The sequence below is a fragment of the Typopeltis vanoorti genome, chromosome 4 (genome assembly GCF_054136105.1).
Source record: "Typopeltis vanoorti isolate ZY-2024b chromosome 4, IOZ_Tvanoo_1.0, whole genome shotgun sequence".
Lineage (NCBI taxonomy): Eukaryota > Metazoa > Arthropoda > Arachnida > Uropygi > Thelyphonidae > Typopeltis > Typopeltis vanoorti.
In genome coordinates, this window is record NC_143552.1 from 166,710,246 (window position 1) to 167,211,008 (window position 500,763).

A 500,763-nucleotide genomic window follows, 5' to 3' on the forward strand; every position below is an offset into this window, starting at 1 on the left:
ACGAACTAGGTCAAACATAATAATTTAGCAGTGATAGAAGTGTTGCAAATGTAAAATACATTAAAATCAGCATTAACGCATTAAATGACAGGCAACACAATTTGATGAAAGAGACATCTGAACTCCGTCAAGATGTTCATTCTCTTAAACTACAATACGAACATTTAAATCAGCAACAACATAAAGAAGATCTTGTCACAAACGGTCTTCCTGAAACTGCACCTACAGAAAACCTCAGAGACGTAGTTATAAAATTAGGCAATGTAACTGATATCCCCCTACCGCTTAAGGACATTCAGACCATAAATCGGATTCCTAGGAAGAGCAAAAAACAAGGCTTGCCATGAGTTGCACCAGTCATAGTTCCAAGCAAGTCCACAAAAGACAATCTCATAAAAGCCAGCAGACAGAAAAAAACCAGTTGCCAAGGGCTTGAACGAATTGTAAGACAACATGCAAATCTTCCTATTCGAATATTTAACACCATTCAAACAGAATCTGTTGTACCAAGCAAGAAAAGCAAAAACAGAAAAAAATTACCAATTTTTGTGGATCAGAGATGCCAAGATATTCTTGAGGAAGTCACAAAATTGAATGTGAATCATCAAGCTAGATATAATAACAGCAGATCGGCAATTTCACTTTAATCGGACATTGCCTCCGTAGCGCAATTGGAAGAATGACGGTACATTGCGCCCTTCGATTGGAACAGGCCTAAGTTCGATTCTCGTCGCGACGGGAGGAATCTTTATCTGGTCGATTTCAATCGAAGGTGAGTTAGCCGATCTCATACCGAGGTAGCAGGATTTTTTCTCCCGGAAACTCCGGTTTTTCATCCCTCATACAGACAAATCGGCCCTTCAGAATACACGCAATTTACAGACAAAACATACTAGTTGTGGTAGTGGTGGAGGTGGGCGGTAGATGGCGTTGATGGAGATGATTCGTAGTAGTGGTTCGGTGTAGTGGTTGAGACAGTTATAGGTGTCCTCCCGCGATGAGTCTTGGGACTCCTTGGAGGTGTCAGGAATAATAATAATAATAATAATAATAATAATTTAAGATCATTCATTTGACCTCCCAAAGATCAGCCTACTTCCAACACAGCAATGAAATCAATTAAAAAAAAACAATAATATATATATATATATAACTGGTGTCATCCTCAGATAAGCTTCTTAAAAAGCTTCCAGGATGCAAGCAGAAACATTACATCTCAACCGAGATCAACAGAGAAAAAAAATTATTTATTACATTGAAGTGCTGTAGTTACAGAGTTTAAATACATTAAAAGCAAAAATATAAAATAAAACTTATTGTTATCTCATAAATGCTATTTAAAAAAAAATATTATTTAATTAATTAATCCTTTGATGTAAAGGTTTCGTAGAATAATAATATAATAATAAAATATATAGGAATTAGAGTAAAAAATAAAATTAAAAAATTATTATAAAAATATATTAAAATCAACAAATTGTAAAATATAACATATTGTTATACTATAAATGCTGTTAGAAATGTAACCTCATTCAATTGTAAGCTATAATGACCATCTATTGTAACTATTATTAACACATTATATATAAAAAGAGTGTTTATATATATAAGAGTGTTTCATAGATTGATTACAAGGATATGGGAGACAGGATCATGGCCTAGAGACTGGAAGAAGTCAGTTTTCATACCACTACACAAGAAAGGTGATATGAAGGCATGCAAGAATTATAAAACTATTAGTTTGATATCTCATGCAAGCAAAATTTTATTAACGATCATGGTAATAGATTGAGGCCAAAGTTGTGGCAGAGATGCCCGAGGAACAAGCAGGTTTTAGGAAAGGTAGGGGTACCAGAGATCAGATCCTTTGCCTTAGACAGATCATAGAAAAATATAAAGAATTCAGACTCCTTCTGGTAATGTGTTTCTTAGACTAGACTCTCATCTTTTGACTCTCAACACAGTCAAAAGGTTTAGACTGTGTTGAGCATGTGAAACTGTGGGAAGTAATGAAAAGAATGGGTTTTCCTCAACACACTATCAGGTTGATAGCCAACTTGTATAAGGAGCAAGAAGCTACAGTAAGAACAGGTGTTGGATTGACTGACTGGCTTCAAGTTGGAAAAGGAGTTAGACAAGGATGTTTACTTTCTCCTCACTTGTTTAGTATATATGCAGAGGACATCATGCGTGAAGCATTGGATGAGCTCAGGACAAGAATTACGATAGGAGGTAGATTGATCAGTAATCTGAGGTACGCTGATGATACAGTACTCCTTTGTAATGACATGGAAGAACTAGGACTAATTCTTGACAAAGTTAACAAGATCAGTAATAACAGAGGACTTCAACTCAATTCTAGCAAGACAAAGATCATGGGTCTCAAAGGAAAAACAAACAGAGAAGCTCTTGAGAAACAAGTGTATCTTAATGGAGAAAGAATTGAGGAAGTCAGCAAGTTTGAGTACCTGGGATCCATTATTAATGTGAAGAATTGCTGTTCAGAAGATGTCAGAAAAAGGTTAGGAATGGCTAAAACAACAGTCAGAGACCTGTCTAAAATCTGGAAGGATGGATCTATCTCCATGGGAACAAAGTTGAGGATTTTAGATGCAGTTGTTTTTCCAACAGCGACTTATGGATGCGAGACTTGGAACCTAAAGAAGTCAGATAAGAAATGGATATCTGCTTTTGAGATGTGGTGTTACAGAAGGCTGGTGAGGATATCATATACTGAAAGGCGTACAAATGAATGGGTGTTAGAAAAGATTAGTAGAACTTTAAGGCTCCTTAAGGATATTGACAGAAGAAAGTTAAAATATTTTGGACACATCGAAAGGATGTAAGGAGGACTTCTCAGAACAGTAATAGAAGGTAAAGTTCCTGGAAAAAGAGGCAGGGGTAGACGATCAATGAAATGGATGGATGGCGTGTGTGGAGTGACATCTTCAGAGAGTTGAGGCTGCCAGAAAAGCAAACAACAGGACTACATGACGAAGCCTGGTGTGGAACATCATCGAGCATCGGAGTGACCATACGGCATCTGTAGATGCCCAGTGAACAATAGATAGATATATAAAAAACGAAAATTGGTATGAAATTCATTGTTAAAAAAACAAACTAGCACAACACGTTTTGTAAATATGTATGTAATTATTAGAATTTTTAAATTTTGTAATTTCTATAATTTTATAATGTAATTATAATATGTATGCAAAACACAATAAAGTGTTTAAAAATATTATGTAACACCTCCAGGGTGTCCAACAACTCATTAAGGGAGAGCGCCTACCCTACAACTCTCCACCACTACCATTCCACCAATCACAACTACATTCATCTACACAAGTGATGTTCGACCTTTTGTACTACGCGAGCTACTTTTCTATAAAAAGTTATTCGGCGATCTACTCTCTTATATAGATCACGTTCCCCCAACCTGATATCTGATTACGCACAAATAAACAACTTAAAATAAACAACTAAAAAAAATACACAACTAAAAACTTTATTTGTGAATTTAAAAATTTATTTATCACTTTTAATTATTTTAATACAATAAATATTTTAATACAACAAAAAATATATATATTGGAATAAAATATTTATTTCTCTATTTCGGAAAACCAAAGTTAGAAAAAATAACAGATTGATTACAAACTCACAAGTTACAGGAAATGCTGGTTGATTAAAAAAAAAAAAAAAAGAGTTAATGTGAAATTTGGTATTGTTTGGAACTCGCAATATTTTCATAGTCAAGTTGATATGAAGAAGTGGCCAATCGCAGACAATCATCCAAATGATCATTTGTAATTTGGTTTCTTAATTGATTTTTTATGACGGTCATATTTGAAAAAGTGGATTCTGACAAGTATGTCGATCCGAAACGACAGAATTTTTCGCCCAATATCAGTTAATATTGGGAATTTTCCATGTGCATACTTCCACATGCTACTTCATTGTTTATTGATTTTAAATGTAAACTATTCCGAATGTTTATTATCTCAAGTTCTACTTCAGCTTGGTTTATATCAAACAGCCCACTAATTTTATTTGAAATTTCTGTGATGTTCAAGTTTTCTTGAAATGGATTATTGATAAAAGATACAATCATTTCGGTTTTATTAAAATCTTTAAATATTGAATTTATTTCTTCCTCAACTAATTCTATTTCACGAATAAATTCTTTTAAATCATAGCGAAGCATTTCTTGATTTTGTTCAAAAAATTTTAATAAATATGGGGGATGTCTAAATTCGCGGTCATTTATATTTTTCTTTAATAAAAGTAAGTATTGTTGGAAAGTTTTTATTGAACTTAACATGTCAATTAAATTTTTATCTCTACCTTGTAACTCCAAATTTAAATTGCTTAATTTCGTACAGAAATCTACTAAAAATGATGTGTAACAATCATCTTTTATCACTCAATTGTGGATAAATATCTCCTTTTTCATCAAGAAAAAATTTTATATCGTTAATTAATACAAGAAATCTTTCTAAGAATTGACTTCTACTTAGCCAGCGAACATTATTGTACAACAGAAGTTCCCTATCATCATCTGCCTGTCATTTAAATAACCGCCGTTGCAGGGCTTTTTCTCGAACACAATTTACAATTTTAAATGTAATATTCAAAACGTCTTTTGTGTTTAATCTTTTACTACACAGTACTTGTTGGTGAATAATGCAATGGTACGTTAAAAAATCTGGATATTTGTCATAGTTTTTACATAATGAAATGAAGCTTGATTTGTTACCTATCATTGCAGGAGCACCATCAGTAGTAATAGACACAAGTTTAAAAAGCGGAAGTTTGTGTTGTTTCACAAATTCATCAAATGCCGAAAAAATGTCTTCTCCCCTAGTCCTTACCAATAATGGTATAATTTTCAAAAGTTCTTCTTTACTTGAATAATCTTGAAATACCATGCGAATAAATACCATTAACTGAGCAATATCAGTGAAGTCGTTTGATTCATCAAATTGTAATGAAAACGCAACACACTGGTGAATGTCTGACATTAACCTGACCTGGAAACTTTTCTCCAGCAATTGGAACTCTTCCTTTCGGCAATTTGAAACCTTGTCTGCGGCCTAGAAGTAGTCTCTTTCTAGCAACGACTAGGACCGAAAAGCTCCTTTCTGAAAGCGGGAAACTCCTCTCTCAAGCAACGTGGATCCGGGCAGTCTCTCTGACGGTGACTCTGGTCCGGGCGGCCTCCTCTCTGACAGCAATTCTGGAACTGGGACCCCCTTCTGCTTGCTTCAGTCCCTTTTTATTAGGCCTCCTCTGAGACTTCGCATGAAGTTTGGCAACCCCAAAAAGAATCGGTATGATTCTTTCATCTTAAGTTTCAAGTTCGGCACGCATTTTGTTCTCCTCTACTTTCTTTTGATTGTAAGTTGCCGGCAATCGGAAAGTTGTTTGAACTCTTTCTGACTGACTTCGCCGATGTTTACACTTAGAGCCTGCAAGCCTTTCTCATACATACAAGTTTCAATAACAATCTTTCTAATGCTGCCATGTACAGCTTCGGCGACAAAAACATTGCCTTTGTTTTTAACACTCTAACATGTTCTTCTTAAAGCAGTATATACAGTTAGCTTCAAAAGAGTTATTTACAAAAACATCTAATACAAACTATACCGAGACAAACAAAGTTTATTTTTTTACAATATTCACATGGGACTTAACCTAAGTAAAAAACCGATGTAATGTGCTTTGGAATATTTAATATTTAAGCTACAATCGAGTTTTTACACTTTGCTTATAATCGTATTCACTCGGCTCGCTGTTTGACTTCAACTGATCCAAATTAATTCATTTACCCGGACTTATAAGAAAATTACTGATTTGGCAATTATAATTCTACAATTATAATTATATTATTTTTAATTCGCTTTAAGTGTATTGCTATTGTTTTAAATAAACAATAGCAATACACTTAAAGCGAATTAAAAATAATACAAAATAATGAAAAATAAAATATTATGTTTCAGTTTTAATTAAATTTGTAAGTTAGGAGGAATACACAAGAGATCGACCAAATATCGCTCCGTGATCGACGGGTTCAACACCCCTGAATCTACACCAATGCCATCTACCACTGATCATCACCACTAGTATTTTCACAGACAATCAAAAACATGCATGTCCATGGTGGGATTCGAACCCGCAGTCTTTTGATGGATATGCTAACGACTTAGCAACCGGGCCAGTTGCTGAGTCGTTAGCATATGAGGCGGCCACCCATGAAGACACCGGCATTGTTTGCCGGTGTCTTCATCAGTTGCCGCCTATAATTAGTGATAGTCATGGTCCAGCTATCTCTGATTGGCTACCGGTGGAGATTAAACTGTCCAATCAGTCACCAAAAGTTATATAGGGGGTTTAAAAGGTCTTGCCTACTCGCTATAAGGGAAAAAAAGTCGTTAGCTTATGATTTTTTTTATGTGACCCTTACCACAAATGGATTTACCTATATTACATATTTACCATGGGTAAATATGTAATATAGAATTTTATTATAATAAAATTATATAATTATAATAAAGACCATCATTCTTCAGCCGACGCGCTGAATGTGGAGTTCCAGGCATCGACTGGAACACGAATCTGCACATAAAAAAAATTCAGAACTGAAGCTCACAACATGGGTTTCCTTGGTAGGATCGCGATATGCAAGTCCCACATTACCCGAACCAACAGGCAGCATCGTCTTCACTGGTGCAAAGAGCATGTACAGTAGGACGTGGAAAACTATGTTAAGGAGAGCGGAATTACGCTGCTCCCTCTACCGAGCATATGGACGAGTGTATGTGTGGCAGATATCCAACGAATTTCTCCTACCAGAGTGCATGGTGCGATTTATGAAATTCTGAGATGGCGATGTGATGGTATGGTCCTGTTTTTCCTGGTTTGACTTCGGACCTCTGTTTGTGGTGCCACAAACATTAAACTCCAAGAGGTATCTGATTGTTCTGGATAATGCATTCACGTCATATTTTGTGGTACTTATATGGAACTAAATACTGTCTCTTTCAATAAGGCAATGCAACATGTCATAAGGCTGCTGCTAAAACTGCCTGGTTTGTGGAAGTGAACATCACCAAACTTAACTCCTCCACAGAGCCTTGGTTCAATTCTATTGAACATTTGCGGGACCCAATGAAGGGTGGGGTCGAGGTAGGTCCGCTTCACAAAGCACAAGACATCATTATATGCCTACAGCAGGAATGGTCTAAAATTCCCATTGACCGCTATTGCACACTTCTGGTAAGTATGTCCTATAGGATTGCTGCATTAATTTCAGCTAAAGTAGCTGTTACATCTTTTTAAGGTGGGTGGTGTCATGGCTATTGGATCCGTTGATATCCGTTATATGTTGTATGCGTTAAAGATACCAAGGAATTATATATTTGTTTTAATCCTTTACTCAAGGGGGGAAGAATGTTTTACATGTGAAATATATTCACGTCTGAGCTACTTGAATATAAAGGCAAGTGACGTGAGGAAACTTTATCTGGTCTCTTTCGACTAAAGGTGAATTAGCCGGTCTCACAAGAAGATAAGGAGTTTTTGCATTCAGAAATTCGGGTTTTTCGTTCCCCAGAAAAGGCAGAGCAGCCCGTGAAGACAGGCATCTACAGACATAGGATACACCGGGAGGCATAAGGCTAACCATGTTATCCTCGATACAGTAGCGGTTAAATGTAAAAAATCCTCGACACTGCAAGATAAAAGAGGAGGGAAGGAATAATAATAATAATAATAATAATAATAATAATAATAATAATAATAATATATATATATATATATATATATATATAAGGAAAAGGGATCTTATCCCATCATATCATTCTACTTCTCAAAAAAATTATATTTTTTGCCTCCCTCCCAAAGAATTCTTTACCAACACATAAAAAAAAAAAAAAAAAAAAAACAGGGTTTTTAAAAGTTCGCATACCTCTTGCCTCACCAAAATTCTTCCACATCTCTCTATCTCCACACTTCCAACCTTCCTTTCATTTATACCTCAACAGCAGATGAATTTTTTTATCGCCATATGCCAGATTCCTCTGAATAAGAAGACAACCAGTTACACTCTATAAAAGGTATATCCGAATTATCCTTCCTATATATTCTTCATATATCTGTCTACTGAACATCAGTAATACCCTAAATATTGAGTAAAAAGCCAATGACATTATAAAAGGAGTACTCCTAAACAAAAATAGGCTAAATAGCCATAAATAGAATATTTACTTAGAGGAGTAACATGGGAATATTCTCAGAAATAATGCCTATAAGGAAAGGAGATTTATATCTCCTTTCCTTACGCTGGTCAGCGTATCTGCTCTCCATGCTGCGGGTTGGAATCCTGCCATCGGCATGGATGTTTGTGATTCTCTGTGAAAATAATTGTGCTGATGATGGGTAGTAGATGGTCAGTGGCACACTCAGGATTTAATCTTGGACGGGGGCCGAGCACTCAGGATTTAATCTTGGGGGGGGGGAGTTGAGTAGACAATTTGAGAATACACACTACGCATTGCATACATGCTATGACTGAGCATCTGCAGTGATCGCCAATACATGATACCCGTGATCTCCTTTGGCTCGGCTCGGGCAAACGAAGTAGCACCCGAGCACTACTTCATCAACCTTGTGGTCACAGCGGCCAGGATTCCAGAACGCTATAGGGTATTCCCACCTTATGTGACTATTAATTCATAAGTAGCATAGAAATAGAAGGCATGACACAACATAAATAAAAAAAAATGAATTTTAATTAGGAAAAGATTTTTGAAAATTTTTCTGGTGTTTTTTCCTTTTTCTTTTTTTTTGGGGGGGGGGAAGGGCCCTTGTCCCCCTCCCTGGCTCGTCAATGTATATGACGGTAGTTGCGGTTCATTGCAGTTGGTGGATTGACTGCGGAAGACAGAGAATTGTAGAGTAGGTGCCCTCCCTCGATGAGTCCTTGACCACCTGGAGGTGTTACGCAATAATAATAATATGTAGAAGCTACACATATACATGTTGAAACTTTTTTACCTTGGTTCTATCATGCCTTAAAGATACCAATAAATTATGTACTTGTTTTAATCCTTTACCCAAGGGGGGAAAAGAATGTTTTGCACGTGAAGTATATTCACATCTGAGCTGCTTGAATATAGAGGCTAATTACTTCACATCACTAGCCTTAGTATGTGTACCATGATGCAAAGCACACATCCTTTTGTACTTGTAAAATTCTATGCATAATGAGCGAAATTGGCGAAACCACTACCCAGAGTGGTTTCGCCCATTGTGATCTCATCAGAGGAAGCAAGTAGGGATACCATGGTTGAAGTAATGCAGAAGAAATTGAAATAATTTCAGAATATCAGGCTTGATCTACAACAAAGAAAACGTTATGGAGAATATACAAGGAGAAAGGTCAGTACAAAGCTCAGGCTAGAAAGGTTACCTGCATAGTAAGAAAAGGAAAATCCGATTATGAGAATATTTTAGCTAAGGAGATCAGGGGTAATTCCAAAGAGTTCTTTCACTATGTGGCAAGTAAAAGGAAGAATGTTTAGAAGGATAACCTTAATGGATGCCGATGTTATCGAGGTGACCAAATGAGATGTAATAGTAGAGTTACTGAGTGATCACTTTTCAAATGTCTATCCCCAAAGTGAGGATATCTCTGTACCTGTAGCAATAACCGATGTGAGAATTCAAGCTAATGAAACAGAGGTATCTAGAATATTGCATAATTTAAATGGAAACACTGCTCTTGGCTTAGATGGAATATCAGCTCGGTTTTACATTAATGTGCAAGGGAATTGTCAACTCCTCTTACTTGGTTATTTAACATGAGTTTGAACTCTGGCATGGTCCCTAGGGAGTCGAAGGAAGGCAAAATAGCTCCTTTGCATAAAGGAGGCTCCAATACTGCGGTTGTAAATTACAGAGCAATTTCATCTTGGGAGTGGCGGTAAAAGTACTGGAAAAATTGGTTAAGGTAAGAATTCAGGATTGGGTGGATCAGAATATGATACTCTATAAGGGCCATCATTGGTCTGTTAAAAGTCGGTCCTGCCTTAGCAATTTAATAACTTTTTATAATAGAGTGACATCTGAGTTGGACAAGGGAAAAGGCTACACAGTGATACTTCTGGATTTTGCAAAGGCTTTTGACAGGATACTCCATAGAATACTGTTGCACACGTTAGATAAGAGAATGGCTTATGAAGAGATACCAGAAAGTAGTGTTTGGAGGAGCAGAGTCCATGATGAAGCAGGTGACCAGTGGCGTGCCTCAGGGCTCTGTGCTTGGGCCGTTATTGTTTAATTTGTACATAAATGATATAGGAAATGACTTGAAGGGAGATGTTCAGTTGTTTGCTGACAATGCAAAGTTGAAAGCACAATAAGAAATCAAGCCGATGTTAAGATTTTGCAGGATGATTTAAATAAGCTGGCAAAATGGTAATATATGTCAGTTCAATGTGGAAAAGTGTAAAGGAATGCATTTTGGGGTTAATAGATTACTAGCTGTGTTCCAGATTGATGGAACGGTACTCCAGAGATTAATGAGGCTAGGGACTTGGGGGTATTAGTGGATAGGGAGTTGAAGTTCAGGGGACACATTGCTAAGGTGCCCAAGAGAGCACATAGGATTACTTAGTTATTGAAGAACACACTAACATCCAGAGATAAAGAGGTTACTGTTCCTCTTTATATGGCGTTGATACTTCCACATTTGGATTCCTGTGCCCAAGTCTGGTCGCCTGGATTCCTTGCAGATGAGGAATTGATGGAGAGGGCTCAGAGGAGAGTGACTAAGTTGGTGAGTGGTGTAAAAAAAAGGTCTCTCCGAATTGATAGATTGAGAGCTTGTGGATTACAGAGCTTGGTTGATAGGCGGAGAAGAGGATATATGATAGAAACATTTAAATTATTTAAAGGTTTTCATAAGATTGATGCAAGAGAAATATTTCAGCTGTGTGATAGTGATGGAAGAGCAAGAGGACATCCCTGGAAATTAAGGAAAAGTGCGGTTAACAAGGGTATGAAAACTAGATTTTTTGCTTGGAGTGTGGTGATTGAATGATATGCATTACCTGACTCAGTTGTGAGTGCTTCGTCTGTAAATGAGTTCAAGAAGAGGTATGATAGATATTGTTTTGATAGTTTGGTTCTCCCGCGATGAGTCTTCTGACTCTGTGGAGATACCAATATAATAATAATAATAATAATAATAATATGAAAGGCGGATTGGAGGTGAAGAAGACAGGTTCAGAGCTTTAGTTAAGAGATAATAAAATTCGTTCCATGCTTTTTGCCTCTAGGTGGCGGTAATGCGTAATTTAATTTATAATGTAGCGCGAAAGGAATTCTGATAACATGTGTTGTTTTTATATATTTGTATAATTTTATATTGTTTTTTATATTAATTTTATGAATATATATATATATATATATATATACACACACACATCAGTCAGTTTGTGTAAGTGTTGTTATAGTGCTTAACGGAGTAGTGTTGAGTATATTGATATATTAATTTTAAGTATATCGTTAGTGGACAGCTTTTCTAACCAAGTATTATCTATATTATAGTGCGCTTAGTTATTTTAAGCCTGGTAGCGTGTTGCATTCACTAGATGATAACCTATCCATGATATTAATTTAAAGAAAATATTATAAATTTAAAAGTGATTTTTGAGTAAACTTATTTGGTTGTTTTGGTATCACCTATATTTAAACCAGGGTCATGACTGCTTGTTTGTTATTGCTGCTATTATCCCCAGGTTAGGAGTGAGTATAGATTGATTTTTATGAAGGTCCACCTTAGTTATGGTGATCGTAACATGTGACTTCCATTTTATATTTCGACTAAAGCAGATGGCATCAATAACTATGGCTAGCAACCTGCTTGTATGATGTGAAAAAAAAAATACTAAAAGAAAGACAAAAAAAAAAAAAAAAAGAAAGCAACACTCACAAAGAATACATTTTGGATTGTTTCTCTACAAATATTATTCAGACTGCTTGTACAGGTTTGCCCTGGTAGGGAACAGTGGAAAGGGATTTGAAATAGAACATAGTTATTATATAGGTATCTCCATGGAGTTGGAAGACTCATCATGGGAGACTCATATTAAACTTTATACATACAACTGTTATGTGTACTCGCAACTAATTCTGGCAATCCATTCCACTCATTCACCACTCTGCAAGCAAAAAATCTAGTCTGCGCATCCTTACTAACCACACTCTTACACAACTTCCACGGATCACCTCCTAGCCCTCTTCATTTGTCAGGTATTGATGTCACCGAATCATACCCTTATACTAACTTCCCTGTCTTTACTTGTTAGTGTTTTTCAACATTCAAGTAATCCTTTTAGCTGTTTTACCAACTTTTTTGCAATATGCTCTCCAAACCTTAACTCTCTGTTCACCATTATCCTCAATTGCCTGGCCTCATCAATTTCCTACAATCCCTTACTATCAGTGTGATACAAATTATGTAGTCAGACTGAAATGCATAATTTACATTTTACAATGTTAAATTGACAATTATTATTGTTTGCCCACAGTGTCCTCAGATTCCTGACATATACTGTCAGATATTATGATGTACAGGATATTATGATAGCACTATATGAAAAAGTTACCTCATTACTAACTTCTTGTTGACAATTTTCCACCAAATTAGTCTGTTTTTTGTCAAGATTCCATATTGTCAGATCTTATATTTCTGTCTTTTAAGAAGCTTTTTACTGTATCAATCCATCTACATATTGGTCTTCCTCTGGTTTTTTTTTTTTTTTTTTGCCATCCTGGCAAGAACACTTGATTTTTTAATCGTTCCTTTTCTATTATGTTCAAGTGGCCATACTACCCGAGATTAACTCTGCTGTCATATTCCTGAATGCTAAGTATATCAAGTTATTTTCTAATATCCTCATTTTTTAATATGTTACTGCCATTAATACTATTTGTTGAGTTTTCTGATCTTTCTGAGAACTTCAACTTATTTCTAACCCAGCTCTCAAATCCATAAATTAAAATTGCATTCAACATTGTCTTGTATGTGGCTAATTTAGTCTTTTGACAGTTTCTCCTTTATTCCGTATACATTTATTCAGTTGACTTCCTATCATACCAGCTTTGCTATTTCTACTTACTGTATTTCCAAATTCTTTTATTGCTGATTTTCATATCAAGATTATTATAGCTGTTATTCAGTTTAGTTGGGGAATCCTGCAGACTTGCTTACAGTGTCAGTTTATTTAAATAGTCTTGCAGGATACCACGTATTCACCTTTATCAGTTATTGCTCTTGACAGTTTGCATCATCAACAAACATCTGAATATCTCCATCCCTCTTAAATATTTCCCTATGTCATTAATATATAATTTAAAGAAAAGAAGTCCTGGTACAGAACCCTGAGACTATCCACTAGTCACCCTCATTCCCCCCCCCCCCACACACACACTCCACTATACTATAGATACCAGAGAGTATCTGTCTGTGTGTCAGCCCCAACCCATCTGTGCTGCCAAGGAAGACATACCTTTTACAATGTCTTGCTGCCCACCATAGTGTATTGTATTCCCCATCCACCCACTTCTGCATTTTTTCTTTAACCAACTTTTCCAATACTTTAACCACCACTCGCAAGATATTAATTGGTCTGTAATCTTTTTTGGAGCTACCTTTATGGAACTATCTTACCTTCTTTCCACTCTCTTGGAACCTTGCCACAGCTGACACTTAGATTGAAAAACTTTCTCAGAGTAACCTGCCATTTCTCCTACACATTCATGGAGAAGATGGGCCAATGTGCCATCCAATTCCACTGTGGTATTCATGTTGATATATTTCAATATGTGGATCACACGTTCTGCTCATCTATCACAATTCCAGCATCAGTCTGTCACATCAGTAACTGCAAAATCTCCATCTGAATGGTACACCTTTGCAAAGTGATCATCACTCAGCAAGTCAGCTATTTCTTTTCTTCTGTTACCTTTTTTGCAATAAGCGTCATCTTTTCATAGTTATTCATCCTTTTACTTGTTACATAATGAAAAAACTATTAGATTTACTTTGGCTGCTAGCTTAATTTTTTTCAATCTGATTTTCCCTTTCTTACCATATTAGTCGCTCTTCTTTCCTGCACTTTGTATTGCTCATGAGTATGGTGATCACCTTTTCTTCTATTCTCTCTACAGTGTTTTTTTTTTCCAGCTTGCTCTTGTTTTATAGTTCTATTCATTCACTTAACCCCTACTTTGTTTATCCTTGAGCATGGGTATGCACTCTGATCAAACAATCCTTGACCATGGGTATGCACTCTGATCAAACAATCCTTGACCACTTCCATGCACTACTGACATTATTTCCTGGTAGCTTCTCAAGCTATGGCACTGCTCCAAGAAGCCTCTTAAATCTGTCATAATTACCATCTTTATAGTTCTACATAAACTCTTACTTGATGGAGAACTTCACATTTAGCAACCTACCAGAACAAGACTGCAGTCCATCTCCCCAAATGGATACATTCTACATTGTTATTATATAATCTTTGATAAATATTTATCCTTTATTTCTCTTTATTGCTTCTTAGCATTAAAGAAAGTATGGTTTATTCTAAATTCACTATGTACAAAATTCAAGCAATCTTATTCCATTTGAGTTTTAGACTGCTTACCTGGTAATATGCTGTTTTCAATCCTTGCATTTAAGTCTCCTGCAAGTATTATTAATTCAGCTGATGTTTTTTTTTAAATTTCTGGTACAGAAATTTAAAAATTTCTGTACCAGAAATTTTTCTACCTGAAAAATCATTTCATAAAATTCTTAAATTTTAGTTATGGACAAGCTAAGGTTCTTATGGCCCTAAACTGTAACTTTTAAGAGGCCCATCTCTGCCCCTTAGCTGTGGCTTGTGTGTACGTCTGGCTCTGGAACATGCTCAAGGTAACTGAAAAGAATTTTATCATTATGCTGCAAGGAAAAGAAAGAAAGAATGAATGTGAAAGAGTAACATTCAAGAAGAATAACACCCAATTTATAGATAGTTATGTCTGTAAATTGCATGTGTTCTTCAGGCTAGTTTGCTTGTTTTGCAGGATGAAAAACCTGAGTTTCTGGGTGGGAAAACCCTGCCACCTCCATATGAGACTGGCCATTTTTGTTCAGAAGCAGATGTGATTGTTTAGATAATTTCTGCTCACTTTCCTATGATCTATGAACCTGGTGTACTATCGTCACTACATTAATTTAAAAGATAATTTCATCCCCATTATGAACAGTGATACTGCTACAGCAATGGTGAGATGTGGTACTTCTATAGACGGTTCAGCAGATATTACATAATTTGCAATCACAAGTCTGTATCTCATATTTTAGCCACCACAGATCAGTTGTATCTCATATTCCTGAAATTGAAAGCTAATAATGTATATAAAAATAAAGTAAATAAAATGAAAAGGAGACCCAATTCTCTTAGGGGAGAAAGACAAGCTCGGTGAACATCTATTCACAATAAAATTATCATCAATCTTCATGCTCACTTTCTGACACTGAACTCAACATTCTGTCATGAGATTTTAATTTTTCATTATCACTGAGCGAGATCCCCAAGATTGATATCATTGACTATGAAAACTGCAAATTCATGAGGAAGGATTATCATAAGTGATATATTTTTTTGCTTGGCAAGCAGGTAAACTTCTACTTATCAAAGTTAATGTTGAATATGAAGCTAGCTGGAAGTACTGTTATCAAAACCAATGTGTAAACTCTTGGTGTAATATTTGATTCAATACTAGTGTATTTCTTTTTTCTTTAAGCAGTACAGCTATAATTTATATTTTAATAATTTCTTTACTACAGAGATGAGAAGAAGGTTTTTAAGAGCTGTTTTTGGATATATATATATGTCGGCAATAGTGATAGATAGGATATCAGCATTTATGATAAAGGCATGTTTAGCAGAGCTAGTGAGGCCCTTGACTTCTTTGTATAATTTGTCACAGCTCAGAAAAGATCCCACAGGAGTGGAAAGAATGTATGATTGTCCCACTGTATAAGGGTGGTGCAAAAATTGATGTCTAATTACTGACCCATCAATATTTCTGTATGGTGGTGGTGAAGATTTTATGTGGTACTTCTATAGACGGTTCAGCAGATATTACATAATTTGCAATCACAAGTCTGTATCTCATATTTTAGCCACCACAGATCAGTTGTATCTCATATTCCTGAAATTGAAAGCTAATAATGTATATAAAAATAAAGTAAATAAAATGAAAAGGAGACCCAATTCTCTTAGGGGAGAAAGACAAGCTCGGTGAACATCTATTCACAATAAAATTATCATCAATCTTCATGCTCACTTTCTGACACTGAACTCAACATTCTGTCATGAGATTTTAATTTTTCATTATCACTGAGCGAGATCCCCAAGATTGATATCATTGACTATGAAAACTGCAAATTCATGAGGAAGGATTATCATAAGTGATATATTTTTTTGCTTGGCAAGCAGGTAAACTTCTACTTATCAAAGTTAATGTTGAATATGAAGCTAGCTGGAAGTACTGTTATCAAAACCAATGTGTAAACTCTTGGTGTAATATTTGATTCAATACTAGTGTATTTCTTTTTTCTTTAAGCAGTACAGCTATAATTTATATTTTAATAATTTCTTTACTACAGAGATGAGAAGAAGGTTTTTAAGAGCTGTTTTTGGATATATATATATGTCGGCAATAGTGATAGATAGGATATCAGCATTTATGATAAAGGCATGTTTAGCAGAGCTAGTGAGGCCCTTGACTTCTTTGTATAATTTGTCACAGCTCAGAAAAGATCCCACAGGAGTGGAAAGAATGTATGATTGTCCCACTGTATAAGGGTGGTGCAAAAATTGATGTTTAATTACTGACCCATCAATATTTCTGTATGGTGGTGGTGAAGATTTTATGTGGTACTTCTATAGACGGTTCAGCAGATATTACATAATTTGCAATCACAAGTCTGTATCTCATATTTTAGCCACCACAGATCAGTTGTATCTCATATTCCTGAAATTGAAAGCTAATAATGTATATAAAAATAAAGTAAATAAAATGAAAAGGAGACCCAATTCTCTTAGGGGAGAAAGACAAGCTCGGTGAACATCTATTCACAATAAAATTATCATCAATCTTCATGCTCACTTTCTGACACTGAACTCAACATTCTGTCATGAGATTTTAATTTTTCATTATCACTGAGCGAGATCCCCAAGATTGATATCATTGACTATGAAAACTGCAAATTCATGAGGAAGGATTATCATAAGTGATATATTTTTTTGCTTGGCAAGCAGGTAAACTTCTGCTTATCAAAGTTAATGTTGAATATGAAGCTAGCTGGAAGTACTGTTATCAAAACCAATGTGTAAACTCTTGGTGTAATATTTGATTCAATACTAGTGTATTTCTTTTTTCTTTAAGCAGTACAGCTATAATTTATATTTTAATAATTTCTTTACTACAGAGATGAGAAGAAGGTTTTTAAGAGCTGTTTTTGGATATATATATATGTCGGCAATAGTGATAGATAGGATATCAGCATTTATGATAAAGGCATGTTTAGCAGAGCTAGTGAGGCCCTTGACTTCTTTGTATAATTTGTCACAGCTCAGAAAAGATCCCACAGGAGTGGAAAGAATGTATGATTGTCCCACTGTATAAGGGTGGTGCAAAAATTGATGTCTAATTACTGACCCATCAATATTTCTGTATGGTGGTGGTGAAGATTTTACACAAGTCGGTAAGAGCTTGTGTATGGAAATATAATTTTCAAATAATGGCTTCACACATATAAGAGAAAAATAAATATAATTTGTTATTCCTATATATTTGATAGAATACAGCATGGAAGACTGGTGCATAAATTGGAGAATATGGGTTTGGATTATAAAATATTAGTGTGGATAAGAAAGTGGCTGACTGACAGATATTAAAAAGTTGTATATGGGAGATGTGAGTCTGCAAGATTTAAGGTAACTAGTGGCATACCACAAAGATCAGTCCTTGGTCCATTGTTATTCAATCTGTACATTAACGATATTGGGAAGGATTTGACAGCTAACATACAACTATTGGCTGATGACATAAAGATAGATAGGGTAATCAGGAATGCTGCTGATATGCAGTACTTGCAGAGTGATTTGAATAGGCTGGAATTGTGGGTATGGGAAAATGGATGTTAGTTCAATGTCAGTAAATGCAAAGTCATGCATTTTGATAATTAGATATCTAATGTCATATTGGTAGGATTATGCTAGAAGAAACTGATGAGGCTAGGGATCTTGAAGTGTTAGTAGTTCTGGGGCCATGTAGCAATGATTGCAAATACAACTCGAAAGATAATGTTAATGCTGAAATGAACTTTCACAAGTAAAGATAAGAATGTCATTTTGTCTCTTTTACAAGGCCTTAATAAGACCTCACTTGGACTTATTATGCACAGGTCTGGTTTCTGCTATGATTCTGATACAGCAGAGAGAATGTTAAAATGATATCAGAATTGTGGAATACTGATTATGAAGACAGCTTGAGAATTTGTAGACTGCAGACACTAGCAAACAGAAGAAGTAGGAGCGATATTATGGATGTTCAAGCAGTGCGAATGAATTCAAGAATAAGTATGATAGATGGTGCGTGTTGTATGTGGCCTCCCTCGATGAGTCCCCGGCTCTGTGGAGGTCTCTCTTAATAATAATTGCAATAATATTATGTACAGTATGTCATGAGCTTCTTCCAGGGAGAAGGCAGAATAATTAGTAATAACATTTAAATTCTGAATACGGTGTGTGCAATATTACATGTCTTGGTTGCAGCTGTACAGTAAGAGGAAAGGTGGGAATAGATGTATAATTAATTTAAGAAAAGTAAAAAAAAAATTATAAACAGTTAACAGCAATCACTTCCTAAATCTTAGAGATAAGCATGCAGTCTGTCCAATTAAGACTAGGACAGTGGTGTAGGGCATCACATGATTCAAAAAATAGACGATGAAATTTGAATCTACTCAAGTTTGGCATCTTGGTACGGTTCCAGTGAACTCTATCTAGTGTTGATAGTTCCAAGACCTTCAGATCTGAAGGTCTTGGAATCTGAATTTGGAATCTGAAGGTTCCAAAAATCTTATATCATCTTGATGTTCTTAGATTCTAATAGTAGCAGAACGGCCAGTCTGCCCATAGTAGTAGTAAACATGACAAGAACAGTGTATTTGATAAACACCAGATAGAGGTGATAATGTATTTTTGATTGGTGGTAAGAAAGATGACAACTTGCAGGCTGGTTTGAAGGCTGTATACAAATTATTTTTCAAAGGGTCCTTGTTATTTGTTCAGAAGTTCCTTTAAGGTACAGATCTTAGATTGCAATCTAGAAGAGAGATGATAATTATCAAAGTTTCACTGTATCCATTAAGTAATATAATATTTTATTTAATTCTTCTAGGAGAAGAGAATCAGATTGGACCAGTGTTTATTCTATATTAATGATATTGGACAGGAGATGTTCATTTGTTTGCTGATGAGAAGATAGGCAGGGGAATCATATAAAAATTATAAAAAGATAATTGTAAGTGATGTATATCCCTAGTTATTCAATGATTTGAATAGGTTATTCAAATCATTGAATAGGCTAGAAAAGATAGTCTTCCTGTCTGTCCATAACAGGCTAAATCACAGTCATAGGGAACTTAACCACCTTACCGGCCATTATGGATCAAATATACGCATCCTCATATACTGAGTATCCATCATATATTTCAATGTAATGTCAATGGTACTACAATTTTAATATGCACTTCGCATCCATGGTAACCTGGACGTATATATACGTCCTGACTGGTAGCATGGTTAATACACTCCAGGATATGCTCAAAGATAGGAATTTGTCTTTAGGAGAGAAGATCAGAGTTAATAATTTGACATACAGTTTGAATTATGATGCAAAGGTTATATTTTATTAGTTCTTTGGCTATCTTTTTAGATGCATCTGATATATGGGATCTCTAAGTGACAATTCTGCTTACTAAATAGATTAAGATCCCTCCCTATATCTCAAGAGAAAAAAGTTCATAAATTATTGAAAAAAGTCACTTCTTGGCTCAAATAAATCAACCAAATGAAACCTGTTAGTGTTAAACCAGTGTTTATTTATGGGATACCTAAAATCCACAAATCTAATATTCTCTTACAACCTATAGTTGATAGCAAGACAGATATATATATAAATTCTGTCCATTTCAAATCACATTCTTAAAATATCTTTGAATTATTCAAATTTACTATTTATGCAGGTTACTTCACCTGGCAAGGAAACATTTACAAACGGATTAATGGTACTGCAATGATTCCCCATCCCCTATCCTCCCATTTAGTTCACTTTTACATGACTCACTCCAAGAACAAAATACTTACCACAGCTATATACAAACCTATGTAGTTACACTTTGTTGATGTGTTTGCCATTTGGTCCTATGGGCAAGATGGTTTGGATTCTTTTTTTGTAACTTACATAAACAGCCAACACCCCAGAATTCACTTCACAGTAGAAAAATAATCTAATAACTGTTTGTCTTTTCTTGACATGTTAGTCACACCTTTCAGATGGTTCACTATCTTTTTACATTTATAGAAAGCTACACAGGAAGAAACTTGTTTAAACAACCACATCATCAAGCCCAACAGTATGGTATTCTAAAAACACGCACAGCTAGGGCTATTTGTTTTAATGATACAGCTCTCACCACCAGAACTTAACTATCTTTGCCATACTTTTCTGACCAATGGCTATGGTTCCTACAAAATAGATAAAATACTACATGGCCTTTCTAATGCAAAGCTAACTCAGTGCATAGTACTTTACAACATGTCACCACTGTAAAGGTATGCTAAGGGTTGAATGCTTTGATAAGAACCTCTAATAAGCATCATCCACTCCTTTAGGACAAGTTACAAATGAAATAGAGTAAAATTGTTCCACTTCATGAAGGGAATGATGACTGAAGCTACAAATCATAAGCCAGTCTGTGCCTGGAGTTGTAGCTAAAGTGTTAGGATTCAGCATTGGGTTGATAACAGTATTCTGTGATGGTCAGATGAGTTTGAAAGACTTGTTTTAGCACTGTTCTTATGTGCAGCAAAAGGTGACAAATTCGTTGGATAAAGGAGATGCATATACTACATTGGAATATTTGGATTTTTCAAAGCTCATTGATAGATTGCCATGTGATAAGTTGGACTAAATTAGATTGGATGGGGTTAGGTACCAGATTAGAGTTATGTAGGTGATTGACTGTCAGACAGGTATCAGTGAGTTGTGTATGGGGAAGTGATATTCCAAAAGAGGAAGTTCATTAGTGGTATGCTGTAGAGGTTTGTTTTAGGATTGCTAGTGGTTAACATTATATGTTAATGATATGGGGACAAGCTTAAGTGCAGATAATCAGGTTTTTGCAGATGATGCAAGGTTTGAAGAAATTGTGGAGTAGAGCAGATGTTGTGACCTTATAGGAGGATCTGAAATCAACTTCATCCCATCCTTGCCTCCCAAATTTCAACAGCTTACACTTTGTGTAAAGTGTTGAAATTTGCTAGGCAAGGATGGGATACATAGTATACAGTTAATGGTAAAATTTAAATTCCTTTTATAAATTATATTATTATTATTATTATACGACACCTCCAGGGAGTCCTAAGACTCATCGAGGGAGGGCACCTACTCTACATCTCTCCATCATCATCTACACCAGTGCCATCTGCTGCCTGCCACCACCACTAGTATTTTCACAGACAATCAAAAACATCCATGCCCATGGTGGGATTTGAACCCACAGCCTTTTGGCTGGAGAGCGGATATGCTAACACCACTCGGCCAACCAGGCGGGCAATTTTGAAGATGATGTAGGAGATGAGAGATCTTGGTGTGGGGAGTGGACAGCAAGTTGAAGTTTAGTGACCACATTCCTAAAATTAAGTCAATGTTGGGTTTCTAGAATGTGGGATATGAAGATAGAGGGAATTCAATTTGCAGAGTTTATACTTCCATCCTTGGAAGTATAAGATGGGTGTGAGCAAGGGAGAGAGAAGTAGATTTGTTGCATGTAGATAAAAATATAATAAAAATGTATTGAAATGCATTTTTATCTTATTTTTGCAAGACTGCCATATTTCATGAGTCCACTAGCAGGCTCTGATTTTTATTTATTATTATTGCAGACAAAGATTTTGTTGCATGCTTTCCTATCTTAACAGCTAGGAAAGCATGCAACTTAGTTTTTTTCCACTGAGTTTCCAAGGATTGGTTCTTGTTTTCAAAACATTTTAATCTGACTCTCACCCAATAAAGTTGTGATCATATAGTGCATTGAATAAATTTAATGTTAATAAGGCAGTGGGACTTGATTATATATCATCAAGGTGAATGTTCTAGGGAGATACCAACTGCCTTGATGTATTTGTCTCATCTGAGCCTTATAGTGGACCAAATTCCAAAGGACTAGAAAGAGGACAAAATTGTTCTTTAGTTAGCCACGTCTTATTGATTAGACATAGAATTCATTGGAACAAAACTAAAGTTCTTCGTCAAAGTTATTTTCTTCTTGAATATAAAGAAAGTTATAAAGCTCACATTCACAGTCTAAACTTCAACAAAAATTATTGCTTTAAACTTTCCCAATTTTTGGAAGTCAACCTAAGTAACACCTCATGTCTGTGTTTCTTCATTGTGATTATTTCAATTTATCTAAATTTTAATTGTTTGTAGATGGAGTTATCCTCCTGCAGTTGATGGCATATATTGTCAAAAGCTTATAATTTTAAGTGTTGTTCTTATTGTGTTTATCTCTTTTCAACTGTATTGGCACTGGTTAGGAAACTTAGCCAAAAATTTTACAAATCATAAATATTTTCCTAATGCAGGTGTTAATCCTGTACTTTATAATAATTTTATCATTATATAGACTACTTAAGTTTTGATATTTAGATCCAGTGTCTTTTTGTTTTGATATACAGTACTGGGTAAGTGTGTAATTTTTTACACATTTACCAAACAAGGAGTACTGGCACCTGTTGTTTTACAAAACAAATACTGTTTAGATCTGTTGTTGTTCTTTATAAGAGAGGTGATAAGACTAAAGTTTGTGGTTAAAGTGTTGAAGTTTGCGAGGGCCGAGATCCAGAATTAGTTTGATATTCTGGATTTTGATATTTTGGCAATCTGCTTATGTATTACAATAAGGTGACAAATTTCTTTGACAATTTGTGTGTATGTGGGGGGGGGAGTCATTAGTGGTGTGTCCTGAGGGTCTATTTTGGAGCTGTTGCTGTTTAACTTGCATGTGAATGATGTTGGAAATGGTTTGAATGGGAATGTGTGGTTGTTTACAGATGATGCAAAGTTAGAAAGAACTATGGAATAGAGCAGTTGTGTCTTACAAGAAGGCTTGAATAAGTTAGGTGAGTGGGTGAGTGGCTGCAGTTTCAGTGCTGCAAAATCTAAGATTTTAAAATCCAGGAAGCAAATAAGAGATATGGAATATATGCAGTGGTGCACTCAGGATTTAATGTTGGAGGGGGGGGGTTGCACTATGCATCATATACAACCTATGACTGAGCATCTGCAATGATCACCAATACATGATACCAGTGATCTTCTCGGGCCTGGCTCAGGCAAACGAAGTAGAGCTTGGTCTGCTTGAGCACTACTTCGTTCACCTTGATGTTCACAGCGGCCGTGATTCCCAAGAACTATAGGGTATTCCCACCTTATATGACAATTAATTCATAAGTAGTATAGAAATAGAAGACACGACACAGCATAAATTTAAAAAAAAAAAAGAATTTTAATTAGGAAACGATTTTAGGAAAATTTTCTAGTGTTTTTTTTTTTTCCTTGTCCTCCCTCAGGGTGCACCACTGAATATATGGTTGGTAAGAATATCTTTGAGGAGTGAAGAGATAATGGAATCTGGGCTAATGGTGGATAAGGACCTAAAATTTGAAAAACACATTGGTAAAATTGCAGGGACATCAATGGACACTGACATGTGGAAGGAGGTTATAATTCCATTGTATAAGCCTTCAGCAAACTACGCATGGTATTGGATAATTAGTTTTCAAAAGGATGAAGATATATTAGAAAGGATCCAGAGATGATTGGCTAAAGTGGTTTCTCCTCTGAAATGTTTGGTATGAAAAAAAAAAGAGGAAATGCTGTTTGCATAGTCAGTGGATATATTAGAGGAGGAGGATAGGAGATATGGAAGTTTTTCATAGAATAGGAGGTGAATCTTTATACAGCTTCCAGAGTGTAGGTGGTGGGGAGTAGGCTTTTTGCAATGGAGAGAGATGGGTGGGCATTGCCTGAGAATGTAGTGGGTGATACAGTTGTATTGCCTAAGAGTGGTGAATGCAGAAATAATGAATGATTATAAGGCATGCTTTGATAAGTTGTGTAATTATCATTTAATATATGAATTGAATAGTAGCAGCAAAACCCTGTGGCATGCTGCTAAACATATGCCTTCTCCTGGATTCTACTCCTCCATGTATTATATATTACTGCCCATTCTGAATTCTGCCTTTAACTTCTCTAATATCTTACCATCACCACTCTTCAGATGTTGATTTGTCTGTAATTTGTTGCAACTGTTTTGTATGCACAGGCTGATAACTCACCTAATCCCATGGTGTTATTAACATCGGGTCTCTTTGGAGTCAAAAGACTCGTAAATAGTACACAGTGATACACAAACCCATCAAACCATGCTCTAAAATCATGCAATGTATTTGCATTCATTACATTGTTAGGCAATGCATTTCACACACCAACTATACTATGCAAAGAATCTGCTCCTTATTCGACCCCTTCTCCCTCCCATTTGGTGAAAAAAATTTCTTCAACATTGAGCAATAACAACTCCTTCCTAACTTAAACATCCAGTCGCATCCCTCCCCTTCTCCTTTTCATGCTTCGAAAATTGCATTCCCTCAATCTGTGTTATATCCCAAAGATCAATTACCACCTTAGCCAGGTGTTGAAAATTTTTCCTGCTTGGTTATATTATAAATTAAAGTTGCCAAGAAATTATATTCTTGGTTTAATCCTTTATTGAATTGTAAGCAAACAAAGTTTGTACATGAAGTAACTTAACAACTGGGCAATTCGTGTATAGAGGCTAATGATGTCACATCACTTTCCTTCCAATAATGCAAAGCACATATCCTTACGGACATGTATCATGGGAAGGATCACTACCCAGACTAGATTTGACCTTTATTGAGGCCTTATCAACAGGAGCCAGACCCAGAAGTAATACCAAAGTTAAAGTAATGCAGAAGTCATATTTCCATAAACAAGTAGCCAAGAGGTGTCACACCTTATTATTCAAATACTCTGGATTAGAGAACGATGCTGAAAGTTTTTCTACTTGGTTATAGTATAAATTAAAGATGCCAGGAATTTACAATATTTTTCCATGTATAAGATACCCCCTTGTATAAGACGAACCCTACTGTTTTTGAACCCAAAATTAAGAAATCAATATTTTAAACATAAAACAGAAGACATTTGATATTTTTTTAAATATTCAAAGTATATTTAATAATTAGGTAATATTTTTAAGATACATACTAAGAAATTATGCATCATTCTCATTTCCAGACATATAATTTTCTTCATCGTTTTTTATTTTCGGACATTTTTATGGGCTAGTGCTCAAAACATTGTTAATGCATTAACTTATCCCGCCAATGAGTTGCAGATGTATAAATGCTTTCAGAGTTCTGGTTGGTTTATTCAGAATCAGCCGTTAGTGACGTCAATCAACAGAGTTAAAGGCTAGTGATTTGTGGAAGCCTGTTTGCAGAGATAAGTTACTGGCAGTTTCACTATGGCAATAGGTCTCTCAACTGGTTACCCCTCATGTACAACCCTCAATTTTTGGTTTAAAAATTTTAGAAAAAAAGTATCGTCTTATATACAGCAAAATATGCATATTCTTGGTTTAATCCTTTATCCAAGCATAAACAAGCAAAGATTGTGCATGAAGTAACTTCACTTATATAATGAAACCGGTCTGGGTAAAAACAATTCCCATAATGCATAGCTTTGTACATGTCTGTAAGGATGTGCTTTGCATTATTAAGGCAAGTGATGTGGAGTCATTAGCCTCTATATATGAGTTGCCCAGTCGTGAAGTTACTTCATCTGCAAAATTTATTTGCTTACACTTGGATAAAGGATTAACCACCTTACCGACATTATGGATCAAATACGCATCCTCATACGCTTCGTATCCATCATATATTTCAATGTAATATCAATGGTATTACAATTTTAATATGCACTTCGCATCCATGATAACCTGGACGTATATATACATCTTGGCCGGTAGCGTGGTTAAACCAGGAACATAATTTCTTGTCATCTTAATTTATAATACAGGATTGGGTTGGTGAACATAAGATTCTCTATGATGGTCAGTAAGGGTTTGTGAAAGGCAGGTCTTGTTTTAGCAATCTGCTTATGTTTCATAAGGTGATGAATGTGTCGGATAAAGAAGAATCATATACATTGATAGTCTTAGATTTTGCAAAAGCATTCGATAGATAACCACATAAGTTGGTCTATAAGCTGCAGAGGATAAGAATAGATAGCATATTGGTTAGATGGATTGGAGATTGGCTCTCTGAACAGTGCAGCAAGTTGTGTATGATGGCACTGTGTCTCAGTAAAGGAAGGTGATCAGTGGCATGCTTCAGGGTTCTGTTGTTTGGGCCCCTACTGTTTGACTTGTTTGTTAATGATATTTCATGTGAATTGACTGGGGGATCTTCAAATGTTTGCCAAAGTTAGGTAGAATTATCAGGTATATTGCTGACGTTAATTCTCTATAGGAAGATTTGAATAGACTTTTAGCTTGGACAGATGAGTGGGGTTGTAAGTTAGTAAATGCAACATTACACTTTTGGATACAGAGATGTAAGGCTACATACTGTGTTGGTAGAGCTGTATTTCAGGAAGTGGATGGGATTTGGGTTCAGGATTTGGAGTGATGGTGGACAGTAGACTGAAATTCTTAGGGCACATTACACATGTTGCATAGATTGCACATCATATTGCTGCCATGATAAAAAGTATACTGCTCAAAACAATTAGGGAATATTTTGGTTTTCTTGTAAATTATAAAGTTACAAAAATATTTTACAAATGTAACACATTTATTTTAAAATATTCTTAATATACAACAGTGTAGAACACGCAACTGTGTACAAAATCATGTTAAGACTTGTCGAAACATGTCTTAGCTGTATTAGCATATGGGGGGGTGTATAAAAGCATGGCTTGTTGCACTCACTTTCACAATGCATAATTATCACTTCAATTGTAAACTTGTGTCACCTACCACCCATTATTTTGTTAAAAATGGCAGAGCAACATGATATCCCAGAATCCATGGCTTGGAGAACCATTGGTTGATTAGAAGCTGGACAAATGCAGCAAGTTGTCGCTCAACCTTGTCATGTATCTCAAAGCGTAATTTTGCGACTTTGGAATCGCTTTCTGGAGACGGGAAATATTTGCTGAAGACAAGGTCAAGGTCATCCATTATCAACAATTCCAACAGACAATCAGTATTTGTCATTACTTGCCAGAAGAAATCAAACATTTAACACAACACAACTTTGAAGCAAACTTGCCAGCATCAACAGGGAGGCTGGTATATGCTCGAAGACCAATGGTTTGCATTCCACTTACTATAAATCACAAAAGAGCCAAAGAATTTGGGCACAGGAACACCGCAGTTGGACAAATGAGGATTGGGCTCATGTACTTTTTAGTGACAAGTTTAGGCTCAGTCTGCAACCAGATAACTGACGTATCTTGGTATGCCGTGAAAGTGGAACAAAAAATAATCCACTGTTTGTTCGTGAAAGATCCCAACATCAAGTTGGGAGTTTGATGGTATAGGCTGGAATAAGCATAGGTGGCCATACTGATCTCTATTTTATCAGAAGCGGTTCCTTAACAGCCCAAAGCTATCATGATGAGATTTTAGAACCTATAGTTCGTCTATATATTGCTGCAATTGGCCAAGAATTAATTTTATGGATGACAATGCTCATTCACACCATGCAAATTTGGTACATGAGTGCTTTGAGGAAGAAGGTATTGAACGAATGGACTGGCATGCCTATTCACCGGATTGTAATCCAATCAAACATGCCTGGGATGTTTTAGGTAAGCGCGTTTCTGCTTGACTGGTGTCACCATGATTGCTTCAAGAGCTCGAAATTGCTCTCACAGAAGAGTGGGGAAATATCCCACAAGAAGTGTTTGATCATCTTATTTGGTCCATGCAATCAAGATGTACCACTGTTATTGGAGACCATTCGCCCTATTAAAAATTAACAAAAGTGTTTTTGGCTATTCTTGTTGTTATTGTTGTTAAAAATTATTTCGTGCTAAAATGTATAATTTATTAAATTTGTAATAAATATTGATTATTTAATATCTCATCAATTACACCTTATCCATAAGTAAGAAATATTTATTCATGATAAAGTACCCAATAGTTATAATTATTTGCAGAAATTTATAATTATCTTACAGAAACTAAAATATCTCCTGATTGTTTTGAGCAGTGTACATTGGAATGTGGGGATAAGGAGGTGGTGCATCGATGTATTGGTCAGACATGTGAACATGTGCTCAGATTTGGTCACCTAGTTCTTATAGTGATGTGGAAACATTAGAGAAAGTACAACGATGAATAACCAAAGTAATATCAGGACTCTGGAGTGTTGGTTATGAAGAGCTTTTGAGTGAATGTGGATTACAGAGGTTTGTGGATAGGAGGAAAAGAGGAGATATGATAGAGACCTTCAAGTCAGTTAAGGGATTCTATCTGATTAATGCAGTAGAAATTATAAAAAGAACAGATGTTAAGATGGGAAGAATAAGAGGCCATCCCTGAAAGTTATTATTTCGTGACACCTCCAAGAAGTCCAAAGACTCGTTGAGGGAGAGCACCTATTCTACAACTTTCCATCTCCATCATCTACACCAACACCATCTATTGTTCACCACCACCACTAATATTTTTTGTCTATAAATTGTATGTCTTAAAGGCCTTAAAGGCCGATTTGTCTATATGTGTGTTGAAAAACCTGAGTTTCTAGGAGAAATAACCCTGCTGCTTCCGTATGAGATCGGCTAACTCACCTTCAGTTGGGGAAAAAAAAAAAAAAAAAAAAAAAAAAAAACCTTATAAAGATTCCTCCATCATGATGGGGATCGAACTTGGCCTTTTCCATTCAAAGGGCACAACTTACCACCATTGTTCTTTAAGCTTGTTATGATAGATTTGTTGCTAGTTGAAGTGGAACAGTTTTACCTTCCTTCTACTCCTTTGGTATTTGTTCTGTTTCAAGACTTATTAAACAAGTAAGCCAAGTCTGATGCTAACTCCTTGACACATATAGTAATATATCATGAAGTCCTATTGACATCAAGTAATTAAAAGTCCATCAAAAAAAATGTACATACACTTCAGCAAAAGAAAAACCTGTATAAAAGTTGTAATACTAAATTTATACAGACATCAAAGGATGAATACAAGTTACCTATGACTTCTACAATTACATGAGGAGCTCAATGTAGTTACCATTAGTGTCCAGACACTTATTATTAAACACAATTATGCCAATTCACTGTTCCATTAAGCTTAAATTGTACTTCATCAGACTAAACCATCTTCCTCACAAACTCCTCATCCACCATGTGTTGAAACCACTCGCAGTACTGCATTCTTCAATCAGGATCGTCTTCATTCATTGCATGTAATAATCTTGGGATATAAACTTTCCATTTAGCTGCTTTAAGAATGCACTGTATGCTTGCACTGCTAACTCCTGTCTCACTTGCACATTGTGTGGTAGACTTCTGTGGCGAGCATGTAAACTGTTTCAACACCATAGCTGAGGAAGCAGGACGTTGCTGTGCGATGCTTTGATCTTTCCTTGTGCACATCACACATGGTACCATGGGTTCAAACTTATCACAAATATGTGCAGTTGTCAGGTGTGTTGGAGGTTGTGTTGCAAACTCACGCCTCCATTGTCATTGAACTTCAACTTCTTATGGTGCTATCTTCTATTGAAGATCAGCGACCATCTTGGCAAACAAATTGCATTAAAACTTGCATTAATCTGAGCAGTTATACGTTGCTCTTTCCTGTCCACATCTTGATGTTGTCAAACCAAGACATTCTTTTTCTTCCTCTAGCTGAACTTCAACAACATTCTCAAATTTGAAATACCACATTAAAATGGTCTTGCATTCCTCACCAACAACAATCATGCCTTAGGCATTTTGTTTGACTGTCCTGCTGGTCACGTATTGATGCTAGTATTCATGTGAGTAATGGCCTCTTTTGAGAGAACATTACACTACACATCGCTACTGTAATTCGATCCATCTTCGAAAAAAGTCCATAGATGACATCTGTTGAAGTGTGTATAAATTTTTTTGATGGACTTTGAACATCTGATTCACCCACTGGTAAGTCCCATTTCCTTTACGCTTGCGCTTCCTTTGATTTCACACTGAGGTTGAAATATCCTAATGATTGCTCACTGAATATCTAGACTCCTCTCCAGCAGTTACTATTCGACTACTTTCACCCATTATCATCTTGTTATAGTCTTTCATCTTTCTACTTGCTGTGTACTGAAAAAACTTCCTAGGATTTTTCTTGGCCTGATTTGTCAATTTCAGCTTGTAGTGCACTTTTTTGTACTTACCAATTAAGTTACTTTTCTGGCCTGCACTTCATACAAATTATTGTTACCATTGTTTATCTTGTGCTGCCTCCAAAGTGCCACCGTTTTTCAGATTTCTTGTTTAATTCCTTCATTCATCCATGCGATGCCTTCCTTATTCAGCCTTTTGACCTTTGTAATACATTCTCTTTGTCAGTTCCCAAGCAGCATTTAATTCCTTCCAGCTGACCTCTGCTATGCTACAGCTGCAAGCTTTCTTCTAAACTGAGAAGTTTAGGAGACAGTAATTCCACATATCCTTTCTTAACAGAAGTCTTCATATAGCTAGCCACAACTTGGTGATCATTTCATGATCACTTCCCAGACTGGGGGGAGGTGAGACACCCCACTCACAATCACATCCTTTCATGAAATTATTAGTTATAAAGCTCTTGATCCTCACTTGCCCTCCTTTACATACTGCTTAAGGTAGTTGTCTTTTAAGAATTAAAGAAATTCATTTCTTCATTCCGTTCTGTTATCATAATGATCACCCTTCCTTGTTCACTAACCTATGTTGCTTATACCTTTCTTTATCATTCATATTCAATTTTTTTAATCTTTTAAGAAATTTCAGTTCATCTATCTGTTCTCACTTCAGTTCTTGTCACATCTGTTACTGTAATGTCTGCCCTTGGATGGTGTACCATTACAAATATCTGTCTGTCTGTCTGTCTGAACTGTCATCTAATTTTATATTCCAAAATGTGTTCAAATGCAGTTTTTCAAAGAAAGCCAGGGTGTCAGAGAAACCAATCCAAGTATTACATCCCACGACTAATTCTTTGTGTTTGTATCCACGTGTGTGTGTGTGTGAGGGTGGGGGCGGAGAAGAGTGAGGTATACCTTTAACAGTATGTGACATGAGTTATTTAGTAGCAAGATCTCTCCCTATTTTCATGTATAGTTCGGATGTGCCTTTTATTTTTATTTATATTTTTTTTTGCATATTTACACTCAGTAGCTTAACTTGTTCCTTTCTTTCCTCATCATCACTTTGTTTATTGCAATATGAGGGTAGTCTGAAAAGTTCTCGGCCTCGACCATAGATGTCAACACTATCAGCATGATTTTTTTTCTAGGTTGGTACATCTGTCATAAGCATCCATGTGAAATTGCAAGACATTTTATCAAGTAGTTTGTTTTATATAGCTGTCTGAAGCAAAAGTGTTGTCTGTTTCCTTTGAAATAGATAAAATTAAGTGTTTTGCGGTTATAAAATTCTTTGTAAAAGAAGGTTTAACGCTAAAAGAAATTCATTCAAAGTTCATAAAAGTTTATGGGCACTCTTCTCCTTCGTTTTTGACATTTAAGAAATGGGCTGCCGAGTTTAAAGTTGGCCACACCAGCCTTGAAGATGATCCACATGAAGGACGTCCAAAAAAGTGTATCAGAAATCATTGATCTAGTGCACGATATGGTATAGGATGGCTGACGAGTCAAAGTGCATGAAATTGCTGATACTATAGGCATTTCAAAAGAATGTGTAGGATATATTTTGCATGAAGAATTGCAAATGGAAAAGCTTTGTGCAAGATGGGTGCCACACTTGCTCACAGCAGATCAAAACCACACTGGCATGAAAATCTCTGAACAGTGCTTGGAGTATTTTAATAAGAATAAAACTGATTTTGTGCATCGATTTATTATTATAGATGCGACTTGGATTCACTATTACACACAGAAGCCAACAGTAGCGAAAACAGTGGACAGAAGCTGAACTGGTTATTCAGTACCAAAAAAGACAAAGTCTGTTCCATCATCAGGAAACGTCATGGCATCGAGTGTTTTGGGATGCTTAAGGCATTTTGTTTATTAATTATCTCGAAAAGGGTAAAACAATAACTGGGGAATATTATTCCAATCTCTTAACCAGACTAGATGAAAAAATTCGTGAGAAAAGACCCGGTTTGCAGAAGAAAAAAATCATCTTTCATCAGGACAATACACCTGCTCATAAAGGTGTTTTGGCAATGGGAAAATTAAGGGATCTGCACTGTGAATTGTTGGAACATTCACCCTATTTCCCTGATTTGGCTCCCTCTGCCCTCTATCTCTTCCCAAAACTAAAACTCTTCCTCGCTGGTCAACATTTTTCTTTGAATCAAGAGGTGATTTCAGCTGTAGAGAGGTATTTTGCAGATCTCACCGAGAATGACTACAGGGACAGGATAATGGTGCTGGAGCATCGCTGGAATAAATGTATTAGTCTTAAGGGAGATTATGTTGAAAAATAAAAGTAATTTTGAAATTATAAATTTGTTTTTTCATTGTTAGGCCAAGAACTTTTCAGACCATCCTCATAAATACTAAATGCATCAAATTCAATATAAAAAAAATTGTCCTTATTGTATGTTTCAAACTTAATTTATAATATTAATTTGACATTAAAAATATATCATTTGCTTTAATATTGTTGCAAAGTGAGCAGTTTGCATCCAGTATGTGTTAATTCTTAAAGTTAATAAATCTAGTGATAAAAATTTTGCAATGAACAACTTTTTCAGCTTTTTTAACTCTTCCTATAGAAATGCCTATTAGATGATATTCTGATTGTAACAGTCAGCATTTTTAACATTACATTTTGTGTGTAAGGCACACAGCTCAGTTATTAAATAAGAAGCAGGTTGAATTAGCATTCCCACCATTGGCAACTTCAAAATTCCCAGAAGAGAAGTGCATTCTATTGGGCAGCTCTGTTGATTGTCCTCTTGATAGCTGTCACAGGCAATATAATCAGATAGGATGGGATTTGTAGGCAGTTATGGAAGTGTTGCTATAGCATTGTTTGCTGTGAATAGCTAGTTATTGTGCTGCATTCTGAACTCATTTTTCTCTTTGTATTGTTCATTCAATGGAAATTTGTGAAGTTGGTAAGTTGAGAATAATAATTAACAAATAGAAATATGAAAAGGGACATTTTTATAGTTGATATTTTCCACATAAAATATTGACAGTTTTTATATCATGTGTTCCGCATGTCAGTAAATACATTTAATTTTTTATTTATATTATATTATTTTTTTTAATGGTTGCACCCAGTGGTGAGCTATGGAAATTTTAACAAAGGGCTTGCATCATTGAGCAAAAAAAAGCCGTATTTCACAGAAAAACTTTATTAATATAGCTTGTGTACAAATGCCAATCAAAACGTATGAGGGGACAATCAACCTGTAAGGGCTATCATTTTTAAACAAATATTTCATGATCTAGACATGAAATATTTGCACACAATCATCTGCGTTAATTTATGTTACATAAGAAAAACGTTTTTAACTATCAAAATATAATAAGAATAAAATCTTTTATAATCGTACATATGAAATAGTCCGCATTTTTTATAAACAAAATAAATTTATTTTGTTTGCGACAGAAGTTTTCATGACAAACAATCTATAAAAAATAAATAAATATTATCTAAACACAATAATATTGAAATATGCTATATTTCTCTTTTGTGTTTTTATATTTCAAATGATAATCAACTGTACCAATCAAGGGGCATTATTTTATAGTCCTATTTAATTATATGCGATTACCAAAAGTGAATTCTTATTTGTAAAATGGTAGTAACAGTAACTATAATATTTTATTTAATAAAATCAGTTTGTTAGGTTACTGTATGAGTTTGTCACTTAATATATTTCAACTTTTTTTTTTTTTTTTTTTGAAAAAATAAAAAAGTAAACAAGAAGAACAAGGGGCTCACAAATTTGAGAAAAAATTAACAAAGGGCTTGCACGAGCCCATTATAGCTCATCACTGGTTGCACCTCTATATAGAGCTTGTCTCTGATTCTTGATCTCCTTTTGTTGTTTTATTTTGATGCATTTTACAAAATGTGTGAACATATATTAGATTTATTTTGTCAACCATTCACATACAGTTTATTCCTGTACAGATGTTATTTTTAGATATTTAGAATACATGTTGTATTTTGAATATATGTGCATTGGAAAATTTTGTCTGTTTTTGTTGGACCATTTGGAAGGGTGCAAAGTGACAAAAGATGCTGAAATTTATACACTCATGAGCCCAAAACATTATGACCACCCAATTTGTTTCTGGCCAACGAAGTTCATGGTTGCCAGAAAGCAGGCCTCTGGTGGCAATATCATGGTATGGGGGATTGTTCTCATGGACATCATTGGGCCCTCTCATCCCCAGTGGAATGCACCATGACAAAATTATTATATGGGAATTGTTTCAGGCCAGGTATTGATCTACATGATGGCCCAATTGGTCTGGATTCTTCCAGCAAGTCAGTGCCCCATGTCACAATCTGTACATTGTGCAGATATGGTTTGAAGAGCATATCGAAGCATTCTGTATGCTTCTGTTCTTTGGATGCCTAATTCTCCTGATTTTAATCCTATTGAACATTTGTGGGATCATGTGGAATGCAGCATTTGCTGGTCGACACCAATGCCTTGATTGGTTACTGACCTTTGTAATATTATTTGTCTATTCAGTCCAGACTATCTTGAGACACCATCCATGGACTACTAGAATCAGTGCCAAATGGGTGCAAGCAGTTGTCTTCTTCAAAGGAGGCACAGGATGCTACTAGGTAGGTAGATAGGTGGTCAAAATGTTTTGTCTCATGAGAGTATTTATTGAAATAATTCTCCATTCTAGCTTTAAATGATTTAAGTGGATTTAAATAAAATAGTCAATTTAGGATGTATATGCTAGAATAAGTCCATATAGTTTAGTTTTGGTTTTATTCTGATCATTTTTATTAGAAAAATTATTTGAATTGTTTAGTAATAATTTTTTACTGGCTGAATGAAATTTAATAAAATCTGTATTTTGGATATCTTTTAAAATTCAAGTCATTTTGAAATAATAATAATACCAGATTTATTTCCATTATTTTATTTGAAAGTAGAACATTATATGCTTTGTTGCATATTTTCTGACTGCATCAAGGTGAATATGTACAATAACTGGATTTCACACTAAAAACATTTGTTTTTTTTAAACATGCAACACTTCAGAGCTGAGAGCAACTTGTATATGCTGTCCAAAAGCTGGGAGATCAGCTGATTGACAATTCTTTTTCACAGACATCCTACAGTTATCTAATAGGTTGCCATTTTCTATAGATACTTCGATACTTCCATGGGTGTTGTTTAGCAGAATTGGTATCTGTAATTCTTATCATTTCTGCTTAATATGTGGACTAGCTTCATTTGCAGTTTGACTAACCCACCTAACTGAATCATTCATTCCATGTGTGTGTGTTCTCTAGAACAGCCTTTAACAATAAACCCTTAGAAAGAGTAAATGACTTTCAACCTTGGATTGTATATCAGCAATACAGAAAATGATATCAGAAAACGTAAACAACTGGCTCTAGTCTTCCATAACAAACTCCGTTAATGATACTAATGATGATTTCCCATCTGGAAATCATCATTAGTATCATTAAAGAGAAAATTAAGACTATACCATGCAACCAGTAGATCCATGTTGTATGGTTCTCAAACCTGGATAATAAGCACCAGAAAAACTACAGATCCAATTAATTCCTTTGGAACTACATGTCTCAGACTGGATCCTTGGATACTCCTGGATGGACCGCATCACTAACTCTGCTGTGCTAAATCTGGCTAAGCAAGAACCACTTATCAGTATAGTAAAAAAACTACAACTCAGATGGCTTGGGCATCAACTCGGACATCCTGAAGTCTCGCCCTTTTTGGAATCCCCCATCCTGTACAAACCAGAAATTGGCAAACTCAGTAGAGGAAGACCATGCAAACAATTTTGGCAGTACATATGTGAAACCATCAATAGGCTGAACTGCAAAACTCCATCTGACATCTACCAGTTAGCTCAAGATAGAGAGACTTGGAAGACCATAATTTACAATATCTAATTTTTAATATAAATCTCTTTTCCCTTTTCACATTGTATCATATTGTGAATAAACTATGTATGTATGTATGAAGTATTCCACAAAGGCTACAACCTCCAATGCTTTTAAAAGAACATCAACAGCAGCTCTCTCTCTCTCTTCAGTGTTTCTCATATATGGTTAGTTTGCTGTACATTTTGCAACCTCTTGTGTATGGGAGTGACATATAATAAGAATAAAAATAAACGTGTGCTGCATCTGACACATAACTATTTCATATAGTTTGTAGGTAGTTGGTGTAGTACTCCATCAGCAGTCTTGTAATACTGCAAGACTGAATGAGTGATTTCCAAATGTCACAGTTGTTTCTTTATGCAGATTCCAGTATTAGGAATAAACTGAATGAATTGGTGGCATCCATAGTCCCAGTATATCCAGAGATTACTGGAATCAGTGAAATGTAATTGAAAGGTGATGTCCTGACAAGAATTGAAGTAGACAGGTGTATCATAATTTTGGCATGATAAGAAAAGTTAATGGGGGTGGCAGAGTATTACTTATGATATGTGATGAAGGTTTTTTTTTTTGAGTAGAGAATTTGTCAGGAAATAGTGCTAAAGGTTTGTTTAATGAGCTCTTGTTGTAGGTCCAGGGGCACAAATGTTAGGATATTTAGTAGGGTGTTGCTACAAACCAAGGAGAACAGAGGGTGGGGAACAGGAGATGTTTAGGCAGTTGAGCTTGGCAAGAGCAAGAAGAATGATTGTTATGGGAGATTTTAACCACAGCAGCATAAGCTGGGAAGAGGAAAATGCATGTACTAATAAGGGAATGGAATTTCTAGAATTCTTGAGGGACAAATGTCTTAAGATATTTGTCCCTCAAGAATTTTGACATCCCTCAAGGGGGATGTCATCTCAGTTATCAGAAGGGCTGATAACTGAGATGACCCCCCCCACACACACACAGTTGAAGAGAGTGACCATGTGGTTTTGATTTGGAAGATGAATAGACATGCAGGGTATCAAAGAAAAGGGAACATATGTGGAATTTTAAGGTGGGTGATTATAATCGCCCTTTGATTTTTTTTTTTTTTTTTTTTTTTTTTTCCAAGCACATCCTGTCGACTGCTGCGGCATTGTTATATCGTCTTCTTGGTCTCGTAAGTTTATATTCTATGGTTACTATTATTTATCACTTTAGGATATCAGCTATTCCGTTGCTGACAAATTTATAATTGTTTAAAACGACTGCACCAGCCAGCAATTGAATTCTGATACACAATTAGACAACTCTAAAATAACAAAGGGATCACATGATTTGCAGTCGTGGCACCCCTCTTTCTTTCTTATGAAAATGGATTCCTCTTTACTTATACAAGTTCGAAGGTTTAATAAGTGCTAATTCAAATCTCAGAAAACAACTCGTGAACTTTGGATTAAAGAAATACATTTATTTTAAACACTTGCATATATACACTTTAAGTAATGACTTCAACACTAAAGAGTCTGAACTCCCTCCCTTTAGGCTAAGATATCCAAAATTTCTACCCCTAATGTTTATCTAACAATCCCACATCCTTTTTGTATTATTATATTCAGACTCGATCATTCCACACAGAGTTACTTGGTGCTCACACATAAAAAAAACCACGTGCACATAGTTATATACAATCCTTGTGTAGAGCATATCAGATGCAATCCATCTTGTATTTTAACATGGGGTAATATTCTTATTTGTGCTCAAGCTTTATCCTCCCCAACTTAGTTAATATTCAAGCTAATATTTAACATAATATAAAGTTTCTTCCAAATAAACAGTTCGAAGGTTTGGTTCCTTCCTCAACATAAGCTTAGAGTGGCACCAGCTTATTTGACATAGACAGACTAGTCCAAAATCAGTCCTTTAGGCATCATATGAAAGCTAAATGTGTGTAGCTCCTAAATTCCTTGGTTCCTATTCCTCTCTTGGTTATTATTCTAAAATAAGTATGAAAACTTGTACATCACCATCCTTGTCTTTTCACGGAGTTGCTGGGGCTTCCTTGTGATTACACTTCCGTGTTTTCTCATAGCATCAGCGACTTGCTTCTATTATTTTCGCAAGGTTGCCCTCTCGCTGACTACACGTTGGCATAACTAACCAATGGCTCTTTACTGGAATTCCGACCTCATTCCTTTGGTGACTATACTCGACACGGCACAACAGCAACTGGGAGATTGTTGCTGGGCACCGGCGGCAAGCTTCCACAGCTATCCAGGACTTGGATGGGAACGCAGGAACAGAAAACAAGAGAGCGATTTGAATCTCGTGCCGGACCTTATATTGCAAAATGCGAGCGGTCTCTCTCGATGACTACGTCATGCTCATAGCTGCGGCCAATTGGTCACCGCAACTCCGAACTGTTTGGACATGGTTCTAATACATAGATCATTTTATATACATCTAATAACAACATTTCAGTACTGAGACATAATTTTCCCTTGCTAATTTCACACAGACATTATCAACTTTAAATATAGATTTCCCAAAGTTACTTAATATCTACAACCTCAGTTGGTCAGACATACCTCTGAGTGAATATATGTGCACTATTCTTTTAGCTCTTCCTCTGGAGGCATAAGTATGTCCTTATCCTTAGATCTAATCGTTACCGTGTGTTGGGTCGAAAACAGGATGACTCACCAATAGTGAATTAGCACATTTTCCAACACAATAGTTGTGTATGGTGGGGCCAATATCAAGGAGGCAGAAGGTTACAAGTGGGGTTCCACAGGGCTCAGTACTGGGACCTGTATTTATCCTTTATATGAATGACATTGTCAATGGATTGTAGGAGGATATTCAGTTCTTTGCAGATGATGTGAAGCTGGGGAGGGTTATTAGTAACAGTGCAGATATGGCAGCCCTGCAGGATTTGAATAACCTAGACAGATGGGCAAATGAATGGGGTGTTGGTTTAATGCAGCAAAATGTCAAGTCTTTAAGTTTGGGATATATCGATGGTAGGCTGGATACGCGATTGGATGAAGTAGGGGAGACAAGAGATTTAGAGATGATTTGGTCCCCAGGATTTGAAGGGGATAAATTAACTGTGGAAAGGGTTAGTTATGAGGATCGACTGAGGAGAATGTGGACTGCAGAGTTTGGTAGATAGAAGAGAGGTGATATGATCGAGATTTTTAAACTGTTGAGAGGTAGTTACAGGGGTGACACTGGGGAGTTCTTTCACTTGGTGGGAAGGAGCGATGACAAAGGGCCATCCCTGGAAATTACAAAAGGAAGCTGTGAGCAAGAGGGGTGAGAAGTGGTTTCATTGCATAGAAGGTGGTTTAACTGTGGAATGCATTGCCTGATAGAGTGGTGAGAGCAAGAATGGTTCAAGATTGGTTCAATGATTCAAGGAGTGGTATGATAGACTTTGTGTTTCCTAGGAAGGATCCCCATGATGAGTCATTTGACTTCACTCAGACCTGAATAATAATAATAATAATATGTAGTGAGTGTCCACATAATGCGATATTGTTTATTGTGATATCCAAATTACTGAGATTTTTCTTTTGAAGAGTATTAAAAAAAGGGGTTAAATCCCTTTGACCTCAATTTTTTAAGGCACATGATTCCCTATCCCCATCCTTTCTAGTTCAACTGAGTGAAATTTGATAATGCCTCTTAGTGATAAGTATATACTTAGTAGAGTAAAGCATTGAACCCATACGATGTCACTCCATAAATATTAAACAGGAGCATATGCTCAATGTATTTTGTTTTTATTCTAACTAAATTTCTAACAAACAAACTGTTTGCAAAGGAGAGTGTTAAAATGATACCAGATTGTAGAATACTGATTAAAGCCAGATTAAGAGTTTGTAGACTGCAGATTCTAGAAACAGAAGAAAGAGGGGTGATATGATTGCGACTTACAAACTTCTGAAAAGATCATACAGGATTTCAGTTGATGGAATTTTTCACTTTATGGAAGGCAGGGAAAGGACAAGAGTTGTCGCCGGGACTTTACGACTTACATAAACAGTTACACCACCATTTAAATTTAAATTTATAACCATTTTAATTTTTAAAATTTTAAAAATATAACAAGTTTAGAAAATATAAGTTCAATCGCATTTTATTCATACTTTAAGAAAATTATTTAAATACATAATTTTGACTTACAAAAAGAAAGATTTTTATCTTTCTTATCTTAGTTAAGTATAATTTTAAGTGAAAATTGGAATATTGGTTTAAATTTTAATGTAGTATTGTTTATTTTTGGCAGCTTGTTGTGTCTGTGTGATTTTGGTGTGAATTACGCTTTATTTAAACTTAGTATTTTAACGATACGTTTCATAGAATAGCACATGGCGCCAATGCGACATAAGATAATGGCATCCAAAAGTACGACGCCTTTGTTCAAAAAATGTAATGTGAGAGAGTTTGTCCAGTGTGATGTGTGTGGGATGTATGCATTCCCGAAGGAGGCTGGAGTTTGCATGGAAAGTGATGGTGGTGGGAGAATGTGCAGAATGTGTAAGCAAAGTGAGGAATTGAAGTATGTGTCAGGTCATGAGATAGTTATGGTTGAAGAAAGCCAGAATGTGAGTGAAAATAGTGGCTTGATAGGGAATTGCGATGCGATGTTGTACAAGATGGCAATGAGAGCGGTGATCAAAGAGAGAGTGAAAGCAACTATACAGAGAGAGAAAATAGTTTAAATGATGAAAAAAATGAGGAATTATTTGTAGGGAGTAAGATCGCTAGGTTGTGCAGTGATACACAATGCGCAGCGAGAGTTAGAGCACCTGCAAAGCTCTTTCCAGAGTGCCTCGGCTGACGGAATTAAACAAATGTTTGAATGGAAAAATAAGCATAAGAGAGTTTCTGAAATGAAGGAAAGAGTGTTGTATGGTGACTCGTTATTAAGAGGAGTGATAGATGGGAGTTTAACTAAATCGTACTTACCGAGTGCGAAATTTAAGGATGTAAGTGAGAGTATTAGACTGCAAAAACAGAGGGTGAAAGAATTGATAGTTGTGGTGGGTACGAATGAATTGAAAGGAGATAAATTTTTTATGAGAGAGGACTTTAAAGTATTGTTAAAGGTAACGAAAGAAAAGAGTGACAGAGTTAGGATGGTAAGTCTGTTGCCGCGATATGACAGAGAGGAGTTTAGGAGGAGGGCCATAATCGCAAATGACTTTATGCGCAGGTTATGCTGACGGTGTAGTGTGGAATTCTTGGACATGTGGAATGAGTTTGATGGGCGAAAGGATTTATACAAGATGGATGGCCTGCATTTGAATGGATTTGGTGTGCGGAGACTTGAAAAAGTGTTGTTGAAAGTATTGCTGAAAGTATTTGGTAGTGAAAATGGATGTGCAGAACCAGGGAAACTAGCACTACCAAGGGGGGGGGGGGAGGCGGAGTGGATATGCGGACATCAGTGAGACAGTTGAGTGTAAGAATGTATATAATGTACCCGAGCCAGTACTAAGGACAAGAAATCGGAATGGGATACTTAGAATAACGCATCAAAATAGGGGTGGGACAAAGGGACCACTGCATTTCATATACTAATGCTAGAAGTATTAGGAACAAGAAGGAAGAATTTTTGGCCTTGATTGGCTCTTCCTGGCCACAGGTTATTGGCATTAGTGAAACATGGCTGACGGAAGAAGATATAGTTAGTGGGATAGAATGTGTAGGTTATAGTGTGTTTAGGAGGGACAGAGAGAATAAAATGGGGGGAGGGGTATTATTGATGATAGCTGATGAACTGCAGCCAAGGAGAATTGAAGTTGTATCGCAGGATAGTGAAAGGAGCTCATTTGAGGCTATTTGGTGTGAGATTGAGACTGGCAGAATAAAATATACAGTTGGGTGCTGCTATAGACCAGGTGATGGAATAGATGGTGGAGATAGTATGCATAGGGAAATTGATGAAATGAGTGGAAGGAGGGTAATTATTATGGGTGGATTTCAACTATAGTAACATTGATTGGAAGGAGGAGAGGACACATGTGAGGAAGGAAATGGATTTTATTTAATTATTAAGGGATAACTATCTGAGACAGCATGTAAGTGAAAATACTAGAGGTTGGAGAGTGCTTGATCTGGTAATAGCATCTGAGAATTTGACTGTAATGAATATGACCATGTTGCCACCTATTGGTGAGAGTGATCATAAGGTCTTGACCTGGGAGGTGGCTAAAGCGTGTAATTTTCGATTAAGACAGGGTATAGGTGGAATTATCGTGCTGCAAGTATGACAAGCTTAGGAGATTGCTTGGGATCAGTGCCATGGCATGTAAAACTGTAAGGGCTGGATGTCGATAAAGCATGGGAAGTGGTCGAGGAGAATTTACAGGAGGTTATGGCTGATTGAATACCTAGGGTCCGAATAGTAAAACAAGTAGGGGGTTATATGGATGAATAACACCATTAAGCTTGAGCTGCAAAAAAAGAAACAACTCTGGAGGGAATTTAAAGAGAAATGTGACCTGCAGGCACATGAATGGTATAAAGTGCAGGCCAGAAGGGTAACGAGTGTGGTAAAAAAAAAAGCAAAAGCGGATTATGAAAGGAAACTAGCTATGCAAGCTAAAGAAAATCCCAAACAGTACTTTCAATATGCTGCAAGCAAAAAAAAAAAACTGTAAATGGCAGAATGATTTTAAGGAATGACGATGGTAAGGAAGTCACTGAATCAGTCGATATAGTGGAATTACTGAGCGAGCACATTGCAAGAGTATATCATCTAGGTGGTGACATTGAAAAAATGAAGGAACTATTAGTTTATACAGGAATTGTGATGAATGAAGTGGAGGTGAATAGTCTATTACAGAACCTTAATGTGAATACATCTGTGGGATTGGATGGTATACCGGCACGGGTCTTACGTGAAGCGGCTAAAGAAATATCAGTGCCCTTGACCATGTTGTTTTATCTGAATCTTGGGTCTGGTTTTAGTCCTGAAGGTGTGGAAAGAGGGGAAAATAGTTTCACTGCATAAAGGAGGATCCAAGACTGCTGTTCGTGTGTAGAGGCTTAAGTGTTGTGAGGACATCATGTTAGAGGCTTAATGGATTTTTTACAACACTCAAAAAGAATTAAAATAGAATTTAATACTTCCTATATTTCGTCCTAGTCACTAGGACATCTACGGGGATTACAAAAACAATTAATGTAACATGCACACACAAATCTTACCACAAACTTGCTATCCTTATCCGTTCTACGAAAGATCAACTCCCTCCTCTCTTGCTGCCTGGAGTTTACAAAGTACCCTGTTCCTGTAAGCTGGCATTCTTTGGACAGATAGGCAGATCAGCATCCATCTGCCTGGAGGAACACAAGTCTTACATATGTAAACATAACTATGGCCATTCAGGCTTGGCTGACCATGTTTTGGACACCACCCACAGAGTATCATGGATGAAAACCACCATGCTCCACCACAGCAAATTCAAGAAAGAGAGACTTTTCTTAGAAGCAGCAGCAGCTCTCAGAAACCAACCAAATCTTAATAAATATGGTTGCATTAAGCTTCCGAAGATTTGGGAAACACTCATCACCAGAGGTCCCACCTTACATTCCAGGCCATCTACTACCGCCCTTAGAGGGCGCTCCACCTAGATAGGACTTTAGTGTCACTCACGTAGTTGGGCTTAGTATTGTGAGATTTGTGTGTGCATGTTACATTAATTGTTTTTGTAATCCCCATAGATGTCCTAGTGACTAGGACGAAATATAGGAAGTATTAAATTCTATTTTAATTCATTTTGAGTGTTGTAAAAAATCCATTAAGCCTCCAACATCAAGACTACTGTTGCAAATTACCGACCGATCAGCATATCAGGAGTCTTTGTCAAGGTCTTGGAGAAAGTAGTCAAGGGAAAAATACAGGAATGGATTGATGAAAATGAGATACTGTATGGGGGACAGCATGGTTTTATGAAGGGTAGATCATGCCTCAGTAACTTGCTCAAGTTTTATAACACAGTGACAGCTGAACTGGATAAGGGTAATGGGTTTACAGTGATAATGCTGGACCTGGCTAAGGCATTTGACAGGATACCACATGGAATTCTAATCCGTAAACTACAACATATGGGAATGGATATAGGGTTGGTGAGATGGATAGGTGGGTGGTTGATGGAGAGATATCAGAGAGTAGTTTATTCAGGAGTAGAATCCAAAAGACAGCCTGTGACTAGTGGTGTGCTGCAGGGTTCTGTTCTGCTGTTTAATTTGTTCATTAACGACATAGGGAAGGATCTAAGAGGAACAGTTCATTTGTTCGCTGATGATGCAAAGTTAGGTAGGGCAATAGTGAATGCAGAAGATGTCAAAATCTTGCAGGAAGACATAGATTGGAGTTCTGGGCTAAGGAGAATGGATGTCAATTTAATGTGACAAAATGTAAGGTTATGCATTTTGGGATGAAGAATTTGAATTTGAGATGAAGTTTAGGGGGCACATTGCAAAAGTGGTTAAATCTGCTCATCAACTCACTTGGTTGTTGAAAAATACTTTGATGAGCAGAGACAGCAGAGGTACAAGTTATTGTACCTCTTTACCGAGCCTTGATAAGACTTCATCTTGACTACTGTGCCCAGATTTGGTCACCGAGTGTTCTTCTTGATGGGGAGGGGAGAGGATCCAGAGGCGAGTGACTAAGATGATAGCAGGGCTATGGAATGAACCTTATGAGAACAGGTTGAAGATTTGTGGGTTGCAGAAATTAGTTGATAGGCAGAAAAGGGGAGATATGATTGAGACATTCAAATTACTAAAGGGTTTCTATAGGATTAATTCAGAGGATATTTTTGAGATCAGGACTGGTGGTAGGAGAACTATGGGACATCTATGGAAGCTGGGCAAGAGTGTGGTTAGCAAGGGTGTTAGAGCTGGGGTCTTTACGTTTAGAGTGGTCAATGAGAGGAATAAGCTGCCAGAGTCTGGTGTGGGTTCTATGACAGTGAATGAGCTCAAATCAAGGTATGATAGATACTGTGAGAATGTCGAATAGTTGTGTGGACATGGTGTTTAGGGCCTCCCTCGATGAGTCTAAGGACTCCCTGGAGTTGCCTGTAATAATCATCTAATAATCATTTAACTTTATTTAACTGTATTTTCTGATAGGCTTATACTTTGAGATGCTTGCTTTTTTCTGGACATGTGATTTCCACTGCACTTAAAATACAATTTTTAATAAATTCTCCATGAGTAAAAGGTTTCGACGCCCAAGCAATTTTTTCACTTATGATGTAACTACATTTAACAGCAACATCACTTGTGATAACATTCGAACATATCCTGTGTTGAAACTTCAATTCATTTTTTAAATCTTTAAGTTTGTCATCACACATCTTTTCTGTATATTTATTACAGTTCTTATGGTTTGTTTCATAATGACATTTTAGGTTATATTCTTTCACCACAGTGACACTTTGTCTACATATCAAGTGTTATGTTATTACCTCTTTATTTTTCCTTCTTACTTTCTCTTATATTATTTACTTTGTGTCCATATCGTTAATAATTCTTTAATTCAACACTTTCTGTTAGAATCTTAATTATCTTTCATTAACTCTTTAATGAATGCAGTCTTAACATTTACTTTGGGCCGTTAACAACTATAAGGATATTGCACGTGGGTAAAAGACACTAAGTTTAGAAGGTTGTGATTTTATGCAAGGACTTTAGATATATAGTTTAAGAGACATGAAGGAAGAAATTAGGGTTAAATTAATGTCGATGAATGAATAACCTTTAGTATTGTGGAGTTTTAGCTTATGATTTACCTTTGAAAGAATGTTTTAATTGTACTGATAATTATACATGCCAAGAGATTCCCAATAGACAATGGCAATTCCTTTGTTTCAGTGCTGCTGCTGGTTCTCTCTTCGGATTCAGGGAAAATTTATATTATACTGTGCCACCCTGAATCCTAGATTTTTGAACAATGAAAAATCAAAGAACCAGAACTTAGCATAGCATACTATCCCTAATTTCTTAAACTATATAAGTAGTTCAAACCTTATCTATCTCTAACTTAGTTTGCAGTCATAGCCTCCCTTATAAATTACCTCCCGCCGTTGTTCGATTATTTATGAGTGGTACAATAGAAAATGAAATCAGGCAAGTCAACTATTGAATCTAAAGAAAACATTTAATTACACTCTAGACAGATTACATATCATGAATAAACATTGCTACATGCTAGCTTCAATATCAATCTCAATGAAAAACATAATTATCTAACCCTTCTTACTCTATCTTGGCATGTATAATTATCAGTACAATTAAAACATTCTTTCAAAGGTAAATCATAAGCTAAAACTCCACAATACTAAAGGTTATTCATTCATCGACATTAATTTAACCCTAATTTCTTCATTCATGTCTCTTAAACTATGTATCTAAAGTCCTTGCATAAAATCACAACCTTCTAAACTTAGTGTCCAACTAAAAATTACAGTCTTTCTTCCTTTATACATTTGCTAAACAGGTTAAAGTTTCTACTTTACCAATTGCTGGGGAACCATTAGAACATCATACATATCACGATATAACTTCACCTCCAGGTCCACCTTCTGTTCTGTTTGGTCTGCATTACCCTCTGAATGGTCCGGACTGGATATATCTCCTGCAACAAAGACACATGCTTGCTGTTCACTGGTCATCAGGCTCAGCAAGGCTTAGCTGTTTCTGTGGCAATCAGGAACTCAGCTCTGCTGGGCAGATCCTTAACTGGTGGATCTCCCAAGGATTCCTCGGCATTCTCCCACGATCTCTGCTACGACGATCCCTCCAAGTAAAGGGGACAAACATCGACAAGCGAAGAGGACTAAAAAAAAAAGCAAGCCAAAAAAAAAGAGCCATGAGCTGCCACTGCTTCGCCTTTTTAAATTCTGTGCCCAACATTTCCTTACTACGTCATTAAATTTCTCCCTCTTTGCTCACGTCACCTTACATCTCCCAGCACCTAGTGCCACAATCTCTCCTAGCATGCTCTTCAGTGGAGGTGTGTTTGTGTATGTGTGTGTGGGGGGATCGCATGCTCTCCTTCCACAGTTCATGTGTACTTGGCGTACATGTTTTGCTCCTGGCTATCGGTACTTAATCCGATTAGCCTTCTCTCAGTAACATACAAGTATTTATACAAATTTAGCAAAGTTTAAACAATGGACTATTCACAGTAAATACATTACAACACTATGGACAAATAAAAGGATTCTTAAATTATTAACGTTTCTGGTAATTTACAAACAATTTTATCTGCCTGATATATCAGTATATGCAAAATGTAAGATGCATGTTAAGTTCTGATGAAGATATAAATTAATACGTTTCAGTTTCATTCAGAACTTAAAGGCTCACCCTCTTAACAAAAAAAAATTTTGTTAAAGAAAATTTTTTTTCCATTGGTCCTTACCGTTTATTCCCTGGAGTTCTCCTTTTTTTATCTCTGCTAACTCCAGTGTCTGCAAGTTTCTGACTCCTATTCTTGAATACTGCATCTTTTGTTGATGTCTCCTTTGAATGTGTGTGAAATGCCAGTCGCGATTGTGATAAGTCCGATGTGGTGGGCTTGTGTTCCACTTATTATCATCACCTAACCTTTCCTTTTCATTAATCATTTTAGCACAATTCACCCCCGTAACCTTTGACATATACCATTCTTACTCTTGCTCGTGATTTTATCATCGATGGGTGCTTTAACCACTGTATTGCTGACAGCACCTGAGTGACCCTTCTCTCTCGATGAGGACACCTCATCAGATCTCAATTGGCTGATTATAACATTGTTCCTTCTCTTTTCAGCTCAAGCTGATTCATTCTTACAAGAGGACTTGATGTTGAACAAGTCTTTTCCTTCAATCAAGCAAAGTAATTCCTGATCCCTCCTGGCTGTTTTCTTCTTTCCAAGAAGACTTACCTCCTTCCTTGCATAATCACATGAGAACTGGTATTTATTCAGGAAATCATCTCTAAGTATTATCTCCATGTATTGGGAGAGAGGTCCTGGGCAGGACTAAGAACTCATGTCAAACACGTTGTGTTCTGGTAATTTTACCTTAAAGCTTACTAACTTGGATGCGTGAATTAAGGTGGGGGATATTCCTGACAGTTTAACAGGTCTCTTAAAATACGTGACCTCACATAGGGTTCTAATTTCCTTGATATCGTCGACCTTTTCTCTGGGTTCGATTTGTACACACACGAAATCTTGATTCTTCTTGATAATTCCTATTGGAGTGCCCTTTATTGATGTAAAAATTGTGGGCTAGGTGCCCAATTCTATTGCAATTGAAACATATGGGAGGTTCCCTCCTCCTATCAATTCTCTCAGTGCCTCCTTCCGGGGTCAAGGGTGATTTTGTAATGTCCGAGTAGACATTCTTGCCAGCTTCTGCATCACAGTATCTAATTTATCGAGTAAAGGTTGTTGCATCCTTTCAGTTTCTTTACGAATTAATTCAGTGTTTTTTACACATGGAAGACTTGAAGGCTCCTGGTTTCTTATAGAGGTTGTTGTCAGTTTGCTAAGCACCTCATCGAGGCATTCCATAACCGGTTGTTGTAATCGCTCGACTTCTTGTTTGATTATGGATTGAACCTCACTCTGACTAGGAAAGCTTGCTGATAGTTGGCTGATAGATTGAACTTTGTCTCCCTCACTTCCTTTTAGGTTTTTGTGTTTCTCCTTCCTGTCCTGACCTTCACTCTCAATATTGAGGAGATTACTGGTTTCTTTCTCCTCCTTAATAAGGTTAACAAATTCGGTGGCAGTTGCAGGACGAATGTCTCCTAGCATTTGCTTTCTTTCCTTAACTGCATTGTAACATTCTTTTAAGTTGGTTATATTTCTTCTGAAAGCTGTTTCTCTCAGTTCTAGCCTCACCCCTTGCCTAAAACGTTGGAAGACAGCCCAATCTAAGTGGGACTGGTCTTCACTCGAGACGTTCAGAATGTTTGCAAGCATTGGCAATCTATTGTAGAATTCTGATGTGCTTTCTTTATCCTTCTGTATTATCCCCTGGAGTTTCCACAGGTTAGGTCCTACACTCCTTATCCTTGAGAAGTGGGAGACTATTACCTCCTTACATTTGGAATAATCCAGGGTTCCTTTCAGGATTGGGGATGAGTAGAGAAAGCCCTTTGCCTTTCCTACCAGCTTACTGTGTAGCAGTATAAGGAGCTGAAAGTCTGTCCATCTTCCAATTTTTCTTAGTTCTTCAACATAGCAAAATAATGCATGAACGTTATCTGTCTCCTTATCAGAGAATTGCGGAAACACCTGTTGTGGATTTATGGGTCTAAATAATTCATTATCGTCCATGCCTGTACTCGATGATAGTGCCATAGTGATATATCAGTTACAATTTTCACAATATTTAAGTATAAAAGTTCTTAATATTTAGCTTGCCTGATCTTTTTCTATAACCTGCTCACTTTGATTTCTTTAATTTAGTCTATAAATCAAATCCTGTCGACTGCTCCATTGTTACGTCGTTACCTCTTTATATTTCCTTCTTACTTTCTCTTATATTATTTACTTTGTGTCCATATCGTTAATAATTCTTTAATTCAACACTTTCTGTTAGAACCTTAATTATCTTTCATCAACTCTTTAATGTATGCAGTCTTAACATTTACTTTGGGCCATTAACAACTATAAGGATATTGCGCGTGGGTTTTTCATCCCGCATACAGACAAATCGGCCCTTCAGAACACATGCAATTTACAGACATAGAATGCCAGTTGTGGTAGTGGTGGAAATGGGTGGTAGATGGCATTGATGGAGACGATTCATAGTAGAGGTTTGGTGTAGTGGTTGAGACAGTTCTAGGTGTCCTCCTGCGATGAGTCTTTGGACTCCTTGGAGGTGTCAGGAATAATGATAATAATAATTTAACCCTAATTTCTTCATTCATGTCTCAGAGTTACAATGCCCTCTTAAACTATACCTCTGAAGTCCTTGCATAAAATCACAACCTTCTAAATTTAGTGTCCAACTAAAAATTACAGTCTTTCTTTCTTTATACATTCACTAAACAGGTTAAAGTTTCTACTTACCAATTGCTGGGGAACCATTAGAACATCATACATATCACGATATGACTTCACCTCCAGGTCCACTTTCTGTTCTGCTTAGTCTGCATTACCCCTCTGAATGGTCCGGACTGGATATATCTCCTGCGACGAAGACACGTGCTTGTCGTTCACTGGTCATCAGGCTTGGCAAGGCTTAGCTGTCTCTGCATAGTCAGGAACTCAGCTCTGCTTGGCAAATCCTTAACTGGCATTCTCCCATGATCCCTGCTACGATGATCCCTCCAAGGAATGGGGACGAACGTTGACAAGCGAAGAGGAAGACTAAAGAAAAAGCAAGCCAAAAAAAGAGCCCTGAGCTGGCGCTGCATTGCCTTTTTAAATTCCGTGCCCAACACTTCCTTACTACGTCGTTAAATTTCTCCCTCTTTGCTCACATCACCTTACATCTCTGCACCACAATCTTCCCTAGCATGCTCTTCGGTGGAGGTGCGGAGGGGGATCGCGTGCTCTCCTTCCACAGTGCACGTGTACTTGTCGTACATGTTTTGCTCCTGGCTATCGGTACTTAATCCAATTAGCCTTCTCTCAATAACTTACAAGTATTTATAGAAATTTAGCAAAGTTTAAACAATGGACTATTCACAGTAAATACATTACAACACTATGGACAAATAAAAGGATTCTTAAATTATTAACGTTTCTGGTAATTTACAAACAATTTTATCCGCCTGATATATCAGTATATGCAAAATGTAAGATGCATGTTAAATTCTGATGAAGGTATAAATTAATACAGTTTCGGTTTCATTCAGAACTTAACACAGGCATGTTGGAATATTTTTTACTTCCACAAAGAAATATGCCTTCTCCCATTTTTCTTGAAAAGTTCTGCCTTCTTGATCTATTTTTGTTTTTTTTTAACTTTAAATTGAGACATTGTTACGGGCAAAAAAAATATAAGATATTGAGGTAACTTTTTATTAACACACTATCATATTACAGTGGTAACCTATAACTTATTGACATTCTATCACGTGGCTTAAAATGGCTGCATGACAAGTAACTTCCATTCAGTGTTACCATCATTTGATGACAGAAACATGGTACAAAGAATTGTAGTAATAAGTTTTACGTTTGTTTAAAGCTATCATAAAACATTTAGAAGTTTGAATTTTTCCTGTTTTAATCCCTGCAGGATGTTAGAAACGTTGATTTTTAGAAAAGAAATAATTAAAGTCGTGGGCCGGATACGAAGCCCACTAGGGCAGTATCCGGCCTGTGGGCTAACAGTTTGCACACAGGCATGTGTGCAAACTGGTAGCCCACACTGGTAGGCTTTAATATGGATTACTCTAACACACATGTGTTAGAGTAATCCATATTAAAGCCTTATAAAGAGGAGGAGAAAGAAATTATATTTTCCTTGTCTTTTTTTCATATTTAATAAGTATTGAATCAAGTTAATGCTATGAGCGACTTTGGATGTTTTTGCAACATGAACTTTGAACTTCATCTCTTTATCTACATTGGAGTTTCTGTACCTCAGTTTCAATGATACCTTTTGACTGGAAACACCTGGGTTTGAATCCCATCTATGATAGAAGAATCTTTTATAAAGACTTCATAACTTTTATTTCATATCCAGACTCAAGTGGTACAAACAACAAATTAGGATACATTACCAATGAAAACAGTTTAAATTTAATAGGTAAATTATATAGGAAATAATAAGTAAAATATGAAGGAAAAAGAAACTATACAAAAGTTGTATACAATAAATATGGTCAGATGTTCCTCCAGTATCTTGTGCAGTCAACTGCTCTGTCTGTGCAGGATATAAGGTACTCTTTTCTACAAGGCGATTGAAGAAGGGGGCAAGAAAGAAGGTATTCCATGGACTGAGTTGCCCCACACTCACAATTATCTGATTCAGAAAGGTAACTCCATTTGATGAGGCTTTGTTTGTAGCATCCTATTGTTCGTAGGAAAATATGAAGGGAAAAAAAGCTATACAAAAGTTATGTACAATAAATATGGTCAGATGTTCCTCCAGTATCTTGTGCAATCAACTGCTCTGTCTGTGTAGGATATAAGGATTTTCCAAGGATATAAGGCTTTTCCAAGTATTTTCCACGTGGTGCCCACTTGGACACCATGTGGAAGATGTTCGGCTGTTGGAAAACCAGTATTATTCTCAGGGTATAGTGAAAACCATTGTTGATGTCTTGTCTCTGAAGGGCACTGTAGTCTGGCCAGATAGTGGGTGGTGCTCATCATTCATTTGTTTACTTCTTTCATCAACTGAGAATGCAAATCTTCAAATTGAAGGGGATGCAATACTATCCAAAGTATACAGGTCTCTTAAAGGTGTTGGTTTCCATCCTATAATTAAGCAACAGCTTTATTTCATATGTTTTATAATTAAAAGTGAGTTAGTAGGTCTCATACAGAGGTGGCAGGGTTTTTTCTTTCCAGAAACTAAGGTTTTTTCATTTTGCATTAAACCTGTGATTAACAGACATAATACACTAGCTTTATAGCCTGAGCTGCTTTGGCCTTAAATCCAAAACATTGAACCAATCTTTATCCATCAACATCCCCACCCAAATCTCTAGCTCACTTTTATCACTTTCCTCGTCATCATTTTCATTAGGTCCATTTCCAACAATGTAGCATAAAACTTGTTTTCAATCGAAATTGATAACTTTACATTTTTTGCATATTAAACTGGTATCCATTATTCCTGCCTATACTGTCAGTCTGTTTAAATTGTTATTCTTCTCAATTTTTGCATTATCAGCAAACAGCTGCATATTTCCCTTTAGAATATTTTCTCTATTCATTAATGTTCAAATTAAATAGCAGTTGACTAAGTACAGAGCCTTGCAGCCTGCTGCTAGTCATTTTCTCATTGATTCTATCTCCTTATATACTACAATTTGGCATTTGTTAATCAGCCACCCTCATATCCATTCCATTTGAATATAGCAGTATCATTCCTTTAACTGATATCATTGTTATAAAAAAAAAAGTAAATTACTAAGACATGATTTGAACTTCAGAAAGTGACACTATCACCATAGAGTATTATATTTTTTTATCTATCATGAATTTTGCCTTTGACCAACTTTTCGAATACCTTGACCACTACACACAAAATGCTGGGTCTATAATTTAATGCTTCTATTTTGACTTCTCCTTTAGGAGAAGCCAAGACAGAAGCATATGTTAACACGTTTACTGCCAACTTACGAGTATACTCGTAGTTGGTATATGAGCCTCACAAGCCAACTATGAATATACTCGTATGTCGATTACAAACAGCTACGAGATTACTCTACTGACCTTGAAGAAGTGAAAGTGCTTGGTGTGCAGTAACAAACTGTGCCCTAGGAGCATGGCAGCAAACATGTTAACCTTTATATATTTGCAAATATAATAAAGATGTTAACCAATATGTTAGCTTAAATTGAAACTCGCAACTGGGATGGGATTGAAATACAGGCCTTTCCATTTAAATTTTATGTTGAAACCACATGCATTTGAGTATTGTTGCACAGTATCTCCATAAATCCCAGTGATAAAACACCTTGAATCTCGTCCTGTTAGGTTTTGAAACCAAAATTTCTGATAACATTGGCAAGGAATAGTGTAAACCTATGTATTTTGTAAATTTTATAATTTACTATAGTTTACAAATACATATATTTGTAAACCTACCATACATATTTTAGTATGGTAGATGAGCTAAAGGTCAATAATCCAGGAGCTGATGTAGAGACCAAACATGATACTTTTTCAAGTTACTTAACCCCTTAACATTCAAAGTCGTCTGTGATACGTCTTTTGTTTATTGCACCAAAATTGATTTTGAATTTTGGTTTCACATATAAATACAACCAAATATAAATGCTAGACAATCTTGTGCCTATTTCCTTTCAGCCGAGAAAAGTTGCCAACACGTGTATCGGCTATTTCGTTTGCGTTTGCACAAATTCATCATTATTTGAAAAATAATGATGAATTTGATCCAGCAAATCGCCCTCACCCAAAAAATTGGCAGAAAAACTACCGCTTTCTGATTTTTAATTGGTATGTTGAGGGTTAAAGTGTGGGGAAAAAAAAAAACAGGATAGTGATTTCACATGCATGACAAAAAAGAAAAGTAAAGATCTCACAAACATCCATGCTACAGTGGGATTTGAACTTGAACTTGCAATCACCTGTTGGTGATTGCAGAAACAATATCCACTTATCCAACCAGCTGTCATATACAGCATAATACTAGTATTTTTTGCAGGAGGTGGGAGGAATGAGGATTGCTATATGCTGATATTATTAAAAAATAAGTTTTTCTGCATAATTATTACTTTAGTTAGCAAATGTGACTTTCTGTTTTCCTTGACTGTGAGATGATTAAATCAAAATATTTTGTTCTTTGTATAGATAATCATGAATTCTCAGGATACTATCCAAGGAATAGAAAATGAACAAAAGATTTATTTAATTAGTGGCATCAAGATCATGTTTCCTTGTAAAAGCTATCCATCACAGTTGGCAATGATGGATAAGGCAAGTAGTGAACATGTTTGAAGTTGCTTTTTTGTTTTAATCTCTTAGCACTATTATAATCATGTTGGAGGCTTAATAGATTGTATACAGCACTCAGAAAGGATTAAAACAGAATTTAATTCTTCCTATATTTTGTCAGTCAATGAAATATTTTCAGGGATTACAAAAAAAAACTAATGTAAACATATATACAAATCACAAACAATACTAAGTCCAACCACGTGGGTGACACTAAAGTCCTAACTAGATGGAGCGCCCTCTAAGGGCGGTTGTAGGTGGCTTGGAATGTAAAGTGGAACCTCTGGTGATAAGCGTTTCCCAAATCTTAGGAAGCTTAATGCAACCGTATTTGTTAAGATTTGGTTGATTCCTGAGAGCTGCTGCTGATTCTAAGAATAGTCTCTTTTTTAAATTTGCTGTGGTGGAGCATGGTAGCTTTTTTCCCATGAGATCCTGTGGGTTGTATCCAAGACATGGTCAGCCAGGCCTGACTGACCATAGTCGTGGTTGCAGATGTATGACTTATGTTCCTCCAGACAGATAGTAACTGATCTGCCTGTCTGTCCAAAGTACGCCTGTTTACAGGAACTGGCGTACTTTGGACAGGGTACTTTATAGACTCCAGGCACTGAGAGAGGAGGGAGCTGATCTTTTGTAGAGCAGATAAGGGTAGCAAGTTTGCAGTGGGGCTTAAATGTTATGTGTAGGTTGTACTTTTATAAAATTTTGGCCATTTTTTGGGATGTGCCACAGATGTAGGGTATGGTGACAGCATTTCTAAACTCTTTCTGAAGAGAAGACCAGGAAATGGGGAGGACCTGATTATTTTTTATTAATACTGTGATCGCTGTAGCTATTGGAGAGGAAAGGGTTGTTTATGTGGTCAAGCTCAGTTGTAAGGGCGGTTCCACTGGAACAAGAATTGTGAGCTCTCTTGGTAAGAGTTTTAATAATGCCATATTGTTGAGTGGTGTGGTGGTGGGAGAGTTTGTGAATGTATCATTAGACATTTGTTTCATTAGAAGCCGAGTTATAGCGCCAAGAGTGACAGTGTGTTTTGACGAACAGTCGGAAAATAAGTTTCAAACAGAGAGCTGCAATTGACTTTTGTGTTAAACTTAGTAAAAGTTTTACGGAAATGCATCAGATGCTTCAAAAAGCATACGGGGATGAATGCTTATCCCGTACTCAAGTTTACGAGTGGTTTAAGCGATTTCGAAGTGGTTGTGAGACACTTGAGGACAACAAAAAGCCAGGCCGTCCAAAACCTGGACTGAGCGAAGTTAACATCCAAAAAGTGCATGATTTCATCAAAGAAAACCCGAAATCACCTGTGAGATTGATTGAAAATGAATTGGGGATTCCAAAATCAACTGTGCACAACATGTTGACCAAGAGTTTGGGCCTTCGTAAATTGAATTTGCGATTTGTTCCCCTAAGTTGACCGACGACCAAAAAATGTATCGAATTGAACACTGCAAGGACCTCATTAAAACTGCTTGTAAGGACTGAAACTTCCTTGAAACAATCGTTACTGGTGATGAAACGTGGTGTTTTGAGTACGAGTCTGAAACAAAGCTCCAGAGTGCTGAGTGGAGACCACCAGAAGAGGGGCATCCAAAAGAAAGTTGCTTTGAGGAGTTAAAAGTAAAGACAATGCTGATTTGTTTCTACGATTCCAAGGACATTATCCACAAAGAATTCGTTCTACCTGGCCCAACGGTCAATGGCGAGTTTTATCTTGAGTTTTGAAGCGATTGTTAGGGAGAATTCGTTGCATAAGGCATGAATATCGTGATGCAGGCAGCTGGTCACTTTTGCATGATAATGCACCATCTCATCGTTCGAACATTGTGAGACAGTTTTTGAGCAGAAACCCAAGTTTGTGTGTTGGATCACTCACCCGTATTCACCTGATTCAGCATCCTGTGACTTCTTTTTCTTCCCCCGACTTCATTTGCCGATGAAAGGAAAGCGATACGACACCATTGAAAATGTTCTGGCGGCAGTAACCATGACCCTCAACAGTATCCCAAAAACCGATATAAAAAGCACGTTTAATGAATTAATTGACCGTGCCAAATGCTGTATCGAAGCTGAGGGAGAGTATATTGATTCAAATAAATTATTTGAATAATTATAATTGGCCTGTGTTTTATTTTCTATCAAAAGTTCGGTTTCTTTTTGGACAGAGGGTGTATAATTATCATCATCATCAAATTTCTGACATGTATCCTCAAGGGGTGTACAGGATATGATAGCACAGTCATACGTTATCTATGTTTAAAAAAAAAAAACAGAGGACAAGTCTACTGAACACTGCAATTAAAAGAAAGTGATATGGCTACTTTTTCAAAAAAAAAATTTTTTTTGTTTTCAGTGTTATTCAGATAATTATTTATTAATTGACTTCTTTTGTTGAAAGGTTATGAACTCCATTTAGAAATGTTCACCAGTAAGATAGCTTCTTAGCAAAGAATTTTTGCAAAGAAGCCAAACCATAATTGGCTGTAAATCTGTACATTTTCTAGCATGATTTGCCACATGGATAGCACACTTGCCCTCCAACCAACACATTGCCTTTAATGTGCATCACATCTACCACTTATGATTATTTGTGCCTATCCTTAAGTGGATAAATAGATGCATTTGTGATGCACATTAAAGATTTATAGTTTCTTTCTTCAACAAATATAAATCATGTACTAACTATGATCTATGAAAACTAGTTTTCTAACATATGATTGCTATGGTATTCAGAAAAAGATTTTCTGCCTGGTCTCTGATAGAACCATACAGGACCAGCAAAATCTTAATCAGATGCACTGATAAAAGGAGAATGTATATCTTGTAGTACCTCATTTACAAGGAAACTGATGGTGAATGTTGTATTCTCGTAGCTGTGCAGTCCATTTTCAAAATTTAGGTTTCAACTGTTGTGGAAGAATAATGGATTTTTAAAATCCTTTCACTTTGCTGCCTTAGTTGTCCACGTGGCTAACATATCTAGTCTCCATCCAGGCTGCAGGTCTGAATCTCATCATGGAAATGGATGTTTATGATTGTCTTTAGGTGGGAGATAAATCTCATCACCTGGTGTGAGAAATTCATCTCCCACCAGTGCTTATATTGCTTCTGCCCACAAAAGATTATTTGCAAACTTGTCTCACATTTGTACCATGGCTAAGGATATATTTTTTTTTTGTTATCAATTTTTTATTTATATATTTTTTTTTGTATTTGTAATTTATTTTTTGCATAGTCTGGAGACCCTGCTCTAGAGAGAGACAAACATGGAACTTTTTCAAGCCATTTCGAGGCCTCCAATAAGTGGGGAGGTGTCTCACACTGGGCAATAAAATTCATCTCCCACCTAAAAGTAATCACAAGCATCCATGGCCACAGTGGGATTTGAATCTGCAGCCTGTTGGTTGGAGAGCAGGTATGCTAATCACTCGGCCAACTAGGCCGGCCACAGAACTGCACTTATTATTTGTGAAGTAATAACTTTATGGTTTATTTATATAATAATTCATATAATAAACCTTATGGTTTATTCACAATACAGAAATAAAAAAATCGAAATTTTAATCCAGTATTTCACTTAACAGTATTTATTTTCAAGGATAATAAAGAAAATAATTTGAAGAAGCACATAACATATCAAACTATGCCATCTCTGGGCACATTTGAGTGGCTGTTTTTTTTTTTTTTTCTTCATTCAAACTCATGATTACAGTTTCTCAGATATAAGTTTTTTTCATCATACTTGTTTATGTTAGGAGCGTTGTATAAAGGATAGGCAGATTCCCAGAATTATCTGTCATCTTTCGCCTTTCTGTTTTATTGCAACTCTACTCCATCTAACTGCGTGTTATTATTTAATCCATTTTGTCCATATTAGTTTATAACTTTGGTGTTCTTTCCATTTGGCTGTCCATAATTATTATGGGAGTTTATGTGGGCATTGTGTTCTCTTTTTTTAAGCCAGAGATCATGATAGAATTAGTGATTGTTCAAATTAGTAATACTTTTAATATACATGAGTAAATTGTAATGTAGCTTGTGTCCATTAGCTTGTGAAAATATCCATTCACCAATCCACAGTGGGCCAGTATGATGAATTATGGCGTAATCTTCCAAGATGAATCAAGCAGGAATAAAATGGTCATTTCCTGGAGGCCAGATTGTAACTACCTATGGCAGCAGGCAGTTAAACATGAAGTCAGAGGATGCTAAGAATCCCTAGGTAACCAGATCTAGCTGCCTTTGGAAACTAGACCTCATCATCATCAAATTCCTGATATATATATATACACACACACACACACACACACACACACACACACACACACACACCCTCAGGGGGGTGTACAGGATCTTATGGTAGTATTACATGAAAAGATACATCATTACTAACTTCTGTCAACAATTTTCCTCTGGTTTAGTCTGCTATCCGTCAACATTCCAATATTATGATATCTTATATTTTTGTCTTCTAAGGCACTTTTTACTGTATCAATCCACCTACATTTCAGTTTCCTTTCATCCTGGAAAAGAACACTTGTTTAGCTAATCTTTTCTCTCCCATTCTGTTTAAATGGGCACAATCTGAGATTAGCTCTGCTGAAACATTTCTGAATGCTAACAATGCCGTGTTCTTTCCTAATAGCCTCGTTTTCAATATGATACTGTGATTGAAACCATCTGCTTACTCCTGTGGTCTCCAGTCTTTGATCAAGAGTTTTATTTCTAGCTCAGCTCTCAGATCCTTAAGTTAAAATTGGTTTGGACGCTGTCTTGTATGCAGCTAAGTGTTTTCACTAATCTCTCTCATATTCCATATAAATTTATTCAGTTGACTTCCTATCATACCAGCTTGACTAATTCTGCTATTTTCATATTTAATTTCCATCTTCACTAAACATTGTGCTTAAATAGCTGTAATATTTTATTTATTCTATAGATTCACTACTCAGGATACAGTTGATGTTTTCAATGTTTCTATCTATTTCATTGTCTTTGTCTTTTTGATGTTGATTTTCCTATTAAATTTATTACAGAAATTATTCAGTTTGGTCAGGGAATCTTACAGATTTGTACTAAATTTATTTAGCAGTATAACATCATCTGCATAAAGTCAAGAGCTGAGACCAACATCTCCAAACTTGATATCAGGTTTAATACCACTTTCCTTCATAATGTTATCTATATAGATGATGAATAACAGTGGAGATAATATGCAACCTTGTTGCACACCTAACTTAACATGTAACCATTTGCTAATGATATCAGATGACTTGAATCAAGTTAAAGTCGAGAGCTCTTACTGCCATCTAGTGTGAGATGGAGTCTAACAATATTAAATACATTGTGGGGTGTTGTTACAGACTGGTGGATCAGTACTATTGACGAAGAAATGCATCACCAAATAAATAAGATGGGTGCGAAAAGAACAATGGGGAACTTTAATTATCCGTACATTGATTGGGTAGCTAAAATTGCATGAGATGAATGAAACTGAATTTATTGAGCTCTTGTGAGACAACTTCCTCAAGCAGTATGTGAGAGAAGGAACTCTTTATCAAAGAGTGTTAGATCTGATTTATAGTGTCAGTGGAGATTTCAGTTAAAGGTGTAACTATTCTCCCTCTGGTTGGTGACAGTGTACATGCAGTACTCACTTGAGAAGTGGTGCGATGCTGAACTACAAAGCCGGAAATTATGACCACCTGATGGATATTCTGGGTTCTTGTACCATGGTATCAGTTATTGGATGGGAAGGATATTGACAGTGGAAAGTGTTTAAAAATTACTTAAATGATACAACATCAGAATGTGTCCTAGAGTTTGAAGAATAAATAGATAGGAGTAAAGCTAAAATGGATGTGTAATCTAATTAAGCATGAGATTCATAAGAAAAAGATGATGTGGAAAGAATATCATGTGCATAAGGATGATGTCAGTTATGATAATTATAAGTAGCAGGCCAGAAGAGCCACAACTGTTGTATGGAAGGCCAAATCCAAGTATGCAAAAAAATGGCTCTGCAAGTTAAAGACAACCCCAAAGAATTCTATTGTTATGTGGCAAGTAAAAGAAAGAATGAATTTGAAAGAATAATTATACTGAATGCAGATGGTATGTGGGTGACTGATGCAGAAGTCATTGTTTGACTAATGAGCAACCATTTTGCTAAAAGCTATTAATCTGGTATATGCAACATTTAACTCACCAATACCTCTGCACCATATGAGAAAATTCATGTAGGTGAGGAGAAAGTAGTGAAACTGTTGTGCAAACTGAAGAAGAAGAATTCAATCAGCACAGGCACTAAAATTGTGTTCATCTGAACTGACTATTCCTTTGACCAGGCTATGTATTTTGAGTCTCAGAACAGGGAAGATTCTGCAAAAATGAAAAGAATGTATGGTAATCTATTGCACAAGGGTGGTGTGAAGACTGACATATCCAACTATCGACCAATCAGTATCTCAGGAATGGTGTTGAAGATTTTGGAAAAGTTTATTAGGGCTTGCATTCCGAAATATGTTGACAGAGAATCTCTACTTTGCAATGAACAGCATGGGTTTACTAAGAGAAGGTCATGTTTTAACAACTTGCTCACATTCTTTAATGATGTTGCCAATGAACTAGACAAAGAGAATGGATACACCATGATACTTTTGGATTTTGTTAAGCCTTTGATAGAATACAGCATGGAAGATTTTTGCATAATTGGAGAATATGGGTTTGTATCATAAAATATTAGTGTGGCTGTGATGAGATATCCACCATCATATTATATTAATAGATGTGATTATACTATAAGAAACTGATCATGCTAGGCATTTTTAGAGTTTTAGTAGATAGGAAGTTGAAGGGCCACATAGCAAAGATGGCAAATACAATTCAGAGAATAATGGGAATAGTGAAATGAATCTTGCCATGTAAAGATAAGAAAGTGATTTTGCCTCATTAGAAGGCCTCGATAAGACTTCACTTGGACTTGTGTGCATATCTGGTTTCCTCATTTCTGTGGTGATTTTAATAGAGTGGAGAGAGTGTTAAAAAGATATCAGGATTGTTGAATACTGATTTTGAAGTCAGATTGAGAATTTGTAGACTGCTGACACTAGCAAACAGGAGAGGGGTGGGGATATGATTGAGATTTACAAACTTCTGAAAGGGTCCCACAGGATTTCAGTTGATGGAATTTTTCATTTTATAGAGGGTGTGGAAAGGATGAGAGCATCCTCAGAAGCTGAGAATGAATTTCGCTAAGAAGGGGATGAGACTAGATTTTTCTCTCATAGGGAGGTTCATGATTGGAATGGATTGCCATTGAATGTGACATGTGAAACACTGTGAATGAATTCTAGAATAAGTATGATAGCTGGTTAGTATGTTGCCTTCCTCGATGAGTCTCTGACTCCCTGTAGGTCTCTCACTTAATAATAATATATACAAGGAATGGTCTTTAAAGTTCTGATAAACACCCAAATGGAATATATATATATATATATATATATATTGGAGTTCATTATTTCAACCTTGGCACATCGAGCCAGATCTTTATTAACAGATGAAACAGAGATTAAAAATATTACTAAAAAAGACCTTTCTCAACAATGGCTTCACTCTTAAGAACATTGAAAAATTTATCTCTCTAACTTGGCTATTCCTGAGGAAGATCCTCAAGTTCCTCACGTCTTCGATGGGAATCAAACTTGGGACACTCCTTCCCCAGGCATATGGTTGCAAATCCACTAGGCTAACCGTGTGGACATATATATATATATATATACATATATATATATATATATATATATGTTAAAGATACCAAGCTATTTTAAACCTGGTTTTACTCCATTTCCCAAGTAAGCAAGCAGACAAACAAGTCAAGTTTGCTCTAGTCTAGCTGACCTTCAAGACCAAGGCAACTCATGGCAAAAGTAGAATAAGCTCTGATCACTAATCTTGATATTTACCCTTAATGCAAAGCACATCTCCTGGAGGAGATGTATGATACTTTGTATTAAAGGCAAGGGGCCACTACCCAGACCGGTTTCGACCTTTATTGAGGTCTCATCAGTGGGAGCCAGGCTAGAAATGCCAAGATTTTAGTAATACAGAGCTTATAAGTATTTTACCAGAACAAGTTACCATAAGGTGTTTTAACCTTATTAAATAAAAATCTCAGGAGGAGATATAAATGTAGAAAGTATTTTACCTTGGGTATAATAAATGTTAAAGATGCCAAGCTATTTTAAACCTGGTTTTACTCCATTTCCCAAGTAAGCAAACAGACAAACAAGTCAAGTTTGCGTCTGCAAGTGTTGCAAGTTTAGCTGACCCTGCACATAGTGCAAGACCAACGCAACTCAAGGTAAAAGTAGAATAAGCTCTGATCACTAATCTTGATATTTACCCTTAATGCAAAGCACATCTCCTGGAGGAGATGTATGTATCTTTAACATTTATTATACCCAAGGTAAAATACTTTCTACATATATATATATATATATATATATATATATATATATATATATATATATGACTACTAATATTAACTCGGAGTTGGGATATGTTCATTTTTTATATAAACTGACTAAAAATCCGAGATTTATTGGATACGCAACATTTTTCGTCGGGATCGACTTCATCAGGCGTTAAGAACATAGAAAGCTATTATAAGACACTGAAAAAAAAAAACATTGAGACACTCTAAAGCTATAAAATTATAAAGCTATAAATTTGACTGTAAATTACAGTTATTATGAACTTGAGCTATAGTCCGTGTTAAAGATCTATTGTTGTACACCTGTGCGTATGTGGATCCACGAGATCACCAGTATCTGATAGTAGATCTGAAAGAGCCAGGCAAATTGTAGCTGAGATTATTGTTCATATGAAGATGGTCCAAGGTAATTTCTTTTGACTCGACCATGCACATTCTACCTCATGTGGCAAATGTGCAGGTTTGAAGTTGTTGTCCAATTTACTTCATGTTGGCGGCTTTTGATATTTGTGTTTATTGAAAACAGGACATGGCCTGATAGGGCAGTAGCCCTGGTTCTCTTGTAAGCAATGTCTCTCTGGTGTTCCTCGAGACATAGGAGGATAAATTTCTCCATTTGGCTATAGTAAGGTTTTCTGCACTCACATGTGATTTTGTATACACCTGGGAATTGTAGAAGGTTGTGAGACTGTTTGTAATTGCTGAAACTTGATCTTATTTTTGGAAGAGTCGAGAAGCACGTTTGTATGTTAAACTTCTTTAAGATTCTACTCAGTTTTTTGGATAGTGTGCTGTATATGGCAAGGAGATATAACCTTTGGAGTCGTCCTGTGTCTCTACATTGCTACGTTGATGGAATAATTTTTGTTAATACTTTTTAAAGAATAGCTCTTAGTTCTTCATCTGACAGTACAGATCTTGCACGATTCGCTAGAGTTGATATAATACCCAACTTTTGCGCTGGATGGTGATGTGAGGATGCATGCAGATATCTGTCCGTGTATGTCGGCTTTCTAAATATAGAGACTTTTATGGACTCAGGCTTTTTGGTGAGTTTAATGTCTAGGAAACAGAGGGAACTATTTTCTTCAATCTCCATGGTCAATTTTATATCTTGATGGAGGTTGTTTAAGTGGTTTTATATATATATATATATAGGAAGATTGATTTACTCAGTTGATATACAATTTTTTACAAAATTGAATGACTAGAAACCGAGAAAAGTAAAAACAGTTTAATAGCACAACTAGTTTCAGCTTGTATCAGCCTTCTTCAGGTGCACATTAAGAAAGAAATAACTAGGAAAACATAGAGGAAATAACTATAAACACTATGAAAAGTTAGTGTATATATTTCAACATTGAAGCATTGAAGTCTGCACATTCAAAACTGTTCTCTCGTTGGCTTCATTGTTGGGCTTATGTATTGCGTACAGCATCTCGAGAACGCCAGTACTGGATCGTATCACAATGACAGTCTGGAAGGTTGTAACTCAGGTTATTGTTGAGATGTAGGGGGTTGAGAATGATTTTTTCATTTCTATTATTTTGCTTTCTAATTCATCGTAATAACGGAAAATGTTATTAGACTTGTCCCATAGAACTGTATGGCTAAGGTCATCTTCATTAGAATTGGCTGAGAACAGAACATGACTAGACAGAGCACTGGCTTGCATTCTCCCATAACTGATGTCTCTTATGTTCTTCAATGCGTAACTCGATCAATTTCTCTGTTTGGCCAAAGTATAGTATATTACAGTTGCCCCAAATCCGGTAAACACCAGGATATTTAAGGTTGTGATGTCTAGGTTTCGGATGGCTCAGTAAGGAGCGGATTTTTGGAAGGGGTATAAATAAAGTTCTTAATGTTGTATTTCCTAAGAACCTTGGCCAGTTTGGATGAGACAGAGCTTATGTATGGTATAGAAATGTTACCTTTCACACAATTGGTCTCTTCATTATGGCAAGCAGGTGGATTTAATAGGAATTTGTCAATTGTTTTTTGTGAATAACTATTCAGTTGAAAAGTAGTCCTGAGAAAATTGAATTTTTTATTAAGTTCTATCTCATCATCAAGAAGAGAGTGAGCATGGTGTCCTAGTCTAGAGATGATTCCAAACTTTTGAGGAGGATAATGATGGGATTGACCTTGGAAATAACTATTGGTGTGGGTAGGTTTTCTGTAAATCGAGATTTTTAATTTCTCTGAGAATTGGACAGTTTAATGTCCAAGTAAGGAAGAGAACCATTAGCTTCAAACTAAACTCAGCCATAAATTTTATGTTCGGATGTTGATTATTTAGATGTTCTAGGAAGTTCAGAAGAGATTCACAGCCATGTCTCCAAATCAGGAAAATGTCATTAATATATCTTGTCCAAATTCTTGGTTTTAAAGGATAAGAGGAGATGACTTTAACTTCTAAATCTTCTAAATAGATGTTTGCAAGTACAGGTGACAATGGATTACCCATTACAAGACCATAATTTTGTTTATAGATGATACCTTAAACTTGAAGTATCCTGAGTGGATGCAATGAGTAAGTAAGGCCATGACCTTTTTTAGGTAATTTATCTTTGAGTAGTAAAAGAACTTCATCTCTAGGAAAATTGGTAAATAAGGAGACTATGTCAAAACTTGCCATGATTTCATCTTCCTTAATAATAATATCTTTTATACGTGATACAAAATCTGTGGAGTTTTTAATAAAAGACAATGACTTACTGGAAAAACATTCGAATATTTGAGAGATTTAGCCAGATATTTGGAAAGGTTATATGTTGGAGAGTCGATTCCTTCTACAATATGTGAGGTATTTTCCTTATGACTTTTAGGTAGTCCATATAATCGTGGAATTAGTGGATGGGGAGAACGAAGAGAAAGGCAGATGTTTCTAGGTAGTTCAGAGGTTGTTCTCAGTAGATTGTTGGTCCGGTTTTGGAGTTCATGGATGGAATCTCTCTCGAGGATCGAGTAAGTGTCACTCCGTAACAATTCCATCATCTTGTTGTGATACTCATCAATGTTAAGAACAACTGTGGCATTGCCTTTATCCACAGGAAGAATAATTATATTTTTGTTATTTTGTAACTTCTTAATAGCCTGTCGTTCCGATGAAGAGATGTTGTCTGTAGGGGGTTTGGCGTTATTGAGATGAAAATGGATTCGGTGCAGAGTAGGTTTGCCTCTTGAGTAGGAAGAAAGGAGGTAGCTTTTTGATCTTTATAAGTAATAATTCTTTTGGAATAGATCTAGGAGATACAACAAAATTTAGGCCTTTACTGAGGACACTTTTCTCTGCTTTGGAAGGTTTAAAACTTGATTTGTTAATAACAACTTTGTCTGGTTGGAGGTGTGGTTTCAAAGAAGTTAAATTACCTTGAATTTGTTTAAGGGCTTTGAATTTTCTAATAAGTTTCAGTTTATTGCCATTTTGAATTCTGCAGCTTGAGATTCACTGGTCACTTTAAGAAGATTCAAACTGTCACTATCTAGAGATTGTTCAATTTTTTGAGATAATGTAATCTTTTTACTAAATAAAAAAGCTAGAGTGTATTTAGTATCAAATATTCTCTCAGCGAGAAGATCCAACTTTGCTCTATGGTAAATCCTTTTAGCCCCTTTCCGTTTTAATGTTTTCTTTAAAGGAAATAAACTTAGGGAAGACGGCATGGAATTTACAGCGCTTGAGAAACAATAACCTGTTGATGTTCAGGCCTATCCTCTTCAAGGTTTTCTGGAAATCCCTGATATTATGGGTTGCCTCATCATAAGGACTAGAGATACTTGGTTGATATACATTTTTTAAAAAAATTGAATGACTAGAAGCCGAGAAAAGTGAAAACAAAGTTTAATAGCACAACTAGTTTCAGCTTGTATCCACCTTCTTCAGATGCACATTGAAAATGAAATAACCAGTAAAACATAGAGGAAATAATTATAAACACCACGAAAAGTTAGTGTATATATTTCAACGTTGAAGTCTGCACATTCAAAACTGTGTGTGTGTGTGTGTGTGTGTGTGTGTGTGTGTGTGTGTGTGTGTGTGTGTGTGTGTGTGTGTAGTTTTGAATAAAAAAAAAAATATCAAACATATTAAAAAAATAAATAAATAAAAAAAAATAACGGAATATATATATATTCCGTTAGTGTTAAGTGCTTGGATGATATACCCTTGCAAAGTGGTCACTCAGTAACTCAACTATTTTATCTGCTTCTGTCACCTTGTGACCATCATCACTCATTATGGTTAATCTTCCATGGTCATTCTTCCTCTTACTTACCATGTGACAAAAGAACTCTTTGGGATTTTCTTTGGCTTCTGCGACTAGATTCTTCTGTAAAGTCTCTTGCGATAAATTAATTAATTTTTTGAGTTAGATTTTACAGAGGTTTCCAAACATATATAAAATATAATTTATGTTGTAATAAAATGAATGTTATAATTTTACTGTAAAAATGCATAATTTAATGCCCATTGAGTTATATATAAGACAGAAAAAGAGGAGATTAACCCAGATTAGAACGATGACTAGGCAAAAATAAACGTTCACAAAGTCTTGCAAACATAAAAATATGCGTCCGTGAATGGAGGGAGCCAAAGCGATGTCATCATGCTTGTGGGTAATCCTGAAAACTATAGTGTAGTAACTAAGGATTAGAGAATATATAAAAGAGGACTGAGACAGACCAGCAAGGTTCTCGATTTTCAGGCGCTAAGTTTTTTCCTTCCCAGAGGATGGAGTTCTAAGTGTGTGTGGAGGCAAGGCCGTTTTCGATGGAACTCCTGTTTGGATGCATGGACGTGCTAGGAAAGTGTAGTTACCCACAGACATTGCGGCGACTTCAGCAGTTCCCAACAGGGAATTGCTGAAGTTTCCAGGAAAGTCAACCTAACTTTCCTGGGTACTTCTATAACGAGAACTGCCACATCGTCCAAGCAACAGTCGTTACTCAGGATGAAGATGCAAGGTCAAGCTAACCTTGATGAAGTTTTGTTCAGTTGATTTAGTCTGTAAATTACTTACTGTAACTTTACAGACTGTGTATGTAAAGTTACAGTAAGTAAGCACAATTTTGTTAATGTTTTAGAAGCTTACAATTGAAATTTGTGTGTGTAATGAAGATGCTTACAGGAAATTGTTAATAATTAGTTGATTAATAAGTTATGGTCATGAAAGGGAAAATGAATGTTAACTTGTATATGTAATGAATGGAATTTAGCTAAGTTGTGATATAGGGAATAACTACATGTCTAATTTAGATAAGTTAGCATTGTTATAGGGTTAAATAAGTGGTATGTGCAAAAATGCTTAATTGTATGTTATACCTAATGTGTATATGAAAAGCTGAGAGAGATAATTTCTCCCATTTTCTTTGTGCATTGTAGTTTCATTCTGTAAGAATAAAATGTTTTGTTTGTTTAACTAGCTTGCCTGATCTATTGCCAATGCACTATCTCTAAATAAAAATTAGCGAACCTGTGTGCACATTAGATTGAGAATTGCCATGACTAGCTATAGAAATTTATGTAATTTAATTATGCTCTTGCCTGTGTTCCATGCCTTAATTCTCAGACTTCAAATAGCAATTAGAATGGTGCAGTCGTTAATAAAATAAATTTTTCTGATTGTCTAGTATGAGAATTGGTAACCTGTATATTGTGGATAGGCTAATAACCTAATAGAGAGATCTACTTTAGGCAAATTATAGTTTTATTAAAGTTGATAGAGGTTAAGTGAGGTACAAGGTGCTGGGATTGCAGCTCGTGTAAGGATAACAAAGGCGTGGTTGAATTTAAGATACACGAAAATAAGAAAGAAAAATTTTACAATGGTGCAGATGACTACCATAAAAATTTAACACTTCTTTTAGTCTGATTTTGCCTACCCTGCCATGCTTGTTACATTTCTTGCCAGAGCCTTGTGCCATTCATGAATCTGCTGGTCACCTTTCACCTTATATATCCTACACAGCATTTTCTTCTTCTGTATCTCACACTTAATGATATTACTCATTCATCTGACTCCTACCTGATTAATCCTCCTTATGTAAGTTATACAATTTAATATTGCTTCCTCAAATGACCCTTAACTATCTCCCATGCACTACTAACATCCTTACCTTGTAGAATTTATGCTGTGGCACAGATTTAAGCTTTCTCCTAAGTTTGTCATAATCACCTGCCTTGTAGTTCCACATGTACCCCTTCTGGACATTTCATCCTGAAATTGAAGTAGTTTGTTTCATAGTGAGACCTGATTGCAAAGATATCATCTATAGAACGTATCCAAATATGAGGTGAGAAGAAATAGTGTTAGAAATCTGATCCTCTAAATGCTTCATAAAGTAATTGGCTAAAAGCAGGTGATGTAAGACTACCTATTACAATACCCTTGATTTGTTGACACAATTTATTACGCCAAGTAAAATAACCAGCATTGATAGTAAACTTAAATAATTTTACAAGTCATCAGGGGGAAATCTACTTGTAAAAGTTGTAGAGGTTCTTGAAGTGGTATATTTGTAAACAGTGAAACTTATCAAAAGAAACCATCATTTCAGACTCTCGAAGATGAAGATCTTTAATTTTTTCTTTGAAGTCAAAGCTAGTGATAAAAGAGATGATTTTTCCATTAAAATTTCAGATGTTTAAAGATATTTTGCCACATAAGTAAGAGATCCTACGAAATCAACTGTTACTTGTAATGGATAACCAGATTTGTGCACTTTTGGAAGGCCATAAATATGTGAGGGATGAGCATGATGAATCTATAACGTTTCATTAGTATTATCATCTAAGGAATATGTTTGATCTATTTATTTGTTTAATCTGTTTAGCTGGCTTATAATCAATTACAATTATAATTAATGGTGCTTATCAGAACCATTGCATTTAATTTGTCAGACTTTGTTTTATCATTGTTATTATTTTGATGTAAAGATTATAGAGCTTGTAATTCAGGAAAAGAAATATTCAATGGAGGAAATTTAGTTTTATACAAAATCTGTGCAATTTAAACCTGTAGCTTGTTAGTATCAATTGTTAGTATGTTACACAGCATTTTCTTCTTCTGTATCTCACTTAATGATATTACTCATCCATCTGACTCCTACCTGATTAATCCTCCTTATGTAAGTTATACAATTTAATATTGCTTAACAGTATAAAATTCTTTAATTCAGTTTTCTACACCTACCATAAAGTCTGAGGCAATCAACTAGGTGTTACTGCAAAATCTGCACCTTTTGGCAATATACACTTAATTCATCACTAGGAAAAGGTCAATAAAAATGAAAGATCTTCAAGAGTTCTGAAATTATGGTTTCAAAAGCCTTGTGCACCTAAGCACACATGGTTTTCTTCAGATCCCTTAAATTAGAAAAATTAAATAAAACGTACTCTATCACTTAATGGATATAGCAAAACCTCAATACGGAAAACAATTGATAATTATTATCCCTCTCCCAGATTGCCACCTGATGTTGAAAGGATCCACTTATCTTACCAACACATCAATATTGAATTCATTTAGTTTTTTTCTAGTTATCTGTGTGTAATGTACAGGTTCTTGGTAGTATCAATGTGTAATGTACAGGTTCTTGGTAGTATCAGTGTGTAATGTACAGATCTACTTCTTTTCCTGTCTAGTTAGACAAGAATCATTATCTGTTCAGACATCTTATTCTTTTTCTAAAAAAAAAAAAAAAAAAAAAGGGTAAGATGTATGAACTTTTGCCGATATTCCTTTTTAGTTAGTTATTTTCAATGTTCATGTTTCACTTCCATTTGCTAAAACATGAAATATTCTTAACCTTGTATTTTATTTATTAATTTAATTTTTATATTCAGTTAGGCTTTAAAAATATTGTTAACCATTTGACTAATTTTTATATATTTATTAATTTCTGTTTTGAATCTCTCCATTGTAACTTATATTACAACCAAGAAATTAAAGTTATGAATGTTTTATCATCATCAAATTCCTGACATTTACCTCAAGTGGTGTACGGAATATGATAGTACTACATGAAAAATTTGCAAATTACTAACTTCCTAGCTACAATTTTTCTCCAAATCAGTCTGTTACCTTTAAGACTCCAATATTATCAGATCTTATACTTCTGTTTTCTAAAGCACTTTTTACTGTATCAATTCACTTATATCTTTATCTTGCTCTGGGTCTTTTTCCAGCCAACCTGGCAAAGAGCACTTGTTTTGTTAATCTTTCCTCTCCAATTCTGTTTAAGTGACCATACCACCTGAGATTAGCTCTGCTAACACATTCCTGGATGCTAACCAGGACCAACTTTTCCTTTTTCATTGTGTCATTTGAAAGCCTCAAAAAATTCCTCCACTTCTACTTTAGTAGAATCCTCTGTGAGACCATAGGACCAAATAAGTCTCATCGTCCAGTACCCCATTCTGATATTTGCCCACATCACTCTATTTGAAATTGCCTGCCATTCAAGAAGATTAGCCTCATATTTAATGTTGAATACTATGGCTACTCCTTCTTTTCCTTGATTGTCATTGCCTGAATATAATATTTTGTATTTATTGCTCAGAAAGATTTCACCATTTTTTTTTTTTTTTTTGTTTTGTTTTGGTCACCCCTAATTATGTCAATCTGGTACTTATCCAATTCCTCAGCTAGCTCCATTTCTTTGCCATTGAGGGTTATGTTGATAGTACCGATCTTCAACTCTTGTGATATTGAGTTGGCGTGTATTTTATGATTTGTTCCAGTAGCTGACTTTTCGCTGTTTGCCCTGGTTCCCCTGGCGAAAACAACTGGGGGCTCTTGTTTAACTGACACCCCAGCCAGCATGAAATTCTGTCATGCTGTATACCATCATTTAATATTGTGGTTTAAGCCAATAAGAATACAATTTGGTCACCTAAATCCCTGCCAGTGTCCATCCTCATTCGTTCAGTATCCAAGTAGATACCAAACAGGGTGCACCACAAGAAGGTGAGGATTGGACATTAAGTCAGAAGCCCTGGTTGGTTCTCCACATTCCTTTAAAAGCTATGTGGAGGTCTCCTATCAGTTATACAGCTTTGACCCTTAAGCACCCCTGAATGTTTTATTAGTTTATTTAAACTTATTTTGCTTTTTATTGGCTGACTTCCTTTGAATGTGATTTTTTTGTTTTATGAGACAATATTTCCATACCTATTTTGTAATCATGTCATGGTTGTAAAGTAATAAACATAATTTTTCTTTGTTAGCAGTTATTGTTATTAATTTGGCATTATTTTGTCTATTTAAACAGGTTGTGAGAGGCCTTTCAAGAAAGCAGAATTGTTTAATTGAATCACCTACAGGTAGTGGCAAAAGCCTTGCCTTACTTTGTTCTTCTTTGGCATGGCAGAAAGAAGAAAAATGTAATGTCCATTTCTGACTTATCTATTTAAATCTATTTTTTATTCTCCCTCATTATATCATACTGACTTTTGAATTACTTGTATTGTAGGAGATTTAAAAAAAAATGAATACATAGGATAATGCAAGTAGGAAAGTGAAGTATCATAATTTGTAGGAGTTCATATGCATTTAAAATAACAGAATAAATAATAAAGAATAATAATAATACTTACAATTACTCTTCCAGAGCTTTGCTTAATTATTTAATTAAATTAATTGTTTAATTAATTACTGTCACTCTCATAACATGAGGGTAAATTGAGGTTTCCAATAGAAAAAGGTACTTGTGTAGACTTCTCTCGAAAATGCACTCTTCACCCTGAATTAAGAATGGGACAAATGGTTATTCCAGTAGAAGAGTCTTTGTTGAAAAGAGTGTCTACTTTATGAGTCTTCCCATGAAGTTGGGACTGGTGTTATATATATATATATATATATATATATATATATATATATATTTCCAAGTGTACTCTAGTTGAGACATCAGTATTGATGAAGAGGAACCAGAAGCTAATGACTTAAATACTGATTTCTTCAATATCCTCAAATCGGATGAAGACAACTTATTAAATTTCAGTGCAAAAAAAAAAATAAATAAATAAAATAAAATAAATAATCTTCAAGCTGCCTTATTACTCACAAGAAGATCTCCTACCTCACCCCCTCTTACATTTTGATGATGATCCTTTTTATTTTCAAGATCAGCTTTCTCTTCTTGAGTTGACTATCACATCCACTTTATTCTGGCACAAACATATTACATACATAGCCACCTCAGCCTCTAAATAGATTTGTGTTCTTTTCTGTTCTAAACACTACTTCTCCTCCTCAACTCCTAACATTTCACAAGTCTCAGATCTGACCAACCTTGGAGTATTGTTCCCACATTTGGGGTGGAGCACCCAAGACCACCTTGAGAATTCTCGATATTCAGAAGAGGGCAGTCTGCTTAATAGATTACCCTTCTTTTGATTCTAATTTATTAAAAATACAGTTCTTCTTTAATAAACTACTTAAATCAATCAAGCTTTCTTTCTTAACAAATTGTATAGCATTATCCAAAATCAATTGAAGGTTGATCTCAATTATAATTTTCAATGGTATTTTGTCATTTTCAGCATATAATACAAATTTGAGGGGTTGCTAATAACTTTCAATTGAATATATTAATATTAACATATTGACTTCTTAAAATTGTTGGAAAGTCCTAGGTTTATTTCTGAAGTGGTATGAAAAGAATATTTTTAAGGCTTTCCAGCTAAAAGTGAGTTAGCCAGTCTCACCTAGAGGTAGTAGAGATTTTTATTTTCTATGGAACGTACAAATTTGCAGACATACCTTCTTCCCCAAATAGCCTCATTGATGTAAAAGATCAAAGCGATAACAGTTCATAATGTTCAGCTGATATAGTAAATTGTGAGCAAATGTGTGTGAGCTGTGGTCTGTTTGGCTGAATGAATAGGACACTTACTCTCCATCTAGTAGACTAAGGTTTGAATTTTATGTGCATGGATGTTTGTGATGGTCTTTAGGTGGTAGATGAATGGCATTGCCTGATGTGTGACCATTACTCCAATTAATGGAGGCCTGAAGTTGCTTGGAAAAATTTCATGTTTGGTCCTTAGAGCATTTTTTTTTTAATCTTTATTATCATTATTATTTTAACCCTTAGTGAGATACTTTAACAAAACTAAAATTGATGTAAATTATTTCTTTCAAAAAAAAAAAAAAAAAAATTAATGTAATGTAGGTTTGTAACCATTAGTGGGTTGGATTCACATTAAAAAAAAATTTAAAAGGAACTAGTAATCGTCACATTAATGCAACTTTTTACCAGTACCCTAGTATCTAGATGGTATTTCTTATATGATGGTAGCTATAGCTGCTTTTTTGGGGGGGGTTTAATATGACTGTCTGCTGTTAGATTTAGAACAATCTGATATGTAGTACATTCAGATAACAATTGTAGCATGTCTAGAATTTACACTTGTCAGTGCTTCATTTACTCCTTACATCTGAACCTCTGTTTTTGGCTACATGACTTACATGTTGACTTGATTTTTTCCTCCTTTATCAGGTGTTTTTGGTTCACTAGAGACATTGCCGATGGTTATAGCAGGACAGCAGTTTCCACAATACTCTTACTGGCTCATTAAATTTGTGTGTGTGTGTGTGTGTGTGTGTGTGTTTGTACATAATAATGACCTTTGCTCATTATTATGTACACACATACACATGCTGATAACATTTTATAGAGGCAATCTATTATTATCTGTTTATAGACAACACCTGCCATGTGTTGGCTATATCATTAGTTACATGTTATTGGTAGATTATAATAATGTGACTCCAATGATGGAGATGATGTAATGTTAGAGCCAGTATATCTGTGTGTGCACATGCACAAGTTCTGGCTTTCTTGCTCTATAGGAACATGAAGGGATAAAATTTTTCATAGAAGAAGATAAAAAAATAAATAAAAATTATATATATATATATATATATATATATATATATATACTGTGTGTGTGTGTGTGTGTGTATATATATATATATTAATATTTTTTTTCTTATTAAAATTCATTTCTTGAGGTCTTGGTAAAAGTTGTTGCTAATTTAGTCTAAATGTGTATTTCAGTGAAGTTACAAGAAATGGCAAATAAACTGCAGGAACTAAAGTGGGAAAAATTAGGAGGTAGTTCTCAAGGTAAGTCTTTGCTGACTTAATCTGTATTGTCATATTTCGTATGGTGGTTGATCAACAAATATGGTTTAAAGGCTTATACGGTTGACCGTGGGTTAGTGGTGGCAACTCCACACGCAGTTGAAAATCTGATATGTAGTATTTGCAGAATGATTTGAATAGGCTGGAACTACGAGCATGGGAAAATGGATGTCAGTTCAACGTCAGTAAATGTAAAGTCATTCACTTCGGTGTGATTAGATATCCAGTGTAGTATTATATTGGTGGGATTACACTGTAAGAAACAGATGAGGCTAAGGATCTTGGAGTGTTAGTAGATTCAGTTCAGGGGCCAGGTGGCAAAGATTGCCAATACAACTCAAAAGATAATTGCAATGCTGAAACGAACGTTCACATGTGAAGATAAGGATGTCAATTTGCCTCTTTATAAGGCCTTGATTTCTCACTTGGACTATTGTGCACAGATCTGGTCTCCTGGTTTCTGTTGTGATTCTGATATCTGGATAGCGTTCAAAATGATATCAGGATTGTAGAATACTGATTATGAAGACAGATTGAGAATTCGTAGACTGCTTCACCTAGCAAACAGGAGAAAGAGGGTTGATATGATTGAGACTTACTTCTGAAAGGGGTCATACAGGAATTCAATTGGTGGAATTTTTCAACTTATTGTGCGTGGGGAAAGGACAAGAGGGCATCCTTGGAAGCTAAGAATGAATGCCGCTAAGAAGGGGGTAAGGGCTAGATTTTTCTCTCATAGGGTGGATTGAATGCATGTTGTGAGTGCAAGCAATGTGAATGAATTCAAGAATAAGTATGATAGCTGTTGTGTGTAGCATGTGGCCTCATTCATTGAGTCCCTGATTCACTGAAGGTCTCTCTTAATAATGAGAATAATAATAATCCTTTCAGACTTTCATGATGTTCTCTTCCATAGAGTTGACAATCCTTTCCATAGAGTATTGTGTTGTAGTGAGCCTTCAAGGTTCTTTTGATCCCTTGGTCCAGAGGATGAATTAGAGATGTTGTGTTTGGGGTAAGTAGACCACTTCGAAGCCTTCGGTGAACTCATGGGGTTCTACGTGGCCAGGGTATTGTCCAATATCGAAAGAACTTTAAAATGCAGTTCTTTACTGGCACAGTAGTGCCTTTTAGAGACTAAGTATCAATGGAATCCAGAAAATGGGTTTTCATTGTCCAGGCTTTCTTGTTGTATGATCAAAGATCCTGTTACTTGCTTCTCTTCTTTACTAATAAATGTTCTTTCTGGCATTTTTTTTCTAGAAATAGAGCACTTTCGTCTGCATTAAAAACCTGCTCAGGCAGATATCCTTTCTCTTTAGTGATTTTCTTGATCATGTCTGGGAACTTGTCTGCTGCCTTTTGGTTGGCAGAAGCTGTTATCTTGACATTTTTTAAAGCCAAACCTCTTTCTAAAATTATCAAACCACCCTTTGCTGGCATTAAATTCTCCAGTTTTAGATCCTTCATATTCCTTTTGCTCTAAGTTGTCATATAATGACTTCACCTATTAGAGTTTAGGTATAGACTTATAGCAATCCTTCACCTACATAAAAGCTGCATTTTCTATATGAGATTAAAAAAAAAAAAAGCTATTTCACAAAAAAGTGCAAGGTTTTCATGCTGGCATAGCTGCAGCAATGTATGCACGAATTTCCTTTTCTTTTTTTTTTTCTTTTTTTTTTTTTTTGCAGTGGTCCTTACACTGGATTCATTTACCTTGAAATGGCTGACCTCAATCTATCTCAGTCAAACAATTCAACTTTTTCTTGTAATGCCATGACTTTTCTCTGCTTCTTGGGAGCACTTCCTGCATCACTAATGGCACTCAGTATGGGTTCCCATGTTGTTATTCAAGGTTTACAGTATTGCACTAAACATGATGAAAAATACATGAGATGAGAACTGTGAGAGATCACGACGAGAGGATTAGCATCAAACAGCGTTTTAAGCAGATGTATGCTTTTTTTAAGCAGTATGTGCTGCAGTTAATTTTATGCAGTTATGATTTAATTCTGTATGTTTACACTTGTTTGCATTTCTCGCGATTGTTAATGGCTGCCAGTACGATCTGTAAGTGTTTTTGTGTAAATGTTTTATAATTTTGATAAATTTTTACGTTTTATAATAGATTTTTGTATATTTTATGGTAAATGTAAATGATAAAATAGCCTAGTATCTACATATACCCTCAAAACTCATACAAGCAATCTCAGTGCCTTATAATGATTACAATGCTACAGTAATCTTTAAAAACAGAAACATCTGAATCATTTCCAGTAACAACAGGAGTCCTGCAAGGTGATGTACTAGCACCTCATTTGTTTTTAATATGCTTGTACTACATCTTCCAGACCATTAATTTTGATAAATTTTTACTTTTTATAATAGATTTATGTATATTTTATGGTAAATGTAAATGATAAAATAGCCTAGTATCTACATATACCCTCAAAACTCATACAAGCAATCTCAGTGCCTTATAATGATTACAATACTACAGTAATCTTTAAAACAGAAACATCTGAATCATTTCCAGTGACAACAGGAGTCCTGCAAGGTGATGTACTAGCACCTTATTTGTTTTTAATGCGCTTGTACTACATCTTCCGGACCATCAACACAGAAGATCTTGGTTCTAACATTAAAACATCCTCCCACACCATACAAATAACTGATCTTAGCTTTGCTTACGATGTTGTACTTATTGATACAGAACCAACAAATGCACAAAAACATCTCAGTCTACTAGAGGCACAGGCTAAACTTATTGGTCTGCAGATCAACATCCAAAAGTATTCTCAATAGGTTGTGAAAACTTTATACTTCATATTAACAATAAACCCTTAGAAAGAGTAAAGGACTTTCAATACCTTGGATCGTACATCAGCAATACAGAAAATGTAAACAGCTTTCTCTAGTCTTCCATAACAAACTCTGCCCCATCTGGAAATCATCATTAGTATCATTAAAGAGAAAATTAAGACTATACCATGCAACCAGTGGATTCATCTTGTATGGTTCTCAAACCTGGACAATAAGCCAAAAAAACTATAGATCTAATTAACTTTTTTGGAACTACATGTCTCAGACTGATCCTTGGATACACCTGGATGGACTGCATCACTAACTCTGCTGTGCTAAATCTGGCTAAGCAAGAACCACTTGTCAGTATAGTCAAAAAACTACAACTCAGGTGGCTTGGGTTATCAACTCAGGCATCCTGAAGTCTCACCCTTTTTGGAATCCCTCATCCTGTACAAACCAGAAGATGGCAAACTCAGTAGAGGAAGACCATGCAAACAATTTTGACAGTACATATGTGAAACCATCAGTAGGCTGAACTGCAAAACTCCATCTGACATCTACCAGTTAGCTCAAGATAGAGAGACTTAGAAGACCATAATTTTTAATATGAAAATTATGGTCTATTTATATTTTTCTTTATATTTATATTTTTAATATAAATCTCTTTTCCCTTTTCACATTGTATTATATTGTGAATAAACTATGTATGTATCTACATATATTTTATGCATTCATGGCATATCTAACTCTTTCTTAATTTTTTCGATATTTCTAGGCTACACAGTTCGTCTACAAGTTTTTTTAAATTGTTGCAAATCTCCAAAAATTTTCCAATATACAGCTGATCCTTGAACAATGCTGGGGTTAGAGGTGCTGGCTCCCTGTATTGTTCTACAATCCGCATATAACTGTTGACTCCTCAAAAACTTCATTATTAATAGCCTACTGTTGACAAGAAGCCTTACTAATAACATAAACTATATTCTTACAATAAAGTAAGCTAGAGAAAAGAAAATGTTATTAAAGAAAATCATAAGGAAGTAAAAATACATTTACAAAAATGTAGTGTATTTATTGATGCTGAAAGTTTACGTTGTCTGTTTACAAAATGAATTGTATGTCTGTCAGTACCTACATCAATATTGTCTTATATGATACAAAATTATTATTACTATTATTACGGGCAACTCCAGGGAGTCATTGGACTCATCGAGGGAGGCCCCAAATCATATTCATCACAACTATTTGACATTCATACAGTATCTATCATACCTCGCCTTAAACTCATTCACTGTCACAGCATCCACCACAGACTCAGGGAGCGCATTCCACTCATTCACTACTCTAAAAGTAAAGAACCCAGCTCTAACACCTTTACTAACCACACTTTTGCCCAGTTTCCATGGATGTCCCCTAGTCCTCCCACAACCAGCCCTGTTCTCAAAAATATCTTCTGAATTAATTTTATAGAAACCCTTCAGTAATTTGAATGTCTCAATCATATCTCACCTCCTCCGCCTATCAACCAATTTTTGCAACCCACAAATCCTGAACCTGTTCTCATACGGTTCATTCCACAGACTTGCTATCATCTTGGTCACTCGCCTCTGGATCCTCTCCACCTCCTCATTTATTTACAGGTATAACGAATATGATTGCTTATGGTAGCCTAGTGCAATCGATACAATTTCTTCGTGGTAGCCTAGCCTATTCACAAATGAATGAATCGTTATAATTTTATTTTATGCTAATTATTTAATTAATAACAGTTAATTTTATGTAGTTATGATTTAATACTGTATCTTTACATTTGTTTACATTTCTCTCCACTGCAAATGGCTATGTATGGTCTGTAAGTGTTTGTGTGTAAGTTTTGAAAAATTTTAACTTTTTATAATAGATTTGTTTATACTTTATGTTAGTAGATGATAAAAAGACTAGTATCGACATGTATTTTATGCATTCATGACATTACTAACTTTTCTTTCATTTTTTTTCAATATTTCTAGGCTATGCAGTCCATCTGTGAGTTTTTTAAATTGTTGCAAATCTCCAAAAAAATTTCCAATATATTTATTAAAAAAACTGCATATAATCATACTGTGATCATGCTGTTCTTTCTTGGGAAGTATCTACTTGTATTGAAGCTCCGATTAAATCAGGCTAGATTCTGCTATTCTTATATCCAACTTGAAAATCTAATCCACATCTTTTCAGCTGATGAGACAATGTCTTGAAATGAGCTGCAAAGATTACTCTATACAAAGGAATGCTATGTTAGTAATGACTTGTCTGTGTTCTGAGCAGAAATCTAACAGATACTTTATCACCTTTTTCCTTCAAATTTTTCATTTGGGTACCTTACTGTTTAGCTCTCATGCATGAAACACTTGTTAACTTCCTTTTCTTGATAACCTGGATTTCTCTGTTTCCTATAATCATAAAAGAAAAAGATAAATTTTCAGTATGAATGTGTGATCTCTTTATTATTAAATGAAAGCAGTTTTTGATATTAACATCAAATTTTGCACACACGTTTTATGATAAATGTTCCATGTATATTGTACATGCTGAAATACAAAGCTGGAAATTATGATCAACTTAGAAGAATACTATTTTTGGTCCCATGGTATCAGTTACTGAATGGAAAAAATGTCAGCAATGCATGGGAATCTTTGAAAAAGTGCTTGAATGAGGCGGTATCCGAATGTATCCTTACTGTTCGAAGAATAAATAGGTTGGGAATGAAATGGATGTGCAGCCTTATTAAGCTAGAGATCCACAAGAAGAAGTTGATGTGGAAAGAATATCGTGAGAATAAGAGTGAGAGGAGTTATGAAAAATATATAAAGCTCAGGCCAGAAAAGTAATGAGTATTGTGAGAAAAGCTAAAATGGAGTATGAAAAGAAATTGGCCATGCAAGCTAAAGGCAATCCAAAAGAATTTTATCGTTATGTCGCAAGCAAAAGAAAGAATGAATGTGGAAGAATAACTTTATTGAATGCAGATGGTACACGAGTGTCAGAAGCTAAGGAGATTGTTCAGTTAATGAGTGCTCACTTTGCTAAGATGTAGCATGGTGCTACTGCTACATTGGATGAAGAGTTACAGGTTCATGAAAATGAGGTTGACGAGCTCTTGCATAACCTGGATAAGAATTTGTCAATAGGGACAGATGGAATATCTGCCTGTTTGTTAAAGAAATGTTCAACTGAATTGGCTAGGCCTTTCACACATTTCTATAACTTGAGTCTCAGCTCAGGAATGATACTACAGGAATGGAAGGAATGTATGATAGTTCCATTGCACAATGGTGTTGCAAAAACTGATGTGTCTAACTACCGACCTATTAGTATCTCTGGTGTGGTAGTGAAGATTTTAGAGATGTTGGTAAGAACTTGCATACAGAAATGGGTAGACAAGCATTCTATACTATGCAGGGAACAGCATGGGTTTACTAAAGGAAGATCATGTTTTAGCAATTTGCTCATATTTTATAACAATGTTACAGCCGAGTTGAATAAAGGGAATGGATACACTATGATAATGTTGGATTTTTCTAAGACATTTGATAAGATACCACACGATAGGCTGTTGTGTAAACTGGAGAATATGGTACTGGAGTATAATCTATTGACTTGGATCAGGGGATGGTTGACAGACAGATATCAAAAAGTGGTATACAGTGGATGTGAATCTGCTAGATTTAAGGTAACCAGTGGTGTACCTCAGGGTTCGGTCCTTGGGCCATTATTGTTCAATTTATACATTAATGACATCAAGCAGGGTCTATCATCAGATTTTCAATTGTTTGCTGATGATGTGAAGATATAGGCAGGGCAATCAGGGATGCTACTGATATTTAGAAATTACAAAATGATTTGAATAGACTGGAAATCTGGGCTAACAAAAATGGCTATCAGTTTAATGTTAGTAAGTGTGTAAAGTTATGTACTTTGGCATGATTAGAGTTCCAGCGGCATATTATATTAGCTGGGTTATGCTACAAGAAACTGAAGAGGCAAGGGATCTTGGTGTATTGATGGATAAGAATTTAAAGTTCAAAGGTCATATAGCAAAAGCAAATACAACTCAGAGGATAATTGGTATGTTGAAGCGAACCTTGACATGTAAGGATAAGGAAGTAATTTTGCCTCTTTATAAGACTTTCATAAGACCACACTTGGATTACTGTGCATAGACTTGATATTTATTTTCTATGTTTTCACTAAAGTCTTCCCATGACTTGTTTTTCTGGTTTTACAGTATTTAGCTTTCTTTCATTTGTCTCTGTATTCTCTATGAGCACAAGGTGACTTATTTGCCAGGTACTTTTGATATGCTTTCTTCTTTTCCTTCACTGCCTCTTTAACTTCCTGTGTCCACCATGGTGTTCTGATTTTCTGTTCTTGCAGACAACCTCACCACTTGCCTCTCTGGCTGAATCAATCAGTGTTTTCTTCAGGGCTTACCAATGAATCTCCAAGGTTTGGTTCCTGTTCTCAAACTCTCATTTTTTCTTGAATGATATTTGTGTATTTTAGTCTACAGTTCACATCTAAAGCTGCTCAACTTTTATTCGCTTTAAAACTTTCTTAAATATTGTTCTTTTCAATAAGAAATTCAATTTTATCCTGCTAGACTAATTGGTGATCACTTCCAATTTCAAATCCTCTGTCCACTCTGGTGTTCTGCACCAGGGAGAAAATATCACAAGCAACAATAACATAGTCAATGAGACTTTTCTTATTCCTTGCCTCTTCTCTCCATGTGAATTTGTGCACATTTTTATGTTGGAACATGGTGTTAGTAATAACCAGTCCATGTCCTGAGCAGAAATCCAACAGGTATTTGCCATTATTATCAGCTTTGATCTTTTCTCCAAATTTTCCTAAAATATTCTTTTCCAAAACGTATGTCTGAGAATCATTTCCTACTCTGTTATTTAGATCCCCAACAAGGACCACTTTTCCTTTTTCATTGTGTCAGTTGCTTTCTCTAAAGTGTCAAAAAATTCCTCCACTTCTGCCTTAGTAGGTCCTTCTGATGGTCCATAGGCACAAAGAAGTCTCATTGTCTAGTTCCCCATTCTCATATTTGCCCACATCACTCTACTTGGGACTGCCTGCCATTCAAGAAGATTGGCCTCATATTTAGTGTTGGATGCTATGGCTACTCCTTCTTTTCCTTGATTGTCATTACCTGAATATAACATTTTTTATTTATTGCTCAGAAAGATCTTACCAGTTTTTGTCTTTTTTCTTTCAGTAACCCCTATTATGCCAATCTGGTACTTATGCAGTTCCTCAGCTCACTCCATTTCTCTGTCATTCAGGCTTTTTATGTTGATAGTACCGATCTTGAACTCTGGTGATGTTGAATTGGGGTAAGTTTTAGGTTTTGTTCCACTTTTTGCTGTTTGTCCTGGTTCCCTGGTCACTACTTTTGAAGTTCTGTCATGTTGTACAATCATTTGATATTTTGGTGTAAGCTAATAAGAATACAATTTTGTCTACTAAATCCCAAATCGCCAGCCCATCCTTGTTCATTCAGTATCTGGGTAGATACCTAACAAGGTGCACCACAAGAAGGTGAGGATCGGACATTAGGTCAGAAGTTCTGGTCGGTTCTCTGCATTCCTTTAAATGCTATGTGGAGGTCTCCTTTTAGTTATATAGCTTTGACCCTTAAGCACCCCAGGCCTTTTACATGATTGTATAATTTGAGTCTTAGCTCAGGAAAGCTCCCATAGGGATAGAAAGAAAGAATGTATGATAATCCTATTGCAATAGGGTGGTTCAAAAACTGATGTGCCTAACCACTGATTTATTAGTATATCTAGAGTAATTGTAAAGATTTTTGCAAAGTTGGTAAGAACTCTCATACAGAAATGGGTGGACAAACAATAAATTTTGTGAGAAACAGCATGGGTTTACTAAAGGGAGATCATATCTGAGCAATTTGCTTATATTTTATAATAATGTTATAGCTGAGTTGGATCGCAGCCGCCACACACCGCTAGAGGACTACACGGTGTGTAATGTTTGCAGAGAGCTCTCGAAAAGATAAGTATTATTTTGAGTAAAAATTGGCAATATTGATTTAATCTTAACGTGGTATTGTTTGTTTTTGGTAGCTTGGTGTGTCTGTGTGATTTTTGGTGTGATTTCTGCTTTATTTAAACTAGAATTTTAAAGATATGATTGATAATATAGCACATGGTGCCAATGCAACAAAAAACAATGGCACCCAAAACTTCCGTCCTTGTTTAAAAACTTTAATGTAAGGGAGTTTGTTCAGTGTAACATGTGCGGGATGTATGCTTTCCCAAAAGAGGCTGGAGTTTGGATAGATAATGATAGTGGTGGAAGACTGTGCTGAAAGTGTACGGAAAGTGAGGAATTAAAGTGTGTGTGTCAGGTCGGGAGATTGTTGTGTTGTAGAAGGAAGCCGGAATGTGAGAGAAAATAGTGGTTTGATAGGAAATTGTAATGTTGTACAAGATAGCAATGAGAGCGGTGATGAAATAAAGAGTGAAAGTGATTATACAGAGAGAGAGAGAAAAAGGTTTGAATGATGAAAAAAATGAGGAATTAGTCATACTGAGTGAGATCGCACTGTTACACGGAGTAATACATAGGATGAATCGGCAGTTGGAGTGACAGCAAAACTCCCGAGCGCCTTGGCTAACAGAAATAAGCAAGTGTGTGAAAGGAAAAATAACCGTATGATTGGGAGTGTTTCAGAAATGAAGGAAAGAGTATTGTATGGTGACTCATTAGTAAGAGGTGTGATAGATGAGAGTTTGACTAAATTGAACTTACTGGGTGCGAAAATTAAGGATGAAAGTGAGAGTATTAGAGCCCAAAAGCAGAGGGTGAAAGAAATGATAGTCGTGGTGGGAATGAATGATTTGAAAGGAGATAAATTTGATATGAGAGAGGACTTGAAGGAATTATTAGAGGTAGCGAAAGAAAAGAGTGGCAGAGTTAGGGTAGTGAGTCTGTTGCCTCGGTATGACAGAGAAGAGTTTAGAAGGAGGGCCATAATTGCAAATGACTTTATGCGCAAGTTTTGCAGAAGGAGGGTAATTATTATGGGAGATTTCAACTATGGTAACATTCATTGGAAGGAGAATAGGACACATGTGAGGAAGGAACTGGATTTTATACAGTTATTAAGGGATAACTATCTGAGACAGCATGTAATGGAAAATACTTGGGGGGGTTCGAGAGTGCTTGACCTAGTAATAGCATCTGAGAATTTGACTGTAATGAATATGACCATGTTGCCACCTATTGGTGAGAGTGATCATAAGGTCTTGACCTGGGAGGTGGCTAATTGTGTGAAATTTTCGATTAAGACAGGGTACATGTGGAATTACCATGCTGGCAAGAACCAAGCAATCTCCTAAGCTGACAAGCTTTGGAGATTGCTTAGTTCAGTGCCATGGCATGTAAAGCTGCAAGGGCTGGATGTTGATAGTGCATGGGAAGTGGTCAAGGAGCATTTGCAGGACGTTATGTCTGACTGTATACCTAGAATCCGAATAGTAAAATCAAGTAGGGGTTAAATGGATGAATGAGTTGCAAAAAAAGAAACAACTGTGGAAGGAATTTAAGGAGAAAGGTGAACTGCAGGCACACGAACGGTATTAAGCACAGGCCAGAAGGGTAACGAGTATGATAAGAAAAGCAAAAGCGGATTATGAAAGGAAATTAGCCATGCAAGTTAAAGAGAATCCCAAACAGTTCTTTTGATATACTGCAAGTAAAAGAAAAACTGTACAAGGCAGAATGATTTTAAGGCATGCCGATGGTAGGGAGGTCACTGAATCAGTCGATATAGTGGAATTACTCAGTGAGCACTTTGCAAGAGTATATCATCCAGGTGGTGACATTGAAGGAATGAAGGGACCATTAGTTTATTTGGGAATTGTGGTGAATGAAGTGAATAGTCTATTACAGAACATTAATGTGAATACATCTGTGGAATTGGATGGTATACCAGCTCCTGTCTTATGTGAAGCAGCTAAAGAATTGTCAATGCCCTTGACCATATTGTTTTATCTGAGTCTCGGGTCTGGTTTAGTCCTGAAGGGGTGGAAAGAGGGGAAAATAGTTCCACTGCATAAAAGAGGATCGAAGACTACTGTTGCAAATTACCAACTGATCAGCATATCAGAAGTTGTTGTCAAGTTCTTGGAGAAAGTAGTCAAGGGAAAAATACAGGAATGGATTGATGAAAATTAGATACTGTATGGGGGACAGCATGGTTTTGTGAAGAGTAGATCATGCCTCAGTAACTTGCTCAGGTTTTATAATATAGTAACGGCTGAACTGGATAAGGGTAATGGGTTTACAGTGATACTGCTGGACCTGGATAAGGCATTTGACAGGATAGCACATGGAATTCTAATCCGTAAACATATGAGAATGGATATAGGGTTGGTGAGATGGAGAGATATCAAAAAGTAGTTTACTCAGGAGTAGTGGCCAAAAGATGGCCTATGACTAGGGGTCTGCTGCAGGGTTCTGTTCTTGGACCACTAGGGAAGGATCTGAGTGGAACGGTTCATTTGTTCGCTGATGATGCAGAGTTGGGTAGGGCAATAGTGAATGCAGAAGATGTCAAAATTTTGCAGGATGATTTGGATAGATTGGAGATCTGAGCTAAGGAGAATGGATGTCAATTTAATGTGGCAAAATGTAAGGTTATGCATTTTAGGGTGAAAAGATTAGCAGCAGTATATCACGTTGGTGGAACTGTACTCCAGGAGATTGATGAGGCCAGGGACTTGGGAGTGTTGGTGGATAGGGAGTTGAAGTTTAGGGTCACATTGCAAAAGTGGCTAAATCAGCTCATCAACTCACTTGGATGCTGAAGAATACTTTGACGAGCAGAGACAAGCAAGTTATTGTTCCTCTGTATCGAGCCTTGATAAGACCCCATCTCGACTACTGTGCCCAAATTTGGTCACCTAGGTTTCTTCTTGATGGGGAGGAGGTTGAGAGGATCCAGAGGCGAGTGACCAAGATGATAGCAGGTCTATGGAATGAACCTTATGAGAGCAGGTTGAAGGTTTGCGGGTTGCAAAAATTGGTCGATAGGCAGAAAAGGGAAGATATGATTGAGACATTCAAATTGCTGGAGGGTTTCTATAGGATTAATTCAGATGATATTTTTGAGAACAGGACTGGTGGTGGGAGTACTAGGGTACATCCATGGAAGCTGGGCAAGGGTGTGGTTAGTATTAGTATTAGATCTAGGTTTTTTACTTTTAGAGTAGTGAATGAGTGGAATAAGCTGCCAGAGTCTGTTGTGGGTGCTATGACAGTGAATGAGTTGAAGACAAAGTATGATAGATACTGTGTGAATGTCGAATAGCTGTGACGGACATGATGTTTAGGGCCTCCCTCGATGAGTCTAAGGACTCCTTGGAGTCGCCCATAATAATAATAAAGGGAATGGATACACTACATATTGTTGGACTTTGTTAAAATATTTGAGAGGTTCCAAATGAAAGGCTGTTGCATGAACTAGAGAATATGGGATTGGAATATAAACTATTGGCTTGGATAAATGGGTGGCTGACAGACAGATATCAGAAAGTGGCATTTGGAGAATGAGAATCTGCCAGATTTAAGGTAACTAGTGGTGTTCTGCACAGATTAGTCCTTGGACCATTGTTGTTTAATGATAAGGAGAATGACCTGACAGGAGATCTTTTGGTTGTTTCCTGATGATGCAAAGATAAGTAGGGCAATCAGAGATGCTACTGATATACAGCATTTGCAGGTGATTTGATTAGGCTGGAAATGTGGGCAAACGATAATCACTGTAAATTCAATGTAAGTGTAAAATTATGCACTTTGGTGTGATGCAATATTCAACAGCATATTATATTTGTGGGATTATGCATGGATTTGATGAGGCTAGAGATTTTGGAGTTATGGTGGGAAAAATGTTCAAAGGTCCATCACAAAAATTGCAAAACTCGAGAGTGGCAGAGGATAATTACAGTGTTGAAATGAACATTGACATGTAATGATGTGAAAGTCATTTTGTCCCTCTACAAGGCTCTGACGTCACTCCACCTGGACTACTGTTCTCTGACTTGTTCTCCTTTATTTATACCTGCTTCCAAAGGGATAAATAAGCTGTGGAAAGGCTGCAAAGAAGTTTCAAAGATGATATCCAGATAATGGAATGTAGATTATGAGGATAGATAAAAGTATGTGAACTGTAGACTGGTTAGAGCCTTGAGAGAGTAAAACAGTGTGCCTGTTTTAGTGGTGAGTACATCTAGTGTTAACGAATCGAAGAAAAGGTATAACAGCTGGTGTTTGGGTGATGTATGGTCTCCTTGACTCCCTGAAGATGTAATAATAATTTCAGATATATAGAAATGTTTGCTTAAAAAGAGCAAAGCTAATAATAATAATAATGATATGTATGCACTGAATTTGTGTTCAGGATTGGTGATTACTAATACTATGTTCCTGCATAATGATGTGCATATCCCATAACACATTTAATAAATTTTTTATTTCTGTGTTATTGTTAATAGAGGGACATTACAATAAGGTGGTACATCTCCATTTAGCTTCTCCTTATTGTGCTTGAAGGGCTTTCATGCATAGATGCATGAAATGATGACAAGGTCATCTAAATGCATAGATGACCTTGCAGCAGCTAATAGCTGCCTCCTCCCATTTCAGAGTGATGAACCAAAGAAAGAAATCATCATACCTACAGTACGCTTTTTTGACCTGAGCAATGACCACTGAGGCAAAAAAGGGGGTCGTAGGGTTGAGCTTCCTTTGCTTTGGACATTCAGGGGAATGAGGAACTGTAACACTTAAACAATCAAAATGAAAACAAAAAAGTGGACTTTGTCTGAAAACAAGATGAGTATACATGTTATTAATTGAATTTAGCATCAAGAGGAGGATACTGCAAACAGATGTATGAAATTTAGAAACAGAAGTTCTCTGATACTGTGACTGAACAATGACAGTGATTAATGATGATTATTAGTCACTCTGCCACTTTTGAAACATAAGTAGCAGAATGACTAATAATATGCGGCAGAGTAAATATACATGAACATATGAATGTGAATACATTCCTATGTATTTACCTTAAGTCCTTCTTAAGAATACCTTACTCCTCATCCAAGCCATATTTCCTTCCAATATCTCAGATCTAATTCAATTCATCATGAATTCAGACTATTTTGTTTAGCAAGGAAAATTCTACAAATGGATAGGGACAGCTATGGGTTCTCCACTCTCTCCACCTCTGGCCAACTTCTTTATGGACACCTTTGAAGAAAAAGTCTTAAACTCTGCCCCACATAAACCTACTTCTGGCTATGCTACATGGATTATGTGTTTTCCATTTGGCTGAATAGCCTGGACACACTCCACAGGATCCAGTTTACCTTGGGAAAGGAAAACAGCAGTCTTCCATTCCTAGATACTTCTAGATTCATAGGCATATCTAGGATTTCTAGATTGCAGGCCAGCCAGATGGATCCCTGGCATTCTCAGTTTACAGAAAACCTACACATACAGTTAGATGCATTCACCAGCCTTTACCCCCACACCCCTCATTATTCATTCTGAAATATATATTAGATAAATATATCTAATATAAATAAATATTAATATTTATATATATTAGATATATTTATTTATTTAATAAACGAATATAAATAAATATTAATAAATATCTATTAAATATTTATATACATCAGTAATAAACCTGCTTTTGTCTACATGTTTCATATGTTAATTAATCAAATAGATGAAGATTATACTCCAAGTATAGTATATAATTACCTATGTGTATAATGTCAGCACGGTTAGCCTAGTGGTAATGCGCTTCACAACTGTATACATGGAGAAGGAGTGTCCGAGGTTCGATTCTCGTCGGTGACGTGAGGAGCTTAAGGATCTTCCTCAGCCATAGCCAAGTTAGCCGGTCTTGGGCATGGATAGCAGGGTTTTTTCCCCAGTTTATCTTGGGTTTTTTTCCCTCCCACAAACCGGTCCCCTGAACACATGCTTTGACAGACATAGGATACTACTGGGAATAAGCAACAACCAATCTATTCCACAGGATTATTGGTTATGGAAGCTTACGCAGTAAAATGTGTGTAGGCCTGCACAAAAGCATAACATACGATGATGATTTGTATAATATAATCAGTGACACATGGCTGACAGAAATATGATATAGTTAGTGGGATAGAATGTGAAGGATATAGTGTGTTTAGGGAGGATAGAGAAAAGAATGGGAGGAGAAGTTTTATTGATGCTAGCCAATGAATTTCAACCAAAGAGAGTAGAAGTTCAACTGCAGGCCAGTGAAAATAGCACATTTTAAGCCATTTGGTGTGAGATAATGGCCAGCAGAACAAAATATACAGTGGGATGCTTTTATAGACCAGGGGATGTAAAGGCTGATGGGGATAGTGTGCATCAGCAAATAAGCTCAGTGAGTGGAAGGCAGATAATTAATATTGGGTGACTCCAACTATGGAAACATAGATTGGAAGGAGGAGAGGACACATGGAAAGAAGAAAATGAAATTTATACAATTATTAAGGAATAATTACCTGAAAGGGAGCATGTGATGAAATGTATTAGGGATTTGAGAATGCTAGATCTAGTAATTGCATTCAAGAATTTGTCTATAACCAATATGACCATGTTGCCATCAGTTGTTGAGAGTGATCACATGGTCTTGACCTGGGAGGTGGCTAATGATCATGGAATTTTCAATTAATAGGTTAAGAAGGGGTATATGTGGAATTACAAGGCTGGTAAGTATGGCAAGCTTAGAAGATTGCATGGATCAGTGCCATGACATGTGAAACTAAGGGCTGAGTGTTGATAGTGCATGGGAAGTAGTAAAAGAATGCTTGAGGGAAGTAATAGCAGACTGCATACCAATAATCAAGAGTATAAATTAAGTGGCAGTTAAATGGATGAATATCATCATTAAACTGGAGCTACAAAAAAAAAAAAGAAAAAAAGAAAAATAGAAACATTTGTGGAGGGAATTCAAGGACAAAGGTTGACTGGCAGATACATGAGCAGTATGAAGCACAGGCCAGAACAGTAACCAGTATGGTAATAAAGGCTAAGGCAGAGTATGAAAGGAAATTAGCCAAAGACAACCCCAAAGAGGTTTCTTTGGTATGTTGCAAATAAAAGGAAGAATGTTTATGGCCGAATGATTTTAATGAATGCCCGATGGTAAGGAGGTAACTGAATCAGACAAAAAATAGTAGAATTACGTGAACGTTTTGCAAGAGTATATCATCCAGGTGGAGACACTACATTAACAAGAGAGGTGAAAGCTTATATGGAAACTGAGGTAAATGAAGTGCAAATCATATTACAGAACCTTGATTTGAATGAAGCTATGGAATTAGATGGTATCCCAGTTCGAGTTTTATGAGAAGGTGCTAGGAAATTGGCAGTGCCTTTGACCACATTATTTAATCTAAGCCTCATCAGTTGGGTTAGTTTCAAGGGAATAGAAAGAGGGGGAAAATAGTTCCATTGCATAAAGGGATCCAAGACTGATATAGCAAATTACTGACAATCATTATATCACAAGTCATAGTCAAGGTACTGGAGAAATTGGTCAAGAACAAAATACAGGCATGGGTAGACAGAAATGGAATACTATATGGGGGAGGGGGGTCAACATGGATTTGTGAATAGTAGGCTGTGCCTTAATAACTTGCTCACCGTTTTATAATACAGTGACAGCTGAATTGGATAAAGGTAATGGGCAGTGATACTGCTGGATTTTGTCAAAGCTTTTGACAGGATATCACATGGAATTCAAATCAATAAATTGCTGCACATGGGGATGGATATAAAGTTGGTAAAGTGAATAAGAGGGTGGTTGATGGAGAGATATCAGAGAGTAGTTTATTTAGGAGTAGAGTCCAGTAGAAGGCCTGTTACTAGTGGTGTGCCACAGGACTCTGTTCTGGGAACATAGAACCTGCATATCCTGAAGATAGAATAGCCACAACTGACTGATTTTAAGTTTAAAGCGTTGCTTGAATTAGAATTAAATTCAAGCCGGGCTGGTTGGTCGAGTAGTTAGCATATCCGCTCTTCAGCCAAAAGGCTGTAGATTCGAATCCTGCTGTGGGCATGGATGTTTGTGATTGTCTGTGAAAATAATAGTGGTAATGGTGGACAGTAGATGGCGTTGGTGTGGATGAGGTTGAGTGGTGGAGACGGAGAGATGTAGAGTAGGTGTCTTCCCTCGATGAGTCTTAGGACTTTCTGGAGGTGTCAAATAATAATAATAATAATAATAATAAATTTTAGAGATATTTCCGTATTAAGCTGGATGCTTTTCTTGCGCGCATGGGAAAGACATACAATTCATTTACGCGATCTTTAATGGCGCCGTCGAAAAAACAACATTTTTAAAGATCAGTGCAAGAGAAAGTCGGTAGGATATGCAAGGGAATTGATTCCAGCCCAAAGCACTTCCAAAGTCTAGACTATGTAGAGACCAAGCAATGACTACAAACTCATGACTGTTAAGGAAAAGAATGTAAAGGCGCAGTTTGAAAGTTTTAATAATAAGTGACTAAATTGAATAATAATATAGAACATAACAAATAATAAAATAAAGAGAACATATTATTACAGAACATTTGTGTTACTAATCTTTCCCATTCTGTTTAAGTGACCATACTTGAGATTAGCTCTGCTAACACATTCCTGGATGCTAACAATGTTAAGTTCTTTCCCCATATCCTCGTTTTTAATATGATTTTGCCATTGATGCCATCTATTCACTCTTCTAATCTTTCTCAGGACTCTGTGGCAAAGTGTAACGTTATACATTTTGGGGTGAAATACCAGCTGTATGCCACATTGATGGAACTGTAGTCCAGGAAATTGATGAAGCCAGGGATTTAGGTGTGTTAGTGGACAAGGAGCTAAAGTTTAGGGAGCATGTTGCAAAAGTGGCTAAAGCAGCTCATCGGATTACTTGGTTACTGAAGAAATACCCTGACGAGCAGAGACAATCATGTTATAAATCTTTATAGAACCTTGGTAAGACTTCATCTTGACTACTGCACACAGATCTGGTCACCTGGGTGTTTTTGGGAGATGAGGAGGATGTTTAGGATCCAAAGGCGAGTGACCAAGATGGTATCAGGTCTATGGAATGAACCTTATGAGGACAGATTGAAGATCTGTGGTTGACAGAAAAATCATATGCAGAAAAGGGGTGATATGATTAAAACATACAAATTACTGAACGATTTTTACAAATTAATTATTGAAGAAATTGTTCCAAACAGATCTGGTTGCAAGATAACTAGGGGCCATCCTTGGAAACTGAGCAAGAGTGTAGTTAGCAGGGGTGTCAGACTAGATTTTTTGCATGGAGAGTGGTGACTGAGTGGAATAGGTTGCCAGGCTTTGTGTGGATACTGTGACTGAATGAGTTCAAAGCAAAGTGTGATAGTACTGCATGAATGTTGGATAATGCTTGGCATAATGTTTAGGGCCTCTCTCAGTGAGTCGAGGACTCAATGGAGTAGCCCATAATGATGATGATAATAATTCATGCTACTTAGATCATTTTGATATCTCATCTGTTCAATATATATTTTATCTAACATGATGCATCACTCCATAGAGTTAATTGTATTGCCATATTCCAGAACATCTGTCATTATTTTTTTTTTTTTAATAAAAACTCAGATGTAAATGAAGGAATTTTGCTTTTCAGAGGATTTCTATTTCTTTGTTTCTTTTGTTTAGTATTGAAGAGTTTATTACAAAGAAAGTTCAATTTTATTTTGTTTAAAAACTGAAGAAACGTTCTGATTTTCTACATAACTGTGCTTATCACTTTATATATCCTTATATCTTTTATAGTCACTATCCTTACTCTCCTGTATTGTTTCTATAGTCAGTACTTCTCACATGTGCTACATTTCTTTCATCTGTTTTACTCCCTTTTGAATACATCATGGATAGAAAATTCTATCTTTGAAGTATTGCATCAAATCATTTATCTTTCAGCTGTAGATGTCTTTTCAGATATACCCCGTATATAAAGAAAGGAATAATTTTGCCTTCGTCTTGTATGTCTGGAAGGAGAGGGACATACAGTATTTCATCTATGAGTGGCTTAGTTTTCTGTGACAAGAAAGTGACTATTTCATTCATAAAGTACTGCATTTAAAATTTTTCACATTTACTTATCACTACTTCACAAATGAACTTTTCAAATCACTACCATGTATTTCACTGCTTTATCATTTAATTCCTTTTGTTTTCTTTTCTCATTTAGTTATTCCTATCACAGATTCTCCAAAAGCAGAATTTGGCTTACCACAGACAGAAAAACCATATGCTGGGGCTGTTTTCACAAGAGATCCTGTTTCTGTCCCAAGTATGTAATCTTTCTTTAAAATATTAATGAGCAGCATCTGTCTACTTACTATATAAATGTTAAATATTTATATAGTATTTATATTTATAAATTTATATAATTTATATATTGAAACATAAAATTTTACATTTTATCTTTTAATATATTTCATTATGTATACTGCTTGGAAAGAAGTTAACGGACACTATAATGTGAGGAACAAATGCCTAACTTAATAAGATGTAGGGCTTCCTTTTGCTGCAATGATTACAGCAATCCCATCGGACACACTTTCCACAAGTGCATGATAGCAATCGGTGGGAATTTTGGACCATTCTTCTTGTAGATGAAGTCCTGGACTGCTGCAAGGCAGACATCTCTTTACCCCACGCGATGTTCCAGTCCATCCCACAGATGTTCAATAGAGTTGAGATCAGAGTTCTGTGAAGGCCAGTCAAGTGTGGTGATGTCATGTCCACAAATTATGTAATTGCAGCAGCCTTATGGCACAGGACATTCTCTTGTTGAAAGAGACAATGGTCGATTCTGTAGAAACTCCACAAAGCAGGAAGCATTGCATTGTCCAGAATATTCAGATACCTCCTGGAGTTTCAGTGTTCGTGACACCACAAACAGAGATACAGGACCAAAAAAAAACAGGAAAAATAGGACCATACTATCACTTGCTATCTCCAAATTTCATAGTTGGGGTTATGCTTTCTGATAAGAGACATTCCCCAGGCATCCACCACATTTACATTTGGTGGGTGTGGATGGTGTCACTGATTGTTGACCTGGGATGGCCCAAATTTCAACAATTTGCCAAACAGATAGGCCTGAATATGGCATCCTATCATAATGCCTCTTTTGAACTCTATTTCCTTCTTGAAGCCTTTTCACCTGGACACAGTTGCACTGACTTGGGAGCATCACATTTCTCCAATTTATATCGCTACAAACACTTAACTTGTTACATGGCATGATGCACCTTGCTCATGGGTCTGTTGACTTCTTTCCAAGTAGTGGAAAGTTTCAGTAATCAATAGGACTGATTATAGACCTAAAAGTGAACTGCTGTGTTTATTTACAAATACCAGATGTATCAGAAATAAGGGAGATAAAGTGGTTTCACTGATTGAGTTTATTTGCCCAAAATTGTTAGAATAAGTGAAATGTGGTTGAATGAAGATATCCTAACAGGAATAGAAATGGAAGGATACAGTATATTTTGTGAAGGTAGAAAGGACAAAAAGGGAGGAGGGATGCTGCTGATAGCATGGGAATTATGTCCACATAAGGTATACATGAAAGAGGGAAATAGTAGCAATGGTTATGAGGCAGTGTGGTGTGAAGTGGAGGTTGACAGGAAGACATATTTAGTTGAATGTTGCTATAAGCCAGGGAATGTGGAGGGTGGTGATAAAGAAATGTATGAGCAACTTGGGTTAGTGAACAAAGGAAGGGTAATTATAAACGATTTTAATTATGACTGTATAGATTGGAATGAGGAGATACCATTTGGAATAAGGAAAACGAATTTCTTGAATTCTTGAGAGACAACTCTCTCAGGTAGCATGTAATGGAAGGCATTTAATCATAATTTAATCACAGGATATGTAATTGTGAGTGAGATGTTGCACTTTCCTCCAGTTGGCAAGAATGATAATGAAGTGATCATGTAGTTGTGGCTAAATCACTTCATTATCACTCTCGCCAATTGGAGGAAAGTGCAAAACCTCATGCCGACTTCTGTGAGGAAAGTATATGTGTCCTTTCCTCACATGAAGTACAAAGGAGACAGCTTGGAGCCATAGCCTGAAGGAAATTAAATGATGCTTGGGAACTGAAAAAGAAATACATAACATCATCGATATGTGAATCTATTCCAAAGGTCAAAAGGCTGAATAACGTAGGTGTAAAATGGATGAATGAGGGGCTTTAGCAGAAAATCTGAAAAAAGGCACTTTGGAGGCAGTACAAGATGAATAACAATGATAATCAGATACATGAAAAGTATCAACAACAAGCCATGAGAATGACTCAGTACAGTAAGGACAACAAAAGTGCAGTATGAGCAGAAATGGCAAATCAGGCAAAGAAAAACCCTAGTTTTTTAGATATGTGGCAAGTAGAAGAAGGAATGATTATGGTAAGATGATGTTAATGGATGAAAAATGATAGAATGGTAACTGCTGCAGAAGAGGTTGTTGAGGTATTCAGTAATCAATTTATAAAGGGGTTTCATCCTCATCAGGGTGGAATCATGAGAAACTTAAGTGTCAAGGACATAGGAGAGGATGGTTTAATTGTTAGTGAGCAGGAGGTATTTGAGGAAATAACTTTGATGTCAATAAGGTGATAGGATTTGATTACATATCACCACGCATCCTAAGGGAATGTTCCAGGGAATTGGCAGTAGCATTGCATGCTGTTGTGTCGCTTTCTTCCTTATCACAACTATTTTAACCTTTTATGCTATATCTCCGTAATACACTCTATCGGGTAGCACATGGTACCTCTGAGGGACAATGGAATTTCCTCGAGAATGAGGCAGTACCAGAGTATCAGTGCCTGAGATTTACCTCTTGTAAAACGCCAAGAAATTTATTTGTTTCGCTGCGCCACTTAGCACTATTAGATTATTAATGTTAACAACCAAGAGGTAATCTCAGGACAGTACTTAACGATACCTATCAACTCTGCAGATGTGGCCAAAATATACCCTTTTCTAATATCCCGCATAGGTTCGTGTTAATATTTTATAAGCGGTGCATCGGATTCCAGAAATCACAGAAAGTCTTTGTTAGAATCAAAAGCAAGGTTTATTATACTCAAAAGTATAATAAACCTTGATACACATAATAACATAAATTAAAATCCCATCGGGAGTTCCAGACAAGGTATATAATATTCATCATCATCATCATCATCAAATTCCTGCCATGTACCCTCAAGGGGTGTACAGGATATGACAGTACTACATGAAAAAATTACATCATTACTAACTTCCTATCTACAATTTTCCTCCAAATCAGTCTGTTACTTGTCAAGACTCCAACATTATCAGATCTTATATTTCTATCGTCTAAGGCACTTTGTACCGTATCAATCCACCTATATCTTGGTCTTCCTCTGGGTCGTTTTCCTGCCAACCTGGCAGAGAACACTTGTTTTGCTAATCTTTCCTCTCCCATTCTATTTAAGTGACCATACCATCTGAGATTAGCTCTGCTAACGCATTCCTGGATGCTGACAATGTCAAGTTCTTTCCTAATATCCTCATTTTTAATATGATATTGCCATTGATGCCATCTGTTCACGCCTCTAATCTTTCTCAGGACTCTCATATCTGCGGTCTCTAGTCTTTGGTCAAGTGTTTTACTTCTGACCCAGCTCTCAGATCCATAAGTTAAAATTGGTTTGAACACAGTCTTGTATACAGCTAATTTAGTGTTCCGACTAATTTCTTTCTTATTCCATATGAATTTATTCAATTGACTTCCCACGATACCAGCTTTGCTGATTCTGTTGTCTATTTCTATATTTAGTTTACCATCTTCAGTAAAAATTGTGCCTAAGTAGCTGAAATGTTTTACTTGTTCCACAGGCTCTCCATTCACAACACAGTTGACATTTTCAATGATTCTGCCTATTTTCATTGTCTTTGTCTTTTTATTGCTGACCTTCATACCATATCTATTACAACAGCTATTCAATTTCGTCAGAGAATCTTGCAGACTTGTAGCGGATTTATTTAGAAGTATAACATCATCCGCATAAAGCAAAGAGCTGACATTAACATCTCCAATTTTGATATCAGGTTTAATACCACATTCCTTCATAATGTGATCCATATAGATAATGAATAACACAGGGGATAATGTACATCCTTGTCTCACACCAGATTTAACATTAAACCATCTTCCTGTACTTCCTTCAATTCTAACTGCTGACTCACAACTCAAATAAAGACTAAGTATTGCTTGATATAATGCCCCATTGACACCATATAACTGCAGCGTATTGAATAGCTTCTCTCTTGGCACCTTGTCATATGCCTTTTCCAAATCGACAAAACTTAAATACAGATCTTTGTTATATTCCCATGCTTTCTCGACTATTTGTCGTAAAGTGAAGATCTGATCCTGACAGCCTCTATTTGGCCTGAATCCAGCTTGTTCTTCACCAAGCTTTTCTTCCACAATTCTTCTCAACCGTTTCTCAAGTATACTTGCATAGATCTTGCCAGGAACACTCAGTAGGGAAATACCTCTGTAATTCTCACATTCAGTTTTATTTCCCTTTTTATATATGGGTACTATGAGAGCTCTACTCCAATCATCGGGAATTCGTCCCTCTGTCCAGGCTTTCTGAACTATGCAGTGCAGCCACTGTAAGACTCTTATACCACCATACTTCAGCATTTCTGGTCGAATATCATCTACTCCTGCTGCCTTTCCACATTTCAAGCCTTTGATGGCTTTTTCTACTTCAAGTATGGATATGTATTCCTGACTGCATGCCTGGTCAGTGTTTTTTATCACCGTGCTGTCATCACTGCTTGTTTCATTTAGCAGTTTTTCAAAGTAATTACTCCATACTTCAAGGATATCTTTTTCTCCTGTTTTCATTTCACCTTTATCATCTCTAATTCCTTTTACAGCACTCTTTCCTCCATTCCTAAGCTTCTTCAACAACCTCCAGAATATTTTGCCACCTTCTTGATATTTATTTTCTATATTCTTGCCAAAGTCCTCCCATGACTTTTGTTTAGCTAGTTTTACACACTGTTTAGCTTTCTTACATTTGTCTCTGTATTCTGTAAGAGTAAAAGCTGACTTATTTGCCAGGAACTTTTGATATGCTTTCTTCTTTTCCTTCACTGCCTCTTTAACTTCCTGTGTCCACCAGGGAGTTCTGATTTTTTTATCTTTGCACACAACCTCACCACATGCCTCTCTGGCAGAATCAATCAATGTTTCCTTCAGAGTTTGCCACTGAATCTCCAAAGTTTGATTCCTGTTCTCAAACTCTTTCATTTTCTTTTCAATAATATTTCTGTATTTTAGTCTACAGTTTACATCTGAGAGCTGCTCAACTTTTATTCCCTTTAAAACTTTCTTACATGTTATTCTTTTCAATATGAAATTCAATTTTATCCTGCTCAAGACTAAATAGTGATCACTTCCAATTTCAAATCCTCTGTACACTCTGGTGTCCTGCACCAGGGAGAAAACATCACTATCAACAATAACATAGTCAATGAGACTTTTCTTATTCCTAGCCTCTTCTCTCCATGTGAATTTGTGCACATTTTTATGTTGGAACATGGTGTTAGTAATAACCAGTCCATGTCCTGAGCAGAAATCCAACAGATATTTGCCATTATTATTAGCTTTGCTCTTTTCTCCAAATTTTCCCAAAATATTTTTGTATGTCTCACAATCATTTCCTACTCTACTATTTAGATCCCCAACAAGGACCAACTTTTCCTTTTTCATTGTGTCAGTTGCTTTTTCTAAAGCCTCAAAAAATTCCTCCACTTCTATCTTAGTAGAACCTTCTGTGGGACCATAGGCACAAATAAGTCTCATTGTCCAGTTCCCCATTCTCATATTTGCCCACATTACTCTACTTGAGACTGACTGCCATTCAAGAAGATTAGCCTCGTATTTTGTGTTGAATACTATGGCTACTCCTTCTTTTCCTTGATTGTTATTGCCTGAATATAACATTTTGTATTTATTGCTCAGAAAGATCTCACCAGTTTTGGTCTTTTTTGTTTCAGTCACCCCTATTATGTCGATCTGGTACTTATCTAATTCCTCAGCTAGCTCCATTTCTTTGCCATTCAGGCTTCTTACGTTGATAGTACCGATCTTTAACTCTGGTGATGTTGAGTTGGGGTTTGTTTTCAGATTTGTTCCAGTAGCTGACTTTTCGCTGTTCGCCCTGGTTCCCTGGCGAAAACAACGGGGGCCTTGTTTAACCGGGCGACGCCCGAGCCGGCATGAAATTTTGTCATGTTGTACCATCATTTTTTATTTTGGATTAACCAATAAGAATACAATTTGGTCGGCTAAATCCCAAATTGCCAGCCCATCCTCGTTCGTTCAGTATCAAAGTAGATACCCAACAGGGTGCACCACGAGAAGGTGAGGATTGGACATTAGGTCAGAAGCCCTGGTCGGTTCTCCGCATTCCTTTAAAGGCTATGTGGAGGTCTCCTCTCAGTTATGCAGCTTTGACCCTTAAGCACCCCTATATATAATATATAATATTCAAACACTACTATTACACTTATAGAATATTATACAGTAGCTCCCTAAGGTAAGAATTATATTAACCTTCGCTAATGCATTAGTCATGTACTGTTATCACAATTAATCTAAAACTCCGTAGCTCTGTCAGACTAAACAAGATAACATTCATATCTTTCACAATATCTTGATACTTTTGCCAATTCTTTACTCTAACATATCCTTAACTTCATTCAATATACAGGCGAACTTTAACACAACGACAGATATTAAGGTTAAAATCAATATTCTTCTAAAGTGATGACAATACAATCCTATCCTATATCATTAATGTTCTTCCTCTATAACATATTAACGTGACACAAATCTTTCACTCATAATCAGTATAACACAAACAAAGTTTACTTATCTTCCCTTTTCGGTTCTTTAGTGCTTCATAGGTTCACAGGAAACTGGCCTTCTATGGACAGCCGAACTTGCTTTTTTCGCGGAGATACTGCCGCTGAGACCTGTGACTGCCTTAATCGGAATCCCTCCGGCACGGGGCACTGGCACCCTACGCCACCATGAGAGACGAACACCCAGGAGATCCAGGAACAAAAAGCCTTGTTTCAGGGTCGCATGACCCTTATATTTCCCTCTTTTCTTCTCGGCGATTCTCGCCCTTTTCGATGTCCAGCCAACTCACACGTGCTACTTCGTCATGGCGTCCATATCTCTCCCTCGCTATCGCACGTATTCTGACGTCATGTTGTTTGCTTGGGGCGAGCCGCTTCCTCGCGTACGGATCCGTGACCTTTGGACTTCACTCCCCCCCCCCCAACTGTTGATTTTATGCTTACATTCTATAATTCTTTTATACATGAACTTTTATAATGCTCTGTTACTGTTTTATACCTTCAATATTAATTTAATCACATTCGTGAATGGCACAAAATACATACTTATTTACCCTTTTATAGCAGAACATGCTTGATACATATATACATATTATGCATTTTATATTTAGAGGCAATTTACTGTATTTATCTCATTCTTTTGTTTGGAAAAGCATGTTAGACTGTGATAAGATAGGAGTTCATAAATTTCCACTCTATCACAATCTAACAATACCTGTTTCATAAGAGGCTTGCAACAGCACAGGTTCCAAGGGAGTGGTGGAAAGAAGGTAAAATTGTTCCACTCACTGCATAAATTTGGTGATCTGTATATCTGGAGTTGTGGGGAAGGTACTAGAGATATTGGTGAGAGGTCATCATCAAATTCCTGGTATATATCCTCAAGGGGGTGTACAGGATATGATAGTACTGTGAAAAATTTACATCATTACTAACTTCCTATCTACAATTTTCCTTCAAATCAGATCTTATATTTTTGTCTTCTAAGGCACTTTTTACTGTATCAATCCACCTATATGTTGGTCTTCATCTGGGTCTTTTTTTCCTGCCAACCTGCCAATGAACACTTGTTTTGCTAATCTTTCCTCTCCCATTCTGCTTAAGTGATCATTCCACCTGAGATTAGCTCTGCTAACACATTCCTGGATGCTGACAAAGTCAAGTTCTTTCCTAATATCATCGTTTTTAATATGATATTGCCATTGATGTCATCTGTTCATGCCCCTAATCTTTCTTTGCACTCTCATATCTGCTGTCTCTAGTCTTTGGTCAAGTGTTTTCTTTCTGACTCAGCTCTCAGATCCATTAGTTAAAATTGGTTTGAACACTGTCTTGTATACAGCTAATTTAGTGATCCAGCTAATTTCTCTCTTATTCCATATAAATTTATTCAGTCGACTTCATACTATACCAGCTTTGTTGATTCTGTTGTGTATTTCCATATTTAATTCACCATCTTCACTAAAAATCATGCCTAAGTAGCTGAAATGTTTTACTTGTTCTATAGGTTCTCCATTCACAATGCAGTTGATATTTTCAATATTTTTGCCTATTTTCATTGTCTTCGTCTTTTTAATGCTCACCTTCATACCATATCTATTACAACAGTTATTCAATTTAGTTAGGAAATCTTGCAGACTCGTAGTGGATTTATTTAGAAGTATAACATCATCTGCAATATAGCAAAGAGCTGAGATTAATATCTCCAATTTTGATATCAGGTTTAATACCACTTTCCTTCATAATGTGATCCATATAGATAATGAATAACAGAGGAGATAATGTACATCCTTGTCTGACACCAGATTTAACATTAAATCTCCTTCCTGTACTTCCATCAATTCTAACTGCTGACATACAACTCAAATACAGACTAGGTATTGCTTGATATAATGCCCCATTGACACCATATAACTGTAGAGTTTTGAATAGCTTCTCTCTTAGCACCTTGTCATATGCCTTTTCTAGATCTACAAAACTCATGTATAGATTTTTATTATACATGAGTTTTGTAGATTTCCCATAACTTCTCACTTATCTGTCTTAAAGTGAAAATCTGATCCCGACAACCTCTATTTGGCCTGAATCCAGCTTGTTCTTCACCAGCAGTTTCTCAAGTATACTTGCATTTGTCTTACCAGGAACACTCAGTAATGAAATATCTTCGTAATTCTCACATTCAGTTTTATTTCCCTTTTTATATATGGGTGATGTAAAAATAATCATAATTTAAAATTCTGAATATTTTTACAAATTGTTTGTTAGAATGTTTATTAGTTTTGTTTCATAACATGCATTGTCAGCACTTGTGATGTGCCCATTATTGATGTTATTTTGTCAAAGTGATATGTAAAGCATTTAAAAAATTTATGTACTTACCGGATTTGAATAGTTGCATTACTTTAAAAAATTTTATAGTAGTTTAAAATATTTAGTGTTTGTGTTTTATGAAGATATCCTCATTACGCTAATGTAATCTACATGCCAGCCATTATACCTAACTTCTTACTTGCCAGTTACATGCAGTATGCATGCTCGTCGAGAAGTTTGATGTGTGATTGACAGCTGACAAGGAGAGCGTTTGGTATCGAAGTAACGGGAGTAAACAAGAGAGCGTTTGGGAAAAAATAAGAACACAGACCGGCAGATATTTAGTTTCGGAGGAAATTAAGTTTTTTTCAGTGACAATCGGAGGAAACTTAATAGTATATTCCACAAAAGGAATCGTGGAACTATGAAGTTTTAAAGTGGAATAAGTATTGGTAAATAAAAGAAAATATTGCTATAGACGTTTTAAAAGGAATGTTCGAGGAAACGCTAATTAGAAGATTAACAGTAGATTCTGAAAAGGGAATTATAGAACTGTTAGTAAATAAAAGAAGAAATTGCTATTTACGTTCTAAAGGAATGTTCGAGGAAACGCTGATTGGGATGTTTCATCTGTCTTAAGTCGCCGGATCTAACTATTATTTCTACTGAAAAGAAGACAGAATTGAGTCAGGAAGAATTAATGTGTGTGTTACATGAGTGATGAGAAAGGATCCTACGAAAATGAAGAATAAAGTCATATATCTTTGGAAAAGGGCCTTGACAGAAAGAGAAACTGGCTACAAACATTTTGTCATTGTGTGAACAAAGTGTTTAGTCTAGTCTTAAGTGTAAGTTTATTTTTTAAAGGCCTTGGATCCAATTTAATTCTGTAGTTAGTTATAGTTAAGTAAATTTATTTGAATTCTATATATATTGTTTTTGTTTTATTAAATGTGTTTATTTAGTCTTGAGTCAGTGATTTTTTTTAATTCTGAAAGAAAAGTAAAAAAGAGGTCATTGCACCAATCGGAGTGAACCCTTGTGCAATAAATAAAAGCACACGGAAATATAAAATAAAGAGATTAAATCAATAAAATCTCATCTATTAACAGGTACTACGATAGTTCTACTCCAATCATTTGGAATTCGTCCCTCTGTCCAAACCTTGTGAACAATGCAGTGCAGCCACTGTAAGACTTTTATACCTCCATACTTGAGCATTTCTGGTCGAATATCATCTACTTCTGCTGCCTTTTCACATTTCAGGCTTCTGATGGCTTTTTTCTACTTCAAGTATATGGATATGTATTCCTGAGTGGATGCCTGGTCAGTGTTTTTTTTACCACTGTGCTGTCGTCACTGCTTGTTTCATTTAGCAATTTTTTGAAGTAATTATTTCATAGTTCAAGGATATCTTTTTTTCCTGTTTTCATGTCACCTTTATCATTTCTAATTCCTTTTACAGCATTCTTTCCTCTATTTCTGATCTTGTTCAACAACCACCAGAATATCTTGCCACCTTCTATGCCAAGGTCCTATCTTGATTTTTGTTTAGCTAGTTTTACACAATGTTTAGCTTTCTAACATTTGTCTCTGTATTCTCCATGAGCACAACTGACTTATATGCCAGGTACTTTTGATATGCTTTCTTCTTTTCCTTCACTGCCTCTTTAACTTCCTGTGTCCACCATGGAGTTCTGATTTTTCTATTCTTGCACACAACCTCACCACATGCCTCTCTGGCTGAATCAGTCAGTGTTTTCTTCAGGACTTGCTACTGAATCTCTAAGGTTTGGTTTCTGTTTTCAAACTTTCATTTTTTCTTGAATAATGTTTGTGTCTTTTAGTCTACAGTTCACTTCTGAGGGCTGCTGAACTTTTATTTGTTTTAAAACTTTCCTACATGTTCTTCTTTTCAATATGAAATTCAATTTTATCTTGCTCAAAACTAAATGGTGATCACTTCCAATTTCAAATACTCTGTACACTCTGATGTCCTGCACCAGCGAGAAAACATCACTATCAACAATAACATAGTCAATGAGACTTTTCTTATTCCTTGCCTCTTCTCTCCATGTGAATTTGTGCACATTTTTATGTTGGAACATTGTGGTAGTAATAACCAGTCTATGTCCTCAGCAGAAATCCAACAGGTATTTGCCATTATTATTAGCTTTGCTCGTTTCTCGAAATTTTCCCAAAATATTTTTATATATCAAACAATCATTTCGGGGTGCTTAAGGGTTAAAGCTGTATAACTGAGAGGAGACCTCCACATAGCCTTTAAAAGAATGCGGAGAACTGACCAATAATTCTGACCTAATGTCCAGTCCTCACCTTCTCGTGGTACACCCTGATGGTTATCTACCTGGATACTGAATGAACAAGGATAGCCTTGCAATTTGGGATTTAGCCGAACAAATTGTATTCTTATTGGCTTAAACCAATATGCAAAATGATAGTACAACATGAGAAAATTTCATGCCAGCTGGAGCATCGCCCAGTTAAACAAGGCCCCCATTGTTTTTGCCAGGGAACCAGGGCGAACAGCGAAAAGTCAGCTACTGGAACAAATCTAAAAGCACACCCCCAACTCAACATCACCAGAGTTAAAGATCAGTACTATCAACATAAGAAGCCTGAATGGCAAAGAATTGGAGCTAGCTGAGGAATTAAATTAGTACCAGATCGACGTAATAGGGGTGACTGAAACCAAAAAGATAAAAACTGGTGAGATCTTTCTGAGCAATAAATGCAAAATGTTATATTCAGGCAGTGACAATCAAGGAAAAGAAGGGGTGGCCATAGTATTCAACACTAAATACGAGGCTACCTCGAAAAATTGCTAAATGAAACAAGCAGTGATATCACAGTGGTAAAAAACACTCAACAGGCATACAGTCAGGAATACATATCCATACTTGAAGTAGAAAAAGCCATCAAAGGCTTGAAATGTGGAAAGGCGGCAGCAGCAGTAGATGATATTCGACCAGAAATGCTGAAGTATGGTGGTATAAAAGTCTTGCAGTGACTGCACTGCATAATTCAGAAGGCCTGGACAGAAGGGACGAATTCTTGATGATTGGAGTAGAGCTCTAATAGTACCCATATAATAGTGAATGTGAGAATTACAGAGGTATTTCCCTACTGAGTGTTCCGGGCAAGATTTATGTCAGTATACTTGAGAAACGGTTGAGAAGAATTGGGGAAGAAAAGCTTGGTGAAGAACAAGCTAGATTCAAGCCAAATAGAGTCTGTCACAATCAGATCTTCATTTTACAACAATTAGTTGAGAAAGCATAGGAATATAACAAAGATCTGTATTTAAGTTTTGTCAATCTGGAAAAGGCATATGACAAGGTGCCAAGAGAGAAGCTATTCAATAAACTACAGTTATATGGTGTCAATAGGGCATTATATCAAGCAATACTTAGTCTTTATTTGAGTTGCAAGTCAGCAGTTAGAATTGAAGGAAGTACAGGAAGATGGTTTAATGTTAAATCTGGTGTGAGACAGGGATGTACATTATGCCCTGTGTTATTCATTATCTATATCAGGGGGTGCTTAAGGGTCAAAGCTGTATAACTGAGAGGAGACCTCAACACAGCCTTTAAAGGAATACGGAGAACCGACCAGGGCTTCTGACCTAATGTCCAATCCTCACCTTCTCGTGGTGCATCCTGTTGGGTATCTACTTTGATACTGAACAAACGAGGATGGGCTGGCAATTTGGGATTTAGCCGACCAAATTGTATTCTTATTGGTTAAACTAAAATAAAAAATGATGGTACAACATGACAGAATTTCATGCAAGCTGGGGCGTTGCCTGGTTAAACAAGGCCCCCGTTGTTTTCGCCAGGGAACCAGGGCAAACAGCGAAAAGTCAGCTACTGGAACAAATCTAAAAACAAACCCCAACTCAACATCACCAGAGTTAAAGATCGGTACTATCAACGTAAGAAGCCTGAATGGCAAAGAAATGGAGCTAGCTGAGGAATTAGATAAGTACCAGATCGACATAATAGGGGTGACTGAAACAAAAAAGACCAAAACTGGTGAGATCTTTCTGAGCAATAAATACAAAATGTTATATTCAGGCAATGACAATCAAGGAAAAGAAGGAGTAGCCATAGTATTCAACACAAAATACGAGGCTAATCTTCTTGAATGGCAGTCAGTCTCAAGTAGAGTAATGTGGGCAAATATGAGAATGGGGAACTGGACAATGAGACTTATTTGTGCCTATGGTCCCACAGAAGGTTCTACTAAGGTAGAAGTGGAGGAATTTTTTGAGGCTTTAGAAAAAGCAACTGACACAATGAAAAAGGAAAAGTTGGTCCTTGTTGGGGATCTAAATAGCAGAGTAGGAAATGATTGTGAGACATACAAAAATGTTTTGTGAAAATTTGGAGAAAAGTGCAAAGCTAATAATAATGGCAAATATATGTTGGATTTCTGCTCAGGACATGGACTGGTTATTACTAACACCATGTTCCAACATAAAAATGTGCACAAATTCACATGGAGAGAAGAGGCTAGGAATAAGAAAAGTCTCATTGACTATGTTATTGTTGATAGCGATATTTTCTCCCTGGTGCAGGACACCAGAGTGTACAGAGGATTTGAAATTGGAAGTGATCACTATTTAGTCTTGAGCAGGATAAAATTGAATTTCATATTGAAAAGAATAACATGTAAGAAAATTTTAAAGCGAATAAAAGTTGAGCAGCTCTCAGATGTGAACTGTAGACTAAAATACAGAAAGATTATTGAAAAGAAAATGAAAGAGTTTGAGAACAGAAATCAAACCTTGGAGATTCAGTGACAAATCCTGAAGAAAACATTGATTGATTCTGCCAGAGAGGCATGTGGTGAGGTTGTGTGCAAGGATAAAAAAATCAGAACTCCCTGGTGGACACAGGAAGTTAAAGAAGCAGTGAAGAAAAAGAAGAAAGCATATCAAAAGTTCCTGGCAAATAAGTCAGCTTTTACTCATACAGAATACAGAGACAAATGTATGAAAGCTAAACACTGTGTAAAACTAGCTAAACAAAAATCGTGGGAGGACTTTGGCAAGAATATAGAAAATAAATATCAAGAAGGTGGCAAAATATTCTGGAGGTTGTTGAAGAAGCTTAGGAATGGAGAAAAGAGTGCCGTAAAAGGAGTTAGAGATGATAAAGGTGACATGAAAACAGGAGAAAAAGATATCCTTGAAGTATGGAGTGATTACTTTGAAAAACTGCTAAATGAAACTAGTAGTGATGACAGCACAGTGATAAAAAACACTGACCAGGCATGCAGTCAGGAATACATATCCATACTTGAAGTAGAAAAAGCCATCAAAGGTTCGAAATGTGGAAAGGCAGCAGGAATAGATGATATTCGACCAGAAATGCTGAAGTATGGTGGTATATAAGTCTTACAGTGGCTGCACTGCATAGTTCAGAAAGCCTGGACAGGGGGACGAATTCCCGATGATTGGAGTAGAGCTCTCATAGTACCCATATATAAAAAGGGAAATAAAACTGAATGTGAGAATTACAGAGGTATTTCCCTACTAAGTGTTCCTGGCAAGATCTATGCAAGTATACTTCAGAAACGGTTGAGAAGAATTGTGGAAGAAAAGCTTGGTGAAGAACAAGCTGGATTCAGGCCAAATAGAGTCTGTCAGGATCAGATCTTCACTTTACGACAAATAGTCGAGAAAGCATGGGAATATAACAAAGATCTGTATTTAAGTTTTGTCGATTTGGAAAAGGCATATGACAAGGTGCCAAGAGAGAAGCTATTCAATGCGCTGCAGTTATATGGTGTCAATGGGGCATTATATCAAGCAATACTTAGTCTTTATTTGAGTTGTAAGTCAGCAGTTAGAATTGAAGGAAGTACAGGAAGGTTGGTTTAATGTTAAATCTGGTGTGAGACAAGGATGTACATTACCCCCTCTGTTATTCATTATCTATATGGATCACATTATGAAGAAAAGTGGTATTAAACCTGATATCCAAATTGGATATGTTAATGTCAGCTCTTTGCTTTGTGCGGATGATGTTATACTTCTAAATAAATCCGCTACAAGTCTGCAAGATTCTCTGACTAAATTGAATAGCTGTTGTAATAGATATGGTATGAAAGTAAGCAATATAAAGACAAAGACAATGAAAATAGGCAGAATCATTGAAAATGTCAACTGTGTTGTGAATGGAGAACCTGTGGAACAAGTAAAACATTTCAGCTACTTAGGCACGATTTTTACTGAAGATGGTGAATTAAATATAGAAATTGACAACAGAATCAGCAAAGCTGGTATGGTGGAAAGTCAATTGAATAAATTCATATGGAATAAGAGAGAAATTAGTCGGAACTCTAAATTAGCTGTATACAAGACAGGTTCAAACCAGTTTTAACTTATGGATCTGAGAGCTGGGTGAGAAGTAAAACACTTGACCAAAGACTAGAGACCGCAGATATGAGAGTCCTGAGAAAGATTAGAGGCGTGAACAGATGGCATCAATGGCAATATCATATGAAAAATGAGGATATTAGGAAAGAACTTGACATTGTCAGCATCCAGGAATGCGTTAGCAGAGCTAATCTCAGGTGGTATGGTCACTTAAATAGAATGGGAGAGGAAAGATTAGCAAAACAAGTGTTCTCTGCCAGGTTGGCAGGAAAACGACCCAGAGAAAGACCAAGATATAGGTGGATTGATATGGTACAAAGTGCCTTAGACGATAGAAATATATGATCTGATAATGTTGGAGTGTTGACAAGTAACAGACTGATTTGGAGGAAAATTGTAGATAGGAAGTTAGTAATGATGTAATTTTTTTCATGTAGTACTGTCATATCCTGTACACCCCTTGAGGGTACCTGGCAGGAATTTGATGATGATGATATATCAGGCATGGGCAGCCTTTCCTGGTTTGGGGACCAAATTATCATTCTGTCTCCGAGTCAAGGGCCGGACCAAATTATTAAATAAAATAAATTAATATGAAATGAATTAAAATAAGTTTCTACATCATATTTCATTTATTTATAATATAATGCTTTGGTATAAAGCTCTACATAAATTTTATGATATAATGAACAACATAACAATTTAATGTGAAGATTGGCCTTGTACTTCAACTAGGAGACTATCGATATTGACGTTAATATTACTTAAGGATAACCGCATAGAATTTTCGAGGTTTTCGTCCGTTATTCTTGTCCGAATTTTTGATTTTTTGTATTTCATCCTCGAAGAAAACTGTTCACACATATGTGGTGCCGAAAAAGACAAATGATTTTTCTTGAAAAGGTGCGTAAATTTGTATATTTTTCTTCCACCAAATAAAATTTATAAAAATCCATCAAAGCATTGTTGTTAAATTGTGATTTTAACACTAAATCCACCTGAAGCTCAATACGTCCACCTGTAAGTTTTCTGGGACATTATTTACATCAGCATCCAGCAGACGAGCAAATATAGCGAATGTGGGGTCTTTGACGAGCAAATATAGCGAATATGCAAACCTTGTATCAAATTGCCCTATTAATGCATTCAGTTCATCTCCATAACAATTATAATGGATATTTTTATGAGTTGCTAGAATAGGAAAATGATAACAATTTTTAGCTTTTATCTGACTTTCCAACAATCTTATTTTATTACAAAAAGCTTTGATATGTCCATGCAGTTCATGAACCAATTGTCCTTGTTTTTGCAATTTAAGATTCAGTTCATTTTGGTATCCAGTGACATCTACAAGGAATGCTAAATCACACACACCCACTCATCTTTTACTTGGTTAATTGTGTTTCCTTTTATGTCCATAAAATCTGCAATGTCTTGTCTCAGATCATAAAATTGTTTTAACATTTTACCTTTACTCAACCACCTCACTTCACAATAATAAGACACATCTTCATAATCCGAAAATAGATCTGCCAAATATCACACAACAATGTGTGATAATAACTTGATTCAGTTAATCCAAATGTTATATGAGTACGTCTAGGGAGTTAAAAGAATCATTGCTCTCAGCTTGCATGCCACTGATCATGTTTCTCCTTTTATTCAGTCACAAATTATGCATCCCACCACTTCAAAGAGAAAACTATGCCTTACACTCTTACTGACCACAGTGCTTTTTAATAGTTAGATATGTTTAGTCATCGTTTTTGCTCCCATACACCATATACTGAAAGGTATCACCTCTCTTCTCAGGTGGATTAAATCTCTCCATTTCTTTCTTCCCAAATTCTTCCTTCACGAACACTATCCATTTCAGATTTCTTTCTTTCTAGATCTTCTCTTATCTGGTCTTTCCACCTTTTCTGTGGTCATCCTGTTGGCCTTTTCCCATTCTCATTATATGGCCAAACCACTTCAAGCGAGAATTCACAAGCATTTCTTCAACAGTTTCTAGTCCCAAACCATTCCAATATCATCCACCTCTGTCTCACAAAATCTCTTTGCAAAGTTTGTTTCTGTCATATCACTCTGTCATAAACTCTGGCTCTTGTCTCTTCATTCTCTCTGGTGTTTGCTACTCTTTGAAATCTTGTTTTAAGTAATTTGAATTTTAATGGAACTTGTGGCATGATAGCATTTATTCACATGTATTCACAAGAATATAGTAATTTTATTTCTGCAAATATTTTGACCAGAACCTCATTATCAGTGCAACAGCATAATCACAAACACAGAGCTGAGTCATGTGCTAGATACCATCTATTGGGTGGTTAGAATAAAAATAAGATTACAATCAATGCCGAAATTTAAAATTAAGTGATTTGAAATAAACTGAAATTTAATTAGATAATGTAATGACACAGCATTAAATTAAATTAAAAAATTAAAATTGGGAGAACAGTATTGCTTGACAATTATCAGGATGAAACTCTCCCAAATCTTGGCAATAGAGAGACAGTTATTGTGATTTAAATTTGGGCAGTGCAGAAGTGCTTTGGCACTCTTTAAATAACCACTCAAACCTAAACCTGCACTGATGTAAAAGGCAAGTATTGGACCATAGGATATCATGGTCCGTGTTCACTCCATGCCTGAGCAAAGCCAGATTTTTCAAGTTTATTGTTAATATAAGATTGGTGTCCTTGTAGTCATTTTTCAACAGAAGTAACATTTCAAGTAATTTTTCCTTCAGAATCGATTTAAAAAAGGAAGATTCATCTGATGAAACATGAAACTTTCTGAAAAATTATACTTGCGTGCTAAAACAAAGCATTATTATATTTTATTTCTTCCTGTTTATCTTTACTCATATAACAATCTTACTCTCATCATGCTAGGTTCAATGGCTTGTCATAGCTCATTCCAAAATATATCTAAGGCACAGGCTTACAAAATGCAGTAAATTGATATTTTTTTGAAACTTTCTGTTTTTGCATACTATAACAGAAGAATGTAATGGGAAGTCATAAACAGTATTACAGTGGATAGAAGTATCAACTATAAGAAGCATTTGTAGAGTGCCTTCCCTCGAAGAGTCCTTGGAGGTGTCAGATTATAATATGTTTGCATTTTGGTTACAAACCAATATTGGAATAAAATTCCTTGAAAGTGATGAGCATTCATGAATTCCAGAAATTCTGACTGAATATACAGCATTTTGGTGGCACTTCATTTAAGTCAATGTAGTGGTGGTGGTTGGGGGGGAGGGGGCTATTTTCTGAAAGAGAAAAAGAGAATGAACTTTTCGATGATATTGACCATACTAGCCATTTCTTTAAAAAATGGTAGAGTATTGGATGTTAAAAAAAAACATCAAAAAGGAAGAAATTATAAATCACAAAATCATAGATTTACAGAACCTTGACACTGCTTAAAGTTGATTTGCAGTATAATAGTTTGTGCATTAGTAAATTCAGATTTTGATTTTTGCACCTAAAGTAAGCTATCCAACAACATCTGATTTAGACATTGATACTCAACAATCAAATAATGTTTGTGTGATCTTAATTGCACCTATAAAAGGATATTGTAAGTAGGATTTATATTTTCAGATTTTTGCAGACAAAAACAAAACAGAGGAGTAAGTTTCTTTGATGATGATGATTTTCAACCACCTAAAAGATTTAAAAATCCATTACCTTCAAAAACAGTAAGTAGTATTCATCTATATAATAAAGATGCATTTAATTGTCTATATGCATTTATTTCAGATTTTAATAAACTGAATACATAATTTATAAAAGATGGAAAATATTTACTTTAAATATCATAATCGGGGTGCTTAAAGGTGAAAGCTGTATAACTGAGAGGAGACCTCCACATTGCCTTTAAAGGAATGCAGAGAGCCAACCAGGGCTTCCAACCTAATGTCCAATCCTCACCTTCTCATGGTGCACCCTGTTAGGTATCTACCTGGTTATTGAATAAACGAGATGGGCTGGCAATTTGCGATTTATCCAACCAAATTGTATTCTTATTGGCTTAAACCAAAATATAAAAATGATGGTAAAACATGACAGAATTTCATGCCGGCTGGGGCGTCGCCCAGTTAAACAAGGCCCCCCGTTGTTTTCACCTGCGAACTAGGGTAAACAGCGAAAAGTCAGTTACTGGAATAAATCCTAAAAGACATCCGAACTTGTCAACAGAGTTCAAGATCAGTACTATCAACATGTTAAGAAGCCTAAATGGCAAAGAAATGGAGCTAGCTGAGGAATTGGATAAGCACCAGATCAACATCATAGGGGTGAGTGAAATAAAAAAGGCAAAATCTGGTAAGATTTTTCTGAGCAATAAATACAAAATGTTATATTCAGGCAATACGAGGCTAATCTTCTTGAATGGCAAGCAATATCAAGTGGAGTGATGTGGGCAAATATCAGAATGGGAAATTGGAAAATGAGACTTATTTATTTATTCTTTTGTCAAAAGGAATACAGAACAGCTGTGGTCATTGTCCAGCATGGAAAGCCAATCCAAGGCCTCATCTGTCACCTTGTGGATGTTCTGTAGGCCAACACCGTGAAATTGACACCTTGGGCAGTCGTTGACAATATCAATCGTCTGAGCCACGGGAGAACAATCACATTAAGGGTGGTCTAGCAGCCTCCATTTATGTAGTAGGCAGCTACATTAGTCCTGGTTAGTTCTGATTCTGTTGATTGATTACCAGATCTTCCTAGTAAGAGCAAACCAGGCTACAGAGCACACAGGGATCTTCTACCAGGAAGCCATTTATTAGAAGATTGTTGGACCAGTATTCTGTCCAAATGTCAGGTATTGATGGCAGGATAGCTGAAGAGAGTTCGTCCATAAACCTGAAAGGCTTTCTAGATTTTAGGTAAAGACTAGGTGGAGATTTAGACAATGAGACTTATTTGTGCCTATATTCCCAAGAAGGTTCTACTAAGGTAAAAGTGGGGGGATTTTTTGAGGCTTTAGAGAAAGCAACTGACACAATCAAAAAGGAAAAGGTGGTTGTTGGGGATCAAAATAGCAGAGTAGGAAATGATTGTCAAACATACAAAAATATTTTGGGAAAATTTGGAGAAAAGAGCGAAGCTAATAATAATGGCAAATACCTGTTGGATTTCTGCTCAGGACATGGACTGGTTATTACTAACACCATGTTCCAACATAAAGATGTGCACAAATTCACATGGAGAGAAGAGACAAGGAATAAGAAAAGTCTCATTGACTATGTTATTGTTGATAGTGATGTTTTCCCACTGGTTCAGGACACTAGAGTGTACAGAGTATTTGAAATTGGAAGTGATCACCATTTAGTTTTGAACAGGATAAAATTGAATTTCATACTGAAAACAAGAACATGTAAGAAAGTTTTAAAGCAAATAAAAGTTGAGCAGCTCTTAGATGTAAACTGTATACTAAAATACACAAACATTATTCAAGAAAAATTGAAAGAGTTTGAGAACAGAAACCAAACCTTGGAGATTCAGTGACAAATTCAGAAGAAAACATTGATTGATTCAGCCAGAGAGGCATGTGGTGAAGTTGTCTGCAAGGTTAAAAAAAATCAGAACCACATGCTGGACACAGGAAGTTAAAGAGGCAGTGAAGGAAAAGAAGAAAGCATATCAAAAGTTCCTGGCAAATAAGTCAGCTTGTGCTCTTAGAGAATACAGAGACAAATGAAAGAAATCTAAACGCTATGTAAAACTAGCTAAACAAAAGTCATGGGAAGACTTTGGTGAAAACATAGAAAATAAATATCAAGAAGATGGCAAAATATTCTGAAGGTTGTTGAAAAAGCTCAGAAATGGAGGAAAGAGTTCTGTAAAAGGAATTAGAGATGATAAAGATTAATTGAGAACTGGTGAAAAAGATATCCTTGATGTATGGAGTAATTACTTCTAAAAATTGCTAAATGAAACAAGCACTGACACCACAATGATAAAAAAAAAATCGCTGAACAGGTATGCAATCAGGAATACATATCCATACTTGAAGTAGAAAAAAGCCATCAAAAGCTTGAAAAGTGAAAAGGCAGCAGAAGTAGATGATATTCGACCAGAAATGCTGAAGTATGGAGGTATAAAAGTCTCACAGTGGCTGCAATGCATAGTTCAGAAGGCCCTGGACAGAGGAACGAATTCCAGATGATTGGAGTAGAGCTCTCATAGTACACATATATAGAAAGAGAAATAAAACTGAATGTGAGAATTACAGAGGTATTTCTCTACTGAGTGTTCCTGGTAAGATTTATTCAAGTATACTTGAGAAACAGTTGAGAAGGATTGTGGAAGGGAAGCTTGGTGAAGAACAAGCTGGATTCAGGCCAAATAGAATCTGTCGGGATGAAATTTTCATGTTACGACAAATAGTTGAGAAATCGTGGGAATATAACAAAGATCTGTATTTAAGTTTTGTAGATCTGGAAAAGGTGTATGACAAGGTGCAAAGAAAGAAGCTGTTCAACTTGCTACAGTTGTATGGTGTCAGTAGTGCATTATATCAAGCAACACTTAGTCTTTATTTGAGTTGTAAGTCAGCAGCTAGAATTGAAGGAAGAAAGGAAGATTGTTTTTTGTTAAATCTGTTGTCAGACAAGAATGTACATTATCCCCTCTCTTATTTAAATTCTATATGGATCACATTATGAAGGAAAGTGGTATTAAACCTGATATCAGAATTGGAGATGGTACTCTTAGCTTAAATCTTTATCTAAGTGTAAACAATCTTACACTTGGATAAAGAATTAAACTAAATTTATTATAGTCTAACCAAGTGCAAAATAAACTTCCAACATCTTTCTCTAAATCCAGAGTTATTTAATAATAAGGTTGTACACCTTGGCAACTGTTATAGGTAAATATGACCTCTCCTATTGCTTCTGCCTTAGTATCACTTCTGGGTCTGCCTGCCACTGACGAGACCTCAATAAAGGTCGAAACCGATCTGGGTAGTGATCCTTACCTTAATGCATAGCATTATATATGTCCGCAAGGAGATGTGCTTTGCATTATGCAGTGCTCTAACCAGAAATTTTTACCATCCGGGTGGAATGAAGCATTAGCTGGCATATAAAAATTTTGAACGAGTTAAGAAAGACCCTTTTTCATAACAAATTAAAATAGTAATTTTATTAGAAATTACTTCAAACAAGGATAATATTTTATATAGTAATTATAACAAACAAGACTAGGATTTTTCTTATTTTCTCATAAAGTAATGAGAAACTTTGTAATGCTCACAGCTTAAAATTCTATACATTAATTCTTCTCTTCTTTTTAGAAGCCCAGTTGTCAGCAGCTTTTTCGTAATTAAAATCTGTTGGATCTGGTCCCTCTAGTGAAATCAGCATCAGATTATTTAGAATGTCCTGACTGATGCGATTCCTCATACAGGTTTTTATTCTTTTTAATCCAGAGAAACCCCTTTCATATTCAGCTGTGTTCACAGGTAGGGCCAGTCCAACAGCAGCTAGTTTTGATAAATTTGGAAAAGACTCTTTGAGCTGATTGTTGTTGTTGCTAATTTCAGCAATATTTGTCTTGGATTTTTGTATGACTATCCATTAATCATTTTTGATGCAACTGCCCATTCTAGTTTTGTACTTTCATAGTTTAAAACTGCAGAACTTTCATTTCTAGAATAATAATCAAAAAGAATCTCGGAAGCCTCACGTTGATCATGACTTCCTGCATTGAAAATTCGTGAAAAGCAGGAAATGATTGGCATATCTGGAAATCTTGCTTCTAGGTGTTTAATAACTGTGCTTATGTATTTATCATATATTGTAGGCTTAAATGTAATAACATTAGAATCTGAATAATCACTGTGAAGGTCTGACCATTCACCTGAAAGATGCCGATGAAGATTTTGAAAATGACTGCCAGGAGTGTCTTTCAATTCCATGATGGATAGGTTTCTGGCTTCTAAGACTGGCTCTATTTCAGTTAAGTCAACATCTTGTCTTTGCCATGATCTAGACAGTTAGATAAATGTGGTAACACATCTGAAAGCATCATTAGTGAAGCTACGAAATTGTATGTTCTGATATATTTACTTAAACCTTCAGCTGTGATATCATTTCGTTTGGTGGTCTTTCTTTCCAGTGCAGCTATAACTCACCATGCATTCTCTTAGAGACTGTATTGCAGAATCATGAGACAGTCATCTAGTGTCACTAGCCATTTTACGTGTAATTTGAGGACTGTTCAGTATATTTTGGATTTGGGTTAAACCAGCCATCCTGACTGAGGAATTTTGGAAGAAGAAAAACAATTTCCTTAAGATATCATTAAACATGACTAAATAAGGCACTTCAGCAGCTGCTTGGGCACTAGCCAGAGCCACTTGGTGGTTTATACAATGACAGTTGACCATGAGCATCTGTTTTATCTTTCAGCAGTTTTGCAACTCCCTTTTGCTCTCCAATCATGACAGCTGCTCCATCAGATCCTCAAGTTTTTAAGCCTAGACTGTCAAGGGTTTCAATTACTTTGTTAGTTATAGTCTCAGCTTTGCCATCAATGATATTGCAAGTTGATACAAAACTACCCTGACCTCTTTTCTAAATTGACAAACATATTTAATGTGCCCAATCAGCTGTTTTAAAACTGAGATATCTGTAGTTTCATCACATAAAACACTGAAATAATCCACAGAATGTATATTTGAAATCTAATTTCTGATGCTAAAATATCAATCAACTCTTGCATTATTCTTTCTGAGGTATAATGTGCATTTTTACCAACGTTAAGATGTTCTAAGTAGGAACAGCTCATAGCCTTGCAATGCTCAAACAATTTTTCAAATAATGTAGTATGTGGTAACTCATTTTTCACTAACCAATACATAGATCTTAAAGTTCCCAGAAAAGTATCTCTCTGCAAGTAATTCAAAATTGAAATTGATTTATGAATTTGCCCTATTCCAGTTTCTTCTAGTATACATTTTCAATTATATCTGAACAAGAATCAGTATGTAACTTGCTTTGTTCATAGTCAACCAAGCTTTCTTTTCGAAGTCTTGTGCATGGCATAGTTACCCAAGTCACTTCCTTGTTTGTGGGTTGTCTCTTTCTGTATTTCATACATGTGGAACACATCATTCCATTATCTTTCACCACTAACCAATGGAATTTTTTCAACCACTCACTGTTAATCGATAAGCAGTGTTTAGATTCACGTTTTACATTTGAAAGAGACTCTGCAGAAATCGACGATTCTGTTGTTGGTTTGGTGTCTTCGCTACTATGCTTATCAATTTCATCTTTCTTAAAATAACTTAAGATTGTGGTTTTCTGACTTGACTTTTTACTCATTATGGGGTATTTAATAAATACAAAATATCATTGATGTTAAATTAATCAGAACAGATCACTGAATTATGCACTGACAGTAATACCCGAGACACATAACGCGAGTTATGTCGCAATTTTACTATTTATAAGTATTAATTACTAGGGATGGGAATTGGTATCACTTGAGACTGACGTCATAGTCCTCAGGAGTTTCGAGAATTCCCCACAATCACAACTATTTTGATGCGCAGGCCTATTTTCTTTTACAAAATAAAATATTAAATACTTGACTCATGATCTACGGACAAAAACCATTATTAAGAAAAATAAATGTAGATTTAAGTTAAGGGATATTACATCCCATATTGTTTCTTAGCCGAATAAGAAACTCGAAGAGTTTCATGCCAGATATAGAAACTATATGAAGTTCGGCGATCCCAAGTGTAATAAGTTCATGTCGCCGAATTGAAGCCTTTTTGGCTCTTCATATAATTAATAAATGTAGATTTTTAACATCGATTTTTGCCTTCGATTTGAATTTGCTCAATTTTCACAATGTCTTTCTTTCAAAATTATGTCTCTCACTAAAAGATCTTCTTTGCAACAGATACTGTTGTATTTGAGATCCTGATTTTTGTCTTCTTCCGCTTACAGATTGCTGTGCATCAAAGTGAATATCCGAAGCTCTCAAGACCGGCTTGCAATGCAAGAAATTGAGCTGGTCTCACAAGACTTTCCAGTTCGATTTCTCATCGCTGTTAATTAAAAAATGTCTTAAATTATTTTTCTATTCTTGCTCATTATTTAGCCATGTCAATTCACAACATTAATTAGCCGGGTGGTTTGCCCATTCAAAAGGTCCTGGGGAGAACATAGATTATGGGAGATACTGAGACAAGGAGTGATGAGAACTTGGTCCACCTTTGCTGTAAGTTGCTAACGGGTGTACCACCTTACCTCAGTCCTGAAGATATTTTCAGGCGCAAACTTTGTTTCCTTGCACTTGGATGAAGAATTAAACTAAATTTATTATAAACTTGACCAAAGACTAGAGACCACAGATATGAGGGTTCTAAGAAAGATTAGATAGGTTAATATTGTTAGCATCCAAGAATGTGTTAACAGAGCTAATCTCAGGTGGTATCGTCACTTGAACAGAATGGGAAAGAAAAGATTAGCAAAACAAGTGTTGTTTGCCAGATTGGTAAGAAAAAGACCCAGAGGAAGACCAAGGTATAGGTGGATTGATACAGTAAAAAGTGCCTTAGAAGATATAAATATAAGATATGATAATGTTGAAGTTTTGACAGTTAACAGATTGATTTGGAGACAATTGTAGATAGGAAGTTAGTAACGATGCAAGTTTTTCATGTAGTACTATCATATCCTGTACACTCCTAGAGGGTACATGTCAGGAATTTGATGATAATGATGAATAACATAATCTATTTTTTTCCATCTATCAAACAGAAGAATGGTAATGTTCAGTGTTCCAGTAATACAACTTAAATCCACTACCCACAAAAAAATTCCAAGATGCTTGCTATGAATGGGTCTTGCCATACAGCTTCAGAGTTTTTGGGGATAGGCTTGTGTCCAGGATGTATTTAAACTTCCTTGAGGTGAAATAATTTTGTAGTATTATATATTGGATGGTGCTCAGTTCTTGTTGGAGAGCTTGGGAATTGGAATAGATAATGTGCTCTGTTGAGCAAAGATTTGAAGATGCCTATTTTTTTTAGATGGATAACGGACTGAATCTTGTATGTAGTGTGTTGCTAAGTTTATTGTGAACAGATGTAATGTTCCAGAATGGGTATAGGAAAGGAGAAGACATCCAGGAAGGCTAATTTTCTTCTTTTTCCATGTCGAAGTTGATGCATGAATGTAGGTCATCATCATGCGTATCAAGGATTTAGGCCTAGCATGGCCTATTCTGGCCATAGAAGTCATCGTTTAAGAGGACGTCCTGGTTTTCTTTTTCCTAATGGCTTGTACTTTAAGGCTTGTTTTGGTAATCTTTCTGTTTTCATTCTTTGAACGTGTTCCATCCATTTATGTTTATATTTTTTAATTTTTTCTATTACTGGTTCTTGGTTTAATTCTTTCATAATTTCTTCGTTTCTTTTGTGATCAAATAGGGTATAGGTATACTTTGCAGTTTTTCTCATAAACTTCATTTCTGCTGTTATTAATCTTTGTTTGTCTTTTTATTGTCCAGATTTCACTTCCATACATTAAGACTGGTAGGGCTAATGTATTGTATACTTTTAGTCTGGTTTGTGTTAAATATAGAGTTAATTACACCTGTTATTTTTAAATATTTTGCAATTTTAAAGTTTATATCTTTATTCATTTTCATATGTGATGATATACATCCTAGGTGTTAAATGAATTCACCTGTTCTAAGATCTAGTTATCTATTACTATTTTAGTTCTTGCTGGATCTTGTCCTTTAAAGGCCATGGTTTTTGATTTTTCTGTTGATATTATCATACCATAATCTTTGGCTATCTCATTTAGATCTGAAATAGCTTTCTGTAAGTTATCTTCAGAATTTGTAATTATTATTATTTGGTCATCGGCAAAGAGGAGAGTGTTTAAGTTTACTGTAGGAGAAAGTTTAATTCCTTGATGTAAATTTTTATTCCATTTTATTATTATTTCATTTAAGTAGAAATATCAGAATTTAATTTCATTAAATTCTGACATCCTTGTCGGACCCCTTGGTTTATCTCTCTCATATATGATAGCTCGTGATTTAATCTTATTTGTATTTGATTATTTTCATATAACTTGTGATAGCTTTTAGGATATTATTTGGTATTCGTCTTTCTTTTAATATGTTAAATAATATGTTTCTTTTAACCTTGTCAAATGCTTTTTCAAAGTCAATAAATGCAATATGTGTTTCTAAATTGTATTCTCTTCTTTTCTCTATTATTAATTTTAGGCAGAAGGCCAGGTCTATACATGATCGTCCTTTTCTAAATCCATTCTGTACTTCTAAAATATAGTTTTCGGAATATTTCGTTAGTTTGCTATTTAAGATTCTGCTATATATTTTGTAACAGGAATTTACTATACTGATACCTCTATAGTTTTTAGGGTCATCTCTATTACCTTTTTTAAAGATAGGAATCACAATTGCTTTTTTCCATTCTATGTGATTTTCCGTTTCTTGTTTCTTTCGGGCTGATTTCTAATTGTTCTTTAGTTATTTCCTTTTCATTTTCGTTAATTTTTTAAAATATTTATCTGTTCACAATTCTGTGTAGTAATTTAGAAATTTTCTTCTAATTTCAGTTTGGTATTTAATTTTATGTTTTCTTTGGTATCTGCATTTAACTGTTTCAAAATCTTATATGCATTAGGTCTTATTTTATATAAATCATGTTCTAAATTGGAAACAAATTTGTTCCATGCTTCTCTGTCTTTTTCTGACTTCTCTTTTAGCTATGGCTTTTATTCTTTTATATTCTATTTCATCTTCTAATCTTTTACTGCATAATCATTTGTGATAGGCTTCTTTTTTCTTTTTGATTACAGTAAAACCCCGAAGTTACGCGGTAGGTGGGACAAACAAAAAGCGCTTAAGTCGAATTCGCATAACTCGGGGTATAATTTTGCATGTAATAATTTATATATACAAACATACAATTGGGACCAAAGGTTTACAAAAACACCTATATTTTTTAAGAAATATAATCATAATTGTAGTTTTTCGTACATAAAAAAAAGAAAGTTATTTCGATGTCGATGGTTTCATAAAATCTAATAGATTCGTCTGACGGCATGATGTCACGCAAAATTTCTTCATAGCAAGCTAATGATTTTTTTATTCCTTGCCTTGTGGCTACAATTTGTTCCTCGTTAGAATCTGTATCCTCCAAAATCTATAAACCTTTCTTTTATGATTGTTCTTACTATGGATTCCTGTAGATTGAACTTCTTTGCTAGCTCACAAATTTTCATTCCGCCTTCAAAATCCTTAATAATGTTGAGTTTTGTTTCCAAAGTCGATGTTTTTCTTTTCTTGCTAGCTGTAGAAGAATCAGACTTGCTTCTTTTGGATGACATTATTATTTTTTATGTGATAAAATTTTTATCAACAACATAACATTAAACATTCGCAGGTTTGTAGACTATAAAAATCGTGTATGAATGGAGACCGTGCGAAACATGTCAGTGCTTGTTCACAGCATGTGCGACACTGGCGAATGTGGCTGGCACCTAAAAGATATGACTAGTGGTTAGGCGTGAAGCAGGACAGGAATACGTACATATAAGAAACTGTGCAACTCCGGATTCGCGTAAGTCAGGGTATGACTGTATTTCTTTGATTGCATCATCCCAGATCTTCAGTTTTTTCCTTTTATTGAATTTTTTGGTCTTTCCTAAGCTTTCATTTGCTGCTGCATTTAGTATCGTTTTTATATTAGGCCATTCTATTTCTTCATTTTGTTTTATTTTATCTAGATATTGGTTAATTCTTTGTTCATATAGCCATTGTACATTTGTGCCATTCAATAGTAGTCTAGTTTTATAAACAAATGTTTCAATTTTTCTTTCTGTTCTTGTTACTTGTAGCCATTTAGGTGGTAATCTTAATTTTATGTTAACAAGGAAGTGGTCACTGCTTATTTCATATCCTCTGTGAACTCTAACTTCTAGTGAAAATTTTGATCTCTTTTCATTTACTATAAAGTAATCTAATATTGATTTTGATCCTCTTGCTGCCCAAGTATATTTATGTATGTCTTTATGTTTATAGAAGGAATTCATTATTTTTAGGTTATTATAAACTACAAAGTCGATCAATTTTCTTGTTTTCAATTCTTGCATTTAAGTCTCCTGCTAAAATTACGTAATCATTTTTATTTATTTTATATATATGTTTTGTAGCTGATTATAAAAATCAGTATTATCCTGTTCTCTTCCTTCTTCTGGGGCATATAAAACAATTATTGTTAAATAGCCTCTATCTATTTTTATTCTAGCTTTTATTATTCTTTCATTCCATAATTTATAATGTTTTAACTGTTTTGAAAGGGAGTTATGAATCCAAATCATGACTCCTGCTTGTGCTCTTTGGTCTCTGTCGACTCCACTGTATATCACATTAAAATTTTCAGTTCTCATAGTTCCTTTTAATTTCTTTTTTGTTTCAGTGATTACTGCTATTTTAAAATTTCTTTCATTTAATAGTTGGTCTAATTCTATTTCTTTATATGCTATTCCTCTTACATTCCAGTTTGCTATGTGTATTATATTTTGTCGTTTCCATTTTTGTTTTACCTTTTCCATTCCAGGATCTTTTCCCATAGATTCAATTAATTATCTATATATAATAATCCGATATCTATATATAATAATCCGATTATCTTTTTCTGTCAGCTTACAAGTAGAATTATGTTCTCCATGTCAGGGGACTAGCCCGATGGAATAGTTCAGTGGTAGGGTTGCTACCTTAAGGCTTCTGAACCAGCCTTCTTCTGAATTTAAACCCATAGGAGGAATAGGGTATATTGAAGGGGGGAAAGAGTAGATTATAGAATTATAGTAAGGTTTATAGAGAGGGCATGGTTGTAAGGCCAGAAATGGAAAGACCCCATGGCCCTCGAGTACTCTAATAGCATAAGGGTCATAAAATAAGAAGAGTTGGCTGATAAGGCCTTAAAGGAAAGATTAAAGTAAGTGAATCTTCCTCAAAGTAGAAGAGGAGGATAGATCCAGCTCGGGGTCTATGGGAGTGCCGCTTTCCTTACAATCAAGATGATTGCCCCTTATGGTCCTGTTGGTCCACGAGTCCTTATTCGGTATATTCGGACCACCCCACCACACACACACACACACACACACACACACAAATGGTGGGCTCCCCTATCTGCCACCCAGGGGACACGCTCTCTAGGGGTTACAGGGTCCCCACGAGAGATGGATATAGGTGATTTTGGAAATTCACCAATGAGTCTCGGCAAAAAATTCATTAGAATTTTTCACTGAGGTTTGCATGTGACCTGTACAGGAGCTTAAAAGATGAACTAGGAATTTGGTAGGCAATAGGTAGGAGCATCTGTGCACTCAACTATGAATCTGAGTAGTGCTTTTTCCTTATGGTTTCCTGGTAGGCTATAGAAATGGGTCTTCAATTTTTTGATCTTCATCCTAACTGATCACTTTGAGTAAGGAATTAAGTTCGTCAACATATTTGGACATTCCAGCAGAAACTTGCCAAAGGCATATTGGAGGCCTGAAGTGGCCTTGAAAAAGCCATTGTAGTCCTCCAGCAAGACAAGTGATCAACATTATTGATGATTACTGACCAGCAGCATTCTTTAATGGTTACATGTGTGGTGATGCACTTGACCAAGTATTTTGCATATATATAGTGTAAGCGATGTTTACGTATATCTGCATAAAGGTTTCTAAATTCAGTGGCTGGTATGTGTAGTAATATGCATGTATTTAAAAACTAAAATCCTATCCATATGATGTAAATGTGTAAACATTTTCCCATATTAAATTTTCTTTCATTTCTAACATTCTGATTTTTCTATTTGAGGTATTTATGTCTGGTACTACTCCATCAGAAATAGATAGTTTTACTTCCCCGTGCTGTGACCATTCACTTGATGATAAAACATTAAATTCTCCTGTATTTCCTGAAGATATGAAGTATAACCAGCCAATTATTTCTGATAAATGCTGTTCAGAAGACCCTGATTGTAGAATAAAAAAGTAAGTAATTTTGGTTTTCTCATTTGCTTTATAATTGATGGATCTATTATTTATATAAATACTAACTGAAAGCGTATTTTGAGTATTCATCATAAATTGTGTATGTACCATATTATGTACCATAGTACATAATACAACTATGTATTACCATACATAATTCATCATTATCAGGAAAATAGTACAAAAATTAATACAAGGGCACTAAAGGAAATTATATTCCAAATATGGTATATATAGTTGTATTCCTATCCATGGTGGGATTAGCACTAACATCCTCAGTTTTGCCCGACTTCTTTTTTTCTTTTTATGAGCATATCACTGCATTTACCCTGCTAATTCATCCAGTTTGACTAATGCCACTGGAAGGTTTCCACAGCAAAGAATAGATTTTGTAGACACATGGGTATTTTTGAATTGAATTGTTTGTTAACCAACAGATGGGACTATAATAAATTTAGTTTAATCCTTTATCCAAGTGAAAGCAAACAAAGTTTGCGCCTGAAAATATCTTCAGGACTGAGGTAAGGTGGTACAACCGTTGACAACTTGCAGCAAAGGTGGACCAAGCTCTCATCACTCCTTGTCTCAGTATCTCCCATAATGCAAAGCACATTTCCTTGCAGACATGTATAATGCTATGCATTAAGGGAAGGGCCACTACCCAGACATGGTAGTGGCCCGTCTGGGTCTGTCTCCCACTGACGAGACCGCAATAAAGGTCGAAACCAGTCTGGGTAGTGGCCCTTCCCTTAATGCATAGCATTATACATGACCACAAGTAGATGTTGCATTACAGGAGATACTGAGACAAGGAGTGATGAGAGCTTGGTCAACCTTTGCTGCGAGTTGCCAATGGTTGTTACCACCTTACCTCAGTCCTGAAGATATTTTCAGGCACAAACTTTGTTTGCTTACACTTGGATAAAGGATTAAACTAAATTTATTATAGTCTAACAAAGTGCAAAATAAACTTCCAATGACGGGAGGCCTTGAGAATTGCATATTTATTGGACTAGGTTGTAACCAATCTTTTACTGAAATATGATGTAGGATTCTAAAATATCCTTCAGAAAATTTATGAACAAGTTATTAGCAAAGCTTATTTAATTGAAATTTCTATTGAAATAGAGTTGAAAATTATTTAATTGAAATAGAGTTGATCTTATATATTAGAATGTTAAGCTACATATTAACACGTTAATAATTATAAATTAATAAGGTGATCATGAAATTATATTTTATGTTATTATTTGAAGTTACTAACATACCTGGATTTAAAAAAAAATTTTTTTTTTTTTTTTTTTTTGGAAAGGATGAAGACAGTAATGTTATGTTTGTTACTGAATTTAATAATGGTTCTGAAAATCAGTATTACATTTGAAATAACATAAAAATATAGAACCAATGAATATAGGATAAATTGGCAAGATTTTTATTATGTCGTATATCTTCATACTACTACTAAATATATGAAATATAATTTCATCACTCGATTTTGGTAATTTCAATTTGTTGATACGTGCATGTAGGTTACATATTTTGATATGTAAGAGCAACTCCATTTCAGTTAAATAAGATTTGTTATATATATATAGCAATTTGTAATATTAACTCAGTACTGGGATGTGTTCATATTTATATATACTCACTATAACCGAGACTAGAATAACAATTAAATTTATTCAAAATGCAATATATTTCATCTGATTGTCCGACTTCTTCAGTTTACTTGCTTTCTATGTTCCCACACCTGAAGAAGGCGGACAATCCGATGAAACATGTTATGTTTTGAATAAATTTAATTGTTATTCTAGTCTTGGTTATAGTCAGTATATATGAATATATATATATATATATATATATATATATATTTAATATCTTTTAGTAAAGGTTTAAATACTAGAAAATCGAGAAAAGTATGACAGTTTTAACTGAATCACTTAAAAATGAAACTGGTTCATCAAAGATCCCATAATTCTCAGTAAGGAATAATCCTTCAAGAATACAAGGTAATAGTAGTTATTCTTTCAGAACAACAGAAGTAGAGTTTAGTAAATTGGCTGTGTGCTGCCTGAAAATTCCCTCAGAAAGGATCATCTGTAAATTATAATTTACAGACTTTAGGAATGAACTTTATTCAGTGTTACATAGCAACATTTACCAGATCACATATTTGTGTATCCTTTTTACTTTGCTGGTCGGATAGATCTATAGAGAGAGAGTATAAGATCAAAGCACATGATCTCTATTTCCTCCAACTTTAGATGTCTATCTTTATGCACATGCACTTTCCACCAGCCACAGAATATAGAACAAAACTCAAGTCCCCAATAAAAGCTCTTTCAGAAGGAGTCTTTAAATTAATTTGTGAAGCATTAAAAAAAAAAAAAAGCACCTGTATCTTAACCTTATTTGGAATAATGCTCTGAACTGTTTATGCTTTGAGAAGTCATCTTAAACTGCTATAATTTTTTATTAACTATTCTTTTGGGACGTCATCCAGTCTGGAGTGCCTTTTCATTCTTCGTTGATTTTATTACCATTATAATTTCTTCTTCTAGAATTTTTGGTTTGGCTTTTGATACCGTCAAGAAGAGAGCAGTTTGTCTAATTAATAGTCCTTACAACCATTATAAACTCACTCCAACTGCTTGCTGTCTTATAGGTATTCTGTTTCTGCTTATATCTTTTCTATAAATTCTTCCATAGGTTATTTCTACTAAAGTGGCATCATTTTCTTTCTGTTAGCACTTTCTGTTAAGCTTATAATAACAAAAACAGCAGCTGTTCATTTCATTTATAATCTAACTGAATTTATTTCATTTTTTCCTCTTTCGTTCACCTTTTCCTGTTATCTTAACTCTCCAACCGGCCAGGATGTGTGTGTGTGTATATATATATATATATATATATATATATATATACATACACGTCCAGCTAAATCTAGATACGATTCAATATACCTGTTGAAAGAACATGGATAAGAAGTGCAATTTGGCTGTTCTGTCCTTTAGAAGGTGCGATAATCCTTCACACTGTAGAGAACACTTAAACAGATTATTTTGCGAAGCTGAGTCCGAGTTCTCTATAACAAGGAATGCATTTCCTTGTTTTATGCTGGGCAACTGGACTCTTAGTTATATTAGAGAGACTAAAAATATGGAAATTATTTTTATTTTCTCTTTTTATTGTACAGTTTATAATTCCAGGACAAAATATAAATCCTTACATACTTTCTTCACTTAACTATTGCATTACCTTGCAGAATCAATATTTAATGTTTTTGTGCTAATTTTATCTAATAGAAAGAACAAAGAAAATGTTCTGTCAAGAACATTTTCTTTGTTTTTGAAAAAATAAATTCACGATAATTATTTGAAATATTATTTAAAAAAAAAAAACTAGCTGCCAATGTTCTTGATTATGTTATCTTTGTTCAAAATCATATTTCGAAGAGTAATTCACAGATTTCAAATATGCCTATTATAAGATTTTTTTTTGTAAATAAGAATACAGTTTGCTGAAACTTTGTCTATTAAATTTTCATAGCAGTGTGTGCCACAGATTAGAATTTCAAAGTAGCACGAATATTTTTTTTATTACAAAACAGCAAAGTTTGATAATAAATATTTGTGCTACAATAAAGTTCGACAGATTGAACAATATTATTACATTATTCTTTTCTCCTGTGGGAGAAAAACTGTAAATTGTCACTCGTATAATTATAGCAGATTTGCTATTGGCAAAAATGGTAAGAAAATAATCATTTGCACTCTCATTTCAAAACACAAAGAAAGAACATTGTAATTTCATCCACTGAAAAAGAAAATACTACATATTTTTCTTCTGTTATTATCTGGTTTTTTCTTGTAGTAGAAAGAAGAAATTACTGCACATATTTCTTTTCAATACAAGAGTGCAAAATCTGCGAATTGATTACATTATAGCTGATAGAGAATTCATGCCAGAAAAAATATTTATGTAAGAGTTCTAACATCAGCAGATATAATGACATTTTCTTCTAGTTTAGACACCTGACATTATTGAAATAGTTAAACTTTTGCTACTATTTTACACTAAACTGCACGAGCATGCTCCTAAAGTGATTTACGTTTGTAACAATTGCTTGCCTGCAGATTGAATAGGTCTAACCTTCCCCCTCCCCAACCCAAAAATTAAATGATTATGTTACAGATATACACCTTTTCTCTTAAAAATTTAAATCCTTTTTTTCAAAATAATTGTATCAAAGAAATTTCAGTTTTTCTAAGTTAGGATGTCTGAACAACTGAAAACGAAACAAGACATTCTTGCTTGAGGTAATTTAGTGTGACTTCTGGGAAATTTCCTCTCTTATGTTCAGCTAAGAGGATTATTGTCCAGCATTTTTAAGACGTATTTCAGAAATAGCAACCAGCAGCAGTAGAAGTAATATTTTGAATTTTTTTAAAAAAACAAAAATAACACAACTGAACTTTCTTTTGTGTGGTATGCATAAACAGTTTTACATATTGAAAATATAGCATAGTATTTCTAAATACTATGCTATAATTTCAGCAGACTGCTGAATGCTGATTTCAGATGAAAAGAAATAGAAGCTTCGAATATACAACAATATTATTGCTTTATTTCTTTTGTCAAAATGGTAAACTGAAATAAAAGATTTTGAATACTGTCTGAAAGCTTTCAAACCAGTAGAAATAAACTTAAAGTAATTATCTAACAGAGTTCCAGGAGAGGAGGGGGGGGTTGCAGTAAAAAACTCTTAAAAATGAGCATAAATTTTGAATCACTCCATACAGGATATCCTTCCTGTTATATTTTCAACATATCTATAGTGGTTAAGCACCGAATATTATAGTAATGTGCATCCTACAAAAAAAAAAATCTGTTGCAATTTTAAGCAAAAGAACAAGGCGAAGAGCCTCTGCTAAAATACCATTGGATGTTGTTCATAAAAAAAAAAAAAAAAAAATCGTTCCTAAAATTGAAATGTGAAATGAAACTTTCTTGTGAAACTTTCTTACATGTCATTCTTTTCAATATGAAATTCCATTTTATCCTGCTCAAGACTAAATAGTGATCACTTCCAATTTCAGATCCTATGTACACTCTGGTGTCCTGCACCAGGGAGAAAACATCACTATCAACAATAACATAGTCAATGAGACTTTTCTTATTCCTAGCCTCTTCTCTCCATGTGAATTTGTGCACATTTTTATGTTGGAACATGGTGTTAGTAATAACCAGTCCATGTCCTGAGCAGAAATCCAACAGGTATTTGCCATTATTATTAGCTTTGCTCTTTTCTCCAAATTTTCCCAAAACATTTTTGTATGTCTGACAATCACTTCCTACTCTGCTATTTAGATACCCAACAAGGACCAACTTTTCCTTTTTCATTGTGTCAGTAGCTTTCTCTAGAGCCTCAAAAAATTCCTCCACTTCTACCTTAGTAGAACCTTCTGTTGGACCATAGACACAAATAAGTCTCATTGTCCAGTTCCCCATTCTGATATTTGCCCAACTCACTCTACTTGACACTGCCTGCCATTCAAGACGATTAGCCTCATATTTTGTGTTGAATACTATTGCTGCTCCTTCTTTTCCTTGATTGTCATTGCTTGAATATAACATTTTGTATTTATTGCTCAGAAAGATCTCGCCAGTTTTTGTCTTATTTGTTTCAGTCACCCTATTATGTCGATCTGGTACTTATCTAATTCCTCTGCTAACTCCATTTCTTTGCCATTCAGGCTTCTTATGTTAATAGTACTGATCTTTAACTCTGATGTTGAGTTGGGGTGTGTTTTCAGATTTGTTCCAGTAGCTGGCTTTTCGCTGTTCACCCTGGTTCCCTGGCGAAAACAACGGGGGTCTTGTTTAACCGGGCGATGCCCCAGCCGGTATGAAACCATGAGATATAGTGTGTATATGTATGTTCATGTGTGCATATATTGATTACCTGTGTGTGACTATACATAAAACATACATTACAATTAGTATGACAAGCTTGGAATTACAAATTATTCTTTGGACACTGAAAACTTTGATGGAAGAGAGCTGTTCTCCTTCCATCAGAGCTGTGCTCAGATAAAAATCTGAGAGACTGTTCTTTGAGTCAGCATCAGCTTTCCTAACTTCAAGAAATATGACTGTCAAGTTACCTACAATTTGGGAACCACTAAGTAGATAGCATCTCTGTTCTTCACTCAAGCTGTGAGTTTGAGTCCCACTAGCATGTAGGTATAGGGATGTTTTTAGGTAGTCAGTGATATTTATTGCTTGGTGTGTGTGTGTGTGTGTGTGTGAGAGAGAGAAAAAGGTGTTTAAGGAAGGGAGTGCTTAAGGGTCAAAGATGTGTAACTGGGAGGAGACCTCCATGTAGCCTTCTAAAGAATGCGGAGAACCAACTGGGCTTATGACCTAATGCCCAATCCTCACCTCATGGTGCACCTAGTAGATATCTGTTAGGTATCTACCTGGATACTGAATGAATGAGGATGGGCTAGCAATTTGGGATTTAGCCAACCAAATTGTATTCTTATTGGCTTAAACCACAATATTAAATGATGGTACAACATGACAGAATTTCATGCTGGTTGGGGCATTGGCCGGTTAAACAAGGTCCCCGTTGTTTTCACCAGAGAACCAGGGCAAACAGCGAAACGTCAGCTACTGAAACATATCCTAAAACACACCCTAACTCAATATCACCAGAGTTGAAGATTGGTACTATTAACATAAGAAGCATGAATGGCAAAGAAATGGAGCTAGCTGAGGAATTGGATAAGTACCAGATTGATATAATAGGCATGACTGAAACAAAGAAGATAAACAGGTGAGATCTTTCTAAGCAACAGATAAAAAATGTTATATTCAGGCATTAACAATCAGGGAAATAGGGAGTAGCCATAGTATTCAAAACTAAATATGAGGCTAATCTTCTTGAATGGCAGTCAATATCAAGTAGAGTGATGTGGCTAATATCAGAATGGGAACTAGACAATGAGACTTACTTGCATACTTATTTCCACAGAAGATTCTACCAAGGAAGAAATGGAAAAAATTTTGAGGCATTAGAGAAGGCAGCTGATGCAATGAAAAAGAAAAGTTGGTCCTTGTGGAGATCTAAACAGCAGAGTAGGAAATGACTACCAGATATATAGAAATGTTTTGGAAAATTTGAAGAAAAATGCAAAGCTAATAATACTGGTAAATGTCTGCTGGATTTCTCTTCAAGACATGGATTAGTAACTTAATGTTCCAACATAAAAATGTGTACTAATTCACTTGGAGAGAAGATGCAAAAAATACGAAAAGTATCATTAAATATGTTATAGTTGAATGCAATGTTTTCCCACTGGTTCAGGACACAAGAGTATACAGAGTATTTGAAATAGGAAGTGATCACTGTTTAGTTTTGAGCAGGATAAAATTGAATTTCATTTTGAAAAAGAACAGTGTATAAGAAAGTTTTACAATGAATCAAGGTTGAGCCGCTTTCAGAGGTGAACTGTAGACCCAAAACACAAACATAGTTGAAGAAAAAACGAAAGCGTTTGAAAACAAGAACAAAACCTTGGAGTTTCAGTGGTTGACTGATTGTGCCAAAAAGGTATGTGGTGAGATTGTGTATGTAAGGATAGAAAAGTCAGAACTCTATGGTGAACTCAAGAAGTTAGAGGAAGTTAAGGAAAAGAAGAAGGATATGGAAAGTTACTTGCAAGTGAATCATCTTGTGCTCTTAGAAAAATGAGGAAAATGTCAGAAAGCAAAGCACTGTGTTCCTGTGTAAAACTAGCTAAACAAAAAAATCATGGAAAGACTTTAGTGTGAACTTAGAAAATAAATATCTGGAAGGTTGCAAAATATTCTGGAGGCTATTGAAAACGCTTAGAAATGGAGGTAAAAGTACAGTAAAAGGAATCAGAAATGATAAAGGTGACATGAAAAGTGAAGATACAGATATTCTAGATATCTGGAGTAATTACTTCGAAAGACTGCGAAATGAAATAAGCAGTGGCAGCATGATGGTAGAAAATTCCTAATAGTAATGCAGTCAGGAATACATATCCATACTTGAAGTAGAAAAAGTCATCAAAAACCATGAAATGTGGAAAGATAGATGGAATTTGGCCAGAAATGTTTAAATATGGAGGTATAAAAGTTTTACAGTGACTGCATTTCATAATTCAGAAGGCCAGGTCAGAGAGGATCTTATTCCAGATGATTTGAGCAGAGCTCTCATAGTACCCGTACCCATCTATAAAAAAGGGAAATAAAATTGAATCCAAGAATTACAGAGGCATTTCTCTGCTGAGTGTTCTTGGTAAGATTTATGCAAGTATACTTGAGAAACAGCTAAGAAAAACTGTATATGGAAAGCTTGGTAAAGAACAAGCTGGATTTACACCAAATAGAGATTGTTAGCATCAGATTTTCCCTTTAAGACAAATAGTTAAGAAGTCTTGGGAAAATAACAAGGACAATATATAGTCTTTATTTACACCCTAAGTCAGCAGTTGGACTTGAAGAAGGTACAAGATGTTTTGAGGTAAAATCAGGTATGTGGCAAGGCTGCACATTATCTCCATTGTTATTCATTATCTGTATGGATCACGTTTTGAAAGAAAGTGATACTAAATCTGATATCAAAATTCTCAATTTGAATATTAACTATTTACTTTATGCACATGATGTTATACTTCTGAATAAATCCAGTACAAGTCTGCAAGATTTCCTGACTAAATTGAATAACTGTCGTAGTGATTTTGGTATGAAAACCAGCAATAAAAAGACAGACAATGAAAATAGGCAGAAACATTGAAAACATGAAATGTATCCTGATTGGTGAACCTTTAGAACAAGTAAAACATTTGACCTGTTTAGGCACAATTTTTTAGTGAAGATGGTAAATTAAATATGGAAATAGACAACAGAATTAGTAAAGTTGGTATGGTAGGAAGTCTGCTGAAGAAATTTAGATGGAATAAGAAAGAAATTAGTCAAAATTAGCTATATACAAGACAATGTTCAAACTAACTTTAACTTATTTATCTGAGAGCTCGGTTAGAAATAAAACACTTGATCACTGGAGACCTCTGACATGAGAGTTATGAGAAAGATTAGTGGTGTGAACTGGTGGCATCAATGGCAGTATCACATTGAAAATAAGGATATTAGGAAAGAATTTGCCATTGTTAGCATTCAGGAATGTGTTAGTAAAGCTAATCTCAGGTAGTATGGTCACTTAAAAAAGAATGGGAGAGAGAAGATTAGCAAAACAAGTGTTCTCTGCCAGGTTGGCAGGAAAAAAAAAAAAAACCAGAGGAAGACCAAAATGTAGATGGCTTGATACAGTAAAAATTGCCTTAAAAGAATGAAATCTAAGATCTGATAATATTGGAATCTTGACAGAAAACAGATTACTTTGGAGAAAAATTTTTGATCTGAAGTTAGTAATGGTGTAAATTTTTCATGTGGTACTATCATAATTATTCTGTACACCTCCTGAAGGTATATATCAGGAATTCGATGATGATGATGAGAGAGACCACACCATCCTGCTTATTATTACACGTGGCTTGAAATGTTTCACGTGTGGTCTCTAGAATAGTAGACAACCAGATTATAAACCTTGGTCCACTGTATTAAATGTAATGTATTTAAATATTCTAAATGTGCAAGTTTTTCTGTGAGATTAACATAAAAAAAAAGAAATTCTTAGTGGGTAGTTGCTAGGACTTTAAGTACAGTATCTTTTTCAGTTATACTTAGGAATATCTACTGCAGTTTTATTTTTATTTAATGTCTGATGGTGTTGATTCAGTATGAAGCAAAATAACAGCAACTCTAATAATATCAAATAAAATATCAGCAAGTCCAATAATTATCTTCACTTTCCTTGTCTACATATAATGTTGTATTTAATATACCACAGTTAGAATAATGTGCTCATGTATTTAAAAAATGAATTTTATGTTGACATCTTACCATTTTTGCTCATTATGTTTTGTTTTGTACCATCTGATGATTGGATGTTGGAAGGTTTTTTCCACTTGGTTACACTATAATAAATTTAGTTTAATCTTTTATCCAAGTGTAAGCAAAGAAAGTTTGCACCTGAAGTATCTTCAGGACTGAGGCGACTCGTTGTAAAGGACCAAGCTCTCATCACTCCTTGTCTTAGTATCTCCCATAATGCAAAGCACATCTCTTTGCAGACATGTATAATGTTATGCATTAACCTTCCTACCGGCTGAGGTGGATGAAATATCCAGCCCACCATAGCATTCTGCATGAATCAAAATTTCATCGGCATGCCATTACCTCCCTCTGCTGTTAATCCCTTTACGGCTATTTAAAGCCATTCGTGGATTAACTGTTAGTGCCTGACTAACAGTTTGTGTTACCTGTCTTTACGCACACTGTTTTACTTGGAATTTTCTTTACTGTCCTAAAATATTTGACTTTTTTGCCTCTAAAATGATTTATTGTGTTTCTTCCCAAAAATTGAAACGAATTTCACATGTGCGAGAATAATCAATCTTGAAATGACCATCGATCAGCATTTGCAATGAATCTATTTAGTAGTAGCAGATTTTCTGTATTATAAATTTATTCTTCAAATCACTGCAATGGAACAGTTGCATTGGTTGTGCAACTGTTCCATTGCAGTGATTTGAAGAATAAATTTATAGTCTAACCAATATAGAAACAACTTTTTTTGCGAATTTTCAGATGTTTGCATTGAACATATTATGTCACATATTTATATTTTTAAATAATATTTATTGAAATAAATATGACCTTTTGCTTTCTTTCCTAGCAAAATACCATTATATGGATTATCACATTTCAGTTCTAGAAACGAATTTTGTTTTATTTTGTTTTATGAACAACAAATGAAGTTGTATTGCATAACTCGGTTTCCGATTGTGAATCTTTTTAGTATTGAAAAGTTATATCCAATGATGTTTTAGCAATTCTTCACCTTTTTTTTTTTTTTTGTAGGATGCACATTTCTATAATAAATATGTTGAAAATATAATATGAAGGCTATCATATACAGAATAATTCAAAATTCATGCTCATTTTGAAGATTTACTAATGCTTACCCCATCCCCCCATCCTTATCCTCTCCTGGAATTCAATTACATTACCACTCTAAATTTCTACAGGTTCGAAAATGTTTCCAGACAGTATTCAAAATTTATTACTTCATTTTACCATTTTGACAAAAGAAATAAGACAATAATATTGTTGTACCCTGAAGCCTCTAATTCTGTACTATTTCTTTGCAATCTAAAACCAGCTGTTCTACTGTCTGCTGAAATGATTTGAAATTTTAGAAATATTATGCTATATTTTCACCACATAAAATTGTTTATATGCATACCACACACAAAAAAAAGTTTTCAGTAGTATTATTTTAGTTTCTTTTTCTTAAAATAATCTAAATATTTTTACTTCTACTTATGTTTCTGGTTGCTATTTCTGAAGTAATCTACGTCTTAGAAATACTTGTAGTAATCCTCTTAGCTGGAGGGAAAGGTAAAGGCTTAGATTACTCTCAGTGCTATTGAAGAAGAAAATTGAGAATGCTTAGCTAGAAGGGACACTAAAGTGCCTCAAGCTATAGTGCGAGATACATCAAGAATGTCGTGTTTCATTTTCAATTGTTGATTAGTAGACATCCTAACATAGAAAAAAATACAGACATTTCTTTTACAGGCTGATACAGTATTTATGCTGAAATAAGTTCTTAATTTATAATGATCAGTTTCATTTTTATTATCGAAAAAATATAAACTATTTCATATAATTATCTTGAAAAAGAGGACTTGAATTATTTTTAAAGAAAAGGAGCATATACTTCACATAATCTTATTTTTTGGGGGAGAGAAGGAAGGTTATATTGAAGACTTATTCAATTTGCAGATATTTCAGAGAATTTATTTTATAAATCGTTCGCAAGACAACTTGGGGAACATGCCCATTCATTTTAGTGTAAATAGTAGCAAAGGTTTAGCTACTTCAATAATGCCACGTATCTAAACTAGAAGAAAATGTCGTTATATCTGCTGATGTTAGAATTCTTACATAAATAATTTTTCTGGCATGAATTCTCCATCAGCTATAATGTAATCAATCTACAGATTTTTGCCATCTTGTATTCTACCATCTTATGTGCAGTGATTTCTTCTTTGTACTACAAGAAAAAAATCAGATAACACAAGAAAAATATGGAGTATTTTCTTTTTCATTGGGTGAATTTACAATGTTCTCTCTTTGTGTTTTGAAAAAGTACAAATGATTTTTTTTTCTTACTATTTTTGCCATTATAACATCTGATACAATTACAAGAGTGGCATTTTACCGTTTTCCTGCCACACGAGAAAAAGAAATATGACAATAATATTGTTGATTCTGTCGAACTTTTGTAGTGGAAATTTTTAATACAAAACTTTATAATTTATATATATATATATATATATATATATATATAAGCAAAAGTATTGCTTATTATAAAATTGGAGCATAATATCTGAACTAGCAGAAAATATATACATATCAATTTAAATCGTAACCGTTAATTTTATTTTGTAATGACCAATTATACAGGGAAACCAAGAAGGTGAAAGTGCAAAGAACAGTAGATTACAATATAAAGAGCAAAATTTAGTGATATGTTTAAAGAATTTCATTATTCTCTATAAAGCAAAGTCGCTCAAGCAGGTCCTTCAGGAAATCTGCGAAGTATTCTTCGAATCATGATTTTGAACAAAAATATAACATAATCTCGAACGTCGGCAGCCGGTTTTTTTAAATAATATTTCAAATAATTATCATGAATTAATTTCTTCGAGAACAAAGAAAATGTTTTGTGGAGTAAGCGATTAGGAAAAATTAGCAAAAAAATTAAAATTAAATTGGTTCTGGAAGGTAACGCAATATTTAAGTGAAGAAATTAGGCAAGGATCTTTATTTTGTCCAGGCATTAAAATTGTATTGTACAATAAAAAGAGAAAATAAAAATAATTTCTATATTTTTAGTTTATCCAATATAACTAAAATTCAGTTACCCAGCATAGATCAAGGAACTGCATTTCTTGTTATGGGTAACTGAGTCATAGCTATGAGCCTGAGATAATCTGATTAAGTGCTCTCTTCAGCATGAGGGATTATCACACCTTCTAATGGACATGCTGGCTGAATTGCACTTCTTATCCATATTCTTTCAACAGATAGCATGCATCGTATCCAGATTTTGCTGATGTCTATAGACGTCCTAGCCGGTTGGAAGGTTAAGGGAAGGGCCACTTCCCAGTCTGGTTTCGACATTTATTGAGGTCTCGTCAGTGGGAGCCAGACACAGAGGTGGTGATACTAAGGTGGAAGTAATGGAGAAGTCATATTTACCTATACGAGTTGCCAAAAGGTATCTCACCTTATTATTAAATAACTCTGGATTAGAAAAAGATGTTGGAAGTTTTTTCCCACTTGGTTAGACTATAATAAATTTAGTTTAATCCTTTATCCAAGGGTAAGCAAACAAAGTTTGCACCTGAAATATCTTCAGAACTGAGGCAACTCATGGTAAAGGTGGACTAAGCTCTCATCACTTGTCTTAGTATCTCCCATAATGCAAAACACATCTCCTTGCAGAGATGTATAATGCTATGCATTAAGGGAAGGGGACTCTACTCAGACTGGTTTCAACCTTTATTGAGGTCTCGCCAGACCCACAGGTGGTGATACTAAGGTGGAAGTAATGGTGGAAGATACCACGAGTTGCCTCAGTCCTGAAGATACTTCAGGCGCAAACTTTGCTTGCTTACACTTGGATAAAGGATTAAACTAAATTTATTACCATCTGATGAATAGGCTATCCGGAGTCTAGGTTGCATTAATCATACAACCCATGATTTTATACCTTCGTTTCACATGACTTTTTTATTTAAATCCTATCCACAAAAAGTCACAAACTTGTAGTACATTGGTATTAGTGGTGTGGGTGGACTTAAGGCTAGATAATTAAAAATTCTGCTCTGGAGACCAAACATGGAACATTTTCAGGCTTAAAATAAACAGGATAGTAGTCTCACATCAGATAATGAATTCATGTACCCTCTGAAAACATTTCCAAACATCCTTGCCCGAAGTGGGACTCAAAATCGGTCTCTTAGTGGAGGAGTGCATATTTTAATTATTTAGCCAATGCAGTCTCCATGATGTTATGCTAATAATCTTCCATTGCATATAGCATAATTTCTATTAATTTGTATCATGCTTATTTTTTTTTTATTTGCTCTAATTCTATAATACACCAAAAAAATTTGGAAGTAAGAGAGGTTTCCTGATTATAGTTGTGAGTGCAAACCAAATCTTTCCTTCACTTGGAGAGATCTGGTTTGAATCTCATTTAGGGATGCTTTTTTTTTTTTTTTTCCCCTGATTTTCTCCTACCAGTCTCATGCAGAAGTTCCATTTCAAACAAATTTTTAGGTATTCTATGACTGGATTCCTTGGTATGATCCTAACTTGTCATACTCTTCATACCTAATGTTATCTCGATGCTGTTTATTTATTGAGGGACTTAATACTAGCTTTATAACCAGTGATGGTTTGCTATAATCCCCACAAACCAACCTAAATAAGACAAGTAACTTAATATCATAATGAGATACATAAAGCAGTCTTCAGTACTGAAAGAAGTCTTGCAAAGTTTCAAGCTTATGTTGCTTTTTTTAGGATATGAGATGATAATCAATATATGGTTATTTAAAAACACATCAAATTATTTGTCACTTTGCTACATTTGTTGGATATTCATTATAGTTTATTGATTTTAAGTTTATTTTTTTTATTTATTTTTTTTTTAAGGCCACCAAAGATTTTCTATGGAACTCGCACCCACAAACAGGTTGCCCAAATTATTCGAGAATTAAAAAAAACTGCTTATAAACACACCAAGTAAGGAGTAGTTTGAATCAGTAACATGTATAATACATTACTTGCTTTTAACCACATTTTCTGCTTTGATGATATTAGTTAATAATGTAATATAGTATTAGAGATTATCAGTTTTTTTTAATTAAGGTATTATAAAACTGTACTTATTTATTTATAAGGATGCTATCTCCATTTTCTGTCTTTTTTGCTCATATTTAACATACATCACTTAGATAAACTTCATTTCTTGCAGAATTTATAGCCAGTTCTCATAGCCTTCATAAAAATGATTAGGTAACAGAGACAATGGGCAGAACATTGTTAGCATCCCATCCAGGAACGTGTTAGCAGAGCTAATCTCAGGTGGTATGGTCACATAAACAGAATGGGAGAGGAAAGATTAGAAACACAAGTGTTCTCTACCAGGTTGGCAGGAAAAAGACACAGAGGAAGACCAAAGTATAGGTGGATTGATGCAGTAAAAAGTACCTCAGAAGAGAGAAATATAAGATCTGATAATGTTGGAGTCTTGACAGGTAATAGATTGATTTGGAGGAAAATTGTAGGTAGAAGTTAGTAATGATGTAAGTTTTTCATGTAGTGCTACTATCATATCCTGTACACTCCTAGAGGGTACATGTCAGAAATTTGAGAATGATGATGAGCAGAATAAAGAATGCTTCATGTTAAATTTAACAGACAGTTTTTACTAAATGCTGTCAACCTGGTATATGCAACATTGAGTTTGCTGCTATGAAGAGACCACTGTATGAAGAAACTCGTGTATGAGGAGGAGGAAGTACTAAAACTGTTGCACAAACTGAATAAGAATCCTGCAATAGGAACTGATAGGATATCAGCACATATGGTAAAAGTGTGTTCAGCTGAACTGGCTATTCCTTTCACCAGGCTATATAATTTGAGTCTCAGAGCAGGAAAGATTCCACAGGGATAGAAATAATGTATGATAATCCCATTGCAAAAGGATGGTGCAAAGACCAATGTATCCATCTATCAAATAATTAGTATCTCAGGAACAGTGATGAAGATTTCAGAAAATTAAGGGCTTGCATTCAGAAATGGGTTGAATCTCTACTTTGCTATGAACATGGGTTTACTAAAATAAGGTCTTATTTTAGCAACTTGCTCACATTCTATGATAATGTTATTACCGAGTTAGACAAGGGGAATGGATACAGCATGATACTTTTGGATTTTGCTAAGACTTTTGACAGAGTATGGCATGGAAGACTGTTGCATTAATTGGAGAATATGGGATTATAAATATTGTCATGGATAAGAGAATGGCTGACTGACAGATATCAAAAAGTTGTATATAGGGGGTGTGAATCTTCAGGATTCAAGGTAAATGTGGTGTATCTCAAGGATCAATCCTTGGTCCATTGTTATTCAATGTCTACATTATTGGCATTGGGAATGGATTTGACATGCATGATAGGTAGGGTAATCAGGAGTGCTGCCAATACAGTATTTGTAGAATGATTTGAATAGACTGGAATTGTAGGCATGTGAAAATGGTTGTCATTTCAATGTTAATCATAAATGTAAGGTCATCCCCTTTTATGTGATTTAATATCCTGTGTCATATTATATTGATAGAATTTTGCTTGCAGAAATTGATGAATCTAGGGATCTTGGAGTTTTAGTTGACAGTTCAAGTTGGAGTTCAAGGGTCATATATATAGCAAAAGTTGTAAATATAACTCAGAGAATAATGACAATGCTAAAACAAACTTTGATATGTAAAGATAAGAAAATCATTTTGCCTCTTTACAAGGCCTTGATAAGACCTAACTTGGACTATTGTGTGCAGGTCTGGTTTCTCTGGTGATGCATTGGAGAGAGAGTACAAAGGAGAGTGTCAAAAATGATATCAGGGTTGTGCAATACTGATTATGAAGATAGATTGAGAATTTGAGCTGCTTAAAACAAATTTTTTAGTGAAGTGAAAGTGTCACACTTGTTAATACTAGTTTTATATAAACATGACAATCTGTTTGTGGAAATTACAAAACGTTTAATGGTTTAGATTGTAAATTCTAAATACACTGGTTGGCATGTTTCCAGTGTATTTAGAATAATTTTTTCGTTAGTGTATCTGATGTAAATATTAATGCTTTGTTTACATCATTTCTGCATATATATATGACTGCTTAAAAATGTTATTAAATTATTACATGCATCAACAAGTGAAAAAAAAAATAGTGATTCACTATATGATGGTGGTCTGGCACCTAACATGCCATATGACTGGGGTATACCTGTATATCTGACCCATACATGAAAGGTTACAAGACCTATAGCTTATCAGTACTGTGTGTGGACAAGAGGATAAGAACAAAGAAAGGAGGAATCTGTTTACATATTTGGGAACAACTGAAGGTTGTATTCTTTGGGGAAGGCAAGAGTGCTGCAAACTATTCCAAAGAACAGGAGTAAATGGGATGAAATAGAACGAAAAGAAGTTGATTCAGCGAGTTTCAAGCTAGACTGTAAAAGGATATTGGTTATTATATTTGCTATTATTCTTCCACTTTCTGCCAAAATTATAATGAGCTACAGCAGCAGCTCTTGTTATGATTTGGAGGAAAGTTGAGGAATTATAGTGGCTAATTCAGCAGAGCACCATCCATGAAAGTATCTGTAAACTAGGCATAAGACAGAAACTGAATGTCTATGGGAGAGGGATTGAAGCAAATCTGGAGAGAGGGATTATTAATTAACCAGATTGTCTTCTTCGGATAGAAATGAGCAATCTTAGACACATTGTGTTGAAGATTGCTCAGTTGTGTCTAAAATGTGTGTAAATGAAGTAAATAAAGCATAACAAAATCTCTCCTCATTACCATCCACGAAAGATAACAGCCCCTCTCCTTTATGTGTGTGTGTCATTCAATCATTTTATCTAAATTTTGTTGATTTTTATATTTCAGATAATTTTAATTTTAGCTTGAACTGTAATCTTACTTTATTTTGTAACCACCAGTATTGTGTCATTCTAGCTATGGCCCAACTCTGTAAATAAGACTAACATTCTTTGTTGTAGCTTCACCTTGCTATTATGCTGATATTTGCTATAATTTGCCATAATAAAAATTATCAGTCTTTATTCTTTTGAATATGTGTGTATAATAATCTTTACTATGCCACAGGTGCCATTAAAACTCAACATAGGTTGTCTACTAATTAGGACACATTCTGTCTTTTAATATAATGATGTCGGCTTTCACTACAGCTCAAATCACTAGAGATCAAAGGAATGGTTTGATATGTTGAATTTCTTTTGAGGGCACTGATACTGGGTGCTCTGGCTAGGACTCACCATTAGTTTCTTATAGTGTTTATAATGTATGTGTTTGCATAATACAGTTCACTTTACTATACTATAGCAAATGCCATTATGACAAATTTCTTTACTGTAACAAAGTACAGAGTCCCAACAGAAGTCTCCTGGGAATGGAATATTCACAATAGCAAACTGTCCCTATATTTCAGGTGCAAACTTTGTTTGCTTACACTTGGATAAAGGATTAAACCAAGTATATAATTTCTTGGCATCTTTAATTTATAGTATAACCAAGTGGAAAACTTCCAACATCTATCTCTAATCCAGAGTATTTTAATAATAAGGTGTGACACCTTTTGGCTACTTGTATATGAAAAATATGACTTCAGCATTAGTATCACCTCTGTGTCTGGCTCCAACTGATGAGACCTTAATAAAGGTCAAAACTGGTCTGGGTAGTGACCCTTCCCATAATGCATAGCATTATATATACCTGTATGGATATGTGCTTTGCTTTATGAGATACTAAGGCAAATGATGTGAAGTCATTAGCCTCTGTATGCGAGTTGCCCTAGTCCTGATTATATTTCAGGTGCAAACTTTGCTTACTCTTAGATAAAAGATTAAACCAAGTATATAATTTCTTGGCATCTTTAATATTATTCTTGTCATCAGGGTTAGGTTTGCTATAGCAGCAAAGATTTTGGCAATAAGACAAATATATTGCTTAGATATGTTTGTCATATTGCAATCAATAAGTGATTTCTTATCGCATATCATATGTCAAGGTGATTCAAAGATTGACATATCCAACTATTGACCTGTCAATATCATCTGCAGTGGGGGTGAAGATTTTAGAAAAGTTTGTTAGGGTTCACATACAGAAATGGATTGACAGAGAATCTATATATACTATGCAATGAACAGCATGAGTTTATTAAGGGAAAATCATTATGATGGAATGTGAGAAAGTTGCTCAAACATGATCTTCTCTTAGTAAACCCATGCTGTTCATTGCATAGTGTGTGTATATATATATATATATATATATATATATATATATAATATTCATCAAAACTTGATTTGCTTCCTCAGTCTTAAGAAAAGGCTGGTTATATTCCACTAATTCGAGCCCTACCCAAGGGCCTATGAGTTGTGGAAATACATTCTGAAAATGAAAGCTGTGCTGAACAAAGCGGCCTTTTGCAGCTGCCCAATTTTTAATGCATCTAACTCGAGTGCTTCTAGATGTTTTTTCAATGTTTTAGGGATGGCGCCTAAAGCACCTATTATTATGGGAACAACTTTCGTTTTCTTTTGCCAGATTCGTTCAATTTCGATTTGCAAATCGCGATATTTTGTAATTTTTAAATTTTTTTTGTTGTCAATCCGACTATCTTCTGGTACTGATATTTCGATAAACGTAACACCCTTGTTTTCACTTTTTTCAACTACTGTAATATCGGGTGTATTACATTCCAAGCTTTTGTCAGTCTGGATTTTGATATCCAGAGTATTTTAGCTTTTTCATTCTCAACCACTTTCTGGTGAACTTTATGCTTCCAATAGTCTTTCGATACTTCAAACCCATACTTTTTACATAAATGCCAGTGGATTATCTTAGCTACGTTATCATGCCTTTTACGGTACTCAATTTGTGTGATTTTGCTGCATCCACTTATAATGTGGTCTACCGTTTCTTCCTTTTCTTTGCACAATCAACGTTTACTGTCTGCTTGAATTTTTTGTATTTTTGCCTTCATAACATTGGTTTTAATGGCCTGTTCTTGTGCTGCAAAAATTACGGATTCTGTTTCGTTCTTTAGTGCTCCATTTCTCAACCATTACCAGGTCAAGTTGCTGTCAGCGCTGTCCTCTATGCTGTGAAGGTATTTTCCATGCAATGCCTTATTTTTCCATCTTTCGGTTCTCACTTTTACTTGGTTGGTTTTGTATTCCAATTTTGTCTCCATGGGTTTAAATAAAACCTCTTTCCTTACCTCAATTAGAAATTTTTCTGTTGTTTGCTGCAGATAATCATTTAAATTTCGTTTTTCTTCTTCAATAACTTGCTTCACTTGTAATAATCCTCTACCTCCTTTTTTGCATGATAGATATAGCCTATCAATGTCACTGCGAGGATAGAGGGCATGGTGCATTGTCATTAATTTTCGAGTTTTTCGATCTAAATCTTCCATCTCTAGCTGGGTCCATTCAACAATGCCTGCTGAATATCTCAGACCAGGTATGGCCCAGGTATTAATTGCTTTTATCAAATTTCCAGCATTAAGCATTGACTTCAGGAGTTTTCTTAATCGTCTTATGTATTCTGCTCCAGTTCTTTCTTTGATCTTATTGTGCAGAATTTGTGATGCTTCTAAAATTCCCAAATATTTGTAGCTGTCTTCGAATTTTATTGCTTTGATTATTTCACCATTGAGCAGCTCGATTTCGTTCATATCTTCAAACTTTCCTCTTGTTATTCCAGCAATTTCACATTTGTCTAAGCCAAAATCCATTGATATATCTTGACTGAATATGTGCACAGTGTTTAGCAATGATCCGAGTTCATTCTCTGATTTTACATACAACTTCAGATCGTTCATGTATAAAAGGCGAGATATCTTTGCACTCTTTTGTGCAGTTTGATAACCATGAGCAGTTTTATTTAAAATTCTAGTTAAGGGGATCAATGACAATATAAACAATAGAGGAGATAATGAGTCTCCTTGAAATATGCCCCTTTTTATGTTTACCTCTCCAATTTCTTCTCTATTTATAACCAACGTTTTTCATGCTGGATCAAAAATTTTTGCACGTTTTCGCTAATACCAAATAGTTCTGTGCATTTTAAAATCCAACTATGAGGCACCGAATCAAACGCTTCTTTATAATCTATCCAAGCCATATGAAGGTTGGTTTTTCTACGTTTGCAATTTTTAAGAATCATTTTATCAATCAGCAATTGGTCTTTTGTGCCTCTTGAATTTTTGCTGTTACCTTTTTGTTCAATTGGGAGAAGAGAATTTGCTTTAAGATAGCTGTATATTTTATCAGCTAGTATGCCTGTGAGTAGCTTAAAAGTTGTTGGCAGGCAGGCTATTGGTCGGAAGTTTTCTGGGTTTGGACCTTTTTCTTTATCCTTTATGATCAAAAACGTTTTCCTTGCTGTGAGCCATTTTCTTCGCATTTTCCTTCTAAAACATCATAAAATTGGTTAGCAAGTCTTTCATGTAAGCCTGTTAGATATTTCAACCAGTAGCCATGTAATTCATCCTTCCTGGGTGTTGACCAATTTTTTATTTTTTTTAGCTTGCTTTTGAACCATTTCAGTTGTTATTTTCAGTTGGTCCATTTTTCGTTCTTGAGATTTGTTCGTAATTTGTTCAGTCCATTTTGCCTTGTTATTGTGTCTCTTAGGGTTGTCCCATAGGTTTTTCCAAAACTTTAGTGTATTTTCTTTGTCTCTGGTATTTATATTTATATTTTCTTTAAGGTTATCATTCCTGCAGCTATCAATTTTCTTGTAAAACTGGTGCTGATTTGTGCGAAACATTGAATTTTGCTTGTACTGTTCAATGTGTGCACTGTATCTTCTTATTTTAGCTGCAACTGCAACTATTTTTTGCTTCACTTCCTCTAATACTTCATCAATAGGTCGTGTTCCAGTATTATATCTCTTTATGAGATTATTTCGGATTTTTGTGTAGAAAGTATTTTACCTTGGGTATAGTAAATGTTAAAACTACCAAGCAATTTTAAACCTGGTTTTACTCCATTTCCCAAGTAAGCAAACAGAAGTTTGCGCCTGCAAATGATGCAAGACTAGCTGATCCTACATGTAGTGCAAGACCAAGGCAACTCGTGGTAAAGGTGGCATAAGCTCTGATCACTAATCTTAATATTTACCCTTAATGCCAAAACACATCTCCAAGAAGGGGATGCATGATGTTTTGTATTAAAGGCAAGGGGCCACTACCCAGACCGGTTTCGACCTTTATTGAGGTCTTGTCAGTGGGAGCTAGGCTAGAAATATCATATCAAGATTTAGTAATACAGAGCTTATAAGTATTTTACCAGAACAAGTTGCCATAAGGTGTTTTAACCTTATTAAATAAAAATCTCTGGAGGATATATAAATGTAGAAATGTCTTGCACTACATGTAGGATCAGCTAGTCTTGCATCGGATTTTTGTGTTTTTCAGCTTCTTTTCCTTAAGGTTTTTCAAATTGCTCACGTCTGCTCTGAGTTTAAGAATTTTATTCTCCAGTCGATGCTTCCATTTTTGTTCCTGAGCCTTGCTGCTTTTGGGTTCACTAATCTTATATCCTAATTCAGATGTTACGACTTAGGCTATTGAGTACATAAGTTGATTCGTTTGCCCAATAGTTTCAGTAGGAATATCCCTTGCAGCTTTATTGGCCTCTTGTAGGAGTTCCTTCAGTTTTTGTTGAGGTACTTGTCTCAATACCGGAAGCCTAACTCGTTCCTGGCTGCTGTTCATTTGTTCGATAATTTTTTGTGTGAGTTCCCTTTCCTTATCTGATAGCGTCCTTTCAACTATTTGTATATTTTCAACATTTTCAGCACTCTGCACATTGGAATCTGGTTCTGCTTCATTCATATTCTTGGTCACTTCAGGGTCAGTATGGTCTCCTTTTACAGCTTGAGATTTCAGTGCTTCCAGCTCTTCTTCTTCTTCTTCTCTTCCGTCTAAGATGGGTTGAGTCTTCTCTTGAGCAGGATCTTCCAGTCTTCTCTTTTCCTTGCTGTTCGAAAAAGTTCCTTATATGTTCTGCATCCCGAGATGTTCTTTATTAATTTCAGCCAGGTAATTCTTGGTCTTCCAGGTCTTCTTTTTTCAGTTGGAAAAGTATTGATTAGGACGTTAGGAAGTCTGTCTGCATCCATGCGTACAGTGTGTCCAAACCATCTGAGTTGTTGTTTTCTAATTTTTTCTATTATTGTCTTTTTATACAATAGTTCTTGTCTGACTGTGATGTTTGTTTTCTTTTCTATCCAACTTGTTCTATTTATTTTTCTTAAGCATTTCATTTCAAATGCCAGCAGTTTTTTCTCCTCTCTTTTTTTAACTGTCCATGCTTCTGCTCCATAGATGACTGTTGGTATAATTATTGCTTCATATAATTTGATTTTGGCTTGTTTAGATATCTTGTTTGTTTTCCAGATTTTCTGTAATTTTCCCATGGTGGTCCATCCTATCGCTATTCTGTGTTTGATTGTTTTGAGTTCATCTATTGTTTCTGTTAGTTTTGATCCAAGGTATATGAAGTTGTCTACTTGTTCTAATTGTTCTCCGTTTAGGGTGGCTGAGATGGTAGTTCTGTTCCTCCCTATTTTCATCACTTTTGTCTTTTGTATATTTATTGTCATGTCATATGTTTTACAGGTTTCATTTAGCTTGTTGATCAACTTTTGTAGTTCATTTGGGGTTCTTGCAAGAAGGACGAGATCATCTGCATATTTGATATTATTTATGTTTAAACCATTGACATTGATTCCAGGCTCATTGTCTATTGCTTTCTTTACAACTTCTTCTAGATATATGTTGAATAGGCATGGGGATAATGGGCATCCTTGCATTACTCCTTTTTGGATCTCTATGGGTTCTGTTGTGTGTCCTTTTTAATTATTGCATTTGTCTTAGAGTAATATTTTATCAGAAACTGTATTATATATTTGTCTATTGCTTTTTCTAGTAGAATTTTGAGAAGGATTTCTCTGTTGATGTTATCGAAAGCTTGTTTAAAGTCCACAAAACAACAATATAGTTCTTTATGGTCTTCCCAGCTGAGTTCTTCTAGTTGGTGCAATGTGAAAATTTGGTCTATTGTTGAATAATTTCCTTGGAAACCAGCTTGTTCTATGCCTATCATTTTTTCTTAGGTGTTTTTTAATCTATTTTGTATAATTCTTATGAATATTTTATAGGTGTGAGGGAGTAAATTGATTGGTCTGTAATTTCTGCAGTCTCTTTTGTCTCCTTTCTTGTATATTGGGATGATCTTTCCAGTTCTCCAGTCATCTGGGATCTCTCCTGTTTGTAGTATTTTATTGAATAGGGTTGTTAAATATTCTATTGATATGCTGCCTCCATATGACCACAGTTCAGTAGGGATAGTATCAATGCCTGGTGCTTTATTGTTTTTCATCTGTTTTATTGTGTATCTAACTTCTTCTTGTAAAATTTTTGGGTGATCATTATTTTCTTCTATTGTTGGCATTGTAGTTTTGTTTCCTTGGTGGAAGATAGTCTTAAAATGGTTTGACCAGATTTTTCTTATATATTCAATATTCCCGGTTTTAGTCATCTTGTTGTTCATCATTGTTACTGCTTTTGCTGAGAATTCCTTTGTAATTTCTCTTACAGTATCATGGAAGACTTTTAGGTTGTTTTGTTGGTATGCTTCTTGGCATTTCTTAGCTTTTTCTTCTAACCATTTTTCTTTGGCTTTTTTGCATAGGTTATCAACTTTATTTTTTAGTGCTCTGTATTTTTCTCTATTCTCTTCATTGTTTTGTTGGTTTACAAGTATCTTGGCCTCTCTTTTCTCTTCTATGGTAGCTATGATTTCTTGGGTTATCCACTGTTTGTTTATTTTGGGTTTGGAACCTAGAGTGTCTTTTGCAATTGATAACACTATTTCTTTTCCTTCTTCCCAGAATTTTCCGCTGTTCTGTAAGATGGAGGGTTTTAATTTCAAGCACATCTGTTCTAAAAATTGACTTCTGCTTGAGCTATATTTTAGTTTTGATAAGTTGATGTTTTCTTCTTTTCTGATATTATTTTTCCTGTTGAATTTTATCTTCACTTTGGCAGTTAATATTTCGTGGTCAGTGTCAAAATCAAAACTTCTTAATGTTCGTACTGATCTTTTTTTTTTTTTTTACTGATTTACTGATCTTTTCCATTGTTTGTTTATGATGATATAGTCTATGCAGTTCTTTATATTACCATCTGGGGATGTCCATGTATATTTATTATTAGGGCATTGATAGAACAATGTGTTTGTAATCATTAGATCGTTTGCTTTACAGAAGTGGAGTAATTGTTCTCCTCTGTCGTTAAGCTCTCCGTATCCAAATTTCCCCATCACATCTTTTTTGTCTGCTGTGAACTGTCCTATTTTAGCATTAAAATCTCCCATCAATATCATGAGTTCTCTATTTTTGGGATTATCTATTTCCTGTTGTAGTTCTTCATAGAAATTTTCTATTTCTTCCTCCGAATGGTTACTGTTTGGTGCATATATTTGGATTATTTTAATTGTTTGACATTTTTCTTTTGCTTGAAGTTTGGCTGTTATTATTCTAGGAGACACTGGGTTTATTTCAATTACTGAGTGTGTAAGTTTCTTTTCAATTAGTAATGCAACTCCTTCTCTGTGTATGTTATCTTTTCTTCCTGAGAAGTACAGTCTTCCTTCTGGTAAATCCACGAATCCATCTCCGCACCAATGTGTCTCTGATAAACCTAAAATACTCCATTTCAGTCTTTTTAAATTTTCCTGGACTAATTGTAATTTTCCAGGTCGGTATAGTGATCTTATGTTGAGGGTAGCTACATGTTTCACATCCTTGGCTGACCACATTGCTGATTTCTCACCTACTCTATGTGGTCTTTGAGTAGGTGCGTCGGTTGTCCCGTACGCAGTAGCACTATCTCGGTTTGTAGACTTTCTCCTGCTCATGAAAGTTACTGGCATAATAATGTAGCCAGCTTGCCATGCCTCTGCTACATCCTTTGGTCCACGGCTCTTTATTCTTTAATCAGAGCAATCCATTCGGGTTTCCCCCATCCGCCACTCGGGGGACGCGCCTGGTAGGAGTGTGGTCTCCCCCAAATACCTTGCGTTTGATAATGAAGCTGCGTTGCTGCATCAGCTTTTCGAATGAAATTTCAGAATTTGGGTGTCATTCAAGCCAAAGTTGGAACATTCGTTTCTGAAATCCCCTAACTGATGGGTTTGAACTGTAGAAGCACTGCATGACTTGTCTATTTTCAGCCATGCTCCACTTTTTCCTAGTAAATACTTTTGAGGTCTGTGGATCTTGCTCCTGTAGTCCATTTGTCATTGGCTGTCCAGGAAGCCTAACATCCAGTGCAGTCCTTGGTAACCCGTGCGACGACCGATGCGGTATAGACTTCTGATTTGTCTTCACCATTTTTAACTGGGGGTGGGCAGGTGCATGAGATAAAAAAAAAAAATAGTTAAATAGGACAGAATCACCCCTAGCCCTTGAATACTCTAATAGCATTGGGGGGGGAAGGAGCAAGGTGAAAAGAAATACAGAGAGAAAGAAGAGTAGGGACCAGTCTACAGATAACACACACACACACACACACACACACACACACACACACACACACACACACACACACAGTGGTGCCTTGGTTAACGACGAGTGACTTAAGAAAAAATCTCTTAGTTAACGACTCTTGATTATGTGAACCTCTATCTGATCTAAAAAACCGGAATTTTTCGATTGCACTCAGCCACGTATGGTATGTTATGGTAAGTGCTGTATCTAATATCATTACAAGCAAAATGCACTAAGTCAAAAATTGCAGGTTTTGAATTTAACTGTTAACTTTTATTTCAAAAATTTTTTTTCGAACTTTTACTTTTATTTTCAGGTGACGATATGTTCTTTGTTATACAATTTGTAATAATACCGTATTTTGCTATCTTTTTTTTTTATAGAGTGAATTTTTTTTGCTGTGTGGCAAAATGGGTCCCAAAAAGAAAGCTAGTGAGGGAAAAAAAAACATGGATCAGCTGATAATTGCAAATTTTAAAAAACTACACAAAGGCACTTTTTACCAGGTGCTTTGAAATGTGCGAGTGTTGGATCCTACCTTCTACTCCGATGTATATTTTAGTTGTTGACTGACTCTTCATTCAGACACAGAGAATATTTATTTTTAACTGCGCCACTCTATATTCAGATTTGCACGAGCAACGTTGAAGAATCAACCATCAACCAATCTATATTTTTACTAACTTAATTTTAGGCCAAGGTTATCTTTATTATATAAGGTTCCTGCTAAGATTCGAATTATTTTAATGAGCGGTGCAATGGAAGAAATCAGGCAAACACAAGATTCAATTCAAATAAAAATTATTTAATGCAGTGTCACATAAATTTACATCAAAGCAAAGATTTCTAGTTGGGAAAATACAGTTAAACAATAATTAAGTTTTCATTGAGATACTAGCAAACCACTCAGCTGAGTATAATAATTATGATTAGAACTTATGCTTACAGATTCTATTCTTCTTATTATCAAGGATTCCTATCACAACTTCACTCTGATCCAAGTTATTATTCAATATAGTTTAAATATCAACTCAGTTTAACTATTCAGAACAGTTATAAAATATAAACCATTGGACATTTATTTGAAGATTTCAAAGTTCTATCAACCTAGTAAAATAGCTCGCAGAAATTTCAGTTTCCGATATTACATTAAGTTTTCTTACAACGGGCTTCTCTATATCACACTTTCAGTCTTAAACCATTAATCCAAATGGTACAATATTTTGCACGTCAAGAAGGAAATGTCTCACTACATCACATGTTCGATCTTGAACAGTTAAATACAGCAATAAGGATTAAATTATGTTCGCCGGAAATAAGTTCGCTACTTCACGCTAGGCATAGAAAAGATAATCTTTTCTATGCCTAGAAAAGCCGGCATAAGCAGTATAGCTTTTTCACATCGAGAATCCTACGAACACACTTATTCTTATTATTCCTTGTCCTGCATTATTCCACTGCAAGGCGATAGGAAATTATAATAGAATTAGAACTCTGAAAAAGGTAAGTCAAAGTGCCAAGCAATTCCCAGTCCTTCCTATTCCGTTCCCGCCATGTCAATCGGCGACCTTCCTTACCTCTTTCCTCCTGTGTCTGTTTCTTTTTCATGTCTTGCTTATCAAATCCTACTCTCCTTTCCGCCAAAATCTGGTTCTAACTGGTTTAGTTCATATCAAACTCCCTTTTTGCGTCCTGTACAGTAACATGTGCTAGCTAAAAATAACATAATTTCTCATAGCAGCCAATCAAGTGTTATCTTAAGGAATTTCCTGGATACATTAAAAATGCACATATTACAGTTTTTAACATTATGTTAAAGGAATTAAATTCACAAAATAAATGCTATTTTAATACACAGCTTTTCATAGCTGTAATTTATTCCCAAAAATATATAAATAAATAAATAATGATTAACGTAACTTGAAAGAAATTACATAAATAGCATATTATGAGCATGAGACTATTAGTTTAAAAAAAAAAACAAATTTTGCTCAAGGAATAGTAGATTATGTTGGACTCTGAATTGAAGTATTAATAATTTCCATTTCTCTTCATTCAGAATCCAACATGAAGCTATCAACATAAGAAAATTTTGGAAGGAAGAATTCAACATTGTCATAGTAATTAGGCTAATTGTAAAGACTTGGCAAGAAGTAACAATGAAATGTCTCAAAGCAGCATGGAGGAAACTGTGTCCTTCCTTTGGTATTAAAGAAACTTCAGATGAAGGACACAAATTGGTAAAGGATATTTTGGCAACTGCTCATGATCTTAACTTGGAGAGGAAGAAGATGTCGAAGAATTATTGGAGATGCATGACCAAGAACTGACTACTGACGAGGTAAAAGAACTTTTCAAGCAGCAATGTGAAGAAAAGGAAATGGAAATTTCATCTGAAGATGAGGATGGAGAGAAAGAACAATTTACGACTGCTGAAATCAAAAATATTTTGGTAAAGTGGGAGGAGGTTCAAAATGTTGCTATGAAATGGAATCCAAACAAATCTGAGGTTATCAGAACAGCAGATCCATTTAATGAAAAGTCTCTGTGCAGTTTTTCAGAAACATTTTAAAAAAGTGGCAGAAGCAAACAACCCTGGACATGTTTTTTACGGTTTCATTTGTCAGAAAACTCCGAAGTGAGCCCAATTGTCCTTCTGGTGAAGATTGATAATTAAAAACTGTTTTCATGAACAATTCATTTTATTAATGTTAGTTTTTTTGTAGCAAATACATATACTGTATAATAAATAAATGATATTTACCATATTTTATGACATTTTAAATGAGTTGTATCTGCATTTTTAATATGTACTATGGTTGTGGGGAGGAGCTGGAACAAATTAATCGATTTTCAATTAAATCTTATGGGGAATGAATCGCGCCTTGGATAACGATGGTAATCCATTCCAGGAACCAAGGCACCACTGTATATATACACTGTTGAGTTAGATAAGGGGGAAAGAATACACCATGCTTTTAGAATTTAAAGCTTTTGGCAGAACGCAGCATGGAAGAATGTTGCATAATTAGAGAAATGGATTGGATTATGATATTAGTGTGATTAAGAAGATGACTGACTGAATATGATACACTTTGAATTTGCAAGATTCGGAGTGACCAGTGGTGTACCCCTGAAATCAGTTCTTGGTCATGGTTATTCAGTCTTTATATTAATGACATTAGGAAGGATTTGACAGAAGATATTGCACTGCTTGCAGGTGGTGATTCAAAGATAGGCAGGATAATCAAGAATATAGATGATATGCAGTACTTGAAGAATGATTTCAATAGGCTGCAATGTAAAGCCATGCACTTTGGAGTAGTGAGATATTCACCATTATATTATATTAGTGGAATTATATTAGAAGAAACTGGTCAGGCTAGGGATCTTTAGAGTTTTAGCAGATAGCAGGTTGAAGTTAAAGAGCCATATAGCAAAGTTGCAAATGCAATTCAGAGAATAATTGCAATGATAAAATGAACCTTGACATGTAAAGATAAGGAAGTAATTTTGCCTCTTTGCAAGACCTTGATAAGACTTGACTTGGACTATTGTGCACAGCTCTGGTCTCCTGGTTTCTATGGTGATTCTGATACAGTGGAGAGAGTACAAAGAAGAGTGCTGAAATGATATCAGGATTGTGGATAGAAGTTATGAAGATAGATTGAGAATTTGTGGTTTGCACACACTAGCAAACAGGAGAAAGAAGGGTGATATGATTGAGACTTACGAACTTCTGAAAGGACCATACAAGATATCATTAGATGGAATTTTTCATCTTATGGAGAGTGGGATAAAGAGAGGACATCCCTGGAAGTTGAGAATGATTGTCACCAAGAAGGGGGTTGAGAGCTAGATTTTTCACTTAGAGAGTGGTGCGTGATTGGAACAGTTGCCACAGGAGGCATGCGTGTGGGTACAGCAAATGAATTCAATCATAGGTATGACAGCTGGTCTTTGCAATGTGTGGCCTCCCTCGATGAGTCATTCATTCCCTGAAGGTCTCTGTTCATAATATTATTATTTAAGTAATAATAGTGGTTTTTTCATGAGTCATTCATTCCCTGAAGGTCTCTGTTCATAATATTATTATTGCTATTTAAGTAATAATAGCGATTTTTTCATTAAAATTTTTTTTATTTATTGAATTGCATTAACCTTTACTAATATTGACTTGTGTGTCATGAGTATTTATCACATTATGTTTCTTTTCAGAATGACTGTTTTATCGAGTAGAGAACGGACTTGTATCCATCCAGTAGTATCTGGAGTATCTAATAAAACTGAAGCTTGTAATGAACTCTTGGAAGACTCAAATGTAGGATTTCATTTCTTTCTTATTAACATCAATTCCCACTCACATACTTTTAGGGAATGGTTGGTTTTAACAGACAGTTTGCTGTATGGAATTTTCTTTAGAATAGTATTTGTTTATGGAGCTTTGGTTGAAATTTTTTGGTAGTTTATCATATTGCATTTGCTACAATGGTATTTGCTATAAGATCAATTTATTGTGCAAGTCTGCATTCAATTTATTAATTTTGTACTTAAAGTGATTAAACCACTTCTTTAGTTTTCCACACATACACGAATAAAAAGACTTTTGGATAAGATGTTAGTTTACCACCTTAAAATATTTTACTTCCTTGGTGATGATACTCTTTTTATGTACCTGGTGGTGGGAACTGGTATGTAGATACTGACTTGTAATAAATTTTTTTCTATATACTTCAAAGGTAAGGTTACTATGATCTTCAGCTGAGATGAGAATCCAAGAAGGAAATGGATCTCTGAGCTTGGCCAAATGATGAAAACTTTGTCCATCTATCTCACCCATAATATTGGTTTGATTATGAACAGTTTGGAAAGAAGTCAACAGACACCATAGTGTGAGGAACAATGGTGCGTACCTTAAGATATATGACCTCCTTTTGCTGTGATAACTGCAGCAATCCTATAGATTGCTGTAGTCATCGCAGTGATTGCTATATCCTCTACAGAGCAAATATTTGCTCTGTAGAAGGTGTAGCTTGATTCGTCTCTCCATATTTGTCACTTTCCAAGCTTCTACGTTCCACTGTACATGCTCCTCACACCACTGAAGATAACTCTACATTTTGATTCAGGTAATGTGGGGCTTCCATATTGTGGTCCTGCCATGGAAACCCATGTTTAGAGCCTTGGTTCTGAATGTTTTAATGTAGATTTGTGTTCCAGTCGTGGTGCTTAAGGGCCAAAGCTATATAACTGAGAGAAGAACTAATAGCCGAGAATGAACAGCAGTTAAAAGAATTAAGACAGAGTTTCTATGGGATTTATTGATTATGAATTAAAGATCCAGCATTCACAAATAAAAAACAATGTACTCAGGCAGGGGAGCTTAAGGATCAAAGGAATATAACAGAGAGGAGACCTCCACATAGCTTTTAAAGGAATGCGGAGAACCGACTAGAGCTTTTGACCTAATGTCCAATTCTCACCTTCTTGTGGTGCACCCTGTTTGGTATCTACCTGGGTACTGAACGAATGAGGATGGGCTGGCAATTTGGAATTTAGCCGACCAAATTGTATTTTTATTGGCCTTAAACCAAAATTTCAAATGATGGTACAACATGACAGAATTTTATGCCGGCTGGGACTTGCCCGGTTAAACTAGGCCCCCATTGTTTTTGCCAGGGAACCACAGCAAACAGCAAAAACTCAGATACTGGAACAAATCCTGAAACTTACTCCAACTCAACATCACCAGAGTTCAAGATCGGTACTATCAACATAAGAAGCTTGAATGGCAAAGAAATAGAGCTAGCCGAAGAATTGGATAAGTACCAGATCGACATAATAGGGGTGACTGAAACAAAAAAGACAAAAACTGGTGAGATCTTTCTGAGCAATAAATACAAAATGTTATATTCAGGCAATGACAATCAAGGAAAAGAAAGAGTAGCTGTAGCTTCAACACTAAATATGAGGCTAATCTTTTGAATGGCAGTCAGTCTCAAGTAGAGCCATCATCATCATCATCAAATTCTGCCATGTACCCTCAAGGGGTGTACAGGATATGATAGTACTACATGAAAAAAAAAAAAATTACATCATTATTAATTTCCTATCTACAATTTTCCTCCAAATCAGCCTGTTACTTGTCAACACTCCAACATTATCAGATCTTATATTTCTATCGTCTAAAGCACTTTGTACCGTATCGATCCACCTATATCTTGGTCTTCCTCTGGGTCGTTTTGCTGCCAACCTGGCAGAGAACACTTGTTTTGCTAATCTTTCCTCGCCCATTCTGTTTAAGTGACCATACCACCTGAGATTAGCTCTGCTAACGTATTCCTGGATGCTGACAATGCCAAGTTCTTTCCTAATATCCTCGTTTTTAATATGATACTGCCATTGATGCCATCTGTTCATGCCTATAATCTTTCTCAGGACTCTCATATCTGTGGTCTCTAGTCTTTGGTCAAGTGTTTTACTTCTGACCCAGCTCTCAGATCCATAAGTTAAAACTGGTTTGAACACTGTCTTGTATACAGCTAATTTAGTGTTCCGACTAATTTCTCTCTTATTCCATATGAATTTAAAACTTATTCAATTGACTCAAGTAGAGTGATATTTGCAAATATGAGAATGGGGAATTGGACAATGAGACTTATTTGTGTATATGGTCCCACAGAAGGCTGTACTAAGGTAGAAGTGGAGGAATTTTTTAAGGCTTTAGAGAAAGCATCTGACACAATGAAAAAGGAAAAGTTGGTCCTTGTTGGAGATCTAAATAGCAGAGTAGGAAATGATTGTCAGACAAACAAAAATATTTTGGGAAAATATTTGTTGAAGAAGCTCAGAAATGGAGGAAAGAGTACTATAAAAGGAATTAGAGTTGATAAAGGTGACATGAAAACAGGAGAAAAAAATATCCTTGAAGTATGGAGTAATTACTTCGAAAAATTGCTAAATGAAACCAGCAGTGATGATAGCACAGTAGTAAAAAACACAGACCAGGCATCCACTCAGGAATAGACATCCATATTTGAAGTAGAAAAAGCCATCAAAAGCTTGAAATGTGGAAAGGCAGCAGGTGTAGATGATATTCGACCAGTAATGCTCAAGTATGGAGATATAAAAGTCTTACAGTGGCTGCACTGCATAGTTCAGAAGGCTTGCACAGAGGGACGAATTCCAGATGATTGGAGTAGAGCTCTCATAGTACCCATATATGAAAAGGGAAATAAAACTGAATGTGAGAATTACAGAGGCATATCATTACTGAGTGTTTGTGGTAAGATACATGCAAGTATACTTGAGAAACTGTTGAGAAGGATTGTGGAAGAGAATCTTGGTGAAGAACAAGCTGGATTCAGGCCAAATACAGGCTGTCAGGATCAGATTTTCAATTGATGATATATAGTTGAGAAATATAAGAAATATCTGTGTTTAAGTTTTGTTGATCTGGAAAAGGCATATGACAGGATGCCAAGTGAGAAGCTATTCAATATGCTAAAGTTATATGGTGTCAATGGGGCATTATATCAAGTAATGCTTAGTCTTTATTTGAGTTGTAAGTAAGCAATTGGAATTGAAGGAAATACAGGATGGTTTGTTGTTAAATCTGGCTTCAGACAAGGGTGTACATTATCCCCTCTGTTATTCATTATCTATATGGATCACATTATGAAGGGAAAGTGGTATTAAACCTGATATCAAAATTGGTGATGCTAAAGTTCTTTGCTTTATATGGATGATGTTATACTTCTAAATCAATCTGCAAGTCTGCAAGATTCCCTGACTAAATTGAATAGCTGTTGTAATAGATATGGTATGAAGGTAAGCAATAAAAGGACAAAGACAATGAAAATAGGCAGAATCATTGAAAATGTCAACTGTGTTGTGAATGGAGAACTTATAAAATAAGTAAAACATTTCAGCTACTTAGGCATGATTTTTAGTGAAGATGGTAAATTAAATTTGGAAATAACAGAATCAACAAAGCTGGTATGGTAGGAAGTCAACTGAATAAATTTATATGGAATAAGAGAGAAATTAGTCGGAACACTAAATTAGCTGTATAGAAGACAGTGTTCAAAGCAATTTTAACTTCTGGATCTGAGAGCTGGGTTAGAAGTAAAATACTTGACCAAGGACTAGAGACCACAGATATGAGAGTCCTGAGAAAGATTAGCTACATGAAGAGATGGCATCAATGGCAATATCATATTAAAAACGAGGATATTAGGAAATAACTTGATATTGTCAGCATCCAGGAATGCATTCGCAGAACTAATCTCATGTAATATGGTCACTTAAGCAGAATGGAAAAGAAAAGATTAGCAAAACAAGTGTTCTCTGCGAGGTTTGGCAAGAAAACGACCCAGAGGAAAACCAAGATATAGGTGGATTGATGCAGTAAAAAGTGCCTTAAAAGACAGAAATATAAGATAAGGTATATATATATCAGGAATTTGATGATGATGATGACAAATTGTGTCAGTATTTGTAAATGGAGAGGAAACAGGAGAATTCCCAGTGGAGAGAGGAGTTAGACAGGAGTTAGATTAATGATTAATTATTAATCATTAATCATTAATAATTTAAGATATGCGGATGATGTAGTGGTTATGGCAGAAATTGAAAATGGATTACAACAAATTGTTCAAAGAATTGAAAACTCCTGTAAAGGGTACAGACTAAGGATTAACACAAAGAAAACCAAGATAATGATAATGGGCAGAAAAAATAGGAGATAATGTAAAGATAATATGTGGAGGAAAGATTTTAGAAGTGGAAAGATTTCAATATTTAGGTAGCTGGATCTCTGAAAAAGAAACTTCAGAGTTGGACATTAGAAATAGAATAGCAAAGCTAAATTGGCATTTATGGAAATGAAGATAAACAAGAATATGAAAATAGATGTTAGAGTTGGAATAGTTAAAGCAACAGTTTGGAGTATTGCAAGTTATGGAAGTGAGTCATGGAACTCAGAAAGAGAGATATGGAAAGAATTAATGCATTGGAAATGTGGTGTTATAGAAAGATGGAAAAGATTCTATACAGAATGAATATTAAATCAAGAAGTTTTAAGAAGAGTTGGGATGAAAAGAACACTGCTCAAGAATATTATGCAAAGAAAGACCAGATTTGCAGGACATCTTATGAGAGGTTCTTTGGGACACTTGACAAGAACTATATTACAAGGGAAAGTTGAGGGGAAGAGAAGATGTGGAAGACCAACTAGAGAGTGGTTCAATGACATTGTGGAATGGACTGGTTTAAGAATGACAGAGGCAACAGACTGAGAGAAATGGAGAAGAGCTGCTCATCTGCTGCAACCTTCTTACTAGAGGATGCTACCAGACAGACGACGACGACTACATATTAGGAAATTATAAATCTGAACAAACAGTTGAAAGTAAGAATCCTCAAGACAATGATCTGAAACATGGAGACATATGGATGTCAGTCCTGGACAATCAATAAGGAGATGAATGACCGACTGAAAATGCATTTGAAATGTGATGCTTGAGAAAAATGGATCTTATCAGTTGGACTGAAAGAGTGAGCAATGCAGAGGTTCTCAAAAGATTCAAAATGAAAAGAGACTATATGGCTAGTGTTGGATTGTACTTCCTTGTTTTTGATCCGCCATCTTGTTTTAACTCTGTTCTTAAACAATTAATAAGTTGCTGGTTGATTACTAATTTAAATATAGAGAAATTTATATTTTTAGACTGCGCCACTCTATATCTAGATTAGTCTAATGAAATGTAGTGAAACCAACTATCAACTAATTTTATAGCAATATTACTTCTTACGTAGACCGAGTTTATCTCTTATGTTTGAAGCTCCTGCTAGGTCCGATAATTTCATGAACGGTGCAGTAAAAGAGATTCAGGCAAACACAATTTTAAAATCATCAAAACTAAACATTTAATTCTGGGTTATATATTATACATATAAACTCAATTCTGAGAACAAGATAATATAAATGTCTTAGCTTAACTGGTCACAACATCTTACAGATTCAGTCTATGGGCATTCTGCTATCAGATTTATAGCTTTCACAATATTAAAATAAATTTTAATAGAGTTCAATATCACAAAATCTCTTAGTAACAAACTTTACTATTATCATACATTCAGTAAAGTCTCAATACATTAATGGTGACAACAACTGCTTTGTGAGTATACACTTTCATACTTCATACTCCGGCTGATTTCAGCAAAAAACGTTATAGTTAATGTGGGGAAAAAGAGGAGGAATTACACATATATCTCTGCACTGAAGTAATATAAAATTGGACAGTTCTTACCGGATAATTCCTTTGCTCATGGTATTCACTGAGGCACACTTAAAACTTTAGTTAACTATCACACTGGAGCTACACATTTCAAAAGTAATCTTCTTTAAAATAACTTAATCATTAATCTCTGCGCATCACAAATGTAGACACACTTTCACCAGAAAATTCATCTTTGCAATAAAATCAGCTTTTCACTAATCTTCCTTAAAAGCTCTGGAATTCGTCATAACTTTAGAATTCCTTATCAATATTCTGAGTTGCCAATTTACATCCCGATCCTTCGTAATCTAATTACAGCACTTAATTCCTATTACTGCAGCCTCTTACTTTACTCCGTGCTGCTAAATAGCTATCTCCTCATCTCTTCTTAATCTAATTACAACACTTAATTCCCATTACTACAACCTCTTACTTTACTCAGTGTTGCTAATAAGCTATCTCCTCATCTCTTCTTAATCTAATTACAGCACCTAATTCCTATTAGGTGCTGTAATTAGATTAAGTTACTACAACCTCTTACTTTACTCCGTGCTGCCATGAGTGCTTCCTGCCTCTTCGCACTGTTGTGAGTGCTTCCCCCCCCCTTTCTTCACTGCACTATCACTATCATGAATGCTTCTGGTCTGCTGATCCCCCGTATACTCTCGCTTTTCACTTATATACCTTCACTTTCTTTCCCGCCAAAACTTGTTCTCACAGTCTAGCTCATATCAATTCCATCTCCCTTTGAATACCATAGCTCACGCGATCCATGCACGTGCTAGCTATTTCTAGCCCATCTCCATAGTAACAAACAAAATAAAATAAAAACAGAAATATTGCATAACATTATACCTTTTACATACTGGTAGTGATAAATAAAAATTCAAAATATTATAATTCACATAAGACATATTAAACTTATACAATTCCTCATAATATTAAATTAGGAATAATCATAATAAAAGAATAATATTTCAATACAAGGTTCTATCATTGCTAACACATATTTTAGATTAATTAATAAAATTTAATAAATAAACTCAAGGCAATTACATGAATAATAATTTACAATCATGGGATTAATATCAAATAGTTTTTACAAGTATAGCCTTTGGTATGGTGGATTAAGTTGGATTCTGTAAGGAATATTAATAACTTAAATTTCTCCTTATTCAGAATCCAAGGAAGAAAAATAGTGTTTGCAGGACATTTGATGAGGGGGGGGGGTTCCTCTGGAGAGCTTTCCAGAATAGTATTGCATGGGATGGTGGCAGGAAGGAGAGGAAGACCCCAACCGCAATGGAAAGACAATATCAAAGATTGGACTGGCAAGAGTCTTACAGAAGCAGGAGATAGAGAGGCATGGAGGTGGACTGTTGATCAGCTGCAACAACCCTCTTAAAGAGGAGGCCACAGGATTAGATTAGATTAGATTAGATTAGTTATACTTCTAAATAAATCCACTACAAGTATGCAAGATTCCTTGACTAAATTGAATAACTGTAGTTATAGATATGGTATGAAGGTCAGCAATGACCAGACAAAGACAATGGAAATAGGCAGAAGCATTGTCAGGATGATATACTGCATTGTGAATGGAGAATGAACAAATGAAATATTTCAGCTACTTAGGCACAATTTTTAGTGAAGATGGTAAATTAAATATGGAAATAGACAATAGATTCAACAAAGCTGGTATGGTAGGAAGTCAACTGAATAAATTTATATAGAATAAGAGAGAAATTAGTCAAAACACTAAATTAGCTGTATATGACAGTGTTCAAACCAATTTTAACGTATGGATATGAGAGTTGGGTCAGAAGTAAAACACTTGACCAAAGACCACAGATGTGAGAGTCCTGAGAAAGATTAGGGGCATGAACCAGATGGCATCAATGGCAGTATATATTAAAAATGAGGATATTAAAAAAGAACTGGGCATTGTCAGCATCCAGGAATGCATTAGCAGAGCTAATCTCAATTTTTACAACCATACCAGATGTTATGGTATGGTCAAACAGAATGTGCAAGGAAAGATTTGCAAAACAAGTGTTCTCTGCCAGGTTGGCAGGAAAAAGATCCAGAGGAACACCAAGATATAAGTGGATTGATATGGTAAAAAAGTCCCTTAGAAGATAGAAATATAAGATCTGATAATGTTGGAGTCTTGACAGGTAACATACTTATTTGGAGGAAAATTGTAGATAAGAAGTTAGTAATGATTTAAATTTTTCATGTAGTGAAGTACTATCATATCCTGTACACTCCTTGGTAGTACATGGAAGGAATTTGATGATGTGATGAAGAACAGTGAAGATAGTGGTACCCCTGATGTCACCTGATTTTTATATCAAGCTATCTTCACATACTCTCTTCCATTCTAACTACTGACGTACAACTCAATAATGACAAATGGCATCTGACATATTGTAAAATTCGATGTAGCTTAAAAATACCAAAGCTCTCTTTACATAGATTTTTACAGAGGTCAAGTCTCATGAGAACTGTAATAAAAATAACCTTGTTTGTCTCTATGTATTTTATTAATGTAAATAACCCTATGGAAATTGATTGTATTTACCATTTTAACTAAAGTTTCTAGAATGTCAAAAACAAAGGCAATGCTTTGCCATTTGAACTTTGTATAATGTATAATAGCTATATATAAGAGCACCAGAAAGTTGTTTACGATTAAGTGTGTGAGAAAGTTGTTTGTAAGCTCTGTGCATGAACACCTTCAAAGCTAGTATCAAAGAGGTCTGCTAGTTTTAGAGAAGTTTCCACTGCCCAACAAGACAAGGAAAAAAGAGCGCACGGAGGAGAAGAAAGAACGGGCCAGCCTTAACAAAAGAATCAAGGAGAACTGCCGATTTCTTCGGGGTTTACAACCCTTGGTGCAGAGTGCCAAGAAGGCGAAAATAAAAGACGACTGAACTGAACATCAAGAAGCAGTTTCCAGCAGAGAATTAGGGGCAGTTTTTGGCAGAGAACTAGAAGCAGTCAAGAAGAGACGAGGTCTAGTTGCTGACAGAGGGGGAGGCGAAGAGCTGTTACCGAAGAGAGGCAGTTGGCGCAGAACCAGAAGCAGACTGACCCAGAGGAATACAGTGAACTCAAGCCAAAAAAAAAAAATTGGGAGAACAGCAGATGCCAAGTGCCAGTTGGATGTCCTATTTATTGCGGGAAGTCAACCGAAGCCAAAAGCTGCAGAACAGTATTCAAGCCTGTATGCTGAAACTTCTTGGCTGAGCTTTTGAATATCGCGAAAATTGCAGTTCAAGAACCGCTAATACTCAGACGAAACACCCCCTGAAGCAAGGCCTGATATGAACGAAAATTCATAAAGACTTTGATGCAGGACTTGTGGACGGTGTCATGACAAAGAGCCTCCGTAAGTGTGTCCAACCTTTAATGTACATTCTTTTTGTAATCTAGAAGATACGTCAGATGGACTGATAAGAAATAGTGATAAGAAATATCTATAAGAGAGTTCTCTGATTTGTTGCTAACTGGAATATTAATTGTAGGATGACTTGCCATAGCTAGTTAATCTCTTTATGAGTAAATTAGTCTCGGCAATTTGGTTTTCTTAAGCAGAGAAGTAACAGAGTAATTATATCATATAGTCATTTAATATTGAAAAGGGAAAGTTTGTTTCTTTATACCAAAAGCATAAAGGATAGGTAGAGAAGAGTAACCTCCCTATTGCTTATTTAATGTACTTTATATTTAATGTAAATATATGTGTTTTAATTATATGTCAATGTAGTGCTGATTGTTTATTTTACAATGCACTGTTCCTAAAAAAATATCGCACTTATGAGCAGGAAACCAAGTGAGATAGCCGAAGCGTATAGTTAAGTGCAAATAAACCACGACTGTTTATGTAAAATTTTACTGAAGGAATTTGTATTAGAGAAAGAGAGAGAGAAAATCAACCGGCCGTATTACTGAGTTTTATGCCAAAAAAAGATATTAGTGGCGCGGTCTCAGTAAAATAAATTTTCTAGTATCCATAGGCATAAGGCTCGTAGTGCAAAAGGTAGATAAACACAGTATGTAAGCAAGAAAGGTTATGAGAGAGAAAGTGCGCACTACTAATTAGGATAACAGTATTTCAAAGGCACAGTAACCAAGCAGGTTTATAAATAGCAAGTAATAGCATCAAAGATTACAATATTACTATGTTACAGTGGTATTTCCAAATTTAACTGTCAACCTGAATGCAGTATTAGTTATATTGGCTCCACTATTCATTTCCTTGAAACATCATATGATTGAACATCACTGATTTGCAATATTACTTCAAACCAAAAATGCAAACAAAAGAAAACCACTAACACATTAAGTGGAATCCTGCTACTTAAATGTTGTTACATGCTATACAATAACTGAAATCAATGTGGTCAGTTATTGATTTTCATGAAGATAAATTCACATCACTCAGATTCCTCTGCCATAAGAACTGGTCAATATGTGATATGCATGTGTGTGTGTGTCTGTGTGCATGCATGTGCACACACACACATGCATGTACTTGGTTTCATCTAAGCACCTGCAAAATAAGCAGTTAAGCTTATTTGGTAGGTGGACAAGTAAGGTGTTGAAAGTTTTTTCAACACCTTACCAAGTTTTTTCATTTGATTATACTATAAGATGCCAAGAAATGATCTCTAATTCAGAGTATTTTAATAAAGTGCGACACCTTTTAACTACTTGTATATGGAAATATGACTTCTGCATTACTTCAACATTGGCATCACTTCTGGGTCTGGCTCCCACTAATGACACCTCAGTAAAGGTCGAAACTGGTCTGGTGATGCTTCCCATAATGCATAGCACAATATATTGCTGTTAATGATATGTGTTTTTCATTATGAGAAGCGTCACTACCTAGACCAGTTTCAACCTTTACTGATGTCTCATTTACTGATGTCTCCAGACCCAGAAGTGATGCCAAGGTTGAAGTAATGCAGAAGTCAAATTTCCATATATTGTTCACCATCATAGTACCCACAACAGACTCTGGCAGCTTATTCCACTCATTTACCATTCTAAAAGTAAAGAACCCAGCTCTAACACCCCTGCTAACCACACTCTTGCCCAGCTTCCATAGGTGTCCCCTAGTTCTCCCACCACCAGTCCTGATCTCAAAAATATCCTCTGAATTAATCCTATAGAATCCCTTTAGCAATTTGAATGTCTCAATCATATCTCCCCTCCTCCGCCTATCAACTAGTTTCTGCAACCCACAAATCTTCAACCTGTTCTCATATGGTTCATTCCATAGACCTGTTATCATCTTAGTCACTCGCCTCTGGATCCTCTCCACCTCCTCCCCATCAAGAAGAAACCGAGGTGACCAAATCTGGGCACAGTAGTCGAGATGAGGTCTTATCAAGGCTTGGTACAGAGGTACAATAACTTGCTTGTCTCTGCTCGTCAAGGTATTTTTCAACAACCAAGTGAGTTGATGAGCTGATTTAGCTACTTTTGCAGTGTGCCCTCTAAACTTCATCTCCCTATCCACCAACACTCCCAAGTCCCTGGCCTCATCAATCTCTTGGAGTACAGTTCCACCAATGTGGTATACCGCTGCTAATCTTTTCACCCCAAAATGCATAACCTTACATTTTGTCACATTAAATTGACATCCATTCTCCTTAGCCCAGAACTCCAATCTATCTAAGTCATCCTGCAAGACTTTGACATCTTTTGCATTCACTATTGCCCTACCCAACTTTGCATCGTCAGCGAACAAATGAATTGTTCCACTTAGATCCTTCCCTATATCGTTAATGAACAGATTAAACAGCAGTGGTCCAAGAACAGAACCCTGCGGCACACCACTAGTCACAGGCCGTCTTTTGGACTCTACTCCTGAATAAACTACTCTTTGATATCTCTCCATCAACCAACCACCTATCCACCTCACCAACCCTATATCCATTCCCATATGTTGTAGTTTACGGATTAGTATTCCATGTGGTATCCTGTCAAACGCCTTTGCCAGGTCCAGCAGTATCACTGTAAACCCATTTCCCTTATCCAGTTCAGCTGTCACCTTGTTATAAAACTTGAGCAAGTTACTGAAGCATGATCTACCCTTCACAAAGCCATGCTGTCCCCTGTACAGTATCTCGTTTTCATCAATCCATTCCTGTATTTTTCCCTTGACTACTTTCTCTAAGACCTTGACAACGACTCCTGATATGCTGATCGGTCGGTAATTTGCAACCGTAGTCTTGGATCCTCCTTTATGCAGTGAAACTATTTTCCCCTCTTTCCACACCTTCGGGACTAAGCCAGACCTGAGACTCAGATTAAACATGGTCAAGGGCACTGATAATTCTTTAGCCGCTTCACTCAAGACCCGTGCCGGTATACCATCCAATCCCACAGATGTGTTCACATTAAGGTTCTGTAATAGACTAGTCACCTCCACTTCATTCATCACTATTCCCGTATAAACTAATGGTTCCTTCATTTTTTCAATGTCACCACCTGGATGATATGCTTTTGCAAAGTGCGCGCTCAGTAACTCCACTATATCGACTGATTCAGTGACCTCCTTACCATCGTCATTCTTTAAAATCAATTTGCCGTGTACAGTTTTTTTCTTGCTTGCAGCATATTGAAAGAACTATTTTGGATTCTCTTTTGCTTGCAAAGCTAGTTTCCGTTCATAATCCGCTTTTGCTTTTTTTACCACACTCGTTACCTTTCTGGCCTGCACTTTATACCGTTCGTGTGCCTGCAGGTCACCCCTTTCTTTAAATTCCCTCCACAGTTGTTTCTTTTTTTTGCAGCTCAAGCTTAATGGTGTTATTCATCCATTTAACCCCTACTTGTTTTACTATTCGGACCCTAGGTATACAATCAGCCATTACCTCCTGTAAATGCTCCTTGACCACTTCCCATGCTCTATCGACGTCCAGCCCTTGCAGTTGTACATGCCATGGCACTGATCCAAGCAATCTCCTAAGCTTGTCATACTTGCCAGCACGGTAATTCCACATATACCCTGTCTTAATCACAAATTCCACACCTTTAGCCACCTCCCAGGTCAAGACCTTATGATCACTCTCACCAATAGGTGGCAACATGGTCATATTCATTACAGTCAAATTCTCAGATGCTATTACCAGGTCAAGCACTCTCACACCCCTAGTATTTTCAGTTACATGCTGTCTCAGATAAGGTGTCACACTTTATTACTAAAAATACTCTGGATTAGAGATATATAATTTCTTGGCATCTTTAATTTATAGTATAATCAAGTGAAAAAACTTGGTGGACAAGTAAGGTATTGAAAAAACTTTCAACACCTTACTTGTCCACCTGCAAAATAAACTTAACTGCTCTCCTTTACTCTAAAACCAGTCAAATTTCACTTAATATCTAAGTTATCTCATAACTTCATGGAAACCTCGTAACTAGTTTTGTCTTCCATAATCTGATGATGAATTTCTTGAAATGGTCAGTACTAACGCAGCCAGTAGACCATCATTAATACTATTACTTTTCATGTGTATTATGTGTCTTTATTATTACTGTATTATTACTTTTCATGTGTCTTGTAATAAATTTTTATATTCACATTTATTTCAAAATGTAATGGTTTATTGCATTTCGTGTTTATATATATGCATATATTTTGGTTCTTTTTTGCATTTTTCCCACCTATTTTTGGTGTCATAAGCTCAGTGCTAAATAAGTGATAAGAATTTAAAAAAATTCTTGAAATAATTAAATTTGAAATTCTATAAAATAAGGTAATCATATTTTCTGTGATAAGTTTTCAGTATTGAGACCATATTATAATATAAATAAGAAGTTTAATACAAAAAAAAAAAAAAGAAGAAGCAATTAAAACCCAACAAGTTTCGTACAGCGTAAGACTTGCATCATCAGGGATAGTGATACATTAGTTTTACACAACAAAAGCCTATTAACAAGTTATTACACACATTAGATGTTTTTAATACTTCACAATTATTAAATTATCAATCATATTAACAGTTGTGAAGTTATCAAAAACATCTATATAATTAATGACTAAACAAATACACGTAATAACCACAGTAATAAGTTTTAATAAGTAAATATTTCATCCTAAGTATCTTAGGACATCGTCAATACAGTTAATTCAAACAGTGGCATCACTGTTTAAATCTGGTTTTAATCCGAGACTTACATCATCAGGAATAACATACAGTTAGGGAGCATGATTACAATAGAATCCCAATATAATAATATAATTGTATAATAAAACCTATATAATTAATTGTTATATAGCTTTTGGTGTGTAAAGCATATGTACCACTATCCCTGATGATGTAAGCCTTACGACAAACAGAACTTGTCTGGTTTTAATTGCTTATTTTTATTTAGCTCCTTGTTTATATTATAATGTTGTCTCAATACTGAAAGTTTCCCATAGAAACTTACATATAAATCATTTTCTTTCAAGATTTTTTTTTCTTTTTGTTTTTAATATCAGTATTCTTTTAAAAATATTAATTTTGTAGTTTCATTTGACCTGAGATTTTGGGATAAGTTGTTAAACTTAAGTAGGTCTGTTTCCAGTAAACTTGTGCATTCATAATTGTATTGTATAGTGGCATCATTCCTTATTCAGTACAGTTGCACCTGTTGTACTTTTTTGGGGGGCGGGAGAATATCTGAAATTGATTTTATTTTATGTGCATATTTATAAAATATAATATTGCTTCAAATAATTTCTAGTAAAAATGGAGTAATGGGAGGGAAAGAAACTGATACTAAATATTTTTTTTTCTTTAGTCTTGAATGATGAACTAGCTGATCAAAAAGTACTTCCTTCATTTTATCCACTCTTCCACATAAATGATAAGGTTAATATTATAATTGTTTATAAACAGTATAGTATTACATTTATGAGAATGGATTTCAATTTGATGTTTCCATTGTTTTTATGAGAACTGTCATGGCTAAAATTACATTATCCAAAGAACTCTGTAAGGCAGATACTTGAGTAAAACATGAATATGCTAAATATTTATGACCTGGGCTCAAAAAATTATGTAAAGTCCTATTTGCCACACAAAAATCTTTCCCAAGACTCCATTCCTCCCCTCATTTTTTTAATGATAATAAATGAATAGGAGTTCCATAAAGTGAATAGTGAGTCTTTATCATTGTTTGGAGAACATTTCCTTTGTGTGAGAACCATTCTAAGAAAGGGAATAGGAAGAATATTAAAAACAAATCAACATAATACTATGTTGAAATCAGATCAATCAGATTCCTCAACATTGAATTTTTGGGAAATATGTTTATTACATTAATTTTTGTTATTAAAATGGCTGTTTATATTTACATGTTCTTCCATGTTTTCTTAAAGGCAAAAAAAAAAAAAGATTTTGTTTAGAAAGTTATATTTTATTAAATAAAAAATATTCTTTTGTTCAGTCTCCAGCTGCTCGCCAGCTGGCAAAATCAACTTGGAATGGATAAGTGAGTGGGAGAATTGTCATAAATCTTCAGTTTAATTTTGACTTATATACTCTAGATATTTTTTTCTTTTGTAAACTTTTGCCGCAAAAAAAATTGTCTGATTTTTTTTTTTTTTTTTTTTTTTTAAAGATTTCATTAGATCAGAGTTCTGTTAACCATGATCTTCCTCAATATCATGGTTAAAAGTGCTATTCTTATATTATAACCCATGCTTTAATTATATCAGTGCAAAATTAACAATCACTTTGCCAATAAAAATACCAGTTAAGAGTAAAAAATGAATCATATGAACATACTCCTGTGTGTGCACCCTAAATCCAGAATCTGTCCAGACAGAGAGGAATTATTCAAGTTTAGATGTTTTACCCCTTTGCACCTTCTCTTGCAGTGATCTCATTAAAATAAAATTTGATTGGTGTGATGAATGTTTGTAAGGATAGAACATCAAATTATACTATAATCTGTTTAGTCAGAGGACCTGAATAATTTGCTTTCCTGTTTGGGTAATGTTTTTCTCTCGCCATTAGGGTTGTGCCTGCTGGTTTTATCAGAATGCACATCATGCAAATGCAAATCGGTCAGTATTAGAAAATCGTGGGCTCTGCAATGGATGGGACCTGGAAGATTTAGTTCACTTATGTAAAAAGATGTCGGTAGGATGTATTTTACTCTTCTTATAAAATTTACAATTTGGATTTTTATCGAGAAATATAGTCGACTTTCACAATAGCAAACACCATTAATATAAATTCTTTCCCCATAACAATCTATCAAATTCCTGGCCAAAATCTAGTGTCTCCAATATTTCTTTAAAAGAAAATTTGCTGTAGGAAAATTTTCCAGTATAATGAGTTTGCTGTAGTGGAAATTGATTGCAACAGTTTTAATTTATGTGTAGCTATTTTCTCATTGACTTATATAATTTGACTTATTCATATATAAGTCTTAAATATAGTAGAACTGTATTTTCAAACTAGCTTGAGCAGTCTGGATTTCCTAAATCAGAATTCATGAGATTTCCGGGAAGAGATTAGAATTTTATTTTTAGGTTAAATATATTTTTCATCTAGTTTAGTGAACAATTACAAAATGCGGCGGTTGTAGGTCCACTGTTTATGGGTCGTTTAAGTATCAAGCAGATAACTGGGAAGGTTTTCATTCCAGATATATATAATGCATTAATTGTCACTAAATATGATACATATACTCTGTCTCTTTACTACATTTAGTGATACCATAAAACTGTGCTTTACCTCAAGATTAAGGACAATCCGAGAAGTTTTCCTGACCAACATGAACTTAATGTATTGTGCAAAGATTTAAACTCATGTTAAATAAATTATGGTATCAGTTTATTAATGCTGGCCTGGTTGGCCGAGTAGTTAGCATATCCGCTCTCCAGCCAAAAGACTGCGGGTTCGAATCCTGCCATGGACATGGATGTTTGTCTGTGAAAATACTAGTGGTGGTTGATGGTAGATGGGGCTAGTGTAGATGATGAAGGTAGTTGCGGTTGGTGGAGACTGAAAGTTGTAGAGTAGGTACCCTCCCTTGAGGAGTCTTTGGACTCCCTAGAGGTGTTATGTAATAATAATAATGTTAATTAAAATACCACGTAAACCATGTAAAGTGATGGATTCCTGTACTTCTTTTTCTCAATATGTAATTGCTGTGGCCTATGCTTTCGAGTCTTATTGAGCATGATACTACACTGAACTGTAGATGTTGATGCAGAAAGTTGGGAAGGAACTACTATTAAGGTAAATGACAAATTTTAACAAGAAATCATAGCAAGAAAACAAAGAAAAAATTATATTTATTCAAACATGCAAATTCAATTATTCTTGCAGAAACATTGATATCAGTAAACAAAGCATTTCGTGTAAAATGCTTTAGTAAAAAGTAAGATAATTTTTAAAGTTAAATATGCAGTAATTACCTTTAGATAACTGAAGTAAGGAACTTTGAAAATATTGCTGTACAGAGTCCTAATTGATGTTTGACTCTTAAGTTCTTTACATATGAATTTTTTTTATTCATTTGTTAATCAAGAGATTAAAAAAAAAAAAAGTTCACAAACTTGTTTCACCAGTAGGCAAGCTAAAGAAACCAGTGGTAAAATTAAGTCTTGATTGCTCTGCTGAGTGAATACCATTTGTGCTCCACAACCAACGGGTTGTGGTTTTGAATATCACTTCGGTTTGGATATTTGTGCGAAAGCCTTTGAGTGGAAGATAATTTTGATAATTAAGTTGAGACCAGCTTACCAGCTTCCTGCCTATTGGAGTCTTAAAATGGCTTGTGTAAACGCCATGTTTTATTCTTAAAATTAGGGAAATAGATTATCTAACCATTTGATTACCCCATAGTTAGACATGATATATGAAAGTTTACAGAAAGAAAAGGGTTGTCATTTCATTAGGAAAATTTTTGTTTTAGACGAAAAACTTAATTCTTTAAAAAAAAATGAGTGTTTTTATCTTGGGAATAATGTATATTAGGGTTACCAAGTAATTTTATAAACTTGGTTATTTTACTCCTAATCCCAATTTACAATGTGTTGCACCACCTTTAGACTTAAACTATGTTTCAGGTGCAAACTTAACTGTTTGCTTACTTGGGATTAGGAGTAAAATAACCAAGTTTATAAAATTACTTGGTACCCCTAATATATATATATATTCCTGAGCTTCTACTCAGTTGTAATGGTACATTTTAAAGAATAAATATTTAATGACTTTAAACCGAGATAAAATATTAAGTTTTAATGAGAATGATACAACTAGTTTCAGCCTTTTACAGCCTTCTTTAGGTATCCAGTAAATGTAGAACATAATAATAAAAATTGAAGTTACAAAAAACTGAGAATTACAGGCAAAAAATGTAACACATAATTGACACAAAAACGTATTTTTCAAGTTGTTCTATCTAACATGCTATTGTTCGTTGCATGCATGCTTGCAAGTTCTCGTGAACGCCAGTATTGAACAACTGCAGCATGGCTATCAGGGATGTTGTAACTCAAATTGCTGTTCAGATGTTCAGAGTTTGAGAGGAAAATCGTGGAATCCAGGGAAATCCTCCTTAATCCTGAACATTAGAACAGCAATTTGAGTTACAACATCCCTGATAGCCATGCTGCAGTTGTTCAGTACTGGCGTTCACGAGAACTCGCAAGCACACATGTGACGAACAATAGCGCGTTAGATAGAACAACTTGAAAAATACAACATTTTTGTGTCAATTATGTGTTGCATTTTTTGCCTGTAATTCTCAGTTTTTTGTAACTTCAATTTTTATTATTATGTTCTACATTTAGTGGATACCTGAAGAAGGCTGTAAAAAGCTGAAACTAGTTGTATCATTCTCATTAAAACTTAATATTTTATCTCGGTTTAAAGTCATTAAATATTTATTCTTTAAAATATATATATATATATTATAATTCATTTTACTCGGTGGGAAATATTATTAAAAAGTTTTAATCACTGATACTGAGAGATAAAGAGATGACATGGTATATTTGAAAAGATACTACTAGTTTACTAGTTTTGTTGAATTGATCAACATCTTCAGGTATCAAAGAAATATATATAAAATTACAGAGACTTAAAATTGCATTAACAAAACAAGTACAAAAGACAGTAGTGTGTTTGAAAACAAAATGCAAGCTTGAGTTCCAAATAAACGTAGACTATGCGCTGTCACGAGTGCGCCAATACTGAACAGAGACAACGTGTGTGTCAGAGAGATTGAAACTTAGGCTGTTGTTGATATGTTAAGAATCTAGAGAAATTTCTCTAGATTCGACAATCTTTCTCTGGAGCTCATCATAGCACACATGGATGTTAGAAGTTTGAGTCCAGTTCACAATGTGTTGGCAGCCTTCGTCTGAGTTAACTGAAAAGAGAACGTGGCTAGAGAGAGCACTGGCTCTAGTCCTGTGGTAGGAGATATCTCTATGGTGTTCTTCCAAATGTAGAAGGATTGATTTAGCAGTCTGGCCATAGTATGGCTTTTCACAATCACATAAAATCTTGTACACTCCTGGAAACTGAGTTGGAAGATGTTTCTCTTTAGGTTTACTAAGTATTGAACGGAGTTTTGGGAGCATAGTAAAGCAAGGTCTGAAGTTAAACTTCTTGAGAATTTTTGCCAGTTTTGGTGAAAGAGAACTGCTGTAAGGAAAAGAGATGAAGGCTCTGGGGGAAGAGGGATCTTCAGAACTAGTTGAGTGACTGGGGGAAAGAAATTTGTCAATTTTATTAGGAGAGAAACCATTATTAATGAAAGTTTTTTTAAGAAAAAGGAGTTCATTTTCAATTTCTGCTTCTTCTTTAAGTAAAGACTTGGCTCAGTGAGCTAAGGTGGAAATAATACCAAATTTTTGTGGGGGGTAGTGATGGGAGGAAGCATGAAAATATCTGTCAGTATGAGTAGGTTTTCTAAAAATTGAGATTTTAATACTCTCAACACAAGTTTCAGGTCTAGAAAGGGGAGGCAGTCATCGGATTCCAGTTCAAAGGTAAAAGAGATTTTTTTCATGACACTTGTTTAGGTGGTCTAAAAATAAATTGAGGTTGTTGACACCATCTTTCCAGATGAGGAAAATATCATCAATATAATGATACTAAAATTTTGGTTTAAGGGTGAAGGAGTTAATAGCTTTTTCTTCAAAATCGTTGAGAAATATATCTGTGAGAATCGGAGAGAGTGGGCTGCCCATGGCCAGACCTGAGTTTTGTAAGTAGATCTTATTGTCATATTTGATGTATCCTGACTTTATGCAATGGGAGAATAAAGTAAAGAGTTTTTTGGATAATTTGTTCTTGAGAAGATCAAGGACTTCTTGAGCAGGCACATTTGTAAAGAGAGAAACAATGTTGAAACTGGCCATTAAATCTGTTTTTTTAAGTTTGATGTCCTTGATTTTTGAAACAAAATCTGCAGAGTTTTTAATACGAGAAGAGGAAATTCCAGAAAGATTTCTTAAAAAACTCGCGAGATATTTGGAAAGGTTGTAGGTAGGAGAGTGTATGCCCTCAACTATTGGTCTGAGTGGGCAGTTTGTTTTGTGTATCTTTGAGACCATACAGTCGAGGGATGAAGTGACCTAAGAGAAAGACGAATGTTTCTTTGTAACTCCAAGGTGGTTTTTACTAAGTTATTAGTTCTATTGTGTAATTCAATCGTAGGGTCACTATTAATCTCTGAGTAAGTATCACTGTTTAAAAGTTCCAAAATTTTATTATGGTAATCAGACTTGTCTAAGATGACAGTCGCATTCCCTTTGTCAGCCGGTAGAATAACAATGTTATTATTATTTTTTAAGGACAGAAATGTTGTCTGGTGGAGGTCTAGCTTTATTTATGGTGAAAATGGCTTCCATACAGAGGAGGTTGGCTTCTTTGTTTGGTAATAAAGGTGCTGCCTTTTCTATCTTTGTTAAGAGATGTTCTTTAGGAATGGAGGTAGGAGCAGTGACAAAGTTGAGACCTTTAGCAAGTATGCTTTCTTCTGCCAAAGATGGTTGATGGGAAGATTTATTGATAACAACTTTTTTTAATTAGGTAGAGTCAAAATGAAAAGTTTTGCTCTCCTGTATATATTTAAGAGAATCAAATTTTCTAATCAGGCTGATTTTATTTAAATTCTGGATTTTAGAAGCTTTAAGAGTGCTAATTTCTTTTAAATAGTTCCATGATGCACTGTCTAGAGAAAGAGATAAACGAGTTTCATGATAGGTCTTCTTAGAGAAATAAGCGGAAAGACAACGTTTGGTATCACAAATACATTCCGATAAAAGATCCAGTCAAAGGCTGCCAACACATTGTGAACTGGACTCAAACTTCTAACATCCATGTGTGCTATGATGAGCTCCAGAGAAAGATTGTCGAATCTAGAGAAATTGCTCTAGATTCTTCACATATCAACAACAGCCTAAGTTTCAATCTCTCTGATGCACACGTTGCCTCTGTTCAGTATTGGCGCACTTGTGACCGCATAGTTTACGTTTATTTGGAACTCAAGCTCGCATTTTTTTTCAAACACACTACTGTTTTTTGTGCTTGTTCTGTTAATGCAATTTTAAGTCTCTGTAATTTTTTATATATTTCTTTGATTGTGATACCTGAAGATGTTGATCAATTCAATGAAACTAGTAAACTAGTAGTATCTTTTCAAATATACCATGTCATCTCTTTATATCTCGGTATCAGTCATTAAAACTTTTTAATATATATATGTAATATATATTCTTTTTTTTTTTTTTTAATACTGACTGAAATCCGAGAATTAGACAAACGATTAATTTATTTAACACACAACATGGTTTGTCGGAAAGCCGACTTCTTCAGGCATGAGAACATTGAAAGCAAAATAAAAAAACACTACAAAGAAACATTGTACCACTACAAAATCGACTGTGAACTTCAGTTAAGTTTGAACTGTAGCTACAGTCTTGACTAAAGTTCTATTGTTAGGCATCTGCGAGTGTGTGACCTCACGAGCGCACCAGTATCTGATAGCAGAGCTAATTGAGTCCGGTAAATTGTAATTAAGGTTACTGTTTATGTGATGAGAGTCCAGGACAATTTCCTTAGACTAAAAGGAAATTTTAACTTTAGTTTAAAATTAAAATCCCATCACACACACGTGTGTGTGTGATGGGATTTTAATATCCTCATTATCTATAACTGCTATTTTTGGGGAGTGGTAGTTGACTATAATTTGGATATTAGAAGCAACACTGCACAGAAAATAAAGAAATAAAATAAAAATAATAACAATAATAAACTTTTCCTGAAATGAACCATGATTTTTGTCTTCTTTAGATATGTCCATATTTTACATCTAGGCACCTTTTGGAAGATGCAGACATTGTGTTTTGTCCTTACAATTATCTAATCGATCCTCTAGTGCGACAGTGTGTAAGTAATATTTCTATTTTAAAATTATGAATTAATCAAAGTTTTTATCAAGATAAGGATTTGCATTAATGGCCTCCTCCTCTTCCCCATCCACCCAAATCAGATTGAGGCTATCATGAACAGTAGCTTTCTGGACCAATTTTTTTGCAGACAAATTATTTATATTTCTGTTGGAGTTCAGACTGCTTATGTTTTCTGTCCATTTTCTTCTAGTACATGTCCTTCAATACTTTGCTTTTAAAGAATTTCAGGAAACCTTTTAGTGGGCATTCTGTACACATGTCCATACCACTGTAACTGTTTTTCTTTGATTCTTGTTATTATTAAAATATGATGGTATAATTCTTTGCTGATCTCCTATAATGAAATTGTTTATTATAAAAAAAAAAATCTACAGTTTGTGAACTTCTTAACCATGGCTTAATTTTTATTGATAGTATCATGTTAATGGATTTAATATACTAGATGTTCCACTTTTATATTAAAGATCTGAGAGCAGTTCATAAATATGATAAAAATGTGATATGCAGATATTTTGCTCGTATATAGCGTTTTACTCTTATATACTTGTATTGCCCTCAGGTGGCATGTAATGGTAGGACTGTTTGGAGAGCTACGAAAGCCAAGTTGTTTTCAATTTAAAAAATAGCATTATCAGTTAAAAAATTGTGTTAGAATTAGACTATATTGTGGAGTTAATTAGTTTAGGTTAAAAATTTTGTTTTAAATATTGTTAATTGAGTCTTTTGCATGATAAGATATGTAGCACATGGCACCAATGTGAGGCAGAACGATGGCGTCCATCGTTCTGCCTCGTCATCGTTTAGTGAATTTAATTAAAGGGACTTCATGCAGTGCAATATCTGTGAATTGTATGCATTACCGAAGGTAGCTGGAATTTGGTTTGAAAGCGATAGTGGTGGGAAAGTGTGCTGAAAATGCTATGAAAGGGAGGATCAAAAGTGTGTCTCAGGTTGTGAGATTGAAGTAGTGGATGGAACTCAGAATACGATTAAAAATTGTGATGTCACTCCAGATAGCATTTAGAGTGAGACTAAATGTGACATGATTGAAAGTGAGGGTAAAAATATTGAACGAAAGAATAGTTTGACTGATGTAAAGAATGAAGAATTGGTTGCAATGAGGGCTATAACTTGGTTGCATGGAGTGATACATAGGGCGCGCAATTGCAAAAATATCTAAGGAGTAGATCAGCTGATAACAAAGAAAAAAAAATGCAAGATAAGAAAAATGAGGGCTTGACCGAGAGAAAGAAAAATGAAAGAACAAGTGTTATATGGGAATTCCATCGTAAAAGGTGTGTTGATGAGAGTTTGACAAAATCATGCTTTCCTAATGAGAAAATTAATGATGTCAGTGAGGTTATTAGAGTACAAAAGGGTAGGGTGAAAGAAATGATCATAGCAGCTGGAACAAATTTCTTTAAAAGGAGAAAAGTATGGCATGAGAGAAAAAATGAAAAAAATACTGGAAGTAGTAAAAGAAAAGAGTGAGAGAGTTAAGATAGTGAGTTTGTTGCCATGGTATGACAGAGTAGAGCTGAGAAGTAGGGCCATAATAGCGAATGATTTGATGTGTTGGTTATGCAGGAGGAGAGGTGTGGAGTTTGTAGAGTGAGTTCGATGGGCAAAAGGACTTATACAAGGATAGTTTGCATCTGAATGAATTGGGTGTTCTGAGACTGGAAAAAGTGTTGAATGAAGTGAAAGTGTGCAGAATCAGGGAAACTAGAGCTTTTTTTGGGGTGGGGGGATTAAGCTGTTGAGTGGATATGCAGACATCAGTGAGACAGTTGAGTATAAGAATGTGTATAATATGCCTAAGTTAGTACCCCTGGTACTAACTTGGTACATAGGTCAGAAGGGTATCTAGTGTCGTAAAAAAGGCAAAAGCAGATTATGAAAGGAAGTTAGCAGTGAAGACTAAAGGGGGTGCTTAAGGGTCAAAGCCGTATAACTGAGAGGAGACCTCCACATAGCCTTTAAAGGAATGTGGAGAACTGACCAGGGCTTCTGACCTAACGTCCAATCCTCACCTTCTCATGGTGCACCCTGTTGGGTATCTACCTGGATACTGAACTAATGAGGATGGTCTGGCAATTTGGTATTTAGCCAACCAAATTGTATTCTTATTGGTTAAACCAAAATAAAAAATGATGGTACAACATGACAAAATTTCATTCCGGCTGGGGCGTTGCCCGGTTAAACAAGGCACCCGTTGTTTTCGCCAGGGAACCAGAGCAAACAGTGAAAAGTCAGCTACTGGAACAAATCTGAAAACAAACCCCAACTAAACATCACCAGAGTTAAAGATCGGTACTATTAACGTAAGAAGCCTGAATGGTAAAGAAATGGAGCTAGCTGAGGAATTAGATAAGTACTAGATCGACATAATAGGGATGACTGAAACAAAAGAGACCAAAACTGGTGAGATCTTTCTGAGCAATAAAGACAAAATGTTATATTCAGACAATGACAATCAAGGAAAAGAAGGAGTAGCCATTGTATTCAACACTAAATACGAGGCTAATCTTCTTGAATGGCAGGCAGTCTCGAGTACAGTGATGTGGGCAAATATCACAATGAGGAACTGGACAATGAGACTTATTTGTGCCTATGGTCCCACAGAAGGTTCTACTAAAGTAGAAGTGGGGTAATTTTTTGAGGATTTAGAGAAAGCATCTGACACAATGAAAAAGGAAAAGTTGGTCCTTGTTGGGGATTTAAATAGCACAGTAGGAAATGACTGTCAGACACACAAAAATATTTTCAAAAAATTTGGAGAAAAGAGCAAAGCTAATAATAATGGCAAATACCTGTTGGATTTCTGCTCAGGACATGGACTGGTTATTATTAACACCATGTTCCAACATAAAAATGTGCACAAATTCACATGGAGAGTGGAGGCAAGGAATAAGGAAAGTCATTGACTATGTTATTGTTGATAGTGATGTTTTCTCCCTTGTGCAGGACACCAGAGTGTTGTACAGAGGATTTGAAATTGGAAGTGATCACTATATAGTCTTGAGCAGGATAAAATTGAATTTCATATTGAAAAGAATTACATGTAAGAAAGTTTTAAAGCGAATAAAAGTTGAACAGCTCTCTGATGTGAACTGTAGAGTAAAATACACAAAGATTATTGAAGAAAAAAATGAAAGAGTTTGAGAACAGGAACCAAACTTTAGAGATTCAGTGGCAAGCCTTGAAGAAAACATTGATTCAGCCAGAGAGGCATGTGGTGAAGTTGTCTGCAAGGTTAAAAAAAATCAGAACCACATGCTGGACACAGGAAGTTAAAGAGGCAGTGAAGGAAAAGAAGAAAGCATATCAAAAGTTCCTTGCAAATAAGTCCTTTGTTGAACTCTGAATGATCTTGTGACTTCGTTTGAAGAGATCATACAGATTTCAACAAGTACACCTTTACATATTAAATTGTTCTCAGTAGAAAATACTTGCATTTTGGTAAAAATACAGATGATATTGTGGTTAAAGTGTAAAATTTTAAAGTATATAAAATATGACATGTAGAAAGAATCAGTTTAGAAAATTATAAAGATGTATAACAGTATTGGAAGTATATTGTATTATTTAAGAAGTTTTTTTATTAAATTATAAATCGGATTTCAGTATTGCCAAGTGTAACAAAAAAATTAACTTAAATTTCTACTGAGCTAAATGTGAGAGTGGGTCCAAAGGTTTGGAACGGTCAGTGTAAGCGCCTGAGGCTGTGTGATACTGGAACAGGTGCATATAACAACAGTCACATGATTTCCTGCTGCAGAAAAAAAGTGCCGACATCATTCAGAGTACGAGACTAATATAGCGCTGCACAAGGTGTTTCAGGAAAGGATAGGGGGCGTTATGTGTAATGGAATATAAGGAATTGCAGTGGTGGAAGATGGCTTTATTTCTGGGATCTCATGGTCGAGAGGAGAAAGTCTAGGTAGCTGGTTCCAGGCTGAACGGCAGGCGACAGTGCGTGGCAGCGGGAAGTTTGAATCGGGCAGGAACTGCCCAATTCGAACTTCCCGCTGCCAGATTTGAACTTACGGACAGAGTTTCCAGCGCGACACAGCCACCGCTTTCATTGTAAGCGATCGCTGAGTTGTCGATGTTCTCGTGAAGTCCTCTGATAGCGAAGATAGCCAAAGTGCATATCGAGGACAGCCACATTGCAGATACATAACGCCGCATGTTGTCCAGAACAAAGATGCACGCCTCAGGTGTTCTTTCACGATAGTACCAGAGCCAGCAGACCCATTCAAAGCCCCATGTGATGGTAATGTAAATTATTCATGTTCTGAATGAATAACTGTGAGCTAATGAAGAGATTGTAATACAAGAGACTTGATAAGGCAAAGCCATATAGACTGGTGACATTTAAGGAAGTGTTCTGTTAGGCGTAAGCCTGAATTCATGGTTGTTAAGAGGAGTCTCACAAAGTGCAGAGACAGGAAGTGTTATGTGTGTAATGTGTTAGATGACATAAGTATAGGCAGTTTGCCAAAAATGAGATCTTATATGTTCTGGGATAACCCTGAATGAAACTAGCTTCTTTATTTAATTAATGTAAGATTGCAATCTTTAGTAGTGTGAATTTTTGTAATTAATTAATATGTATTCATGTTGTAGAATAAACATGTATTCTTTTTCTAAACTAAATCTTGCCTGATTAAGAGTGTCAACTCACCATTCTAAAATACGTACTTGTCGCGGGAGGGTAGAGTTAAAGTAAGATATTATGGCCAGGACTGACCAGGAGAGTTAGCGTGTAGTTACCTGTCTGGATTATTGGAAATATCTCCCTGAGTAGTATAATTTATTATTATAGGGCATAAGCTGGCACAGTCATTAAATAAATAAATGTGTTTATGTTTGAAAAGGAGATAGAGCCAAAATCCAGGGTTGTGCTTAGAGTAAATTGGTTTGTGAAGTTGAAAGGTGCTTCATTAAGATAATTTACATAAATAACGACGCAACACCAGTTGTGCTCTTAGAGAATACAGAGAGAAATATAAGAAAGCTAAACACTGTGTAAAACTAGCTAAACAAAAGTCATGGGCGGACTTTGGCAAGAACATAGAAAATAAATATCAAGAAGGTGGCAAAATATTTTGGAGGTTGTTGAAGAAGCTTAGAAATAGAGGAAAGAGTAATGTAAAAGGAGTCAGAAATGATAAAGGTGACATGAAAATGGGAGAAAAAGATATCCTTGAAGTATGGAGTAATTACTTTGAGAAATTGCTAAATGAAACAAGCAGTGATAGCACAGTGATAAAAAAACACTCAACAGGCATACAGTCAGGAATACATATCCATACTTGAAGTAGAAAAAACCATCAAAGGCTTAAAATGTGGAAAGGCATCAGGATTATAATTTATTCAACCAGAAATGCTGAAGTATGATGGTATAAAAGTCTTGCAGTGGCTGTACTGCATAGTTCAGAAGTCCTGGACAGAGGGACGAATTCCAGATAATTGGAGTAGAGCTCTCATAGTACCCATATATAAAAAGGGAAATAAAACTGAATGTGAGAATTACAGAGGTGTTTCTCTACTGAGTGTCCCTGGTAAGATATATGCAAGTATACTTGAGAAACGGTTGAGAAGAATTGTAGAAGAAAAGCTTGGTGAAGAACAAGCTGAATTCAGGCCAAATAGAGGCTGTCAGGATCAGATCTTCACTTTACGACAAATAGTGGAGAAATCATGGGAATATAACAAAGATCTTTATTTGAGTTTTGTAAATCTGGAAAAGGCATATGATGAGGTGCCAAGAGAGAAGCTATTCAATACGCTACAGGTATATGGTGTCAATGGGGCATTATATCAAGCAATATTTAGTCTTTATTTGAGTCGCAAGTCAGCAGTTAGAATTGAAGGAAGTACAGGGAGATGGTTTAATGTATAATCTGGTGTGAGACAAGGATGTACATTATCCCCTCTGTTATTCATTATCTATATGGATCACATTATGAAGAAAAGTGGTATTAAACATGATATCAAAATTGGAGATGTTAATGTCAGCTCTTTGCTTTATGCAGACGATGTTATACTTGATTATTATATAATGAATCGTTGAAAATGTCAACTGTGTTGTGAATGGAGAACCTGTGGAACAAGTAAAACATTTCAGCTACATAGGCATGATTTTTAGTGAAGATGGTAAATTCAATATGGAAATAGACAACAGAATCAACAAAGCTGGTATTAACTACGTCATTATATTATAAACCTCATTAACTATGTCATTGTTGATATTACTATCAACAATGACGTAGTTAATGAGGCTTTTCTTATATCTTCATATGAACTCCATGGTTTGGTAGTATTACAATTTGCTGTGTATTTTTCAGTTCTCTTGAGAATGGCAAAGAGATCAGTGTTTAAGAAAATATCAAAGCTTGAGTCACTTGCATTCTACAAGGTTTTGTAAATGAAGAAGAGGAATAGAATGTATGATAATCAGCAAGGTCATGAATAGGATTGGAAGTTAGTGATAGAAGGTCATTGAGAGTGTAGGTGACAGCAGAGAACTTTGGAGTATTCCACTATTGATAGAAAATCAGATGAGAAAGAAACCATGCAACATGATATGTATTGACCAATCGCAGAGAAAGTTGTCAGTCTGCTCAAAATGGGTATTAGGGATATCCTGTAAGTGCCTTGGAAGAATGACGGTATGTTGCACCCTTCAGTTTGAAAAGGGCTGAGTTTGATTCTTGTGACAAGAGGAATTTATATGGGATTTTTCATTTCGTAGTGAGTTAGCCAATCTCATAGAGAGAGGTAGTAGAGGAATAGCTATGATATGAAGCAGCAGATCTGTATTATGTAAGAAATGTAGACAGGAAGTTGTTCCTGTTAGGCTCTGCAAAGGTCATTTGTCTTATTCCTCTTTCATATTATGTGTCGATGTCTATCTTTGTTCAAACACTGTAACACTTGTTCAACCATATGTCATGTTCTGGTGGAGTATCACCACTATATTCAAGACTGGAATTTATCAGTTATGAGTTTTACGAGTCTGGCAGAAGCATAACACTCGGCCAAATTATCCATAGAACACATGACATATTCAACTCTTTGCAAAGAATTAATTTGTATAATTACATCCCCATCCCATTTTGTTTTAAACTCCCTGTCATGGGCAAGTAACTTAGCTTAGAACATCGACTGTTTATGATAGAGCAGTTAATCTTATCTTTATTGTCTGCTATGTTTGTAAATTGTATGTGTTCTTCTGCTGGTTTGCCTATTTTGCAGAATCAAAAACCTGAGTTTTCAGAAAAAAAGAAAAACCTTCCACCTCTGTATAAAACCAACTAATTTGGCTTCAAATGATATTCGACCCTGATAAAGGTTCTTTGCATCCTAGACAGGATTTAAACCCTCTTTCATAATCAAAGAGCTTCATCTAGACTCACTGAACTACAGAGGCTCTTGTGAATAATTACATTTAATCATAAATTCATGTCTGACTTTACATTTTTCAGGAAATGACAATGTATACTAAAATATTACTTAAAAAACTTTAATCAATACCTTCCTATATTTCGGCAATGTTACATTGCCATCTTCTGGGAACACAAAACTATGATATGTGCACGCAGCGCTAACAGCAAGCAAATGAGGCTGAAAAAGGCAACTGAAGTTGGTCCTAGAGTCCTAAAGGTGTCCCCTAGCAGGCTAAATTGGGTTGTCTTGGTTGTTGGGCTGATGGTCTTAGGATGCAAGCTTCCCAAATTTGGGGGAGTCTCATACACCCAAATTTGTTGAGGTTTGGGAAGGTTTTTAGAGCTGAGACTGATTCCAGGAATAATCTGTCATATTTATATTTGCTGCAGTAAAGTGGCTTTCTTCCAGCGTATTTTGTGGTGGGTATCTAGTGCATGATCAGCAAGTCCTGAGTGGCTGTATTGGTGAAACCAAATGTAGTCTTTGTGTTCGGATATCCTGATATTAGCTGTCCTGCCTGTTTGGCCGTAGTAGGACAGTTTACAACTGCAAAGGACCTGGTATACTCCAGGTAGGTCTAGGGTAAGTGGCTGGTCTTTGGTGGAGCAGATAAAGGGATGCCAATTTCTTATATGGTTTGTAGCAGGTAGTCGGGTGATATTTTTTTTTTGTATTTTTGTTAGATTTTCAGAAGTGCCCTGGATATAAGGAATGGTGATAGATTTAGTGTAATCTCTGTTATGAAGTTGGGAGGAGGAGGGGGGAAGATGTGGTTAACTGGTTTTAATATTTTCTGGATTTTTTTGGGGTTGTAGCCATTGACTAAGAAGGTGTTAAGGATATGGTTAAGTTCAGTAGTTAGTACATTGTTATCTGAACAGATTAATTTTGCCCTGTTATATAGGGTTTTTATAATCCCATATTGTTGTGTGGGGGTGATTGCTGGTGAATGTCCACCAAAGACCAGCCACTTACCCTAGACCTACCTGGAGTATACCAGGTCCTTTGCAGTTGTAAACTGTCCTACTACGGCCAAACAGGCAGGACAGCTAATATCCAGATATCTGAACAGAAAGACTACATCTGGTTTCACCAATACAGCCACTTAGGACTTGCTGATCATGCACTAGATACCCACCACAGAATATGCTGGAAGAAAGCCACTTTACTACACTGCAGCAAATATAAATATGAAAGATTGTTCCTGGAATCAGCCTCTGCTCTTAAAAACTTCCCAAACCTCAACAAATTTGGGTGCATGAGACTGTCCCAGCACTAACATGGAATTCTTCTTTTCCATCATTGATAGCCCTTTTTTTCAAGGTTGCAAAAAGACTTAATGTTTTTGATTTAATAAGGTCAGTGTTTAGCGGGATCTGTTTTTGGTTACAATCTTCGATTCATATAGAAAGAAGTCTCTCTAATTCAGTCATTATAATACTTTGATTTCGAGTGGTCTGCATGTATGATGAACTTGAAGCAGCTTTGCTTAAAATTGCTCTTATAGTTGATTCACCCATTTTGTGTTCTTGTCCTATCTTTGCTCTGGACTTGTCTTGTTCATTTTTGTTTATTATTTCAATTTTTTTTCCAATGAGATTACTTTTCGAATCTTTTTCACACTTCCACTTTTTTTCCTCACTAATTCTTTTACTCATGATTACAAGTTGTGGGAAAATACTTTAAAATAAAAAAAAAAATAAGGAAAACAATTCATTGCAAAGGAGGCATGAGATATGAGCTGCAAAATGATATGTAATTAGTAGAGGACATAAATTTTGGCAGGAAATTTGGAACTTAGTGTACATGGAAATAGTGTAGTACTGTATGCCATTAAAAAATAACTATGTAAACTGTTTTAAGTTGGTAACTACATTATTTCATCCTGGTGAGTGATTTTTGAAAATAGTCATAAAAATGTATAGATAGAAAATTTTTAAAAAAATCTGTAACATTTATTTTTAATATGTATATAGGTGCACTAATCAAATTTAGAGGCACACTAATCACATTTAGGTATAGAAAAAATGATGCACTAATTGAAAATGCATGAATCGAGCGATTCCTGTATTTGCGTAGTACAATATGGTTTCAGTTATCCATACTTTACCAAGACGCAAACCAACTAACCAAACAAAATTAATAGCACATGCGCTTATGCTTTGCATATGCTTTACTTTTGCATTGTTCATCTTTATTCGTCCTGCTAGCTGAAGGGGATCAAATAAACAAACTGCTTTACCATTTTTTAAGGATGGAAAATAAGCAGCTTTTTGTCTTTATCATGTAATTGCCATCAAATTCCTAATCCAATACAGCCACAGGACTTGCTGACTATGCACTAGATACCCACCACAGAATACTGGAAGAAAGCCACTTTACTACACTATCTATCTCAATGGCTTTAACAGGCCTTTAAGGCCCACACCCCTCCAAGCATGCTTGGATTTTGTAACCAAAATACGAGAATAGAATGGTCACCCCTATGCCCCGAAGTCTTCCTGGCTGCATTCCTGTGCGTTCATGGGACTGGTTTGCGGGATGAAAAACCCCAGGTAAACTGGCAGAAAAACCCTGCTGTCCATGCCCAAGACCAGCTAACTTGGCTACGGCTGAGGAAGATCCTTCAGCTCCTCACGTCGTCGACGGGAATTGAACCTAGGACAATCCTTCCCAGTCATATGGTTGCGAAGTGCAAAGCCACTAGGCTAACCCTGCATACTTACTACACTGTAGCAAATATAAATATGAAAGATTATGTATACCCTCAGGGGTATACAGGATAATTATAATAGTACTGCATGAAAAAAGTTACACCATTACTAACTTCTGATCAACGATTTTCCTCCAACATTATCAGATCTCCATCTATGTCTCATATTTCCTGTGGGTCTTTTCCCTGCCAACCTGGCAAGGCACACTTGTTTTATAATCTTTCTTCTCTCATTCTATTTAAGTGACCATACCACCTGAAATTAGCTCTCTTAACACATTCCTGAATGCTAACAATGGCAAGGTCTATAAATTAAAGATGCCAAGAAACTATATTCTTTGTGTAATCCTTTATCCAATTGTAAGCAAATGAACTCTGCACGTGAAGTAACTTCACGACTGGGCAGCTTGTATGTAGAGGCTGATGATTTCACATACTTGTCTTAGTATCCTACAATGCAAAGCACATATTCTTACAGACATATATAATACAATGCATTATGGTAAGTGTCACTAACCAGGCTGATTCCAATGTTTATTGAGGTGAGAAGCAGACCCAGAAGTGATACCAAGGTTGAAGTAATGCAGAAGTCATATTTCCATATACAAGTAGTCAAAAGGTGTCAAACCTTATTACTAAAATACTCTGAATTAGAGATATATGTTGAAATTTCCCCCACTTAGTTATACTATAAATTAAAGATACCAAGAAATTATATTCTTGATTTAATCCTTTGTCCAAGTGTAAGCAAACAAATTTTGCATGTGAATATGACTTTTTCATTACTTAAACCTTGGTATCACTTCTGGGTCTTGCTCCCATTGATGAAACCGCCATAAAGATGAAAACCAGTCTGGATAGTGACCATTCCCATAATGCATAGAATTCAGTGGCGTCACGTGCTCATTTCGTTGGGTATGGGTTATGCAACCCGCGCTACATATTTCACATCAATTTGACTGTATGCATGGACGTGCATCTGCAGAAAATTTTCGGGGGGGGGGGGGGAGCTTGGAGACAAATAATTACATCAAAAAATTTTATAATTATTGATTTAATTAAATAATTACATCAATAAATGTCTTTTAGCCTTTTTTTATGTAATCATTTGCCGGTGTAAACTATAAATACATTATTTTCATTTTGCATTGATTTTAATGATCTTTAATTCTTGGAAAAAAAAAAAGTGTTCAAAATTAATAGTTTCTAGCACAATTTCATATATAAAAAAAATTGACTGCCATATTTTATTAAAAATCAACTAATTAATTAACCCTAAATTAAATTATTTCAGTTTAAAAGCAAAAAAAATTATAAAACTAACAAGTAAAATAATATTAAATTACATACACTTACCTTTTAAAAATGTATTTTTCTGTTTAAATTTGTTCCATTATAAATTTACAATTCGTACTTCACTCAGTGATTCACTAGACACAGAGGACAAACTAACCAGCCACTGTTCACAAATCAGAAAAAGATGAACCAAAAACAGGAACATGTGTTTTATTGCTGCAATAAAACACATGTTCTATGGCTACCTTGCCATGGGCCAAAACAAGCCAACCATAATAAAATTTTAAGAAAACAAAGTGTTCCCAAGGTGCAAGATTACATATCTCAAAATCAATTTTATGATTATAATTTGTGCAATTTTTTAATCCAACAGGGGGAGTGCACCCCCCAACCCCCGATGGAGGACCATCACCATGCGATTGCATTTTATCGATGTATGAAAGCTTTGAGAGGGCATACCACATCAACGCTCATCTTAATTGGTCCAATGCAATTAATTGCAGGATAACTTTGAATACTTCTGCGTAGAGTGGGGGAACAATCTGTTTCAGGATTTATTAGTAAACAACATTGAAGGAGAATGCTATATTTGGTTGAAATATATTTGAAAGATGAAAATATGTGAACCATCATTTATAAGACTTGTGAGAGTAGGAAAGAATAAGTGTGAGTAGAAATACCTTTCATTAATGGTAAATGAATAATTAATAATTATCATTTGTGATATGGGTGTCCTATAAGTTGCTGGATAGAGCGAATAGTACGATCCTATAAATTCTAAACATGAATAAGTGAATTTATGATGGCCTAATTTAATTTAAAAAAAAAAAATTTATGGAGAGAGAGTATTGCAGGAATAAATATGGTTTGATGGAACAGCAAATCATCTCATAAAATTTGTTGCACATGTTGTGTATTTCTCTGGTTTGTGTATATTTCACTCCATTTTCCAAGAATTTTATTTTCTTTACTGAGACTCAGTATACATAACATCCGATTATTATCGGAATTATCCACACTTTCAGGAATTCTAAATTCATTAGTTTTTTTTTTTTTTTTAGTATCAGAGGTTTTTCTGTCTTATCAATCTCACATATGCTGGTATTTTGTTGTAGATCAACAACGTCTTTAATACACAGAATATTCATTTTTATTGAGGAATAGATATTTTTTACTGTCTGTTGTTTCTGAAGACTAGAATAAAAATATCTCTATATACTGTTAAAAAACTTTGCAACCTCAACAGATGCTATACTGCACAAGCAAAAGAAAAAACAATTATTATTTTTCTCCTAACATCCACTTTCAAATTTTTAGTTCCAGAAAACATGCGTAACAACTGTTTGTAATATACATCGGATACGAAAAGTGCTCAACTCATGATAAGTGACAACGTTCAATTGGATTGGTTGACACAATAACCATCACGGATGCTAGGTGCTGAGTGAGCTCAAAATTTTAGCTTACCTAGCCATGCCTTCTCAGCGAATTTTTAAATGCAACTTAAAAATATTACAACGCTAAGAATTTGACCCTCTGTGCCCTCTTTACGTATTTTCAAAGGGTGCAAAGGTGTATGCATTTTGAAAGTGCACCCGGGCTATTAACGCGAATGTGATGCAATATTTACGCTGCGAAAAGTGCCCTCTTCATGAAGCACTAATGCTTTATTACCCTCCTGAAGAGGACAATGGAGCATTAGTATGTTGTGTTCACTTTTAATTGGCAAACAATTGGAGGAGTTTTTAACGAGAATAAATGCAAAAATATAATATGGGTGATACTGATATTTCGTGGATGAGCCGTGCACACCTAACACACCCAGAATATTCGCCCCTGATTATCAAGAAGGTGGCAAAATATTCTGGAGGTTGTTGAAGAAGCTTAGGAATGGAGGAAAGAGTGCTGTAAAAGGAGTTAGAGATGATCTGTAAGGATATATGCTTTGCATTATGGGATACTAAGGCAAGTGATGTGAAGTCATTAGTGTTTATATACGAGCTGCTCAATTGCAAGTTACTTCATGTTCAAACTTTGTTTGCTTACACTTGAATAAATGATTAAACCAAGAAAATAATTTCTCGGCATCTTTAATTTATAGTATAATCAAGTGGAAAATCCTTCAACAATGGCATGTTCTTTTCTAATATCCTCATTTTTAAAGAGATACTGCCATTGATGCCATCTGTTCACTCCACTAATCTTTCTCATTGTCCAGTTCCCTGTTCTGATATTTGTCCACATCACTCTACCTCCCATTCAAGAAGATTATCCTCATGTTTAATCATTTTGAATACTATTGCTACTCCCTCTTTTTCCTGTTTATTTTTATTGCCTGAAAATAACATTTTGTATTTATTGCTTAGAAAAGTCTTCCCTGTTTTTGTTTTCTTTGTTTCATTCATGCCTATTATTTCAATCTGTACTTATCCAATTCCTCTGCTAGTTCCTTTTTGATTGATATTTTTTAACTTGAAAGCACCAATTTTGAGCTCTGCTAATGTTGAGTTGGGATGTATTCAGAGATTTGTTCGAGTAGCTGACTTTTCATTGTTTGCTCTGGTTTCCATGAAAGCAATGGGGGCCATGTTTAACCTGACGACTTCTTGGCATGACATATTGTCATGTTGTTCCATCATTTTACGTTCTTTTTTAAGCCAATAAGAATACAGTTTGTTCGGCTAAATCCCGAATTGCCAGTCCATCCTTGTTTGTTCATTACTCAACAAGGTGTGCCACAAGAAAGTGAGGATTGGACATTAGGTGAGGAGTCTTGGTTGGTTGGTTCTCTATAATAATAAGCTAATGCCTTTTTATTCCTGTATAGGGAGTAGGCAAGGCCTTTAAACCCTATCTAGCTTTGGAGACTGAGTGGGCAGTTTAGTCTCCACTGGTAGCCTATCAGAGATAGCTGGCCCATGTTTATCACTAATTATATGCAGCCACTGATGAAGAGACCGGCAAACAAGTGCCGCCATCTCTTGTTACCTAACCCGAACAGGATATGTTACTGTCTGAAATGATATGGGTTCTATGGTTGATTTTCTTGAGTTTATGGGATGAAAAAAACCAGAGTTTCCTTGAGAAGAGGTCAACTAACTTGGGAATCGGTCGAAGAAAGGCTTAGAAAAAGTTCCTCCATTCGGCGACTAGACTTGAACTCTAACTTCATGCAGCCAAATGCATAGGCTGTAATCTCCACTTTCACTGAGCTACACAGGTCTGGTTGGGTCTCTGCATTCCTTAAAAGTAATTGCCATACCCTGCTGTTAATTTTTATTGGCAACTATAGAGTAATATGTAGAAATTATATACTTGTTCAGACAACACATAAAACATCAGTTAATCTTCCTAAGACTAGACCTTTTCCAGGAACTGATATTGGCAGTGACCACAACATGGTCAATACTACTTCGAATCTAAAATTAAAACAAATAAAAGGTAACCAGGAACATAGAAAAAATATAGTGTTGAGAAGTTGGAATCACCTTATATAAGAGTACAATATAAATCCCACATTGCTAATTCCTGGAATTCCTTCCTAGAAGAATTCTGAAGTACTGAAAATGAATATAAACTATTTTCCAAAGCATTTGTTGAAGCAGCTGACAGCATAATAGGAAAACCTCACAGGGTAATAAACCCTGCATTACAAAAGATATTTTACAACTGTGATCAAAAGAGAATCTTAAACTCCAGTATAAATTTACAATTAAACATACAATTAAACTTAAACCAACTGGATTCTGAATGAATGGCAAAAGATTGAAGAGGAACTATAAAGAAACAACCTGAAAAGTGCTTTCCAAATGATAAGCATGTTAAACCTTTCACTAACTAATTGGTCAATGGAGGATGAAAATGGCACGATTTTGACTGGAAAAGAGGAAATCTTACAGTTTGAAGTGATTACACACCTAATCTTTTTTCAAATGATAGTAGCCATAATAATCAAACCTTGAATCCATTATACAAATGACATTGGACGAAGCAGACTTCACCATTTTAAGAGAAGTAGAAGCAGCAATGAACTCTTTGAAGATGGGAAAGTTGACAAGTATAGTAGAATAATTTCAGAACTACTGAAAGCAGGTGTGTGTGTGTGTGTCGGTGGAATCTGCCAGCCCATCCTCAAATGTATGGGATGCCAATTTGCGATTTAGCCGACCAAATTGTATTCCTATTGGCTTAAACCAATATACAAAATGATGGTACAACATGACAGAATTTCAGTCTGGCTGGGGGGTCGCCCAGTTAAACAAGGCCCGTTGTTTTTGCCAGGGAACCAGTACAAACAGAATAAAGTCGGGTACTGGTACAAATCTTAAAACACACCTCAACTCAACATCACCAGAGTTCAAAATCGGCACTATCAACATAAGAAGCTGAATATCAAAGAAATGGAGCTAGCTGAGGAATTAGATAATTACCAGATCGACAAAATAGGGGTCACTGAAACAAAAAAGACAAAACTGGTGAGATCTTTCTGAGCTATAAATATAAAATGTTATATTCAGGCAATGACAAACAGGGAAAAGGAGGAGTAACCATAGTATTCAACACTAAATATGAGGCTAATCTTCTTGAATGGCAGGCAGTCTAATAGAGTGATGTGGGCAAATATCAGAATGGGGTCAGAAAGATCAGAATCCTTGCCAAAAAGACTGTGACATCACCTACACAGGCTCTACCATTAGGTCTTTATGGACTATACTACAAGAACACTTCTGTGACTGTAACAACCCTATTCCGGAACATTTAAACACAAAAAAACAATGCAACATCAAAAAGAAAAATAGAATTAGAGTACAGGGAAGACAGAAATAGCAGCTCATGCCGTTGAACTGAAACATATCCTGCAAATCGACAAGGCCATAATAATAGACAAAACAATGCTTAGAATATCCGAAACAATAGCCATAAATGTGAAGAAAACTCGATCAATATCCACCGACACTACCTAATTTCCGAATGTTGAAAACTCCACAACTTACAAATCAGGTCACGTCTCCAACCAATAAGTGACAACAAATGCCCTTTTTTGGCAGATACAACATGTGGTCGAGACATAGCCCAACACTCATCCTGAAAATGTTTCGATGGTGGTCATACCACCGAAATGGCTTGCATCCGGTTAACGCTCTCCACGCTTTAGTTTTCCCATAAAAATCTTCCATGTCCCAAAGAAGCGCCGTTAAGTATAATAATATATATATATATGTATGTATGTACGTACGTACGTATATTATTTTAGAAAAACGCGGGTTTTTAAAATTATTCTTCCCACCTCGAGTCAAACACTACCCCAAAATTCCTTCTCCCCCCCCCCCTTTCTAACAGCCTAACAGCAGAAATATGGAGAATGAAGTCATCCTAGCATCTAAACAACATATGTACAAAATTTTCTTCCTCAATTATTCTGCTCCTTTAAAATACACTTATAATGCCCTAAAAATTTCTTGAGTAAAAAAGCCAATGTATTTAAAATAAGGGACACTCCTAAACAGGCTAATAATACCCATAAAAATAATAATCAGAATGGGGAACTGGACAATGAGACTTATTTGTGTCTATGGTCCCACAGAAGGATCTACTAAGGTAGAAGTGGAGGAATTTGTTGAAGATTTAGAGAAAGCAACTGACACCATGAAAAAGGAAATGTTGGTCCTTGTTGGGGATCTAAATAGCAGAGTAGGAAATGATTGTCAGACATTCAAAAATATTTTAGGAAAATTTTGAGAAAAGAGCAAAGCTAATAATAATGGCAAATACCTGTTGGATTTCTGTCCAGGACATGGACTGGTTATTACTAACACAACGTTTAACATAAAAATGTGCACAAATTCGCATGGGCAGAAGAGGCAGGGAATAAGAAAAGTTTCAATGACTGTGCTATTGTTGATAGTGATGTTTTCTCAGTGGTGCAGGACACCAGGGTGTACGGAGGATTTGAAATTGGAAGTGATCACTATTTAGTCTTGAGCAGGATAAAATTGAAATTAATAATGAAAAGAAGAACATAAGAAAGTTTTAAAGTGAATAAAAGTAGAGCAACTCTCTGATATGAACTGTAGACTAAAATGCACAAACATCATTCAAGAAACAATGAAAGAGTTTGAGAATAGAAACCAAACCTTGGAGATTTAGTGACATGCCCTGAAGAAAACACTGATTGATTCAGCCAGAGAGGCATGTGGTGAGGTCTGCAAGAATAGAAAATTCAGAACTGCATGGTGGACACAGGAAGTTAAAGAAGAAAGCATATCAAAAGTTCCTGGCTAATATGTCAGCTTGAGCACTTAGAAAATACAGAGACAAATGTAAGAAAGCTAAAATCTGTGTAAAACTAGCTAAACAAAAGTCATGGGAGGACTTTGGCAAGAACATAGAAAATAAATATCAAGAAGGTTGCAAGATATTTTGGAGGTTGTTGAAGAAGCTAAGAAATGGAGGAAAGAGTGCTGTAAAAGGAATTAGAGATGATGAAGGTGACATGAAAACTGGAGAAAAAGACATCCTTGAAGTATGGAGTAATTACTTCGAAAATTGCTAAATGAAACAACAAATGTAGCAGTGGAAAAAAAAGACTCAACAGGCATGCAGTCAGGAAAATATATCCATACTTGAAGTAGAGAAAGCCATCAAAGGCCTGAAATGTGGAAACGCAGCAGGAGTGGATGATATTTGACCAGAAGTGCTCAAGTATGGGGATATAAAAGTCTTACAGTGGCTGCACTGCATAGTTCAGAAGGCCTGGACAGAGGGACAAATTCTGGATGATTTGAGTAGAGCTCTAATAGTACCCATATTTAAAAAGGGAAACAAAAGCGAATGTGAGAATTACAGAGGTATTTCTCTACTGAGTGTTCCTGGTAAGATTTACACAAGTATACTTGAGAAATGGTCGAGAAGGATTCCTGAAGAACAAGCTGGATTCAGGCCAAATAGAGGCTGTCAGGATCAGATTTTCAATTACGACAAATAATGGATAAATCAAGGGAATATAATAAAGATCTGTATTTTAAGTGTTGTAGATCTGGAAAAGACATATGACAAGATGCCAAGAAAAAAGTTATTCAAAAATGCTGTAGTTGCATGGTGTAAATGGAGCATTATATCAAGCGATACTTAGTTTTTATTTGAGTTGTAAGTCAGCAATTAGAATTGAAGGAAATACAGGAAGATGGTTTAATATTAAATCTGGTGTGAGACAAGGATGTACATTATCCCCTCTGTTATTCATTATCTATATGGATCACATTATGAAGGAAAGTGGTATTAAACATGATATCAGAATTCGAGATATTAATGTCAGCTGTTTGCTTTATGCGGACGATGTTATACTTCTAAATAAATCTGCTACAAATCTACAAGATTCACTGACTAAATTGAATAACTGTTTTAATAGATATGGTATGAAGGTCAGCAATAGCATGACAAAGACAATGAAAATAGGCAGAATCATTGAAAATATCAACTGCATTGTGAATGGAGAACCTATGGAACAAGTGAAACATTTCAGCTACTTAGGCACAATTTTTGGTGAAGATGGTAATTTAAATATGGAAATAGACAACATAATCAACAAAGCTGGTATGGTAGGAAGTCAACTGAATAAATGTATATGGAATAAGAGAGAAATTAATCAAAACACTAAATTAGTCGTGTACAAGACAGTGTTCACCCTGGTGCACGTGGTGCACCCTGGATAACGCTTAATGAACTAGAGCGACCTTGGCAGCCAGTCTATCCATGGATCTCCTTGCTACTAACTAAATGCAGCAATCAGAAGTGAATGGTTTGAAGAACCAACTGACTAGAAATCTCGGACCCCAAGTCTGAATCTGTCATTTTAACATCTGAAGGAATTAGCAAATCAAAATGTGAATACCTTTTAAAATTCCTTCTTGACCAAAATATAAACATTGTACTCCTCCAGGAAACACATGCTGCTACTGAAGAAGACCTGTACAGAAGAGGAAGAATGTACGGCTACCAGCTTGTAGGAGTAACTTACCATCATGCATATGGCATAGCGACATATATTCCTGCGACAACATTGAGCAGATCGAACTTGTTACTGCATTAAGTGATGATGATGTCAGCTTGATTGTGACAAAGTTGAGCGAACTGATACTTGCTAATGTCTACAAGCCACCAAACGTCCAGTGGCCTCAACAAGTCCTCCCTCTAGGACTGTTACACTTTTTTTATAATCTTTGTCAAGTAGCTTTATTTTATCCTCCTACATATTTCGCCAATCTTTTTCTATTGGCATCCTCAGGGAATACAAACTAGTAAGCTAAAATGAAGGTTACAGACTAGATAACCTAGTCTGTAACCTTCATTTACCATAGTAACCGCCATAGTAATAGTAGCGAATGTATCTCTCATGTTCTTCCAGGCAGATGTTCACTGATCTTCCTGTTTGCCCATAATAGGCCAAGTCACAGTCACACAGAACTTCATATGCTCCTGGGTGTGCTAAAGGGTCAACACCTAAGCTTATCTGTTACAACTACAATAAACTGCTAAAGGGTTGTCTTCTTGTAGTGGGATTTTTCTATGGCTAGTTTAGGTTGTTATACAGGTTGTAGATGGGTCCTCCACATTCTTGGAATGGTCAGGCCATCATTTTTGTTGAGATTTGGATTGTGTTTGATCATTTCACATGACTCTTTAAATTTTCTCTCAAACCAGGTTTTGGTGTGGTGTAGGGACTTGGTATTTTTCCAATCAATTCTGTGGTATGTTTGGAGTGCATAATCAGAAAGGTCGGTTTTTCCAAAATGGAGGTATTTAATGTGGTGTTTGTCTTGTCTGATTGGGATAGTTTGCCCTGTTTCCCCTATGTATGGTATGTTATATGTGCATTGTATTTTGTATACACCTGGGTGGGCTAGGTGTGGAAGAGGATCTTTAGAAGAACTGAGTAGGTGTCTTAACTTATTTGGGGGTTTAAAGGTGGTTTTAATGTTGTATTTGTGTAGTGTTCTGTCTATTTTTTCAGAAATGCCTGTAACATAAGGAATGGCAATAGCATTTCTGAAATCTTTTATTTCTTACTGGTATCTTTGTGGAGGATCTTGTGAATAGTTTTTTTACTGCATCCATTTTTTTATAAATGTTTGGTTGATGATCTTGTATTCCTGATTTAGAGCTTTTTCATTAGAACAAATAATTAGAGCTCTGTGTTTAAGGGTGCTTATGACACCTAGTTTTTGTGTTGGGTGGCGGTAAGAATTTTTGTGTATGTAGGTTTGCGGTAAACTGAGAAGGAGAGACAGCCAGAGGGAAGACGTGTGACAAGTGTGTCTAGGAATGGAAGAGTTTTTTTTTTCCATTTCAATGGTGAATTGGATACGTTTGTGTTGTTTGTTTAGGTGGCTAAGGAATGTATTTAGAGCTTTGCGGCTGTGCGGCCAAATGGCGAAAATATCGTCAACGTATCTGAGCCAAATTTTGGGCTTTGGACATGCTGTCTCTATGCTTTGAGCACGTTGCTCAAAGTCTTCCATATAAAAGTTAGCTCTTGGGGGGGAAGTGGTGAGCCCATGGCTGTACCTTCTTTTTGAAGGTAAAAATTGATTTGCCACACGAAATATCCGGAGCAGAGTACGTGGGCAAAGAGGGCCATGATGTCGTGTGGAAATATGTTCTATAGGAGCAAAATAGTGTCATTGATTGGGACATTGGTGAGAAAGGAAGTTATGTCAAAGCTGACTAATAAATCTTGGTTGTCGAGTGTAATGTTTTTAATTTTATTAATGAAATGTTGTGGATTTTTTATGTAGGAAGGGGACTGACCTACCAATTCCTTGAGTGTGGCCTCTAATTTTTTGGCTAAGTGATAATTTGGGCTGTTGATTCCTTCAACAATCGGATGTAGTGGTGTGTCTGGTTTGTGTATTTTTGGCAGGCCATAAATTCTGGGCGCACGGGCATAATGAGGTATTAATTTTTTTGTTGTTTCTTCGGGCCATGTGTGGACGGATTTGATTAATTCAGTTGTTTTCTTTTTGTTACGTTTTGTGGGGTTGTAGAGTACCATTTGGTAGGTGTTGTGGTTTGATATCAAATGGTTAATTTTTTCAGTGTATGTTGTACAGTCTAAAAGGACAGTGGCATTGCCTTTATCTGTTTTTGTGATTATAATGTCTTGGTTATTTTTTAAGGATTTAAGAGCTAGATTTTCGGTTTTGTTTAAGTTGGTGCTTAGTTTTTTGTTTGAATTTAGTATACATGATGTTTCCATTTGTATTTTATCAGCCAAATTGGTGAGGAGGGATCCTAAAACCTCTCTCGATATGATAAACGATATCAAATTTGTTCACTGACCTCGGAGCAATGGCATAGTTCAAACCTTTCTTTAGCAGTGAGAGTTCACCTTGGGTGAGATTGTGGTTTGATTGGTTGATAACCAAGCTGTGGTCTGATGGTGGTTGGTTGCTCCTAACTTTGTTTGTGGGCGATTGGCTGCTCCTTATGATGTCGGTTTGTGATTGACTGTTCCTTTCGTTATGGCGTCCTGTTTTCGAACAGATTATTTTATTAATAATTAGTAAAATAATCTGTTCAACATGTGTGTTTTTGTGTCCCTAAATTTATAAATATGAGTGGAGCATAAATACCAATGCTCAACTCCAAACTTGGTTTGATAGGCATCGTCTCAACATCCCGGGTATGGAACTGAGCCAAAAGACTTGGACAATGCTGAATAGGATTCACACCAGACATGGAAGATGCGCAAGCTCTTTCCAGAAGTGGGGAAAAATTCCCTCACCAGAATGTGACTGCAGGCATCCTAATCAATCAGTCCGCCACATCTCTACTGAGTGCAGTCTTCGTGCATACACAGGCCAAAGAAATTACTTCCTGGAGGCGACACCGCCTGTCATAGACTGGATCAGACAACTCGATATTAACCTATAAGTGTTTTGTTTGTTGAAAGTATAAGTGTCTTTGTTTTATTCTAATTGTTTGTCACTTTCTATATATTTATTTTGACTTATGTACCTTTATAACTTCATGTAGATTGCTATATGCTAAATAAATAAATAAGCTCCATCAATCCACATTGATCTTGAGTTTTCTTCTGGATCTTTTTTCCTGCCATCTTGGCTTCAAATACCTGTTTTGATAACCTCTCCTCTTATTCTGGTGAAGTGACCATATCACCTGCAATTAGCTCTGCTCACACATTCCTGATTGCTAATTATGTCAAGTTCTTTCCTTCCTGGTATCTTCATCTTCATTTTTAATATGATTCTGCCACTGTTACCATCTGTTCACTCCACATATTTTTCTGAGACCTCTCTTACCTGTCATCTCAAGTTTGTGATCAACTGTTTTATTTCAAAATCATTTTTTATATTCATAAATTAAAACTTGTTTGAACACTTGCTATGATACAGCTAGTTTAGTGTTTTATATAAATTCTTTCTTATTCCAGTATATGTTTATTCATTTGGCTCTCCACCATACCAGCTTTGCATATTCTGTTTATTTTCATATTTAATTTGCTATCTTCACTAAGAATTTTGTCCAAATACTTGAAATGTTTTACTTGTTCTATTGGTTCTCAATTCAAGATACAGCTGATGTTTTCATAGTTTGTCTTTTTTATTACTGATTTTCATGCCAAATTTATTATAGGATTTACTCATTTGAGGTATTGAATCCTGTAACTTGTACTGGACTTATTTAGGAGTATCACATCATATACATAAAGTGAAAGGATGACATTGACATATCCAATTTTATTATTAGATTTAATATCATTTTCTTTTATAATGTTATACATGATGAATAAAAATGGAAATAGTATACATCCATATCTTACACCTAATATGACATCAAACCATCTTACCGTATGTCTTTCAGTTTCTAACTGCTTACTTACATTTTAATTTTAAAATGTGAACAATATAGATTATATTGTTTTTGTCTTAGCACCTTTTCGTGTGCTTTTTCTAGATCTACAAAACTTAAAATATTTGTTATATCTCATGATTTCTTAGTTATTTGGCTTAAAGCAAAAATATTATCCTGGGGTCCCTTTTCTCTTCCATTTTCTTCACCTCTTCTTAAATATGCTTGCCTTGCATAATTCTTTCTTGGAACATTCAGTAGGGAAATTCCTGAATAATTTTCACATTTGATTTTATATTCCTTTTTATAGATGAGTACTATGAGAGCTCTGTTCCAGTCAGAACAGCGCTTCCCAAACTGTGGGCCGCGGCCCCTTTGAGGGCTGCATGTTTTGTTGATTGGGGCTGTGAAATAATGAAAACAAATGTAAAATGTTTTAAGACTAAGTAGATTTTTTTTTAATCTTAAAAGAAACATATTTAATTATTATTATTTTTTTGTTGTTCTTTTTTATATTTTAATGGAAAAAATCACACATTGGTGTTGGTTCACAAATTTTGCTTCTTGTGTATTTTGGCGATTAATGAATATTAGTAAATGTATGCTTATTCATATAAGTTTCATTTCAAAGGTATTGATAAGAAGCACAAAAAAAGTTACAAACGCAAAATCTTGACTATAAATTATTGAATATAAATACAATAAATGTTATAATATATGTCTATATTACGAATTTTTTTCAATGGGAGTCGTGAAATATTTAAATTTTTTGGCATCCATAAGTTTGGGAAGCACTGATCTAGAATTTAACTCTCTGGCTGGATCTTTTGAATTGTACAGTGTAGGCACTATAAAACTTTTGTATCCCCTTTTGTATATATATGAGTATTTCTGGTTGAATATCACCTACTTCAACTTCCTTTCTGCATATCATTGTGAATCCCTTCCTATTATGATCATGTACTCCTGACCACATTCTTCTTGAATATTTTCAACCATTATTCTGTCGTTTCTTGTTTGATTTATTAATCTTTCAAAGTAATAACTTCAGACATAGAATATCTTATTTTCAGCATTCATATCACCTTTAGCCTTTTTAATTTCTTATAACACTATTTTTTGCTAATTATAATGAAGAGCCAAAGACTTCAATTCGGCGACATGAACATATTTAAGTTAAGGGATATTATCCCATATTGTTTCTTAGCCAAATAAGAAACTCAGAGTTTCATGCCAAATATAGAAACTATATAAAGTTCGGCGATTCCAAGCGTAAGCAAATACCTGGATAGTGCAACAAATGACCCTTGAAGGTAGTGCAAGCTGAGGTAACTCATAGAAAGGGTGAAGCAAGCTCTGATCACTATTCTTGATATTTACCCATAATGTGCAACTTAACTCCTAGGAGCTGTATTATTGTTCAACATTATGAGAGAAGGTCACTACCCAGACCGGTTTCGACCTTTTTTGAGGTCTCATCAGTGAGTAGGTAGACCTAGTTAATACCAAGTTTGTAGTGAACAGAATTTACATCCCTTCTATGAGAATTGCCAAGAGGTGTCCTATTAAATTACTAATTATAGTGAAGAGCCAAAGGCTTCAATTCGGCAACATGAACATATTTAAGTTAAGGGATATTATCCCATATTGTTTCTTAGCCGATTAAGAAACTCATAGAGTTTCATGCTGAATATAGAAACTATATAAAGTTCGGCAATTCCAAGCGTAAGCAAATACCTGGATAGTGCAGCAACTGACCCTTGAAGGTAAATATCAAGAATAGTGATCGGAGCTTGCTCCACCCTTTCTATGAGTTGCCTCAGCTTGCACTACCTTCAAGGGTCAGTTGCTGCTCTATCCAGCTATTTGCTTATGCTTGGAATTGCCAAACTTTATATAGTTTCTATATTCGGCATGAAACTCTTTAAGTTTTTTATTTGGCTAAGAAACAATATGGGATAATATCCCTTAACTTAAAAACTATTTTTTTGCTTCATTTCAAAGCTGTACAAGAGCCTCCAGAATATTGTGGCACCTTCATGATATATTTCTTCCACATCATAGCCAAAGTCTTTCTGTGACTTGTTTTGTTACTTTTATATATACACATGGCTTATCTCTCTTACATTTCTCTCTTTCTCTGTCAGTCAGTCCATATGCTGATTTACTTTCTAGAAACTTTTGATATACTTTTTTATTTTCCATAAATTGCCACTTGGCCACAAAAAGGCCAAGTGTTAGGTACGTAAATCTTACATTCAGTACCATGAACCACAACAGTATCGCCTAGTTATATTTATTTATTTTTTTGAATAATCAGGAATTTTACTGAGTCTGTTAATGGTGTAGTAGTGTTTTTTGAAAATGATTCTTTTATTATAATTTTATATTGTGTACCAGTACTAATGTACATAGGCAAAAATTTACAACTAATAAATATCTTTTGCTTAAGTTTAATTTTCCATCTTTAATTTTTGTAGATATAAAACTCAAGTTAATCCAGTTAAGTGTTCTCCAGTGTAGAGGAATTGTTACACCTCTAAATGGGATAATTGATGGCGCTTGTACTTATTATTCAATTCATTCAACTCTTGCATTTATACGCTTTACATCCATATTTTTGTGGATCTAAAAAGATATTGTTGGCAGGTGGTGAAGTTAAGTCTCGTAGTCATTTTCTCTTTGCTGATGACTGAGACCAAATAGTCAAATTGTGTATTAAAAAGAATTTTATGCAATGAATTCATTATTGCTTGATTATCTACCTTTCATGACATGAACTTAATGGTGGGAAGTGGCAAAGGGAACTCATCCACAAACTATAAATTATAGTTTCTGCATGTTTCAAAAGTTAGTTTATGATAAATTATTATTAGGGTAGACTTTAAAGTGAATAAAAGTCAAGCATCTCTCAGATGTGAACTGTAGACTAAAATACACAATCATTATTCAAGAAAAAGTGAGAGTTTGAGAACAGGAACCAAACCTTGGAGATTCAATGGCAAGCCCCCAAAGAAAACATTGACTGATTCAGCCAGAGAGGCATGTGGTGAGGTTGTCTGCAAGAATAGAAAAATGAGAACTTCATGGGACACAGGAAGTTAAAGAGGCAGTGAAAGAAAAGAAGAAAGCATATCGAAAGTTCTTGGCAAATAAATCAGCTTGTGCTCTTAGAGAATACAGAGACAAATGTAAGCAAGCTAAACACGTTGTAAAACTAGCTAAACAAAAGTCATGGGAAGACTTCAGTAGGAACATAGAAAATAAATATCAGGAAGGTGGCAAAATATTCTAGAGACTGTTAAAAAAGTTCAGAAATGGAGGAAAAAGTGCTGTCAATGGAATGAGAGATGATAAAGGTGACATGAAAACTGGAGAAAAATCCTTGATATATGGAGTAATTACTTCTAAAAATTGCTGAATGAAACGAGCACTGACAGCACAATGATAAAAAAAAAAAAAAAAAAATCACCGAACAGGTATGCAATCAGGAATACATATCCATACTTGAAGTAGAAAAAAGCCATCAAAAGCCTGAAATGTGGAAAGGCAGCAGGAGTAGATGATATTCTACTAGAAATGCTCAGGCATGGAGGTATAAAAGTGTTGCAGTGGCTGCAGTGCATAGTTCAGAAGGCCTGGACAGAGGAACAAATTCCAGATGATTGGAGCAGATCTCTCATAGTATCCATCTTTAGAAAGGGAAATAAAATTGATTGTAAGAATTACACTCCCTACTGAGTGTTCCTGGTAAGATTTATACAAGTATACTTGAGAAATGGTTGAGAAAGATTGTCTAAGAGATGCTTGGTGAAAAAAAAAGCTGCATTCTGGCTAAATAGAGTCTGTCGAGATCAGATTTTAACTTTATGACAAATAGTTGAGAAAACTTGGGAATCTATTATTATTATTATTCGTGACACCCCCAAGGAGTCCGAAGACTCATCACGGGAGGTCTCCATCACTACACTGAACCTCTACTACCTCTCTACATCACTACACATACAACTGTCTCCATCACTACACTGAACCTCTACTACCAATCATCTCCATCAACCCCATCTACTGCCCACCACCACAACTAGTATTTTTTTGTCTGTAAATTGCGTGTGTTGTGAAGGGCCGATTTGTCTGTATTATGCGGGATGAAAAACCAGAGTTTCTGGGAGAAAAAACCCTGCTAAAATTTGGGGAATATATCAAAGAGCTGTTCAAAATGCTCTAGTTATATAGTGTAAGTGGGAGAGTCTGTATTTAAGCAGTGAGTCATTAGTTAGAAATGAAGTTGGTATATGATGATGGTTTGATATTAAATCGGGTATGTGACAAGGGTGTACATTATCTCCACTGTTACTCATTATGTATATAAACTGATATGAAAGAATTTTGATAACTTCCTATCAAAATTGTTGATAGGAAGTTAGTAATGATGTAAGTTTTTCATGTAGTACTATCATCCTGTATACACTCCTTGAGGGTACATGTCAAGAATTTGATGATGACGATGACATTTATTTTAGCACATTAGTTTTCCGATAATAATATACCAGTAACGTAATTGTACTTGTATTAATTAATGTACCATCATATTTTGTTTTATATTATTGTTTTGCTGATATTTATATTAAATACTTTTATAATATTTAAGATACACAATGTTATTCTTCTATTATTTAGTTGGATATCAGAATTAAAAACAACATCTTTATCTTTGATGAAGCTCATAATATTGAAGATGCTGCTCGAGATGCAGCCAGTATTACTGTTAAGCAGGTGGAACTTCTAGAAGCTACTCATGATCTAGAGAGAATGGGTATATATAAAATATTTGACTTTTGTGTTATTTACTGTACTCGAAAATGATTCTGTATGTTCAGATCAAAAAATTTAACCCTCCCCCCTTCTATATTCATTGTGTTTTCTTCATCTGAACATTCTGTGAAATTATTTGGTTTCATAATATGAAATTCTGTCATGTTATTTTAAAATTTCAGGAGTATGATAATTACTGTTGCTAATTTGTCATCCTATTTACAGAATATAAATTTTAAATTAAAAATAGTGATCTGTTTTGTGGTTTAGTAAAGAAAAAAAATCATATAAAGAATTTCATATCAGTTTTTGTGATTTGTTTTATTAAAAATGCTGAATTTTTGTTTTATTTTATTTATTTCACTAAATGTTAAAGGTGAGAATTATTTTGTGTTAGGAAGGTATTCTTGAGTCTCCATAGCTTGGTCGGCAAGCTCTTTGGTCATTTGGAGAAAAACAATAATAAATAAATAAATAAATAACAACTTAGACGAGCAGTGTTAAGGAGGACAATTTCCACAAAGAGCACAATGATTACCTATCATATCTGTTGAGATTAATATGATATAGCAAGGTTTCACAGCTCTTTACATACTGTATGTGTCCTCATGGTACATGGCTACTTTCGTTCAGGAATAGTCTCAAAAGCCAATAACAATCTGGACTTAAAGATTGTTATTGGCTTTTGGTATTTAATGCAATTTTTATGTTTTTTATGATAAACAGCAACATATTTACTATATCTGCTGATTTGGATAAAGTACGATAAACTTAACAGATACAAGGGATTGAATAAAGAGCCTATTGGCCAATGGGGAGAAGTCTCTCCTCCACAGAGCCTAGAACAGAAGCAGTAATGTGGATAGGGTGGAAGGCCACTTGAATACTAACAGACTTGAGTATTTTTGAGGTGCATTAATATATACCTTTTAACATATCGGGTGGCAATAGTTGAGTCTCCTGAGAGACTGGAGAGGAAAAAAATCCTGTAGTTGTTTATGCCTTTGTTAATGAAAGACAGAAATCTTTAAACAAGAAAGTGGAATTGACATATGTGATTTGATATGCACGTCATGCTTCCTTGGCTGAATTAATGTTTTTTAGAGTCCCTACTAAATCTCCAAGATTTGGTTCTTGTTTTCAGACTCTTTCATATTCCCTCACCCCCTTTGATTATCATTTGTATATATGAGTCCACAGTTGCCCTTTAATTCTTTTAAAAACTCTCTTGCATATTTTTCTTTTCACTATGATATTCACTGCTCAAAACTAAATGGTGTCCATTTCAAATCACCTGTATACTCTTCTATCCTGAACCAGCATGTGTATTTTTGTGAGATATCAATAACAATAGTAACACAACCAATAAGATTTTTCTTATGCAACATCTGTTATGAATTATTGTCAAAGAATGGGCAAAGTGCCAGCCTGGCTGGCCAAGTGATTAGCCTACCAGCTCTCTAACCATCAGGCTGTGTTTGAATTCCACTGCATGCATGGATGTTTACAATTGTTTTGTAGGTGGGGAGATGAATTTTATTGCCTGGTGTGAGACTATAGCTCTGCTTATTGTAGGTCTGAAATTCCATTTTTGGTCTATAGACAGGATTTCTGAATTATGTAGAAAAATAAACAATACAGAAAAAATAAAATAAAGAATTAAAAACACTTTCACCACCCATTATACCTTTTAATGGGTGGGAATTACAAAAAAAAAAAAAAAAAAAAAATCAGATTTCTCAATTATTGCATAGCAGCCCAAGTAATTTGTATCTGCTGTACAGATTATAGTTTATAGAGATGGTTATTATCGCTAAAATTAAAGAGACTCCTTCCTCTGTACTACAGTTCTGCAAAGTGTAGTCGGTGTTGGTCCTTGGAAAGAAAAATTATTGGTCTTGGATAATATTCAAATATTGCATGTGGTCAACAGGGGGGGAAATCAAGCTGTACAGTAAAAATAATAAGAAATTAAAACACACACACACAAAAAACAACAACTACATGCTTAGTCTAGCACATTGCCTAATAAGTATTAGATACAGAAAAGAGATATTTTTACTGGTGTAACAAATCTGCTTATTTCATTTAGCAAACTACACACAGTGCATGTGTATCCCATTATGGATACACATGCATCCATAATGGGCTGCAGATAATTTTACTGGGACAAAAAGGTTCCTAGTTATGTAAAGTTTGGGAAACATTCTCTGTACCAACTTAATAATGCCAAAACATTTTAGTCTTTTTAAATAGATATTATTAAGAGGGACCTCCAGAGAATCAGGGGACTCATCGAGGAAGGCCATATACTACATGCATCAGCTGTCATACTTGTTTCTGAATTCATTCACACTGCTTGCACACACAATATCCAATGGCAATCTATACCAATCATGCACCATTGTATGAGAGAAAAATCTAGCTCTCACCCCCCCTCCCTTCTTAGCAGCATTCATTCTCGGCTTCCAAGGATGCCTTCTTGTCCTTTCCCCATAAAATAAAAAAATTCTATCAACTGAAATCCTGTATGACCCTTTTATAAGTTTGAAAGGGTCATACAAGGTAATATCTAGTCAACTCATGGTGAACATGTCATGACTTTATCAGTTGGATTGGTTACATTAGGCAGTACATCTCTATAGAATTTTTAACACCGTTTGTTGATTCCAAGTGAAAACATATGATCTACTGGTCAATTGTTTTTCCCTTATCTTATTTATATAAAAATCCTGATTTCATCATTACTTCTAAAACTAAACGCATCCTTTCATTTCATATACTTTCATTTCATTCCATTAATGTATGTAGGTTTACATAATATTCCTTCAAACACAGCTAATAGACTTTGATTTAAAACCACACAAATCCTTTAGAGATCTATACCTTCATATCCTAATGTATCTTTCTCTAGAAAAAGAATAATTTCATCAATACAAAAAGCTGACAAGGGGTGCTTAAGGGTCAAAGCTGTATAACTGAGAGGAGACCTCCACATAGCCTTTAAAGGAATGCGGAGAACCGACCAGGGCTTCTGACCTAATGTCCAATCCTCACCTTCTCGTGGTGCACCCTGTTGGGTATCTACTTGGATACTGAATGGACGAGGATGGGCTGGTAATTTGGGATTTAGCCGACCAAATTGTATTCTTATTGGTTAAACCAAAATATAGAATGATGGTACAACATGACAAAATTTCATGCCGGCTGGGGCGTCGCCCGGTTAAACAAGGCTCCCGTTGTTTTCGCCAGGGAACCAGGGTGAACAGCGAAAAGTCAGCTACTGGAACAAATCTGAAAATAAACCCCAACTCAACATCACCAGAGTTAAAGATCGGTACTATCAACGTAAGAAGCCTGAATGGCAAAGAAATGGAGCTAGCTGAGGAATTAGATAAGTACCAGATCGACATAATAGGGGTGACTGAAACAAAAAAGACCAAAACTGGTGAGATCTTTCTGAGCAATAAATACAAAATGTTATATTCAGGCAATGACAATCAAGGAAAAGAAGGAGTAGCCATAGTATTCAACACAAAATACGAGGCTAATCTTCTTGAATGGCAGTCAGTCTCAAGTAGAGTAATGTGGGCAAATATGAGAATGGAGAACTGGACAATGAGACTTATTTGTGCCTATGGTCCCACAGAAGATTCTACTAAGGTAGAAGTGGAGGAATTTTTTGATGCTTTAGAAAAAGCAACTGACACAATGAAAAATGAAAAGTTGGTCCTTGTTGGGGATTTAAATAGCAGAGTAGGAAATGATTGTGAGACATACAAAAATATTTTGGGAAAATTTGGAGAAAAGAGCAAAGCTAATAATAATGGCAAATATCTGTTGGATTTTTGCTCAGGACATGGACTGGTTATTACTAACACCATGTTCCAACATAAAAATGTGCACAAATTCACATGGAGAGAAGAGGATAGGAATAAGAAAAGTCTCATTGACTATGTTATTGTTGATAGTGATGTTTTCTCCCTGGTGCAGGACACCAGAGTGTACAGAGGATTTGAAATTGGAAGTGATCACTATTTAGTCTTGAGCAGGATAAAATTGAATTTCATATTGGAAAGAAGAACATGTAAGAAAGTTTTAAAGCGAATAAAAGTTGAGCAGCTCTCAGATATGAACTGTAGGCTAAAATACACAAAGATTATTGAAGAAAAAATGAAAGAGTTTGAGAACAGGAATCAAACCTTGGAGATTCAGTGGCAAACTCTGAAGAAAACATTGATTGATTCTGCCAGAGAGGCATGTGGTGAGGTTATCTGTAAGGATAAAAAAATCAGAACTCCATGGTGGACACAGGAAGTTAAAGAGGCAGTGAAGGAAAAGAAGAAAGCATACCAAAAGTTCCTGTCAAATAAGTCAGCTTGTGCTCTTAGAGAATATAGAGACAAATGCAAGAATGCTAAACACTGTGTAAAACTAGCTAAACAAAAGTCATGGGAGGACTTTGGCAAGAATATAGAAAATAAATATCAAGAAGGTGGCAAAATATTCTAGAAGTTGTTGAAGAAGCTTAAGAATGGAGGAAAGAGTGCTGTAAAAGGAATTAGAGATGATAAAGGTGACATGAAAACGGGAGAAAAAGATATCCTTGAAGTATGGAGTAATTACTTTGAAAAACTGCTAAATAAAACAAGCAGTGATGACAGCCCAGTGGTAAAAAACACTGACCAGGCATGCAGTCAGAAATACATATCCATACTAGAAGTAGAAAAAGCCATCAAAGGCTTGAAATGTGGAAAGGCAGCAGGAGTAGATGATATTCGACCAGAAATGCTGAAGTATGGTGGTATAAGAGTCTTACAGTGGCTGCACTGCATAGTTCAGAAAGCCTGGACAGAGGGACGAATTCCCGATGACTGGAGTAGAGCCCTCATAGTACCCATATATAAAAAGGGAAATAAAACTGCATGTGAGAATTACAGAGGTATTTCCCTACTGAGTGTTCCTGGCAAGATCTATGCAAGTATACTTGAGAAACGGTTGAGAAGAATTGTGGAAGAAAAGCTTGGTGAAGAACAAGCTGGATTCAGGCCAAATAGAGAGTGTCAGGATCAGATCTTCACTTTACGACAAATAGTCGAGAAAGCATGGGAATATAACAAAGATCTGTATTTAAGTTTTGTCGATCTGGAAAAGGCATATGACAAGGTGCCAAGAGAGAAGCTATTCAATACGCTGCAGTTATATGTTGTCAATGGGGCATTATATCAAGCAATACTTAGTCTTTATTTGAGTTGTAAGTCAGAAGTTAGAATTGAAGGAAGTACAGGAAGATGGTTTAATGTTAAATCTGGTGTGAGACAAGGATGTACATTATCCCCTCTGTTATTCATTATCTATATGGATAACATTATGAAGGAAAGTGGTATTAAACATGATATCAAAATTGGAGATGTTAATGTCAGCTCTTTGCTTTATGCAGATGATGTTATACTTCTAAATAAATCTGCTACAAGTCTGCAAGATTCTCTGACTAAATTGAATAGCTGTTGTAATAGATATGGCATGAAGGTCAGCAATAAAAAGACAAAGACAATGAAAATAGGCAGAATCATTGAAAATTTCAACTGTGTTGTGAATGGAGAACCTGTGGAACAAGTAAAACATTTCAGCTATTTAGGCACGATTTTTACTGAAGATTTTAAATTAAATATAGAAATAGACAACAGAATAAGCAAAGCTGGTATGGTGGGAAGTCAATTGAATAAATTTATATGGAATAAGAGAGAAATTAGTCGGAACACTAAATTAGCTGTGTACAAGACAGTGTTCAAACCAGTTTTAACTTATGGATCTGAGAGCTGGGTCAGGAGTAAAACACTTGACCAAAGACTAGAGACCACAGATATGAGAGTCCTGAGAAAGATTAGAGGCATGAACAGATGGCATCAATGGCAATATCATATTAAAAACGAGGATATTAGGAAAGAACTTGACATTGTCAGCATCCAGGAATGTGTTAGCAGAGCTAATCTCAGGTGGTATGGTCACTTAAACAGAATGGGCGAGGAAAGATTAGCAAAACAAGTGTTCTCTGCCAGGTTGGCAGCAAAACGACCTAGAGGAAGACCAAGATATAGGTGGATTGATACTGTACAAAGTGCTTTAGACGATAGAAATATAAGATCTGATAATGTTGGAGTCTTGACAAGTAACAGACTGATTTGGAGGAAAATTGTAGATAGGAAATTAATAATGATGTAATTTTTTCATGTAGTACTATCATATCCTGTACACCCCTTGAGGGTACATGGCAGGAATTTGATGATGATGACAAATTGAATACTGCAAGAAATTTATATTTTATTGCTCCGTGACTACTATACATACCATTCCCTTTTTGATGATCCATTCTTTACTCAATTATTCAGACTTAATTCATAGATGATATTTCTTGTTGGAATAATGAAATTAAAAAAGAAGCTAAATTTAACAATGTCACCCTCATTGTATGGTTGTTCTGCAATCTGTGATAGATGCATTTGGTTCTCCCTGCCACAAAATTGCCTAGCATCTTTTTAGCTTGTTATTATCATCTTTCATCAGCAAATCTCCATGTATGAAATATACTTTAAAATTTAAAATAAGATCTTGGAGATTCATCTCACCTGTCTGCAGTTATTATTCGTCTTGATATAGTTTCTCTTTTCAGTAACATTTCTTTAGATGAAACTTTGGAAATACGTTAGCAAAAGCAGAACTATATTTCAGTTTTGTGTAATCCATTTAGCTGCTTCACTTGTCAGCACAAATTTAATTTTATCAACAAATAGAGGATATGGGAATTCCCTGGCTAATAATTTTTCTTTTTCTTTCATGTGAGTCCTGTCCATGGGAGGTTGTATGTGAATATGTAGGATGACTACTGTAGAAAGGCTAATGATTTTAATTTTATTATTAAACTTTTTTTTGTATTTTTATTTATTTTTACACTGTATGGAAACCTTGCCCTAGGGACCAAATGTGGAACTTTTTCAAGTCACTTTAATCCTCCAATAAATGGGAGGGCAGTCTCACATGAAACAATGAATTTAATTGCACAGTCAAGAAGTTCCACAAACATCCATGCCCATCAGAAGTGCCACAAACATCCATCACTCAGTTAACCAAACAACCAACTGTTTCATGGAACATTTCAAAGCATTTCTACTTCAAAATACCTATTATCATCAACAAGATGGAAGACTTAAGTGAAACCTATGTTGGATGATACATTCATGCTCAGTCTCATCACTATCTTTGCCAAATTTCTGGCACCATTAGAACTCTTATCCATAGAGTTCATTCCCTTTTGCTTCATTGAGGCTTTGTTGATGCAAGAAATACAGTATATCAAATGCACTTTCCTATAGTCGTATAATCCCTATTGTCACTTATGGCTTTGTTAATGAAAGACTGGTTTCAACAAGTCTTTTGTTAATGCCATGAACAACTATAGGGTTTCTCTTTCAGTCTGTGAGGAGGAGGAGGAAGTCAATAATGTTCCTTTCCCACATGTTAAATGCTATATCATTTAGTTTCTCAAAAATAATTAGGTGCATTAATTCCTCTAACCTTCCACTCTGTTCACAAGCCTGCTTCTATGCTGCAAAGGACAGACTTTGGCTAAATCAGTAGATCTGAGTTATTCATGATGAGGAACATTAAAACAACATTAAATGTCAGGAGTCAAAGCATTCCACATATACTGGCTGCTGAATTTGAAGCATTTATGTAGATATTTGTAAACGTCACTTATGCAGCATATATGCAAAATACTTGGTCACTTGCATCACTGCATGTTTAGTCAACTATTTAAATGCTGCTGTCAGTAATCATCAATAGTGTTGATCACAATGAGAAAAACAAAGGACCTTTCAGAGTTCGATAAAGGGCTTCTTGTAAGTGCCTATCTAGCTGTATCCATGATTTTGAAAATAGCAGAGCTGACAGGTTTCTGAAAAGGAGAGATATCCAAGGTGTTTAATCAGCGGAAAAATAACCCACACGTCTTGTTTAAGAGGTGTAGCTGTGGTCCTAAGACAGTCTGTCAGCAACAGAATAGTTTGAGAAGACTTGTTTGGACAAACAGAACTTCCTGTGTGCAGCAATTGACCAAAGCAGTTAATGAAGGCTGTTCCCATATCTTACTGATCTACGTCCAGGGAATTTAAGAGAATCAGTATTGGCAGTTGCATGCTTATTCTGTAACCAGTGATTTTTGCAAAGAACAAGAAAGTCATGGTACACCTTGTTTTGTACTGACAGTAGACAGAGAGTTTGGTAGGAGCCCCATGAAGCATTAAACCCAATCTGCCTTGTAAACATAACTAAAGGTTCTGGAGGTGATGTCAGATGTGGGGCATGTTCTGTTGATATGAAATGGGTAACCTGATTTTGCGAGATCTGGTGTCTTCTAAGGAATATCTGAATGTTGTTGCTGATCAAGTCCATCCTGCAATGCTAACTTCTTATCCAGCAGGTAATGGTTGCTTCATGGATGACAATGCTACTGTCCCTCACGCAAGAATTGTTCTGCAGTGGTTCAGCAAGCATGATGAGCTTTTCACATCTTGTGAAAGTGATCTGTGACACACCAGCAAGCACATCCAAATTAAAAACAGTGATTATTAACAAATTCAAGGACACTTGCCCCCAATTTCACACACATGCTCGACCTGACTTAACATTTATCTAGAGAGAACAAGGACGTCATCTTCAAAGACAACTTGAAGAAAAATGCTAAAATGGGAACAACAGTTGGATCATTGACTACAAACAATTAAATTAGTGCAAAAATCAAGTGACACCACTTGTAGGTCACCATGGAGCTCATAGAAAATGTGCAAGACCCTTGCAGTCAAATATATGCCCTTCAGAATTGTACATCCACTTCACTAATATCCGTGGCCTCAACTTCAGCCTTAAAAGTGTCCACTGCCATCTTCAGCCTGTCAAACTCCTCCACCTACTCTTTTTTTTGACAGAAATTCAATTCCTGATGGCATTCCTCCAATTGTCCTCAAGGTTTGTTCACCAGAACTGACTCTTATCTTATGCTGCCTGTATATACTCTCGTACTCCACTAATATCTATCCCACAAGCTGGAAATTGGCCTATATTCAACCCATTCCAAAGAAGGGCAACAAGTCACTGCAATCTAACTACCACCCTATCTCACTCACCTCAATCCTATCTAAGTTAATGGAGAAACCATCAATTCCCAACACCTACACTACCTTGAAGGCACCCAGCTAATAAACGACCCCCTCAGTATGAATTCCATTGCTGTTCAGTTAACAGGAGATCTACTCATACATCACCCATCCATGAACAAATGCCATGGAGAAGTTTGGTGAATCTCAAGTGGTTGCACATGATATCTCCAAAGATTTTGACCAGGTCTGGCATAAAGGCTTACTAAGCAAACTCCCATTTAGACTGTCTCAAGACTTCTCCACTTGGAATGTTAGCTTTCTGTCTGGATGCATACTATGTGTGATGGTAGACTGTTCCTTATCCTCTCACCCTCCTATTAATGCCTTGGTACCACAAGGTTCTATTCTCTCACAACCCTCTTTCTTCTGTATATCAATGACCTACTTCATTTGACCTCCAATCCAATACATAGTTTTGCAGATGACAGCACATTGCATTCCTCTCTTTCATTTGATAAACCTTACTCTACACAGCTCGCTTCAATCTACAGAACACCAGCCACCACTGCCCTCAATTCTAACATCCAAGCCAGCCTCCAATGGGATTCTGATAACCTCGCCAATTTCATTGCTAGTAAAACCCAGTTCTGTCTTATTTCTCACAAAAAAGAACTGTTTTCTCCCGGTATTATTTTTAATAATACTGGGAGAAAATTTTCAGACAGGATGAGATTTCTCTTCTTGGAATTACCCTTACATCAAGCCTCTCCTGGCGTAAACACATCACAACCATTGCATCCTCAGCTTCCATAAAAACTAAGATTTCTCTTTCATTCAAGATGTTACTTCACCTCTGAACAGCTGTTAATCTTATACAAATTTGCCCAGCTATTGAATACTGCTCTCACATTTGTAGTGAGACTCCTAAGTTGGTAAGGCTCCCTCTTACCAACTCACTTCTTCCACTTTCGCACAGATGTTTGGTTTCTGCAACATGTGTATTCTATAAATATTTCCATGGCAAATGTTCATCTGAATTAGCATCAATAATTCAGATGAATATTTGCCTAGTACTCACTCAGTACTAAGCTCATTGGAACATGTCCAGCTCCTGGCCAGCATCCCTTCACAGTATACCTTGAAACCAACAGAACAAGTTTCTTCTCCTCCTCCTTCACCCCTACTACAGGCTTTTAAATCAAATGTAAACAAGTTTCTCCTTTCTCAAACCCACTACCCATATACAGTACTAATGTACTATAGGTTGATCAACTAACCTCTTGTGTATGACCCCAACATAAAAAAAACAAAAAACAAAAAAAAAACAACCTTCAGTATCTTCCTTGGCTAACACAAAGCACGGACTGTACCTCATCGAGAATGTAGGGATATGTTAGAAAAACAGATCTGGGAGGACTGTTTGGTGAGCACCTGGTATGTTGTAAATGTAGATGCAATCCACCAAGTTGTGGAATCTATGCCAAAACTGTATATGGGCTGTAATTTTTGTTAAAGGCGCAGTCAAACACGATCATAAATTATTATTATAATTACGGCTATTTTGCCTGCTTTAGTTTAGGAGTGCCCCTTTTTAAATGTCATTGGCTATTTACTCACGGATTCTTAGGGCATTGTAGATGTAAATTTACCAAAAAGTATATGTGTAGCATAAGGAAGAGAAATTTACACCTACCTTTTTCTGGGTGTTGCGGCTTTTCTTCTTTCTGTGATGTCCGAAAACTACTGAGTGTGTTGAGGGGGGGGGGGGTAGGCAATTTGGGAGAATTAAATTAGAAAAACCTGGGTTTTTTTCAGTAATATATATATATAAACATATATTATTATGTTATATAGGGTGGGGAAAGGTGAAAGGGTTGATTTTTTTATATAGGGAGGGGGAAGGGGGAAAGGGGGTTGATAGGGTGCGGTCCGTTTCGACTATTTTTGGTCGTCATCTGAACACATTGGAAAAGTGGATGCTATGTCAGGTCGGGTAGGTGCTTCTGTTTTTGAAGTGTTTGTGTTATTGCCTATTGGTCGGTGTTGTGACCTCAATTTTATGTTGTGAAGCTTCCAAACCTCGGAGATTATGTAGGGCCTGTGTACGTTGATAGAGTTCGCGTCACATTTTATGGCTATTGTTTCCGATATTCTAAGCATTGTTTCATTGTCTTGTCTGTCTACTATGATGGCCTTGTCGATCCGGGATATGTTTTTGTTCAAGGGTGTGAACAGCTATTTCCGTTTTTCCTGTGCTTTGTATTCGATTTTTCTTTTTGATGTTACATTTTTTAGTGTTTAAATGTTCAGGAATAGGGATGTTACAATCACGGAAGTGTTCTTGTAGTCTTGCCCATAAAGACCTGATGGTGGAACCTGTGTAGGTGATATCACAGTCTTTTTAGCAGGGATTATAGACTACATTGTGATGTTCAAATATTTCTTTTTGTGTGTGAGGTTTGGTGGGTTTTAGGAGATTTGCCAGTTTTTGGTTTGTGGTGAATACCAGTTTGTAGTCAGTATGTTTGAAGATGTATTTATAGGCTTTGTATGTGTTTTGGGTGTATGGTAGTTTGATAATTTTTTGTGTTGGGAAGTTCGTTTTGGTACTTGGGTTGTTTTGGCAGTTTTTTGCCGTCCTGTTTGTGTAGTTAATCAGTTGTGTAGGATAGTTGCGATTTATGAAGATCTGTGTTAGTTTTTTTATTTCTGCGTTTAGACTATTCTGATTGGTTGAAAATTTGTAAGCATTTATGAATTGTGATAAGATGACAGATTTTTTAACAGAATATGGATGGTATGAGTGAAAATGGAGGTAGTTTCCGATATGCGAGGGTTTGTGGTATACTTTCATGGCTATTTTGTTGTGTGTTCTGGTTAATGTCAAGTTTAAGAAATTGATGGATTTGTTCTGTTCGGTTTCTGTGGTGAATTTTATTATATTATTTATTATTTTATTATATTATTATTATATGTTATATGTACACGATCATAAATGTTTATAATTCAGTGACCAGTATGTGAGAGAAACATGTAAACACAGAGTTCTTTGGAAAATGACTAAAGTTCTAAAGTGGAAATTCTTTCCCTTAACACTGCTAATTTAAGCTAGTGTATATAATTAAGCCAAAAAAAAAAAAAACCAGAAAGAATAGTTATTAGCAGGGCTGCAAAAATAAAAAATAAATCTTCATTCCACAAATTTTATTTCCCAAAGTATTAAAATATACACCACAACGTAGTCATCATCATCAAATTCCTGACATATATCCTCAAGGGGTATATAGGATATGATAGTACTACATGAAAAACTTACATCATTACTAACTTCCTATTTACAATTTTCCTCCAAATCAATCTGTTACCTGTCAAGACTTCGACATTATCAGATCTTATATTTTTGTCTTCTAAGGCACTTTTTACTGTATCAATCCACCTACATCTCAGTCTTCCTGTGGGTCTTTTTCCTTTCATCCTGACAAAAAACACTTGTTTAGCTAATCTTTACTCTTCCATTCTGTTTAAATGACCATACCATCTGAGATTAGCTCTGCTAACACATGCTTGGGTGCTAACAATATTAAGATCTTTACTAATATCCTCATTTTTAATATGATATTTGCCATTGATGCCATCTGTTCGCACTCCTAATCTTTCTCATGACTCTCATATCTATGGTCTTTAGTCTTTGGGCAAGTGTTTTATTTCTAACCCAGCTCTCAGATCCATAAGTTAAAATTGGTTTTGAATACTGTCTTGTATGCGGTTAATTTAGTGTTTTGACTGATTTCTCTCTCATTCCATATAAATTTATTCAGTTCACTTCCTACCATACCAGCTTTGTTGATTCCGTTGTCTATTTCCATATTTAATTTATCATCTTCACTAAAAATTATGTTAAGTAGCTGAATTGTTTTGCTTGTTCTATTTTTGTTTTGTTCTATTTAGGTTCTCTATTTACACTGCAATTGATATTTTCAGTGTTTCTGCCTATTTTCATTTGTATTTGTCTTGTTATTACTCATTTTCATACCAAGTTTATTACAACAGTTATTCAATTTAGTCAGGGAATCTTGCAGACTTGTACTGGATTTATTTAAAAGTACAACGTCATCTGCATAAAGTAAAGAGCTGAGATTAACATCTCCAATTTTGATATCAGGTTTAATACCAGTTTCCTTCATTATATGATCCACATAGATAATGAATAACAGAGGGAATAATTTACATCCTTGTCTGACACCAGATTTAATATTAAACCGTATTCCTGTACTTCGTTCAATTCTAACTGCTGACTTACAACTCAAATAAAGAGAAGTGTTACTTGATATAATGCTCCATTGACACAATACAACTGTACTGTTTTGAATAGCTTTTCTCATAAATAATAAAGGAAGCTAGAATAAAAATAGATAGAGGCTATTTAACAATAATTGGTTTATATGCCCCAGAAGAAGGAAGAGAACAGGATAATATTGATTTTTATAATCAGCTACAAAACATGTATAATAAAATAAATAATAATGATTACATAATTTTAGCAGGAGACTTAAATGCAAGAATTGGAAACACAAAAATTAATAATAATATAGGAATACATGGAGAACACACTCTAAACAGAAATGGTAAAAAATTGATTGACTTTGTAGTTTATAATAACCTAAAAATAATGAATTCCTTCTATAAACATAAAGACATACATAAATATACTTGGGCAGCAAGAGGATGGAAATCAATATTAGATTACTTCATATTAAATGAAAAGACAGGAAAATTTTCACTAGATGTTAGAGTTCACAGAGGATATGAAATAAGCAGTGACCACTTCCTTGTTAACATAAAATTAAGATTACCACCTAAATGGCTACAAGTAACAAGAACAGAAAGAAAAATTGAAACATTTGTTTATAAAACTAGACTATTGAATGACACAAATGTACAATGGCTATATGAACAAAGAATTAACCAGTATCTAGATAAAATAAAACAAAATGAAGAAATAGAAATAGAATGGCTTAATATAAAAACGATACTAAATGCAGCAGCAAATGAAAGCTTAGGAAAGACCAAAAAATTCAATAAAAGAAAAAAACTGAAGATCTGGGATGATACAATCAAAAAAGAATCAAAATGAAAAAAAGAAGCCTATCACAAATGGTTAAGCAGTAAAAGATTAGAAGATGAAATAGAATATAAAAGAATAAGAGCCATAGCTAAAAGAGAAGTCAGAAAAATACTATAGAGAATCATGGAATAAATTTGTTTCTAATTTAGAACATGATTTATATAAAATAAGACCCAATGTATATAAGATTTTGAAACACCTAAATGCAGATACCAAAGAAAACATAAAATTAAACACTGAATTGAAATTAGAAGAATTTCTAAATTACTACACAGAACTGTGGACAGACAAATATTTTAAAAAAGACAACTGGCAAACAATTAACGAAAATGAAAAGGAAATAACTGAAGAAGAATTAAAAATCAGCCTGAAAGAAACAAGAAATGGAAAATCACCTGGAGAAGATAAGCTAGGTTCAGAACTATATAAATATGCAGGAACAAGATTCAAAGGAAGACTCTTATTATTTTTAAATAAAATTTACTCAACTGGTATCCACCCAATAGAATGGAAAAAAACAATTGTGATTCCTATCTTTAAGAAAGGTAATAGAGATGACCCTAAAAACTATAGAGGTATCAGTTATACTAAATTCATGTTACAAAATATATAGCAGAATCTTAAATAACAAACTAATGAAATATTCCGAAAACTTTATTCTAGAGGTACAAAATGGATTTAGAAAAGGACGATCATGTATAGACCCAGCCTTCTGCCTAAAATTAATAATAGAGAAAAGAAGAGAATATAATTTAGAAACACATATTGCATTTATTGACTTTGAAAAAACATTTGACAAAGTTAAAAGAAACATATTATTTAACATATTAAAAGAAAGACAAATACCAAATAATATCCTAAAAGCTGTCACAAGTATATATGAAAATAATCAAATACAAATAAGATTAAATCACGAGCTATCATATACAAGAGAGATAAACCAAGGGGTCCGACAGGGATATCCCCTCTCAGCAACTCTTTTTAATATCTACTTAAATGAAATAATAATAAAATGGAGTAAAAACTTACATCAAGGAATTAAACTTTCACCTACAGTTAACTTAAACACTCTCCTCTTTGCAGACGACCAAATAATAATTACAAATTCTGAAGATAACTTACAGAAAGCTATTTTAAATCTAAATGAGATATCCAAAGATTATGGTATGATAATATCAACGGAAAAATCAAAAACTATGGCCTTTAAAGGACAAGATCCAGCAAGAACTAAAATAGTATTAGATAACAAGATCTTAGAACAGGTGAATTCATTTAACTACCTAGGATGTATGATCACTTATGAAAATGAAAAAGATATAAACATAAAAATTGCAAAATATTTAAAAATAACAGGTGTAATTAACTCTATATTTCAACCAAACCTAGTTCAAAAACAAACCAGGCTAAAAGTATACAATACATTAGCCCTACCGGTCTTAATGTATGGAAGCGAAATCTGGACAATAAAACAAAAAGACAAACAAAGATTAACAACAGCAGAAATGAAGTTTATGAGAAAAACTGCAAAGTATACCATATTTGATCACAAAAGAAACGAAGATATTATGAAAGAATTAAACCAAGAACCAGTAATTGAAAAAATTAAAAAATATAAACATAAATGGATGGAACACGTTCAAAGAATGAAAACAGAAAGATTACCACAACAAGCCTTAAAGTACAAGCCATTAGGAAAAAGAAAACCAGGACGTCCTCTTAAACGATTCAACGATGACTTTTAAGGCCGGAACAGGCCATACTAGGCCTAAATCCTTGATACGTATGATGATGATGATAAATAATAAAGCTTCTCTCAGCATCTTGTCATACCTTTTCCAGATCTACAAAACTTAAATACAGATGTTTGTTTTCTCACGATTTCTCGTGGGAAAACAAACTATTTTTCATAAAGTGAAAAGCAATTTTTTTAAGTAATTATTCCATACATCAAGGATATCTTTTTGTCCAGTTTTCATATCACCTTTATCATCTCTAATTCATTTTATTCCTTCTTTTCTGAGCTTCAACAATCTCCAGAATATCTTGACACCTTCTTGATATTTATTTTCTGTATTCTTACTGAAGTCTTCCCATTAGCTAGTTTTACACAGTGTATAGTTTTCTTCTTTTCATTCACTTCCTCATTAACTTCCTGTGTCCACCATGAAGTTCTGAGTTTTCTCTCCTTGCAGACAACCTCACCACATGCCTCTCTGGCTGAATCAATCATTGTTTTCTTCAGAGCTTGCCACTAAATCTCCAATGTTTGGTTCCTGTTCACAAACTCTTTCATTTTTTTACTAGAATAATGTTTGTGTATTTTATTCTACAGTTCACATCTGAGAGCTAAGAGTAAGTGTTGCTTGATATAATACTCCATTGACACCATACAACTGTAATGTTTTGAATAGCTTTTCTCTTGGCAACTTGTCATATGCCTTATCGAGATCTACAAATCTTTGCTTCTCAACTTTTATTCGCTTTAAAACTTTGTTACATTTTCTTCTCAATATGAAATTCAATTTTATCCTGGTCAAGACTAAATAGTGATCGCTTCCAATTTCAAATCCTCTGTACACTCTAGTGTTCTGCACCAGGGAGAACACATCATTATCAACAATAACAGTGAATGAGACTTCTCTTATTCCTTGCATCTTCTATCCATGTGCACATTTTTTGCACACAACACACAAAACTTGTGCACATTTTAATGTTGGAACATTGTGTTAATAAAAACCAGTCCATATCCTGAGTAGAAATCCAACAAGTATTTGCTATTATTATTATTATTAGCTTTGTTCTTTTCTCCAAATTTTCCCAAAATAATTCTGCATGTCTGACAATCATTTCCCACTCTGCTATTTAGATTCCCAACAACGACCAGCTTTTCATTTTTCATTGTGTTAGTTTGCTTTCTCCAAAGCCTGTAAATATTCCTTCACTTCTACCTTAGTAGAACCTTCTTTGGGACTGTAGGCATAAATAAGTCCCATTCTGATATTTGTCCACATCGTTCTACTTGATATTGACTGCCATTCAAGAAGATTAGCTTTGTATTTAGTGTCAAATACTATGGCTATTCCTTCTTTTCCTTGATTGTCATTGCCTGTATATAACATTTTGTATTTATTGCTCAGAAAGATTTCACCAGTTTTGATCTTTTTTGTTTCAGTCAACTCTATTGTGTTAATATGGTTCTTATCTAATTCCTCAGCTAGCTCAATTTTTTTTCCATTCAGGCTTATTATGTTGATAGAACTCTTTTAATGTTGATTTTGAGTGTTTTAGGATATGTTCCAGTAGCTGACTTTTTGCTGTTTGCCCTGGTTCCTTGGCAAAAATAGCAGAGGCCTTGTATAACTGGGCGATGCCCCAGCTGGGGCATTGCCCAGTTAAGCAAGGTAGTGTGCACAAGGCAGTGTCCACAACATAGTGTGCAGAATAAACAGGTCTTGTGCCCATCCTAATAAGATGTAGTACTGCCTTTCACTGTGATGATTTACAGCAATCCTATGGGGAAAATTTTCCACAACTGTACAATAATGATCAGCTGGAGTTTTAGACCCCTCTTTCTATAGGCTAGTAAGGAGGTCCTGGGCTGTTGTAGAGCAGATGTCCCTTGACTTAACCATGTTCATCCCACAGATTAACATGGTTGATCTGTGTGATGAACTGTTGAATTCAGTGATTTGTGGTGTTGAATTCAGGGCTTTGTGGAGGCCAGGGAAGATGGTGGAAGTCATTGTCATGCTTGCTGAACCACTATAGAACAATTTTTGTATGAAGGACAGTAGCATTTTCATCCATGAAACAACTTTCACCTGCTCGATAAGAAGTCATCATTGCAGGATGGACTTGATAGGCAATAAAATTTAGATATTCCTTGGAGGACCCTGGCTTTCCAGCAATATCAGGCTACTCATTTCATACCAACAGAACATGCCTCAAATTTGACACCACCTCCAGAAACTTTAGTTGTGTTCACAAGACAGAGTAGGTTCATTACTTCATGGGACTCTTGCCAAACTCCCTGCTTATTATTGGTAGAGAACAAGATTGACTCGACAGATACATCACCTTCTGGTTCTTCACAGAAATCACTGGTTTCTGTGAAGAATAGTCATGCGATTGCCAATACTGATCCTCTTAAATTCCCTGCATATATTCAGCAAGATATTTACTGACATACTCAGGATGTCAGTGAAGCTTTAGGACTGGATGGTATTTCACCACGAGTTTTGAGAGAATGTGCTAAAGACCTGACAGCTTCTTTGACCTGGATTTTCAATGAAAGTCTAGCTACTAGGTGCCCAGGGATTGGAAGGAAGGTAAGATAATGCTATTGCCTAAGGTCAGAAGCAGACTGGAAGTGTCTACTTATAGGCCAGTTTGTGTGTCGTCGGTAGTTAAGATCTTGGAGAAATTAGTTAGGGACCGTATACAACATTAGTCAGATGAGGGTAATGTTATCTGTGAGAGTTAATATGGATTTGTGAAAGGCTTGCTCGTTTTAGTAATATGCTAGCCTTTTATAATAAAGTTACAAGAGCAGTAGATGAGGGAAAGGTATATACTGCCATTTTCTTGGATTTAGCGAAGGCATTTGACAGGATGCTACATGATTAGCTGATATTTAAGTTGCAACACATGGGTTTGGATGTCAGGTTGGTCAACTGGATTCAGGATTGACTGTCCGATAGGTATCAGAGAGTTGTGTATTGTGGGGCAGTTTCAAGGAGGCAGAGGGTTACAAGAGGGGTCCCACAAGGCTCAGTACTGGAACTTATATTGTTTAACCTTTATATCAATGAAATTGTCAGTGGATTGTAGGGGATATTCAGTTGTTTGTGGATGATGTGAAGCTGGGAATGGCTATTAGTAATAGTGCAGATGTGGTAGCCCTGCAAGAGGATCTGAATAAGCTAGACAGATGGGCAAATGAATGGGGGTATCATTTTAATGCCGCAAAATGTAAGGTCTTGAGGTTTGGGACACATTGATGGGATGCTGAATACTCTATTGGAGGAGCTATACTGAAGGAAGTAGGGGAAGAGGTCTGGGGTTGATGATTGATAGAAACCTGAAATTTAGGGGGACATATTGCAAAGGTGGTGAAGGTGACACAGAGGATCGCTACAATAATGAGAAGGTTGCTGACCTGCAGAGATAAAAGAGTTATCATTCCATTGTATAAGACCCTGATCAGACCACACTTAGACTATTGTTTTCAGATTTGGTCCCCAGGATTTGATGAGGATCAATTAACTGTGGAAAGGATACAAATGCTAATAACAAAGATAGTTTCAGGACTGTACAATGTTAGTTATGAGGATCAGCTGAGGAAATGTGGACTGCAGAGTTTGTTGGATAGAAGAAGGAGAGGTGTATGATTGAGACTTTTGAACTGTTGAGACGTGGTTATAGGGTTGACACTGGGGAGTTCTTTTGCTTGGTTGAACAGCGGGAAGGAGTGATGACAAGGGGCCATCCCTGGAAGTTACGAAAGGAAACTGTGAGCAAGAGGGTGAGGAGTGGTTTCTCTGCATGGAGGGTGGTTGAACCATTGAATGCATTGCCTGATAGTGTTGAGAGTGAGAATGGTCAATGAGTTTTATGAATGGTTTGATAGACTTTGTGTTTCCTAAGAGAGACCTCCCATGACAAGTCTTGATAGACTTTGTGCTTCCTAGGAAACACAAAGTCTATCAAGAGTGTGTTTCCTAGACTTTGTGTTTCTTAGGAAACACAGGACATCCTGTGATGAGTCTTTTGACTTTATGGAGGCCTGAATAATAATAGTAATAATAATTCATGTCCAGAAACTATGCAGTTACATCAGCAGCTTTATGACACAGTGCATTGTCTTTGCTGAAAGAGACAATAGTTCCATAGAAATGTCACAAAGCAGGATGCATTTCATTGTCAGGGTTTGTGGTGCCACAAAGAGGTTTAAGGCCTAACCATGAAAATCAGGTCCATTCCATGACACCACCTCCTCGAAATTTCATAGTTGGGGTTATGCACTTTTTTAGGAGACATTGGCTGTGTAACTGCCATACCCACATCTATCCATCTTCTCAGTTGATGGTGTAGTGTGATTCGTCGCTCCATAACACAGCTTTCCTGGCTTCTGCATCTCATTGTCCAACATCTTCTTTACACCACTGAAGGTGATACTGCATGTTGGTTTGGGTAATATGGGGTTTCATATTGCAGTTCTACCACAGAATTCCATTTTATGAGTCTCGGTTCTGAATGTTTTTGTGCAGATTCATGTTCCAGTCGATGCCTGTAACTACACATTCAGTATGTAGTTACAGGCATGAATGAATGGCTGATGAATGGCTGTTTTTACATATTATTCTTTGTAGAACTGTATGGTCATGTTTGGTGAATGTGGTGTGTCATCCACTTTAGGTAGCACTAAGAGTTTACTGATTCCCTGCACTTCCATCTCAATATGGTATCACTGATTGTTGACCTAGTTTGGTTCATTTTGTCAACAATTTGCCATACAGATATTACTGCCACATGGAATTCTATCACAAGGGCTCTTGCAGTTTCTTCAGTTCCTTCGCAGCCATTTCAGTTGGCCACAGTTGCACTGACTTAAGAACATTATAACTGGTAATTAGTTTACGGAATTAACAATGCATATAAAGTATATTAATTAAAGGTTTTCACCAGTACAGCCGCTCTGGGCTGACAGACCATGCCTTAGATACTCACCATAGAATTCGTTGGAAGAAAACAAAAATAATACACCGCAGCAAGTTTAAATATGAGAGATTATTCAAGGAATCTTCAGCAGCTCTAAAAACGTTCCTAACCTCAACAAATTTGGGTGCATGAAACTTCCCCAAATTTGGGAGACTTACATTTTGAGAACTTCAGCCCAACTGCCAAGTCAACCAAATTAGCCCACCAGAGGGCACCATTAGGACTTTAGGAACAATATTAGTTTCTTGCTTTCTTCCTCATTTGCTTTTGTTAGTGCCTGCGTGCACATACCATATCTTTATGTTCCTGAAGATGGCAACGTGACGTTGCCGAAATATAGAAGTTATTTATTAAAGTTACCTTTAATTAATGTACTTTATGTGCGTTGTTAATTCCGTAAACTAATTACGTTATGTATGACCAACGTACAAGCCTTGCTACTAGAATTAAGAACATTATATTCCTCCAATTTATACTGGCATACTGACTACAAATATGTGACTTGTTACATGGTAATATACACTTTGCCCATAGAGGTTTGTGTTGACTTTTTTCCAAGCAATGTATAGTGTCCGTACCTTTTCAAGAAACATGTCAACAGATGATTTTTTTTTCATCCTTAATTACTCCCCCCCTCCCCCCATACAGAACTCTTGTGTTATAGGTTGTGTGGAGTTTATATCAAAAATAAATATTTCAGTAAGCCAGTGCATATGTAGTGCTTTTGAAAATGGCATTTGCTTTCATGATGCCAAGCTGCTCACAATATGTTTAATTTTAATTGCCAACCAAAGGGAAAATTTTTTGAGACCTTTCTTCAGCTGGTCCTAATTTAGTTGTCCTTTTGCATGGACAATTTTTTTTTCCTCCTGGAAACTTAGGTTTTTAACTTGCATCTCAAAAATTGATTACTGTAGAAATCACAACATTGAGCACATCAGTCTCGGCTGTGATTATAAGGTTGAGTTCTGGATGCCAGGGCATCTAGGGGGGGGGGATCTCACAAACATAAAACTGGCTTCTAACACATTTCACAGCAAATTGTTGTACATCTAAGTATAGTTTTGAATTTGAATACTTTGTGGAATTTATGCCATTGTCACTAGCACAGCTTAGTTTCCTGCTAATGATAACATTGTATTATGTATTAGGAATCTATAAGTTAAGTAAGTTTAACAGACTTAAGTTTTCTGAACTTTTTAAGCACATATTTTATAATGAATATTTTTTAAAAAAATCTTACTCTCTTTGCTTGCAGCTTCTGCAGGAGTATTGCCTGAAGCTCATACTGTCTTTGCCAGATTGGTAGGTGTGTGTGGTTTTTATATGGTATTTTGATTGATTACTGAATGGCATTGGTATTTTGATAAGCTGTTCTGGTAGTTAACTTTGTTTCTTTCAGCTTTCAGGACTTAGTATTTGGCTATCAAAACATGGTTCCAATTTACCTGACTATAATGAATTTAATCAAGCAAGCAAAGTCTGGAGTGGAGAAGAGCTTGTTGCGGTTTTAACAGACATGCAAGCAGGACCTGATAATTTTCAATATCTCAAGGTATTTTTTACAATAAATGCTTCAACAGTCAAGAACCAGTATCTCTAATCATTCCATTTTAATTTTGCATAAGATTGAACTTTTTTGTTAGTAATAAAAGTAGTTGTTGTTCATAGATAAAGTAATCTGTAGGAATAGAGTAAAGTTGTCCCCTTGGAAACTGCAGAGACACTAAATTTAACCTCCAATCTTTTTTAATTATGCTAAGAAAGATTGGAGTATGCCTTCTTTCCTAGTGTAAGAAAGAAGATTTGAGGTTATATCAAGTGCAATCCCGTTCTGTCTAAAGATTTGGATGTTACTGAAACTAAGAAAGGGAAAGTGTTTTTTTTTTTACATTATAAGAGAAGATTGAGTTTTGTTAGCATTGAGCTTATCAGATTTCTAAGGTAATACACCTTCCTTTATCCGTTAGGCTCACTGGCCTGTCTCAACATTATAACTTGCCTTTCTAGTTATTGATGTGATAAAATGGTTAGCTACATAATCTGCTGTGTCTTTTTGCTACATGTATTCTCTGGCTGCCTTGTCTGTCTTGTGGAATGAAATACCAGAGTTTCCAGGACTAAAACTCTTGCCACTTCCATATGAGATCATTAATTCAGTTTCAGTGAAAAAGTCCAGATCTAGCTGTGGCATGTTGGGCTGTTGAAAGACTCTGCCTTAAAACTAAGGCATAATGCATGCATTAGTTACAACACATAATTTTTTTACATTAATTTAATAAGTACATCTTTAGAGTAATACAAAGTGGTTACATTTAAGTTAGGCCAAATGAGACCTAGGATCAGTTTTAAAATTGGTAAACCATGAGTTAGGCATACTATTAATAGGAAATGATGGAAAATTGCACATACAAACTTGATCTTTAATTATAAAATGTTCACCCATGTTTCACGTGCTTCTTCAGTACAGAAATGGAAAAGCAAATTATACAAATAATAGAGATTCTAAAAAAGTGTCACTACTAGCCATAGTAAGCTAACAAAATGGTCAACACTTTTCTAATTATATAAAGTATACAATTAATTGAGAAAATTAGGAAAAGTACTAACTGCTATAAAGGAGATAAATGTAGTGTATTCAGATCTACTTAAGTTTGAGGGACAATGAAGGAATGTTTCATAAAAGTTTCCTGACAGAAACATTCCACAAGAAATTTGCTCTTATGTAGGAGTTTAGTCTTATTCCCAAGGACACTGTGTTCAGCAAGCCCATCGTTGTTCTTGATGTAAGACTTATGTTCTTCAGAATAGATAAAATGCAGGTCATCCTGATTGGCCATAATAAGACAAGTCACAAGAGGTAGAAATCTGTTGAAAAATTGGAAAACCTGGTGAAGGAAGCTCATCCTTTGGAGGCAAGAGAAAATTGGAGATTTTAATCATCATCATAATCAAATTCCTGACATGTACCCTCAAGGGGTGTACAGGATATGATAGCACTACCTGAAAAATTTACATCTTTACTAACTTCCTATCTACAATTTTCCTCCAAATCAGTCTATTACTTGTCAAGACTCCAATATTATCATTATCAGATCTAATATTTCTGTTGTCTAAGGCACATTGTACCGGATCAATCCACATATATCTTGGTCTTCCTCTGGGTCGTTTTCCTGCCAACCCGGCAAAGAACACTTGTTTTGCTAATCTTTCCTTGCCCATTCTGTTTAAGTGACCATACCACCTGAGATTAGCTCTGCTAATGCATTAATGGATGCCGACAATGCCAAGTTCTTTCCTAATATCCTCGTTTTTAATATGATATTGCCATTGATGCCATCTGTTCACGCCTCTAATCTTTCTCAGGACTCTCATATCTGCGTTCTCTAGTCTTTGGTCAAGTGTTTTACTTCTGACCCAGCTCTCAGATCCATAAGTTAAATCTGGTTTGAACACTGTCCTGTATACAGCTAATTTAGTGTACCGACTAATTTCTCTCTGGGTGCTTAAGGTTCAAAGCTGTATAACTGAGAGGAGACCTTTACATAGCTTTTAAAGGAATGCGGAGAACCGACCAGGGTTTCTAACCTAATGTCCAATCCTCACCTTCTCGTGGTGCACCTTATTGGGTATCTACTTGGATACTGAACGAACGAGGATGGGCTGGCGATTTGGGATTTAGCCGACCAAATTGTATTCTTATTGGTTAAACCAAAATAAAAAATGATGGTACAACATGACAAAATTTCATTCCGGCTGGGGCGTTGCCCGGTTAAACAAGGCACCCGTTGTTTTCGCCAGGGAACCAGAGCAAACAGTGAAAAGTCAGCTACTGGAACAAATCTGAAAACAAACCCCAACTAAACATCACCAGAGTTAAAGATCGGTACTATTAACGTAAGAAGCCTGAATGGTAAAGAAATGGAGCTAGCTGAGGAATTAGATAAGTACTAGATCGACATAATAGGGATGACTGAAACAAAAGAGACCAAAACTGGTGAGATCTTTCTGAGCAATAAAGACAAAATGTTATATTCAGACAATGACAATCAAGGAAAAGAAGGAGTAGCCATAATATTCAACACAAAATACGAAGCTAATCTTTTTGAATGGCAGTCAGTCTCAAGTAGAGTAATGTGGGCAAATATGAGAATGGGGAACTGAACAATGAGACTTATTTGTGCCTATGATCCCACAGAAGGTTCTACTAAGGTAGAAGTGGAGGAATTTTTTGATGCTTTAGAAAAAGCAACTGACACAATGAAAAATGAAAAGTTGGTCCTTGTTGGGGATCTAAATAGCAGAGTAGAAAATGATTGTGAGACATACAAAAATATTTTGGGAAAATTTGGAGAAAAGAGCAAAGCTAATAATAATGGCAAATATCTGTTGGATTTCTCCTCAAGACATGGAATGGTTATTACTAACACCATGTTCCAACATAAAAATGTGCACAAATTCACATGGAGAGAAGAGGCTAGGAATTAGAAAAGTCTTATTGACTATGTTATTGTTGATAGTGATGTTTTCTCCCTGGTGCAGGACACCAGAGTGTACAGAGGATTTGAAATTGGAAGTGATCACTATTTAGTCTTGAGCAGGATAAAATTGAATTTCATATTGAAAAGAATAATATGTAAGAAAGTTTTACAGCAAATAAAAGTTGAGCAGCTCTCAGATGTGAACTGTAGACTAAAATACACAAAGATTATTGAAGAAAAAATGAAAGAGTTTGAGAACAGGAATCAAACCTTGGAGATTCATTGGCAAACTCTGAAGGAAACATTGATTGATTCTGCCAGAGAGGCATGTGGTGAGGTTGTGTGCAAAGATAAAAAAATCAGAACTCTCTGGTGGGCACAGGAAGTTAGAGAGGCAGTGAAGGAAAAGAAGAAAGCATATCAAAAGTTCCTGTAAAATAAGTCAGCTTGTGCTTTTAGAGAATATAGAGACAAATGCAAGAATGCTAAACACTGTGTAAAACTAGCTAAGCAAAAGTCATATAAAGCAAGAATATAGAAAAGAAATATCAAGAAGGAAATATTCTGGAGGTTGTTGAAGAAGCTTAGGAATGGAGGAAAGTGTGCTGTAAAAGGAGTTAGAGATGATAAAGGTGACATGAAAACTGGAGAAAAAGATATCCTTGAAGTATGGAGTAATTACTTTGAAAAACTGCTAAATGAAACGAGCGGTGATGACAGAACAGTGGTAAAAAACACTGACCAGGCATACAGGCAGGAATACATATACATACTTGAATTAGAAAAAGCCATCAAAGGTTTGAAATGTGGAAAGGCAGCAGGAATAGATGATATTCGACCAGAAATGCTGAAGTATGGTGGTATAAGAGTCTTACAGTGGCTGCACTGCATAGTTCAGAAAGCCTGGACAGAGGGACGAATTCCCGATGATTGGAGTAGAGCTCTCATAGTACCCATATATAAAAAGGGAAATAAAACTGAATGTGAGAATTACAGAGGTATTTCCCTACTAAGTGTTCCTGGGAAGATCTATGCAAGTATACTCGAGAGACGGTTGAGAAGAATTGTGGAAGAAAAGCTTGGTGAAGAACAAGCTGGATTCAGGCCAAACAGAGGCTCTCAGGATCAGATCTTCACTTTACGACAAATAGTCGAGAAAGCATGGGAATATAACAAAGATCTGTATTTAAGTTTTGTCGATTTGGAGAAACTCTTCAATACGCTGCAGTTATATGGTGTTAATGGGGCATTATATCAAGCAATACTTAGTCTTTATTTGAGTTGCAAGTCAGCAGTTAGAATTGAAGGAAGTACAGGAAGATGGTTTAATGTTAAATCTGGTGTGAGACAAGGATGTACATTATCCCCTCTGTTATTCATTATCTATATGGATCACATTATGAAGGAAAGTGGTATTAAACATGATATCAAAATTGGAGATGTTAATGTCAGCTCTTTGCTTTATGCGGATGATGTTATACTTCTAAATAAATCCGCTACAAGTCTGTAAGATTCTCTGACTAAATTGAATAGCTGTTGCAATAGATATGGTATGAAGGTCAGCAATAAAAAGACAAAGACAATGAAAATAGGCAGAATCATTGAAAATATCAACTGTATTGTGAATGGAGAACCTGTGGAACAAGTAAAACATTTCAGCTACTTAGGCACGATTTTTACTGAAGATGGTAAATTAAATATAGAAATAGACAACAGAATCAGCAAAGCTGGTATGGTGGGAAGTCAATTGAATAAATTCATATGGAATAAGAGAGAAATTAGTCAGAACACTAAATTAGCTGTATACAAGACAGCGTTCAAACCAGTTTTAACTTATGGATCTGAGAGCCGGGTCAGAAGTAAAACACTTGACCAAAGACTAGAGACCGCAGATATGAAAGTCCTGAGAAAGATTATAGGCATAAACAGATGGCATCAATGGCAGTATCATTTTAAAAATGAGGATATTAGAAAAGAACTTGACATTGTCAGCATCCAGGAATGCGTTAGCAGAGCTAATCTCAGGTGGTATGGTCACTTAAATAGAATGGGAGAGGAAAGATTAGCAAAACAAGTGTTCTCTGCCAGGTTGGCAGGAAAACGACCCAGAGGAAGACCAAGATATAGGTGGATTGATACGGTACAAAGTGCCTTAGACGATAGAAATATAAGATCTGATAATGTTGGAGTCTTGACAAGTAACAGACTGATTTGGAGGAAAATTGTAGATAGGAAGTTAGTAATGATGTAATTTTTTCATGTAGTACTGTCATATCCTGTACACCCCTTGAGGGTACATGGCAGGAATTTGATGATGATGACTTCCTACCATACCAGTTTTGTTGATTCTGTTGTCTATTTCAAATTTAATTTACCATCTTCAGTAAAAATCGTGCCTAAGTAGCTGAAATGTTTTACTTCTTGCACAGATTCCCTGTTCACAACACAGTTGACATTTTCAACAATTCTACCTATATTCATTGTCTTTGTCTTTTTATTGCTGACCTTCATACCATATCTATTACAACAATTATTCAATTTAGTCAGGGACTCTTGCAAACTTGTAGTGGATTTATTTAGAAGTATAGCATCGTTCCCATAAAGCAAAGGGCTGATATTAACATCTCCAATTCTGATATCATGTTCAATACCACTCTCCTTCATAATGTGATCCATATAGATAATGAATAACAGAGGGGATAATGTACATCCTTTTCTCACACCAGATTTAACATTAAACCATCTTCCTGTACTTCCTTCAATTCTAACTGCCGACTTACTACTCAAATAAAGACTAAGTATTGCTTGATATAATTTTCCATTGACACCATATAACTGTAGCGTATTGAATAGCTTTACTCTTGGCACCTTGTCATATGCCTTTTCCAGATCGACAAAACTTAAATACAGATCTTTGTTATATTCCCATGCTTTCTCAACTATTTGTCGTAAAGTGAAGATCTCATCCTGACAGACTCTATTTGGCCTGAATCCAGCTTGTTCTTCACCAAGCTTTTCTTCCACAATTCTTCTCAACCGTTTCTCAGGTATGCTTGCATATATCTTGCCAGTGACACCACTCAGTAGGGAAATACCTCTGTATTTCTCACATTCAGTTTTATTTCCCTTTTTATATATGGGTACTATTAGAGCTCTACTCCAATCATCGGGAATTCGTCCCTCTGTCCAGGCTTTCTGAACTATGGTGCAGCTACTGTAAGACTTTTATACCACCATATTTCAGCATTTCTGGTCGAATATCATCTACTGCTGCTGCCTTTCCACATTTCAAGCCTTTTTCTACTTCAAGTATGGATATGTATTTCTGACTGTATGCCTGTTGAGTGTTTTTTACCACTGTACTATCACTGCTTGTTTCATTTAGCAATTTTTCGAAGTAATTACTCTGTGCTTCAAGGATATCTTTTTCTTCTGTTTTCATGTAACCTTTATCATTTCATGTAACTTTTTCCTCCATTTCTAAGCTTCTTCAACAACCTCTAGAATATCTTACCACCTTCTTGATATTTATTTTCTATGTTTTTGCCAAAGTCCTCTCACGACGTTTGTTTAGCTAGTTTTACACAGTGTGTATCTTTCTTACATTTGTCTCTGTATTCTCTAAGAGCACAAGCTGACTTATTTACCAGGAACTTTTGATATGGTTTCTTCTTTTCCTTCACTGCCTCTTTAACTCCCTATGTCCACCATGGAGTTCTAATTTTTCTATCCTTGCACATAACCTCACCACATGCCTCTTTGGTTGAATCAATCAATGTTTCCTTCAGAGTTTGCCACTGAATCTCCAAGGTTTGATTCCTGTTCTCAAACTCTTTCATTTTCTTTTCAATAATATTTCTGTATTTTAGTCTACAGTTTACATCTGAGAGCTGCTCAACTTTTATTCACTTTAAAACTTTCTTACATGTTATTCTTTTCAATACGAAATTGAATTTTATCTTACTCAAGACTAAATAGTGATCACTTCCAATTTCAAATCCTCTGTACACTCTGGTGTCCTGCTCCAGAAAGAAAACATCACTATCAACAATAACACAGTCAATGAGACTTTTCTTATTCCTTGCCCCTTTTCTCCATGTGAATTTGTGCACATTTTTATCATGGAACATGGTGTTAGTAATGTCCTGAGCAGAAATCCAACAGGTATTTGCCATTATTATTGGCTTTGCTCTTTTCTCCAAATTTTTTGAAAATATTTTTGTATGTTTGACAATCATTTCCTACTCTGCTATTTAGATCCCCAACAAGGACCAACTTTTCCTTTTTCATTGTGTCAGTTGCTTTTTCTAAAGCATCAAAAAATTCCTCCACTTCTACCTTAGTAGACCCTTCTGTGGGACCATAGGCACAAATAAGTCTCATTGTCCAATTCCCATTCTGATATTTGCCCACATCACTCTACTTGAGACTGCCTGCCATTCAAGAAGATTAGCCTCGTATTTTGTGTTGAATACTATGGCTACTCTTTCTTTTCCTGAGTATAACATTTTGTATTTATTGTTCAGAAAGATCTTACCAGTTTTTGTCTTTTTTGTTTCAGTCACCCCTATTATGTCGATCTGTTACAATTCCTCATCTAGCTCCATTTCTTTGCCATTCAGGCTTCTTATGTTGATAGTACCGATATTGAAAGTGATGTTGAGTTGGGGTGTGGTTTCAGATTTGTTCCAGTAGCTGACTTTTCGCTGTTCGCCCTGGTTCCCTGGCAAAAGCAACGGGGACCTTATTTAACTGAGCAACGTCCCAGGCAGCATGAAATTTTGACATGTTGTACCATCATTTTCTATATTGGTTTAAGCCAATAAGAATACAGTTTGGTTGGCTAAATCCCAAATTTAATGACAGGACAAAATGATACGAAAATGTTGAGAAGCTTTGAAATTTTTGCAATATGCTCAGATATTCCTTTCACATAAGGCAGTGGAATATGAGTGATTTCATCTGAGGCAAGAATTTCATAGCTGCTGAATGCTTTGATCATGAAGACTTCCAAGAAACAATTTGACAAGAAAACTGATATACTGTGATGCAATTCTTTCTGTAGAAGCTCCTTTGTTGGGCATAAATAAGGAATACAATGTATTAAGGTCTTAATAGACCCAATATTTTTACTAGGATGATGTGGTTCTGCATGAATTGTGAGTGGTATTGTGAGTCTTTATGCAAATATTGAGAATTATGCACTGCCATCAGGTTAACAAACAAATCAGAAAAGGCTAATTAGTTGTTTTCTTCCTTTTTTCTAAAGTATAGAATTCTGGGATAAACTGTATATGATTAGGATACAAAATGTAAATCAGAAGAAGAACCATTCCAAACTGAAAACACTTCAACTCCGCAGTTTGTCTGGGAAGGTATTTTACCTTACGAAATAAACTATATGAACAGACTGACTGGACAGTAATGCAGAGTTCTTTCCCTCTCTCATATGCTCATTATTTTATGCTGTCTTCTGGACAATATTTCTCCAAGAGCTATGCTCTGGTACAGATTCCTTTTTTGCAGTTTGTAATCGATTCATTAATTTATGTTTCATGCCTGCCTTTTCATATTTCTGCACATGCTTATTGGTTCCTCTATTTTCCACATCCCCCCCTCCCCTTTTTCATACTGTTTTTGGTTCAGTTTGAAACTCAGTACTATACATTGAAATCATTCTTACTTTCAAAATATCCAGTTTTGTTCAATTTTGTATTTTTTTAGCCAATAAAACATTAATACGTTGCCTACTGTTGGTAGCTTCTTTAAAAGCTTGGCTAGTATTTCTCTGCAACTTTAGGAACTGCATGAAATGTTTCAGAGATTTTTATATATTGGTCATTATTTTCAAATTGAAATATCCAATGTATTTTGATATTTATTGTCATTAAACTATTTTTGTATTTGCATGTATTAATTATTAATCTATGTCACGAGTTTCAATAAAAAGAAGATAGTGAATCTATTGCCAAGATGTAATAGGCGTTAACTGGGAAAGTGAGCTGTGATTGGGAATGATTTAATTTTATTTTTGATTATTATTGATTTTATTTTGTAAGAGAAATAGTAGTGCGCAATATCTTTGTGTGATGATCAAGTTTGTACTTGTGGGATGGATTGCATTTGATTGGATTTGCTGTCAAGACAAATCTGGCAGCATAGTGTCTATCTTGATTATGGATACATATTCTGATGCTAACACTCATCCAACAGTGATTTGGCACTAAAGCTGATCCAACTCTTGCCAACCCCATTTTCCCTCTATGACCTGTTGTTTCATGTAATTATTCCTTAGCAACTGTATAAATCCCTTTCATCTTGCCATGCTCCTTTCCTCCTTCCAGTTGATGTCCCCCAAGTCTCCCATAATAACTGTTTGGCTTACATTCTTTGTGCTAATCTGGTGATACATGGCATCAACATCTTCCTATGGACCCCTAATCTATAGCAGTACCCAACAATATATTTTATCTTATTTGCCTCTATCTCACACTAGACAGCCTCAAATGAACCATCTCCTTCAGACCGAAAATCCTCTTTAACTGGTAATTTTGTTGGTTGTAATTCTGCATCTATCATCAGCAATACCCCACCTCCTGTCCTGTTCCTTCTATCCTCCTTGAAAATACAATCTCCTTTACATTCCATTCCTGTAATTATATCATTTTCAGTCAATAAGGTCTCACAGATGCCTATAATTTTTGGGCAAGGCAAGCTTTCCAATGCCAAAAACTCCTCACTCTTATTCCTGATACTTCTTGAATATGTGTACATACATTTCAACATCCCTTTGTAACCATAGTTACCCTTGTGTAATGTCATTACCAACCCACTCAAATTTGGAGACATGTGAAATCCCATTTGCCATTGCATAATCATTACTGTACACATGCTCATTTATCACAGGAATGGCCAGACACATGATTGATTTCATCCTCCTTAATATCTCTAGTTTCTCTGCTTTTGCACTACCACACTCACTAAACAACACTTTCTCCATATGTATAACTTCAGAGTCATTTAAATGTAGTCCGTCAGGCATATATACCTGTTGCCCATCAAATTCATTCTGTACATCAATAAAGGGAAAACCATTCCTCCTGCACAATTTCTCATTGGCAAGCATGGCACTTCTCAGTTCTGCCTATCATACTGAGGCAGCAGACTCTCACAATCTTTACTTTCTTACTCCTCATTTTTGCTTCTACTAACAACTCTTTCATATCTTCTCTCATTGCATATTTCTCACCTTTCAAATCATTTATTCCAGCCAAAACAATTAACGTTTGCTTCATTCTTCTGCATACTTACAAAGTTACTAACAACCTTTTTCTTTGCACCTGGAATGCATCCCTTCGTTACTTTCTCATTAAGCATACTTCTTATTACCAAATCCCCATACAATACTATCTCTTTTTTCATTTTCTCTGGAATGGCATGTGATTCAAGTATCTAGAAAAGACAGGCTGTTTTAATATGTCTATATAATGAACTGGATAATGGGGTGTTGAAATGTAAGAGAAAGGAGTCTGTGTCAGAGCCATGTGGCCAAATAGAGAATACATCAATGTTTCTTATCCATATAAAAGGACCGAATTGCAGTATCAAGAGCATTTTTTGATATGCTCCATATGGAAATCTTTGACCTTTGAGTTCTCAATAAACTGGTCAACAACTTCTTCTGCAGCTTATCCCACTTAAGTAGGGTCGCTGTTTCTAATGAGTTCCATCCTCCACTAGCTCCCCCCCCCCCCCCCCCAATATCTTCTTTGGCCTCCCCTGATTCCTCCTCCCATGCACATATCCATCTGCATGACCTTTCTTCCCACAAACTCAGCCTCCCTCCTCGTCACATGACCAAACCATCTCAACCTTGCCTCCTGTATCTTTGCTCCTAAGTTCATGACTATCATAGTCATGAACATAGTCATATGATCCTTTCTGGTTGCACCACACATCCACCTAACCATTCTCATCTCTGCTACCTCCATCCTGCTGATGTTATTTTTCCTCAGGGCCACAGTTTCCATAGCGTACATCATAGCTGGTCTCACCAATGTCCTGTAGATTTTTCCATTTAGATTAACCAGCACTCTCTTATATAGCACTCCAGCCATCTCTTTCCAGTTCCTCCATTCAGCTTGTATCCTGTATCCCACTTCCTTTTCAGCCTCTCCATCCTCTTTCATTGTTGAATTTAAGTACCTAAAGTCACTAACTTTCTTTATGGCATTTCCTTCCAGCTCCAGATCTGTCTCTTGGCTGCCATCCACTTCACAACACATGTACTCTGTCTTACTTCTGCTCAGCCTCAAATCTCTCTCTCTTCCAGTACTCTCCTCCATCTTTCTAGTTTACCTGCCACTTCTTCTGTTTATTCTACAACAGAATCAAGAGAAACTGGTCAACAACAACAAAATAAAGTCTTAATAAAAACTTCCACTAGCTCTAATTCAGAGTATTTTAGTAATATGAGGTTTCAACTTTTCACTACTAGAAATATTGGTAACCACTAGTCATATAGCAAATATATGACTTCTGCATTACTTCAACTTTGGTATATCTTCTGGGTCTGGCTCCACTGATGAGAACTCAGAAAAGGTCTAAAATGGTCCGGATAATGACCGATGATGCTTAATTCACTCTAAAGGATGTGTGCTTTGTATTATGGGATGCTAAGGCAATTAATGTGAAGCTGTTAGCTTCTATATATACAATTCATATTTGTAAATTTAGGATCACAAAAACACACGTGTTGAACTGATTATTTTATTAATTACTAATAAAATAAAACTTGACATTTCGACCCCTGTATCGAGGTCATCATCGGAAGAATACAAGTGTATAAGGAACCAAGCTACATACTCTAGCCCTGTGTACTGGTAAACTAAATCTACATAGTTAATTAATCCTTTTCTCTAGCCTGACCTCTAGTGATAAAAAAAAATATATATATATAAATAAATAAATAAAAAATTAAAAAAAAAATTCAACTACAATAAACTGCTAAAGTCCTCATGTATTAATATTCTTCTGGATTTGTACAGCTCTGATTGTTATAATATGATTTCCTTCAGTTGCTGTTGAATGTTACAAACACTTCACCAGGTTGTCTTCTTGTAGTGGGATTTTTCTATGGCTAGTTTAGGTTGTTATACAGGTTGTAGATGGGTCCTCCACATTCTTGGAATGGTCAGGCCATCATTTTTGTTGAGATTTGGGTTGTGTTTGAGCATTTCACAAGACTGTTTAAATTTTCTCTCAAACCATGTTTTGGTGTGGTGTAGGGACTTGGTATTTTTCCAATCAATTCTGTGGTATGTTTGGAGTGTGTGGTCAGAAAGGCCAGTTTTTCCAAAATGGAGGTATTTAATGTGTTGTTTGTGTTTGTCTTGTCTGATTGGAATAGTTCGCCCTGTTTCCCCTATGTATAGTATGTTACATGTGCATTGTATTTTGTATACCCCTGGGTGGGCTAGGTGTGGAAGTGGATCTTTAGAAGAACTCAGTAGGTGTCTTAACTTATTTGGGGGTTTAAAGGTGGTTTTAATGTTGTATTTGCGTAGTATTCTGTCTATTTTTTCAGAAATGCCTGTAACATAAGGAATGGCAATAGCATTCCTGAAATCTTTTTTTCTTACTGGTATCTTTGTGGAGGATCTTGTGAATAGTTTTTTTACTGTATCCATTTTTTATAAATGTTTGGTTGATGATCTTGTATTCCTGGTTTAGAGCTTGTTCATTAGGACAAATAGTTAGAGCTCTTGTGTTTAAGGGTGCTTATGACACCTAGTTTTTGTGTTGGGTGGTGATAAGAATTTTTGTGTATGTATTGGCCTGTGTGTGTGTAGGTTTGCGGTAAACTGAGAAGGAGAGACAGCCAGAGGGAACACATGTGACAAGTTTGTCTAGGAACGGAAGAGAGTTGTTTTTTTTCCTTTTCAATAGTGAATTGGATACGTTTGTTGTTTGTGTATTTAGAGCTTCGCGACCGTGGGGCCAAATGGCAAAAATATCGTCGACGTATTTGAGCCAAATTTTGAGCTTTAGACATGCTGTCTGTAGAGCATGTTGCTTAAAGTCTTCCATATAAAAGTTAGCTATTGGAGGGAGAAAGCGGTGAGACCATGGCTGTACCTTCTTTTTAAAGGTAAAATTTGTTTTGCCACACGAAATATCCTAGTTTTTGTGTTGGGTGGTGATAAGAATTTTTGTGTATGTATTGGCCTGTGTGTGTAGGTTTGCGGTAAACTGAGAAGGACAGCCAGCCAGAGGGAAGACGTGTGACAAGTGTGTCTAGGAACGGAAGAGAGTTGTTTTTTCCATTTCAATGGTGAATTGATACGTTTGTGTTGTGTGTTTAGGTGGCTAAGGTGGCTTAGAGCTTCGCGACAGGAATATAAGGTCATCAACCAAACATTTATAAAAAATGGATACAGTAAAAAAACTATTCACAAGATCCTCCACAAAGATACCAGTAAGAACAAAAAAGATTTCAGGAATGCTATTGCTATTCCTTATGTTAGAGGCATTTCTAAAAAAATAGACAGAACACTACGCAAATACAACATTAAATACCTCCATTTTGGAAAAACCGGCCTTTCTGACCACGCACTCCAAACATACCACAGAATTGATTGGAAAAATACCAAGTCCCTGCACCACACCAGAACATGATTTGAGAGAAAATTTAAACAGTCTTGTGAAATGCTCAAACACAACCCAAATCTCAACAAAAATGATGGCCTGACCATTCCAAGAATGTGTAGGACCCATCTACAACCTGTATAACAATTTTAAAGGTAAATAAATGCAGATTAATAGAGGAAGAAATTTTGCACATACCTTGTTTGGATGTTAGGATGTCTTCGTTCTCCATACTTCTGTTGTTGGCTGTTAAAAAGAGGGGGGGATTCGGAAACATGGAAGGGTGTTTGAGACAAGGTGGGAAGATAAATTAGAAAACCTGGGTTTTTTAAAATAATATATATACATATACATATATATATATATATATATAATATAATATAATATAATATATATATATTATATTTAAGGGCGCTTCTTGGGGAAGGGTTATATGGGCAGGGGAGAGCGTAAACTGGGTGAGAGCTGTTGAGATTCTGGAGTAAAAAGCCAATGTATTTAACCCTTTCTGCCTGAATGATTTCAATTGGAATCACTAACTTTCTTGGCTTTCATAGCCCATATTACTTGGCAATTGATTCCACTTGGTATCGTACGTCATAGTTACATTTTTGCCGACAGATTGCAACTGTGTGAAAAATACTTGATATTCTTGCTTTTTTAGACCTAAAGACAAAATAAATAGAAAATTTTTTTTCACTTGGAAAAAAAAAATTCCTGTCAGAAAGAGTTAAAATAAGGGACACTCCTAAATGAAAACAGGCGAAGATAGCAGTAAAAATAATATTTTTTTAAGAGCAGTAACATGGGAATTTCCAAGTAATAATACCTAAAAGAAAAAATATTTATCATCAATTCTATATACTATGGATGTAGGTGAAGGAATTTAAAATAAAAAGAAGGAAAAAAAACCAAAATAATGCATTTATCATACTGTCCTTGAATAGCGTACATTAAATAAGATCACACTGATATTTAGACATTGTGCCTCCTGTGGTAAAACACAGAATTGGGTGGCTCTGAAAATTTTAATTGGTTATTGATGTACTTGGCTAATTGAGGTTCAGATAATAGAGTTCACTATATTATTATATGAATCAGAGAAATGAGCATAAACATTACATAGTTTTCAAAGAAACTGTTTTCATAAAATATTAAAAATATATTGGCCAAAATGTATAAAAGATAATGATTTTTATAAACAGACAGAATTAAAAAAAAAGTGAAATCAAAAGATTGAGATGAAAATGGATTGGGCATATATTAAGAAATATAGAAGAAATTCCAAGGGTAGTTATGACATGGATCCCAGATAGGAAAAAAGGAGGCCTAAACTAACATCAGAAGAAAAAGAAAGAAAGATGGCTGGTTGGCAGAGGCAGAGAGAAGAATTATTGCTTAAATTGGAGCAACTGGAGATGGTGTGACTATCACAAGCGATTACCAATATTTCCCTTTTCTATAGAAAGAAATATTGGTAACCCTTATTCAAGCATAAACAAAGCTGTATATGTTATTTTATGCCATGTTCCACCCATGAAAGGCTTCCATGGCTGTACATTAATAACATGAGTAGGCTAACATATAATCTGAAGATGGTATCTATAGTGACCAAACATAGTTTTTTTTCCCACAAATCTTCAGGCCTCCAATAAACGAGTTGGTGTCTTGTACTAGGTAAGCAAACACATCTTCCATCCTAAGACAATTGCAAGCATCCATGTCTGCTGTTGGATTTGAACTAAGTACAGTATTTGTTATTGAAGAATTTTTCATTGAAATTCTCACATATAACTTTAATTTATTCCTGTTAAGGTAACTTTCATCCCTTTTTATGGAGAATAGGTAAAATAACTGCATACTTGACTAAGTTTTTGCAGTCTTTTCAATGCATCTATAAAATTGTTGGATTAAGCTGTATGATGCATTTATAGAATTGTTTAAATTGTTATGTAATCTAATATCCAGATTATGTACTCATGTTGTTAATGTACAATAACCACACAATAATTTTTAAAAGAGGTATACCGTGAGTAGACATATCGATACAAAATAAATAACGGAAAAAACTCACGTAGAAAGATTATTTAATAGTATAATTTTCGCCTGTGTGTCACAGGCATCTTCAGTACATTAAGCTCAAAATTAAGCACTAACTGACAATTCCAAAAAGTGCCACCTAAGCTTTTTGGAATTTTATTTTGATTTTATCTATGGGTTCTTAATCTATTTAAACTGTACTCGGTAATTCGAATTCAATGTTTTATGTTTAAAATTTTATTTTGAACTTTATGGCATTATGAATACACCAGCTACTTAGGTGGCGCTTTTTGGAATTGTCAGTTAGTGTTTAATTTTGAGCTTAATGTATTGAAGATGCCTGTGACACAGGCAAAAATTATACTATTAAATAATCTTTCTACGTGAGTTTTTTTCCGTTATTTATTTTGTATCAATAACCACACAAGCCTTGCATGGGTGGAAGCATTCACATGGCATAAAATATACCACCTTGTTAATGCTTGAATATTATCTCCCCCCCCCCCCCTTTTTTTTTTTTTTTTTTTTTTTTTTTTTTTGTCTGAAATTAGTTTAGGCCTTCTCCTATTCCTGCCTGGGATCCATACTACAACTACCTTTGGAATTTCTCCTCTGTCTATTCTCATTATATGCTCAATCCATTTCATTTTTATTCCACTTTTTATTTATTTATTTATTTTAGTTATCTATTACTGAAACTAAAACTGATCCTTCTTTCTTTTAATTATAGACACAATTTTCTGCTATAATGGATATAAACAAAGATCCTGAAGATTCTGTAGAAGTGAAACTTCATTCTTCAACATCTATGCTGTTGAAGAACTTGTTTCTAATTCTGCGGTACCTGTATTGGGAAAACTTAATCTTCATGTCAGATTATCGGTATGTACATGTAATTTATTCTTTTTAACTGCCATCTTGTTTATTATTTTGATATCTATGGGTTCTTAATCTATTTAAACTGTACTCTGGTAATTCGAATTCAATGTTTTATCTTTAATTTTATTTTGAACTTTATGGCATTATGAATAGGTGTCGGATCATTATAATCTGCAGTAACTAACATCTCAAATATTTAAATGTTATTTTATTTATTTTAAAATCCATTATTCTTTTATGTAAAAGACTAAGATAACACATTTATTGAGCCACCTGGAGAGAACCACTAAATGTCAGCCCTGATCATATGTAACACTTTGCATGTAATACCTACGTGTAGTGTAGGTGTTATATGTAAGCAAATGGTTTTTTTCCATTTCATGTTGTCTCTGTAGTATGAATACAATCTAGATTTTGTACATTATACATCCTGTTTGTTTGTGAAACTATGCAAATGCTTTGTCTCAATTTTCAATTAGGTAACTATTGTCAGTCTGGATGGTACCAGAACCCTGGTTATTTTAGATGCAGTATGTCCACTAGCCAAAGGTGAAAAAGTAGTAAGAATTTTTTGTTTGGCATCAAGTTTGCACAAACTTCTTGTTCATCCATTAGAGAAGCATAAGCATTATTTAAAAAAAAAAAAAAAAAAAGTTGATGTCACAAGATTGGGGTATCAGTATAACATAGTTAATGTTTTATCCAGTTTCCTGCAATAGCTTGACAGTTCTTACATCCACAAACACGATTATGGTCAATCTGCCTTGCAGACTATGTTTTGGATACATCCCACAGGATCTCCTGGAAAAAAAAACTACCATGCTCCACCATAGTAAATTCAAAAAAGAAAGACTATTCTTTGAATCTGCATCTGCACTCAAGAATCAACCTAATTTAAACATATATGGTTGCATTAAACTTCCCAAAATTTGGGAAACTTTAATTATCAGAGATCAATCTTTACATCCCAGGCCACCTGCAAATGCCCATAGAGGACGTACCACCTAGATAGGACTTTATTTTCACTTTGTATTGTATTTGTGTGTGTGTTGTTACAAAAAGTTTTTGCAATCCCCGAAGATGTCTCTGTGACGGAGATGAAATATTGGAAGCATTAAAATTAGTTTTAATCCTTTCTCAGTGCTGTTAATATTCCATTTAACCTCTAACATGAATTATTCTTAAGATTGTTTGGAACTGGACACTGAGCTATGAACATATGGTTTTCCCCTGTGCCCTCCCTCCATTTTGTTTTGTTTTGTGCCATTAAGCTGGTAATGATAGGCATCATTGAGCCATTCATAATTACTATCATTTACTAACAATAGTATAGATTCCTAACTGTAGTAATTGGCTGGCCTGTATGTTTGATATTTTTGGCTGTGATTATTTTCCATATAATCATATTCCTATTGTGCACTCACAAGGAGTGTATATGATAACTTATCATTATCTGTTGCTCCATATTGACAATTTGGAGAACTAACCTACTCCAATTATTGAATTTATTAAGACACTCCAAAGACTTGTTCCAGACTTATATAAGAATAAAATATCATCTGTGTAAATTAAAAAGTTGAGATTAACATCTCCAATTTTAGTATCAAGTTTAATGCCATTTTTCTTCATAATGTGATTTATAAAGAAGATCAGTTGATAGTGAATATAGTATGTATGCTTATCTTACACTTGACTTTTCATAAACCATCTTCCTTTACTGTCAGTTCTTTAATTGCTGACATAGATCTTTAAATATAGACTAAGTATTGCTCTGTATGGTGTTCTACTAATATACCATATAATTGTAGTAGTTTGAAGAGTTTTTTTTTTCTGACACCTTGCATATTCTTGATTTACACAACTTAAATACGGATCTTTGTTATGTTTCCACGATTTCTGAACTATCTGTCTTAAAATGAAAATTTGATCCTGACAACTCTTGTTTGACCTAAATCCAGCTTATTTCACACCAAGTCTCTGCAGTTTTTCTTAGCCTCTTTTCAAGTATGCTTGCATAAATCTTATGTGGAATGTTCAGTGAAATTCATCTATTATTTATTTTTGCATTCAGTTTTTATTATTGTATATATATAATAATAAGTATGGGATGTTATATTCAGGAAATAATGAACAAGGAAAGGAAAGAGTAGTGATAGCATTCAACACTCAACATAAAGATAAACTTCTTGATTGGAAGGCATTTCAAGTAAAGTGATGTGGTCGATCTCGCAATGAGGAAATGGACAATGAAACTTATTTCCTATTAAACCTATGTTATAAGCCTATTTCTTTTCAGGAAGAAGTGGAAGGATTTTTTTTTGACATTAGAACAGACAACTGACAAAGAGAAAATGGAAAAAGTGGTCCTTGTTGGGCATCGAAACAGCAGAGTAGGAAATGAATCCCACCAGGCATATAGAAACGTTTTGGGAAAATTTGGAAAAAACTCAAAGGTAATGATAACAGTGTTTCCTAGATTTCTGCTCAGGATATGGAGTAGTTATTATTAATCAAATTCCAATATAATAATATGCATAAGTTCACATTCAGAGAAAAAGCAAGAAATAAGAAAAGCCTTATTGAGGAAGCCATTGTTGATAGGGATATCTTCATGCTGGTTTAGAATAGAAAAATGTACACAGGATGTGAAATTGGAAGTGACCATCTCTTAGTTCTAAGTAGGATAAAAATAAATATCACATTGAAAATAATAGCATATAAGAAAGTTTTAAAAAGAATTAAAGTTCATCAGCATTTACAGGTAAACTGTAGCCTCAAGTATATAAACATTATTGAAGAAAAAAATGAAACATTTTGAAAACAAGAACTAAACCTTAGAGTCTCAGTTGCAAACTCTGAAGAGAATATTGATTCAGCTAAGGAGGTATGTTGTAAAGTTGTTGGCAAGGATAAAAAAATAAGTACACTATGGTGGACACAAGAAGCAGTCCTGGGAAAGAAGAAAGCATACCAAAAGTGTCTAGCAAATAAGTCAGCAGATGACTTAAAAGAAATGCAGAGAAAAATGTAGGAGAGCTAACCTATGTGTAAGAGTAGCTGAACAAAAGTCATGGGAAGACGTTAGTAAGAGTATGGAAAATAAATATCAGGACGGTAGCAAAATGTTCTGGAGGCTAGTGAAAAAGCTTAAAAATGGAGGAAAGAGTACTGTAAAATGAATCAAAGATGATAAAAGTGACATGAAAACTGAGGATAAAAGATATCGTAGGTCTCTGGAGTAATTACTTAGAAATACTGTTAAACAAACTAAACAGTGACAGAACCATACTAGTAAACTTTAATGAGTCGTGCAAAAGAGTAGTACATGTTAATATTTGAGGTAGAAAAAGCAGTAAAAAAACTTGAAATGTGGATAGCAGCTAGAGCAGATGATATTCAACCAGAAAGGCTTATGTATGGAGGTAAAGTTTTGCAGAGAGCCTGTTTAGAAGGTTGAATTCAAGATGATTGGAGTATAGCTCTAATACTTCCATTATATCTATCAGATAGATTTATCAGATACACAAAGTATATATTTTCACTGAAAAAAATGCAAAATGAATTCACTATTTCTACTATAACAAGGGATAATAGAAGCATCATTGAAGAACATGATGAAATCCTCTTATATACCTTGCAGTATTACAAAAACCTATACCAAGCAAATCCTACATCCATGGATGCCAGCCACTGATACAGTTCTTTCTGATGTGAAAAGACTCTCACCATAAGTACATGATTTGACAACTACCTGCACCTCTTTACCAAAAGATAAATCTCCTGGCATAGATGTGCTCACCATTTGAATATTACCAGTCCTTCTGGGAACAGCTTGGACCTGTCCTCTACAGAATGTATGTCGAAGCCAATACCCATGGCTTACCACCCAATATGACAACATCTGTTATTAAGCTTGTTGTAATAGATTTAATGGTATTGATATGAACACAGATGGATAAGAAAATAACTATTTATTAACTTAAAAGCTAGTATTTTGCTGGTATTATATCCAGCATCTTCAGAGCACATGACACAAAGTTTGTTACAAATGCAAGATAACCACAATCCGGTGTAACAGTGGGGCTAGTATAAGTAATTGAACGTGCAACACAAGACTAAAGTCCTAATAGGGTGCCATCTAGGTTAAAAATAATAATAAATAATCAAATAAAAAAATAGTTCAAAGTTTTGAAATAGTAGTCCAAATAATAGTCTTAAGAAGTTTGAAAAAAATAAAATAAAATAAAAGCAATAAATATTAATTTGGTCTTAGGATGACTGTCTCCCAAATCTTTGGTAGATTTATACAGCCATACTTGTTAAGGTTTGGAGTATGTTTTAAGGTGTTGATTCCTGGAACAACCTCTCTGACTTGTAGAAGCTTCTGTGCATTATGTTATTAAGCTTATTCCAAAGAAAGGAGATGTTACAAAATTAGGAAATTGGCAACCCATCTCCATCATAAACATTGACTGTAAAATAACATCAAAAGTCATTGCCAACAAACTTAAACCGGCGCTGAACGAAATCATAGAAGCGAATGAAAATCTACATCTCATAAGGGATCTGATAAGCATAGCTAACAATAACAGTGAAACAATGGGTCTTGTAATACTAGACCAAGAAAAAGCTTTTGACCACATTGAATATCACTCCTATTCAACTGCTTGAAAGCCTTTGGCTTTGGTTCAAGCATCATTCAATCCATTGAGATGTTATATGTTAAAGCACACTTTTGCCTGAAAATAAACAAGCTCACCATATTTGTACCATACAGTAGAGGTATTTAACAAGGTTGTCCATATTCAGATCCTCTTTACACAATTTGCCATAGAGCCCTTTCTGCATAGAGTAAGCATGCTGCTTAGGGCATTCCGTCCTAAGCTTTCTTACCAAGCCATAACCCTAACAGTATATGTTGATGATGTTACAGATATAGCCCACAAAGAAGAAGATTTCTATAACATACAAACAGCATACTAAGAATACCAAGTGGCCCCAATAGCTAAACTAAATGCACACAAAACCTCAGGACTGTGGTGTGGCAAATGGAAAACCCAACCAATTTTCCAATGTTCACTGGTCTGCAGAGGGGGGAAAAAACACCTGGGAATTTACCTAGAAAACACGCCCTCTTACATGGATAAGAACTGAGATGTACTCATTAAACGCTTCAAGCAAGTACTAGAAAAGTGGACAGCAATACAAGACTGCCTCCACAAGAGGAAGAGCAATAATTGGACCGAATAGTTACCAGTGTCCTTTGGCACACACTAAAGGTTCTCACACCACCAGTGCAATATATCAAGCCAATACAGCCAACTATCTATCGATTCATATGAAACCAAACAAATTGACTTTCCTACTCCAAATTAAGTACTTCTCTTAAAGGAGGAGGAGACAAAACTTGACTGGCATTGACCACATGATAACAACATTCTGTACTTGCTTTTTTTTTTAATACCTAACAACAGGAAATGGCACACAAACTCACCACCAAATATATTTTCAGTTCTCACTAGAGATCTCTCTTTATCCACAACTGTAAGAATGATAAAAGCACATGTGCCAATGAACCTAACAAATTTCTACAAAGATGCTCTTTGAAGATGGAAGAAGTTAAACCTCCAACACACAGTGAAGACCACATACCTCCTTTAAATCCTCATGGAATCCATCTTCCACAACATGATGGTAAGGAACCCCATCACTCAGAGATTTTCTTTCCTCCATAGAGCTGCCGAGGCATGAGGGTCTTGGGTGATATTCTTTTTCCAAGCCTTACCTGACACTTTCCAAAATCATTCACAAACTTGAAATGCAGGAATCAGGCTGAGCAGATACATGCTGTGAAATATGTGTTTCAAGCTGCTATGCCTGATAGCATAATGGAAGAGGGGCTCAGTTCTCCTGATGCAGAAGATCCACTGCCTCTCTTTTTGATAAACACCAACAATGCATGGGTGAGACTTACACTCTGCAATATAGATAAAATTTACAGCAATCTAATACACCAGTCCAACCAAAGCACTTCATTGGAAAATCCTGCATCATCCCACCAAACACTATTTCACTTTTTGATAAACACCAACTCACACAAGATCCCCAAAACCTGACACAGATATTCAGTGGAGAATGTGGCACAATGCAATACCCATTCCAACCATATTACAGAAATGCAACCCGGATGTTTCAGATAACTGTCTGTTCTACTACCGAGCAGGAACAGTCTGGCATATCTACTTAGGATGTCCCATCAACATGCAATTAATCCGTTCATCTCAGAAAATTGCAGCCTTAACCTGCGGTTGTCTTCATACAGAAGAGGATTATCTCAATCTTGTCCATGCAGAGTCAAAAATACCATTTTTGACTCTTTATATTTGATGTGCAACTATCTCTTCATCCTGCTAAAACAGTAATATACAGTTTCTGTCTTCGACACACAACAGTTTCACTGACCATCTCCTTGCAGCCTTCAAACAAAAGGTGAGAAGTCGTATCCTACATGAGCATCATCACCAGGCAAAACAACACCTTAGACCTTTTTCCACCAAGTCTAGAATCCAAGGAATCAACTCCTGGCTGAGCAGGGCGACTGCATCACAGTTTACTTTCCAACATAGAAGTGACATCATTGCTCCCCCTTTCAAAGAAAGGGTAAAAAAAAATAGATTTTCGAGCTTAACAGTGTGAATGATGATCATCTGTTACTTTCATGTAAATATGTAATATTGTCTTATGGCAACTGTTATGTTCGTGTAAGTTGTACTATGTTATAATAACTGTTATTGGTATGAAAAGTGTAATATCCTATAACAACTGTTATTCATGTGTAATTTATCTTAACAATCATTGAGTACATAACCTCTCTGCCTGACTGCAGAGAACCAAAACCAGTTAATCCTATACATAAGATTGCTATCTTTAAATAAAAAAAAAAAATTGAACAGTTACGACTGTTAACATTATGCAGGATAAAGCAGACCATATCATATGTTGAATACTTCATACAGAAAAGGTATTTTCTTTCTCTTCATTAAAGAAAAAATGTTGCTTGTTACACAGGAGCCATTACAAGCCTGAGATACTACTATTTTTGGAGTCAGCACCATCACTGAACCTTCCTGTATTCCAACAAGTATAACTGTACCATTCAGTTTAATAGATGCCCATATTAATACCTTTCTACTGCTAAATGGCAGGAGGGTTTTAAAATGAGCAGCTGCAGACTAGAGGGTACCATATGTGACCTGTTTCTACAATTACATAATTGTATTAGTACTTTTTTGTGCACTTGGGGGGGGGGGGGTGAGTACAGATTAATAAATTATCGTATTTATTTTATTCTTGTGTGGTGCCTTGAGTGAATATCATTCAAAAGGTACATAAATATAGTCTATTGCTCATCTTTGGACATGTTTTCTAGTGATAATTGAGTTGATGTGCAACAATAGCCTATGGCTCTACTACGTGTTTGCTAAATTCTCAAAATAAATGATTCTGATGGTTTCATAATTCATTCTGCTGGTTCCTTGAGAAAGTAAGAGTAATTTAGCATGCTCTTATCAACCCACTTGCATATTTTATGAGTCATAACTTCACTTCTGGTTCTAATTTACATGTGTGGTGGCTGGCTGATTTCTGAGTATAACACTAAGACAGACTGTATCTTTCATATTCAATTCACCACATCTCATTTGCAAGGAACATTTAAGATTTGGAAAAAATGGAAGGACAGATTTTGTTGCATCAGATTTTTGTAAAAATGACTAATAGCAGTAGCAGCAACTCTGTTAAACTCATAACTGGTAGTTTCCTAGTATAATAATTGTTCAGCACTCTTCACTAATAATAGAACTTGTTCATTGGTGTTGCACTGTTTTCCAGCCAATAACGTTGTTTGCTTTTAAACAGGTTTAATTTCTTTTTTTGAATCTGAAAAGTTTTCTAAGAGCAGTGATATTGTCTTCCAGACTCCTGTAAACTTTTTTGGCTCCAAAATTGATTATAAGCAAGCATAACTGATCTGGACCCAGGAATGCAAATAGAGCAACACGAATGACAAGTTTTCTACATCTATTAGTGATCAATTAAACTTTTGCCTTTTTATTAGACAAGCAGATATTCAAAAAGTCAATTTCTGAAATGAATCGTTTAGTATATGCATATATATTGTGTGTACTATGTGTATGACTTAGTTATATGGGAGAGGACACTTAAACTAGAATTAAAGTTGTAATTATTTAGTAACCTGGCTTTCTTAAATTGTAAGACATAATTGAATCAAATGATTAAAGATGTATTTGAATACTTGTTAATAAAAAAAACATGTATTTCTTAGGGCTGTTGTTTCAAAAAAAGCATGCACTACTTCACATTCTGTAAGTAAAACCTTTAAACATTTATTCATGTTTATGTTGTTTTCTGTAATCATTTATGATAAGCTGCATACGAGGGTGATCTGAAAAGTTCTCAACTTAACAATGAAAAAACGAATTTATAATTTTAAAATTATTTTTATTTTTCAATATAATCTCCCTTAAGACTTAATACATTTATTCCAACTATGCTCCAGCACCATTATCCCATCACTATAGTGGTTCTCACTAAGATCTGCAAAATACTTTTCTACAGCTGCAATCATCTTTTGATTCGAAGAAAAACACTGACCAGCGAGGAAGAGTTTTAGTTTTGGGAAGGGATAGAAGTCAGAGGGAGCGAAATCTGGGGAATAGGGTGGATGTTCCAACAATTCATAGTGCAGATCCCTTAATTTTCCCATTACCAAAACACCTTTGTGGGTAGGCAGTGTCCTGATGAAAGATGATTTTTTTTTTCTTCTGGAAAAACTGAGTCTTTTCTCATGAATTTTTTTTTGTCTAGTCTGGTTAAAAGATTGAAATAATATTCCCCGGTTATTGCTTCACCCTTTTCAAGATAATTAATAAACAAAATGCCTTTAGCATCCCAAAACACCGATGCCATGACCTTTCCTGATGATGGAATGGTCTTCGCTTTTTTTGTTGCTCTTTCACCGGGCATTGTCCACTGTTTTGATTGCAGCTTGGACTCAGGTGTGTAGTGGTGGATCCAAGTTTCGTCTACAGTCACGAATTGATGCAAAAATTCCTGCAAATTGCGATTCAACATTGGCAAACACTGCATTGAAATATCATTTCGCATGCATTTTTGATCGACAGTCAACAATTGCAGCACCCATCATGCACACACCTTTTTCATGTGCAATTTTTTGTGTAGGATATTATACTCCCATTCAGTTGAGATGCCTACAATCTCAGAAATCTCATGCACTTTCGCATGGTGGTCTTCCATAACAATACCATGGATTTTGTTCATAGTGACCTCAGTTGGGTGTCTCTGGAGCGCACTTCATCTTCGATGGACTTACGACCATGTTTAAACTCATTTATCCAAGAATAAATAGTCTTTAATGCTGGTGCAGAGTCCCTATGAGCTGCATCTAACTCTGCTTTGATCTGCGTAGCCGTCCACTTCTTCAAATAAAAGTGTTTTATCACTGCACGAAACTCATTTTTCTTCATTTTTATGAAAAATGCAAACACGATCATTTTAAATGTTTGCCAAAAGAGAACTATGCATTGCATGTGGCCCCTGCCAACATAAAATTTTGCCAAGGGGTCATGAAAAAGATGATATGTGCCTATATTGGTGTGAATGAACGAATTGTGTTGCCCTCTATTGGAAATTTACCAAACTTTTCACACAAACCTTGTATTAATGATGGAAGTTTTTTCACTTGACTATGTTACCAGTTATATATTTGGTTTAATCCTTTATCCAAGTGTAAGCATGTAGCAAGAAGAAAGATCCCTAGCAGACGATCTGATTGCGTTCGTACAGCAGAATTCCTCGCAAATCTGCAGGAACAGGTGTTGAAGAACCCTGGCATTGGAATTCGGGCTTTGTTCGTGGAGTTGCTAACTGTAGTCAAGCCCTGGATAACAAGGGTAGCCAATGGTAGGCCGTATGTATGGCAGCAGGATTCGGCCCCTTGCCACACCTCTGTGAAAAGTCAAAAATGGTTGTCTGAAAATTTCTACGACTTCACCAGTCCAAATGTTTGGCCTCCAAACTCCCCAGACCTTAACCCCATGGATTATTTTGTATGGGGCGCAGTTGAAAAAGACACCAATCGCACTTCCAGTAATACAAAAGCCCAGTTAATGGATAAAATTAAAACAGTTTTTGCGGCCCTTCCCAGGGAGACTGTAGCATCAGCTTGTTCGAGGTTCCGAAGCAGAATTGAAGCTGTGATCGATGCTAATGGTGGTTATTTTGAGTAAATCTTGTTGATAGTATTGTAATTAACTCTGCCTGTAATGTTTTTTTGTCCATTCATTAAATTTAATAGATACAAAGAAGATTTTCTTTTTCCTTACGAAACTGTCAAATTTATCCCGAACACCCTGTATATGTTTATATTTAGCATTTATATATATCTATGATACAGTGTTCATATATATTTTTAGCGATTAGTTAGTATTTACATACTTGGCAATAAGGAATGATGGCAGATGCAACTGCAGTTGCAAATCACATCACCAAGTCCTTCCATTTAAGAACTCTATTATACATAACATGATAAAGGACTTTATGGCATGCAATGTTTGGGGCATGTAGGCTTCCCGGGAGTTGGATATGTGGCGAGTGAGAGAAGGGGGAGTACATATATGCGCAAAATGCTGACAGTGGGAGGAAATTAATGAATTAGATATATCGATAACCGACCTAGTTGCTTCAAAGATATGTTGGGAGATGAATAGTGTGATAGGAGAGAATGATGAGCGAAGTATGGATGAGAAAATAAGAGTCCAGAGTGTAGAAGGCTTGAATGACTGTGAAATTTACGGAAATGGTTTTGATTGGGTAAACGAATGGCGAGTAAGAGTGACTAACTTACAGAGAGGGGTAGATGAGCTGAAAAAGGTGGAATGTCTTGTGAACAAGATGAGAAGTATGAAAGATGAGATTATAAGAATGGAAGAGATGTATGCAAGGCAAATCAGAGTAGGAGTGAGAGAAAGTTTGGGGAATGAGAGAGAGGTTTGGGAATGATAGAAGAGGAGAGAATGGGAACAGTAGAAGAGGGAATGATAGGAGAGAATAGGATAAGTGGTAGAGAGGAAATTATAAGAGGTGTAATGTATGGTGACTCAATGATCCGTGGTGTGCAAGATAGGATACGTGAGGAGTGTTTGCCTGGAGGAACAATAGAAAGTGTGGCTATGGCAATTTAGAGGGGTGAAAGGGTGGATGAGATGATTGTGATGGTAGGAACAAATGACTTGAGAGGTAATGTAAATTGGGCAGCAAGAGATATGACATTCTTGCTTGAGGTAGTACGAAAGAAGACGCAGAGAGGAAAGATAGTATGTGTGTTGCCTAGGTATGATAGTGACGAGCTGAGCAGATGAGCAGTTATATTTAATAACATAATAGCTAGAATGTGTCAGAAGAGAGGATTAGAATATATGGATGCTTGGAGGACAGAAAATAATTGTATGCTAGAGACTGCTTGCATTTGAATGAGTAAGGACGTAGTCATCTGGAGAGATTGCTGTTCTGAACGAGTCAGTGTGTCAATGGAGAGAATGCCCAGAGCGGATGGTAGCAGGGATGGCCTCTTGTGGGAATGGGTACTTGGGAGAAGGGGGACGACATCAAATAACGCTGAGCCCAGCGGAGTCTAGAGGGGATAATACTGGGTATAGAAACAGTGGCATTTTTATGCTTTATACTAATACCAGGAATATCTGGAATAAAGGAGAGGAATTGGTGGCGTTGATAGCATCAGCCTGGCCAAAGATTATTGGGATCACTGAGACGTGGTTGACAGAAGAGGATATAATAACAGGAATAGAAGTAGCAGGGTACAGCATTTTTTGGCAGGATAGGAAGGGAGAGCGTGTGGTGGTGGTGGAGCACTGCTTATGATAAGTGACGAATTATGTCCACTAAGAGAGGAGGCTTTGGAAAGCAGTAACACTAATGATTTTGAAAGCATATGGTGTGAGGTAGAGATCAGCAAGACAGGATATTTAGAGGGGTATTGCTACAAACCAAGGAGCACAGAGGTGGGGACCAGGAGATGTTTAGAGAGTTGAGCTTGGCAAGTGAATGATTGTTATTGGAGATTTTAACTACAGCAGTATAAATTGGGGAGAGAAAGATGAATGTAGCAATAAGCGAATGGAATTTCTAGAATTAGGCAACATGTAATAGAGGGAACAAGAAGTTCAAGAGTTTTGAATTTGGTCATAGCATCAGAATAGTTGATAATAACTGAGATGACATCTCTCCCATCAGTTGCAGAGAGTGACCATGTGGTTTTCAACTTGGAAGATGAATAGAAATGCAGGAGTATCAAAGAGATGGGAACATATATGAAATTATACAGCAGGTGATTATAATAGTCTTAGACATCAACTTGGGCAAGTTTTATGAAGGGAGGAATTGGAAGGCTGGGATATCATTAGCGCTTGGGAAATTGTGAAGGAATATTTGTTAGCAGCAATAGTAAGCTGTATTCCACAAGTGAAGAAGAGGACACAATTTGTTGTAAAGTGGATGACAAACAACAATATTAAACAGGAGCTACATGTGAAAAAGAGGCTATGGAAGAGATATAAGGAGACAGGTGAAGAGCAGATGCATGAAGCTTATATGATACAGGCCAGGAGAGTGACTAGTATGGTAAGGAAAGCAAAACTGGAATATGAGAAGAGATTGGCCCTAAGCTCGAAAAAAAATCCTAGGGAATTTTTTAGCTATGTGGCCAGTAGGAGGAGAAATGATTGTGGAAGAATATTGTGGGATAAAAATGGGAATAGAGTGACTGATGTAGAGGACGCAGTGGAATTGTTTAATGAACACTTTATTGGTGTTTTTCATCCTGGAGGAGTAAATTTTAATACTAGAGGGATAGGGCAGGTTCAAGGTTTAGAGGTGCAGGAGGAGAGCGTGTTCCAAATATTCAGTACTCTGGATGTCAGTAGAGCTTTGGGACTGGATGGTATTTCACCATGAGTTTTGAGAGAATGTGCAAAGGAACTGACAGCTCCTTTGACCTGGCTTTTCAATGAAAGTCTGGCTATGGGAACGGTGCCCAGGGAATGGAAGGAAGGTGAGATAGTGCCATTGCATAAGGGCAGTAGCAGACTGGAAGTGTCTAATTATAGGCCTGTTTGTGTGTCATCAGTAGTTGTTAAGATCTTGGAGAAATTACTTAGGGACTGTATACAACATTAGTCAGATGAGGGTAATGTTATCTGTGAGAGTCCACATGGATTTGTGAAGGTGTGCTCTTGTTTTAGTAATATGCTAGCCTTTTATAATAAAGTTACAAGAACAGTGGATGAGGGAAAGACATATACTGCCATTTTCTTGGATTTAGCGAAGGCATTTGACAGGGTGCCACATAATAAGCTGGTATTTAAGTTGTGACACATCGGTTTGGATGTTGGGTGAGTCACCTGGATTCAGGATTGGCTGTCCGATAGGTATCAGGGAGGCAGGAGGTTGCAAGTGGGATCCCACAGCGCTCAGTATTGGAACCTGTATTGTTTAACCTTTATGTCAATGACATTGTCAGTGGATTGCAGAGGGATATTTAGTTGTTTGCAGATGATGTGGAGCTGGGAAGGGTTATTAGTAATAGTGCAGATGTGGTAGTCATGCAAGAGGATTTGAATAAGCTAGACTGATGGCAAATTAATGGGGGTGTAGGTTTAATGCAGCAAAATGTAAAGTCTTGAGGTTTGGGACACATCGATGGGACACTGCATACTCTATTGAAGGAGATATACTGAGGAAGTAGGGGAGACAAGAGATCTGTGGTTGATGATTGATAGAAACCTGAAATTCAAGGGACATATTGCAAAGGTGGTGAAGGTAACACATAGAATTGCTGCAATAATGAGAAGGTTGCTGACCTGCAGACTTAAGAGTTATCATTCCTTCAGACTATTGTTCTCAGATTTGGTTCCCAGGATTTGAAGGGGACAAATTAACTGTGGAAAGGGTACAGAGGCAGATAATAAAGACAGTTTCAGGACTGTACAATGTTAGTTATGAGGATCAGCTAAGGGAATGTGGACCGCAGAGTTTGGTGGATAGGAGGAGAGGTGATATGATTGAAACTTTTAAACTGTTGAGAGGAGGTTACAGGTTTGACACTGGGGAGTTCTTTTGCTTGGTTGAACAGTTGGAAGAGCAATGACACGTGGCCATCCCTGGAAGTTACAAAAGGAAACTTTGAGCAAGGGGGGGAGGTGTATGGTTTCTTTGCATGGACAGTGGTTGAACCGTGGAATGCATTGCCTGGTGAGAGTGAGAACGGTCAATGCGTTTAAGTAGTGGTATGATAGACTTTGTGTTTCCTAGGAGGGGCCTCCCACGATGTCTCTTGATAGACTTGTGTTTCTTAGGAAGGACCTCCTGCGATGAGTCTTTTGACTCCTTGGAGGCCTAAATAATAATAATAATAATAATAATAAAATCTTAACTACACTTACTAGTCGTACTTCATGTTATATTAAAAATTCCACTCAGTTCAAATTTTTAATTCAACATTTAGTTTTAAGTAATAATGATATAATGGTGAGCTTTGATATCAGCTCTTTCTTTACCAATATTCGACTTTCTGACACTTTATTTACTGAAAATGCTTTTCCTCCCTGATATTATTGATCTTTTCAATTTTGCCTTTGATCCTGGCTACTTTTCTTGGTCACAGAGGGCACAGCCATGGGCTGTCCTCCATTCTAACTTATTTCTTTATGAAACATTTGAAATCTTTTGAACTCTTTTCTCATCCTTCTCAAAGTCAGCACAATAGAATCCAGTTCACTATAGAAAAAGATAATAATAATGGCCTGCCTTTTCTAGATACTCTAATTGCACATTTTCCCAGTGGTGCCCTTTCTTTCTCATTTTGCAGAAAAACCCAACCATACAGGTAGCTATATACATGAACTTTCCTATCATCCACCTTCTCAACAATATGGCATTATCATATCCCTTGTCAAAAGAGCCTTCAACATCTGTTCCACCCAGGCATCTCAGAAAAAATACCCAGAACTAAAAAAATACAATCTCTGTACTGTTTTCAAACTTCATCTAAAGCTGGCTGCACCCCCCACCCCCTCTCCTTAGCATCTTCCTGTTCAGGGTTCACAGGGTTCCTTGTTCTTGCAAATTATTTATTATAGTGAGACTGGGAGATCTGCCAACATCGACCTTGGTGAACATAAGAGATATATCTACCACCATAACTATGGTCAGTCAGGTCCCCAGCTGACCATGCTTTGAATGCCTTGTGCACACACACTACTGTGTTTCACTGCAGTGAATATAAACTTGATAGGCTTTTCTTAGAATCAGCAGCAGATTTGTTAAACCAGCCTAATCTTAATAAATATGAATGTGATAAATAAACTTTCCCAGATTTGGGAAATTTTAATCCATAGGGTTTGCTCTCTATGGTTGCTGTTGATTAGTAGCCCACAGCAACCATAGAGGCACCCCCCCATATTACTTCAGGCTTTTAGTCTAATTTCTTCCACTTATTATTTTGAGTTCTTAATGTATGTGCTTATGTAATTTTGAGATTGTATTACCGATGTTCTCTCAAAGAGATGAAATATAGAATCTAATGAACGTATATTTATTGTTCCTCTGCTGTATTCATTTTATTAAACCTTATGAGTTTAAATCAACACAGAAGCTTGAATACTAGGATGTTAATGTGGATAGTTGCTAGCCAGGTTGATTTGACCATTTTCAAGGCATCTTCAGTGGAAGTTAGACCTGTGGTAATATGGAGATCAGTCTTGCTCAGAAATTTTAACTCTCATACTCAAGGTATATAAAAGATAATCATCATATTACTTCTAAAATCTGGATGTGAAATAGTTGGAGTGCGTTTGTTTTCACTGCATTGATGATTCATTAACTCGGTTGAAATTGTGAAATGAGTTGAATGACTTAAACCGAGAGTTAGACTTAAACTCTCGTTTTAAGTCATTCAATTCATTTCACAAGATAGTAATATATTATTACTCTGTCACATGAGAGGCAGAAGGGTCTACAGCAAATAGATGCCATGTGTGGGTGCAAGGTTCAGAAGCAGAGTAATCTGTTGATCTTCTTCTTAACCTGCTGGAAGTTGTGGTCCTTTGGAAATACTTTACAGGGGAGGTTATTCCATAGAATTCAGGTAGATAGAATGAAAGGTGACTAAAATAGCAGGTTTAATGAATATACAATTTGAATGTAAAGCATAAAGGCGTGTTGAGCAGCTGGTGCTCAAGTTACTGTAGACCTAGTACAAATGGAAGGCATAATGGATACAGTTTCTTCAGAACAGCAGTCATTGAAATATCTAGAAGCGAGCACAGTGTAGAAACTGATCTGTGAGAAAATGGCTGAAGAGAGTCTGTAAGTGATGTCTCTTACAAACTGTCTACCCTTTTCTGAACAGCATCAAAAAAATGTTGGGAGGTCTTAGGTGCATCACCCCAAACATGAGAGTTTCATTATGCAGATCAGTAACTGGTCAGAAGAGAAGTACTATCTTGAGCAGAAAAGGGTGCTGAGTTTTTTTGGAAGTAGGAGTCAGTCTGAGAAGAGAGATATGGACTTTATTGTTGAGCTGAGCATTATCAAAAGGAGAGGAGATCTGAGGTCTTTTTGTAAGAAAACAAGCAAAACTGTATTTCAAAAACATTAAAGTTAACTATGTTGTTTTCACCCCAATCAAGAATACTGTCGAGATCACTGTTCAGACCACAGATGATCTTGATGTTTGAGTACTGTAAAAGGCTTGTCATGTGGGTAGGATGAGTGGAGGGGTCTATCATCACTAAAACTGCAAATAAGCTTTGCAGTCAGAATAAGTTGTTTATATAAACTGGGAAGATGATCAGTGAAATGATAGTTCTGAGCAAGACCATTAACAGGAAAATCTGAAGAGAGAATAGCATACACCATTACAAGTAGGGATTGATCTGAGAAAAAATTGGCAATCCAGTTACAGAAGGATGGAGGAAGTCCATATGATGGTAATTTGTTGAGAAGCTCTCAATGCTAGACCCTGTGAAAAGCCTTGGAGATGTCAAGTGCAACAGCATAGGTTTCGCACCTTTCCATGGAATGAGTCCGGAGGTGTGATGTAGGCCTGGAAATCTCCTGTGGATCTAGATTGGGGATATCCATGCTTGTAGTCACTAATTAGATGGCAGTTCTTCAAGTGTTGAAGAATTTGATAGAATCTGCTGATAAGTTACTCTGTTAATTTGGACATAATTGAGGTTGAGGGCAATAGGTTGATGGTAGACATCATCTTTTTTTTTTTTTTTTGGAAGGGGGGGGGGATTGATTGTATATAGGCTTGCTTCCATGCTTAAGGTTGGTGCCAGCTAGGTGTAATTTAGTGTATATAGATAATAAATGACAAGTATTAGTTCGGGAGCACATCTCTTGAGGACAATAATTGAAATTCCACTGGCTACCTTAGTGGTATCCAAGTTTTTCTTTATTCTTCTGATGTCTTTCTGATAAAAGGTCAGGAGGCAGGGAAATGGAATGTTCTAGGCAAAGAAGGAAGTAATTTGGAATTAGTACATCAGCCTTGTTTTTAAGAGAGATGATACAATTCTACCATTGCAGCGAGAAAGAGGAGATAGCACAGATGAAAAGTTCTGCTCAACATCTTTGGCAAGGGATGCCACAGCCAGTAGAACAAGTAGTGTGTTTTCTAGATTATCCTTGTTGAAGTTAGCTGATAATTTTAGAAGTGTTTCAGGCAACTGTGCAGGCTGTGAAGGGAGCTGGTGTTTTGGCCTCAAGCCACTTGTGATAGGGTTTGCTTTTCTTGGAGAACCATTGTTTAGATATGGGTTGGGAAATTTGAACACAGTGAGAAATGAAAGTTTCCATTCTAATTAGGATTATTTCTATAACAAGATCACAACAGGTATCTGGATCTGAAGATTGAAAACAGTACTCTGACCATGGAAATGAGAAGTAAAAGTCACGTAAGTCTCCCCACTTGGCATTGTTGTAATGCTAGACCACAAGTGAATGAGTGATGAATGATGTTTCACTAGAGATGGAACTTGGATAAGATTGTGATCTGAATCACCATGAGGAGCAGTCATCTGAACAGAGTACCTGAAAGGGAGAACTAGTTAAGAAGAGATCCAGAGTGTTGGATGAGTGAATAGGATTGTTAGGAATTCTGGTAGGGAATTGAATGATCTGTCTTAAGTTTTTGCTTACAGCAAAAATCTATGGTCATCTATTAGGTCAGTGAAATTCTAAAAAGGGAGCCACTGAAAATTGTGGACAATGAAATTACCAAGAAAGATGACTTCAGTGTTTGGAAATTTGGACTGAATGAAATCAAGCTCTGAAGATGGGAAGTCAAAGAGGTCAGGATGATTTTCATAAGGAGGAGAACTGTAGTGGCAGCAGATGAATGAAAGAAATGTGGGAAAGAAATGTTAAGTCAGTGGAATATATTATCTGTGACAAAAAGTTATATTTTTGATTTCATCCACATTTTATCTAGGTGTAACATACAAAAGTTTGTATCTGAAGGGCTTTATAAGCAAATCTGTAGGTAGTTACAATATATGTCATAAAGATTTCAGTGAGGGGGAAAAAAAGCTTGTAAGATAAGATAAATTCCTCTCTGCCTGTTGTAATTTCAACCCCTTTAATAGAGAACCTGAAAAGATAAAAAAAAAAAAAAAAAAAAGCCAACCACCATTATATTACTTTAAGTAATGTTAAGATTACGTAAGTTATATACCAAGTTAGATAGTCCTAGTAATTGTTTAATGAAACCTGAAGGAAAGAGGATTCATGAGGAAGCAGCTATATGCCAAATTTGTTAGTTTTTCCCACAATAGGCAGAAACATTGAAAATATCAACTGCATCTTGAATGGAATATCTATATAATAAATAAAACATCTTAGCTACTTATGCACATTTTTTAGTGAAGATGGCCAATTAAATATGGCAATAGACAACAGAATAGGAAGAGCTGGTATAGTCAGCTGAATAAATTTCTCTGAAATAATTGAGAAATTAGTGAAAACACTGAAGTAGCTATAAACAAGACTGCGTTCCAATTTTAACTTATGGATCTGAGAGCTGGGTTAGAAATAACACTTAATCAAAGACTGGAGACCTCTGATATGAGAGTTCTGAGAAAGATTAGTGGAGTGAACATATGGCATCAATGACAGTATCACATTAAAAATGAGGATGTTAGGAAAGAACCTTTGATTGTTAACATTCAGGAGAATGTTAACAGAGTGTTAGCAGAGCTAATTTCAGATGATACAGTCACTTAAATAGAATGGAAGATGAAACATTAGCAAAGCAAGTGTTTTCTTTGCCAGGCTAGCAAGAAAAAGATCCAGAATAAGACTAAGAACTAGGTGGATTGATACAGTAAAAAGTGCTTTAGAAGACAGAAATATGAGATCTGATAATATTGGAGTCTTGACAGATAGCAGATTAATTTAGAGGAAAATTGTTGATTGGAAGTTACTAATGATGTAACTTTTCATGTAGTACTGTCATAATGTCATTTTGCTGACCTGGTTGGCCAAGTGGTTAGCATATCCGCTCTCCAACCAAAACGTTGCAGGTTCGAATCCCATCATGGGCATGGATGTTTGTGGTTGTCTGTGAAAATATTAGTGGTGGTGGACAGTAGATGGCATTGGTGTAGTTGCAGTTGTAGAGTAGGTGGCCTCCCTCGATGAGTCTTTGGACTCCCTGGAGGTGTCACGTAATAATTATATAATAATAACCTGTACACCACTCCTGAGGGTACACATCAGGAATTTGATGACGATGAAATCCACAAACCCATTAATATAGTAATATGCTGGTTAAGTAATCATATCCCATCATTTTATATAAAGAGACGCAATATCTTTAAGTTCTGGTGCATTGTCACAAATTTATAGTATTCAACAGCTGGGAAGTGAAGAGTATAATATGAAGCATTGTTATGCAAGTGAATGTAAAGGAAAATATTATTCTTTGAATAGTAAACTAATAATATGAAACAAGGATTGGAGAGACTGGAAAACCACTCATTAAGAATATTCAGAAAAGTCAAGAAAAGTGTTATGCAAGTGTATAAAGAATATAAATTAAAGATGCCAAGAAATTATATTCTTGGTTTAATCCTTTATCCAAGTGTAAGCAAATAAAAATTTGCATCTGAAGTGACATTGTGACCATGTTACTTGTGTATAGAGATTAATTACTTCACATTAATTGCCTTAGTATCCCTTTTTAACTTAAACCAAATTTAACTTATGGATCTGAGAGCTGGGTTAGAAATAAAATGCTTGACACGCACAGATTTTTATTTGCTTACACTTGGATAAAGGATTAAACCAGGAATATAATTTCTTGGCATCTTTAATTTATTATATAATCAAGTGAAAAAAACTTGCAAATATCTGAATGTAAAGGAAAATATTATTCTTTGAATAGTAAACTTATGATATGAAACAGGAGTTGGAGAGACTGGAAAGCCACTTATTAAGATTATTCAGGAAAGTTAAGAAAAGTGATGAAATATGGGAAAAGAGTGAAAGAATTGAAAAGGAGAAAAAGAATTTAGAGTTGTATGATGATGATTCTGTGATTAGGGGTGTATTTACTGGATGAACAAATTAAAAAAAATAAAATAAAATCTAGGAGTGGAGATGTGTGACATGACTGAGACTATATGCAGGTAGATAAAACAGTAGTTAAGGACATGATTGCATTAGTTGGATCAAACAGTTTGAATGGAAATAATATGCCATGAGTGAAGATATTAATGATTTGTTGAATGAGGTGATTGTGAACTTGACATTAATGAGCCCAGCAAGAGAGAAACAGAGAGAGAGAGAGAGAGCTGTAATTGCTAATGATTAAAAGTGGAGACTATGTAGGAGAATGGAGTACAGTATGTTGGTGCTTGGAGTGTTTTTGAAGGTAGAAAGAATTTGTATGGATAAGATTAAGTGCCTGGAGCTTGGAGAAATTGTTCAATGAAAGAGTGAATACAGGTAGTCAGGAAAACTTATGACAGAATGGTTACAAGAGAGCTATGGATAAAGGTGAGAGATCAAGATTCTTATGACAAAGAAAGAAAGAGATGGAGAAGAGAGAGCATAATAATAATAAGGATAGTATGGAAGGGATGACACTGCGAATGCTAGGGCAGGAGAACATAGCGAGTGAAAGAAACGAAAAGAACACTGCTTTTCTTATTGTTTCAGTAAACAAGAAAAGCATTGGTTGCTGTAGATGGATAGGAAATTTAGTTGACGAGTTGACTCAGGCTTGTTATTATCAACCTAGTGGTTGGTTATCATGTGTTCAATAATGCCAGATGACGCATCAGGTATAAAGGCTATGCATTTTTATAAGTTCTGGTAAATGAAAGAAGACCAAAAATTATTACTATTATGAAAGCTTGCTAACTGAAGATGATATTCTTATAGCAATAGAATATGATGGATACAATGTATCCAAGGAGAACAGATGGAAGAAAAAGGGCAGAGGAGTATTATAATGATTGTAGGTGAATTTGGATAAACTAAGGTAGAGATCCTGAATGGTGGTAGTATGTTGAGCACAGGCAGTTGGTCTGAGGCTGTTTGTGGTATATAGCAGAGGTTAATAGGACAAAATGTGTAGGTGCATTCTGCTGTAGGTTAAGGTCATCTAAAGAGGAGATAGAACTGCATAAACAAAAAAACCTAATGATACAAGTAAGAAAATCTTTATGGGTGATTTCAGTTATGATGATATAAACTGGTGAGAGGAGAAAGTTGTAAGGAAGTGTGAATGAAATAGCATAGGATTTGTCAGTGTTGTTGGAGATGGTGAAGCAGAAAAGTGTGGGTGGGAGAATTGTGAGAGTGTTGCCAAATGACGATACTACATAGAGAGCTCAGAAAGAGAGCAGTGATCATGAATTGCATAACTAGAATGTGTAGGGTGAGAGGACTTGAGTTTGTGGATAAATTCGAAGGTAGAGTTGTTTGATACAAATGGTCTGTATTTAGGTGAGAGCAATAGTGTGAAGCTGGATAGTTTGTGAGGTGTGTAGCCAGTCAAAGAAATGACAATTAGATTGTGTAGTGTAAGATACCAGAATTGGTGTGATATAGAGGGCAAAGGAAGACAAGATGCAAGGATGGCCTCAATGGAAGAATTGAATGTTGAGGTCAGGAACTTTGGGAAGGAAAGGGGGACCACAGGAAAGTTAATCTACATATACACCCATGCAAAGAGTATTAGGAATAAGTGTACATAGTTTGTGACCTTGATACAGTTGGTCAATCCACAAATCATTGGTGCCAGTAAAGGATGGTTAACAGAAGGCGATGTACTCACTGGAATAGAATGTGATGGTTATAGCATTCTTTGTAAAGACAGAAAAGTTAAAAAAGGAGTTAGGATATTACTGATTATTTCTGAAATGTTTCATCCTCTCAATGTGGAGCTTGAAGAAAGCAGTAACAATAATGACTTTTGAGATCATATATGGTCTGATAAGGTTATCACAAATTTTAGATATTAGTGAGGTGTTGCTACAGGGCAGAGAATGCAGTGGGATACAACAGGGTTGAGTTCTGGGACCACTGTTGTTTAATTAAATGTATCATTGATATAGTTCAAGGTGTGCGAGTAGACAAATTAATGCTAAATTAGGAAGAGCAATGTCAAGAAGTAAAATACTTACCTCTAGAGGAATGCAGCAGAGGAATGGCAAACTGACTACATTAAATTGTCTAAAGTTCCTTAGTATGGAACTCAAACCTGTTTTGCATGGATGAGAAATGGATGGATAGAATGTCAAGAAGTTCTGATGTAATTTTGTCAGAGGATTTGAGTAGGTTGGTTCTGTGCTGAAGAATGGAGAGTTCATTTCAATATTGCTTAAAGTTATACACTTTGGCCATAGAAAATGGAATGGCATTTGCCATGTTGAAAGAACTTTGCTTCAGGAGGTGGAGAAGGCAAGTGATATAGGGATTTTGTTGGATAGTGAACTAAAGTTCAGCCTACACATCACAAAAGTTGTAGGGGTTATCCATAAAATTGCTGTTATAATGTGAAGAACACTGACATGCATGACAGATAAGGAGTGATGGTTCCACTGTATAAGGCATCAATTAGAACTCAGTTGGATTTCTGTACACAGATCTGGCCATCTGGAAATATTGAAGAGAGTATAGATGTTAATAACTAAGACTGTCTCGAGACTCTGGAATATCGAGTATGAGGATAGATTGAGGGAATAGGGACTTAAAGATCATGGCAAATAGGAAGAAGAAGAAGAGGGGTGATTTGATTGAAATGTATAAGTTGGTGAGAGGAATCTATCAAATAGACACAGGGATATTATCCAATGGAATAATATCTGATTTGAGAACAAGAGGTTATCACTGGAAATTGTACAAAGGTCATGTGAGTAAGGAAGTGAAAAGGAGATTTTTTGGTTGGTGGGTGGTGAATTACTGGAGTGGATGGTGTGTGCTCCAACTTTGAATTCATTCAAGGCAAGGTATGATAGTTATTGTGGTCCGTGAGTGTTCAACATCTTATGATGAGTCTTCGGAAGGCCTTGAAATAATACTAAGCTTCTTAAAACATCACACAAATTCACTGGAGAAAAGATTAGCACCTCTCTTCTTCCTTTTACTGTTGCGAAAATGATTGACTTATAAACCATCTCAGCGTTTAGCAAGGCATTTTAAAAGTTTAAATGAAACACACACCATTGCTCATTACAAAAAAAAAAAATAAAATAAAATAAAAAATCTATATACAGTTAACAGTATTCATTATTAAGAATAAGAAATCATGGTAAGATCTGAAATAATCAGCTTATTTACCATGTAACAAGCAAAGACCACCATATAAAAATGCTATTGGCCCAACTCTCTAAAAATTGTGATTTTACAAAAACTCTACACACTAGAATACATGAAAATAAATCCACCTTTTAAATACGATATATATTTAAAACTCCCACAAGAGGCCACAAAACAGTACCACGTGAGTGGATACATGATTAGGAAGAAAGAAGTTTAATGATATCGTTCAGAAGAGCTAGTAGATGTAGTCATTAGGGAATGTATTATGGGAGAAGATTGTTCCAAAGAACAAGAACGGAATAAAAGAGGAGAATGAAAAATGTAGTTCATTAAGTCTGAACCAAACCATATATAGATGTTTACCATCAGATGCTCATGTCTATATATGTTTAGATAAAAAGTAGAGGAACATTGATGACTAGGCTAATTCAGTGCTTAGCTGATCAGCACTATCCACAAAAATATTTACAAAAAGACAGTATATAAAGCATTAATGAGAAGGTGACCAGAGGAAGCCCACGAGAGAGGGATCATCTGTTAAGCAGTGTTCTTCTGAGTAACACAAAGCATTCTTGGACAATCAGAGAGGTCAATCGGGATAGCTGAGGTGAACTGTAATAGCAGCAGAATGCCAGTTGAGATTCACTAAAGAACAGTAGACTGTTTTTGATGCCTGTAAAGTGGTGGTGGTGCATGTCATTACGGTTGAAAAAAGTTTGCATCAATGTTCCAGATAGTGAAATAGACGTGGAAGCATTTTTTTCGTCAATTTTTGTTAGATTTTTTATAATTTTTGGCTCATTTTTGATATTCTGATGTTTTGCTAGGAGCGCTTAAAGGTCAAAGCTATATAACTGAGAGGAGACCTCCACATAACCTTTAAAGGAATGCAGAGAACCGACTAGGGCTTCTGACCTAATGTCCAATCCTCACCTTCTCATGGTGCACCCTGTTGGGTATTTATTTGGATAATGAACGAACGAGGATGGGCTGGCAATTTGGGATTTAGCTGACCAAATTGTATTCTTATTGGTTAAACCAAAATAAAAAAATGATGGTACAACATGACAAAATTTCATGCAGGCTGGGGCGTCGCCCGGTTAAACAAGGCCCCCATTGTTTTCACCAGGGAACCAGGGTGAACAGCGAAAAGTCAGCTACTGGAACAAATCTGAAAACACACCCCAACTCAACATCACCAGAGTTAAAGATTGGTACTATCAACATAAGAAGCCTGAATGGCAAAGAAATGGAACTAGCTGAGGAATTAGATAAGTACAAGATCGACATAATAGGGGTGACTGAAACAAAAAAGACCAAAACTGGTGAGATCTTTCTGAGCAATAAATACAAAATGTTATATTCAGGAAATGACAATGAAGGAAAAGAAGGAGTAGCCATAGTATTCAACACAAAATACGAGGCTAACCTTCTTGAATGGCAGCCAGTCTCAAGTAGAGTAATGTGGGCAAATATCAGAATGGGGAACTGGACAATGAGACTTATTTGTGCCTATGATCCCATGGAAGGTTCTACTGAGGTAGAAGTGGAGGAATTTTTTGAGGCTTTAGAAAAAGTAACTGACACAATGAAAAAAGAAAGGTTGGTCCTTGTTGGGGATCTAAATAGCAGAGTAGGAAATGATTGTGAGACATAAAAATATTTTGGGAAAATTTGGAGAAAAGAGCAAAGCTAATAATAATGGCAAATACCTGTTGGATTTCTGCTCAGGACATGGAATGGTTATTACTAACACCATGTTCCAACATAAAAATGTGCACATATTCACATGGAGAGAAGAGGCAAGGAATAAGAAAAGTCTCATTGACTATGTTATTGTTGATAGTGATGTTTTCTCCCTGGTGCAGGACACCAGAGTGTACAGAGGATTTGAAATTGGAAGTGATCACCATTTAGTCTTGAGCAGGATAAAACTGAATTTCATATTGAAAAGAATAATATGTAAGAAAGTTTTAAAGCGAATAAAAGTTGAACAGCTCTCAGATGTGAACTGTAGACTAAAATACACAAATATTATTGAAGAAAAAATGAAAGAGTTTCAGAACAGGAATCAAACCTTGGAGATTCAGTGGCAAACTTGGAAGAAAACCTTATATGATTCATGTAGAGAGGCATGTGGTGAGGTTATCTGCAAGGATAAAAAAATCAGAACTCTCTGGTGGACACAGGAAGTTAAAGAGGCAGTGAAGGAAAAGAAGAAAGCATATCAAAAGTTCCTGTCAAATAAGTCAGCTTGTACTCTTAGAGAATACAGAGACAAATGTAAGAATGCTAAACACTGTGTAAAACTAGCCAAACAAAAGTCATTGGAGGAGTTTGTCAAGAATATAGAAAATAAATATCAAGAAGTTGGCAAAATATTCTGAAGCTTAAGAATGGAGGAAAGAGTGCTGTAAAGGAGTTAGAGATGATAAAAGTGACATGAAATCGGGAGAAAAAGATATCCTTCAAGTATGGAGTAATTACTTTGAAAAACTGCTAAATGAAACAAGCAGTGATGACAGCACAGTGGTAAAAAACACTGACCAGGCATGCAGTCAGGAATACATATCCATACTTGAAGTAGAAAAAGCTATCAAAGGCTTGAAATTTGGAAAGGCAGCAGGAGTAGATGATATTCGACCAGAAATGCTGAAGTATGGTGGTATAAGAGTCTTACAGTGGCTGCACTGCATAGTTCAGAAAGGCTGGACAGAGGGACGAATTCCTGATGATTGGAGTAGAGCTCTCATAGTACCCATATATAAAAAGGGAAATAAAACTGAATGTGAGAATTACAGAAGTATTTCCCTACTGAGTGTTCCTGGGAAGATCTATTCAAGTATACTTGAGAAACGGTTCAGAAGAATTGTGAAAGAAAAACTTAGTGACGAACAAGCTGGATTCAGGCCAAATGGAGGCTGTTAGGATCATATCTTCACTTTACGACAAATAGTCGAGAAAGCATGGGAATATAACAGAGATCTGTATTTAAGTTTTGTCGATTTGGAAAAGGCATATGACAGGGTGCCAAGAGAGGAGCTATTCAATACGCTACAGTTATATGGTGTCGATGAGGCATTATATCGAGCAATACTTAGTCTTTATTTGAATTGTAAGTCAGCAGTTAATATTGAAAGAAGTACAGGAAGATATTTTAATGTTAAATCTGGTGTGAGACAAGGATGTACATTATCCCCCACTGTTATTCATTATCTATATGGATCACATTATGAAGGAAAGTGGTATTAAACATGATATCAAAATTTGGAGATGTTAATGTCAGCTCTTTGCTTTATGCAGATGATGTTATACTTCTAAATAAATCCGCTACAAGCCTGCAAGATTCTCTGACTAAATTGAATAGCTGTTGTAATAGATATGGTATGAAGGTCAGCAATAAAAAGACCAAGACAATGAAAATAGGCAGAATCATTGAAAAGTCAACTCTGTTGTGAATGGAGAACCTGTGGAACAAGTGAAACATTTCAGCTACTTAGGCACGATTTTTACTGAAGATGGTAAATTAAATATAAAAATAGACAACAGAATCTGCAAAGCTGGTATGGTAGGAAGTCAATTCAATAAATTCATATGGAATAAGAAAAAAATTAGTTGGAACACTAAATTATTTGTGTACAAGATAGTGTTCAAACCAGTTTTAACTTATGGATCTGAGAGCTAGGTCAGAAGTAAAACACTTCACCAAAGACTAGAGACCACAGATATGAGAGTCCTGAGAAAGATTATAGGCGTGAATAGATGGCATCAATGGCAATATCATATTAAAAATGAGGATATTAGGAAAGAACTTGACATTGTCAACATCCAGGAATGCGTTAGCAGAGCTAATCTCAGGTGGTATGGTCACTTAAACAGAATGGGCGAAGAAAGATTTGCAAAACAAGTGTTCTCTGCCAGGTTGGCAGCAGAATGACCCGGAAGACCAAGATGTAGGTGGATTGATATGGTACAAAGTGCCTTAGACGATAGAAATATAAGATCTGATAATGCTGGAGTCTTGACAAGTAACAGACTGATTTGGAGGAAAATTGTAGATAGGAAGTTAGTAATGATGTAATTTTTTTTCATGTAGTACTATCATATCCTGTTCACCCCTTGAGGGTACATGGCAGGAATTTGATCATGATGATGATGATGAGTGTCACTATTATTAATTATATCTTTCATGATTAACATAATGTTGGAAACTTGCAGAATAACAGCAGCATACAGCAAAGGATCTGTGGACAAAACAACCTTCTCCATGCTATATTTATTAATGACCGTAGCTGCTATCTCCTTCTCAGCCACATTAGCAGGCTTCTTTTTTCGTATTCATGAATCCACTTGCATGGTATTGTTGCATTGTTAGGTTTAGTGGCCTCTTGTGTGTGTGGGTGGGGTTTAAAAAAAAAAAATATATATATATATATATATATATATATATTAAAGAATGTTGTTTAATGGGAACACTACTAGTTTCGTTGATAAACAACTTCTTCAGGTGTCCACTATAAAGAATTATATACACAAAAAACTACAGAAACATAAAAAAATAATGACAACAGATCTAATATAAACTGTGGTACAGTGTAAACTGGATTACGTGCTATAGTTCCAGCTGTAAGTAACTGTGTGCGAAAGATATCGCGAGAACGCCAGTACTGGACAACAGAAATGTGCATATCAGATAAATTGTAGCTGAGGCTATTATTCAGGTGGATTGAATTGAGTGAAATTTCTTTAGATTTGAGGATGCTTCTCTCAAGTTCATTATAACACTTATGTATGTTTGAAGTTTGAGACCAATCTATAAGATGTTGCAACCTTCGTCAGAGTTTATAGAGAATAGGACATGGCTGGAGAGAGAGCGCTAGCTCGGGTTCTTTTGTAGGAAATATCTCTTTGATGTTCCTAAACGTGGAAAAGGATAGACTTATCAGTCTGACCGTAGTAAGGCTTTCCACAATTACACATAATCTTTTAAACTCCTGGGTACTGAAGGAAATGATGTTTTTCTTTAGGTCGACTGAGGATGAAACAGAGTTTAGGTAATGTAGTGAAACATGTTTTGATGTTGAATTCCTTCAGAATTGTAGCCAGTTTGGGAGAGAGGGAACTGATAAAAAGCAAAGAGATATATGCTCTTGGGAAGGATGAGCCTTCCGAAGTAGGTTGACAATGGCAGAAAAGAAATTTTCAATATTTTTTAGAGAGAAAAACTATTGTTGAGAAAGGTCCTTTTTAGAAAATTTCTGGTCCAACAATAGCTAGGTGACATTTAATCGAAACTGCTTTCATTTCTTGTTCTATGAATGACCTGTTGTAGTCCTCTGTGCTGCTCAAAGAGAACACAATTTGTTGTTTTTCTGCTTTACGCTTCTGGGCAAGGAACTCCATAGAATAAGATGCTTGCTGACATTTTGACAAAAATCTTCCTGTGCATGTCAGCAATTACTTTTGTCTTGGCAATTGTGCATCCATCATGTTCAAGATGGAAAGCTGCTATGATATGCCTGGACTTCATTTTCTGAATTTTTTCCCAGGCTTCTTTACTGCTGGTTGCTCTTGTTCTAGATGATATGTGTTGGATCAAGGATATCTTTTGACTCTGAAGACAAATGTCTCATGCTCAGGTTCAGGCATGTTTCAGGCTGTGCAATCAGAGTTCCACTATGATTGAGAGGAAACAGAATGTCTTAAAAATTGCAGTATGGCAACTTGTGTAATAACTGTTATGTGATTCATTGCATCCCTTATAGGGGAGCTGTTCATCTCAGAATCAAATTCCATTAGGGAACAGAAAGTAAGTCAGACAGCTCGCTTGTTATTCCATCGTGATATCCATGACGTAACACACGGCTGTCCATGCAAAAAAATGGCTATCACAGGAAAGTGAGTGCTCCCAAATAAGCTGTAACCAGTCTCCTGCTTAAACAGTGAGACTAGGAAGCATGTGAAGATAATTAAGTGAATGTTTGCACTTTATGGAAGATGTTGCTTCTGTATTGAAAGAGGGAGACATTATTGTTGAAAAGCATATGCTCAATAACTCTTCCTCTGATATTAGCTCTAGCACTATCCCATTCAATTGGTGTCTCTGTGCGTATTAAGTAGGACTTACTTGAATGGTTTTGGATCCCCACAGTGGATAGACATGTCTACTCCTCCATGGGCAGATACATCCAAGGTCCTGTCCTTATAAATGATCGTTTCATTTTGTAATGCTGGATCAAGGCATTATGAAATGTAACTTGGCTTCAGGTATGTTTCCTGGGCAAAAGCAGATTGGTTTATACTTCAGGAATGCAGGAATGTTTTCATTATTTATTCTTTGTGGTATCATCTGGCTGCCAAGATTGTGAGGCCTTGGATTTTTGGAAGATTTTTCTTCTCAGCATAGGAAAGGTTTATCAATAGATGTTGATACATTTGTGGTACTGCTTCCTTGCATCCTGATGGGAGATGTCCTGCTCAGGTTTTATATTTTGGAACTTTTCATTGTTTCACTTTTGGCATTGGGGAGTATGCTAGGTGACCCATACATTGGGATGCAAGGTTTCAGTGTTTATTTCAGTGTTTCACTCTTTATAGTCTTTGTTCTTGTTATTTTAACTGCCATATCAGGGAAATGAGGCAGAGCAGGCAGTTTGAGAATGACAATACTTTTGACATTTAAATCAGTGCAAAGAGTTCAGGATGCAGTGCCTAGCTGGGCAGTTTAGATAGCTTTTACAGATTTCACAGATATTGATGGTTTAGATGTTAAAAGTAAGGATGATATTCCAGGTGGAAATAAGATAACTTCCCTTACATATGAGTTTTCTCCTCATGGTTTCACTCCTTGGTCCTTCATTTTGGAGCAGATCTCTTTGTCAGGGACATTGAGGAGGTACCACTACAATATTACCCCTTGAGAGTAGTTCAAAGTTTTGTGAAGGGTTACTGTCATTGGTATTCCTCTGATAGATGTTGCACAAAGGAGTACTCTGACATATTGCTAAAACATGACCTCCTTTTAGAACACCCTTGCAGTTCCTTGCAAAATATAGCTTTTCTGTCGACCCAATTCCATACATGAGTTCATATGTACAGATACATAATGTTTTTTTTTATCAACTTTCTTATATAGAACGATGATTTTTCTAGTATTCCACCTTTTAGGGGTTCTTTCTATTCTTAAACACTCAATATACAATTTTATTAGTTTTTAGTGCAAGAGATCTCCACTTTTTAACATTTCTCTTAGTATTCCATCAAGTCCAGGTGCCCTTTCCATTTTTCATTTTTGTAAGGGCATGTTGTACTTTCATCTTTGACCATATATTCATTATAGTTTTCAGTATCCTTTTCTCTATTGTTGTTCTATATTACTTTCCTTTTATTTGTACACGATTCTTGATAAAACTTAGCTATAATCTTCAACAAGTTTGCTCTGTTTGTAATCAATATTCCATTTTCATCTTTTACACCTGTCATATAAAGATTACCTATATTATCAAGAAGTTTTCTTTATACTGTTCTTATCATTTTTGTATTGAAATGTTTTATATCCCCTCTCTCTCTCTTATCTTTTTCCCGATTGTTTTAAAAAACCCAGTATATTCTGTTTTTTACATCTTGTTTCGTGTTTCTTCTTTTTTCTATTAGGTCGTTAGTTTCCTTTTTCAATCTGCCTATTTTTCTAAGATGTTTTAATTTTTTTTTTATATCAGTTTTTGTCTTTCCATTATTACTTTATAATATTTGTCTTGTACCATATGTGATTTATCTCAATTTTGTCTTTTTTAGTTCCATTTGTTTTGAGGTTTCTCTTTTGAAAAAAGTATTCATTATTCTTAGACTTCTTTCTTCTGCAAATTAAGCTAACATTTCTTCCCTTTCATTTCTGGTGCCCATACCAATAATTCCCGCAGATTATTCATTTAGATTTTTCTTTTTTCCTACTTTCATTGAAATCTCTCATCAAAATATTAAAATAATGTTTGTCATTTTCCAGAAGATGATGTATTTGGTTATAAACAAGTTCTTCTCCTTCCTTCATGTACTATATAATATTCAACACTAAACATGATAATCTTTTTGAATGGCAGTGAATATCAAGTAGAGTGATGTGGACAAATATCATATTGGGGAACCGGATGATGAGACTATGTGTTTTTATAGTCCCACAGAACATTCCACCAAGAAGATGTTGAGGAATTTTTTGAGACATTAGAGAAGACAGCTCTCACAATGAAAAAGTCAATTCTTGTTGAAGATCTAAATAGCAAAGTAGGAAATGATTACCGTACTTTATAGAGATATTTTAAGAAAATTTGGAAAAGAAGAGCAAGGTAATGATAATGGTAAGTACCTGCTGGATTTCTCTTCAGGACATGGACTAGTTATTAATAAACCAGATTCCAGCATAAAGAGATGCACAAATTCACATGAAGAGAAGACAAAGGAAATAAGAAAAGTCTTCTTAACTATGTTATTGTTGATAAAATTTAATATCATGTTGAAAGGAAAAGTGTTTAAGAAATTCTTTCTTTTAAGGAGATTTTAAGAAAGTTTTAAAATATATAAAAGTTGAGTAGGTTTCAGAGGTGAACTGTAGATGTAATGAGAAAAAAAAAAAAGGAGAGTTTGAAAACAATTACCAAGCCTTGGAGTTTTAGTGGCAGACCATGAAGCGAACATTGAGTCAGAGAGGCATGTAGTGGTATTGTCTGCAAGAATAGAGAAATCGGAACTCTGTGGTGGACTTCAATTTTCCGAGTCCACCACAGAGTTCCGATTTCTCTATTCTTGCAGACAATATCATATTTTTACACAGTATTTTTAATTATATTTATTATTTTTATTTATTTTAATTTATTTATTTAATTTTTATTTAATTATTATTTTTAATTAATAATTAAAAATAATATTTTTACACAGTATTTGACAGAGTGAAGTACTGTGTAAGACTACCTGAAAAAGTCTTGGAAGACTTTGGTAAGTGCATAGCAAATAAATATGAGGATGATGACAAATATTCTGGATTCTATTGAAAAGCTTAGAAATGGAGGAAAAAGTCCTGTAAAAAGAGTGAAAGATAATAAAGGTTACATGAAAATTGAAGATTAAGATGTTCTACATTTTTGGAGTGATTACTTTGAGAGATTGCTAAATGAAATAAGCACTGACAATAAGTAGTTGAAAACATTCAGGAGGAATGCAATCAGAAGTAAATATAAGAATACTTGAAGTAGAAAAAGCTGTCAGAAACCTCAAAAATGTCAAAAAGTTGGAATAGTTGATATTCAACTAGAAATTCTCAAATATGTAGGTGCAGAAGTTTTGCAGTGGCTACACTGCTTAATTCGGAAGGCCTAGTCAGAAAGTTGAATTCCAGATAATTGAAGTAGGGGTCTCATAACATCTATATATTAAAAGGAAAATAAAACAATGTGAGAATTACACAGGAGTGTTCCTGGTAAGATTTATTCAAGCATGCTTGAGGGGGAAAAAAAACAGGGAATAGAAACTTGGTAAAGAGTAAGTTGGTTTGCACTTTAAGACAAATAGTTGAGAAATTATAATAAGGATCTGTATTTAAATTAGATCTTGAAAAGGAATATGACAAGGTGCCAAGAAAAAACCTTTTCATAATGCTACAACAATGGTACATTATATTGAGCAAAACATAACTTGTATTTAAGTTGTAAGTTAGCAGTTAGAATTGCAAGAAGTACAGGAAGGTGGCTTAATGTTAAATGAAGTATGAGACAAGTGTGCGCATTATCTCTATTATTCATCATCTATATGGATCACATTATGAATGAAAGTGGTATTTAACTTAATATCAAAATTTGAGATGTTAATTTTAGCTCATGCACATGTTATACTCCTAAATAAGTCCAGTACACAACTGCAGGATTCCCTAACTATTGAATAACTGGTGTAATGAATTTAGTATGAAAATTGGCAATAAAGAGACAAAGACTAAGAAAATTGTCAGAAATGCCTTAAACATCAGCTACATCCTAAATGACCTTTAAAATAAGTAAAACTTGTTTTACTTGTGGTGAAAATGGCAAATTAAATATGGAAATAGACAACAGAATTAGCATATCTGGCATGCCAGGAAATTATTCAAATCACTATTCTAACTATATACAAGAGAGTGTTGAAAGCAATTTTAACATATGGATCTGAGAAGTGGGTTAGGAATAAAACAATCGATTCAAAATTGGTGACCACAGATGTGAGAGTACTGAGAGACATTAGGAGCAGAATTGGTGAGATTAAAGGTTAGGAAAACAAGTGTTTTTGCTAGGGTGGCAGGAAAAAAATCCAGAGGAAGACTAAGTACTAGGTAGATGGATTATTACATAAAGGAAAAATAAAGTACTTAATATAAAAGTTAAATTTTGTGATGAGTTTCTTATCACATCATCAAAATGAATACAAGTATAGTGGAAAGTTATATGAAGCAGGAATGTAATGACAAGAGATGCTATTGGGTGTTTCAATTCTGTCACGCTGTGGCCAGTCGCATGATACCAATAGGAACCCAAATAATGCAGCATTGAACAAACCTCCAGTGGCTAAAGTTACACACCACTCATAAGTATGCAAAAGTGTGAAGATACTTTAAAATAATTTAACGAATTAAGAATAAATATATTTAATGATTTATTTATGTATTGCCTAGCATACATGTATAATTAATAGAATGGAGCACTTTGTAATTTATGATGTTATTCCATTCTCACTTCCTGTAACCCTTCATACTTTTTGTGCATTCCCTCTGATGTGATGGAATAGTTATCAAGAAATGCATTTTATATTAAATATTTTATTTTTCTTTATATTATTTACATATATAGTCAGTTCCACTTTGCTCATAATCATTTCCCTAGTATAGTAGCCTATAGCTATCCCCACCAGCCATATGGCTGAGGGAATAGAATAGATAATCAGTTCTTCATTTCATTCTGCTAAGTGTAAATGTGATCTGAAATATGTATGGGTTTATTTCATATTGTGCAACTATAATATTCTTTCCTTCCTCCCTCCCTCCCTCCTCCCATATCTGTGAACTGACTGAAAAAATCTATCATGGAATATATTAAAGAGCATCACAGAGACAGAATTCCAGACTGGAGATCATAGTTCTCTCAGGATGCTGTTATCTTCAGCCAAACCAAATAATCTAGCTAAAATGCAGTGTATTTTTTGGATTGCTTTCATAATTGTTTGGCACTCAGATTAACTGAAGAATCTTATAATCTACTTAAATCTTTAACTTAGAAATCTTAAGAAATCTTAGAAATCTTAATACAGGTAATCCTCGTCTAACGTGGATGTTAGGTTCCATGAAAATGTTGCGTTATATAAATCACGTTATGTGAGACTTAGATCACATAAAAAAAGTAGGATTATGTTCTGAAATCTTTTTTTTTTTAATTATATAAACAACAATGGCATATCCAACAAAAATTTTTTTTTTTTTATTTAATTCAGGTAATTCATTTAAGTTGAGAAAACATATAAACTATGAAACAAATACATAGTTTAAACTTATAAAAATTACAAATTGTATTTAAACTTCATTGCACATAATGCATAAATGTTTCAGACAAAATAAAATAAGCTGCATATTTTAATCTTCATCACTGTTCTTTATTTACAAGTGTCCAAGTGACGCCATCACTTAATCTCTTGGGCATCATTTGTATAATTCTCATTGCATACTTCGGCTGGTTTAGTTATCAAGAAGTCAGTAATAACACCTTACTTACCACTATGATGCAATTTGTTATTAAGTTCATAATATGGAGCTAAACAAATATCCAATTGTCTCGTGAATTTTCCAGAGCCCTCCACTGAGGGATCGTTATCCGTAAAATAACTTTCCTAACTTTCTTTCCAAGTCCAATCCTTCTGCTCATTTCTGTAAACTGAATTTGGTAAAGGATTCATCAGAATCTTTGGCAGAAATTTCCCTGCCATTTGGTTCTCCATCATCTATTAATTGTACCATTTCTTCATTTAAATCTATTTTCCAATCAGTTATTATTATATGGTATGTCCATAGAGTTAGAAGACTCATTGCGGGAGACCCAAACTCTCATACCTCTTCTTGAACTCATTTACAGACGAAGCACTCACAACTGAGTCAGGCAGTGCATTCCACTCATTCACCACCTTTCAAGCAAAAAATCTGGTTCTCACACCCTTGTTAACCACACTTTTCCTTAATTTCCAGGGATGACTTCTTGTTCTTCCATCACTATCACACAGCTGAAATATTTCCCTTGCATCAATCTTATAAAAACTGTTAAGTAATTTAAATGTTTCTGTCATATCTTCTCTTCTCCGCCTATCAACCAACCTCTGTAATCCACAAACTCTCAATCTATCAATGTAGGAAGCATTTTTTACACCACTCACCAACTTAGTCACTCTCCTCTGAGTCCTCTCCACCAATTCCTTATCTCCAAGGAATCCAGGTGACCAGACTTGAGCACAGTAATCCAAATGTGGAAGTATCAATGCCTTATAAAGAGGAATAATAACCTCTTTATCTCTGGATGTTAGTGTGTTCTTCATTAACCAAAGTAATCCTATGCACTATCTTGGACACCTTAGCAATGTGTCCTCTGAACTTCAACTCCCTATCCACTAATACTCCCAAGTTCCTAGCCTCATCAATCTCTTGGAGTAACGTTCCATCAATGTGGAACGTTATTCTAAAAGTAATCCTATGCACTATCTTGGACACCTTAGCAATGTGTCCTCCGAACTTCAACTCCCTATCCACTAATACTCCCAAGTTCCTAGCATCATCAATCTCTTGGAGTAACGTTCCATCAATGTGGTGCACAGCTGGTAATCTTTTAACCCCAAAATGCATCACTTTACACTTTTAATTAATTAATTTCGTTTTTAACCATATCACAAAAGCCCTTAAGTGGCCATTACTACACACACACACACACACAAACACACACACACAAAAAAGCATTACATATTATATGTAACTCACCAGAAAATAAAGTGCTCAGTTTGAGATTAACACACTTATGGTTTTTAATGCACTCTCCTGGCAGAAAACGAAGACAATTTTCAAAATAAACACTTTATACTGTAATTGACAAACATGTGTGCTAAAGGGTATTTCCCCTAATATAAATTCGCTACTTATAATTACTTGCACGATACGGGCAGATGCAAATTTAATGAAGGTAAAATTTGATTTTTAAGTTGCGTGGTGAAAAGTATATGAAAAGATGAAGGGTTACTACAATTTGTAGACCGCGTTATATCAAAGCCACGTTGTATGAGTACCACGTTATACGAGGGTTACCTGTACTTAGAATCATCTTAAATTAAAGGTGTTTAAACATAAATGCCTGGAATTTAAGATAATAGTAGGCATGTATTCTGAGTATTTTAAATTACCAGAATCCTAATAGCTTATTGACACATTAATATTTATGTACTATTTTGTATATGTGTATATGTGTGTTCATTTTCGAAATTATGGATTTTACAACTGTGCTATAAGTAACTCTTTTTATTATCCTGACATTTCTATCTTCATATCAAGATATCGTATGGAGCATACACAAATATACAAGACAAGCTGAGTTACATTACAAACCGTAAGCTAGAGAAACAATGATTTGATCATGTTAGTCTACTGGCATGATCTCTGGTGGGGAAAAAACATATAAATTACATCAAGCTAGATTTAATTTAAGATAACATGAATAAACATTTTTTCTTATAGATAGTTTTCTTTCAGTAACAATGATGTCCTGTTTTTAGTATTACAATTGTTATTTTTAATTTAGGATCCTGAATTTCCTACAGTCCTGTTTATAGTTGTTCTTAGAGAGGAAGGTTCCATGGGTTGAATATGTGCCTTCCATATGTATGGGATTTTTAGACTTTCATTATTGTTCAGATTGGGGTGGTTGATAATGATCTCACAGGATTCCTTAAATTTGGTTCATACCATGTTTTGGTGTGATGTGACAACTAGTGCTTTTTCAGTCAATTCTATATAAGGTGTTCATCAGGGCATGATCAGAAAGGCCAGCTTCACCATAATTATTATATTTAGTGTCGTTTATGTTCTTTTTGTCTGATAGAATTGTGCGTCCTGTTTCTCCTATATATGGTATGTTACAGGTGCAATGAATATGGTATACTCCAGGGTGGGCCAGTGGGGGGGAGTGGGTCTTTGGATGAGTTGAGTAAGCTTTTTAATTTTGCAGGGGGGGGGGGGGGTGTTTAAAGGTGGCTTTGAGGTTTTATTTTTCTAGTACTCTGTTTATTTTGTCTGATATCCCTTTAATGTAGGGAATGGTTATAGTTTTGTTGTAGTCTGGTTTGTCTTTGTTTTTTATTGAGGTCTTGTAGAGAATTTTGTTAATGATGTTTTGGCTGTACTCATTTTTTTGGAAAGTATTGCTGATCACTTTAAATTCGTCTTTCAGTGCCTGTTCACTGGAGCAGGGCTCTGAGAAAGTTTACTCAACTCATCCAAAGACCAACCCCCCCCCCCCCCTGCTAGCCCACCCTGGAGTATACCATATTCATTGCACCTTTAACATTACATATATAGGAGAAACAGGACGCACAATTCCTATCAGACAAAAAGAACATAAACGACACACTAAATATAATAATTATGGTGAAGCTGGCCTTTCTAAAAAAAAAACAAAAACAAAAATAATGATGAATAAATATATTAACCATAGAACTGTCAAAGTTGAAAACCATGAAATAGAACAAGTTACTTCATATGTATATTTGGGCCAATTGTTATCCTTTGAGGAGTACCAAAGAAAAGAGATTGAATGAAGAATTCACCCCTTGGATGGATGGCTTATGGGAAAATGAGAGACGTATTCAGAAGTGACATTCCTATGAGTCTAAAAAGGAAAGCTTTCGACCAGTGCATACTTCCTGTCCTAACATATGGAGGAACATGGACTTTAACAGAAGCCCTAAATAAAAAAGCTGAGAACAACCCAACATCACATGGAAAGAAGTATGCTAAAAATAACATTAAGAGATAGGAAGACAAATACCTGGATAAGATCTCAAACAGGTGCCATGGATATTGTAAAATACATTAAACAGACTAAGTGGAGATTGGCTGGCCATATTGCCAGATGCAGTGATGGGAGATGGACTAGAAAAACAACAGAGTGGAGACCAATGGATGGAGCAAGACAGAGAGGAAGACTGAGAAAAAGGTGGAGGGATGAACTGGAACAAATTGCAGGAGTGAGATGGATGGGAGAGGCAGAAAACTGAATGATCTGGAAAATCACGAGGGAGACCTTCATCCAGTAGTGGACAGAACCAACAGGTTGAAGAAGAAGAAGAGGTCATGCCAGTAGAATAACATGTGATCAAATCATTATTTGTTTAGCTTACGGTTTGTAATGTAACTCAGCTTGTCTTGTATATTTGTGTATGCTCCATGTGATGATCTTGATATGAAGATCGAAACGTCGGGATAATAAAAAGAGTTAGTTATAACATAGTTGCAAAATCCATAATTTCGAAAATGAATGCTGATCATCGTGTAACACTAAAAGAAAGGTGTGTGTGTGTGTGTGTGTGTGTGTGTGTGTGTGTGTGTGTGTGTGTCTTATGTAAGTGTGCAAAAATTGCATACTTTGAGTGTGCAGTTGTGTGTGTGTGTGTATAGAGTTCTTGTGGAGTACTAGATTGTGCAAAATAATGTATTTAATGAAATAGAAGAATAAGGTCGAGTACATATGTAGTAGATACAATTCAGTAAATTCAACTTTGAATTGCATGGCTATATTCTAAAGCAGAGTTCTGTGTATGTGTATACTCTTTCAGTAAAAAGAGTATACACTTCTTCAGCATCTGTAGAATTATAAAAAAAAGCATAAAGTTGAAACAGATAGCGGTTGAAGTGATCCTGTCATCAGTTAGCCACATTATGCTCGTTCAAACAGCATCACAGATGCTATTATTCTAAGGATAAGTGGATTTACATAATGTACCAGCTAATGAGTATCCAGATAGGACCACTGAGAAAAACTTTTCAATTATACTTGCATATATGAATTTGTGACACTAACAATGTATTATGTCAATGCTAGTATATTATTGAATAACTGACATTGCCCTGTATGATGTTCCTTATTGCTATAACCTCCTGAAGATGTAAATTACATTGTAAGTATTGTAGCTGAGATGCTAGGAATAAAAATGATTTTTTAGACATGTATTTGCTTGTATTTATTTACCTGCAGCTGAATTGAATTACTAATTTTGCATCATAATATACTTTCAGCAAATTTTCAAAGATTGCGTCTACATTTAATTATGTCATTTTATTTTAGAAGAGAAATCTAATGTCAACAGCTACGAGATCCAGTCCCTGGTCTTTGACATTAAATATATGGTGTCTGAACCCTGCTGTTGTAAGTCTTTTAATGTTTTATATTTGAAGAAATAAAATTAGCTCCAGATACTCGTGGAAAGGCTTAGACGTTGGTTATGCATTTTTACTAAATTGCTTAAAGAAATTACAACGTATACTAGGATATACATTAAAATAAATTTTAATACACTCCAATATTTCGGCAACGTCACATTGCCATTTTCTCAGGAACTTAAAAACAAGACACGTGCACGCAAGCACAACAAACAGTAAATGAGGATGAAGGAGGAAGCTATTCTTTCTCCAGAAGTCTTGATGGTGTCCCCTAGTGGGCAATGTTGGTATTCTTGGGCGATTGGGCTAAAGGTCTTCTGATGTAGGTTTCCCGAATTTGGGGCAGTCTCATGCAACCAAATTTGTTGAGGTTTCTTAGATTGTTTCTTAGAGCTGCCCTAATTGAATGACAGGTAGAGAGTTGAAACTGGTACAGTAAACCTCCTCATAGATGGTGCTGTCATGCACATCTATGGGGAGCATTTTAAAATTGACACGAATTTTGTATGTCAGGCCAGAAACATTTGGAATCTACCTTGTATATAGGGTTGGTTTCATATAAGTGCATATTGTTTATTTCTTATTATTAACAATTGGAAAGGAGGTTTGGCTGCAAATTGGGAAAAGAAAGAAAGAAAAAAAAATCGTAAAAAATGAATCACATGAGTAGGGGGTTGACTGCAAGTAGAAGTTGTTACTCTAGTGTATATGTTTATTTGTATTTATTCTTTTGCTGCTCTTAAGCTGTTGCTGGTATTTCAGAGGCTATTTAAATTTTGCAGCAGTTAAAACAGTAATATCAGATTCACTGAGTCCCTACAGTTACTCTCTTACATTCTCACTACTAGGTTCATTGAGATAATTATGTTTTAGGAAATATCCCTTATTTTTTAGATTGTAGGATCTCATTAATTATGATGACTTACACATGACTTTCTAAATCTGCCTTGGATGAACGAATCAGTGTTTTCTTTTGGCTCTCTTGTTTTCAAGCTTTTTTTTTTTTTTTCTTTAATAATATTTCTGTATTTAAGTCTACGCCTCACGTTGGGAAGCTGTTCAACTTTGATTTGTTTTAAAACTTTTATTTTCAATATTATTCAATTTTATACTGCTTAAAACTAAATTGTGATCACTTCTGATTGTCAAATTTCTTCACATCTTCCTTAGTGAAACTTTCTTTGGGACCATAGGAACAAATAAGTCTCCTTATCCAGTTCCACATTCTGATATTTGCCCACATCACTCTACTTGATATTGCTTGTCATTCAATAAGAGTATTATTATATTTAGTGTTGAATACTATAGCTACTTCATTTTCATTATCTTTATTGTTGGAATGTAACATCCTGTATTGTTGCTTACAAAGAACTCGCCAATCATGTCAATTCATTTCTTTTCCATTGATGCTTCTTATGTTGAAGGTGTGGATCTTGAACTTTGGTGTTGAGTTTAGATTTGTTCCTGTCTTTTTGTTATTCTGTTATTCATTCTGGTTCCTTGATGTGTGTGTGTGTGAGGGGGGAGGGTGCTTTAACTGGGCTATACCCAAGTTGCGCAGTTGGGTTGTATATGGTTTAAGCCAATAAAAATAAACCATCCTCATCTGTTCAGTATCCAATTAGATGCTTACTAATCAGGGTGCACCAGAATTAGGTGAGTTTTGGACATTAGAAGGCTATGTGAAGATATCATCCCAGTTTTCCAGCTTTTTCCCTTAACCATGCTACCAGCCAGGATGTATGTATACGTCCAAGTTACTATGGATGCGAAGTGCATATTAAAATTGTAATACCATTCATATTACATTGAAATATGTGATGGATATGAAGCATATGAGGATGCATATTTGATTCATAATGGCTGGTAAGGTGGTTAAGCAACCTGTAGTTTTCACTTCAGAAATAGTATTCCAAATTATTCTTTATGCATAATAGTGATCACACATAAAAACCCCAGTATTGTTTGGGAGAAAAATCCTTCATGTTTGAGTAGGGATGGTTCAAATATTTCAAAGTTTTGAGAACTGATAACCATGACCTACTACCAGTAATCTGCTGAGGAATTTCCATTTAATTATATTTTTGTTATTTTTTGTAATTATACTTTTATGAACTGAGTCTCTGTACATCATTATTATTAGATATCTTTAGACTTCTCGTTAGATTTCTAATAATAATATGCTGCTGGCCTCAGAGTAGTAAAAGTAATGTGCCTTATAATGTTTGTTTTCATGTTCATTGTTGATAATTATGTACGGGATCATATAAGAGTCAAAGCTATTATAATAAGTGAGGAGACCTCCAGATAACCTTTTAAGGAATGGAATTAACTGACTGGCTAGCCTAACACCTGTTCCACACCTTCTTGCAGTGTTTGTTCAGTATCTGAGTAGATACCAAACTACTGTCTATAGCCACAGGATCCTTTGGAACACAGCAAATATTCTACACACTTTTTAGTAATTGTTCTAATATAACCAAGATCAGAAGGATGAAAGTAAAAAAAAATTTATTCATTTAACTAGTTTTCTATGCATTATGACATACTTTATCAGTAATAAAAGTATGTATAAACTTGAAAATGTGTAGCAGCAGAATAATTTTAATACATGAACTAATATTAATGAAATCATTCTTAAACTGATGGTGCATATCATGTCTCAACATCTTTGTTATGTAATATTGGTCACAGCCTAGCTCTTTAAATTTCAAGTCTTTGTATGCTAACTACAGTCGTAAGGCCTTGGTTTTTACTGGAATGGGGGCAGAGTGTCATTTTAGAAACGTCTTTAAACTAAAAACATAAAAGGACAAAATTTAGGGAACTAGATTACAACCGATATTACATAGCAAAGATTAACATGGGAAGTATGTGTGTAATGTCACACATACTTCCACAACATGCACTACTGCTTCACAATTCCATTAAATTTAATTTATGCATAAAATATCATTCTACAACTACATGTTTCCAAATTGATATTTAATTTTATTCCTGATTAAATGGTACAGTGAACTTACTGATAATGGGGATAAATCAGAATAATTATTATAGATAACAGAACCTGCAGAAGCTTGATGTCACCTTTACTCATTTGTTCTTTCAAATTTTAGTATACTAAACTTTTTACCTTAATTCTTATTGGTTATGTTTATATTCTTTCCTACTTTCCTAATAGTATGCACTGTTAGCTCTCAGCAAAGTCGGGCTGACAATTTGGAATTTAGCCAGCCATGCTCTCTCGGCTGTAGCCCGGTTCACCCTCCTCCAACTGTTTTTGGCAGGGAACCAAGGTGAGCATTGAAAAGTTTGGAGCTGGAATAAATGCATAAGGTCCAAATCACCATCATCAAAATTCGAGATTGGCACTATAAATGTAAGAGGCATCAGTGGAAAAGAAGTGGAACTGGCAGAAGAATTACAGAAGTAACACATTGACACAATTTGTTTAACAGAAACCAAGAAGATAAAAATATGTAAGATTCTTCTAAATAACCATTAAAAGGTGTTATATTTAGGCAATAGTGATTAGTGAAAGGTAAGAATAGCTATGTATTCAGCATCACATATGAGGATAATCTTCTTGAATAGCAAGAAGAATCAAAATAAGCAATGTGGGCAAACATCAAAATGAAAAATGGATAATGAGACTTATTTGTGTGTATGGTCTCACAGAAGGTCTGCCTAAAGAAGTAGTAGAGGAATTGTTTGGGTCATCAGAGAAGGCAGCTGACATGAAGGAAATTGAAAAGCTGGCCCTTATTGGAGATATAAACAGCAGAGTAGATATAAATACCTGACAAATAGAAATGTTTTGGAAAAATTTGGAGAAAATACCAAAGTTACTAATAAGGGTAAATACCTGCTGGATTTCTGTTCTGACACGTGAACTAGTATAGTCATTATTAATACCATGTTTCAGCATAAAGATGTGCAGAAATTCACATGGAGAGAAGACAAAAGAAATAAGAAAAGTTTTCTTGACTATGTATATATTCATGACCAGATATATTCATGTTGGTTCTGGACCCAAGAGAATACAAAGGATCTGAAATAGGATTTTGAGCATGATAAAATTGAATATCATATTGAACAGAAAAGTGTGTAAGAAAGAAAGAAAGAAAAAAAAATGAAAAACATAAGTTGCTTTCAGAGTTGAAAAAGACTGAAATATACAAATATTATTCACAGATTTTTCGTGAATAATATTGGAAAGAGTTTCCTTGTAGAATCATTGCAAAATCTGAAGATAACAATGATTGATTGATTCTGCTGGAAGAGTACATGGTGTAGTTTTCTGCCAAATGGAAAAATCAGAACATGTTGAATTGAGGAAGTTAAAGAGGCAGTTGTGAAAAAGAAAGTATATCAAAAGGTCCTATCATATACAGACTACACTTAAACTATTGTTCTCAAATTTGGTCCCCAGGATTTGAAGGGGATAAATTAACTGTGGAAAGGGTACAGAGGCTGATAACAAAAATGGTTTCAGGACTGTACATTGTTAGTTATGAGGATTAGCTCAGGGAATGTGGATTGCAGTTTGCAGATAGAAACAGGAGAGGTGATATGATTGAGACTTTTAAACTGTCGAGAGTTAGTTACAGGGTGATCACCGGAGAGTTCTTTCGCTTGGTGGAACAGTGGGAAGGAGCAATGACAAGTGGCCATCCCTGGAAGTTGTAAGCAGGAGGGTGAGGAGTGGTTTCTTTGCATGGAGGATGGTTGAACTGTGGAATTCATTGCCTGATAGAGTGGTGAGAGCAAGAACAGTCAATGAGTTCTTGTGGTATGATAGACTTTGTGTTTCCTAGGAAGGACCTCCCACGATGAGTTTTTTGACTCCGTAGAGGCCTGAATAATAATAATAATAATTACCAAAATAAAAATAAGATATTTGATATGTGAAATACTTACATTTCAATATTGAGTATCTAGATCCTGTAGTTCTAAAAATTGAGACATAAGAGGAAGAATCCATCATAAAATATTATTATTGGAATCATTTATGTTTAATTTAAATGTCTTTATTTGTAAAATTTTTGGGTAAGTTTCATAGTCATTGTCAATACAATTATAGGAGAAAACACACACACAAAAAAAGAGCAACAATTCAGATGAAAGCATGTGATATTTTGCACACTATTGCTGCAGGAGAATATAGCTCTGTCTGCATTAATAGCTATCCAAAATAAATTACAATAAAATAATTTAGTTAAATTATTTTATTTATTTTATAAAATTATTATTTTAAATGCATTGATTCTAACTCACATTATAACCCATATCAGAAATAGTTGACAGAGCTCATGAAATATGTTTTACGGATTCACTTCTAAACAAAGTTCTGTTTATTATTAGCAGAAACTATCAATAAAATAATCAGTAATTATTGCACATCTTAACCCACCTCAAGAAGAAATTACCATAATTTATATTCCATACATTAAAGGACCTTCAGAAAAAAGAGCAAGACTCATTCAGATTAACTACAGATTAACTTACAAGTCTCTTTCCATCCAGTTCACAAACTTAATACTGTCCCAATTTCACCTAAAGACAAATTTCATCCTCTTTCTTATCCTAGAGTTAGCCGAATCCCCTGCTCTTGCAGCTTATGTTATTGTGACCAAACTGGTCATTCTGCACAAATTTGTCTTGAAGAGCATCAGAAATACATTTCACTTAAAGAACCCATCAAATCAGGTTCAGCAAGCCACACATTCTCTACAAAATTCAGGATTCAGTTGGAACAAAACCAATGTACACAAAAGTTATTTTCATTTGGAAAGACTGCTCACAGAAAGCTGCCAAGCCCTAACCTGAACAAAAATGATTGCCTAAAACTTTCTCTGTTTTCAGAAGTTATACTGAGTGATGCTCACCATTCATATGTTTCTTATTTAATTATTTTTTGTTTATATTTAAAAATAATTTATTAACTAATTATTTTCTTGTAATTTAATTTGGATATCTTAATATTAATGCAGATAGGACTATTCTCCTGCAGCCAATAGTGCACATAATATGTGCTTTCAATTGAATTATTGTTTTCTCTTTTTTCTGTGATTGTATTGACAATAGCTATGAAACTTAGACAAAAATTATACAAATAAAGAACATTTAAATTAAACGTACAAAATGTTCAGGCAATAACAATCAAGGAAAAGAAGGAGTAGCCATAGTATTCAACACAAAATACGAGGCTAATCTTCTTGAATGGCAGTCAGTCTCAAGTAGAGTAATGTGGGCAAATATGAGAATGGGGAACGGGACAGTGAGACTTATTTGTGCCTATGGTCCCACAGAAGGTTCTACTAAGGTAGAAGTGGAGGAATTTTTTGAGGCTTTAGAAAAAGCAACTGACACAATGAAAAAGGAAAAGTTGGTCCTTGTTGGGGATCTAAATAGTAGAGTAGGAAATGATTGTGAGACATACAAAAATATTTTGGGAAAATTTGGAGAAAAGAGCAAAGCTAATAATAATGGCAAATATCTGTTGGATTTCTGCTCAGGACATGGACTGGTTATTACTAACACCATGTTCCAACATAAAAATGTGCACAAATTCACATGGAGAGAAGAGGCTAGGAATAAGAAAAGTCTCATTGACTATGTTATTGTTGATAGTGATGTTTTCTCCCTGGTGCAGGACACCAGAGTGTACAGAGGATTTGAAATTGGAAGTGATCACTATTTAGTCTTGAGCAGGATAAAATTGAATTTCATATTGAAAAGAATAACATGTAAGAAAGTTTTAAAGCGAATAAAAGTTGAGCAGCTCTCAGATGTAAACTGTAGACTAAAATACAGAAATATTATTGAAAAGAAAATGAAAGAGTTTGAGAACAGGAATCAAACCTTGGAGATTCAGTGGCAAACTCTGAAGGAAACATTGATTGATTCTGCCAGAGAGGCATGTGGTGAGGTTGTGTGTAAAGATAAAAAAATCAGAACTCCCTGGTGGACACAGGAAGTTAAAGAGGCAGTGAAGGAAAAGAAGAAAGCATATCAAAAGTTCCTGGCAAATAAGTCAGCTTTTACTCTTACAGAATACAGAGAACAAATGTAAGAAAGCTAAACAGTGTGTAAAACTAGCTAAACAAAAGTCATGGGAGGACTTTGGCAAGAATATAGAAAATAAATATCAAGAAGGTGGCAAAATATTCTGGAGGTTGTTGAAGAAGCTTAGGAATGGAGGAAAGAGTGCTGTAAAAGGAATTAGAGATGATAAAGGTGAAATGAAAACAGGAGAAAAAGATATCCTTGAAATATGGAGTAATTACTTTGAAAAACTGCTAAATGAAACAAGCAGTGATGACAGCACAGTGATAAAAAACACTGACCAGGCATGCAGTCAGGAATACATATCCATACCTGAAGTAGAAAAAGCCATCAAAGGCTTGAAATGTGGAAAGGCAGCAGGAGTAGATGATATTCGACCAGAAATGCTGAAGTATGGTGGTATAAGAGTCTTACAGTGGCTGCACTGCATAGTTCAGAAAGCCTGGACAGAGGGACGAATTCCCGATGATTGGAGTAGAGCTCGCATAGTACCCATATATAAAAAGGGAAATAAAACTGAATGTGAGAATTACAGAGGTATTTCCCTACTGAGTGTTCCTGGCAAGATCTATGCAAGTATACTTGAGAAACGGTTGAGAAGAATTGTGGAAGAAAAGCTTGGTGAAGAACAAGCTGAATTCAGGCCAAATAGACGCTGTCAGGATCAGATCTTCACTTTACGACAAATAGTCGAGAAAGCATGGGAATATAACAAAGATCTGTATTTAAGTTTTGTCGATTTGGAAAAGGCATATGACAAGGTGCCAAGAGAGAAGCTATTCAATACGCTGCAGTTATATGGTGTGAATGGGGCATTATATCAAGCAATACTTAGTCTTTATTTGAGTTGTAAGTCAGCAGTTAGAATTGAAGGAAGTACAGGAAGATGGTTTAATGTTAAATCTGGTGTGAGACAAGGATGTACATTATCCCCTCTGTTATTCGTTATCTATATGGATCACATTATGAAGGAATGTGGTATTAAACGTGATATCAAAATTGGAGATGTTAATGTCAGCTCTTTGCTTTATGCGGATGATGTTATACTTCTAAATAAATCCGCTACAAGTGCAAGATTCTCTGACTAAATTGAATAGCTGTTGTAATAGATATGGTATGAAGGTCAGCAATAAAAAGACAAAGAAAATAGGCAGAATCATTGAAAATGTCAACTGTGTTGTGAATGTAGAACCTGTGGAACAAGTAAAACATTTCAGCTACTTAGGCACAATTTTTACTGAAGATGGTAAACTAAATATAGAAATAGACAATAGAATCAGCAAAGCTGGTATCGTGGGAAGTCAACTGAATAAATTCATATGGAATAAGAGAGAAATTAGTCAGAACACTAAATTAGCTGTATACAAGACTGTGTTCGAACCAATTTTAACTTATGGATCTGAGAGCTGGGTCAGAAGTAAAACACTTGACCAAAGACTAGAGACTGCAGATATGAGAGTCCTGAGAAAGATTAGAATCGTGAACAGATGGCATCAATGGCAATATCATATTAAAAATGAGGATATTAGGAAAGAACTTGACATTGTCAGCATCCAGGAATGCGTTAGCAGAGCTAATCTCAGATGGTATGGTCACTTAAATAGAATGGGAGAGGAAAGATTAGCAAAACAAGTGTTCTCTGCCAGGTTGGCAGGAAAACGACCCAGAGGAAGACCAAGATATAGGTGGATTGATACGGTATAAAGTGCCTTAGACGATAGAAATATAAGATATGATAATGTTGGAGTCTTGACAAGTAACAGACTGATTTGGAGGAAAATTGTAGATAGGAAGTTAGTAATGATGTAATTTTTTCATGTAGTACTGTCATATCCTGTACACCCCTTGAGGGTACATGGCAGGAATTTGACGATGATGATGATGATGAAATTAAATGTAAGTGATTTCAGTAATAATATTTTATGATGGATATCTCATCCAGTCTTCAGCTTGAATATACGACATTTGGACCATTACATGAAGCAAGAATAGAAACAAATATTGCCAAGTAGTGTTTTTAACTGATTTGAAGCTAACAGTACAATACCATTAACAAACTAATAAACAATATAAGCAAAAGCATTAAGGTGCTTATGCTTATATTGTTTCTCAAATTTGAAATTTGAGAAACAATATAATGAAATTTTTATATTGCTCAAATTTGAATGAACAAACATGTAGAGGTGGGTTCTGTTATCTATAATAATTATTCTGTTTTATCCACATTATGAGTAAGTTCACTGTACCATTTCATCAGGAATAATATTAAATATCAATTTGGAAAAATGCAGTTGCAGAATGATATTTTATGCATAAACTAAATTTAATAAACAAACAAACAAACCCTAAAACACGCCCCAACTCAATATCATCAATATGAGTTGAAGATCAGTACTATTGTTGGATTCTGATTATGTAGAGATTAGAGTAATTATTATTTGGTTCAGAATCCAACATGATCTTCCATCATATAGGCTAGACTTGTAAATATTATTTAATGTAAACAACTTATTTTACAATTTAATATTCATATAACTACTTTAATTTTGTCTAATATCTAATTATTTAATCAAAGATATATGTATTAATAATGAAAAGGCTGTATTAAATATTATTAAGCTATTTTAGTTATTACTATGTTAATATTATAAGAACTTGTATTTGATAATTTAACTGTGCATTATTTGAAATGTAAATATTCTCTATTTATTCCTGTTTGTGAAAGTTTAACGTTATGTAATAGCTCAATTTTACTTATGTTTTGTTGTCATGGAGACGCATGTAAGTAAGCGAGCGCGAGAATTGGAACAGAACATGAAGAGGAGATTTATTGAAAATGCTGAAAGTTTACTGGAAAGTTAAAGAGATCTCGAGAAGAATTTAGGCGGGAAAAATGGATATAAAAAGAATGAACGCAGAAATTAGGAGATGCGAGCATTAGAGATTTATTAGAGAGAGAGAAGGATTGGCATTAGGTTGGAATCGGGCATTCGGCAATAATAGCGAGTCGGCAAGTCACTCAAGCAACTAAATAAAGTCTACAAGTTGAGAAGCAGTTAGCTAATAAGTTTCTGAATAACAAATAAAGCAACGGAAGATAGCTGAGTGACTACTGAATGACTAGTGATATTTTAGTTGAGATTTATTTTCAGGGCAGACCTTTCAAGGACACACTGAAACGTGAAGCATAGTAAGAAGTAACTAGAGAATAAATAGAGGCAACAGGGTTGTGTTTAATGATAGCGGTGTTTAGAATTATAGTGCCTAAAGAATTATTTGAATGCCGGAGGAATGAACATCTGTACATATAAAACCCCAAGTTAAAGAATTATTGTGTATTGCCCTAATTCAAGAGTAATCAGTAGTGCCTCATACAAGAACATCTGATTATATGTATTGTGCCCGTAAATTAATTCAGTTAATGCTAGAAGATTTATTTTAATGAGTGCTGTTTATTGTTAAGAGTGTTTACAGTTATAAAAAGTGTTTGTGTGTATGTTGATGAAGGAAGAAGATTAACGGTAAGATTATTCCAACTTTAATATTTCTGTTCAGAGAAGTGTGTGAGTTTCATCTTAGAATTCCCTGATGTTAACAGTAACTATCGCGGAGAATTAAAAGAAGCGTAAAATTAAAAGTGCCTGTTTATGAAGAGGTATTACTGCAATTTTTATTGTATTTGGAACTTAAGGAACTATGAAAAGACTGTGCTAGAGATAACAGATTTGTCTTGTCAGAGTTTGATTGTACTTATCGGAGAAGCTGAAATGATTGTGATATCTTAATTACTGATTTGAAGTTAAGTGAAAAATTTATGATTTTAAAATTAAATGTTTGTTTTTGTTAATGAAAAGTTGTATTTTGCCTGAATCTCTTTTACTGCACCATTCATAAAATATTCGAACCAAAGCGGGAAAATTAAGTAAGTTAAATATACTCGGCCAGTATATATAATAACATCATATAAAAGAGGATAGTTGTGAGTTGGTTTTTCTTCAATTCTTGAACTAATTCAGATATAGAGTGGCGCAATCTATAAATATAAATTTTCTCTATATTGAATTAGAAATCAACTAGCAACTTATAATTTTGTTTAAGGACATCATAGTGATTAACATGTCGGATCCAAAGTATAAATTGAGAAGTAGGATCCAACACTATCAACATAAGAAGCCTGAATGTCAAAGAAATGGAGCTAGCTGAGGAATTAGATAAGTACCAGATCGATATAATAGGGGTGACCAAAACAAAAAAAAGACAAAAACTGATGAGATCTTTCTGAGCAATAAATACAAAATGTTATATTCAGGCAATGACAATCAAGGAAAAGAAGGAGTATCCATAATGAGGCTAATCTTCTTGAATGGCAGGCAGTGTCAAGTAGAGTGATATTTGCAAATATGAGAATGGGGAACTGGACAATAAGACGTATTTGTGCATATGGTCCCACAGAAGGCTCTACTAAAGGTAGAAGTGGAGGAATTTTTTTGAGGCTCTAGAGAAAGCTACTGACACAGTGAAAAAGGAAACTTTGGTCCTTGTTGGGGATCTAAATACCAGAGTAGGAAGTGATTGTCAGACATACAAAAATATTTTGGGAAAATTTGGAGAAAAGAGCAAAGCTAATAATAATGGCAAACACCTGTTGGATTTCTGCTCAGGACATGGACTGGTTATTACTAACACCATGTTCCAACATAAAAATGTGCACAAATTCACATGGAGAGAAGAGGCAAGGAATAAGAAAAGTCTCATTGACTATGTTATTGTTGATAGTGATGTTGGCTCCCTAGTGCAGGACACCAATGTACAGAGGGTTTGAAATTGGAAGTGATCACTATTTAGTCTTGAGCAGGATAAAATTGAATTTCATATTGAAAATAATAACATGTAAGAAAGTTTTAAAGCGAATAAAAGTTAAGCAGCCCTCAGATGTGAACCGTAGACTAAAATACACAAAGATTATTGAAGAAAAAATGAAACAGTTTGAGAACAGGAAACAAACCTTGGAGATTCAGTGGCAAACTTTGAAGAAAACTCTGACTGATTCAGTTAGAGAGGCATGTGGTGAAGTTGTCTGCAAGGATAGAAAAATTAGAACTCCATGGTGGACACAGGAAGTTAAAGAGGCAGTGAAGGAAAAGAAGAAAGCATATCAAAAGTTCCTGGCAAATAAGTCAGCTCGTGCTCTTAGAGAATACAGAGACAAATGTAAGGAAGCTAAACACTGCATAGAACTAGCTAAACAAAAGTCATGGGAGGACTTTGGTGTTTGTCGTGCATGTTGATTAATTTTAACAATACAGATGAGAACAGAGACTGATTTTAAGAGATTGATTAGAGAAATTAACTATTTATTAACTTATTGCTGATATTTCGTTAGTAGGCTATCCAATATGACCATGTTGCCACCTATTGGTGAGAGTGATCATAAGGTCTTGACCTGGGAGGTGGCTAAAGGTGTGAAATTTGTGATTAAGACAGGGTATATGTGGAATTACCGTGCTGGCAAGTATGACAAGCTTAGGACATTGCTTGGATCAGTGCCATGGCATGTACAACTGCAAGGGCTGGACGTCGATCGAGCATGTGAAGTGATCAAAGAGCATTTACAGGAGGTTGATTGTATACCTAAGGTCCGAATAGTGAAACAAGGAGGGGTTAAATGGATGAATAACACCATTAAGCTTGAGCTGCAAAAAAAGAAACAATTATGGAGGGAATTTAAAGAAAGGGGTGACCTGCAGGCACACGAACGGTATAAAGTACAGGCCAGAAGGGTAACGAGTGTGGTAAAAACAGCAAAAGCCGATTATGAAAGGAAACTAGCTATGCAAGCAAAAGAGAACCCCAAACAGTTCTTTCAATATGCTGCAAGCAAGAAAAAAACTGTACATGGCAAAATGATTTTAAGGAATGACGATGGTAAAGAGTTCACTGAACCAGTCGATATAGTGGAGTTACTGAGCGCGCACTTTGCAAAAGTATATAATCCAGGTGGTGACGTTGAAAAAATGAAGGAACCATTAGTTTATATGGGAATTGTGATGAATGAAGTGGAGGTGAATAGTCTATTACAGAACCTTAATGTGAATACATCTGTGGGATTGGATGGTATACCGGCACGGGTCTTGCATGAAGCGGCTAATGAATTATCAGTGCCCTTGACCATGTTTAATCTGAGTCTCAGGTCTGGCTTAGTCCCGAAGGCGTGGAAAGAGGGGAAAATAGTTTCACTGCATAAAGGAGGATCCAAGACTATGGTTGCAAATTACCGACCGATCAGCATATCAGGAGTCGTTGTCAAGGTCTTGGAGAAAGTAGTCAAGGGAAAAATACAGGAATGGATTGATGAAAATGAGATACTGTACAGAGGACAGCATGGCTTTGTGAAGGGTAGATCATGCCTCAGTAACTTGCTCAAGTTTTATAACAAGGTGACGGCTGAACTAGATAAGGGAAATGGGTTTACAGTGATACTGCTGGACCTGGCAAAGGCGTTTGACAGGATACCACATGGAATTCTAATCTGTAAACTACAACATATGGGAATGGATATAGGGTTGGTGAGATGGATAGCTGGGTGGTTGATGGAGAGATATCAAAGAGTAGTTTATTCAGGAGTAGAGTCCAAAAAACGGCCTGTGACTAGTGGTGTGCCACAGGGTTCTGTTCTTGGACCCCTTCTGTTTAATCTGTTCATTAACGATATAGGGAAGGGTCTAAGTGGGACAGTTCATTTGTTCGCTGATGATGCAAAGTTGGGTAGGGCGATAGTGAATGCAGAAGATGTCAAAGTCTTGCAAGATGACTTAGATAGATTGGAGTTCTGGACTAAGGAGAATGGATGTCAATTTAATGTGACAAAATGTAAGGTTATGCATTTCGGAGTGAAAAGATTAGCAGCAGTATACCACATTGGTGGAACTGTACTCCAAGAGATTGATGAGGCCAGGGACTTGGGAGTGTTGGTGGATAGGGAGATGAAGTTTAGGGGGCACATTGCGAAAGTAGCTAAATCAGCTCATCAACTCACTTGGTTGTTGGAAAATACCTTGACGAGCAGAGAAAAACAAGTTATTGTACCTCTGTACCGAGCCCTGATAAGACCTCATCTCGACTACTGTGCTCAGATTTGGTCACCTCGGTTCCTTCTTGATGGGGAGGAGGTTGAGAGGATCCAGAGGCGAGTGACTAAGATGATAGCAGGTCTATGGAATGAACCATATGAGAACAGGTTGAAGATTTGTGGGTTGCAGAAACTAGTTGATAGGCGGAAAAGGGGAGACATGATTGAGACATTCAAATTGCTAAAAGGATTCTATAGGATTAATTCAGATGATATTTTTGAGATCAGGACTGGTGGTGGGAGAACTAGGGGACACCCATGGAAGCTGGGCAAGAGCGTGGTTAGCAGGGGTGTTAGAGCTGGGTTCTTTACTTTTAGAGTGGTAAATGAGTGGAATAAGCTGCCAGAGTCTGTTGTGGGTACTATGATGGTGAACGAGTTCAAGACAAGGTATGATAGATACTGTGAGAATGTAATCGCATAGTTGTGTGGACATGATGTTTAGGGCCTCCCTCGATGAGTCTAAGGACTCCTGGAGTAGCCCGTGGTGGTAATAATAATAATAATAATAATAATAATAATATCTTCAGAACACAAAAACTGTTTGTCACGGTATGCAAGACTACAACAAATCCAGTATAACAATGGGACTACTTTGAATAATTGTAACATACAACACAAAGGCACCATGTACATTGTAAAAAAAAAAAAAAAAAAAAAAGAGAGAGAGAGAGAGAGAGAAAGCAGGTATTAATTAGTCTTAAGATGACTGTCTACCAAATCTTTGGCAAATTTCTACAGTCATACTTGTGGAAGTTTGGAGTATGTTTCAAGGCTTCTGTTGATTCCAAGAACAATCTCTCTGGCTTATAAATGCTTCTGTACAGCACTTTTGTTTTTTTTCCAATTGATTAGTGTGCAGGGGTATTCAAAGCATGGTCTGTAAGACCCAACTTGCCATACTGATAGTGTCAGATATATGTCTGTCCATAGTAAGCTTGATCGCATGAACAGGGCACTTCATAGACTCCTGGATGTGATAAAGAAGAGATTCTGTCCTTGGGTGATGGATGAGAGTTACCAGTTTGACATACAGTTTAAATACGGTGCATAGCTAATGTTTCTTAAGCACTCTAGATATCTTTTCAGATGTGCCTTGAATATATGGGACGGTGACAGTTTTGCTGTAGTCTTTTGTGTTAGACGGTTTGTGTGTGAGGTGGGGGGAATTCTGGGGAGCATTTAGTATTTTGTCTATTTTATGTCGTTATAGTCATTGTCTAAGAAGGTGTGATGTAAGTCTGAGAGTTCAGCAGTGAGAGCATTGTCATTGGAACAAATCACTCTAGCTCTATGGATTAGTGTTTTTTGAATACCATACTATTGAGATGGGTGATGGTGATTGTATGTGTAAATATCTCTGTGTATGTGTGGGTTTTCTATAAACCGAGAATGATAAGGAACCATCTGGAAGATGTGTGATTAATGTATCCAGGAAGGGAAATGGTCATTAGCTTCCAGTTCCATTATAAAGTGGATTTTTGGTTTTGGCTATTTAAGTGTGCTAAGAATGAATCTAATATGTCTGGGCCATGTGGCCAAATAGCAAGCACATTATCAACATGGAGTAGCTAGAGCCTTGTTTTGAGAGTGGCTGTATTGATAGCTAGCTTTTTGAAGTGTTCTATGTAGAAGTTGGCTGGGGGGAGGCGCTATTGGTGTCCCATCTAATTGTTTGTGTGTGTGTGTGTATTTATATTTTTTTTAACAACATAGATGGTGCCTAATTAGGACTTTAGTCTTTGTGTTGTACGTTGTTCATTATAGTCCCATTATTATACCAGATTTTTGTTATCTTGCGTACTGTGACAAACTGTTTTTGTGCTATCAAGATGCAGGATAGAATACCAGTGAAATATCAGCAATAAGTTAATAAATAATTATTTTCTTATCAGTCTCTATTCTCATATATATCATTAAAATTAATCAACAAAAGTTCTCATCCTCGACCTTAGATGGCAACACTATTGACCAGATTTTTTTTTCTAAATTGGTACATCTGTCATAAGTATCCATGTGAAATTGCAGGTCATTCTATCAAGTAGTTTGTTTTATACGGCTGTCTGAAGCAAAAGAATTGTCTGTATCCCTTGAAATGGATAAAATTGAGTGTCATGAGGTAATAAAATTCTTTGTAAAAGAAAGTTTAATGCCAAAAAAAATTCATTTGAAGTTCATAAAAGTTAATGGACACTTTCTCCTTCATTTTCGACTATTAAGAAATGTGCTGTCGAGTTTAAACATGACCATACCAGCCTTGAGGATGATCCACGTGAAGGATGTCCAAAAAGTGTAACAACACCAGAAATCGTTGATCGAGTGCACGATAACGTATTGGATGACCGGCGAATCAAAGCATGAAATTGCTGAGACTATAGGCATTTCAAAAGAACTTATAGGATATATTTTGCATGAAGAATTGCAAATGAAAAAGCTTTGCACAAGATGGGTGCCGCGCTTGCTCACAGCAGATCAAAAACGCACTCGCATGAAAATCTCTGAACAGTGCTTGGAGCATTTTAACAAGAATAAAACTGATTTTGTGCATCGATATATTAGTATGGATGAGACCTGGATTCACCATTACACACCAGAATCCAAACAGCATTCAAAACAGTGCACAGAAGCCAGTTGTTCAGTGCCAAAGAAGACAAAGTTGGCTCCATCAGCAGGAAAGGTCATGGCATCGGTGTTTTGGGATGCTAAATGCATTTTGTTTATTAATTATCTTGAAATGGGTAAAACAATAACTGGGGAATATTATTCTGATCTTTTAACCAGACTAGGCGAAAAAATTCATGAGAAAAGACCTGGTTTGCAGAAGGGAAAAAAGTCATCTTTCATCAGGACAATGCACTGCCCACAATGGTGTGTTGGCAATAGGAAAATTAAGGGATCTACACTGTGAATTGTTGGAACATCCACCCTATTCCTCAGATTTGGCTCCCTCTGACTTCTATCTCTTCCCACAACTAAAACACTTCCTTGCTGGTCAGCATTTTTCTTTGAATCAAGAGGTGATTGGAGCTGTAGAGGGGGTTTTTTCAGATCTTACTGAGAATCACTACAGGGATGGGATAATGGTGCAGGAGCATCTTTGGAATAAATGTTATTAGTCTTAAGGGAGATTATGTTGAAAAATAAAAATAATTTCATTGTTAGGCTGAGAACTTTTCGGATCACCCTCGTGTGTGTGTGTGTTTAACTTATGCATTAGATCAGCCTTGGTATTCTCTTGGTCTGGCTCCCATTGATGAGCCACAAAGGTCAAAATAAACTGGTCTGGGACATGGCCCTTCCCATAATGCATAGCGTTATACACCCCCTAAAATACGTTTGCGTTGCAGGAAACTAAGGCATTTAATGTGAAATCATTAAATATTCTATATACAAGTAGCCCAGTCGTGAAGAAACTTCAAATTTTGTTCGTTTACACTTTGTTAAATGATTAAATAAGAATATAATGGCATTTTTAATTTAATTTATTACCATGTGAAAAAACTTTCAACTTCAGGCTGATGAAAATGGATGTAATCCATCTATGCAGAATGACACAGTGCTAATAGCAGATCAGAACTGCTCTTGCATGAAAATCTCTGAACAGTACTTGGAGCATTTTAACAAGAAGAATAAAACTGATTTTGTGCATTGATTTATTACTATGGATGAGACTAGTATTCACCACTACAAACCAGAATCCAAAAAATCAAATTGATTTTTGATTGAGTCATGAGACTGTGACTATTGAATTAAAAAATGGAACTCTGGTGCATGGTACAATAACATGAGTGGATGTAGCAATGAACACACATTTGAAAGCTGCCAAAATGAACAGTGAAGAATAGAGATCCAGTTCAAATAGAAAATTTGAGTATTCAGAGCAATAATATTCGCTATTACATTTTACCAGACAGTTTGCCTTTGCAAACTTTATTGATTGATGATACACCTAAAGCAAAGAAAAGGAAGCAACTGTAGGAAGAGGTAGAGTATGTGGCCAAGGAAGATAGTGAACACAGATAAAAGAAACAATAAAGCACTAAATTGATAAAATAATGCCACATCATATTAAAAAATATGATGTGGCCAAAGTGTAAATCACTGGTCTGTCACTAATACCATTCAAGGAAGTATATACTCCAAGACATAAACCTTTTTTAAATTCATCACATAAATATATTTTTTCCAGTCTTCATAAATAAGTTCAGATTTCTATTGTAAAGGGTATGTTTCAAAAGTGATTTCTCTATTTTTCCATTTTAATTGCAGTAGTAAAAAATCTGCTAATTCAGTGTTATCATATATACAGTCTTGAATAGTGCAAGGATGGGAAATTATGTGACTGAAAATGCAAACTTAAATTTTACCATCATAATAATGTACTTACTAAATATAGATTAAAATGAAAGGTTTAAAAAAAAATTACATGGCACCTCCAACGAGCCCAAAGACTATACGAGTGAGAGCACCCACTCTCTGTCTCCACCACTCAATCCATCAACCACAATGAACCACATCATCTACACCAATGCCATCTGCTGCCCACCACCATCACTAATATTTTCACAAATCACAAACATCCATGTCCATGGTGGGATTCGAACCCACGCCCTTTTTGACTGGAGACTGGATCTGCTATTCGGCCAACCAGACCGGCAGTTTACTCTAAGTTCAATATGGTGCCCACTATATATACATATATATATATGATTGCATCCTTTCCTTTAATATTACAAGCTGATCAGTATTCATTTTAATAAATTATGGAGGCTACAACTGTGTTAAGAATAATTACTTTAATTTCCCAATGTTTCAACCTTCATTTTAAGGTTATCATCTGGAGTATACTATTATTATTATTATCATCATCAACATATACCTGCCATATACCCTCAAAGGGTGTACAGGATATGATAGTACTACATGAAAAATTTACATCATTACTAACTTCCTATCTACAATTTTCCTCCAAATTAGTTTTGGCTTTTCGTTGTAATTAGTCTGTTATCAAGACTGCAACATTATCAGATCTCATATTTCTATCATCTAAGGCACTTTGTACCGTATCAATCCATCTATATCTTGGTCTTCGTCGTTTTCCTGCCAACCTGGTGGAGAACACTTGTTTTGTTAATCTTAACTCGCTCATTCTGTTTAAGTGACCATTTACACCCTGATATCTTAAGAATATAGAATTCTCAGCTATCATGGTGTAACATGAAGAATAAATAAAATAAATTAAAACCCTGCATAAAAGATAATAGTTAAATTAATTAAAAGAAAAAGAAAGATTCTTGCATCCAATAAAATGTATAAAATATAAAGGTTTTGTTAAACTAACAAAAGAAAGAATATATTAATATTGTGATGTGATTTAAATGAGAAAAGTTAAATAAATAAGACAGAAAAGGATTAGTCATAAAAGATGGTATGTGAGAGGCTAGTAAATTATTAAGTAAATTCGTAGAAAAATTTTGGAAGGGATTAAGTTAGAGGCTAGCAAGAGAAAAACAACAGACTGTCGCTCAGGGCCGATTCCCGGATTGAGACATCGTTACGGGCTCGCCGATCAAATGACGTTTGGCAGAAAAACGCCACCCTAATTGGTCGGTGAAGTAAAAACAAGTAGGGGGTGGAGAAAAGAAGTTAGAATAAGTGCTGTTAGGAGAACAGGCATAAAAGGGTTGGAACCCCCCCCCCCCCACGAGGCTTTTTTGGTTTTGGTGTTGATCCTGTTCCAAGGGAGTCCTTCGCGAGCTCTTTCATAGGGATTTCATGGTGTTTTCCTGAATGGTGAGGTAGGGGTTATATCTCCCACGCCACAACACGGAAACAAAAGTGAGCGGAATTTCGGCTCCGTATTTCCTATGTGAGAAGCTAAGAATGCCATAAAGTCGAGGAAAAGAAAGCATATTCTTTGTGTTCCAACTTCAGTGACAACTGCGAAAAACGGAGAGCTGTAAAGAAATCGATGTCCACTTGGCGAGTTGTATAGATGATTCAGAGTGTGTCTAAGCATAGTTAAACTCCAAAGGGAGCGTAGAAGAAGCAGATTATCGGTGAGGTTATATCAAGATAATTCAATCAGAAGAAGGTAAAGGTCCATATGAAAAACCCAAGAAAGAAAGGTACTGTAAAATATATCTAATGTTAACTAAAATTTGTCTGTGATAAGTATTCTAATACGGAACTGTTGAAGTGACCAAGGAAAATTTATACTAGGACTTTAGTATCTGACAGAATATATTAAAAGTAAGCTGGCTAGTGTTAATGTTATGTGAATAATTAAGTGTCCTGAGAATTTTGCATGTCTATTGTAATGTATAGGAAAGCTAAAATGTCATAGTTGTGTGTTAGTGCAGGAAAAGGTTTAGATAATCTACTTAAGTTTGAACAGTTAAATAGTGTGAATTAATCTTATTTGTCCATGTCAAATGAATTTACGTATTGAATGTGTATGGCGGCATGATCGTAATACTAGTTATGTGTTAGTGCTATAAATGATTTAATTAATCTGCTTAAGTTTGAATAGTTAAATAGTGTGAAGTAATCTTATTTGTCCATGTCAAGTGAATTTATGAGTTGAATTGTTAAGGCGACATGATCGTAATACTCATTATAGGATCATAGCCTAATTACTTGTAATAAGCCAATGTTAGTTTATAAGTATTTAGTTTAGCATTAAATTGAGTAATCACTAAAATTGAAATTGTACCATTTTAAGGAATTTAATAAACCTTTGTTCAATGATAAAAGAGTTGTCTGAAATTGCTGTCCAATGCACCACTTGAAAAATTACGAACCTAATCACGCGGGAAATTAATGTTAAGAAACGAGATAAAGTGTCACAAGGACATTATATATGAAAACAAGGAGTTCTTTCTCCTTGTTTTCGTATATAATATCTTAAACTAAATATCCCAAAAGGCACAGCATAAATACAAATATTAGGGGTACTAAGGGGAGAAATAACTTAAGTATTAGTAAAAATATTGGTGATATCTCGTGCGTAGATAATAGAAGAACATAGGTAAGCGGAAATTATAAATTAGAATAAAAATCGTAAAATGGGACACAACATAAAGGGCGCAGCTGGTAGGATATAAAGTATAAGAAAGTTAATAGAATAGAATAGGTCACAACACCATACCACATGAGATTAGCTCTGCTAATGCATTCCTGGATGCTGACAATGTCAAGTTCTTTCCTAATATCCTCGTTTTTAATATGATATTGCCATTGATTCAATCTGTTCACGCCTCTAATCTTTCTCATGACTCTCATAACTGCAGTCTCTAGTCTTTGATTAAGTGCTTTACTTCTGACCCAACTCTCAGATCCATAAGTTAAAACTGGTTTGAACACTGTCTTGTTTACAGCTAATTTAGTGTTCTGACTAATTTCTCGATTATTCCATATGAATTTATTCAATTGACTTCCTACCATACCAGCTTTGTTGATTCTGTTGTCTATTTCCATATTTAATTTACCATCTTCACTAAAAATCATGCCTAAGTAGCTGAAATGTTTTACTTGTTCCACAGGTTCCCTGTTGACAACACAGTTGACATTTTCAACAATTCTACCTATTTTCATTGTCTTTGTCTTTTTATTGCTGACCTACATACCATATCTATTACAACAGTTATTCAATTTAGTCAGGGAATCTTGCAGACTTGTAGCAGATTTATTTAGAAGTATAACATCGTCTGCATAAAGCAAAACATTAACATCTCCAATTTTGATACCAGGTTTAATACCATTTTCCTTCATTATATGATCCATGTAGATAATGAATAACAGTGGGGATAATGTACATCCTTGCCTCACAACAGATTTAACATTAAGCCATCTTCCTGTACTTCCTTTAATCCTAACTGCTGATTTACAACTCAAATAAAGACTAAGTATTGCTTGATAATATGCCCCATTGACACCATATAACTGTAGCATATTGAATAGCTTCTCTCTTGGCACCCTGTCATATGCTTTATCCAGATCGACAAAACTTAAACACTGATCTTTGTTATATTCCCATGATTTCTCAACTATTTGTTGTAAAGTGAAGATATGATCCTGACAGCCTCTATTTGGCCTGAATCCAGCTTGTTCTTCACCAAGTTTTTCTTCCACAATTCTTCTCAACCATTTCTCAAGTATACTTGCATAGATCTTACCAGGAACACTCAGTAGGAGAAATACCTCTGTAATTCTCACATTCAGTTTTATTTCCCTTTTTATATATGGGTACTATGAGAGCTCTACTCCAATCATCTGGAATTCGTCCCTCTGTCCAGGCATTCTGAACTATGCAGTGCAGCCACTGTAAGATTTTTATACCACCATACTTCAGCATTTGTGGTCGAATATCATCTACTCCTGCTGCCTTTCCACATTTCAAGCCTTTGATGGCTTTTTCTACTTATATGTATTGCTGACTGTATGCCTGTTGAGTTTTTTTACTACTGTGCTATCACTGCTTGTTTCATTTAGCAATTTTTCACAAGTGATTTGGAAGTGATCACTTCCAATTTCAAATCCTCTGAACACTCTGGTGTCCTGCACCAGGGAGAAAACATCACTATCAACAATAACATAGTCAATGAGACTTTTCTCATTCCTTGCCTCTTCTCTCCATGTGAATTTGTGCACATTTTTATGTTGGAACATGGTGTTAGTAATAACCAGTCCATGTCCTGAGAAAAAATCCAACAGGTATTTGCCATTTTTATTAACTTTGCTCTTTTCTCCAAATTTTTCCAAAATATTTTTGTATGTCTGACAGTCACTTCCTACTCTGCTATTTAGATCCCCAACAAGTACCAACTTTTCCTTTTTCATTGTGTCAGTAGCTTTCTCTAGAGTAGGGATGCACAGACCGTGGCCCTTCGTTGATTTGCTGGAGGCCCACCTCACCATGTATTATTTTAACCTTAAAGAGAAACGTTTCTCTTCGCAAAAGGCACTTCGTATTTATAACCGTGCCAGCCAAGCCTTACTCAGAGAACAAATTGCCGCCACTCGCTGTTTCCTGAGTGAAGCTAACTCAGGTATACAAGCACTCGAAGATGACCTTTCAAGCACCTTAAGCCATGAAATTTGGTCGATTGTATACGACATCTCATGCACTGCAGCAGGGAATAAATTTAAAAAAGTATGAGATCGACACATCAAAAAATTCGAAAATTTAAAAAAAGACGCGATCTCGAAACTGGAACTTCCTACCGAAATGGTTGTTAACCTGTCGTCACTTAGTGTGAAACCTGAAGCACTCGACGCCCTCGCACGTGGCCACATCTTCGCCATTGCGCCCAGAAGAATACCTGCTGAGGATATCATGATACGAATTGAACGCGGGATTCAACACCTTCCAAGCCACGTCGCCAACGATATCAGACTGGATGTAGCTTGTGTCCTGACCAAAGCTAAACCACCTAAACCCAACATGCCCAGTAAAGAAATTAAATCTCTATTAGAATTAAACAAAAACAAGAAAATAATAATCACCAAAGCTAACAAAGGGAATGCCACAGTATTGCTTAACCAAAAAGATTACACAGGTAAGCTGAAATCTCTATTGTTAGATCGGGCCACTTAACTCCCTGTCGAGTATAATCCCACCAATTCACAAATTAGAAAACTCCACAGGCTCATTAAGAAGGTCACTTCTTGGCCTGTGGAAATCACTAACAAATTAAAACCATATAACTCCATAAGGTTATATAGTTTTAATTTGTTCCTCCCCTCCCCTCCCCCCCCCCCCCCCCCCCGCCATATTTATGGACTCCCAAAAATTCACAAGGAAAATGTGCCATTACGTCCCATAGTGGATGGCATTGATTCCCCCACATACAAACTAGCTAAACATTTGGCCAAAGCTCTCTCACACTATACTGGCAACACACCTTCATACATAAAAAAACTCAGCCCACTTCAAAGCCAGCATTGAAACCTTACACTCAAACACACTGACATAATGGTCAGTTTTGATGTCTCCTCCTTATTTACAAATGTCCTACTTAAAGAATCCTTAGAGCTAATCCAAGCTAAATTTCCTCCCGATATCACAGCCCTATTTCAGTTCACAATGAACTCAGGCTATTTTCTTTGGCAAGGAAAATTCTACAAACAAATAGAAGGGACAGCCATGGGTTCTCCACTCTCCCCACCCTTGGCCAACTTTTATATGGAGACTTTTGAAGAGGAAGCCTTAAACTCTGCCCCACAAAAACCAACCGTTTGGCTTCGCTATGTAGGTGACGTATTCGCTATTTGGCCACATGGCTCTGATGCACTCCTGTCCTTCTTAACACACTTAAACAACCAACACCCCAGAATCAAATTCACCCTGGAAGAGGAAAAAAACAACTGCATTCCTTTCTTAGACACACTAGTCACCCGCCAGCCATATGGAACCTTGGTTTTCTCAGTATATAGAAAACCCACCCATACAGGCAGATACATTCACCAACAATCCCCCCCCCCCCCTCACAACAATATGGAGTCATTAAGACACTACACAACAGGGCTAAACTTATCTGCTTGAATGACAATGCCCTAACCACAGAACTAACCATATTCTCAACACTTTCTCAGCCACTGACTACCCCCCCCCCCCAAAAAAAAATCCAAAAAATATTGAAACCAGTAATCCACAACCTCCCCCCCCCCTCACAACAAGGATTACTCTAAATCCATTGCCATACCCTACATCCGAGGCACCTTGGAAAAAATCAAAAATCTTAAAAAAACATAACTTCTTGTTACAGACCATATAAAAAATTGGCATCCCTTATCCACTCTACTAAAGACCAACCACCCCCCCTAGACCTACCTGGTGTATACCAGATCCCTTGCAGCTGTAAGCTGTCCCACTTTGGCCAAACAGACAGGATAGCAAATATCAGAATTTCAGAACACAAGGACTACATCTGGTCTTGCTGACCATGCGCTGGATACCTGCCATAGAATATGGTGGAAGAAAGCCAGGATAACACACCGTAGCAAATACAGATATGAAAGGCTTTTCATGGAATCAGCTTCAGCCCTAAGAAACGATCCAAACCTCAACAAATTTGGCTGCATGAGACTTCCTCAAATTTGGGAAACCTACATCAGAAGACCTTCAGCCCAATCGCCCAAGAATACCATCATTGCCCGCTAGAGGGCACAATCAGGACTTTAGGAGAAATAATAGCTTCCTACTTCTTCCTCACTTACTGTTTTGTTGTGCCTGCGTGCCACGTGTCTTGTACCTAAGTTCTTGAAAATGGCAAAGTGACGTTGCTGAAATATATTAAAATTTATTTTAATGTAAATCCTAGTACGTTGTAATTTCCTTAAATTATATAGTGAAAATGTAATCTATGAAGCAGAGGTACATCTTTTTGTTTTTCTAGATATCTTTCTATGATGGTTCTGACGTTGAAAAATACCTTCTCTTGTACCTACATTTTCCTTGAAGCCACTTTGTGTATCATTTATTTCTATGTTTATTTTTCTTTTATTTCTTTCAAGAATAACATATAGGAGGACTTTTGATAGTTGACTGATGAGGCTGATTGTCCTGAACTCTTCACATCTTGTAGCTTTTATTTTTTTGGGAATTGGAACGAAAATTGAGTTATTAATATCTTTTGGGTAGAAATCCAGTCTCGTATATTTTATTGCATAATTTTGTTAGAAATTTCAGTCCTCCTTCATCAAGAGCCCTCAACCATTCTGCCAAGATGTTATCTATTCCTGAAGCTTTATATGGTTTTAGTTTTCTGACGGCATTTTCAACTTCACAGAGTAAAATGGATGGTCGTTTTAAATCTGTCTGTTCAGGAATATCATTTCTTTGTTGTTCATATAATTTCCTTGTGTATTCAGTCCATCTTTCCATGATTTCTTTTTTATCCATTAGAATATGGTCTCTTGAGTCTCTAATGACTCTTGCATGATGGTTTGCTGTATTTGTCCTGCTTGTCATTTCTCTGATCTTTTCATGCATCTCTCTGCTTCTCTGTTTTCTATCAAGGTTTTCTATATCTATACATTTATATTTAATCCATTCTTCTTTGGCTTTCCTGCATTCTTTTTTTATTTCTTTATTCATGCTTGTATATTCAGGTTTGTTCTTTAACTTTTTTCTTTGTTCCATCAACGTCAGTATTTTTTCATTCATCCAAGGTTTATTCCTTTTCCTTTTTAATTGTGGGAGTGTATTTTTGGCTGCTTCATTGATGCTATTCTTGAATGTTTGCCAGTTATGTTAATTTCATCAATTGGCATTCTATTTTGTGTGTGAGTTGTGGTGTCAGGCTTGTTAAGGGATTTTATGAATTCTTTTATAAAGCAGTCTTTAACTTCTTGGTTGTTAAGTGAGTCTGAATTATAATAGTTGGCTTGGCATCTTAAGTTTTATTTTGATTTTTGCAATTACTGGGTTGTGGTCTGATCCTATGTCTGCTCCAGGATATGTTTTTGTTATTGCACTTCGGAATCTTTTGCTTATTATTATATAGTCAATTTGGTTTCTATAGATGTCCCCAGGGCTTTGTCCAGTATATAGTCTTCTGGGAGGATGTTTAAACAGTGTGTTGGCAATTATTAGGTCATTGGTTTCACAGAATTGAATTAATCTTTCACTTCTTTCATTTCTGATTCCAAGCCTTGGTTTCCCCATGCAAAATGAGATTTTTTCTGAGCCCACTTTTGCATTTAGGTCGCCAATCAGTATGATAACACCATCTGACTTAGCACTGGAGATTGCAGTTTGGATGTCTTCATAAAATTGTTCCAACTTCATCTGGGTGATCTTGGGTTGGTGCATATGCTTGGATAATATACAGGTTGAATGGTTGGGTAGTTATTTTGGCTGTTATGATTCTGTCACATATGGGCCAATATCCCTGTAGAGATTTTGCAATTCTATTACTTAGGACAAGTGCTACTCCATTAAGGTGTAAGTCACTGCCAGAGTAGATTATAGTGTGATTTTTTTCTTCTTATTATGCCTGTATCTGTCTACCTCACTTCACTGATACCTGCAATATCGGAATTCATCACTTCTAATTCCTGGAGTAGGTTATCTAATTTGCCTGCCTCATAGAGTGTTCTGACATTCCATGTTACTATTTTCAAGAGATTGCTCCTGGTTTTCAGACTCCTGGTTATCACCCCTAGGAAACGGTAAAAAATAAATTCTACAATGGATAAAGCAGGGCCAAGTAGGAAACGCAAACTACAGGATGAAAAACGGTTGTTTAGTAATATCGTGTGCTTGATTTGCAAAAGTGCTGTAGCCATACCAAAAGAATACAATATAAGGAGACACTATGAAAGTCTGCATTCTACATTTTCAAATCTACCCGAGGAATTACGTGAACAAAAGATTTTATTTTTAATACGAGAATTGACAGGTCAGCAAGTGATGTTTGCAAAACCTATTCAAGATTCGGAAATCGCAACAGAAATAAGTTTTGAAATATCTCGCCTGATAGCAAAAAGGTGCCGACCATTTACAGACAGAGATTTCGGTAAAGATTGCCTTGAGATAGCTGTTAAAAAAATTTGTTCTGAATCAGCCAAAAATGTTGAGAAAATTCAGTTAAACAGGATGAATGTGCAAAGAAGAATTACTGCAATGTCGGAAAATGTAAAGGACCAATTAACATCTTATTCAAAGAAATCAACTGACATTACTTCCACAACCCAGTTGTTAATATTTGCACGTGGAATAACGCAAGAGTTTGAGGTAAGTGAGGAGCTGATTGGAATGAGTTCATTGTCAGATCAAACGAAAGGTAATGACTTTTCACTAGGCTTTTGGAACAATGTTCCAAAATTGATTTAGATCTGACAAAATTATCAGGTATCATGACTGACAGAGCTCCTTTCATAATAGGATCTAATTCTGGATTGGTAACATTATTGAAACAGCATTTGGGATGGCACGACGATGAGTTGATACAATTCCACTGTATAATCTACCAGGAGATCTTGTGCCCTAAGAAACTTGGATTTGAACATGTCATGAAAGTTGTGGTTTCAACGATTAATTTTATAAAATCCCTTGGCCTTAATCACCGACAATTTAAAAAGTTTCTTGAAGAAGACATTGAAAGTGAATATGGTGAATACTTAATTTTTTTACACAGAAGTGAGGTGGCTAAGTCGTGGACAAACATTGGAGCGATTCCTAAATTTAATTGATGAAATTGAAAACTTCATGACTGAAAAAAACAAAAACATCCCTGACATAAAAAATACGGATTGGTTATGTGACGTAGCCTTTCTGGTTGACTTTACTAATCATTTAAATACGTTAAATATGCGACTTCAGGGCAAAGATCAATTGATTACTCAACTTTACGACCACATTTTGTCTTTTCAGTGCAAGTTAAATCTATTTCAAATCCAACTGAAGTCAGGGAATTACATCTATTTTCCTAATTATAAGAAAGTTTCTGAAAAGCTTAATGTCAACTTCAAAACATTATTGAAAAGCTTGATAACTTGATATCAGCCTTCAAGGATCAGTTTTCTGATTTTAAAAAAGTGAAACCGTTGCTACATTTATTTAGCAATCCTTTTGCCATTTTGCCCGAAAATGCACCTGAATCAGCACAGCTTGAACTCATCGACATTCAAAACGATGAGAACCTGCAAAATAAATTTAACGAAGGCAATTTATTAAACTTCTATCATTGTGTCGATAAAAATAATTATAAATGGTTGCTAGATAATGCATTAAAATGTGCAAACCTCTTTGGCTCAACATATATTTGTGAACAAACTTTTTCAGTCACGAATATTAACAAATCGAAAAATAGGAACCGCTTGACTGATGAAAATTTAGAATCAATTTTGTAGTTGGCTATTACAAAACTCGAACCATATATCAAAAGTTATCAAATCAATGCGATGTCATGCATCAAATTAAATTCATTTACTTTTTATTACCTTTTTTTGTAACAATTATGATAGGTATAAATAAAATAAACAATATATGGTAGATAACTTTCAAGTTTTTTTTGGCAGTCCTCCCATAAGTAACAGTGTAACTATGCGGCCCTCGGCCTTAACAAGTTTGTGCATACCTGCTCGAGAACATCAAAAAATTCTTCCACTTCTACCTTAGTAGCGCCTTCTGTGGGGCCATATGCACAAATAAGTCTCATTGTTCAGTTCCCCATTCTCATATTTGCCCACATTACTCTACTTGAGACTGACTGCCATTCAAGAAGATTAGCTTCGTATTTTGTGTTGAATATTATGGCTACTCCTTCTTTTCCTTGATTGTCATTGTCTGAATATAACATTTTGTCTTTATTGCTCAGAAAGATCTCACCAGTTTTGGTCTTTTTTGTTTCAGTCACCCCTATTATGTCGATCTGGTACTTATCTAATTCCTCAGCTAGCTCCATTTCTTTGCTATTCAGGCTTCTTATATTGATAACACCGATCTTTAACTCTGGTGATGTTGAGTTGGGGTGTGTGTTTTCAGATTTGTTCCAGTAGCTGACTTTTCACTGTTCGCGCTGGTTCTGTGGCCAAAACAACAGGAACCTTGTTTAACCGGGCGACGCCCCAGCTGGAATGAAATTTTGTCATGTTGTACCATCATTTTTTATTTTGGTTTAACCAATAAGAATACAATTTGGTCGGCTAAATCCCAAATTGCCAGCTCATCCTCGTTCGTTCAGTATCCAAGTAGATACCCAACAGGGTGCACCACGAGTAGGTGAGGATTGGACATTAGGTCAGAAGTCCTGGTTGGTTCTTCGCATTCCTTTAAAGGCTATGGGGAGGTCTCTTCTCAGTTATACAACTTTGAACCTTAAGCACCCCTATTATTATGATTATTATTTAGGCCTCCAAGGAGTCAAGAGACTCATCGTTGGAGGTCCTTATTAGGGAAAACACAAAGTTTATCAAGATTCATCATGGGAGATCCCTCCTAGGAAACACAAAGTCTAAACTAAACATATTTGGTTGTTTATAATTAAAATACAATTTTATTTAATGCTGACCATAAAAACAAACTTATATTATAGCCTACCGGTTTCGCCAGCAGACTGTCTGTTTTTTCAAGGCGTTTATGAAAAGACATAAAAACTAGTAAATGCAAATTGAAAGGAATATAAAAAAAACATTGTAAACCAACTAGTAGCTAAGGTTACACGTTCGCGGGACAGAGAGGACTTATTGTTCTTATTCATTATCACGCATGCGTGTTTGTTGTAAACGTGTAATGTGATTATTAGCTAGCTGTAGTTCAGCTTGATTAAGAGAGACGATAAGGTTTTTCCACGAACTGTTTAGAATTACACTCTGATTTCTGTTGAGGTTTCCGCCAGTTATTGACACTATTGTGGCTTCCTTGAATAAACGATGTCTGTAGTCATTGAGATATGGCATAGAGCTGTTTTGCTACTCTATCATGGTTAGACGTACAGAAATGATGTGCTAAGCCGGAAGAGATACTTTTGTTGTGGTTTACATCACCAACATGTTCTTTTTGTCTGAATTTCTAAACTCCGGCGGAAACCTCAACAGAAATCAGAGTTTGTCCTATGTAGGCAAGACCACAGGAACAGGGAATGTAATATACTCCTTGATATTTGTAGAAAGGTACTTTATCTTTTGGGGATGCTAAAACTTGTCTGATGCTGGTGGTTGGTTTGAAGACCACTCTGATGTTGTAGGCTCTTAGTATTCTTGCTATTTGATAAGAAATTGACTTGATGGAAGAGATCACTACAGTAGAAATGTGCTTGGAGTATGAGTCTTCTTGTCTGGGGTTGTCACTGTATAGATATTTTTTTATGATGTTTTGAGGATATCCATTCTGTGTTAATGTGTTGGCTATTAGTGAGAGTTCAGTCTGAGTATCCTCCTCTTCTGATATAAACTTTCTGGCCCTATATAAGAAGAGGAGGGTATTCTATATTGGTGATAACTTTTAATTCATGTTTAAGTGCTTGCTCACTGAAGCAAATCTGTAAAGCCCTGCTTTTTGTATGTTAATGAAAGCTAATTTTTATTTCGAGTCATAATAAGTGTTTGTGTATATATTCGCCAGTATGTGTGGGCTTATGATAAACAGTGAAGGAAAGACTGCTGGAAGGAAGACTGTGTGACAAGTATATCTAGAAAAGGAAGTGTGTTCAGATTTTCAATTTTATTTGTGAATTGCATGTGTTTGTATTGTTTGTTTAGGTGACTGAGGAAAGTGTCTAATGTCTGGTAGTCATGGTCCATATAATGAAAACATTGTCAATCTCAGCCAGACTAAGTAAATGAATCTAGAGCACATCGCTCAAAACCTTCCATGTAAAAGTTAACAGTTGGGGGAGGCGGGATAGTAGTGAGCTGTGCTTTCTTTCTGCAAGTATAAAGTATTTTGTCACACAAAATAGCCAGAATGTAGTACATAGGCAAAGAACACTGTTATATCAGGTAGGAATTTGTCTTCTAAAAAAAGAATTGTGTTATTGACTGGGACATTTGTGTAAAGGACAGAGATGTCATACTGACTAATTAATCACTTTTTTTTTCAAGTGATGTCCTTAATTTTATTTACAAAGTGTTGTGTGGTTTTAATATAGGAGGGGGAATGACCTACCAACTCCTTGAGTTTTGGCACGTTTCTTGTCTAGATGATAATTGGAGTTGTTGATACCTTCAGCTGAAATGGTATGTTCTGCTTGTAAATTTTGGGCAAATTCTTGGGGAACAGGCATAGTGAAGAAGTGGTTTTTTAACTGTATCTTTAGTCCAGGATGTGACTTATTCAAGTAATTCTTCTGTTTTCTTTTTAATCTGATTAGTTTTGTTATATTTCATAAGCTGATAGGTGCTGTTGTCTGAGTCTAATTGATTCATTTTTTCTAGGTAAGTTGTTTGGTTTAAAATAACCATGGCACTTCCTTTATTGACTCTAGTATTTGTAATATCCTAACTTGCTTTTAAATATTTCATAGCTGCCAATTCAATTCTGATCAGATTGCTAGTTATTGCTTTATTATTATTTAAAATGTTAGATGTTTCTAATCATGTTTTATCAGCTATGGTGGTTGGGAGAAATCTTATGCTTCTTTCAATATGGTATATAAAATCCAATTTATTAGCCATCTTGGGTGCCACAGCAAAGTTTAAGTAGTGAGAGTTCATCACTATTCAGGGCATGGCAAGAAAGATTAATCACATGACTGTTCATTGAAAACAGTTGGTTGCTCCTGTTATCACTTAATTCTGGTTGGTTGCTATTATCCTCTCTTGTTAGTAGTTGCTTCTGTTAACACTGTCTTGTGGTTGGCTGTTCATAGTAATTCAGTGATGAGAAATTTAAATTTGTCCATTGGCTATTTTAAATACTGCTGCTCTTTAAGTCTAAAAAATTTGGCTGTAAGTTTTACTTTGTTTGTTTCCAGGGTTTGTTTAGCTGAGTCATCAGTAATCGTCTGAAGGACATCCCAAATATCTGGATTTAAATAACTGAAAAGTTCAAATTTTAAATTCTCTCCATTTTAAAAATGCCAGTTGATTAATTAAAGCAGAAACATGTATCGTTAGCTTACGATAATGGATTGCACCACTTGTGAGTCAAATCTCCATGAATTATGAGAATACTTTCCTTTAATGTTACACAGTCAGCATTCATTTTGGTAATTTATGGAGATTACAACCATGTTAAGAATAATTATTTTAATTTCCTGACATTTTAAAAGTTTCTCGTAGACAGGCTTAAAGTTGGTTATGCATTATTAAAACACTTAAGGAATTGAACAACGTGGTTAAGGATATAAATTAAATTAAACTTTAATAAATATTTTCCGATATTTCGTCAACGTCACGTTGCCATCTTCTAAAGGAACTTACAAAAAAAGTTACGTGCACATAGGCACTACAACACAGAAACTGGGAATGAAGAGATGAAGCTATTGTTCTCCTAACAGTCCTGATGGTGCCCTCTAGCAGGCTAAGTAGGTGTTCTTGGCTGTTGGGCTGAAGGTCTGCTGATGTAGGCCTCCCAAATTTGGGGCAGTCGCATACAACCAAATTTGTTGAGGTTTGGAGAATTTCTTAGGGCTGAGGCTGATTCCATAAAGAGTCTTTCAAATTTGTATTTGCTACGGTGTATCACTGTAGCTTTCTTCCGCCGTATTCTGTGGCGTGTATCCAGAGCATGGTCCGCAAGCCCAGAATGACTGTATTTGTGAAAACGGATGTAGTCCTTGTGTTCCAAAATTCTGATATTCGCTGTCCTGCCTGTTTGGCCAAAGTAAGACAGTTTACAACTGCAAGGGACCTGGTAAACACCAGGTAGGTCTAGGGGAAGTGGTTGGTCTTTAGTGGAGCAGATAAGGGATGCCAATTTTCTGTAAGGTTTGTAACAGGAAGTCAGGTCATGTTTTTTTGAGATTTTGGTAATCTTTTCCGAGGTGCCTCGGATCTAGGGAATGGTGATGGATTTAGAGTAATCCTTGTTGTGGAGGGGATCTGTGGTTTGTAGGTTCTAATATTTTTTGGATTTTTTTTGGGGGGGGGGGTAGCCATTGGCTGAGAAAGTGTTGAGGATGTGATTTAGTTCACTGTTTAGGGCCAAGTCGTTTGAACAGATTAGTTTAGCCCTGTTGTATAGTGTTTTCACTACTCCATATTGTTGTGAGGGGGGGGGGGGATTGTTGGTGAATGTATCTGCCTGTATGGGTGGGTTTTCTGTAAACTGAGAAAACCAAGGTTCCATTAGGCTGGCAGGTGACTAGTGTGTCTAGGAAAGGGAGGCTGTTGTTTTCACTCTTTTTCCAGAGTGAATTTGATTCTGGGGTGTTGGTTGTTTAAGTGTGTTAAGAAGGACAGGAGTGCATCAGAGCCATGTGGCCAAATAGCGAATACGTCATCAACGTAGCGAAGCCATATGGTTGGTTTTTGTGGGGCAGAGGCTAAGGCTTTTTCTTCAAAGGTCTCCATAAAGAAATTGGCCAAGGGTGGGGAGAGTGGTTAACCCATGGCTGTCCCCTCTATTTGTTTGTAGAATTTTTCCTGCCAAACGAAATAGCCTAAGTTCATTGTGAACTGAAATAAGGCTGAGATATCGGGAGAAAATTTAGCTTGGATTAGCTCTAAAGTTTCCTTGAGTGGGATGTTTGTAAATAAAGAGGAGACGTCAAAACTGACCATTATGTCAGTATGTTGGAGTGTAAGGTTTTCTATGCTGGCTTTGAAATGGGCTGAGTTTTTTATGTGTGATGGTGTGTTGCCAGTATAGTGTGTGAGCTCTTTGGCCAAATGTTTAGCTAATTTTTATGTGGGGGAATCAATGCCATCCACTATGGGACATAGTGGCACATTTTCTTTGTGTATTTTTGGGAGTCCGTAAATACGGGGGGGGGGGGGGTATAGAGTTAAACGGCTTTAATCTGTTGGTAACTTCTACAGGCCAAGAAGTGACTCTCTTAAGGAGCCTGTGAAGTTTTCTAATTTGAGAGCTGGTGGGATTGTAACTGATAGGGAGGTAAGTGGCCCGATCTAATAGAAGAGCATTCAGCTTACCTGTGTAGTCCTTTTGGTTAAGTACTACAGTTGTATTTCCCTTATCCACTTTGGTGATAACTAATTCTTTATTATTCTTCATTTCCTGTAGAGCTTTATATTCCATGTTGGATATGTTGGTTTTTGGTGGTCTTGCTTTGGAAAGGACACAGGCTACATCCAGTCTTACACTGTTGGCGACGTGATGTGGAAGGTGGCGGATTCCGCGTTCGATCTGGATCATAATATCCTCACTAGGTATTTTATTGGGAACAATGGCGAAGTTGTGTCCACGTGACAGCGCGTTGAGTGCTTCAGGGTGACTGAAGAAAGGTTGATTACCGTGTTGGTAGCAGGTTTTGGAAAGACGGTAGAGTTCTTTTTTAATTTTTCGAACTTTTTCATCTGTCGGCCTCGTATTTTTTTAAATTCTTTTTCGGCAGATGAGACGTCATGTAAAATCGACCAAAGTTTGTGGTTCAAAGTGCACGAAAGCTCATCTTTGATGGCACGAATAGCTTCGTTAATGTCCGCTAAGAGTGACCGCGTGGCGGTGAAATTCAATGAAATTAAAGTAATTATTCCTAACATGGTTGTAGCCTCCATAATTTACTGAAATTAATGTATGGCTGAAGATTACAGAAACAAAGAATCTGATAAACTCTGGTGTATTCTAAAAGAAGTATTTCATCTTTAATAGAAGCCAGGATATGTGAAGTATGGTTCACCGGTTTATCAAGAATCTGATAAACTCTGGTGTCTTCTAAAAGAGGTATTTCATCTTTAATAGAAGCCCAGGATATGTGAAATATTGTTCACTGGTTTATAGGTCATTTGGAAATCTTTTTTTTTTAATCATCTCTATGATTAAAAAAAATGCACTAGATGTGCATTTTTTTTTAATCTTAGCAATGTACTAGATGTGAGGGATGGATATGCATTTAATCTTTGCTGAAGAGATGTTTGGAAGAGAGTGATGGTCTAAATCTGCTGTATTTTGAAAGGAAAATAACTGTCTAGAATCATGCTATGTTTAATACATTGGAATTTTTCATATTAGGAATTCTTGTAGAGCAGAGGAAATGTTATATGACTGAGTGTCTTGATGACCGAACCATGCACAGTCCACCATAACATAATGCTTGTAAATTTATACCTAAAAGTAAATTTATATTTGTTGATTGAGACGTGCTGCTCAGAGAAATTCATGAAGCAAATGTTGTGTTTAGTTGGCCTTATTACCCAATGTTTGCCCCTTTACATTTAATCATAAATAAAATTATTAAATATAGTATTGTAGACAGTGAACAAATTATTTACCGTATTTTTCGGACGATAAGACACCCCCCAAATTTATGAGTAGATTTTTAGAAAAAAATATTTTATTATATAAAGATATTTACAAATTCTTGCTTAATTTTTATTTATTGTTACAATCATTTTTATTAGCAATATTCAGTTCATCTTCACTCTCGGTACTATCACTGGTCTCGTTAATGTCACCTTTCGTATTACTTTCGTCTGAACTATTGTTGTCACTCCCTTCAAAAACTGCATCATCTTTGGTACCATCCATCGCATTACTTATCCCGCATTTCTTAAATGACTTTATAATCGTCTCTTCTTTCGCAGCTTCCCATGAATTTTTCACCCAGGTATATACTTCTGAAATTGTTGGCCGTTTCATACGTCCAGTTGCTGTAACATCGCGATTTGGCTTTGCCATCTATTTGTTCCACTCGCATAAAATTTTTGAATGGTTTATTAATAGATCCATCCAAGGGTTGTAATTGACTTGTAAGGCCTCCAGGAATGACAGCTAATACTGTATTCATTTCTTTTAGAAGCTTCTTGGTTGATTGTTTTATGCGCTCTGAATTGATCCTACACTAACATCGAAGGCTTTTTAACCAACGCACCTGAATGTTTTGCCCATATCTTTTCTATTCTATAATTTCATTCCTGTTTCTTCCATCCAGCCTTTATCTTGAACGTGGATAATAATGCCACGAGGAATTTCATTTTTCGGTAATATTTTTCTCTTGAAGATTAACATGGGAGGTAGTTTTGTCCCGTCCGTGCAACAAGCTAAAACCACAGTGTAGTGAGTTTTTTCGTGACCTGTTGTTTTGATCACTACAGGTCACGAAAAAACTCACTACATTTGGTGCCTTTTGAATCTACTGTCCGATTTGAAGGAACATCAAAAGTTAGAGGCACTTCATCCATGTTCGCCATTTGATTAAGCTCAAAGTTAAATTTCCTTCTCGCTGATATGACAAATCTATGGAATTCTATAATTTTAGCTTCATAGTCAGCCGGCATTTTTTGGGCTAGAGTGGTTTTTGTATGAATTCATAACCCGTGTCTTTTCATAACTCTAAAGCACCAAGACAGTGATCCGGTAAAATCCAAAATTCCATTAGCAGTTGCCCATTGTTTCGCTTCAAAAATTATTATTTTCGTAGAAACAGATATCCCCATGTTTCGATGATTTGTTACCCAATTTTTTTGTGAATGGAATGTTTTCTTGTGTTTACATAGCAGTTTTAATTGTTCCTCTTGTTTTCTCCACTCGCAAACCATTTTTTCTGTTGGTGGTGGACCAAAATATCTTTCTGCTGCTCTGTTTCCATATTGTTTTGCATGATTTATCACATTTAATTTATAACTCACGTTATATGAAAGTCTTTTTTGTTTTGCACTGATTTTTTCTAATTTTAAGATAAAAATTTTAACGACTTATAAAAAAATTATTCAAATGAACCGTACAAAAGCACATATGTTTACACACTAATGACTATTGACACTCTAAATTGGTGATTCACCCACGTGCAGCAAGATAACTTAGGTACCTACCTTCAGTGGTGTACTTACTAATTTTATTAACATATTGCACCAGTAATTGAACTTCGCTAACAGCTTCGGTACAGTGTAATGATTCGTATTTTAATGTTACCTTCAGACCATAAGATGCATCCCAATTTTAAGTCGATTTTTCTATGTAAAAAGGTGCGTCTTATGGTTCGAAAAATACGGTAATTTATGCTTTAATCCTTTATACAACAACAGATGTTGTAGCAACAGAAACAACATAACAGCAAAGCAACAACAACAAACAAACAAAACAACAGCAACAACAAAATCGTTTTCTAAAGTTATTTCTAGTGCCAACAATTTTATTTATCTTAGCACTTGTTGAAAGTAGTTATAATCCAACTGCATTTTAGGCCTTATTTTGAGCAATTAGTTAATTATGTTATTTGTTTTGTTGATTTTGTTTTATTCATTTTTTTAGTTAGCATATCTGGATTGTCCTAGGTCCTACTTCAATTAAGTGTTGTTAACCTTCAATAGAAATAATATTTTACTTAGTAATTTGAGATCTTTATAATTTTTATGAACTTAAAATGATCTAAATTTCTAATTTCTTATCAAAGGCTTGTTAATCATATGGATCATGCATCAAATCATGTAGAATGCATTTTCAGTGCATGTAGGTTTCCTATAAATACACATGACAAGCAGTTTGAAGTTGATGACAAAAAGTCAACTTCACACTGCATAAATATGTCAAGGAACAAAAGTACTCAATTTCTTTTGTTAATATAAATATTATCCTAGGATAATAGGTTGTTGATGGCACTAAAATGTCTAATTCCTTAGTAGATTATAGCCAGATAACATCAGCATAGTGTAACCAAATGGGTGAATGAGGAGTGATAGTGGAAAGGTGTTCTTCATAGTGTACCACAAAGCAGTTTGATAGTTGAGGAGATAGAATTGAGTATACTTCCATGGTACAGTCCTCAATTTGTTTGTAGAGTTTTTCTTTCCCCTCAATAGACTGTCAGGTTCTTGAGATTGTTAGGCAGAAAGTCCTTAGAAAGTAACTGAATTGTTAACTATATTGGTAAACAGCAAAACAACATCAAAGCCCACCAGAATGTTAGTTACGATAGCAGTGGAAATCTTTCAATTTAGAAATAAAATTAGAAATATTCTTTATGAATATGTCTAATTTTGAAAGTTTGTAAGTAGTACACCAATGCAATTTACCACTCAGTGCAGAATGCTTATTTTATGTATTTTTGTGTTCATTTAACCTAGATGCCCTTACAAAAAATCATTAACCTCTTGAGTGTGTCAGTATTCAGAGAAGTAATGTTATCAAACAAGTGATTGAATTTATTCACTTGCAGTTTGGTAGGATATCTGAGAAGAGAAATCTTAGTTAAATTTCAGACTTATAATATGGTGATATTTTCCTCATTATCACTCATGAGAGTAAGGTTGTGATTCTTTTTTAAAATAATACAAGGCTGTTATTTCAGACTTTGGGATGTTTGTAGGCAGTAATTTCACATTATAAAGAATATGTACAACTTTAAAACAATTTGGTAGCCAAATCAGAGGAAGATCATTCATGTTCTCTTAGCATTCGTGTACAGACATAATACTCTACCTGCATGTTCTTTAGTATACTCTTGTTTGCAGTCTGCCTGACCCAATTGGACAACTTGCAGATCTCTATTCTTCTCTAATGCCTTACACATGTAGACATCTTTGCACACATATGATTGGTCCGAACCGGACGAACCCAAACCCAAAATTGTTCTCGCCTCGTCAACATTCCCATGACAAAGCCCATTCCCGTCATTAACATGTTAATGACAGGAATTGGCGTTGTTGTCATTAACACCGTTATATACCATTTTTGCTCTTTCATTCACATTCACACCATTCCTCCCTTTATAGTTTAGTTTCCCTGACTCTCTGTGTTAGGTCTCATACCAGTTATTACTTTTTCCCAACTCTTGATACCAAACGAATTCAGGTGTAGGCCATCCCTCTTTATTCTATTGATATGCTGCAAGTAAAAGAAAGAATGAATATGAAAGAATATCTCTTCTAAATCCAGATAGCATGAGGGTTACTGATGCAGAAGAGGTTGTTCAGTTAATGAGTGCCTATTTCGTTAAAAGCTGTCAACCTGGTGAACGCAACATTGAGCTTACTCACATGTTCTTTACTATCTATATCATAAAATTCATATGCAGAATTTCTTTTGAAATGAGAGCAGAATCACCCGCATAGTTAAACTTTAATTTCATCTTTAGTAAGTTTAAAACGGAATAACACTAGCCATTTATCTTTCGATATCTTGAAAAGTGGAGGTTGTACACTGTATATGTACATGATTTTCAAATTTCTGAATAAGTTTGTCTGGATTTAACAGATGCTTTCGTGCCAGATTCTTTGAGTATGAACAGTATTATATAACCAGTTTAAAGAGTTAAATAATATTATCTCAGTTGATAATAGAAAGTTTTATTTTGGCCAATTCTTGCTTGGTATAGTGGAGCTGGTTGAAAAGCAAATGATTACTAGCTTGTTAAATCATGTGTGCTTCTTGGAGATTGATGATTTCTTTAATTCTTTTATAATATCATAGTCTAACACTTAATTATGTCTGTTATGTTAGCATCAAGCCATTAATGGCTTAATGCTATTATTATTAATTGATCATTAATGGTAATAGTATTAATAATAGCAGTGATGCTATCAGCTTTAGCAGCATTACTTGCATATGAAGTTATCAAGCTTACAGTGAAAGAGTGACATTACTTGAAAAGAACCAAAGAACTCACTGATAATGTGGTACATTTCTAAAACCTGCAGTATAACACTTGTGAACTGTAGAATCTTTTACTACAGTGGGAAAACCGTTATATTAATCAATTGTTTTTTATTATTTATAATTGGCATAAATGAAAGAAATTCTCATATATATCTTGTTTTCTGTATATCAAAATTAGACATTCTCATGTTTTATAGTAATCTATTTTGCATGTTATTTTTTCTTGTACAGGCATTTTCAGACTTTAAGAACCGTATGCATTGTTTGATAGTAGCATCTGGAACGTTATCACCTATGAATACTTTTCAGTCAGAATTAGGACTTCCCTTTTCCATTTCGTTGGAAGCCAATCATGTAATATCCAATTGCCAGGTAAATATTTGTAAATTTTCCGAAACAGAATGAATTTTTCACATACAGTCTCACTTATAGCAGACTGTTATTGTGAACTTGCTCGCTAGTCACTGTATCAAATTAATGAAAAGTCCTGACCTCACCAGAGGACTATCTCCCCCCCGCACACACACTTAAAATGGCCGAAGAACCCAAAGTGTAGTCCATTGATTCAGCAGATTCATAACCATGCTCATTAACAATCCTATCATTATTACTTGTACACATCCTAGCTGAACTTACATACACAATCCCAGTGTTCCTCTCTAGATGATCTAGTTTCCCTGACTCTCTGCATTAGATCTCATTCTAATAAATGATTTCTCTAGGCACGTCATGCCAAATCTGTTTAAGTGCAGGCATCACTCTTATACAAATCTTTTCTACTATCAAAGTTATTCAACATCAATAAGCTCGGAAGACATAGATAGGCTCCCAGAGTGGAAAAAATACTCCAAATTAGTTCAAAAAGAAGACCTCAACATAACAAAAATGAATGTGAATCATTAGATAGATGTAATGACACCAGAATACATCAGCAATTGTATTTTTGACTCGCTTGATGCATGGAAACAATACACAGTAGAAGCGAGAGGACTCTCAATCTTGTATATTAATATCAGAAGCATCCAAAAACATTGGTTATTGTTACATGCTTATCTGTGGAATTACTCCGGTGTTATTGATATATTGGTCCTAACAGAAGTATCCATAACTAATGACAAAAAGACTGCTTTCCAAATTCCAGGCTTCCAACAACATAGATCATGCTGCCAAAAAAAAAGAGGGGGTGGAATATTAATATTTATCAAAAATAAGTTAATAGCAAAAGAAATTGTCTATCAGTTTGAGCATACTGAAACTCTTTGCATCGAAATCACTAATACCACCAATAGACAGCATCACATAATACTAAATGCTATTTAAAGGCCGCCAAACTTAAACATGATAAAATTCTTGCACGAACTCAATTGCTGGCTTTCACGCCACGAAATATGCTCAACCGAATACCTAATGATAATCGGCAACATAAACATGTATATTGCTATATTGATTTAAGCCAATAAGAATACAATTTGGTTGACTAAATCCCATATTGCCAGCGCATCCTCGTTCGTTCAGTATCCAGGTAGATTTGGTAGTGCTCGGATGTTTATATGATCTAGGCAGGAAGCACTGATAGTATTTCTGAATATTTCTTCTCTAGTACATGATGTTATTGTTGGTATTAGGTTATACATGGATAGCATGTCTAGATATTCTACAGTGTTGTTTTGGTTTTTGTTTGCAATATTTATGTTTATGTCGGGGGGTGCTTAAGGGTCAAAGCTGTATAACTGAGAGGAGACCTCCACACAGCATTTAAAGGAATGCAGATGTCCAATCCTCACCTTCTCATGGTGCACCCTGTTGGGTATCTACCTGGATACTGAACGAACGAGGGTGGGCTGGCAGTTTGGGATTTAGCCGACCAAATTGTATTCTTATTGGCTTAAACCAATATAGAAAATGATGGTACAACATGTCAAATTTTCATGCTGGCTGGGACGACGCTTGGTTAAACAAGGCCCCCATTGTTTTTGCCAAGGAACCAGGGCGGACAGCGAAAAGTCAGCTACTGGAACAAATCTGAAAGCACACCCCAACTCAACATCACTTTAAATATCGGTACTATGAACATAAGAAGCTTGAATGACAAAGAAATGGAGCTAGCTGAATAATTAGATAAGTACCAGATCGACATAATAGAGGTGACTGAAACAAAAAAGACAAAACTAGTGAGATCTTTCTGAACAATAAATACAAAATGTTATATTCAGGAAATGACAATCAAGGAAAAGGAGTAGCCATAGTATTCAACACAAAATACGAGGCTAATCTTCTTGAATGGAAGTCAGTCGCAAGTAGAGTAATGTGGGCAAATGTCAGAATGGGGAACTGGACAATGAGACTTATTTGTGCCTATGGTCCCACAGAAGGTTCTACTAAGGTAGAAGTGGAGGAATTTTTTGAGGCTTTAGAAAAAGCAACAGACACAATGAAAAAGGAAAAATTGGTCCTTGTTGGGAATCTAAATAGCAGTATAGGAAGTGATTGTCAGACATACAAAAATATTTTGGGAAAATTTGCAGAAAAGAACAAAGCTAATAATAATGGCAAATATCTGTTGGATTTCTGCTCAGGACATGCTGGTTATTACTAACACCATGTTCCAACATAAAAATGTGCACAAATTCACATGGAGAGAAGAGGCAAGGAATAAGAAAAGTCTCATTGACTATGTTATTGTTGATAGTGATGTTTTCTCCCTGGTGCAGGACAGAAGAGTATACAGAGGATTTGAAATTGGAAGTGATCACTATTTAGTGTTGAGCAGCATAAAACTGAATTTCATATTGAAAAGAATAACATATAAGAAAGTTTTAAATGGAATAAAAGTTGAGCAGCTCTCAAATGTGAACTGTATACTAAAATACACAAAGATTATTGAAGAAAAATTGAAGGAGTTTGAGAACAGTAACTAAACCTTGGAGATTCAGTGGCAAGCTTTCAAGAAAACCATGATTGATTCAGCCAGAGAGGCATGTGGTGAGGTTGTCTGCAAGGATAGAAAAATCAGAACTCCATGGTGAAAACAGGAAGTTAAAGAGGAAGTGAAAGAAAAGAAGAAAGTATATAAAAATTCCTGGCAAATAAGTCAACTTTTGTTCTTAGAGAATACAGAGACAAATGTAAGAAAGCAAAACACTGTGTAAAACTAGCTAAACGAAAGTCATGGGAGGTGTTTGGCAAGAATATAGAAAATAAATAAGAAAGTGGTAAGATATTCTGGAGGTTGTTGAAGAAGCTTAGAAATGGAGGAAAGTGTACTGTAAAAGGAGTTAGAGATGATAAAGGTGAGACATTAAAACATGAGAAAAAGATATCCTTGAAGTATGGAGTAATTACTTTGAAAAACTGCTAAATGAAACAAGCAGTGATTACACCACAGTGGTAAAAAACATTGATCAGGCATGCAGTCAGGTATACATATCCATACTTGAAGTAAAAAAAAGCCATCAAAGGCTTGAAATGTGGAAAGGCAGTAAAAGTAGATGATATTCGACAACAAATGCTGAAGTATGGTGGTATAAAAGTCTTACAGTGGCTGCACTGCATAGTTCAGAAAGCCTTGACAGAGGGACGAATTCCTGATGATTGCAGTAGAGCTCTCATAGTACCCATATATAAATTGGGAAATAAAACTGATTGTGAGAATTACAGAAGTATTTCCCTACTGAGTGTTCCTGGCAAGATCTATGCCAGTATACTTGAGAAACGGTTGAGAAGAATTGTGGAAGAAAAGCTTGGTGAAGAACAAGCTGGATTCAGGATCAGATCTTCACTTTACGACAAATAGTCGAGAAAGCATGGGAATATAACAAAGATCTGTATTTAAGTTTTGTCTATTTGGAAAAGGCATATTGCAAGGTGCCAAGAGAGAAGCTATTCAATACGCTGCAGTTATATGGTGTCAAGGGGGCATTATATCAAGCAATACTTAGTCTTTATTTGAGTTGTAAGTCAGCAGTTAGAATTGAAGGAAGTACAGGAAGATGGTTTAATGTTAAATCTGGTGTGAGACAAGGATGTACATTATCCCCTCTGTTATTCATTATCTATATGGATCACATTATGAAGAAAAGTGGTATTAAACATGATATCAGAATTGGAGATGTTAATGTCAGCTGCTTGCTTTATGCAGACGATGTTATACTTCTAAATAAATCCGCTACAAGTTTGCAAGATTCCCTGACTAAATTGAGTAACTGTTGTAATCAATATGGTATGAAGGTCAGCATTAAAAAGACAAAGACAATGGAAAATAGGTAGAATTGTTGAAAATGTCAACTTTGTTGTGAACGGGGAACCTGTGGAACAAGTAAAACATTTCAGCTACTTAGGTACGATTTTTACTGAAGATGGTATATTAAATATGGAAATGGACAACAGAATCAACAAAGCTGGTATGGTAGGAAGTCACTTGAATAAATTCATATGGAATAAGAGAGAAATTAGTCCGAACACTAAATTAGCTGTATTCAACACAGTGTTCAAACCAGTTTTAACTTATGGATCTGAGAGTTGGATCAGAAGTAAAGCACTTAACCAAAGACTAGAGACTGCAGATATGAGAGTCTTGAGAAAGATTATAGGCGTGAACAGATGGCATCAATGGCAATATCATATTAAAAATGAGGATATTAGGAAAGAACTTGACATTGTCTGGATCCAGGAATGCGTTAGCAGAGCTAATCTCAGGTGGTATAGTCACTTAATGAGCGAGTTAAGATTAGCAAAACAAGTGTTCTCTGCCAGGTTGGCAGGAAAACGAGCCAGAGGAAGACCAAGATATAAGTGGATTGATACGGTATAAAGTGCCGTAGATGATAGAAATATAAGATCTGATAATGCTGGAGTCTTGATAAGTAATAGACTGATTTGAAGGAAAATTGTAGATAGGAAGTTAGTAATGATGTAAATTTTTCATGTAGTACTATCATATCCTGTACACACCTTGAGGGTACATGTCAGGAATTTAATGATGATGATGATAAAAAAATTAATTATTATGAAAATAAAAAAAATCGGCATCATTGCCATTATTATTATTATTCATTGATAACTTATGACTTATTGGCTTTCCTGTCATTATTTTTCTCCTTAATTCTCATTTGATATCTTAGTGCATTTAAACATTCTTCTGCTTTTTCCAATTCCACGGTTGATTTTTGAATTATTCCTTGTAAACTTGAAATTTCACATGTTAATTTTTCTTTATTGATGTCATCAGTATAAAAGTTCTCTTTACGGGGTTCCATGTTATCTTTACCCCACAGATTTTGACATTGCCCTCTAATTTTTCTAGGTATTTGGCACCATTTTTTAAAACCTCATCATCATCATCATCAAATTCCTGCCATGTACCCTCAAGGGGTGTACAGCATATGATAGTACTACATGACAAAAATTACATCATTACTAACTTCCTATCTACAATTTTCATCCAAATTAGTCTGTTACTTGTCAAGACTCCAAGATTATCAAATCATATTTTTCAATCGTCTAAGGCACTTTGCACCATATCAATCCACCTATTTCTTGGTCTTCCTTTGGGTCGTTTTCCTGCCAACCTGGCAGAGAACACTTGTTTTGCTAATCTTTCCTCGCCCATTCTGTTTAAGTGACCATACCACCTGAGATTAGCTCTGCTAACGCATTCTTGGATCCAGACAATGTCAAGTTCTTTCCTAATATCCTCATTTTTAATATGATATTGGCATTGATGCCATCTGTTCATGCCTATAATCTTTCTCAGAACTCTCATATCTGCGGTCTCTAGTCTTTGGTCAAGTGTTTTACTTCTGACCCAGCTTTCAGATCCATAAGTTAAAACTGGTTTGAACACTGTCTTGTATACAGCTAATTTAGTGTTCTGACTAATTTCTCTCTTATTCCATATGAATTTATTCAATTGACTTCCCACCATACAAGCTTTGCTGATTCTGTTGTCTATTTCTATATTTAATTTACCATCTTCAGTAAAAATCGTGCCTAATTAGCTGAAATGTTTTACTTGTTCCACAGGTTCTCCATTCACCACACAGTTGAAATTTTCAATGATTCTGCCTATTTTCATTGTCTTTGTCTTTTTATTGCTGACCTTCATACCATAACTAATACAACAGTTATTCAATTTAGTCAGAGAATCTTGCAGACTTGTAGCGGATTTATTTAGAAGTATAACATCATAGTAGTGTACTTAATTTTGCAAAGGCTTTTGATAGATTGCTACACTACTAGATGGTTATTAATCTGAAGCACATTGAATTGGTAATAAGTTAGATTAGGTCGTGTGTGTGGGGGGAGGCATTATATATCAGCAAGTTGTGTGTGGAGGGCATTATCTCGAAAGAGTAAAGTCGCTAGTGGTGTGGATATCTTTTTCTCCCGTTTTCATGTCACCTTTATTATCTCTAACTCCTTTTACAGCACTCTTTCCTCCATTCTTAAGTTTCTTCAACAACCTCCAGAATATTTTGCCACCTTCTTGATAATTATTTTCTATATTCTTGCCAAAGTCCTCCCATGACTTTTGTTTAGCTAGTTTTACACACTGTTTAGCTTTCTTACATTTGTCTCTGTATTCTTTAAGAGTAAAAGCTGACTTATTTGCCAGGAAGTTTTGATATGCTTCCTTCTTTTCCTTCACTGCCTCTTTAACTTCCTGTGTTCACCAGGGAGTTCTGATTTTTTTATCCTTGCAGTCATCCTCACCATGCCTCTCTCGCAGAATCAATCAATGTTTTCTTCATAGTTTGCCACTGAATCTCTAAGAATATAGAAAATAAATATCAAGAAGGTGGCAAAATATTCTGGAGGTTGTTGAAGAAGCTTAAGAATGCAGGAAAGAGTGCTGTAAAAGAATTAGAGATGATAAAGGTGACATGAAAACGGGAGAAAAAAATATCCTTGAAGTATGGAGTAATTACTTTGAAAAACTGCTAAATGAAACAAGCAGTGATTACACCACAGTGATAAAAAACACTGGCCAGGCATGCAGTCAGGAATACATATCCATACTTGAAGTAGAAAAAGCCATCAAAGGCTTGAAATGTGGAAAGGCAGTAGGAGTAGATGATGTTCGACCAGAAATGCTGAAGTATGGTGGTATAAGAGTCTTACAGTGGCTGCACTGCATAGTTCAGAAAGCCTGGACAGAGGGACAAATTCCCGATGATTGGAGTAGAGCTCTCATAGTACCCATATATAAAAAGGGAAATAAAACTGCATGTGAGAATTACAGAGGTATTTCCCTACTGAGTGTTCCTGGCAAGATCTATGCAAGTATACTTGAGAAACGGTTGAGAAGAATTGTGGAAGAAAAGCTTGGTGAAGAACAAGCTGGATTCAGGCCAAATAGAGGATGTTAGGATCAGATCTTCACTTTACGGCAAATAGTCGAGAAAGCATGGGAATATAACAAAGATCTGTATTTAAGTTTTGTCGATTTGGAAAAGGCATAACAAGGTGCCAAGAGAGAAGCTATTCAATACGCTGCAGTTATATGGTGTCAATGGGGCATTATGTCAAGCAATACTTAGTCTTTATTTGAGTTGTAAGTCAGCAGTTACAATTGATGGAAGTACAGGAAGATGGTTTAATGTTAAATCTGGCGTGAGATAAGGCTGTACATTATCCCCTCTGTTATTCATTATCTATATAGATCACATTATGAAGGAAAGTGGTATTAAACATGATATCAAAATTGAAGATGTTAATGTCAGCTCTTTGCTTTATGCAGACGATGTTATACTTCTAATAAATTGAATAGCTGTTGCAATAGATATGGTATGGAGGTCAGCAATAAAAAGACAAAGACAATGAAAATAGGTAGAATCATTGAAAATGTGAACTGTGTTGTGAATGGAGAACCTGTGGAACAAGTAAAACATTTCAGCTATTTACGCATGATTTTTACTGAAGATGGTAAATTAAATATAGAAATAGACAACAGAATCAGCAAAGCTGGTATGGTGGGAAGTCAATTGAATAAATTCAAATGGAATAAGATAGAAATTAGTCGGAACACTAAATTATCTGTATACAAGACAGTGTTCAAACCAGTTTTAACTTATGTATCTGAGAGCTGGGTCAGAAGTAAAACACTTGACCAAAGACTAGAGACCACAGATATGAGAGTCCTGAGAAAGATTATAGGCATGAACAGATAGCATCAATGGCAATATCATATTAAAAACGATGATATTAGGAAAGAATTTGACATTGTCAGCATCCAGGAATGCGTTAGCAGAGCTAATCTCAGGTGGTATGGTCACTTAAACAGTTTGGGCGAGGAAAGATTAGCAAAACAAGTGTTCTCTGCCAGGTTGGCAGCAATAAGACCCAGAGGAACACCAAGATATAGGTGAATTGATACGGTACAAAGTGCTTTAGACGATAGAAATATAAGATCTGATAATGTTGGAGTCTTGACAAGTAACAAACTGATTTGGAGGAAAATTGTAGATAGAAATTAATAATGATGTAATTTTTTTCATGTAGTACTATCATATCCTGTACACCCCTTGAGGGTACATGGTAGGAATTCGATGATGATGATGATGAAGAATCTCCAAGGTTTGATTCCTGTTCTCAAACTGTTTCATTTTTTCTTGAATAATCTTTGTGTATTTTAGTCTACAGTTCACATCTTGAAAGTTTATTTTTCACTTGGTTAGAATATAATAAATTTAGTTTAGTCCTTTATCCAAGTGTGAGCAAACAAAGTTTGCACCTGGAAGTATCTACAGGACTGGGGTAAGGTAGTACAACACCAGGGCGCTCCTTGCAAAGGTGGAGCAAGCTACCAACCCTCCTATCTCAGTATCTCCCATAATGCAAAACACATCTCCGTGCAGATATGTCTAATGTTATGCATTAAGGAAGTGCCACTACTACCTTACCCCAGTCCTGAAGATACTTTCAGGCACAAACTTTGTTTGCTCACACTTGGATAAAGGATTAAACTAAATTTATTATACAGTTCACACCTGAGGGCTGCTCAACTTTTATTTGCTTTAAAACTTTCTTATATGTTATTCTTTTCAATATGAAATTCAATTTTATTCTGCTCAAGACTAAATAGTGATCACTTCCAATTTCTTATTCCTTGGCTCTTCTCTCCATGTGAATTTGTGCACATTTTTATGTTGGTACATGGTGTTAGTAATAACCAGTCCATGTCCTGAGAAGAAATCCAACAGGTGTTTGCCATTATTATTAGCTTTGCTCTTTTCTTCATATTTTCCCAAAATATTTTTGTATGTCTCTCAAGCATTTCCTACTCTGCTATTTAGATCCCCAACAAGGACCAACTTTTCCTTTTTCATTGTGTCCGTTGCTTTTTCTAAAGCCTCAAAAAATTCCTCCACTTCTACCTTAGTAGAACCATCTGTGGGACCATAGGCACAAATAAGTCTCATTGTCCAGTTCCCCATTCTCATATTTGCCCACATTACTCTACTTGCGACTGACTTCCATTCAAGAAGATTAGCCTCGTATTTTGTGTTGAATACTATGGCTACTCCTTTTCCTTGATTGTCATTTCCTGAATATAACATTTTGTATTTATTGTTCAGGAAGATCTCACCAGTTTTGTCTTTTTTGTTTCAGTCACCCCTATTATGTCGATCTGGTACTTATCTAATTCTTCAGCTAGCTCCATTTCTTTGCTATTCAGGCTTCTTATATTGATAACACCGATCTTTAACTCTGGTGATGTTGAGTTGGGGTGTGTGTTTTCAGATTTGTTCCAGTAGCTGACTTTTCACTGTTCGCGCTGGTTCTGTGGCCAAAATAACAGGGACCTTGTTTAACCGGGCGATGCTCCAGCTGGCATAAAATTTTGTTATATTGTGCCATCATTTTTTATTTTGGTTTAACCATAAGAATACAATTTGGTCGGCTAAATCCCATATTGCCAGCCCATACTCGTTCGTTCAGTATCCAAGTAGATACCCAACAGGGCACACCATGAGAAGGTGAGGATTGGACATTAGGTCAGAACCCCTGGTCAGTTCTCCGCATTCCTTTATAGGCTACTATGTAGAGGATTCCTCTCAGTTATACAGCTTTGACCCTTAATGTATTAAAAATATTGGCAAAAGTGCTGAATGCAATGGAAACATTAAAAATCAGCTAACACCTTTTTATTCCCCGTATACGGGGAGTAGGCGAGGGCATTTAGCCCTATCTAACTTTTGGAGACTGAGTGGGCAGTTCAATCTCCACTGGTACCAATCAGAGATAGATGGCCCAAGGCTATCACTAATTAAGCGGTACTCAGTGAAGAGAGACGGCTCAAATGTGCCGCCATCTCGTGGTCCCTAACCCTAACACAATATATTTAATGTCTGAAATAATGTGGGTTCTACGGTCGATTTTCTTGAGTTTACAGGACGAAAAACCCGAGTTTCGGGGAGGAAAAACCTGCTTGCCCGTGCCAGAGATCGACTAACTCCGGAACCGGTCGAAAAAAGTCTTAGAAAAATTTCCTCTAGTCGCCGACTAGACTCGAAACCAAGTCTTCCTTCGTGCGGCCAAGCGCGGTGGTTGGCAAACGCCACATCCACTGAGCTACACAGGCTCATGAAAACAGTAAAAGTACAGTAATATAGCAAATATACACTAAGTAATATAAAAATACTCAAAAAAAAAAAAAAAAAAAAAAAAAAAAAAAAAAAAAAAAAAAAAAAGAAAGAAAGAAAAGAAAAACAAAATATCATCTGTTTTACATAAGCTTCAAATTACATGTGGTCATCATATCTGGATTAATTACTTTGGAAGACTGTTAAATAAAACAGTAACACAACAGTAGAGGAACATATTGAAGAGGAATACAAATAGGAGTACATATAAATTCTTGAAGTAGAAAAGCAAGCAAAAATATGAAATGTGGAAAGGCAGCTGGAGTAGATGATATTTGACCAAAAATGCTCAAATATAGAGGTATAAAATTTTTACAGTTGGTTATATCTATAAAACTTTTACTGCATAATTCAGTCGGTCTTGTCAGAAGGTCAAATTCCAGATGATTGGAGTAGAGTTGTCATGCTTCTCAGTACAGAGAAAATTTTCAGAACACTTAGTAAGTGAAATCCCTGTACTAAGTGTTCTGAGTAAGATTTATGCAATTATACTTGAGAAGAAGTTGTGAAAAATTATGGAAGAGAAACTTGCAGATGAACAAGTAGGTTCAGGCCAAATAACGGTTGTCAAGATCAGATTTTCACTTTTAAACAAATAGTTCAGAATACACAAATATCTGCATAACTGTGGTATTTTGAAAAGGTTTTCAAAATACCACAGTTATAAGGGATGAATGGAACATTATATTGAGCAATACATAGTCTATATTTAAATTGTAACTCAGCAGTTAGAATTGAAGGAGATACAGGAAGATAATTTTATGTAAAATCAAGTATAAGGCAAGGTGGCACATTATCTCTACTCTTATTCATCATCTATATTGATTGTATTATGAAAGAATGTGGCATTAAGCCTGATATTAGAATCAGAGATATCAAACTTGGCATCTTTGCTTTGTGCAGAAGATGTTGTACTCCTACTCAAATTCAGTGCAAGACTAAATAATTTTCCAACTAAATTTAATAACTTCTGTAACAAATTGGCATAATAATGAACAATAAAAATACAAAACTGTGAAAATATGTAGGAAGTTTGAAAACCTCAACTTCATTCTCTATTGAAAAATTAAAATATTTTTTGGATGTTTAGGCATAGTTTTCAGTAAAGATGGTGAATTAAATATGGAAATAGAAAACCGAATATACAAATCTAGTGTGGTGGGGGAGCCAGATGAATAAATATATATTGAATAGGAGAAAAATAAACCAGAGCTCTAAACTAGCTGTATCCAACAGTGTTCACACACGTTTTAACATATTGATTTGAGAGCTGGATTAGAAATAACACTTGATCGAAAACTAGAGATCATGGATATGAGAGTTCTGAGAAAGAAAGTAGTGAATAGATCATATTAAAAAATGGGGATATTTCAAAGATTGTGTGAACAGAGCTAATCTAAGGTGGCATGGTCACTTAAACAGAATCATTGAGGAAACATTAAAACAGGTATTTGATGTCAAGATAGCAGGTAAAATATCCAGTGGGAGACCAAGATATAGATATGTTGATTCAGTCAGAAGTGCCCAAGATGACTGAAATATTGGATATGGCAGATTAGAGTGCAGACAAGCAATAGCGAGTTAGAGGAAGATTATTGATAAGAGATTCCCTTGAGTAAATATCAGGAAATTATTGAACTTAGGCAGAGACTTTGCAAAGAAAATGTATTGTCTTCATGGGTAAAAAAAAAAAAAGTATTATGGATAAAATTTATAATATCATAGGTATAATGTGATTATTGTGCACAGATTTGGTCTCCCAGATTCCAAGGGGATAAAGAAGCTGTGGAAAGGGTGCAAAGAAGGGTTACAAAGGTTATATCCGGATTATGGGATTTAGATTATGAGGACAGATTGTGAGTATGTGAATTACAACTCTGGTTAATAGGAGAAAGAGGGGGTGATATGATAGAGGTCTATAAACTTTTTGAATGGGTGTTATAGGATATCGTCTGATGAAATTTTTTATTATATAGAAGGTGGGGAGAGAGAACATGGGGCATCCATGGAAGTTAAGTTTGTTCACAGTCAAGAAAGCAGTAAGAGCAAGGTTTTTCTCTCACAGTGCAGTGAGTGAGTAGAATAGTTTGCCTTTGGGGGATAGTGAATGCATCTAGTGTGAATGAATTTAAGGGAAGGTATGCAGCTGGTTTTGGGTGATTTATAGCCTCCCTCAATGAGCTCTTGACTCCCTGGAGGTCTCAGATGATGATAATAATAATAATCTGCATCTTAGTATGAATAAAATTGGAACACAAGCACTTGGATATATAAAAGAAAAATCAAGACTACAAACGTGAAACCATGAGTTTGAATAGAGCAACAGTTTTGTTTGTTTGTTTGTTTTTTTTAAAAAAAAAAAAAAACTTATCTCTTTTACCTTTGGTTTTATCCTGTTTTGGCCAGTGGACACTGCAAGGAAAATAAAAAGTACATCAATTAACATGTGTCGGAACAATCTGGACTTTGCTGAGTATGCTGTCAGTTTATAAAAATATCTGTAATTCATTACTAATTAAGATTAGGAAGATATATTATATCTTCCTTATTTGAATAACTGATGGAGATAGCAATACTTAATATTGCTCCTCTTAATTAGTAATTATTTTGATGATGTAATTATCATTAGAACTTTAGTAATAATCACACTGTGCAGCTCTATTCAAACTTATGTTAACATGACTTTATGTTAAAAATGATAATAAGTAAATGGAACTTGTGATACATACATACATACATCACAAATGTTTTGGGTTCAACTGCTATAATAACAAATGACATAATTGATGAATAAAATCAGTATCAGCTCCAGAATTTCAACAATTATAGTATACTAATTATTGAAATTGTGATGTGTTTAAAGGCAACTTCAAAATTAAATACTAAATCCAATTATTTGTATCATAATTACAGAGGATATGATCTATTTGTAGTGTCTACAAGAAAATAAAATGTTACTGTGCATTAGGAATATATTGGATCATTTAAAAATACTTGTTAGTAACTGAAGTTGTGAAGCAGTAATGTAAGAAAACATTGAGAAGTTCAAATGCAACTGATTATAAACTAATAGAAACAATGGTTATTGTTATAAATGCAGCCATGTGTGTGTGTGTGTGTGTACCTAAGATTTATAAATTATATATTTAGTTTAATCCTTTATCCAAGTGTAAGCAAACAAAGTTTACACCTGAAGTATTTTCAGGACTGGGGGCAAACTCATCTGCAAGGAGATGTGCTTTGCATTATGGGATCCAAGGCCAGCGATGTGAAGTCAGTCCACCTTTGCCAGGAGTTGCCCCAGTCCTGAAAATACTTCAGGTGCAAACTTTGTTTGCTTATACTTTGATAAAGAATTAAACTAAATATATAATTTATAGTCTAACAAACCTAGATAATGTTATTTCTTTAGTTGAAACAACGGATAATAAAACTTGGAAAAAATAATGCTAGCAACCTCTCAGGAAAGATTTAAATCTCAGTTCTTCTGGTATCATGGTAGGTTCAGACATCATCTTCCTCTTTATTGGTATATTTCTGGGTATACTTTGGAATATTTTTTTTAGATTTTCTGGCTGACATTATGGACTTTAAAAATTTGTTAACATCAAATATTTCACCTTGATGAAAAAACTTCATAGATAAGTTGAAGGAACTACTTTAGGCATTCCATTATTTCCTAGTCAGGCAAACTATAATTTGGTGCATGCAGAGTAAAAAGAATTGAAGCTTCACACATTCATAACTATCATTGTGGACCATATTGATTGCATTTTTGCATTTAGAAATTTACAGATCAAGAATAACATATAATTCTGCACCCACACCCACCCACACATACACAAAGATCAGTCTTTGTTATCTCACAATAAAATTTACTCTCAAAAAAAGAATCGAAAAGCATATTTTCTTTAATGGATGTTGTCTTGAATATAGCAATGCAGTGCGTAACTGGATTGGTTTATTGCAAATCCACCGTCTCCAGATGCAGACCACATCATCTACCTTGGATTGCTTCCTCAAATGGTCTTTGTCAGTCAGAGAAATATTTCATGTAAATAGTCAGCTTTACCTGAATTTTCTACCATACTAAATAGGCTTTGAATTATCGAAATGAAATCATGTATTGCATATATTTTATCAGTGTGTGTGCCATGTTATTATTTACTACAAAAGTTTCTGATTTGTTGTATACAGGCTTGGGTGGGCACAATTAGCCACGGTCCTAATGGTGGCACTATGAATGCTGTATATCGTAATTCAGAAACCTTTGCCTTTCAAGATGAGGTTGGTCAACTAATTCTACAAATTTGCAAGGTGTGTATTTCTAACTTAGTATTATTAAATATTTAGTTTCTCTTTCTTAGTATAGAAAAGAGCATCTTTACAATCATTCTTTCAGTCTACACAATGGTTTATAAGCTGCATGTATTTGGATAATATGGGATCAAAGCTGAACAGAGTTCTTGAAAAATGTATTGTACTTTTTATTTTTGTTTAATTTTTTTTTTTGTACGTTTCAGTTTTGTTTATGTTTTTTTTAATTTAAAAAGTTTTTTATTTAAGTTTTTATTTTACATGCATATTCTTACTTTCCCATTCTGGGGTCACCTTCTATTTTATCTATATGTGGGCTTATCAGTACATTTCCAGTCTAAATACAGCTGTAATTCCTAGAAGAATCTTTATCTGTTTCGTTGGATGGAAGCATAGCATATACCTGGAATTTATGAATCTTATGGCACATTCACAATATTTGCCAAGATTCATCATTCTGTATCCTTTTGGATGAATTACAGAATAACCCTTGCGGGGGGGGGGGGATAAGAACTCCCATATGCCAGCCCTGTTAAATCTTCCAACACTCTAATAAGACAGATGCAGGTTAACAAATAGTTTTATATCCTGTCGAAATATGTTTTCTGAAGAAACAACCTAATATTATTGGTTAGCATAAGTTTCTTATGGCTTCTTGTTTAACTGGACTGTGGAATCCTTGCACATTTAATGAGTCAGTGCAGAAGGGAGATGATATGATTAGTGAGGTAGAACTGATAGGTCTTAAATTTGTGAAGGAGCAATTGTGTACCCTACTTCTTGTAAATTATTTTCCAGCTTTTAGCAGTTGCTTGTTATTATTTCAATTTCATGGCTACTGTTCCTGATTTGGAAGCTGGTTATTTTCTGTAGATGATAATCATGCTGACAGAACTTTATGTCAGTGAACTTTCTATATTTTCTTCAATTCTGTCCCTCTCTTTTCCTTTGTCGGCATGAACCAGTTTCTTATAGCCTATGCTATTTGAGCACGAGTGGTCTTCATTTGATGTTCCATAACCCCCACATTGATTGTTGTGGTGAATGTGTCTGGGTTATTAAGCCAAATTAAGAACATGGCATGCATTTCAAATATTTCCATGTAAAAATTGGTAGGAGGGGTAAGAGGGGAGAACCCACTGCAGTGTTCAGCTTGTATTTTGTGTATTTTGTTACTACTTCCAAGAAAAGTAATCTATGTGGATGACAAAGGAGTGGAGATCTGTGATATCATAGGGGAATATTTTTCAGTAGAAACTTTAAAATGATACATGTCAAATGTCAGAAGAGACAGAAAGTAAGAGCAGAAGGGAATAAGAGATTTTGATAATCTGTAAGTGGGGAAATGAGTAGCATCCACTATAGATTTGAGAGGTGTATTAGATCTGAGATTTTAGGTTATCTGGTGGTGATGGTGGAAACAAGACCTACAGAGTTCAAATTTTTGACAATTTCAGGGGACCAGTGCATTACTTTTTTTTTCATTATTCTTTTGTTGTTTTTACTCTGAGATTGGTAAGATTGTAATCAAAGGAATATAAGTAGAACAGATTCTTAGCATAGCATCCATAGAGGTGCCATTCCTAGCAAGCACTCCTAGACTTTAGTGTATTAAGGATTTCACTTTACTTCATATTGCATCTGTGTTTATTACACTTTCTCTTGTAATCTCTGAAGATGTCCATGTGATAGGCAAATTATTGGAAACATTTGTATAGATTTGATAACTGTGCAGAGGAAAAATAACATTTCGAGCAAAAGATAAATCCAAAATTCAGATGCTAAGGAGGCAATAATTATAATATTTTTATGCCAAAACGAGCCTGTGTAGCTCAGTGGAAGTGGCGTTTGCACACCACGGCGCTTAGCCGCACGAAGGAAGACTTGGTTTCGAGTCTAGTCGGCGACTAGAGGAAATTTTTCTAAGCCTTTTTTCGACTGGTTCCCGAGTTAGTCGATCTCTGGCACGGGCAAGCGTGTTTTTCGTCCCGTAAACTCAAGAAAATCGACCGTAGAACCCACATTATTTCAGACATTAAATATATTGTGTTAGGGACCACAAGATGGCGCACATTTGAGCCATCTCTCTTCACTGTGTACTGCTTAATTAGTGATAGCCTTGGGCCATCTATCTCTGATTGGTACCAGTGGAGATTGAACTGCCCACTCAGTCTCCAAAAGTTAGATAGGGCTAAATGGCCTCGCCTACTCCCCGTATACGGGAATAAAAAGGCATTAGCTGATTTATTTATTTATTTTATATTATGCCAAAACAGATTTACCAAAATGGAGTAATCCCAAGAAAAGAAATCTCATCTTGTTTAAAGATTTCAGTGTTGTGAAAGTAAGACTAAAAAAAAAAAAAAACCTGGTTCTTTCATCACCATCATCCTATCATTCCTAATATGTACCCTCAAGGGGGAGGGGATTCAGGCTACTATGGCAGTACTACATGATTAAGTTTACATTATTATTATTCTTCTATCAACAATTTTCCACAAATTATGATCTTTTTTCTTGACCACTAGTATTAATAAATTAAAGACTTAATTCGGTATGTTAGTCCAGTAAATAATTGTTTAACATCCGACCTGTTTCACTGACTAATATCTGTCAGCATTTTCAGGGATACACTGGTAAGCAATGGAAAGTAACAAAAACTAGGAAACTAACCGACAATTCTAAAAATTATATAAAGTTATCACTGTGCGTGATACAATACGCGTGTCGCAAATACAACGCATATTTGTTGAGATATTTATTGTAATTTTCATGAAAGTTCATTTCTTTTTTGCTAAATGATCTGATTAGTTTTCCATATATCTGGTAGGATTAGGCCTTGATTCTTATTTAAGTTACCTGTTGAATGGGCGACTGTAGCAGCTTCTTTGAACGTTCTGGAATGGTAGTTCTCTTCTATGTAGGGCATATGACTCATATCCCATTCAATATTATGGTTGGTAGAGGCGAAGTGATAAGAAAGTCCTGATATATCTTGTCTGTTATTCCTTACATAGCCTATATGTTCTTTCTTTCTTGTTTCAAAACTTCTAGGTGTCTGTCCGATGTAATTGATGCCGCATGAACAGGGTATGCTGTAAACTCCAGAGTATTTGTAGTAAGGATGGCTATCTTTCAGGGATCTTATAAACTTTTGAATGGTCTCCATAGGTTTGAAGGTTACTCTGATATTATATGGTTTTAGAAGAAGAGCTAATTTTTTGGATATGGTACTAACAAATGGAATTGTTATAGAGTTGATGTATTGGGTTTCATCTCGTTGTCTTTGTGGTATGTCATTAAATAGAATCTTGTTGATGAGTCTTGTAGGGTAGCCATTTATTATTATTATTATTAAAACAAGACCTCATGGAGTCAAAGACTCATCTAGGAGGTCCTTTTATCTCACACACATCTCATCATACCGGGTCTTAAACACATTCAAACTCCTTGCAGACACCACACTCTCAGGTAAGGCATTCCAATCATTCACAACTCTGCACGAAAAAAACCTGCCTCTCACTCCCCTACTCACACCCTCTTTATACAGTTTCCAGGTATGACCTCTGGTTCTCCCCTGATCTCCCACTATTCTCTGTAGAACTTCTCCACCATTGATCCTATAACAACCCCTTACCAACTTGTAGGTCTCTATCATATCTTCCCTCTTCCTTCTCTCCACTAGACTCTGCAAATTACATCTTTTCAATCTTTCCTCATACTCGACATTCCAGAGGAAAAAACTGGAGGCGCCGGGCATCGATCCCGGTACCTCTCGCATGCTAAGCGAGCGCTCTACCATCTGAGCTACGCCCCCTTGCCCAAGTGATAGATCTCTGGATATTTTCATCAATTCTTCTTGTAAGTCATCAGGGTCTGTGGTACACTGTATGCTGAGTTTCTGGGATATGTGGTGAGACAAGTCGAAATGGTAGTGTCCAGTGTTGGTAGGTTTTCTATATACCAACAGGTTGATGCTATTGTCAGTTTGTTTCTTAATAAGGACGTCTAGGAATGGAAGTTTATTATCTTCTAGTTCCAATGTGAACTTGATAGTGTTGTGGAAGCAATTAATTTTGTTTAGATAATCCATTAATTCTTCTTTTTTGTGATTCCAAATGATGAAGATGTCTTCCACATACCTAAACCATGTATGTGGTTTAGGGGGTAATTTGGGATAAAATTTGAGTTTCCAAATTTTCTAAGAATAGGTTGGCACAAGAAGGAGAGAGAGAGGGCTACCCATTGCTAATCCAGTAAGTTGTTTGTAGTAGGTTTTTTACCATGTAAAATAATTCAAAGTTAAACAATGCTTGAACAACTTGGTGATTAAATAAGAATCAAGGCCTAATCCTACCAGATATATGGGAAAACTCTAATCAGATCATTTAACCAAAAAGAAATGAACTTTCATGAAAATTACAATAAATATCCCAACAAATAAAACGTTGTACTTGCGACACACGTATTGTATCATGCACAGTGATAACTTTATATAATTTTTAGAATTGTTGGTTAGTTTCCTAGTTTTTGTTACTTTCCATTGCTTACCAGTGTATCCCTGAAAATGCTGACAGATATTAGTCAGTGAAACATGTCGGATATTAAGCAATTCTTTACTTGACTAACATACCGAATTAAGTCTTTAATGTATTAATTTTCCACAAAGTTAGCATTTTACTAGTTAACACTCCGATATTGTCATATCTAACATTTCTTGCTTCTAGGGATACTTCTGACTGAATCAATCCACTCAGCCCTTGCTCTTCCTCTAGGTCTGAGGAAAGTCCCATCTTGGTATCAAACATCCATTTTGCTAATCCTTCCTCACCCATTTTATTTAAGTGGCATCTTTAACATATAACCAAGTGAAAAAACATTCAACAACTAGCTATAATCCAGAATATTTTAATAATAAGGTATTAACCTTTTTTACTACTTTTATATGGGAAATACAGGGTGTTCGGGATAAATTTGACATATTTATAATTAATTATATTTTTCCGTAAGTTACATGTATTAACACACACTTCTCTTCATTTAAAAGTTTGGACCCTTCTTCATTCATATACAAGATGTCAGAAAGGATGGATAGCTGGAACCCACCTGAATCATGGAAGAGAATAACTTGTATCATGATGATTCGTGCCCGCCATCAAAATAAGGATATTACGACTGCTGCCCAATGCTCCCTGAATACAGTAAAAACAATCAGGCATGAACTAGAGACTTGCAATGGTGACTACGAGGATGTAGCAAGAAGAAAGATCCCTAGCAGACGATCTGATTGCGTTCGTACAGCAGAATTCCTCGCAAATCTGCAGGAACAGGTGTTGAAGAACCCTGGCATTGGAATTCGGGCTTTGTTCGTGGAGTTGCTAACTGTAGTCAAGCCCTGGATAACAAGGGTAGCCAATGGTAGGCCGTATGTATGGCAGCAGGATTCGGCCCCTTGCCACACCTCTGGGAAAAGTCAAAAATGGTTGTCTGAAAATTTCTACGACTTCACCAGTCCAAATGTTTGGCCTCCAAACTCCCCAGACCTTAACCACATGGATTATTTTGTATGGGGCGCAGTTGAAAAAGACACCAATCGCACTTCCAGTAATACAAAAGCCCAGTTAATGGATAAAATTAAAACAGTTTTTGCGGCCCTTCCCAGGGAGACTGTAGCATCAGCTTGTTCGAGGTTCCGAAGCAGAATTGAAGCTGTGATCGATGCTAATGGTGGTTATTTTGAGTAAATCTTGTTGATAGTATTGTAATTAACTCTGCCTGTAATGTTTTTTTGTCAATTCATTAAATTTAATAGATACAAAGAAGATTTTCTTTTTCCTTACGAAACTGTCAAATTTATCCCGAACACCCTGTATATAACTTCTGCATTTCTTCAACCTTAGATTAGCTTTGCTTACGCATTCCTAAACACTAACAATGCCAAGTTCCTTCTTAATATCGTCATTTTTAATATGATTTTGCCATTGATGCCATCTATTCATAATTTTTCTTAAAACTCTCATATCTCTGTCATCTAATCTGACTCAACTCTCATATCCATACTTAAAACAAGTTTGAACACTCTTGTACAAAGCTAGTTTGGTGTTTTCGCTAATTTCTTGCTTATTCCCATAGATATTTATTCAAATGTCTTTATCTCCACCATGACAGCTTTGCTTATTCTGTTTACTATTTCCAAATTTAATTTGCCATTTTCACTAAAAACGGTGCCTCATCATCATCATTAAATTCCTGGTATATACCCTCAAGGGGTGTACAGGATATGATAGTACTGCATGAAAAATTTACATCATTACTAACTTCCTATCTACAATTTTCCTCCAGATCATTATTGTCAAGACTCCAATATTCTCAGATCTTATATTTCTGTCTTCAAAGGCACTTTGTGCTGTATCAATCCACCTATATCTTGGTCTTCCTCTGGGTCTTTTTCCTGCCAACCTGGCAGAGAACACTTTTGCTGGAACACTTATTTTGGTTTAAGCCCATAAGAATATAATTTGGTCAGCTAAATCCCAAATTGCCAGCCCAACCTCGTTCATTCAGTATCCAGGTGCACCTAACAGGGTGCACCAAAAGAAGGTAAGGATTGGACATTACGTCAGAGGTCCAAGTTATATAGCTTTGACCCTTAAGCATCTGGAAAAATGGTGCCTGAATAACTGAAATATTTTACTTGTTCTACACTTTCTGCTGAAGTTTTCTGTGCTCTTGCTATTTGTTACAAATGCTTTTTAATTTAGTTAGAGATTCCTTGAGTTTTGTAAGGAATTTGTTTAGGAGTATATCATCATCTGCATAAAGCAAAGAACTTAGTTTGATATCTCCGATTCTAAAGCAGTTTTAATGCCACTTTCTTTTATAATGCAATTCATATGGATGATGAATAAGAGTAGAGATAGTGTGCATCATTGACTTACTCCTGATTTTACATCAAGTCATCTCCCTATATTTATTTTAATTCTAACTGGTGACTTACAACTTAAAAATATAAACTGTGTATTGCTTTGTATAATGCTCCATTTACTCCATATAACTATAGTGTTTTGAAAAACTTTTCTCTGGGCACCTTGTCATATTCCCTTAATTTCTCAGCTATTTGTTTTAAAGTGAAAATCAGATTTTGACAACCTCTATTTGGCCTGAACCCAGCTTTTTATTTTCTAAGTTTCTCTTCCACAATCTTTCTTAGCCTCTTTTCAAGAGTATGCTTATATGGAACATTTAGTAGAGAAATTCCTCTGTAATTCTCATATTCAGCTTTATTCCTTTTCTTATAGATAGGTACTATGAGAGCTCTACCCCAATCATCTGGAATTTGACTTTCTGCTATGGCCATCTGAATTATGCAGTGTAGCCACTGCAAAACTTTCATATCTCCATACTTAAGTATTTCTGGTCGAATATCATTTGCTCCAGCTGCCTTTCCACATTTCAAGTTTTTTTTTTTTTTTATGCCTTTTTCATTCTCAAGTATTGATATGTATTCCTCTTTGCATTCCTCTTAAAAATTTTCTAGTATGGTTCTGTCCATGCTTGGTTCTTTTAAGTTCTTTCAGACTAATCACTCAGGTCATCTATGATATCCTTATCGTCAGTTAACATGTCACGTTTATCATCTTTGATTCCCTTTACAGTATTCTTCTGTCCATTTCTAAGCTGCTTCAATAGCCTCCAGAACATTTTGCCACCTTCCCGATATTTGTTTTCTGTTTTCTGTATTCTTACCAAAGTCTTCCCATGACTTTTATTTAGCTACTTTTACACATAGCTTAGCTTTCCTACATTTTTCTCTGTATTTTTTTAAATTTTTTTTATGCTCCCTGATGACTTATTTGCTAGGAACTTTGGGTATGCTTTCTTCTTTTCTAGGATTGCTTCTTTAACTTTTTGTGTCCACCATGGTGTTCTTATTTTTCTATCCTTGCAAACAACCTCACCACATACCCCCTAGCTGAATCAGTCACCATCTTTTTCAAAGTTTGGTTCTTGTTTTTAATTTACTTCATTTCTTTCTTCAATAGTGTTTGTATAGTCAAGTCTACAATTTATTTACTTTTAAAAGCTACTCAATTTTAATTCTTTTTAAAACTTACTTATATACTATTTTTTCAGTGTAGTATCCATTTTTATTATTTACTTACTACTAAGTACCAAGTATTGTTTTACCTTTTTCATGATAATTTAGCATCCCAAAACACTGATGCCATGACCTTTCCTGCTGACAGAACCGAATTTGTCTGCTTTGGCGCTGAACAACTGGCTTCTGTCCACTAATTTTGACACTGCTGTTTGAATTCTGCTTATTACGGTGAATCCAAGTCTCATGCATAGTAATAAATCGATGCACAAAATCAGTTTTATTCTTGTTAAAACGCTCCTGGCACTGTTCAGAGATTTTCATGCAAGTGCGTTTTTGATCTGCTGTGAGCAAGTGCAGGCACTCACTTTGCACAAAGCTTTTTTTATATGTAATTCTTCATGCAAAATATATCCTACACGTTCTTTTGAAATGCCTATAGTCTCAGCAATTTCACATACTTTGACTCGCCGGTCATCCAATACCATATCGTGCACTTGATCAATGATTTCTGGTGTTGTTATTCTTTTTGGACATCCTTCACGTGGATCATCCTCAAGGCTGGTACAGCCATGTTTAAACTTGGCAGACCATTTCTTAATTGTCAAAAACGAAGGAGAAGAGTGTCCATAAACTTTTATGAACTTCTAATGAATTTCTTTTGCCATTAAACCTTCTTTTACAAAGAATTTTATAACTGCACGATACTGTAAAATCTTCAGCTGTCTGCGCCATTATAAACGTATGTTATTTTTGCCTATATGTAATATCTTTACTCTTCTATCTTTATTCTATTCCTAATTCTTTAGCTTTACTCTAATGCGCTTTTTTTCTCCTAACCTTACTCACTTACTCTACTGCGTTTTATGTTGATCCACCTTTCGTATTTATTAGCCGTATGCCAATGAATACTGAAAATTTATTTGTAAGACTGCGCCATCAGTATATTAAATATTCGGCATAAGACTCAATAAAACTTCCGGTAGATTTCTCCCTCTTACGAGTGAAACTTCCCTCAACAACGTTTACATAAACAGTCGTGGTTCGTAAGTAACTAAACTAAGCTTTTATTGCCTTAATTGTTTCCCACTCACAAGTCCAATTTATTTAGGAACAGTGCAGTTGTAAAATAAAGGATCAGGCAGCACTCTTTTAACAAATAATTAAAACACATTTATTTACATTAAATTGAAATATACATGAATCAAGACAAGAAGATTGCTTTCTCTACCCATATATAAAATCTTTAGCATAAGATTAAAATTCTTTCACTTCAACACTAAATAATCTCTTTAACTCAAAAACTTATTTTACTCTCTGTTTACAAATTCAACTTATTAGACTTCTAGTTTACTCTCAAAGAGGTTAGCTAACTCTCTGTGTTAAGTTGGTTTTTACAGATGTTCTTATCGACTTCTAACATGCCAATTTGACTCTCTTATAGACACTTCTAATTACTAAACAGTCCATATACAATATATCTCCTAGATTATAAGAGAAAATATACAAAACGATACAACTTACAGAAGCTCTGTATCATACATTCAGTCAAGAGTCTTTTACTAAAGTCTTTATGGCTTTTCTTTCATCTCAAGTTTAGGCTTCCTTCAGGAGTATCTTGCTTCAGCGGTATCACGTCGGGATATTAGCGGGGCTTTTGGACTACAGCCTGCGGTACTCGAATAGCACATACAAGAGGTTTCGGCATGCGGGAAGATTCTCCTCTGGATCCTATTTTGGGAACTTCTGTTTCTAATTGCCGCCACTTCTGCTACTAATCACCGATGACTGCAACTGCCACCAACTGGCTCTGGCTCTTCTCGGTAACAGTGCTTCACCTTTGCTCTTTAGGCACTTGGATCTTGGCTCTCCTCTTTGTAACTGGGGCCTTGGCTCTCCTCATTCTTTGCTGCCACTGCTCTAGTTCCGACTTCTGATGACTCTCTCTTGACATCTGGAAGCCCTTTATGCTTGGCTCAGTCCCCTTTTTATTTTACGATCTTGGTGCCTTGCATTAAGGGTAATATACCCTGAAGAATTTGGCATAACTCTTTCATCTTTTTAGTTTAACCTGCTCTTTGTTCTCCTCCATTCCATCTTTTGATCATATCTTGCAGGGTGCAGAAACTTGTCTCTAAAACTAGTGGATCTCTTTGATACTTTGCTTCTTCTTTCGGGCTGCGGAAACTTTTCTAAACTTAGCGGCACTCTTGGATACTAACTTTAAAGGTGTTAGCACAGAGCTTGTAAGCAACTCTTATATACAAAACTAGTAAACAACCTTGCTTACACTTTTACACATAACTATATACAATGTTCCCCAATGGCAAAGCATTGCCTTTGTTTTCAACGTTAAAACAGTAAATACATTCACTTCCCAACAGGGTTAACTACATTAATATTTTGCAAAATATGCATAGAAACAAACAAGGTTATTTACAGTTCTCATGGGACTTGACCTATGTAAAAAATCGATGTAAAGCAGTTTGATAATTTTAAGCTACATCGAGTTTTTACAATACTCAATTTAATCCATTTCAAGGGATACACACAACACTTTTGACAACTCATATAGGTAAATATGACTTCTCCATTGCTTCCACCTTAATAAAAAGCCATCAATACCTGAAAAATTGGAAATGCAGCAGGAGTAGATGAAATTCAATCAGAAATACTCAAATATGGAGGTGTAAAAGGTTTAAAGTGGTTGCTCTGCATAATTCAGAAGACGTGGTCACAAAGTAGAATTCCAGATGATTAGGATAGAGCTCTGATAGTACCATCTATAAAAAGGGAAATAAAGCTGTGAGAATTACAGAGGTATTTCTTTTCTGAGTGTAAGATTTATCCAAATAATACTTGAAAAATGGCTAAGGAAAATTGTGGAAGAGAAGCTTGGTAAAGAACAAGCTATATTCAGGCCAAATAGAGGTTACTGGGATCAGATTTTTTTTTTAAGACAAATAGTTGAGAAATCTTGGGAATATAACAAGGATTTGTATTTAAGTTTTGTTGATCTGGAAAAGGCATATGACAAAGTGCCAAGAGGAAAGCTGTTAAAAATGCTCCAGTTATATGGTGTAAGTGGGACATTATATCGAGCAGTACATCAGTCTCTATTTAAACTGTGAGTCAACAGTTAGAAATCAAGTTGGTACATGATGATGGTTTGATATTAAATCAAGTATGTGACAAGGGTGCATATTATCCCCACTTTTACTCATTATATATATGAATCAAATATAATCATGAATCGAAAGAAATTGGTATTAAATATGATATCAATGATATACCTCTGAATAAGTCAGATTACCTAAATTGAATACCTATTGTAATAAATTTGGTATGAAAATCAGCAATAAAAAAATGAAGATGGTGAAATTAGGCAGCTATAATATCAACTATATCCTTAATAGTGAAACTATAGAAGAAGTAAAATGTGTTGGCTATTTAAGCACACTTTTTAGTGAAGATGGACAATTCACTAGACAACAAAATTAGTAAAGCTGATATGATGGGGAGTCCACTGAATAGGTTTATATGGAATCAGTGAGAAATTAGTGAAAACACTAAATTAACTGTATATACAATATAGAATTCAAACCAAATTTAACTTATGGATCTCAAAGGTGAGTTAGAAATAGAACACTTGATCAAGGCCTGAAGACCATAGATATGAGAGTTCTGAGATAGATTAGGGTAGTGAGTGGATGACATCAATAGCACTATCATATTAAAAATTAAGTATATTAAGAAAGAACTAGCCATTGTTAAAATTCTGGAATGTGTTGGCAGTAATCACGTGTGGTAAGGACATTTAAAGAGAATGGAGAGGAAAGATTAGCAAAACGAGTGTTCTTTAGCAGGAAAAAGATCTAGAGAAAGAACATGATGTAGGTGGATTGATACAGTAAAAAGTATCTAAAAATACTGAAATATAATATCTGATAATATTGGTGTCTTGACAGATAACAGATTAATTTGGAGTAAAATTGTCAATTGGAAGTTAACAGTGGTGTAACTTTATCTTATATTATCATAATATTCTGTAAATCCCTGAAGGTACATATCAGGAATTTGATGATGATTTCTGATATCATTAATCATCATCAAATTTCTGCCATGTACCCTCAAGGGGTGTACAGGATATGATAGTACTACATGACAAAAATTACATCATTACTAACTTCCTATCTACAATTTTCCTCCAAATCAATCTGTTATTTGTCAAGACTCCAACATTATCAGATCTTACATTTCTATCATCTAAGGCACTTTGCACCATATCAATCCACCTATTTCTTGGTCTTCCTTTGGGTCGTTTTCCTGCCAACCTGGCAGAGAACACTTGTTTTGCTAATCTTTCCTCGCCCATTCTGTTTAAGTGACCATACCACCTGAGATTAGCTCTGCTAACGCATTCTTGGATCCAGACAATGTCAAGTTCTTTCCTAATATCCTCATTTTTAATATGATATTGGCATTGATGCCATCTGTTCATGCCTATAATCTTTCTCAGAACTCTCATATCTGCGGTCTCTAGTCTTTGGTCAAGTGTTTTACTTCTGACCCAGCTTTCAGATCCATAAGTTAAAACTGGTTTGAACACTGTCTTGTATACAGCTAATTCAGTGTTCTGACTAATGTCTCTCTTATTCCATATGAATTTATTCAATTGACTTTCCACCATACCAGCTTTGCTGATTCTGTTGGGAAACATATAAGTTAAATATGAAGAAGGTAGCAAAATATTCTGGAGGTTGTTGAAGAAGCTTAAGAATAGAGGAAAGAGTGCTGTAAAAGGAGTTAGAGATGATGAAGGTTACATGAAAACAGGAGAAAAAGATATTCTTGAAGTATAGAGTAATTACTTCAAAAAATTGCTAAATGAAACAAGCAGTGATAGCACAGAGGTAAAAAACACTCAGCAGGCATACAGTCAGGAATACATATTAATACTTGAAGTAGAAAAAGCCATCAAAGGCTTTTTCTTTGTGCACCTTTTTATGTTGGAATATGGTGTTAGTAATAACCGGTCCATGTCCTGAGCAGAAATCCAACAGATATTTGCCATTATTATTAGCTTTGCTCTTTTCTCCATATTTTCCCAAAATATTTTTGTATGTCTCACAATCATTTCCTACTCTGCTATTTAGATCTCCAACAAGGGCCAACTTTTCTTTTTCATTGTGTCAGTTGCTTTTACTAAAGCCTCAAAAAATTCCTCCACTTCTACCTTAGTAGAACCTTCTGTGGGACCATAGGCACAAATAAGTCTCATTGTCCAGTTCCCCATTCTGACATTTGCCCACATTACTCTACTTGAGAGTGCCAGCCATTCAAGGAGATTAGCCTCGTATTTTGTGTTGAATACTATGGCTACTCCTTCTTTTCCTTGATTGTCATTTCCTGAATATAACATTTTGTATTTATTGCTCAGAAAGCTCTCACCTGTTTTTGTTTTTTTGTTTCAGTCACCCCTATTATGTCGATCTGGTGCTTATCTAATTCCTCAGCTAGTTCCATTTCTTTGCCATTCAGGCTTCTTATGTAGATAGTACCGATCTATAACTCTGGTGAAGTTGAGTTGAGGTGTTTTCAGATTTGATCCAGTAGCTGACTTTTCGCTGTTCGCCCTGGTTCCCTGGCGAAAACAAAGGGGGTCTTGTTTTTGCCGGGGGGGGGGGGGGGGTTCACATCCATGTGAAATTGCAATCATTCTATCAAGTAGTTTGTTTTATACAGCCGTCTGAAGCAAACGTTTTGTCTGTATCCCTTGAAATGGATCAAATTGAGTATCATGCGGTTATAAAATTGTTTGTAAAAGAAGATTTAACGGCAAAAGAAATTCATTAGAAGTTCATAAAAGTTTATTGGCACCCTTCTCCTTCGTTTTCGACTATTAAATGGGCTGCCTAGTTTAAACCTGGCATTACCAGCCTTGAAGATGATTCACGTGAAGTACGTCCAAAAAGTGTAACAACACCAGAAATCAATTCGCAAGTCCTCATTCTTTGCGAATCAAAGTGTGTGAAATTGCTGAGACTATAGGCATTTCAAAAGAACATGTAGGATATATTTTGCATGAAAAATTGCATATGAAAAAACTTTGCGCAAGTTGGGTGCCGCACTTACTCACAACAGATAAAAAATGTACTTGCATGAAAATATCTGAACAGTGCTTGGAACTTTTTATCAAGAATGAAACTGATTTTGTGCATCGATTTATTACTATGGATGACACTTGGATTCCCCATTACACACCAGAATCCAAACAGCAGTAAAAACAGTGTACAGAAGCTGGTTAATATTGGTGTCTCTTCTGCAAACCAAGAAAAGACCTGGTTTGCAGAAGAAAAAAAAATCATCTTTCATCAGGACAATGTACCTGCCCACAAACATGTTTTTGCAGTGGGAAAATTAAGGGATCTGCACTATGAATTGTTCGAACATCCACCCTTTTCTCCTGATTTGGCTCCCTCTGACTTCTATCTCTTCCCAAAACTAAAACTCTTCCTTGCTGGTGAGCATTTTTCTTCGAATCAAGAGTCACCTATTGCAGCTGTAGAGGGGTATTTTTCAGATCTTACTGAGAACTACTACAGGAATGGGATAATGGCACTGGTGCATCGCTGGAATAAATATATTAGTCTTAAGGGAGATTATGTTGAAAAATAACAATAATTTTGAAATTATGAATTCGTTTTTTCATTATTAAGCAGAGAACATTTCCGACTACCCTCTTACATTAAAAAGATATTAAATTCAGTTATATTAATATATAACTGAATTTTTCAGTACATTAAATAAACAAAGGTTTTTTTTTATTTTTATTTTTTTTTATAGGTTGTACCTCATGGTGTCCTGTGTTTCTTATCTTCTTATAGCATGCTGGAAAAGTTGGTACAAAGGTGGCAAGTAAGTATTTATTTCTGGCAGTATGTTACAAATTTATATATATATATGAAGAAACTTGAATGACCAAAAGCTGAAGGATAAGAATATAGAAAAAGCTTATTTTAAATGCATGGCTTGTTTTATCTTCCTAGAATTCATCAGGTGGATAACACGATATGAGAAATATAAAATGTATGTTATAAGAGTACTTCTTCTAGCTTATCCCACTTAAGTAAGGTCGCTGTTCTTAATGGGTCTCCTCCACATCCTCCTGTCTTGGGCTGTAACCACATCCAAGTTCTTCATCTTGAGGTCCTCTTCCATCAGCTCCTTCCACCTCTTCTTTGACCACCCATGCTTCCTCCTCCCCTGCACATCCATCTGCATTACCTTTCTTCCCACATACTCATCCTCCCTCCTTATCACATGATCAAACCATCTCAACCTTGCCTCCTGTATCTTCTCTCCTAAGTTCGTAACTTTCACTATTCCCCTTACATAGTCATTTCTCAGACAATCCTTTCAAGTCACACCACTCATCCCATCTAAGCATTCTCATCTCTGCTACCTCCATCCTGCTGATGTTATTTTTCCTCAGGGCCACAGTTTCCATAGCATATGTCATAGCTAGTCTCACCACTGTCGTGTAGATTTTTCCCTTTAGATTGACTGGCACCCTCTTATCACATAGCTCCAGCCATCTCTCTCCAATTCTTCCATCCAGCTTGTATCCTGCATCCCACTTCCTTCTCAGCCTCTCCATCCTCTTTCACTGTTGAACCTAAGCATCTAAAGTCACCAACCTTCCTGGTGACATTTCCTTCCAACTCCAGATCTGTCTCTTGGCTGCCATTCACTTACAACACATGTCATCTGTCTTACTTCTCTCCTCCAGTACTTTCTTCCATCTTTCCAGTTTACCTGCCACTTCTTCTCTTGATTCTAATCTTTCCTCTCCTTCTATTTAAGTGACCATACCACCTGAGATTAGCTCTGCTAAAGCATTCCTGGATGCTGACAATGTCAAGTTCTTTCCTAATATCCTCATTTTTAATATGATATTGCCATTGATGCCATCTGTTCACGCCTCTAATCTTTCTCAGAACTCTCATATCTGCGGTCTCTAGTCTTTGGTCAAGTGTTTTACTTCTGACCCAGCTCCCAGATCCATAAGTTAAAACTGGTTTGAACACTGTCTTGTATACAGCTAATTTAGTGTTCCGACTAATTTCTCTCTTATTCCATATGAATTTATTCAATTGACTTCCCACCATACCAGCTTTGCTGATTCTGTTGTCTATTTCTATATTTAATTTACCATCTTCAGTAAAAATCGTGCCTAAGTAGCTGAAATGTTTTACTTGTTCCACAGGTTCTCCATTCACAACACAGTTGACATTTTCAATGATTCTGCCTATTTTCATTGTCTTTGTCTTTTTATTGCTGACCTTCATACCATATCTATTACAACAGCTATTCAATTTAGTCAGAGAATCTTGCAGACTTGTAACAGATTTATTTAGAAGTATAACATCATCCGCATAAAGCAAAGAGCTGACATTAACATCTCCAATTTTGATATCTGGTTTAATACCACTTTCCTTCATAATGTGATCCATATAGATAATGAATAACAGAGGGGATAATGTACATCCTTGTCTCACACCAGATTTAACATTAAACCATCTTCCTGTACTTCCTTCAATTCTAACTGCTGACTTACAACTCAAATAAAGACTAAGTATTGATTGATATAATGCCCCCTTGACACCATATAACTGCAGCGTATTGAATAGCTTCTCTCTTGGCACCTTGCAATATGCCTTTCCCAAATAGACAAAACTTAAATACAGATCTTTGTTATATTCCCATGCTTTCTCGACTATTTGTCGTAAAGTGAAGATCTGATCCTGACAGCCTCTGTTTGGCCTGAATCCAGCTTGTTCTTCACCAAGCTTTTCTTCCACAATTCTTCTGAACCGTTTCTCAAGTATACTGGCATAGATCTTGCCAGGAACACTCAGTAGGGAAATACCTCTGTAATTCTCACATTCAGTTTTATTTCCCTTTTTATATATGGGTACTACGAGAGCTCTACTCCAATCATTGGGAATTCGTCCCTCTGTCCAGGCTTTCTGAATGCAGTGCAGCCACTGTAAGACTTTTATACCACCGTACTTCAGCATTTCTGGTCGAATATCATCTACTCCTGCTGCCTTTTCACATTTCAAGCCTTTGATGGCTTTTTCTACTTCAAGTATGGATATGTATTCCTGACTGCATGCCTGGTCAGTGTTTTTTATCACTGTGCTGTCATCACTGCTTGTTTCATTTAGCAGTTTTTCAAAGTAATTACTCCATACTTCAAGGATATCTTTTTCTCCTGTTTTCATGTCACCTTTATCATCTCTAACTTCTTTTACAGCACTCTTTCCTCCATTCCTAAGCTTCTTCAACAACCTCCAGAATATTTTGCCACCTTCTTGATATTTATTTTCTATATTCTTGCCAAAGTCCTCCCATGACTTTTGTTTAGCTAGTTTTACACACTGTTTAGCTTTCTTACATTTGTCTCTGTATTCTGTAAGAGTAAAAGCTGACTTATTTGCCAGGAAGTTTTGATATGCTTTCTTCTTTTCCTTCACTGCCTCTTTAACTTCCTGTGTCCCCCAGGGAGTTCTGATTTTTTTATCCTTGCACACAACCTCACCACATGCCTCTCTGGCAGAATCAATCAATGTTTTCTTCAGAGTTTGCCACTGAATCTCCAAGGTTTGATTCCTGTTCTGAAACTCTTTCATTTTCTTTTCAATAATCTTTCTGTATTTTAGTCTACAGTTCACATCTGAGAGCTGCTCAACTTTTATTCGCTTTAAAACTTTCTTACATGTTATTCTTTTCAATATGAAATTCAATTTTATCCTGCTCAAGACTAAATAGTGATCACTTCCAATTTCAAATCCTCTGTACACTCTGGTGTCCTGCACCAGGGAGAAGACATCACTATCAACAATAACATAGTCAATAAGACTTTTCTTATTCCTAGCCTCTTCTCTCCATGTGAATTTGTGCACATTTTTATGTTGGAACTTGGTGTTAGTAATAACCAGTCCATGTCCTGAGCAGAAATCCAACAGATATTTGCCATTATTATTAGCTTTGCTCTTTTCTCCAAATTTTCCCAAAATATTTTTGTATGTCTCGCAATCATTTCCTACTCTGCTATTTAGATCCCCAACAAGGACCAACTTTTCCTTTTTCATTGTGTCAGTTGCTTTTTCTAGAGCGTCAAAAAATTCCTCCACTTCTGCCTTAGTAGAACCTTCTGTAGGACCATAGGCACAAATAAGTCTCATTGTCCAGTTCCCCATTCTCATATTTGCCCACATTACTCTACTTGAGACTGACTGCCATTCAAGAAGATTAGCCTCGTATTTTGTGTTGAATACTATGGCTACTCCTTCTTTTCCTTGATTGTCATTGCCTGAATATAACATTTTGTATTTATTGCTTAGAAAGATCTCACCAGTTTTGGTCTTTTTTGTTTCAGTCACCCCTATTATGTCGATCTGGTACTTATCTAATTCCTCAGCTAGCTCCATTTCTTTGCCATTCAGGCTTCTTACGTTGATAGTACTGATCTTTAACTCTGGTGATGTTGAGTTGGGGTTTGTTTTCAGATTTGTTCCAGTAGCTGACTTTTCGCTGTTCGCCCTGGTTCCCTGGCGAAAACAACGGGGGCCTTGTTTAATCGGGCGACGCCCCAGCGGGCATGAAATTTTGTCATGTTGTACCATCATTTTTTATTTTGGTTTAACCAATAAGAATACAATTTGGTCGGCTAAATCCCAAATTGCCAGCCCATCCTCGTTCGTTCAGTATCAAAGTAGATACCCAACAGGGTGCACCACGAGAAGGTGAGGATTGGACATTAGGTCAGAAGCCCTGGTTGGTTCTCCGCATTCCTTTAAAGTCTATGTGGAGGTCTCCTCTCAGTTATACAGCTTTGACCCTTAAGCACCCCAGATGGAATCCCAGCAGAATTAATTAAGGCCATCGGGTGATTGAGGAATAAGAGTGTTTCATAGATTGATTATAGGTATGCCTATAATCAATCCTATAATCCCCGTGTTTCATATACTACTCTAAAACTTTTGACTTAGGTCAGAAAGTGTGAAACTGTGAGAAGTAATGAAAATAATGGTATTTTTTCAAAACGTTATCAGGCTGATAGCTAACTTGTACAATGAAGCAGACGCCACAGTAAGAAGGGGTGTTAGATTAAGTGATTGGCTTTAAGTTTGAAAGAGAGTTATACAAAGATGTTTACTTCCTCCTCACCTGTTTAATATCTATGCTGAGGATATGTAGTATTGGATGAGCTTAAGACAAGAATTAGGATAAGTTATAAAATCTCTTGTGGTGAAATATAGGAAAAATTTTCACATATCGATTTTACATGGGCCATAAAATACTTATAATTAGAAGTATATATAGCATGTTTTAATGTAATAAATTTTGTAGTATATTGTGAGAATAACTAAATGTATATAAGCATTTTACACAAGCTCAAGCAGATACAAAGTAAGAGGGGAAATACATTGAAGATATAAAGACATTTACAAAGTGATAGATTGATGAGTAATTGAGCTATGCTACTGATGCAGTACTCCTTTATAATGAGAAGGAAGAACTAGGACAAATCCTTAACCAAAAGTTAATGAGATCTGTAAGAACAGAGGATTTCAGCACAATTCTAGCAAGATAAAGATTATGTTCTCTAAGGAAATGCAGACAGGAATACTCTTGAGAAACAATTGCCTTAAAGGAGAAAGAATTGAGGAAATCAGCAAGTTAGAGTACCTGGAATCCATTATTAATGTGAAGAACTGCTATTCAGAAGATTATGAATGGCTAAAACAACAGTCAGAGACCTGTCTAAAATCTGGAAGGATGGATTATGGAATCCAGAATCCTCCACAGAAAGTTGAGGATTTTAGATGTACCCGTTTTTCCAACAGCAACTTATGGATGTGAGACCATAAGTTGCTGTTGGAACCTAAAGATGTCTGATAGGAAATGATAGCTATTTTTGAGATGTGGTGTTATATACTGAAAAGCATACAAATGGATGGGTGTTAGAAAGTGTTAGATCTTGAATGGGAGACTCTTTCAACAAAAGAGTCACTCATACAGGATCTAACAGGAAGCACAGCACTGAATAAGAACATACTTGTGCTCCTAGCAATCAAGCTCATTTTATCAGAAAACATGTCATGTTTAACATAGAAAGGGTAAAATAGAAAACGAGATAATAAGTCTGAGATTTGAATCTGTAATCTGAAATGATGCTATTGAAATAATTTGTTTCGATTATGTATAATATATTAAACATTAGTATTAAAATTATGTCCTATGCAAGATAGTAAATGTACTGCCAACAAAGGCCCAAAGGTTGCGAGCTAACCACCATCGGTGACGTAATGCCCGAAGATAGAGCATTCGTAGAAGGCGAACGGGGCATGCATTCCCTGAAAGGAGCAGAAACTGTAAGGTGGCGGAGTGACATCACCTCGTTGGGACGAATAGGGAGGCTCCGGTGAATAAGTTTCCAGCATGGAAAGAGGGCACCAGAAAGGGAGATAAATACGGTTATGCAAGTCTGGTATCCCCCCCCCCCCCCCCCGTTTTTTCTGTTCCTATTTCCCTCATGCTGACCAGCGATGACCAGTATCAACTCTCCCATGGCTGACTAACGCAAGTCCGGCAAAGACTTGCGTTAGTCAGCCATTAGAGAGTTGATACTTGCACAAGACGACGATAGATCCAAACGCGGTCCATCAGTGAAACGGTGCGATGAAAGACAGCAAAGGACTCCCTTCGAAGAAGGTCAGGTTAAGTGATAAGCGAATATCCAGCAAGAAAGATTGGCCATTTCGAAATGAGCTCGTGACTTCCACGTGGTAGCAGTTTGCAGCAGTGGTGATATCCCACAACAAAGGACGGACAAAAGGTTGTCAACGTCAACACTGCAGAGTGGTAAAGTACTGTGACTTTTCTTGCTTTATGATGATTTTTATGAAAGGGAAGGAATAAGAACTTGGCTGAAGGAAGGAGAACTTTAATGATAATACATCTTCACGGACTCTCTAACCTTATTAGACTAGTAGTCCTGAGAAATCAAGTATTGTATGGTTCCAAGACTATTGTAAAGGGATTGTTAGTTAATAATTCATAAGTTCAGAAACCGAATAGTGTCTTGTACGATTTGCATACCAAATTATATGTGAATAATATTCTAAATACTTCGTAGATGAATTGTATATAATGGTGAATTATATGCCTAAAGTGTGAATGTTGTGCGTGTGATTTAGATCATTCCTTTAGTATTGCTTTGCTTGAGGTAGAATGCAAACCTCGTATTGTATCTAATATATTGTAATCCTTTTAGCCATATAATATGTTTTCTTATGTAAGCCTGTGCGTGATCTAAGCATGAGACTGACTTCACCAATCATTAAATTTCGGACCTACATGTAAGGGGAATATATGTTACCGCTAAAGCTTGAAAGCCGTTAATGTGCACATTACGTAGCTAATCTGCAGATTAACTGATTTGCTCCGTTAACGTGCGGAATCAAGAGTTTTCTGCATTTTACCTAGGTAATGTGCACATTAACGGCTTCCGTATCGTTAAAGTTCAAAAGTTTGTTTCTCTCATTTCCTGTCCGTACTCCTTTCTCCTTCTCCCTCCACTTTTAGTTTGGTTTCGCCAGTGTCATATGTTTTGCAAATTCATTTCCTTAATTGTAATAATATTTTGAACCATTTGATTCTTTGTATTATAGTTTTTTAATTGATTGATGATTGATTCTATCAACTAATTTGTTGATTGTTTGATTGTATTAACTTGATTCTTTAGATATCGAAAAATAAATAAATAACATTATGTTAATTTAAGCGTACAGAAACGTTGCTGTTGTTCCAGCAAAGATCTTATTTTCACTTTAACGAGTGCCTAGCAGGTAATGTGCAGATTATCTAGGTAATTTGCAGATTACCTAGGTAATTTGAGAAATGAAACAATTTTCCGCACGTTAACGGATCACCCTAGTTAATCTGCACAATACCTAGATAATCTGCACAATACCTAGATAATCTGTAGAATAACTGATTTCTGCACTTTAGCGGTAACATATACAAACAGGTTTAGAGTTAATAGGCCATGACTGCAAAGTTAAGATATCTATAGCTTCCTAATTTACTTTACTAAATTTTGTGGCACTTAATTCTGGGAAACTTCCCTAGGACAAGAAATTTCTGTTCTTAGGTTCTGGCTGGCACAGTAAATCGAACAAATTTTGTCAGAGTCCGAAAAGGGGGATGGCCCCAGAGAACTAGTTTATAGATAATCTTAGAAGGCACTAGAGTGATAAGATAGATAAAATAACAGAAAATAACGATGTAACAAAAGTAATGGTAGAACTTTAAGGCTCCTTAAGGATATTAACTGAAAAAAAATTGGAAACAGGAAGAGATAGGCCATCAATGAGATGAATGGGTGGCATGTCTGGAGGGGATCTTTAGAGTTGAAGCCTCCAGAAAAGAATACAACAGGACCACCTGGCTACGACTGGTATGGCACATTACTGAGTAACTGAGTGGCCATATGCATTAGATGATGTCCAGTGAATAGATGGATAGACTATATATAATAAGGTACTAGCATAATATAATATTTTTAGGAAAGACAGAAGAGAAGGGAGAATGGGGTGTTTCTAATGATCTTTAGATAGTTGAAGCCTCCAGAAAAGTATACAACAGGACTACATGGCGAGACCTGGAGTGGCACATCACTGAGCATCAACAGATGCTGTATGGTCATTTCGGAATGACCATACAGCATCTGTTTATCATTCCGAAGGGCTTCAACTATCTAAAGATCAATCATTCCACACACACCATCCACCCATCCTTCCTCTTTTTCCAGGAACTTTATCATCTATTACTGAGAAGATAAAGTCCTCCTTCCATTCTTTCATTGTGTCCAAAATATTTTAACTTTCTTCTTTCCATATCCTTAAGGAGCCTTAAAGTTCTACTGATCTTTTTTAACACCCATTCATTTGTATGTCTCTCAGTATATGATATCCTCAACAGCCTTCTATAACAACAATCTCAAAAGCAGCTATCCTTTTCTTATCTGACTTCTTTATGTTCCAAGTCTCATATCCATAAGTCACTGTTGGAAAAACAACTGTATTTAAACTTCTTAACTTTGTTCCCATGGAGATAGATCCATCCTTCCAGATTTTAGACATGTCTCTGAGTATTGTTTTAGCCATTCCTAATCTTCTTCTGATGTCTTCTGAACACAATTCTTCACATTAATAATGAGTCCTAAGTACTCAAACTTGCTGACTTCTACACTTGTTTCTCAAGAACTTCCCTGTTTGTATTTCCTTTGAGAACCATAATCTTTGTCTTGCTAGGATTGAGTTGAAGTCCTCTGTTATTACTGATCTTGTTAACTTTGTCAAGAATTTGTCCTAGTTCTTCTATGTCATTACAAAGGAGTACTGTATCATCAGCATATCTCAGATTACTGATCAATCTTCCTCCTATCCTAATTCCTGTCTTAAGCTTATCCAATGCTTCATATATAATGTCCTCTGCATATATATTAAACAAGTGAGGAGAAAGTGAACATCCTTGCCTAACTCCTTTTCCAACCTGAAGCCAACCAGTCATCCAACACTTGTTCTTACCATGGCTTCTTGCTCCTGGTACAAGTTGGCTATCAACCTGTAGTGTGCTGAGGAGATCCATTCTTTTCATTACTTCTCACATTCATCTTTTTGAAGCTCGATAATTGTGACCTTTCCTTCAGAGACCATAACGAAGTTCTTTTTGGTCTGGTTCTTTATTGTCTTCCTCTGATGATTCATTTCAATTCTATATTTGATAATTTCTAATAGGACATTCTCCGGAGGTGTCCAAATCATCTTAATTGTTGTTTTAGAATTATATCTATAATATCTTTTTTATGGTTTAATTCGTGATTGACTTACACATGTGTTTTGACCAGTGGATCCTATTTACTTTCTTAAGCATTTCATCTCAAATGCAATGATTTTCTCTATTTCTTTCTGATTGAGTTTCCATGTCTCGGCTCCATATGTTGCCATAGATATAATAATTGTTTTAATATTTTAGTTTAAGGCTTTTTTGAAATGCTGTTAGTTTTCCATATTTTGTTTACTTATTCATATTAGACCATCCTATGTTAAGTCTGTATTTTACTGTCTGTGTGTTATCAAGGCTATGAGTAATGAGACTTCCAGGATATGTAAATTGCTTTACCTGTTCAAGTATATAATTTTTTGTCAATTAAAAATTTTCTCTCCTCTCTTTCTATTTTCATTGTTTTAGTTTTGCTTAGATTGATTTTCATTCAAAAAGTTTCGCACTCTTCATTTAAAGTTTTCATTCTTTTCCAGTTGTACTGCAGTTTCTGCAAGAATAATAATATCTTTGCATATTTAATAGGGTTGATATTTGTGTCACTTATTTGTAGACCTGATTCTTCAGCCTCTTGTTCTACATATTTCTTGACGATAGTAAATAAATTTGATGAGAGTTGGCAGGATCCTCTTTTCAACTTTGAATTTGCCTAGTTTTATCTTATTAAAATTGACAGTTGCTTTGATATCTTTATAATAATTTGTAATGAATGTATTTCTGAATCTAACATCATAAAATTTAAGATGTTTATCATTTTGTTCCTTTTGATGAAATTAAATTCCTGAAGGAATCAATTAGGTAGGAGATTAATTTCATTGTCTTGTGTGGACCGTAGTGTTTATTGGAGGCCTGAAGTGAATTGATAAGGTTCCATGTTTTAGTCACTAGTGTGTGATTTCTAGATTATGTCAAAATTAAAAATATATAATAGTAATATTAATAAAAATCCTTAGCCCATTAATGTACTATAGGTTTACACTCTGTTGTCGGTGGGTGGGAGTTTGTGTACATCTTATTCCCTTTAGAGAATTCTTTCCTCCATATATGATTTTTTTTTAGATATATTACGAAACATTTTGCCACTTTCGTGTGACAAAACATTCTAGTGCTAGAATGTTTTTGTTTAGCTGTTACATATAAAGCTTAGATTTCCTACATTTTTTTTCTGTATTCCCTGAGGGTGCCTGTTGACTCAACTGTTGGAAACTTTTAACATTTCTTCTTTCACAAGACTCTCTTTTAACTTCTTAACTACACAATGTAGTTCTGATATTTCAATCTTAACAAAGGCTGCCCTTTTCTCAGAAATTATAATGACCGGAAAACTGCCAAATCTGTGGCGGGAAGCCAAAATAATTGCCGTGCCGAAACCAGGGAAAGATCCAAATGATGTGAAAAATCTATGACCTATCTCCTTTCTTTGCTTTCTAAGAATTCTCCTTAAAATAATTTCACCACTCATTGAAAGAACATTCCCAATTGAACAAGCTGGCTTCAGGCCGGGAAGAAGTTGCTGTGACCAGGTTGTGGCCCTGACAACACAGATTGAAGCAGTCTTCCAGAAGAAACTTAAATCTGGAACCACTTTCATTGACCTAACATCAGCTTATGACACAGTCTGGATCAGGGGCCTCCTCCTAAAGCTAATATAATAAGGTGCAAAAAAACCTTATAATATTTCCTTATAATAAGGAAATATTATAAGGTGCAAAAAAACTTTCCAGCTTTTTGAATCCATTCTCTCCAACAGAAATATCTGGGTCCATATTAGCGGAAAAAAGAGCAGGCCCAGATTCCTTCACAATGGTCTTCCACAGGGCTCTGTGTTATCCCCTTTACTTTTTAAAATCTACGTGTATGACTTACCACATATCAGCTCAAGCAAGTATATGTACGCTGATGACCTAGCGATCCTACATCAATCTTCTACTTTCTTTGCCAACCTGGAATCAACCTTGAACACAGACCTGAACATCCTGGAAGAGTACTTCAAGCAGTGGTACTTGAAGCCAAATCCAACAAAAACTGTGTCCACAGTATTTCATCTGAACAATGCAGAGGCAAATCGACACCTCAACCTTTCTTTCTGTGGAAAAATGGTAGAACATGAGCCTCACCCGAAATACCTGGGAGTGAGCCTGGACAGAAGCCTAACATATAAAAGGCACATCACCAACCTGTTCAACAAAATTAAAATGAAAAACAATATAATTTCAAGGCTTGCTGGAACAACCTGGAGTTGTGGTGCAGAAGTCCTAAGGTCATCTTCACTAGCCCTCACATTCTCTGCAGAATAATGTGCCTCTGTCTGGAAAAGAAGTGCACACACTAACATTATAGACACACAGCTAAACTCTGTCATGCACACAATTAGTGGGACAGTGAGAAGCATCCCTCTCTCTCTCCTGGGTTCCTGCCCTATCTAACATTGCTCCACCAAATATACAGAGAAGACAAGCCTCGATTTAAAGAATTTAATAAAGCAATGAGCAATCCACTCCTGCCCCTGCATCAGTCTCTCATAAATCCACCTAGTCTTCGCCTAAAATCTAGAAAGCCTTTCTGGTCCATGGACGAACTCTCTTCAGCTGCCCTGCCATCAACACCTGACACGTGGAGAGAATACTGGTCCAACAATCTCACAATAAACGGCTTCCTGGTAGAAGATCCCTGTGCTCTGCAGCCTGGTTTTGCTCTTCCTAGGAAGATTTGTTCATCAGTCAACAGGATCAGAACTAACCAGGGCAGATGTGACTACCTACTACATAAATGGGGGCTGTTAGGCCACCCTTATTGTAATTGTTCTCCCATGGCTCAGACGATTACTCATATTGTGAATGACTGGCCAAGGTGCCAATTTCATGGTGATGACCTATAGGACATCCACAAGGTGACAGATGAGGCCTGGGATTGGCTTTCCAGACAGGACATTGACCTGTAGCTGTTCTGTATTCCTTTTACCATAAGAATAAATAAATAAAATTTTAACAAACAACTTTACTGCATATCTTGTTACTGAATCAATCAATATATTTTTCAGATTTTCTCACTGAATGCCAAGGTTTAGCTCTTTGTTTTTAAACTTCATTTTTTTCTCTCCAATATTATATGTAATCAAGTTTACATTTCATCTATGAAAGCTGTTCCTCTTTTTTTTTTTTAATTTCTCTCATATTTTTCTTTTTGATGTGAAAAATTATTTCAGATTTTTCACATCAATTATTTTATCTCCTCATTTCAGCCTTATTTCTCAGATCCTCTCTCACTTCTTTACTTTTTTGAAGATTTGCATTCTGATATCTTTCCATTTTGACAAGTGAGTTCATTCTGGCAATCGAAAAAAATCTGATTAAACCATTATATTTGATGGTTATAATGTATTTTTGTCTGTGAATTGAGTCTTCATCCATTTGGAAGTATCTTCCAGTAATTGATTGCTTCACATCACAGATTTCAAATTTTTTAGGATCATATTGTTTATGCCAGTGTAGCCTGTGCTATTCATTTTTGTTTATGATGTTTGGTTTACATGCAACTTCTCTTCCTTGTTGGCTTTTAGAAGCCAGCATGATTGCATCTCTTTATATAGTACCCTGCTAACAGCTCAAACTCCAGTGTATCCTTTAAGTTAAAGGCTTACTGTTTCTTTACACTTTGGATTGATGAGCATTCTGGATTTTTCTTTGTGTTTCTTTCCTGGGGTTGATTTTGGGTCTTTTCCTGGTGTCAAATGGGTAGGCTGCTAATGTGGTATCCTATAATAGCTTTTGTTTCAAAGCCTGTAAATTCTCCATGTGTTATTGACACTTCTCTGTGTATGTTCAACTCTTGGGATACATCTCCTCATACATCAGTATGTTTCATTCGGAAACTGGGTATGACCCAGTTTCCGAATGAAACAGTACTTTAAGATGCCAAGAAATTATATTCTTGGTTTAATCCTTTATCCGAGTGTAAACAAGCCAAGTTTGTGTGTGAAGTAACTTCAAGACTGGGAAACTCATATATAGAGGCTAATGACTTCGTATCTCTTGCCTAAGTATGCACTTTGTTATTTTGATATGTACTTTGCATTGTGGGATACTAAGGCAAAGTGATGCGAAGTCTGCCTCTATATACAAGTTGTCCAATCTTGAAGTTACTTCACATGCAAACTTTGTTTGTGTACCCTCAGATAAAGCATTAAACCAATAATATAATTTCTTTGCATCTTTAATTTATAGTATAACCAAGTAGAAAAACTTTCAACATGTATCTTTAATCCAGAGTATTTTAGTAATAAGTTGCAACACCTTTTGGCTACTTGTATATAGAAATATGACTTCAACCTTAGTATCACTTCTGGGTTGGCTCCCATTGATGCACTGTTGTACAGAAGAGGTTACCACACAGAATGAGTGGCTCTGCTCAGAGGTGGGTTTTTCGATTATGGCTCTGCTAGGTGGTGGAGGTGAGTTTGCCATTGGGCAGAGCCACCACCAAGGGTTCTTCTCCATGGTAGGGTGGGCCTGTCACTGAGTGGGACCACCATTTAGTAAAATGATCCTTCGGCTCGCTTGCAATTGCTGAGTTTAGAGTGATCTGGGGGATTGACTGAGTTTTTGGAGACTCCCCTTCAATTATATGATGAAACTGGTCTGGATAGTGACCCTTACCATAATGAATAGCATTGTACATGTCCGGAAAGATATGTACTTTGCATTATTTGATACTAGGGCAAGTGATGTAAAGTCATTAGCTTCTATATACGAGTCGCCAAGTCTTGAAGTTACTTCATGCACAAACTTTGTTTGCTTACTTACACTCAGATAAAGGATTAAACTAAGAATATGATTTCTTGGCATCTTTAATTTATAGTTCTCGTAGCCAAGCTTATACATTGGTTATGCAATGCTAAATCACTTACGGAATTGACAACGTAGATAAGAATGTAAATTAAATTATACTTTAATAAATATTTCCGATATTTCGGCAACATCACGTTGCCATCTTCAAAAGGAACTTACAAAAAAGGCACTTGCACGTAAGCACTACAACACCTCGATGAGTCTTTGGACTACCTGGAGGTGTGATGTAATAATAACACAGTAACTGAGAATGAAGTGATGAAACTATTGTTCTCCTAAAAGTCCTGATGGTGCTCCTAGCAGGCTATGTAGGTGTTCTTGGCTGTTGGGCTGAAGGTCTGCTGATGTAAGCCTCCCAAATTTGGGACAGTCTCATACAACCAAATTTGTTGAGGTTTTGGAGAGTTTCTTAGGGCTGAGGCTGGTTCCATGAATAGTCTTTTGAATTTGTATTTGCTTTGGTGTATTATTGTAGCATTTTTCTTCATCTGTATTCTGTGGCATATCCAGAGCATGGTCTGCAAGACCAGAGTGGCTGTACTTGTGAAACCAGATGTAGTCCTTGTGTTCCGAAATTCTGATATCCGCTGTCCTGCCTGTTTGGCCAAAGTAAGACTGCTTACAGCTGCAAGGGACTTGGTGTACACCACATAGGTCTAGGGGAAGTGGTTGGTCTTTAGTGAAGCGGATAAGGGATGCCAATTTTCTGTATTGTCTGTAACAGGAGGTCAAGTCATGTTTTTTTAAGATTTTGGTAATTTTTTCCGAGGTGCCTTGGATGTAGGGAATGGTGGTGGATTTAGAGGGAGGGAGATTGTGGTTTTTTGGTTTCAATATTTTTTTGGGGGGTAGCCATTGACTGAGAAAGTGATTTAGTTCAAACAAGGCACTAAACTAAATCACATCCTCAACACTTTCTCAGCCAATGGCTACCCCCCCCCCCCCCAAAAAAAAAATCCAAAAAAATATTGAAACCACAGTTCCCCCCCCCCCCCCCATTCACAACAAGGATTACTTTAAATTTACAGCTGCAAGGGACCTGGTGTATACCAGGTCTTACTTTCTGTAAGTTTACAGCAAGTTTACTTGCTGTAAACTGTCTTACTTTGGCCAAACAGGCAGGACAGCAAATATCAGAATTTTGGAACACAAGGACTACATCAGGTTTTACAAGTACAGCCACTCTGGTTTTGCAGACCATGCTCTGGATACATGCCACAGAATACGGTGGAAGAAAGCCACAGTAATACACCATAGCAAATACAAATTCAAAAGACTATTCATGGAATCAGCCTCAGCCCTAAGTAACTCCCCAAACCTCAACGAATTTGGTTGTATGAGACTGCCCCAAATTTGGGAGGCTTACATCAGCAGACCTTCAGCCCAATGGCTAAGAACACCTACATAGCCCGCTAGGGGCACCATCAGGACTTTTAGGAGAACAATAGCTTCATCACTTCATTCTCAGTTACTGTGTTGTAGTGCCTATGTGCACGTACCTTTTTTGTAAGATGGCAACGTGATGTTGCCGACATATCAGAAATATTTATTAAAGTGTAAATTAATTTATGGTATAATGAAGTTGCAAAAACTTTCACTGCAGGTTACTTAATTTGGCTTATTTTATTATTAGTTTTATATTTTTACATTTGTACTGTGCAGATAATGTAGCTCTCAAAATCAGATTAGTAAGCTATCCATGATTTATATCATAAAATTTTAAAATGATCATTTTTAGGTAACGCAACTCTTCAATCAACTACTAGAACAAAAAGTTGTTCTGACTGAACCACGTGGTGAAAATAAAAGTTTCGAAACCACACTGATGGACTTCTATGAAGCTGTTAGACAGAGTGAAAAAACAGGTACTATTAATGTTCTTACAGTGATAGCTTAGTGTACATTGTAAGTTTTATAATGCCTCAATTATTGGTTCCCTTGCAGTCAAGCAAGCAAATAAGTGTTTGATCAAAGTGTCTTCAGAGAGAGAGAGTAAAATATAGTCAATTCTTAGCACTACGATATTATTATGTCAGTAGCAGATATCCATTACTGCTTGAAATATCTGAAACTGCCACAAGTGTTATGTGAATGAAATTTGTTTAATTATCCATTAAGTGATCTTTAAAAAGTCTCCCCTTCCCAGTACAGTTTACATTAATTATCCTCAATTTGTTGAAGACACTGAAAATTGCATTGTGTTTTTCTCCCTGTGAAAATTGTAATGTTGCCAGCATAATACTTTTAGAAAATTCATCATTTTAACTGCTAGCTCTTTCCAGTAATCACATTGTGATAGTTTTATTATTTTTCACATAATCTGTTTGATTGTGAAGTGCTAGTGCATTCTGTTAAAACAGAATGAGTGGTGAAAAAAAAAAGGGGGGGGGGGGTGCAAATACATTTCAGAAACATTTAATGATCTTAAAATGATATCTAGAGTTTACTTCCTATGTTGTACATGAGTTTTTGAGTCGTTTGCACAATTTCAAGATGGTAGGATTATTGATTATTAATGAGAAATAATCCTACCATCAAGATGGTAGGATTACAAAATTAAATATTGGAAAGGAAGCAGCTCATGAAAATTTGCTAGAAAATTTAAGAAACAGAAGCATTTGGTTGTGATTTCTACTAAATTTTTTGATGCTTGAGCATAGAGAGAAAGCATGTTGTTGCTTTGCCGTGAAAATTTTGTTGAAATAGTTGATCAGTTGTACTATTTTGGAGAGAATTGTGACTGGCGATGAATTATGGTGTTTGCAATACAACCGTATAACAAAATAGCAAAGTGCAATGACAATCAACGCATCTCCAAAACAGCAAAAGGTTAAACTGATGAAGTTTCTTGTTAAAACAATGCCGATTAAACAAACAGCTGGATGTTGCTGAATGACAATGCATCTCTGCATTGTGTTAAACATGAAGCAGGTGTAAAATCTCTTATAGTGAAATAAAGGATTTTTTTTTTTTCGTCTATATCGATTTTACATAGGTCATAAAATATATAAAATTAGAAGTGTATATAACCTGCTTTAATGTATTAAACTTTGTATCATATTGTGAAAATAACTGAATGTAGAACTATAAATATGTGTAACTAAAAGGATTAGACAGGATTATGCTAGTGAGCTGGAGGTGAACAATAATCTCTAATAAGGTCACTGGAAAATCCGGGAAGTTTGGATGGTAAGACAAAGAATGTCAAATGATATAAAAGGCCACAATTGGTGGGCGAAGGGGCTGTTTTGTCAAATTTTTCTGGAGCCTTGGGAGGAGAAGAGTAGGGAGTCGTCTGGGAGATCTTGGGAAGTTCGCTGGTAGGTTACCCCAGTGCAAGGAGGGGAATCAGGAGAGGCCATATTCAAAGGAACTTTCCAAGATGTTCTTCACCGAAAGTACTGATCCACGTGCATACTGATATGCTGCAACCGGAACAGTTCCTATCATTGCCAAAGAACTATATTACTTTTCCAAAGGAGAGAACTTGCAAGACGACATCTGTCGAATAGTGCCTGATCACAGCCGTTCAGGAGAGGCCATATTCAAAGGAACTTTCCAAGATGTTCTTCACCGAAAGTACTGATCCACGTGCATACTGATTTGCTGCAACCGGAACAGTTCCTATCATTGCCAAAGAACTATATTACTTTTCCAAAGGAGAGAACTTGCAAGACGACATCTGTCGAATAGTGCCTGATCACAGCCGTTTCGCAAGATTGAAGAAGGAGCCATCAGAATGTACCCATGCCCCCTTGAAAATTGTAGGACTTTACAAGATACTGAGCACTAGTAAGTAGATTGCTCTATGTTAATGTCCAAGATTGTTTGTGTAGATAATCAATGCTAGTCTTATTTAATCAATTGTAGTATATAGCAAAGCAGTTAGAGAGACGAGCTTTAATCTGTATGTGCATAAATCGATGGTATAAGTTTGTATATTGCTTGTGGTAACTAACACATAGAGTGTGTTACATATAATCAGTCTCAATGTTTATAAAATTGAATACAAGTCTTTGCAGGCTTCACATGTTAAATAAGTGAGTGTAAAATTTTGTTGTTTTAAGTATCAAGTGATTAGCTGTACTTCATAAATTGTGATTCAAGCTCATGATATGCCCATTGATATTTGTAAAATATTTGTCTTAGTTAAAATAAACACATTTTGTTTTGTAAATAGCTTGCGTGATCCTTGTTAACCAATGCACTGTCTCTCAAAAACTAATTGGACCTGTGTGACCAAGGTAAAGTAACTGCCACAACTGTACAATTCAGAGTTCCTTGAGATTAATGAACAAAGGGCTGTTATATGTGCTTAGCAGATAATTTCTCATGTTTGTAAAGAATATAAAATTTACATAGTCCTTGATGGTGCAGTCATTAACTAAAATAAATTTTTCAAGGACTACTAAACATTAACATTAGCAATCTAAATTGAGGAATTACCCTTAAATAGAGGTTTTTCCTTATTTTTTGACCCTAGCACGTATAAGGGTATACCATACGATATAGAAAGGGGGAGTAAGTTAAGCAGATTGTAAGTTCAAGTAATAGTATCAGACATGAGTTTTAAGAATAGAACATTTTAGGCAATTATAGAGATTACCATCTCCAAAGGAATTTATCATAAACTCAAGCAGCAGATATCAATGTACAAGGGAGGGGGGGTTCATAAAAAAAAAAAAGGAGTAACTAGAAAACCAAAGACAAATACTAAAGGCACAGTTCAACATAATAAAAGATAAAATTAATAATAATAAATATCTACACAAGTTCTCACTTCCAAATTCACCTCATTACTTGAACACTCGGTGTTTTCAGATTTTAAATTTCAGATTTGGCACTGCTGAAATTTTTTTTATAAAGTTGAAAACAAAATTCTGGAAATGATGGTTTAATTGCTGCCAAGCTCAATGTTGTTATAGCTATAATTATATGCTTGCCAGCAACGTTTTGTAATGTAAATATAGAATTGATGTGAGTGGAGATTATATTGAAAATAAATAAACAGTTCATCTTCCTGTGGTTGCTTTTTATTTTCATATGAATTTTGTTTCATTATTTATTTATTTACACACATATATAATGTATCATTATCCTAGCTTTTAAACAGCAATTCATCAGTTTTGAACTACAACTGATTTCTTCTTCCATCTTTCCCATCCAAAAAAATTTCTTTATATTTATGTAGACATATGCATATGTCAGGCCATTTGGCTGACATTCTTAAAATGTATGCTTCCTGGATTTTAAGAATATTAGACAACGGCCATGACAACTCGAGTTAGCCCACTAGGGGACACAATTTAGGACTGTAGGCCTGATTTCTGTTGCCTTTATTCAGCTTCATTTGCTCAGTGTTAGTGCCTGCATACACATATTGTTATTTTTTATGATTCCTGAAGATGCAATGTGACATCGTCGAAATATAGGAAATTATTTATTAAAGTTTTTTATATTTAATATTCTAGTATACGTTTTCATTTCCTAAAAAAGATTAAAAGCTATGTATAACCAACATATAAGCTTATCTACAAGAATTACAATCATGCATGGAGATTCCATCCCACCCAAAGCCCAACAATACAGCAAGTTGAAGCTGGATATATTCATGCAACTGAATTAATTAGTCTTTCTAAAGCACTGCCGTGATAGCAACATGATCCAGAATCATGATAAATTAAAATGCCAATTTATGTAAAAGGCTCTATTCATTTATCGATGCACTGTCTTTGCTCTTCTATGGGAGCAGATTGCCATCAGTTGTGTTCTCTTGGCTGAATATATTAAGAAATTCGAGTCTACAAAAAAAAAAAAAAAAAAAAAAAAAAAAAAAAAAAAAAAAAAAACATCTTCCAAATCTCAGCTGCCTCCTAACACCGTTATAAACCTATCTTCCCTTACTCTGAAATCTTAAGCAGTTAGCACACTCATGCATGGCCATAACTTTGCAATAGCCTTGAAGAAAATTCCTGCAGAAAAAATGATATAAGTTGAATGAGGTATCCACAGTCATTCCAACCATATTGCCAACAACATCAGACTGGATGTAGCCAGTGTTCCAACAAAAGCTAAACCACCAAAAAAAAAGTCATCATCAAATTCTTACACATACTCTCAAGGAGTGTACAGGATATTATGGCAGTACTGCATGAAAAACTTACATCATTACTGACTTCCTATCAATAATTTTTCTCCAAATCAATCTGTTATCTGTCAAGACTCCAACATTATCAGATCTTCTGTCTTCTAAGGCACTTTTTGCTCTATCAATCCACCTATATCTTGGTCTTCCTCTGGTTCTTTTTCTTGCCCACCTGGCAGAGAACACTTGTTTTGCTAATCTTTCCTCTCCCATTCTGTTTAAGTGACAATACTACCTGAAATTAGCTCTGCTAACACATTCCTGGATATTAACAGTATCAAGTTCTTTAGTAATATCCCTGTTTTTAATATGATATTGCCATTGATGCTGTCTGTTCATGCCCCTAATCTTTCTCAGGACTTTCATATCTGTGGTCTCTAGTCTTTGGTTGAGAGTTTTATTTCTAACCCAGCTCTCAGATCCATAAGTTAAAATTGGTTTGAACACTGCCTTGTATACAGCTAATTTAGTGTTTTGAGTAATTTCTCCCTTATTTCATATAAATTTATTCAGTTGAATACATTGCCTTTCAGTTTATTCATTTGTCATTGCATTCAGTTGATTTCATACATTACTGAAATATAGGAAAGTATTAATTAGTTTTTTTATAATTAATATTCTAGTATACATTGTCATTTCTTGAAAAATTAAAAGCTACACAATATAGCATGAAGTAAATAATGGGGGGGGGTGTTATTGTTGGTAAAAAAAAAATATATATATATATATATATGACACCTTAAAACTATTCATCACTTGTTTTTCAGCAGGACATTCTAATTGATGTAAGTCTGAAGAAAGTGATTTATATATGGCAATTTTTTCACATTTGGTGTCCATAGACACCTTATGGTCATTCTCGTACCTCGCCAGGTCTTGGGAGTTAAGTCTTCTGCTAGCATTAGTGGTAGGGTTGCATTTGAAGCATCAGTGCATACTGATTTCTGTTATTTGTGTACTATACAATTTAAAGAAACATCTTATTCCTTAGCACAAACGTTCATTGCTGTTAATTGATTCTGGGAATAAACATCTGCAAATTTGTATTGATGATTAGAATCATTGAAAATGTCAACTGTTTTGTGAATGGAGAACTTATGGAACAAGTAAAACATTTCAGCTACTTAGGCACGATTTTTACTGAAGATGGTAAAATAAATATGGAAATAGACAACAGAATCAGCAAAGCTGGTATGATGGGAAGTCAATTGAATAAATTCATATGGAATGAGAGAGAAATTAGTTGGAATACTAAATTAGCTGTAAAGAAGACAGTGTTCAAACCAGTTTTAACTTATGGGAGAGCTGGGTCAGAAGTAAAACACTTGACCAAAGACTAGAGACCGCAGATATGAGAGTCCTGAGAAAGATTATGGGGGTGAACAGATGGCATCAATGGCAATATCATATTAAAAAACGAGGATATTAGGAAAGAACTTGACATTGACATTGTCAGCATCCAGGAATGCATTATCAGAGCTAATCTCAGATGGTATGGTCACTTAAACAGAATGGGCGAGGAAAGATTAGCAAAACAAGTGTTCTCTGCCAGGTTAGCAGGAAAACGACCCAGAGGAAGACCAAGATATAGGTGGATTGATACAATACAAAGTTCCTTAGACGATAGAAATATAAGATCTGATAATGTTGGAGTCTTGACAAATAACAAGCTGATTTGGAGGAAAATTGTACATAGGAAGTTAGTAATGATGTAATTTTTTCCACGTAGTACTATCATATCCTGTACACCCCTTGAGGGTACATGGCAGGAATTTGATGATGATGATGATGAGGTTGTGTATTTTTTAAAGTATTCGAGGTACCTATATTTCTTATCTATTCTTAACTAAACAGCATCATTTCTTTTTAAGATACTTTTCTTGTATTTCAGTTTCTTTTCTATCTTAATGTTTTGTATGTCTTCTCTACAAATATATAAATTATATCAAATACAGGAATAAGCATTGATCAGGAAGAAGAAAAAATGAGAAACATTCTTATTGAATCTGCACAAAATTAAAAGAAAAGGAGATGGACCAAGAAATTATCAGAAAAAAAAAACCATTAAACCTTATTGAAAAGAGAAAACAGTTGATTGCAGTAGGGAAAAGAGGAACTATTGAAATAACAGTAATAAATGAGGCAATAAGGATAAATATAAAAGAAGATAGTAAGAAAAGAGAGGATGATATGATCCAAAAAATTAATGAAAATGGAAACCTCAGAATTCTAAGAAATAACCTTTCATTTTGAAGAAAGAATATTATAGCTCTTGAAGACCAAAATGGAAGAAAATTATTTAGCAAAAAAAAAAAAAAAAATCGCAGAAGAAGCAAAAATTTTCTACATGAATCTGTACAAAGGTGAAGATAGAAAATTTCAGAATGAACAGAAAAAATAGATTGTGACAATACCTTTGATATACCTTCTAATACCTTCATTAGAAATCTTTGAAATTGAAAAAGCCTTAAAACAAATAAAAAAACAGTAGAGCTGCTGGGGAGGATCACTTAATAATAGAGATGATTACAGAAGCTGAGGATATTCTAAAAGAAGAATTGAAAATCCTCTTAAATAGATGCATCAAAAAAGGAGAAATACCCCAAATATGGAATAATGCAAACATTATTTTACTGCATAAGAATGGATGTGAGGGAGGGCACTAGAGTTGCCAGAGAACGTGATGGGGAATTTGAGCTGTTCAGAAATAAAGTGCTTTTTTAATCTGTGAATAGTGTGACTTCTATCGAGATTTGTGCTACATTGTTGTTCTGGAAGAATACAAGTGTCCTTCAGTGGTTGTTTTTGAAGTTAGTTGTTGTCGCTATATTGTGTATTTTGGTTACCGAGAAGATGAGATTGGAATTGAATGCAGAACGCTGAAAGAGAAAACGAAGATAACATAAGTTTTCATTAGTTTTATTCTTTTTATATTTAGTATACTTAAATGTTTTGTTTGTATTTTACTTATATAGTTATACTCCCTTATACTTATTTAGCGTTTAGTTGTAATAGTTCCTCAACACTATTTTGAATAATGGTGGCAGTGGTGGTTAAAATTGCAAATGGCATATCACCAAGTCTAAGGACTCCATTTTGCATGATATCATATGGGATTTTGTAGCATGCAGGACCTGTGGAATGTATGCGTCACGGCAGTTGTATATGTGGCAGGTAAGAGAAGGGGAAATACGTATATGCGCAAAATGCAGGCAATGGGAGATGAGTTAGAGATGACTATAACTGACCTCGTTGAGTCAGAGGCAGGAGGTTCTCCATGTAGGGAGATGAGTGGTATGATAGAGGGCAAGAATGGCGAGAGAAATATGAATAAAATAATGATAGTGGGGAGTATGGAAAGGTTGAAGTATTGTGAAATTTTTGGAGATGGTCTCAGTTGGAAGGATAAATGGCAAATAAGAGTGGCTGACTTGCAGAGAGAGATAGATGAGCTGAAGAGCAGGTGGAATGTCTAGGGAATGAGAAGTGTGAAAGATGTGATTGGAAGAGGTGGATGCAAGGCTATTCAGAGCAGTAGTGAGAGAGTTAAGGGAATGATAGAGGAGAGAATAGGAACAGTAGAAGAGAGGGAGTTATGGGAATGGTAGAAGAGGAGAGAATAGGAACAGTAGAAGAGAGGGAATGAGAGAGAGAGAGAGAGTTATGGGAATAGTAGAAGAGGAGAGAATAGGAACAGTAGAAGAGAGGGGATGAGAGAGAGTTATGGAAATGATAGAAGAGGAGAGAATAGGATAAGTGGAAGAGAAGGAATGAGAGAGAGAGATGGGAATGATAGAAGAGGAGAGAATAGGAACAGTGGAAGAGAGGGTATGAGAGAGAGTTATGGGAATGATAGAAGAGGAGAGAATGGAAACAGTAGGAGAGAGGGAATGAGAAGAATGTGAGGGAGCACTGAAACCAGGGATAGAGAGAAAATGTTAGAGGAGAGAGGGGGATGCAGGTGAGCAATCGAGGAACAGGGTGGTAATGTATGGGGACTCAGTGATCCATGGTGTTCAAGATAGGATGCATCAGGAATGTTTGCCTGGAGAAATGATAGAAAGTGTGGCTATGGCAATTAAGAGGGGTGAAAGGGTGGATGAGATGATTGTGATGGTAGGAACAAATGACTTGAGAGGTAATATAAATTGAGCATCGAGAGAAATGAGATTCTTGCTTGAGGTTGTACAAAAGATGATGCAGAGAGGAAATATAGTGTGGGTGTTGCCTAGGTATGATAGTGACGAGCTGAGCAGAAGAGCAGTAATATTGAATAACATAATAGCTAGAATATGTGGATGCTTGGAGGGCGTTTGAAGACAGAAAGGAATTGTATGCAAGGGACTGCATGCATTTGAATGAGGAAGGACGTAGGCATCTGGAAAGATTACTGTTCTCAACCAGTCAGCATGTCAATGCAGGGAAACTAGAATACCCAGGGCGGATGGTAGCAGGGATGACCTCTTGTGGGAATGACTGCTTGGGAGAAGGGGGGATGACATCAGATAATGCTGAGCCCAGTTGAGTCTAGAAGGGATAATGCTGGGTATAGAAACAGTGGTATTTTTATGCTTTATACTAATGCCAGGAGTATCCGGAATAAAGGAGAGGAATTGGTGCATCAGCCTGGCCAAAGATTATTAGAATAACTGGGACATGGTTTACTTAAGAGGATATAATAACAGGAATAGAAGTAGCAGGGTACAGCATTTTTCAGCACGATAGGAAGGGAAAGCGTGATGGTGGAGTACTGCTTATGATAAGTGATGACTTATGTCCTCTAAGAGTGGAGGCTTTGGAAGGCAGTGACACTAATGATTTTGAAAGCATATGGTGTGAGGTAGAGGTGAGCAAGACAGGATATTTAGTGGTGTATTGCTACTAACCAAGGAGCACAGAGGGCAGGGACCAGGAGATGTTTAGGCAGTTGAGCTTGGCAAGTGCAAGCAGAATGGTTTGTTATGGGAAATTTTAACTACAGCTGTATAAATTAGGGAGAGGAAGATGCATCTAGCAATAATGGAATGGATTTTCGAGAATTCTTGAGGGACAAATATCTTAGGCAACATGTAATAGAGAGAACAAGAGGTTCAAGAGTTTTGGATTTGGTCATAGCATCAGAAGAGTTGATAATAACTGAGATGACATCTCTCCCACCAGTTGGAGACAGTGACCATGTGGTTTTGACTTGCAAGATGAATAGACATGCAAGAGTATCAAAGAGACAGGAACGGATGTGGAATTATAAGGGAGGTGATTATAATAGTCTGAGATCTCAACTTGGGGAAATATCCTGGATGGAGGAATTGGAAGGACGGGATATCATTAGCGCTTGGGAAATTGTAAAGACATATTTGTTAGCAGCAATAGTAAGCTGTATTCCATAAGTGAAGAAGAGGACACAATTTGGAGTAAAGTGGATGACAAACAATGTTAAACCGTAACTACATGTGAAAAAGATGCTATGAAGAATATAAGACACAGGCTAAGAGAGTGACTAGTATGGTAAGGAAGGAGAAACTGGATTATGAGAAGAGATTGGCCCTAAGATCCAAAGAAAATCCTAGGGAATTTTTTAGCTAGGTGGCCAGTAGGAGGAGAAATAATTGTGAAGAATGACATTGTGGGATAAAAATATGAATAGAGTGACTGATGCAGAGTACATAGTGGAATTGTTCGATGAACACTTTATTGGTGTATTTCATCCTGGAGGAGTAAATTTTAATACTAGACGGATAGGGCAGGTTCAAGGTTTAGAGGTGCAGGAGGAGAGTGTGTTCCAAATACTGAGTACTTTGGATGTTAGTAAAGCTGTGGGACTGGATGGTGTTTCACCGCGACATTTTGAGAGAATGTGCTAAAGAACTGACAGCTCCTTTGACCTGGCTTTTCAATGAAAGTCTGGCTGCGGGAAATATGCCCAGGGAATGGAAGGAAGGTAACATAGTGCTATTGCATGAGGGCAGTAGCAGACTGGAAGTGTCTAATTATAGGCCAGTTTGTGTGTCATCAGTAGTTGTTAAGATCTTGGAGAAATTAGTTAGGGACTGTATACAGCATTGTGCAGATGACGGTAATGTTATCTGTGAGAGTCAACATGGATTTGTGAAGGGGGTGCTCTTCTTTTAATAATATGCTAGCCTTTTATAATTAAATTACAGAGCAGTAGATGAGGGAAAGGCATATACTGCCATTTTCTTGGATTTGGCAAAATCATTTGACAGGGTGCCACATGATAAGCTGATATTTAAGTTGCAGCACAGGTTTGGATGTCAGGTTAGTCAACTGGATTCAGGATTGGCAGTCCGATAGGTATCAGAGAGTTGTGTATGGTGGGACAGTTTCAAGGAGGCAGAGGGTTACAAGTGCGGTCCCACTGGACTCGGTACTGGGACCTATATTGTTTAACCTTTATATCAATGACATTGTCAGTGAATTGCAAGGGGATATTCAGTTGTTTGTAGATGATGTGAAGCTGATTAGGGTTATTAGTAATAGTGCAGATGTGGTAGTCCTGCAAGAGGATTTGAATAAGCTAGACAGATGGGCAAATGAATGTAGGTGTCGGTTTAATGCAGCAAAATGTAAGGTCTTGAGGTTTGGGACACATCGATTGGACATTGCATACTCTATGGGAGGAGCTATACTGGAGGAAGTAGGGGAGACAACAGATCTGGGGATGATGATTGATAGAAACCTGAAATTTAGGGGACATATTGCAAAGGTGGTGAAGGTAACACAGAAGATTGCTGCAATAATGAGAAGGACGCTGACCTGCAGAGATAAAAGAGTTATCATTCCATTGTGTAAGTCCCTGATCAGACCACACTTATACTATTGTTCTCAGATTTGGTCCCCAGGATTTGAAGGGGATAAATTAACTGTGGAAATGGTACAAAGACGGATGACAAAGATGGTTTCAGGACTGTACAATTTTGGTTATGAGGATCGGCTGAGGGAATGTGGACTGCTGAGTTTGATGGATAGAAGAAGGAGAGGTGATATGATTGAGACTTTTAAACTGTTGAGAGGTGGTTACAGGGTTGACACTGGGGAGTTCTTTCACGTGGTTGAACAGCAGGAAGGAGTGATGACAAGGGCCCCTGGAAGTTACAAATGGAAACTGTGAGCAAAAGGGTGAGGAGTGGTTTCTTTGCATGGAAGGTGGTTGAACCATGGAATGCAGTGCCTGATAGAGTGGTGAGAGTGAGAATGGTCAATGAGTTTAAGCAGTATTGTGATAGACTTTGTGTTTCCTAGAAGGGGACCTCCCACGATGAGTCTTTTCACTCCATGGAGGCCTGAATAATAATAATAATGTTAATTGATACATAAAAACTACTGATGTATTAGTTTTATTTCCCACATTTTTAAGCATTTCACTATAATTATAACCAATAGATTAGAAATAAAAGTTGATTCAATATAACCTTCTCAACAAGCTGGTTTCAGAAAGAACTTCCATACAGTAGATCATATTCAATCAATAAGCCTGCTTATTGAAAAATGTAATGAATGCAAACTTCCCCTTCATAGATTTTAAAAATTCTTTTGATTGCATAAAAACATCATCAATAATTGAAGCTCTTAGAGATTATGGCATTGAAAACAATTTATTAACATAATAAAATGAAATAAGTGAAAATTTTCACATAAATCAAGGAATAAGGCAAGGAGACACCATTTCTCCCAAACTCTGCACATTAACACTGGAACATATGATATGTAATTTAGAATGGTCCAATAAAGGAGTCAATATTAATGGAATTAAATTAAATAACCTAAGATTTGCTCATGATATTCTTATTATTGCAAACCATATGAAAGACTTAAATGAAATGATAGAAGATCTAATAACCATATCACTAAAAATTGGATTAGACATTAAAAAACCAAAATGAAACTGATAAAACCAATATCATGACACACCAAAAAGGATACAATGAAAGACACAACATTAAGGTAAACAATAAAGTAATTGAAATAGTAGTTGCATATGTATACTTAGGAAAATTGTTAATAATGAAGAAACAATTGGTCATGGAAGAAGTGAAAAGAAGAATAGGAATGGGATTGGCAGCTTTTGGAAAATTTTAGCAATTTTTAAACAGCAAAATAAAACCTGAGAATTAAGCAAGACTGTTCAATCAGTGTGTATTGCTTGCCTGTTATGACATATGGAGCAGAAACCTTGCCAGTCAAAAAGGAAATAATAGATAAAATTCAAAAAACAGAAAGAAGAATGGAAAGATGTCTGCTAAACATAAGACTCACGGATAAAATCAGAAAGGAAGAAATAAGAGCTAAAACAAAATTTTTAGATATTGGAGAAAACATACTTCAAAAGAAATGGAAATGGGCAGGACACATCGCAAGATTCAAGAACAATAGATGTACAAAAGTTTACTGGAGTGGCGGCCATATGAAGGTAAAAGATCAGCTGGAAGACCTGAAAAAAAGATAGTCAGATGATATAAGAAAAACATTTGGAACTCTTAGGTACCAACTCAGGATAGAAACAAATGGAGAGAATTGGGAGAAACCTATAGCCAAAGTGGCTATAAAAAGGATTAAAAGAAGAAGATGATGCCTTCTAATTTTTCCTCATACCATGTTCATATTCTGAACCTTTGGGTCGAAGGCTCTTATCCATGTGGACTCAACCCATCTTGAGAACAGAAGATTCTTAAGAAGAAGAATATGGAAGCATTGACCTAACCTTAGTATCTTCCTTAGTTTATGTTTCACTAATAACAATGCAAAGGTTGAAACCCGTCTGGGTAATGACCCTTCAGACAGTATATATTGCATAGCAGTATGCATTGTCTGAAAGGAAATGTTCTTTGCATTATGGGTTACCGAGGTAAATGGTGTAAAATGAATAGCATCTTTAATGGTGTGTTTAGTATGTGGCCTCCGTCGATGAGTCCCTGACTTCCTGAAGGTCTCTCTTAATAATCATAACATAATTGAGTAAAACAATTTCCCAAACTTTTGGGAGGATAAGGCAGTCATTAGAATTAAGGTTTGGTCTATGAAGCAGAGCTTCAGTACTTTCTTTGAATAAATAGTCTTTCATATTGTGTTTTCTATTGGATCCTATGATTTGTGTTTTCAGTTCCATCCTGTGCCAGGCCTGATTTGTGCAGTTCGATGAGCTAGTTGTGACCTTGTTGTTTAGAAATATGTTTATAGATTGATGTTCCACACACACACACAAAAAAAAAAAAAAAAGAAAGAAAGAAAGAAAGACAGGTCTTTAATAAAAAAAAAAAAAAGTACAACCTCTGCACATCTTTTAAAAGATGTGCAGAGGTTGTACTTTTTAGAGGTTGTACACCACAAACTTGCTACCCTTATCCGTTCCACCAAAGATGCGCTCCCTGCTCTTTCAGTATATGGAGTATATAAAGTTTGCTGTTTTCCTGCAAGTTGACTTCAGACAGAAGGTAGATCAGCGACCCTCCATTTATAAGAACACAAATCATACATCTGCAGTCATGATGTGGTCAATCTGGCCTTGCAGACCATGTATTGGATACAACTCATAGGATCTCCTGGAAGAAAACCACCATGCTCCACCATAGTAAATTTAAAAACGAAAGACTGTTTTTAAAATCTGCAGTGGCACTCAGAAATCAATTGAATTTAAATAAATATGGATGTATGAAACTTCCCCAAAATTTGGGAAACAATAATTGTTAGTGGTCCCACTTTACGTCCTAGGCCACCTACAAATGACCAGAGAGGTTGCACCACCTAGATAGGACTTTAGAGTCACCATGTGTTTCATTTAGTATTATGTTGTCTTTGTGTGTTACAAAAATTATTTCTAATATCTGAAGATGTCTCAGTGACTGAGATGAACCATTGGAAGCATTAAAATTAGTTTTCAATCCTTTCCTAGTGCTGTAAATGTTCCATTAAACCTCCAACATAATATTCCTATTAAACCCTTAAGCTTTAATAGATGGTGTGCCCTGGAGTTCTACTTCTCTCGGATATTGTCTCGGAGTGGAGTTAATTATTTTATTATGCTATTCTTGGGTTGAATCCATTTAGTAGAGCTATTATTTAATGGTCTACAATTCCTTTTTGAGCAACCTCTCAGAAGAACAAATCATGTGTGCTTTGTAAAAATGAATGGAGTGCTGGCTCTGTATGATTCCGTAATGCAAATATGTCATCCATGTATCATACTCAAATAGATGGTTTGGGGACAAGAGCAAGGATTCTTTCTTCAAGATGTTCCAGATAAAAATTTGCTAGGTTAGGTGATAGTGGTGAACCCATAGCAGTTCCTCCCACTTGTGAGAGGAATTACTGTAGGTTCACCACTATCATAGCTATTCTTTCCATGTAAAGTATTCTGATGTCATTGTAAATTAGAATAGGTCCACTATGTCTGCTGGAAAATCTTGGGCTGGAATGCCTATTTTTTCAGTATGTGAAATATTTGTGTAAAGGGATGCGATGTCTTAGCTCCGTCCTGTCTCATTCGCCACTCAGAAGCTGAGTGGCAAATGACAGGATGGAGAAGATTTGATGGGAATCTTGAGACCTTGTGATTTCCATAGGGACTGCCTATGGAAATCATATTAGGCCTAAGTGGACAATTACTTTTGTATAGCCATGGTGTTCCATATATTCTGGAGTGTCTTGCATGGTCAGTTCTGAGTTTAACAATTTGTTGGTGTATGGATGTTTTACCTAATAGTTATTAAGCTTATTAAGTTGACTTTTTATAGGATCTTTATTGATCTTAGAGTGTAGAGAATTACCTCTTATGTGATCAGAATATGTACTCTAAAATATTTTGGACTGTGACACACTTGCAAATCCTCAAAGATAATGAATGGTTTCTGAATTCTGGAAAAGAAAGTAGGTGGTGGAGGCTTAGTTGCATCATGGTATCAATCATGTTTGGTGATGAGAAGTAAGAAATCTTATTTTTAAATATTCTTATTTAAAAAAAAAAAAAGCAGGCTATAATAGCCGTAAAAATAATTATTATTTTTAAATGCCAGAAGATGCAGTAAAAAAATTAATACAGAATAATCTACATGTTGACATGCTAAGATATTTTATGCAACCAAAATTTTCAATTATTGTAATACACACGACACTAGAAAGAATAAGACATGGGAGATTTGCTGTTATTATTGTACTGAAATGTATACATTTATTTAAAAGTGTCTTTTCTTTAATATGTTCATGTTGGGTGGGGTTTTGTATGTTTCTCTGCCTGCTTTACTACATGTTATATTCATTCCACTTCAGACACATTTTCACAAAGTCTGTACAGCTGCAAATTTTATGTGTAAGATTTTATTTGTGAACTGTTTTAGTGATATCAAAAATGTTTTCAATGATAGTTCTTTGCTGTTTCTACTAGACTTCTTAAATGAGATTAGTCATCAGAGTGGTGCCTTACTCTTAGCAGTATATAGAGGGAAAGTTAGTGAGGGCATGGATTTTCCTGACAATAATGCCCGTGCAGTTATCACTGTAAGCAAATAATTTTTTTTAAAAAATTGCAGTAGTAGTAATAATAAATCATAAGAGAATTTTTTTTTGCTTTTATTATAAAAATATTTATGAAATTTGCACCACAAATTTCACAAGATATGAACAAATATGGGTGTTGATATCTTATGATATTTGTAAGTGTCATTACTTCTCTCTTATTCTCATGATATTCCACATAATCTTGAGGATCATTTGCTTAATAAGATTGCACATTCATTTCACTACCATCCTATTTGTTCTTGCAACTCTAGGGACATATTCAGGTACCACATTAAGACTTTATTTCCTAGAGAATACAGGAAATGTAGCAAAACGTATCAAATCATGTAGAAAAATTCTCCAAAAGTAGTTAAATCAAAGTTATGGGAAGATTTTTGGGAAGCATGTACAAGATAAACTTGATGAAGGTAACAATGTTTAGTAAGGACCCTGCATTTAAATGTAAGTCGGTGATGAGAATTAAAGGAGATACAGGAAGATTGCATTAAATCCAGATGATGGAAAAAGGTGCATACCATCTCCACTATTATTCATCTACATGAATCCCATTATGAAGAAAAGTGGCATTAAATGTGATATCAAAATTGGAGATGTTAATCTCAGCTCTTTACTCTATGCAGATGATGTTATACCCTTAAATAAATCCAGTAAAAGAGTTTGGATTCCTTAACTAAATTGAATATCTGCAGTAAAAGATTTGGTATACAAAAATCAACAGTAAAAAGACAAATGCTAGAAATTATGGAACAAGTAAAATGTTTCAAGGCGCATTTTTTTAATAATGATAGCAAATTAAATATAGAAATAGGCAACAGAATTAACAAAGCTGGTATACAAATTCTTAAAAAAATTAGTGGAGTGAACAGATGACATCAATGGCAGAATTATTATTATTCTTTCCTGGGACTTCAAGAAGTAATTTGAAGTTCAACGGACTTCAAAGGACTTCAAGCAATAATTTGAATAATCTAAATTACTCAAATTACTTGTTCTTAAACTCATTCACACTAGATGCACTCGCTACTTCTACAGGCAAGCTGTTCCACTCATAACCACACACAACTTTTATAGATGCCCCCTTATCTGCTTCTCATGTTGGATTCTGATTATATAGAGATTGAAGTAATTATTATTTGTTTCAGAATCCAACATGATCTTCCATCACATAGGCAAAACTTGTAAATATTATTTAATGTAAATCACTTATTTTACAATTAAATATTCATATAACTACCTTAATTTTGTCTAATATTAAATTAATTAATCAAAGATATATGTATTAATAATGAAAATACTGTATTAAATATTATTAAGTTATTTTATTTATTACTATGTTAATATTATAGAATTTGTATTTGATATTTTAACTGCGTATTAATTGAAATGTAAATATTCTCTATTTATTTCTGTTATAGAAGTTTAGAGTTATGCAATAGCTCAATTTTATTATTTTATTTGTTGTCATGGAGACGCATGAAGAAGCGAGCGCGAGTGGAACAGAGCGTGAGCTAGGACAAGGATAATAAAAAAAATTATATAGAGGTAACAAGAGGAAGTTGGAACGGAAATTTTGAAGTGAAAGGAAGCAAGGGTATAAACTAGAGAGGTGGAAGTAAATAAAAAGTTCTCAAGGGCAGAAGTTAAAGGGGATAATAATTATAAGCGAAAAAAGACGAAGTGAATTTTATAGTTAGCTGAAAGTAAAGTCAGCAGTGATAATTAAAGGAATTTAATGCTGCAATCAGATAATATGAAGAAACTGAACGTTCAGTGAAGAATTCTGATTAAACCCAGTTAATCTAGAATTGCGACTTAATTCTAAATCGCCCTAAGCAGAACTGCACAGTGTTTAATTATTTAATGAGTGGTAACAAGGATAATCAAAGTACCTTACAGTTGATATCCATAGTCGTGAAGCGTGATTAATAGTGTTTTAGTTATAACTGCGGAGAAGTCTTATAAATGTGTTCTTAAGTTATTCGCAACGTAATTGATGTACTAGGAACTGTTTCTGGTAAGCACTGACATATTGATCATTTTCAATGTATGAAGAATTGAATGTTAGTTACGCTACATTTAACCTAACTTTAACTGTGGAAATTCTTTGCGAATGAGAATTTGAAAATAAGAATTGTTGAGAGATATTTACAGCAATTAGTGCCTGCGGTGTTCTTTAAGCGTATAGCATAGCTGAGAACTGTGTGGAAACCATTCAGATGGGAAGTTCTATTGTATTTAATTAAGTGTAGGAATTTTGTGACTCAGAAACTGAGAAAGTGTATGTAATGTTTGGAAGATTGAACAAATGTGATTGACTTGACCTAATATTTAACTTTATTCTATTGTTTAAAATTAGAGGTAGAATTTATGTATGTGTCATATAGCTTATATTAAATGTTTTATTTTGTTAATCTAATTATTGTGTTTGCCTGAATTCCTTTTTATTGCACCGTTCATAAAAATTCGAATCTTGCGGGAATCCCAAGTGGAAAATAAAATACCTCAGCCAGAATGAATGAGGAGACTGCTAACTAACTATGAATTGATCCTGCTATTTTATATAGACTAATCTAAGGATAGAGTGGCGCAGTATAATAGAAATTTCTCTACCCTTGGATTGGTGATCAATTTACAATTAGTTGTTTTTTTTATGAAAGTGACTTGTAACAAGATGGCGGATTCGAACATGAAGAGAACACGTCACGACACCCACCTTCCATATAATGAAAATTTTCATCGGTTGATAACCTATAATATCCTTTCATTAGTTTATGCACCTCTATCATATTATCCTTTCTTTTTCATGTTCACTAATGTCTACAGTTCACTCACTCTCAATCTGTTCTCATAATCTACATTCAGTAATGTGGATGTCATCTTTGTTACTCTTCTTTGCACCCTTTCTACAGTCTCTTTATCCACTCTGAACTCAGGAGACCAAATTTGTGGATAGTAGTCCATGCCTGGTCATATCAAGTTCTTCTAAAGAAGAAAAATGACTTCCTTTTCCTTACATATCAGCTAAGGACTCACTCTACATTGCTAAATACAACTCATCCTCTCTGCTACTACTTAATTCTCCTTCTGCAACTCTACTACATCAATGCCATCTACCACCCATCATCACCAATAAACGATAATAAATAACAGCATTTTTTTTCTGTAAATTGCTTGTGTTCTGAAGGCCGATTTGTCTACGTGGGATGAAAAACCTGCGTTTCTAGGTTGGGGGGATCCTACTACCTCATATGAGATCGGATAACTCACCTTCAATTGAAAAAGGCCAACTAAGGATTCTCCTCATCACAACGAGAATCAAACCCAGGACTTTTCTAATCATCATCATCAAATTCCTGACATGTACCCTCAAGGGGTGTATAGGATATGATAGTACTACATGAAAAATTTACATCATTACTAACTTTCTATCTACAATTTTCCTCCAAATCAGTCTGTTACTTGTCAAGACTCTGATATTATCATTATCAGATCTTATATTTCTGTCGTCTAAGGCACATTGTACCGTATCAATCCATCTATATCTTGGTTTTCCTCTGGGTCGTTTTCCTGCTAACCTGGCAGAGAACACTTGTTATGCTAATCTTTCCTCGCCCATTCTGTTTAATGACCATACCACCTGAGATTAGCTCTGCTAATGCATTCCTGGATGTTGACAATGTCAAGTTCTTTCCTAATATCCTCATTTTTAATATGATATTGCCATTGATGCCATCTCTTCATGCAACTAATCTTTTTCAGCACTCATATCTGCAGTCTCTAGTCTTTGGTGAAGACTAGAGACTGCAGTTTTACTTCTGACTCAGATCCATAAGCTAAAACTGGTTTGAACACTGTCTTGTATACAGCTAATTTAGTGTTCCGACTAATATTTCTCATATTCTATATGAATTTACTAGGGGGGCTATGCTGATAAGCCAGTTCTCTGAGCTGGTAAGGTGGTTATTTTTGGATCAAATGCTCGGAGCTTGCTCCATCTTTGCTGCGAGTTGTCACTTCTTGCACTACTTCCGAGTTGCCCTCACTTGCTAAGACTTGAAAACAGCCATTTTTGTTCAATATTAGCTTTGTGTTATATATTTATAAAAATAATGCAATGTTTAATATTTTTCTATTAAAAAAAATGTATTATATAAAAATAGTGCAACATTTAATATTTTTCTATTTAGAAAAAAAGGTATTATTTTCCTCAAATTTTTTATATAAAAATAATTACAATACCCACACCTTACAATGCTCACAATGAGTGGGTATTTACACACAATAATCCTCTCATACACAAGCTAAAATCAGATGAAGGTATAAAGAGTCAAGGACTCGATCCATCTCCCAAAGAAGTTCCAAGCTGGACAAAAAAACGTGACACAAAAACACTACATAAAAATGCTTATCATTTTATATCTATAAGGTAGATTTCATTGACTTCCTACCATACCAGCTTTGTTGATTCTGTTGTCTATTTCCATATTTAATTTATCATCTTTACTAAAAATCGTGCCTAAGTAGCTGAAATGTTTTAATTGTTCCACAGGTTCTCCGTTTACAATGCAGTTGACTTTTCAACAATTCTACCTATTTTCATTGTCTTTGTCTTTTTATTGTTGACCTTCATACCATATCTATTACAACAGTTATTCAATTTAGTCAGGGAATCTTGCAAACTTGTAGCAGATTTATTTAGAAGTATAACATCGTCCACATAAAGCAAAGAGCTAACATTAACATCTCCAATTCTGATATCATGTTTAATACCACTTTCCTTCATAATGTAATCCGTATAGATAATGAATAACAGAGGGGATAATGTATATCTTTGTCACATGCCAGATTTAACATTAAACCATCTTCCTGTACTTCCTTCAATTCTAACTGCTGACTTTACAACTCAAATAAAGACCAAGTATTGCTTGATATAATGCCCCATTGACACCATATAACTGTAGCATATTGAATAGCTTCTCTCTTGGCACGTTGTCATATGCCTTTTCCAGATCGACAAAACTTAAACACAGATCTTTGTGATATTCCCATGCTTTCTCAACTATTTGTCATAAAGTGAAGATCTGATCCTGACAGCCTCTATTTGGCCTGAATCTATCTTGTTCTTCACTAAGCTTTCTTCTACAATTCTTCTCAACTGTTTCTGAAGTATACTTGCATAAATCTTGCCAGGAACACTCAGTAGGGAAATACCTTTAATTCTCACATTCAGTTTTATTTCCCTTTTTATATATGGGTACTATTAGAGCTCTACTCCAAGCATCGGGAATTCATCCCTCTGTCTAGACCTTCTGAACTATGCAGTGCAGCCACTGTAAGACTTTTATACCACCATACTTCAGCATTTCTGGTCAAATATCATCTCCTCTTGTTGCCTTTCCCATTTCAAGCCTTTGATGACTTTTTCTACTTCAAGTATGGATATGTATTCCTGACTGTGAGTGTTTTTTACCACTGTGCTATCACTGCTTGTTTTATTTAGCAATTTTTCGAAGTACTTACTCCATACTTCAAAGATATTTTTTCTCCTGTTTTCATGTCACCTTTATCATCTTTAACTCCTTTTACAGCACTATTTCTTCCATTTCTAAGCTTCTTCAACAACCTCCAGAATATCTTACCACCTTCTTGATATTTATTTTCTACGTTCTTGCCAAAGTCCTCCCATGACTTTTGTTTAGCTAGTTTTACACAGTATTTTGCTTTCTTACATTTGTCTCTATATTCTCTAAGAGCACAAGCTCACTTATTTGCCAGGATCTACAATATTCTACAGAATATTGTAGAATCTGAATGCAAATGTATCAGTGGGATTGGATGGGATATCATCTTGTGTTTTACAAGAATGTGCAGGGGAACTGGCATTGTTTTTTGCTAGACTGTTTAATTTAAATCTCAGCTCTGGCATAGTCCCAAGACAGTGGAAGGAGGGGGAAAATAATTCCTTTGCATAAAGGAGGAACAAAGTCTGTGATAGCAAATTATAGACTAATTAGTATCTCAGAAGTGGTGGTAAAAATGCTGGAAAAGTTGGTCAGAAAGAGAATTCAGGAATGGGTGGATCAGAATATGATACTCTGAGGAACAGTGTTGTTTTTTGAAGGGTTAGTCATGTCTCAGTAATCCACTAATTTTTTTAATAGTGACAACACTGTTGGATAAAGGGAATGGGTACACTATGATACTGCTGGATTTTGCAAAGGTGTGTGGCAGTATTATTATTACATATCACTTCCAGGGAGTCCAAAGACATAGAGGGAGAAGACACCTGCTCTACAACTCTCCATCTTCACCACTCCACTAACCGTAACTACCTTCATCATCTGTACCAGCTCCATCTACTCCCAACCATCACCACTGTTTTCACAGACAATCGCAAACATCCTTGCCCACGGCGGGATTTAAACCCGCAGCCTTTTGGCGGGAGAGCAGATTCACTAACCACTCGGCCAGCCAGGTATATCACGGAACTCTGTTACGCAAACTGCAACAAACAGGGATGGAAATGAAACTGATGACATGGATTGGGCTGGTGGACAGATACCAAAAAGTAGTATATATAGGAGCAGAATCAAGGAGAAGGCAGATGACTAGTGGTGTGCCACAGGGCTCTATGCTTGGACCACTGTTATTTAATTTGTACATAAATGATACAGGAAATTATTTGAAGAGAGATATTCAGTTGCTTGCTGATGATGCAAACTTGGTTAGAATAATAGTTAATCAAGGTGATGTAGAAGAGCCTGCAGGTTGATTTAAATAGGTTTGCAGTATTGGCAAAACATAATGGATGTCAATTTAATGTGGAAAAATGTAAAGTTATGTATTTTTGGATAAAAAAAGATTACAAGCTGTGTATCACATTGAGAGAACTGTACTGCAGGATTTTTGAAGCCAGAGATGTGGGGGTGGTAATAGATAGAGAGCTGAATTTTAAAGTGTATATTGTTAAAATGGCTAGGGTAGCTCACAGGATTACTTAGTTATTGAAGTACACACTAACGGAGCTATTAATTCCATTGTATAAAGCCTTGATACAGCCATATCTGGATTACTAAGCTCAATTCTAGTCACCTAGGTTTCTTGGGGATGAGGAAAGCAGTGGAGAGAATCTAGAGGCAAGTGGTCTGTGGAGTACTCCCTATGTGGGTTGCAAAAGTTGATTGATGGGTGAAAATATGGGGGTGGGGATATGATGGAAACATTTAAGCTATTTAAAGGATTTCTTAGGATTGATATAAAGGAAATATTTCAGCACTTGACTAGAGGAGTCAGGACAAGAGGTTATTCTCAGAAGTTGGCTAACAGTGTGGTTAGAGAAGATGTGAGGAATAGATTTTTGCTTGGAGAGTGGTGAATGAATGAAATGGATTGCCAGAGTTGTGAATTCTTTGTCTGTAGATGGTTTCAAGGAGCAGTATGATATCATATTAACAGTTTGGGTCTCCGATGATGAGTCTCAGGACTCCATGGGTGTGACTATGCAATAATAATAATAATAATTTTCAATCCAAAAGGCTGCTGGTTCGAATCCCACCGTGGGCATGGATGTTTGTGATTGTCTGCGAAAGTACTAGTGGTGGTAGTCAGTGGTAGATGTAATTGGTGTTAGATGATGAAGGTTGGTGGAGTAGTGAGACAAGTTGTAGAGTAGATGTCCTCCCTCAATGAGTCTTTGGACTCCCCAGAGGTGTGATGTAATAATAATAATAATAATAGGTTGTGGTCCTTTTCGTGTTGTGGAATCCAATCCAATGCCTCTTATCAATCATTGGTCTCATCTTCAAGCAGTATGCCCAGCCCATTGCCACTTCAGATATTTTACTCTTTCTGTAATGTCAGAGACTTTGATTTCTTATACAAGTATTCCTTTTGTGGTACTAAGCATACTACTTTTTTAATTTTCTTTTATTTATTTTGTTTTATTTTTTATGTTGTTCCCATACATAAGACATTGATTAGCATATTAACACCATGGGTGGGTATTGAGTTGGGAAATGAGAAACTTATTCATGTGGTTTGAGGATCTGTGTATTCTATCCTTTAGTGAACACATAAGGAGGGAGAGGTTCAGAATACGGCAGTTAAAGGAATGAATGAAGAGGAGGAGAACCTTGTTCTGTGAGTTTGGAGTTGAGCTGTAGTAGCATCTGTTTCAGTTAATTTAGTGGATAGTTGAGGAATTATCAATGCTAATTTATATGAACAATTATCATGGAAATATTTCTAGAAGATGCATGCTGCAGAAGCCAAACATCTGTGTTAAAGTGGATAGAGTGAATTGATAAGAGATGGGCCATCAATTAACCTAATTGTCTTCTGTACTGAGTCAAATATATTTAGGGCACCCAAATGTGTAAGCAATATTCAATAGTTGGGCAGATTTGTGATTTGTATAAGGTTAATAATTGTTTGGAAGTAAAGCATCCCTTGAATAAAACAGATAACCTTTTGGGGAACAAGGCATCTCTGTGTTTTGCTGGATTGAAATTGACAGGGTTATTTGAACCTGAGTGAAGAATGGCCTGGAGATCTGAATTATGAGTAGTGGAAGTTAATGCTCCGTAAGTTGTGGTGATTTGTATGACATTATATTTATTGGATTGGCAGTCAGCTGGAGGTCATTCATATATGGAGGTGAGAGAACAGAACTTTGTTGAACCTCACCATCATTTGCATAGTTAGATAAGGAACCGTCCACCATCACACACACAATGTGCATCCATTCAAAAATCTGGCAACTCTGTTGTGGGAAGGACCAAATGTGGTAGCTTACTTAATAGGTTGTGTACTAGATCCTGTTTGAGGCCTTGAAGACATTGAGTGGAACCAGTTGAAATTCACCATTCTTTTCCATGGTATTTGTTCAGAGATGGGTAACATGTAAGCAGATCCTCTATTCATCAGCAGTGGCAGAATCCAAACTGGCAGTCATTTATTAGTTGGGTGCCTTTAGTGTGGTGTAGTAGTAATGGGTGTTCTCTCCATTACTTTGAAGATGACTGAAATGAGAGAGAGTGGGCTGTGCAGCTTGATGGAAGGGATTTAACCCCTTGGGAATGGGATGAACATAGGCCAGTTATATAAGAAATTATGCAAGATTAACATCACACTAATTCATCACAAATTACATTCTAAGAAATACTGTTCCCAATGAGTGGACTATACAGAACAGAATTGTTATATCAATTCCATACTAAATTATTAGTTTAAGGTTTGTTCTTAGTCATTCATTCATCTTCATCAAGAAAGATTATTTAATCTGAAAAAAAAAATAAAACAAAAACAGTCCTGTGTTCCAGAAGTAGAGAGAATATTCATTAGCAGAAACACTCTTTCTGCTGATGTACATAAAATGAAGAAAAACAATAGCCACACATGCTAAAATTGTTTACTTTTTTTTTCCAGTCATTAACGAAGGAAATATGAAAAATTGTATTACCTTCCCTGTGATACTTTTAACATAGCAGCATATCAGTTGCTTTCATCAGGCTGCATATGCATGTACTTAATAAACTTTTAAACATAGTTTAAAAGTTTATACTATTATAAACTTTGATAACACTAACCAATAACAACTGATAACACTAACCATTATTTTCTTGCACCATATTCAAAATCTTTTCAGTGCAATAAAAGATTTTACTTTTTATATTGCTCTACTATGTCAAGTTTTTCAACATCATTCACATATGTTGTAAATAACTATAATTTCCTAGCCACTTTCAATATTTAATATGATTACGATGAAATAAGTGTTTTTAAAATAATTAATTCATCAAAGCAATGTATATTTTACTTGAATAAATGTTCAAGTAATGCACACCTCCCTTGAATCTTTTAATGATCATCTCATTTGGATTTAAGACCAGAGCAACTATTCGATATTCTGTGATCTTTTTCAATCTCATATTTACCTTTGGGGAGCTTGCTCACTTCCTTCTTCCTTAATAGCTTTAGGAGGAAGTTTTTCCCATCTGTTCTCTTACTGAGCAAAACTTTCTTTAGACACCTAACTCTAAATCCATTGATCTGTGATCCATTAGGCATGTAGAAGCCCATCAGACTCATTCCAAGCATCTAAAAACTCTTATACTACACTTTCAGTGTTACTTGAGATTAGATTTAAAAAAAAAAAAAGTTGAAAGATAATGTCAGGTGTTTATGTTAGTGGAAATAAATGATCTAAAACTGGAGTTACTTTGCACTTATATTAACTATTAAAAGGTAAATTTTGATAAAATTGATTTTTGATTTCTGATATGATAGTAAGGAGTCCAAGGTCTAACCTTTGCCTCCTTGTTGTAGCTTTATTAATTTATGGAATCAGTTAATAATCAGAATTGGTTTGGTGGCATTGGCATCTAAGTACCGATGGATCAATTGAGTTGAGTAATGCCATAAATTCTCTAAAACAGAGCTTCCCAAACTTATGGATGTCAAAGGCCCCTTTGAAAAAATTAAAATATTTCACTGCCTCCATCGGGAAAAAAAAAATCGTAATACAGACAATGCAAATATTACATTTTTAGCATCTTACATACACATTTGACATGACACGTTATCTTATATTTTTATATAGATAGATATATTGTTATTGTACGTTTGCAGTACAAGCACATGAAATGTAAAATGATTATCCATTTCAGGGTTAAATTTTTAACATAGAATAGATCAAATAATAGCACCACATACTGATACCAGCACACCACAGACTGACAAGATGAAATTAGTGAATTATGTGAATAAGGGAATCCCCAGCGTTTATAGTTCTGATGCATGTGATCTGTGTTATCAGCGCAGTCGCCCTGCACTCCAAGCAAATTTCTTTCCTGCGCATCACTCACACCTAGCAATGCGTGCACTAGCAATGAAACATTAATTTAAAACTCAAAAAACTTGACCGTTTTAAATGAGTGCAAGATTTTGCGTTTGCTTTTTTGTGTTTCTTATCAATACCTTTGAAATGAAACATATGAATAAGCATATATTTACTAATATTCATTAAGTGCCGAAATACGCAGGAAGCAAAATTTGTGAATGAACTAACACCAATGTGTGATTTTTTTCCATTAAAATATAAAAAATAACAAAAAAGAAATAATAAAAATTAAATATGTTTCTTTTAAGATAAAAAAATATCTACTTAGTCTTAACCCATTTTAAATTTGTTATCATTATTTCATGGCTCCCCTCAACAGAACTAATGGCCACCAAGGGGACTGCAGCCCACAGTTTAGAAAGCGCTGCTCTAAAAGACTGAAATGGCACCAAAGGAAATTTATTATTGCAGATATAAATGTGAAGGATATTTTAATTAATAATAGGAAGTATGTTTATATTAATATTAGAGATAAATCATCATTAAACCTCTATCTTGAATTGTATTATGTTCTTATTGCTAATATATGAACTTTAAAGAATAAGCTCATGTGGTTTAAATTATTAACTGGAAAAATTTCACCACATATTGTGGGAATTTCTGAGTCTTAGCTTAAGAATGATCTTCATAATATAGAAGTATGTAATGATAATTATAGTGTTGCTGGAAGAGACAACAGGTAAAAGAGAAGAGGATGTGGTCATCAGGGAAGATTTAGAATATCCAATCAATGATTCATTGGATTACATACTTGAAAGGCTTAGGTGTTGTTGATTATTCATGATAATGCTTCATGAATAAACAACAACAAGAGAGAAAAAAATAAATTTATTGAACTTATTAATATTTTTTCCATAGATTCATTCTGATTACCTTTCTCTGTTGGCTTAAAAGTAGAATAATATTCTCCATGTCAGGTGACTAGCCTGACAATAAATAGTCCAGTGGTAGGGCTGCTATCTTAGGGCTTCTGAACTAGCCTTCTTTCAAATTTAGATTATAGTAGAATTATAGTAGAGTAGTTTATACAGGGGAAATAGATATAGGCCAGAAATGGAAAGACCTCCATAGATCTCGAGTACTCTAATAGCATAAGCGTCATAAAATAAGAAGAATTGGCTGATAAGGCCTTATAGGAAAGATTCAAGTGAGTGGATCTTCCTTAAAGTAGAGGGAAAAAAAGGATAGATCCAGCTAGGGGACCATCAGAGTGCCACTACAATCAAGATGATTGCTCCTTATGGCTCTGTTAGTCCTCAAATCCTTATTCAATATTTTGGACCACACACACACACACATATATATATATATATATATATATATGGTGGGCTCCCCTATCCACCACCCAGGGGATGCGCTCTCTAGAGGTTACAGGGTCTTCCAAAAGGTTTTTTATGATAATTGGTTTATGTGCCCCAGAAGAAGGAAGAGAAGAGGATAATATTGAATTTTATAATCGGTTACAAAATATATATATATCTTCTTCTTCTTCTTCTGCAGCTTCTCCCACTTAAGTGGAGTCACTGTTTGTTATGAGTCTCCTCCACACCTTCCTGTCTTGGGCTGTCACCACATCCAAGTTCTTCATCTTCAAGTCCTCTTCTACCAGCTCCCTCCATCTCTTCTTTGGCCACCCACGCTTCCGCCTTCCTTGCACATCCATCTGCATGACCCTTCTTCCCACATATTCGTCCTCCCTCCTCATCACATGACCAAACCATCTCAACCTTGCCTCCTGTATTTTCGCTCCTAAGTTCGTAACTTTCACTGTTCCCCTGACATAGTCATTTCTCAGATGATCCTTTCTGGTCACACCGCACATCCACCTAAGCATTCTCATCTCTGCTACTTCCATCCTGCTAATGTTATTTTTCCTCAGGGCCACAGTTTCTATAGCATATGTCATAGCTGGCCTCACTACTGTCCTATAAATTTTGCCTTTCAGATTGATCGGCAACCTCTTATCGCATAACACTCCAGTTCCTCCAACCTGCTTGTATCCTGCATCCCACTTCCTTCTCATCTCCTCCATCTTCTTCCACTGTCGAACCTAAGTATCTAAAGTCTCTCACCTTCCTGATGACATTTCCTTCCAGCTCCAGGTCTGTCTCCTGGCCACCGCCCACTGCGCAACACAAATACTCTGTCTTCTGCTCAGTCTCATACCTCTCTCTTCAAGTACTTTTCTCCATCTTTCCAGTTTAGTTTCCGCTTCTTCTCTTGAATCTACACACAGCAAGATGTCATCTGCATACAACATTGTCCAAGGTGCATCTTCTCTCACCTCCTCTGTTACCACCTCCATCACAATATTAAACAGAAACGGACTTAATGCTGACAAAATATATATATATAATAAATAAAAATGATTATGAAAAATTAGCAGGAGACTTAAATACAAAATTAGAAACACAAAAATTAATAATAATATAGAAATATATGGAGAACATACTCTAGGCAGGAATGGTAAAAAATTGATTGACTTTGTAGTTTATAATAACCTTAAAATAATGAATTCTTTCTATAAACATAAAGACATACATAAGTATACTTGGGCATCAAGAGGATGGAAATCAATATTAGATTATTTTATCTTAAGTGAAAAGACATCAAAGTTCTCTTTAGATCTTAGATTTCACAGAGGATATGAAATAAGTAGTGATCACCTCATCATTAAAATAAAATTAAGATTACCACCTAAATGGCTACAAATAACAAGAACAGAAAGAAAATTTAAAGCATTTGTTTATGAAATGAGATTATTAAATATACAATGGCTACATGAATAAAGAATTTACTAATATTTAGATAAAATGAAATGAAGAAATAGAATGGCTTAATATAAAAATGATACTAAATACAGCAACAAATGAAAGGCTTAGGAAAGACCAAAAAATTCAATAAAAAGAAAAAAACAAAAATGAAGATATGGGACAATACAGTCAATGAAATAATCCAAATGACAAAAGAAGCATGTCATAAATGATTAAGCAGTAAAAGATTAGAATATGAAATAGAATATAAAAGAACAAGAGCCATAGCTAAAAGAGAAGTCAGAAAAAGACATAGAGAATCATGAAACAAATTTGTTTCTAATTTAAAACATAATTCATAGAAAATAAGACCCAATGTATATAAGATTTTGAAACACAAATTTAAGTACAGATACTAAAGAAAACATAAAATTAAACACAGAATAAATTAGAGGAATTTCTGTATGAATTGTGAATAGATAAATGTTTTAAAAAAGATAACTAGCAAACATTTAATGAAAATGAAAAGGAAATAACTAAAGAAGAATTAGAAATCAGCCTGAAAGAAACAAGAAATGGAAAATCACCTGGAGGGGATGGGTTAGGCTCAGGATTGTATAAGTATGCAGGAATAAGGTTCAAAGAAAGACTCCTATTATTTTTAAATAAAATCTATTCAACTATTTTAGTAGCAAGACTTATACGTTGGTTAGACATAACTGACGTATAATGTATAACATAAATGTTGTTCTGCCAAACAGGCAGAACAACAAATATCAGGATTTCAGAACACCAAGACTACATCCGGTTTCACCAGTACAGCCACTCTGGGCTGGCAGACCATGCCTTAGATACCCACCATAAAATTCGTTGGAAGAAAACAAAAATAATTCATCGCAGCAAGTTTAAATACGAAAGATTATTCAAAGAATCTTCAGCAGCTCTAAAAAACGTTCCTAACCTCAACAAATTTGGGTGCATGAAACTGCCCCAAATTTGGGAGACTTTCATTATGAGAACTTCAGCCCAACTGCCAAGACTACCAAATTAGCCCACAAGAGGGCACCATTAGGACTTTAGGAACAATATTAGTTTCTTGCTTTCTTCCTCATTTGCTTTGTTAGTTCCTGAGTGCACATACCATATCTTTATGTTCCTGAAGATGGCAATGTGACGTTGCCGAAATATAGAAGTTATTCATTAAAGTTACCTTTAATTAATATACTTTATATGTGTTGTTAATTCCTTAAACTAATTACCATCTATTCAACTAGTAAAAAAAGCAATTATGATCCCTTCTTTAAAAAAGATAGTAGATTTGATCCTAAAAATTATAGAGGTATAAGTATACTAAATTCCTGTTACAAAATATATAGCAGAATTTTAAATAACAAACTAATAAAATATTCTGAAAACTTTATTTTAAAAGTACAGAATGGATTTAGAAAAGAGCAATCATGTATAGACCTGGCCTTTTGCCTAAAATTAATAATAGAGAAAGAAGAGAATACAATTTAGAAAGACATATTGACTTTGAAAAAGCATTTGACAAAGTTAAAAGAAGCATTTTATTTAATATATTAAAAGAAAGACAAATACCAAATAATATTCTAAAAGCTTTCATAAGTATATATGAAAATAATGAAATACAAATAAGATTAAATCATGTGCTATCATATATGAGAGAGATAAACCAAGGAGTCCAACATGGATGTCCCCCCTTTGAGCAACTCTTTTTAATATTTATCTAAATGAAATAAAAATTTTCATCAGGGTATTAAACTTTCTCCTACTGTGATCTTAAACACTCTCCTTTTTGCCGATGACCAAATAATAATTGCAAATTCTGAAGATAACTTGCAGAAAGATATTTTAAATTTAAATGAGATAGCCAAAGATTATGGAATGATAATATTAACAGAAAAATCAAAAACAATGGCCTTTAAAGGATAAGATAACAAGATTTTAGAACAGGTGAATTCATTTAACTACTAGGATGTATGATTACATATGAAAAAGATATAGACCTAAAAATTGCAAAATATTTAACAAAATTGCGAAAACCCTACCAGTCCTATTGTATGGAAGTGAAATCTGGACAATAAAACAAAAAGACAAACACAGATTAATAACAGCTGAAATGATGTTTATGAGAAAAACTGCAAAGTATACTCTATTTAATCACAAAAAGCAATGAAGAAATTATGAAAGAATTAAACCAGGAATCAGTAATAGAAAAAATTAAAAAATATAAACATGAATAGACGGAAAACGTTGAAAGACTGAAAACAGAAAGATTACCAAAACAAGCCTTAAATTACAAACCATTGGGAAAAAGAAAACCAGGACATCCTCTTAAGAGATTCAACGATGACTTCTAAGGCCGGAACAAGCAACTCTAGGCCTAAATCCTTGACAAGCATGGCATGATGATAATGACTAATATTTTTCTGGTTTTTACCCACCATCTTCAGAGCACAAATTATAACTGTGACAAGCACACAGGCACTAAACTAAATCATCTGAAATAATTACCAGACTTTGCAAAAGTATTTGCATTGCATACATTGGAGCAAATAGGGATGGATACAAATCTGGTGATTTAGATTAGAGGGAAGCTGATGGACATATCAAAGAGTGGTTTATGGAGGAGTTGAGTCCAGGAGAAGACCAGTGGTGGTGTACCACAGGGATCAGTACTTAGTCCTCTGTTGTTTAATTTGTACAGTATGGCAGAATGAAGAAAAAAAAAGTACTGAATAACTACGATATATGTTATGGAGTAAATGGGTGTCTAAGTTCAGTACTGTTTGTTTTTAATCCAGCAAAGGTTGGTCGTTTGCATCAAAAGTTGGCTTTCAGTTTGTCCAACATTCCACAGTAAAGCTCTGCATTGATTATTCCTACCTTCAGCAAGAAGTCCACCAACAGAGAATACCTTGGCAATCCCAGAACACTGTGACCATGACTTTTTGGACAGTGGGAACAGTTTTGAATTTTTTGCTTGCTCGCAGGAGACTGTGGATGTTTCCAGGTCATGGAGTTTTGTTTGCTCTCTGGGGTAAAGTGACGAACCCACATTTCATCTCCTGTGACTAGGTGAGCAAGAAAATCCTTGCCTTTATTGCTATATCACAACAGATTCTCCAGACACATCCCCATGTGTATTGCCTTGCGCTCCTCTGACAATTGTCAAATCACCCGGTGGGAGCACACCTTTCGAAACAAGGATATCATGAACAATTTTGTAAACAGTGGACTTAACTCAAGTTCACCACTTGTGCAATTTTATGCAGTTTCACTTGTTGGTCTTCAAGAATAATGTCCATAATGCACAAAATGTTTTCTGTCTTGCTCAGTGAAGACGTGCTCGCCTAATGCTGATCTTTAATGTCATCACCACCATCCACTTTAAATTCATTGCACCAAAAACACACTTGCTTCTTTGACATTACCCTTTTCACCATACACAGCAACTAGTTCATGGTAAATGTCACTTGGTGAAGCTTCTTTTGCTTGTCAACACCAGATAACTTCATGGGCACATGTTTTGAACTACAATTACACAGAAGAAATGGTAAAAAGTAATGTTCAAAAAGTCTGCAGTGGCAGACTTTTTGAACATTATTAATGGGTCTATCTGTCCACCATGTTTTATCTCATTCCTTTTCACCATTATTAAGGGGGAAAAAAATAGGTTACCTTACTTTACTGATACCCCTCATGGTATGCTGTTACACTGCAGTTATTTTAAATAAGAAATACATTTTTGAATGAATAGAGGAAAGTTATAAGGTTATATTTTCATTAATAAATTTATTTAATTCACTAAATAAGTTTACATAATTTAAGTAAAAGAATTTTAAGTTATTGAATTATTAAAAAACTTGTTTTTGTTTATTTTTCTCTGGAAAATCTATCAACCAGTACCAAATGTCATGCGTCTATTTGTGCTACCAGTTTCTATGTATTAATGAAAGTTGGTTTATGAGTGTGTGTTTGGGTAAAATTGCATGGTTATTCTATTTTTTTAAAAAAATACATAATAGCATGTAGCCTAGAAACAAAAATGAGAATGTCTATAGCAAAAAAAAAAAAAAGTATTAAGACTGAAAAGAATGAATTTCAAGAACAGTGATAGAGTATTTGTTTACCAAGCCTAAGGGAAAACTGCTGTTTGGTATGTATTTAATTGATAAGCTTAGGTATTGACAGTTATTCGTGACTTATTTTTAATGGTTTTTAACAACACCAAACAATTTTATCAAAAGATATTTTATTAATTGCTTATATTTTGCTGAATTTCAAATGAGTATAAGTGAAGCAATACAATTGTAATGGACAAAAGATCTAAGGTTCTATTTTGCCACCCTCTAATGTTAAAAAAAAAACATTACAGCTATGTGGAAGTTGCTGTAATGTTTTTTTTCCCCAACATTAGAGGGTACCAAAATAGGACTTTAGATCTTTTGTCCATTACAATTGTGCTGTTTCACTTACTCATTGTTGCATATATTAGTTGTGTTGTGGTCTGATGATACTGATACATTATGGAAAGATAATATCTTAGAGATATTATCTTTGCATAAAGTATTTCAGATGTATAGGAGAGTGCAGATCACTTTAATAAGGAATTTGAGAAGTCCGTTTACAAAGGAATATATTTGCATCTGTAACAAAAACTCGAGGCATCTATAATCACCTCATTTGCCATTTTTAAAAGAATGGCTACGGTGAAACCATTCTCTGCTAAGTTATTTAAAAATTGTGCTGTTGACATGGCTAAAGCTTTTGGTGAAGATGAAGTAGATAAAAGTTTGAAACTGTTCTACTTTCCCATCATACTATAGATTTTTGTGTAGCAGAGCTGGATAATGTTAGTGGCAAATGTTTTAGAAAAAGGTGATTCAGGACTACTCTTTTATTTCTGTGGCAGTAAATAACAACTTTAATTGTTCTGAGGATCTTCATAATATGTACAATGTTCTAAGGGAGAAGACGTTTATAGCCAACTTAAATCCGCTATAACAGAATTTGGTGGTTTTGACAAATGCACTGCCATTTTAGCTGACATAATTAATGTACGATGGAGAAAATATTGTACTGGTTGGTTTTCTAAAAAGAGATTTTTTTTTTTTCCTCCCCATGTTGGGCCCATATACGAGAGGTTGGCTGGTCAACCTATAGTACTTTAGGTTGACCAGCCATACCGTATATGGATATCCATATACGGTATGGCATATACAGGGTGTTCGGGATAAATTTGACAGTTTCGTAAGGAAAAAGAAAATCTTCTTTGTATCTATTAAATTTAATGAATTGACAAAAAAACATTACAGGCAGAGTTAATTACAATACTATCAACAAGATTTACTCAAAATAACCACCATTAGCATCGATCACAGCTTCAATTCTGCTTCGGAACCTCGAACAAGCTGATGCTACAGTCTCCCTGGGAAGGGCCGCAAAAACTGTTTTAATTTTATCCATTAACTGGGCTTTTGTATTACTGGAAGTGCGATTGGTGTCTTTTTCAACTGCGCCCCATACAAAACAATCCATGGGGTTAAGGTCTGGGGAGTTTGGAGGCCAAACATTTGGACTGGTGAAGTCGTAGAAATTTTCAGACAACCATTTTTGACTTTTCCCAGAGGTGTGGCAAGGGGCCGAATCCTGCTGCCATACATACGGCCTACCATTGGCTACCCTTGTTATCCAGGGCTTGACTACAGTTAGCAACTCCACGAACAAAGCCCGAATTCCAATGCCAGGGTTCTTCAACACCTGTTCCTGCAGATTTGCGAGGAATTCTGCTGTACGAACGCAATCAGATCGTCTGCTAGGGATCTTTCTTCTTGCTACATCCCCGTAGTCACCATTGCAAGTCTCTAGTTCATGCCTGATTGTTTTTACTGTATTCAGGGAGCATTGGGCAGCAGTCGTAATATCCTTATTTTGATGGCGGGCACGAATCATAATGATACAAGTTATTCTCTTCCATGATTCAGGTGGGTTCCAGCTATCCATCCTTTCTGACATCTTGTATATGAATGAAGAAGGGTCCAAACTTTTAAATGAAGAGAAGTGTGTGTTAATACATGTAACTTACGGAAAAATATAATTAATTATAAATATGTCAAATTTATCCCGAACACCCTGTACTATCCATACCGTATATGGATAGCGGGATGGGAGAGGAGGAACTTGTTAACATTCGATTTAAAAGCCTGTATATTGTATTCCTTGGGAAATACATCAGGGGAAAGACTGCTCCACAGTACAGCAGTAGCAGGGATGAAGGAGGAGGAAAAGAAACTTGTTCTATGGGTTTCGAGGTGTACTGTGAAGGGGTGTTGGGAGGTGGCTGTACATGTTCCAATGAGTTTAGTAGAGAGTGGGGGAATTATTGATGTTGTTTCAGATGAGCATTTTCCATGAAAATATTTGTAGAATATACAAATTGCAGAGACTAAGCATCTATGTGAGAGTGGGGAGTGAGTGAGTCAGTAAGAGATGGATCATTTATCAGTCTAATTGCTCTCCTCTGTATTGAGTCAAGCATTTTGAGAGAGAGCTTTTAGGAGCCCCACTCCAAATGTGAGAAAGTATTCGATAGCTGGGAGGATTTGCGATTGTATAGGGTTAACAGTTGTTTTGAAGTGAAGTAGCGTCTTGAGCGAAATAGAAAGCCTAGTTTTTTGGAAGCTGAGGATGCAATGGTTGTGATGTGTTTATGTCATGGTAATTCTGAGAAGAGATATTTCATCTTGTCTGTGAATTTGAGTGTTATCGAAAATAATACTGGGGGGGGGGGTTCTTTTTTTGTGTGAAATAAGACAGAACTGGATTTTACTAGCGTTGAAGTTGACGAGGTTATCTGAGCCCCATCAGAGGATGTTTTGTTGGTCTGCATTAAGGGAAGTTGTGGTTGATGTTCTGTGGGTTTTAGTGAGTTGTACAGGGTGAGGTTTATCAAATGAAAGGGAGGAGTGCAATGTGCTGTCATCTGCAAAACTGTGTATTGGGTTGAAGGTCAACTGAAGTAGGTCATTGATGTATAGAAAGAAGATAGTCGGTGAGAGAACTGAACCTTGTGGGACCCCGGCATTTGTTGGATATTGGGAGGATAGGGAGCCATCTACCATCACACAGTGTTGGTAGATGGCTCTGCCATCTGCCAACTGAGACAGTCCAAATGATGGGAGTTTGCTTAATAAGCCTTTGTGCCAGACCTGGTCAAAGGCTTTAGAGATATCAAGTGCGACTACTTGGGATTCGCCAAATTTTTCCATGGCATATGTCCAGAGATGGGTGATATATGACAGCAGGTCACCTGTTGATCGGCATCAATGGAATCCGTACTGGTGGTCATTTAATGGCTGGGTGCCTTCAAGGTAGAGTAGGAGTTGAGAGTTAATAGTTTTCTCCATCACTTTAGATAGGATTGAGGTGAGTGAGATAAGGCAGTTGTTAGATGGCAGCGATTTGTCACCCTTTTTGGGAATGGGTTGAATATAGGCCAATTTCCAGGCTTTGGGATATATATACCAGTGGAGTAGGAGAGCGTGTATAGACGGCATAGGATAGGAGTCAGTTCTGCTGCACAGACTTTCAGGACAATTGGAGGAATGCCATCATGGCCAGGAGCTTTTTTTGTGTCTAATTTTGACAACAGGTTTATGATCTCTTTCTGGCAAAAGGATACAGGGGGCATTGTGTGTTGGGCAGTTGGAATGACTGGGGGACATTTGCCATTGTCGGTTATGTGTGCATTGGAGGCGAAGTGTGAAGCTAGGAGATTAGCTTTTTCTATGGGTGATGTTGCAATCGAGCCATTTGGGTATGATAGTGGGGAGAGTAGTGTAGGGCAAAAGTTGCGACCAATTGCTTTGGCGAGAGACCAAAAGACATGGCTGCCGCTAGGACAGGCTGCAAGCTTTTTGCCGTTCAGATTCTGTTTTGGAATCATTGATACTTTTTTTTTGCATCTGTTTCGGGCTTCAGTATAGATACTGAAGGAGGTTGGTGTTCTTAATTTGAGCCAGTTGTGGTATGCCTGATTTTTCATTTGCACAGCCTTGGCATATTTTTTGGAGAACCAGGGTTTGGATAGGGGTTGGCAGTTCAGAGTGGTGTGGGAAATGTATGTTATTATGCCAGTGAGGATTATTTTGGTGATGTGTTCGATGCATATGTTAGGATTGGAAAACTGTAAACAGTAGTGCAACCATGGGAATGAAGATAGTAGTCTCGGAGGCTGTCCCATTTAGCACTGTTGTAATGCCAGACTACTCTTGTGCAGGTGTGACTGTGTGAGCATTGTTGCATTGGGCAGGAAATGAGCACTAGGTTGTGGTCAGAATTACCCAGGGGGCTCACTACATTCACTGTATATTTGGAAGGATCGTTTGTGAGGAAGAGGTCTAGGGTATTTGGGGAGTGATTTAGGTTATCTGGTATTCTGGTCGGCTTGTGAACAATTTGTGTAAGGTCGTTGGTGATGGCAAATATTTTGGCGTCTCTACCTGCAAGATCTGTACAACTGGAAGAGGAAAGCCAGTTGGTGTTATGAACATTAAAATCACCTAGGAGGATGATTTCACTATTAGGACAGTGGGACTGGAGGAAATCAACTTTTGAGGAGAGGAAGTTAAAGAGCTCGGAGTGGTTGGTGGCATTGGGAGAGCAATAGAGATAGCAGATGAATTTGACTGAGTCGGGGAGAGATATTTTTAGCCAAAGAAGGTCAAAGTTGGGCGATTCAAGGTTAGGTGCTCTCTGGGGGTATGTCAGAGCAGATATATGCACACACACCACCCTTGGGTCGAAAGGAATTAAATAGTGAATAGTTGTTTGGATGGTTGAGATGAATGGTGCTGGGGGGAAGGTGAAATTTGTGTTTCTGTTAAGAAGAGTAGGTGGGGTTTGGTTGACTGTAGATGATAGTGACCACTATTAAGGTTGGAGTTGAGTCCATGGATATTGGTGTAGTGGATGTGCAAGGGTCTGTGGGGAATGGCTTTGACCACTGGGGTCTTGCATGTTCCCTATGCAGTGCCTGCATACTGGTCTCCTTGGTGGCTACTAGTTGCATCACTTGGTTTTTGCACTAATTTGGTTTGTTTGTAGTCTATGGTCCAGTTGTTGTCTCCATTCTGGCATTTTTCTTATAGTTGTTTTCTGAGTTGGCATCTTTGTTCCCTTTGTTCAAAGGTTAAATCAGGTCGAGCACGTACACGCGATTGGAGGCTACTGTGCTTTAGCTTGCTATTTATTGCCATTATTAATTTGGAAGTGTTTGTCGGTGTATCACAGATCCCTTTGATGAGACGTGGATAGTTCGTTCCATCCTTTCTTCTAGATGGAATCAAATTATTATTATTATTACCCAAGACTCCATGGAATGAAAAAAGACTCATCTAGGAGGTCCTTTTATTATGCACACAGCTCATCATATCATGCTTTAAACACATTCAGATTCTCTGCAGACACACTCTCAGGCAAGGCATTCCAATCATTCACAACCTGCGTTATTAATTTAGAAGTGTTTGTCGGTGTATCACAGATCACTTTGATGAGACGTGGATAGTTCGTTCCATCCTTTCTTCTAGATGGAATCAAATTATTATTATTATTACCCAAGACTCCATGGAATGAAAAAAGACTCATTTAGGAGGTCCTTTTATTATACACACACAGCTCATCATATCATGCTTTAAACACATTCAGATTCTCTGCAAACACCACACTCTCAGGCAAGTCATTCCAATCATTCACAACCTGCGTGCAAAACACCTGCTTCTCACACCCTCTTTATACAGTTTCCAGGGGTAACCTCTAGTTCTTCCCTGATTTCCCACTGTTTTCTGTAGAACCTCTCCAAAACATTGATCCTATATAACAACCCCTTACTAACTTGTAAGTCTCTATCACATCTCCCCTCTTCCTCCTATACACCAGACTCTGTAAATTGCATCTTCTCAATCATTCCTCTTATTTGACATTCCAGAGTCAGAAGCTACCTTAGTCAGTTACCTCTGGACCCTTTCCAACAACATCTCTTCATCCTTTTGAAAAAACCAGGTGACCAAATCTTGGCACAGAAGTCCATGTGTGGCCTAATCAAAGCCTTATAATGGAACAAGAATCTCCTTATTTCTACAAGTCAGTGTCCCCTAAATTTTAGATCCTTATCCACTGTCACCCCAAGGTCTCTTATTTCTTCCACCTCTGACAATATATCCTCACCAAGCATAAATTCTACATCCCATCTATGTATTCCAAATTTTAAAACCTTACATTTTGCAATATTGAACTCGCATCCCCATTCCTGTGCCCAATCACTCAATTTATTACAAGGAGACCACAACATCTTCACTACTCTTCATAGTTCATCCCAACTTTGCATCATCTGCAAACAGCTGAATATCCCCATCCAAATCTTTGCCAATATCATTAATATACAAGTTAAACAGTAATGGCCCTAAAACAGACCCCTGAGGCACACCACTAGTGACCTTCCTTTTCCTGGATATTGCTCCCCCATACACTACTTGCTGATACCTATCAGATTGCCAGTCTCCAATCCAATGCACTAATCTCATGTCCAACTGCATCCGTTCTAGTTTGACTATCATCTTATCATGCGGTAATCTATCAAAAGCCATTGCGAAATCTAAGTATATTACTGTATATCCCTCTCCTATGTCCAAGTCCATGCTGTCCATCAAAGATAACACCATTGTTGTCAACCCAATTCTGGATGCTAGTTCTCACAAGCTTCTCCAGCAACTTAACCACAACACCTGATACACAGATAGGCCTATTTTGATGCTTGAGTTCTATTACCTCCCTTATGAAGCAGCACAATTTTGTCATCTTTCCACTCCTTAGGAACTTGGCCCAGTGCAAGACTCGTATTAATAAAATATGTCAAGGCAGATGTCAGCTCCCTGGCACATTCCTTTAGACTACATAATGATATATTAAGTCCCACAGCCTTATTAATATCTAGTTTGCTCAACTCCCCATACATATCTCGCTCACTTACAGTCAGTCTCTCCATGAAGTCACATTCACAAGATTGAAAGACCTTTATGAAATGCTCATTAAGTATCTCCACTATATCTTCTGCAACAGCCGTCTTTATACCATTTTCTCCAATCAATGCCATCCTTCCATAATCATTCTTTTTTTGCTGGCTACATATTGAAATAACTCCCTGGGATTCTTTTTGGCTTTATTAGCTAACTGCTGCTCATACCTCACTTTTGCTACCCTCACCAACCAAGTCACCTGCCTTGCCTGGTATTTGTAATCCTCATGGAAGTGGTTATTACCACTTCTCTTGTGCTGCTTCCATAATCCCCTTTTTCTCTATGCATGCTTAATCTCTTTTTTTATTCATCCATTTCACACTACCTTATTTAACCTTCTGACCCTTGGAATACATTTAGACATTGCTTTTACTAGATAGTTCTTGAAAATCCTCCAAGCTGCATTGATCTCTTTTCCAGCTAACTCCTCATTCCATGCTACACCTGCAAGCTGTCTCCTGAGCTCTTGATAATCACCACACTTGTAGTTCCACATATACCCTTTACTCAAAGAGGTCCTAACACTGCTGGCAACCACCCAGGTAATCATTTCATGGTCACTCTCATAAATTGGTGGGTAATTTGACACCTCATTCATAATTACATCCTCTGATGAGATGATCAAAACCCTCAATCCTCATTTGCCCTCTGTTACATACTGTCTGAGTAGTTTCTCTCACAAACTCAAGAAACTAATTTTCTTTACTTCCAGTTGCTCTCATCTCATCATCCCAGTCTATATTGCCATAATTAAAATCGTCCATAATGATCATCCTTTTCTTATCTGCTTGGCTAATTTGATTATACATTTCATAGTCACTGCCATCCACATTACCAGGTCTCTATAACAACATCCAACCAAGTACAGCCGGGTCTCTTTTTATGCAGTAGATACGTTCTACAGAAAACCACATATAAAAAATCGCACAAAAAAAGGCCTAACTTACATTGAAAAATTAGGGATACGTTCCATAATATTCTAAAACTGCATAAAACCGAAGCAATGAATTAAAATAAGCCTAAAATTGCATAAAAAAGTTTATGAAAATTCAGGAAAATAAGAATGCCTAAGTTTGTTTTAAAGCCTTATTCATTTAATTTTATTCAAAAGTAACAATTTTTTTTTTACATTATTTCATCAGAATTATCATCGCTATTAGACAATATTCGGCAACCTTTGCGAACTGGTGTGAAATCACTTTCATCACCAGAAGAGAGAGTCAGCGAATCAGATCTGTATGGTAAAGGCAATGATTCTTCATAAACAGAATTAGCTTCACCCTTGTTCTGTGCTGATTTTTTGTTTCTGACAATGTAATCAGTGATTAAACTTTGCGGTGATGATTTTACTAATTTTTTATACAGCTCGTGATATCCAGACATACAGTTCTTCAGCTCACGTTGGAATTTAATGGCTTGTTCAGAATTTGTGTCATTAACAAGAAAATGATTTTCCAATTTATTGTGCAGTTCAAGACCTCGAATTATATTTGCAGTGAGGGGGACAGGTTTTTCTTCCGCTTCACTATCGTTTTCTGGATCTTCGACGATATCTAAAGTTAATCGATATCCAATAATATCATCACTTAAGTCATTATCCACAAGCAATTCGTCTACATCGTTTTGGCTAAATGTATCAAAACCTTCTTTACCAATTTCATGTGGCAAAGTAATATTTCAGCTGATAATGTAGATGTTTGCATGGTTGCACTGTTTGCGACACATCCAGGTCAAGCTGCTTTCCAGTAGGCATTTAACGTTCGTGGTCTTATTTCAGCGATAGCAGATGCAACATGATTTAAGCAGTCCAAAATATAAAATTTTTTCCAACCGTCAGTTACTGTTAATGATTCATTTTCTAGTTTATCCAATATAAATTAAAAAGTGTGCCTAACATAATATTTTTTAAAAGTAGCAATTATGCCTTGATCCAATGGCTGAATAATGCTTGTTGTATTGGGTGGAAAAAAACCTGCACATTTGGATGTTCTAAATGCAGATGACTTGGTGCACTGTCAACAATTAATAAAACTTTAACGAGAGCTTTTTGCTTCATATATGTTTCCACTTCTGGTACAAAGCAATTATTAAACCATTCAGTAAATACAGCAGTTGTTACCCAGGCCTTTGTGTTAGCCATCCAATGTACCGGCAGCTGTTTTAGATCTTTGCCTTTTAGAGCACGTGGTCTTAGAGATTAATTTACTAGGAGGGATTTCAACATTCAATCTCCTGATGCATTTCTACGAAGTAACAGCGTTACTTGATCTTTGCTTGCTTTAAACCCACTTGCTTTTTTCTCAGGCTTTGCGATGTAAGTTCGACTAAGCATTTTCTTCCAAAACAATGCTGTTTCGTCAGCGTTAAAACACTCGATCGGGACAATATCCACCATCTTCAATAATTTTGGCTAACTTCTCTTGAAAATTTTTGGCTCCTGCTGCTGCAACCCCGTCTATAATTTTCACGTTATGAAGTTCATTCCTTTTTAAAAAACCGGTTAACCATCCTTTGCTAGCCAAAAATTCTTTATCAGCCTGGGAAGCAGAAGTAGATGGCTCAATTGCTTAATCTGTTCATAAAAACTGAAGAACCTTTTGTTTAATTAAATAACCACTTATAGGAATTCTTCAATCCAGATTACGAGCACTTGTTCCGTTTTTTCTAATAAAGCATCTCTTGAGTACAATGATAATTTGGCAGTTAATTTTATGCCAGAAATGACAGATTTTCTTATTGCGACTTCATTCTTTTTAATTGCTCTTATAGTAGATTCGCCTAAATTAAAATGTTTACCAATCGCCATAGATCCCTCTCCTTTTGCTAAGCGATCTAAAATTGCAATTTTCATTTCCAAAGAAATTGCTTTTCTTTGGTGCTTTTTTTCCCTCCATTGGGCCAAATTAAATCTTTAAAATAACAATTAGCAAAATTTAGACTTTCGATAATAAAAAGACAAACGCTTACTCACGTGCAAAATTAAACTTCACAGCACTCACTGTTTACACGTTATCATGTTATGCCAGAATGTGCTGCAACATGCTGTTCATTATGTACAACAGCGATGAACGAATTTGTCAACAACACACGTATAGTTACCACTTAAAAAACTACAATGATCATAAAAGAGAAGTTAATTTTCTGCCGTGTAATAATAACACATCCCACAATACGGATTGATTACCTTATTGTCGGAATGGATTCTCCTTCTGTTGACATGTGCAGAAGTGTCAAAGGGTCTCGTATCTGTGGGCATAATACACAAGTTTTGAAGTTATGCACCACATAACTTCAAATCTGCATAAAATGAGACCCGAGCGTATTTCATTCTGTTCACCCCTATCTCACACCATACTGCCTCAAAACCACTGGCATCCCTACTTTCTATGGACATAACTTGTATTCTATCATCAATAACACCCCTCCCCTCCCCTCCCTTTTTACCCTTTCTATCCTCATGAAACACATCATACCTGTACATCTCTATTCCTGTCGGGATGTCATCCTCATCCAACCATGTCTCACTTATTTCAACAATTTTTGGGTGAACAGACTCAATTAATGCAACCATTTCATCTGCCTTGTTTCTTACACTTCTAACATTTGTATACAGCAGCTCATTCCTGGATCTATAGCTAGTTCTGCTGATACCACTCATTTGATGTGATTTCTCAATTCTCAACTGAAGCCATTTCTCTTTCTGCTTATTCATTTTAGAACCCTCTTCAAATCCAACTGTTTAATCTTGATCCCAGGTCATCCCATTCCTTTCCTGTCTACACATGCTCTCACATCCTCTTGGAGTATCCACCTTTCTCAAGCTATGTTCCCTTGTCCATTTCCCTGTCCATCTTGCACCCATTCTCTATACTCATGCCACTCACTTCCTCATTCATAACCACCTCTTCAATCTCTCCCACTCTTCCACATCGCTTCCCACTTGATCAGATTCATTCTTTGTACTCACTTCTTTACCTTCCAGCAGCAGTCTCTCCAAGTGACTCACACCAAAACCACTCAAATGCAGTCCATCACTCTTATACAGTTCACTTCATCCTTCAAACTCATTCTACACATTAACAAACTGCACTCCTTTCTCATCATGCATTTCTGCTAACATATCATTCATAATCCTTGCTTGCCGCCTCATCTCACCACTGTCATACCTAGGCAACACGTTTACTACCTTTCCTATTAGACTGTTCTCTTTTATCTATCTAAGCAACCTCCTGATATCCAATCTGACGTACTCTTTGTTCTCAGTCAAGTTGTTTGTTCCTATTAAAACTACCAACTCTTTTTCTTGCTTACTTCTCATATCCAATGCCTCAATCACTACTCATTTTACCTCCAATGAAACATACCTTGTGCATCCTCTTGTCCAGCACACCTTTAATAATTGAGTCATCATATAACTCCACTCGCAGGTCTTTTGTTACCTCTTTTATACCAACATGATTTGTTTTCATCATTTTCACTCTCCCGTACATTTCCTGTATTTTCTCAACTTTATTCTGCATCCATTTAATCTCTTGCCTCATCCTAACCAACTCAACTTTGGATTTTGAACTCTCAAACCCTTTTATTCTCATTCATCCTTTAGAGTTTTCGTACTTTTGATCCCTGTGTTAAACTTTTGCTGTCATTCATTCTTTTGATTTTTCGAGCTTTGCATCACACTATTTCAGCTTTCATTCATTCTCTCAATTTCGTTGCCTTCCTCCACATTCACATCACAAATATTGAATGTTGCATTGTGTTGCACACCAGCAAGCATTATGTGTGTCTTCACTGGGGCTGTCTAATATAATCAGGAATAGTGAAAATAATAAATTTAATTATGGGCAGAAACTGAACCATTCAAAACATTTTGAGATGAATTTGATGCCAAATAGGATGACTTGCATCTGCACAATCCAGTCCATTGGTTTGGCACTGGAAAATGTTTTGTGAGATATTTCAAACTCCAGGAAAGAAGTTTATCTCTTCTTATGGGAAGAAATAAAATTTAGTTAATTTACTTATACTAACTAAAAGTCTTGGTGATATTGCTTTTCTTAGCTCGGTATCTTTCTTTCCTAACTTAAGTCACACAGCATTTGAATGCAATGAATATTGCTCTGCAAGGGAAAGACCAACATATCTGTACCTTGACAATTGTATAGTTAGTTTTCATAGCAAGCTGCCATTATTAAAATCAAGTCTATAAAGAAACAGTGTGACATCACTTCAAATCCTGCAAGGAGCTTTTTGATAAAATGGCAGTACTTGGTGAAACTAGATTTTAAAGTATTTGTTCTTCAGCTCAACACTTAAGAATTTTGATGATGGGTATAAACAATGTGGTGAACTCATACTAAGCATATGTCATGTCTGTTCGTAAGCCATTGAATATCGACATTAAATGCACAAACCTCACTTATCGGGTGGAATTACAAGGGATGTCTAGAAAGTTCTGATAAACACCTAGAACAAAAGTGATATTAAAGCAACTGATATAACCACAAGAAAGAACATATCTTAAAACTCCTTAACTAGCATGTTTCATTAAATTTTAATAATTTTCTTTTTCTTTTAGGATTACTTAAGAAGACATAAAATTAATTTTTGTTCTAGGTGTTTATCAGAACTTTTCAGACCCCCCCCCCCCTTCCCTCTTATGTGAACTTCAATCAAATATATACATTCTCATTTTCCTTTTACTCTCTTTTACTTTGCAGTGTCAAGGGTTTATTAATCATCGGACCTCAAACCGTTCACAGGATAAGGTGGTCAGCCCTGAATTTATTAGAGCTCAAATAGAGACTGCAGAAGAATTGTTTAAACATTTTTTCCATTGCGAAGTACCAAACATTAGAGATTTGGAATTAAAATTATTTTAGTGTTTTGAGGTACTTCTATCTGTGAGAGAGCATTTTCTGATAAGAAGTACATGAAGTCATGTACTTCTTGAACACAGGAACAGTATGAATGACTACTCTTGAACACAACTTTCAGTGGTGTTTAATCGTCCATAGTGCTTTAATTAAGTAATTTTTTATTTAAATTTCAGTTCTAATATTAATTAAGAGCTTAAAGGTTTAATAAATTAATCAGGACATTTTTCTATTTACACCATCTTGTATATTTTTGTATATATTTAATCGTGTCCGTGTGGTTAGCATAGTGGCTATGTGCTGCAACCATATGCCTGGAGAAGGAGTGTCCTAAGTTCGATTCCTGTCAGTGACGTGAGTAGCTGAAGGATCTTCCTCAGCCCTAGCCAAGTTAGTCGGTCTTGGGCATGGACAGTAGGGTTTTTTCCTCCAGTTTATCCTGGGGTTTTTCATCCCACAAAGCAGGCAAACCGGCCTTGAGAACTCAACACTATGGACATAGGATATACCGGGGTGTAGGGCTTGACCACCTTATCCTTTGAACGGTTTGAGGTCCGATGATTAATAAACTCTTGACACTGCAGGGTAAAAGGAAAATGCTAATGTATATATTTGAAGAAAATTGTGTTATGCCATCTCACTCTTAAAAACCTTAGACCATAATATTTAGATAGCATTGATTTAGTGAGATGACTGGGAAATAGATTAACTGATAGACAACAGGAAAACAGGGTCTGTTGCTAGAACTATTTGTTGTTTAAATATTCTTATGAATTTTAATTTCAAATATTAAGAGTCAATCTATAAAAATAGCAAGCTTTTATGGTAATAGAGCTTGCCCCTTGTGTTCCAATCCAAGGCTAAAATTAAGTTTTAACTCGTTAACATTTTCATATATTAAAAGAATATTGAAAAGAAATACCTGGTAATGTATTTTTTGAAGGAAGAGATGACATGCTATTTGGTGCTAGGCATAACATTTTCTTTGTTTTAATTTTCTTCAACAAATTTTATGTTTTTGGCCCAATTTTCGAGAAAAAATGTGGATCCCATGAGATACCATAAAAAGCTTTGCTTTTTTTTTTTGTGGATTGTCTGGTATAGGAGCTACATGAAAAAATTCAGAAAGTCATAAGTGTTATGATTTAAACTTCTCTCTTTGCTGCTGATGTGAAGTTTGGCAGAGTAATAGATTCTGATGACTTAAACTTCTCTATAAGATGTTAGAATGGGGTTAAAATTTTAATATGAACAAATGCAACTATATTTGATTTGGCAAGCAGGTGAAGTTGGAATGGAGAGTCTTAAGAAAAAGTTAATTTTTCTTTAATAGAAGGCATTTTGGTTAATAGGGAATTTAAGTTTAAGAATCATATTGTTATTGAATAAATTATAATACTGAAATTAACTCATGTAAAATATTATTTATTAGTATAATTCTCATCTGAGTATCACAGGCATCTTCATTACAAGGTTAAATAATAACTGACAATTCCAAAATGCACCACCTAAGTAGCTAATGCAAGATAACTAAAAAAAAGGTCATTAAATTTCCTAACTTATTAAAAATAAATAAAATAACACACAAACACACAAATTTAAAAAAAGTTACGAAAGATTAGCTGATTTAAAAATGTAACCCTAATATTTTCGTTGCCTTTCGACCAATCAGAAAAATCTCCACCTTTCTTTACTTCTCCAAAGGACAAGCTTCCACATCTCAGTTATCCAAGTGTTCTACCAGATTCCCTGCTCTCGTGGGTTATCTTATTTCGGACAAACAGGAAGATTTTTTTTTTTTATTCGGCTAGAAGAACATGTCTTATATTTAATACCTTGAACCTGAACAGTTCGGACTCGCAGAGCATGCCATCAACACTAGACATAGAGTTTATTGGAACAAGACAAGAGTCCTTCATAAAAGTTAGTTCCTCGTGGAACGGCTTTATAAAGAAACGCGAAACTTTACTTCACCCTCCTAACTTAAACAGATCCAATGGTCTATGTCTATCCCCTTTGTGGGAGATAGTATTTTTTAAATCAATTAATCTTTCCTACCTTTTTTTTTAATTGTGTGTGTTTATATATTATTTTATTTATTTATTTTGAATAAGTTAGGAAATTTAATGACCTTTTTTAGTTATTTTGCATTAGCTACTTAGGTGGCACCTTTTGGAATTGTCAGTTATTGTTCAATCTTGTACTGAAGACACCTGCGATACTCAGGCAAGAATTATACTAATAAATAATATTTTACATGAGTTAATTCTGGTATGATTTATTTAAATATGTCTACTCATGGTATTTTCTTATTGAAAATAATTTTCCTACCAGCACAACATTCACAATTGACTCTGGTAACCCAGGGGAGAACCAGAGGTCATCCCTGGAAACTGTATAAAGAGGGTGTGAGTAGGGGAGTGAGAAGCAGGTTTTTTTCATGCAGAGTTATAAATGATTGGAATTCCTTGCCTGAGAGTGTGGTGTCTGCAAGGAGTTTGAGTGTGTTTAAGACATGATATGATGAGCTGTGGGTGATAAAAGGACCTCCCAGATGAGTCTTTGACTCCTTGAGGTCTTGGGGTAATAATAATAACCCATTCCACCCTTTAATCACTCTCCAAATGAAAGAAAATCTAATCTTCACCCTTTACCACACTCTTATGTAATTTCCAGGGATGAGCCCTTGTCCTTCCTCCTCTAGTCAAGTGCCAAAATATTTTCTCTGCATCAATTCCATAAAACCTTTTTAGAAAATTAAACGTTTCCGTCATGTCCTCTATTTTCTGTCAGTCAACCAACTTTCAGCATCAGAGGATTCTGAATGATGTACTCTCAGTAGTTCACAGATCAATTTCAAAACTTTAGTTTCAACATATCTGGCTATAAAAGAAAAAAAAAATTAAAAAAATGGATTTATATCTTTTTCTTAGAATAGTTTGAATTTAAAATTTCTGAATGTATTTTTGTTAAAATTAACTGAAATCTGTATAATTTCAGATTGGAATTCCTTTTCCCAATGTTAAAGATATTCAAGTAAGTTATATACATTTTTCAGTAAGGTTTAGTATTATTTCTCTGGGTTATCCAGTGTGGTTATTAATATCATATTATAAAACTTTTAAGAGCATGCTCATCAGAATTACATTAAAAATATTATATATTTTAGGTATTGTTTCTGGGAAAATTCCCATGCTACTCTTCTTAAACACTATTATTATTATTACGGCTATTATAGCCTGTTTTAGGAGTGTCCCTTATTTTAAATACATTAGCTATTTTTACTCAAAATTTTTTAAAATATATTTTTAGGGCATTATGGGTGAGTATTGAAGGCAATTATAGCAGAATAAAAGAGGAGGATTTCAACGAGACACAGTACAAGGCAAATAAAACAATGGGTTAACCAATAACAACAGCAAATGCTGCATTTTAGAAGAAACATATCAAATATATAATAAATCATTTTTGATATTTTACATCGGATGAGAAACTCCCAAAATTTAGGGAGGGAGAGAGAGAGGCAATCATTCTTATTTAAATTAGGCCAGTGTAATTTTTGAATTTCCTGACAAATATATGAAAATAATCAGTGACATGTATAAAGGAAGTAGAAGTTGAGTTATTTCGACATCAAATAACATCTGAACGATTTGAGATAAGGACTGGTATGAGACAGAGTTATGTAATGTCTGGGGTATTGCTAAACACAGCCAGTGATTGGATAATGAGAAAAGTTATAGGTATAAGAAAGGGAACTTAAATGGAATCCTATGTCACAGTTGAAAGATGTAGATTATGCATGTGACATAGTCTTCATATAATGAAAATGCAGACACTGATATACATGTAAAATTGAAAACTTATGACACAGCTGAGAATGGTTGAGCTTAAAATAAATATGACTAAAAAGTTCTTAAATTGAACAGCAAAGAAATTAAAATCAATTAACATGCAGTAGAAGTTAAGAATTTTACATACTTGGGAGCAAATGTAGATGTGGAATGTAAAACTGACAGGGATGTAATGCAAAGATTGACAAAATCAAATACAAGGGTGGTCTGAAAAGTTCCCGGACTTGACCATAGATGGCAACACTACTGGTAAGTTTTTTTTTTTTCTAAGTTGGTACATCTGTCATAAGCATCCATGTGAAATTGCAAGTCATTCTATCAAATAGTTTGTTTTATACGGCTGTCTGAAGCAAAATGATGAATAAATGAAATGGATAAAAATTGAGTATCGTGCGGTTATAAAATTCTTTGTAAAAGAAGGTTTAACACTAAAAGAAATTCATTCAAAGTTCATAAAAGTTTATGGGCACTCTTCTCCTTCATTTTCCACAATTAAGAAATGGGCAGACGAGTTTAAACATGGCCATACCAGCCTTGAAGATGATCCACATGAAGAACTTCCAAAAAGTGTAACAACGCCGGAAATCATTGATCAAGCGCACGATATTGTATTGGATGACCGGCGAGTCAAAGTACATGAAATTGCTGAGGGTATAGGCATTTCAAAAGAATGTGTAGGATATATTTTTCATGAAGAATTACAAATGAAAAAGCTTTGCGCAAGATGGGTGCCACGCTTATTCACAGCAGATCAAAAACACACTTGCATGAAAATCTCTGAATAGTGCTTGGAACATTTTAACAAGAATAAAACTGATTTTGTGCATTGATTTATTACTGTGGATGAGACTTGTATTCACCATTACACACCAGAATCCAAACAGCAGTCAAAACAGTGGACAGAAGCCGGTTGTTCAGCCCCAAAAAAGACAGAGTCGGTTCCATCAGCAGGAAAGGTCATGGCATCGGTGTTTTGGGATGCTAAAAGCATTTTGTTTATTAATTATCTTGAAAAGGGTCAAACAATAACCGAGAATATTATTTCGATCTTTTAATCAGACTAGACAAAAAAAATTCATGAGAAAAGACCTGGTTTGCAGATGAAAAAAATCATCTTTCATCAGGACAATGCACCTGCCCACAAAAGTGTTTTGGCAATGGGAGAATTGAGGGATCTGCACTATGAATTGTTGGAACATACACCCCTATTCCCCAGATTTGGCTCCCTCTGACTTCTATCTCTTAACTATTCGAAAACTAATCTCAAAACTAAAACGCTTCCTTGCTGGTCAGCATTTTTCTTCAAATCAAGAGGTGATTGTAGCTGTAAAGGAGTATTTTGCAGATCTGACTGAGAACCACTACAGGGATGGGATAATGGTGTTGGAGCTCGCTGGAATAAATGTATTAATCTTAAGGGAGATTATGTTGAAAAATAAAAATAATTTTGAAATTATTAATTCGTTTTTTCATTGTTAATCTGAGAGCTTTTCAGACCACTCTCGTACTGCTTTCAGAAAATCAAATAATATACAGAAATCATCCAAATAGCATAATAAAACCAAAATAAAGCTCTTCAATAGCAATGCTAAGTCTATATTATTATATGCATATAATATTTCCAGGAAATATTTACAGGAGGCTGAAATAGTTTTCAAACAAAATATCTGCATAAAATATATAAAATATTTTAACATTTTATGCAGATAATTAACATTTAACAAATGATGATCTACAGAAACTTGACTGAGCTAAAAAAAAAAGTACTACCAGAGATTCCAAGAGTAGGGATCTCAGATGTCCTATTTTTGGCTAATGCGTCCCGTTGTCGTGAGAAAAATCTTTGGGACAACTTTTTGTCCTGTATTTTAGAGTTCAAGACTGAATAACAAAATCGATGAGTTACAATTTCTATTCTATTACAAACATCGCTCTCCGTCATTACAGGGAATTGTAGACGCGTTGTTAATTTTTCAAGGCGAGTGATGGCAACACTGCAACAATGATATGTTCATTAGAACAGTGCACATGTGCATTGCCATTTTGGCATGTGTTGCGATGTTGGCTCAGCTTTAAATGCACGGAACGGTCCGCTTGACCCATGCCATTTCAGAAGCTTGCTCTGAGAGAAACAGGTTGGTGCTTGCAGAGTATTAATTACTGTACGCTGCTGTTAAAATGTATGGTTTCTCAATTCTCCTGTGGCCCTGTTGAACGTTGAAAATGCCGAAAAGGAAGGGTGATTATACAGATGCTTTAAAAACTCACTTTCTGTTTTCAAAAAAAATCTAAATTGGACGAGACATAAAGTGAAGTGTATGGTTTGTGGTGGTTTGTTTAGTGTCGAGCATTGCAGAAAGTCCAACATTACCCAGCACATTGCTACGCAAAGACATAATTCTGCATCTCGAGCTAGTACAAGTGCAAAAGTCAGTGATTTCTTTACCAAGAAAGAGATGGGGGAAGTGGAAAAGAATCTTGCTGCAGAAGAAGCAACTTTCGCGTATCACACGTGTTTTCACTACCAGAGTTTTCGATCAATGGATTGTACATCTAAAATAATACGTAAGGTATATGATAGAAAATTTACGTGTGGGGAAACAAAAACACTAGCATTAATTGTAAATGTTTTGGCTCCATTTGCAATTAAGCAATTCAAACTGGAAATGGAGAAAGCAAATTATATATCTATATGATATATTTGATTTACTATTTGTTTACTTATACTTAGTAAAGTGTGTGCATATTAAACCTTACCACACACACACACACACACTTGGAAAGTTAGAATCATTTTGTAAGACTGGCATATGTGATGGATGCATACTAAACTTTCACCCTCAGTCATAAGTATTTTTTTCCAATGTATCTGGGATCCCTATCCAAGAGTGGCTTTGACAGGGCCTAAATTAACTTGGTCGAGAATGACAGGAAAGGAAAGAAGAATGGCTGGCTGGGAGAGCTAGAGAAAAACTGAATTGATATTACACAACATGTATCTGGAAAAAAGGGATCTTGGCATTATGTGCTATGAGGCATGAAGAGGATAAGTAATTTAGTAATTTTAAAGAAACATTCATGTTTAAAATTGCTCCTTTGCAGAAAGTGAGCCATGTCCCAAAAGATACTGTGCTGTGAACAGAGAAACTGAATAAAAGATGCTGTGTTATCAATAAAAGAAGCTTAACAGAAATTTCTTTAATTTTTTTCAAGAAAATATGTGGAATTCTTGGTACATGATCTAGATTGACCAGTAGATGGGAAAGGAACTTAGCCGTTCTATATCTAAGAGAGTCGACAGTAAATAACTCCTTGGATGACTATTTGTTTTCTGTATAATTATTTTCCTTTGGAAATCGTTATTTCTATTTTGGCTTCTTATAGTCTTATATTTACCTGGCCTCCTCATGCCAGGTGAAGGAATTGGAATGCCAGGATATTATTAGTGCTTGGGAAATTGTGAAGGAATATTTGTTAGCAGCAATAGTAAGCTATATTCCACAAGTGAAGAAGAAGGCACAATTTGGAGTAAAGTGGATGACAAACAATATTAAACAGGAACTGCATGTGAAAAAGAGGCTATGGAAGAAATATAAGGTGACAGGTGAAGAGCAGATGCATGAAGAATATAAGACACATGCCAGGAGAGTGACTAGTATGGTAAGGAAGGCAAAACTGGAATATGAGAAGAGATTGGCCCTAAGATCCAAAGAAAATCCTAGGGAATTTTTAGCTATGTTCCAGTAGATGGAGGAGAAATGATTGTCGAAGAATGACATTATGGGATAAAAATGGGAATAGGGTGACTGATGCAGAGGACATAGTGGAATTGTTCAATGAACACTTTATTGGTGTATTTCATCCTGGAGGAGTAAATTTTAATACTAGAGGGATAGAGCAGGTTCGAGGTTCAGAAGTGCAGGAGGAGAGCATGTTCCAAATATTGAGTTCTCTGGATTGTTGGATCGTCCTTCCTGTCTTTTGATCTGCCATCTTGCTTTAACGTTGTTCTTATTAAAGTTAATTAATTGTGTGTTGAATACCAATCCAATAGGGAAATTTCTATTATACTGTGCCACCCTATATTTAGATTAGTCTATGCAAAATAGAGTAATCAAATATTAATTAACTTTAGCAGTCTAATGTTTATATATAGGCCGAATTTTACATTACATTTGAAGTTCCCGCTAGGTCCAATAATTTTATGAACGGTGCAGTGGAAAAGAATCAGGCTAACAACAAATTTAAATCAATAAAACAAAACATTTAATTCAGGATTATATAATATATACATAAGCATACTTTGGATACAAGATACTGCAAAATTAACTCTGTTTATCAACTCATGACATTCACTCAATTCTTGGTTGAAACACTGAGCTTCAGAATCTAATTTCTCCCTAATAGGCAAAAATAGTTCTAAAGTTCATTACCACTGAAATTCACAGCAAATATTTTAACAATTGTATTCTTTATCTATCCCTTAGTCAGAAATCAAATAGTTCAGTCTAGAGATAGCTATCACTTTAAAGGGGGGGGAAGACTATTAATCTTCTAGCTTCGGCTAATTTCAGCATAAACACCACAGTTAATGTTAGGATTTAACAGATGGAGATAATTCTTATAATTTCACTGTAAAATGCTATAAAGTACAACTATTCTTACTGGAATAAATCTTTGCACATATTATTCACTGAGGCATACATAATACTTTAGTGTTGGATTCTGAATGAAGAGAAATTAAAATTAATACTCCCTTCAGAATCCAACATAATCCACCATATCAAAGGCTACCTTTGTAGATATTATTTAGTGTAAATCTCTTATTATAAACTATTATTCATATAATTACCTTTGAGTTTTTTTTTATTTAATTATTTAATCTAGGATATGTATTAATAATAGAAAGGACTCTGTGTAAAAATAATGTTTAGATTATTTTATTTATTCCTATATTATTAGTAGAAGAATTTGTGTTCATTATATATAATAGTATATTATTTGAATTGAAAAATACCCTCTTATTTTTTTTATTTCTGTATATAAAGGTATAATGTTATGAAATGCTTATGCTTATGTACTACTCTAGTTGTTGTCATGGAGATGGAGTTAAAAATAGAAGGCGCGAGCGCAAGAGTTACGGACATGAGATGAAATTGATATGAACTGGACGGTGAGAACAGGTTTTGGTGGGAAAAAGGAGTGAAAGATATAAACGGAAAGCGAGAGTAAACAAGGACACACAGGAGTTGGTCAGTAAGTCAGTCAGAGAGTGAACACTAGAACAGAAGTGACTGAGAGATGAGGAAATAATTTATTAGCAGCACGAAGTTAAGTAAGAGTCTGTAGTACAAAAAAATTAAGTGCTGTAATCAAATTATGAAGGATCGAGATGTAAATTGGCAACCCAGAATATTGATATGGAATTCTGAAGTTAATGTTGTATTCCAGAGCTTTCAAGGAAGATTAGTGGAAAGCTGATTCTATTGCAAAGTAGTATATGAGGAATAAGTGAATTTTCTAGTGCAAGTGTGTCTGCATTTGTGATGTGTTGAAATTAAAGATTAAGTTAATTTAAAGAAGATTACTTTTGAAATGTGTAGCTCCAGTGTGATAATTAACTAAAGTTTTAAGTGTGCCTCAGTGAATAATATGTACAAAGATTTATTCCGGTAAGAACAATTGTACTTTATAGCATTTTAGAGTGAAGTTATAAGAGTTATCTCCTTCTGTTAATTCCTAACATTAACTGTGGTGTTTATGCTGAAATTAGCCGAAGCTATAAGATTAATAGTCTATAAAGTGATAGCTATCTCTTGACTGAGCTGTGTGATTTCTGACTAAGGGATAGATAAAGAATACATTTGTTAAAATATTTGCTGTGAATTTCAGTGGTAAAGAACTTTAGAACTATCTTTGCCTATTAAGGAGAAATTAGATTTTGAAGCTCAGTGTTTAACACCAAAAGTTAAGTGAATGTTATGTGTAGTTGAACTGAGTTATTTTTGCATTATCTTGTATTCAAAGTATGCTTATGTATATATTATATAACCTTGCATTAAATGTTTTTGTTTTATTGATTTGAATTTGTTGTTAGCCTGATTCTTTTTCACTGCACCGTTCATAAAATTATCGGACTTAGCGGGAACCTTAAATGTTGATGTTAAACTCGACCTATATAATAAAATTGGATAGCTAAAGTTAATTAATATTCGATTCCACTATTTTGCATAGACTAATCTGAATATAGGGTGGCACAGTATAATAGAAATTTCCCTATATTTGGCTTAGTAATCATCATATAATTAATTAACTTTATTAAGAACAACGTTAAAACAAGATGGCTGGTAATTAGTTTACGGAATTAACAACGCAAATGAAGTATATTAATTAAAGGTAACTTTAATGAATCACTTCTATATTTCGGCAACGTCACATTGCCATCTTCAGGAACATAAAGATATGGTTCCTGAAGATGGCAATGTGACGTTGCCGAAATATAGAAGTGATTCATTAAAGTTACCTTTAATTAATATACTTCATTTGCGTTGTTAATTCCGTAAACTAATTACCAGTTATGTCTAACCAACGTATAAGCCTTGCTACTAGAAAACAAGATGGCGGATCAAAAGACAGGAAGAACGATCCGACAATGGATAATTATCACACTGGAGCTACACGTTTCAAAAGTAATCTTCTTTAAATTAACTTAATCTTTAACTTCAGCATATCACAAATGTAGACACACTTGCACTAGAAAATTCACTTATTTGTCATATACTACTTTACAATAGAATCAGCTTTCATTTATCTTCCTTAAAAGCTCTGAAATATAACATTAACTTCAGAATTCCATATCAATATTCTGAGTTGCCAATTTACAATTCGATCCTTCGTAATCTGATTACAGCACTTAATTCTTTGTACTGTTTCTTACTTAACTCCGTGCTGCTAATAAATTATTTCCTCATCTCTACTTACTGTTCTCAGTGCCGTTACTGTGCTCGGTGCTCCAGTTGTACTCAGTCCCTAGTTCTAGTGCTAACTCTGCCGACCCACTGCTACTCACTGCTGTTGCTTACTCTCGCTTTCCATTTATATATTTTCACTCTGTTTTCCTGCCAAAACTTGTTCTCACCATCTAGCTCATATCAATTCCATCTCGCATCCATAACTCACGCACTACACGCTCGCTCCTTCTATTTTTAACTCCGTCTCCGTGACAACAATTAGAGCAGTACATAAGCATTAGCATTACATAACATTATACCTTTATATACAGAAACTAAATAAAAGGATATTTTTCAATTTAAATAATATATAATTAAATATCATGTACACAAATTCTTCTACTATTAATATAGGAATAAATAAAATAATCTGAACGTTATTTTTATATGGGAGTCCTTTCCATTATTAATACATATCCTAGATTAATTAATTAAATAAAAAACTCAAAGGTAATTATATGAATAATAGTTTATAATAAGAGATTTACATTAAATAATATCTACAAATGTAGCCTTTGATATGGTGGATTATGTTGGATTCTGAAGGGAGTATTAATAATTTTAATTTCTCTTCATTCAGAATCCAACAGGATGTCAGTAAAGTTGTGGGACTGAATGGTATTTCACCATGAGTTTGAGAAATTGTGCTAAGGAATTGACAACTCCTTTGACCTAGCTTTTCAATGAAAGTCTGGCTACAGGAAAGGTGCTCAGGGAATGGAATGAAGGTAAGATAGTGCCATTGCATAAGGATGGTAACAGACTGGAAGTGTCTAATTATAGGCCAGTTTGTGTGTCAGTAGTTGTTAAGATCTTGGAGAAATTAGTTAGGGACCGTATACAACTGGGCAGATGAGGGTAATGTTATCTGTGAGAGTCGACATGGATTTGTGAGGGGGCACTTTTGTTTTAGTAATATGCTAGCCTTTTATAATAAAGTTACAAGAACATTAGATGAGGGAAAGGCATATACTGCCATTTTCTTGGATTTAGTGAAGACATTTGACAGGGTGCCACATGATAAGCTGATATTTAAGTTGCAGCACATGGGTTTAGAGTCAGGTTGGTCAATGGGATTCAGGATTGGCTTTCCGATAGGTATCAGAGAGGTGTGTATGGTGGGGCAGTTTCAAGGATGCAGAGAGTTACAAGTGAAGCCCCACACGGCTTAGTACTGGGACCTATATTCTTTAACTTTATATCAGTCACATTGACAGTGGATTGCAGGAGGATATTCAGTTGCTTGCAGATGATGTGAAGCTGGGAAGGGTTATTAGTAATGGTGCAGATGTGGTAGTCCTGCAAGAGGATTTGAATAAGCTAGACAGATGGACAAATGAATGGGGGTGTCGGTTTAATGCAGTAAAATGTAAGGTCTTGAGGTTCGACATATCAATGACATTGTCAGTGGATTGCAGGAGGATATTCAGTTGCTTGCAGATGATGTGAAGCTGGGAAGGGTTATTACTAATGGTGCAGATGTGGTAGGCCTGCAAGAGGATTTGAATAAGCTAGACAGATGGGCAAATGAATGGGGGTGTCGGTTTAATGTAGTAAAATGTAAGATCTTGAGGTTTGGTACACATCGATTGGACGCTGCATACTCTATGGGAGAAGCTATACTGGAGGAAGTAGGGGAGACAATAGATCTGTGGTTGATGATTGATAGAAACCTGAAATTTAGGGGACATATTGCAAAGGTGGTGAAGTTAACAGAGAGGATTGCTGCAATAGTGAGAAGGACACTGACCTGCAGAGATAAAAGAGTTATCATTCCATTGTATAAGACCCTTATCAGACCACACACTTAGACTATTGTTCTCAGATTTGGTCCCCAGGATTTGAAGGGGATAAATTAACTGTGGAAATGGTACAAAGGCAGATAACTAAGACAGTTTCAGGATATGATTGATACTTTTAAACCGTTAAGAGGTGGTTACTGGGTTGACACTGGGGAGTTCTTTCATTTGGTTGAACAGCAGGAAGGAGTGATGACAAGGGAAGTTATGAAAGGAAACTGTGAGAAAGAGGGTGAGAAGTAGTTTCTTTGCATGGAGGATGGTTGAACAGTTGATGCTTTGCCTGATAGAGTGGTGAGAGCGAGAATGGGCAATGGGTTTAAGGAGTAGTATGATAGACTTTGTGTTTCAGAGGAGGGACCTCCCACGATGAGTCTTGATAGACTTGTTTCCTAGGAAGTCAAAAGGAGTCTTTTGACTCCTTGGATGCCTAAATAATAACAATAATAAAATGAACAGCACAAAGAAAAACCGCAATATACCTCTGCAAAAAAAAAAAAAAAGATATTTCCTTATATCACTAAATCTAAATAAAGTTAACATAAAAACTGATCTTGGTATACTAGATGATTGATTTATTTACTTTTTCTAGAGAAGAGATGGTTACAGGCTGTTCATACTTCCGAAAATCGAATGAAAAACACAAGTTAGGTTGAGCCTCTTTGAAATTGGTTAAGTATATGCACAGCCAAAAGAATAGGGAAAGTTTTGCGGTGTGTAAATATTGTGAATTCCACCAACACTGATGATATGAAGGTTCTTTGCAGAAATATAAACCTGTTTTTGTCTGCAGTATACATATTTAATATCCCGTGAAATGCTCCTTAAAACATTTCTTTGTTATTCATAACAGAACTGCAGATGCACCTGCTCAAGGAGTTGCATGGCCATTTGTCTATCAGTTGCATTTCTTCTTATGTTATGATCCATTTATTTATCACTAGGTTTTCAGTTATCTCAGAGTGACATTGATAATCTTGTATTGTTATTCTCCAACCATACTTCTTATGGATGACTTTTATGTACACAATACTCTGTGTTTGTAGTGTCGACACAAATGGACAAGACTGAATTGTTGAAATTAATGCCCTCCCTCTCTTCTTAATAATGGACGCAATGTTCTTGTTCTTTCAAATTCCTATCTGCTAATTTCTGTTATAGATATCTAATGCATTCTAATTCCCTGCCATTCTCCCACCTTTTTATGTATTGTGTTTTGGTGGGTTTATTTCCTATTTATGTATCACGTATAGCAATGCTTTGTGCTATCTCTTCTATGTACAATCCACATCTACTACTTTATTGTGTCAAATGAAGACCTTTAATTTTTGATTATGCTGAATTCTTCCCAGCCACATTGGAATGAATGAATGAATGGAAATGTTGAAAGTAAATGATTGTAGATGCTGGTGGTTTGGTCATCTTTGTACAGACTACACATACTGAAGAATGAATTGCTTGAGACTAAGCCTGAAATTAATCATTAATAGTGTAATCTATTTAGAGCATTCTTATTCATTGTTCCACTTGTCTCTCCATATCCTAAACGCTTCTGAAGTGCCAGGACTTAAGAGAGAAAGAGCAATTTTTACTAAATGTGACATATGCAATCAGGCAGATTTTGTCAGACTTGGACAAATTGTGTAAATTTTTTTTAACTTTTTACTAAGAATTCGTTTACATAATCCTATTTGATCATTTGATTGTAAATTACATTTATGATTAAATAAGCAAAATCAAATGGGCAAGAGGACTCCCATCCCCCTGCCAATTTTTTCTTGGAAAATTTTAGAAAATGAGCCATGGAATCAGTCTGGCTCAAAATAACAAATTTGGTATTTTTTATTACTTTATATACTAGCATAGCTTTTTCTGTCCTTGAGTCTTGAAAGCTGAAACCAGCTTCAACATCTTAGCATCATTTCATCATCACCACCATCAAATTCCTGACATAATATACCCTCAATGGATGTACAGAATATGATAGTACTATATGAAAAGTTTACATCATTACTAACTTCCTATCTACAATTTTCCTCCAAATCAGTCTGTCTGTTACCTGTCCCAACATTATCAGATCTTATATTTCTGTCTTCTAAGGCACTTTTTACTTCACATATATCTTCGTCTTCCTCTTGGTCTTTTTCCTACCAACCTGGCAGAGAACACTTGTATTTACTAATCTTTCCTCTCCCATTATGTTTAAGTGACAATGCCACCTGAGATTAGCTCTACTAACACATTCCTGAATGTTAACAATGTCAAGTCTTTCCTAATATCCTCGTTTTCAATTTGATATTGCCATTGATGCCATCTGTTCATGCCCCTAATCTTTCTGAGGATTCTCATATCTGCAGTCTCTAGTCAAGTGCTTTATTTCTAACCCTGCTCTCTCAGATTCATTTAAGTTAAAATTAGTTTAAACACTGTCTTGTATACAGCTAATTTAGTGTTTCACTAATTTCTCTCTTATTCCATATAAATTTATTCAGTTGGCTTCCTACCAGCTTTAGCAAGAAGAGGGCCCCCCCCCCCACCCTTGCCAATTTTTTCATGGAAAATTTTGGAAAATGAGCCATGAAATCAAATCTTCTATCTGGCTAAGATATGTAGCTAATGTGTCTCCATTTTGGCCTCTTGGCCGACACATTACACTCCTTCCTCAGTCACCTCAATAGCCTACATCCAAGAATCCGGTTTACAATGGAAAAGGTAAATAACAATAGTTTACCCTTCCCTTTCCTAGACGCCTTAGTAATAAGCTTTCCAAATCATAACCTTTCCTTCACTGTATATAGAAAACCTACTCTCACAGGCAGATACATTCACAAACTCTCCCACAACCACACACCCCTCTCAACATATTATTATTATTACGGGCAGCTCCAAGGAGTCCTTAGACTCATCAAGGGAGGCCCAACATCATGTCAAGAACAACTATTCAACATTCACACAGTATCTATCATACTTCACCTTGAACTCATTTACAGTCATGGTGCCCACAATAGACTCTGGCAGCTTATTCCACTCATTTACCACTCTCCAAGTAAAAAACCTAGCTCTAACACCCTTGCTAACCATACTTTTACCAAGCTTCCATGGATGGCCCCTAGTCCTCCCATTACCAGTCCTATTCTCAAAAATATCTTCTGAATTAATCTTATAGAAACCCTTCAGTAATTTGAATATCTCAGTCATATCACCCCTTTTCCGCCTATCAACCAATTTCTGCAGCCCACAAATCTTCAACATGTTCTCATAAGGTTCATTCCATAGACCTGCTATCATCTTGGTCACTCTTCTCTGGATCCTCTCCACCTCCTCCCCATTAAGAAGAAACCCTGGCGCCCATATCTGGGCACAGTAGTCTAGATGATGTCTTATCAAGGCTCGATACAGAGGAACAATAACCTGTTTGTCTCTGCTCGTTAAAGTGTTTTTCAGCAATCAAGTGATTTGATGAGCTGATTTTGCCACTTTTGTGATGTATCCCCTAAACTTCAACTCCCTATCCCCCCAACACTCCCAAATCCCTGGCCTCGTCAATCTCCTGAGTACAGTTCCACCATGTCATTATTAAAACTCTAACCAATAGAGCCGACAATCTTTGTTCTAGTGGAACTTCCCTTTCAACCCAGCTCAACCACATACACAGTACCTTCCTTTCCAGTGGCTACAGCGATTACGGAATTAAAAAAATAAATAGTTAATAAATAATAAATTACACAATAACCACAGTAATTAACTTTAATGAAATGAATTAATTACTCTGGTTATTGTGTAATTTATTATTTATAATCATGCCACAGGTATCTTTAAAGATTAAAATAAATAGCGCTTCACCCATTCCCCAGCCATCTCTTCAGAATGATTTCAGAAATGCTATCACCATACCTAACATCCGTGGCACATCAGAAAAAATAGCCAGGTCCTTAAAAAAAGTACAGCCTCCACACAGTGTTTAAGCCCCGCCATAAACTTACTACCCCTAACTGTTCTACCAAAGATCTCCCACCTCTCTCTCAGTACCTGGAGTATATAAAGTACCCTGTTTCTCAAGCTGGCTCACTTTGGACAAGCAGGTAGATCAGCAATCATCCATTTAGAACACAAATCGTACATCTGCAATCACGACTGTGGTCAATCTGGCCTTGTAGAACTTGTTTTGGATACAACCCACAGGATCTCCTGGAAAAAATACACTGACTGTTAGTAAAAAATATTTTTTTTTGGGGGGGGGGGTGCAGTCTGGAGTATATTTCAGTATTGGAATAGAAACAAAACTGTTTGATATCTGAAATGTAGAGGGGCTGCTAGAGTAGATGATATTTCACAGAAATATCAAATATGGAGATATAAAAATTTTATAGCAGCTCATCATCATAATGCTAATTACAGATAATAGACAATATTGGTCTGTTCCAGTCTCATTATCCATGTTGTAATATGCTCTGTTGAGGCTTATCTGAACCACTTGGTTTATATTTTATTAATTGCTTAGGATATTGCTTAGGACATTATTTTTAATAATGTGTATTTTGCAGTTTTCATGAATCTCATTTCACTTCTTTTTATTCTTTGTTTATTGCTCAAATTTGACTGCTAAAGTATTGTATATTTTCAAGTGTGCTTCTTTTTGTACAATATTTGGATTGTGTTTTCTATTTAACAGGCATATAATCTATAAAAATTTTTAACTTTTTAATTTTATGTCTTTCACTTTCATATGATAACTACATAATAACATGTATACCACAGTAAATAATTTTTTTATTATGTAAATATTTCGTCTTATGTATCATAAGATATTATCAGTACAATTATCGAACAACAATAGGAATCGAATTCAAAAAACAGTATCCTGCAGGCTTAAATTGGAATTCCTGTTAAATTGAGATTCCAATTTAAGTGTTTGCACTACTGAGTTTTGAATTAAATTTCTATTGTTGTTCGATAATTGTACTGATAATGTCTTATGATACATAAGATGAAAATTTACGTAATAAAGTTATTTACTGTGGCAGACATATTATTCTAGTTATGGATACACCACAGGTTTCACTATATAAAAAAAGTCCTTCATATGATATTTCACATCCAAGGTAATTGAAAGTATTTATCTGTTCTGTTATTTTATTATTAATAACTATTTTAGTTTTATCTATGAATAATTTCATTCCAAACTGTTCTACTATAATGTTTAAATTATATATTGCTGTTTATAAATTGTCTTCCTTATCTGATATTATTATCTGATCATCTATAAATATTAGCATATTCATTTTGTTATTCCTGGAAATTTCTATAACTGGATTATTTAAGCTGTTCAGCTGTATTAATATTTCATTAATATAAATATTAAAATGTGTTGGAGACAGAGGGCATCCCTGTCTTACTTGTTGGTTTAAAAATTGTTTTTCAGACATTTTTTCATTTATTTATATTTTTATTTCATTATCTTTGTATATATTCAATATTGCATGTACTAAAATATTAAGTATATTTATTCTTTGTAATACCTCAAGGGCTCACTTTAGTGAGTACGGGAGTGGCAAACCAGAGGTACCTGATGTTGGACCATACCTTATTTCATATAATATACATCTGTTATATTATCTATAGGATGGTCCCTACTCTTATTTCTTTCTATCCTTTTCTTCTTTCTTCCCCCCCAATGCTATTAGAGTAATCGAGGGCTAGGGGTGATTCTTTCAATGTTTCTACTTTTTTCATCTCTTCATGCATAGAAGGCAACAGGAAACCACTATGCTTCTACTTTTTCCCTAGTTTGGATGAGCGGTAAAGATCAAAATGACGAGCGATGCACAGCTCAGGATGGGTCCCCTGGGTCCGGAACTGCGCAATTGGCTACCAGGGAGGTCACTTGTTCCCATATGGATATGGACCAGATTGCATGTCAGTCATATGAATCTTCTTTACTAAAGCCTGCGGGAGGTGGAGAAGTGGAAGATGGAAAGTATTCATGTGGAAAAGGGGCTAAAAGTAATTTTCGCATTGGATCTTGGAATGTGAATACCTTACATCAAACTGGAAGATTGGAGATTGTAAAGATAGAGATGCTGAGATTGAAAATAGACGTTCTGGGAATGGCTGAGGTGAGATGGAAAGGAAAAGGAGATTTTAGAACAGAGGATGGAATAAGAATAATTTACTCAGGAGGGGAAGAGCAACATCAAGCAGGTGTTGGAATAATATTGAATAAATGAGTGGCAGGATGTGTGGAAGGCTACTGGCAAATCTCAGACAGAGTTTTAGTGGTAAAGTTGAAAGCAAAACCAAGAAATATTCTACTTATCCAGATATATTTACCTACTTGTGATTATGAGGATGAGAAGGTAGAGAGAGTTTATGGCGATATAGAACAGGGCTTGAAATGCAAAGAAACAAAAGACATAATTATAATACAAGGCGATATAAATGCAAAAATCGGAAGAGGAAGGGAGGAAGATATTGTTGGGATATTTGGATTGGGAGTGAGAAATGAAAGAGGAGATATGCTGTTGGATTTCTGTAGAAAGCATGATATAGCAATTATAAACACTTGGTTTAAGAAACATCCAAGAAGATTGTACACATGGAAAACCCCGGGGGAGGATATAAATAGTAGAAGAAATCAGATCGATTATATTTTGATAAACAAAAGATATAGAAACATTATAAAAGATGTGACAACATATCCAAGAGCAGACTGTGATACAGATCACATATTGTTGTCAACTAAGATAAGGATTAATCTAAAAAAGGTAACTACAGGGAAATGGAACAAATCATGGAACATGGAGCGGCTGAAGATACCAAGTACGGCGAATGAATTCTCAAAGAAAGTAGAGGAAGAAATGAATGAGAGAAATATACAAGAAAATGATGATGCAAGTGAAAAATGGAAGATTCTGAAGGAAAGCATAATTACTGCTACAGAATTACATTTAGCTAAAAAAGAGGAGGAAAGAGAGAAACCATGGATGACGGAAAATATTTTGAGGAAAATAACACAAAGAAGAACGTTAGTTAATAGTAAAACAGAGGAGAAAAAAAAGCAGTATAAAGACTTGAGTAGGGAGATACAAAGAGAAATAAGAAGGAAAAAGGAAGAGTGGTTAGATGAAATAAGTAAAGATACAACAGCAAAGGCAGAAAGGAAGGACATAAAAGGTGTTTATAAAAACATTAATATGATGACAGGAAGGAGAAAGATGCTAAGGACTGGAGCAATCAAGAATGAAAGAGGTGAAATTCTGATAGAAAAAGAGAAGATATTACAGAGATGGGAAGAATATGTAAGTAAACTTTATGAAGACAGGGAAAGAGGAGAAAATCAAAGGAAAGAACATAGTGGGCAGAGACTATGCATCATGAGGGAGGAATTGAATCTAGCAGTTTAAAAGATGAAAGAAGGAAAATCCCCTGGAATAGATGGTATACAGATAGAACTTATAAGGAATATAGGTGAAAAAGGTATGGAAGTGTTATGACAAATTATTAACGGAATTTATGAAGGACAAGAATTACCAGAGGAGTTTAGGAAATCAATTTTTATCCCCATTCCAAAAAAGACAGGAGTTTTAGACTGTAACAATTTTAGAACGATAAGTCTTATAACTCGCACAGCAAAAATTCTGGTGCAAATAATTTTAGAGAGAATTAGGAATAAAATAGAAAAAGAAATGAACGAGGAACAGTTTGGATTCAGAACCAACAGAGGAACTAGAGAGGCTATAACTTGTCTAAGAATTATTGGGGAGAAAACACTAAACCATGGTGGAAAGTTGTTTTGGGGATTTCTAGATTTTGAAAAGGCATTTGATACAGTGAAACATGAAAGGCTTTTTGACATTCTAGAAAATACTGATATTGACTCTTATGATTTGGAAATTTTAAAGAGATTATATTGGTCACAAATAGCGTCAGTGTGTTTAAATGGAGAGGAAACAGGAGAATTCCTGGTGGAGAGAGGAGTCAGACAACGATGCAAGTTATCACCATTATTGTTTAACTTTTATAGTGAACAAATGTTTAGAGAGGCACTTGAGGATGTAGAAGAAGGAATAAAAATAAACGGAAGAATCATTAATAACTTAAGATATGCGGATGATGTAGTAGTGATGGCAGAAAGTGAAAATGGGTTACAACAAATTATTCAAAGAATTGAAAACTCTTGTAAAGAGTATGGACTAAGAATTAACACAAAAAAGACCAAGATAATGATAATGGGTAGAAAAATAGGAGATAATGTAAAAATAAGATGTTGAGGAAAGATTTTAGAAGAAGTGGAAAGATTTCAATATTTAGGTAGCTGGATCTCAGAGAAAGGAACTTCAGAGTTAGACATTAGAAATAGAATAGGCAAAGCTAAATCGGCATTTATGGAAATGAAGAGAATTTTAATAAACAAGAACACTAAAATAGGCATTAGAATTGGAATAGTTAAAGCAACAGTTTGGAGTATTGCAAGTTATGAAAAGAATTAATGCATTGGAAATGTGGTGTTATAGAAAGATGGAAAAGATTAGCTATACAGAAAGAATATCAAATCAAGAAGTTTTAAGACGAGTTGGGATGGAAAGAACACTGTTAAAGAATATTATGCAAAGAAAGACTAGATTTGCAGAACATCTTCTGAGAGGTTCTTCGGGACACCTGACAAGAACTATATTACAAGGGAAAGTTGAGGGGAAGAGAAGACGTGGAAGACCAACTAGAGAGTGGTTTAATGACATGGAATGGACTGGTTTAAGAATGATGGAAGCGACAGACAGAGAGAAATGGAGAAGAGCTGCTCATCTGCTGCAACCCTCTTGCTAGAGGATGCTACCGGACGACGATGACGAATATATCAAACAGTGTATATATATATGTCTTTTTACTTTGTGTTCACAGCTATAATTGAATTCAAGAGACTGAATTCCATATGGTCAGAGTAAAAGGAAAATTAAGCTGAATGAGAGAATTACGAAGAAATTTCTCCACAATGTTACTTCTCAAGCATGCTGAAATAAATCTTCATAAAATTTATGGGAGCATACTTGAGAAAAGGCTAAGAAAATATGTGGAAGAAAAACTAAAGGAAGAACAGCTTTGATTTAGATTAAGTATTACTATCATTACGGGCAACTCCAGGGAGTCATTAGACTCATCAAGGGAGGCCCAAATCATATTCATCACAACTATTCGACATTCATACAGTATCTATCATACCTCACCTTAAACTCATTCACTGTCACAGCATCCACCACAGACTCAGGGAGCGCATTCCACTCATTCACTACTCTAAAAGTAAAGAACCCAGCTCTAACACCTTTACTAACCACACTTTTGCCCAGTTTCCATGGATGCCCCCTAGTCCTCCCACAACCAGCCCTGTTCTCAAAAATATCTTCTGAATTAATTTTATAGAAACCCTTCTGTAATTTGAATGTCTCAATCATATCTCCCCTCCTCTGCCTATCAACCAATTTTTGTAACCCACAAATCCTCAACCTGTTCTCATAAGGTTCATTCCACAGACCTGCTATCATCTTGGTCACTCGCCTCTGGATCCTCTCCACCTCCTCCCCATCAAGAAGAAACCTAGGTGACCAAATCTGAGCACAGTAGTCGAGATGGGGTCTTATCAAGGCTTGATACAGAGGAACAATAACCTGCTTGTCAACGTATTCTTCAGCAACCAAGTGATTTGATGAGCTGATTTGGCCACTTTTGCAATGTGTCCCCCTAAATTTCAATTCCTTATCCACCAACACTCCTAAATCTCGTGCCTCATCGATTTCCTGGAGCACGGTTCCATCAATGCAGTAAACTGCCGCCAATCTTTTCACCCCAAAATGCATAACCTTACATTTTGCTACATTAAATTGACATCCATTCTCCTTAGCCCAGACCTCCAATCTATCCAAATCATCCTGCAAAATTTTGACGTCATCTGCATTCACTATTGCCCTACCCAACTTCGCATCATCCGCAAACAAATGAACTGTTCCTCTCAGATCCTTTCCTATATCATTTATGAACAAATTAAACAGCAGTGGTCCAAGAACAGATCCTTGTGGCACACCACTAGTCACAAGCCATCTTGTGGACTCTACTCCAGAGTAAACCACTCTCTGATATCTCTCCGTCAACTACCCTCCTATCCATCTCACCAACTCTATGTCCATCCCCATATGCTGCAATTTACTGATTAGAATTCCATGTGGTATCCTGTCAAAGGCCTTAGCAAGGTCCAGTAGAATCACTGTAAACCCATTACCCTTATCCAGTTCAGCCGTCACTGTGTTATAATACGTGAGCAAGTTACTGAGGCATGACCTACCCTTCACAAAACCATGCTGTCCCCGATACAGTATCCCATTTTCTTCTATCCAATTTTGTATTTTCCTCTTGACTATTTTCTCTAAGACCTTGATAATGATTCCTGTTATGCTGATTGGCCGGTAATTTTCAACAGCAGCCTTGGAACCACCTTTGTGCAGTAGAACTATTTTTTCCTCTTTCCATCCCCTTGGGACTGACCCAGTCCTGAGGCTCAAATTAAACAAAATGGTCAAGGGCACTGACAATTCTTTAGCCGCTTCACGTACGACATGAGCTGGTATACCATCCAATCCCACAGATGTATTGACATTGAGGTTCTGTAATAGACTAGTTACCTCTACTCTACTTCATCACAATTCCAGTATAAGCTGTTGGTTCTTCCATTCCTGCAAAGTCACCACCTGGATGATATACTCTTGCAAAGTGCTCGCTCAGTAATTCCACAATATCGACTGATTCGGTTACCTCCCTACCCTCAGCATTTTTTAAGATCATTCTACCATGAGCATTTTTCCTTTTACTTGCAACATATTGAAAAAACTGTTTAGGATTCTCTTTAGCCTGCGTGGCCAATTTCCTTTCGTAATCTGCTTTTGCTTTTCTTACCACCCTTGTTACCATCCTGGCCTGAGCTTTATACTTGCGCCTGATGGTCACCCTTCTCCTTAAATTCCCTCCACAATTGTTTCTTTTTTTGCAGCTCAAGCTTAATAGTGTTGTTCATCCATTTAACCCCTACTTGATTTATTATTCAGACTCTTGGTATACAGTCAACCATTGCCTCCTGCAAACAATTCTTAACCAGCTCCCATGCACTATCAACATCCAGCCCTTGCAGTTTTACATGCCATGGCATTGAGCCAAGCACACACCTAAGCTTGTCATATTTACCAGCCCGGTAATTCCACATGTACCCTGTCTTAATTGTAAATTCGACTCCTTTAGCCACCTCCCAAGTCATGACCTTATGGTCATTCTCACCAATTGGTGGCAACATGGTCATGTTCGTTACAGCCACATTCTCAGTTGTAATTACTAGGTCCAGCACTCTCTGCCCCCTGGTATTTTCCACTAGATGTTGCCATAGATAGTTGTCCCTTAATAACCGCATAAAATCCAATTCCTTCCTCCCATGTGCCCTCTCCTCTTTCCAGTCAATGTTACCATAATTGAAATCACCCATAATAATTACCCTCCTTCCACTCATTTCTTCTATTTGCTTAGCCATACTATCCCCACCATCTATTCCATCACCTGGTCTATAGCAGCACCCAATTGTATATTTTGTTCTGCTAGATTCTATCTCACACCAAACGGCCTCAAATGTGCTTTTTTCCCCATCCTGCAGTTCAACTTCTATACTCCTTGGCTGAAGCTCATCAGCTATCATCAATAACACCCCTCCCCCCTTTTTATTCACCCTGTCACTCCTGAACATGCTATACCCGTCGCATTCAATCCCACTAGCTTTATCATCTTCTGTCAGCCATGTTTCACTAATACCAACAACCTGTGGCCTGGAAGTGCCAACCATGGCCAAAAACTCTTCCTTCTTGTTCCTAATACTCCTGGCATTAGTGTACATGAATCGCAGAAGCCCATTTGTCCCATCCCTACTTTGATGCCTTATACTAACTATTCCATTCTGATTTGTTGTCTGTCGTACTCGCTCGGGCATAATATACTCATTCATACACTTAACTGCCTCCCTAAAGTCTGCATATCTACCCTCCCTCTTAATAAATCTAGTTTCCCTGAGTCTGTACATCCACTTCCACATCATTCATCAACACTTTTTCAAGTCTCCGTACACCAACTCCATTCAAATTTAACCCATCCATCTTATATAAGTCCTTTCGCCCATCGAACTCATTCCACACATCCACAAATTCCACACCACTCTCCATGCATAACCCACGCATAAAGTCATTGGCAATTATGGCCCTCCTCCTAAACACTTCGCTGTCATACCGCGGTAAGATACTCACCATCCTAACTCTCTCACTCTTCTCTTTTGCTACCTCAAATAACTCCCTCACATCCTCTATCATTTCTATATTTTGTCTTCTTTCAAATCATTCGTTCCTGCCATGATTATCATCTCTTTCACCCTCTGTTTTTGCTGTCGAATAGATTCGCTGACGTCCTTTATGTTCGCACCTGGCTGGTATGACTTCGTTAAACTCTCAATTATTACACCTCTTAATAGCGAATCCCCATACAGCACTCGCTCCTTCATTTTATTGACGTTTACGAACATTCTATTATTTGCCGTCACAGACTTCCGCCTGTTATTTGTTGGTACGTTCAACACACATTTTTCCATACGCTCCAGTTGTCTTTTATCTCTGTGTATCGCACCGTTCAAACGGGCAATTTTGCTACTCGCATTTATCTCACCATTTTCATTATCGATCAAATCATCCATTCTTTCTGTATTTCTACCTTCGTTTACACTTTCAGCGACGCTCTCACACTTATCTGGCACTACCACACAATTCTCTAGCACACCACCATTTTCTACATTCTGACTATTGTTAACGATATCACTCTCGACACACGAAACACGCTTGAAATCCTCATTCTCTTTACACTTTCTGCACATATTAACTCCACTATCACTTTCTAACCAGACTCCCACCGCTCTTCACAAAGCATACATCTCACAGACAGCACATTGCATAAATTCGTTTACATCCAAACTCTTAAACAAACATGGCGACCTGGCTGCCATTTTTTTCTTTATCGGTGCCATGTGTACGCTATCTTATCTTAAAAATAATAATTAAAATAACAGAAAACACTCAAAAATTTCACAGACACACGAAGAAACAAAAAGCAAACAATACTACTTAAAATTCTAGTAAAATATCTAATGTTAACACAAAATACTACTAATCTTTTCAGGAGCTCTCGACAAGCCGACGATCTAATCAGTGCGACACCAAGCGACCATGATTGTATTTAGGTGTATGGATTGTATTAAGTATGGATTGTATTTAGGTGTTGTGAATCTGAAAGCACATATGAGACTAACTGAAAGAAAGTGCCAGTGACAGGCTGTAATTTTATGGTATGAATGCAATATTATACAGATCAGTATTATTACTTAACTTGTAAATCAGCAATTCAAATTTAAAGATGCAGTAAACCATTGGATGTAAAATCAGTGTAAAGCAATGTTGCATGCTCAATCTGCTGTTACTCATCATGTATGTGGATTGCTTTATGAAGGAAAGTGCACACCTACTATCAAAAATGGTGATATTAACTCATCTCTTGAAAGTTCATTTTTCACTTGGTTAGACTATAATAAACTTAGTTTAATCCATTATCCAAGTGTGAGCAAACAAAGTTTGCACCTGAAAATATCTTCAGGACTGGGGTAAGCTAGTACTACACCAGGCAACTCGTAGCAAAGGTGGAGCAAGATAACATCACTCCTATCTCAGCATCTCCCATAATGCAAAACACATCTCCTTGCGGATATGTATAATGTTATGCATTAAGGGAAAGGCCACTACCCAGAAACTATTCTGGGTAGTGGCCTTTCTCTTAATGCATAACATTATACATATGGTCAGAGTAAAAGACCGCAAGGAGATGTATTTTGCATTATGGGAGATACTGAGATAGGAGTAATGTTAGCTTGGTCCACCTTTGCTACGAGTTGCCCGGTGTAGTACTAGCTTACCCCAGTCCTGAAGATATTTTCAGGCACAAACTTTGTTTGCTCATACTTGGATAAAGGATTAAACTAAATTTATTATAAACTCATCTCTTGTTGTGCAGATTGCATTATATTCCTCAATAAATCAGTTTCTTGTCTTCAAGATTTTACATAAAATCAATAACTGCTCTTGCATAGTTAATATAAAAATCGTTAATAAAAAAAATAAAATAAAAGACATGAAAATAGGTAGTAATATGGGAAAACATCAACTGCATTCTCAGTGAAACATATAGAAAAGTAATACATTTTAATGTGTTACTTTTCTGTATGTTTCACTGGGGGGGGGAGTATTAGAAAGAAAATTAGCAGCTCGAAGATATTAGAAAGATGCTTTCAAGAATGTGCAATGAACTAATCTAAGGTGACATTTGAATAAAATCAGATAGGACAGATTAGTACTATATGTTTGATGCCAGGAAACTGACTCAGAGATAGACCAACATCTGGCATAAGTGCATTGCATTTAGTAGTGGCTTACCTTGATGGACCTGTGATATCAGTCAGGATTTCCCCATGACTGCAGGTCCTAAAGAGTCCAGCTATTCCTGTCTTAGGCCTTTCTTCTCCATTTTCTTCCAGTTTTCTTAATCATCGGATCTTCCCACCTTAAGGCTGGTCTTCCATGTTTCCTTTTGGTATCTTTCGGATAACAATTTGTTACTCTGACTGTCCATCTGTTGTCTCTCATCCTGGTGAGATGTCCTGCCCATCTACTTTTACTGTTGTAGATTGCTTTTATTACATCTTTGAGTCCAGACTTCTTCCTGATTTTTGTGTGTCTTACGTGGTCTATTTTATTTATATTGCACATTCTATTGAGTTGTTACTTAATAACACTGAGTTGTTATTAAGCTTTGTTCTTCTTTTAAAGTTGTTCTATGTTTCACTGCCATAAGTTAATGCCGGTTGGATGTGACTGTTGAAAAAATGGGCTCTTATTTCTATATCTGTGTTTTGGTTGTTGATTTTATTTTGTTGAAGGCTATCCAAGCAGCTCTTTTTCTCCTTGCTATTTCATTGATATGTCGTTATTCATTTTTATGGACTGTCTGAGGTAGTAGTGCCTTTGAAGACTGAAATGTAAGATCCAAAAATATTGAGACTTGATAAATAAGTGATTACTGTGGAAGAAAATTGGAAGCCAGTAATAATGTAAAATTAATTATGTAGTACTGGCCTTTGCACACCTTAATGGTAAGTATTAGGAAATGCTGTGATGAAGACATAAGGCTGCAACATAAAGGCTGGAAAAGTGACTGGAATGAATGAGAAAGAGAGATGGGAGAGGGGATATCATCTATTAAATGAATGTCCTATCCATGCCTGCTGTCCTCAGCTGGGAATCAATTTGAGGATAAAGAACATCTCATTCATATAATATTGGCTAGTAAAAATTACTTGAGATATATATATATATATATATATTTTAAAACTTTTATTTCCCCCCCTCCATTCAGATTTTATCCACAGTACCTTAGACTATATTAAAGTATTTTTAACTTATACCATATTGCACTTACAGGTGGATCTTAAGCGTCAATATAATAACAAACATTCTTTAGACAAACAGCTCTTATCTGGAAATCAGTGGTATGAAATACAAGCCTTCCGAGCTTTAAATCAAGCATTAGGGCGCTGCATCCGGCATAAGTAAGTATTATCATATATATATATATATATATATATATATATATATATTATTACATGACACCTATTGTACATCTCTTCGTCTTCACCACTCAATCCACCAACTACACCAATGCCATCTACCGCCTGCCACGACTACTAGTATCTCCACAGACCATTACAAACATCCATGCCCACAGTGGGATTCTAACGCACAGCCTTTTGGCTGGAGAGCGGATACGCTAACTGCTCGGCCAACCAGGCTGCATATGTGTATTTCACACACACACACACACACACACACACACACACACACACACACACACACACACACACACACACACAGTAGATGCTTGTGATAGCAAACTTCTAGAAACTAGAGAAATAATTTTCTTTAATGCAAGGTTTGCTATAGCGAATTTAAGTAAAAAAAGCCACTCCTTTCTACAGAAATTAATAACCAAGAAGGTATTGACATTCAGTTAGGTAGCTATAGCTTCTTGAATTTATGTTACACCAAGTCTTAAGCCTGTTTGGATCATCTTTTTCCTCCCACCTGCTCTGCACATTAATTGATTCTTAATGTACTTTCCCCATGCTTTGAAGTATTTCTGTATTGTAGTTAGCAATATGTTTAACAAGTAACCATTGAACATGATCTTCTACTGAATAGTGATAAATCTGGAAAGAAAACTGTAGATAAGGGCAATAAACAAAGAAAACGGAGGAATTGACTGTCACAAAGGATTAAGAAAACTATACATAAAGCACACAAAATGGTAAAATGAAAAATGTACAAGTGCAGACAATATATTATGGGAGATATAAGAAAGAAGAGTATGAAATTATAAAAGTGAAAATGCATAATTAATGTTTGAATTTCAAAATGTTACATTAACTAAATGTTTTATATTAAATCTTTATAATGAATTAAATGTGCAATCTGTAAAGTAAAATTCAAAACAACCAGAAAAGGTTGGCAGTTTAATTAGGTACTTCCAATTATACAGGGGAGACGCATTTTCATTTCATTTCATCAGGATAGCGTTCATCACTCACAAGTGATGAACAGCTATCCTGCACTAATCAGCATAAGGACAGGGATTGGCACAGCTAGTGCATTCAGGAAGTCTGCTTCCTGATTGGACAGAGCATTAGGGCACTGCATTCTCTGAAAATTGTATATTAAAAGAAATGTGCTGCACTATACAACATTTCTTTGGTTCATAGCTTAAGTAAAATTTTATGAAGTTTAAAAAATTTATTCTTTATCCATAATAAAAATGCTAAAAGCAAATTAATTTTTCAAACAGATAAGCTTTTGTCACATATAGTTCCTAAAATAATTTTTGTTGAAAAGCTGAACATTGTAGTTGTCACTTTTTCCCTTCCCTTAACATACTCACACAATGTTTAATATATCAATTTTACACACTTCTTTTGTTTGGAATTGATAGCACATTAGTGCAATGTATAAAGATAGGCAGGAGTTGGGAAAGAAGGAACCTGTTGACATATCTCTTGAAAAGGTGAAGATTGTAGTTGTTGGGGAACAGCTCATGAATAAAGCTGTTTCAGTAAACAGGAGCAGATTGAAAGAGAAAGAGAAGCAATTAGACTCTAGAGGGATGTTAGGTGGCTGCTATTCATGTTTTAACAGGCCCAAGGGGCAGTGGAGGAATGATGAATGCCAGATTGGTGGAGCAATATGAATGGATGTACTTGTAGAAAAGACATAGATAAACACAGCTGAAGTAGACAGTCTGTGGGATAGTGGCTGAAGTGAATCAGTGAGAAGGAATTATCTTTCAGCTGATTCTCTCTTTCTCCTCTGGACAATATCAGTAATTTTTGGGAAGCAGGGATTTGTAATAGTAGCTGGGCAGATGAAAAGTAGGGTCCTTGAACAGAACAAAAATGCCTAGGTTTTTTCCAAAGCTGAGGAATATACTGATGTGATACATTTACCTCAGTAGAGGCTGAAGGTAAATGTCACCTCCAGAAGAAGAAAAGATTTGATCCTGCCTGGTGATTTGTGTATTACTGAAGACAAGGAAAGATGAGTTGAGATCCTTTATTATGAGAAAGAAGGTAAGACTATTTTGTAAGCACTGAATGTAACCGTGTGTGTATGAGAATGTATATAAATTTACTTACTCACACACTCAGAGTGGTTAAAACTCTTAAATTCAAAATAAAAATGAAACACTGAAACTAATTTCCCAATTAACCTTGCACATAAGTTTGTATTCCAGGATATCTCATATGTAACCTAAATCTTAAATAACCTTAATAACCATTTAATCCCATTAAGAGATTGTTTTCATACTCTTTTTAATCAAACTCTTTAATCTACAAATATATGTATTCAAGATACTGAGTAATTTTATATAAACTTTGTTTTTAATCCTATTTCCCAAATAAGTAAACAGACAAGTAAGTCAAGTTTGCGCCTGTACGTATTGCAAGTCTGAGGCAGCAGGCACAAACTTGACTTACTTGTCTGTTTGCTTACTTGGGAAATAGGATTAAAAACCAAGTTTATATAAAATTACTTGGTATCTTGAATACATAATATACCCAAGTTAAAAAACTTTCTACATATATTTATATAACATCAAATCAAGCTTGGGATGTTTGTGTATTGTATGGTTTGTCAAATGAGTAAGACAGATATAGTGCACCATCATCAAACATCAGAAACTATGGTTAGGATATTTTGTTCAATAAGCAGTCAGTATATAGGAGAAAGAGGATATGAGTATGCAACAAAGCCCTGAGACACTCCTGCATTGGTAGATAAGCTCAAAGAGAGGACGCCATCTGCCATGATGCACGGTGAACAACCAGAGAGAAATCTGGCTACTAATTACAGAGAGAGAGAGAGAGAGTACAGTGTGGAAGTTTATTGAATAGGTGTTGATGTTTTGTATGTTGAATTGAGTATACTGTTCATTTTTAATTTCACTATGGTAAATTATTAAGAATTTTTGTGATAGAAATAGTATTGCTAACTGTCAGCATTAATTTCAAAATCAAAAAATTCTGAATTGAAGTTTTAGAATTTTGCAGACACTATGAGAGAGAAAACATTTCCCACAATTAGCATGTATTTGAACAACATGTGGCTGGAAACAAGTAGCACTGCAGTAGTACAGCAGACTCCTTTTGTAAATACATAAAAGAATTCTATATGCCTTGAAGTTTTTGCAAATGAAATTATGGAGAATGTTACATGTAGGCTTTTGTCCAACCTCATGCAATGTGTGTTTATCATCTGAAAGAGGATTATGCTTTGGCTGCAATTTTTGCAATTGGCCCTCTGCCTAAATGTATATGTTTTGCATATTGTGATGAAATTTATTTTTCTTATGAGAATGTTGTCAGCAATGCTTACTATTCACATGTATTGTAAGAAAGTAATTTAACATGGTATTTTGCATAATTTTTAACATTGTTTAAGCATCACTGCTTGGTGAAGGATTAATGGTATATTTGATTGTGACCTGCATAGCCTTTTGGTAAAAATTTAATTGGATAGATCTGTGGAACCATTATTCAAATTAGGATTCAAATTCAACCATTTGAATTTGAATCTATTCCACAACTAAAGATTATTTGTAGGCCTATTTTCAGCCAGTTTCGGTACACAGGTTATCCCTCCAGAAGAAATTCAGGTTTTTAATGCTGCAACTTCAAAATTGACTATAACATATGTGAGTATATATAAAAATAAATAATAGTTATGGTTTAGAACATTTTTCCTTATCTAAATGCTATGAGAATACACTGACCCTAAGTGATGACAATGGCAAGGGACTGGCTCCTGACTGATTTCCAGAAAATGTTAGGCTAAAAGAGTATTATCTTTTTTGAGAGTGAAACCATATTAGAGGATATATTTCATTTTACAAAATTAATTAAAATAATCAGATAAAAAAAAAAACTTTTATAATCCCCATCTGTTTATCTTGAAATAAAAATCTGATATTGGTAATTCTGTTGTCATCAAATTCCTAATTTGTACCCTTAAAGGGTTTATTTCAAATTAGTCATGTTTCCAATATTGTCAAATCTTATTTCAATCTCTGCTTCTAACTGCCTCAGTATACAATAGGTCTTGGTTCACCTTCAGGGTGTTTTTTTCCAGCCATCCTACCATCATACACCTGTTTTGCTAATACTTTCTTTCTCATTCTGTTTAGTAACCATACCATTGAAGATTAGTTCTGCTTACACATTTTTAAATTCTAGTAATGTTAAGTTCCTTTCTTAAAACATCTTCAAGTTTAGTATAATTTTGCCATTCATTTATTCATCATCAAATTCCTGATGGGTATCCCCATGAGGGTGCATAGGATATTGTGATAGAACTACACAATAAGTCTATATTATTATTGACTTCCTATGAACAGTTCTTCCACAAGTTAATCTGTTATTTGTCAGGACTATAATAATGTCAGATTTTCATCTTCTAAAATAACTTCTGCATTAATCTATCTAGATTGTAGTCCTCCTTTGAGTCTTTTTCCTGCCATTTTGGCATCAGACATCGGATTGCCTAACTTTTCCTCTCCCATTTTCTTAGAAACTCTGCTCACATTCCTGAATGCTAACTATATCAGTTCTTTCCTAAGATTTTCAGTTTTTAATAATTTCATTTTCACTATCCTAATTTTTCTCAAAACTCTCATAGTCGTGGTCTCTAGACTTTGATCAACTGTTTCTTTTCTAATCAGTTCTCAGATCCATAAGTTAACACGTTCGCTGCCAACTACGAGTATACTCGTAGTGGGTAAACCTGCTTCACAAGCCAGCTACGAGTATACTCGTATGACGCTTACCACCGGGAACGAGATTATTGTAGTGACCTTGAAGAAGTGAAAATGCTTGGCTTGTGGGGCTAGCATCAAAACTATGTATTCTCATAGAACATATATGCTCTGTACAAGCCAACTACGAGTATACTCGTAGGATGTTTACCTCCGGTAACGAGATTATCGTACTGACCTTGAAGAAGTAAAACTGCTCGGCGTAGGGGAACAGACCATGCCAAAGTAGCGTGGCAGCGAATGTGTTAAAAACTGGTTTCAAAATGACATTTATATATATCTAGTTTGATTTGAATAATTTCTCTCTTATTCTATATAAATTCATTTTATTTCCACCATACCAGAATTAGCTCTTTGTTTGCCTTTATTTCCATATTTAATTGCCATCTTCACTAAAAATTCTGCCCAAATAGCAGAAATATTTTACTTGTGAATGGGATTATTGGTTAGTGAGAGGTTGTTTATGCATAGAACAAAGAGGGTAGGTGATAGAAGAAAGCTGTGGGGTACTCCTGCATTGAAGAAACTCAAAGAGAAGAAGCTGTGACATCCACTCTGTATAAGATTATGTTGTGAGTTACTGTGCAGATAGAGACCTCTGCAATGTTGTGTCCCAATTTACAGTTATTAGGCTTTCAACTATCCTTACATGTGAAGCGCTAATTGTCTTTATCCAAATCTTATCTATATACGAGATATCACCCAAATACAAATATTCAAGCTTCTTCTCCCCCTTAGTGTCCCTAAATATTTATTTTATGCTGTGCCTTTCAGGACATTTAGTTTAAGATATAAAATTCAAAAACTAGGAGCAATTACCAAAATATGTCTGAGTGTGAAACATGCAGTCATGAAATATGTGAAATATGTAGTCGTGACCTTTATCTCATAACTTAACAAAAATCCCCCCCCCCCCCGTGTGATTAGGTTCGTACGTTGTTACAAGTGGTGCATTGAGTGGCAATCTCAGACAACTGTATTTTCAAGGAACAAAAGTTTATTGAACTCTTAAACATGATACAGTTCATTCTTTATCAAATAAAACTCAATTCAATACTAAGAATATATAATACAAATTAACACTAGCTAAACACAGGTATTAGGTTAAGATCCTATATAAGAATTGTGATCATATCGCCATAACAGATTCTATACGTACAAACATGTATAATTCTAGAACTAGTTGACCCTTTGTCTGATCACGCTATAATTCTGTATCTTCTAGGACATATATAATCAGTTACTCTAATTTTCTCACGAAGGCAATATGGATTAAAATTATCCTTCCGCTGAGCTAATACACACTTTTGACCTTTAAAACTCTCTTAATTAAAATACAATGCACATGCATAAATCTCTAGGCACATGAATACTTATTAATTAATAGTAACAAGCTCATTTTCATCCTAATCTGACATGTACTAAAGTCCTAGTATAATTCTCATTAATCCCTTCAACTGTTCAGTAATTGAACAATGATTACAGTTACGTATGATTTGAATTGACACGAGATTTTACGGTACCTCTTGACTTGGGTCTTCTACACTGGTCTCTACCTTTTTCTTATTTTTTTATCTTCCTAGGACGAACTCTTCTATAACTTATCACTCCTAAGTTCTTTTGGCACTAAGATGGGCTTTCACAATCTTTACCTTACACTCTTCAATCAAGGACATACATAGGATCATCTATTCTATGGCTGTGAAATTCACCACGTGGGCACTGACTTCTTTATAGAATTTTCTTTCTCTCGTTATGATCACTGGATGATGAAACACACTGACATTATCTTCTTTCTTTTTTAACTAAATGGCGTCCCTCATTTCTTACATTAGGAACACTGAATCGAAATCCTGCACACTTTGTTTCCTTATTGTGTTGGACATTAGGAACACTGAATCGAAATCCTGCACACTTTGTTTCCTTATTGTGTCAGACGGAGAAAACTCCTAACCCGTCACTCAGGAAAACCGTGTGAGACCTATATGAAAACTCGTGAAGAAAACTCTGAGGAAAATAGCCTTGTGGGGGAGGGATTCCTAACCCTTTCATACGATGACCCCTACCGGCACCTTCCTCAATTTCTCCCCCCCCCCCCCCTCTTACTGGAGTCGATTTCACTGACCAATTAGAGTGGCGTTTTTCTGCCAAAACATCATGCAGTCTGTGTGTGTGGGACGAAGTCTCAATTCGGGAATTATGACCTTGAGTTTGTTTTTGTTTAAGCTAACCTTCATGTTATCTATACTAAATTAATCCCCTTTCCAAAATTTTCTAAGAATTAACTCGAATCTTTAATCTCTTATTTCAAGTGTAAAAACTAGCCTCTCACATACAAAATTTTCACTTGGATGCAAGCATATTTTTCTTTCTTTTTAATTTTTTTCTATTCATTACTTTCAAAGGCTCTTAACAAAATCTGCTTAGGAACAAGCTTGCTTACTTAGTTATCTATACAGAGTTTTTATTTCTTCTCCTGTTACATCATGATAACTGAAATTCTCACATTCTTAAGTTATCAGGGTGTAACAGCAGTATACTTGGAGAAGTTTTTTCTAAATACTGATACTAGGTCAGCAGAGAGGATCGTCTCACGTTCTGATTTACATTAGATCATTGCAGCATCGCTTCCAGCATGTTCTATTGGAATTTGGGGAGGGAAAGGTGAGGAGGCAGAAGGAGCTATAGACATTAAAATCATTTATCAAGATGACTTCACTGCTTGGATAGTTCATTTGCAAGGAATCAAACTTCATGGATAACAAAACAATAAGAGAGTTTTTAGAATTAGGTTAAGAGCCAGCTATGGATGATAACAAATGGGACAAAGCAGGCCTGTAAGCCAGAGAAGATCTAAAGAAGGGTTTCAAGATTTGGCATGTAACATTTGACTTACAAATTCCACCTATGCAGTTGAAGGAACCATACAGAGTACTATGTGGAAAATTAAGATGAACTGTAGTTTGTTGTGTGGCTATAAGGAAGCATTTTTTGTGTATAGCAACACTGCACATGAGATGTCTCAAGATGTATAAGTTCGGTATGTTATATGTGGATAAGTGATAGAGAAGAAAGGTATCTGTTAATGGGTGTTATGAAAAATTGGAGGTTATACTTATTGGAGGAAACAGTTTGATGAACACTTCCAAATAGACAGTAGTGACATGGAATAAGAAATTTGAAGCTAAATGTTATTTGGGTGCTCGTGTTTGTACATGTGTGGAGGAATGATGGTGACCAGTCCATGGAAATGCAAGGTGCAGCAATTAAATTACCAGAAAGAACATGTAAAAACTGTATTTGATTACCTGTATATAATGAAATAGTATATATAATTAATAGTACTAGTGGGTACTATCACATTCAAAGTAATCCTTGTGTAACAGTGCACTTAAGTTAGATGCCCCTGCTGCTGCTATTGTCCAAAACACTTCCAGAATGCCTTTTATTACTGTCAATACTATCATGTTTCATGTTCAGAAACTCTGCATCCTTTCAAGGCATTCTTCAGTTTTTGAGAAAAGTACTCCAGGGACTAATGCTGGCAAATATGGAGGATATTCCAATATTCTGATCCCCCCCCCAACACACACACACACATACTCGCACCCACACACTCCAGAAACTCGAGGTGAACTGCTGCATCATGTGCACAGATATTATTGTGATGGATCAGCTAATGCCTTTTTGTTCCCGTATATGGAGTTTTGCACACATGCAAATTTCTGCACACACTCATAGCAAAAAATTAGAGGGAACATTGGTGGGAAGCATATTATGCCTGCCATTTCACCAAGAAGAAGAAGAAGAAAGTGTTCTTCAGGTCTCTGTCTTAAGCATGACACACTTAAGACAAAGTAAACTGTGCGCATTTACTCCCACAGGTAAGCAATGCTTTATATGTTGATGACTTCATAATTTACAGTCATTCTTGTAACATTGAAGCATCTTTTTTTTATCAACCTGTGTATCTCAGTAGAAGTGGCATTTGCACTCCACAGCACTTGACTACCAAAACCTAGGTTAAGATCTAGTCGTTGACTAGAGGAACATTTTCTAAGCCTTTCTTCATCCAGTTCCTGAGTCGGTCAATCTCTGCCATGGGCAAGCAGTTTTTCTTCTGAGAAACTCTGGTTTTTCATCCCGTAAACTCAAGAAGATCAACAATAAAACCAACACTATCCCAGACAATAAATATATACTGTTAGGGTTAGGGACTGCGAGATGGCAGCACTTGTCAGCCACCTCTTTTCACCAGATGTCAGATATTGTTAGTGATAGTCTTGGGCTGGCTATCTCTAATTGGCTTCCAGTGGAGATTGAACTGCCCCTTCAGTCTCCAAAAAAGTTAGATATGGCTAAAACAGCCTCACCTCAAAAAGGCACTAACAGTTTTTTATTAAAAAAAGATTTTCACACACTGCTGTATTTTTTTTAATTTTATTTTTTTTATTTATTTAATTTTTTTTTATAGACGTGCAGAGTCTATAAAAAAAAAAAAAAGTCTGCTAAGCACCCAAGCAGCTTAAAGGGAACATTGTATGGGAATCAGTAAAAGTCAACTTCAATAAGAAATCAGTTATATCTGATCATGGACTCTTGATAATGGATTTAAGTTTTCAGCAAAAAAAAAAAGTATCTGGTTACACTTCTACTGAAAATGCACTCTTCGCCCAGAGCTAAGGATGGGGTAAACTATTATCCCTGTAGCAATGGAAGCTTAGGACTCATTTTTGAGAGAAAACTTATATTCCTTGCACACATTTATCAGCTAAGAGAAAATATAATTTTCTCAGTTTTGCTGTAGTCTTCTGTGGTAGACAGTGGGGAGGATTTCTGGAGAGCATTTAGTATTTTGTCTGCCTTATGGGGATTATAGTCATTAGCTAAGAAGGTGTGATGTAAGTGAGTGAGTTCAGCAGTGAGAACATTATCATTGGAAAATATTGCTCTAGCCCTGTAGGTTAGTGTTTTTAGGATACCATACTGTTGGGATGGGTGATGATGATGTGATTGTGTACAGATATCTCCCTGTGTGTGTGTGGGGGGGGGGGGGGGTTTCTATAAACCGGAAATGATAAGGAACCATCTGGAAGATTAACCAGGAAGAGCAGACAGTCATCAGCTTCCAGTTTCATTGTAAAGTGAATTTTTGGGTGTTGGCTATTTAAATGCACTAAAAATGTATCCAATGTGTTTGGGCCATGTGGCCAAAAAGCCAGCACATCAACTACATAACCAAAGCACTGTTTTGAGAGTTGCTGCATTGATAGCTAGCTTTTCCAAGTGTTCTATGTAGAAGTTGGTTAAATGGGGAGAAAGGGGGAGCCCATTGCTGTCCCATCTAATTGTTTGTATATTTTCCCTTTCCATGTAAAATAAATGCATGTACTGTGAATTTAAAAAGTTCAAATATATGAGGGGGAAAGTGTGACTTTAGGAAATCAAGGGTTTCAATTAACAATACATTTGTTAATAGTGAGGTGATATCAAAACTCACCATTATGCCTGAACTTTTTAAGGTATGGTTTTTCTAAAATACTTTTTAGGTGGGCAGAATTTTTAACAAAAGAGGGAGAATTGTTTGTGAGAGTGGCTAGTGGCTTAGCTAAATGTCTAGCAAGTTTGTATGTGGGACTGTTTATACTATTCACAATAGGGCATAAGGGTGTGCCTTGTTTGTGAATGTTTGGTGCTCCATATGTCCTGGGTGTTTTAATGTGAAAGGGCTTGACCTCAACAAAGAAGTCACTAATATGTTAAATCAAGGACACAATTTTGCCATTACTCCGAAGCAAGTTCCAAAAGCCAAAATAATGGCTTCTGTTGAACGTGAAATATATGACCCGTTTCCAGCAACAACCAGTAATCGTTTAGATGTAGGCAACATTCTAATCCATTCTAAGCCTCCCCAAAATAATATCTCGCATAAAGAAATCATTTCTCTAAAACAGCTACACAGTAATAACCACATTATTATAACCAAAGCAGACACAGCTGTAGTGATGATTTCAACAGAATATGAAAGCAAAATGCACACACTTCTGCAAGTTCAGTGAACATATAAAATTATAGATCAGATCAATCAGAAAAAAGTACTGCACAGAAGTTGTTATAAGTCGGAGAGATTGTTCTTGAAATAAGCAGAAGCCTTCAAACATACTCCAAACCTCAACGAGTATGGCTGTATAAATTTGCGAAAGATTTGGGAGACAGTTGTCTTAAGACTTGATTAGGACTATAGTCTTTATGTTGTATGTTTAACTAGTTCCATTGTTATATTCTTATACCGGATTGTTGTTGTTTCACATATCATAATAACAAACTGTTTTTGTGCTCTGAAGATGCTAGATTGAATACCAGTTAAATATCAGCAGTAAGTTAATAAATAGTTATTTTCTTATCAGTCTGTGTTCTCATCTATACCATTAAAATTAATCAATAAAACGAGAAGAAGGAACATCATAAAAACTTATAAGTTACTAGAGGGATTGTGTAAGATTGACACAAAAGAATTTTTTCAGTACATGAGGAGTAGGGAAGAGAACTAGTAGGGAAATTACTTCTAGAAGTTGTGTAAAAGTGTGGTTGGTAAGTGTATGCAGACTAGGTTCTTTGCTTGGAAAGTGGTGAATGAGAGGAATAGTTTGCCAAAGGTAGTTGTGAGTGCCCCAATGATGAATAAATTTAAGGAGAGGTATAATAGGTATTGTGTGAATAATAGTGTTGGCTCTTCCTCAATGAGGCTTTTGACTCCATGGAGATTCCCTATAACAATAATTATTATTATTATTATTATTAAACAAGACCTCATGGAGTCAAAGACTCATCTAGGAGGTCCTTTTATCTCACACACATCTCATCATACCGGGTCTTAAACACATTCAAACTCCTTGCAGACACCACACTCTCAGGCAAGGCATTCCAATCATTCACAACTCTGCACGAAAAAAACCTGCCTCTCACTCCCCTACTCACACCCTCTTTATACAGTTTCCAGGCATGACCTCTGGTTCTCCCCTGATCTCCCACTATTCTCTGTAGAACTTCTCCACCATTGATCCTATAACAACCCCTTACCAACTTGTAGGTCTCTATCATATCTCCCCTCTTCCTTCTCTCCACTAGACTCTGCAAATTACATCTTTTCAATCTTTCCTCATACTCGACATTCCAGAGGTCAGAAACTACCTTAGTCAGTCGCCTTTGGACCCTTTCCAACATCTCTTCATCCTTCTGAAAACCAGGTGACCAAATCTGGGCACAATAGTCCATGTGTGGCCTAATCAAAGCCTTATACAATGGAACAAGAATCTCCCTACTTCTACACGTCAGTGTCCTCCTCATCATTCCCAGAAGTCTTTGTGTTGTCTTCACAATTTTGGCGATGTGTCCCCTAAATTTTAGATCCTTATCCACTATCACTCCCAGATCTCTTATTTCCTCTACTTCCAACAATATATTCTCACCAAGCATAAATTCTGCATCCCATCTTTGTTTTCCAAATTTTAAAACCTTACATTTTGCAACATTGAACTCACATCCCCATTTGCTTGCCCAATCACTCAATTTATTCAAGTCTTCTTGCAAGGCCACAACATCTTCACTACTCTTTATGGTTCGTCCCAACTTTGCATCATCTGCAAACAACTGAATATCTCCATCCAAATCTTTGCCAATATCATTAATATACAAGTTAAATAGTAATGGCCCTAAAACAGATCCCTGAGGCACTCCACTAGTGACTTTCCTTTTCCTGGATATTGCACCCCCATACACAACTTGTTGATACCTATCAGATAGCCAGTCTCCAATCCAATGCACTAATCTAATATCCAACCCCATCTGCTCTAGTTTGACTGTCAACTTATCATGAGGTACTCTATCAAAAGCTTTTGTGAAATCCAAGTATATTACTGTGTATCCTTCTCCTCTGTCCAAGGAAGCAGTCACTTTATTGTAATAAGTAAGTAGATTACTAAAACACGACCTCCCTTTAGCAAATCCATGCTGTCCATCAAAGATTATACCATTGTTGTCAACCCAACTCTGGATCCTAGTTCTCACAAGCTTCTCCAACAACTTAACCACAACACCTGACACACAGATAGGCCTATAGTTTGATGCTTGAGTTCGATCACCTCCTTTATTAAGTGGCACAATCTTGCCCTCCTTCCACTCTTTAGGGACTTGACCAAGTGCAAGACTTGTATTAAAAAAATATGTCAAGGCAGGTGTCAACTCTCTGGCACATTCCTTCAGAATACGCGGTGATATATTATCAAGTCCCACAGCCTTATTTACATCTAGTTTATTCAACTCCCCAAACACCTCTTGCTCACTTACAGTCAGTCTCTCCTCCCCATCATCAACTGCTCTTAATCTCTCCATGAAGTCACATTCACAAGATTGAAAGATCTTTATGAACTGCTCATTAAGCATCTCCACCACACATTCTGCAACAGCCGTCTTTATACCATTTCCTCCAATCAATGTCATCCTTCCATAATCATTCTTTCTTTTGCTGGCTACATATCAAAAGAACTCCCTAGGATTCTTTTTAGCTTCATTAGCTAACTGCTGTTCATACCTCTCTTTAGCTACTCTCACCAACCAAGTCACCCTCCTTGCCTGGTCTTTGTAGACCTCATGAAATTGGTTACTTCCACTTCTCTTATGCTGCCTCCACAATGCCCTTTTTCTCTGTATTCCATGTTTAATCTCTTTATTCATCCATCTCACACCTACCTTATTTAACCTTCTCACCCGTGGTATACATTTAGACATTGCATCCACTAAATATTTTTTGAAAATACCCCAAGCTGCATTGATTTCTTTTCCAGCTAACTCCTCATTTCATGCTACACCTGCAAGCTGTCTCCTGAGCTCTTCATAATCACCCCCCTTGTAGTTCCACATATACCCTTTTTTCACAGGGGTCCTTGCACTGCTGGCAACCACCCAAGTAATCACCTCATGGTCACTTTCACCAATTGGTGGATGATTTGATACCTCATTGATAATTACATCCTCCGATGAGATGACCAAATCCAAGACCCTTAATCCTCTTGTGCCCTCTGTTACATACTGTCTGAGGGAATTATCCCTCAAAAACTCAAGAAACTCATTTTCTTTATTTCCAGTTGCTATCTCTTCATTCCAGTCTATATAATGTCATAATTAAAATCACCCATAACGATCACCCTTTTCTTATTTGTTTGGCTTATTTGACTATACATTTCACTATCACCACCATCCACATTACCAGGTCTATAACAATATCCCACCAAGTATTTGATTCTATTCACCTCTATCTCACACCATACTGCCTCAAAACCACTGGCCCCATTTCCCTCTTGCATCTCTACCTTGTATGGACATAACTCTTTCTCTATCATCAATAGCACTCCCCCCTCCCTTTTTACCCCTTCTATCCTCACGAAACACATCATACCTTTCCATCTCTATTCCTGTCAGGATGTCATCCTCATCTAACCATGTCTCACTTATTCCGACAATCTCTGGGTGCACAGACGCAATTAGTGCAACCATTTCATCCGCCTTGTTTCTTATACTTCTAGCATTGGTATACAAACACTACAACTCATTTCTGGATCTACAGCTAGTTCCACTGATACCACTCACTCGATGTGATCTCTCCATGCTGGACTGGGGCCATTTCCCTTTCTGCTTCTTCATTTTAGAACCCTTTGCAATTCCATCTGTTTCCTTTTGATCCCTGATCATCCCATTACTTTCTTGCCTACACATGCTCTCACCTCCTCTTGGAGCATCCACCTTTCTCACGCTGTGTATCCCTGTCCACCCTGAGCCTCCCCGTTTCCCTGCTCCTCTTGCACACCCATTCTCTCATTTTCTATACTCATACCACTCACTTCCCCATTCATTTCCACTCCTTCAATCTCTCCTGTCTTACTCTCCTGCTCTTCCACATCACTCCCCTCTCGATCTGATTCATTCTCTCTATTCACTTCTCCACTTTCCAGCAGCAGTCTCTCCAAGCGACTCACACCATAACCACTCAAATGCAGTCCATCGCTCCCATACAGTTCACTTCGTCCCTCAAACTCATTCCACACATTAACAAACTGTACTCCCATCTCCTCACACATTTCAGCCAGAATATCATTCATAATCCTTGCTCTCCGCCTCATTTCACCACAATCATACCTAGGCAACACACTGACCACCCTTCCTGTCACACTATTCTCCTTTATCTTTCCAAGCAGTCTCCTGACATTCATTTTAACATGCTCTTTGTTCTCTCTCAAAAAAAAACTCTTTTGCTCGTTCCCGCCTCATATTCAATGCCTCAATCACTCTACTCATTTTACTGCCTGGAAAACATACCTTGTGCATTTTATCCTCTAGCGCACCTTTAATAATGGCGTCGCCATACAACGCCACTCGCTCATCTTTTGTTAACTCTTTAATGCCATCATGATTTATTTTAATAGTTTTGACCTGAATTCTCTTAATTTCATTCCGCATCCATTTCATTTCTTGCTTCATCGAATCCAATTCACCTTCCGAACCTCGCGACACATTCACTCTATCACTAAATCTTTCTAGCTTTCTAACTCTCGACCCCCTCTTCTCACTTTCCCTCTCATTCATCCTTCTTTGTTTCCGTACTTTCGGTCCAACATACGTCCAACTTTCACTATCACATATCTTTCTTTGTTTCCGTACTTTCGGACTAACATGTGTCCAACTTTCGCTGTCATTCTTCTCACTTTTACTGTCATTCATCTTTCTTTGGTTCAGTACTTTCGTTCCAACATGCGTCCAACTTTTGCCATCAGTCATTCTTTTTTCGCTATCATTCATTCTTTCGATTTTTTTTACTTGCGATTTCTGCATCACGCCATTTCTACTTTCATTTGTTCTCTCAATTTCGTTTCTTTCTGCCTCACTTTCATCCCTTTTAACATCCGTTATGGTTGTCAAATCGGTCTTTTTCTTTTTTCCTGATTTTTTAACTTTTTTTTTTTTTTCGCCTCTCTTCCTTACCATCCTTCTCTTTCAAACGTGCACTCGCGACACAATCGGTACTGGCACTTTCTGTCATCAACTTCATATTCGCATTCATCAATTCCTCGTTCAGGTCACATTTCGCACACACCCTTCTTCCATCTGCACTAAACATCCACAAATCATTTATGTAATCGAAGGAATACATATAACAGACCTCACATTTAACGAACTGACTGAAATCCAAATTAAAATCATGGAATGACAATGCCGCCGCCATTTTTTTTTTCTCTCTGCAGGTTACTAGGTCTAATATTAACGTTTTCGTATTTAGTTTACGAAATAATTGTTTGTTTATGTAACAATAATAATTATTATTCTGCTCTCTAATGACATATTTCTTTAAGAATATTGAGCAGAATGATGGAGTTATATTAAATAGCGTTAAGTTATCATACCTTAACAAGATTTGCTTCTATTGTTATAAACTACAAAACAATGTCATAGATTTAAATATTCAGCCATTGTTGAACTATTAGGTTGGTCTTAGACTGTTAATATATTTCTTTACATTGTTTTTTGCATGCTTTGGTACTTACATTTTTTTTACACAATTCTTTTTTACTGTAATCAGAAGAACAGTATCCAAGCTAACCAATCAAAACAAAGTTTATATATTCTAGAAACTTAAGAAAATTGTTATCAACATCTGGTGTTTTTTGCTTGAAACTTGACTGCTGTTTTGTCTGTCACAAATATTTCATTTTTAAGAATAAAGTTATGTCTGGATGAACGTCAACACTCTGTGCATAAGTACACTGGCTGATTTTTTTTTTTTTTTTTTTTTTTTTTTTTAAGACAAAAAAAAGTGTCCCTTACATAATGGGATATGTGTAACTTTATCATTCTTGGTGATGGGAAGGAGGTATAGATGATCCAGAAGCAAGTGACCAAGATGGTAGCAGGTCTATGGAATGAACCTTAGTAGAACAGGGTGAAGATTTGTGGGTTACAGAAACTGATTGATAGGCAGAACAGGGGTGATATAATTGAGACATTCAAATTACTGAGGGGTTTTTTACAAGATCAATTCAGAGGAAATTTTTCAGAACAGGTGTGGCGGTGGGAGAACTAGGGGCCATCCATGGAAACTGAGCAGGAGTGTAGTTAGCAAGGGTGTTAAAACTAGGTTTTTTTACTTGTGAGTGCCATGACTGCAAATGAGTTCAAAGCAAAGTATGATAGATGCTGAATAGTTCTTGACACGATATTTAGGGCCTCCCTCGATGAGTCTGAGGACTCCTTTGAGTTTCCCATAATAATAATAATTCTTACCATCATAGAAATATGTATAGATATCTTTGTTTAATTGTATATTTCTAAGAATTTGATTTTCTTTATTCGATATGAATATTTTAGGAATGATTGGGGTGCTTTGATCATTGTGGATGAAAGATTCCAGAAAAGAAATAATTACATATCAGGTGAGAAAAGTATTTTACATTGTAATAATAAATTTAGTTTAATCCTTTATCCAAGTGTAAGCAAACAAAGTTTGCACCTGAAATATCTTCAGGACTGAGGCAACTCGTAGTAAAGGTGGACCAAGCTCTCATCACTCCTTGTTTCTGCAGCTCTCATAATGCAAAGCACATCTCTTTGCAGATATGTATAATGCTATGCATTAAGGGAAGGGCCACTACCCAGACCAGTTTTGACCTTTCTTGAGGTCTCGTCAGTGGGAGGCAAACCCAGAAGTGGTGATACTAAGGCAGAAGCAATGGAGAGGTCATATACGAGTTGCCAAAAGGTGTACCACCTTATTATTAAATTACTCTGGATTTACTTTAATAATAAGGTGGGTAGTGGCTCTTCTCTTAATGCATAGCATTATGCATGTCTGCAAGGAGATGTGCTTTGCATTATGGGAGATACTGAGACAAGGAGTGATGAGAGCTTGGTCCACCTTTACTATGAGTTGCCTCAGTTCCTGAAGATATTTCAGGTGCAAACTTTGTTTGCTTACACTTGGATAAAGGATTAAACTAAATTCATTTAGTCTAACCAAGTACAAAATAAACTTCCACCACCAATATTTTACATTTTTCATATCATTATTCAAGATTTAGAAAAAAAGAAACTTCAGCTGAAATAGTTAGTATTCATGAAGAAAAAACAGGGAAGGATAGAAGGAAAATTGAAAACTTTGCTTCCTCTGACCTGACAGATTTTCTGTTACCACAGTTGTTGGTTATTATTGTGACATAAGTAACTAAAAGGAGAGAGCTTTTATTAGTCACTGACACTTAAATACCTCTCGCTTTGAACAGATTAACGGAAGATTCTACCCCCATATGAGATGGGGGGGGATCTTCATGGGGGGTGAACAAAGTTCTACCCCCATATGAGATGGGGGTAGAACTTTGTTTCATATCCAGATTCTCATGATATCAGTGAGTTCCATTTGATGTTCTGTGTGCATCTTCTGTTAATCTGTTTTCAAAGCAAGAGGTATTTAAGTGTCAGTGACCAAAAGGGCTCTCTCTTTTTAGATACTTATGTCACAATAATAACCAATAACTGTGGCAACAGAAAATCTATCGGGTCAGTGGGAGCAAAGTTTTCCATTTTCCTTCTATCCTGCAAAATATCACTTGTAACTATAGTGTAAGAACTGCTAATGTACTTGTATGTTCTATCTCATCCATCTATTTTTCAAACTGCATTCCCTCAGTCTATCCTCACAATGTGATCAGATCTTTCAAGTGAGACACCTATGCTTGGGCCTTTTCGGTCAAACTCTTTTCCTGTTTTTGTCTCCAATATTGTTTATCTCATATATTTTGTTGAAAGTTTATTTTTCACTTGGTTAGAGTATAATTTCACTTGGTTAGAGTTTAATCCTTTATCCAAGTGTGAGCAAACAAAGTTTGCTCACACTTGGATAAAGGATTAAACTAATTTTATTATAGTCTAACCAAATGAAAAATAAACTTTCAACATCTTTCTCTAAATCCAGAGTAATTTATTAAAAAAGGGTGGCACACCATTTGGCAACTCCTATAGGTAGAGATGATCTGCTAATGCCTCTGCCTGGTATCTCCACTTGGGCCTGGCTCCCACTGAAGAGACCTTAATAAAGGTCGAAACTAGTCTGGGTAGTGGCCTTTCCCTTAATGCATAACATTAGACATATCCGCAAGGAGATGTGCTTGGCATTATAGGAGATACTGAGATAGGAGTGTTGGTAGCTTGCTCCACCTTTGCAACGAGTTGCCCTGGTGTTGTATCACCTAACCCCAGTCCTGAAGATACTTTCAGGTGCAAACTTTGTTTGCTCACAGTTGGATAAAGGATTAAACTAATTTTATTATATCTCCTATATTTGTTTCCTATATTCTTTGCACAATTTCTTTTCAGTCATTTTTGCTTTCTTGTCTTTCAGGCCATCATCACTGGGATCCAAAATCCTGCTGTTATGTTTGCTGTGGGTTATGACTTGAGCATTGGGAGGGGGGGGGGTACAGTTTGGCCTTTGCTGCTTCTACACAGCAGGTAGTCATGGATGGCCTAGCTAGGATTAGTGAGCTTGCTTTCAAGAGTTAGCAGGGGGTCGTAAGTAACTTTCTTCATGTTTTGGTAATAAGGCAAAATACTTAACACAATGTAGATATAATGTCTGCATTAACTTTGGCATTCTGCTTCAGAGATCAGTCATTTTTTTCCAGATAATGGACATCCATCCATGCATGCACGCGTGTGTGCGTGCACGTCTCTCTCTCTCGCTCTGTGGTATGAACCAAATAGCCTTTTGAGCATGAATCCTTCATTGCCATATTTTTCAAGAGTTCTCAAAAAGTTTACACCACAGTCATGCCATGAATATGTCATATTCATGGCATGACTGTGGTGTAATGAATATGCCATGAATATGTCATATGATAACAAAAATAAGAAAGGGAAAAAATAATCTGATGCCCATGTTAACGTAGCATCTTTTCAACATAAAACATTGTTCTAGAGGATTGATATCAGAATGAGACCTCCTCTATGTTTCCAGAGCTTAAAGGCTAAAGAGTGCTGGCCCCTTTTCATTCTACCTCTTTTCTGTATTTTTTTAAATGCTACTGTAAATATTTTCAGTAGCATTTAATGGCTACAGCAGTTACATACTATATATGATTTGCAGATTAACAAAATATCCTCATCAACATGTTTTAGTACACAGTATTGCCATAAATATTATTACAACTTCTTCACAGCCCTGTGCTGTCCACAGAATTACATAAGCCCAGTTCTGTTATTGGCACGGTGAGCAGCCAACATTCATGTTAATATAATTAACGGCTATTTTAGTCTGTTTTTGTTTAGGAGTGTCCCTTATATTTAATACATTGGCTAACATAACTCAAAAGGGTGTATATATATATTTTAGGGCATTATGGGCGAGTATAGAAGGCAATTATGGCAGAATAAAACATGTGGAAAGATTATGTACATACCTTGATTTTGGTTTAAAGATGCCTTCTAAATCCAAGCTCTTGTTGAAGGGGGGGGGAAGAGAGGGAAAGAATATGGGGATGTACTTGAGACACGGGAAATAAGTTTGGGAACCCCGGTTACTATTAATAATATATATATATATATGATGACAGAATGATCATTGACTCGGTTAACAAACATAGTTTTATGAAAAATATTGAATGACTAGAACCGAGATTTAATTAAAAAGGTTTTAATATAAACACACTACTAGTTTCGGCCTGTAACAGCCTTCTTCAGGTGACATTATAAAAGAAAAAACACTAAACATTGAGGGTTAAAAGACTATGAACATCATAGACAGTCTTTATACATAATTAGCATTAAAACGTTGGTTAACATACATAGTTTTATGAAAAATATTGAATGACTAGAACCGAGATTTAATTAAAAAGGTTTTAATGCTAATTATGTATAAAGACTGTCTATGATGTTCATAGTCTTTTAACCCTCAATGTTTAGTGTTTTTTCTTTTATAATGTCACCTGAAGAAGGCTGTTACAGGCCGAAACTAGTAGTGTGTTTATATTAAAACCTTTTTAATTAAATCTCGTTTCTAGTCATTCAATATTTTTCATAAAACTATATATATATATATATATATATATATATATTATTTTGTTGTAAGGAGAGGGGGGGGAAGAAGGGGAAGGGTATCCTTATGTGGAAACTGGGGCAAGGGTTTACGGGGTGTGAACCGTTTTGGTCATCGTCGGAACTTTGTGGGAATGACTGTAGGGCTATGTCAAGGCTGCAAGATGTATCTGCCAAATTTGGGCATTTGTTGTCGCTAAATGGCCGGAGGCGTGGCTTAATTTGTAAGTTTTGGAACGTCCAACATTCGGAAATTAGGTAGGGGTGGTGGACGTTGATAGAATTACCATCGCATTTTATGGCAATAGTTTCAGATATTCTAAGCATCGTTTCGTTTTCTTGTTTGTCAATGATTATGGCTTTGTCAATTTGGGGGCTGTGTTTTAGTTCAAGGGCGTGAGCTGCAATTTCAGTCTTCCCTGTGTTTTGTGGTTTGTTCACAAAGTTCCGATGATGGTCAGACGATGACCGAAACGGTCCACACCCCGTAAACCCTTGCCCCAGTTTCCACATAAGGATACCCTTCCCCTTCTTTTCCCCCCCTCTCCTTACAACAAAATAATATATATATATATATTTATATATATATTATTAATAGTAACCCGGGTTCCCAAACTTATTTCCCGTGTCTCAAGTACATCCCCATGTTCTTTCCCTCTCTTCCCCCCCCCCCTCAACAAGAGCTTGGATTTAGAAGGCATCTTTAAACCAAAATCAAGGTATGTACATAATCTTTCCACATTTTTTATTCTGCCATAATTGCCTTCTACACTCACCCATAATGCCCTAAAATATATATATACCCCTTTTGAGTTATGTTAGCCAATGTATTAAATATAAGGGACACTCCTAAACAAAAACAGGCTAAAATAGCTGTTAATTATATTAATAGTGTTTAAGAGGAGTAGCATGGGAATTTTCCAGAAATTATACTTAATTCAACATTCATGTGTTTATCAGTAGAGAATTGTCTAACTGTACGGGTTAACATGCAGTGAGGAGATTATGAGAACTGTGTAGCTATAATAGCACTTTCACAAGGTCGGAATGTAGCTGCCTGTTATTATCAACATGCTACAAACACTCTGGATCAGTAGAATGTTTGTGTGTCAAACTATTTACAGTTATAACGATACAAAGACATATCTGATCACCAAAGAACAGGTCAATCATTCTGTGTTAGAATGCAACATCTTGTGAGGGCTGTGAAGGCACACATCCGCTGTAATCCTGTGAGACAGAAAGTGACTGAACATTTTGCACAGAACGATGTCATGTGTACTAACTGGTGACTTTGAGTGTGAGCCTGTTGTTGTTCCACTGGACACTCCTGACACTACAATAATGGGTGATGATATCAAAGGCACTTCTCTTGCAATATGCCAACAACAGACACAGAGATATCCTCTTTGCAGATTGCGAAGATTTTCACCATTGAAGAGTCATTTAACTGCCAAAACGATTGTACATATGCTCCAGATGGTTGCACAGCATCCAGGATTCAGAGAGGTCATCACGCTGCATCAGTGATGGTTTGATGGAGGGTGATATATCGGAGCTATCAAAGTTGCATTTCTGTGAGAAAGAAAAAAACTGTAAATGATTTACTGATAGGTTAAAGGTTTATGCACTGTTCAAGTTGTAACAGAATTTATGGCTAGACTAGGTATTATTATACAGGTATCTCCATGGAGTCAAAAGACTCATTTTAAGAGAGCCATTATTCACACAATACCTATCATTACCTCCCCTTAAACCTATTCACTGTAGAAGCACTCACAACCATATCTTGCAACGCATTTCATCCATTTACCATCCTAAAGTAAAAAATCTAGTCCTAATATTCTTTCTAACCACTCTTACACAACTTCCGCTGGTGAACCCTTGTTCTTTCCCTTCTTTCCATGTACTGAAAACGTCTTCAGTGTCAATCCTATAAAACTCCATTTCATAGGACCTGCCACAATCTTTGTCGCTTGCCTCTGGATTCTGTCTACAACTTCATCATCCCCATGGAATCAAGTAGTCCAGATGTGACCTTATTAAAGCCTTATATAGGGGAACAATAACTTCCCTATTCCTGCTTGTTAGTGTGTTCTTCAACAACCATGCAATCTGGTATGCTGTTCTGGTTACTTTTGCAATATGCCATCTAAATTCCGACTTCTTGTCCACAATTACGCCCAAGTCCCTCACCTCATCACTTTCCTTCAGTTCCATCAATGTAGTGCACAGCTAGTGATCTCTTCCTGAAGTGCATCACCTTACACTTTGCCATGTTAATGGCAGCCACTTAGCCCATTATTTGAGTCTTCCTGCAGGATCTCTGCATCACCATCATTTACCATTTCTCTTGCCAGTTTAGCATTGTCAGCAACTAACCCAATATTTTCTGTCAGTTATTTCCTATGTAATCGATATACAAATTGAACAAAAGAGGACCAAGTACTGAGTCCTTTGGTATACCTGGTCACTTGTCTTCTTCTGCACTCAACTTCTCCATAAACCACTCTTTGATATCTGTTCATCAGCCACACTCTAAGCTAAATCACCAGATTCATATCATCCCTATTTGCTCCATTATATACAACAGAGTTCTATGCAGAATCTTGTCAAATGCATTTGCAAAATCTAGCAGTATCACTGAGTAGCCATTTCCTTTATCCAACTCCATTGTCACCTGATTATAAAAGGTAAGCAAATTATTATTATTATTATTATGAGGAGACCTCCATGCAGTCCAAAGACTCATTGCAGAATACCCAATCTATCCACACAATCTATCATGTCTCTCCTTGAACCCATTAACAGACAAAGCACTCACAACTGACTGTGGCAACCCATTCCACTCATTTACCACTCTCCAAGCAACAAATCTAGTACACAAACCCCTACTGACCACACCTTTATTCAGTTTCCAGGGGATGACTCCTTGTTCTGGTCCCTCTACCAAAATGCTGAAACATTTCCTCTGCATCTATCCTATAAAATACTTTAAGCAACTTGATGTTTCTATCATATCCCCCCTTTTTCTCCTATCGACCAACTTCTGTAATCCACGCACTTTCAATTTATCCTCATAGGATGCATTCCAAAGACCACTCACCATCTTAGTCACTTGCCTCTGAATCCTCTGCACTGCTTCCACATCCCCAAGAAACCCAGGGGACCATGCTTGAGCACAGTAATCCAGATACGGATGTATGAAGGCGTTATAAAGAAGAATTACAACTTCCTTCTTTCTACTTATTAATGTGTTCTTCACTAGCCAAGTAATCTTATGTGCCACCTTAGTAATATGTCCTCTAAACTTTAACTCTTTCTGCCACCACTCCTAAATCTCTAGATTCATCTTTCGTCTGGAGTACAGTTCCATCAATGTGGTGCGCAGCCTGTATTCTGTTTATCCCAAAATGCATAACTTTACATTTCTGTACATTAAACTGATTTCCATTATCTTTTGTCCATACTGACAGCCTATCTAAATCATCCTGCAAGCTCTCCACATAACCTTGATTAACTATTACTCTACCTAATTTTGTTTCATCAGCAAACAATAACTGAATATTTATTTTAAGGTTATTTCCTATATAATTTATGTAGAAATTAAACAGCAATTTTCCCAGCATAAACTTGTGATACACCATTAGTCACCTGTTGACATTCATACGGATCATATTTTTTTCTACCCAAAAGATTTCACCAATTTTTCTAGTACTTTTACCACCACTCCTGAGATACTGATTGGACTATAATTTGCTACTGCAGTCTTAAAACTTCCCTTATGCAAAGGAATTATTTTTCTCTCTTTCCACTCCCTTAGAACTCTACCAGGGCTGAGACTTAAATTAAACAGTTTAGTCGAAGGCATTGCCAGTTCTTTTGCACATTCTTGCCAAATGCTAGCTAATATCCCATCTAATCCCACAACTGTATTTTCATTGAGGTTCTGCAGTATCGTAAGGACCAATTCATCCACCTCTGTTTCCATAAGTGTCTGAAACATAGGTTAAAGCAGTAACTCAACTATTTTATCTGTTTCCATCTCCTTGTGACCATCATCACTCATTAAGGTTAATCTTCCATGACTATTCTTCCTCTTACTTGCCACATAATGAAAGAACTCTATGGAATTTCCTTTGGCCTGCTTGGTTAAATTCTTCTCATAATCTGATTTTGCCTTTCTTGCCATGCTGGTCATCTTTCTTGCCTGAGCCTTGTACTGTTCATGAGTTTGCTGGTCACATTTCTCTTTATATATCTTCCATGGAATATTCTTCTTCTGCAGCTCATGCTTAATGATATTACTCACCCATCTAACTCCTACCCTATTAACCTGAGTATACAATTTAATACTACTTCCTCTAGATGATCCTTAGCTATATACCCCATGCACTACTAACATCCATACCTTGCAGTGCCTTTTAAGCCATGTTACAGATTTAAGTTTCTTCCTAAGCCTTGTAGTTCCACAAGGCAAAAATTAACCTTCCCAAAACCATGTTTTCTCTCGTAGTCCTTTCCATGCAATTCTTAATTTTGTTTTCACCAATTTCTCTAATACATTAACCATCACTCCTGAGATGCTGATTGGCCTGTAATTTGCTACTTCTGTCTTGGAGCTGTTTTTATTCATTGGGACTATTTTGCCTTCTTTCCACTCCATTGGCACCTTAAATTAAGTATCTTGGTCAGAGCTGATAATTCCTTTTGCACATTCTCATAATACATTGGCAATATGCCATCTAATCCCATGGCTATATTCGTATTGAGGTTCTGCAATATTTTAAGCTCCTCCATTTCTTCAATCTCTGTTCTCCTATCAGTCAGTTATAAATTAAAGATGGCAAGAAATTATATTCTTGGTTTCATCATTTATTCAAGTGTAAGCAAACAAAGTTTGTTCATGAAGTGACTTCATGACAGGGCAACTCATACATAGAAGCTAATGACTTCATATCAATTGCCTTGGTATCCCATAATGCAATGCACATATACTTAGACATGTATAATGCTATGCATTATGGGAAGGGCCACTACCAGACTGATTTTGACCTTTATCGAGGTGTCATCAGTGGGAGCCAGACCCAGAAGTGATACCAAGATTAAAGTAATATTTCCATATACTAGTAATCAAAAGGTGTCACACCTTTTGATTACTAGTAGGTCATCTTCTGGAGCATATATATACTCCATATATATATGCTCCAGAAGATGACCTTGATATAAAGGTCGAAACGTCGAATGTGGATTTTGGTTTATATTAAACTAAGTTTTACTCAAACACGGTAGTTGTCTCCATAATTTTCCAAAATGTATTCGGATCACAAAATGCAGAGTATCAAAAATTAAATCTATATTTTACTTCCATTACTTCAGAAATTTATCAGGATATCACTGGGTTAAATTTTCAGTCTTTTAAAAGTGCATTTGACTTAACATTTCACACTGAAAAAAGGTGTTGTGCTTAGATGATATAATGATTGTAGTTATTAAGCAAATAAGTTTCAAATATTTCTGTTTTCCTGCAGTGTTATCTAAAAAACAAATGAAATAATTGCTATTACTTAATTCTTTAAAAAAAAAAAAACTATTTGAATTTTCTTATCTTAGGTCTTTCAAAGTGGGTCCGTCAGAGGGTCACTCATTACGGTACTTTTACAGATGCTATATGTTCTCTAAAAAAGTTTACAAACTGTAAGATTGAAAATAATCTTGTGCACCAGAAGTTGACTTCCTCTCCTGTGGACATTGATTTAGATGATATCCAATCAAGTTCTGAACTGTTTTGAACAGAAGTGTAAATAATTTACTGTAAATAGAATTTCCTCTTTAAAAATATTTGTGAAGTGGAATGTAAAAAAAAAAAAAAAATGTAGATTTCAATGCATGATTATAAAAGTGTAAAAATTGAATTTTTTTTAAATTATCAAAATATAAAAAATAACTTGCTTTAGGTGCCTGATCATTCATCATGTTTGTTATTCAACAAGAATTCTTCCATTTGTACCCATTTTACAATGAATAAATACTTATTATTATATGGACATCTCCATGAAGTCTGAAGACTCATTGCAGGAAACCCAATCTATCATACCTCTCCATGAATTGATTAATAAACAAAGCACTCAAAACTGACTCTGGCAACCCATTCTGCTCATTTGCAACTCTCCAAGCAAAAAATCTAGTCCTCTTGCCCCCTTTCTCCCTGCTAATTACACCTTTATTCAACTTCCAGGGATGATCCCTTGTTCTAGCCCTCTCCAGCCAAGTGCTGAAACATTTCCCCTGCATCAATTGTATAAAACCCTTTAAGCAACTTAAATGTTTCTATTATATCCCCTCTTTTTCTCCTATCAACCAACATTGTCACTCATCTCTGAATCTTCTCCACTGCTTCCTCATCCACAGGAGACCAGACCTGAGCACAGTAATCCAGATGTGGACATATCGAGGCCTTATAAAGAGGAATAAAAACTTCCTTATCTCTACTTGTTACTGTGTTTTTCAAATGCAAACTAATTTTATGGGCTAACTTAACAACCTTAGCAATATGCCCTCTAACTCTTTCTACTACCACCCCTAAATCTCTTGTTTAATCTAGTTCCTGGAGTTCAGTTCCATCAATGTGATACACAGCTTACAATCTATCCCAAAATGCATAACTTTACATTTCTCCACATTAAACTGATTGCCATTATATTTTGCCTATACTGAAAGTCTATTTAAATCGTCCTGCAAGCTCTCCACACAACCTTGATTAATTATTATTCTACCTAATTTTGCTTCATCAGCAAACAACTGAATATTTCCTTTCAGGTTATTTCCTATATCATTTATGTATAGAAACAGTAGTGGTCCAAGCAGTGAACCTTGTGGCACACCACTAGTCATCTGATTTTGCCTTGATTCTGCTCCCTCCTTTGATATCTGTCCAGCAGCTAACCTCTTATCCTCATAACCATTGTCATATCTATCCCTATTTGTTCTAATTTGCATAATAGTTCCATGCAGTATTCTGTCAAGTGCCTTTGTGAAATCTAGTAGAATCATGTAGCTATTTCCTTTATCCAACTGAACTATTACTTTATTATAAAAAGTTGGTAAATTACTAAGGCATGACCGATCCTTCACAAATCCACGTTGACACTCATACAGTATCATATTTTTATCCCCCATTCTTGAATTCTGTTTTTGACCAAATTTTCCAGTGCTTTTATCACCATGCCAGATACTGATTGGTATATAATTTGCTACTGTAGTCTTAGAACCTAACCTCCCTTATGCAAGAGAAATATTTTGCCCTCTTTCCACTCCCTTGGAACTCTACCAGAGCTGAGACTTAAAGAGCCTAGTCAGAGGCATTGCCAATTCCCTTGCACATTCTCACAAAATCATAGCTGATATCCCATCCAATTTTCACAGCTGTATTTACATTGAGATTCTGCAATATCCTAAGAACCTCCAATTCATCCACCTCTGTTGCCACATATGTAAAGTCACATATGTGACTTTACATAGCTGGGTACTGGATTTTTTTCAATATAAAATTTTTGTGGCCCTTCACGCATACATGCAGTTTTCTGAATTAAATAAATAGATATGTACTTTTTTTTTTCCAAGGGTAACCTCACTAGAATGGTATATCCTTGCAAAAAAGTTCCTGTAGTCAACTACTGGAATCAAACTCATGATGCTCTTCCTTCAGGCAGTTTAGGGCTGAAGAGTGCAAATACTACTTTCACTGAGCTACACAGGTTCCTTCTAAATATTTGTATTATTTTTTTAATTATCAAAAAGGTAACTTCCTTTAGGTGCCTGATCATTCATCATATTTGTTATCCAAAAAAATTCTTCCATTTGTATCCATTTTGCAATGAATAAATATTTATTTAAATAGGAAAACCATTTAGTGGAAAGCTTGGTTTTGAATATATAAGAAAGAAAGAAATTGATCTTATTAAACTTTTTGTTATGAACATTGCTTTTCCCTGAAACAGGTGCTATGACTAATGAAAAATAAAGAAATTTTGAATATGGTTTTTTTGGGGTTGTGTGTTTAGAAAATGCTCTGTGTACAGTAATCTTTCCCAAACTAAATTTACATAGCTGGGTACTGAATTTTTTCAATATAAAATTTTTTGGCCCTTCACACATACATGTATGCAGTTTTCTGAATTAAATAAGTAGATTTGTGCTACCAATAAGTGAAATTCAGTTTCACTATATTCAATTATCAACCTCCATGGAGTCAGAGGACTTATTATTGAATGTTCACTCAGCCAGCAACATATTATCATACTGAACCTTAAAATTCTCAACACTTCCTACATTCATAATGCATTCTGATAATGTGTTCCATTCAATCGCAATTCTATATTTAAAAAAAAATATTCCCGACATCCCTCTTCATCATACCCTTACACAACTTCCAAGGATAGACTCTTGTTCTTTCTTTCTCCTCTTCTCTTTTTATAATCTCTTCTGTATTAATCCAATAAAATCCTCTAACTTAAATGTCTCTATCATATCACCTCTCATTACATTCCTTTAACCTCTCACCGTAACTAACATTCCAGAGTCCTGATATTATCTTAGTCTCTTGCCTCTGGACCTCATTTCAATAAAAATTAGGTAATCAAATCTGAGCACAGTAGTCTCCAATGTGGCCTGACCTGTACTATGAACAGTGGCACAATCACCTCCTTATGAATACATGTTAATGTACTCTTTATCAAAGCAGCAGTGCAACGTGCAGTCTTTGCAACACTTGCAATGTGGCCTCAGAACTTAACTCCACATTCAGCCTTCATCCTCAAGATCTTGAATGTTGTGTTGTCCGCTTCCTGGAACACCTTGCACTAATTAATATTAAAACTATAATCCCACTCATTTGTCCATTCAAATCTTGAAGGCCATTAACATTAGAAGTGCTCTTTATAATTCTCCGCAACATTATCAGAAAATGAAGATCCTCAGTCAATCCACATGAGATATCATTAACAAGTTAAATAGCAGGGACCCTAAGAATAGAACCTCAGGACACACCACTGGTTACAGTCTTTTTTTTTTTTGAGACCATGCTTCATCAACCAATCTATTATTATTCTTGGACAGAATTCTATGTCTATTAACCTAGTCCTGTATTCTCTTCCTAACCAACCTCTCCCATACCTTGAGTACAACTGCAGTTATACAATTTAGTCACTAATGTAAATAATGTTAAGTAAATAATGCCACTCCACAAATATAATAAATTTAGTTTAATCCTTTATCCAAGTGTGAGCAAACAAAGTTTGTGCCTGAAAGTATCTTCAGGACTGGGGTTAGGTGGTACAACACCAGGACACTCCTTGCAAAGGCGGAGCAAGCTACCAACACTCCTATCTCAGTATCTCCCATAATGCAAAACACATCTCCTCGCGGATATGCCTAATGTTATGCATTAAGGGAAGGGCCACTACCCAGACTAGTTTCGACCTTTATTGAGGTCTCTTCAGTGGGAGCCAGGCCCAAGTGGAGATACCAGGCAGAAGCATTAACAGGTCATCTCTACCTATAGGAGTTGTGCCCTGGTGTTGTACCACCTTACCCCAGTCCTGAAGATACTTTCAGGCGCAAACTTTGTTTGCTCACACCTGGATAAAGGATTAAACTAAATTTATTATACTCTAACCAAGTGAAAAATAAACTTTCAGCCACTCCACAAACTTCATTTGTGGAGTGGCATTATTTTGCATTCCTTCCACTACTCAGGACCTTTCCTTCACTGTAAGACTTTAATTAAATAACCAGATCAGGGGCACAGCTAACTCTTGTGCAAGCTAGGTTTTTTACTTGGAGAGTGGTAAACGAGTGGAATAAGCTGCCAGAGTCTGTTGTGGGTGCCATGACTGTGAATGAGTTCAAAGCAAAGTATGATAGATACTGTGTGAATGTTGAATAGTTGTTCTTGACATGATGCTTAGGGCTTCCCTCAATGAGTCTAAGGACTCCTTGGAGTTGCCCATAATAATAATAATATGTGATCTATACCTACAGCCTTACTAACATCTAACTCAGAATCAATACCTGATTGTTTCACCTCTAATTTTTCTGATATTTGCATCCTTTCTACATGTTGCACAGCATCATTTACACTAGTATGTATACATTGATAAAATGCTTATTAAATAAATCCACTACTAATTATTAATTTTGAAATAAGAAAATAACTAAAATGAATGATGAATGTTGTTTGCCATCAACTTTGTATCAAGAAGAAAAGAACTCAGTCCTCAAATGCTTGAAATCCACTCTATATCTATACTTGTTTTTTTAATAAATCTGAAATCAAGAATCTGTTTTCACATTTATATACTGAAAGAAAAGGCATTATGAATCTAGTAACATTTCAGATATTTTTGAATACACATTTTGAGAATTTGGTCAAAAGTCAAGAAGAGTTTATCAAAAAGATCTTTTAAGACATGTCTCAGGAAATTTTAATGAATCAGCTTGATTCGTTCATTTCTATTTCTTCCATTTCTATGTTAAGAGTAAATGTTTCAGGGTACTTAAGTTTCAAATCTGGATAACTGGGAGGACACCTCCATGTAGCCTTTTAAGAAATGCAGAGAATCAACTAAGGCTTCTGGTTGACCTAATGTCCAATCCTCACCTTCTTGGTGGTGCACCCTGTTAATTGAATAAGGGAGGATCGGTTGACATTTTGGGATTTAGCCAACCAAATTATATTCTATTCGCTTAAACCATAATGCAAAATGATGGTACAACAGAACAGAATTTCATATTGGCTGGGATGTCACCCAGTTAAACAAGGTCACCCCAATTATTTTCATCAAAGCACCAGGGTTAACAGAGAAAAGCCAGCTGCTGGAACAAATCCCAGAACATATCTGAACTTAGAATCATCCCAGTTTAAGATTGGCACCATCAACAGAAAAGAAATAAAACCAGCAGAAGAATTCGATAAGTACCAGATCAAAATAGTAGTTGCTACCTAAACAAAGATGATAAAAAAATGACAAAAACAGTGAGATCTTTCTAAGCAACAGATACAAGATGTTATATTCAGGGCATAATAATCAGGAGAAAGAAAGTGTAGCTATAGTATTCACTTTCTTTGGCAGGCAATATGAAATAGAGTGATGGGGGTAAATATCAGAATGGGAAACTGGACAATGAGACTTATTTGTAACTATGGTCCTAAAGAAGGGAGGAATCTTTCAGTGCATTAGAAAAGGCAGCTGACACAACAAAAACAAAAAGTTGATCCTTGTTGAAGATCTAAACAGCAGAGTAGGAAATGATTACCTTCATCGTTGTCATCATTATCAATTTCCTGATATCAATTATCAATCCGAAGATTGGTAATTAAAAGCAGCACATCATAACATACTGTCTTGTGACCTCCTTTTTATCTCTTCATAACTCTTAGCGCCAGTAGCATCATTATGTTATTTATATGTGAAATTCTTGATCTGCCTCATGGCCTCTTTCCTTCTACAGTCTCCTCCGTTATTACTGTAATCAGTTCCTTCCCATGCCTCAAATGGTGTCCAATTAGGCTTTTTCTTCTCTTATTGATGTGGTTCATTAATGACCGCTCTTCATGAACTATACTTAGAAGTTCTTCATTACTTTTCCTTTCTGTCCAACTAATTTTCATCACCCTTCTCCAGCACCAAAGTTCAAATGTCTCCAACTTTTTGATGTCTTGTTTTGTTAGAGTCCAGGCCTCACAAGCTTATAATGCAATGCTTCATATGTATGTTTTCACTAGCCTTTTTTTGAGCTGCATGCTAAGTCCTTCACTGGTAAAAATATTTCTGTTGTAGAATGCTTTTTTGGCTAAGATTATTCGTGCTTTAATATCTGATTGGTTTCTTCCATCTTCTGTGATAAGACTTCCAAGATATTTAAAAGAGGATACCTGTTGTATTAAGTTATTATTTATTTCCAGGTTTATTTTCATTGGATTTGCTTTACTTGTAATTAATAGTTTTGTTTTCTTATAATTAATTTTTAGGCTGTACTGCATGAAAATTTCTTCCATTTTTGTTAGTTTGTCTTCATTATCAGCTATAACTGCTATATCATCTGCGAACCTTAGCCAGTTAATATCAATTCCATTTATCTTAATTTCTGTTTCTATTAGTTCTTTCAATTTATTTATTGCATCTTCAGTGTAGAGATTAAACAATATGGGTGAAAGAGAGCACCCCTGTCCTACACCTCTATGCATTTTTGCTATTGCAGTTTTTGTTTTATTGCTTTTCTATTAGGGCTTCTTTGTGCTTGTAAAGATTAAATATGAGCCTTCTATCTCTCCAATCTACCTTTTCGTGTGGAAAGGCTTATGTGTTCGTCACACATGTTGATTGGATTTTAACGGTATAGATGCGAACACAGATTGATAAGAAAATAACTATTTATTAACTTAAATGCTGATATTTCACTGGTATTATATCCAGCATCTTCAGAGCATACAAACAAAGTTTGTTACAGTAGCGAGACAACCGCAATCCAGTGTAATAGTGGGACTAGTATGAGTAATTGAAGCATGCAACACAAAGTCTCAAGTCCTAATTAGGCACCATCTAAGTTAAAAAAAACAACAAAAAAAAAACATTGATTTGGTCTTAGAATGACTGTCTCCCAAATCTTTGGTAGATTTATACAGCCATACTTGTTGAGGTTTGGAATATGTTTCAGGGCTTCTGTTGACTCCAGGAACAACCTTGCTGACTTGTAATTGCACTTCTGTGCAGTACTTTTGTTTTTTTTTCAATTGATCCTGTGTGCAGGGATATCCAAAGCATGGTCTGCCAGACCCGACTTGCCAAAGCAAATGTTCCGGATATATTTTTTGTGTTCACCAAGGCAGATGTCCACTGTTCATCTTGTCTGTCCATAGCAGGCTCGATGACATGAACAGGGCACTTCATAGACACTCCTGGATGCAATAAAGGAGAGAATCTGTCCTTAGGTAAATGGATGAGAGTTGCCAATTTCACATAAGGTTTAAATACAGTGCGTAGTTGGTGTTTGTTAAGCACCTTAGATATCTTTTCAGATGTGCCTTTAATGTATGGGATGGTGATAGTTTTGTTGTAGTCTTCTGTGGTAGGTAGTGGGGTGGGGGGATTTCTGGGGAGCATTTAGTATTTTATCTATCTTATGGGGATTATAACCATTGGTCAGGAAGGTGTGACACAAGTGAGAAAGTTCAGCAGTGAGAGCAATGTCATTGGAACAAATTGCTCTAGCTCTATGGGTTAGTGTTTTTAAGATACCATATTGTTGAGAAGGGTGATGGAGTGTGATTGTGTAAATATCTCCCTACATGTGTGGTTTTCTATAAACTGAGAATGATAAGGAACCTTCTGGAAGACGTGTGATAAATGTATTCAGGTAGGGTATACAGTCATTGGCTTCCAGTTCCATTTTAAAGTGGATTTTAGGGTGTTGGCTATTTAGATGCACTAAAAATGTATTCAATGTGTCTGGGCCATGTGGCCAAATAGCAAACACATCATCAACATAGCATAGCTAGACACTAGGTTTGAGATTAATTGTTTGTATATTTTCCCTTTCCATGTAAAATAACCTGCCTGTACTGTGAATTTAAATAGCTGAAATATATCAGGGGGAAATTGTGAATTTAGTAAGTTAAGAGTTTCAGTTAATGGCACATTCGTGAATAATGAGGTGATATCAAAACTCACCATTAAGTCTGAACATTTTAAGGTGTGGTTTTCTGAAATACTTTTTAGGTGAGTAGAATTTTTAACAAAAGGAGAGAATTGTTTGTGCAAGTGGCTAGTAGTTTGGCTAAATGTTTAGCAATTTTATATGTGGGACTGTTTATACTATCTACAATAGAGTGTAAAGGTAAAACTTGTTTGTGAATTTTTGGAGCTCCATATATCCTGGGTGTTTTAACGTGGAGAGGTTTGAGTTTGTTGACTGTTTCTTTTGGCCAGGAAGTGACTTTGTTCAATAACTTGCACGCCTTATTCTTTTGTGAGATCTCGATCTATAATTTGATATGTTGACTGGTCGTGGAGAAGTGGGTGCATTTTGCTTTCATATTCTGTTGTATCCATCACTACAGTTGCATATCCTTTGTCTGATTTGGTTATTATTGTGTAGCTATTTTAGAGCCATGATTTCTTTATGTGGGATATTTTTGGGAGGCTTAGAATGGATTAGGATGTTGGCCACATCTAATCGAATATTATTGGCTACTGCTGGAGGCAGGTCGTATAGCCCACATTCACTGGAAGCCATTGATTTGGCTTTTGGAACTTCTTTAGGAGTAACGGCAAAATTGTGTCCCCAAAACCAGTCTTGATAGTGGCCCTTCCCTTAATGCATTATACATGTCCATGAGGAGATGTGCTTTGTATTATGGGAGATACTGAGACAAGGAGTGATGAAAGATCTTGGTCCACCCTTACCACGAGTTGCCTCAGTCCTGAAGATACTTCAGGCGCAAACTTTGTTTGCTTACACTTGGATAAAGGATTAAACTAAATTTATTAAATACAGATCTTTGTTATGTTCCCATGATTTCTCAACTATCTGTCATAAAGAAAATGTGATCCTGACAGCCTCTATTTGGCCTGAATCCAGCTTGTTCTTCACCAAGCTTTTCTTCCACAATTCTTCTCAACCGTTTCTCAAGTATACTTGCATATATAACTTACCAGCAACACTTAGAGAAGTACCTCTGTAATTCTCACATTCAGTTTTATTTCCCTTTTTATATATGGGTACTATGAGAGCTCTACTCTCCAATCATCTGGAATTCATCCCTCTGTCCAGGCATTCTGAACTATGCAGTGCAGCCACTGTAAGACTTTTATACCACCATACTTCAGCATTTTTGGTTGAATATCTGCTCCTGCTGCCTTTCCACATTTCAAGCCTTTGATGGCTTTTTCTACTTCAAGTATGGATATGTATTCCTAACTGTATGCCTGCTGAGTGTTTTTTACCACTGTGCTATCACTGCTTGTTTCATTTAGCAATTTTTCAAAGTAATTACTCCATACTTCAAGGATATCTTTTTCTCCAGTTTTCATGTCACCTATATCATCTCTAATTTCTTTTACAGGACTATTTCCTCCATTTTTGAGCTTCTTCACCAACCTCCAGAATATTTTGCCACCACCTTGATATTTATTTTCTATGTTCTTGGCAAAGTCCTCCCATGACTTTTATTTAGCCAGTTTTACATAGTTTAGCTTTCTCACATTGTCTCTGTATTCTCTAAGAGCACAAGCTGACTTATTTGCCAGGAACTTGATATGCTTTCTTCTTTTCCTTCATTGCCTCTTTAACTTCCTGGGTCCACCATGGAGTTCTGATTTTTGTATCCTTGCAGACAACCTCACCACATGCCTTTCTGGCTGAATCAATCAGTGTTTTCTTCAGGGCTTGTCGCTGATTCTCCAAAGTTCAGTTCCTGCTCTCAAACTCTTTAATTTTTTCTTGAATAATATTTGTGTATTTTAGTCTACAGTTCACATCTGAGAGCTGCTCAACTTTAATTCGCTTTAAAACTTTCTTACACGTTATTCTTTTCCATATGAAATTCAATTTTATCCTGCTCAAGACTAAATAGTGATCACTTCCAATTTCAAATCCTCTGTACACTCTGGTGTCCTGCACCAGGAAGAAAACATCACTATCACAATAACATAATCAGTGAGACTTTTCTTATTCCTTACCTCTTCTCTCCATGTGAATTTATGCACATTTTTATTTTGGAACGTGTTGATAGTAATAACCAGTCCATGTCCTGAGCAGAAATCCAACAGGTATTTGCCATTATTATTAGCTTTGCTCTTTTCTCCAAATTTTCTCAAAATATTTTTGTATGTCTCACAATCATTTCCTACTCTGCTATTTAGATCCCCAACAAGGACCAACTTTTCCTTTTTCATTGTGTCAGTTGCTTTCTCTAAAGTCTCAAAAAATTCCTCCACTTCTACCTTAGTAGAACCTTCTGTGGCACCATAGACACAAATAAGTCTAATTTTCCAGTTCCTCATTCTCATATTTGCCTGCAACACTCTACTTGAGACTGCCTGCCATTCAAGAAGATTAGCCTCGTATTTATTGTTGAATACTATGGCTACTTCTTTTCCTTGATTGTCATTGCCTGAATATAACATTTTGTATTTATTGCTCAGAAAGATCACACCAGTTTTTGTGTTTTTTGTTTCACCCCTATTATATCGATCTGGTACTTATGTAATTCCTTAGTTACCTCCATTTCTTTGCCATTCAGACTTTTTATGTTGATAATACCGATTTTGAACTCTGGTAATAATGAGTTGTGGTGTGTTTTAAGATTTTTTCCAGTAGCTGACTTTTCGTTCTTTGCCCTGGTGAAAATGGAGGCCTTGTTTAACCAAAGCGGCGCCCCAGCCGGCATGAAATTCAGTCATGTTGTACCATCATTTGAAATTTTGGTTTAAGCCAATAAGAATTCAATTTGGCCGGCTAAATCCCAAATTGCCAGCCCAACCTCGTTCGTTGAGTATCCAGGTAGATACCCAACAGGGTGCACCATGAGAAGGTGAGGATTGGACATTTGATCAGAAGCCCTGGTCGATTCTCCTCATTCCTTTGAAGGCTATGTGGAGGTCTCCTCTCAGTTATATAGCTTTGACCCTTAAGCACCCCACATATTGTGGACACACATTTTAAAAAAGATAATTGGCAAACACAATAAAAATGAAAAGAAAATAACCAAAGAAGAATTAGAAATCATCCTAAAAGAAACAAGACATGTAAAATCTCCTGAAGAGGATGGGTTAGGCTCAGTATTGTATAAGTATGCAGGAATAATGTTAAAAAAAAAAAGACCTATTATTTTTAAATAAAATCTATTCAACAAGTAACCAACCAACCAATAGAATGGAAAAAAGCAATTGTGATTCATATCTTTAAAAAATATAGTAGAGATGACCTTAAACTTATAGATATCAATATTCTTAATTCCGGTTACAAAATATTTAGGAGAATTTTAAATAACAAACTAATAAAATATTCTGAAAACTTTATTAAGTACGGAATGGATTTAGAGAAGGACGATCATGTATAGACCTGGTGTTTTGCATAAAATTAATAATAGAGAAACGAAGAGAATACAATATAGAAACATATTACATTTATTGACTTTGAAAAAGCATTTGACAAAGTTTAAAGCATTTTATTTAACATATTAAAAGAAAGACAAATACCAAATAATATTCTAAAAGATTTCATAAGTATGTAGGCTGTTCAATAAGTAATAAGACTATATTTAAAGAGAAAACAGATTACCTTTAATCGTCATCATTTACATGGTTTTTTCGAAGTAACTGCCGTGAGACGTGATGCATTTGTCCCAACATTGCGTTCACTTCTTAAACACGTGAAAGTCCGTTTTTTGAGAGTTCTTTCAAAACTGCCTCCGCAGCTTTTATACATGCTTTGTTGCTTTCAAAATGGCAGCCTCTTAGTGGTTTCTTGAGCTGAGGAAACAGAAATCGCACGGTGCGAGATCAGGACTGTATGGAGGGTGTGGTAGGATATCTGTGTTGTTCTTCTGCAAAACCACTGCACGACCAGCAATATGTCGCCTTGCATTATCGTGGTGCAATAAGAAGCCATTCTTCAGCAGTGGACGCTTCCTTTTGACGTGCTTGATGATAATCGTTGCTGTGTTGATCATTGTCTCTGTGATGGACGTTGAAGATCTTCCCTCACGTTCAAGATCTTCCACATTTTGCCTTCCTTCCTTAAAAGTATGCCAGCGAAAAACACTTGCCCTTGACATTGCTTCATCGTGGAAAGCTTCCTGTATCATGTTAAAAGTGTCCGATGCTGATTTTTGCAAACGCACACAAAATTTAATTGCATAACGCTGTTCCAAGGATGCTTCCGTTTCAAAGAATGTTCGCGTCGAAACAAGCTTGCATTTAGTCATGTGACACTCTGGCACATCAGCCTGTATATGCCATCTCAACCTCTTTTGTTAATACAGACAGCAACATTTCTTTATTCCACAGACATTAATATTGTGATGAGTGGTTTCGCGACAGTAAAATTGGTCTTATTTCTTATTGAACAGCCCATGTATATATGAAAATAACCAAATACAAATAAGATTAAATTATGAACTATCATTTACCAGAGAGATAAACTAAGGAGTCAGACAGGGATATGCCCTTTCAGCAACTCTTTTTAATATCTATATCTACCTAAATGAAATAATAATAAAATGGAATAAAAATTTTCATCAAGGTATTAAGCTTTCTCCTACTCTGAACTTAAACACACTGATTTTTGCCGATGACAAAATAATAATTACAAATTCTGAAGATAACTTATAGAAAGATATTTTAAATTTAAATGAAATAGCCAAAGATTATGGAATGATAATCTTCTCTTCCGTCTAAGACGGGTTGAATCTGCCCTTGAACAAGATCTTCCAGTCTTCTGTATTCCCTGTTATTTGAAAAAGTTCCTTATAAGTTCTGCATCCCGAAATGTTCTTTATTAATTTCAGCCGGGTAATTCTTGGTCTTCCAGGTGTTCTTTTTTCAGTTGGAAAAGTATTGATTACAACGTTAGGAAGTCTGTCTGCGTCCATGCGTACAGTGTGGCCAAACCATCTCAGTTGTTGTTTTCCAATTTTTACTATTGTCTTTTTATACAATAATTCTTGTTTAGGATAGACCATGGTGGTCCATCCTCTCCCTATTCTGTTTGATTGTTTCGAGATCATCTATTGTTTCTGTTAGTTCTGATCCAAGATATATGAAGTTGTCTACTTCTTCTCCATTTAGGTTGGCTGAGATGATAGTTTTGTTCCTCCCTATTTTCATCACTTTTGTCCTTTGTATATTTATTGCCATGTCATATGTTTTACAGGTTTCATTTAGCTGTTTATCAACCTTTGTAGGGGGCGCTAGTGGGTCAAGCGCTACGAACGTGTTTTGAAGAGCTCCTGATTCAGATAAGTTTTACTAGGAATAATTAAGTATATATGCGTAATTGTTTAAGTAAGAGCGGCTGTAAACGTTGTACGCTACCGATATTATTAGTGTGGGGTTTTTTCCTTGCTTAAACTAAATACGAAAACGTTAATATTAGACCTAGTAACCTGCAGAGAAAAAAAAAAAAAATGGCGGCGGCATTGTCATTCCATGATTTTAATTTGGATTTCAGTCGGTTCGTTAAGTGTGAGGTCTGTTATATGTATTCCTTCGACTACATAAATGATTTGTGGATGTTTAGTGCGGATGGAAGAAGGGTGTCTGCGAAATGTGACCTGAACGAGGAATTGATGAATGCGAATATGAAGTTGATGACAGAAAGTGCTACCGATAGTGTCGCGAGTGCACGTTTGAAAGAGAAGGATGGCGGGAAAGACAGGCCAAAAAATGTTAAAAAATCAGGAAAAAAGAAAAAGAGCGATTTGACAACCGTAACGGATGTTAAAAGGGACGAAAGTAAGGCGGAAAGAAACGAAATTGAGAGAACGAATGAAAGTAGAAATGGCGTGGTGCAGAAATCGCAAGTAAAAAAAATCGAAAGAATAAATGATAGCGAAAAAAAGAATGACTGATGGCGAAAGTTGGACGCATGTTGGAACGAAAGTACTGAACCAAAGAAAGATGAATGACAGTAAAAGTGAGAAGAATGATAGCGAAAGTTGGACGCATGTTAGTCCGAAAGTACGGAAACAAAGAAAGATATGTGATAGTGAAAGTTGGACGTATGTTGGACCGAAAGTACGGAAACAAAGAAGGATGAATGAGAGGGAAAGTGAGAAGAGGGGGTTGAGAGTTAGAAAGTTAGAAAGATTTAATGATAGAGTGAATGTGTCGCGAGGTTCAGAAGGTGAATTGGATTGGATGAAGCAAGAAATGAAATGGATGCGGAATGAAATTAAGAGAATTCAGGTCAAAACTATTAAAATAAATCATGATGGCATGAAAGAGATAACAAAAGATGAGCGAGTGGCGTTGTATGGCGACTCCATTATTAAAGGTGTGCTAGAGGATAAAATACACAAGGTATGTTTTCCAGGTGGTAAAATGAGTAGAGTGATTGAGGCATTGAATATGAGGCGGGAACGAGCAAAAGAGTTAATTGAATTAATTGGTACGAATGATTTGAGAGAGAACAAAGAGCATGTCAAAATGAATGTCAGGAGACTGCTTGGAAAGATAAAGGAGAATAGTGTGACAGGAAGGGTGGTCAGTGTGTTGTCTAGGTATGATTGTGGTGAAATGAGGCGGAGAGCAAGGATTATGAATGATATTCTGGCTGAAATGTGTGAGGAGATGGGAGTAGAGTTTGTTAATGTGTAGAATGAGTTTGAGGGACGAAGTGAGCTGTATGGGAGCGATGGACTGTATTTGAGTGGTTATGGTGTGAGTCGCTTGGAGAGACTGCTGCTGGAAGGTAGAGAAGTGAATAGAGAGAATGAATCAGATCGAGAGGGGAGTGATGTGGAAGAGCAGGAGAGTAAGACAGGAGAGATTGAAGGAGTGGAAATGAATGTGGAAGTGAGTGGTATGAGTATAGAAAATGAGAGAATGGGTGTGCAAGAGGAGCAGGGAAACGGGGAGGCTCAGGGTGGACAGGGATACACAGCGTGAGAAAGGTGGATGCTCCAAGAGGAGGTGAGAGAATGTGTAGGCAGGAAAGTAATGGGATGATCAGGGATCAAAAGGAAACAGATGGAATTGCAAAGGGTTCTAAAATGAAGAAGCAGAAAGGGAAATGGCCCCAGTCCAGCATGGAGAGATCACATCGAGTGAGTGGTATCAGTGGAACTAGCTGTAGATCCAGAAATGAGTTGTGTTTGTATAACAATGCTAGAAGAATAAGAAACAAGGCGGATGAAATGGTTGCACTAATTGTGTCTGTGCACCCAGAGATTGTCGGAATAAGTGAGACATGGTTAGATGAGGATGACATCCTGACAGGAATAGAGATGGAAAGGTATGATGTGTTTCGTGAGGATAGAAGGGGTAAAAAGGGAGGGGGAGTGCTATTGATGATAGAGAAAGAGTTATGTCCATACAAGGTAGAGATGCAAGAGGGAAATGGGGCCAGTGGTTTTGAGGCAGTATGGTGTGAGATAGAGGTGAATAGAATCAAATACTTGGTGTGATGTTGTTATAGACCTGGTAATGTGGATGGTGGTGATAGTGAAATGTATAGTCAAATAAGCCAAGCAAATAAGAAAAGGGTGATCATTATGGGTGATTTTCATTATGGCAATATAGAGTGGAATGAAGAGATAGCAACTGGAAGTAAAGAAAATGAGTTTCTTGAGTTTTTGAGGGATAACTACCTCAGACAGTATGTAACAGAGGGCACAAGAGGATTAAGGGTCTTGGATTTGGTCATCTCATCGGAGGATGTAATTATCAATGAGGTATCAAATCATCCACCAATTGGTGAAAGTGACCATGAGGTGATTACTTGGGTGGTTGCCAGCAGTGCAAGGACCCCTGTGAAAAAAGGGTATATGTGGAACTACAAGGGGGGTGATTATGAAGAGCTCAGGAGAGAGCTTGCAGGTGTAGCATGGAATGAGGAGTTAGCTGGAAAAGAGATCAATGCAGCTTGGGGGATTTTCAAAAAATATTTAGTGGATGCAATGTCAATGTGTACCACGGGTGAGAAGGTTAAATAAGTTAGGTGTGAGATGGATGAATAAAGAGATTAAGCATGCAATACAGAGAAAAAGGGCATTGTGGAGGCAGCATAAGAGAAGTGGAAGTAACCAATTTCATGAGTTCTACAAAGACCAGGCAAGGAGAGTGACTTGGTTGGTGAGAGTAGCTAAAGAGAGGTATGAACAGCAGTTAGCTAATGAAGCTAAAAAGAATCCTAGGGAGTTCTTTCGATATGTAGCCAGCAAAAGAAAGAATGATTATGGAAGGATGACATTGATTGGAGGAAATGGTATAAAGACAGCTGTTGCAGAATGTGTGGTGGAGATACTTAATGAGCAGTTCATAAAGATCTTTCAATCTTGTGAATGTGACTTCATGGAGAGATTAAGAGCAGTTGATGATGGGGAGGAGAGACTGACTGTAAGTGAAGAAGAGGTGTTTGGGGAGTTGAGTAAACTAGATGTAAATAAGGCTGTGGGACTTGATAATATATCACCGCGTATTCTGAAGGAATGTGCCAGAGAGTTGACACCTGCCTTGACATATTTTTTTAATACGAGTCTTGCACTTGGTCAAGTCCCTAAAGAGTGGAAGGAGGGCAAGATTGTACCACTTCATAAAGGAGGTGATCGAACTCAAGCATCAAACTATAGGCCTATCTGTGTGTCAGGTGTTGTGGTTAAGTTGTTGGAGAAGCTTGTGAGAACTAGGATCCAGAGTTGGGTTGACAACAATGGTATAATCTTTGATGGACAGCATGGATTTGCTAAAGGGAGGTCGTGTTTTAGTAATCTACTTATTACAATAAAGTGACTGCTTCCTTGGACAGAGGAGAAGGATACACAGTAATATATTGGGATTTTGCAAAAGCTTTTGATAGAGTACCTCATGATAAGTTGACAGTCAAACTAGAGCAGATGGGGTTGGATATTAGATTAGTGCATTGGATTGGAGACTGGCTATCTGATAGGTATCAACAAGTTGTGTATGGGGGTGCAATATCCAGGAAAAGGAAAGTCACTAGTGGAGTGCCTCAGGGATCTGTTTTAGGGCCATTACTATTTAACTTGTATATTAATGATATTGGCAAAGATTTGGATGGAGATATTCAGTTGTTTGCAGATGATGCAAAGTTGGGACGAACCATAAAGAGTAGTGAAGATGTTGTGGCCTTGCAAGAAGACTTGAATAAATTGAGTGATTGGGCAAGCAAATGGGGATGTGAGTTCAATGTTGCAAAATGTAAGGTTTTAAAATTTGGAAAACAAAGATGGGATGTAGAATTTATGCTTGGTGAGAATATATTGTTGGAAGTAGAGGAAATAAGAGATCTGGGAGTGATAGTGGATAAGGATCTAAAATTTAGGGGACACATCGCCAAAATTGTGAAGACAACACAAAGACTTCTGGGAATGATGAGGAGGACACTGACGTGTAGAAGTAGGGAGATTCTTGTTCCATTGTATAAGGCTTTGATTAGGCCACACATGGACTATTGTGCCCAGATTTGGTCACCTGGTTTTCAGAAGGATGAAGAGATGTTGGAAAGGGTCCAAAGGCGACTGACTAAGGTAGTTTCTGACCTCTGGAATGTCGAGTATGAGGAAAGATTGAAAAGATGACTTCTAAGGCCTGAACAGCATGATAATGATGATGATCTATGTGTGATGAGAATAATAAACTTTGTATTGTATGTATTGTGATACTTAAGATAATTAGTTATTATCTACTTTATACTGTCAATTTCCTGAAATAACATGATGCATGAGAAGAATCAATGTATAAGGAATACCCGCCAGTGCATCACGTGAAGGTGAGGACTGGACATTAGGTTAGTAGCATTCAGTTCTCTGAATTCCGTAAAGGTGACATGCAGGTCTCCTCCAGTTTGGCTTGGCAAAATGGTTTCATTTGGTTTCAACCCTTAAGTGACTTTCACATATAAAGAAAGGATTACAAAATAAAAACCAAATCCCATTAGAATAGTAACCATCAAAATGAGGGCATTGGAGTTGACTGTTACAGCATGCTGGCTTCATTATTTTAATAATCATTAAAACAACATAAGACATTTTGATTCTTTCATTAAGAATTCAACACATTTTGTGTTAAGTTGAATTGGGAAATAATAATCAGTCTACTCTCACTCTAGCAAGCATTTTTATAATAAACTCACTCTCGATAACAACAACAAAAAATCCCAACTTGAGTACTGCAAGTTCTCTACAGTGAGAGTTGACTACAAGTTGAAAATGCTAATCACGCTCCTTTCTTAGATCTCATATGACCAAATAGAATTTTCTATATACAGAAAGAAAACTCATACACAATGCCATATCCTATTTCATTAACCTTTATATGGTTTTATTCATAGGTGGTGTACTCTTCACTAACAACCCATTCCATTGATTTATCACCTTCAGAGAGAAAAATCTAGCCTTTACAACCTTGTTAACCGTAAGTCTAATGAATTTTCTTACATGTAGAAAGATTTCACCTACCTCTATTCTATAAAAACCCTCTCTGTTTGCTAAGATTTGTAGCCCATGTATCCAATCTTTCCTCATCTTCTTGAAAAACATGCAGACACATTGATAATAATCAAATATAATTGTATCACCGTTTTAAAGAGACACAACAATTTCTTTGTTCTCACACGGCTGATTTGTTTCTAAATGCATATGCATTGCCTGCAAAAAAAAATCTAGCAGAACCTGGAATTACTAATGTTACCCACATGTTGGGATACCGACTCATTAGTACACAGTCTTTTTAAAGTGCTGAAGTCTTTCTTTGTCACTCAAATATCAACCTTAATGATGGACATTCCATGCCAAATATCTGGAAACCTCAAGTAATGCTTTTAATATATTTATTCGCACTTACTCACACACATTCCATTTGATTCTAATAGTATCATTTTAGATGGTGTCATTATTATTGTGCCAAGTCCATGCTAAAAACCTTAGCTTTGCTTTTTTCTGTAGTTTTTTTTCAAAACATTTCTATCTCTTTAGTTCTTCACCAACGCCCTTCTTTTCTTTATACAGGTAACCCTCGTACAACGTGGTCTAAAATTGTAGTAACCCTTGTTGAACGTGGTACTTATACAGATAAAAACACTGTCTACAAATTGTGGTAACCCTTTATTTTTTCAAGTTTTTCACTGCGCGACTTAAAAATCAAATTTTATCTTCGTTAAATTTGTGTCTGCCTGCATGTAATTATAAGTAGCGAATTTATATTAGGAGAAATACCCAGAACCGGCGCTAGGGTCTTTGGCGCCAGCAAGCAATTTCTATCTAAGCGCCCCTGTAATGATCAGGGCATGTGTGGTCCTTTTGCAATAATAACAATTTAAATTATTTGAAATTTCTTAAATAAATTTTGCATTGGTTCGCTAAATGTAACGAACCGGGGGTGTTGATTAGGCAGGATAATCGTTAAAAACCTGAATATTCAAAAAATTCCTAAAAGTTAATGCAAATTTTGACAAAACCACTTCACTTTAATTGTTGAATATAATGATACAGGGATTATAGCCTTCTCACCGACCCGAATCGCTAACAAAATTAAAATGAATTTTAATTAAAGTTAAAATTTATTTGAAATAAAGATTAAAAAATTCTTTCATTTTACAAGTTAGTAAATTCTTAGTAACTTGTAAAAATTTTTTAATAATTTTTATAAGTGGAACTATCTTTTAGGAAAATAAAATCAACTCAAGATAAATGAGAAAATAAGAAAAGAATTCAGAAATAATCATCATCATTATCATGCGTATCAAGACATGATAATGATGATGAAGGCCATGCTAGGCCGAAACAGGCCTAGCATGGCCTGTTTCGGCCTTAGAAGTCGTCGTTTAAGAGGACGTCCTGGTTTTCTTTTTCCTAATGGCTTGTACTTTAAGGCTTGTTTTGGTAATCTTTCTGTTTTCATTCTTTGAACGTGTTCCATCCATTTATGTTTATATTTTTTAATTTTTTCAATTACTGGTTCTTGGTTTAATTCTTTCATAATATCTTCGTTTCTTTTGTGAACAAATAGGGTATACTTTGCAGTTTTTCTCATAAACTTAATTTCTGCTGTTGTTAATCTTTGTTTGTCTTTTTGTTTTATTGTCCAGATTTCGCTTCCATACATTAAGACCGGTAGGGCTAATGTATTGTATACTTTCAGCCAGGTTTGTTTTTGAACTAGGTTTGGTTTAAATATAGTTAATTACACCTGTTATTTTTAAATATTTTGCAATTTTTACGTTTATATCTTTTTCATTTTCATATGTGATCATATATCCTAGGTAGTTAAATGAATTCACCTGTTCTAAGATCTTGTTATCTATTACTGTTTTAGTTCTTGCTGGATCTTGTCCTTTAAAGGCCATGGTTTTTGATTTTTCCGTTGATATTATCATACCATAATCTTTGGATATCTCGTTTAGATCAAAATAGCTTTCTGTAAGTTATCTTCAGAATTTGTAATTATTATTTGGTCATCATCGGCAAAGAGGAGTGTTTCTTGTTAACTGTAGAGAAAGTTTAATTCCTTGATGCAAATTTTTATTCCATTTTATTATTATTTCATTTAAGTAGATATTAAAAAGAGTTGCTGAGAGGGGACATCCCTGTCGGACCCCTTGGTTTATCTTTCTCGTATATGATAGCTCGTGATTTAATCTTATTTGTATTTGATTATTTTCATATATACTTGTGATAGCTTTTAGGATATTATTTGGTATTTGTCTTTCTTTTAAAATGTTAAATAATATGTTTCTTTTAACTTTGTCAAATGCTTTTTCAAAGTCAATAAATGCAATATGTATTTCTAAATTATATTCTCTTCTTTTCTCTATTAATTTTAGGCAAAAGGCCGGGTCTATACATGATTGTCCTTTTTCTAAATTCATTCTGTACTTCTAAAATAAAGTTTTCGGAATATTTCATTAGTTTGTTATTTAAGATTCTGCTATATATTTTGTAACAGGAATTTAGTATACTGATACCTCTATAGTTTTTAGGGTCATCTCTATTACCTTTCTTAAAGATAGGAATCACAATTGCTTCTTTCCATTCTGTTAGGGTACCAGTTGAGTAAATTTCATTTAAAAATAATAAGAGTCTTTCTCTGAATCTTGTTCCTGTGTATTTATATAGTTCTGAACCTAGCTAATCTTCTTCAGTTATTTCCTTTTCATTTTCGTTAATTGTTTGCCAGTTGTCTTTTTTAAAATATTTGTCTGTCCACAGTTCTGTGTAGTAATTTAGAAATTCTTCTAATTTCAATTCGGTGTTTAATTTTATGTTTTCTTTGGTATCTGCATTTAAGTGTGTTTCAAAATCTTATATACATTTCATAATAAAATCTTATATCAATAACAATCTTTCTAATGCTGCCATGTATAACTTCGGCGACAAAAACATTGCTTTTGTTTTTAACACTGTAACATATTCTCATTAAAGCAGTATATGCAGTTAGCTCCAAAAGAGTTATTTACAAAAACATCGAATACAAACTATACCAAGACAAACAAAGTTTATTTTTTTACAATATTCACAATGGGTCTTAACCTAAGTAAAAAATCGATGTAATGTGCTTTGGAATATTTAATATTTAAGCTACAATCGAGTTTTAACACTTTGCTTATAATCGTATTCACTCGGCTCACTGTTTGAATTCCACTGATCCAAATTAATTCATTTACCCGGACTTATAAGAAAATTACTGATTTGAAAAATTTAACGAAAAATAAATAAACAATAGCAATACACTTAAAGCGAATTAAAAATAATACAAAATAATGATTAATAAAATATTATGTTTTCAGTTTTAATTAAATTTGCTAGTAAGGAGGAATACACAAGAGATTGACGAAAAATCACTCTGCGTTCGACGGGTTGAACACCTCTGCCCTAGGGCAACTCATAGATGCTGGCGAGTGTCTTTGGGTAAGCTCTCTGGTCAAATTTGAAACGAAACTTTTATAGTTTCTGTATTTGGCTTTGAAATAATGTTGGATTTAATATCCATTTGATTTTTATAATAGGAATATAATTTCTTGTTCGGTTTGTAACAAGCAGAAAAACATGCTATAATATAAAAATGATTGTGTTAAAATTTCAGTTTATTAAGCAATTAATTTATCGGTAATTAAGTGGACAATATCTCTGAAATCTAATGAAATCTGACATTTTAGACAATGCTTGTTTTAACTACGAGGTAGGTTCCAAAAGTTTCTGCACTGACATACAAAATTCACGCCAATTTTAAAACAGCATGCATAGCACCATCTATGGGGAGGTTAGTGCACCAGTTTCAACTCTCTAATTACGTCATTCAGTTGGAGGCACTCGTTTGACTGACACGTGGCATGCTGAGTGGCTGTAATGTTAAAAATCGAGTACCGCACTGTGATAAAGTTTTTCACCAAAGAAGAGCTTTCTTCAAGTGCTATCAAACAGCGATTGAATGGTGTTTATTATTATTATTATATGACACCTCCAGGGAGTCCAAAGACTCATCGAGGGAGGGCACCTACTCTATTCGTACAACTCTGTAAATTCAATCCACAACCACTTTCATCATCTACACCAACGCCATCTACTGCCGACCACCACCACTACTATTTCCACAGACAATCACAAATATCCATGCCCACAGCGGGATTTGAACCCACAGCCTTTTGGCTGGAAAGCAGATACACTAACCACTCAGCCAACCATGCCGGCAGTTTATGGGGAAGCTTCTCTTTCATATTCCACCATGAAGGAAAGGGCTAAAGGAAAGAGACATCATCGATGATCCTCGTGATGTTCGGCCTGTGGAAGTGATAACTAAGGAAAATGTGTCTCCTGTTGAGGAAGAACTGTTCAATGACAGAAAACCGAATCTCAAAGAAATCTCAGCAAAGCTGAGGCTATCTATATAACAACTGTTTTTTGTATCATTTATATATGATGCAAGAAGCTTCACATGATGCAGGTCAGTGCAAGGCGGGTGCCCCAACTTCTCTCTTCAATTTAGGAGCATCATGTGATCTGTTCCTGCAATTTTTTAGAACTTTGCTAAGGGAATCAGAGAGAAGTGCTGGAATCCATTGTCACCTGGGATGAAATCGTGAGCCTTTATTATGATCTTCTTTCCCAAAGGAATCCATGGGAATGGCACAAACCAGACGAAGCACTGTTGAGAAAAGCCAAGGTCACTCAGTCCACCATGGCAACAATCTTTTGGGATTGCTGAGGAATTCTCTTGATTAACTTCAAGGAAAGGATTCACCATGAATATTCTACATAATATTCTGCATTCACCATGAATGAAGAATATTATTTTTTTATGTGTGTGTGTGTGACACCTCCAGGGAGTCAAAAGACTCAACGAGGGAGAATGTGCCAACAGCATCGAACGATTGACCCCCTTCCAACTACTAACCATGCTCAAACTTGCTTAACCTTTTGCATGAGCCATTAGTAACAGAGGCTCTACCAATCGACCAATCTTTGCTGGCTAAGGTTGCTTCACTTCTACACAAACTGGCAATACCATAAAGGAGAAGAGACGAGGAATGCTGAGTCATAGTGTTCGCCTGCTTCACGACAATGCAGCTATTGTTGCGAAGGCTGCAGTGAAGGACTATGGCTTCCAGGAAATTAAACATCCATCCTACAGCCCAAATCTAGCACCAAGTAATTACTAACTCTTCTCGAAACTAAAGACCTCTGAGGAAGAAAATTTGCAGATTACAATGAGGTGAAAGATGCACTTTTAGACCCTTTTCCAGACAAAAGTAGAGACTATATTTTCAAGGGCATGGATATGCTAATTCAAAGATGCGAAAAGTGTATTGAGTTAAAGGGAGATTATGTTGAAAAGTGACACAGTTATTTTCTTTCTCTCACCGTTAAAGTTAGTCAGGCTGGAAACTAAGGAACTACCATCATATATGCCATATCAGCATGGGATTTTAATTCTTAAATAGGTTATGTGACATTTTCATTAAATTTTGCTTGCATCTTTTTTTGACATTTGTTGTTTAGGCTGAGGAAGAAGATGGGAACTAAGCAGCCAATAAGCAAATTTTCAGAAAATATTCATCTAATACAAATTCTGTATTATGTCATTGTCAACCTTCCTGAATGATATGTTTTCAGTACAACACTTGTACTGAAAATAAGTCTTGGATGTCATCATTTCGGGAAATCGATTCAGTTTTTACAAAGTATACATAACGTTGTCTAAAATTGTAGCAGGTGATCACATCTCTGTGAAGTTATATCAGCTTTGAACCAATTCTGTCTTCAAATGATGTCCCTGCCCCCTCTGCTTTCCTTATTTTATTTCTTTGAATACAGCTTTTTTTTTTTTCAACTTCATCAGTGCCACAAGTGTGTCTGGATACTTTTAGTGATGTATAGGTAATGGACAAAAAAATGGAAACACTGAGCTATCAGGTCATGTTATCAGTAGCTCTAATGCAGCAGCTGATATACAAATGTATTCCCAGCATTCCTAGGGATGCGTGTATAAAGGCAGATGGAGACCAGACCTGTTGCCATTTATTGCATGTTGAAATGGAATCCAGAGAGGACTTTGAAAGGGGGGGGGGCTTGATTGTTGGAACTAGGCTGGCAGGTGCATCTGTGACCAGAACAGCTGAAATTCCATTAGTTGAGGAACATTCTCTAAGGTTCTGTCATCATGGCAGTTGACTAGACAAACATCATCAGCAAAATGCAATAGTGGATGAAAGCGCTTACTGCAAGACAGGGACATTCGAGCATTAGTTGCTGTACCACAAAAAATAGGCAGGCTACTGCTGAGCAGTTGTGTAAAAAGATTCAACACCAGCTCTTGAGAAACCCAACTCAACAAAAACTCTGTGCCAGGAACTATACAGTTGGATATCACAGTCGGGTTGCCTTACACAGGCCTTTGATCACTCCTGTCAATGCATGTTGTCGCAACCAATGGTTCAAAGATCACAGGCAGTGGAGGGATGTGATATGGTCCGATGAATCCACATTCACACTTTTTGCTGCAAACGAATGAAATGTGTGTGGCATTAGCAGAAGGAAGCTTACCAGCCAGAATGCTTGTTTACAACTGCAAAAGGTTTTGGTGGTTCTCTGCAATGGTCTGGGGTGCATTCTCATGGCATGGTTTGGGTCCACTTGTTGTATTGGAAGGCAAATTGAATGCTGCACATTATCGTTCAATCATGTGATTACCTTCATCCATGTTGACACACTTTTCTTGTATGCAACCAGCCACATTTCAACAGGATAATGTTCCCCTTCATCAAGCAAATGTTGTCACCCAGTGGTTTGCCAAAATGGTGATGAGGTGTGCTGTCTGCCATGGCCATCTCAATCACCAGACTTAAATCCTATAGAATATTTATGGGAATCCTTTCGTTCATGCTTACAAAGTGATCAGAATACATGAAATATTTATAGGAAATTTTAGAGTAAGCTGTCAGTCAATGTTTCTATCTCCAAAAAATAACAATGAATTGATTCAGTTT

General features: G+C 35.7%; 1 protein-coding gene and 1 non-coding gene across 2 annotated transcripts; one reads left to right on the top strand and one right to left on the bottom strand.

The window, feature by feature from the left end:
- Positions 1 to 11,749: 11,749 nt before the first annotated feature.
- Positions 11,750 to 475,621, top strand: LOC150107826 (Fanconi anemia group J protein homolog). The gene is made up of 26 exons (XM_090391581.1): positions 11,750 to 11,811; positions 55,277 to 55,402; positions 73,200 to 73,311; positions 75,990 to 76,058; positions 95,245 to 95,346; positions 114,311 to 114,408; positions 126,593 to 126,768; positions 141,658 to 141,747; positions 157,596 to 157,698; positions 173,689 to 173,814; positions 179,995 to 180,090; positions 208,129 to 208,264; positions 230,522 to 230,568; positions 230,666 to 230,818; positions 247,162 to 247,313; positions 255,655 to 255,694; positions 287,642 to 287,722; positions 328,329 to 328,469; positions 342,938 to 343,057; positions 358,002 to 358,073; positions 373,662 to 373,788; positions 389,464 to 389,576; positions 423,223 to 423,258; positions 448,473 to 448,600; positions 465,823 to 465,887; positions 475,153 to 475,621. The coding sequence occupies exons 2-26, from the start codon at positions 55,283 to 55,285 to the stop codon at positions 475,329 to 475,331; spliced, it is 2,682 nt and encodes an 893-aa protein (XP_090247707.1). The 5' UTR covers positions 11,750 to 11,811; positions 55,277 to 55,282; the 3' UTR covers positions 475,332 to 475,621.
- TRNAA-AGC (transfer RNA alanine (anticodon AGC)) lies at positions 346,802 to 346,874 on the bottom strand. The gene has a single exon. It is a non-coding gene; the product is annotated as a tRNA-Ala (tRNA).
- Positions 475,622 to 500,763: the final 25,142 nt, after the last annotated feature.

Bases quoted from the DNA above. Each gene is read 5' to 3' on its own strand.
- LOC150107826 (XM_090391581.1), top strand. From the start codon at position 55,283: ATGAATTCTCAGGATACTATCCAAGGAATAGAAAATGAACAAAAGATT. The intron at 95,347-114,310 runs GTATGTAATCTT...TTATATTTTCAG, and splicing joins AGATCCTGTTTCTGTCCCAA to ATTTTTGCAGACAAAAACAA. The intron at 255,695-287,641 runs GTAAGTAAAACC...ATTTTATTTTAG, and splicing joins CATGCACTACTTCACATTCT to AAGAGAAATCTAATGTCAAC.